The sequence below is a fragment of the Dipodomys merriami genome, unplaced genomic scaffold, assembly GCF_024711535.1.
Source record: "Dipodomys merriami isolate MVZ:Mamm:240054 unplaced genomic scaffold, mDipMer1.0.p SCAF_110, whole genome shotgun sequence".
Lineage (NCBI taxonomy): Eukaryota > Metazoa > Chordata > Mammalia > Rodentia > Heteromyidae > Dipodomys > Dipodomys merriami.
Window position 1 is genome coordinate 478,015 of NW_027202383.1, and position 514,246 is coordinate 992,260.

General features: G+C 47.9%; 6 protein-coding genes, 1 long non-coding RNA gene, 1 other non-coding gene and 1 pseudogene across 18 annotated transcripts; 5 read left to right on the forward strand and 4 right to left on the reverse strand.

Annotated features, from left to right (window-relative positions):
• Nucleotides 1–37,675: 37,675 nt before the first annotated feature.
• LOC138822444 (large ribosomal subunit protein eL33-like) lies at nt 37,676–38,068 on the reverse strand (annotated as a pseudogene).
• A 45,005-nt stretch (nt 38,069–83,073) lies between these two features.
• Nucleotides 83,074–236,974, forward strand: Asap2 (ArfGAP with SH3 domain, ankyrin repeat and PH domain 2). Of its 2 annotated transcripts, XM_070015232.1 has the most exons (28): nt 83,074–83,238; nt 136,246–136,318; nt 150,046–150,191; nt 167,340–167,414; nt 167,924–167,973; nt 170,244–170,373; nt 172,739–172,824; nt 180,718–180,793; nt 181,000–181,086; nt 188,708–188,811; nt 188,920–188,989; nt 194,395–194,482; nt 196,658–196,706; nt 196,781–196,947; nt 198,228–198,361; nt 207,283–207,377; nt 213,843–214,032; nt 215,859–215,944; nt 217,716–217,831; nt 219,198–219,265; nt 220,549–220,662; nt 222,114–222,366; nt 224,895–225,032; nt 226,492–226,657; nt 231,069–231,118; nt 232,939–233,009; nt 233,348–233,470; nt 234,622–236,974. In XM_070015232.1, the coding sequence occupies exons 1-28, from the start codon at nt 83,113–83,115 to the stop codon at nt 234,694–234,696; spliced, it is 3,006 nt and encodes a 1,001-aa protein (XP_069871333.1). In that variant the 5' UTR covers nt 83,074–83,112; the 3' UTR covers nt 234,697–236,974. The 2 variants fall into 2 exon arrangements, with proteins under 2 accessions (XP_069871333.1, XP_069871335.1); XM_070015234.1 differs by lacking the exon at nt 224,895–225,032.
• Nucleotides 236,558–247,595, reverse strand: Itgb1bp1 (integrin subunit beta 1 binding protein 1). Of its 5 annotated transcripts, none has more exons than XM_070015238.1 (8): nt 247,491–247,595; nt 244,889–244,919; nt 244,040–244,139; nt 242,477–242,555; nt 240,925–241,061; nt 238,896–238,988; nt 238,257–238,406; nt 236,558–237,872 (listed from the first exon to the last, which is right to left on the reverse strand). In XM_070015238.1, exons 3-8 carry the CDS (start codon nt 244,109–244,111, stop codon nt 237,801–237,803), a joined length of 603 nt encoding a protein of 200 aa, XP_069871339.1. In that variant the 5' UTR covers nt 244,112–244,139; nt 244,889–244,919; nt 247,491–247,595; the 3' UTR covers nt 236,558–237,800. The 5 variants fall into 5 exon arrangements, with proteins under 5 accessions (XP_069871339.1, XP_069871338.1, XP_069871337.1 ...); XM_070015237.1 differs by having other exon boundaries at nt 244,856–244,919; XM_070015236.1 differs by having other exon boundaries at nt 244,819–244,919.
• A 163-nt stretch (nt 247,596–247,758) lies between these two features.
• Cpsf3 (cleavage and polyadenylation specific factor 3) lies at nt 247,759–281,443 on the forward strand. 2 transcript variants are annotated; one of them, XM_070015243.1, is made up of 18 exons: nt 247,759–247,942; nt 252,368–252,431; nt 254,212–254,309; nt 255,148–255,276; nt 256,044–256,221; nt 256,963–257,052; nt 257,585–257,735; nt 261,109–261,284; nt 262,433–262,591; nt 264,587–264,733; nt 267,127–267,279; nt 269,286–269,394; nt 271,860–271,958; nt 273,710–273,804; nt 275,331–275,418; nt 277,501–277,570; nt 279,334–279,430; nt 281,260–281,443. In XM_070015243.1, the coding sequence occupies exons 1-18, from the start codon at nt 247,893–247,895 to the stop codon at nt 281,359–281,361; spliced, it is 2,055 nt and encodes a 684-aa protein (XP_069871344.1). In that variant the 5' UTR covers nt 247,759–247,892; the 3' UTR covers nt 281,362–281,443. The 2 variants fall into 2 exon arrangements, with proteins under 2 accessions (XP_069871344.1, XP_069871345.1); XM_070015244.1 differs by lacking the exon at nt 247,759–247,942 and adding an exon at nt 248,383–248,400.
• Trnaa-ugc (transfer RNA alanine (anticodon UGC)) lies at nt 260,376–260,445 on the forward strand. Its single transcript has one exon. It is a non-coding gene; the product is annotated as a tRNA-Ala (tRNA).
• Nucleotides 281,444–282,167: 724 nt separating the features above from the next.
• Iah1 (isoamyl acetate hydrolyzing esterase 1 (putative)) lies at nt 282,168–288,123 on the forward strand. 2 transcript variants are annotated; one of them, XM_070015245.1, is made up of 6 exons: nt 282,168–282,291; nt 282,826–282,878; nt 285,659–285,801; nt 285,905–286,066; nt 286,697–286,818; nt 287,794–288,123. In XM_070015245.1, the coding sequence occupies exons 1-6, from the start codon at nt 282,211–282,213 to the stop codon at nt 287,977–287,979; spliced, it is 747 nt and encodes a 248-aa protein (XP_069871346.1). In that variant the 5' UTR covers nt 282,168–282,210; the 3' UTR covers nt 287,980–288,123. The 2 variants fall into 2 exon arrangements, with proteins under 2 accessions (XP_069871346.1, XP_069871347.1); XM_070015246.1 differs by lacking the exons at nt 282,168–282,291; nt 285,659–285,801 and having other exon boundaries at nt 282,634–282,878.
• Nucleotides 288,124–288,148: 25 nt separating this feature from the next.
• Nucleotides 288,149–344,608, reverse strand: Adam17 (ADAM metallopeptidase domain 17). Of its 3 annotated transcripts, XM_070015240.1 has the most exons (19): nt 344,344–344,608; nt 330,337–330,469; nt 324,370–324,500; nt 322,261–322,349; nt 319,023–319,191; nt 311,415–311,548; nt 308,529–308,618; nt 306,498–306,611; nt 304,857–305,001; nt 304,669–304,757; nt 299,119–299,271; nt 296,844–297,043; nt 295,051–295,154; nt 294,629–294,763; nt 293,769–293,899; nt 292,623–292,701; nt 291,530–291,618; nt 290,266–290,316; nt 288,149–289,904 (listed from the first exon to the last, which is right to left on the reverse strand). In XM_070015240.1, the coding sequence occupies exons 1-19, from the start codon at nt 344,438–344,440 to the stop codon at nt 289,566–289,568; spliced, it is 2,472 nt and encodes an 823-aa protein (XP_069871341.1). In that variant the 5' UTR covers nt 344,441–344,608; the 3' UTR covers nt 288,149–289,565. The 3 variants fall into 3 exon arrangements, with proteins under 3 accessions (XP_069871341.1, XP_069871342.1, XP_069871343.1); XM_070015241.1 differs by lacking the exons at nt 330,337–330,469; nt 344,344–344,608 and adding an exon at nt 322,740–322,875 and having other exon boundaries at nt 324,370–324,435; XM_070015242.1 differs by lacking the exons at nt 322,261–322,349; nt 324,370–324,500; nt 330,337–330,469; nt 344,344–344,608 and having other exon boundaries at nt 311,415–311,568; nt 319,023–319,102.
• A 15,940-nt stretch (nt 344,609–360,548) lies between these two features.
• Nucleotides 360,549–392,341, reverse strand: Ywhaq (tyrosine 3-monooxygenase/tryptophan 5-monooxygenase activation protein theta). Its single transcript, XM_070015248.1, has 6 exons — nt 392,235–392,341; nt 391,428–391,787; nt 368,267–368,390; nt 364,953–365,116; nt 364,294–364,389; nt 360,549–361,903 (listed from the first exon to the last, which is right to left on the reverse strand). The coding sequence occupies exons 2-6, from the start codon at nt 391,719–391,721 to the stop codon at nt 361,844–361,846; spliced, it is 738 nt and encodes a 245-aa protein (XP_069871349.1). The 5' UTR covers nt 391,722–391,787; nt 392,235–392,341; the 3' UTR covers nt 360,549–361,843.
• A 43,651-nt stretch (nt 392,342–435,992) lies between these two features.
• On the forward strand, nt 435,993–446,400 carry LOC138822464 (uncharacterized). Of its 2 annotated transcripts, XR_011370468.1 has the most exons (6): nt 435,993–436,132; nt 443,706–443,881; nt 444,203–444,488; nt 445,766–445,822; nt 445,952–446,059; nt 446,323–446,400. It is a non-coding gene; the product is annotated as an uncharacterized lncRNA (long non-coding RNA). The 2 variants fall into 2 exon arrangements; XR_011370469.1 differs by lacking the exon at nt 445,952–446,059.
• Nucleotides 446,401–514,246: the final 67,846 nt, after the last annotated feature.

Below are 514,246 nucleotides of genomic sequence, written 5' to 3' on the forward strand. Positions count from 1 at the left end.
AGCTGTATCTCCTCTGCCATAAGGACATAGCGTTTGTGGATGCTGTCTGAACCAGATTATCTGCTGCTTGGCAGCCACGGCAGTGGAGCTATTTTGATGGCTCTCTTTGTTCTGTGCTTTTATCAAAATGAGTTGAGCTGTGGCCTTCCCAAGAAAAAGGAGATGGAAACGTGTTTTTGAGATAGAAAGCAGTCTTAAATATTCCAGCTCTTTTTTCATGTTAAAGGAACAGAGCAAATATATTTTGGTCCTAGTCCTTTGGTGTAGAATGATTGGACCCTTTTAGCTATAATTGGTCTGCTGCTTAGAAAGGAATTGAAAGGAAGCTGGTTTATAATGAGGTGCAGAAATGGCCCTAAGATAAGCCTCAAGTCTGGACCTGGGTAGCAATATGATATATACAGAGCACTAACTTCTGATCATTCCTATGTTGTGCTAAGCCTTTTGTGTGTGCTGAGATCATTTGCATCGATTATTTGCATCTGATGAGGAGGTGGGCTTGTCCACAGTGCCTCCAATGGGGGGCAGACTTGGTGTGGGGGGAAGAGGATTTAAACGGTGACTGGGTGAGAATGACCCTAGTGTCCCTAGTGAAGTCCTCAGGCTGAGAATGAAGCCCATGGCTGGAAAGCCCACACCTTGTGTCTGTGTAGTCTTCTGACCTATAATCTCCATGTAATTTTTAACCCTTTACCATTTAACTAATTTTAGGACCTCTTCTAACCATCATCCATCCCTCAACCTCGAGATCTCCTTGTTACAAAGATGTCTTAAGGTTTTGTCTAGAATTAGAAAAGGACTTCCTGGGTTCATATCATTGGATCTGGAGTCAGGGACCCTTCAAGGGTTGCTTTCTTCTGGGCTCCTTATGCAGCCCAGTAAACATCTGAGATTATGACAGAGGCACAGAAATGACTTTCTTCGCTCTTTCCCTTTCAGAAGGGAAGATATGCACTGAACAGCACTGGGCCAAGTCTGTTGAGCACAACAGCACTGCAAGATGAGATGCCCCCATCAGCCAAGTGCGTGGAGCCAGCAAGTTCAGGCATGGCCAGGAACAGATGTAGAGATGCAGTCAGTTCATCCCAGCATACCTTTCCAAAGTAATTTCTCAATATGAAGCCTTTCCAAACCCTCTAAGTCCAATTTTCCACTTTGACATGTTAAATATCATCGCAGGTAATACTGAAAATTGTTCCACAGATAGTTTCGTGGGTCATATGCCAATGTAATTTCTTCTGAATTGAACAAAATTGCTCTCATGGCCTTGACAGGCCTATATTTCATCTGTGGGAAAAAGAAATAAATTATTCCTCTCAACTTGGGTTGTAGGGAACTTGTACTATTGGCAATGTGACCCTAGTTATCTGGATTCCTAAAAACAGCAATTCATTCTCCCGCCATATTTCAGAAATTAACTCTGTGGAGCAGCTTCCCTGTGCATGGAGCCTCAAAGCCCTGACAGTAATTCAAAGGCTATCCCTCTGGAAGCTGCATGAGACCTGACAGCCCACCTTTTAGACTCTAAAGGCCTGCAACACTGTCGTTGCATCCATAAACTGTAAAATAGGAAAATCCCTCTTCAGGGAGGGTATGTGCCTTCATTGGCTAAACATAATAATAATTCATTTACTATTACTAAGCAATGAAAAGGGCTTAAAAATAAAAACCTCCAAGCTGGGTGTCAGTGGCTCAGGCCTGTAATCCTGGCTACTCAGGAGGCTGAGATCTGAGCATTGAGATTCAAAGCCAGCCCAGGCAGGAAAGTCTGTGAGACTCTTATCTTCAATAAACCGCTAGAAAACCAAAAGTGGTGCAGTGGCTTAAGTGGTAGAGTGCTTGCCTTCAGCTGAAGAGCACGGGGATGGTACAGGGACAGAGCCCAAGCCCACAGTTCAAGCCCCATGCCCGACCAAAAATAAATTTAAAAAATAAAATAAAATAAATAATATAAAAATGTCCAATCTTCATAAGGACTCTCATGCTGAGAGACTATTGCTCCAGGGGCCCCTGGGGGTCTGAGAAGCATAGGAAGATAGATGGTGTTTATGCAGTACCAAATTCCTGCTGGACCTGAGTGCTCATTTATCCTGAGGCCAGCAAGCTGCACAGACAGATGAGCCCTGGGCTCACTTGAAGCTGTACCTGCTGAATGTGCATTCTTCGAAGCGCCAAACACAGTCACAAAAAAGTACTATGAGCATTCAGAGGAATCACAAGAAGGTTTTTCAGAATTAGAAGGTCGTACATTTTCAAATTTAGAAACTCACTAGTTGAGCTAGAAAGAGATTGCTCATCATGGCCTGGATCACAGGCTGGCTCATGAAGTGAAAGAAAGGCTTCTTTTAATCAGAGGAAAAATAGAAAAAGTTAGGGCTGGGAAGGTGGCTCAGTGGTAGAGTGCTTGCCTTGCATGCATGAGGCCCTGGGTTCGATTCCTCAGCACCACATAAGCAGAAAAAGCCGGAAGTAGTGCCATGGCTCACGTGGTAGAGCACTAGCCTTGAGCTGTGAGGGACAGTGCCCAGGCCCAGAGATCAGGCCCCATGACCTATCAAAAAAAAAAAAAAAAAAAAAAGAAAAGAAAAGAAAGAAAGAAAGAAAGAAGAAACTGTAATGGAAGAGGTAAGATGTTTGGAAGAGACCATCTGGAGGCTGCCAGGAAAGCATAGGAGTTCTAGATGGTGAAAAGAAAAGATGAACAGTAATAATCAAATGACCCAAAAATACTGCATCCAACATCCAAGGGAAGCTAGGAGGAGGACACAGAATCACAGGGAAACAGGAAAACATGCAACAGAGAGGCCTATCAGCTGCACTGAACATTGATGAAAATGAACTAAGCAACTCAAAGATAGCTATGGGAAAGAAGGAATGAGAGGGAAAGAGGGAACAGCTTACACTAAGCAAAAGGAAAGAAATGTAAATATCACCTGATGTGGAAGAAATAGTTTTATTGTCAAAGCTCATAGAATTCACAAACTTTATAGACCATGATAATGACAATTTGCCTTGTGAAGGTTAAAATGTGTTTGTGACTTTAACTAAGTATTACTATTCCACAATACTGTGAAATATGCAATATTTATATAGTTACCTAATCTCACTAAAAAATTATTTTAAAAATATTGTATCCAAAGATGGAGTCAGTCTCTCCAATCAGGCAAGACTGAAGAAAAAAATATATTTGAGCATTTCCTCATCAAAATTCCTATATCCTAAAATGAGGAATCTGTCCCCAAACAGTTTAAACTCAGGAATGGCTAGAGACTTGAGTTTAGATTCAAACAATCACAAGCTGAGCCCCGAAGAAGTTGCCACTTCTCTTAGTGCCTGTCCTTTGCCTGTGGAGTAGGAGCCTGGAAGGGAATTTTTAAATATGAAAAAGGTGAAAGTGTGTGTTTTCATGCCCAAAGGACTGCCACTCTGTGAGGAAAAGGTCTTGGTTACTGGGCATATCTGAAGGACCCCAGCAGGTGGCAGTTTGGACACCTAAACATCACGTCAGCTATTCTTCTAATGTCCTTCCCAGGAGGGACAGGCCATCGGGCAGAGGGGATGTGATCAGCACCTGACCCAGTGTCAGGTACCACTATGTACATTTAGTGATCAAGAGGCTAGTTCAGAGGGAGCTATATGGAGGACTACTCCCCACATGTGGTCAGCCACGTCCCATAAATCAGGCCTGAATTGCTTGGGGCTCTGTGTGCTTCAGGTATTTTTCTGGAAGTTTCCCAAATCCTCCTTTATCTGGAACTGCCTAAGATCTTCAGAGCCATCTGGGAAAGGAGCTTCAAGCCTGGCCCAGGGACAGAGAGAGTTCTTTCCTCCTTTCTTCACTTGAAGTTGGCTCTCCAACCCTCTAGCCTGCTTGTGAGGTTGATCAGTAGCCCTGTGAAGCTCCAAGACTGACACCCTACAGGGTCCAGGACCCAGGACAGTAGCCTAGCAAACAGATTGTGCCAACAGTCCATATGGTGATTTTTTTTTCATAAGATCTTGAGATCAGAAAGGTGCTGATATATTTATGTTTATTTGGGTTGGCTTTTACTCATACTGCACATGAAACAAGTTCAGGACACTAGTTAATCCATGGCTTGAATTTGACAACATCTGGTACCAGTGGGTACACAGATGTGCAATTCCATCTTCTGCGACCATCTACATTCTGACTTCATTAAATCTACAGGCCTCCAGTTTCTAACATCAAGACTAGCAAGGCAGAATGGGTAAGATGGACTATACCTGTAATCCCAATTACTCAGGAGACAGAGATTAGAAAGATCAATGTCCAAGACCAGCTCAGGAAAAGAAGTTAGGCTCCATCTCAACAAACAAGCTAGTCACGCCTGCCTTCCCAACTATGTAAGATATGTTAATAGGAGGACTGTGGTCCAAGCTAGTCTGAGCAGAATTATAAGTCCTTCTTCAAAAAGTAAGTAAAAGCCCAAAACAATGAGGATTTGGCTCAAGTGGTAGAATGCCTTAACAAGTATGAGGCACTGAGTTCAAACCCCTTTAAGACAAAAAGAAAAGAAAAGAGGAGGGGTTGGGAAGGTGGCTCAGTGGTAGAGCGCTTGCCTTGCATGCCTGAGGCCCTGGGTTCGATTCCTCAGCCCTACATAAGCAAAAAGAAAAAAAGCCGGAAGTGGCGCTGTGGCTCAAGTGGTAGAGCGCTAGCCTTGAGCTGAAGAGCTGAGGGACAGCGCCCAGGCCCAGAGTTCAGGCCCCCAAAAAATAAAAAAATAAAGAAAAGAGAAAGGAAGGAAGGAAGGGAGGGAGGGAGGGAAGAAGGAAGGGAGGGAGGGAAAAAAGGAAGGAAGGAAGGACAGATTATTGCAGTGATTGCATGTAACTACTGTCCCTCCCAGGTGAGCAACCCCACCTCTTTTCAGGCTCTCTGCTGTATAAGGAAGTCCTCTGACTACACCAATCTGTCCCAAGGCTCTATGATACCTTGGCTACACAATGTCAACAGCCCTTCAGATGAATGGATGCCCTTTTGCCTCCAACCTCAGGATGCTGAGAGTGCCTTTCTTGCCTCTGATCATGTGAGGACAGCCTGTTGTTCAGGTTGGCATTAAGCCATGCCAGGCAAACAGGCTTATCCTTCTGGTGACTTACCTGGCTCCCAGTGGTGGTGCCTTTGGAAGGTTCGGTGATGAATGTCTGCAATGAGAGCCATCACAGTCCAGGAATCAGCAGTTGTGGCTTCTAAGGCAACCAAGAGAAGAAAGGTCTGGAAAGAGTATTGTTCTGCAAGATATCCTCAAATTTCAAATGGTAAATTAGAGATGACTGGAAAAGAGCTTCCCATGCAAGTCTGGGTTCGACTTGCATTCTTCATCATCATCATAAATGAAGCATAAGAACAACCTGTGGGAGCCCTCAGAAGCCAATCTCCATGAAGGCCCAAGTGAAAAATGCTGGGTTTGAGTAATGCTGGAACAAAGGACATCAGGGAATTCACAGGCATTTGATCTATACTTCAATGCTAACAGAGCCCAAAGAGCCAAAGGTCTGTGAGCAATATCAGTGCTATGACTGGAAATTGGAATTAGGCAGCCACACTACATCTGACAATAGAGGACATGAAGAGATGGCAGCTGGGCCCAAGCATAGAGAGATAGAGTCTGGATGCTTCGCAGATTCTTCTTGCAATAAACGACGATTTAAAAAGGGGAGGGGGGATGGGCAGGTACCAGTGGCTCACGCCTATAATCCTAGCTACTCAGGAGGCTGAGATCTGAGGATCACAGTTCAAAGCCAGCTCCGACAGGAAAGTCCATGAGACTCTTATCTCCAATAAACCATCAGAAAACAGGAAATGGCACTATGGCTCAAGTGTAGAGCGTTCACCTCGAGCTGAAGAGCTGAGGGACAGCACCCAGGCCTAGAGTTCAAGCCCCACGATCAATCAATCAATCAATCAATCAATAAATGGTAAAGAAAAGAAAAACCACTTTTTTTCCAGCCAGTAATTCTTTAATTTTTTTTAAATAAATCACTATATATATTCTTTTGATTTTGCAATACAACTTGAATGAAATCATGGAGAAGAGCAGGGCTCTGTGTCAATTTTTGTCATCCAAGTGGGTCCAGTTCCCAAGCAGGGAATTTGAAATACCTGTGGGACACCCCATGTTCAGCGAATGAAAACTGCCAATTGTTAACTGTACATCAGATAGTGAGATCAGATTCTTGTGTAAAATGGTGTTTTATTCGTATATAACCTATTCAATCTCCAGGTTACTGATAATACTCGCTCTACAGCAGCCTGCATCATTAGTATTTGCCATGTGTTTGGATAATTTGGTATATAAAATTTCCTCAAGTTTACTTGGATTTTTTATTCCCTTGCTAACAAGGGAAGAGATACATTTACAGGCATTTGTTTACTCTTATTATAGGGATAAATAGAAAAATGGAAAGAAAGACAACAAATAAGTAACAATAATGTCACTAAACTAACTGCATAGATTCTAGCAGTAGGTAGAATTTCCCATCAGTAGACTGTGCACACATGTCAACCTCATTGCTTCTTGAACGATCATACATTTATCTGTGTGCCAATCTGGGGTGGTCCTCATTTCTACCTTTCTGTCATGTCACAGCTGAGGTCGGTATGGTACTCAAGGGCCTGTCGTTCCTTTATGCTTTTTGTAAGACCAACGTCATCCATCTCTCCCTCCTAGGCTGAAAAATTATAACTAAGAGAGAGCTGGTAAAGTCACATAGAATGGCTCCTGATCTGTCTTGCTGATTTCTTATGGTCTCCAGTGTGCCTTAACTGATGACAAAATTAAGCTGCCCCAGAAGTTCTAATGAACAGCTAGTTAAACGTCCCCACCAACACCAATGCGTATTAGTGCTCAGTAGCATTCATGTATTTTCCCGTGGGGAGTTCAGGAGGATGTGAGGTGCTCCCCAGGGCCTTTTCAGTGTGGTCCATAAAACAGGAGACAGCAAGAGAGGCCCGGAAACTCCTGATGTGGTCTGTGCTGGGTCTTTATTGTCTCTCTGAAACCAGAGGTAATTAACTCTTGCTGATTGGCTTCATTAAGAGTTAAGAGCCAATGATTCTTTTGGATGCACATTTGAAAGTATGTTCACCATGATAAAAATCTGCCAGACCCATGTTCTGTTGGTGGGTTAATTATTAAGACACAGGGCTCTACTTTTAGTGGCTTAGTATTTGAGTCCCTTTCCAACCATCCCTTTGGGCAGTTGGTATGTCTTTCATTGTTTTTTTTTTTTTTACACTTAATGAGGTCTTGGTTATAATCTGTTTGGAAGGAGCCATGCTAAACAATACTGCTCTGTGAACTCAGTAATTTGAGAGGTGATTAGTGGCCAGGAGCCCTGGCGGGCTAGCTTTCCGTCTTCCTATGGGATGCTGTAGGCAGCCAGCAGTCCTGATCAGTTTTCCATCTTGGCATTTGGAATGTGGGAGGCTTACTTCCGTTTTTAGTGGGAGTACGGGGGTATGCTACAATATATGAGATTCAGACATATACTCAAAGGAATCGTGAACCGGGGTGAGAGGTGGTACATGCTTAATCTTTTGTAATATAGCGTATTAAGAATAAAGTTGAGGGCTGGGAAGGTGGCCCAGTGGTAGAGTGCTTGCCTTGCAAGCATGAGGCCTCAGGTTCAATTCCTCAGGACCACATAAACAGAAAAAGCCAGAAGTGGCACTGTGGCTCAAGTGGTAGAGCATTCACCTTGGGCTGAAGAACTGAGGGAGAACATCCAATCCCAGAGTTCAAGCTCCATGACTACCACCACCACCACCAACAACAAAAAAGAATAAAGATGATCTAAATGTCTCACAGAAATACCAATTAAATTGTACATACCTTTAAATTCCAGCTAACAAGCCCCAGGGCCGGCAAAAAAAAAATTAAGTTTAGAGAGATGATTGATTGTCCAACATTTTGAAGCTACAAAGTGGCAAGGTCATTTTTTTTTTAAGTATAACATGCCTACAGAAGGCTGTGTATACCTTAAATGTAAAGTTCACTCATACTCAGAAGCTAGATCTAAAATACACTGAGACATGATAAGTTATACAGGACTCTGGGTATTCACACAGTGAGACCAAAGGAGGATAATCTTAGGAGTGGGACACAATGGCGCAAGGCAAAATAATATATATCAAAATGAACTCCTCTAGAAATTTGATTTTTTTTCTTTGTTGTTGTTTTTCTTTTCTTTTCTTTTTGTCTTGTTTGTTTGTTTATCTGTCTTTGGGAGGGTAAGGAGAGAGCACAGAAATGGAGGGACAAAGGGTGAGCAAATGCAGCAGTGGTACTCACTAGACACTATGTTAAAAATGAACCATACAACTTGTGGATGGGGACAGCAGGAAGTAACTGGGAGAGAGGGAGAAAAAGGATAACATTGTCCAAGAAGAAATGTGCTCTTTACCTAATGTATGAAATGGTAATCCCTCTGTGCATTACCTTTATAATAACAATAACTTTTTTGTTGGTCATTAGGTTTAAACTTGGGTCTGGATGCTGTTCCTGAGCTCTTTTGCTCAAGGTTAGTGTTCTACAACTTTGAGCCACATCTCCACTCCCAATTTTCTGGTGGTTAATTGGAGATAAGAGTGGCACTTTTTTTCCTGGGCTGGTTTTGAACTATGTTCCTCAGATCTCAGCCTTCTGAGAAACTAGGAACTACAGGCATGAGACACCAGTGCATGGCTAACAATAACATTGTTAAAAAGAACTCGGGGGGAGCTATAAAATTCAACAAATTACCACGAAGCACATGTTCATGTAACCACCAGCAATTATGCGTGAAGCCCCCAGCTGCTATTCACTCCTTCCCTGAGTGTGACCTTCCCCACGTGTATCATCATAGCTCAGATCCGTCTGTCTGTCATGAGCTTTCCTGTGGAGAGGGTGCCACAGATGATGGCCTTTTGTGTCTGTCTGGTTTCTTTTGCTCACAGGACTGGCTCTTTCCTGTGGTGTGGTGGTGACCAAATATCATCATTTTTCATCCGTCATCTTCCATTGAGAAGTCATTCCTGTGCCTACTGCTCTGCTGTGGCCCCTTTGTCATAAATCAAGTGTCACTATTAGTGTGAGTCTTCAGGACTTTGGGTGTCAGTGCCACACTTTTCTCTCAAAGTGCAAGCCTTGAGAGAAAAGAAAGAGATTCCACTAATTCTGGGCTCCTTCAAAGTTCCTTGGTTATTCTAGTCTCTTTGCATCATCGTACAACTCTTATTAACGTTCATAAAATTTCTGCTGGGAGCTTTATTGAGGTTGTATCTATTGTGATACATTAGGCTGAGAAGTCAACCTTTTTAACTCATTGAATTTCAGTCCGTGAATATCTCCCCATTTATTTATGTCATTTTTCCCCTACTGGCCTTCAGGGCCTCCTACTTGCTTTTTCTCACAGCAGTTGTTCTACCACTTGGCTCTGGCCCTGCTTTTTGCTGGTTATTTTGGAGATGAAGTCATGGTTTTATATGCCAAGGTTGGATTTGAATCTTGATCCTCTGGACCTCAGCCTCCTGAGTAAGATTACAGGTCAGAGCCATCCACACCCAGTTTATTTCCTTTTTTTTTTTTTGAGTCTGGTCGTGGGCCTGAACTCTGGGCCTGGGCGCTGTCCCTCAGCTCTTCAGCTCAAGGCTAGCGCTCTACCACTTGAGCCACAGCGCCACTTCCGGCTTTTTTCTTTTTGCTTATGTGGTGCTGAGGAATCGAACCCAGGGCCTCAGGCATGCAAGGCAAGCACTCTACCACTGAGCCACCTTCCCAGTCCCTTCTTTCCTATTTTTTTAAACAATGTTTTAAATTGAATTGAAACTAATTTGAAATGGCTACACAAAAATATTAAAAAATAAATTAATAAATATGTTTTATGATTTATAGCATAGGAGTTTTAAGCATGTTTCTGTTAAATTTTATACTGTTTATTTGTATAGGTTGTCTATGTTTGCAGCAACATGACTAAATTCACTAATCAAGTCTAATAGTTATCTATAGATTCTCTTGAGTTATTAGTTTTATTTCTGCCTTTGTGATGGTTAAAACTTTTATGTTTTCTTTCCTTCTTTATATATATATATGTATATACATATATATACATATATATATGTATATACATATATATATATATATAAAATGCTGACTAGCAAGGGTCTATTCTAACAAGAATCATTGTTCTTAAGAAAAATTTACAAGCTTCATCTTTTTATGTTTGCTGTGATTTTTAAAAATAGACATTTTTATCATATTAAGGAAGTTTCTTTCTAGTACCTTTGTGCTAAAGTAAGAACTTTTTATGAATACATGTTGAATTTTATCAAATGTTGTTTCTACCTTTATTGAGAGAATTATGTACTTTCACCCCTTTATTCCATCAGTATAGTTTAATTTTAAAAAAACTGAACAATTTTTCACTGATAAACCAGCTTGCTTAGCTTTCTTGGAATAGATACAATTTGATTGATTTGGTTGCTATGTATTCTTTTTTTGTGGTATATTCTTTTTGCTACATAATGATGGTTTGGGAGTGTGTGTGTGTGTGTGTGTGTGTATGTGTGTGTGTGTGTGTGTGTGTGTGTGTGTGTGTACCTTTCCAAACATTCCTTGGGTAGCTAGTATGTCTTTCATTATTCTTTCTTAAAGCTACTTGATGAGGTATTGGTTATAATCCAATTTGAGGGAGGCATGCTGAACAATACTGCTCTGTAAGCCCAGGAATTTGATAGGCGATTAGTGGCCGGGAGCCCTGGCCGCCAGCTCTCTTTCCTCCTCTGGGGTGCTGGGGGCAGCCAGCAGTCCTGATCAGTTTTCCATCTTAGCAATTGGAATATTGAGGGTATTGGGGCCTAAACTCAGGGCCTCACTGAGCCAATCAAAGCTCTAGACCAGCCCCAACCCCTTGTTGTTGCTATTTTCAGCGGTAAAGTTTCACTTTACTACTGGGTGATGGCCCTCCTAGTTCACTTGGGATGACAGGCTTGAGCCCTTCTGCCAGCCATCCTGCTCGCCCCAGCTTGAGATGACAGGCACACGCTGCTGTACCCAACCGCTGACAGAGGTGGAGTCTAGTGAACTTTTGTCCCAGGCTGGCCTTCAATCTCTGGTCCACCAATACTTAATTTTGGATTTTTGTATTAACTCCCTGGGTGAAATGGATCTATAATTTTCTTTGATCACGGCATCCTTATCACTTGTTGCAATAAGGGCTTTACTGGCTTCATTAGGAATTACGCCTTTTGTTAAATTTTCTGGAAGACTTATATAAAATTGATAATTCTTGTTTAAATATTTGGTAGCATTCCCTTGAGATGTCATCCGTGTCTGGAACATTAAGGGAAGGTTTAAAATTATATATAGAGTTACTTTGATTTTATATTCATTCTGTGTCTGCCTGGGCAAATTGTGTTTTTCTAGGAATTTATTCATTTCCTTGAAACTATCAAATTTGTTGGTAAAAGTTGTTAGTAATGTTCTCTCATTTTAAAATGTTTTTGGAATCCTTCTAGCAATCTCTGTTTTTCTTCCCAATATTGTTGTGTGATTTCTAATATTCTTGAGTCATTTGTCAGGGACTTATTAACCTAATAGGCTTTTCTAAAAAAAATTTATTTTGTTTATGCTCTGTTGGAAGTTTTAAATTTTCTGAGTTTCTATTTAGAAATTTTTGCTTTCTTAGGAAATCTAATCTATAATTTTTTTCTGTTTCCTTGAAAAGATAAGTTGTTGTACTATGAATTTCTATCTAGAATAATTACATTATTATTCTCTTGAAAATAGGCTCTAATTCCCATTGCATTTATCTTTGATTTGTAGCTTATTTAAAAATATATTTTCAGGGGCTAGGAAGGTGGCTCAGTGGTAGAGCGGTTGCCTTGCATGCATGAGGCCCTGGGTTCGATTCCTCAGCACCACATAAGAAAAAAGCCGGAAGTGGCACTGTGGCTCAAATGGTAGAGGGCTAGCCTTGAGCTGAAGAGCTGAGGGACACTTCCCAGGCCCAGAGTTCAGGCCCCATGACTGGATTCCAAATAATAATAATAATATATTTTCAAATTTCCAAATGCATTTTCCTTGTTGGTACATGTACTTGAACTCAAGGCCTTAACTCTTACTCCACATTTTTGCTCAAGGATGGCACTCAACCATTTGAAATACATCTTAACTTCTAATTTTTACTAGTTAGAGATAAGAGTTTTTCAGATTTGTCTGCCTTGCCTAGGCTGGCCTTGAACCATTATCCTTAGACCTTAGCCTCCTGAATAACTACAATTACAAGTATGAGCTTGCTTTGGAATTTTCTAATTATCATCGTTGTAGATTTCTAACTTAATTTGAAAAACATAATCCAAGTAGTTTACATTTGTGTCACTTTTTAAAAGACTTGCATAATGACTTTGCATGTGGTCGGAACTTATAAGAAGGTCTGTGCACACTTGAAGTCAAGGAATGGATATTATTCAGCCACTGTTGTCTGGATCTAGTTCTATTAATTGTGAGTTTACCTTTTGTTCCACTATTTGTTGAAAGTAGTGGATTCATTTTCCTACTCAGTTGTGTGTTTGTCTCCTTCTCTTTAGAGTCTGTTGATTTTAATTCATCCAATTTAAAGCTACACTGTTAAGGTACATAAAAGTTTTTGAATTGCTCATCTTCTTGGTGAGCTGAACATTTTGTAATTATCATCTCTCCCTCCTTACCTCTAACATTGCTTCTTGACTGAGTGTCTATGTTTTTAAGATTAGCTCAACAGACTTAGCTGCTTATGATGATTGTGTTTGTTCTGTTCATGGGGAACTACTTTTTCCAAACTTACTTTCCACCTTTGAAATATTTATATTTAAAATTCATCTCCCATAAGCAGCATAAAGTTGAGTTCCTAGAAATCTATTGGGTCAACTTTCTGTATATATTTATATAATTATATTTATGTTTAATGCAATTATTGTTGTATTTGTAATTAAATCTGCCATCTAACTCTTTGCTTTTTATTTGACCTATATTGTTTACATTTTGTTCCTCTTTTCTTTTCTTTGATAGCTTTTTCTCACTGATTAAATATTATTCTGGTTTTCCTACCCATTTAGTTTATTGGGTAGGGGCAAATTTAGATTTTGTGAGGCTTTAAAATAGAGACAATTCTAGCTGAAGACAAATTTTATTAAGAAAAATAATAAAAACTGTACACATAGTATTAGGAATGAAGATAAACATATATAAAATGAGATAATTTACAACAAATTTCAAACTTAACAAAACTGACCAATATCCCAAACATCATAAAAAGCACTAAAAATAGAGAAAAAGAGCATCAGAAAAAGAGCATGTTTTTATTTCACTACCAAACATAATCCTATGACATTATGACATTTCTCCTGTCTCCTTTCTCTTTTCTTTTTCTTTTTGGGGCTACTGGGGATTGAACTCGTGTGAGCTATGCACACCTTGGTTCTTTCTGAGGTGGAGTCTCACATTATTCTGGGCTGTGGTCTTCCTACCCGTGCTTTGCTGTGTGGCTGAGCTCCCAGGCCCGCGCCCCACACCCTGCCATCAGCTGAGATGGAATTTCACAGACTTCCTTTTCCCCAGTAAGACATCGATCCCCTGACCTCTGCCCCCAAAGTAATTAGGATTACAGGCTTCAGCCACCACACTTGGCTCTGGTTTATTTGTTTATAACAGTGTGTCTCTATGGAACTCAGACTGGCCTTGAACTTGTGACTTTCTGGCTCAGGCTCCAGATTACTGGAGATGCAGGCATGAACCACCACACTCAGCTATTTTCCCTAATTTCTTGTGCTGCAAATGCTTCTTCAAGAGTTCTTTCATATGACAATAATCTTCTAAGGTCTTTTATTATAGAAAGAATAGAAAACCAATTAAGCCTTTTCTCCAACATGGCTTGTGGTATTCTTTGTGAGGTACCATTCTCCATTGTTCATCATTAGAATATACAAAACATGTAACTTAGCATACAGATGTACTAACAAGACTTCTGACAGTTCTTCAAAAAAGAAAAGAAATTGATGTGTTTATAATTGAATATACTACATGATCAAACGTATTTCTAAAAGAACACAACTTCTGTTTTGATTAAGTGTCAACAATTCTCTGCTTATGAATTTGCACTTCTGATATTTGGAAACCCTTTTTCAAAGACAGACCTTCTGTAGTGTCTATCTCAAACCCTATTTCTCCACAGCTCTGCACACATTTCCAGTTCTAGGCACAGGTGACACAGTCTTATCGCACAGCACCTGGTTCTTGTTCTACTACAGTGTGAACGTGGTTTGAGCGTATCCTCCAGAGTTGCATGTGTTAGAAGCAGAGTCCTCAGTGGCCGTGTGACCTCAGTGGGGCCTGGTGAGAGGTCCTTAGGTCATTGGGAGGAAGCAGTCCTTGGAAGGGATTAAGGTAGTTCTTAAAGGACACTGAATATGCTCTTGAAAATAGGACATTTTTTGTTTTGTTTTGTTTTGTTTTGGTCCGGTCGTGGGGCCTGAACTCGTGGCCTAGGCACTGTCCCTCAGCTCTTCAGCTCAAGGCTAGCGCTCAACCACTTGAGTCACAGCGCCACTTCTGGGTTTTTTCTTTTTTGCTTATGTGGTGCTGAGGAATCGAACCCAGGGCTTCAGGCATGCAAGGCAAGTGCTCTACCACTGAGCCAACTTCCCAGCCCTTATTTATTTTTTTTAAAGAGCAAACTTAGCTATTTCTATCTACCTTTTGTCTGTGCCTCCTCCACTGGGACATCATCCACCATGAATCCCTTTCCAGAGCTTAGACTTCCCACCTCCACATCAATGACATCCAGGAGCCAAATAATAATCTCTTTCCTCAGTTATTTTGTTACAGTAACAGAAAACATACCAATATACATACCTTTGGGTCATGATGCCACATAGGGTAGAAGATGAGGAAGATTTCTAAGAGACATTCTCACATTGAAAGAGGGTCATTATCTAAAAGACACATCAAGGTTACCAAAAATTTTCAAATTCATCCTAACAACCCAAATGAGACATGATTTCAACTGAATGCAATCTCAACTCAGATACCTCTGTGGCCAAGTCCCCAAAGGTGCATAGTCTTTATAATTTCAGCAAACAGAACTCATACACATGTTGTTGGGTTTATGAACTAGTTATTATATGTTTGGAGTGATGTTTTAAATAGTGCTACTTTTCAATTCCAAATGGGTTTTATATATTGATTTTATGTCTGGTTACTTTGTAAAGCTCACTTATAGATTATGTGGGAGTTTTTTTGTTTTTTTGTTTTGTTTTGTTTTTGGGGGGGGTCCAGTCGTGGGGCCTGAACTCTGGGCCTGGGCGCTTTTCCTTAGCTCTTCAGCTCAAGGCTAATGCTCTACCACTTGAGGCACAGCGCCACTTCCGGCTTTTTTCTTTTTGCTTATGTGGTGCTGAGGAATTGAACCCAGGGCCTCATGCATGCAAGGCAAGTGCTCTACCACTGAGCCACCTTCCCAGCCCCTATATAGGAGTTTTTTACAAAGCTAATCATGTCATCTGTGTATAAGAACAGTTTCATGTCTTCTTTTCCAGTCTGCTTGTTTCTCATCTTTGCCTTGTGGCTCTGCTAATAGCTCCAGTGTGATGTTGAGTAGAAGAGGTGAGAACCAGCCACCCTGCCTTTTTCTTGATTTTAGGGGGAAAGAGCTGAATCTTTACAATTAAATGTGCCTTTAGCAGACAATCCTGTGATCACCAACCTCCTCTTGGTATGTCTGGCTTTCAAGCCCTTCTTCCACCTGGATGCCTTGAAGGTGGCTTTCAGACTGGGTTCAGATTAAGGTTTACCAAATGTATACTGAGCATTGAGACGTACACAAGCGTCTTCCATCATCAGTCCCATTCTAAGCTGCACACTGCCAGCATGGAGGCAGCTGCCTGGACAGTGCTGGCTTCCTGGATCCCTGCCATCGGGCTGGGGTGGGGTGGGAGGGCTCTGGTTGTTGATGTGGAGCTACATACAGTACCAGCACATGGTTATCTATTGGGCCGGAGATACACACACACACACACACACACACACACACACACACACACATACACCACACACTTCAGTCATTCTCTGTGATGCTCAAGTCCTCCTTTGTGGAGTTGGAGGCTGGCTAAGGGCACCCAGCCCAGACTCTTGGGTTCTTGGAAGATTCCTTAACCTCCCACACTCACTCTACACATGGCTCATCTCATGGACCCCCTGCCTTCTAAGGAGGAGAAATGGCTCACGTTGAGCTCTGAATCTTCCACTGTGATTGGGAAAATGAGCTGTAGCCTGTCTAGCAGCTACAAGACTCAAAGGTATCGGTGGTCTAAAAGCTTCAGCAAGTGGGCACATGTAGGAACGGTAGAGAAGATGCAGGCAGGGGCCTTTTGTGCGTCCAGAGACAGAGGTGACATCTGTTCTTCCCTTGTTTCTCAAACTGTTCACCTGTGCTCCTTGTAAGCAAGTAGAGGTGCATCTTCCTGATCGGTTTGTGTCACTCATAGGTCTGGGGTAACCAGTAAATCAAGTGGCCACTCAGTAATTAAATCATAACTTTTATTAAAACCGGCAGATGAAGGAAAAGGATGTAGACTCACACAAACTCTAGAACCACGATGGCAAACTTCATGGGAACATGACTGCGTTGGGAACCTGGGTGCTCTTCCGAATGAGCACCTGCTCTGCTCAGAGGGGAGGGGGCTCAGCGGAAGAGCCTGGATTGGTGCGCTCTCAGCGGTGAAGGCTGGTAAGAGTGGGGAGAGCTCGCAGTGACCGGGCCCGCGGTGATTGATGAGGGACTGTGGGGGGGCCATGGTGGCCAGGGCCCACGATAGCAAGGACACAGAGTGAGCAGGGCTCTGCGGTGCGCACAGCTCCGCCAAGGGCGTCCTGCTGATGGGAGGCGGTAGGCGATGGGTGTGGCTCTCCAGCCCCATGACTGAGGCTTCTGCCATTACTATTCTTGTCGTTCGTGCCATTGGGACTCATTGGCTCCTGTGGCCCTCACTGCGTCTCCTGGCGGTCTGGGCTTGTCCCAGTGTCCCTGCACTCCCGACACATGTCCTCTGCCACCGCCGCCCTTTCCCAGCAGGGCAGCCGTGGGAAGAATGGGAGCCTACTCGCTATTCTGGGGAGGCAGCCACGGCGAGCAGAATCCTCAGCTGAACCTGCCTGGCTGCGCGGCCGGCTGGAGGGCGCCTGGCAGAAACAGCCCCGGAAGGGAAATAAGCACAGGTCTCCGAAAGGCCGCGCTGGAAGGGGGCTGGGGACACGCAGTGACCTCTGCCGCCCACCCTGTGTGAGAAGCCCCGGGCGCAGGAAAGAGGAGGAAGCGCTGTGCAGAGCTTCCTGGCTGGCCCTGGAGGAAGTGGGGACGCGAAGGGGGCATCAGGGCTCCCATCCAGCTCCCCCAGAGCCATTGCCAGCGCGTGCTCAGTGCTGTCCCCGTGGGGATAAATGGCTCTGTGGGAGGACAGAAGATGAAGCGCTCAGGCCTCAGGGTCAGATCCCGAGTGGGGGCCGGGAGGGGTTGCACCCGGGTGGCAGGCGGCCCAGACACGGGGCTGGGCTCACATGGCCTGGAAGTCCAGGCGTGTGAAAACGACTTAATGGTATTAAAATCACCAAGTTAACAGGAGCCTGGAGGCACTGACTGGGGTCCGGGACCAGGAGGCCTTCCCTTAGACCAAAGGACTGGTGCTCAGCCCACGTGGTTCTCAGCGCTGTCCTCTGCCAGGTCTCACTTCTCACACTTCTGCCCAGGGAGGGCCCATGGGAAGGGAGTGGCCAGACTAGCCGGCCTGGCCAGCTCCCCGCATGTCCCAGCTCCTCCCAGTTAGTGTTATCAGTCAGAATCAGAGGACACAGACACCAACCAGCCCTTCAGTAGCTGCTAAAGAAACTTGCAAAAGACCTAGTGGCTCAGCCCTGAGAAAACATGCTGGAGTGGCTGCACTTGTCCAGAAAGTTCCAGAACAGTAACAGCAAGGACAGGCATACAGAAATAACCACCTGCTGCCTTCTTGAGGGAAAGCCCCCTTCCAAGAGGCCGCTCTTGCGGATGAGAGCCTTCATGCCAGGCGCAGGGAGGGTAGACCTGGCAGGAAGCCAGAGGGACCGCAGCGGGGCCCCGGAGGCCTCAGTGTCGTGGAGGTCTAAGGCCGGATAGGGTGGCGGTAACCAGCTGGACGCTGCCTGGAACAGGTGCTGGCCAGGGCAAGCCCCTGGCAGGGAGGCAGAGGCTGAGCGCCAAGGACCAAACTCCATCTCCACACACTTTATCCAGACCAAGAGGCACAGAGGAGCCTTTTCCTTTACCTCCAAAGCAGAGGGAGTTCTTTCTGAAATTCCATTTCAGAAACTGCTCAAGATGCAGGCATTCCATGTGTGGGTAAGTCAGAGGCAATGGCCTGGCAGATGTGGTGGGCCCTGGAGTGGAAGGGAGGCAGGAGACCCCAGAAGCCTCTTCTCCAGCCCCTCTGGCTTGTCCTACAGCAAGATTTCAGTCTCCCTGGTAACCCCTGGAACTGGGCCTGGGCCAAGGGGCCAGGGCTTGTGGACTGGGGATGCGGGAGGAGATGCAGGGCTGTGGAGAAGCGTTTAATGGAAATGGGACTCTTACTATTGATATTACATTATCCTGTCTTCCTCTGCTGTTTCCTTCTATCCCTACCTAGTGTGGTGGAGGGGGGGGGCACTCAAGCATGTGTACATGAACAAAAAGAGAGAGAGGAGAAAGAGAGAGACCATCCATGCTGAAACTTACCAACTGACATCTGAGAATCCGGCCAATCCCACAATCTGGGTTCCAGTCAGCCCCATCAGCCAAGCTGTGAGAGCCTGGGCCAGTCCCAAACACTGGGCCTCTCTCTGACCCTGTGGGCCTTCTCTGGGGTCTCTCTTACCTCATTGTTGAAAAGGGTTCCAACCCTGTAGATTTTACACAAGAACCAAGGAGAAGGATGTGTGTGAAAGGAAGCTATGCATAGTTTGGTGGGAAGCTCACATTGGGGTTCGAACTCAGCGCCTCATGTTCTCACTTGGTTTTTTTTCACTCAGGGCTGGAACTTTACCATTTAAGGCACACCTATTGCCCTATGGTTACTTTTTTTCTAGTTTAGTTTATTGTTGTTTTAGAGGTGATATACAGTGGGGTTACCTTTACATATGTCAAGTACTACGTACAATTCCTTTCATACAGTGTCATCTGTTCCTCATTCTCTCCCATTCCCTCCCTCCCTTCTCTACCTCTGAGTCGCACAGTTCACTGTCATCACTGTCCAGTGCACTCCCTGCTGCTCTTTTTCACCCTTTCTTCTCAGATTGTGTGCCCTCCCCCACCTTCCCACAGATGTGCATGTTAGTGCACCTATGGTTACTTTTTAATTACTATCATTCATTCAGTTCATTCACCCAATAAACATTCCTTGTACCAGGCAATAAGAAATAAGCAGAGAGGGAAAAAAAATAGATAGATAACCTTTTTTTTTTTTTTTTTTTTTGGTCTGGTCGTGGGGCTTGAACTCTGGGCCTGGGCGCTGTCCCTCAGCTCTTTAGCTCAAGGCTAGCACTCCACCACTTGAGCCACAGCACCCACTTCCGGTTCTTCCTGTTTATGTGGTGCTGAGGAATTGAACCCAGGGTCTCATGCATGGGAGACAAGCACTCTACCACTGAGCCACCTTCTCAGCCCTAAAGTCACTTCCTTTTTTTTTTCTGGTGGTACTAGGATTTGAACTCAGGGCCTGGTGCTTGCTCAGCTTGCACTCTACCACCTGAGCCATGCCGGGCTGGCATACCTAGATAACCTTTTGTTCACAGGAAGCTGACAAATTGCAGGAAAGGCAGATATGGATGATAAATGCGCCAATAAACAGATTGTGTTTGAAGTCATAAAGTGCAGCGAGTGGGACTAGAGTAGTTACAAAGGCTAAGTCACAAACAATGAATCATCTAAATATGATATTCCCTCACAGGCCATTGTGGCATTTTGTACAAGTTGATGGCACTGTTTGGGAAGTGCCTTTGAGTTAGGAGCTGGGAAGCCGAGCTGGAAGACTCGTCAGGTCACTGGGAGCTTGTCCCTGGGGTGGAGGGTATCTTATTTCTTTTCTTTTCTTTTTCTTTTTTGCCTGTCCTGGGGCTTGAACTCAGGGCCTGAGCACTGTCCCTGAGCTGCTTTTGCTCAAGACTAGCACTCTACCACTTGAGCCACAACCCTACTTCTGGCTTTTTCTTTTTTATGTGGTACTGAGCAATCAAACCTAGGGCTTCATGCATGCTAGGCAAGCACATTACCACTGAGCCACATTCTCAGCCCATGAGTATCTTCTTTCTATCCCGTTTCCTGTCTGTCTTTCCCTCTCTGCTTTCTGGCTCTCATAAAGGGAGCCGCTTTCCTTCACCACATCTTTCTTCCATGTTTCTGCCTTGCTGTGGAGCCAGTTGAGCATGAACTGTAACCTCTAAAAACATGGGCCAAAATAACTCTTCTCTTTCTTAAGTTATTAACATCAGATATTTTGTCAAAGTGATGATAAAGCTAACCAGCACAGGCCAGACCTGCCTGGAGGTGACAAGAGGATCTGCAGCTGAGAAATCTGCAGAGAACAAGGCATTAAGAACAAGAACGGAGTCTGGGAATCCACCCGAATAGAAATTCGGCTGTGGCATCAGGCAGAGGCCTGCAGGTCATTCTCAGAAAAGGCAAAGACGAAGGGGCTTAGAGTCAAGACAGGAAGTCCTTTAGAGAAAAAGAGTCTGTTTTTAAAGAAAGAGAGCATCAGGGTAAAAGAAGGACCAGTTGCAAGATTTCTCTCGAGAGAAATCCCGCTCTGTCCGGGAAAGCAGACCTACTGACCACAACCACAACCACAGTGTAGTTACAGCCACCAGCAGCCACTGCACGCAGCCACCAGCACTTTTCCCATCATGCCAAGCCCAGGCTTTGGCCTCAGTCCAAGCCACGACTCTTAACTCTGGCCCCCATTGGTACTTCATGCTAATCAAGGTAAGAACTCTCACACCGTCACCTTGTAGAAACATGTGCCAGCCAGGCCTTCTCTGGCCATCCTAGGGGACTGAGTAGAGAACCACAATGGCCTAGGCCTCCATCTCTGCCTCTCATTGGACACTCAGTGGGGTTCAGAGTCTGGAATAGCAACGATCTCCAAATGGAAGCTCAGTGATCCCTCAGTGGGGGTGGGGGGAAACCAGATTTGGAAGAGATTTGGAAACAAGATGCCCTTGGCCATAGAAATGACACACTTGGGCCGGGCGCTGGTGGCTCACGCCTGTAATCCTAGCTACTCAGGAGGCTGAGATCTGAGGATCGCGGTTCAAAGCCAGCCCGGGCAGGAGAGACCGTGAGACTCCTATCTCCAATAAACCACCAGAAAACCGAAAGTGGCGCTGTAGCTCAAGTGGTAGTGCGCTTGCCTTGAGCTGAAGAGCTGAGGGACAGCGCCCAGGCCCAGAGTTCAAGCCCCACGACCGACAAAAAAAAAAAAAAAAAAAAAAAGAAATGACACACTTGGGAGCTGGGCTCCCAATGAAGATGATTCCATCTTCACTGCGCCCACCATGGTACCTTTTTCTAAGGGAATTCTAAAGGGTAGATAGGCACATACCCCTAAAGTGGTTTAATTTTAGCCCTATTGTCATAGAAAACTAACTTAGTGTGACCCTTGACATTTGTAAGGCAGTTCTTAGACACAAAGTACAAACCTTGTTCCGGCCCATAGCAGCACAATGAGGCTTATGTGATTTGTGCCCGTTTTAAAGAAGAAGACTGGGGTTTGAGAAGAGGGCGGCCTGAGGGCCCACAGCAGCAAGCAGCCGCTGTGAGGCCCCACGAGACCCTCTCTGTCAAGCACGCTTTGAAACCAAACTAGCCTATTTAAGAAAAAGGATCTTATTTTTCTGTATTACTTGCTCCCGCTCTTCTAGGATAGTTACAACACCCATTAGAGTTGCCATTCCCTGTTTTCTAGAAAGTTCCAGGAGCGGGGTAATGGAGGTAACAACGGTAGTGCTAAAGCTTTAGGACGGGAACATCACTGTCCTCTTCTCAGACGAATATCAGCGTGTATCAGTGGGCAGTTCCACCGTACAGTGACCTGGGCCAAGCATCCGCACAACTCTCCCATAACCCTCCCTAGCTATTCTCACTGCTACTCAAGGATATGATTCAGCAGTTAAGGACAGAGATGGGCAAAGTTCTAATCCACCGGCCAAATCGTGTCATTCATGTCTTTGAAATCCTGACTTGGCTTCTGTTTTTGTGCTGACAGCTTACTTGGGGTTTGGGGGCCTCCCTGAGGCTCACCATCTGATGATCCTGTCACGTGCCTCTTTCCTTTAGATCTTGACTCTTTAAGCATTACTCTTCCAGCCCAGGACTCTGGGAGAAGACGGAACGGCCTTGCCATTAGCCATTCTTCACCTCCCATGCTTTCTGTCCCACACTTGTCTGTGTTCCCTCAAGGATTTGTTTCCTGTTGAGCTTTTAGGTGCCATTTGTATATAATAAAATGCATAGATCTTCTGTGTTTGGTTTAAACAAGACATAGAACATTTCTCTCAGCCTAGAAATGGTCTGGACTCCAAATAAAAAACCATAATAGCCAGGTGCCTAGTGCAGATTGAGAACCGCGGTGCTGCCCTAGGAGGCTGGCCTGAAACAGAACAGTGAGGAAACCCAGCAGACCTGAGCGATTTCAGGCTGGGAACATTTGCCAGGCCAGGAGGTGGGAGGTGACAGACGGCTGGCACAGGCCACTCACTGGCCCACACACTCATCTGGGGAACCTCATCTCAGATGGAGCCAGGCCCATGAGGGGAAGGAAGGGTAAGAGTCAAACCCGCAGTGTCGAGCCAGGGTCCCTGCAGCCAAGATGGGAGGTCCAAGGCAGGAGGCTTTGAAATGGAACCAGAGGGGATCCTGGTGCGAAGCAAGCAGCGCTGTTCTCCGAGTGTGAGTTCAGCAGAAATGGAGAACACCTGCTTCCACGGGGGCACCAGGTGGGGCGGGACCTGAGGGGGACACGCCGTTCCTTCTGCAGATGAACAGAACACCAGAAAGCTGAGGGAGACTGCTGTAGGCCACTTGGTGACTTGGGAGATTTGGTTGGTGGTTTAAGAAATTGTTTTGTTTGGGCTCTTTTCTTCCTTACAAAATTAGAACAGCTGATTGGTAGAATCATCAGGTCTCAAGAGAATTAGAACCAAGACCAAGATTTCAGCAAATGTGAACTCACTGGAGCAAGGCGGAGAAATGGACCTAGGAAGCAGGTCCACTAATTTAGACACGAGGGAGACAAGTTTTCTTTTCTTTTTTTGGGGGGGGGGTCCGGTCGTGGGGCCTGAACTCTGGGCCTGGGCGCTGTCCCTCAGCTCTTCAGCTCAAGGCTAGCGCTCTACCACTTGAGCCACAGCGCCACTTCCGGCTTTTTTCTTTTTGCTTATGTGGTGCTGAGGAATCGAACCCAGGGCCTCATGCATGCAAGGCAAGCGCTCTACCACTGAGCCACCTTCCCAGCCCCGAGACAAGTTTTCTTAGAGAACATAGCAGCTTCCCCTTCTCTAGGGTCAGGAGGCTCACTCAGACTCCCTGCTGCCTCTGTCTCCCTAGACTGAAAGGCCAGGACAGGGTCTCCTCGTGTCTGACATGGAGCCATCAAGAAGGAAGGAAGAAAGAAAGGAAGGAAGGAAAAGAAAGACGTACGAGTCACTAGAGCCTGGCTGCACAAATTACAAGACCCCCCTTGCCTCCACAGCAGCTCATGCAGCACTTCACAAATGGAAATTTTCTAAAATATTGTAATTTCAGCGCTGTACTTTCCTGGGGTGATCTTAAGCCATCACTTGAGTTTGTGGGTGTGTGGTACAACAGAAAGAACTGAGAAGCAATTCTGCTAACAAGCTGGAGGATAATGATTAAGCACCAACACCCCGTGACATAGTTTGCAAAGTTTTCAAAGCATTTTTGTTGCAATGACTGCGTCTTCACCTTTAGAGGACACCAGGTCAAGGGATATGGGGGAAAAGGTCATCCACTAGAAAACACACGTACACACACACACACACACACACCTATACAAACCAACATCAGAAATTTATTTAGAAGTAAAACCACGTGGTTTGTGTGATGTCATCAGGCCCAGCATGCCATCCCTGCACCAGATAAGGGAGTGGTATAAATTCTCCACCAACAACCAAAAGGGGGGGTAGGAAAAAAATGAGAGGTAGAGCAGTTCAGCTACACACTTAGGCCAATGGCTCTTTACAAAGCAGTGAGCTGGAAATGGAATCTCCCATGGCACAAGAGACATGCACCAGAGCAGCAACCCGCCTGGCTCCACTCCATGATGGCTGAGTGGTTTGGTGGCCTCTTGGCAGGTGTCCCTGTAGGGTAGAGAGGGAGGCGGGCTCAGGGCAAGGTGGCAAATGAAGCCCATTACATTTATTGCCTGGGCCTTCCCTTCCTACAGCTGGGACATGCTTCTCTCTCTTTTGCAGGGTGGGGAGGATTAATTCATCCTTGCAGAAACTTTCATGGACCTTGTTAGAAAGTGCTGGGCCAGCTCTGGTTATTCCATTTCCTCCTATCTCTGGGCCCCAGCTCCACCCTGAAGATTGCTTCGTTTGCTGTGGTCAGGATCAGTCTCCTGGCACATCCCGTTTGTGTGGTTTTCTATTTGATCTTCCCATGCTGCCAGGATTCCAAAACCCTGTGTTGAGATGGTATCTCGTTTGGGAAGGCAGTGCCACTAGACTCGGCAAAGGCAGCTTCCTGGTTAGTACAACTTGGCAAGTTCCACAGAGGCCTCCCACCTCCGGAGCCGACCCCCATGTCGCTTCCCAGGAGCCTAGGAAAGTTTCACAACGAAAAATGTATTCCTTTGGGGCTTGGATGCTGTTTTGAGAAGCTTAAGATGTTGTTGTGGGAAGAGAACAAGACCAGTAGATAGGACCAAGGTTCTTGGTCTGCTGCTGGCTCTGGCCTCATGGCCTGGGATAAACCCCGTCTCTCTCTTTCAATTTCCCCCTATCTAATATGGCAGCGCTAATACCTGTCTTGCAGGGCTGCTGTGGGTGAGGATCAGAGGAGATAATGGATGTGAAAGCCACGAGTCGCAGGAATGTAAGAAGCATTATTATTACTAAAATGCTAGTGAGCCCAGGCTGGAGAATCCCAAGAGGGATTAGCTCAGGGCTCACCAGGCAGGCAGGAAGTGAGGAGAAACCTCCAGAAAAAAGGGAGGAAAGGACCCCTGACTGCCGGCACAACTTCCGAAGTTTTGGTGTAAGGAGGGGCTGCAGATCTCTCTCCCTGTGTCCCCAGATTCCTGGAGGCTCTGTGCGAAGCGTGCTACCCAACCCCTGGGAGGTGTCAGTTGAAGACTGAAGGTTGGTTGGGCACACATTTGATAAGGAACAGATAAGAGAAACAACCACACATGTATGTCTACACAGATGCATCACTCAGGTAGCTGAGTCTTGGCACAAGGGGCCCATGTACGTCAGACCCAGTAATTGCTTTCTTTGTCAGAGTTTCCTGGATAATTTCCTCCTCTTTGTTCGCCTGGCAGAGCTGGGCCTCGCATCTGGGAGCCTGCTCGCCAGATACGATTGGGTCCTTAGAGAGAGAGGGCAGACACCGAGTAAAGCTACTTTCCATAAACATGTTGGCACACGTATTAATTATTACAAGGGGGAAATGGGCTCGTGTGTTTCTTCCAGGAGACAGCATGACGAGATAGGGAGAGATAGGAAGGGAAAGAGGAGAGAGGAGAGCCTGCTAGGATTCAAGTTTTGTTCAGGGCATTTTTGTATTAAAAAGAAAAACAAAAAAACCCCCTCATTTATTGTTGCTGCTCTGCGGGAGGCAGAATCTAGGAATGGAAAGAGCTCAGGTTTAGAAGCTAGACCTTGGTGATCGGGTGGTAAGCGCCTTGCTTTCTCCGCAGACTCTGAAGCTCTTCTGAAGACTCCTCAGAGAAATGCAAGTCGTGATGTGATGACCTCCCTCTGTGTGGTGAGCTTTCCCGGCTGATAACCCAGAGCTCCTGAAACATGACAGGCCTGCGACCCGTGGCAGCTCTGTGTCACCCTGACAGACAAGAACACTCAAGAGCAGGAAGCTCAGCACACGTGGCCAGGACCACCTCTCTGGCCACAGCAGGCCGGGTCTGCTTGCCTCGCCAGGCAGCCTGCAGTTCCTATCGATGGCAGAATCCTGCATGGCCAGCCGTTAGTGGGTCTCTGGACTTCTCTGAGTGGTAGTGAGAAGGAACAAAGCCAGGGCGGCAGCTCAGTTAGTAGACACTGCGGACTCAAGGATAAAATGTGGACCAGTCTCTGCCTCCTCCCTCACCTGTTTCCCATGCTAGGTTCCGGGGTCACAGGCAGGCATCTCCCTCGACCTTCAGCACAATGAAGATGTACTTGGTCCTGCTTCCCACAGCCTCTACCTTTCTTGTGAGAGGCAAAGCCCTTATTTACCGAGCCAACTTTAAGAATCTAGAGTTTCCCTGCCCCTGTTCAAGTCTCCAAGCCACACACTAGGCACCCCACCACAATCCAGCCCGTCTGTCCTAATACATGGACCCCTAGCATCTAACCTCACCCCTACTCAGGCTCCTGGTAAGAGAACTTCCAGTGTTCAGCAGCTGAGTCGAAAGTTCCTTGCAGCCTCTGTACACTGCTCACCCTGTGGCCGGGTGCCTGACCTTGCGCTAGTGATCTGTCCTCTCTAGACAGAAGCCTGCGCCTCTGGGCAAAGCATCAGCTCCTGACCTGTGACATGGCTCAACCCCCAGAGGCCTAGCCTGGCCTCCTGGGACAAGTCACACTCCTCCAAATAGCTGCTGCCCTGCGGCTTTCACCCCACCAGCTCCAACCTGCAGTCACAAGCTTGCGGCCCAACTCCTGACTCCACTCCCTCCAGGACTCCACCATCTCCCTCACAGACGACATGTGACATCCCCGATCTGGGTAAACAAGAATTCTGTTCTATCCAGGCAGCAGTGATTAACGGAAGGATCTGCAGTGTACAATGCGCTGAGCTTGTGGCTTCGCAACATCGCCCGATGAGGAGGTGATCACCAAGCATCGAGGTGGCCGTCAGAACAGAGGGGGTCTTGTACTGGTGGAGGAGAGACTCTCAGGCAATCTGTGGGTGCACTGGGGCCCTGAAGGGCAGGGTGAGCAGGAAACAGAGTGGGACACAGTGAGACGCCATTCAGCACCCGCTGGCAGCCTGGGAGCAACACAACTAAAAGGCCAAATGCTAGAGAAGATGCAGATGCATGTGTTCCCTTTGCCTGGTGTGTGTGTGGTGTGGGGGGGTGTTAATCATCTAGCACACCCTGTGGAAAACCCACACAGCTTCAGAGGACATTCACCTACCCACCCACTGGCCCAGAATGCCACTGGTAGGTATAGGGGAGCACCGCCATGCCCCCTGATGGCAGCGGAGACTGTTAAAATGTAACATCCATGTCGGACATGAGGGGCGCAGGGGAGATGCTCACAGGACTCAGGGCAGTGGCTACGGTGGTGAGAGGAAGGAAGGAGACGGGAGAGCTGGACCACGCCGTGGGACAGGAGCCACTGCTAAGGCATCAGTTTTCGGGCTGGGTAATGATGTCACCAATGTTTGCTCTTCCTATTTAATTTTTAAATTTAATATTTTATTTTATTGGAAGATCTTGTTATGTTGCCTAGAATTACCAAGAATGGTTTCAAATTCCCATGGTCTCCTATGTAGCTGGGACTGTAGGTACATACCACTAAACCGAATGATTGATTGATCCGTTTGATGGTACTCAGGGCCTGGCATGTGCTACACAAACTCTCTACCATATGAGTCATACCCCCAGCCCTTATTCCATTAGTTTGAATTTTGGTATATAATATAAGCAGGCAGGCAACTTGGTATATATGTAAAGCTGTGAATGTAATAGCAAAAATAATTTTTTAAATCAGGGCTGGGAATGTGGTTTAGTGGTAGAGTGTTTGCCTAGCATGCATGAAACCCTGGGTTCGATTCCTCTGTACCACAGAAAGAGCCGGAAATGGTGCTGTGGCTCAAGTGGTAGAGTGCTAGCCTTGAGCAAAAGAAGCTTAGGGAAGTGCCCAGGCCCTGAGTTCAAGCCCCAGGACTAGCAAAAAAAAAAAAATCATGAACCAAAGGCTATGATTTTTCTAGTATTGTGTATCAGAGATTTATCATCATCATCATCATCATCATCATTTTACAACATAGCCCAGGGCTCTCCTCAACCTCACAATCCTCCTGCCTCTACTACTCTAGGGAATACGTGTGTGTGCTCCCACACCATCACACTAGAATGTTTTTAAGAGGCAAGGGCATGGCATGAGCAAAAGGAAGAGTCTGGTTTGTATGGGGGGATGAGGAGCAGGCTCACTGTGCACAGGTGGCCTGGGAGGGGCCTGAACAAACCACTGGGAGCCCAGCCCCTGCCCCAGCCTTCTCGCCCCACAGCATTCCCCCAGCAGGACGTGAGTAGGAGGGCAGGGTAGTAGCCCCTGCCCCAGCCTTCCCCCCCCCCCCACAGCATTCCCCCAGCATGGTGCGAGCAGGAAGGAGGGCAGGGTAGTAGCTGTGGTCCAGCTACATCACACAGGGTGCAGGGGAGTTTGCTTCCACTATAGAAATTGCCCTTCTCTAATTGGCACCTCAGAACTGGCTTAGGTTTTACTACGATATAGATAGTCCAGGTCTGGGACAGATCCTACCAGGCCTTAGATGCCACTCAGGGCTTTAGAATATTCTTTAAATGCAAAGAAGTAGACCTTGGATTCATAGTGGCTGGGCATTGGTCTATCCTCCTGACCACGAGCATCCTTCCTGATGGTCTCCAGCCCTGCTCTGGGCCTGCAGAGATGGTGGTCTGCTCCCTCTCCAGGCCACACTCCCAGGAGTACCCAGCTCCAGACCTGCCCACAGCCTCTGGCATACTCAGCAGCCTGAGTCACCTGGAGATTCAGGGCCCTCCCTTCCTTTCCCTCCCTCCCTCTCCCTCCCCAGGAGCCAAGACCAGCTGTCCCTCTTCTGTAGCAAAGGCAGGCCTTTATAGGCACATGGCAGGCCTGGGAGATCACAAATCTACATTTCCTTCGCTCAAACTTCTAATGCAGCCCTGCCTGGAAGGGTTAATCCCTGCCCTTCCTGCCCAGGGAGAAAACCATGGCAGAAACCCTGCATAGGGTCAAAGGATTGCCGTGGCATGTGCTGAGGCCTATCGCCAGGTCAAGCCTGGGGAGCTAACAAGACAGAGCTCCCTTTGACCTGATGTTGGGCCAGGAGAGCAAGTGCAGCTACATCAAGGATTGGCGCCTCCAAAAGTCCTGGGGCAAAGAGAAACAGAGTCCCAGGAGGGATACGGGGAGTAAACTGTCAGCACACAGACACCTTGCCGTCAGGAGCAAGGATGCTCTAGTCATGGCCCAGAAAAGACCCAGGACTGAGGCCAAGGGGATGTAGAACATCCCAGGGTACCATGACTGTCCAGTGCACACATCCCCTCACCCCAAAGTCACACTCCACTCTCAGGACATAACCATAACCACAGGTTATCACAGGAGCAACAGGAAGGAAGGATGGAAGACTAGAGACCATCTTCCTGCGCCTGAAGGAATGGAGACTTCAGTAGACATTTAGTGTAGTTCAAGAAAAATGAAGGAACTTAGTGCCATGGCCCCGTGAGAGAATTCTAGGGGCTGGATAGCCTGAGCATAAAATGCTTCGTACTCTTCATAGACTACTAGATTGAGAATTTATTCCAATTATTTCGAGTATTGCCTGGCAGGGGTATAAGGACTGTATATGTGTGATAATATATTATTCTTATCTTTGTGATTATTCTTTCTCGTACACAAGAGCTGAAGTGCAGAGATTTGCACCAGCTGCCCTTCGGCCTCCCTTTTCTGGGTCTTTTCCCATCCGTAGAGCTGCAGAAGGGATTCACACAGCTGCGAGGCCGCTGCCCACTCGGGTTTCAGTTCCCAGCATGACTGCAGGATGTCTTTTCACAGTCAGTTCCCTGCCCATCCACACCCTGAGCCACCTCCCCCTCACCTTTTTATCAGCACACTGTCTCCCTTCCCTTCTGCTCAGCTGCAAACACCTGAGTGAGTCTCCGCTTCCTGGTGCCCTGCAGACATGCCTCTGGTCAGCTGTCCACACCCTCCCAGGACCTGGCTTTGCCACATTCTCTCTGTCTTCAATCTCGTCTCTTTCCTTACTTGTCCTTTAACATGCTCAGGTCTTGAGGAACCTCAAACCTTCAATAGTTATTCCATCCTCAATTCCCCTTTTTTTCAACCTTCTTTCAAAAGTCTGCACTGGACCTTTCTCTTGTCAATTTCTCTTATTACTCAATCACTTGTCTGGCTCTCACTCACATGCCCGCTCCCACCCCTGAAGCAATGCTGAGCTTTCTGGAGAACTTTCCATTGCCCAACATACACACCATTGTTGTCTGCCCTCATCGGCTGTCTCCAGCAGCAACTCTCAGGATCGCTCACACCTCAGGGGTCCCCTGGCTTCCATGTCCCTTGCTTTTCTTCAGCCTCTTGGACTGTCACTTCATGACTCTTCCTTTTATTTGCCCCCTAGATATTGAAGGTTAATTTTTGGTTCACTCTTCTTGCCCTCAACAGATGGTCCTTAAAATTCAACTGTTCATTGATTCCAAGTCCAAGTATTTGCTGAGAACTTCCCAAGACTGTATCTACAAATGAGTCATGTCTTCAGCATTGAATTTCCTCTGGTTTATTGCTTGTTTGTTGGTTGGTTTGGTTGGTTCGTTGGTTATCTTTTGTTGCTGAGGATGGAACCCAGAGCCTTGTGCATGCTAGGCCAGTGTCGGGCACTGAGCCATACTCCCAGCCTTTTTAGATTTTCTTTTATAAGTCACCACCTAGGTGACTCATAGACATGTGAAACTTGGGGCTGGGAAGGTGGCGCAGTGGTAGATTGCTTGCCTCACATGCATGAGGCCCTGGGTTCGATTCCTCAGCACCACATAAGCAGAAAAAGCCAGAAATGGCACTGTGGCTCAAGTGGTAGAGCACTAGCCTTGAGCTGAAGAGCTGAGGGACAGTGCCCAGGCCCAGAGTTCAGGCCCCGTGACCAAAAAAAGAATTTATCCCAGCCACCAAGTTTCCACGTTCTCCTCTATTTCCTTACTCAGAATATTACGGGTAGGTGAAGGCTGGACTTGCTTTAGTGATACAGTAGAGTTTAGACCTCTACTCAGTGCTCCAGGTTCCATCAGAGAAAACGTTCAGAGCTGAAACCAAGAAGGCAGTTAAGATACAGTTTTATTATGAGGCAAAAAAGCACACTCAAGGAGTGACCGTAGGCTTCTCAAGAGAGATGCGCTGCCCAGAATTCTGGACAGCATCTTAGGGAAAACATTAATGGTGGGGAAAATTATTCATGAGTAAAAGCCTGAGGGGGAGGGAAGGAGGGAAGAATGCAGGGAATTCCAAGAATGGGTTAGGATTTTTCCCAGAATGTGGTTTGCTCACCTTTTTCTGGCCTTGTATAGGGTTTTTAGATGTATTGTGGCATCAGAGGCATGAAAGGAGTAGGGCATTTTGCAAGGCTAATGACACAGAGATGTAATTATCATGAAGCAAAGGGCAGTTAGTGGACCCAGTCAACAAAGTTGCTTGATGATCTTCTTCCTTTACTGTTTGAGTAGTCACATGACCACAGCTGTGTGGTTGGGCCAGCCTCTACCCACCAGACAGGTTGCCTGTCCCTTCCCTAGGCCTAACTAGCCTTCCTCAAGAAGGCTTTACAATCTGAGATTTACTCTTGATTTCTTCCTCCCTTGTCACTGAGTCACCAAATCCTCTTCTCATCATTCCTAACATCACCCTCATTCAGGCCTTGATGTCACTACATAATGAAATGCTGAATCAAGAAAGAGAAAGAACTTCACTGGGGTCCTTAGGAATTGTAATTTAAGAAACACAGACTCAGAGCGTTCCAAGTCATATTCCTAAGAAGGCAGGGACAGTGGGCGCGTGCATGGGAAGGAATGCTGGGAAAGAAGCCAATAAAGAAAGGAATGTACAACATGGGATATGCCCATGGAAAACAGCCTACAGGTAAAAGGAGCCCTGGCCAAACAGTAGATGTGACCCAAGTTCCCAGTCCAGACAGGGTTGGAGATATAAATCAACCCTTCTTTCTTCCAACTCCATTTTGAAAAGCCCTACTGATGTTATTTTCATAGTAATTTTCCTTTTATATTCACAATCTAGGTCCATTTTTCTCAATAGACCTAGCTAGGGACCAGACATTATTCACAATCTAGGTCCATTTTCCTCAATAGACCTGGCTAGGGACCAGACATTATTCATTCCTGTTGACTGGGGTAATCATGACTTCTCATGGCTACGACTTGCTGGGCAAAGCAAAGAATGGCCTGTGAGGTCCCGTTCAGCCCCAACTTTGTCTATCTGTTGACATTCGAAATGCTAACATGAATTTCAAAGGGAGCAAGAGAGAAAGGAAGTAGGTGGAAGAGTGGAATATAAGCCAGAACGCACCTTCTAATCCTCAGTAGGGCTGAAGTAAACAGAATTCCTCCTTTAGAAGTGGTCAGAGGGCAGGCCAGTTCCTGTCCAGATATAAAAAGAGTGAACTGCAAACTAACTTCACCTACTGATTTCCCCATACAGCTTTAAGAAATAGAGTTTTACCATTAAAAGGAAAACAACAGGATGGGCAAAAATGTATCACCAATCCAACTGCAAAAATCTGTGTTGTCAAAATGATGTAAACTGGTAGAACTGCACCATGTCTATTAGGTCTAGATGCCCTCTGGCAAGTAAGCCAAAGATTTTCCTGTGGTTTGCTTAGTGCATTGTGACACACTCTAAGAGCCATTGTCAGGCTCAGGGAGACACAGGATGGCATGCAAAGAGCCTCGCTTCAGTGAGTCCACTTATCTCACTTGCTGGATGAGCCTGCCTCTCTCTTCATATGTAAAACACATGTAATTATAACGACTTTGCAGGGTTCTCATGAGGATAAATTAGAGGGCCGATCATTATCAAGAGTATTCAAGAGATGGGATCATTATTATTATCAGAGGGAAAGATGCAGACTTCATTGGCAATTAGAGATATGGAAATTATGACAATATAAAGGAGCCATGACATATTAAAGTAGCAAAAAGATATTTGAGTTCAAAGGAAAGAGGTGAATAAGAATATTTGCAACAGTTTTGCCTATAAATTCTAAACACTGGAAAGAGCCCAGGTGTCCCTCCATGGATAAAAACAGTGGCTCATTTATGCAATAAAGTACTTCCTGGCAATAAAAAAGAAGTACCCACTGATTCATGCAATAATGTGGATGAATCGCAAAAATCATCATGCCGAGTTCAAGGAGCTTCAACACAAAAGACTTTGCACTGGATGATTGCATTTGGACAAAATTATTTATCACAGAAAAATAGTCTATGGTAGAAAAACACAATACTGGGACTCCCTCTAGACGAGGGCATGATGGGTTTTCTGGAGGGATGAGGGTATTTTATATTGCTATGGAGTTTTGAATTAATATTTATCTGATTCAGACAACATACACTAAAGATGTGTGTACTTTGTCATGTAAAATTTGCCACAAAGGCTAAGGGAAAGCTGAATGGTGAAGCACTTGGGGATAAGTACACAGTACAAGTGTCTGCAATTTAATTTGAGATACATAAAGAGCAAGATGCATTGTTAGATGGTAGCCAGATTGGCATGTGATAAAAAACAATAACAACAACTGAAGTGTACCATTCAGGATATTGGTCAGCTGATCCCTTCCACTGGCACTGCCCTGGTCCCATCTCCTCCCACAGGATCCAGCACTGACACTTTTGAGCACCAAGCTTCCAGCACCTGCACCCTTGAAGGATATAATCAAACCATATCCAAACGACAGCTGGTAGAATGTAGGCAGTGAGTGTTCACTAGGAAATTATTGCAAATTTTAACCTTTCTGAAAAGTTTCGTAATGTACTAGGAAAAGATAAAAGAATAAACACTTGTAGACATTAGTCAAATAGTGAATTCATTATTCTATAGGGAAGCCCTATAAATATAAAACTGATCTTTTTCTAGAACATTCTAGCCATATGTGTATACATCGACTAAGTGATTCTAATTTGGATAAGACGTTCCAAAAAATAATTCTATGGGGGATCTATTTATTTATTCACTTCAATGTTTCGTTCATTGTTATTTATCTTTGTTAGGTCTGCCCAGGAGAACAGGCCCGCCCCTTCCTCTTCACCTGCCTGAAGCCTGTCATCTCTGGACTGTCAATCACCTGACTCACAGAGTCAGCACAGGATCCCAGGCTCTGAGGTCACTTCCGCACTCGCTAAGGTCATTTCCTGAACTGCTCTGGTCACGTCTTCCCAGGGCAGTGAGCGGTTCCCCAGGCTCTGAGGTCACTTCCGCATCCGCTGTGGCCCGCCTCCCGCCTTCCCTCCGCCAGCCGGCTCACCACACATGCCCTGTTCTTCTTCTTGAGCACCTTCCCGGCCGCGCATGCGCACGCCTCCGTCCTGTGCTCCTGTGCGGCGCCAGCCTGCTCTCCCCGCCCTTAATAAGCTTTTCCTTACCCGTGGTGCTGAAGACGGGCAGGGAGCAGAGTCGGGAGTGGCTGGACCCCGCCTCCCTCTTCTCTTTCTGGGTCATTCTGCCTCCTCGGTTGGAAGCCGGAGGACCCCACCTCAGACTTCGCGCCTTTGCCACTGGTGAGTGCTTCCCCGGCCTGACCCTCAGCTCTTCAGCTCTGCCGCTGGAGCCACAGCGCCACTTCCGGTGCTCTGGCGGGTGATTGGAGCTAAGGGTCTCCCAGACTCTCCTGCCCGGGCTGGCTTTGAACCGCGATCCTCAGATCTCAGCCTCCTGAGTAGCCAGGAGGACAGGCGGGAGCCACTGTGGGCCTTTGTGGTGGACAGTTCCCTTTATTTTATAAAGTGGCCGTCTTTATCTTTTCTGACTAGTCTACTTTGAAACTTACTTTGTGGAATATAAACATCTCTACTCCTGACTGCTTTGGGGGTCTATTTGTTTATAAGACTGTTTTCCAGCCTCTTATCCTAAGCCAGGGTTTATTTTTAATCAGATAGATGTGTCTCTTGTAAACAACAGATGATTGGTTTTGATTCAACTTACCATTCTATGTCTTTTCTTAATTATTTTAAATTGTTATTATAAAGGTGGAGTTATAGAGGAGTTACTGTTTATGCTGTCTTTTGATTGAAGAGTTGAGCCCATTGATATGGCTAGAATTGAGAAGTATAAAGCAGTACCAAGGGTACATCATTGCAATCCCTCCTTGATTTTATGGTTTCTCAACAGAAACTTTATGAGTTTTTTTCTCTTGGCCTTCTGCTGCCGTTCTGAGGTATGAGTGGTCTGTCTCATGTTCCTTTCAGCTTTTAGTATTCCTTGATTTTTTTTTTTTTGCTTGAGTTTTAACTATAATGTGTTGATGAGAGCTTCTGTGCTGTTCTGCTCTGTTGAGTGTCCTAAAATCCTCTTATGTCAGGGTGGGCTTGTCTTCATCAAGATTTTGGGAAGATACATGTTATTGCTCTTATTCCTATATTGAATATATTTTCTATGCTTTAATTATCCTCTTTCCTTCTTCTAAAATACCCATAAGACATAAATTTGGTCTTTTAATTGTGTTCTAAAGTTCTTTCGAACTCTTCCATATTTCTTTTTTATCTTTTTCTGTGTGTATTTTCTTCTACCCTATCTAGTACACTTACTCTATCATCAGGGCCAGAAATTCTGTGTTCCATATTACATACTCTTCCAGAGAGGCTTTCCGCTTTATTTTTTTTAGCTCTTGGCCTTCAGTTTGATTGTTTTTGAGGATTTCCATCTCTTTATTGAGATCTTTTTTTTCCTATCTTTTGACTTTCTTTTTTATTGTTTATCTTTGCCTTTGATCTCATTTAGTTGTTCTGCCTACTTTTTCCGAGAATTCATTTAGCTTTTCATTTGTGTTCATTTGTAATTTACTTAGCTTTGTGTCTGTTCTCATTGAATTCTTTTCTTTGTATATTCTTTATGTTCATGTAGTCACCTGTAAAGTTCCTCTTTGATTTCATTGAACATTCTTTTTTTTTATTTATTGTGAACATACTGTACAGAGGGGTTACAATTACATGGGCAAGATAATGAGTACATTTCTTATCAAGCATTGCAGCCTCCTCCTTTGTTTACCCTTCACATCCCTTCCCAGCCTCTCCCTGCCCCCCTTCATTGAACATTCTTATCAATCAACCTTTGAGCTCAGTGTATGGGATTTCTTCTACTTTGCTATTGCTCTGATCTTTTGCAGTATGATTGCTGTTTTGGTAGATAATGTGTTTTCTTGCTTACTTATATGTGGAGGATTTTACTCTTTTTTGAAGACTTTGTGGTTTGGGGCTTTTAGATGTCTGAAATCTTCCCAATAGTTTATTCTCTGTATTCTCATTGTGTTAGGTAAGTTTGTATTAGGTAAGTTGATGAGCCATTTCATACCACTGGTGTAGGAATATTTACGTATAGCAGGATACCATCAATAGCTTTGTCCACACAAGCTACTGGGGCGTCTAAGATAAGAAGTCTTTAGCTGCTGTTTGCTGGGAGGTGAAACTTGCCCTTGCTGTTTTACTTCCAGGCCTTAAGGGGCCTGCCCAGTTGGCTACTGCCCCTCAGGGATGTGACTGTGGTCGTCTGTCACCAGTGGTTATCCTCTGAACCTGCCTACTTGGACCCATGTGGGTAATGTCCTCAGGTGCCCTTGGAATGAGGTTGGTTATAATAATGTTCAGCAATGCTCCACACTCAGACACCCTAAGTGCATTCTGGGACCCTGTGCATTATAATAATGTTCAGCAATGCTCCACACTCAGACACCCTAAGTGCATTCTGGGACCCTGTGCGTGGGGTGTATAGTGGGAATATTCGTCAGCCCTTTTCCCTGCTTGATTGGAGATGGCAAGTGAGTCACTCGCCAACCATGATGTCGACACTGGCCTCTTTTCTGGTTTCATCTCATGTAGCATCTGTTCTATTTTGTGGAGCAGTGCAGCTGTTCTGTTGTTTAGTGCTTCTTGTGCCTTCAGGAAATGGCTGCCACAGTCCTCCACTCCAAGCTGCTGTTTCTCCTTGAGTTCACCAACTGAGTCTCATAGTTTCTGCTTCATACCTCAGGTTCATGGGATATGTAACCTTCCAGGAGATATCACACACACACACACACACACACACATGTGCATGCATGTACATATGCACCTGTATACATGCATACACATATACATCGGCGCACATACTAAACACATATACATACATATGTACACATACACACACAGAGGATCTAGGTCTTCTCTCTCATCTCATACTTTTCATTCATATCTCTTAAATCTCTTCCGTAAAATATACCACATTTTTTTTTTTCTGGGAGGTACTGGGGATTAAACTGAAGGTTTCACACTTGCTAATTAAGCATTCTACTACTTGTACCAGCTGCCAGCCCCTTAATTATTATTGTTTCTTTATTTTTTTTATAAGAGCACAGATTTCCTCTATTTAATTTTCATTAGTTAAATTCTGGAGGGGTTCAGCATCACATGGATTCTGTGTCCAATGGCCTTAGCAGCAAGGTTGCTTCGGAATTTGTCACAAACCATGCCACTGTTTCCATAGGCACACGTTACCTTTCCCCAGATTACTTTGGTTTTGTTAGGCTTGCCGCCAGGAGTCACTGTTGTTTTTTTGCTTTATATACATAAGCACATCTCTTGCCCAAGTAGAAATTGGTATCACCTCGGGCATAAACGCCTTCAATTTTAAGGAGAGCCGTGTGCTCCCTTTGGTTCCCGAGACCCCACTTATAGCCAGTGAAAATGGCCTTGCACCACAGCCTTCCAGACATTTTGCCTTTTAGAAGTCCTGTTCCCAGCTGGCCTCCACAGGCTCCAAGATGGCGGAGAGAGGAAAGCCTGTTTACAACCTTCAGCTGGGTATGGCGGTGCAGACCTGTAATCTCAGCTTAGTCAAGAGGATCATAAAACTTAAGTGACATAAGGAGACTTTCTCTCAAAATAATAACAATAATGATTATTATAACAACAATAACAATTTGTCTTCTATTTTATGTAGGTGCTTCAAGACCTTTTTATTATCTTTGGCATTACTAGGGTTTGTACTGAAGGCTTACTACAGGTCACTTTACCACCACACCATACCTGCAGCCCATTAACACTTTTTAATTTTTTTCCCTATATTTTAAAAATATTTACAGGGCTGGGAATGTGGCTTAGTGGTAGAGTGCTTGCCTAGCATGCATGAAGCTCTAGGTTCAATTCCTCAGTACCACATAAACAGAAAAAACCAGAACTGGCACTGTTGTTCAAGTGGTAGCGTGCTAGAAGCTCAGGGACAGTGTCCAGGCTCTGAGTCCAAGACCCCTGGCAAAAAATAAAAATACTTACAGATAAAATTGTTTATCATGTACAGTATGATGTTTTGACATATATGATGTAGAATAATTAAATTTAGCAACTGAGCAAATGTAACTTCACTTTATTTTGTTTTTTGGGTTTTTTTTGGGGTCCGGTCGTGGGGCCTGAACTCTGGGCCTGGGCGCTGTCCCTCAGCTCTTCAGCTCAAGGCTAGTGCTCTACCACTTGAGCCACAGTGCCACTTCCGACATTTTTCTTTCTTATGTGGTGCTGAGGAATCGAACCCAGGGCCTCAGGCATGCAAGGCAAGTGCTCTACCACTGAGCCACCTTCCCAGCACCACTTTATTTTGTTATAAAGACACAAAATGGCACTCACTTGGCACTTTTCAAGAATACAATTTCCTCACTAACCATAGTTTTCCATGTCACCTGGTTGGGGTTCCTTGCTCTATTCAGGAATTGTGGTAGCCTTGGTTATCTTCAGCAAGTAGAGCTGCAGTTAACATCAGGTGGTTCCCTTTAGTGTTATAGCTCTTGTTTGGCCATGAGTGCCAGAACCCACCGCCCTACAGCAACAAGCCTCAACAGCTCCAGGGCCTCAGGTGCCAGCTCTTCAGCTACAGGCAAACTGATGTCTGAGATTTCCCTTAAAAAAAAAAAATGAGGTGAGCACTAGTGACGCACACCTGTAATCCTATCTACTCAGGAGGCTGAGATCTAAGGTTATCAGTTTGAAGCCAGCCTGGGCTGGAAAGTCTGCAAGATTCTTATCTCCAGTTAACCATCAAAAGCCAAAGTGGAGCTGTAGTTCAAATGGTAGAGAGCTAACCTGGAGTAAAAAAACTCAGGCCAGGTGCCAGTGGCTTACGCCTCTAATCCTAGCTACTCGGGAGGCTGAGATCTGAGAATTGAGGTTCAGTGCTATCCCAGGCAGGAAAGTCTGTGAGACTCTTAGCTCCAATTAAATCATAGACAAAGCCACAAGTGACACTATGGCTCAAGTGGTAAAGCCTTAACCTTGAGCAAAAGCAGCTCAGGGTAGTACCCAGGCCCAGAGTTCAAGGCCCAGGACTGGCACAAAAAATAAAAATAAAAATAAAATATATTCATCAGGGCACCCGTGGTAGCTCAAGCCTATAATCCTAGTTACTCAAGAGGCCGAGAGCCTCAGATCTTGGCTCAAACCCAACCCAGGCAGGAAAGTCCATAAGACTCTTACCTCCAAATAGCCAAAAAAAAAAAAAAAAAAAAAAAAAAGCTGAGAGTTGAGCTATAGCTCAAGCAGTGGAGTGGTATCCTGAAACAAAAAGCTCCGAGACAGTTTCCAGGCCCTAAGGTCAAGACCTAGGACTGGCACAAAAATTAAAAGTGTATTGAAGAAGAATAGAGGGAAGATAATATGTGCGTGAGACACAACGCTGATTACTGTTGAAGATGGATAATAAGCACACAGGTTTCAGTACCCTGTTCTGTCCTGTGTGTCTGGAACTTCTCCTGTTCTGTCCTGTGTGTCCGGAACTTCTTTAATATAAATCAAAACCAAATGCAGTGATGTCATCATCTATTCACTGCTCAATAAGGAGAGAGGCTTTTTCAACACCCAGCCTTCAGCCAGGTCCGGATCCAGATGCATCTGGTCTTCCCAGCTTCCAGCCATGATGGTTCCCGAAGACTTGTAACAGCCCCGATTCTCATCCTTAGGAAGCTGTTATCCTCATCCTCACCCGCCAAGACCTGCAAGATCAGTCTGAACATCCTGTCCTGGACCCAGCCGCATCCCTACACTCCCAAGAACACAGGCTGGAGAACGAGCCTCTCCAGATGACCAGGAAACATTCCTAGACAAGGACCGGGCTGGGGAGGGGTCTTAAAACCTGCCGATTACATCATTTTACCAGTGGCAGGACACTAAATCAGAGGTGTGAGGCTGTCCTGAGTTCCCGCTCAACCCACCTTTGCAGACCCTCGAAGCAACTCTTCCCCAGGCTCAGATCTATCTAGGGCATGTTTGCGTCTTGTCCCATCTTTTGAGTATTTTCCCTGCTTTTACCAGGAAATGGACCAATAAGCACCAGTGACAAAAATAAGAATTTTTAAGCCAGAACGTATCTCAACTCTGCAAAGCTTCCTGAGATTAAGTTAAAATCCAGTCTCTTGGAAATCCCTGTGTGCGTGGGTCAAGAGGATGACCTGTGGGAAGGAGGCGTCCTGGTCTCTGCCTTTGGCCCATCATAGGCCTGATGGGCCTGACCAGACCGAAACAGGACACCCAGCATCCTTCACCACCACAGCTTCCACCTGCCGGCCTTCCATGAGATGTGCAGGCAGTGTGGTTCTCGTCCCGTATGTTCCTCAGTCTTCCAAAGTAAAAGTCGTGACCCTCATTGGACAGCTCAAGAGAGCTAGGCTCGGGGCAGGTCTCTTAGCATCAAGATGGAGTAGCTGAGGTTCGAAGTGTTGATTTACAAACAAAATGGAGTGGGTCAGAGCCTGGCATAGCCTAACAGCTTCTGTCCCACTCATCCTAGCCTAACAATAGCAGGCCCAGCCTGGGAGATTCCACCCCCACCCCCACCCCGCCATCAGCTCTGGTTTCAAGCCATCAGCAAGTCTTCACTGCTGCTACATGAATGCTGCCCAGCGGAATTTCACTCAAGATACAGAAGGGAGCTGAGCCTCCACCCTCAAGGAGCCTGGCGTCAGCAAGCAGGGCCGTTCACAGATGAAGACACTGGGGCTGAGAGAAGCCACACCACCTGCCCCAGCTCTGCTAGCAGACAGTCGCTGCAACACTGGAACTCAAGGCTGCAGGGTCCCCAGACCGCTGCTCCACGTCCTCTTCCTCTCACTAAAGTTCGCCCTTTAAGACACCTGAGGCCAGGGTTGGGGATGCAGCGTCACCCAGCAACAAGGACAGCGCACAGCTTCACCCGCAGGGCCCAGTGCAAAGGAAAAAGCAGAGCGCTAGTGTGGGGAAGAATCGGCTCACCCCCTGGGTCACCCACCCCCGATGGCGGCCCGGCTGCTTGCCCCTAGCCTGCAAAGGCTCAGCGCTGAGCAGGTGACCGCAGTGTCTGGCTCCAGTTAGAAGTATCTCCTCTGAGCCAGCCTGCCCTGACTCCCACATCCAGCCACCTGCCCCGTGGACGCACAGCTCTGTGACTGGCTGACCCAGCACCTTTCAGCAATTCTAACTTTGCAGATTTGCAATCTCTTGGCTGACACTGCAGCCGCTTTCTTTGCTGAGAAGCCTGATCTCGCTGACCCAGTGCCAACTTTGGCACCACGCAAATCCATTAACACCCCAGCCTGGTAACTACTTGAGGCTAAGTGCTCTTTGGCTTTATTTTCCAGAGGTGCCTCTGTACTCCCACTGCTGATCCAGCCTGCCCGTGGTTGTCTTGCAGAAAACAGCCCAGCCCTCTGAGCATGAGCTCTGCTTTCCCTCTATCTGTCACACAGTCTTACTGTTTCGGAATTAACAGGTACATAGCAACGTCAGGGAAGCCAGAGGTTGCTATAATTTTATATATCAGAAAGGCAGTTTGGGGGGCTGGGAATGTGACTCAGTGGTAGAGTGCTTGCCTAGCATGCATGAAGCCCTGGGTTCAATTCCTCAGTACCACAAAAACAAAAAGCCGGAAGTGGCTCCATGGCTTAAGTGGTAGAGTGCTAGTCTTGAGCAAAAGAAGCTCAAGGACAGTGCCAAGGCCCCAAGTTCAAGCCCCATGACTGGCAAAAAAAAAAAAAAAAAAAGACAATTTTGTATTAGTGAGCTATCTGTGACTCTCCACCCTCTGAACACTCAAGGAAGCAGCTGTGAGACCTGAGCAGGTCGTGGTCCCAGTCTCATGGTTTGAGTAGTGTTCCTAGAGCAGTGTGTATCCAGAGCTTCCTCATACCGGAGTGTCTGTGTCTAACTGATGTTACTGTTTCATAGCCCACAGCTGCCTGCAGGCTCCCAGCGGCCTGTCTTGGGGACTGAGTCCTGATTGGGAACCTGAGTGCTAAAGCAGTCAGGACTGAGATGAGTCTGTCACGGCCCCTTTGGCCATGGCTGGTTTTGGTCTGTTCAGTTTTCTGGCTGCTGTGGGATATTCCCAGCCCCAAGCGCTGCCAGTCCCCGCCCAGCCTCACCCCTCACACCACAGCTTTCAGACTGGAATGGGTTCCTAATAAAAGGAGGACTAGGCGCCAGGCTCCCTGTCTGGAATTCATGTTTTGCATGTGTATGTGAGGTTTGGTCACCCTGTCAACATTCCCACCCCCCTCCCCCCACTACCACTACCCTCACTCCTCTCAAGTTTGTAGGCTATAACCTGAGTTCTTGACTGCATTATCCCTCTCTTCTTCTGCTCAAATATTTCTTAACATTCATATCACATTTTTGTTTTTGCCAGTACCAGAACTTAAATAGGAGTAACACATCTAACCCAGTGGTAATAACACTTTAATTAGGTCACTGCAGTCTTCTACCAGAACACTGAGAATAAAGAAAGAGGTGATTACAACTTTCAACCAGCCAGGCACTGGAGGCTCACACTTGTAATCCTGGCTACTCAAGAGTCTGAGATCTGAGGATCATGATTTGAAGCTAATGTGGGCCAGAAAGTTGAGACTCTTATCTCCCATTAATCAAGAAAAGACTAGAAATGGCACTGTGGCTCAAGTGGTAGTGTGCTAGCCTTCAGCAAAAGGAGCCCCGGGACAATGTCCAGGCCTAGAGTTCAAGCCCCAGGACTGGCCAAAAACAAAAACAAAAAACTCAAGCAATTACTAGGACTCAGATAAAACCCAATGCAGAGACAAAAAATGTGGGTGGAAAAACAAGGCAACATGACTCCTCAAAAAGTCAAAAACTCCACAGCAGCAAATACTAACAATAGCAAGGTGAATGTGAATGACATGTTAAAGCAAGAATTTTAGGAAATGATTACAAGAATGATCAGTAAAATTAAAGAAAACAGGAATAAATGCCTAAAGAGAGAACACAGAGTTAAATGAAATGAAGAAGACAATGCAGGACATAAAAGAAGAACTCGGTAAAGATACAGAAGTTCTGAAGAAACTTGGAAATGAAAAGCTAAATAAGTCTAATAAAAATTCAATTGAAACCAGGTGGCGCACACCTATAATCCTAACTACCTAGGAGGCTGAGATCTGAGAATCGTGGTTAGAAGCCAGCCCCAGCAGGAAAATCCATGAGATTCTTGATCTCCAGTTAACTACCAGAAAACCAGAAGTGGTGCTGTGGCTCAGAGTGATAGAGAGCTAGCCTTGAGTGGAAAAAGCTCAGGGACAGGGTCCAGGCTCTGAGTAAAAACCCCACGATTGACAACAACAACAAATTCAGTTGCAAGTCTCTACAGGGCCCTGGAACCCCGCAGATGGGAGCGAGTCCCCAGGGACCGCCTCCTCTCTGCAGCCCCGCCTTCCTTCTCTCTGCTTCCTGGCCACCAGGACACAACAGCTTTGCTCTGCCGTGATGTACAGTGCGGGACCAAGGCACCTTAAACTGAAATTTCTAAGCACAAGCCAAAGGAAACCTTTCCTCCTTCAAGCTGGTTTCCTAGGATATTTTGCTGCAGCAACAAAGAGCTAGCGACACAAGGTCCAAATAAAATAAGGTCCAACTATAAAAGGCCTCATAGTGATCCAAGAGTAAACACACACACACACACACACACACACACACACACACACACACACACACACACACACACACACACACACACACAATGAGAAATGGAATGCCTCCCTCATCAAAGAATGGTTTTCAAGTTTTTTGTGGGTTTGGTAACAAGCAGACGGTAAGAGACAAAATGTGAGTCAATCTCTATAATCTATAAAGTTGTAGAAGAAAGCACTTCATGGCTAAACTGAAGAATATCCACCAAGTCATGATACTGTTTGTGCTGATGTGTTCAGAATCTGCGCTCTTGGAGAGGAAGGAAAAACGCTGCTTTTCTTGAGTATGAAAGCAAGAAATAATGCATCACCTGGGGTGGGCGGGGGGCCCAGAAACATTCTTTATTTTTGTCAATCGTGGGGCTTAAACTCTGGGCCTGGGTGCTGTCCCTGCGCTCTACCGCTTGAGCCACAGCGCCACTTCCAGTTTTTTTAGTGGTTTATTGGAGGTAAGAGTTTCATGGACTGGCCAGGTGCTGGTGGCTCACGCTTGTAATCCTAGCTACTCAGGAGGCTGAGATCTGAGGATCACGGTTCAAAGCCAGCCCGGGCAGGAGAGACCGTGAGACTCCTATCTCCAATAAAACACCAGAAAACCGGAAGTGGCACTGTGGCTCAAGTGGTAGAGCGCTCGCCTTGAGCTGCAGAGCTGAGGGACAGCGCCCAGGCCCAGAGTTCAAGCCCCATGGCCGACAAAAAAAAAAAAAAAAAGTTTCATGGACTTTCCTACCCGGGCTGGCTTTGAACCGTGATCCTCAGATCTCAGCCTCCTGAGTAGCTAGAATGCCAGGCCTGAGCCACTGGCGCCAGGCCTGAAACAGTCTCTAAAGAGGGGATTCCAGTACCGTTGAAAAGCACATGAGAGGAGGGAGGAGAGAACCATCACGGCCAAGCCAGTAAGTGCCGGAGTGGGGCCGGGCTCCAGGCCCCAGCGTGCTCACGGCCTCTTCGAGGAGCATGTGGCCTGGTCCGGCTGCTCACACTCCTCACACGCAGTGCTGTGCACACTCAGCTGTGTCCGGCCTCGTGCACACTCAGCTCTGCTGCAGAGGAGGGCTGTGGGGGAGGGGTGACTGCTGCTGGGGAGGGCTTAGGGGAGGGCTGGGGGGGAGAGCTGTGGGGGAGGACTGTGGGGAGGGGGGACTGTGGGGAGGGGGGACTGTGGGGAGGGGGGACTGTTGGGGAGGGGGGACTGTGGGGAGGGGGGACTGTTGGGGAGGAAGGCTGTGGGGGAGGGAGGACTGTGGGGAGAGGGGACTGTTGGGGAGGGGGGACTGTGGGGAGGGAGGACTGTGGGGAGGGAGGACTGTTGGGGAGGAAGGCTGTGGGGGAGGGAGGACTGTGGGGAGGGGGGACTGTTGGGGAGGGGGGACTGTTGTTGGGGAGGGGGGACTGTTGGGGAGGGGGGAAGGCTGTGGGGGAGGGGGGACTGCTGGGAGGGAGGACTGTGGGGAGGGGCTGGGGCCTGGGTGAGAGGAGCTTCCGCCCTCCTGATCCTCAAGAGCAGAGCGCGCTCCTGAGTGTCAAGTGCACATACATCTGCACACACACGTGCAGCCTGTATTGACTGCACGTCTGCATTGCACACATTAGTTATACAGTATTTGAGTTTTTGTTTTGTAAAACACGGTATCACTGTGCCACCCAGGCTGCCTCTGACTCTGTGATCTTGCCTCAACCGCAACGCTGGGATTACAGGTGTGCACTACCATGCCTGCCTAATAAATCATTGGGGTGTGTGTGTGTGTGTGTGTGTGTGTGTGTGTGTGTGTGTGTGTGTGTGTGTGTGTGTGTGTTGAGTGTACATCGATGTACTGGCACGTATGCATGTGTGCATATGTATATGTATGTATATATGTGATTATGTGCATGCATATTGATATACTCGTGTGTGTATATATGAATATGCTGATGGGTGTGTAGTTGCTATTATGCATGTGTGTATATATATGTGATTATGTGATGCATATTGATACATTCATGTGTGTGAATGTGCTGGTGGTATGTGTATTTGCTGGTATGCATGTGTGTATGTATATATGGGATTATGTACATCCATATTGATATACTTGTGTGTGTATGTGCTGGTGTGTGTGTGTATGTATGGCTATAGGTGATTATGTGCATGCATATTGATGCATTCCCTGGTGTGCATGTACATGTTTACAGTATACAGCAGAACGCTTTTTGGTGAACCCACCCCCTGCAGCTCCGTCCCCACAGTCCCACCTTGTCCTGCACTCTGCTCCTCTCAGAGCTGATTTGTCTGGCGCAGGTTCAACCCAGCAGCACCACCTGCTGGCCCTGCTGTCTCTGGGCGACCGTGATTGGCCACCAGTGCAGAGGAACAATGTGCATACCTCCCCACCATCCCATCGTGGGACAAGTTGAAACTACTGCTGGTTGAGTAGCACTTCTGGAATATTCCTGCCAAAGATAGGGCCCTGAATAGAATCACAGGGTGGCAAAGGATGTCCTCAAGTGGGGGAGGTCTACAGACGGTTGATGCTCATCCAAAATGTCAAGGTCATAAAGGTCGAGCAAAGACTAAGGCTGCAGGACCTGAGGAGACACAACAGCTCCATGCCACGTGCCTTCCACGTGGGGTCCGCTCGCGTGCAGAGCCCGGCCGGCCGCAGGTGAGAGGTGAGCGGCAGCGATGCACCTGAGGACTTCCTGACCTGAGGCCGTTGAGGAGACAGGAGGAAGCCTTCGGGGCAGGAAGTACACTGAGGTACGGGTGGCAGGGGTGGGGTGGAGGGGGTAGTGTGGTTCCTGGGAAGAATAGAGCTCTTGTTGAAGGGCGGGTCCTTCAGATGTCACAATGGCGGGCGGCCTGTATCTCACTCATCAGCAGGCTGTCATCGAGACCAAAGATACAATTTAAAAATGTTTGGAGGTGTGGCTCTGTGAGTTGAGCAGGAGCTAATGAGCAAAAGCAGCAGGTACTGAGTTCAAGTGTTGGTCTCAGAACTAAAAACAAAGGAAAAACAGAAATCTGAGACTGTAATGGTGCCCTCGGCCCAAAGGATTTCACAGAGCTGCCGTGCATTCCGTCCGCTGGCAGCCAGAGGACGTCTCCATAAAGGCCAGAAAGCAAGTCTTAACAAAATTTCCTAAATCGTAATAGGCTGTCATGGAATTAAAAATAGAAACCAATAGTAAGGCAAATGCAGAAACTTCATACACATGGAGGTCGAAAAATACACTTTTGAACAATCGGCGAGTCAGGGAAGATGTTAGGAAAGCAGCGGCCTCCTAGAAGCTTCTGCACACAGCAGGGGTGGGGCTGGAGCTATGAGTGCCTTTTTTAAGAAGTCGGAAAGGGTTTGGTAGAGCGCTAGCCAGTGAGCGAGAGCAATAGGTACCAAGTTCGAGTCCCAGTCTCAGACCTAGAGAGAGAGAGAGAGAGCACTCCAACAAGTAATGATGCAGCTCAAGCTCAGCTACACAAGAGCTGGTCAAATCTCAAATCAGTAAAGAAATGATCAAAATTAGTGCAGAAATGACCTAAATGGAGACTAAAAGAACAACACAACCAAATAAGTGAAACAGGTGGTTCTTTGAAAAGATAAATAAGATTTAAAAACCCATCCCCAAACTAATCAAAAAAGAAGAGTCAATAAAACTAAATATAAAAAAGGGAATCACATGACAAATACCAATGAAATTCAAAGAATCATTATGCATATTTTAGCCTTTCATTATGGAATGTTTTGAAAACATAAACTGAAGAATCTAGAAGAAATGGGTGCTTCTAAATATCCTTGACCTGGGGCTGGGAAGGTGGCTCAGTGGTAGAGTGCTTGCCTTGCATGCATGAGGCCCTGGGTTTGATTCTTCAGCACCACATAAGCAGAAAAAAGCCGGAAGCAGCCCTGTGGCTCAATTGGTAGAGTGCTAGCCTTGAGCTGAAGAGCTGAGGGACAGCGCCCAGGCCCAGAGTTCAGACCCCCATGACTGGACCAAAAAATAAATAAATAAAATTTTATATATATATATATATATATATATATATATATCCTAGGCCTACCAAAATTGAGCTAGGAGGATATAAAAAACCACCGGTAATGAGCAGTGACATTGAAAGGAGCTGGCCAACTAGACTGGACTGCAACTCTGCAGGGATCTTAGCGTGGCTCACATTAGCTGTGTGGCTCCTGGCAAGAATGGAACCTCTCTGAGCCTCAGCTTTCTACAGTGCAGAAGCAGGACGGTGATGTCTACCTTGTCGGGTTGCAGTCAGGATGAGAAAGGGTTATACAGACTCTGTTCCATGCGCGTCCATCATCTACCTTTGATAGTCTGCCCCAAAACCTCTTGGGAACCCCTTATCAACAGAGTTTTACAACCATTCTGGAATATTCTAATCAAACCACTTACAGTTGCCCACATGGGTTATAGTCCTGCTTACTATCACATTATTGTCATAGTCACACATCCAGGATATCCTTAGATTCCTACTCAGCCTTCAAACCCAGTTGAGCTGCCTCCTTCGGGTATCTGTATGTGTTTATGTATATATACATAATTTTACTCCGTGTACTTATGTGTTTATTTAGCAATATTGGGGCTTGAAGTCAAGACCTCATGATTGATAGGCAAATGCTCTACAATTTGAGCTACACCTCTAACCCTTGAATGTCTCATTTCTGAAGCGTTCCCTGGCACATACCCCCACAAACGTGCTGATATTTCCTTCTGAGTCTGATCATTTGTTACTAGATCACGAAGATGCATAGTTACCTCTCACTTAGAGAATCTATGATGCATCTCACCTCTCACCTAACTATGCTTTTAAGACATCCATGCAGGGCACTGCTTATTATTCCTGATTGCTTTACGTATGAAAAAGCTGAGTCTCCAAGGTAAGTAAACGCTGTGACAGTCATGCCTGAAATCTAGCACTCAGGAGGCTGAGGAAGGAGGATTGTAAGTGTGAGGCTAGCCTTGATTACATCTCAAAACCTGGTCTCAACTCCCGTCCCCCCCCCCCAAATAAAAAAAGCTTGCTCTAGGCCTGACAGCTGAGAAGGGGCAGAGCTAGAACTCAAACCTTGGGCTTCCCCGTTCAGAGCCACGAGAACCTCACTGTGGCCTTGGCTCTGTCCCCGAGGCCAGGAGCCTCGGGTATGGACAGAGCACCTGCCTTGAGAGGTGCTGGGGACCGGATGGAGTGACCGAGGAGGGCGCGCGCGTCCTTCCCCACTTGACCACCAGAGGGCGCAGCCGCACCGCTCCAGCGCCGCCTCTGCAGGGAAGGGCCGCCGAGACGCACTGGGTGTGTCTCATGCTGATTCCTAACTCAACCTTCAGAGCTCCTGGACCAGAGGATTCCTGCGCAAGGCTAAGCAAAACTATGTGTCGCATGGGCTTGATTCTAGGGAGCCAGGGCACGCCCCTCCCCCCTCGTTCATGTCGCAGGTCACCCCCAAGGCCTCAGGCTCACAGAGGGCCTGTTGGCTCTGGCTGGGAAAGTTGCCGAAGGTGGCTCAGTGGTAGGGGGCTTGCCTTGCACGCATGAGGCCCTGGGTTCCATTCCTCAACACCACATAAGCAGGGGAAAAAAGCTGGAAATGGTGCTGTGGCTCAAGTGGTAGAGCGCTGGCCTTGAGCTGAAGAGCTGAGGGACAGCGCCCAGGCCCAGAGTTCAGGCCCCACGACCAGCAAGGAAAACCCCAAAAAACAAAATAAAACCCGAAAGTCTAATTTAACCAGAAGCCATGCGCCACCTCGGCCCCTGTGCCGTCGTGCACTCTCGCCGGTAGGCAGAGGACAAGCCTAGCACGGGCGAGGATGGCATGGGCGTTGATAAGTATATTTCCATTTTCTCAGCCCAAACTAACGGGAGGCCAGCAGAGCCCCACTATCGCCCTTCATTTGCTGTCGCTGCTGCTGATTTTCAAGGTGGAGTCTCACCTCGTGCCCAGGCCTGTGCTTGGCCCACCGTTTGCCTGCATTAGGCTTCCTGTCATGCCACCAGGCCCTGGCTTCCCCCGTTGAGATGGAGCCTTCCAGACTTTTCTACCTGTGCTTGCTGGGAATCTCCCGTCCATCTCAGCCACCTGCATAACTAGGATGACAGGCGCACACCACAGGGCCGGGACACGAGTTGAGAAGAAGTCTCCTGAACATTTCTGCCTGGGCTGGCCTTAAACTATGTTCCTCCTATTCTTAGACTCCCAAGGAACCAGGACTACGAGCTTGAGCTGCTGACGATTTCCCACTTCCCATCTCCCCAGAGGCAGACATTTTAACACATAAATTATGAATCTCTTGCAAAGTAAGTGCGTGTTACCTTCCGTTGGTACTGCTTTCTATACACATGGTTGCCCAACTCGCGATGGTTTCAACTTGGGTTTTGGCTTTTGATCTTACCATGGTGCAGCAGCAGTACATAGTCAGTAGAGAGCCTCCTTGGAATTTGCGGTTGGCTAGGATGAAATGTGTGTTCAGCTGATGACGCTTTAAACACGCGGGAGCTGCCAGGCTCCAGCGGCGTCATTGGCGGGAGCCCGCCTGCGTGCCCGCCTGCTCCTGCCCGCCTGCGTGTGTCCTCCTGTGTGCCCACCAGCGCGTGCCCGCCTGCTCCTGCCCGCCTGCGTGCCCGCCTGCTCCTGCCCACCTGCTCCTGCCCGCCTGCGTGTGTCTGCCTGTGTGCCCACCAGCGCGTGCCCGCCTGCTCCTGCCCACCTGCTCCTGCCCGCCTGCGTGTGTCTGCCTGTGTGCCCACCAGCGCGTGCCCGCCTGCTCCTGCCCACCTGCGTGCCCGCCTGCTCCTGCCCACCTGCTCCTGCCCGCCTGCGTGTGTCTGCCTGTGTGCCCACCAGCGCGTGCCCGCCTGCTCCTGCCCACCTGCGTGCCCGCCTGTTCCTGCCCTCTGTCCGCGCTGCTTTCTCGCGCACGGCTCTCTGTCCATCGCTAAGCCGGGCTACTTGCCACGGGGCTCTCCACGCCCGTCCCCAGGGCTCCGTTCGTCTTTCTCATTCCTCGCGCTCGGTTCCTCAGCCTGGGTCTCCCCGTTGGCTTTCATTCAGGTTGCTGATTCTTCCGCAGTTCTCTGCTTCTCATGAGCCCTGATCAGCTGCAACGGCTCTGTTTTTATTTTTAATTTTCCTGCCGGGCGCCAGTGGCCCATGCCTCTAATCCCGGCTACTCAGGAGGTTGAGATCTGAAGATCACGGATCAAAGCCAGTCCAGACAGAAAAAGTTTGTGAGACTCTTATCTCCAATGAACCATCAGAAAACCTGAAGTGACTCTGTGGCTCAAGAGCTGAAGAGCTCAGGGACAGCGCCCAGGCCCAGAGTTCAAGCTCCAGGACACACACACACACACACACACACACACACTCTCTTATGTCTGTATTCATATTCTCTATGTAATTCGACGCTGTTCTCGTGTTTTCTTTTCATTCTCTCCATGTTTTCCTTCAGTTTCTTGATCCCCAATAGTAGATTTAAAGCACTCATCTTCCAGTGCCGTGTCTGAACCTCCAGGTCCTCGGCCTCCTCAGGGTCATTTTTACTGGCCGCTCCCTGGGCGTGGCCGGTGCACCCTGATTCTTGTGTCTCTCATGGTTTCTTCTGCCGTTGACAATAGGACCCTTCAAGTCCTGTGGTTTCCTTTTCAGTGCTGGGGATCAAACCCAAGGCCTTGCCGAGCCTGGCAAGCCGCTGCGCCTCTTCAGCACTCCGGTAAAGCAGATGGATGCCTTCTTAGAATGCTTTGGTTAAACACACAAACAAAAACTCATAGGATTCTAGCAGAAACAAAGTCTAGGGGTTGGAGGCATGGTTCAATTGGTACAGCACTAGCCTATGAGTAAAAGCAGCAGGTACCGGGTTCAAGTCCCAGTGTTAGACCTAAATAAAAAAAGAAAAGAAACGAAGTCTATGTATAGGTGGTTACCAGCTTTTAAAATTTTGTGACATAATAATATGCCTGTCATCCTAACTACTCAGGAGACTGAGATCCGAGGAGCACAGTTCAAAGCCAGCCCTGGCAGGAAAGTCCGTGAGACTATCTTCAGTTAACCACCAGAAAACTGGAAGTGGCGCCGTGGCTCAAGTGGTAGAGCGCTCTCCTTGAGCTGAAGAGCTGAGGACAGCGCCCAGGCCCAGAGTTCAAGCCCCACAACCGACAAAAAAAGAGAGAGAAAGAGTTGTCTCTGTGGCTCAAGTGCTCAAGTTCTAGTCCAAGCAAGCAAGCTGAATGAGCACAAGGTCCTGTTCAAACACAAGTGCTGTGCCCCCAAATGAGCGTACTAACCCCAAGTAAATTAATTAGTCCAGGCATGGCGTGCACACGCAGGGAGGCTGAGGCAGAGGAAGCATGAGTTTCAGTGCCTTTTAGAAAAAAATCATTTTAAATAGCACCATGTATTGACAAATTAACAGTTATCATGATTTCTGATGAGTAAACGTTATTTTGAGATATCTTGAACAGCTATAATGAAATAGAAAAACATCTATATGATTTTTTTTCACAACAAAATTTAGCATTCTAGCCAGCTGTCGGTGGCTCATGCCTGTAATCCCAGCTTACTCAGGAGACTGAGATCCGAGAATCTCAGTTCATCAGTGAGGAAAGGAAAGTAGCCCATGAGACTCTTCTCTCCAATTAAGAAAGGAGTTAGAGGGGCTGGGAAGGTGGCTCAGTGGTGGAGTGCTTGCCTTGCATGCATGAGGCCCTGGGTTTGATTCCTCAGGACCACATAAGCAGAAAAAGCCGGAAGTGCCACTGTGGCTCAAGTGGTAGAGTGCTAGCCTTGAGCTGAAGAGCTGAGGGACAGCGCCCAGGCCCACAGTTCAGGCCCCACTACCAACAAAAAAAAAAAAGAAAGAAAGGAGTTAGGGCTATGATTCAAGTGGTAGAGCACCAGCCTTGAGAGAAAAAGCTAAGGGACAGCATCCAGGCAATGAGTTCAAGCTCCAGTACTGGTACAAAAATAACTAAATAGGAGAGTACTTACTGTCAATGCTAAAATGCCTCTGCGTTCTATGAACCCTGCGCAAGGTGTATTTCACCAGTGGAGAACCTGAACAGGTGAAGAGTCCCAGGCTGTCTGGTAGAGTCTACGGAGGACCAAGCCCCTGCCCGCTGGAGAGCCGGATGCTGCATCACAACATCGCCGGCTGGGTTTGCACTTGTGGTGGCCAAGAAAGTCTGCATATTTCTGGCTCCCGGGAAAATGAGGAGAAGGCTATCTTTAAACCACGCACGAGCTGTGCAGAGCGGGCCTTCCTTCAGGAATCGAGAGCTTGACTTCGTTTCTATCCGCAGCCCCCTTCTCTGAGTTGCAGGAAATAAAACCTTGCCAATTCCGAAATTCCTCGGTTGACTCGGGATAAAATTAGACGGTCTCTGTTTATCTGCTCAAACCATTCCCCTCGAGTACAGCGGCCTCTGTCCCTGCACACTTCAAGCATCCGGGCAGGAGGGGAGGGCAGCTTCCTTCCCGGTGGCATGCGTGGGATGTGTCAACATTCACACGCGTGTGCCGTGGAGGGCATCCCACACCGTGCCATGTGCCTGCCGGACACAAATGCCAGTGCCAGGCCCCTAGTGGGCAGCCAACAGGGAGGGTCCCCTTGTACAGATGAGGACACAGGTCCAGAGGTGTCACAGAGACTGAAGAGTGCGCATCCAGAGCCTTCTTCACACTGCCTCTGAGGTCCGGAACACCTGCCCTCTTCCCCCGCGTGGAGCCTCAGTGGCACCGATTTTTTTTTTTTTTTTTTTTTTGCCAGTCCTGGGACCTGAGCTCTGGGCCTGGGCGCTGTCCCTCAGCTCTTCAGCTCAAGGCTAGCGCTCTACCACTTGAGCCACAGCGCCACTTCTGGCTTTTTCTGCTTATGTGGTGCTGAGGAATCGAACCCAGGGCCTCATGCATGCAAGGCAAGCGCTCTGCCACTGAGCCACCTTCCCAGCCCAAGGTGGCACCGATTTTAACATCCAGACTGGGCCTGTCCCCGGCACAGGACAGCACGTGATGGCCGCTGTGCCCAAGTCAGAACCACAGGCCTGACCCACACCACCTCTCCAAAAGCGGGCTCGGCACCCGGCCCCTCCGCCCTCACGTCCTGAGCTCTTCTAGAAGTTTCTCCCAGATCCCTACCCCAACCTGGGGCTCAGCCTGAGGAGGGCAGAGCCAGACCTGTCCCTGCACCCCCTTCCCCACTCCCCGCCCCTCCCCTCAGCACACCCCGCCTGCCTTCAGCCCAGGGCCTGGTCCCCCCAGCTCTGACTGGGGGTTGTGTTTGCTTGGAGTGGAGAACTCGCGTGGGGCCGGACAGAGCAAGCACAGGCCAGGATTCGGGCTGCGCTCTCGGGACCCACAGTGGAGAGGCCGTGAGGGCCGAGGGAAGCCGTATGGGAAGCAGGCCCAAGGCCAGAGCATTGAAAGAGCGGGCTCTGAGGTTTCAGAGGGGAAACTGAGGCCCAGTTGGGCTGAGTGCCGAGTAACAGAAACCTGACTGTCCTGGGCGTCAGCCCCACAGGCCGGAGTCACGGCTCCTACCTGCTTTTGCTTAAGGCTCAAACAACCATTTCTCTGTGGCCCGTGGCTCAGCTACATTTTGACATTTGAAGGTGTACGTAGGGCAGGGTGAGGAGGGGATCTTGGGGAGCAGGGTGGAGCCTGGGAGCCGCGCCCCTCTGCTCTATCTAGGGAAAAGACTACCCACCCCCACCCCAAGGCTCGCTGACACAGAACGTTAACAGCGAAGGGATGCCTTTGCCCCCCAAACTCCCCACATCGTGGGAGATCCAGTGAGGCATGAGCTTCCCGGAGCCAGGGCAGGGACGCAGCTCAGCCTCTGTGACTCTTCCTTAGGCTGCTTATGAAGATTTTTTTTTTTTTTGTCAGTCGTGGGGCTTGAACTCTGGGCCTGGGCGCTGTCCCCCAGCCACCAATGCCTGGCTACCAGGGACCTTTCACGCCACGTATGCTTTCAGCTGTGTCCAGAAAAAGCTGGAAGTGGCGCTGTGGCTCAAGTGGTAGAGCGCTCGCCTTGAGCTGAAGAGCTGAGGGACAGCACCCAGGCCCAGAGTTCAAACCCCACAACCATCCAAAAAGAAAAAAAAAAAGGAAAGAGAAAAAAAAAACTCTTTGAGCTTGTGGAGGTGTTCTCCCCAGCAATTCATGGGGATAACACAAATGTCACTTCTAGTAGTAACAATACTATAAATCATCTTTGAAGTGGGGAGCCAGTGGCTCACATCCGTAATCCCAGCTACTCAAGGGGCTGTGACTCAAGCAGTAGAGCACTAGCCTTGAGCGTAACAAGGCTGAAAGACAGCACCCAGGCCCTGAGTTCAAGCCCCAGGACTAGTAGATCCTAGTAAAGAATAGAAGTATCTTTGGCATCTGGATAAAGGTGAAACAGCATGGAAACATCAAAAAAAGCTCAGTGCCGTTCAACAATTAAGATGCCATTGATGAGGACCTGGCTCCCTATGTCTACTTATAAAGCACTGCCAACAGGGCAGCCTAGACCACAGGAAGTGATCACCTGTACTACAGGAAGTGATCCCCATGTTACAGGAAGTGATCCCCTGTACTACAGGAAGTGATCGCCCCACGGGAGTGTGTAGAGGGTCCCTCCAGAGGCTCTGAGAGAATCCACCCTGGGCTCTCTGCCTGGCCCAGCGCATCTTCCTTCTATGCCCGTTCCTGTGTTCAGATTTCCCATTTTCTTGAGATGAGTGAAGAAAATGCCCTTGCTTGCAACAGCTTTTAAACTAAACTGAAATTGAAAAAGAAGAAAACCAAATCTCCCGTTTTTGTTATACCGGTCACCCTGGCTGAGGGCCTGCTCTAGTGACCTCATTTCACGTTATTTTAAAAAATACATACATACATATATATTACTTTATTTTTAAATATATTTTAATGTATATATACATTGCTTTAAGTGCGAGACCAGCACTTGAACCCGGTACCTGACAGTGGCTCAGTGGCTAGCACTCTTCCAACTGAGCCATGCCTCCAACCCCTATTTCTAAATGACGGTGACGTACAGAGGGGTTGCAGTTAGCGTAAGTCAGGTAAAGAGTGCACTTCTTTTTGGACAGTGTCACCCCTTCCCTCGTTCTCTCCCAGTTTTTGCCTCCTGTCCCCACCCACACGTTGTGTGGTTCATTTTCAATATAGTGTCTAGTGAGTGCCACCGCCCCCACTTTGTCCCTCTGTTTCTGTGCTCTCTCCTTACCTTCCCAAAGACAGATAAACCAACAAACAAGACAAAAAGAAAAGAAAATGAAAATGGCTACGAAGAAAACCTCTTGTTTCCATTTCCTGGCGTTCATTTCAGTGAATCTTATTCCGAATGACCAGATGCACATGGCGCTGCACCTCTGTGTTCCTCTCCGGAGAATGTTCTCCTTTAGGGATCTCATTTGACTTCCATGGCCTCAGTTATGACCTTGAATCTTAACCTTGAGTCTACTGGGGGCTTAGGACTCCAACACAGCTTTCCTGGGGGACCCAATGAAACCCCTAACAGATGTGAAATGACTTCCAGGCCCTACTGGACTAGAAATGACAGCCTAGATCCCAGCACTGTCCCAGCCGGCCCCCGACAAGTCTCTTCCTTTAACAAGAAAATGCTTTGAAGAGTCATTGAAGAAGCATCATAGTTCTGACCCAAAGCTAATTAAAAACTGTCACGGGCAACTAGGACCTCAGACTCTTTTTGTTTTGGTCAGTCGTGGGGCTTGAACTTGTGGCCTGGGGCTGTCCCTGAGCTCTTCAGATCAAGGCTGGCACTCCGCCACTTGAGCCAGAGCACCACTTCTGGTTTTCTGGTGGCTCATTGGAGATAAGAGTCTCACGGACTTTCCTGCCCAGGCTGGCTTTGAACGGTGATCCTCAGATCTCAGCCTCCTGAGTAGCTAGGATGACAGGCGTGAGCCACGGGTGCCCGGCCCTCAGTCTCTTAAGTGAGCTCCCGTGCAGACTGGAGACCTGGGCATGACAGACTTGCCTGCGGCTCGGCTCGAGCGCAGCCGGGCTCTGCACGCCGGGCCAGAGCTGCGTTTAGCTGTCAGCCCCGCTGCTTATGAGCTGTGCGGTGCTTCCTCTGAGCGTGTTATCTCACTACAAAATGAGGATGCAAATGTCTGGCCAAAAATGCTGGTTAGTCTTTATCTCTAGTTCCCCCTTTTTCCTAATGAACAGAACTCAGTGTTTTAGACAGTCATATTACCACCCGAAAGACAAGAGTGAGTACAGTCCCCAGCCTTTCAAAAAGAATGGAAAGCTCGCTGTTACCATCTCTTTCTTCTTCCTGTTGCTGAAGTAAGAAGATAGTAACTGGAGCTAAGGATGCGATCACTGGAGCAATGGCAGCCATTTTATACCTGAGGGGAAGCCTTGGGAAAGGAAGTCACATATTGAGGAAGTAGAAAGATAAGGACCCAGGCTCTCGCTGATGCCCAGGCGCTGCTTACCTCTAGATTTCCTTTGGATGAGAGAGAAACTTAGACAAACGAATCTTATTTTAAGGCTGGGGAGGGGGTCATCTGCATCTAACATAGACCCAGTATATCATGAAGCCCAAACATAAGGCCTCCAGTGCCGGGTCCGGTGTGTTCACAGTGGCGCCGGGCGCAGGGGGCCGCTCAGTCTCCCACAGGGCCAGGGGAGGAAACCAAGAATTGATTCTTCAACATTGCATTTTAACTTTAAATGTGGATAAATGGAGTAGCTGCCTCTGGGTAGACTTAGTAATTCACCCTTATTAAGGCTTTCATTTAAAATAAAGTTGTTGTTTCCAGATAACTCCACTTACAGCCTCATATTCCACTGGTTGCACATGTATACTAAAACATGCAATTAAAGTAATGAGTACTTGGGATAAACAGGTCGGGAACAAACAGCTTCCCCTCCGTGACGGGAGCAGAGTCCTGCGGCTGGGGCAGGCGTGTGCAGGGGACAGGAGGTTTGTTGTTTTGTTTTTGCTTTTCTGTGCTGGGCCTGGGGCCTGGGCGCTGTCCCTTAACTTTTTTTACTCCACACCTGTGCTCTACCCCTTGAGCCACAGCTCCACTTCTGGCATTTTGGTGCTCACTGTAGATACAAGTCTCATGAGAATCTCATGGACTTTCCTGCCCAGGCTGCCTTTGAACCTCCATCTTCAGATCTCAGTGTCCCGAGTAGCTAGGATGACAGGTGTGAACCACGGGTGCCCAGCGGATGTCGGCCAGTGGGAAGCGATGATCTGCCCGCAAGTTGCTGTTGTTACAGGCGCTGCACACGAGTCGCCTGAACATCACAGCTAGCTCCGTCGTCCATGTTACAGAAAGGGAAACAGAGGCTCCAGGACCCGGAGTATTGTGCCCCAAACCACACACAGCATGTGGCAGGGTGGAGCAGGGACCCCACAGCTCATTTCTTGGGCTCCAAACCGTGGGCTTCCCTACTATAGTTCTGCTTTGCAGAAATAAAACTTTCGGGCTGGGAAGGTGGCTCAGTGGTAGAGCACTTGCCTTGCATGCCTGAGGCCCTGGGTTTGATTCCTCAGCACCACATAAGCAAAAAACGCTGGAAGTGGCGCTGTGGCTCAAGTGGTAGAGCGCTCGCCTTGAGCTGAAGAGCTGAGGGGCAGCGCCCAGGCCCAGAGTTCAGGCCCTAGGAACCACAAAAAGAAGAAGGAGGAGGAGGAGGAGGAGGCGGCAGCAGCAGCAGCAGTTTGGGAGTTTTCTTGGGCCTGCTCAATCGGAATGAGTAAGTGAATGAATGAATGAATGAATGAATGAGTATTCAGCGCTCTGTCTTAGGATGGCCACACTCCATTTCCCACGGGGGCTCCTGAGAGGTGGGTGGAGGTTGGGCAGCGCTGAGTCCGGGGCTGGTTTTATGGCTCTTTGAGAGTATTTGTGGCTGGCACTTAGAAGACCCACATTGAACCAGCTTTGTTTGCCCCTGACCGTCGGGCCAGCCAGCGAGCACGGGCTGAGGCCCTCCGGCCTCCGGCTGGCCGCGCTGCTTCCCAGGACTCAGACCCCAGAGGCCCGGGCCTGCCCCAGGGCCTTTACAGTCTGGTGGAGACAGACAAGGGACCAGGAAACCACAGAGCCCAGGGGTGCGGGGGAGGGGGGGGGGGAGGGGGGAAGGATGGAAGCCCCCACCCGGGGTGGGGTGCAGAGCCTCGAGAGGAGGGGGCTTCGGCCCGGAAGAGGCCTCGGGTGGGGGTGGAGGCCGGGCCCGGCGCTGGCACCCCGAGCTTCAGGACGCCCTGAGGCCGGTCCGGAGCGTCGCCCTGGCCGGGGAGACACTTCTAGCTGCCGTCCATCGTCCTAAACCAGCGGCCGTGAAGATCTGACTCCAGCATGTCCTTGCTTCCCCGGCCCCGCCCCGCCCCGGCCCGGCCCCGGCCCGGCCCGGCCCCCGCCCAGGCCCCGGCCCGGCCCCATCCAGGCCCTGCCCAGGCCCGGCCCCGCCCCGCCCCGCCCTGCCCAGGCCCCGCCCAGGCCCCATCCAGGCCCCGCCCCTGCCCGGCCCCGCCCCGCCCAGGCCCCGCCCCGGCCCGGCCCCGCCCCCGCCCAGGCCCCGCCCCAGCCCCATCCAGGCCCCGCCCAGGGCCCACCCAGGCCCCGCCCCGGCCCCATCCAGGCCCCGCCCCGGCCCCGCCCCGCCCCGCCCTGCCCAGGCCCCGCCCCAGGCCCGGCCCCACCCCGCCCCGCCCTGCCCAGGCCCCGCCCCGGCCCCATCCAGGCCCCGGCCCCGCCCCGCCCTGCCCAGGCCCCGCCCCAGCCCCATCCAGGCCCCGCCCCGCCCTGCCCAGGCCCCGCCCCAGCCCCATCCAGGCCCCGCCCAGGGCCCACCCAGGCCCCGCCCCGGCCCGGCCCGGCCCGCCCCACCCCGGCCCTCGCGCTCCCTGCAGCCCAGCCTGTCGCTGTGCGGCACGGCACAGCCTGAGGGGAATGGGATGGGGATGGGCGCGGAGGCTCACCGGAAGCCTCGCGTGACAGGCCGGACGTGTTCACTAGCAGCACACAGGGAAGCCGGCCCGCGCTGGCGCGTTCACGCGTGACTCCGCTTCCCCGGTCACAGCCACCCCGAGCTCCGCCATGCGGAGGCACACACCGCGGCCAGCGGCCTACGCCTGGCGGCGCAGCTTAGGGGTAGCGCTCGCTGAGCATGCGCGAAGCCCTGGGGAAAAGCCGGAAGTGGCGCTGTGGCTCAGGTGGTGAAGCTCCAGCCTTGAGCGAAAAAGAAGCTCGGGCCAGCGCCCAGGCCCCGAGTTCAAGCCCCAGCCCTGGAAAACAACAATTGTTATTAAATAACTCAGGTTCCATCGCGCACTTGGCGCTGTGAGCCCGCGGCGTGGCCGGCAGGAGCACTGGGCTGGGAGTCCGCTCCAGACAGGCGGTTGGGCTGTGAGGGGGCCGGCTGGGCATCGTGTCCCCTCCTGCTCTCGTCCCCTCTGCCCTGGACGCCTGGCACAGAGCTGCCAACACGTGGGTCCGCGCGAGCCCCAGTGTTCACACCGCCACGCGCTCCACGCAGGCTCCCAGCGCTCAGGAAGATCCGGGCACCCCACGGGGCCCGCCACGTCCCCGCGCCAGGGGACGCTGCGCCGCCTTTGTTCCCGCGGATGACGCAGAGAGAGTGAAACCGACGTGTGTTGCTGGGGAACAGACTGGGAGAATGCCGCTCCTTCTTCCAGAGCCACAGACCCACGCACGCTCACCGGTGGGCGGTGGGAAGGGGGCCGGCCTGCCCCGCACAGCGCATCCTCCCGGGCTGCGACTCCAACCGTGCTCCGTGTCCCCGCGGTCTGCCATTCCTCTGGGGAATCCCTGAGGCCAGCGGCGTGACAGGGTAACCAGCAGAAGGCAAGGGGCCACCTCTGCAGCCAAGAGCAGACGCACAGAGAGAGTGAGCGTCCTGCCACGGCCACCCTGGCGGTCAGTGGCATAGGTTTGCCACACACCAGGCAGCCCGGGCTTCCATGGGGTGGGAAGAGCCCTTTGCATGGTGTCACAAACCAGGGTAGAATCCAAGCTCCACCCTGTGTGCCTTGGGACCAGGCACTTAACCTCTCTGAGCCTGGATATCCTGCCCGACTGAGGACAGGAAAAGCCTCTTGGGCGTGTTATCAGAGGATTGGCCACGTGTTATCAGAGGAAGGGCCTCCCACGCGAGCATTTCGTGTTCACTGAGGGCTCCGCACAGCTCTCTCAGGCATCAAAAAACAACTTGAGCCAGGCACCGGTGCCTCACGCCTGTAATCCTGGCTACTCAGGAGACTGAGATCTGAGGATCATGTCCAAAGCAGCCCAAACAGGAAAGTCCATGAGATTCTTGTCTCTAATTAACCACCAGAAAACTGGCACTATGGCTCAGTTGGTAGAGTGCTCACCTTGAGCTGAAGAGCTCAGGGACAGTGCCCAGGCCCAGAGTTCAAGGCCCACAACCAACCAAAAAAAAAAAAAGCAATTTGAGTGCCAGTGGCTCACGCCTGTCATCCTAGCTACCCAGGAGGCTGAGATCTGAAGACTGTGGTTCAAAACCAGCCCAGGCAGGAAAGTCAATGAGACTTTATCCCCAGTAAATTACCAGAAAAGCCAGAGTGGCATTGTGACTCAAGGGTAGAACACTAGCCTTGAGCAAAAAGGTTTAGGGACAGCGCCCAGGCACTGAGCTCAAGCCTTGGGATTGGCACATTCATGCAAACACACACACACACACACACACACACACACACAGCCCTTTGAAGGCACAGCATTAGGTAGAGCAGAAATAAAGTAGGCGAGGGTCCTGAAGGCCTGTCATTGTGAACATGGTCAGAGTGGGTGTTGGTAGTGCTCTGCACACGGGCTCCAAACAGACACACACACATATACACACTATATACACACTAACCCGTGGTCCCCATCTGCTGTTAGCTACAAAGCCCTTTCCCGGGTACCTGCAGTGCCTCATCCTGGCCTCATAATTCCCCTGGCTTCCTCACCGAGGGCCGGGCTTTGGGTTTCCAGGAAACGTGGCTGGTTGGCATCAACCCTGGGCACTTCTCTTTTGTCTCTTGCAATGGGGGAACTCTGGTGTTGTGGTGATGGGCGTGGCTGGGCAGGTGGGTGTGTCTGGGCAGGTGGGAGTGGGCTGGCTAGTGGGCGTGGCTGGGCAGGTGGGCGTGGCTGGGCAGGTGGGCGTGGCTCTGCCCCTGGGGGCGGAGGCTGAGGGGAGGGCAGGGCCGTCCTCTCCTCCCACTGCCGCCCTCATCTCCCTGGGCGAAGCCGGCACTGGGGACAGCGGGCAAGAGCTGGAACGCTTCATCTGTCACAGGAGGACATGGCCTCCCCGGAGACAGATGCAGTGATTAGCAATCCTTGACCCGATTTGAGGCCACCTCCGTGGCTGGGCCACCCCTGGCCTCCTGACCTTCCCGGAGCCTTGGGTCTTGAACCAACCCTCACCCCCACGAAATCATTTCTTCCCAGAGTAAGCAAGCCCCAAAGGTCCTGCTTTTTTTTTTTTTTTTCTCTGTAGGTGGTAGGGCTTGAACTCTGAGCTGGGTGCTGTCCCTCAGCTCTTCAGCTCAAGACGAGCGCTCTACCGCTTGAGCCACAGCGCCACGCCAGCTTTTTCTGCTTATGTGAAGCTGAGGAATCAAACCCAGGGCCTCATGCATGCAAGGCAAGAGCAAGGTCCCTGCTTTGAGCCCCAGCGACCCCAGGGCCCTTCCAGGCTTGTTTCTCCCGTGTGTGGCTTTGGGTCAGTAATCTGCACGCAGGAAAGAAGAGGTCCAGCCCAGAACTTTAACAGCAGAGAATAAGGAAAATGCCCCTCTAGCATCAGCGGAGGCCTGTCACAGTCCCCTCTCTGGAACATCTGGGCGTGTGGTGGTGAGCAGGTGTGTGTGTGTGTGTGTGTGTGTGTGTGTGTGTGTGTGTGTGTGTGTGTGTGTGTGTGTGTGTGTGTGCGTGTGTGTGTGTGTGTGTGTGTGTGGCCTACCAGGTGAGGCCCATTTGGGATCTTGTGCCGTTTCACTCAGCTCAGGATGGCAGCTGTTTCTAGCTTTCTTCTGATGTACTGACCTTCCTGCTTCCACAGAGACCCTGAAGGGGAGGGGTCCTCCCGGCCATGCCCCGTTCCGGCATCTCTGGGCGTATTAACCTGTTCCTTCCTGGGCTGGGTGACCCCCAGGTGGCCAAGTGTTGGGAGGACTATGAAGTACTTCCCCAAGGGCCAGTACCAGGACGTTTCTGGCATGTTCTGGCATGTTCCTCCCGTGATAGTAGAAGACAGCTGGCTTGCTTCCTTCTGATTCAGGAGTTGTACATGGGGTTGCCTTTCAACATGTCTGTTTATAAGTACAACTCATCTTGGTGGATATTTTTTCCTTTTTATGATAAAGAAGGTGTGATGTGGAGCTGGCTCGCTTCGAAGACTATGCCACGTGTTTCTAGAATCTTCAGGACTGGAGCTACTGCCTCATGTCCAAGGCAAAAGCGGGGTCTCCAAGTGGCCTGGAGTCTGACCTAGAAGAGGTGGCCACAAGGCCTAGGGAGACAGGCAGAGCGTAATCTGAGATCCCAGCTCTGGCCCGTGGGCTTTGGGGACACTGGAAGTAACTTGAGCTCATAAAGCCACAGTTTCCTCATCTGTAAAAGGGGGGCAAAATGGGAAGTGCTACTTCCTTTCCCTTCTATCATCCAAGTGACCTCAAAATGTATTTTAGGGAACTGATGGTGATAAAATGTGCCTACAGCCAGGCATATAATTCTAGCCTCTCAGGAGACTCACACCTGAGGTTCATGGTTTAGAGCCAGGCTGGGCCAGAAAGTCCACGAGACTCTCATCTCCAATAAACTATTCAGTCCCCCCCCAAAAAAAACACAAAAAGCAAGAAGTAGCACTGTGGCTAAAGTGGTAGAATGCTAAACTTGAGCAAAAGAAACTCAAGGATGATGCCCAGGCCTTGAGTTCAAGCCCCAGGATTGGCAAAAGAGAAAGGGGGGGCAGGGAAAGGAAGGAAGGAAGGAAAGAAGGAAGGAAGGAAGGAAGGAAGGAAGGAAGGAAGGAAGGAAAAAGAGAGCAACAGAGGACTAAAAAGAGAAAAAGAAAGGATAGAAATAAAATAACCAGCCAGGCACTGGTGGCTCATATCTGTAATCCTAGCTACTCAGGATGCTAAGATATGAGGATCGTGTTTTAAGCCAGCCCAGGCAGGAAAGTCCGTGAGACTCTTACCTCCAATTAACTAGTCAAAAACCGGAAGTGGTGCTGTGGCTCAAGCAGTAGAGTGCTTGCCTTGAGCTGAAGAGCTCAGGGACAGCACCCAGGCCCAGAGTTCAAGCCCCATGACAAAAGAGAGATAGAGACAGAGACAGAGAGAGAGACCGAGAGACAGAGAGAGAAACAGAGAAAAGAAAATCAGCCCTTGCAGTTAGTGGTGTGGCTCAGTTGGTAGAGTGCCAGCCAATGAGCAAAAATGGCATGTATGGAGTTCAAGTCCTAGTCTCAGACCAAAAAAAGAAAGAAAAGAAATAGAGCACAGCCCTGAGCAAAAAAAGCCACGAGACAGCACAAGACCCAGAGTTCAAGCCCTACTACCAGCACACACACACACACACACACACACACACACACACACACACACACACACACAGAGCAATCCTGTGTACAAAGTATTTCTGAAAGCACAATAAACTTGAATTGCGGGTAACAAACCCTCAAATCCCTCAAACCACATTAAGGCAGCCCTGAGCACAAGCCACCCCCATATGAGAGACATTCACCACAGAAACGCCAGGGCCAGGGGTCAGTTCCCATGAGAGCCCTGGAACTCAGCTGGAGATGTGGAGATGCGGCTCCTGGAGCAGATCCTGCTGGAGGGTGGGAGAACCACCTTTCATTTTGCCTCTTGCCGGTCCCCATGAAGGATGCCACACCTGTGGTAAGAATGGTGTGCAATCAAACACCCCAGAATGATGAAAAACCAGCGCACCCCTCCCCCCTCTCTCCCCCTCCCCTTGCTGAGCTGCCAAAGAATGCATGTCTCATTTTATTGCCTGGAAAGATAAAAATCAAACATGGCTTTTGATCCTGGGCATTGCTCTGGTCATTTGTGTCCCTCCTCTCTTGTGTGTGCCTGTGTGTCGTGGGACACCTGTCTGACCCTTAAATTGCTGATCATGGGTCAGTGCCAAGAGAGGCTGGCCTCATTAGACCCTACTGGGCTCCAGTCCCCACCGCCTTCCGATGTTCACGTCCTTGAGAGACTTAGAGCCCGAGAGCAGCTCAGTTTCCCCTCCGGAGGGCTCTGTGAGGGAGGCCCTGTCCTTCATGTCCAGATCTCATCGCATCCACTTCAATGCCACCTTTTCCAGGAAGCCATGGCACAGCCTGGCAGCCAGACATATTCTCTCCTGGCTCTTTCCTCCCACAATCCACCTGGATAGCCCTCCCCACCCCCACCCCCCCACCCCCGCCCCATGGCCACTTCCACAAGACTGCACATCGTGGCCTTTCTGTGTGTTTCCTCTCCTGTCTGGAGAGGGAAGACCAGAATGGACTCTCAGTTCTGTCGTGTTTGAGCACACGGCATGTCAAGCTGTGCAATGGGCCATAAAGGCTGTGTGAGGAAGTGACACGTGTGGCGTGGATGTCACAGTGCCCGCCGCGGGCAGGGCACCCTTCAATGCCACGAGTGGGGGAAGGGAAGACTGGTGGGTGAATCTCTTTTCAAGGCTTTGCACACGGGAACAAAACCAGCTTGCGATCTCAGGAGAGGTGTTTGGTGCTTGTACGTTTCTAGAACCCCAACTCCTACCCGGGGTGAGGCAAGCGGAAATGCCTCTGTCAGCAAGCCCATTGCTTCCTGGGTCAGTGAATCCTGACGGAACGCTGCTGGAGTTTGTTTACAATTAGAAATTCAGTCCAGATTCTCCTGTCCTCACCACAGAAACCCCTCTTCTGTTCCGTGAGACCTGCTCGGCATAATGCTGCTTCTAGTGCATAGCGGGCCGGGGGCGGCTCGGATCTCACCACTGCCCCCCGACTCCACCAAGCCTGGGAAGTCTGCAGCCAGATGCCGACGAGGGTGGAGATGGGTGGGGACCCCAAAGCCATACACCACGCAGTCTACCTGGCCTCCCCGCACCTCTGCATAGAAGCCCACCGTGGTTAGGCTTCCTGCACAGGCCCGTGCCCTGGCTCAGGTTTCACAGCCCAGAGGCTGCACATCGAGCCAGATGAGAAGGATGCTAAAAATCTCCTAGCTACTCAGGAGGCTGAGATCTGAGGACAGTGGTTCAAAGCCAGCCTGGGCAGGAAAGTCTGCTAGAGTCCTGTCTCCAATTAGCCACCAAAAAAGCCAAAAGTAGAGCTGTGGCTCAAGTAGTAGAGTGCTGTCCTTGAGCAAAAAAGGCTTACAGTGCTCAGGCCCTGCACTGAAGCCCTGGGACCCGTCCTTCCACCTTTTCTCCAAGAGCCTGTTTGCTGAGATGCATTTCATTTGAGTAGAAGACGCATTCAGGGACCACTGATTTCCTTGTGAGACCCCTGGGTCTTAGCTGGAACAAGACCCTCAAGGCGAGAGACAAAGGCATAAAATAAAGATAGCCGGGTGCTGGTGGCTCACGCCTATAATCCCAGCTACTCAGGAGGCTGAGATCTGAGAATTGTGGTTCAAAGCCAGCCTAGGAAGGAAAGTCTTTGAAACTCTTATCTCCAATAAACCACCAGGAAATCAGAAGTGGCGCTGTGGCTCAAGTGGTAGAATGCTCGCCTTGAGCTGAAGAGCTGAGGGACAGCGCCCAGGCCCAGAGTTCAAGCCCCATGACTGACAGAAAAATAAAAATAAAATAAAATAGAGGAGCCATGGAAGTCTAGAACTGGGACTTGTCTGTATTATTTTTGCCTCTGATATAACTTCATCAGTCACAGAAAAATGTTTAAAGCAAGTGCTTGTTCTTAGGGATAGAAAGGTGAACCCAGATTCTCTTTTCAAACTCACGTATAGTGATGTAGCCAAGACATAACACAGCAGCAGTGTGGGTGTGTGTTTGGGGGGGGGGATAGATGGCTTTCTGTCACTGTAACAAAATACCTGAGCAAATCAACTCAAAAGGAAGAAAGGTTTGCTTTGCTTTGGACCGTGTTTTCATTCTGTGGCCGCACCTGGCATCACAGCACGCCAAGTGTCTTGAACACATGACCTGAGGAGGGCCTTCCAGGCCCAGACTGCAGCAGGACAGTTGCTGTGAGGGCAAAGTCAGTCTATCTGGGAAGAGGTGAGCAGGGTGCGTGTGGATTTTAAATATTGACTTTTGGGTAGTAAGGGGTGAAGGACGGACGGGCGTCCAGATGGACGACAGGGCTTGTGCTAAGACTCAAGGAAACTATAAATGGTTCATGCCATTCTCTGACTTGCAGCCGGGGGTACTTTTCATTCGTTTATATCAGTTTTTTTGGGGGGGAGGGAGGTTCATTGTTACATCTTCTACATCGTATTCCTATCTACCTCACTCCTTCTATCAAGTGCTATTTGGGGACCCCTTTCCAACAGGTTTTCTTTTCATGTTTGTAACTGATGTATTTTGACAGTATTCACTCAGCTTTATCCTCCCAGCCAGCCCAACTCCCTCTCGTGCAGCCAGAGATATTTGGAAAATTCAGATCTGCCCACAGTGGCTCTGTGGCTCTAGACTTTCCTCAGTGAAGTCAGAGATCTGATCATGAGTAGCTAGGATGACAGGCATGAGCCACCAGCACCCAGCAAAATCCACGTTTTCTACTGCCCCTCTCCCTTCTCCCCTCCCCCCTCCCGTTAGTCCTTCTGAGCAAGGAGTCTTGGGGAAGGGCGGGGCAGGTCCTTGGCCTTGCTGGGACTCATTCAGGAAGAGCGAGGACAGAGTGCAGGTCCAGCTTGCTAGTCAGGGGTCTCTGAAGCCCACTCACAAGGACACCAGGCCCCGCTGCCATCCTCGCAGCTTTCCATCTGGTTGAGCGTGGAGAGCAGAGGCTGCCCTGAGTGCTCTCTGCTTCCAAGAGCTCGGGCAGGGCACAAAGGAGCCATTGACCGGCTGCCAATGCAGCCATCAAATCCCCTGGTCATTGATCGCCCTGCTGAACATCTCAGATAATGGCTTGGAGGGCCCCAGTGTGCCCAACCGGCCGCTTCCCCAGGCCCGGCCCTGCCAAGGGCCTTCTTGCCACACTTGGGGTGCTTCCCAGTGAGGGTTCAGGGCAGGACTCCAGTGGAGGCCGGGAGGCCTGGCCCTGAGTTCTTAAGCTGTGAGCCTTATGGAAAATCTGAACCAGGCCCGAGTGCACTGCCCGGCTCAGGTCTTGGCCGTGGCTTGTGGCTCGCCGGCCTCTGACGGCGCTGCCTGCTGCCATCGGTGAGGTCAGTGCTGGCTGGGAAGCTCCCACTGAGAGGGAGAGGCCAGGCGAGGCTGAGGCTGGGCGGACGCGGGGGTAGACGTCACCACGGCGCAGCCTTGTTTATAAAACGCCAACGGAAAAGGGGGGCAATGGGCCACAACCCTAGAAACACCCTGAGGTCTGGGGGCTGATGTCCCACCCCCACCCCAGACTGCCCCAAATTAAAAGGTATCAGAAAAACCTTTGCAGCATGTGTGCCTTGTGCATGCATGTGCTCGCACGCGCGTGCGCGCGCGCACACACACACACACACACACACACATCCTTCTTGGACATGAGGAATTCCACAGAACTGAGAAAACAAAGTCCCTCTTTAAGGCCCGGGGAGGTTTTTTGTGTGACTAAGAGTCATTACTTCAGCTTAGAAGCAAAAAAATAGCTGCAACTCAGAACCTATGAGATAATCCCCCATTCTCTTTCAGATCCCTTGGAGACATTTTTGTGCTGGAGCCATCATTTTCCAGAAGCTCATGAGGGTGAACCTTCTAGAAGGCTCACTCACTTATAAACTCACCTCAAGGACTGATCCTGGGCATGCAGGTCAAGAGATACCCCTTCCCCCAGGCTTTGATCTTTGGGGTTCTCTTGAAATGCCACAGAAAGATTTGAAGATGTATTTGGTTTAAAAGCTCCTGAAGCATTACTTAAAAATGTAAGAAGCGCAGGGCATCAGGTTCACATCTGTGATCCTTACTACTTCTGAGGCAGAGATCTGAGGATCACCATTCGAAGCCAGCCTGGACAGAAACGTCTATGAGACTCTTACCTCCAATTAAGCAGCAAAAAGCCAGAAGTAGAGTTCGAGTGGTAAGAGTGTCAGCCTTGAATGAAAAAGACAAGAGCATGAGCTCCTGAGTTCAAGCACCAGCACCAAAAAAAGAAAAAGAAAATGAAAAAGCAGATGCCCAGATAGGCCTCTTTCCTGAAGGCTGGTTCTGCAGGTCTGTAGTGGAGCCTTCTGGAGTCTGAATTTTTAAAGGGTCCCTGGAAACCTTTATGATCATGCATATATCGGCCATGCTTTTGAGCCCTCATGGGTGTGGCCCCAAGGAGATGCTGCATAGTCCTGGGTGTGCAGGGGAGGGTGGAGGCCTGTGTGGGGACAGGAACAGGTTGGGGACCCAGGGAAAGCCAGCAGCGCCCCCAGCAGGCTTGGGGGAGGGGAGTTCTAAATAAGGCTTGCTGCTGGGCTGGTGAGTCACTAGCACTGGGCAGGATGGCTCCAGGCCACGGTGAGGGAACCAAATGGACGGGATGGTCTGGAGAGTTAGAGGGAAATCTGTTTCAGGGCCGGTTTAGCAGCGCTTCACAGCCAAGTCCCGGCAGGCCCGTGGGGTGGAGATTGCAGTAGAGAATGGGCTCCGCTCTGCAGGGTCAAAGCTGCCTTTCTCACTGGGCTTTTGGGGCTCAAGGCCGGGCACTCGGCAGACGCCATGCCATTGGTATTGCTGCGTCTCCAGAGGTGCCCCCAGCGCCTGGCCAGAGCTCTGTGGTTCAGGAGTGTGGGCTGTCTGCATGGACCAGATGGGCTGTGTCTCCTCTAGGGGCTGCTAGCGATGATGATGTCTGATGTCTGAATGCACCGTCCAGTGAGACGCAGAGCCACAGCCACATTCCGTTCTAATGCTCTCCTACCGAATCACCCAGTACGGCGTCCAGTGGGAGTGCTTCCTGAAGAGGGGCCGAGGACACCGGCAGACTCACAGGGAGCAGAGCACTGGCAGTGAGGGAAGAATTGGGCCAGGCACCTACAGGCCTAGCACACAAGCGCAGAGCTGGGCTGGGGCAGGCAGGAAGCCCCCCGGCCTGGGTCTCTGATTGGCAGCCCCCAGAACAGAGGCAGCCGGTTGGAGAGGAGCGGTGGAAGCCATTCTGCCTGTCATCTGTTACAAAGGTCCCAGGAAGCTGATGCAGGCACAGGGAGGGGCCATATCCCCGTCTCCCCCCCCCCCCCCCCCACCGTGTGGATCCGTGCAGACCTCTTGGTCAGCCACACTGGGGTATGAGGAAAGCTGTCCTGACCAGGAGCCGTGGCCCATGTGGCCAGGCATGCCCACCCCTCATGGCTGTCCCGAGCCATGTAGACTCCATGATGAAGTTTTCAGCGGACCTTGCTTTCTAAAGGAGCTACACAGATGTCCAGTTCCTTGGGCAGCAGGTGAGACTCATCTGTCCACATCACCAGCGCTTGTCACAACTGCCCCCTTCCTTCTCCGTGCTAATCACGTTGTAGGGATTTTTGGTTTTTGTGTTGATGCTGGGAATCAAACACAAGGCCTCATGGATGCTAAACATGTCCTCTTTCCTTGTCCTGTGCCCCCAACCCCACACACAATGTAGCTTCGATTTGCATTCTAACTAATAGCACTGGGTTTCTTGCTATTTCTATGGTGATCTGTGAATCTTCTTTGAAGAATGTCTATTTGGATCTGTTACTCCTTTGAAAAGTTTGGTTATAGCCGGGTGCTGGTGGCTCACACCTGTAATCCTAGCTACTCAGGAGGCTGAGATCTGAGGATCTTGGTTCAAAGCCAGCCGGGGAAGGAAAATCCATGAGACTCTTACCTTCAATAAACTACTCAGAAAAAGCTGGAAGTGGCCCTCTGGCTCAGGTAGTAGAATGCTCACCTTGAGCACAGAGAGGCTCAGGAGCAGAGCCCAGAACCTCAGTCCAAGCCCCGGTACGTTTAAAAAATAATAATAATATAATGACTGCACTTGCTTACCCTTCCTCTCTCCATTCCTGGTATTTGGTGTTTTTGTTTGTTTTTGTTTTTGTTTTTTTGCCAGTCCTGGGGTTTGAACTCAGGGCCTGGGCACTGTCCCTGAGCTTCTTTTGCTCAAGGCTAGTGCTCTACCATTTGAGACACAGCACCATTTCCAGCCTTTTCTGTTTATGTGGTACTGAGAAATTGAACCCAGGGCTTCATGAATGCAAGGCATTCTACCACTGAGCCACATTCCCAGTCCCTGGTATTTGTTTTGATAAACAGTACAGTAGTTGTTCAAAGGAGTTATGCCTTTGGATCCCCCCCCCACATACCTCCCTTAGTCACCTTGTTTGTGTATAAGTTTGTTGAGCCCTGTATATGTTACCATGCATAGTTGTATTTTAGATCTGCTTCCACATGTAAGAGAAAATATGTACTGTTTGTCTCTCTGCACCTGGCTTACTTAATATAATTTGTTCTAGGTCCATCTATTTCTCTGCAAATTCATATTATTCTTTCTGATGGATGAATAAAATTCCATTGTGTATATACACCACAGTTTCTTGATCCAGTCATCTAGTATAGAGCATCTGGGCTATTTCCATTGCTTGACTATTGTGAATAGTGCAGCAATGAACATGGAAGTGTCTGTATTGTATTCTGACTGTAATATTCTGAGTAGATGCCCAAGAGGGGTATGGTTGGATCGTAGGGTAGTTCTATGTTTAGTTTTTTGAGAAATCTCCAAACCACCAATCAGAATGGCTATAGATTTACATCCCCAACATCCCCACAACGATGCAATAGGGTTTCTTTTCCCCACATCCCCACCAGCATTCGTTATTGTTCAAATTCTTGATGTTCACCCATCTTACTGGGATGAGATGGAATCTCAAAGTTGTTTTGATTTACATTTCCTTTATGGCCAGAGATGTTGTGCATTCCCTCCTGTATCTATCAGCCATTCTTACTTCTGAGAAATCTCTCTTTAGCTCATTTGTCCATTAATGATTGATTGGCTTATTAGGTTTTTGGGGGGCGAGGAGGAGTGATTTTGAGCTCCTGGTATATTCTGGAAATTAGGTCCTTGTTGGATGTTTAGCTAGCTGGTAAAGATTTCTCCCAGTCTGTTGGCTATGTTTGCTTTTCAGAAACTTTTTATTCTGAGCCAGGTGCTAGTGGCTCACGCCTGTCATCCTAGCTACTCAGGAGGCTGAGATCTGAAGATCATAGCTTGAAGCCAGCCCAGGCAGGAAAGCCCATGAGACTTTATCTCCAATCAACCACCAAAACCTTTTTTTTCTTTTTACCAGATACTTTATTTACCAAACAATATTGTCTTATATATAGGTTTCTGCTAGGGGCAAGAGGCATGCTAGGGGTTTTAAGCAGGGCCTCCCCTATGCTAAATATGCATTCTACCTCTCAGCTACAACCCCAGCCCTTTTCTTTTTTCTCTCTTGGAAATTATTATAAAAGGAATGTACATACTTCATTTTCTTTTCCTTCTTTCTTCCCCTTCTTTCTTCTTTCCCTTCCCTCCTTTCTTTGGTGCCAGTCTTGGAAGCTTGAATTAGGGGCCTAAGCACTGTCGCTGAGCTTTTTTGCTCAAGGCCAAAGCCACAGCTCCATTTTCAGCGTTTTGGTGGTTAACTCCGTGAGTCTCATGGAATGTTCCCAGTCTGGCTTCAAACTTCGATGCTCAGATCTTAGCTTCTTGAGTATCTTGGTTTACAGGTGTGAGCTACTAGCACCCAGTTCTTCACTTTCTTGATGTAAGCATTGAAGCTCTAAAACTTTTACTTTTGATAAGGTCCAATTTGTCTATTACTAATTAGGGCTTTACCTAGCTTGCCCCCACACTCACCTCTGAGATCATTTCTCTGGAAGCAGCAAAATGGTCTTTTGTCTTCTGCTTGTAAGAAAAGCACACTCAAGCAGATTAGCAGGCTCCATGCAATTTGCCCTGCCTAACTCTTTTTTTTTTTTGTCAGTCGTGGGGCTTGAACTCTGGGCCTGGGCGCTGTCCCTCAGCTCTTCAGCTCAAGGCTAGCGCTCTACCACTTGAGCTACAGCGCCACTTCCAGTTTTCTGGTGGTTTATTGGAGATAGGAGTCTCACGGTCTCTCCTGCCCGGGCTGGCTTTGAACCGCGATCCTCAGATCTCAGCCTCCTGAGTAGCTAGGATTACAGGCGTGAGCCACCAGCGCCCGGCACCCTGCCTAACTCTTGACTATCAACTGAAGTCATCTCTCCCATGTCACAGTGTTCTAGTGTCTCTGGCCTTTCTCATAACGACTCCCAGACTCCTACTTCAGGGCCTTTGCACCTGCTGTCCCTTTTTAAGTCTCTTCTGACTTTTGCTCAGCAGCTCCTTCTCTTTATTCTAGACTCAGTTCAAATGTCTCTTTCTCCAAGAAGTCTTCCTTATTGTCTGGTCTCCTCACCCCACCCAAGAAGCTCTTTATTACATCCCCAATTCAATTTATTTCAATAGGCCTTGCATGACATCATTTACTATATTATATAACCTCTCCCCCCACAGCATCTAATTTCTCTGACATCAATGACTCTTGGCTTATTGACCAACACATCTTGGTTTTGGGGGACAGTGTTTGGAATATAGTAGGGATTTAGTAAACGTTAGTTGAGTCAGTGAACAGCAGGGATGATAGATGATTTCTGTGACAGCACAGGACTCAGAAATGAGAGAGACCTGGGGAGAGGTGGGGAAGAACAATGCAAGGGGTGACCAACAAGATGCATTGCACTTATAAACGGATTTGTCACTTGCAATCTTAGCTGAGGCTGAGGTCTGAGGAGAGCGGTTCAAAGCCAGCGCAGGCAGAAAAGTCCCTGTGAGACTCTTATCTTCCACTAACCACTCAAAAACTGGAAGTGGTGCTGTGGCTCAAGCGGTAGAGCCCTAGCCTTGAGCAAAAAGAGCTCAGGAAGAGCGTTCAGGTCCTGAGTTCAAGCCCTATAACTGACAACAAACAAACAAAACCCCCTGCTTTGTCTAATTGAAACCCCTTTATACAACTATTTATGGATAATAATAATAATTTAAAAAAGATAATCAGAGGGCCGGGTCCAGTAGCTCATACCTGCAATCCCAGATGTTTTGTGGGGAGAGAGAGAAGAGCAGTGGGTGATTAGCCCAAGCAAAATGTACAAGACTCTATCTGAACAATAAATAATGCAAACAGGGCTGTCAGGCCCTGCACTCAACCCCCAGTACCAACAATTAAATAAATAAATGATTAAATGAAAAGTACAAAAAAATGGGAGAAACTTTTATAAGCTTACAATGAAAAGGAGCCGTAATGTTTCACGGTTTGGGGAGTCCTGTCAGCATGACAGAGTTGGTAAGCTTTGGCACTCCAGACTCATGCCAGGCTGGGGAGCAGGACACACATGTGGAACATTCTTGGTGTAAGGTACAGAAATACAAAAGTAGTAACTGGGGTTTGAACTCTGGGCCTGGGCGCTGTCCCTCCTCAGCTCTTCAGTTCAAGGCTAGCGCTCTACCACCTGAGCCATAGCACCACTTCTTTTTTTCTGGTGGTTCGTTGGAGATAAGAATCTTGTGGACTTTTCTGCCTGGACTGGCTTTGAACCGTGCGTGATCTTCAGATCTCAGCCTCCTGCGTTGCTAAGATGACAGGCGTGAGCCACCAGCACCCAGCGTAACTGGGGTTTTTTGTCAAGTCACGTGCAGGCTCTGACTCCGTGGGAATGAAGTTGGCATTGCTGCTGCATCCTCAGGTGGAGCTGCCCCGCAGGTGAGGACCTGGGGGCAGGAAGGCCTGGTCTGCATGGGACGCTGCCACTTCCTGCCACGCTGAGACCAGAGATTCTGTAACTCGATCAGCACCGTCCCACGGCTCCAGTCCGTGCACACCCACAGAGCTCCTCCGGATGCCACCTTCACAGCCGAGGTACGGAGGTAGCACATCTCCCTTTTTTCCCCAGGAGCCTAGTCTGATGGTGGGGAGAGATGCAGAAACACATGGTTTAGTGATTATAAAATGGGGGTTTCTGCCAGGTGCCAGTGGCTCACGCCTGTCATCCTAACTACTCAGGGGGCTGAGATCTGAGGCTCATGGTTTGAAGCCAGCTCAGGTAGGAAAGTCTGTGAGATTCTTATCTCCAGTTAACAGCCAAAAATCAGAAGTGGAGGTATGGCTCAAGTGGTAGAGCACCAAGGTCCAGCACCCAGACCAAGGGTTCAAGCCTTGGCATTGACACAAAAATGAATGAATGAATGAATGAATAAGTAAGAAACAGAGTTTGTGTAGCGGGAGCCTCTGGCCTTTGGGAGAAAGCAAGACATCTCACCACGTCCAGGGTGAAGTGAGCGTTACCAGTTCAGTGAAACGAATGCTCCCACGGAAGATGACAGCTGACATGTGGTGGAGGATGGCAACCAGAGGCAGCCGTACCTGAGCTCAGACGGGCACCGTGCTGTAGGGTAGTTTGACACATGCGTGCAGGTGGCAAACTCTCCCTGGATGGGGCCAGAGCCTTTCCCTGCCTGTTGCTCAGCTCCTCTGCCAGGGATAAGAGGTGCGGTCACTCACATTTGCATTCCACAGGATCTTTGCAAATATAATTTTGCAAATATAACACCTTTAATTTTTTTTCTTCAAACATTGGGCAAGGTCAAAACCATCCTTTGTTCCAGGGCACTACAAAACCAGACGGGGTGGAGGCGTCTGGCTTCAGGCCATGGTTGGCTGATTCCTGGGTCAGAGCACAGCTTGGGAGAGGCTGATGACCTGGGAGATGGGGAAGAGGGGAGTGAGGTCAGAAGAGTTCAAATGAGGCCTAGAGGGGCTGAGAGGCTCCCTGGGGGAGGGGAGGATTGCACTCCAGGAAGCCAAGTACTGCAAGCACTTCTTTAAAGCCTGTGTTTTCACTTATTTCTGTAATGTTAGACCTCAGCCTAGTGGACTGCAACCACAGTGCAAAGCCAGCCCAGGGCAGGAAAGTCCACGAGACTCTTACCTTCCAAAAATCTGGAAGTGAGCTGTGGCTCAAGTGGTAGAGCACCAGCCTTGAGCAAAAAAATAAGGTCTGGGAGTCCAAGCCCTGAGTTCAAGCCTGAGGCCTGGCATTTAAAAAAATAAAAAATATAAAGCTTTAGCAAAGTCTGTTTACATACACACTGCTAGTTAATTTTTTTTCATTAAAGCAAACTCCACCCTGTTGGCACTTGTTTGTGTTATTCTAAGTCCTTGAAAACAACAAATAGCATTTTCTTAGTTACTCTAAGACAAATACTATGTGTTTCCATGCACTGCCTTTGCATATAGAATCCAGTTTCTCTAGGTCTCATCCTATCTGTGTTTAATTCCATGATCGTGACTCAGAGCTGGGCTGACAAGGCGTTGCCTCTTGGCAGGGGATACGATACAATTACACTCAAAGTAGGTTGGTAAATATTTAACGGGCTGTTTTCTGGAAAAAAGATACATATGTAAAAAAGTTTTATTTACAATTTTACGAACTTGAAGACGTGTTGCACACAAGTTATAAGTCAGTACAGATACTCTCCATTATAAATTCCACATGGCTAATTGATTCTCGCAGAACGTTTTCATTGATTTTTGCAGAATGCTTCCATTCATAGATAGAGCAACTATAATTTCAACTAGCTAAGACAATGAATAAATGCTTGATTGTTATCTAATGCAGCCAAGAAGTTGCCTGTGTCATTGACAAATGAGCGTAGTTCTGACACCAATGCTGGCCGACATTTGTTTATGCAAACAAGGAAAAGGAAGATGAAAATGTATGCTATAACTTCATTCATTTGCCAGTGATATGATCTTTTCTACATCATAAAAATGTTGGCAAGCAGCTGGATATTGGTAGTTCACGCCTGTAATCCTAGCTACTCCAGAAGCTGAGATCTGAGGATTGTGGTTCAAAGCCAGCCAGAGAAAGAAAGTATGTGAGACTCTTTATCTTTAATTAGCCACCAAAAAGCCATTAGTGGAGCTGTGGCTTAAGTAGTAGAGCATAAGCCTTGATTTGTCTCTGGTGTAAATATTCTCACAGTGGGTCATTTCAAGCTATGAGAATCCGGACTCTTGAGGAGTCCAGCAGTGGCCACTGTCCCTTAGAATTTATGCCATATGAATGCAGCACACAACCTGCAAAGTCCTGAAAAATTAACAACCAGCTCTCTGCCCACAGCTCACTCATCCATAAGGGTTCCTTGGGTATCAACACTGCACGTCGTCTACAACAACTTGGTTAAAGCAAGCAAGCAAATTAACGAACAGCCCTCTGTGCTGTTCTGTCAAGTTAGCTATGAATACATCCACTTGGCTCTTGTCAAAGCCATTTCTCAAGGTCACCAAGAATGTCTAGGACAAAGATTAGCTTCTCAATAGGAATATAGCTCTCTAGCATTTTCTCTCTGTGTGCCAACAGAAAACATGGTGAGTGGACTCAGGAATGAGCATGAAAGGGCCTGAGAAATGAGGTGGTGGGGGCTGAGTTGTGGCTCAGTGGAAGAGTGCTTGCCCTGCATGTGTGAGGCCCTGGGTTCTATCCCCTCCCAACCCCATAAACAGAAAACAAGGCTCATCTAAGCTTTCTCATTTGGCACATGGGTTAACCCAAGACTGCGGAGGCTAATGGACATACTGAAGAGAAGCAAAGCTGGCAAGTGTTCATGCGTAAAATGGTTTCAGGGTGCTAAAGCTCTCCCCAACTCCCCAGTGTGCCAGAGGGAGGTAACTGTGGCAAATGTACCCCATCTTCTCCCCCACCTGGGGGAAATCTTCCTCTACACATTTCCCACTTTGTATGTGGAACTTCTAGCTATGCTTCTTTGGTCACACCCTTAGGGTGATTTGTGTGTGTGAAATATGTGTATGTATGTGTGCCAGTCCTGAGGCTTGAACTCAGGGCCTGTTCTGGAGTGTCTTTGTTCAAGGCTAGCACTTTCCCTCTTTTTGGCTCCACTTTTGGCTTTTTTAATGCTTAATTGGAGATAAGGGTCTCAAGGATTTTCCTGCCTGGGCTGGCTTTGAACTGTGATTCTCAGATCTCTGCCTGCGGAGTAGCTAGGATTATAGGTGTGAGCCGCTGGGTGATTTTTGGTGGTGTTTCTGTTTTATTGCTTGCATAGTGATAATTAGTTTTTTTTCTTTTTTTTTATTGCTTTTCTGTGAAAACAAACCTCACCTTTTGTTGGTACTTTGTGTTATTCTGAATCCTTGAAAGCATTTTCTTAATTACTCCAAGACAGACACTATTCATAACATGAGCTGCCTTGGCATGTGTACTCCAGTTTCTCCACAGTTCTTTTCAGCACAGATCTGTCCATTCCAAGTGATCAGTCACATGTTAATGGCAAATAAACAAGACAGCTCTCGGGTTAAAGCTGCCAACCCCCGAGCCCATTTCAGAATTAAGAGGACATATTTTACACCTTGATCTGAGTAAAAAGTTATTTCAGGTTCTCGTGAAAGGCTTATCAGTTACGAAATTCCTTTGGAACATGGCTTCTAGCCAATGTGGGGCTGCTGGACATTCATCTTCCTCTCTTCCTCCTCACTGTCTGTCCATTCTCCATTGCTGGGACAAAATGCCTGCAATAAATCACCGTAAAGGAGGGGAGGGTTGCTTTGGCTGGCAGTTTCTGTCACTGGGTCTGTTTTCTCGGGGCCTGTGGTGAGACAGAACATTGTGTTAGTGGCGTGTGGTGAAGGATTGCTGCTCATTTCCAGGAGTGGGATGGGGTGGGCGTGGAGCCAGGTCTGGTTCCTTCAACGAGGGCCCACCTCCCCAAGTTCTACCACCTCCCAAAGCACTTGAATATAGGTGACATTTAAGACCCAAACCATAGAGCTGAGCGCCAGAGGCTCACGCCTATAATCCTACTCAGTAGGCTGAGACCTGAGGATCGTGGTTGAAAGCCAGCCAGGGCAGGGAAGTCCAAGAGACTCATCTCCAATCAAGTACTAAAAAGCTGAAAATGGAGCTGTAGCCCAAAGTAGTAGAGCACCCACCTTGAGCACAAAAGCTCAGAGGCAGCGCCCAGGCCCTGAGTTCAAGCCCTAAAACCAGCACTGGGTGGGTAGTGGTGGGAGGGGGCAGGGAAGTTCCAAATCACAAGGCACCTTCCCTCTCTCTGCTTTGTGGAAGAGTGATCTGTCCTGGGCGGAGTGCTGGGGGCGTGGTCTTCAGTGTGGCAGCCTTGAGCTGGAGGTGCCTGGAAGAGGTGAGGCCTTTGTAGGAGTGCTTAGTGCACTGGAGATACTGACTGCACAGGAGAGGAGGTAGCTTTCCTGGGATCTTCCTTAGTTCTTAAGAGACTGAGATGTAACACAGGGACCCAGATGCCACATCTCTCTTCTGGCTTCCTGTTAGGCAATGGGCTCAGGATAAGGATGAAGGGGTTCCCAGCCTTATGCCATTATCCACATGAGGCTGCATTGGGAGCCAACTGGATGGGCTGCTTGATCCTGGGCTCTCAGTCTTCAGTGCTGTGTGTTCCATACACCTTTCTCTCTCCTTGCCCTTTCCTTTTGCAGTACTGGACATCAAGCCTGGGACCTTATGCATAGTAGGTAACCATGCCATCCCTGCGTTACACCTCTTCTTAAAAGTCAACTTCTCAACCTCAGGTATTTTATTATAGCAATAGAAAACAGACTAATGCACCTCATTTACTTCCTCCTCCACCTCTTCCCCTTTCTTCTCTTCCTGTTCCTTCTATATTAATACAGGACTTTTTTTTTTATTTTTATATTGTGAAAATACCGTACAGAGGAGTTACAATTACATGGGCAAGATAATGAGTGCATTTCTTATCAAGCATTGTTGCCTCCTCTGTTTCCCCTTCCTATCCCTTCCCATACTCCCCCCCCCCCATCCCTCCATCCAATCCTCCCCCTACAGGACTGTATTTTATCTGAAACCTATAGGATCAGAAATGTGTAAATTCAGAATGTATCCAAGCATAGAATATATCTGGACTCATTCCCCAGTGGGTCTCCACATATACTCCACAATCAAGACATTTATATTTTGCAGCAAAACATGAATATTCACATAGAATGGGATAAATAAGCTCACGCACAGCCTCGTGCCAGTTCATTTCAGGTCAATTTTATCACAGAGAGTTATTTTTAAAATCTGGCTTTCAGGGCCTTTAAAATATTCCGTGTAAGGGAAGACAGGAATGTAATGAATAGGTCCTCTTGTTTCCTACATTAAGACGGTTCTGTGTACAATGATTTCTTGACTCATGTTAAACTTTATTTGTTCAAAGCTACTCATTCTTTTGTTCCCCTCCATTTGGCTCTGGTCTTGCTTTAGCTGCAGGAACATATTGCTTTAGCATCCATCAATCTAGACCAATCAGACATCCACCAGTGGACTTGGTCACTACTCATTTGGTCCCATGAAATGCAGCTTTGAAATTTGATGGTGTCTGGTGGCTCATGTCTGTAATCCTAGCTACTCAGGAGGCTCAGATCTGAGGATCGTGGTGCAAAGCCAGCCCAGGCAAGAAAATTCATGAGACTCTTATCTCCAATAAACCACCAGAAAACCGGAAGTGGTGCTGTGGCTCATTGTGGTAGAGTACAATCCTTGAGCAAAAGAACTCAGGGGCAGCGCCCAGGCCCAGAGTTAAAGCCCCACGACCAGCCCCCCCGCAAAAAATGCACAAGAAGCAAGAACACAAGCACAAAAGCAGTTCAGGAAGGGAGCTTAACTTTGTTGGTGTGGGAAGTTCTGATCCAGTTAAGGTTTCATTCTGTGCCAAGGAGAAAACACTATTTTCTCTTTAGTCTCTCCCAGCCTCCTGGAGATCAGCTGTCCAAAAGTCAAGACTTGAAAAGTCACCCAGTTGAGTCTCCAACCCCAAACAACAGCAACAACAAGACTACGGCTGGAGAGCGCGGTGGAAGGGAACAGGGGCTGCCTTGTGTGCGAGAAGGCGTGCGGCGTAATGGAACGCACACAGGCTCACATTATCCTTTGTGTCTATTCTTAAGTAGCTAGAGGACAGCCCCACGGACAGAGAAAAGCACAGTGCTAATAAAACCCATCTAGGGTAGAAGAGGCAGAGATGGGTACTGCCGTCTGCTGCCGGGCCAGAGCTGCCCTCAGCGCGGCTCTCTCCGGAGTCAAACCTCACACAGTGCACAGTGCTCTCAGCAGCGGACCAGAAGCCAGACGGAGCGGACGTGCGGCCTGAGCCCCGCCGCCTCACGGGCCCGTCCCCACGCGGGGCCTGGGCAGGCGGCCTGTCACAGCCCAGCGTCCCCCGCACTGCCAGCGGGGCCCGGGGTGCGTGATGCCGTCCGGTTTTATTTGACCGGTGTCTTCAGAGCTTCTGGAGTTTTCTAGACGCAGCTGCGAGGATTCCTTCGGAGCTGCAAATGGAAACCTGCAGTCGTCGGACTCGGCGGGGCCGGGTGGGGCGGACCCCGGGCGGCGGGCGCGGCGGGTGGCGAGGGCCGGGCTCCCGGACTCCTCCGGGGCCGGCGCCGCCCCACCGGGGACGGGCGAGAGACGGGGGCGCGGCCCAGGCAAGGGCCTCACCCGACGGGCCTGACCGCGACCCCGCGGCCACCACCTTGACCACAGTGCGATAAACGCAGCCCGCCCCGCCCAGCACCGTCCGGCCCGCGCAACCCGGGGAGACCCGGCTGGGCGCCGGCCGAGCGCGGGCACCGCGGGGGTCCCCGCACCCCCCCCCCCGTCCCGGTCCCCAATCTCCGGGGTCCTGCGCGGATCCCCCCGGGGCCGTGCGTGGGTTCCCGTCCCATCCCTCTGGGGGCCGTGCGGGGGTCCCCGCCCCCCAACTTATTCCCCCACCCGGGGCCATGCGTGAGTCCCCGCACCCCCGGTCCCTGTGCCGTCCTCCGGGGTCCTTCGCAGGACTCCCCTCCCCCCGGCGCTGTGCGGGGATCCCCGCACCCCCTCCCCCGTCCCCGTGCGGACACTGCGAGCTCCATCCCGCGCAGGACGGGTCCTTCCCGAGCGGGGAGCCGGCGGCGGGCCGCGCCGTCCGGGGTCCCCAGGCCCGGCCCCGCTCCCCAAGACCTGGGTGGGACTCGGGGTGCCGTGCCCTTGCCGGGGCAGCGTCGGCACGCGAGGTCAGGAGGCTCGGGACGGAGTCCCGCGCCCCGGCTCGCGGCCGCGCGGACGCCGGCAGGCGCCGGGCCTCGGCCGGGCCTGGCGTGAGCAGAGGTGCGGGGGGCGCCCTCGAACCCCGAACCCGGCCGCGCGACCGGCACGCGGAGACAATGCGGCGCGCGGCGGCCGGGAGCGGCGGGGCGGGCCGGGGCGCGCGCCGCCTTCCTTCCTGCAGGCCCGGCTCGGCTTCCCCGCGGATCGGCGGCGGCGAGCGCGCCGATTGGCGGCCCGGCCCGCGCCCCGCCCCGGCCCGCGCCGCCCCGCCCCGCGCCCGGCCGCCGCCCCCCGGCCCGGCCCCGCCCCTCTCCGCGGGAGGCGTCCGGGCCCGCGGCTGGGTGGCGGGCAGTTCCCGCCGGCTCTGCGCGCCGTCCTCGGGGCTCCCTCGGCGGGGACGCGGCGGCGGCGGCGGTAGCGGCGGCCCTCGGCGCGCGGGCGGGCGGACGGCGGGCGGAGCTGCGGGGCTGCGCGCGCCCTGCTCCCGCCGGCGGCCCCGCAGCGGCCGGCCCGCGCCCTGCGGCGGCTCCCGCGCCCCGCGCTCCCCTTTGTCCGCGGGCCGGAGCGGCGGCGGCGGCGGCTCCCCGGTGCCCGCGCGCGCCGCGGCGATGCCGGACCAGATCTCCGTGTCGGAATTCGTGGCCGAGACCCATGAGGACTACAAGGCGCCCACGGCCTCCAGCTTCACCACCCGCACGGCCCAGTGCCGCAACACGGTGGCGGCCATCGAGGAGGTGAGCGGCGGCCTCGGCGGGGCGGCTCCGGCCGCGGGGGCCGCGGGGAGCCCGGCGCCCGGCCCCGCCGCCCGCACCCCGGGGAAACTTTCCCGTCGCCCGGGGCGGCCGCGGCCGGCCGGCCCTGCCGCGAGCGGAGCCCTTTGTTCCCGTGGAGGTGGCTCGGGCCGCGGCTGGACGGCCCCCTGGGGCCTTTCGGGGACCCCGTCCCCGCCCTCGGCACCCCCGCCCGCTCCCGCGGTCCCCCGCCCCCGGCGCGGCCAACGTCGGCCTCAGTGGCGGCGCCGCGGCGAGCCGGGACCCCCGCGCCCCCGGGCCGGGGCGGCGGACCCCGGGCGGACCTCGCCAACTTGCCCCGAAAGTGAGTGGGGGGGGGCTGTGTGCCCCGGTGCCCGCAGCGCCCAGCCGTCGCGGGGACTCCGGCCGCCCTCGAAGGCAGTGCCAGGGGCGGAGGGGGGCGCGGCGGGGATGGGGGCCCTCGGCGGCCGCTCCCCGGGTCCCCGCGTCCCCGCCGCAGAGCCTGCGGGGCCCCGGGCCGGGAGAGCGCGGTCACCGCCGCACGGAGGGCCGGGAGGGCCGGCCCGGGTCCGGGGCCCGCGGCGGCCGGCTGCGGTCGGCCCCAGCCGCACCCCTCGCCCTCGGCACCTGTGAGGCCAAAGGCGCATCGCCCCCGCGCCGGGGGGACCCGCACCCACGCGGCGGCGGCCGGGCTCTGGGCCGCGGTGCCGCGCGCGGTTCCCGCCGTGGCAGGGCGGGTGATTTCGGAGGACGCCGGGCCGGGGCGCGCGGCGGCGGGGAGCGCGGCCGAGCGCCGACGGCGGACATCCCGCCCTGGAACAAAGCCGCGGCGCGGGACCCGCTCCGGAGACGCGCAGTGCGGTTCCTCGGCGGCTGCTTTATTGAACGCAGCCTGCGCTGAGCTGAGTGCGGGACGGCCGCCGCGAGGTTCCCAGGCGCAGCGCAGCCAGCCCTGCCCTGCCCTCCCTTGCCCTCCCCTGCCCTCTCCTGCCTTCCCCTGCCCTCCCTTCCCCTGCCCTCCCCTGCCCTCCCCTGTCTTTCCTTCCCCTGCTCTCTCCTGCCTTCCCTCCCCCTCCCCTCCCCTTCCCTACTCTGCCCTCCCCTCTCCTCCCCTCCCTTCCTCTGTCCCCCTTCCCCTCCCTTCCCCTCCCCTCCCCTCCCTCCCCCTCCCCCTCCCTGTTTTTGGCAGAAGAGAGCTTCCAGTCATCCTTTTGGAGAGTCCCGTGGTCCACGGGGGAGCCCTGCATTCTACTTTTATCAGGAAGGCTTAAAAATGATGCCTTCAGTCAGGGCAGGTGGGGATGGAATTTTCTTTTTGTCTGTCATTTTTTTTTTTTTACAAGTACCAGTTGAAAAGCAATAGGAAAATATTCAGTGTTTTAAAAATGCATAATCTGTAGTGCTTATAGAGATGGTTGCCATAAAAAAAAAAAAAACGATAGCTCAGTATTGCTGAGGGAAGGGAGGCCCTGTGCACAGATGCCTTTAAAAAGCTTGATCATATTTAAAGTTCTGTTGCATTTTCACACTGTAGTTTGTCAGTTAAATATTGTTAACACTGGCAGATGTTGGAGAGCCAGGCAAATAGGAGTTGCTATTAAAGTTGGCATGGTCTCTGATTAATTTTGGTTTTCAGTGGATAAATCCAAAGCTGCTTTTGTATGCTGTGGGGGAGATTACTCTAGAGTTCAGTTACTGAGCAGATTAAAGGGAAACTGGATTTGTTCATTTCGTTAAATTGCAAGCTTGCTTCAAGTTACCTCTCGGTGGAGAGTGGATTCAAGTCTCAAAAGTGGAAAAATTAAAGTCATTGCAGGGTTATCTCACTTTAAGTAAATCCAGTACACATGTTATGATGACAGTATATGAGAAGTTGGGATTATAACTAAATTTGAAAGTTGTTTACTTTCAGAGAGAAGTCAGCATGGATTGCTTTAATTAATGCATCCCTCCCAGAGTATTTAATGTTCAGTTCCAGTACCAAAACATGTTCTGTGCCTGGTATAATTACAAAGGCCCACAATATTTTGGTTTTAAGCAAGCATCTACCTTGTATGTGAGGATGAGACTTGAGAGTAATGGAACATAAAAGCTACACACCTAACAGAAATAAAATAATTTAAAATTTGTAAGCCTGTACTTGAATGAGGTATGCAGTAATTTTAAACAGATTAACCTTGGTGAAACTTGATTTCTAATGGAGGTTATATCTGCCAATAGCCATTTTCCAAATGAAATGTTGCTTTTTTGATTTGCATGCCTGTAGCTAAAATATTAGTAGCTACTTGGTGCTTGCCCTGAACTACAAACCTTACATCTGTTATCTCTAATTCTTTCCCTGATTGGGAGATGAGGAAGTAGATGCTGGGAGAGGTTAAATATGTTTCTCAAGGCTGTGGAGGTAGTAAGTGGAATTTGAACTTGGCTTCATGCTGTTTTCAGAAACTGCTGTTTCCTCTCGACTTTTTTTTTAAATTGTGAAAATACTGTACAGAGGTGTTACAATTACATGGACAAGGTAATGAGTACATTTCTTATCAAGCATTGTAGCCTCCTTCGTTTCCCCTTCCGGGCCCATTCCCCTCCCCCCCCCCCATCCTCTCAACTTTTAACAAGGATATATTCTCTGTGTGACTCCTTTGCCAAGCAGGTTCAGGTTCAGGCTCTGTCTTTACCACTTGCGTGAACTTGGTGGAGATCCCTAACATTTTCTCATTTTCTTAGGTTTACACTGTCTATCTTATTTGTGAGGATTGTGGCAGGGTGCCCAGCACAGGCTGGAGCAGACAACTGGTTTGTCAAATGCTAACTGCTTACCAGATTCTATCATAGTTACGATTTCCATGGGGGAGAAGGCAGGGCACCTGGATGAACAGTTGAAGGAGCGTTCTACACAAGAAGTTCCCATGTCTCCCCGTGCATACCATTTAACCAGTTTGCTGTCTTGGCAGCAAGCAAGAATCATAGCTGTGTTTTAAAATTTTCACTTGGTGATTACTTTCTCTTTGGATGGAGTAATTATTTTTGCATAGTTAGCAAAGTTAGCAAAGAGAAAATAAGTAGTTGTGGCATAAATCTGAAAAGTGAGCTTTTTTTTTTTTTTTTTTTTTTTTGGTCAGTTGTGGGGCTTGAACTCAGGGCCTGGGGTGCTGTCACTGAGCTCTTTGGCTCAAGGCTAATGCTCTACCCCACACCACCAACTTCCACTTTCTGGTGGTTTATTGGAGAGAAGAGTCTCATGGACTTTCTGGTAGTGGCTAGCTTTGACCAGTGATCTTCAGATCTCAGCCTCCTGAGTAGTTAGGATTACAGGTGTAAGCCACCACTGCTTGGCTAAAGTGAGCCTTTTGTTATTATTATTATTGTTGTTGTTGTTGTTATTTTGTCTTCTTTGAACCTCTAGGCACTTCTGAATATTCTAAATATTCTAAAATAGGAAAAAAATTGTACACAGACTTAGAATGTTGGTGATTTTAGTTATGCTCTCTTTAATAGCACCATCCAGTCAGCTTTGCTTATTTGGTATTGATGTAGTTTTAAAAATAAATTTGATGTTGACTCCTAAGTATTAAAATTTAATCTACTTCCTTCCAGAGCCTTAATTCTCTCCTGTGTTATCCTCGGTTACTGTGGCAATCTCTCTGCTATCCTAGCCCAGTGTGCTAGCTGCAGCAGGAAAGCAAACATCTGGGCCAGGCCGATTCCTGTGGGCTTTGTTGTCTGTGGGGTCAGATCCTGCCCAGCAGTTGTAGTGGGAGCCAGGCCTTGTGCATTTTCCACAACCTTGTGGTTCTGAGCCCTAGCTCTTGGTGACTTGTTTGCAAAGCAGCTTCTCCAAATTCCAGACTCACCGATTTTTGGATCTGTGGTCAGGAGGACAGACACCCTTCTTGCCCAATGCATTCATGTTCTTGGAAGTGAGCTTTTAGGGGTCAAACAGGGCCATCTTTTTGTGCTGTTCTGAAGTCTGAATTTAGGACATTTTGAGTCAGGGGAGAACTTGTCTTCTTTAGCTTCTCTCTTAGGGTCAGGTTAAAGTCCCAGGTTCTAGGTCCTGCCCTTCATTCATTCAGCTGAATGGAAACCTGCTTTGCTCTGTTAGTTGGAAGGATTAGAACACCGAGAAGAGCCTGGTGCCAGGAGCCTGGTGCGGTGGCTCAAGCATGTAATCCTAGCTAGTGAGAAGGCTGAGATCTGAGGATCTTGGTTCAAAGCCCTGGTAGGAAAGTCCGTGAGACTCTGAACTAGGAGAAAACCAGAAATGGCACTGTGTCTCCAATGGTAGAGAGCTTGCCTTGTGTTGAAGAGCGGAGGGACAGCACCCAGGCCCAGAGTTCAAGCCCCATGACTGACAAAAAAAAAAAAAAAAAAGAACACCAAGAGGAAATACATTGTCTTAGTGAAAGAACCTACTGTTGTCTAGGGTAGAAACAGACATCTGCAGGCTGAGCCTGCCCTGCCCGCTGTCAGCCTCCCACACTGCTAGCTAGGTGCTGGTGCCCTGCCCTGCCCGCTGTCAGCCCCCCACACTGCTGGCTAGGTGCTGGTGCAGCTACCCAGGCTCTGGCCTGTCACAAATGTTCAGTAGCCACATGTGATGAATGATGACTGTATTAGATGGTGACAGTTCTTTTTATTTTTATTTTTGCTGGTCTTGGGGCTTGAACTCAGGCCCTGGGTGCTATCCCTGAGCCTCTTTGTGCGCAGGACTAGGGCTCTACCACTTGAGTCAAAGCCACTGCCGGCTTTTTGAGTAGTTTATTGGAGATAAGAGTCTCACGGACACTTTTCTGCTGGGGCTGGATTCGAACCATACTCCTGAGCTCTCAGCCTCCTGAGTAGCTAGAATTATAGGTGAGAGCCACCACTGCCCTGTTTGAATGGGGGAAGAGTTAGAACATTTCCATCATTGAAGAAAGTTCCATTGGACTGGGCAGCTGTAGACCTTTGTAATTCCAAGATGGTTTATGAACCCCATCAGCCAGTGCCAAGCCTCAGGCCCCACACTAGACGTGCTGAGTATGACGCTATGTTTGAACCGGCCTGTGCAGTGCACCAGCCCTTGAGGACACTGTCACAGAGCGTGAGCTGGGACTGTACTTCCGAGTTGCCTGGGGCGTTTATAGACTAGAGTTGCTTGGCCCCACTCCCTGCAATTCTGATCTGATTGTTAGGGTGAGGCCTGGAGGCGTCCACATTCTTGGGCTCCTCCCAAATAGGGTTGATAAGGACTGATAAACAGGTGCTTATGTAAAGTGAGGCCAGCTAGTGATCAGAGCTGGTGGTCAGGAAACTGAAGTTCGGACAAAGGCTGCAGGGCCCAGGACACCAGCCTGGAAGATGTGTGGCTGGAGAAATGTGGAACAGGCCTACGATGGGAGCAAGCAGACTCAGAGCTTGTGGGGACAGAAGAAAGACCTGTGTCCCAGGCCAGAGGGAGGGCGCCTGTCAGAGGGCTGGGCAGGCCCGTCACTTAGGGCTTTGCCTGCCTTGAGGGGGTGGGGGGGCAGAGTCTGGGTTCAGTTGTGGTGTGAGGGAAGCTGTTGGAGGGCTTTGAGCTGGGAGTGAGGTAGCTGATTCATATTTTCATTTTCTAGGTGGTGACTCCAGGGAAACTAGATGAGCAGAGCATGGGAGAAAAGAGGGGACCAGTGGGGCTGGCGGGTGGAGGATGGCAGTGTGGCTGGCATGAGAGAGTGGTGGCGGTCTGTTGGCATGTGGTTATGACTGTGCTGGTGGCGTGTGGCCTCTGCCCTGAAGGAAGGGGCCTTGCATGGCCCTGTGCTGCCGCTGCCGCTGTCTGTGCTGCACACCTGTGTGTTGCGCAGCATGGCTGGCGGGGAACTCCTTATTACATCTTGCTGCACACACTGAGCCAGGAGGGACTGAGGCCGGCTTCGGGCACTGGGCAGAAGATGGCTGGCAGTGTCCTCTGTTTCTGAGCAGGTGATAGTAGGTGGCACTCTGGTGAACATGTGGTTTAGCTGATTTCAGAAAGGTCTTTTTTTGGCAGAGGTGGTGGATGAGGATTGAGCTGCCTAGGCTGTCCTCAAACTCACGAACCTCATACCTCAGCCTCCTGAGTTTCAGGGATTACTGGTATGGACCACCATGTTCTGCTCAAAAAAGATGTTTTAGGCTGGGCATTAGTGGCTCACGCCTGTAATCCTAGTTACTCAGGAGGCTGAGATCTGAGGATCACGGTTCAAAGCCAGCCTGCTGGGCAGGAAAGCCCGTGAGACTCTTATCTCCAATAAACCACCAGAAAACTGGAAGTGGCTCTGTAGCTCAAGTGGTAGAGCACTCATCTTGAGCAGGGACAGCGCCCAGGCCCAGAGTTCAAGCCCCATGACTGAACAACAACAAAAAAAGATCTTTTAATGATAAAATACTTAAGGTTTCAAAGGAAACCAATTATGTTGAAGCCAAGTTTCTAAAATTTTCAGAATTTATGCCATGCTAAAATGTGGTTCTTTACTAATATGGAGATTAGTTTAGTAAATACCGCAGTTGTGGAGTACTTTAGAAACAACGCTGTGAGACCTTTCTGGTAACTACAAAGGGACGTCACTGTATCTTTTATTGGAGTCCCAGGAATTGCCAACTCCATCATGGTGTGTCACTCTCTCTCTTAATTGCAGAAAGTGTTGAATTTCATTTAGACACTAATGAAATGCAGGCAGATGTACATCTTTTCTTCCGTCCAAGTTTGTGAACCCTCTTGGGTATAGGCTCAGAATTCCAGGCTTGGTGGTGGTAAGGTTATTTGAGTTGTTTTTTGGAGTGATTGTTCAGCAATGTGGTTAAAACTTCATTCTGTCCTTGTCCTGATTTGGTCCTAATGGTCTTGGGGAGACCATTAGAGCCAGTGATAGTCTTATGAGATGCTACAAGTGTGCTGGGAGCGCTAGGGGCTGGGAAGCTGTTTAGGCCCCCTGTCTGACTTCAGGGTCAGCCTTGGCAGCTTCCCTGGCCTTGTGGGCTAGTCCATACACTTGCTATCACACACTTGTTTTAGAGTTCAGCAGACCTGCAAATTCACTCTCACCCATCCTGTAATGAGGACCAGCATCAGGTGGCCACTGCAGGGCAGCTCTTCTGTTTGCTGTCTTGTTTGTCTAGCCTGTCCTATGCTGTCCTTGATGTAGGCCATGCTCCCGTGTGAAATGAAGGTAGACTTGCAGGCACCTGCTCCCAGGGTAGCCAGGGTCCCTGGAAGGCGCATTGTTTATGGTGAGGTTGTGTATGAGGTCGTAGATGGGAGCTGCTCTGCTGTACCGATGTGTTTGGAACAGCAGAGCATGGTTGACATGGACACCAGTCCGTATTGATCTTTTCCCCCTTTGTCTTTATTGACCTTAAAAAAAATTTTTTTTTTGTTTGGTTCTAGACCTGGGGCTTGAAATCAGGACCTGGACACTGTCCCTGAGTTTCTGTGCTCAAGGCTAGCACTCTAAAACTTTGAGCCACAGCTCTGCTTCCAGCTTTTTTGTAGATAAGTGTCTCATGGACATTTGGGCTGGCTTTGAACCACAATCCCCAGATCTCAGCCTCCTGAGGAGCTAGGATTACAAGTGCAAACCACCAGCACCCAGCATCATTGGGCTTTTATTATGTTCCAGGCCTTCAATATGTTCATTAAAGTCGGTTTATTTACTACAAAAACCTGACAAGGTCTGGAGAAGTTGGGCAACTTTACCAAGTTCCCAGGGATGGGATGTGATGGGGCCACGCCACGGTTCAGATCAAGTGTTTTGACACCAGTCTTGTCTTTCTGCACAGCAGACCCTGTGCCTGGGAAGGCCTTTGTTTTTGGGGCTGGCACCAGCGCTGGCTCTTCTGGTGGTTGATTTTGGTGAGTGGTATCTCCTGCATTTCCTGAGTGGGTGCGTCTTCCCTGCCTCCTCTGTGCGTCCTGGAGAAGACTTTCCTCCTTTTTCTCTGCTCTGTGGGCATGCCCGGCTCTGGGGAAGGGATTAGGCCGCAAGGGCTAGCGTCTTTCACGCACTGGCAGAAGGGCCCTGCAAACAGTTATTAATGATGTCATGTCATCTTTCCACTCGATACCGGAGATGGCTTTGTCAATAAGATCAGCTCGGTGATGAAGTGACGGATCCCCATGTCTTTTAGGATTCTGTCTAGTTTTAGGATCTTGGGGACTCTTTCCCTAGCCTCTTAGAAGAAGTCACAGTTTGGAATTTAATGTTTTTAGTGAAATGACAGTGGCCGATATTTTTCTGGGCTTTAATTTTGTGTTAAGAAATGTATTATGTCTGAGGTTGGTTATCCTCTTAATCCTAGGAGGTAGTAGGCCTTTCTCTGTTTTGAGGTTAAGGAAACTGAGGCTCGCAGGAGTTACATGACGTCAGGTTCCCATCCTAGAGCCAGGAGACACTGTTGGGAGATTAGCTGTACTGCCCTTCGTGACCTTCTGATTGGCCCTTTGATGCCCGTGTCAGTCTCCTGCCAAGGTCTCTGTTTTCTGTGAAGGAGGGCTCTTGGGATGGGTTTGGGTGGGTTTGTGGGTGTCCTGGGTGCTGGTTGGTGATTGTTTGTTGACTAGTCTTCATTGTTACTGAGTTAGAGGTGTGACTTCCTAGCTGCAGGTCATCAGACACTTATCCCCTAGGGCACTTAGCATCCGAGGTGCTTATTAAGTGGTCTTAACTGCAGGTAAGTGAGTTAAAGGATTGATCTGGCTCCCTTAGGGTGGAGGGTTCCGCAGCCCTGGCGGGACTATGTGTAAAGCACTCACAGGCAGTGTTGCTTTGCATCAGCAGATCTGTGCTTGGCGAGGTGGCCCCGGTGGGTGACTCATGGATGTGGCTCTGCGTGTCTAGGCAGACTCAGGCCAGGAGTTAGCACCCTGCTTCAACTTACAGGACTTCCAGAGAGATTTGGAAAGGAAGGGAGACTCTCAAGTCTTTGTTCTATGTTTCTCTGGGTCTCTCATCTGTTACTGACCCCCTGCTGTGCCTGAGCATGTCACCACTGGTCAGCTGTAAAAGCAGAGAAAGGATGACATCTCGAGCCTTTGAGCCTTTCTAAAGGCTTTGCTACTATCTGCAACAGTCATTTCCCAAGACAATATTGGGACTTGAACTCAGTCAGGGCCTCACATTTTCTCTCAGCTTTCTTGTTCATGGCTGGTACTCTACTACTTGAGCCATGCCACTAGTCCAGCTCTATTTGCTAGTTAGTTGAAGATAAGAGTCTCACAGACTTTTCTGCTCAAGGCTGGCTTGAACCATGATTCTCAGATCTCAGCCTTCTGAATAGCTAAGCTGGTGTGAGCCATCAGCATCTGGCCTGCACCATAGTCATTCTTGCTTTACTTTTCCTGACCGTTTGTGGTTTTTCAAGAAGTTAGAGGTCAAAGTGAGCTTTACCTCACCCATCTGCCCCCTTTGCAGCCATTTTCCCCTAAATATTCCTGGAGTCACTATGTCCATTGGTCCTGAGCTGGAATTCTCTTAGGTACATGCTGGCTTAAGTTTGAGACAAACTCCTAGTGTTGTTGTTTTTATTGTTGTTGTTTGTTTTGTGTTTTGTTTTCAGTCTTTGTTTTCAGATCTTGATTTCTTGATTCCCTCTTGAACTGTATTCTTTGGTGAAATTCAGGCTGTGTTACTGCTCATAGTTTTTATGTGTGGACTGGTAAGTGTGACGGTTCTATCAGGGTTCTAACAGCTTTTCCCTAGATTTGGGAGTCAGTGTTCCCATCATTGGAAGATGTGCTGTTGTAGGGAACCAGCGATCTCACATTTGCTCTTTGGAGTTGTCTGTGGAGTGGAGAGACTTCCAGCTAAGGAATTAGGGATCTAGGTTCCAGTTCCGGTTGATTTTCTACCTTAGTGTCTGACCTGGAGCCAGGCACTGCCTGTCCAGCCTCCGGAGCGAAGGTGTGGATTAGATGGCCTCTGGCCGGCCTTCCCGTCTGGAAACTCCACAGTTCTGCTATCTCACACGTCTCTGGAATACATGATAGGAACAGATGTCGGCAAGTATGTCTAATTTATTGTACTGTGGGTACTAAATCATTTCTTCAAGTTGAATTTTGAATTACATTGTTTAAAACAAAGCATTTCTTTGGCTTCTTGAGTAGAATTCAACTCAGTGATTTTTAATATATTCACAGTGGTATAGCAACCACCATTTAATTGTAGAACATTTTCAGCACAAATAAGAAACTCTACACTCATTAGCTATTACTCCCACTCTCTCCTCTCCCCGCCCCTCCCACCGCTGACCTGCCGTGTTTATGGATTTACCCACTGTGGATATTTCACATACTGTGTTTTAAGTTGTGGCCTTTTGTGTCTGGCCTCTTAACATTTGCTGAGGTTGAAGCATGATTCTACTTCATTATTTTTGGTGGTGGGAGGCAGCCCTGGGCTTGAACTTAGGGCCTGGGCACCGTCCCTGAGCTCTTTTGCCCAAGGTTAGCGCTCTACCACGTTAACCATCGCTCCAGTTCTGATTTTTTTTTTTTTTTTTTGCTGCCCAGGCTGTCTTCCAGCCTCCTGAGTAGCTTAGGAATACAAGTGTGAGCCACCGGCACCAGCTTAGCTTTGTTCTTTGTAACTTATTTTTCTTGCTTATTTGCTGGATCAGTTCTTAGTTATCTTTAAGTGATCAATGGTGCACAGATTGGAACTCGGTATTCTTTTTCTGGGTGCTGGATCTGAGCTCAGGGCCTGTGCTCGCGAGGCTCTGCTCTCCCACTTGAGCCAGTCCTCTGTGGCTCAGAGACTTCACGGAAGGACCGACTTCATTACAAAGCAACTACATTTGACGTACACGGCTGCATTTCATTTCCCTTACCTCACTCCCTGTTTGGGTTCTGTGTGGACAGAGACGACGGGAAGGCATGCCTTGCCTGGTCGTGGGCTGCGGCGGGAGTTAGCGGAGGGGTCTCTGCGCAGGGCGGGGAGGGGGGTGGTTTGGAACCACTGGGGAGGTTCATAGTTCAGCAGGAGCTAGGCCTCAGCGCCTCGACATTCAGCTCCTCCCCGCCCGCCGTCAGCCCAGCTGCGTGTCCTCCATGTGAGCATCACCTTCATTTGTTCCCCATGAGCAAACTGCTCATCTTGGCAAAAGGTGTAGATTTGAGATTCCTGGTGTCTTCCCCCCACTGTGAGTTCCTTGTTCTCTCTGTTGGGAATGAGTGAGATGTCTCCCTGCTGTGGTGAGGCTGTCCACACTGTAGGTCTTGATTGTCGTGGGTCATGAGCGTTCTGCGTGGAGCAGTCCCCTGGATCTGCTTGTCCACGGGGAAAGCCTCGGGCAGTGCTGAAGGAAGGTGCTGCCCCTCCCCCCCCCTGTCCTTCATGACCCCGGCTCCGCCTTTCTCTTGTGACTGCATGCTATGCTGCAGGCTGACTTTCTCATCCACTCTCCTTCGTCTCCCCCGTTGAATTTTCTGTTGACTTTGACTCCTTTTTCTGTTTCAGGCCCTCTGCTTCTGTTTCTTTTCTTTTTGTGTGTGTGTGTGCTGGTCCTGGGGCTTGAACTCAAGGCCTAGTACCTGTTCTTTGCACTTTTTTTGCTCAAGGCTAGCACTCTGCCACTTCAGCCACAGCTCCACTTCCAGCTTTTTTGGTATTTAATAAGAGATAAGAGGCTCTGGGCTGGGAAGGTGGCTCAGTGGTAGAATGCTTGTCTTGCATGCATGAGGCCCTGGGTTCGATTCCTGAGCACCACATAAGCAGAAAAAGCCAGAAGTGGCACTGTGGCTCAACTGGTAGAGTGCTAGCCTTGAGCTGAAGAGCTGAGGGACAGTGCCCAGGCCCAGAGTTCAGTCCCCATGACCACCACCACCAACAAAAAAGTCTCATAGATTTTCCTGTCATGACTGGCTTTGAACCAAGACCCTTAGATCTTAGCCCCCTGAGTAGCTAGGATTACAGGCGTGAGCCACTGGTGCTGGCCCTGTTTTCTTTTTAGAAGTTGTTTCTGTGAGGGTACTCGGGAGTGGAGCTGCAGTTTGGGGTTTCAGGCAGACATCTATATCTCTCGAGTCACACATGTAAGCTGATGCTTTGGCAATGTTTCCCACCACTCTGCTTTCTCTCAGGTTTCCAGAACTGGGCTTATTGTATCTCATCAAATGATTTATTATCTTTGGTAACCATGTTGGAAGGAGCTTAGTTTTCAAAGTACATAGTTTTCTTTTTTATGGTCAGAACAAGGTAAAGGAAGTTTGATTGATCCAATGAGAAAGTGGCTTTAGCTGTTGTTACTAATAGGAAATCTCTTAAGGACCCTGTTGTATTGCTCTTTTAATTTATGAGCCTTCTTGGATCTGTGGTGCATCTGTACACTAAGTCAGTAAGGCCTGATCTGTCATGTTCAGGGCTTTGTTTCTGCCTCCAAACCGCCATGAACTGCTGCTGTGTTTTAAGTGTCTAGCTTGACAGTCTGCTAGATTTTGGGTTGAATTAGGGAGTAGCAGTGTCAGCAAATGAGTGTTTCAGAAATGTGCCACTGTTTTCCAAAGGAAAATGTGCTGTGAGCTGAGCCGAGCTGCCCGCCGTGGAGCGTGCCTGCAGGAAGTGAACAAGACCCTGGATGTGGGAGGAAGGTGGCTTCTTTGTAAAGCCCATTTTGTTTCTCTGTAGGCCAGAGGCTGGTCACCCTCAGGCTCCCAGAAATGACCACACGGTGCAGCAGGAGCCGCTGCGCCCCAGCTCTGTAGCTGAGGCCAGTGCAAGGGTGGAAGAGAATTAGATCAGCTCTGAAGGTTAGGACCAGCTCCTACTCCTGGAGTCCCTCAGTCTCACTAAGACACAGCAGGAGGAAATGACTGGAGGGCCCTTTGCCCTGAGGGGCTGGAAAGTGTGTGCTGTGTGATCCACTAAAGAAAGCCATGAAAATAGCTTTTTTTTTTTTTTTTTTTGCCAGTCCTGGGGCTTGAACTCAGGGCCTGGGTGCTGTCCCTGAGCTTCTTCTGCTCAGGGCTAGCACTCTACCATTTGAGCCACAACTCTACTTCCAGCTTTTTCTGTGTATGTGGTACTGAGGAATGGAACCCAGGGCTTCAGACATGCTAGGTAAGCACTCTACCACTGAGCCACATTCCCAGCCCTAGCTTTTGAATTTTGCTGTGTAATTTTGAGCTTGAATTCACTAAGAAAACAACTCCTTCCTGTAGCCTTTGCTCAGCAGAGGTTTTGAGTATGTCTTTGAGGATGGTGTTTGGGCCATGGCAGAATCACTGAGACATCTGTCTCTACAACACATAGTCTTATGTGAAGACAGCCTTGACCTAGGGGTGTGCGCCTGAAGAGAGCGTCCCTGTGAGTGGCTGTGCCAGGGTGGCAGCTCCCCAGCCAGCTCACGGTGTTGTGGCATTTCCAGTCGAAGTGCCCCTGTTTGCAGTCACATGCCCCACCCGCCTGTGTGACTGAGTTTGCCCAGGGTAAGGACCAAGAATAATTCCACAGCCCAATGTGGAGCACACTGCGTGGTTCTCTGACGGTGTCCGTTGACTGCCAAGGGCCAGGCAGGTTTTCAGATATGTGTCTTTGCCCATAAAAGGGTTGCTGTATAGTTGGAAACAAATTCATTTTGGTCAGCAAAATTAAGGTTGTCATGTCATCTTTTGAAACATTTTGGAGAAAAAAGGATTACTGAAATGTCTGCTCTGTAAAGCATTGCAACTGGGCTGGAAATGTGGCTTAGTGGTAGAGTGCTTGCCTCGCATGCATGAAGCCCTGGGTTCGATTCCTCAGTATCACATACACAGAAAAAACCGGAAGTGGCGCTGTGGCTCAAGTGGTAGAGCACTAGCCTTGAGCAAAAGAAGCTCAGGGACAGCGCCCAGGCCCTGAGTTCAAGCCACAGAATGGCCAAAAAAAAAAAAGCATTCCAACTAATAGCTAATTCTTCATTAGAAATTATACCGATCTATCTCTTTTACAAACCTGCCCTAACATCCCCCCAACCCATCAGGACTTCGTTGCTGAAGTAGTTAACTCTCTGACTTGCTTTGTGTGGCCTTTTTTTTTTTTTTTTTGGGGTCCGGTCGTGGGGCCTGAACTCTGGGCCTGGGCGCTGTCCTTCAGCTCTTCAGCTCAAGGCTAGCGCTCTACCACTTGAGTCACAGCGCCACACTTCCGGCTTTTTTCTTTTTGCTTATGCGGTGCTGAGGAATCCAACCCAGGGCCTCAGGCATGCAAGGCAAGTGCTCTACCACTGAGCCACCTTCCCAGCCCCCCCCTTTTTTTATCTATTACCCATTCATCCTCTGTCCATCTATCCATGAGGGGACAGACCTAGAATGTCTGTTCTGAAGCATAAAGCTATAGAACAGGGTGGTGACCACATGGCCCTAGGCACCCCTTCTGTGCTGGAGTGCTGGCTTCCCTTGTGTGTAGAGGAGGAGTCTTCTCCCAGGAGGACTGGGGCGGGTTAGTGTGAGTTGGGATAGGTAAGTCAGAGCAATGCAGATTAGGTTGGGTCACTCACATGAGTTTTTGTTCAGTCAGCACCGAGGTCAGCCTGCAGCCTGATTTTGTATGCAAAAACATATAGTGTTCACTGCTTTTAAGGATTGTGGAGAAAACTCCAAAACAAGAATCCAAAGACTAGGCAACAGAGATGGGGTGTATATGACCCACAAAGCCTATGATAGTTATTTGCTATCTGGACATTTGTGGGGAAGATGAATCCCATCCCTGGGTTAGGATATAGAGTTCAAGTCAATGGAGACCTGTACCAGCTCCAGCCATGTATCTAGTAGTCCATGTGGCACATAGGCTCCTTTAAACACCTTACTGTAGGGACCTGGTACTGTACCTATGGGAACAGTTTTTCTGTCCTTGGAAGTTTATCTTAGGTGAAAACAACTACTTTTGCCTTTGCCTCTTTGGCTCTGATTTTACCTTGTGAGGTTATAAGAGCGTAGGTCAGAGCTGGATTGTGGAGGGCTGAGCTTTCCATTGGGAGTTGATTCAGGAGGTTGCAGGGAACTGTTACAGGCTTTGGGATGGAGTGGTGGTCTGAGCAGAGGAAGCTGGTTTGGCATAAGAGGTGGAGAGGAGGAGACAGCTTCATCAGGAGAAGGGTCAGGGCCCCATACACCAGTGGGAGACATTGGCCACCAGACGGGAGTGGTGATGGGAGTCTGGATTCGTGCATTGAATTAGGGCCTGCATCCTCTTTATTGGAGTTACAGAGGAAGGAACGGGGTGGGGGGAGCAGTAGACAGATTCTACTTCTGGAATATAGCATTATACTCTGCATATGGGAAATAATCAACCTACTAGCCCTTAACATGCTACCATCGCCTGAGTGGGGTTGGCTGGTGGGTGGTTTGTTCAGGCCTTGCTTGCACGCTCATAGGCGGTGGCTTTAGGAGCTCCTGAGCTGCAGAGAAGGAAGAACAGCGGTTTTGCCAAGAAGATGGAGCATGTTTCAGGGATTCACTCCTTGAAGACAGGGATGGTTGTGTGTGTATGTGTGTGTGCGCGTGCATGCGTGCGTGTGTGCACACATGTCCTCATGTATGTGTCTCTGAGCCCACAGTGCGTAAGAGCACTGGAGAGTATTTGGTGTTAGGGAGCTGGACTCATACAGAGCATTAGCTGCATATTGGAAGTGAGCAGTAAAAAAGGCTAATCTTGTCTATACCTTTAAGGAACCTGTTGTTTAAAAAGATCAACTGTTCATCCACTCATTGAACCTGTTTATTTATAGAAAGCCTATTCTATGCACGTGTCCACCGCAGGGAGCTGAGTCCTCCTCCCAGGCTGAGCACCCTGCAGCGGGGTCTACCTGCCACTTTATTTTATTTTTATTTTTTGGGTTCGGTCGTGGGGCCTGAACTCTGGGCCTGGGTGCTGTCCCTGAGCTATTCAGCTCAAGGCTAGTGTTCTACCACTTGAGCCGCGGCGCCACTTGTACTTTTTCTGCTTATGTGGTGCTGAGGAATCGAACCCAGGGCTATGTGCATGCAAGGCAAGCACTCTACCACTGAGCCACCTTCCCAGCCCCCCTGCCACTCCTTTTGAGCTTTTCTTCCCAAATACTGTTGGCCTTTTTCTTGATCAATGTCAGTTTGGCAGTGACTTCAGAAGCCCCTTCCAATCTGGGTTCTGTATAGTGGAAAGCCCAGGCCTGCTGCCTGGCTTTGGAATGCAGCTGGGGTGGTGGGGAGAGGAGTCAGCTGGACAGGACACTGGTTCCTTCTCAGAGCTCCTGCCTGGCTGCCCTGCATGGCTACCCTGAGTCATGTCTCTTCCCTCTTGAGCCCTGTCCCCAGGCCATGTGTGGATGCGTGGCTGGACTAAGAACAGGTCATCAGGGACCTGGGAAAACAACCTGCTGCCTATCTGCTTAAGTGCCAGCAGTCCATTTGCATGTTCTGACCTTGCCCGGAATCACCAGTGCACTCTTTCTGCTCCCCCAGGGCCTCGTAGTGGCTGGAGTTGGAGAGAGTTTGCAGGGCACGTTGGTCAGGAGCCAGCTCTCATGTTGGGGCATCAGCGAGCCCCTTGGGTGCCTGGAGGTGCTCCTGGGCCAGCGGGGACAGGGTGCGGATCAGCCAAGCAGAGATGCTGCCCGGCTGGCAGGGTAAGGGAGCAGCTGCTTGGCCCCCCCTCCCCCCATGGACCTGGGATCTGCTCATCCGCCTCCCAGTGTCCCCTGCTCTGCTGTGCTCTGTTACCAGAGCCTCTGTACCCCCAAGCCCTGTAGTTTCAGGGTGCTTGGCCTCTGGCTGCACCTGTCAGCCCCTGTGTCCTGCAGTGTCCCCCCATGAGTGCTGCTGGCCCTCACTGGATATGATTCAGCGGCAAGCCTCCTGCAGGACATCAGTGCACCATTCACACCGTGGTCCCACTTCCTGTGTTTGTGTTCTCATTTCCTGAAATTAGTTACAAATTCCTGAGAGCAAGAGCTCATTCTTCTTTTCCTTTTTATTTATACATGTCTATTTTCAAAACACTGTTTGGGTAGGACAGGCCCTTGAGCACGTTGTACAGCCAAGGAACCTTCCTTAGTGAGACAGTGGTCCAGTGAACCATCTTTCTTTTCCCCAGAAGCAGCTCAGTATCTGATGGGAGGTACTCAGTAATCTCCTTGGTCTGAAAGTAGCTTTATTATTATTAAGTAGTTGTACAAAAGGGTTGTCATGTTTTTGTTTAAACAAAAAAATATGGGTATATTGTTTGTGTGCATGCACACAGGATACTTGGTGCTTGCAAACTTCTTTGTCTGATCTTTATTTTCAAAAGGATTCCAAGTATTGAGTGTTTCTTCTCGTATGTGACTGTCTTTAAAAATGATTGGAGAAGGGTTGGGAAGGTAGGGCTTAGTGGTTGAATACTAGCCTTGAGCAAAAGAAGCTCAGGGACAGTGCGTAGGCCCTGAGTTCAAGCCCCAGGACTGGCCAAACTAAGAAAAAAGAAAGAAAGACTGTAGATGCTTCCTTTTTTTTTTTTTTTTTTTTTTTTTTTTTTTTGCGTCAGAAGCGCATTTGTAGTCCTGGTAACATTAATACTGGTGGTATAAGCTGTCTAGGGAAAGGTGATGCTTGTTCCCAAAAATCAGATGATAACAAGGTTGGCGAGCGCAGCCAGGCGGCATTATGGATGCAGGGATAATTATACTTTGAATTCAGTGGGGTAAATCTTTTAATGTAAGGTCTTAGGAACTCCTGAATTTTCATGTACGGTGTAATCCTTGGCGTGTGTTTGATAAGGTGGCATTCTTTAGCTAGTAACCCTGGAGAATCTTGAATTATATGCCATGGGAATGGAGCATTCTCTTGAGAGGCTTGAATCCTTCAGCGTATGTGTGCTGCTGTCGTCTGTTGGGGTGGGTTACTGGCGCTAGCTTCCTGCCCACTTGTTTGGTGCTAGCCTCCCAGACAAGAGATGGATTTAGAGTGATAGCTAAGTAGTACCCAGGCTTTGAGCCTATGAGTGTGTTCCCCCCTCATCCCATTCCTCCAGCTGCCGTGTTTTGATACTTGGTCTCTGCTCTGTCAGTGGGCAAGGGGTGGGGGGTCACAGCAGGAGTGAACCCCCTTAGGGAAGGGCTGATAGATGATGTGTGTGCTGGACAGGGTGAAGGGCAGCTTTCTCCTGAGCACACACCACCCGTGAGGTACAATCAGCTGGTTTCTTCCCATCAGCCATCACTTGGGTGAGAAATGGTGGTGCCAGCGGAACACAGAATTTACAGACTTTCAGAGACAAGCAGGGTAAGCATATGACCTCACCTTGATACCTAGTGTGTGCAGATTTATACTGCTTAGCATATATTCTGAAAAAACGAAACGATTACACAGGGCACCTGAACAGTGAATTTTGAGCTTGATCAGAGGTGCGCGGGAGTCTCGTTTGCGCTAGGCCTCTCTCAGGGCTCTGGGCTCCCGCCCCAGAGTGCAAACACCCTTGGCTCCCTTCTGCTGGCTGTGATCTTTGGCCCAGGAGCTTCAATCCAGACTGAAGGGCGCTGAAAGAGCACTTTGGCAGTAAAGTGATGTTTTTCTTTTCTAAAAGTGTGTCCTCCCTCTCCCCTGACCTCACACCCTGGGACAGAGGACCACGTGGGTTCCAAGACAGAAGAGTTGGTTGTGGGGTCGCTGGCTTGTGAGGCTGACTGCTCTGGCCTGCACGTAGAACACTGGAGACTTGTAGAGTCTGTTGGAACAGTGACAGAGCTCCAGAGCTCCTTGTAGGAGAGAAGGACAGGTGCTGGAAGCCAAGGGCAGAGGATGGGGGCAGGACAGGTTGCTTAGAGAAAACCAGGACATGTGGAGTCCGGCAGCTCTGCCTTTCCATGTTCATTGTAGGCTGAGGTGGGGGTAGGGCCTTGGATTGATGGCCGGCCAGTTCAGCAGCGCTGTGCTCATTGGTGTTCATCAGTGTGGCTGAGGAAGAGAGAGAGAGAGAGAGAGAGAGAGAGAGAGAGAGAGAGAGAGAGAGAGAGAGAGAGAGAGAGAGAGAGAGAGAGAGAGAGAGAGAGCGAGAGAGAGAGCGCCCTACTGCACAGGGTAAGGGACTGCTGGTTGAGAATTGTTTGATGATTTCTGCAGAGAGGTTTGCGTTTGTCCCTGTTCTTCATTGAAGGTCTGCTTGTGTTCTGCAGGCACAAGGGCGTTTACTGATGCGAATAGAGCCCTGGATTTCTGAGAGTTCACGGTTTCTGAGTAAACAGACACGTAAACAAACAGTTACAGATGCAGAGGCAGTTGCTATGACAACCAGAAATCATTCATAACAACCCGCAGGACTGAACGGGGCTCCTGGCAGGGACTCAGCCAGTGACAGAGCCCTGAGCAGGCTGTGGTGGGTCAGCTCCGAGCCTGGCTGGCAGGTGTACTGCACGCGGAGAGGTCTGCCAGGAAGCACGGCCTGCGAGGGGAGGGCTATGGAGCCTGCAGCAGGAAAACCTGCTGTGCCTGTCTCCCCCGAGGGCAAGCCAACAGCTCGCTTCACTGCAAACAGCTATGGGGAGAATCGGCCTCCCCGAGGAGTGGCAGCAGGGAGGGAGAGCAGCTTCTGAATGTGGACCTGGGCTCTGCAGAGAAGTGGAATGCTAAATATAGCTGTGCAGCCCCTGAGCGACTCTCGGTGTACGGGAGGAAGGGAAGCTGCTCTCCTCTCCAGGGAAGGCAGTTAGGAAAGCACCTGCATTTCTAATTTTGGGGCTGTGACCAAGGCGCTGCTGTGGGCGGCAGCAGCCAAGCCAGGTGCAGGCACTGTCTGTGCGGCCTGCGCTCGGCCCGGCCCTGGTGCCAGGGGTGCCGCGGGCTTGCTCCAGCACCTGGACTTCGGGCAGCACAACCCCTTACCCTTTCTGCAAGGAGGTGGCTGTGCCTCCCTGGCTGGTTTGCGGTTCCCCTGAGCCACTTCCTTCCTTTTTCTGGGTAAGAGGAATTTCCTCTTCCTGCCAGGGGGATGAAGGGAGAGAAAGGCGGTGGGTGGCTGGGTGGTTCTGGCTGCTGGAAGGGTTTGGTCGTGTGAGTCTCCCTTCTCCAGCCTTGTTAACTCCAGGGAGCAGGGCACCATTCACCCCAGCCCCTCTCTGGGACTTCAGACTCTGCCTTTTTTGGTGGTCAAGAGGGACCTGTTTTAGAACTTAGGCTTTGCTTTGAGTCCCGGGTGTCTGGTGTATTGGTGACCACTCGGGGTTTGTGTTGTGATATGGTACCGTCTTCTTAGAGAAATACTGTGGAGTATTCAACCGACAGTGTCATAAAGCTGCCGCAGTCCTGAGCTCTGCCCAGTCCTGGACACCAGTCCTCTGGTCACACTGTTGCTGGCTCTGTGCTTGTTTGTCAGCTTTCCTAGGGCTGGGAGCCTGCCATACACTGGTCTTTGGGTGTCCCTGTCCCCATGTGCGTTCTGTTGGTCTGTACCCTCATGCCTTCTTTCCTCAGTGGAGAGCTTAGCCCAGCCTCTCCCTTGCCACCACAGAGGATTAGCAGCTCTCTTTGGGCAGTGGCTTCTCACTGGCATGGTTTGCTCCAGTTCTCATCCTACAGATTATTCTATTAATCTTTCTTGACCAGGACCTTTTTCTTAACTCCCACCCTGTCATCTTGTGGGTGGGCATCCTGACCTTTGGGTGACTGGCCAGACTCTGGCCATTAGCCCTGCACAGTCCAGCCTCTACCACTCCCAAGCCCCGTCTGTCCAGAACCATTGTCTTTCTCCTTGGTCACCTGCCTGGCTGCGTTCCATCCCACTGGAACAGTGTGGCTCCCTCCTGACCTGGCCTGTGCCCTTCCCCCACAGCACGTACCACCCCCTCACATGGGACCTTGCCTTCTGTTTATATGTGTTAAAACGTAAATGCTATGTATAAATACATAACACATTATAGAATGCTCTATACATAATGTATAACTCACATAATTATACATAATGTACTATATAATTACATAATGTACATGTTATATATGAATATATGTAACATTTAAATGTATATGCTATTTATATGTATATAATTTTTTTTGATGCTGGTCTTGGGACTTGAATTCAGCTCCTGAGTATGTCCCTGAGCTTTTATGCTCAAGGCTAGTGCTCTATTAGTTGAGCCACAGCTGTGCTTCAGCATGTGTGTGTGTGTTTGTGTCTGTGTGTGTGTGTGTGTGTGTGTGTGTGTGTGTGTGTGAGAGAGAGAGAGAGAGAGAGAGAGAGAGAGAGAGACAGAGAGTGACAGAGAAAGAGAGACAGAGAGAGAGATTGGAGATAAGAATCTTATGGACTTTCTGCCCAGGCTGGCTTTGAACCACCATCTTTAGATCTCAGCCTCCTGAGTAGGTAGGATTATAGGTGTGAGTTTACAAAACTTTTTTTTTTTTTTTTTTATGGTACTAGAGATTGAACCTAGGGCCTTGCACATGTATGTATTTAAGTTTGTTGTATTTATGCCAGTACTAGGGCGTGGACTCTGGGCTCACCCTTGGGTTGGCTTACTTGTTTGGCTGCTGCTCTATCATTTGAGCCATGCCTCTAGTCCAGCTTTTTGCTGGTTATTCTGCTCCAAACCTTGGACCTCCAGATCTCGGTCTCTAGCGTAGCTGGGAATGTATGTGTGAGCCCTCACCACATGACAGTACTTTATTTCTTGCAGTTCTGGGGTTTGCACTCTGGTCCTTGTACTTGCTAGGCAACGTTTGAACTGCTGGGCTTCCAGTCCTCTAGCCCTGTGTTTTTATTTTCCATCTCCCCTCCACTTTGTTAGATCAAGAACTTCATGGAGGCTGAGGTCTTTGATCATATTTAATGATGCATCCCCAGTAGTTTGGATTGTGTGCCTGGCATTTCACATGTGTTTGAGAATTGTTTGTTGAATGCATAGAACTGACAAGCAAATAGAGCTTAGATCGAAAGGAACAGAACAGGATTCCTCAGAGTTGTGTGTGTTATTTTTTTCTTTGAGAACTTATTTTCTGGACTTGAGGAGCTGGTTTGCAGAGGGTGCTGAGGTGAAAGTTGAATTAGTGAATATAGATCTCTCAGAAAGCGCGAATGTTGGGCCCAGTCATCCTGTGAGTAAGGGGTGACCTTGGTCCTCTGGAGGAAGGTGAGACGTGTTTCCAGATGTCGCTTATGCCATCACCAGCTGGGCTCCACGGAGTCTTTGTGTCTCCAAATTGCCGTCCATTAGGAAGGGGGAATGCTGCCAGTCTGTGCCCCTTACTTCTCTTACTCAGTGGGATCAAAGCAGTTCCGCCTTAGAGAGATTCAGAGATACGGCTTTGAAATGGTCTGATTCATCCAGTCATTGTCTGGGAAGGTTGGGAAGTTAACCTTGCCGAGTGGCTTTGGTGATAGTGATCAAGGTCCTGTGGCAGTTTTAATAGAGGCTGGTATTATGTGAGGGCTTTGAAGAGTCTATCAGATCGTGATGGTGTTGAGAAGCCGTGAGTACCACCTGCTCTGTCACTGTTTTCCTGTCTGGTGGGAATTACTGGTTTGTCAATGTTAAGGTTTCTAAAATACAGATTGTAGGGCCACCTTGATGAGAGGTGGTTATATTCTTCGTGCTGTTTTCTTTGTAAGTCCCAGTAGCTCTTTAAAGTTTTATAATTTTTTTTTCCAGAGATAGCCCTTTGTGAATTCTTCAGATTTCCCTCCTTTGTAGCAGCTGTAAGGTGTGTATGGTGGGCTGGGACCCGCGTGCTTTACAGAAGTGGAGCTGTGCTCTGCCTTGTGTTGAAGCCAGCTTCAACTTCACCAGCTGACACCGATGTTGTCCAGGGCAAACACCCTCGCTCACTTGTTTAGCAAGTACTTCCATCACACGGGATGCCAGGCATGAGGTGTTCAACAGGTGCTGAATACATTCACCCTGTGTAGCATCCTCGTTGTAGGTGCTGTAGGTACACCTGAGTTCAGAGAAAAGGGGAAGTCCCATCCTGACTCCTGTCTGGGAGACACTAATAGCCAGATGCCTGGAGACAGGATCTGTGTGAGGATCCTGGAGAGTGCTGGAGCTACCGCTTCTGTCTGGTGGAGGGGTCTGTGCAGGGCCATGTGTGTGGTGAGTGTGACAGTGAGGAGAGGCTGAAAGGGAAGAGATCTCTGCTGCGGTGGTACCAGGACTGGGAGGGGCCCTCCGGAGAAGTACCTGCCCACCTGCTTTGCAGATCCAGAAGCTGAGCCGTCCCCAGTTGCAAAGCCCAGGGTTTGGCTGAGAGCTGAGGTGCAGGAAGGTGGATTTGTCTGGGGCCAAGGTGCTGGACGGCTGGAGTTGGGTAGGTGGAGGTCTGGCATACAGGCTGGTTGGCTGCTGTGGGGCCATTGTCGAGGCTCGGCCAGCAGCCGACTTCCGGCCTCTGAATTCCTGATTAGTCTTCCATATTGTCTTTTTGTTCTCTCTCTTTAGAAATTCTCTCCCACACCTTCCTTCCAGTGGATTTCTAGAAATACCCTATTTTTCATGACTCACTGATTGAACACATCCTGTTTGGGGAAGTGTGGAGAGGAATGCCAGAGCGGGGTGTGTTGACTGCCCGTGATAAGCCATGCCGGCAGGAGACCGCGCTCACGCTCTCTCTGCCTCCTCTGACGCCCCGGACGGCTGTGTGGTTCCAGATGCCACCCCACAACCCTGGCCTGACACGTGCCTGCTGGAATTTCCCTCCTGTGTGTGTCTGGAGTGACTAGTGATGGAACGAATCAAATTGCAGAGGGGGCCTGGAGTGTGCACCTGGCTGGGTGAGGTGGCCTGTCTTCTGGGTGGGTACCAGGGTGGCACTGAGGGCATTGAGGAGCAGGGGCTAGCTGTCCCCAGAGTTGCTAAGAGGCTCACGTATGAGTAGCAGCTGCTCAGTGGGGTGGATGTTGCACCCAGGGCAGGACGCAGGTCCTCTCCTTGGATGGCTCTGATTTTGCCCATGGTCTGCTGTTGGTCACGTTCATGGAGTTCGAGTGTTGCCCATTCTCTTCTGGCTGGGTGCTGATCAACGTGAAGAAAGAAGCAGCCTTTTGTGTGGCTGGAGGCCTTTGGCATGCTTGATGGGCATGGAGGGAGAGGTGAAATAGCAGGAAGGGAGGAGAACAGGTAGAGTCGGGGGCAAGCCCAGGCACCAGGAACTGGAGGTGTATTCTCAGTTGTGGCCTGTGCTGGGAGGTGTGGCCAGCCGCCACAGTTTGGGCCCCATTGAGTGGCAGTAAGATAGGCTGTGATGAGGATATGGAAGAAGCAGTTGGATAGTTGTGTCAGATGCTCTGAACCCAAAGGTGCCACGGGGGTGGTACCAGTGGAACTTACTGGAGGCCGAGGCTAGAAATGCCTTTCTGTGCATGGGGAGGGGTAACAGATGCTCAGCGTGGGCAGTCCTTGCCCGGGGAGGGCGGGGAGACGTGCTTGATGGTCATGGTTGGGGCAGGGAGGAGCTGCTGGAATTGAGTGGGTGGAGGCCAGCGGTGCTGCTGGGCCTCGGCCACCACCCAGTGCTGATAGTGCTGAGGCCTTGCTGATGGGGGGGGGGGGGGGTAGCTGGGGTACTAAGTGCAAGGCACCAGCTCCCTGGTGAAGGGGCGGGGCTTGGTGGGCCTGAGAGTGTTGGGTTGGTGGGGCGGGGCAAGATGATGTGGATCGTTGTTTTTTTTTTTTTTTCCTTTTCAGTTGTGGGGCTTGAACTCAGGGCCTAGGCACTGTCCCTGAGCTCTTTTGCTCAAGGTGAGTTCTCTACCACTTTAAGCCACAGCACCACTTCCAATTTTCTGGTGGTTTATTGGAGATAAGAGTGTCATGGGCTTTCCTTCCCAGGCTGGCTTTGAACCATGATCCTCAGATCTCAGCCTCCTGAGTAGCTAGGATGACAGGCGTGAGCCATCCATGCCCAGTGATATGGATGGACATTTTCAGAAGCTGAAGCACATGTGTAATCAGTGCCATGAGGAAAGAGGTGTCCCCCGAGGTCTCAGAGGTGTGCCACACTGCCCTCAGACTCTTCACATGATGTCTTTGTCTCTGTGAGGTTTTTCTGTCACATAACCTGTGCTGGGACCCTCTTTTGGCAGTGTATTTTGATATCTTGTGTTTACAGATTAATAAAATTAAAACTGCCTTAGTACTTGATGTAAAGAGTCTGAGTAATTATTGTTATTTGTGTGTGTGTGCTGGTCCTGGGGCTTGAATTCGGAGCCTGGGTACTATCCCTGATCTTTTGTGCTAAAGGCTAGCGCTCTTATCACTTGAGCCATAGCTCTACTTCTGGCTTTTCTGGTGATTAGTTGGAGATAAGAGTCTCATGGACTTTCCATCCCCTGGCTGGCTTCAAACCATGACCCTCAGATCTCAGCCTCCGGAGTAGCTAGCTACCAGCACTCAACAGATTAATTTATTTTTATAACTATTGTTTGTATAAAAATTATTCTTTTTACTATTCTTTTATTATTATCTTTAAGTAGTTGTACAAAGGAATTTCCATTTAACAAATCAGTTTATGAATGTATAAAAATTCTTGAGTAATTACTTCATAGGGCTAAGTTCGAGAGCTAAAAGGAATTTAAAGATTGATAGAGCTTAAAAAATTAAAGCAGCTGTATCATTTTATGTACATAGGTATAGGTGTGTATATGTATACATGCATGTTAAAGACACATGGTGTGTTTTACTTTTTCTTTTGTAAAATACCCATCCTGCCTTTAAATGTTTGCAGCTACAGTTTATTGGTAGCACAGTTGCAAATAATAGTAATAACTATTATTCTTCCTCATCCTTGTCTCTGCCCTTTACTGTGTCAGAGCAAAGGTTTATTTTCTTCTGAGGGTATGTGACTACTTCTGGTTTATTTCTTGACTAATATTCTGCCTTAAGCTGATGAGCGTGAGAGCCACGGAGGGCTTCAAGTTAATGAGATTCTTCCGAGCTGGTGTTGAATATGGGCTGGGGTGGAAGACAGGCTGACTAGATCAAGGCCAGCAAGAACATGTGATTAGAGGGGAGGGGAAGAAGGTAGGAACAGTTGGAGGAACAGGGGCAGAATCCAGGAAAACACACTTTTCTGGTTTGAGTGGGTGGAAGGTTTGAAATTAAAAAAAAGAAAAAGCACCCCTGTTTTGTACATGCTTTATGGCTAATGCTACTTTTGGCTGTTTGCTTTCATAATCATCAGTGAGAATGGGAAACTTTGAGCAAGGCCTCGACCCTGAGGTTGGACTAGCACAATTCTCCCTTACAGTGTCTATTTTATTTATTTATTTATTTATTTATTTATTTATTTATTTATTTATTTATTTATTTATTTATTGGGTCCAGTCGTGGGGCCTGAACTCTGGGCCTAGGCGCTGTCCCTGAGCTCTTCAGCTCAAGGCTAGCGCTCTACCACTTGAGTCACAGCGCCACTTCCGGGTTTTTTCTTTTTGCTTATGTGGCGCTGAGGAATCGAACCCAGGGCCTCATGCATGCAAGGCAAGCGCTCTACCACTGAGCCACCTTCCCAGCCCTACAGTGTATATTTTAGATAGGAGCACCCTTGACACCTTTGGCACGATGAGGAGGACTCTGCCTACTTCTTGGTCTCTTGGCTGGTGCCGGAGGCTCTCAGGTTGGACGGGTTGGACCGTGAGCCCCCAAGGAGCACAGAGACTCTTGTGTTTGTCCAGTGCATCAGAAGCTAGCCTTTTATGTTTCTTTTAAATCTTTGATTGGCAGAGAAAGGGCAGTGAGATGCCTCATCTCTCCGTGTATATGTCGATATGGAAGTAGCACGCTGCAGCTGTCCCAGCGTAGAAGTTGTGCTGGGCAGGGCAGCGGTATAAAGAGACGGGCATCAAGGGTCTATCCCGATGCCCGTGTGCAGGGCTCTGTGTGCGGTTCTGTGGGCGGGCATGTCCCGTGGGTGCTGTGGTCAGCGTGAGGAGGAGCCATGGCTCTGCTGGGGTTGGAAGTGGGTTCAGCACTCTTGGTAAAGTGTTTTGGCCATTTGCTTACATCTTTCCCTGGCTCCGTTCGTTGACTGTGTATACATTAGAGATTCAGATGGTATACTGCGTCTGTATTCCATCTTCAAAGAGTCATTTCCTGGTCTTTGGTAGAAACGTGTCTGTTCTCTTGGGTAAATCACTCCCCAAGCTCTTACTGTCTTGCTTCCCCTGGGACCTATCTAGAGTGTTGGGCCACGTGGGGGGGGGGCTTGGCTCCCAAGTCCTCATCTTCTGGAACCTTAGTTTCCTCATCTGTAATCCCAGAGAGCTAGGCTTTATTTGATGGCTCCAGTTCTGGCTCGAGGTTTTGTAAACAAATGTCCTTTACTCGCCCACAGCATTAATGGACCACAACCCTACTCATTCCAAAAAGCATTGTCTTCCAGCCTGTGGGGCCCTGATCACGCCCCCCCCCCCCCCCATTAACGAAATGGCTTTCCGCAGAACCTCTCCTGCCCTACAGTCTCCTCTGAATGGGGAACCCAGAGCCTCTTCCCTGACACATTTTGGGTGCATGTTTTAGTGTGCTATCATCTATTAACGGTAAAATTCACTGCTTCATATTGCTCTCCTACAAGCTTTGAGAAATGTATTCTCATGTAATCCCTGCCACAGTGATGCCACATTTCCCTCACCCCAAATGGGCACTCCTGCAGGTCTGAGCTGGTGGTGGTTCTTAGTGTTCCCGCAGGCGATCGCGCCCTCTCCAGACACCAGGGTTGACTCCTTCCTTCCCAGTCTGTCTGCCTTTCCTCCTTCTCTCCCTGCCTTCCATCCTGGGGGCTGGCAGGGTGTTGGGCCGTGCGGAGAGGGGACATTGCTGCTTCACATCATCTTTCACTGCCAGGCCTCCTCAGATGTGCTGCCCTGGGCACCCGTCAGCCGATCCTCCATTGCTAGTTGCTTGGGGTTTTTTTGGTCATGAATGGGTGTTTAATTTCGTCAGATGCTTTTTCTACACCGGCTGAGATGACCATATGGTTTTCCTCTTTTAGCTTGTTAGTGTGGTGAATTACATTACAGTTCTAAGGCTGAGACGCCCCTGCTGCGGGGGCCTTCTGTGTAGGGTAAGCACAGACTTGGTGTCATCGTGGTGGGACTTGGGGATTGGCTGGTCCGCCCTTCAGACATACAGTATGTTCAGAGCTACCAACAGCAGCTACTCCACGGGAAGAGTCAGGCATGCCTTGTTTATGGCTGTTGACAGTTTACTCTTTTCATTGTATTCTGGGTAAAATTGTGTGTGTGTGTGTGTGTGTGTGTGTGTGTGTGTGTGTGTGTGTGTGTGTGTGTGTGTGTGTGTGTGTGTGTGTGTGTTAATGCTTCTGTAGCTTTTACTGAATGCCAGCCACTGGGTTAACATGACGTAATTGTCATCACAGGCTAAGGGTATAGGTAGCAGTTTCTTTATTTTACAAATGAGGAAGTTCAGGTTCTGTCTTGGAAGACGGGAGAAGTGCATTCCATTTTCCCTGACATTAACTGAGTGCCAGCCATTTTGACTCATCTACATGGCACCAACACTTTTCAGGCCTCTGTTTCATAGGGGTTCCTAAGAGAGGCTAACACTGCGCATGGCTGGGACTGGTGGGAATCGGGCTTCCCGTTGAGTTCTCGTCTGTGTTGTGCTGCTGCTGTTGGAAAAGAATTGAGTCAGGATGGAAAATCTAGACAGTTACCTAGAACACTGTAGACAATAGGTATTATATTGCTCTTCACAGACATTTAAGTCTCAGGATAAGGACAGTGCCCAGATCCTGGCGCTGTTCAAGCCCCAGGACTGGTACAAAAACAAACACAAAACCCCTCACATCCTGAAGTGAAATATTAGGAGCTCACATATTTACCTTCCAAGACAATAGTCTTAATCCAGTTACATCCAAGAAGGTATTTTACTGATATTAAGCCAGACTGTTGAAGAATTTTGGTTGAATTGTGATGCATGTGAAGTGCTAACTCCTTTCAGTGTGAGGTTTTTCTCGTAAGTCATTCTCCTATGGCCACTTTGCATGTTAAGTGCTAGCGGGACTCCAAGTTCCTCACATGTGGCTGGATTTGAGCATGCACACACATGGAGTAAGTTAATGCTCATGCCTCTAAAACAAAAATGTAGTGCAGTTTTCCTATTGCAGATAGGTGTGTTTTAGACATTTACTCAGCTTAAAATCTAAGCACCAAGAAGGCTGAGGACCTGACATGCAGAGACATCTGTGGTTACTGTATGTGCTAGGGTCCACTTTGTTTAGAGGAGTTACAGGGCTTGACACTAAGTGGATTGGGGTTTTCAAACCTGATTACAGGTTGGTAGCCCTGAGCTGTTTCTGTACAAGGCCGTTAGCCTGTCCAGCACCCGTCTCCTCCCAGGAACAAAGGCGAGGAACAGATGATGCTTACTTTGTGTATGGGTTCTGTCTTGGAAATGAGGCTGGAGGTCTGTGTTCTGGGCTGGAATGAAACCTCTGTTTTGGGCCAGACAGTTGTGTGTGTGTGTGTGTGTGTGTGTGTGTGTGTGTGTGTGTGTGTGTGTGTGTGTGTGTGTGTGTGTGTGTGTGTGTGTTTTCTTTGGACTGCGATCTTCCGGAGCAAAACAGATGGAGATCTGGCCTGGGCCATGAGAAGTGCAGACTCAGTCCCTTGCTGCGTCTGTCAGCTGCTCCTCTGCATCTCGCCCGGTGTCAGCACAGTGGTTGTGCTTGGTACCTGCTTCTAGAATAATGTACTAAGCTTTCCTGTATCTTCTGGCTGTCCGTCTCTGGGGTCGTACTCGGGAAACAGGATGTTGCAAACTATGACAAGAGGCCGGCACCCTGGCAGGGTGTGCATCGGGGTGGTGCTGGCCTTTGTGGTGTCTCAGCCTTGCTGGGGCAGACGTTTGGACCGGTGTGGACCTGTTCTCCGAGTCTGTTCCAAAGCTGGGGGCCAGGTAGGTCTCTGTCAGAGCTGGGATCCTTTTGATACACTCACGGAAAGAAATCTTAGCCAGTCACCATTTTACCACCATTTTTGTTTTTTTTTGTTTTGGTGCTCCAGCTTTTCTTCCTGGTGGAAGAAGATTGTTAGCCAGGGAGGTTGGATTCAGTTGTGTGATGATTTCTTATAGGCCAGAGACCTTGGATATAGCCAGAGGCCCATGGCAAACAACAAAAGCATGAAAACAAACAAACAAACACCCAAATAAACAAAAAATCTGGCGGTAAGCTCTCTCTGTGCTTGCTTTATTTTGGACTACTTCAGCGGTGCCTTTAGGAACTATTGGGAGAAGGCATATGGATTAACAGCTTTTTTTGCTTCAATTTCCAAGAATGGGAATGCTTTGCCATGGCGAACTTTGGAGTTTTTGTAGTGTACATTTTGTCCACGGATTTATGACCACTATTGATTTAAGAGCTCAGGTAGGAAGTATAACTAAATGATAGAAGTAACCACTAAGGTGATACTTTATTTAAAAGCATGTGCTTGTTGTATTTCATTCAGATGAATTTAAGTAAAAAACTTTCCAGAGTAAGGTTGGTGGAAGATCAAAGATGTAAAGGTGTTTTGTTGGAAGTTGGGGACTGGAGGGTGCTTGGTTTCCACTTGGAGAAGCTGACGCTTGTTCTGTTGTGTCTAGTCTACACAGAGGTGGAGTTAGCGTGTAAGCAGGTCACTTTGGTATGAGTCCTTTTATTCCTTTGTTTGTTGCTCATTCACCTATCTATTTGTCAAGCAGTTTGTTTATGACCTGAGTTGTTGAGGCTTCAGAATCTGTGTCTTCCAGGATTCACAGTCTAGTTGTGAAGAGAGCTAGGAGTAACTAGGCAATGGTGTGGTTGGGTGGTCAGTGAATTTTGTCCTTCCCTTAAGTGAGAAGTAAGGTGTGTGTGTGTGTGTGTGTGTGTGTGTGTGTGTGTGTGTGTGTACAAGTAAACACATGAAGCTTTCTTTGGTGGTACAGGTAGAAGAATTACTTTTTTAAATAAAGTTATTATTAAAAGAATTGGAATATATTCAGACCTTTGCATGTAGACTACCTTAATGCACCATTAAGGTTAGGATTACATTTAAATGCTTGCCTTTGGGGAATTAAGTGAATGTTAATGTGCACAGGCCAAGTGGGCACTGTAAAATCCCTGAATGAAACACTTAAGCTTTTTTTTTTTGGTCCTGGGACTTGAACTCTGGGCTGTCCCTGAGCTATTCAGCTCAAGGCTAGTACTCTACCACTTGAGCCACAGCGCCACTTCCAACTTTCAGGTGGTTCATTGGAGATAAGAGTCTTATGGGTATTCCTGGCCGGGCTGGCTTTGAACCACGATCCTCAGATCTCAGCTTTATGAGTAACGAGGATTACAGGTGTGAGCCACCAGTGCCTGGCTAACACTAAGCTTTTATGAGGCTAGTAGAACAGGAAACCTGAGATGAGAAGACATGCCCAGCACCCAGCACCGAGTTTATGACACAGTTAACACACACTGAAGAACTGCATGCTGTCTGTAAATAACAAGCTGCGTTGAGGAACATTCACATTAAGCCATCTAGAAGCCTCGGCAGGCTTGGTATTTGATGTGTGGAAGGACAGTGTCATTCAGAAGGCAATATCTGGTGACTGTCTTGAACACTTTATCAGGGACTCCCTCTCCTCCCCCCTCCTTCCCCCTTCATCCGCACTAAATGGACTTCATGTATTTCTTTAACAACATGAGAACAGGTGATGTGAAGGCAAAACATTTTCACTAGGTCCTTTAGAATCATCATGAAAGTGATGGTTTAGACTTGTTGCTTTGCCTTTTTATTTTCCAGCAACAAAATGGTGCACGTCGCCAGCGTTGATTGAACTCCACCTTCCTATATAAGGCAGAAGCGAGAGCCATGTACGCCTAGGCTTGGATATGAATGTGTTGGGAGCCTGGCCCCTCACTTTGCATACTGAGGAGGACGAGTGTGGTAGGGAGGCGTGGGGCCGGCAGAGGTGGTAATAATACTGCTAATAGTGATTCAGGAGCTGCTCTTGATTGTGCAGACAGAGCTGAGCTCTCCCAGGATGCACTTGTGGGTCCAAGAAAGCCTGCGGGAGGCTTTGTGAAGGAGGATGGTGCTCCGGGCTTGCCTTGAGCCCTGGCTGCTTGTCCGGAGATGCCACTGGGCTGGGGCTCCACTCTAGGAGCCAGTCTACACAACTGGAGGACTTATCTGTGGACTTATCGGTGTTTCCTCAGGCTGTTCACTGATCTGGGTGTGGAGCTTTCTGTGAAAACAAGCCTTAAAGATTAGTCATGTGTTTATTTTCCATTATTTCCCAGAGCACGGACGTTTACCCTCTGTAACCTACACTTGATTTCCTTTTTTTTTTTCATTCTTTCAGTGAGCACCTACTGGGTGCTGGCGCTGCCCTAGTGAACAAAGGGTGCCTCCTGCCTGCCTCTGGGGCAGAATGGGCCTCGGCCACATCTGCCTGGCTTTCTTCCCACCGGCCACCCCCCGCCTGACCTTACTGCACATTTGCCACTTCATCATCGCAGCTGGGATGATGTAACCCTCCGTAGGGACTGACTGTTTCCTCTGCCCTCAGATCCCCAGGGCCCAGAACAGGGCCCAGGACACGGCTTGTTTGTAATAAATGTTCTGCTCGTGGCTGGAGCACAGGTACAAGAAAACTGAGGATTCAGAGGAGTGGTGTGCCAGGACATGAAGCTAGTGCATCCTGGCGTGAGGAAGCGAGCCCGAGCTTCAGTAGAAAGAGATTGGTGTGGTGCTCTTTGCCTCTCATAGCTGCTTGATTTTGGGTAACTACTACCATGAGCTAAAAAAAATGATAGAATTCTGTTAGTCTCTTTAAACTTGCCTATTTAAAACGGCCAAGTTTAACCGGTGTGTGGTTTGACATGACTTTTCATTTTCTGCCTACACACTGAAGCAGTTACACCTATGTGAAGTTTTAAGCGTTCAGCGGTATGTGAAATCTCACCGTGGGTCCGAATGAAAAGAACCAGTAAGTGTCTTCCATCTACTCCAGTACGAGACACCTTTCTCGCTTTTCTGTCCTTCCTGCCCTTGATCCTCATTTGTAGCCAAGTCATTTAGCCCACCCTGGCTTCTCAGTATGGGGAGGCTTGTCCCAGGAAAGTTAATGGCTCCCACACTAGGCTTCCTGCCCGTGTGTGTGAGAAAATTGTCCAGAAATGTTTTTAATTGAGAAGGCTTTTCTGGCTGACAGCAGTCTGGCTTTCGTGAGTTCTGAAGTTCACAGATCTGTTCCTGGGGCACAGCAGCTGGAGATCCTGATGAGGATGACGAGGATGAACTCCCTGCTCCTCAATTAAGGGGACCATCTTGTCCTTCACCGGGGAGGCTGCCATCTTGGAACAGCTCCAAATCACCAGATGCCTGGAGAATCTCAGATGGTTCATGTTCCTCATTTCTGGGAGGTGAATCAGTTTAGCAGTTTGCCTGCCTAATATGATATTGGCCTTGGGATCTTATTACCTCATGTGCTGCTTTTGCCCGTAGCTTAGCTTTTTGATTTGAGTGCTTATATGGATTTTCTGGCAGCTTCTGTTAGAAATCTCAGTGTGCTCTAGTGGAAGGAATATGGATGGGCACTGGTGTTCGTGTTCCAGGGTTCAAGCCCAACCTCTCCTGCTTATTAGCTCACCTGTTTTTGGATTAAAATCCTCTTTGGAGGGCTGGAGGCATGGCATGGCTCAAATGGTAAACATCGGGCTCTGATGAGTTCAAACTCATCAGAACAAACAACAAAAACAAAAACACATAGCACACTTTCTTTGGTCCTCCGATTCCTCATTCTGAGTTTGAATTTGGGGATGGTACTAAGTCATTCATTCCATGACATGTGTTGTGGCGGGAGCACTAAGTGCAGAGTAGGTGTGTTCAGTGTGCACAACAGCTCTTGCTTTTTGCGCTGTTAACAGTTCCTATCTTTGGATCATACAAGCTTATTATAAATTTTTTGTCTTCTTGGGTTTAAAATCTGGTGCTAAGGTTGTGGATCCAGGAAACCATCAGCCTCTGGTCCTTTTCTTTTTTCATTTTTTCTTTTGGTCCAGTCCTGGGGCTTGAACTCTGGGCCTGGGCGCTGTCCCTCAGCTCTTCAAGCTCAAGGCTAGTGCTCTACCACTTGAGCCACAGCACCACTTCTGGCTTTTTTCTTTTTGCTTATGTGGTGCTGAGGAATAGAACCCAGGGCCTCAGGCATGCAAGGCAAGCGTTCTACCACTGAGCCACCTTCCCAGCCCCCCTCTAGTCCTTTTCTATGTACCTCCACCCCTCTATGCCAGGCACTCCCAGCTCTTAGGAATAATTATGCTCCATGTATCCAGAGGTCAGACTTTTAGCAACCACTGCCATCTGGAGCATAACCACGGGCTGGGAGTCAATGGAAGAGGCCTCAGAGCTCCACTGCCCTGAAGTCTCAGCCACACAGTAGGTGGAGAAGGGGGTGCTGATGGGAGAAGGCCCAGCGGACAGCAGTGGGAGGTGGTGAGTGGTACAGGAGGTAAGCACCAGGGAGCAGGCGCTAGCAAACATGGCCTTCTGAGCAAGAATTCCTGGTGAGTACTGGGGCCGCACTCCCTAGTTAACAAACCTGGAAAATGTGAAATTGGTCTCTGTGGGCTTCCCAGCTGAGGCGATCTTTTCCTTTTTCCTTGGATAATCCACGTATGTGGAAATACTCTGGGTTTTGGAGTCCCTGGCGAGGATGTGAGTTTTGGTTGTGAGGTGACCCAGTGGAAGTTGGCCCTTTGGGCCTCAGTTTCTTCATCTACCTGTTTCTGTGTCCCTCCCCAGGGCCGGTGGATGAGACTCAGATGTGCTGACTGGCAGCGGGTGTGCAGGCCTTGCTGGCGCGGGAACCCTTCCTGCTTCTCCTGTCTGTCCTGCCCACCCTATCTGCCAGTCAGCTGCTTGGCAAACGTTCTTAGCCGCCGGACTTGAGGGTTGCACATCTCTATGAGATGCTGGGTTCCTTTTGGTCAGGGACCTTGTCCTTGAGCCCGAGATTGGGCAGCGAGCAGAGAGGCTGGCCCTCACGTGCAAGTCCGTCACAGAGAATTCTCCATGTCCCCGAATGCAGAAGGACATTACTTTTGTTCCGTAGTGTTTTCCTTTGGCCTTGTAATTCCACCTGTGCATCATGTTTGCCCTGTAGGTCGTGGGTCTAGAGGGGATTGGACCAGGGCGTTCTTGTGGACAGATTGCCTTGTGGGATAGGCCCATCCATGCCAGGGCTTGGGGTGCTTGCTTGGCCAAGGCCAAGGCTGGCTAGCCGTGGAGTGGGCTGCCCTCCCTCTCACAGTGCCTTTTTAGTTGAGATTTCTTTCATTACTCAACATCAGCAGTCCAATGCTGGGTTTCCTGCTGCATGCTTTAACTCATGACTACTCCATGAAGCCCTTAAGTGTGGTGTGAACTTAGCGTGAACTTGGTCTTGCAACAAGGTCTGTGGCCTGCCCTTGCCGCCTCTCTGCCTGCTCCATTCTGTCCCCAGTGTCTTTACAATGACTGTGGTGTGTTGACTGTGGCATGGAATGGCTTTACACCTGCACACTGGACCCACACAGATGGGCTTGCCCATCTCTGGTGGAGAGTAATTTGAGGGAATTCATAAGGTGGAGTGTGCTACAAGTACTCCCTTGTACTGTGCGGAGGTGGTTCTACAGCAAGGATCCTGCTGAGTCCTGGGAAGGAAATAGGTTATCTGTCACCTGGACTTCATATCCGTGATTTAGCTGGGTGGGGCGGTGTAGTGCTGGGTGGGGATGGAAAGGTCACCATGACTCCTACATTCTGAGGCCGGTGGGGTGCCCTGGGTGCGGGGAGGGTCCTCTCGAGGGTGCTGCCAAGGATGACCTCAGGCACAAGGGTCGTCCTGCAAGCACTCTGCCGAGCGTCAGGGTTTTGGTTTTGGCTTGTGGTGCCGAGGACTGATGAGAAGGGAGCAGGAATGTCAGGTGGCCACCTCTGACCTCAGCAGGCTCCGGTAGGGTGGACGGACAGGCAGCAGGGTTGGGGTCCAGCTTGGGTTTGCGTTCCTCCCCACCTTAAGTTATTTTCTTGTTGGGAAAATTTGCTTTTTCTCACCCTCTGAAAAAAATGAGGAAAATAATACCTACCAAGGCTGAACTGGGTTGGTAATCATGCAGAGGATCTCCTGGGAACAGCCACAGGCTCCCTCATTTTAGCATCTAACACACAACCTGGCACAAAGTGGGTATTGATTTTTTTTTTTTTTTTGTCCTGGGGCTTGAACTCTGGCACTGGGCGCTGTCTTTCAGTTCTTCAGCTCAAGGCTGGCGCTCTACCACTTGAGCCATGGCGCCACTTCCGGTTTTCTGAGTGGTTTATTGGAAATCAGAGTCTTACAGACTTTCCTACCCTGGCTGGCTTTGAACCTCGATCCTCAGATCTCAGCCTCCTGAGTAGCTAGGATTATAGACATGAGCCACCGGCGCCCGGCGGGTATTGAATATTTTAAGAATAAAGTGCTGTGAGCTATGTGGTGTGCGGCAGTGGTAGCATGGTGATCTCAGTGGTTCAGAGCAGGATTATGGCGCTGTTTCCAGAAGTCCCAGGGCCCTGGCACCACTGCAGGTCCCGTGTATGACTCAGGAATGGGAGAAGGTGCCAGCCTGGGACACTTAGGCAAAAATTAGGATCTGGAACCTTTAGCCACTTGACAAGTCTTGAAGTTACAGGATTTTCTGATCCTCTTGTGGGCGCAGAAAATGGGGGGGGGTGCATGCACATTATTGGCCCCTTGGGGAGTACAGTAGTTGAGGCCACAAACTGTTCACCACTGTAAAAGCAGCGTGCTCAGAAGGGGGTTGGTGAGGGGCTGTGGCTGCTGCCGGAGACTCTTAATCAGCTGCCGTGGGGTAGCAGGGCTGTGGCCTCCCACGGGGTGCAGCCTATCTGCCTTCTAACTCAGAATGCAGCCTGAACTGCTGGAGGGATGGGGTTGTGGAGATGAGGGTCCATGCAGCGCTGGGCTAGAGCCCAAGGCAGGCAGGACACAGGCCTGGGAAACCGAAAAGCACAGGTGTGTGGGGAGGACTTAGGGGGCACAGTCAGGGAGAGGAGAGGTGTTTGGGTGGATCTTGGAGGGTCTGGCGAGTTTGATTGAGTCGGAAGTGAGAATGTACTTGGATGATGGGATGGAGAACTCACTGGTTCTTCAGGGAAGAAGTTGACGGGGGCAGAATTTGGAGGGTGGATACGAAAGGATGGTGAAGAGAATTGGGAAGGAGGGCCGGGCCAGGGCCGCGTCCTCACAGAGTTTGCTTCTGCAGGCAGAGATGGCCTGCGCGTGCCCGCCTGTCCTCGGCCGTGTGGCTGCCTGGGGACCTCTGTCCTCTCACGGGCATTGGCAGCTTGGGGGTTGGGCTGAGTGGGCTGCTGCCTGGCTCCACACACGGAGTGTGGGGAGAGGAGAAGCTGGAAGTAGCAGCCAGTCCCCACTGTCCATTGAGGGAGGAGTCCTCATGTTTAATGAGTGTTAGTGACGTGTGCTTTACACGCTGCTGGCTTGACAAGCCTGGCTGATCTGGGTTTTCCTTCTCTGTCCTGACTGGTGGGGTTGAGTCGTGGTGAGGAGGGGAAGGGTCCAGTGAGAGCCGGCATCTTTCCAGGCGGCCGTGGGTGTGGTGGAGAAGCAGGATACTTGGTTAGTGTGGCAAGTGAAGGCACCCGGTGCTGGGGTGGGGGTGTGGCCAACAGATGCCTCTTCTGGAGGGAGCTCTGGGGAGCAAAGGTCAAACGTGAATTACTAGTGGTAGTGAGTGGGATCAGGGCTGGGCTGGAGGCCAAGATGAGGGTTTAGGAACAGGAAGCATGTGCCAGCATTGCTGTTTGTCTTTTTCTTAAGTTCTCCCCTGCCATACCCACCCAGTAATCACCTGAGGTTCATTGTGGGAGTCATAGATCATAGATCAGGTAGAAGTTAGAGGATCAGCATGCAAAGTACTTTGCCTCTGGGAAACCTGAAGTATGTTCTCCCCGTTTTGAGAAAGCCTTTTGCACGTGCCCTGTAGACACTGACAAGGGCGCTGTGGAGGAGGGCACTGTTGGCACCACACTGGGTAAGCACTGAGTGAGATGAGCAGGTGGTCGCTGCCTGCGTGGGGAAAGCTGCTGGGAAGGTAGTTGAACTGTGCAGCTAGCTAGCGCCAGTGCCATGATTGTTAGTTCAGCCCAGCCCTCGGATGCTCCCTGTGCTGTCCACAGGTGCCACACACAAAAGTTAGGGTTTCATTTTTTGTCTTTTTAATTTTTTTTAACTTAAAGTCAGCTTAGTTGAGGCGTGTTGTGTATACCACAATTAGCTGTTTAAGGTGTGTGCTTTCGTGCGTTTTGTGGAAGGTGTGATCTTGTAACTAATTCATCCCCAGTCAGAACGCAGAGATGGTGGTCTCACCACTTCCCGCCTGCCCCTCTGCAGCTGTGTCCATTGTCTCTGTCCTCTCTGTTGTCCCCCTCTCTCCCCCAAAATCTGGCAGTCACAGTCTGCTCCCCCTGTAAGTTTGCCTGTTTTTAGAATTTCCCACGGATGGAACCACATGGTGTATAGTTTTTGCGTATGGCTAGTGAGGCCTGTGCCTTGTGGGTCATCCGTCAGTGTGTCTGTGTTCTTAGATCACCCTATTATTCTTGAATGCTGTTCTACTGGATGGTTTACCATTTGCTTTAGATTTTGTTTTGTGTGTTGTTTTTTTAAAATTGAACAAGTGACAGACATTTGGATTCTTTTCAGTTTGGGGCAATCATGAATAAAGCTGATATTTGAGGTTAAGTCTTAGATAGTCATCTGAGTAGGCAAATGTTTTATTTTATTTATTTTGAGACAGAGTCTCTCTATGTAGTCCAAACTAACTTCAGCCTCTCCTGAGTTCTGGCATTACATGGGTGTGTTACCGTGCCTCGCAGATGTTGCTCTTGTTTGCTGGTACTGGAATTTGAACTCAGGGCCTTGGCTTGGCTGGCACTGCACTACTTGAATCTTGCCTCTAGCCCAGCTTTTTATTTAGTGTCTTGTGGACTTTTTCTGTCCATGCTGGCTTTGACCCCTGATCCTTTGGATTTCAGCCTCTTGAGTAGCTAGGATTATAGGTACCTCCAATACCTGTCTGTAATTGTGCTAGTTTGTTGTTTTCTTTTCCCCCTACTTCGTAATCTTCTTCCACCTCTTCCCAGGCAGAACTAGGGTTTGAATTTGCTAGGCTGGAACCATACCACTGATCATACTTCCAGCATATGGTTTATTTTATTTATTTACTTTTTAAATTAAGGTAAATACCTAAGCATAGGATTGCTGGGTTATAGGTTTAAGCGTATACAATTCAGTAAGATGCTGCCATATTGTTTTCTACAGCAGTTATACCATTAATTTTTTTATTTTCACTAACAGTATACCAGCGATCTAGTTCATCAGTAGGAGTTATCCATTTTTGCCATTTTGGTGGATGTTAGTGGAATCTAGTTGTGGTCTATTTTATTTTTTATAATTACTTTATTATTATTATAGAGGTGATGTACAGAGGGATTATAATTACATGAGTCAGGTAACGAGTACCTTTTCTTTCATACAGCACCTTCTGTTCCTCCACTCTCTCCCAGTGGTCTCCCGTATACTTCCCTGGTAACAAGTACTATTCAGGCTCTTTTCATGTCTTGGTTGTCATTTGTATTTTCTCTGATGTAGATGTCTAAAGTTATAGCATGTACATTTCTTGAGGTCATAAAATATATCATAGGAATGGAAATCTTGACGTGTTGTGGCATGTCTCACTGGTTGGTAAGGGCTGTCAAGAGAAATGGAATATTTAATAAGATTCTGAAAGGTGTGCTGTGTGAAATACTGTGGCGGTGATCCCGGGACAAATCATTCTTTTTTTTTGGGGGGGGGGGTCCGGTCGTGGGGCCTGAACTCTGGGCCTGGGCGCTGTCCCTCAGCTCTTCAGCTCAAGGCTAGCGCTCTACCACTTGAGCCACAGCGCCACTTCCACCTTTTTTCTTTTTGCTTATGTGGTGCTGAGGAATTGAACCCAGGGCCTCAGGCATGCAAGGCATGCGTTCTACCACTGAGCCACCTTCCCAGCCCCGACAAATCATTCTTACAGGCAACATTTAAAGGACCTGCAGCCTGAAATTTAACATTGTCTCTTGTAGGGTTTTTAAAGAGGCAGCTTCTGCCTTGTCACAACATGAGGGACTTGATGCAAGTGACACTTGTTGGAAGACGTTATGGTGGTCTGTTCATAGCTGTGCATTTGGCAGTTGGTGTCTTTGAGTTTTGAGTCTGACTTCTAGTGTTTTTTTTTTTTTTTTGTAGATTAAGAAAATTGTTAGTACAGGGTGATGCACAGAGGGATTACAGTTACATAAGTCAGGTCATGGGTACATTTCTCTTGGACAGTGTCACCCTTCCCTTGCTCTCCCAGTTTTTCCCTCCCATTCCCACTCACAAGTGAATTTTTAATGTAGTGTCTAGTGAGTACCATTGCTGCATTTGTTCACCTTTGTCTCTCCATTTGTTCTCCCCCCCCTCCCAAAGGCAGACAAGCAAACAAACAAGGCAGAAAACAAAAATAGCAACAAAGGAAAATCCTCTTGTTTCCATAGACTTCTAGTTTCATGACTTTCAGGGACTTTCCTGAGGCAATTCGAGTAGAACTAATGAGCCCCCGAGGTGCCCCACAGGTTCTTAAGGGCTTCTGTGGCATCTCTACAACCTTCTTACAAAATCACAATCATTTCCAACGACTCTTAGAGGTTTTCAAAGACTTGCGCTTGTCATGCATGTACCTCTACCCCCTAAGCATTCTGAACTCCCAAATGAAGCCTTACGTCGTGGTGGGGTGCCAGGCCCTCCGATTTCCTTGTGTACCTGTGGGCATGTGGTGGGTGTGGAGGGACTCAGCAACCGCAGTTCTCCAGGAGCTTATGGACTAGAGTTGTTCCCCTTACATAGTCCTGGAGTCAGGTTGGAGTCAAAACGCCCTGTTTTGATGGTGGCAAATGGGCAGACCTGAGCTTAGGGACTGGCCAGTGCAGAAGTCCAGATGATGTATCTCATCAATGATATACTTACAGACGCTGACATTCACAGGGTGCAGGAGGAAGGCCACTCCAGGCTCATCTGCAAAGAAAGTGAGTGGACCTGGCACCAGGTTAATTGTTTATCTAGACCCAGCAATGGGATGATGAATACCAAAAAAAAAGTACATCAGTGGGGGCCGAGCTGGTGAAGCTCTGTGGAGCGTGTGTGTGCGCACGTGTGTGCATGTGCTGTCTTGGTGCGGGTCAGGCAGGGCATCAGAGCCAGCTGTACCCTGGGAAGTGAAGGTTCCACTCTCCCAGCAGTGTCTGCAGCCAGCAGGCACTCTACCAGGCACTGGCCCCTCGTATGTGACACAGGAAGTGTTGTTCATGGTAGAGAGTTGAAGCTTTTTCTTATCACGTAAGAGCTTTTCAAACTGTTTTTAAAAATAAATGAATGCAGCCATCCACCCGTATGCGTGTAAGCCAGAGTCGCCTCTGCCGTGATAACTCAGTCTGTTGACCAGAGTGCAGGCCGCTGGCGTCCGTTTGGTCAGCTCCAGCTAAATGAAACGCGCTTCCCTGCCTTCCAGCTTGGAGGGCCTCTGGTGCACATTTGAACGGGTTTGGGTTTCTTGGGAGACCTCTGAATCCGTCCCACACGGAGATGCTGGCCAGGGGAGTGACGCTCAGCAGGGCCGTCTCCTGGCCACTTGCCCTGTTCATCCTCAGGCCTTGCTTCCTCAGCAGCGGGCAGCCCCGATCGTGGAAATACAGACCGTCTTCACTTCACGTTTTTCTCTGTTCCCTCCCAGACCCTCGAGGGAATCACACAGCATTATATTTGGGCTGTGCTCTGGGAGCTTGGCCTTTGGAGCTGTAGGTGCGTGTGCTTGTGCCTGCTGATTATGCTAGGAGGTGGCCCGCATCCAGGGCCCTGGGCCTCTCTCCTCGGTGTCCGAGGGACCCTTAGGAAGGAGGAAATCATTCTGGACCAGGCCTACTGCCATGGCTCAGACTCCTCAAGAGAGACTCACTCGCTTTTCCTCTGGCTCTCTTTCTTGGCTTCCATGTTTCTTTGGCTGGAAACAGAAAGAAAGGAAAAGTAATGAGGGGAAGCCCTTCGTTGGGTGACACCAGTGTGGATCCTCCCAGCCCAGCCCAGAGCAGGCTCCTCTGCCTCTCTCCGCACTTCCTGCCTCTCCGGTCCCATCCCTCAGTGATGGCGCCCAGCATGCCCTTACCCTTGGCCCCACACCTGGCCTTTCAGCCATCTGCCCTGTTCTTTCTCCCAGTCTGCCTCTCCTCACCAGGCCCTCATGTTCCTGACCTTGTCGGACTCCTGTGCTGTGGCCTCCATCTCTCCTCTTTACTACGTGCAGCCCCCCGGGAGGTGGATGCTGTTGGAGGGCATAGTGATGTTCAGACCCCCAAAAAAAAATCTTCAGGAAAAAACCAGGCAGGATTTTTGACATCTCCTGAGGGTCATTCAGCCCTGACCCCGCCTTGTGGTGGTTTTCAGGTCCCTGTGCTGCAATTGGGCCATTCAGTGTCTGAGAGTGCAGCATTTTATGTCTGTCCTGAGGCCCAACAGATGATACTAATCTCACACCTTCCGGTCCCTGGAGGGTCCCGCATAGTCCCCAGGTTAAATGGAGCAAGATATGAAAGCCAGGGCTTGAGCTGCAAGTGGCCATGTCCACCTACCCCTCCCTTTACAGGCCTCCCCTGAGGCAGGGAGACCAAGTGTGTGGTAATGTGGACACAACACACATCCACGTCTCTTCCTGTCGCCATGGTCCTTTCAGGAAGCCTATGTCTATAGATGAAAAGAGGATGCAGAATAAGTTGCCGGGGGTGGAAAGACGCCCCAGTGATTCCTATACACCTTTGACCCTCCCTCCACTCCGCTTTCCCCTGTATTACTCACAGGCTACATGGAGATGACTGATTGGGGGCAGGGAGCTGTGGGTGGAGGCCGGCTTGGGACTTGTGTGCAGCAGAGGTAGGAGAAGACACGTGATCGTCCAGCGCTTCCAGAGGCACCCTGACCTCCCTGAGATCATCGCCCCCTTTCCCAGAAACTCTTCTTGCAGCAGACAGAGCTTGGCTTTGTGGGGGGCTTTGACTGGCCTGGATCCTTCTTCTTGTCTCTCCCCCCCTCCTGTTCTGGCTCCTCCTGCTCCCTACCTCCTATTCTGCCCCAGAGCAGTGGAGCCTGGCAGGTGTTTGGAATGCAAGACAGGAACTCAGAAGCTGAAGATGGAGAACTAGCAAGACCGCAGTTAGTTCCTTGAAAAGCCGCCGAGTAGATGGGGCATCCTAGCTCTGGTCCACTCTGCTGGCCCAGTGTGCCCAAGGAGATCTCGTGTGTTCTAGTGTGGTGGACATTACGCTTCGTGTGGAAGTAGCGGCTGCGTATGATTCGGGCTGTGCGCTTATTAGTGTTGGGATCTTTCCTCCCAACACCAGAGACTGCGGCAGCGGAAGTCAGATGGCCGCTTCCTGCAGCTTCCTGGCTCTGGAGGGAAACCGTTGGGGTAGGGGAACATAGTTCTGGCAAATGCTCTCTGCTCTTTCCGGCCTGCTGTAGTTCTCCTAGATGTCAATTAAGTCAAAGCCAAATAAATGACCACAGGCAAATCCCTTAAATTGGGAGTGATTTTCTTTTTTTCAAGCTGGAGAAATGGATGCATTTTGTAAGCTGTTGTAAGTGCTGCGTAGGGTGATGCAGTTCAAGTGCTTGTGAGGGTCGTTCGCTGTGTCCAGTCCTTGGAGTTGGGCCCCAGCTGTCTTCTTAGGCTGCACACCTCCTGCTGTCACTGTCACCCGTAGTGTTTCTCTCAGATGCCGGTGGTGCACCTGAGAGGAACTTGGAGGGATGTTTTGGAGTCTTGGGAGTTGTCAGTCCTGACCGGAAACATTGAGGGAGGACAGAGCCCCCCTCATAGAGGGGGAAGACCCGAAATATGCAAGAGGGGCAAGCTTCCCCAGGGCTTTGTTTTATAAGTAGGATTTCTCAGCTGCAGAGTCTCCAGGCAGGGGGAGGACACCTTTAACCACTCCCTGTAATCTCTGAACTTTAGGTCAGGGTTCACGCTTTTTTTGGGGGTGGGGTGGGGATGCTCAAGACTAGTGCTCTACTACTTGAGCCAGAGCTCCGCTTCTGGCCTTTTGGTGATTGGTTGGCATTAAGAGTGTCACAGGCTTTCTAACCCTGGCTGGCTTCAAACTGCAATCTTCAGATCTCAGCCTCCTGAGTAGCCAAGTGCTTGCTCCCTCCCTTCTCTTCCAACCGTGTGTTAAAGCTGAGCCGGTAAGGGGCAGACAGACTCCTCTTTCCCAGGCTGGCGTTAGCATTCCACTTTGCCACTTCCCCTCTTGCCCTTGTTGGGAGTCAGAGACCTGGGAAACGATTTAAAAACTTTAAGCCTAGATGGAAAAAACTTATTAGTGAAAATGAAAGGCAAGCATGTGCTACAAAGGTATGTCGTTTTGGAATTTTTTCTCTTTCCCCTGATCCTGATCAGATCTGAGACGTCTTTGTGGAGACAGCCCTGTGTAGAGGGTGTTCGGCAGCTACCTGAACTGGCGTAGCGCAGACCCCGCCCCTCAGAAGCAGAGGACATGCACTGTTGCTGTCAGCTACTGAGCTCTGACTGTGTGCTGAACTCTGTTGTTCCCATTTATAGACGAGGAAACTGGAGTCTGTGAGGTGAGTCATGTTTAGAGGCCATGAAGTAGTGAATCTGGTTTATTTAGAACCACTTCTATGTGGTGCTCAGACCAACCTTCTAAAACATGCCCTCCTCCCAATGCATCCAGCTACTGCCTTGCCCTGTTTTTGAATGTATCTATTGCTTTAAGCCTCTGGTTACAGTTACAAGATGTACTTTTTGAAAGTACACATGAACTAAATCTGACAGCCTGTGGACAGCAGGAAGGCATCTGTGGAGGACGCATGCTGGACCGGGGCCTCGGGGCGCGATGCGTGCTGGGCTGCTCCCAAACAGGCCTTACTGTGTCAGGCAGCAGAGCCCTCCTTCCCTCTCATCTCCATGCGGCGTTCGGAAAAAAACTCGGCTATCTCACGTCTCCTTTCCCTTGTTTATGTTACTGAAATGAAGTTCAGATGGCTTGCGCCTGTTTCCTGGGGAAATCAGCCTGGCCTACGATTCCATTGTCTTCTGGGATGGGGATGATGTGGAAGATTGACCTCCTCCCAGCACACAGTCCCTTCTCCGCGCCTGTGCTCTGCCTCCTGCATCCCTGGAGGCCGGTGCTCAGGGCTCCTGTGACTCTGCCACTCTGGGCCCGTGGCCCTTCCTGGTGACTGGTGCATCTGGAATGACGGCCCCTCCTCTGTTGGCAGTCCTTCTCCCTAGATAGTCCACTTCCTTCCTGTATGGCCTCTTGGCTCTTCTGTCAGACTGAGGGGCAGAGCTGGGGGGGAGGGGGAGTGCAGCTGCTCCCTGGCCGTTCCCCTTGCGGTAGGGCAGGGCGTCGAGGCGGCCTGCGGGGAGCGGCTTTTCCTTTTCCTTTTCCACTCCCCACAGCTCCCAGACACTTTCCTTCCCACTTAGTACAAATTAGGATGCAAAGCATCTTGACAGAGCCGGAATTCACTGTCATCTGCTTCCACTTCTCTAAACAGTAATTAAGGCAAAGCCCACGTTATGTCTGGATGTTCCCGTCAGCGCCTGTGGCGATGGTGCACCCCGGTGGCTGGCTCCGGAGCCTGGCGAGCCAGCGGGCTGTCCTTTTACTGGACAGGCCGTGTGGGGTGCTGGGGGCTGCGTGTCTTCTTTCTGCTGGGCACGTGCTCATCCTGGGGGCACTGTCCACTTCCAAAGAGAACCACAGGAAGGCCAACAGCTTGCGTGGTGATTCTCCTAGCTTGGGCGTTGGGGTTCTTTTCCATTTTGTTTCATTTGAAAGTATTGCTGAGAAGAAATTCTGTGCAGAACCAAAGCTGTTGGTGGGAGAGGAGGAAGGTGTGTGGCAGCACCCGGGGCTGGAGGGTGAAGATGAGACCCTGTGCCCTCTTCAGAGAGCCGGGCCTGAGGCTCGTGCCGCGTGCTTGCTGCCCAGCAGTACCGCTGCCTCTTCCCCGGCTCCTTCATTTGCTGATGTGTCCTGACCTGGCACTTTGTGGGTTCGTGTTTCATGAATTCTCAGCTGGGGGCCATCATGGCCAGGAAGCTCGAGGGCCAGCGCTCTGCCCCGCAGATGGGGTTAGCCGTCCGTCCCTCCTCCTCATCCCAGGGAGCTGTTTCCGTTTTTTTTCACTTACTTATCTTTGAACAGATATATGAATATATCTTGCGGTAAGTTTTTCAAATCAGGCCCAACCCGGAGTCTTCCGGCCCTGTCCTCACGCCTCTGCTCAGAAGCCGCTGGAATCGCACTGCCTTGCAGAGGGTTCTCTGTGTGTCCATTTGTGGAAGTGTGCAGCTTTGAGTACTGTTTTTAGTGTCTCGTCTGTTCCTTTGACACAGTTTTATGCTCAGAGCTAAGCAAGTCTCCAGCGCCCTGCCTGACGGGAGGCCGATAGGAAAGTGGGAGGGGAAGGAAACCGTGGGATGCTCAGGGACTTTCCAGTTTCCTTTAAAAATTTCAAGACTGTCTGGGCACTGGTGGCTCACGCCTGTAATCCTAGCTACTCAGGAGGCTGAGATACGAAGATCGTGGTTCAAAATCAGCTCAGACAGGAAAGTCCGTGAGACCCTTCTATGAACTACCAGAAAACCAGAAGTGGCGCTGTGACTCAATTGGTGGTAGAATGCTCGCCTTGAGCTAAAGAGCTGAGGGACAGTGCCCAGGCCCAGAGTTCAAGCTCCGTGACCACCAAAAACAAACAAACAAACAAACAAGCAAATAAAATTTCAAGACCAATGTACTCATGTTAATCATAGTGTCAAAGTAGGGAAACAAAATTCTTGAACATTTCCCAGGACAACATGATTATTTTCTTGTATCTTTATGTACATCTAGTTTATATGTCTGTCCTCCCTTTTATAACAACACATTTTTAAAAAAAATTTCAGCTTTTGCTTTTGATTTGTATGTGTGTGGATTGGTTTATAATGAAACTTGTATTTAATGAGATGGAAGGCTTTCTGTTCTTTTTGAGATAGTGTCTCATTGGGCAGCCTCGGCTGGCTTCGACGTCTCCATCCTCCTGCTTCAGCCTCCTGAGTGCTGGGTTCTAAGATGGAAATGACTCTTACAGGCTGCATTTGCCTCTTTTGCAGAGATACAGTTGCTTGCTTTTTGTTCCCGTGCATGGTACGTGAGGGGCTTGGCCAGCTGTATACGTGGGGCCTGGGCGCGGATGTCACGGTGCAGCCTGGGCTCCTGCCTCATGCTTGGCCAGCAGGTTGGCAGGGTAGGCCCCCGTGGTGGAGGCCACGGCACCCCGAGGGCATGCTTGCTGTGCTCCCACCCCCCGCCGGGGAACACCAGATCCATGTCAGGAAACGCGTGGGAGAAAAACGAAAGGCGTGTCCTCTCTGTTTGCCTGCCTCAGAAGTCACCTACTTAAAGGTCACCTTAGGTGGTTCAGGAAGATGGGTGAGAATGCCTGGAACCATCTGCAGCATTGTTGGGAAGCAGCTGCTGCTCAGGAGAAAAGCCCCGGATGGGAATCATCCAGCCAGGCTCTGCGTTTGCCTGCTCCCAGCTTCTCTCTGATGATCTAGGATGGGACAAGAAGGTCCCTGGGCTCTCCATGCCCTCCCTGTGTATGAACAAACGCACATGAATAAATACCCTGAACATTCACTTTTGTTATGGCAACATTTCCTGGCTCTTTCTCCAAACTTATTTTTAACTCACCCTCCATCCCTCCAGCTTTAAATTAGCTTTTATTCTTGTTTGTGTACCTCATCATATATGAATACACATTTTAGGTCTGTCTGTCTGTGCATGTATTTATTTGTGGTACCGAGAATGGAACCCAGAACCTTATGAATGCTGTGCACATGCTCTACCTCTGAGCTACACCTCAGCCCGTGTATAATTTGAGGAGAGATGCTAAAGTGAGCCCTCTCCACCATTACCTGGTGTCCTGGTCACTTGATTCCCTCCGGACAGAGTCCTCCGTGGTGCCCTCCCGCCGACCGTGCAGCCTCTTTCCTGCTCTCACTACGCGTAGGTCTGCCAGCAATATATGTGCAACCCCAAGCCAACAGCGCAAGCCGATCTTGCCAGCTTTTGAAGTTTTATAGTAAATACTGAATGTATTCTGCTTTTAAAGATTTCATCAAGTTCATTTGTGTTCTGTGTAAGGAAAGGTTTTTCTTTCCATCTCCGTGTTGCTCCATTGTTGGAACACATAGCCATTTATCCATTTTAACCCTGCCCAGTTTTGGTTGTTTTGAGGAGCTGTGAGTGTCCCTGTGCGTAACTTCTGTTCTAGTAGACAATAACATTGTAGGTCGTCCTCGGCCACACCTCTTTACCACAGCTGTGACCTGGTGTGAGTCTGTGTGGGATCCTAATTTTCAGTGACACAGGCCTCACTTTATTCCCCGAAGGAGGCTGGCCCATTATTACTTTGGCTTTCCACTAGGCCCCGCGGGCTGCCATGCAATTCTGTACTTCCCAAAAGGCTTCTGGAAATGTTTGCCGCTGTCATTAACGCTCATACTCTCTGCAGAGTTAAGTGTGGGATGAGACGGAGCTGCCATCTCCTATTTGCATGACTGTGTCCTGGCAGAACTGCCTCGGGGCACAGAGCTGGGTGTGTGTGTGTGTTACGTGTGGGTTCTTGTTTTCTCTACTGTCTTTCAAAACTTTCCTTTCCCCTTAGGTGCACCCTTCAGAAATGGAGCAAGGGCGGATGCGACGGGAAAGGAGGGTCCCGAGAGGTGGAGAGGCCAACTCAAGGCCGGGGTCTCCTGTCTTCCCAGGGCCAGCATGTTGGGGGTCCCAGGAAGGAAGTCAGTGTCTTTCCACCCAGGGTCTGGGGATCAACTGCCCTGCTTTGCCATGGCTCCAAGTCGGGGACCAGGGGACCAGGGCAGGCCAGGCCAGGGCAGGTCGCATGGGTCCTACAGGCCAAATCAGCAAATGTCCTAGTGGACATTATAGTGGCTGTGAACCCATGAGCAAAGATGAGGCTACTACCACAGTCTAGGAAAAGCATGAATTTCCACAAATACCTGTTAATGAAATTTGAAATAGTTACAGTTACGGAGTACAGTTTCTGGGCTATAGGTCTACTAACAGGAACCCTGGAATTCCTTTTTTTTGGGGGGGGGGTAATGTTTCGCTTCACTGGTCTCAAAGTGAGCCTTCCTGCTCAGGCACCTGCACATCAGGTAGACCACTCAGCATCTCATCTGCCTGAGGAAACGCCCGGCTTATGGCCACACGAGTCAGCTGCGGGCTGGCTCTGACCTGTGGCCCCTGAGCCAGGCCAGCTCCTCAGACACGCCATGCACCTCGCCCGGCCACCCAGCCTGCCGCGGTGACCTAGGTTCCTCCGTGCCAGGGTGGAGGCACCTGCGGGGCCCCGTGAGGCCCCGGAGGAAGCAGGCTGACCCAGCCTGGGGCCTGCACGCCGAGGAGGCGGTGACGCTGCGCCTGAGCCCACAGGGCGGCGAGCGCGAGACCCGCGTGCAGAGGAGGCTGACGGAGCCTAAGGGGGTGCCCTGTTCTAGAACCTCTGGGACAGGATGGCCTGTAGCAGGACAGCCGGGAAGGCAGCAAGGCTGCGGGACTGAATTTTCAATGGTTTTTTATTTTCGCTTTGGCTGGAACATCCCTCTGCCGCTGTGGTGGGCATGTGAGGGCGCAGGTGTGGACAGAGGGGAGGGACCCTCGGAGTGGGGGGGCTCACCATCACCTGTGCCGCGTACCATCCCGCCCGCTCCCTGTCCCCTCCCCGCGCACTGTTTCCACTGTGTTCCTTGGGCCTGCTTCAGACACATTCCCGCAGTCTTGTTTCGGTAATAAATTTGCCCCATAAAACTTGTTTTATATAAACTAAAGGTCAGCTTGAGTCAGTCCGTGGGTTAATGAGGATTGGCCAGACACCAGCTGTTGGGCCCACCTGCCTAGGTCCTCATTGTCCATGCAGTGTGGGTGTTTGTAGTTCTTGCACGTGTTCAGGTGCAGAGCTCAGTCTTTTCCTCCCCCCTTCCCCCCCCCCCCCAAGCTTGAGCAGATGCCGAGGGGGAGTGGGAGGTGAATGCTTAATCGGGTCAGAAATCTCAGCCGAATCTCAGCCAAGTTGGCTGACTCCTTTGACTTTCAGAGACTTCTAAAAGCCTTGTTATTTTTGTTGCTTTAGGATTCCAGTGCTGCTTTATAAATAACTAGTGGACACAGGACTTTTGATATTGCCCAGTCTTAATCACTCCCGCTTCTCCTGACCAAGTTTAATCTCCTTTATCTATAAATACGCACCACAGTGAGGGCGTGATTCTCACTGGGCAGGGAATTGCTTTTCCCTCTTGTGGTTTTAATTAAATTTACCTCTGTGGCCTAGCCCACTTTGCTTCAGTCTCTACTTAACAGACAGAAGAGCAGCAGTGTGTGTTTATCCTCTTGTTCTTGGAACACTGGAAGCAGGGCTTACGCTTCAGTAACAGGCCGAATCCCATGTGGCAGTGTGAGGTTTTTGGTTTTTTTTTCTTCTTTTATGGGGACTTGAATTCAGGAATGGTGTTCCACCACTTGAGCCACACCCCCAGCCCTTTTGCTTTAGTTATATTGAGATAGGCTTTTGCATTTCTACCTGTGATGGCCTAGACTGCGATCCTCCTGTTTATGCCTCCCCCCATCACTGGGATAGCAGGTGTACACCGCTCAGCCCAGCTTTTTATTGGTTGAGATGGGATCTCACTAACTTTTTGCCTAGGCTAGCCTTCATCTTCCATTCTCTCAATCTTAGCTTCCTAAGTAGCTGGGATCACAGGCATGAGCCACTTCACTCAGCCAGCAGTGTATTTTACCAGACTTCTGGGCCAAACGTGATTGAATCCTATCCATGCTGAAGGAGGACTTTTTTTTTTTTTTTGGTCAGTCCTGGGGCCTGAGCTCTGGGCCTGGGCTCTGTCCCTCAGCATTTCAGCTCAAGGCCAGCACTCTACTACTTAAGCCACAGCGCCACTTCCGGCTTTTTCTGTTTCTGTGGTGTTGAAGAATTGAACCCAGGGCCTCAAGCATGCAAGGCAAGCACTCTACCACCAAGCCACCTTCCCAGCCGAAGGAGGACATTTGTCAGAGGTCAGCGGGTCAGAGTGCTCCCCCTACCCCACTGCCTCTGAGCAAGAGTGAGCTGGACTTGGACACATGCAGGTGCCCTGTCACCTGTGGAAGGCCAGAGAGCCAGGCTCTGGTGGAGAGGGACAAGCCCATCTCCAGGCTGATTTTCCAGGAGAAAGATTCCCAGCACTGAGCCCCCACTGGCTTTATTTTGTGTGTGTGTGTGGCCAGTTCTGGGACTTGAACTCAGGGCCTAGCACTGTATCTGATCTTTTTTTTTTTTTTTAAATTACTCAAGTGTAGTGCTTGAGCCATAGCTCTGCTTCTGTAGAATTCCCACAGAGCTCTGCCCCTACATACACAAGCCCCCCAGGCCAGCATTCCTCAGTCCTCCCAGAGCCAGACATTTGTCACATCAGAACCCATGTCCACACGTTATTGTTCAGCAGAGTCCATGCTTAGGGTCCCTCGTGGTGTATGTTATGTGGGTTGTTATGTGTTATGTGGGTTTAGACAAATACACAACGGCATGATGAGAATTTCTCTTTGTCCTACAGCAGCTCTGTCAAATGTCTGGTGCCTTGTGATCATTTTCCCACTTAAAATTGTCAGCACCAGTCATGTCTGTCTTCATCTAATAAAATGGCATTGTTGCATTAGAACCAGCACTTACAATGCTGCTGTTGAAAGCTGACTCCGAGTAGTGTGGGAACGCTGGGAGTGCAGACTGCCCTGCCCCGAGGTGGCGTGCGCTGTTTCCTGGGACAGACAGGCCCCCGCAGTGTTTCAGGATGGGACCCACCATGGGTCGTCACTGTTGGCCAGGCCTGCAGCGCCAGACGCTGACGCACTGCTGTTCCCTGGCATATCCCCGGGGCTGGTGGCGCTCTCCCGGTTTACAAGCCTTGTCTCCCATCACAGCTAGGAGTGGACATGTTTTGTTCTTCCATGGCTTAATTCGGTTGCAAGAAAATGTCAGCCCTGTGTCTTTCTTGGAAGCAGAGCTGTGAATTCCAATGCTGAGGAGCCGAGCTATTGAACAAACACTGTTTGGGCCCCTACTCCGCATTCTGTATAAAGTGCTGTGTACTGCTGTTGTTTAACTTGTGGTCTGTAAATATTTGCTGATGATTAAAATCTATCAATATATCAATGTAATTTTTCAACCTTGTGAAGTAGGCATTGTTACTTCTGGTTTCTGGAACAGAACATGTCGTCTAGCACAACTGACAAATATGTATTTGGGTCTCAACAAACTCGGAGCGGGTTCACCTCTACTAGCCCACCTGCATCTGTGTGCGGCAGGTCTAGCCCTGAGACTTGGTTGCCGTCTGGGGACCGCTGGCCAGGGTGTCCTGTGTCTTTTGCATCGTTTCCCCTGTGGGGGATGGACTCGGATACTGGGCAGCACAGACACAGGAAGGACATGCTGGAGCCTTGCTGGAACTCTGAGAGCACAGAGACCTCATGGTAGGATCGGCCTGTCCGCTGCTGCAGGCCGTGTCCCGCAGTTGACGTGGGCAGGGGGCAGGTCACATGCGTCCAGTGGGACACATATCAGAAGAGTTGTTTTCCAGTAATCACCAGCGCTGCTGCTCCGTGCTGTTCAGCAGGCTGGTTCTCCACACCGTGCTGGGATTTGTCCATGGGAAGAGCCCCAGGGGCTTAGGGGTCCAGCGGGGGCCTCCATGGGCTTTCACGGGGCAGCTGTGCGCTGGTAATTGTGGTTTATAGGTAAACCTATTTTTTTTTCTTTTTCCTCCTTTCTTGCGGATCAAACCTGGGGCCTTGCCTTGTGCAAGTGGTCTACCAGTTTTTAATTCCCATATTCTCTGTATTTTAGGCTTTGGATGTGGACCGGATGGTTCTTTACAAAATGAAGAAATCCGTGAAAGCAATAAACATCTCTGGGCTGGGTGAGTATGCACTCCTTCCCAGTGTGTGTGTAAAAGCAAAGCATTTCCTGAAGTCCTGCTCACCGTGCTCCTCCTGAGCACACAACTGCGGGCTCTCCAGTCTGCAGAAGCATGTTTTGTTTGCCTGTCTGATTCAGGGACGAGCCTCTCTCTATCCTCTTTCTTTTCCCTGTCTTGTCTTCACAGCCTGTCTTGTGAGGCTGGCTGATGAGACCCCAAGATCCTTCTGCCTCTGTTGTTTTCATTCAGAAACAAGAAGGTGGCCACCTTGGCAGATTAGAAGTTAGGGGGAATCTCAGAGATGTTGAAACAGATGATGGACTGTAAATGGCTCACGCCTGTAATCTTAGCTACTCAGGAGGCTGAGATCTGAGGATTGCAGTTCAAAGCCAGCCTGGGCAGGAAAGTCTGTGAGATTCTTATCTCCAATTCACTACCAGAAAACCAGAAGTGGCGCTATGACTCAAGTGGTAGAGCGCTCGCCTTGAGCTGAAGAGCTCAGGGACAGTGCCCAGGCACAGAGTTCAAGCCCCATGACCGACAAAAAAAAAAAAAAAAAAAAAGGTGAGCTCCTGGGAGAGTGCCCCGCTAAGTGTAGGGTGAGATTGCAGCGTTTAGTCCCTTTGTGTATACCAGGACGCCTTCATCCTGCAGCATCTCCTTTTAATCAGATGGCAGAACAGGAGATGGCTTAGGTGATGGTGCAGAGCCCAGGAATTCACATCCCATGAAGCCCCACTCACAGTAGCATGAGCACAAGCTCCAGTAGCCGCTCTTGACTGCAGAGCGCTGTGCGGGCCATGGCAGGAGTCTAGTGGATGGTCTCCACTCAGAGGGGACACTGTAGTAAACATTGCCAGGTGTATTTAGTGTCAGATTTCCAAGAGATACACAGGAACTCTGTGGACAGCTACAAAATGCTGTTGACTGACATTAAAGACAGTCTAAATGAGAAATGTATGATGTGCATGGGTTTGAGCACCTGCTTCACCCTGGTCCTAATCAAGCTGATTAAAAGATTTGTATGGAAGGATGGAAGATGGTCTTCTGCTTCTGGTAGATTCCTGTGTTGGGTGAGAGGGACAGGGAGGAATAATGGTAGGTTATTGTTGTTTTTTCTTTTTACATTTACTGTGTACTTTGTGCTTCCCATGCATTATGCTAATCTTGATAACAGACTACTTTTGTTAGACAAAGGAGGGATTTGCGTATAGGAGAGATGAGGGTGTTATCAAGAAATTCAAAGTTCCACGATGCTGGCTCAAGCTTGTTATGAAGCTACCAACTGCCTTCAGCCATCCTGACTTCAAGAAATCCCTAAATAGGATGCTCAGTTTTTTTGCTGACAAACAGTAGACTCCACAAAGTATCTTGGGTGTGTCTGTTGTGGGGCCTGAACTCTGGGCCTGGGCGCTGTCCCTCAGCTCTTCAGCTCCAGACTAACCCTCTACTACTTGAGCCATAGCACCACTTCCAGCCTTTTCTGCTTATGTGGTGCTGAGAAATCGAACCCAGGGCCTCATACATGCAAGACAAGCACTTACCACTAAGCCACCTTCCCAGCCCTGGGAGTATTTTTTTCTTATTTTTTTTTTTTTCAGATAGTCTTTTTGAACTTGTAAGTTGAAAAATACTGTAGACAATACATAAGATTATTTTATAGTCTAATTAGAGTAAAGGTGATTTTTTTTTTAGAGTAAAGGTGATTTTATGCTTACATGTTGACACCAGCAATGGGAAGGAAAGAATCTGCTTCTTGGGCAGCTGTTGTTCTATGACTGCTCTATCTGCCCAGGGACTTTGTGTGACTCCCCAGCCAGCCCGGCATGGCACACACACAGGGAAAGGTGTTGGAGGCCGGCCTTCCCATTGCTACAAACCTCATCTCCTCATCTGCTTCCCTGCAGGAGTTTCTTAAAATACAAACCAGCAGTACTGCCTTCTCTGCATAAGACATGGCAGTGTTCCTTTTTTGCCCACAAGGAAGTTCATAGAGGTGAATTCCATCCCGAGCTGGGAGGTAACGGACCCGAGCTCCTGGGTGCTTTAGAACTATCAGGAAGTGGAGATGAAGCAGAAATACAAAGATTCCTCACCTATAGAACAATCAAATATCTTAGATATGATCTTGACTTTTCCAAAGATGGGTGTTTTTTAAATGGATTGCCTTCCCTGGTAGACTCAGGTTATTAATAATTAATAATATTAATTCCCACGAAGCAATCATTCTTAGGTCCACTTGCGCCTGTGTGTGGGTCTTGGAATGCCTTGAAGTTTCTCCATTGTACCACATTTTGTACCTCCTTCCCTGTACACGCTCCACCTACCTGTCAGTGAGGCCCAGGGAAATTGGGACGTTTGTTCAGAGTCACAAACTTGCAGACAACAGGGCGGGCGGGATGTGCCTGCGACTCTGTGGGCATCTCGTCTGTGTCCTTGCTGAGAGGAGGCTGTGACCTTGCCACAGGAAGCTGGCAGTCCGTCCACCTGAACTTGGAGGGGGGTCTTCTATTTATGTCACCCTGCATCCATCCCTTACACCAGGCCAAACTCGAGTTATTATAAGGGCATGAGTCTGGATTTTTTTTTTTTAAAGCTGGATTACTGAAATCTTTATTTCAGAACAAGTGCTGTCACCTGAGGAAACGCTATACTTTTCCTGTGATGGTGCTGACAGTGGCCACGGCATGTTTGCAGCTCTTCTTTAGAACTGCTTTTCATAGCACATTCTTTTGAATATATTTAGTAGAGGAGTCTAAGGACAGATTAAATTGTTGCAGAAATAAGTCAGCCACTTTGAACAGGGGCACAGGCTGCGGCTGCCATGCTTGGGTGGGTGCTTTTCAGCTAGACTGTGCTCAGGGTCTCCCAGTGTGGAGAGTGCTCAGTGTCCCCAGACAGCTGCTGTTCTGGGAGGAGCACTCACTGCACACATGATGGAAAGACCAGTGAGAATCCTGCCACCTCTGCCACACTTTGCCTTTGTGCCTCTTCCTATCCTATGTCACTTCCGGTCTCATCATCCTTAATTCCTTGAGCCTAACATGGTCCCAGTCTGACCCCTTCATCTGCCCGTGTGTGTGTGTGTGTGTGTGTGTGTGTGTGTGTGTGTGTGTGTGTGTATGCGTGCGTGCGTGCGTGCGTGTGCACATGCGCCAAGCTGGCTGCCCTCCTTGCTAGGGGAGCTAGTGGTGACTCTTATCTTTGTCTTCATAAACCCTACCCGGAGCTATAAACACTCCAGTCACCTGGGTGTGATCTGCCCAGCCTTCTCCTTCCTGCTCTGTCAAGTGGAGACTTGAACATGGTTAGTCTTACAAACATTTAAACTTGTGTTGTTGCTGTAACAAACCACTGTGCTGAGTGACTTAAAATGACACAAATTTACCTATTAGATTTTCTCATGAGAAGCATGAGAAAATATATGAATATATATATATATATATATATGAATAACTAAAATCAGTGTTTTTCCAATAGCTCTAGAGGAAAGTCCATTTCAACTATTCCAGTTTCTACCTGCTACCTGCATTCATTCATTTATTCATTCATTTTCTCTCTCTCTTTCTTTGTCTTTCACTCGTCCTCTTTCTTTCTCTCTCCCTCTCTCTTTCCCTCCCTCCCTGCCTTCCTGCCTCACTTCCTCTTTTCTGCCTGCCTCCTGGGATTTGACTCAGGGACTTACAAGTCCTGCACCACCAGATCCATACTTCGAGGCTTTTTATTTACTTTAATTTTATTTCGGGTAGGGGCTCGTGTTTTCGCCTGGGTTGGCCTCAGGTGGAGATCCTCCTGCCTCCCATGTAGCTAGATGACAGGTAGAACCGCTACATCTGGCTTGTTGATTGAGATAGCCTTGAATCCCAGTCCTCCCGGCTCCAGTACCTGAGTTAGCATGGTACGTAGCTGAGAAAGTTGTTTTCTCACAATTTTGGAGGCTAGAAATCCCCAATTAGGGCACCATAATGGTTAGCTTGTGGGGAAGAAGAGGAAGCAAACTCTTTGGGGGATTCTCATAAGGGCACTAATCATGTCATGAGGGTCCACTCATCAAAACGTAATGATTCCCAGTAGTCCTATCTCATACATCACATTGAGGGTTTGAGCTTTAGTATTTAAGTTCAAGGAGACCATGTTTAGTCCCATAGCACCTTTTGATATAATGGAGCCCCCTCAAATGATCCAGGACAGTCTCCCCATCTCAGGTTCGTTGGTTAGCAACTTTAATTCCACGTGTGATCTCAGTTCCTTTTTGCCTGATAGCCTACTCTCACCAGGTTCCATGAATCAGGACCTAATCACTGTCTTGAGGGATGGACCGTTATTCTACCTACCTCACCTCTGAGCACTGCAGTTTTGAGGTTGAAGCAGATGAAATTAAAGGATCTCTAATAAATAAGTATTTAAGTTGCCTTACATTGTTCTGGTCTTTTGCCTTCTCTCCTTGATTATTGCAAGTCCATGAGGTTAAGGACCAATTTTAGGAGACTGTAGTTTGTGATAAAGAGCTCAGAGGTACTAAAATCCAAGAAACCTGTATTATAAACTAGCAATGCCACTCAAAATCTATGATGTTAGGAGCCTTAGTTTTCTAACAGGTAAATAGATTATTAATACTGTCACAGTAGTAACGAGAATTACCTGAATTTAGATGTACTAATGACAGAGTACCAGATAAATACATTTAGATGAGCATGGCAGGTGTAAATACACCTTCTGTGTATTTGTTGAGTGTTTTGCACAGGGGTAGGCAAGTTTACTTAGATTATTACCATGTATCTGCAAGTACTTAGACTTTCCTCTTAGTATAGAGGAGTAAACTGATCATTTTCAATATAAACTGTGTTATGGCAGACCCTAGAGTCTACTGTTGGCTTTTCCGTGGTTGAGAGTTAAGCTGCTCTAGAGCAGCAGTTTACAAACTGTCCATTCACCTGTGTTCTTACAGCCTGTGAGCTGAGAATGAATTTTACTTTCCTCAGTAACATCAGTATTGCCTCTTAATCTGAAAAGCCTTAGGTAACTACTCTCTGGCTTTCTGGGGGGAAAATTTACTTACCCCGGCTTTTTTACAGCAGTGGTCCTGAAACCTCAGAGAGCAGCAAAATCTCCTGGGGGGGGGGGGATCTTATTAAAACACAGTAGCTGGACACATGGAAGGTTTCTGGTTGGGTGGGTCTGGATAGAGCCTGAGTATTCGCTGATTAAGCATCTGGCAGAGGTGGAGCAAGTCTTTGAGATATCAGCTAGGATGCCTCTCCCACTTCAAGTGCTGCACTGGACCAAAAGGGTTTCTCTATGACCCAGTGTGTGCTCAGCCTGTGTTTCCTACACAGTGGCAGTAATTACATTTGCACTTGGTTGTTGGAGGATGGCAGCCTGCCAGGTGTGTTTTCTGCAGTGTCTTACGAATGGGTTTGTAGAAGCAGTTACTGTAATGATTTGTTGAGAAATTTTCTACAATTTTTTTTTTCACTCAGGGACTGCTGCTATCTCACCTCTTAAAAAAGAATCCCAGCTCGTAGTTACTTTAAAACTCTTCGTAGGCCAAGTTTCCCAAGCTTTGTCTCTACTTAAAGGTATGAGGTGTTTTTTACCCCCATCCTGGGAAGCTGAGGCTGAGATTTTTCTGTTTGTCTTATCTGTGGGTGGAAAAGTTCATCTCCATTTAGGAGGAAGCAACAAGGAAGTCTGATGTTCACTTCTGTAGCTCTCCACTGTGAGGGCTTGGTGGGGGTATTCTTACTGAATCTGATAGCCTCTGTCATCAGTCTGAAGGTCTTAGAGAAGTCGTCATGTACTTGGAATGAAAAGCACAGGAAAATGCTGGTTTTCCCTCAAACCCTAACCATCTTCTACCAATAGAAGAAAATGAGAGTTCACAATTTTCTCTGTATATATTTTTTCCAGTCACTTGCTATGCTAATTAGAACATAGTATTAAAGCAAACTCAAATTTAATATATTTTTTATTTAGTTTTTGACTTGATGGGATTTATATTCAGGATCTTGTGCTTGCTAGGCAGGTGTTCTGCTGCTGACTCACAACTCCAGCACATTTTTAATGCTTGTTTTTTTGAGATAGGGTCTCAGTTCCTGCCTGGGCTGATGCTTGGGGCAGTAATCCACCTTGTAGCTAGTGTGACAGGCCCACACCATCATGCTCAGCTATAGGTTGAGAGGGGTCTTGTGAACTTTGTGCCCAGACTGTGATCCTCTTGATTTTAGCCTTTCAAGTAATAGAATTATAGGTGTGAGTCACCAGTGCTCAGCCAGAGTTATGTTTCAATTATATTTTATTAGCAAATAGAGCAGATCAAAAGAAATATCATAGTTTAGGAAGTGAGATTTTACTATACATTAAGAAACCATGATTGTTCTACTTGTTACATAAGAAAATAAGTCAGTACTTGTTAGTGTTGGGCAAGAATACTGAAGCTGGTATTTTGCTATACTGTTATGGCATTGAAAACAGGAAGCAGGTTTTGGAAAGCAGTCAGTGCACATCAAGAAAATAAAAATCTCTAAATGGAAGAATTTCACACACAAAGATGTTCATTGTGTTGTAGTCTTGCTTATCACAGTGAGAAACTGAATTGGAGTCTAGCTACTTGGCACCACAATTATGGAGCCAAGTGAAGAAAACAACTTGTGAAGAAATTCTCAGGCAGTAGAATTCAGGATACAAAATAGAGGCGGTAACAAATGATGATAAAGAAGGTCTACTGTGTTGATATTCATCAACTTGATGGTAGAATAATGCTGGTGTTGATTTACAGAAACAACCTGGTACCCCTGGAGTACTTGTTATAGACCTTCTTGCACTGTACACTGTAAGTTTAGGTTCTGTCTGTCAATAGGTGAGTTATTAGGGGGACAGCATACTGGTTTGCCCAGGTTGTATAGCAAGCAGGCGGAGATGCTGTGCTCACCTGTCTCCTGACCTTCAAATGCCTCTCCTTACCTGGTGCGGGGGCAGGATGTGACTGAGGACGCACAGTCAGTGATGTGTGTGTGTGGGCCTGCCTCATGATCCTTCTGGAAAAACTCCAGGTGTGATCCAGACCATGACACACGTGTTGAAGGTGAGTCACAGGTGACCTCAGGGATGTCTGACAGTCGTCATTCCATTGTTGAGTTGTCGTAGCAACTTGTTAAGAAGAACCTCAAAGTCTTAGAGCCAGCAGAACCTCACTGTAGGCGGGACCTCCGGAGGATTTGGAGAGTTTGGTTTGGGAGGGGCTGGGAAGCTCAGAGAGCTTTCTCTGCATCTTTGGAAGGTTCCAGGGATGGCCTCTGTCCTGAGGAAGTTAAAAGAGGAAGTTAAAAGATGGGACTTGAAGATTATTGGCAGTGTTTCTAGTTCTGAGGCCCAGAGCATCTTGCTCACTCTCTGTTGGTTAACAACGGTGACTGAATAGAGACAGATGACCTGTGGAATCCCATCAGCGGTGATCAGCCTGTTAATCACAGAAGGACCTCGGGTCGGAAGGAAGTCTGAGCATTCCCTGGTAGGAAATTGAGGCCTATCTGGACCCAGCTTGTTTCACTTGGTACATTGGACCTACACAGGTTTATAAGCAGTACATGCTTCCTCAGGAGTGTATGCATAAACATAGATATCTAGAGAAATCATCCAGGGGTTGGAGGCATGCCTCAGGTGGTAGAGCACCAGCCAATGAGTGAAGCCATAGCCTAGCTCAAGTCCTAATCTCAAAAAAAAAAAAAGATCATCCAGATCAGTCTTCTGATTTTTATTGGTGTTTCTCAGGGATACAAGATCACGGATAGGACCAAGCTGCCCCCAAGTGTCTGCGGCGTTCACAGGTAGATCCGGTCACACACTGATCTTAATGTCACACACTGGCCCATTGTGCAGTGGAGACCTCTGAACCTGTGTCCCCATCTCTGAAACCCTATAGAGATGTAGGCTCCATGGTGTGAGTGAGTGGTAGCTGTTGTAGGAGGTATGGAGAACTGGGCCTCCCAGGGCCACTGGACTGTTCCTGAGGGAACATGGCTTGGGAGGTGGGGAGTGGCAGTGTCTTACTAGGCCAGTCATATATGTACTGGGAATCAGATTTCTAGGTATGATGGGGCTGAAGTTTGAAAGCACCTCACAGTGGCAGAATGTACATTCTGCACCATGGCTGACCACGTTGCTTTGCCAACATGAACTCTTCGTTCGTGAAAGGACATGGAAGCAGTTGGACATTATTCCTAATTGTGGGTAGTCACATTCAGCGACAGTTGTATCCCCTCCCGGCTTTGAATGCCAGCTACCTGGGAAAGGCATTCTGACTGGTGTTGGAGTAGCCAGGATTCAGGCAGCCTGGATGAAGAGGAGTCCAGGGATGAGTCAGGTAGCTGGGAGCTAAGCTTCAGCGCATCTTGCTTTCCAGATCCCGCAGGAGGAAACTGCCAAGAAGTCTTTCTGCTTCTAGCTCTGGAGAGTTTACCCCTTGCTGTTTCTGTCTCCAGCACTTGGTGTGGTAATGGATCATTTTTGGTGTTTGTCTTGTGAAGTGGTTGGTTGGCAGGTTCTGGTCTTTATTCATCTGTATCCCTCCAAGGCCATCTCTCTTAGCTGCAGACGCCATGTCCCTGTAGAGCCTTTCAGCAGCTCTCTATTGCCTGGATGGAGCCCATCATCCAATCGTCAACCCTGTGGCTGCCTCTTCCCAGGCTCTAGCCACACTGAGCCAGGTGAATTGCCTGTGTGTCCTGTTCCTAGCCCTGGTGTCTTTGTGTTGAGTGGACTGGTTTCTGAGTCTCCCTCTCAGATGGAGTCTGGCTCCAGTGCACAGAGGCTCTGTTTTAGGAAGCTTTGTATTCACAGGAGCTTATTGCATAGTAGTTTCCAGCACACCTGGGTTTATTCCTCAGGATAATGGGCACTTGGTAAGTACAGAGTGGAAATAACAGCGAAGGCTGGTGTTTTCTCCATTTGGAGTCTATAATCTGAAGAGGCGGAAAGCACCAACTTTACAGAAATCAAGCCACAGGTCAGTCAGCTCTTCATCCTCTTATTGGCTTCCAGATGTACTCCTATGAACAGTGGGATGTTAGAGAGCTGGCTGGGGTTGTGTTAAATTATTCACATTGACTTGCAGCCATCCCTGAAAGGAGGGATCATTGACCTTAAATAGAACCTGAGACAGAGTGCAGGGATCCCTGGCCAGCCAGCCCTCGCCTTGGCTTTGGGAACTGTTGCTGCCTGTGCTGGCCACAGACAGCACCCCAGAGCTACATCTGCAGGCATTGGTGGTTTCCCAAGGACTCGGGGCCAGCAGGAACTCTTAGGAAAGCCTTGATGGAAGTAGGTTTTTTGTTTTTTCTTTTTTTGGCAGTACTGGGGTTTGAACTTTGAGGCTGATTCTTTACTCGGCAGGTGCTATACCACTGAGCCATGCTTCTAGCCCTCTTTGTGCTGGTTGTTTTTGAGTGAGTCTTATTTTCTGCCCAGCTGCATGCCTGGATGGTGATCCACCTGTGCTAGGCTTCCCGCAGTAGCTGGGATGATAATGCAGTAGTCTCATGGACCTTTCGGCTTGGGGTTGACCTAGAACTGTGAGCCTCCTGATTTCAGCCTTCAGGGAAGCTAGGATGACCAGAGCATATCACCACACTCAGCTATGGTTTCAGATGGGTTTAAGCTATTTGTCCTCTGATGTAGCCAGGATTATAGATGTGAGCTGTCTTTGCCCAATTTGGGGGCCTGTGCTGATTGTGCACCTGCAGCCTCTTTCCTCACCTGTGAAACACCTACCTCCAGAGACATAAAATAATGCCCAGACAGCGTGGCTCTGGATAGTGCACGCCACTACTTACCACACATCGGATACAGCTTTGGGTTCTTGCTTTTTTTTTTTTTAACCACCATTGTTCCTTTAGCATTTTGATGAGTTTTCCTTTGAGCCTCCGCTATGCATTTTCTTTTCTTTTCTTTTCTTTTCTTTTTTTTGGGGGGGGTCCGGTTGTGGGACCTGAACTTTGGGCCTGGGTACTATCCCTCAGCTCTTTAGCTCAAGGCTAGCACTCTACCACTTGAGCCACAGCGCCACTTCCGGCTTTTTTCTTTTTGCTTATGTGGTGCTGAGGAATCGAACCCAGGGCCTCATGCATGCAATGCAAGTGATCTACCACTGAGCCACCTTCCCAGCCCCCCGCTATGCATTTTCTGTTCTACAATGTTGACTAAATATCCAACTTTAAATTCAGCATTCTGTCTTCTATTCCTACATCTGCATTTTAAAAGCAGACTCATCCTGCTGTATAGATACACTGTTCCTTAGCGACCTCCTCTCCTTGGGGCCTTTTCTATTGTCACTACAGATGGTCCTGTACCCACACACTTTGGTAACCTTGACTAAGGATAGATTACTGGAAGTGGCATCATTGAGTGGCCCAATTGTTTTTAGGACTTTTAATACAGGTTACTAGATTGTGAACTGGGAGGGTTTTTCACCGTTCATCTAGCATGCCTCAGGAAATAAAGTCTAAAAATGGCTCTCTCATGGGACAGAACAAGGAAAGAGAGATCCTAGTAAGCAATGAGATGATCTCAGGTTTTAGGACATTGTTCTCCTTCAGATTGGGAGCCACAGGTTAGATCTCAAACCAGGTGATGTGCGGCTCTCACTGTGGCGTGGTCTCTGCAGAGCAGCCTTATGTAAAATGTGGTACACATTTGAATATTCATCATCATCATCGTCACGTGGAGAGTGTTTACAGAGCTGCTGCTGTGGAGCACATCCCTCTTTCCTTGGTGCTCCCTTCACAAGCTGGGTGGGTGGCTGGAAGGTGCTGTCCCAGCAGATGCTCTTTACTCAGCCAGTCTCCAGGTAGCTGTGGTCTGGCCTGGAGCAGAGGGCTGGACCGCCCAGGGGAGGCTGGGGCCTAGTGGCTCTCAGGTTAGGGAACAACCCCCTTCCCCCTGCCCCCCCCCTCTGATTCCTTTTGCTTTCTTGATGGTCATGACACTTGGTATTTGGACTAACAGCTTGTGTGCTTGTCTGGAAAGTTGTAACCTTGTCTTATTCTCCCTCCAGCAAGGATAATGACAAGGTGATGAGCAAACGTGGAAAGCAGTGGCTAGCATAGAGGAAGAGCATTGGGTAGCAAGTTAGAAAACCTATGTTGTGTTGCAGCTCCATTGCAGATAGCTGTGTGACCTCGGTGAAGGCACCAACCCCTCCCTTGGCTTCTCTGTCTGTAAAGAGAGGGCCCTGAGTATTCCTCCTTCAGGATCCTTACAGTGACAGGTGACAGGACCCGGTAGCGGACACGGACTGCTCCAGGGAGGTGGGGACAGGAGGCTTGTGCTGTCTCAGAGCTGAGAGCTCGTGCAGACAGGAGCCCTGAGAGAGGAAGTGTTAACACATGCTGAGCACGAGGGACACTCTGGTGTTCCCCTGATTCCCCCCTGTTCCCACTTGGCCATTCCTACCATCCTTGAAGGCTCAGCCCAAATACCCCAGTGCTGGGCACCCCGTAAGTGGTGAATGCACGCACGACTGCCTGTCTTTTTTTCTGAAGGCTTCCATCTCCATCATAGCCCTGAAGCTACGCTGGAAGTAATGAATGAGACATGTGTGTTGGAAGTGAGGGCAGCTCAGGCGCACTGCGGGGAACCCCCTCTTGGCAGCACGGGCGGTGGCCTGCCTCCTTGCTGTGCTGGGCCTCTTTGATCTGGCCGGTTGCATGTGTGTGTAGCCCGTGAAGGAGGAGTAAAGCTGCCTTTTGTTCCTTTTAGGTCATTCAGTTTTGCTTAAACCATATGCACTGGGCCTTCTTGATAGTGTCTAAAAGAACAGAATCAGGTAAACTAAAAAGCACACAACAAACCTAACTCTTGCCTTTAAACTTAGCCCGGGCAGGTACTTGCTGGCCTCATGGTTGATTTCTGTGGGATTCTCTTAGTTCACCCTTTGGATGTATTGATGGGTTTTGTACAATGAAGAGTAGAAAATAGGGATCTATTGGATAGAACTGGGAAGATGTAGGTTCTCTAGGCTAGCCTCGACAACTCAGATTCTCACCTCCCAGATCTTCTCCTGGCTGAGAGGTTCTTGGCCCTGAATCATGAATGAGAAGTGGATGCAAGATATATTTGAATGGGGGAGGGGTGCAGGGCAGTGAGCTCGCTGGGAACAGCTTTTACAATGATATAAATAAAAAAACAGATAGACCCGGTTTGGAACCTTTCCAGACACTTGATTCCCAGGCTATTTTTTTTTTTAGGTTCCCATTTTAAGTTTGTTTTTGATAAAAAGATAAAAGCAACTCAACTACTTTCTGTTACTAGTAGGAAAATCTCCAGCTTGGGGCGATGTGGAGCAGTGAGTTGGTGGCTGTACTTTTGGAGGATCTCTGTTCTCACAGTGTGCCATCCCGGGCATCTCAGGAAGATGCTCAGGGGCTTCTGGCTTGATGCATCACTTCATTTGCCCGGGAAGGAAACATCTACTGCACCTTCCCTTTCAGCATCATTGGGAAGCCCAGCCGCCGATGGAACAAGCCGGGGAAGACGCAGGGCAGGGAGCTGGCATTCTCGCCTCTCCCACCACGTGGCTCTTCCCAGCACCCAGTGTCTGCTGCAGCCCTCAGCTCTGTGCTGAAGCCACACTGGACTGCCTGTGTCTTGACCACTAACTCTGAGATAGTTAAAAAATAGTATGTGGCTTGCAAGGACCTGCCCTGCACTGTGAGCCACACATTTTAGAGTATAATTAGCAAAGGAGAAGGTATTATTGATCCACCTGAAAGAAAAGGTAAAATCCCCAAACTTCGGTGCTTTTGTTTTGGGCAAGGTTAAACTGTTTTTAGCTTTAAAAACACTCTAGTGGGGCAGGGGGGAAAAGGGTGTGCTGACGGATCACACACATTGGGTTTAAAGCCCAGCCACTGTCCTCAGCTTTGCTTCCCAGGCTAAGTTTTTTGGTCTCTTTGAGTCCCAAACTTCCTGTCATGTCCTGAAATTTAGAAAACACAAATGTCGTGCTCCATGTAAGTAACATGTTGGTTCTGTAGTTGGTTCTATGCCCCGTGCCGTTTCCCTTGTATCTCCTCGTTCATATTGCAGCAGGCCTTTCTTTTTCCCTCGATCCTGGGGTTTGAACTCAGGCCTGGGCACTGTCCCTGAGCTGCTTTTACTCAAGGCTAACACTCTACCACTTGAGCCATAACATCACTTCCAGCCTTTTCTGAGTAGCCTTTTTTGGAGATGAGTCTCACAGACTTTTCTGCCCCGGTTAATTTTCTCCTGTGTTAATTTTCTCCTGTGTTTACAAGATCCCCACTAGACTCTTCAGGCTTCTGTCCCTGTGTGAAGAGTGTTTGGTTCTGAATGTGTGACCTGAGCTTCGTCTGGGAAGGAGCCAATCATCTCTTACTGAGTTTTTAGAGGAGATTGGGGAATGTGGGCTGGGCCTTTTGTGGTCATTGATGGTGGAGGAAGAGGCCTGGGAGGTGTGTGTGTAGGGGGAGGGGCGGGGGAGGGTGTCTGGGAGTATCACCTGGTCTGCTATGGCCTGTCAACCTGGATTGTGCTCTTGCCTCCGAACCTACCTTGCTGCTTTTTAAGACTTCCTAGTGACACGGTGGCTTGTTAGGCTATCAGCATTACTTTTCTTCCTGTAAGTCGACTTTTCCGTGGTATGATTCACAACAGAGAAGGACGGGGGGCAGAGTGCTGGGTACACTAACGAACCCTCCCTTCTCTTCCAGCACACGTGGAGAACGAGGAACAGTATACCCAGGCTCTGGAGAAGTTCGGGGGCAACTGTGTGTGCAGAGATGACCCGGATTTAGGGAGTGCATTCCTGAAGTTCTCCGTGTTCACCAAGGAGCTGACGGCGCTCTTCAAAAACCTGGTTAGTGGCCACGGTGCCCGTGCAGTCTTGGCGTGGAAGCTGGAGGGCGGGTGGCTGGCCGGGGGGGGGAGGTGGGGGGGGCTCCACGGGGCTCAGTTACAGCGCGTGCTCCCCTATCTCCGGCATGCATTGCATCAAGGTCGCACAAAGCGTAACACTAATTTTTACTCTTAACACAACTTCTTAAATTCAACTTGGCATTTTAAAAGTGCACAACTGCCGGGCAGAATGGGTAAATATATTCATCTTCCTACGGGCCTCTGGCTTCAATTCTTACAGTTTCTATCCTGTGTGGAATAGTCTCTGTTTCTGGTAATTATAGCAGACATTCAAACTGGTAATATTTAATAAATATGCTTCAGACCCATCTTACACAGCAAGGTAACCTATAATCAAAGTACAGAAATTTCCATGAATATTTAAAGGCTTCTTACGCTCCCAAGTGTAGGCTACGAAGGGAGGATGGAAAGCATTACCTCGCTTCTTGAGTGAGCGAAAACAGAGCTGGTAGGAAGGCCGGTGGCAGGGCCTGGCGAGCGGCCCTGTGTGTCCTCGCTGTGGGAACCGAATTCTGTCCCGGACAGTGAGAGGGCTGCTTGTGTCTTCTCAGCGGCACGGGCCTGGGGATCACTGGCGCCTCTTCCTGTTTGTCTTCCCCAGCTGCTCCTGAGGGTCTCAGAGGACCCGCAGGAGCTTGTCATGCGCTCTCTGTAGCAAGCATGCTGTTCTCATTTCCCTTCTCAGTGAGCTCGTAGCAAGTGAGATGTGTATGTGGTAGTGGGTTTGTAAGTCTGGCCTTGGAAGGGCAGAGACCAGGACATAGCCCTTGCCTTAACTATCACGGGGCAAAGAGCAAGACCAAGGCGTTTGGTCTCTGTTCCCTCTTCACTTGTAAATATTTCCATTGGAAATGGTAAAAATAAAAAGTTGCCACTCTGGTTATGTTTTTTACTTGGAGACAAGTTTGAAATCCCTGGGACTCTGATCGAGTTCATCGCCCTCTATCCCAGGTCCACACAGGGTGGCAACCTGTGTGCTGAACAGTGGAGTTGTCACCCCCAGATTCTGGTAGACGTGCAGAGGTGGGGCTCACCACCAGGGAGGAAAGAGTGCAGGATTGAGAAATTGCATGATCCTGGGGTAAAGCTGTTAGATGGCAACACGGTGGAGAGCCCTGGGAGAAGTCAGACGTGATCTCCAGCCCTCGGTGAGGTCCCTTCCACACACGTAGAATGGCCAGTCTGCCACTGACTGCTTCCTTGTGAGGTACAAATGAGTGACAGAAACTGGGATAAACAGTGGGGGAAAGAGAGCATGTGAAGAGCAGGAGAAAACAAAGAAGCTCTATTTCATTTCCTGGAAAAATAACAGAGACTTTGTGTCTGCACAGGAGAGGACAAGCTACTGGTTCTTAATGAAAATGGTGGGTGGTAGAGACCGGTAATACAAAGAAATGTAAAGTTAAAATCCAAACACGAGGTCTGGGAAGATGGCTCAGTGATAGAGTGCTTGTCTTGCATGCGTGAGACCCTGGGTTTGATTCCTCAGCACCACATAAACAGAAAAAGGCAGAAGTAGCACTATGGCTCACCTGGTAGAGCGCTAGCTTAAACTGAAGAGCTGAGGGACAGCGCCCAGGCTGAGTTTGGGGCCCATGACCAACCAAAAATAAAAAAAAGCCGAACAGGAAGGGCCAGATGCTGGTGGCTCACACCTGTAATCCTAGCTACTCAGGAGGCTGAGATCTGAGGATCATGGTTTGAAGCCAGTCCAGGCAAGAAAGTCCCTGAGACTCTTTACTTAATCAGCAAAAATCGAAACAATACAAAAAAGACAACAAAACCCAGAAGTGAAACTGTGAGCAAAAAAGCTCAGGGACAAGTGCCCAGCTCCTGAGTTCAAGCCCTATGATGGACACACGCACACTCTCCAACAAGAAGCATCAGAGTAGGAGAAATCTCTTGGAAAACAGATTTTTTTTAAAAAAGAAAGAAGTTATGTGGGAAACATAAAATTGACACCCACGGTCCAACAGCACGAGCAGTCCCACGTGTTCAGTGCTGTAAGGGAATAGACCTACTCCAAGGCAGCTCAGTGGAATAACAGAAGACCTTCAAAACCTCCAGTACACAACGTTCAGAATCAGAGAGGCTGTGGACTACTCAGTAGCAGTACTGGAAATGCTGTAAGAGGTGGAACAATGCTATGAAATCTCAAATACAGCTTTACCTGGACATATGCCCAGCCAGATGAGCTGGAGCATAGATCTAAAGATGATACTAGGTAGAGAAGCAAGCCAGGTGCTGGTGGCTCCTGCCTAATCCTAGCTACTCAGGAGGCTGAAAGCTGAGGATATCAATTTGAAGCCAACCTGGGTAGGAAAGTCTGTGAGACTCTTATCTCCAATTAATCACCAAAACAGCCAGAAGTGAAACTGTGGCTCTAGTGGTAGAGTGCTAGCCTTGAGCACAAAAAACTCAGGACCAGTGTCCAGGCCCAGAGTTCAAGCCCTAGGACCAGGGAAAAAAAATAGAGAAGCAATGTTCAAAAAGTTTACTCGCTAGCCACCAGCCTTTACTCTGAAACTTTTACAAGATGTGCTTTAGCAAAAGGACAAGTGAAGCTGAGAAGGAGGAAGCACAGTCCCACTGCAGGAAGACAGCAGTGAAAGGCACTTGGGGAAGATGGCTGGGTGTCTGGAGGGGTGCTGAGCAGGAGCTGCCGAAGCAGCCTGCCCAGGACAGCAAGGATGCTGGGCCCAGGACAGCAAGGATGCTGGGCCCTGGACAGCAAGGATGCTGGGCCCAGGACAGCAAGGATGCTGGGCACAGGCAGCAGGGGCTGTGCTCGGTCCTTCACCCTCAGGAATGAGCTTCTTTACCTTTGGTCAGCCTGCTCTCTGTACCTGAACTTTCACAGCTGATTTTGTGTGTGGAAGATAGCCTACTTTAGCTTATTTAAGCCTTGTAACAATTCCATAAGGAGAGTCGGTGTTCCCTCACCTTGTAGAGTGGCTAGTGGAGGCCCAGGGTGATGTACAGAGCCCTGGGGAAGCTCAGAGTGCTCGGCTACTTTTGGCGGTGCCTGCTGGTATAGGGCATCCCACATCATGGAGTCTGGAGCAGACTGGCTTGATTTCAGTTTTGTGGTCAGCTGCACAATTAACCCAAAGCAGGTCTTCGGTTTTTGTTTTTTTTTTTCACCTCTTGGATGCGGTGACTAGTATGTTGCTCACCTTCCTGTGGCATAGCTGCTTGCGGTTCTTCAGACATGGCAAGTCCAAGTTGCTGTCAGCTTCTGAGTTCTGGCAGCCTCAGATCAAGGTGGTGAGCCTTGTGGTGTGTTAAGTGGGGCATTAGGGATATTCTGTCCCCCTTGTGTCTGGTGCAGAACAGCCTGTATGACTTCCATTGGAATGTGAGGTGTGTAGCCTGAGTAAGTTTCAGGCTCTTCGCTAGTGGACAGAGTTGGGACTCACATCTAGGCCTTCAAATGCCAAACTTAATGAGTATAGTGATAGACTTTCAGGAGGACTGAGGCAGGGGAGTTTTGAGTTCAAGTTCAGCCTGTCTGGGGGAAAAAAGCAATAATAATAAAATATAAATAAATGTAATGTAAATAAATAAAATATCAATAAAGATAATAAAATAAAAGACCCTCTCCCCTAACTTGTTTGTGTACTGTGACATTGAAAGGAACCAAAGCCTCTTGTCAACTCTCTGGGGAAGGAAAGGAGGGAGCGCAGGCTTGGGCCCCTCATCTTTCAAGGATGAGACAAGTCCATCTGCCTCACAGGATGGACTGAGCGTGTGGGTAAAGTGCTCCCGCGCACCCAGCAATGCTGACAGCTGCTAGGATCTGTGAACTTAGTCACTCCAGGCCGCGGTGGCTCTGAGGCCGTGTGCATTGCTTTCATTTCAGCTTTCACTTCAGGGAGTTAGGATTATTGGTCTTGTTTCCCAGCAAAGATGAAGACAGAGAACACCTTCTTTGAACCTGAACGCACCCATCAGGCCTGATTTTCTAGAAGCTGCTGAGCTGATTGGAGGAGAAGTCTCCTTTTTTGGTATTTTGTATACCATTCTTATTCCAGTTTTTGGTCACATCTGTCCTGTCTCATATTGTCAAAGCCTTTCCCTTACTTTCCCCCAGGCATTTAAAAAACATTCTGTATGGCTAACATTCCAGAAAGAATAATAATTACCACCTGCCTGCTTTTATGCAGTTGAAACACAATCCAAAAAAAAAAAAAAAAAGCTGGCCTCATACAAAGCGAGATTTTCTTCTTTGTGGGTGAGATTCCTGTGAAGCCTGTGAGTATTCTCCACAGTCATGCAGGGCAGGGGCAAAGCCAGGCTGTTCCAGAAGTGGGACCCGTGCGATGTTAACGAGGTTATAAAGCCAGCTCGGTTTCTTAGCTTCTTTGCCCTTCCCAGATGGATGTGAGAATCCCAGCGAGATTGCCCAAATGCTTTTTAGTGTCAGACTTGCAATGGGGGATAGCTGCACAGCTAACTAAGTGTCTCTGTCTCTGACTGCAGAGACCTGGCTTGGAAGAGGGACTCAAGGTCTTCCTGCTCCATGGGGAAGACCAGCATGAGTTGGAGGCAGGGTCTAGCCATGCAGGCTGGAGCTGCTGCCCTGGATGGAGCAATCAGTTTCCTCACACGCTTCCACGAAACAGCCTGTTGCTAAGTCACTTGCCTTGTGCAAGTGACCCAGGTATGAAGACTAGCTGCAGGCTAGCCTGGTCTGTTGGGATGAAAGGCATCTCTGGCTTTGTCGTGTGTGAGGTGCCCAGCAGAGGTGCTTTGTTGTCACAGTCCCAACACCGTTGGGCTTGGGGAAGGTTGGGCTGATCCTCTACCTTAATAAAGCTTACTACCAAAAGACCTTACTACCAAAAGAGCCTTCCTTGCAACTTGTTTTATTGAAAATATTCCATGTTTTAATATGTCTTACTGATCCTTCTTAGTAGAGTAGGGTACTCTTTGTAACTTCACCTTTTGGGAGGAAGTTTTAGTTAAGGGTTTGGACATAAACTATGCTGACCTCCGAAGAAGCTCTTGAGGGCCTGTGATTGGTGGGAGCATCTACCTTCAGGTCAGAGCCAAGGCCCTGTTATTGGTGGGAACATCTGCCTTCAGGTTAGAGCCCAGGGCCTGTGATTGGTGGGAGCATCTGTTTCCAGGTCAGAGCCAAGCTGCTGTTTAATACTCTTGTTTCTTCCCCAGCTAGTTGTTGTTTTTAGTGCTTGTCTCTGCTGGGTGGGAGTTGGGAATTGGTGGGCTTTAAGGAGATGTGAGGGCTAGGCATGTTAAGGGGGGCAGAGTACATGGGTAAATCTTCTGCTGCCTACTTTGAGCTTCTGGAAAGCTTGGTTTTTTAGGCTTTATCTTTATACTTATGGCTCCATGATCAACTGGAAATTCCTCCTCTTCGATGCACAAAGACTTCCAGTGCTGTGAGCTAACTCATGTTCACCCACCCTTAACAAACCATGAGAGCAAGAAGTTAAAGCTGATGTCAGAGACGAACGTTTTGGTTGTATTTGATGCTGTGTCTTTGTGGGGGCAGTACTACCTTGTACTCCTGTGGTCTGTAGGAAAAACGTGTGGCAGAGGTCAGGGTTGCAGAGGCCTTGGGCACAGGGAAGAAAGCTGACAGAGACAAGGCCTGGGCATCTCCTGGTGTTGTGTCCATGCTGATGCTACACAGGCATTAGGCTCTGGTAGCTCGTCTGAATTTTTTCTAGAATATACTGTCTGCTCTGCTGGCTGTGGACACCCCTGGGGGAGCAGCCTTGAAAGCAGGAAGCAGTGGCTCCCCTTGGATTTGGACCCTGGCTCCTTTGGGGTGGAGGTGGGAGTCCCAGGGGCTGTTACGGGTTTGCTGAGTTCCCCCTCACATGGTGTGATTGCAAGGTGTACAAACACACAACAGTCTTCACACCTTCCCCAATGTGTGGGGGCCATGAGGGGTAGAAGAGTCACTAGAGAGGATTAGTGAACTCAGTCAGGGTTTGTTTTTCTTGTCATCATGGTGTGCTTTCTCAGTTGCAGTCTGTCCAAGAGTCAGCTGCTTCTGTATGGAGACCTCTGACTCCTCATCCATTCACCCCTAGTGCTAAGGTCAAACCCAGGGCCTTGTGCATTTTAGACAAGTGCTCTACCACTGAGCTACAGTCTAGTCCTTGCTCCCTCCCATCCCCCCTCAAGACTGTGTAGCTGGGACTAGCCTTGAACTACTAAGTGCTGGGACAATAGTCATGTACCAAAACCCTCAACTCAAACTCTTCTTTTAGAAACTGTGTGCCCCCCCACCCCAAAAAAGAAAGAAACAGCTTATGTGCCAGAACCTAGATCTATATGGGAAGGCTGGAGTAGAGAGTGTGAGGGAGGCGTAGTCAGGAAACACAAGCGAGGGGAGCCGGCAGGGAATCTACAGAGATAAACGCAGAAGTCCTGCCTTTGTTGCGTGCACTCCCTTTTCTGCGAGAATGTCCAGCTGCTTGTGGATCATAGACTAAAATCTAAAACTTAGCAGCTCACCCCCGATACTTGTGCAGTGCAGTTTTGGTCTACAAGGTACTCAGAATTGGTTTGGTTGGCACCCCCTGGGTCCGGGCCCCGCACCCACAGGACATCACTGCAATTGCCTGGGACCGCCTAGAAATGCACACTTGCCTGGATCCCGTGGAGCAGGTCACTGAAGAGTAAGCATGGTAAAGAGCAGGTATGGTAAAGGCCGAGATACCTGGCTCAGGAGAGAGGTTCTCAGAGTGCTGTGACTGACTAGCATGCTTAGAAATGGGCATTTCTAAGAAGTTTTCCAGTGGAATGGGAGCCTAGCAAGCATGAAGCTGTGGATTGAAACACCAGGACTGTTTCTGACACACACCCCGGAAAAGCCCCCTAGTAATGTGAACCTTCTGTCAGAGCTACACCTTGCGAACTGTTGCCTAGAGGTTCTGACTGTCAGGCGCGGCTGACTTTCCCCCGCGCAGAACGGCAGCAGGCCGCCGTCTAGCCAAGCCTAGAGAAGGTCGTTTCTAACCTTGCACATTTGGAAGGTACTCAGATTCTTGGTTGATGGTTGATGGAACATTCACTCCCAGGGGTGTAGGAATCACGGGCTGCAGGCATCCCGGACTCCTCCTTGTTCTGCCGCCTCTCCGGCTGTGCCTTCAGAAGGTCTTCTGAGGTAGGCTGACTCCTGTGTGCAGACTCATCATTTATTCTGGTGGTGGGGGTGGGGGGCAGGAAGCAGAAAGTCACTGTTTTCTCTCCACTTACAACCTGAAAGATCAAAGCAGCGTGACTGCCAGGGAAGTGTGTGAAAACTGGAAACCAGGTCAGTGGTTTCTTCTCCTCTCTCTGGTGTGAAAGTTGCCAGTGTTTTTGGCAGGCGGTTGTTTTTGATCTAAAGCTTGAGTGGGCTTGAGTGTTTCCTTTCTGTTTTAATTAAACAAACGATGAGAGTGCTCTGCCTCCAGACACAGGACAGGGCACATTGGTGTTCACAGGCCCTCTGTGGAGGGTGTCACCAGTGCACCACCTGTGCGTGTCCGCACCTTCATGTGCACGGATGCTAGACTAGTGCACGCCAGAGCAAAAATGAAAATGGCCCAGAAGAAGATTTTTGCCATGAGGTTTTCTGGTTTTTTCAGTCAGGGGACCAGAAGAAGCTGTGATGGAGAAAGCCTCCTGTTGGCAGCACAAGTCAGCCCAGCCTGGCCAGCCCAGTTGGATATGAGCCTCCGCTTAGGAGGGCCAGGGTGCTTTCAGTCACTTCAGTTGTAAGCAGAGGGAAGAACTTTGGCTTCAGAGTTCTCTATTCAACTCCGCTCCTCTAGTTGTGTGGTCTGGGGACAGAGTAGATGATTTAATTCTGTGTCTTAAGGGGGGATGGTAGTTTCCACTTCTCCACATGCTCATGAGAGTTCAGTGAAACTGAGTGGCCGTGTGCTACTCTGGATTATTCAGGCTGTTTTACTTTGTACCTTCTGCTGCTCCAAGTGTTTCTGCCTGGGTGCCCATTCTTTCAGACGCACACCCTGTGCCCGTCAGGACCACTCCGCCACGTAACTTTGGTGTTGGCTGTTTTTTCCTCTAGGAATGTTCTTGCATCAGCCTTACAGTATCCCCTGCCTCACACCCTTCACGCTCGGCTCAAATGTCACCTCATAAAAAGGCTGCCCTTGCCTGTCTAGGAGATCCTGACACACATGCACGCGCGTGCGCGCGCGTGCGCGTGCGCGCACACACACACACACACACACACGCACACACACCTTCATTTGCATATCTATAGTAGCACCCAAACTAGAAACAACTGGAGACAGTCAGGGTACTTGGGTGAAGAAATTGTGGTGTACCTGTACAGCAAGTAGAAAGGAAAGAACCATGAATACAGTCATGCAAAGGAATAGCAAAGTAATTATGCTCAGCTTCCAGAGCTTTGTGAAAAGAGTCAGAAGAGAGAAGTTCATACTGAAGACCATCTCTAAAATTCTGGAAAATGCCAGCCATTCTCTGGTGACAGGAGTTAAGTAGATCAGTGATTATTCAAGACCAGGGCTGAAGGAGTTTTGGCGCGTGCAAGTCCGAATATTCACTGTCTGAATTTTGGCAGTGGTTTCTCGGATATCTATGTGTCATAACTTAAACCACACACATAAAATGTGTTTGGTTATTTTATGAATTAAACTTCAACAAAGCTGTCTTAATTTTTTTTTTTTTTTTGTCGGTCGTGGGGCTTGAACTCTGGGCCTGGGCGCTGTCCCTCAGCTCTTCAGCTCAAGGTGAGCACTCTACCACTTGAGCTACAGCACCACTTCCTGTTTTCTGGTGGTTTATTGGAGATAGGAGTCTCACGGTCTCTCCTGCCCGGGCTGGCTTTGAACCGCAATCCTCAGATCTCAGCCTCCTGAGTAGCTAGGATTACAGGCGTGAGCCACCAGCGCCCGGCTTGTCTTAATTTTTTAAAACCCTTAGATTCATTCACTTTGAGGTGCTGAGCAATGTGAACCTTAATTTTTTTTTAAAGGACAGGAAATATGGCTCAAGTGGTCAAGTAGCCATGTGAGGAAGCTCCAGTATTGGCACACAATTTTCTTTTTCTTAAGGGCTGGAGGTATGGCTCAAGTCACAGAGGGCCTGCCTCACAAGCTCTCGGTAGACCCTTGCAGTGGTATGAAGTGCCTGCTGTATCTCTCCATGTGATAGGGCGATTGCGCTGGGTGGCCATGGCACTTGAATGGTGGCCAGTGCAGCAGAGGAATCTGGGGTTCATTTGGTGCAAAGGCAGAGGCCCATGTAGCTGGTATATGTTCTGATGGATAGCACACTACAATTTGTCACCACTGCCTCAGGCCCTGGTGGAAAAGTGGAGTGAGTTCCCAGCACTCAAAGGCTGTTTCATGAAGTTTCCATCTTCTCACTAATGCTGAAAATTGCTAAGAACACCACTAACTGAGCATGGAGGTGTGGTGTCCCATGCAGCCTTCTGTCCTCTGACCAAGAAGTGTTGCCTATCTATGGTAAGCAGATGGTCTGCCTTTCTTTGAAGCCTTGAATTTTCCCGATTAACTCTTGTGATCAGGCAGCATTAGCTCAAGTTAAAAAGAGGGGCTGGGAAGGTGGCTCAGTGGTAGAGCGCTTGCCTTGCATGCCTGAGGCCCTGGGTTCGATTCCTCAGCACCACATAACCAAAAAGAGAAAAGCTGGAAGTGGTGCTGTGGCTCAGGTGGTAGAGCGCTAGCCTTGAGCTGAAGAGCTGAGGGACAGCGCCCAGGCCCAGGCCAGAGTTCAGGACCCACGACCGGACCAAAAAAAAAAAAAAAAAAAAGAAAGGGAAAACTATTCATCTCAAAATGTCATCCTTTCACCCCCCCTCCAGATTCTTACAAATTAAAATAAGTGATGTGACACAAACGAGTTTCAAATAAGATTCTTTGGCCATGTTTTGCACTATATATTGACAGAAAAAAAAAAAAAAAAGATCTTTGTAGGGAAAGCCAGAGAGTTGAAGGTTTTGGAGGAGAGCTCTGGGGAGATCTGTTCTTTTTTTAGATTCATGGTACTGGAGCTAGATTCTGCCTGATGACTTTTAGCTGTTACTTAAAAATAGAGAGATGCGCCGGGCGCTGGTGGCTCACGCCTGTAATCCTAGCTACTCAGGAGGCTGAGATCTGAGGATCGCGGTTCAAAGCCAGCCCGGGCAGGAGAGACCCTGAGACTCCTATCTCCAATAAACCACCAGAAAATCGGAAGTGGCGCTGTAGCTCAAGTGGTAGAGCGCTCGCCTTGAGCTGAAGAGCTGAGGGACAGCGCCCAGGCCCAGAGTTCAAGCCCCACGACCGACAAAAAAAAAAAAAAAAAAAAAAAATAGAGAGATGCATGGTTCTTGCATAAAAACAGACATGGAACTGAACAGAAAATCCAGAAATAAATCCACACTGGTTCAGCTATCAGATTTTTGACAAAGGATCCCAGATGTACACTGGAGAAAAGATAGCCTCTTCAACAAATGGTACTGTGAGAACTAAATATCCACATGAATAAGAATGAAACTGGACCACCATCTCAATTCAAAGTGGATCAAAGATTTTAGCATAAGCCCTGAAACTTTGAAATTACCACAAGTAAAAATAGGGAAAACAGTAGAACATATTAGCATAGGCAATAACTTTCTGAATAAAACCTCAGTAGCTCAGCAAATGAGATTGACAAATGGGATTTCACTAAACGAAAAAACTTCTGCACAGCAAAGGAAATAGTCACTGGACTAATGAGACAGACTACCGAATGGGAGAAAAATCTTTTCCAGCTGTACATCTGACACAGGATTTATAACAAGAGTATAGAGGGAACTCAAAAACAACTCCCAAAGAATCAACGCAGTTAATAAATGAGCAGATGAGCGGAACAGACAATTCTCAGAAGAACAACAACAAATGACCAATGAGCACTTGATGACATGCTCAATATCCCTGGCCACAGAAGAAATCAAAACAACACTGAGGTTTCATCTCATTCCAGCTGGAATGGCCATCATCAAGAAGATAAACAGCAAATACTGGTGAGGATGCAGGGGAAAAGGAACCCTGTTACACTGTTGATGAGAGTGTAAATCAGCATGGAGGCTTCTCAATAAATTAAAAACAACATAGAATCCAGCAGTACTGCTTGTGGTTTATAGGAGAAGGAGCATAGATACAATAGAGGCAGTGAATACAACAGAGACACTTGTTTATTACAGCACTGTTTACAATAGACAGCCTATGAAAACAGCCCAGATGCCCTATATCTGATGAATAGATCAAGAAAAATATGGTACATGTACACAGTAGACTGCTTCCCAGCTATAAAAAGAATGAAATTATGTTGATTTCAGGGAAACAATTGCAACTAGAGAGTTTCATGTTAAAGCAAAGTAAGCCAAGTTCAGGACAAAGCTTGTATGTTTGTAGCTGCTAGACTTGAAAGATTTAACAAAAATAAATAAAATACACAGAAGTGTGTGTGTATGTATTGTGTTTATAATTGTGGATCTGTTTGAGGTGAATGGGGGAAGAGTGTTAGAGGGTGAGCAGTACAGAAATATATTGCATATGTAGATGAAGATAGCAAAATGGCACTCTGAAAGCTGTTGAATCGAGGGTGTGGGGGAAAAACAGGGTATGGGACAATTGAGAGTAAATGTGAAGTCAGTCTGACTAAAGTCTTAAATACACATTTGTGAAATGTGATTATTCAAAAAAAATCTTTTTGAACTATTAGTATACACTAAAAAAAAAAAAAAAGTACAAGAAAGTAAAAACGGTCCCGTCCTGGATGGGGATTCTAGTGGGAGGGAGGAGAGGAGAGGGAGGGGAGGGAAAGGGAATGGGGCCAGAATACTTTGTGTCCTTGTGTGAAATACGTCATTTGTTTTGGTTTGGGAAGGGTAGGAAAGGAGATGGATGGGTTGAGTCTGGTCAAGGTACATCATATGCATAAATGGAAATGCCAAATGAAATCCCCTTGTACAACTGATTCTAACAAAATTTTTTAAAAAAATAGAGCTGTGACTTGTGAAGAGCAGTGACAACTCTAGAATCCTAGTTTTAGGCTTTCACAGCAGTCAACCCCTTGGGCAAGGTCAGCTGGCAAGGATTTGCTAGATGCCTAGGTTTAAGAGATGCAGCCTCTGCCCCGCCTGGGGTGGGCCTGAAGTTCCAGGGAACAGTGACCAGAGGGGTAGGGGAGACTTTTGAGCCAAGTGGGAGGTGGTAGAAATAGACTAAAGGAGTTTTAAGGCCAAATAAATAAAAATTAGGAAGAACAGTATGAAACCATGGTGGTTTCGGAGGTCATACTGTAGCCCGCTTTGCTCATCGGCTGTGTCATTACATAATGGTTTTGTTCTTGACCTTCAGCATCCACACCTGCTGTCTGTTCTGCTGACCAAATCACTTTGTTTGTACTTGTGAGATTATAGACTCTGACTTGGGCTGGCTTGTCTTGTCAGACATATTCAGGTGAGCTCTGGCAAAGCAAAAATAGGAAAAGGAAGAGGGAGAGAGGAAAAGGGAAGGAAAATTACTTGAACAGATGGCATATTGGTTGGCAGTGATTGATTATTTGTTTTCCAGTGTGCTAGTTGTTTCAGAAGCCCATTTTTTTGTAATGGTCATATCTGGAATAAGTCAGAGTGTAGGACAGTGCTGATTCTTGCTTGGAGCTAAGAGCATTCTGAGAGAGTGCCCAGGTCTTGTCTCTCTATGGATCCATAAAGATTTCATAGCTCATGGAGAGGAGGCTGGAACAGCTGGAGCAAGCCGGGGAATGGTCCTCTCTTCTTTGGTTGTGGGTCATTCTCCTGACCATTACTTGGGGAAAGCAGTTCACCTGAGCTTCTCCCACACAGTGAGAAGGATTGTAGTCTCTCACCCGCCCCGCCACAGGAGCTGCTGTAGGATGCTTGGATCCTCTGCACCCTTTGGCCAGACAGAGGGTGGTCAGGGACCGTTCCTGGGAAGTCTGCCCTGTGGCACATGCCCAGAAGCTGTATGTGGCACAGGGCCCTGGTCAGGAGCACCTGAGACTTTCTCCATTTACCTTTGCAATGATGCCTTTCTTAAATGGGCAGCTTTCCTGAAGTTTATTTTACATATAATGAAAACCACCAGTGACCTCTCACCATTCTTCTATTCTAGGACATTCTCATCTCATCTAGCTTTGGACAACCACTGTTCTACCTTCAGTCTCTGTTGATAACTTTTCCTTTTCCTTTTCCTTTTCCCTTTCCGTTTCCCTTTCCCTTTCCCTTTCCCTTTCCCTTTTCCTTTCCTTTCCTTTCCTTCCCGTCCCGTCCCATCCCGTCCCATCGTAGGGCCTGAACTCTGGGCCTGGGCGCTGTCCCTCAGCTCTTCAGCTCAAGGCTAGTGCTCTACTACTTGAGCTATAGCACCCACTTTTTTTTTTTTTTTTTTTTGGTCCTGGGGATCGAACCCAGGACGTTGCACTTGCTAGGCAAGTGCTTTGCCACTGAGCTACACCCTAGCCCTTAATAACTCTTAGGAAGAAACACTTGTGAGTGTTAACCAAGACTCCCTTGGTTGACCTGGTGCCCCAACTTTTCTTTCCAGCCTTTAGGGTTCAACAGCCTCTCCCCTGCTCTCCCACCTCCCTGCATTGTCTGGGCTGCCCTGCCCCCATCAGTTTTCTCATGTCTTTTGCAGTCTGTCTTACATCCATCCCCTACACAACAAAAATTTCCTGGTGTGTAGGATACAAGTGAGCTTTCTCAGAAAACCCTCTGCTGTTTTACTTATGGCGGGTGGAATCTGCATGTGGTTTACTTAAACAGATAGCTTATTTCCTTCTTTTCATGAAGGGGAAGCCATGAATTCCTGAGGTCCTATCTAACTCTATTACATATTGTGCCCTCCTCTCCCCCGCCTTCAGCTTCTTCCTGCTCCTGCTCTCCTAAGGCTGTGTGTGCCTCCTGTGTTGGCATTGGCTCTGTCCACCGAAGGCCGTGGGTCCAGTCCCGGTGCCCAACCCAGGAACCACTCACTGCTTAAGTGAATGAGGAATGAAAGTGTGTCAGCCAAGTGTGTGGGTATCCACAGATTGTGCACTGTTCCCTGCTTTCATATTTAGCTGCTTTACTATTTTAGCACCGCAGCATTCCCTTCTTCTTCTCTCCCCAATAAATCTCCTGTCAGGATTTAAGCTTGCATTTGAATTAGATAACAAATAGCCTCAATAGATGTATAAACCAAATGGTGATTCATATCCTTGCCATACAGAATCTCGCTTTTCCTACTCATGCATACGTTCCTGTTCCTACTTCTATATTCCTCCCCTTCACGAAAAGCCTGCTGGGGGTCCTTCCTAGAAGTACGATTCTTTAATCATTGATGGTCTTGCTCTCTTCCTCCCACTCATGCGATGGCTGATGGCCCTGCGGCCTCTGCTTCCACTGCACCGTGAGCAGCCCTGAGTGTCTGGGAGTCCACGTGGGCTGTTGATGCTGTTGCTGGCTTGTGTCTTGTCCACTTTGGCCCGGGCTCCCCTGCACATAGCGTTAGATGGAACCCACATGCCTGTGAGGGCCGTGGCATGTGTGAGCATAGATGAGCGAGCAGCATTGTGAGTGACAGTAAGTGGGACAGGCGTCTTCCGCCCCGCCCTGGCTGGCCACATTGTTTAAACCTGAAGCCCCTAGGCCAGTGAGGGGAGCCACTGTTCTCTCTGATGTACACTGCTGAGCTTATGGCCCTTAGTGTGTATGCATGTGCTTAGGCATTGTTTCATTCACCTTCATAGCTAGCGTCTGTAAAACAGACTCCATATCTATGTGATGAATGAATTGGCTAATTTACACCTGCATTTGCTATAGTATGTTTGGTTTCATGAAAAAAATTTTTTGGGGGCTGGCCTGGGGCTCAGTTAGCCCAGGCTGCCTTGAACTTCCATTCTTCCTGCCTCCAACTCCAGAGTGCTAGGATTATAGGCATGTGCTACCATACTCACACCCAGGTCTTTCTGGCTTAAAGGTAAATGTGTATAATTCAGGTTGTATCTGAACTCTTCTTATAGCTGTCTGTCATGTACTGGGTGCTCAGAACAGTATTAACACATACCGATTTACCCCATGTGCTGTGTGAGCATTGTCCTCAGCCTGCACCTGCACTAGACGGGTGGGATATGTAGAGTGTTTCACAGGTAGGCACAGACCTTAGCACACACCTTGTAGGGTCAGTAAGGTGGACGCAGGCAGGACCCGCCACACGCTGGAGAATGGAGAGAATGGGAGTTCTGGGAGGGATGACTTCCTGTGGGGGTATTGGGCTCCTTTGTGGGGAAGTTGATCTTTGAGTTATGCGTCATAGGCCCGGACTGTTTCAGTTGGGGGACAGATTGAGGGTGGACCTCAGGTCAGGAAAGCAGAGTTCAGGAGGCTGACTGTGCGGGTGGAAAATAGCAAAGAAGATGAACTGTGGAAGGTCCTAAATGCAGTAACAGGAAGTTTAGGATTTATTAGAGACAGCCCTGGCTAAGCCTGGCAGCTCGGACAGAGGGACTGGCATGGGCGGAGACAAGCAGCCCTTGACAGGGAGCAGGGGCACCCTCATTTACCAGAGAAGAGGCTCTGGGGTCCCGCTTAGGCCCCTGAAATGGAAGCAGTATGTTGTGGAGAGGCCTGGAAGCTAGAGAAAGCTTGGTGTGGAGTGGCTGCGTGTCCTGGGGGTATGCTAGCCAGAGAGGGGAGGGCAGGGTCCGTGGTAAAGGAAGTGCCAAGAGTGCCACGGGGTGTGGTGGCGGCCTGCCTGCCTGCCACGCAGTTCCCATGGAGACCCAGGTGTGCGTGTCCTAGGGATTAGTGATGGCAGGCCTTCTAGGTGTTGCTGTCCTGCGTCAACCTCCCCTTAAATAGGTTATTTGTAAGTTTCTGTTTTGGGCGATCCTCACAAGTCACAGCAGATGGGTGCACCGTGGAGGACCGCCAGGTCCAGCGGAACAAAGGTTGACTGTAGTGCAAGGCAAGAATTACTCAAACACTCCTGACGCGACAGTCGTTCATCTGGTGGTTGGAAGGGTCGGTTGTTGGGGCAGGCATTTTTATACACCCTAACAGTATTTCTCAAGTGAGTTTGAAAATTTCATGCTCTGAATTGTTGGGAAATCACACCTTGTATTGCCTTAAATTACTGCCTGTTTTATCCTCCTATTGAAGATAATGATTCTAAAAAATGATTCCTTTACTTGATTTTGGGAACAAATGTGGAGGTTCCAAAGTGGCCATTTGCGGCCCTCCCTTGCTCTCTCCTGTAACGTGATCACAGCAGCCCTGCGTTGCTCAGAACTTGCTGGTGCTCATCCGGCTCTTTCCCCTCTGGAGAGCAAGTCTCAGGATCAGAACGTGAGTGTGTGCCTGGACCGTGTCCCAGGCAGAGTGCTGCAGCTTTGGGAGCTTGCCATGAGTGTGTCAGGAGGGCTGGAGTCCATTCAGTTGACTCTGGGGCAGAAATTCAAACCAGTGCCTGTTCTTACATCACGGAGAACCCCCAGACTCCTGTCTCTCCCCTCCCTGGTCGTCTCCTTTTCTTGTGCTGGCTCTTGCCTCACACCTTCACATGTCCACCCACACTCTCAGACACACTCTTGTCCTACCCTCTCTCACACACTCCCTGAGGTATTCACAGTCCTCTCTCTCTCACTCGCACACTCCTCATATGAGGCCCCCCCCCTGCTCTCCCCGCAGGCGGTTGGCACTTGCCTCCACATTGGGCATGGCAGTGTGGGTGGGGTGTGGGGCTGGGGCAGCCGGGAGAGCGGCTTAGGGTCGTTTCCTTTCTTCAAGACTCTTCAAAGCAATTGTTCTTTTTATTTCCAATTACTGTCATTTCACAAACTTCATAGCTTACCGTTATAAAGTTGTTACTGTGAAATATTTACACATATGAGCATTGGTTACTTATATGTTTCACTCATGAAGTAAAATTGTTAGAGCCGGAATTAGGCTGTCTGTGCCGGCCAGGCCTTACCAGAAGGTTCTTAGTTACTAAATGTCCTCCAGCGTGCTTGCAATGACTACTTTAGATTAAAAAGGGAAGTGGATTTTTAAAAATCCTTCTTTGTTTTTATTTTTTAGATTCAAAATATGAACAACATAATCTCCTTCCCTTTGGACAGTTTGCTGAAAGGAGACCTGAAAGGAGTAAAAGGGGTACGGCACTCAGAACCCTGCTCATCGGATGCTCTTATACCACAGGGCTGTGAGGTGGAACGGTAGGGGGTGTGAGGGTGTGGGGGGCCTGAGACCTTCAGCTGGGTCTGCACACGATCTGTGGGTCTGGCCCATCTTGGAGACTTCTGCTGAGACGGCTCAGTCTTGGAGACAAGTCTCATGTTGTCTTTTCAGGTTTAATTTTAGGGTACACCTAGGTTCCAGGTGATGAGGGGGGAGAGAATGGCGGCTGGGTGATACGCATTGCATTGTCGCTCTCCTTTTGTGTAATTTCATATATTTTGTAATAAATAAACAAGAGAGAGAAAGCTATGCCACGCCACCCGCAATCTTTATTCAAAGCCTATGGTGTGTTTTTTATTTTTCATGAGATTCCATGCATCATTTATTACAGAAATTAATGCTCTGTTCAGGACTGGCTTAGGACAAGGAATTTTGTGGCACAGAAGTTAATGATTTGTCCTTAATTGCTGCCTCTTTGTTGACAGGATCTGAAAAAGCCCTTTGATAAAGCTTGGAAGGACTATGAAACAAAAATGTGAGTTTTCATTTTTAAGGTTGTGTGTAGGTAATTGGAGATTTCAATTTTAACTCAAACTTTACTGCTCAAAGGGGTTGTCTGAATAAGCAGTAATCCAGGAAAGAATTTACATAAGGCTGCATGGCTGTGATTGGTTGGGAGGTCAGATGCTAATGTACCTGGTGTCTACAGTCAGAGATGGTGGCTTTGACCCGGGACTTCATGGATAGTGTCAGGTTGGTTTCATGTTCAGGAAAGTTCACTGAAGGAAGTGGAAGCTAGTTTTCCTCAGGAGGTATTCCTTCTTTGTTTTTGAGTGCTTTCCATGTTTCAGTACCACGTAGGACAGCAGTGCAGTTTTCAGACTTCATTTTCCTGGTGATTTTTAAAAACCATCTGCTTTTAGCTGTAGGTTCTTATATCTTTGAAATACCAGCACACATGACTTTAGAAAGATGCAGCTTTCATTGATTGCATCACCTACCAGAACAGAAGACACAAGTGGGCTAGTTGACGCTTCCATGCGGACCACAGATGCTGCCTCAGCTGACTTCACACAGTTTTAACATTTTCCTTCACGGCTTCTCCTTCCAGGGTGGGGAGAGTCTAGCTAGAGTAAACCCTGCCCTTGTGGGACTAAGTATTTAATTATTTTAAATACTGGAGAAATACGAAATATTTTTTAAATGTCCCATGTTTACTTTGTGATCTCTGTGCCTTGGGTAAATGGAGAGTTTTATGAATGGGAATAGAAACTTTAAGAGGAAGCCATCTGGCAAATTAAGATGTGTTATGAGGAAATCACTTTAAACGTAATCCTAAGTGTTATCTGGGCCCTTTTAAAACAAGCTTGTAAGCCAGGCTCTGATGGCTTGTGCCTATAATCCTATCTACTCAGGAGGCTGAGATCTGAGGATCGCAGTTCAAAGCCAGTCCGGGCAGCAACATCTAAGAGACTCTTACTTCCAATTAGCCACCTGGAGTGGTGCTGTGGCTCAAGTGGTAGAGCATTTGCCTTGAGCTGAAGAGCTGAGGGACAGCGCCCAGGTCCAGAGTTTAAGCCTCACAACTGACAAAAACAAAACAACAACAAAAAACAAGCTTGTGTATTCTTATTTGTGAAGACTACCAGCCAGTTATCCCTAGCCTTCAGCATCCTTTATCTGTGGCCACTTGAGTGAAGTCAGCATTCCTGATTCACAGATAGGAAACCAAGACCCAGGGGTGGCTGCTGCTCACCCAGTGAGTGTCTTGGGGTAGGACCAGGAGGTGGGTCTTCTGATTTCCATCTGGCCACTCCCACTGTACGGTCGAGACACCTGTAGATGGGCTGGGGACAGAATTACTCACAAAATCCCAGAATCTGAGGAGCTGTGGTGGCACCCTTTAAACTCGAATCATTGTAGAATGCATAAATAAATAGTTCTTTCCCCACTAACTATTCTCTATCCATTCCAAGAGGCCTTGTGCTATGTACCAATAGGGTTTAAGATGTCTTTAGAATTCCTGGGCATAATCAACTGTCAAGAGTAGTGGTTTGTGATGATACTCTCAGGAACCCCAGGTAGCTTCCCCCCCCCCCCCCCCCCATTGAATGGTTTTTAAAGAAAATGTCACCTTGTGTCTCCAAGTGCCACCTTGAGTCTTTGTGCTAAAAGTGCTGCCTTAAGTCTCCCTACAGGAAATGCCTCTCTGGCCTCCTTCCTGACAGCCCTTTAGATGGAGTACATTCTGTCACCTTTCTTTAATCTCCTTTCTCACAAAAGAAAAAAAAAATTCCCAGCCCTTCAGGGTTGAAGTGATTTTGTAGCTTGTTTTACCCGATGGTTTTTGTCGGGGTGTGCTCTAGCTGGTCAGTTTAACGTAAGCTTACCCTGGATGCTTCCATGATAGCATTCAGCCTGAGGTCAGTCTGCTAAGGGCCATAAGGAAGGAAAAGATGAGTTGGGCAATTCTATAGGGCTGAATACTAGGCAGGGGAGGCTGGAGAGTCTGGATATCATCTCTGGTTCGGAAGATGAAGAGGAAGCCACGGGGATGCTGGGAGAGGAAGGCGGGGAGGGAGGTGTGAGCTTGTGCAGATGGACTCAGCCGTGCTTAGGAAGTCTGTTGAGTGAACAGTGAGGAGGCCAGCTCTGGTGTTTTTACGGCAATGGACAGTTTCCTTTTGCTCACACAGTGAGCATTTGTCTCGGCGGCCTAGGGAATGGGACAGCTTAGAGGCCATCCATGTCAGAGAGCCCTGTCAAGAGGCCTCTTGCTTTGTGCTTGCTTTTCTTCACACACAGAACCAAAATAGAAAAGGAGAAAAAGGAACATGCCAAGCTCCACGGGATGATACGGACTGAAATAAGCGGTGCTGAAATTGCGGAGGAGATGGAAAAGGAGAGGCGGTTCTTCCAGCTGCAGATGTGTGAGGTGAGATGCTGGGAAGGCACGTGCCTCCCCGCGCCCCCCCCCCCCCCCCCAGCCACATAGGACTGCAGTATGGCCTGCGTTAGACTCCTCCCCAGTGATGTCATCTCTGCTCAGACCTGTGGCCTCAGATCAGACACCAGATGGATTACTGAACTCCATTTCTGTACTGACACCTTAGTCTCTTGGTGACAGAATTAGGTCACTCTACCACACCCAGTCTTTTATTGAAAGTAGAGAAAGCATAATGCATAATGTCCTTTTTGGCTTCACATGCTCTCAACGTGCCTCCTCTCACTGGAATCAGCTAAGATACCCAGTCCTTGGGTATGCTTTCATGAGGTACCCAGGTTCTCACTGCACCGCTGGAGTCAGAGACGGAGGGCTTGGCACCTTCATGGCACTTGAGGACAATCCTCTGTGCCCGGGGAACTGCTTTCTCCAGACAGAGTGCTAGTGCCTCAGGGACAGGCAGGCTCAAGGTGCCTGGATGGACACGGGGAGCATTTCCGCAAGATCCTGGAGGCCTTTGATTGGTGAAGCCCCAGCAGGTGCCCATGGGTGCACAGTGAAACAGCTCCTACCCCGCTGGGGTTTACTTCCTCGCCCCCCAGCACAGCCTGAGGCGGTGGGTGGTGTTCGTTACCTTGCGGCAGCAATGCGCTTTGTCAGATACGGCCATGAATCTTCTTTCCATCTTCACCTCTGTAAACTTTTCTGAAATATGTTTCTGACTGAGTTTCTGTAAGTTGGGTTTCTGGGTCAAAGAGTACATGCATTTTATGTTTTGATATATTGCCAAGCATTTTATTAACAATTGTATCATTTTGATAAGTTGCCAGACATTGAATTAACAGTGAATATATCTCAGTAAGGAAGAGGACATGCTTAAGTGAAAGCAGTTGTTGGAGAGCAAAATTAGTAGCCTGTGGTCTCAGAGTTGCTCTGGTCTCCTCACCGGGAGAAACAGGAAACAGAGGCTACACAGAATGATCTCAGGGTCCTTTTTAAGGACCACTCAACAGTTTTGGTAGTGAGAGATTCCCCAGTGTGTATTCTCCAATCCTTTGAGAAAGGACAGCATTTCTCAATGCTAGTTTTATAGGTCCCTGTGGCTTGTCTTTAATGAATTCTCTAACTTCAAAATGGCTTGAATTTATTTTAATTTAAAATTTAGTTGGTTGTAGCCAAGTGCCGGTGGCTCACGCTTGTAATTCTAGCTACTCAGGAGGCTGAGCTCTGAGGATCACCATTCAAAGCCAGCCCAAGCAGGAAAATCCATGAGACCCTTATCTCCATTAAACCACCAGAAAATCAGAAGTGGCACTGTGACTCAAGTGGTAGAGTGCTCACCTTGAGCTGAAGAGCTGAGGGACAGCATCCAGGCCCAGAGTTCAAGCCTCATGAATGACCAAAAACAAACAAACAAAATTTTAGCTGGTCGCTAGTTGCTCATGTCTATAATCCAAGCTACTCAGGAGGCTGAGTGAGATCTGAGGATTGTGGTTCAAAGCCAGCCCAGGCAGAAAAGTCTGTAAGACTCTTAGCTACAATCAAGCTTCAGAAAACTGGAAGAAGTGGTGCTGTGGTTCAAAGTGGTAGAGCGCTAACCTTGAACAAAAGTGCTCAGGGACAGCACCCAGGCCCCAAGTCCAAGCCCCACAACCAACCAACCAACAAAATAAAATAAAAAGGTCACCTGTAGGGGGAAGTTCCTTGAAGATAAAGACCTCAGCTACAGAATTTTAGCAATTAGTGTTGTGAGTAATGACCTTCCTAAAGCAAGGGCCCTGGCACAGAATGTGAGCCTTGGAGACACATGATGGTTAGAAATTGCATTCAGCCCAGCTGCCCTGCTCCCTCTGTGTAGCCCCGGTGAGACCTTGTCCGGCAAGGTACTGTAGAGCGTCTGAGAGTTCTTGGCTCTTAAACTTTTGACAGTTAAGATGGCTGTAAAAGAAACATTTAATTATAGCATCAGAAGATATTAAGGCTGGGTGGCGGTGGCTCATGCTTGTAATCCCAGCTACTCAAGAGGCCGAGATCTGAGTATCTCAGTTCAAAGTCAGCCTGGGCAGGAAAGTCTGTGAGACTCTTGTCTCCAATAAGCCACCAGAAAACCTGAAGTGGCGTTATGGCTCAAGTGGTAGAGCACTTGTCTTGAGCTGAAGAGCTGAGGGACAGTGCTCAGGTCCAGAGTTCAAGCCCCAGGATCAAAGAAGAGGAAGAAGAAGGTATTAAGTGTGCTAGGCACTTTGCCCTTTGTAAAAGACATAAAATAAGTGGAGAAATAACCTGTCTTTCTGAAACTTCTGTTAAGCTCATATTCTATTCATTTCTCTGATGATCACTCTTTGTTTCTGGACAGTATCTGCTGAAGGTCAATGAAATCAAGATCAAAAAAGGAGTGGATTTACTCCAAAATCTCATCAAATACTTCCATGCCCAGTGCAAGTAAGTCTCCTCTTCTTCAGAGTGTTTGAATGCTTCTCTGTGAGTCGCGGCTCCTGACAGACAGTAGTACTGTGCAGAGGAGTGCATACCCTTAGAAACCCTTGGGGGAGGAATGGAAGGCCGGACCGAATGTGCGCATGCCAGGGAAGGGAGCCCAGAGGCCACCTGCTGTGAGACTCTGGGTATTTGACAAGTTGGAATAAGTGAATTCATAGGAAGCAGAAGCAGATTAGTGGTTGCCACAGCCTGGGCAAAAGAAGAAATGGGAATGACCACTAATGGGTGTGGGGTTGCCTTTTTGGATCATGTAAACATTCCGGTGTTAGTGCTGATTGTACAACTTGGTGAGTATAGTCAGTGAATATTACACCATACAGTTCGAAATAGCTAATTGTGCGGTTTGAGGATTACATTTCAACTAAAGTGGAAGTATGTGTGATATAAAAAAATTTACAGTGATTGCCAAATTTGTTTGATTTTACCCCATCATCTCAGATATCTTTGTTAGAAGAGAAATGAGGGGTGTTCATACAGGGTATTGAGAAAATTCTCTCATCTATCACTGATCCTGTAGAACCAATGATGATGAAAGCAGAAGACGTAAGAGTAGAGAGAAAGAGAAACTTGTGTGCTGAAGTGCTACTGTACTCAGCTTTCCCCAGCCATCAGCCCCTTGTAGTCTGATTTATCGTTTCTGCTCCCTGACCTGGAAGTCACTGGATAGACACCCCCATGGCTCATTCACACACCTGACCACTGTTCACCACACGTGTTTGTGTCAGACTCCAGGGGAGGTACTAAGATAAAGTGATGCGCAATATAGGCATAGTTCTGCTGGGAGAATAAAGTTGGGGAGTTGAAACAAAGAATAAGTGTTGACAGCTGGGCAAAGTAGTACATACCCGTAAGCCCAATTCTCAGGAGACAGACAGTAGACTTAAGAGTTCAAGGCCAGCCTAGAATGCATAGCAAGACTTTTCTCAAAAACAAAAGAAAAACATTGGGTGTTTCTAAAAATTGTTCTGAAGTATGTAAATCAGAGAGAAAAACTTGATTTAGGGTTAGGTTTTTACTTCTCTTAATTTTCTGTTTTGTTCACTGTTACATTTTCCAAAGACAGACCCAGTGCCTGGCACTGATACTTCTTGAGTTCCCTGCAGGCCTCTTCAAGAGACATGTGCACTATGACCTATGAGCAGGAGCCCAGAGATAAGGAGAGAGAGAGAGAGAGAGAGAGAGAGAGAGAGAGAGAGAGAGAGAGAGAGAGAGAGAGAGAGAGAGAGAGAGAGAGTGTGTGTGTGTGTGAATACTCCAAGCAGAGTCCAGGTCTGAAGGTAAAGGCCAGGGTAGCTTGAGAATGGTGTGAAATGCAACTGGACAGATAAGCCCTAGAGACATGGCCTCAGGTTCTGGAGCAGGTTCAGGGTCTTAGCTCAAATGTGGTGAGGAGGTCTGGAATAGTATTTTTTTTTTTTTTTGGAGAGGGGCAGTTCTTGTTTTAGGACTTGAACCCAGGGCTTGAGTGTTGTCCCTGAGCTTTTGCTCAAGGCTAACTAACATTCTACCAGTTGAGCCACGGCTCCACTGGGAGCTTTTTTGGGTAGTTTAGTGGAGACAAGAGTCTTGCAGACTTTCTTGTCCAGTCTAGCTTTCAACCACCATCCTCAGATCTCAGCCTTCTGAGTAGCTAGGATTACAGAAGTGAGCCCTCGCCCCAGCCTCTGGGATAGTTTTGATTCACTTCCTCAGAGTCCCTATGGTTGCCAGGGCCTGCTTGAGGTTCTGGTGATCCAAGAAGGCAGAAAACCCAAATTCTTCCCTTGTGGACCTCAGGATTACTGGACAGACTTGTAGGAGTCCCACGAGCAGACACTGAACTGAGTCTGTGAAAAAGCACAGGCTGTGGTGTAGCAAGAAGGAACAGATGGAACAAGAGTGGATGTGAGCTATTGCTGAGGTACCTGGCTGGTGCCCAGGGCAGTGTAAAGATGATGGCGCAGCTGGACTGTCAGCCCAGCATGAGTACACATGTGGGTGGCTTGAGAACTCTTTCAGAGGTCAGATTGCAACACACCTGTCCCCTCACCTTCTGAATGGACCTTTCCCCAGGCTGTTGTGTCTTGTTGCACACACATTGTTCCTTTTCCTCGAATGTCCTCATGCTCCTTTGGGTCATTCCCAGCTCTGCTTTCCCCTGGGGCCCAGCTCCTGGAGTGCCATGACAGTCTTGTTTTGCTGACCTGGGCCTCTGCAGTGTCCTCTGCGGTCGCCTGGATGGAGCCCTCCTCCGTGTCTCTGTCCACCGAGGACCTGTTCACTCGTAGGAAGGCTGTGTCATCTGTTTGTTTCCATCTCCAGGGCATGATGTGGACACGTAGCTTGTGTGTCACACCTAGCATGTGTGTGACACACTTAGCATGTGTGTGTTGCAGGGACTTGTGAGGTCACTTTGAACAGAGTGCTGTGGATTTTCACTGCCGCTCTGCTTCTGTGCAGTTGTGCGCTGAGCGGGCTCGTCCTAGGATAAAAGAGGGTGGAGGACTACACGTGGAGAATTTTCAAAGTGCATGCTTTGACAAGGCTCAAACCCTGCATGTGATCGGCACGCAGGCTCCCTCCCCTCTCTGTTCTCCAGGAGCAGTGACCTGATAGGAGGTAATGTAGGAAGTGGGTTGCTTCCTTGCTGACATTTTATTTTTAGGAAGAAGCGATTCTGAGATTTCCTTTTTCTTCTTTATTTTGCCCAAACTATCAGTTGGGTAGCAACAGACCACTTGTGGAAAGTGAATGAGTTGACCTTATATGGGCAAGAGCTCAGTAACCTTTTAAAATACGAATCATCTACTCCTTCCTTCTTGGATGAGAGAGAGAGAGAGTGTGTGTGTGTGTGCGTGTGTGCGTGCGTGTGTGTGTGCGCGTGTGTGCGTGTGTGTGCACATTCACACTCCGTGTTCCCCAGGTCAGTTAGGCAGCTTTCACTTTTTCACGAGTTTCTGTTTATTTTGTATTTTTATTTTTTATTGTTACTACAAAGGTGATGCACAGAGGGTTACAGTGAGGTCAGGTCATGAATACATTTGTTTTTGGACAATGTCACCTTTCCTTGCTCTCTCCCAGTTTTTCCCCTCCCATTCCCACTCATAAGTCGTATAGTCCATTTTCAACCTAGTGTCTAGTGAATAGACTTCCAATTTTAAAACTAATATTTGGGGGATAAAATGTGGGGCCTGAGAGACTTGCCTGTGGGACCCCAGGAACTTGTGGGGTCGCCATGTGACCCATGTTTCGCATCATGTATCTCTAGTCTCAGCCCCAGGAGCCCAGCCTGCTTGATGCGTGCCTGCCCAGCGCACGCTGCCTCCATGGGCTGTCATCCTCGGATGGGAGAGACTGCTGTGTGTCACCCAGGTTCTAGGAGCCCTTTGAGCAACTTAGCTGTATATTGTTTTGCTGTGTGCTTGTGTTTGTGTTCTGCTTTTTGAAGTACTTTGAAGGGTACTTCACTTGTGTTCTGGGCCTGTGCTGCTGGAGAAGGAGGGTTCTGTTCTCTAGAATCTAGGACTAGGACAGCCCTGGTATGGCCTGGTGTAGCATAAGATGGTCAGCTCCTGAGCAGGAGACATGAGTGTGGAATTGGCTTACTCCTTGTGTCCATCCTGAGCACATGCCTGCTGAGACCCAGGCTGGCTTGTCACTCGATGGACTTGGGATGCCACGTTGATGAGTCCTGAGGAGCTTGGTTTCATGCAAGGCTGCTGCAGACCCTCTGCACACCTGGCGTCCCATGGGATATCAGAGCATGGTACGTAAAGGCCTGGGGTGGGGAAGAGGAGGCAGAGGCGGCCTGGTACCACCAGGTCCAGAAGAGACCACTGATTGCAACTAAGTGAATATACTTCAAAGGTTTGAGAATCTGGTCAAGCAGGCTACACAGTGTTTTAATAGAAAATACAATTTGGGCTGGGCGCTGGTGGCTCACGCCTGTAATCCTAGCAACTCAGGAGGCTGAGATCTGAGGATGGTGGTTCAAAGCCAGCCTGGGCAGGGAACTCCATGAGACTCTGATCTCCAATAAACCACTAGAAAACCGGAAGTGGCATTGTGGCTCAAGCAGTACAGCACTTTTCTTGAGCTGAAGAGCACAGGGACAGCGCCCAAGCCCAGAGTTCAAGCCCCATGACTGACAAAAAACAAAAACAAAAACAAAAGTTTGGTTTGGTAATTTTTTTTTATGTGTATGCCAGGACCAGAGTTTGAGCCCAGGACTTTGCTGGTCTTGTTCCCAGTGGGTGTTCTATCATTAAGTCACACCTCTATTCTGACATGTTTTTGGTTAGTTGGATGTGGAATTTCATGGACTTTTCTGTCCTGGCTCAGGCAGGCTTTGAACTTGAGATCTTCCAAGTCTTGGCCTCCTGGGTAGCTAGGACTATAGACATCCACCACTGGTGCCCAGCTGAACTGGTAATACTGATACAAAGCTTGAGGAAATGTTAACGGCTTGCCTTAGGAAAAATCTCTGTGGACTTCCATGCGTCATGGCAACTGGCTACAGTCAGCAAAGCACCCCTTAGGCACCTTTTCTTTGAAGCTCTGCTTTTCTAGGTGTGTGTCTCAAAGGTGCACCTGGATTCCACAGCATACCTCATAAGGAGGGGTACAGACAGAAAGGGGTTGAAAAATCAGACTGAGGAGGTTTTTGAGATAGACAAGTCAGACTACTGAGCCTGTAACAAAGATGGAGCCCACATTGTGTGTGTGTGTGTGTGTGTGTGTGTGTGCGCGTGCGCGCTCGCGTGCATGTGTGCATGCACTTGTGTGCGTGCGCATGCAAGTGCATACACACACATGCACCAGTACTAGGACTAAAACTTGGCCTCCTGCTTTTGTTTGGCTTTTTCTGCTCAAGGCTGGTACTCTGCCACATTTTCAATTTTGCTTTTTTGGAAGTCAACTGGAGATAAGAGTCTTTATGCCTGGGCTGGCTTTGAACCATGATTCACTGACTTCAGCCTCCTAAGTAGCTAGGATTACAGGTGTGAGTCACCAGTTCCCAGCTTGGAGTCCACATCTTAAGCCCACGTACTGTCCTGTGCAACACTGCAAATGTCATTTATGAGACCAGACTTGATTCAGCCCTGGACGCCACCCTGCCCCCTCCCACCGCAGGGAGGGCTGCCAGGACGTGCACCTGTTCCCTTCCCTGGGTGCCTCTATCTGTGCTCATTGTCCTCTATTTCCTATCCTTCCCTCCCTCTCATGTTCTGGTTCTTCCCTCTCCTTTCTGTTCACCAGAATTTAAAGTGCTTAAAGAAATGATGATGTAAGGAATAAATTGAAGAAAGCACAGGAACCAGATGAGTTCATGACTGATGGTGCGGAAAGGCCCGGTGGTTCTGCCCCATCATAGCACACATATACGGCTAGGTCACTGTGACACTGATGCGGTTACTAGGCCAGGAGCATGGTCTATATTCAGAAAAAAATGAAATAAAGAACCGTGCATACATCAGAAGAGCTAGGTGAGAGCATTCTCACAGCCTCGCCTACCCTGGGTGTGTCCTATCAGCTTGCTGCAGGGTTTGTAGCCATACCCTTTTCTGTGTGCTGTCTACGCCCTCCTCCCTGGGATCCCCCTCTTCCCGACAGGCTTGGTATGGGGAAGTCCCACAGAGCCACAGCTTAGTTTGAAAGGAATGTCAGGTCACCTGAACACTTGGATCACCAGAGCTGGGCGGAGTCTCTTCCAAGTCCACTGGGCTGGTGGAAGTCGGTAACTCCCCTTTCTCTCAACCTCCCTTCTTTTCTTTCTTTCCTTCCTATGCCATCCACTGTGGAATATACCCTTCCCACATGTAGGGTTTGTTTATATAATGGGAAAATTTTATGCTAAGTAATAATCACATTAAAAAGTTTGAGCCGGGCGCTGGTGGCTCACGCCTGTAATCCTAGCTACTCAGTAGGCTGAGATCTGAGGATCGTGGTTCAAAGCCAGCCCCGGCAGGAGAGACCGTGAGACTCCTATTTCCAATAAACCACCGGAAAACCGGAAGTGGCGCTGTAGCTCAAGTGGTAGAGCGCTTGCCTTGAGCTGAAGAGCTGAGAGACAGCACCCAGGCCTAGAGTTCAAGCCCCACAACCGACAAAAAAAAAAAAAAAGTTTTGAAGCAAGTGAGGAAATATTCTAAGAGAATATACTAAGGAGATCTCTTTTATACTGGGGCATTTTGCAAGGCCTAGTAATGAGGTAATATTTTTGCTAAGAATGAGTGGGATAGCCTGTGAAGTAGGCACACTGCAGCTAGAGGCCTTTGGAGAACAAAAGTAGCGTATACAGGGGGCCTGAGGCAGGAAAAATGGGGGGGGGGTCACCGCTTCTTTTGGAGCCACATGACCCATGGTGGTAAATGCAGCAGCTCGAGACTGGAGACAGGTGGGGCTAAATCCCAGAGGCACTCAGGCCTCTTACCAGTTTGAACTTCATCCTAAGCCCAGTAGGTAGCTTCTTTCTTTCCACCCAACATATACAGCATGCGTTAGAGACAGCACTGAGCAATAGCAGTTGTTGCTGCAGAAGACGTTTACAACTTCTGTTATATTCCCTCAATCCTTTATCATGTGGCCTCATCACATTGAGTTGTAATCTTAAAAAATATTCATGTTTGGGGCTGGGAAAGAGGCTTAGTGGTAGATTGCTTGCCTAGCAAGCATGAAGCTCTGTGTTCGATTCCTCAGTACCATATAAGCAGAAAAAGCCAGAAGTGGCGCTGTGGCTCAAGTGGTAGAGTGCTAACCTTGAGCAAAAAGCAGCTCAAGGACAGTGCCCAGGCCCTGAGTTCAAGCCCCAGGACTAGCCAAAAAAAAAAAATCATGTTGGCATTTGGCTTTACAGTCTCTAACCATGCTCTCCTACTCTGCATATGGAGCCTGGCCGTTTGTGTACATCAGGACTGCCTTGTTTTTTTTCTGGTATACTGCTGCTTCTCTACTTGGCTGTTATTACCTCTTTAAACATTTTTTAAAATTTTTTTGTTGGTTGTGAGGCTTAAACTCTGGGCCTGGGCACTGTCCTTCAGCTCTTCACCTCAAGTTGAGCGCTCTACCACTTGAGCCACAGTGCCACTTACGGTTTTCTGGTGGTTAATTGGAGATAAGAGTCTCACAGACTTTCCTGTCTGGGCTGGCTTTGAACCTCGATCCTCAGATCTCAGCCTCTTGAGTAGCTAGGATTACAGGTGTGAGCCACCAGTGCCTGCCTTCCTCCCCCCTCTGTCTTTCTGTCTCTATCTCTGTCTCTGTCTCTGTCTCTGTCTCTGTCTCTCTCTCTCTGTCTCTCTCTCTCTCTCCTGCTACTGGACTTTGAACTCTATTACCACTAGCCTGGCTTTTTGCTGGCTGACTGGAGTCTTGAAGACTTTTCTGCCAGGGCTGGTGCTGAACCAAGAGCCTCTAGCTCTTGTCTTCCTGAGTAGCTAGGATCATAGGCTGTGCCACTGGTGTCCAGATGGCTGTTGCCTCTTGAAGAAGGTTCTCTAGGTCTTTGGCTTACATCTCTCCATTTGGATGCTCGGAAGAGTCCCTGATAGAAATTCCAGCTGCCACTGTCAGGAGACTCCCATTTCCATTACCAGCTGGAAATTGGGCCTGATAATATGTGGGTCAAGAAAATAATCCCAAGTCCTTGGGCTTATCAAGGTTCCTTTTCTATATCATTTTTCCAGATTTTGAGTGACAGTTTGCTCTTGGCTTGCCTGATACTTTACATATCCCCCAGGAATTACATAATGACTCCATCACTTTCCTTTGAAGAAGTTTTCCTGCATCTTAAAAAAAAAAATACTCTTCTGTGTGAAGTACAGTCTCTGTTCTCTGTCTCCCCCTCTCCCTGTCCAGTTTTTTCCAGGATGGACTGAAAGCAGTAGAGAGCCTCAAGCCTTCTATTGAAACCCTCTCCACAGACCTTCACACGGTGAGCCGCTCCCTGGCGGTGGCTTCTTCAGTCTATGTGCTTTCACATTTGCATGCTGTGCTGTTGAGAAGGGAAACGCCCTGTAATGGCAGGAGCCACTAGAGGGAAGGAGGGAGGCAGTCATGGCTCCTGGAGAATGCGGCGGCGACTCCACATGGCATTGTGTTCCAGTCTTAACTTTTCTCTGCTTTGCTTGATTTTCAAAGATCAAACAGGCCCAGGATGAAGAACGAAGACAGCTAATACAGCTCCGGGATATTTTGAAATCAGCCTTGCAAGTTGAACAGAAGGAGGTGAGGGGATTTAGAATAGAAGGCTCTCTGTGTCTTGGGGGCTCTGGGCTGAGGAAGGTGAGATGCTTGTCTTCCAGGGACCTGCAGTTCACTCTGGGACCGACAGGAAGCATCCAAATATTGTTTTACAATTGAGTTTTGTGAACTACCTTTTTTAAAACATGTCTGCTTCAGAGGAAGCACCTGCTTCTAGGCAGTGGACCTCATTGGCTGGGTGGGAATCTTTCTCATTCCTGGCACATTGACTGCTTCCATTTGTGCATTTGCCATGCCCCTGTGTTGCCCTGCTGTGACATAAGTGAAACTTGTGTCTTGGAATAGGCACAGAACTGAGTGACTATCTGAGTCTCTCAAAGAGAGACTGTGTTCTGTGTGTGAGGGTTAGGCTAGGGTTGGTAATGCATGCTTGTAATCCAAGCATTTGAGAAGCTGACGCAGGTGGATTTTGATTTGCAGGCCCTTGGACTGCATAACATGACTCTATTTAAATTATAAAAGAGAGAGAGAGATGTCTAGAGTTTGTGCCTATGGTTGCATCTGATAAGCAGACATCTGTCCATGTTTTTCCATTTTTCATGTAGCACATTTTCACGTGCTCATACATCACCAGCAACAATTCATGGGGTTTGGAGCTCATTAAAAAAATTAAAGGTAACTTTTAAGGGTAACTTAAAATAGTATACTCACTATGGAGTGAGTATTATAATGTGATTTTTTTTCTTTATTGCCTTTGAGGTAAGGATCTTAGTATGTTGCGCATGCTGCCCCTGAACTCCTGTGCTCAAGCAATGCTCCTGTCTCCCCGTCCTGATAGCGGGGTGTTATGTGAATTAAACACATCCACCTCTGTCAATAAAGGAATGTGTCTAAATGTATTTACGGCCATTAGATAAGCATCTGGGTAACAATATAAAGTTCTCTGTTGGCAATTTGTTGAAAGTTCTTATACTATAACTGAATATTGTTGTTTCTTTCCCAAATGCACTTACCTTTTGTGACCGAAGTCTAGGAGAGTAAGTAGCCCAGTATTTGGAAAGTCTTGCATGTATTGTTCATGAGTTTGAAAAAGCATATATTTCCTCTTCATGTATCGTGACGGTCAGCGGCCCTTTATCCTCTTTTGTCATAGAAGATTTTACTAAAAAGGGTTTAGAACCCCATTCAGAGTGATTGGCTTGCTTGTCACACAGCCCGTGTCTTGTAGGCTGTGTCTGTGTCTTGCTGCCCAAGATGCCTTTCCCTCAGCTGTCCTGTGAGCAGCTTGAGAAAGACTCCGGCCTCCTCTGTCCGAGGGGTCAGCAAGGGGTACTTGGTCACAAGGGCGAGCTAAGGGAGAGGTCATGAGTAATTCTAGAAAATACGCAAAGCATAGGGTCTTCCTTCCATTCCAGAGAAATCCAGAACCTAATGATTTGAGATTCCCAAACATGGAATAAGAATAAGAACTTGAAAGTTGTGGCCTAATTGAGAGGAGAGAGCTCAGTACCAGGTGTGGGCCTGAGTGTCGAGGAGGTGGTTGAGAGCTCCTTTTGTCAGACAAGGAGGATACAAGCAGGAAGCAGGCCATGAAGGAGGGGAGGAGCAGTCTGGTCTGCAGCCGTCGGAGCAACTTGGTGGTCTGTGGCTGTGCAGAATTAGGAAGTTTGAGAATGCTGGTCCTGTCAGCTGCAGAAAAATGTAGCAGACGTACCAGCACAGACCAGAAGTTCGATGGGTTACTGACCAGAGCTGGGGCGCATGGGGGTTCTTCCCTTTCCTCCCTTGGTGCCCAGTGACTCCTGTCGGGAACACGTTCTCTACGTTCCTGGTTGTGATTGGGTTGTGAACCCATGTGTCATTTTTTGCCTTGCTTTTTGGCAGTGGTGTTCAGTAGACTGGACAGCCGGTGAACTGGTGGAGTGATAAGCAAACGTGAATCAGTTAAGGTTGACATGTTTTAAAGTGATTGTCGGGATTGGGACTCTGTCTTCTTTCCCTCACCTTCCAGCAGGCCTGGAATATTTTGTTTTCTCTCCTTCCTTTTCTCTGGGATTCTCTCTCCTCTGCGACGTAGAAAGCGGATGCTGATGGGTATTTTTTATGCAGTGTGAGGAAAATTCTGTGCAGTGTATGGGAATGGTTCATGAAAGTTCAGTGACGTGTCTGCTTGATGGTGGTCCACAGCCACTGGTGGTGTCTCCATCCGTAAATCCCAGCGTCACTGATGGTGGACGAGGAGAGCAGCCGCGCAGTGTGGTGCTTTCAGTGCTCTGCTTTGTCAGCCCTGGCTGTACTTAGGTTTCGAGCCTGAGCTGTTTAGGATTCTAGTATATCTCCCATCTCCCAAAGTCATATGTTGTTCTTGAGGTTTTCTGCTCTCTGTTGAGGGTGTTATTGTGATGTCCCCAGTTTTCCGACTTAGAGAAAAGTTGAAAAGTTGTATAAATGAACAAGAGTTTCTGTATCCTCATGCTTGATTTTCAGGAAAGATCCCCCTACAAAGTTACAACCGTTCAGAGCTGCTTTTCGTGTTTCTCCATGTCAGCCTTCCTCCTCCCACGTCCACCCATGTGTGTTCTCTGGGTTTTGCTCTGGTGTGTCCGCTGTGGTGCGGGCCAGTCCTTCCATGTGGCGCTGAGAGCCTGGACTTGTGTTGGTGGGGAAGGGTCAGACTCAAGGCTCTGGGTTGCAAAGCCTTAAGTGCTAAAACCTCAGGGCTTTTTCCACTCTGGCCTCATGGCTACTTCTTCTCTTGGCCAGCTCTTCTCCTTTTCAGACATCCTCGTGTGGTGGAGCGTGGCTGGACAGTCTGTGCAAAGGCAGGGGTCCCCCCTCCACGGTCTTTCCCTCACCTCAGCTTTCCGGTCTGGATTTATGAGCAGTGTCATGCTCACCTCGGGCATCGCTGAATCTCCGCCTTCCCTGCCGAGAGCATGGCAGCCCCGCTTGCTCCTGCGCCTGGGGACATAGGACTCGCCATTGGTCCACACATTCTGCTGCTCTTCTTTCCGTGCTCACTCTGCACTAGGCATTGCTCATGCCCACACTCAACAGAGCAATGCCGATGCACCTCCTACCTCTTCAGGAGCCCACAGTCGGGGGTGGGGCAGGGAAAGCAGTGGAGGGGGAGGGGTGAGGAGAGGTCTGCTGCCCTGGCTGGCAACTTGAGCCCAGGTGCTGTGGGAATGACAGCCAGTGATGAGGTCTGAGCAGCTGCTTTTGAGGTGACAGGGATTGCTACAGTTGTAGCAGCTGGGCCATGTGGACCACTTCTGTCCAGGACCAGAGGTTGCGCAGCATCTGTCTAGCGGAGCAGAAGAGCTGGCGTCCATGTCTTCCTCATCTACCAGCACCGTAGTGGCCAAGTCTTGGACCTCGCCACGCTTCGATCTCCTGTGCCTGCATCAGCCCTAGAGCTGGTGCAAGATTTGAGAAAAACTTCCTGTCAGGCTCTCGGCTCCATTGTAATGAACAGTACCAGTTCACCTGCTCAGCAAGCAATGAGCTCTCAGGTGGTGAACAGATTTCTGGGCCAAATTCCCCCATCCTACTTCTCACTCCTCCCGCCCCGCATCCAGCCGGCATCACTGTTGCCCACCGACCTCTCATTTGGGGGTGGAGTGATAATTAATGCTCCTCTCCAGGCCCAGGCACTGCCTGCTTGCCGGACATTTCATGATTCTTTCTGGCACTTGGCATCACCAGTGCGACCTCTCAGTGTACGTCTGATGGACCCACATTCACAACTTGAGTCCAAGAGAGAGGGGATGGGGCACGTGCTGCAGCTTGCTCAGTGCTGTGCCGCCAGGTGGCCCTCAGGTCTGCTTCTCCACGCCTGTTCTTTCAGTGAGTGCCACATGACTTCAACACCTTGTACTAGAGTCTTCAGAAATTGCCCCAAGACAACGGAGAGGGCTCTTGAGACTTGAGAACGCTGCTGCTGGCTCCCGCCATCCGCAGTGCCTTCCACGCTGAGATGAGCCAGACCTCATAGCCCCTCCTCAGCAGAGAAATCTTCCGCCTGAGGAGTGTCCCCCTCTGTAGGTCACCGCTCACGGAATTGTCTGAACGGACTTCATGAGAGGAGGACAGGTGTAAAAGTTTTTAGGACATTGTAGAGTCTCACTTCAGGGCTTGCGTACAACCTGTGAGGTCTGCAGCATAGTCCATGTACCTGGACTTCAGGTATAGAATCATTACTCATCTAGGAGCCTCCTGGCAGGACCTGGGAGCTACCCAAAAGTCAAGACCACAGGTGGTGTCTGGTGTCTGAGAATGTGTCACTGGATGGAGGGTACGTGGATGCTGATAGGATTTTTGTGTTCCCCAGAGAACCACCGACGCTTGTAAAGTCCTGAGACCTGGTTGGTTCTCCCTGGTGTGAAAGCCATGAGCACCCAGCCGTAAGCCTTCACTGATGTCACCTACAAGGTGACTTTTCCTCGAATTAGTAGACATTAGTCGTGAAGTCAAGTCTTTCTGATTTGGTTTTGTTGTTGTTGTTGGTGGTGGTGGTGGTGGTAGTGGTGGTGGTGGTGGTGATGGGATTTGAGCTCAGGGCCTGGGCACTGTTCCTGAGGGTTTTTTTGTTTGTTTGTTTTGTTTTGTTTTTGGCTCAAGGCTAGTGCTCTGCCACTTTGAGCCACAAGGCCACTTCCTGTTTTCTGGTGGTTAATTGGCAATAAGAGTCTCACAGACTAAATTTTCTGGGCTGGCTTCAAATAATAATCCTTAGATTTCAGTCACCTGAATAGCTAGGATTACAGGTCTAAATCATGGGTTTTTGTTGTTGTTTGTTTGTTTAAGACAAGATCTCACTTTGTAGCTCCGGCTGGCCTGGAATTTGAGATCTTCTGCCTCAGTCTCTTGAGTTCTGGGATTACAGGTGTATACCACTATATCCAGTTCAGCTGAGTCTTTTGACAGGCTTATTTTTAGTCTTTCGTAGAGTCAATGAGGTGAGCACGCTTTTGTTACCCCTCTACTACATTATTTCTGGCAGTGGTGAAAGCTGGATTTGCTGCACATCTCTAGTTCTCCGATCTGCCCTCTTGGGAAATGTGGATCCTGGGTGTATCCTATCCCATGAGTGAGAAGCTCACTCTGGGTCCACAGGCCTGCATGCTACAGAACATGCCTGTAGAAAGTGAAGCCGTTTCTCCCATGTGGGATCTGCTTATTTCGGAGTCAGTTGTCAAGCTCGGTATTGGAGAGTTTCTTAACACACTACTGACTCCCCAGTAAAAGGTTTTTTTTTTTTTTTTTTTCCAGAGTTGTTGCATGTGTGTGGCAGAGTTTAGAAAAGTCAGTGATGGGGCTGGGAATGTGGCTCAAGTGATAGAGCACCTGCCTAGTAAGCAGAAGGCCCTGAGTTCAAACCCCAGTACTGCAGGAACAAATAGTGCCACACATTCCTATTTGTGGATCTGGCTTGACATGTGGCAGTGACCATACTCCCAAATCGATCTATCACTGCAGCACAATTGCCATCCAGATCCCACCTGCCTTTTTATAGAAATTGACAAACTGATTATGAAATTCATTCAGAAATGTGAGGGACCAAGAATAGCCTACAGTCTTGAAAAGAGAAAATCAATGCTGGAGGAGGACTCACATGTCCTGATTTCAGGTCTGACAAAGCTGTAATAACCATGGCAATGTGAGTTGACATATGGATACACACAGATCAGAGAAACAGGACGGAGCTCAGAAATAAAGCCTTTGTGGCCAGTGAATTTTCAGCTCCAAGATGGAATGGGGACAAGCGTTCCAACAATGCAGCTAAGATGATGGGATAGCCACAAGCAAAAGCACAGATGGGAAATATCTCATACCATAATCAAAAATGAACTCAAGCTGGGTGTCAGTGGCTTATGTAATCCAAATAATTCAGGAGGCTGAGATCTGAGGATCAGGGTTCAAAGCCAGCTCAGGTAGGAAAATTCTGAGACTCTTATCTTCAGTTAACTACCAAAAATCTGGAAGTGGAGCTGTAGCTCAAGTGGTAGAGCACTAGCCTTGAGCAAAAAGGCTTAGGGATAGAGTCCAGGCCCTGGGTTCAAACCCCAGGAATGGCACCAAAAGCAAAAACAATACACGCACGCACGTATGCACGCGCTTGCGCGCGCGCGCGCGCACACACACACACACACACACTCCCTGATAATGGATTATTGAACTGTTAAGAGTGATTTATAGACATAGACTTCATGACCTTGGATTAGGTGATTGTTTCTTATATTTGATCCCTAAGGTACAAACAACAAAATAAACATTACATAAATTAGGTCTCATCAAATATAAATACTGCTGTGCTTCAAATCTTCTTTCACACCATCATGAATGGAGCACTGAAATCTACGCTTCCATCTTGCCTGCCAAGCTGTCTCCTGTCTTCGGGCTACAGGACCACCCCTGCCTCCTTACATAGTGGCCCCTTGTCTGCCCCTCCATATGCCTGCCTCTCAGACATTTCGCTGTTCTCTTCCATTGCTTGCCCACATCTTTACAACTCTTCCAAACTTTCTTTCTCTTTGGTTTCTCTGTTGGACTCTTTGATTCTTGAGTATTATTCTGGGTTCAGGTCACTGATTTTCATGCATCAGTCCCCTCCTCTCTGGGCATGTGCTCAGAATCCGGGAATAGTCATCTTCTTGGGGGCTGTGCGGAGCCTGGCCCTCCTGTCTCAGGACAGCCGGTGGAGCATGGAGCACCCTGGTCTGACTCCATCTCATACTCTGCACTTGCTTTCAGGAGCTCTGAACCCTGAGTAGATCACCTGCTTTCATTCTGTGTCTGTTTCTTCAGTTAGGAAATAAACTGGGGGTGGGGGCAAAAGGGAGGGCTCTCAGCCTTTCTGGAATTGTCCGTGTCTGGCTTTCTTCTTACTCCCTTCAGATCTGCCAGATTTTCCAGCTGGTCTCGGTAGCCCCTTCTACTCTCCACTTGGCTCATCTGATCATTTGTTAAGCACCAGTTGACCTTCTGTTGGAGGCCAGACATGGGACTCTAGCTTTAGGGATTGGTCCCTGGTCCTTGCTCTAAGTGCTTAGGCTGGAGTTTCCTAGTCAGCTGGACTCCGTCAGTTCTCAGCTGCCTCATGGATGGTTGTCCATGTAGTTGGAGCAGTTTGCTTTAGTATCAGGCCCCAGTTCTTAAGATAAATAGGTAAGGAGTGGATTGCTAGGCTGATACCATTAGGAGCTGGTATTTATATTTAATTCTGACTGTATTTACTGTCTTTCTGGGTCTGGTTTTCCTATTGTCCAAGAAGGAAGCAGGCAGAGAGCCTGAGTAGCTTGTCTGTAGTAAGAGGCAGGAAATGACATCTGCCTCCTGGATGTTGTGTCACTATTCCCCGCCCCCCCCTTCTTCCAGAGGCAGGGATGGAGCCCAGCCCCTTGTGATGCCAGGCAAGCACTAGAGCCGCACAACCCCAACACTGGACATGATGATTTTTGACACTTTGTCTCTATCCTGAAAAATGGCTTTTATGAGCTCCTAGATAATAGATTTCATGCCCCTTTGTGATATAGTGAAAAGGAGGAAATTTTCTAATTTAAAAACACATATAGACATTTTTTGTTTTGTCTATTGAGACTTAGACGATACCTTATAAAGCAATTTTTTGACTATTTTTCAGGACTCACAAATGCGCCAGAGTACAGCTTATAGCTTACATCAGCCTCAGGGAAACAAAGAACACGGAACAGAGCGGAATGGCAGCCTCTACAAGAAAAGTGATGGGTAGGTGAACCTGGTGACACTAGTGCTAGAGTTGAAATGTGTGTATGTTCATTGTCTCCCGTGTCTGAAATGTCTAAACTCTTCTTGTTTTCCTGCTTCCCCTCTAAGGATCCGAAAAGTGTGGCAGAAAAGGAAATGCTCAGTTAAAAATGGTTTTCTGACCATATCCCATGGTACTGTAAGTACTACTCTCTTTTAATCTGTGGTCTTTACGTAGCTAAATGTGTTCTGTGCTGCTGTTAGTGACGTCAGGACAAAGGTGTTGGGCCTGTGTAGTGGTGTTGGGGGTGACTCTTGCAGTTTTTCTGTTAAAGAATGGGTGTGAGCTCCAGCGTGTTTTACTGGGTGGAGTGTGGGCTCCATGAATGGCAGCTTCACAGAGTGGCCTATCAGCCACGTTCCCTGGAATGAGGAGCAATGCTGTGACTTCCAGGAGCCACAGAATAGCAGGCAGCTCCCCTGCCAGCCTGTCCTGGGAGCTGAACTCCCACTTGGGACAAGACTTCTATTTTTCCATTAAACGGAAAATACTTAAGTATTCAGAAATTAGAAATCCAAGAGAAAAGCCATTTCAGTAACTGTTATACAAATCTCTGTGTTCAATCTTAGTCAGTTCTTTTTCCATCATCCTGTTTATAACAGCCCATGCCGAGTGCAGCGCTCATGCCTGAACACAGGCTCAGGTCTCCCATGTTTGGGAGGCAGAGAGTAGGGAGCATTCAAGTGGGCAGAAAGTTCACGCTGTTATCTCAGTAGAAGGTGGGCCTGAGGGCTCATGCCTGTTCTCTCACTGCATGGGAAACATAAATAGTAGGATCGTGATTGAGGCCAGCCCAGACATAAACTCACGACCTTATATGAAAAAATAATCAAACAAAAAGGGCTGGGGGTTTGGCTTTGCTCAAGTGGTAGAGTATCAGCCTATAAACATGAGGTCCTGAGTTCAATTCCCAGTACCACCCCCCCTCCCGCCAAAACCCCCCAGAAACCTGAACCCTGTAGGTTAGCCATATAGAGAAAAACCAATCAGCTGGGTGCAGTGGCACATGGATGTAATCCCAGCTGCTTGGAGGTAGATCAAGAGGATCACAAATTCAAGGACAGCCTGGGCAAAAATACACCATGTAGCCAAGGGCTGGGAGTGTAATCCAAGTGGTAGATCACGGCCTAGCATTTGTGAAGAACCGGATTCAATCAAAGTACCACAAAAACAAAATGAAACAACACAAAGGCAATCCGTAAAATGAGGTACAGAGACCAGGAACTTCATCACAGTCTCAACACAGCTCTTCACAGAAGGTGGTATGCGTGGGGGAGACTGAGGTGGGGAAGCCAGGCAGGCTGGTAGACAGGTGTGGGGCTGACTGGCCCGAGCTGAGCTGAGTGCTGTGTGGTTGGTAAGGCCAGTGTCCTCCGAGTGTTCACACTCCTTTTCCCTTAGTGCAGGCCTTCCCTGTGTGCACACCGGCCGCCTCAGTTGTGGCCCTGGGTGGCGGTGGCGGTGTCTGTGTCTTCTCTGAGCCTTCCTCTTGGTCCCTTCTCCCATTCTACGTGAAAAACCCCGCTGGGCAGAGGCACAGCTTCTTGGGTCCTAGAGAAAGGTCATGGTGGCGGTGGGGTCCTGAGAGACAGCCCCGTTCCAGCCTCGCTTGTGCTGGAGTCTTTGTTTTCACCCATGATCCTTAGGTCTCAGCCTCTTGAGCAGCTAGGGTTACAGGTATGAGTCACTGGCGCCCAGCTGGTCCTGTACCTTTAAGTATTTGCATCTAGCTCTAATGACCTAGATGAGAAAGAGAGTTGATATGATGCCTCTTTTATGTGGTGTGACTGTTAGTGTCTCTTACCTGTTTAGCAGCAGCCCCTCGTGTATGCTAGTTTCCCATCAGAAAAAGGATCAGACTCCCAAAGATGGTCCCAAGAAAGGGGAAGCTAAATGCAGTTCCTGGTTCACCACCAGGAGTCCCACTGCTAGAAACGGGAAGCCCCCAGGGCGCATGTGAGTTAGGAAAACGGAAGCTGGCAGCGTTTGGGAAGTGAAATTGCTATCCTCTGTTTTCAGGCAGAGCGATGAGGATTCCATCCTGGATGGATTCAGTCGGAGCTCACTCTGGTATTCTGCAGTAACCCCGACCAATTGTGTTTCTGGCACGGGGAAAAGCGCTCCTTGGGATGAAGCACTGTCATTAGGCGCCTTCCCTGCCAAGTTACAGCACTGCCACACCATGCAGGGCTGGCTGGGCTGGATTATTTTGGAAGAGGCTCCCATTGGTTCTTCAGCAAACTGATTTTTTTAAAAGTGATGATCGGTCATGCAGGAAGAATGCAAACTTCCTTTTAAAAGCCTGACAAATTGGTAAAAAGGATGACATGATTAAAATAGCTGTATCACTTAGATTCTGTGCCTTCAAGGCAGATATACATTAGGCTATTAGATCTGCCCTTCTTCCTGAATTTTGCACAAAACTGGAGCTTCTCAGTGAAAGGTAGACTGCCTTGTAAATGAGATAAAACTGATGTACAAACTTATGGGTGGGGGCAGGAGGAAAAAACTGGGAGAGCAAGGGAAGGGGTGACATTGTCCAAAAAGAAATGTACTCTTTACCTGACTGATGTAACTGTCACCCCTCTGTGCATCACCTTTATAATAACAGTTTTGAAAACAAAAACAACCCTGTAGTACAGCCAAATGGATTGATGACATCTTGTTTCTAAAGTGGAGCCAGAAGGGGATTTTGTGGATGAAATTTTTTCTCACAAATTCTTCTTTCAGCTTTACTGTGGCTAACTGCTTCCTGTAAATGGGCAAATTTGTTTTTGTTTTTGTTTTTGTTTTTGTTTTTGTTTTTGTTTTTGCTTTATGTTTTTGTGGTACTAGGGTTTGAACTCAGGGCTTTGTACTTGCTAGGCAAGTGCCTTGTTGCTTCAGACAGGGACTCTTCTACTTCAGCCATGCCTTTAGCACTTTTTTTTTCCTGTTACTTGTGGGGCTTGAACTCTGGGCCTGGGCATTGTCTCAGCTCTTCAGCTCAAGGCAAGTGCTCTACCACTTAAGCCACAGTGCCACTTCCGGTTTTCTGGTGGTTAATTGAACATAGGAGTCTCACAGACTTTTCCTGCCCAGGCTGGCTTTGAATCACGATCCTCAGATCTCATCTTCCTGAGTAGCTAGGATGACAGGCGTGAGCCACCAGCACCCTTTAGCACATTTTGCTCTGGTATTTTTTGTTGTTGTTGATGTTTTTGTTTGTTTTTGGTGCCAGTTCTGGAGCCTGGACACTGTCCTTGGGCTTTTTTGCTCAGGCTAATGCTCTACCACTTGAGCCACAGCTCCACTTCAGGCTTTTTGTTGTTAATTAGAGATTGAGATTCTCACATACTTTCCTGCCTGGGCTGGTCTCGAACCACTATCTTCAGATCTCAGCTTCCTGGGTAGCTATGATTACAGATATGAGCCACTGGTACTCACTTGCTCTGCTTACTTTTGAAACAAGATACTGCTTTTGCCCAGCCCAACCCAGGACCGCTATCCTTCTACTTCTGCTTCCTGCAGAGCTAGAATAACAGGATAACAGGTGCACACCGCCAAGCTTGTCCTTTTTGATGGTTTCCATTTGCTGTGAAGTGAGAAAGTGTCTTTGAGGGTAGTTATCTTAGAGAATGAACAACTTCCCTCATGCCACGGGGAGGAGGAAAGGTTAAAAGTTGAAGGTAGTGAGGGAGAATGGCTGTGCTTCTCTGCTGCTCCAATTAAGTGCAGGATAGCCCTTGCCTTCCCTGGGTGTGCTGTCCAGGCCAGGGACTGTGCATGTTGTGATATCATTCAGAGAGAGGCTTCTGCTCGTCACTGTGGAATGCATGGCTCATGTACTGGTTTCTGGACACGCTGATAGTCCTGTTGGTGAAGCTCAAAAACTGATGTTGATTTTACTTGGACCTCTCAAGATTAGGCAGGGTGGAGTCTTCTAATACTGAGTATGATGATCTGTTAGGAATTTAGTCAGTGAATCCAGTCATTGGAGAATCGGGTACACATTGGCTTCTACAGAGGAGGTTAGACACCCCAGCCAAAAACCAGGAGAGCCTGCTAATCCAATGCAGGCAGATCCTTCAACAAACCCAAACTCTGCCTCTGCAAGGATCAGCCCCATCATAAGGGGGGATGAAGACCCCGCCAGCTCTCTAGAGTCAGAGGTGGTAACCTCTGGTCTGTGAGCGCAGGAGCTCACACATGCGTGCCTGGCTGCTGGTGTGAACGGGTCTGGATTAACCCCACATCCGTGTCATGTGTCTTGACGCAACTGGTAGCTGCTGGAAAGAGACACAAGAACTGGTGAAGTTTAAGGCATTTTTTGCTTGACATTTCTTTCAGGCTCTTGGTAGGGTAAGAGAAGCCCATTCAGAGTTGAAGGCTTCTCCAAGATTTTTAAAGCATGTTGTCACTCAAGACGTTTTCCCTAACCATCTGTTCTTTGCTTCTTTGGATTAAATGTAATTTTATTTTTTGAATTAGTAAAATAGACATTTTTGGTACATTTCTGACAAAAGTACACTGTGATCTGTGGTGGGTGGGAGCTGGGGTTGCATATGTAAATGAAGTGTACTTTGTTGAAACTTGAGTGACAGTAATGATTGACATTTATGACTGAATCTGTTACCTGCTATCACTTCTGAAAGTGAGGACAATTATTTCTCTGCCATTTTTGTGCAGAGATCACTTTTTCTATTTAGAAGTGAGGTTTTTACTCAGCTGCACTTAAACTGGAGCTTGGCTTAGTGGTAGAGCACCTGCCTAGCAAGTGCACTTACATAGGCTTTACTTCAAACTCTAGCAATACCAAAAAGAAACAAAGAGAAATGCTGTGTGTGTGTGTGCATGTGTGTGTGCGTGTGTGTGTGTGCGCGTGCGCGTGCGTGCCTGTGTGCATGCGTGCACGTGCGCACCTGTGTGTGTGTGGGTGCATGCATGCCTATGTACCTGCATGCCAATACTGGGGCTTGAATGCAGGGCCTGGGCACTCACTGTCCCTGAGCTTTTTTGTTCAAGACTGGCACTCTCCCACTTGAGCCACAGCTTTACTTCTGGCCTTTTGGTGGTTAATTGGAAATGGGAGTCTCATAGTCTTTCCTACCCAGGTTGATTTCAAGCCATGATCCTCAGCTCTTAGCCTCTTGGGTAGCTGGGATGTATAAGCCAACAATGCCCAGCAAAACAACAACAAGAAGACATTTAAGAGCTCCAGAGGTGAAGCTAGATGCCCAGTTTCCCTAGGAAACTGAGAGCTCTGGAGAATTTTATCTAGGGAGTCCATGGCCACCAGCCGTGAAGCTGCCCCTGCGCGCCCCCTTGTCCCGGGTGGGTTTGTGTAGACCACCACAGGTACTTTGGCAGGGAAAGCAGTGGCCTCTGCCGCTGGAGTCCCGAACCCTGCAGTGTTGCTCTCAGGCTTCTCGGCTGAAAGCCTGCCTTCCAGAAAGAGTCTCCCCATTCTAGTCAAGAGCGAGCTCCTGCGGTGTTCTCAGGAGCAGAGGAGGTGCCCTCGCTGCTCCCCGCTCAGCCCGTGCTTTGTGTGTGTGTTTCAACAGGCTAACCGGCCGCCCGCCAAGCTCAACCTCCTGACCTGCCAAGTGAAGACCAACCCGGAGGAGAAGAAGTGTTTTGACCTCATCTCTCGTAAGGTTCCTTCTGAATGCTGTGTGTGCTATAGAGAAGTTATTTTAAATTCTCGAAGGCACCAGCCCCATGTCAGACACAGCATACTGAAGAACTAATTTTGGAAAGAAACATCCTTTTTTTCCAGTGCCCTGCCGCTTCTGTCTTTCTGTCTGTGGCAGTTGCTTGCCATTGAACTCAGGACCGCCCCACTCCACGGGCTCTGTGAACTGAGAGACTCCACACAAGGAGATTGTGCCGGATGGGACTCAGGCCTGAAACCCCTTTGCCTGGTTTGTTAAGAGGACATTTAGCTGCAGAAGCCTTCCATAATTTATTTGTGCAATGTTAGAAATGCTGTGAACAACATGAGGGGTCTTCAGGGAGCCTGGAAACTTGTTTGGGGAATCATCTTCCCCACCACAGAATTAGTCTTTGCGCTTCTGTTTGCGTTTCTTCTTTGTGGCATACCCAGAGCAGTCACCATGGAACCATCTAGTACAGCAGATGTTTACTAAACAGAAGCACTCACACACTCCAAGTTAAGGGTATGTGCTGTGTTAGAGAAAGCAGACCAGGTGTGGTGTATGCCAGTAATCCCAGCCCGAGGAAGGTGAAGGCAAGAGGCTCACAAGGTCGAGGCTGGCATGAGCCAACCAGCCCATCAAAAAAAGGAAAAAGGAAACAGAATCCTTGTTGTAAAGCCTCGTGTTCTTGGTTGTTGCATGTAACAGGGTTACAGTGGGTTGGGGTCGGACGGGCAAGTCAGGAGGGTGTTCCCCCACCGGCTTTGCTGGTTTCTGCTCCTTAACCTCCCTGGACCTCGGACCATCCATCGCCCAGCCAGCTCACCAAGAGTCGCTCTAAGAATCACTGTCGTTTCAGGAGCTAAAACCACTCCTGGAGGATGGCATGTCGTCTGCTTATTTTTAGGGTTACCAATATTTGTGGGTGTCCCAAATGTCACCACAGTCATCTGTAGAAGTTACACCTCCTCTTTTTTCTCTTAAAGTTTAATTTTTCCCCTTTACTGATTGATTGTGTAGGCAGAGACTTCCTGTATATATGTCACACAGCTTCCCCTACTTTGCATATCTTAGTACAGTGAGTCAGGAGTGTAGCATACAGACGAATAAGGAGAAATCCTAATTGAGGGATCCATATGTGCAGTTATGAAAACACCAGGAACATTGACACCCAGTGCTGCTAACTGAAAATCTCACCTTCCATTAATGCCCGTGCTTGGTGCCAGGATTCCCTCCAGGCCACCACATTGCATTTAGCTGTTATTATCTTGCTTCTCTATGGTCAGCAGTGCTGCAGGCTTTTCTTTTATGACCTTGACACCTTTTGGAGAGTATTGATGAATTTTGGTGTTAAAAGCCCCTCCATTTGCATGTCTCTAGAGTTTCTTGTGATTGAACTGAAGTTATTGTTATTATTTTCTTTTGCAAGAATAACACAGAAATGATGTCACCTCCCACAGCACTGTGTACACAGGCCTAGCAGCCCACAGAACACTTTAACCACTGCCAAGACCAGCTGTACATGACTGGCTTTTTATATTTGGCCATCACTTAATGATACACTCTGGCCTTAGCCAGAGTACTCCTCTGATAAGTCTTTGAAAAGGCTTTCAGCTGGGCACCAGTGGCTCGCACCTGTAATCCTAGCTACTCAGGATGCTGAGATCTGAGGATTGAGGTTCAAAGCCAGCCAAGGCAAGAAAATCCATGGGACTCTTATCTCCAATCAATCACCAGAAAACCGCAAGTGGCGCTGTGGCTCAAGTGGTAGAGCGCTAGCCTTGAGCTGAGGAGCTGAGGGACAGTGCCCAGGCCCAGAGTTCAAGACCCTGACTGACCCCTTCTCCCCCCAAAAAAGCTTCTTTCATTCATGGGGACCAACTCTGTAGTGAATTTTAAAAATTAAAGCCTTTGAGAGGATAGCTATGGTTTCCATTAGCCCACTTCCCTTTCAGCCTGGAGTGGGAGGAATAGGGTAGGTTTCTTCCTTTGCATTATGAAGCCAGAAGTACTGAGGAGGACAGACATTTGAAGGACTTAAGGAGTGCTTGATTGAAATCATTAATTTCCTGGCAGAGAGCTAAGGTGATCTTTGAGATGAGTGATATGCCCTCTGCCCCCGTATTGAGTCTGGCTCACAGTTCTTGACCAATCTCCTCTTGTCATGCAGATGACCGGACGTACCACTTTCAAGCAGAAGATGAACAGGAATGTCAGATGTAAGTTGTAGAGGTAGGGCTTGGGGCATGACCCCACTGCGGTTCTTGGAAGTCACATTCTCCACTCTGTTTAGATGGATGTCTGTGCTGCAGAACAGCAAGGAAGAGGCGCTGAACAACGCGTTCAAAGGAGATGACAATACTGGAGAAAATAACATAGTCCAGGAGCTGACCAAGGAGATCATCTCAGAGGTGCAGAAGATGACGGGCAACGGCGTGTGCTGTGACTGCGGGGCACCAGGTGACCGGGGAACCCCATTCCACCCCAGGCTCTAGAACATTCAAACCTCATTCGGACTCAGAATCCCTCCACTGATTTTCACTTTCATTTCAAACATGAAATTAAGTGCAGCTCAGCCTGAGTTCATCCCATTACACAAATGTTTAATGAACTGTGTGCAGACCTGCCGGGCCCCAGAGCAGTCTGAAAACAGAAGGGTGGAGAGGAAAAGACTCAATGCTCTTTGAGAAATGAAATCAGAAGGGTGAGGTAAGGGTGAATTGAAGGTCATTCAGTCTCACAGGGGCTCTGAGAGGCTGCAGGAGCCCAGTACCTGCCTGGGGTTTACGCCAGCTTCCCTGTCCTACTTTCTAGAATTCATAAAGTAACTTTCAGTTATTGTTTTACTCTGTGACTCTGAAAGAGCCTCTGCTAAATGCAGAAACAGGTCCTTCCTACCTGTCAGGTTTTGTGACAAGGACATTCCTGTCTGTATATTGATAGAGAGTATCAGAGGCCTGTTTTTAACAAATACAGAATATAGTAGCAACTGGTACTTTAAAGTGTAAGGATTGGTGTGTTATAATTAAATGGGAAATGACAGGGATTCTTTCTGGAACATTTGGAAACCAAGAAGGTTGTGACTTGGTCAGTGTTTTTCCATTTCTCTAGTTCTATGCCAATTTCTGTTAGAAACAACCAAAGCAATTGAGAAGTACTATTAGGTTCCTGGTTTCCTGAAGGCTGCATTTAGTCTTGGATCCTTTGTGGAAGGAGAATGGGGTAGTGAGTGATATGAGGTGAATTGTGTTCTTTCTTGAGAAAGGTAAGGATGGTGAAATACTTTTACATGTAGGAAGCCACAGTGATGTTCATTGTTCTAAAGTCCTAAGCCAGCATGGGTGATTTGAAAATTCAATGCACCCATCTCGAAGCCCCTGTACCTGCCCAAAGCAAGGTGAACACAGCAGAATAGGCTGAGTTCACCTGCGAACATAGATGACAGAAGAATTTTCTGATGTGGTATAGCTTTTTACAAAAATAGCTTGGTGATTACCCAGAGCACCTGTCACTTAAATGAATGGGACAGTGGAGGAAGAGGTGGGTGGAGGGAAAACAGATGTCTGCCTGTTTGTGCACTGGCTGTTATTTGTTATGGATGATTGAAAGGTTCTAGCTGTGTCAAAGCTCAAGAATATGCTCATATTGAAAGCCTTGTATTCTGTGAAAAGGCAGGATGTAAGTTCTGCCTCCTACCCCGTTCTGACAGCAAGCTCTAAGTTGCCTGTTCTCTTCGGCAGATCCCACGTGGCTTTCCACCAACCTGGGCATTTTGACCTGCATCGAGTGTTCTGGGATCCACCGAGAGCTCGGGGTTCATTACTCCAGGATGCAGTCCCTCACCCTGGACGTCCTGGGAACATCCGAGCTGCTGGTGATTTGATTTGGATTGGATTAAATTAGGAAAAGAGCTGTTTTTATTTTTGCCTTCTAGTCCATTTTGGTTTCTTGAAATTTCAGTGGGCTGGTAGTTGTTATGTTGCCAGATGGGTTTGGGTAATAAGCTCATTGATAATTCCTCATTCTCAGCTAGTCGTAAATCGAGGGCACTTCTTGTTGCATATATTAAATGCAACGCAAAGTGAAGCCAAACAAAGGCGTGTTGAGACTGGAGCAGTATTCTGCTGATGCAGATTTAAGGATGGGGCATGGCCTACTACACCCATCCATTAAACAGGTGCTAATTTTCTTTAAAAAAAAGAAAAAAAGGAGGCTCTGATTCTTGAGTCAGTAGTGACGTGAAAGCCCATGCTGGAGAGAGGCGGAGACCGAGGCCCCTGTGAAGCAGTGTAGAGCTGGGGACTGTGGTCCACTGTGTATCAAAGTTAGTCGCACTCAGGGTACACATCTGGCCACCTAGACTCCCAGCCACCACGGACTGTTCCCAAGTCTGCAGCTGCTGGTTAGGAAGCAGCGCTTGAAATTCTTTTCTTGAGGCAGCTGGGTGTTGGACAGTAAGTAGTAAGTGGATATTGATTGCCATTGATTTTAATGTCGAGCAATCATCCCAACCGAACAGCAGTTACTGGGGTTAGTATTCCTCCTCTCCTAGTGTTGACAACTGAGGGTCCTGGGGGTGTGAACTATCTTGTGGGACCCTTTCAGTCCTCCTGAGTAATTCCTTTATGGTTTTGGGAGCCAGAGTTGGGAGAAGCTAGAGTAGATTCTGATAATTCATGTAATATCCCTGGGTACTTAAAGGTTAAAGTCAAGCTAGACTCAGCAGGATCCTCACAGTGTGCTCTGGGCTGGGAACGGTAGTTACTACTGACCTACAGATGCAGAGGCCTGCATGGAGGAGGGCTGTGTGCACACAGGTTGCTCCTCCCGGTCACGGGCTCAAATTTGAGAATGTTTATGTCACAGTATGTTAACCGAGATCACTTACTTTTATGGATTTGCTTCTGGCTGTGGAAGCACTCAGTGACTTACAGTGAGATAATCACTTCCTTTGTATTAGGCACTTTGCGGGACACTGTATGTATTAGCTCTTTTGCTAATAGCCCTGCGACCTTCCTTACCAAGGAAAACTGGGCTTGCAATATTCTATTATGCTCAGGATTGTATGCCTGTTAGTATGGTGGCAGATCTGAGATGTAGGTCCTGTCATCTGGTTCCAAGGTTCACACGTAAATTTTGAGGCTCATGGGATATAAACTGGGATTTGTGGTGAGTTGTCTTGCCGTGTGATAAGCATTGTAAACATCACATCTGCCCCTCCCTGTAGCCTATCCCCCGCAAATGTTTAACAACGACTTCAGGGGAAAAAGTCCCTAGTTTGTGGCCTGCCTATTCCTGTGGTATAAATACATCCACCACGGCCAATTTCTAGCTACCTGTGTAAGTTACTGTGGAGCTGGAAAGAGATGTTCAGTAGCACAGTGTTTCTCTCGTGTATTCAGCAGAGAAGTACACCGAACATAGAAAATAGCAAGATAATTAGGAAATGCAGAGAGACTGTTTTTGTTGTGTTGTTTTGTCGAGGCAGGGTCTCACTTTGTACCATGGGCTAGCTCTTCATTGCCCAGCTGAGTGCTGGGTTTTCAGCATCTGGCCCCTTCGTTCTCAGTATGGTATAAAATTTAATAGCCATGCTTAACGGCTGTGTCACACATGCACCAAAACAATTTAGCAGTTGGCTCTCAGAAGCTAGTCAGGCTGACTCGAGCCTGTAACTTCAGAAATGCATCTCAAAAACAGATTCATGATCTTTGTGAGAGTCCATTGCAAAGGAAAGCACCAAAGAAGGTGAGAGGAGCACCTTGAATCATGATGGGACGGTAGAGTAACTTTGAACCCCACATTGGTGCCAGCCCCAAGCCTCTGTCCATATTCTCCTTGAAGCTGAATGACTACTGCCACTCATGAGAAACCAGGCTGAGCCTCGTTCATTATACCTACAGCTATTTGCAAAATCTAATTTCTGCCGTAGTTTCATACTGTCCCTCCACTAGGCCTCTTTTCCTGAGCGTGGTGGTGTGGGGTTTGCTTCCCTGCGGGCCTTCCTGGGGTCTGGGTGGGACTGGCCTCTCTGGGCTCAGAAGAAGTGGCCTCCATGCTTCACCCCAACCCCCATGTGCATGTGCTAGGACTTCCGGCATGATCCTGTCCACAATACCGATTCTCAGCCCTTCTCAGTGAAGCATGAGTGTTCATTTGTAAAGCACAGGAATGTCAAGCCTCTTTAAAAGCATCTGGCTTGTTTGTTTTGCTTAGACAACCAGAAGCCTGAACAAAGAATTTCCTGACATCTTGTCACCCCTCCCCCTTCTTTATTTGTGTGTATTTAGAATTATGTCTGGCACATAGTAAAAGCTGCAGAATAGTAACTATCTTCATTATATCTCCCTCTAAGATGGTCTTGTCAGTGCTTTCAGAGAAATGACCCACGTGCCTGAGTTTTCGGTCTGTGTAAGAGCCCACTGGCTCTACCAGGGATGCCTGTTCCCTGTGTGGTCTTCCTGCTCCATAGGGCAGTGCTGCAGGCCCTTTGGCTGACTTGTTAATCACAGTACATTTTTTGTTGTTTTTGTGCAGCAGATATTGCCAGACTTCTTTTTCTTTGGGGGGGGGTCCGGTCGTGGGGCCTGTACTCTGGGCCTGGGCGCTATCCCTCAGCTCTTCAGCTCAAGGCTAGCGCTCTACCACTTGAGCCATAACGCCACTTCCGGCTTTTTTTTTCCTTTTTGCTTATGTGGTGCCGAGGAATCGAACCCAGGGCCTCAGGCATGCAAAGCAAGCACTCTACCACTGAGCCACCTTCCCAGCCCCTTGCCAGACTTCTTAAGTGCTTTTATTATAGAGATCAGTGGGAGCCCTGTGCCAGTGGCTCACACCTTTAATCCTAGCTACTAAGAAGGCTGAGATCTGAGGATTGTGGTTTGAAGCCAGCTCAGGTAGGGAAGTGATATGAGACTCTTTATCTTCAATAAACTATTCTGAAAAAGCCAGAATTGGTGCTGTGGCTCAAGTGGTAGAGTGCTAGTATTGAACACAAAGAGTCTCAGGGACAGTACACAGTCCCTGAGTTCAAGACCCAGGACTGGCACAAAAATGATCAGTGGGCAGCCTAGACAAGGTAGCTCAGCAGCTTCCGACCTGTTAGGTTAATAACAGTCTGCGTCTAAGGGTGACGTGCTGTTATTACAAGATTTTGTTAAATTTCTTTTTATTGTATTGCAATTTACAACTGTGATGTTCTGATGCATTGTATATTTGGTAGAATGATTAAATCAAGCTAGTTAACTTGTCCATCTCCCATGCTTATCTTGTTTTCTGGTAAGAACACAAAATTTACTCTTTAAGTGGTTGTTATTAGCAACCATACTTCCTGCATTCCCTCCAGAATTTATTTATTTGCCCTGATTTACTGAAATTGTATGTCGTTTGTCCAGTCTCTGTGCTGCTCCTCTCATCTTCTGTTCCTTGGCTTCTGTGAGTTTCACCTTTTACATTGCAGGTATAAATGAGTCCAGGTGGAATTTGTCTTTCTGAGCCTGTCATATTTTACTGAATATAATGCTTTCCAGATTCATCTATGTGGTCACAAATGATATAAATTTATTCTTTGTTAAAAGTTGAATAGTATTTTATTGTGAATATGTGCTACATTTTCTTAACCATTGATCCATTGATAGACCCATAGGTGGATTACATATTTGGGGTATTGATGGTAAGGCAATAGTAAACATGGGAGCATTGGTATCTCTTGGGCATACTGCCTTTATTTCTTTGAGTATATAGTCAGTAGTGGATACACACACAGGTGGAACATACACAGATCTGCTTCTGATCTGGGGGAACATACTGTTTTCCCTAGTGGATGTACAGGTATAGAGGCCTACCCACAGTGGGCAAGAGTTCTTTCCTCCTCTCTTCACTGATGCTTTCTCACTGTGCCGATAGAAGCCATGCTTATAAATGTGAGGTGGTTTCAGTTTGCAGTTTCTTGGTAATTAGTCATGTTTGTTGGCTTTTCTGTGTCTTCTGAGAAACACCTGTCTTGTTTTTTTGCTCCTGTTTTAATAAGGCTATTCTCTTGCTGTGTAGTTATTTGAGCTCTCTATGTATTTTGGGTTTTGTCCTCTTATCAGACCAGTGTTTGTAAATATTTTTCCCATCATTGACATAACTACTCAGGAAGGTGCAACCTGAGGATCACCATCCACAGCCTGGGCAAGAAAGTCTGTGAGACTCTTATGTCTACTTAATTACCAAAGTGCAGGAAGTGAAGCCATGGCTCAAGTGGTAGAGTGCTATTTGTAACTAAAAAGCTCAGGGACAGCACCCAAGCCCTGAGTTCAAAGCTCAGGACTGTGCATGAGCGCGCGTGCACACACTCACACACACACACTCACACACACACACACACACGCTTTCTGTTTTGTGTGGACAACTGCATCCAGAGAGGTTGCTGGTGCCTTATGTTTAGAAACCTTCTCACTTATGGAAAACGTGGTTAGGTGAAGTATTAATAGATTAGTTTGGCAAAGTTGCATCCTCTCACAGCTCTAGTATACAGTAGCTTTGCTAAGCTACTGCCTTAGATTTTCAATGAACTTACTTTCAGAAACCTGCTGGCAAGCATACTTTTAAAAGAAAAATTTCCTTGACATAGAAGATCTTTATTTCAGCACTGACTTTTTCCAGTTACCCCCAGTCCCAGTGTACAGGTAGCATATGACCTGTTTCCCTGATCAAAAGTGGAATAAGGAAACCTTGCTGTTTTGACATTGAACTTTCACTCTTCCATCAGGTTGTAGCTCAAGCGTCAGGAAGCTGAGACATCTGCCTTTCTCATGCAGTTGTTACCAAGCTGTCAGACACTAAAGCCAAGCAGCGCACAGCCAGGCCACAGGAGCAGGTGGAGAGGAAGCCCCTCAGAGACCCCTCGCTGCTGTTTCTCTACTACAGAAACCAGGCTGGGTGCTAAAAGCAATTGCTTAGGGCAGTGAGTAATTGAGCATCATTGAATCAGTGATGCTCCGGGCATTGTCCTAGGTACTTTGTGCTTAGTGTCTGACCTAAGCAAGAACTCTTTGAAAACAGATCCATGAGGCTAAGAAACTGGGCCTGGTGCATGCACCTGAGCAGCATTTATAGTCTTGACCCTTGAGGTGTGCCAGCCTTCACCAGAATCACAGCTTTTAAGTTAATGTTAGCCACAACCCTGTCATAAAAGAATGGAGCACCTAAACATGTATGTATATTGTCATGTATGCCAGAGGGAAGTTTCAAGACTCAGAGGAGAGCATAGCCTGTGGCCTTCCTTCCCGCACCCCAGATGTCCCAACCCTCCGTGCAGCTCCCTGGTTTCTGGGCCCTCTTGTGTCTGGTCCGTACGCCCGTGTACATCCAAGGTGCCCCTGGCACTTTGAGCCTTCCACCTTGCTGTCATCCCAGGGCCTATTAATAATATTCTCATTTCCTGCCACAGAAAGCGAGGCCAGTAGCAGACAGCTATTGGCAGAGGCCCAGTTGGCTGCATAGTTTCCATGTGGGGAGCGAGGGTGGGGTGGGGGGTGGTACCTGTGTGATGGCTGTCAGCCCCTGGATGGGAACCGAGGGGACTGCGACCAGAGCATAGCTGGGAGGAGCAGGCCGTGGTGCTGCCCCTGTGTGAGGAGAGGAGGTCCAGACACACGCACCAGGGTCAGAGGAGTCTCGCCTTCCTCACTTCTGGGTTCTCTCCTCTGGAGATAAAGACAGAGGAACAGAAAGGAGAAGAAAACGATAAGGGATGTCCCTGTCTGTGGAAATGGTGGATAGGCTGTTTGCTGTTCCCCTCCCAAACTACCTGAAGCTTCTTTCTGGCTTTAGTGGCCTCCTGCTATTTGCTGTGAGCCCTGCTCTTCCCCCTACCCACCCCCTTTCACATACCCACGGGGTGAGTGCTGTGGAAGATGGTGTTTCTGGCCACCTGGCTGTTCTCCTCACCCAAGCTTGGCGTCTCCATGCTCATGGGGCTCCAGTTCAGTCCTCGTTTCCTGCCTCATGCTGTGTCTGTCTCATCTAGTCTCTCTGTCTTGTTGGACATTGTATAACAACGAATTTATGTTGTAGCAGATATTATAGGTAATCTAGAGGTAAAGCGTAGAAGGTGTGGGTGAGTTATACACAGATACTCTACTATGTCATATAAGGAGCTTCAGCATCTTTGGGTTTTGTTTTCCTCACGAGATCCTGGAGCCCATCCCCTGTAGACACAGATGACTGAATTAATTAACACTTCGCCTCTCCTAGGTCCAGTCTAGCTTCGGTTCTGCCTGAGCACGTGGCAGTGACGAGCCTCGATGTCAGGGCTCTGGCTCACATCCCACCTTCCTCCCCATGCCCCCCTCACTGGCATGCTGGAGCCCACGGCTTCTGTCTGGTAGGATCCCACAGGCCCTATCTGCAGAGGTGTTGTCTGTGTTGGTGCCAGAGGGCTGCCTGCAGGACGCAGGGTGAACACTTGCCCAGCCTTGTGATCTGCCGACGCCGTGCTCCCTAGACCAGCCGCCCCACTAAGCCAGCCTTGTCCAAGCAGAAGCAGCTTTTCAGTGCCTGGCAATCCTCCCTAGCGCCCCAACCCCCACCTGCTTCACTGCAAACTGCAAACTGGGAGGTGGTGCACCAAGAGTGTCCCCGTGGCTCCTATCACTGCCTTCAGATAGTGACAGTGAGCGACTTGGCTCAGGGATGCTGTCCATACGTGCTGCATGACAGCACTCAGCACACCTCTTTGCAAGCCCAGGGCCCTGATATCGAGACTCGGTCCTATTCTGACGTTTATTGCCCAAGAAATCTTTCCTAGGGCACTAACCCCATGCTGTGTTGGTACTTGTCACTTCACGTACTGTGCCACCCTGACTGACCATCGGCTTCATACCTGTGTCCAGGGATTTTGCCCTTTGACCCCTGCGGGAGGCCCCAGTGACAGGTTTGAGAAAAGAGGAGTTGGTTAGGGGGTAGTGCTTTGGGATTCTCTTTATAGGTAGCTTTGTTCACTTGCCAGGGTCAAGGTACAATCTAGGAAGGCTCGCCACTTAAGAATTAAGCTCCCCCTCTTCAGTGTTCTGCATCCTTCTCTGCAGCTTCCTGTCTGATGCATCTTCCCCGGAAGTTCCCCCACACACAACCCAGGTCCCCTTGGCTCCCCCTAGAGATAGATCAGACTATTCAGGTAGCAGCTGCCTCCCCTACCCCCATCCATAGCATCTCTGTTCATCTTCAGTTAGCGTAGTTGAGCTAAGAGATATAGAAATGTAGCCTGGCACTGGTGGCTTATGCCTGTAATCCTAGCTCCTCAGTGGGCTGAGACCTGGAGAATGGTGGTTCAAAGCCAGCTCAGGCAAAAAGGTTTGTGAGTTTCCATCTCCAACTAGATGCCTAAAAGCATGTCTCATAAGTGGAAATGCCATGTGTGAGTATGTGGCCTTGACTTCAAGCCCCAGTTTACCTCCCCCCTCAGAAAAAAAGAAATAGAGTAATGTCACCAGCTGCCCCAACGTGTCATTTCAAGGTGGAAATTAAATACTATTCTCAGCCAGGTGCTGGTGGCTCACGCCTGTAATCCTTGCTACTCAGGAGGCTGAGATCTGAGGTTTGCAGTTCAAAGCTGGCACAGGCAAGAAAGTCCGTGACACTCCAATAAACCACTCAGAAAACTGGAAGTGGCGCAGTGGCTCAAGTGGTAAAGCGCTCGCCTTGAGCTGAAGAGCTGAGGGACAGCATCAAGCCCCAGAACTGACAAAAACAAAAACAAAAACAAAAAAAACCAACCAAACAAAAAAAAACTATTCTCTCTAAGCACTGTTAGGCGCTCCCTTGTAGTGTCATTTCATGAAACATTTAGGAATCTGACTTGGAAAGTAATGTACTCTTTATCTGACTTTTGTAACTATGACTCCTCTGTTCATCACATTTATAATAACTATAAAAATTTCAGTAAAAAAAGAATCTGTCTTGGGGGCTGGCATACACACTTGTTTAGCATGCAAGTTCTGTTAGTGAACACAGCACACTCGCACGCACACACAAACCTGACCTGGAAGCCTGCTCTGAGGCAGATGCTGAGCTGAGTGTTAAGGGTGAGTCTAGGATAAGTCCTGGCTCTTCAGGAGCTTCTGGTCATTCTCCAGTCCTTCAGTGAAGACAGTTGCCTTGCTCTCAAGCTTTCAGGTTAGCACAGTGCCCTGTCTTCGTTAGAAGGTATTAATTTAATATTCACCTAGTCAAGTGACCAGTGGTTACATATAGACCTTAGGTTGAGAGCTAATACATGGCATTTTGGGTGCTGCGTTTAGTGAGTGTTCTCCCCTAGTCTTGTATTGATGACCCTGGAAGGTAGGCATCCTTCCCATTCTGCTGATGAGCAGTGGCTCTCATAGGACTGACTTTCCTGGGCCACACCGCCAGTGATGGAAGGTAGCTGGAACCTGAGTTTCGGCCTCTAGGCCTGTGTCTCTCCCGCTGGGTCCTTGCCCACTGTACAGCAGCTGGAACAGGGAGCAGACCCATTTCGGTGGGTCTGGTGTTGGGAGGGGTTATCAGGGATAGAAATACAGTGGCCAGGTCCCTGCTTCTCCCTGTCCAGGGACACCTTGTGGGAGTTCACGTGGCTGACCTGGTACACCACATCTGTCATTTTAGATGCCTTTGGGCTTTGGGTTTTGTCCCTTTTAATTAAAGACAAACCACTTTATTGCTCTATTTCTTAGTGGCCACTAAATAAATCATCAGATGTGTGAGTACTGGGCTGCAGTGGAAGGCATTAATAATGCAACACCCTGAAATAGACTTTCGTTTTTTCAGCTTGCCAAGAATATTGGGAATGCAGGCTTCAATGAGATCATGGAGTGTTGCCTACCAGCTGAGGACTCGGTAAAACCCAACCCTGGCAGCGACATGTGAGTATTGCTCTTGGCCATTCTCGTTTTCTGAAAGATTGGCCCTTTCCTTGAGCTGAGGTCGGGTAGCAGGTTTGGGGTATTTCTATTGTCAGTTGTTGTCAGTTTAAGTGTTGGTTTGTGTGTGTGCACGTGTGTGTGTGTGTGTGTGTGTGTGTGTGTGTGTGTGTGTGTGTGTTTATTTACTGGTTGAGCTCAGGGCCTGCACTCTGTTCCTTAGCTTTTTTGCTCAATGCTGGGAGCCACAATTCCACTTGCAGCGTTTGCTGGCTAACTGAAGTAAGAGTCTCACAGACATTCCTGCCCAAGCTGGCTTCGAACTGTGATCCTCAGATCTCAGCCTCCTGAGTAGCTAGGATTACAGCTGAGAGCCACCAGTACTGTTTCTTTTTTTGTTTCTCCATGTTTTTTCTCTTTCATGTTTTTAACCTTTTTGTGTGTCCAAATGCAAACACAGTGTGGCTGGATCTCGGGGGTGGGGCACTCAGCAGCCGCTGTGTGTGACGGCGGCGTGCAGTAGTCTGCTCACCACAGTGCATGCCCTTGGGCAGCTCCACGGCTGTTCGTGCTCTCTGGCCGTTTTCCCGCCTTTGCTTCCTGCATGAACTCTAAGCCAGGATGCCGCTGACGAGTCAACCTAGATGTGTGCTCTCACACTGCTTTCCTTGCTCGTGTCCTTGAGGTACAGTGTTGTTTCCTCCAAAAACAATGTTTGAGTGTGTTCTTAGGTTGATATAAAGCTTTCATGTCTCTCCACGCATGCATGGCCCATTGAGGCAGTGCATACAACAGGGATTTTTCTCACCAGTTTTATCAAATGTGAGTCACCTAGTCTGCACTGGGGCGGGCTGGGAAGCCAGGGGCTCATGCTGCATCTGTCCTGCGCCATAGACTCCAGGCCACTGCAAAGTGGCCTGTCCTTCCTGCAGTAGGGCTCGGGGATGTTTGCCTGGTAGGTGTGAGCGAGGCAGAAGGCAGAAAGAGCTTGGGGTCCAAGCTGGCAAGAGACAACACCTGCGTTTGAGGGGTGTGGCTGGGTCAAAATGCACTCTCTGGCAGAAGAAAGGAAAGGTTTAACAATCCATTTATTGAGACAAGTAATGCTTTCTTTGGATTAAGCCTGAAATTGAATTAGGACATGAGACATGGTGAAGCGTTTGAGTGGTTTGAGAAGTAGATAGTATTGTATGAGCCCGTGGTGAAACCATTTTGTTGTTGGGGCCACAGGCTGCAGAGCTGCAGGCTTGTATGTTCTGTTGCACTGTTGATGTAGGCGAGGTGGGGAGGATGCAAGGAGGATGTTCTGCTCCCTGGGCCGGGCCTTTCGGAGGTGTTAAAGTCAGCTGTGTTTGTAAGGATCTGTCTTACAGTGTTTCAGGCCATGCTTCGAAGCTGTGAAGACAGGATGGCCATAATCAGCTCAGGCCTTACCTGGTCCAGATAGGGCAGATTCTTTAACTTCAGTGAGCTAAGTCCCCATTTCCTCTAGTATAAAAAAGGAAAGCACGGGTAGCACACTGCCCGGAGGCGTTGGAGAAATGAGCGAGATGGTTAGCACTTAGTTGTGGTGCTCAGTGTACTAAGTTACAGGTGGAGGCTGCTCTGTTCTTCATTGTGTGGGCGACAGAGGCCACGGAAGAGCATTGCCCCACCTGCCTTGAAAAACCAGGGCCCCTCCAGTTAGGTTTCTGTGGGACTTATCCAGATGTGATCGGACCTCATGTGTGTGGGAGGATCTGTTCAGCCAGGGCCATGTCTGTCCTCGCACTGCCCGCTGTGCTGGTTCGTGAGAGCTGTTTAATTGCCACTACTCCTGTTTGCAAATCTCATTGAAGGACTTGGTCTGAAATGCTGAAATCTGCATTCGCTTTGAACAATGAACACAGTCATTTCTTTGCAGGCAGAGTATTTGTTCTGGGAGAAGATGATAATAAAAATTAATTCTACCTGTTTGCAATTTTCTGTATCAGTGTTTTATCTGCACCGAAGAACCCCCCCTTCCCCACCTCGACACTACTCAGATGGATGTTGACACTCCTTCTTTTTCTCAAAATAAGCATCGGTGACCAGTTTGGCGATACAAAATGCCCTCATGCTCTTGTCTTTTCTAAAACAGCTCACCCTACTAACACCTAGGCTTCACATATATTGTTTGGAAAAATTGCATATTCCTTGTGTTTATATTTCCTACCACAATATGTTGTTTGTGGAGTTAGGTAAATATTTAATGAATCAACAAGTCAGAAAGTACCCCAGCTCCGTGCCCACTTCAATTAGTGGATATTTTGCTTCTAGACAGAAAGGAATGTGCTGTTTCTAGCTTTATCTAAGAACACACCATCTGTGGATCAGTCTGTTGAAGGGCAAACCAGAGACACCCCGTGGTGGCCTGTGGAATCCCCAGATGGATTTGGAGGTGTTGAGCATGTTCAAGTAGACCACGAGAGGCCAGGCTTGCGTCTGCTCCCAGGTCAGCGCTGGGTCTGTGTCATGAAGAAGCGCAAGGGAAGCTCCTGTTGAACACCAGATGGGTCGTCTGTGGTGCTCACTGCCGTCCTCCACAGGCCTCAGATAAACAGGCGGGGAGAGTACACTTGGCAGCCCGATGCCAGAGCATGGTGAGGGTTACACAGACATCCTGCCATGCATGGACTGGAGCCGGCTTCAAGAGGACTGAGACCCAGAACAGATGTATAATCCACTAAAAAAGAGAGAGAGAACCAGGTGCTGTGGTACATGCCGCCACAGAGCCTCCTTCAGGAGTGGCAGTAGGAGGTTCTCAAGTCCAAGGTCAGCCCAGACCTCATGGTGAGACCCTCTATCAAAACAACAAGCCTGGCACTGGTGGCTCACACCTGTAATCCTAGCTACTCAGGAGGCTGAGATCTGAGGATCACGGTTCAGAGCCAGCCTGGGCAGGAAGAGCTGTGAAACTCTTCAATGAACCACCAGAAAACCAGAAGTAGCACTGTGGCTCAAGTAGTAGAGCACTTGCCTTAAACTGAAGAGCTGAGGGACAGTGCCCAGGCCCAGAGTTCAAGCCCCACTACCAACAAACAACAACAACAACAACAACTACCAGGGTATGGGATGTACCTCACTAATGGAGTGCCTGCCTAGTATTTGCAAGACCCTGTCTTCTGTTTTCCAGCATGGAGATTGTGGAGGGAGGGGTAGAATTCACCCATCTCCACATCCAATTTGTGGAGGTCACAATAACTGCCCCACTGAAGATGGGTAAATCCTGACTGGTGACTTCACAAGAGCACCCTCTCTTTGTTGAATGGGCTACCCTGAAAGTGCCCCCCTCACACATACATAACACAACACAGGCCTTCATCTAGGTCCCCAGGCATCACCTGCCAGTGAATTAGGGTCCTCCCAGGTCGCCTGCCTGAGGTTCCCCCTCTGGGCTGCATTGCGCTTGGCTGTGAGGAGGGGAAGGAACCTTGTGGGAGTGCTGTGGGAGCCAGGGGACAATGTCTGCTCACTTCCATGGGGAGTTCTGTGGCTAGTTAGCACCCTGCTGACAAATACCATGCCTTAAGGTAGGCGCTGCAGGTGACAGGCTGAAATGAGAGAGGTAGGCTCTGCAGGTGACAGGCTGGGTGGGGCTGGAAAAGAGAGACACACAGGATGATTAAAAGAGCCAGAGCACAGGGTCTGGCTGCCCCTGGAATCTCCACACTGCGTGAAACTCAGCTGCTGAGGTAGAGTGGCCAGATAAGATGCCTCTCTGTCCACATGACCTAGCTCAGCTGTCCAAGAGCCACTATGGGTGCTGAGAGAGCTCCACCCAGTGTCTGGTCTGGGATTCACCCACTGTGGGTGCTGAGAGAGCTCCACCCAGTGTCTGGTCTGGGATTCACCGTGTGGTCCCATCCTGGATTGGCTTATTTCCGGGGATCCCTGGTGGACAGGCTCTGCTTGCACTGGGAGTTCCCTTCTCAGGCTTGGACACCTCACTGGGGGAGAGCAGGTTTTTTAACACAGACCTGGGGCAGGGATAGGAAAGTCCACAGCTGCGCCAGCAGCCACAGGCCCTGTGAGGGACGCAGCCAGCAGGAGTGGGTGCGTTTGCAGTGTGTAGGTCTCACCTCTGGAGAGGAGGGGTATTGGGGGAGTGGCTCTCAACCTTCTGTGAGCACTGAGAGTCCCAGATTGCCTGGCCCAACCCCTAGATCCTGGCTTCTGGAAACAGAGTATCTACATCTTCAAATCCTGGGTGGTCTGTGGCTCAGGGTTAAAAAAGTACTACAGCAGGTACTCAGTGAGAAGGCAGAGAAGCATTCCCACCACTTTTCCCCGGAGCCTGGAGGGCAGAAAGGAGAGGTGCAGGGCTGGCTGCCTGGGGCATCAGGTGGAGGCCAGTCCTGCTTCTCTCGCAGGGGTGGAGTCCCCTCCTCTCCCCTCGCCTGAAAACCTAGAGTTGCCCACGCTTGAATCCAGTGCACAGCCACTGTGTCCCCGCACTACTGAGGGCTTTGTGAGTGAGCGGTGTCAAAACAGCTGAGGTGGGCTCAACCCTGGTGTCAGGGGACGTGAGCGGGGCCTGAACTGAGAAGGACTGACCAGTTCCTGTGCACCTGGCCACCCGAGCGTTTCTTCATTCACAAGGACAGCCATAGGAGGTGGAGCTGGTGGGCTCAGAACGCTGTGCTCACGGCCTCAGTTCTGCCACAGCCCCGATCCGGTGGCCGTACGGGTCCACGACTCTCACCCACAGGTGAAGAGTCCCCCCACATGCCACAGTAACACAGTGGGACGTGGTAGAATTCTAGGGTCTACTGACTGCCCTGTCAGCATGGACTGTCGCCTGCGGGCAGCTCAGGCCCTTTGTCCATTCCTCAGATAGTGGCAGCTGGAGTTACTCCCTGACATTCCTGACTAGTAGCTTCTTTAGAACTTCCTGTGCCTGTTTTCATGTCATTGGAATTGCAAAGCATCAGTCCTAGCACTTCGCAGTCTAAAGACGCTTTTGAATGTTCTACCTAGGTTAACTCACCGCTTCAGTCACTGTATACAGGATCCACCACGCACATTTTCACAAATAAGAAGACTTGAAGCCGTAAGAGAATAAAATCTGTTTAAAGTTCAAACTATCAATACTCAGTGAGAGTGGGATTTGAATCCTGGCCCCTCCATACCCACTTCTGCCCCCCATTCAAGTTCTTTAAGTAGGGTAGAGTCTGAGTACAATGTCATAAAAAAATTATTTTATTGTAAAGATGCTGTACAGGGTGGGGGTTACAGTTACATGAGTAAGGTAATGAGTACATTTCTTGTTGAGTGTTGTTACCCCTCCTTTGTTGTTCTCCTAATATCCTTTCCTCCCTCACCTTCCCCACTCCTCCCCCCAAGTTGTAAAGTTCATTTCCAACATAGTGTCCTGTGAGTATCATTGTTGCAATGGGTCATCCTGTAGAAAACTAAAGTTAGGTTCTTATATATCACCCTGCACCAGAATCAACTCCAAATGGATCAAAGACCTCAAAGCAAAATCAGACACCCTGAAAACAGTACAGGAAAGAATAGGAGAAACTCTAGGGCTCCTTGGCACAGGCTGACATTTTCTTAATAAAGACCCAGAAACACAACAAATCAAAGGTTGGACAAATGGGATTACATGAAACTGTAGAGCTTCTGCATGGCAAAGGACATAGCTAGCAAAATCAATAGAAAACCCATGGATTAGGTGATCTTCACTAGCCATACAACAGAAAGCCTACAGATTGGGAGATCTTCACTAGCCATACAAGGGCCTCATCTAAAATATTCTTAGAACTCAAAAAATTAAATTCCCCAAAAACAAATCCTCAAAGAAACAACTGCCCCATTAATAAATGGGCAAAAGACTTAAAGAATGACTTCTCTGAAGAGGAAATAAGAATGGCCAGTAGACATGATGCCATTTAAAGACCAGAAAAAGAAGACAGTAGAATTGGCTCACCTGACAGTAAGCACCTTTCATGCCAGGCATGGTGTCCACAAGGTGTGTGCCCTGTTGGGTGGGCAGGGAGGTCAGCAGGAGGAGGCTGGAGCAGAGTGCCTGGCCAGCCCAGGGATGGCTGTGGGAGGAGTGTGGGCCACAACACAGCATGCCCAGAACAAGATGGAGGTAAGAGAGGCCTCCAAGTGCAGGGTGGTGGGGACGGAGCTCAGGACTTCAGGTGGGGCTATGGCAGGCAGGCAGAACGTGAGGAGATCGTCCTCTGCTGGCTGCCTTATGACTTCACTGAGTGACGCCCAGGACCGCTGTGCAGGCTGAGAACATGGAGACCTGAGGCATCCTGGGGGCCTCGGTGCGTAGATGCTGTGGCTCTGGAACGGGGCCATTCTGTGTGGCCCCCGGTGCAGCCGAGGAGCACGGGCAGGGTTTCTGAGGTGGCTGTAGATGAGAGGAGATGCTGGGTGGATCGTGGACGGGGTCCTCATGATTTACCCGGCCATCCCTTCTGGTTGCAGGAACACCAGGAAGGGCTACATTGTGGCCAAGTACATTGAGAGGAGATACTCGCGGAAGAAGCACGCGGATAACGCGGCGAAGCTCCACAGCCTTTGTGAGGCTGTGAAAACCAGAGACATTTTTGGATTACTCCAGGCTTATGCTGATGGCGTGGACCTTACGGAAAAAATCCCTCTGGCTAATGGACATGTAAGCGTGGCTGCTGCGTGTATACGTGAAGGATGGGGGCGGGGCCACGGCAGTGCAGTCCGTCATGTGATTCCCCCAGAGACGCCACTGGTGGCTTCTTTTTCGTTTGGTTATTCATTCCCAAATAATCCCACAGGTTGAGCATTCTTAGCCTAAAAGCTTGCGACCACCAATGTTTTAGTTTTTTTTCCTCCTGGGGGGAAGCACACAAATCTGAGCTCCTGTGTTTCATGTGCACTTTGCTCGCATGGCACGAAGGTCATCTTTGTTCAGTGACTGTAGCTGGCGTTCCTGTGAGTCACTGCCACGCTTCTTAGTTCAGGCGTGGAGTTTGCCACGCGTGTCCTCAGCGCTCAAGTTTTGGATTTTGGAACATTTTTGGGAGGGCCTAGAGCTTTTGGGATTAGAGATGCTCAACCTGTACACTTATTTATGGGGTACAGTGTGGTGGGGTGATAGGTCCGAAGTCGGGCAATCAGTCTATCAAGTGATATACCCTCAAGTACTTGACTTTTTTATGGCGAGCACACTTTAAATCCACTCTTAAGTGTGGTGTATTTTGGAATCGGTGTATTTTGGAATCGTCCGTTAGTATTAACTGCAGTCACTGTGGGGTGGCCAGACCTCCAGGAAGAGCAGAACTTTCATGTGTGTGTTTATTCTTAAGCCACAAGTGTGACACCAGGCTGGAAAGGCAGCTGGTCCTGAGGCTGAGGGGAAGCTGCTTTCTCAGAGGCTGCGGGCCCGAGAGGGAGCACTCTTCCATGAGCAGGTTTAGGGGGGGCTCACGCTTGTACGGGGAGCCTGATCACAGTGAGCCTTGGAGCGAGGGGCCCTGCGGTGAGGGAGGACCCTGACGGGCTCTCCTTCCACCTGTCCCTGGCTGTCTCCAGAGGGGCTGGGGGAACCGCCCCAGCATCCTGCGGGGACTCAGGAATAGGTCTGCAGTAAAGCAGCAGCCCCAAGGAGCTGCTCCTCCACATTCCCCACAGGCATGCACTCAGTGCCCAGCGTCTCCCAGGGCTAAGTTCCTAGGACTAGTTTTATCCCTCATTGGTGCTCAGCTGAGTCCTCTCAGCCCTGTGCCAAACTCTGCGGAGAGGACAGCACATGGAGCAGCGGCATCTTTCTCCAGCTGGCTGGCACACCCCTCCCGGCTGTGGGCCAGTGCCTCGCAGGTTCCAGGGTTCTGTTCCTCCCCCTCTCCGGGGAGAATGCAAGCCCACCGTCCAGGTGAGCGTGCCCAGCATTGTGCTGTGCCACTGCATCCAGAGGACAGAGCGGCTGGGTTGATGGAGAGGCGACAGCTCACCCTGCCCATGCTTCCTGTGCCTTTCCTTTCTCAACCTACTTGCCCGCCTGCAACAACCTCCGTTTGTCATTTACCAAGCGTGCCTTCAGAGCTGCGTGGCATTCACATCCACATCCTGCTCTGTTAATTAAGAATAAAAAGCCTGAACCTGTTTTAAAAACACATTTCTTTTACTCCAGCAGCAGGTAGAGGAATTGGAGTGTAGGAGGCCTGGGGAAACCTTCTGGATGCTTTGAATAGGACATTTACTTGTAAGCAACACCTCATACCATTGATGCAGGGACGGGGGCGTAGTGACCGAAAGGGCTGGGCTGCGAAGCCCCTGGATTTCTCTCTTTATTTTCCTTGGAATAAGGAGTCAGGTCAGACTAATTTGCCCCTTTTGGGTGGTCTGTGGAGACTGAGGGGTACTCCGTAGGGATGAGGCTTTGGGAGAGATCAGGCGTACGGTTTCACTTTGTGGTCCTGCTGGAGAGCCCCGCCGAACTCTTCAGTGTCTTGGCTTGTTTTCCAGGAGCCGGACGAGACGGCTCTCCACCTTGCTGTCAGGTCCGTGGACCGCACTTCGCTTCACATAGTGGACTTCCTGGTTCAGAACAGGTGGGTGTAAACGAAGGGGGCACGTATTCTAGCTCCCTGAGACTTCCGAGGAAGGGGCAGGCACTCTGCTACATGAATTGGATTGCCAAGATGCTCACGTATTTGGGGGACACATGGATCACGGGACAAAAACCGTGCCGCCAGGTGGGAGGCGTTCCGTCACCGCCCTCCCAAAGCCCAGCAGTGAGAGGGCAGGGCTCTGTGTGGTTGGTATCTTGCAAGGATGTGGGACTCTGGAGTGACGGAGCCGCTGCTGAGCCGGGAAAGCAGGCCATGTTTGGCACCACCTGGGCCAGGGCCCTTATTCCCAGCAGGATGTCTCAGGCTATGGAGAGGGGTGGCGGGACTAAAGATCCATGCATTCGCCGCTGGTCCAGGGCAGAGAACTAACCCAGACCACCAGCTTATGGGCCTTTTGGGCTAGGAAGCTTTGACCAGAAGAGGCCGTCTGAGGTGTGCTCAGCCTGCCACAGGCCAGGACGCCCTGTAGTTGGAGATGGGCTGCTTCATGCATGCTCCCTGCCTGGGCGAGCTGAGGCCAGACTTCAGGACCCTCCATGCTCATTGTGACTCCCTGATCATGGTTTGGAGAGGGGCTGGCTAACATCTACCAGTGCTAAAAGTCCTGGGTTCCCTCCTCGGCACCGACCCGCGCCAGAGAGGGAACAAGGGCTGTGTGGACATTTGGTAAATATTCCTGCCTCCCCTTCATATACATTCTTCAGAGTGGGAGACAGTAAAGGACAATTCTGGATAGAAGGGATAGCAGTAGAGAATGGACTTGAAAAGTTGACTTGTGCTGGGGAGAATAGCTTAGCAATAGAGGCCAAAATATCCCCCCAAATGAGAAGCGTGGAAAGGAGTGCTTTTCCTGACACCATGCCGTGGCAGATTCTCCTGCAGGGACAGTGGTCACTTCTGCGTCCGCTTGTCTGTCTAGGGCACAAGACCTTCTGTCCCTCAGGGCCAGTGGCACTGTGCAAGGCCAGGCCGATTCACAGCTGCGAGTGCATGCGGTCTGAAGGGGTAATCTAGCTTATTCTTTATTACGTATGAGAATCTTTTGAAGTCTCCTTCCCACTCGGACCATTCCATGCCGTAGGTTTGAAGCAGCTACCCAACTCTAGACTAGAAAAGTAGCTTATCCCTCCCTGGTGGGAACATTAATTAATAAACTGAAAAAAAAAAAAGTACCTGTAATCCTAGCTACTCAGGAGGCTGAGATCTGAGGATCCCAGTTCAAAACCCTCCTGGGCACGAAAGTCCATGAGACTCATTTCCAGTTAACCACCAGAAAACTCGAAGTGGTGCTGTGGCTCAAGTGGTAGAGCTTTAGCCTTGAGCTGAAGAGCTCAAGGACAGTGCCCAGGCCCAGAGTTCAAGCCCCATGACTGACAACAAAACAACAACAACAAAAAAAAAAAACTGAAAAAAGGTGTGCCCTGTCCTCTGGTGGAGCAGGCTGGGCGGTGAGCACAGCGTCCCGCACTGCGGGTGAAGGGGAAGAAGCCAAGTCCCAGGCTTTCCTGGGCAGCTGCCTCCCAGCCTCCGCTCAGAGCAGCTCAGCCACACAGGCAGGCCGGGGCCCCACATGGGGGATGGATGGTGGCTTGCCTCACCCTGGGTGGGGACCAGTTAGAGCACTCTCCACTCAGGGGCTCTGAGTGCTGGCGGCCTGTCTCATGCACAGGCCCACATTCCCTTTCCTGTTAGGACAGCACCCAGCCCTCTGATCTGTGACTGTTTTCTGTCTCTGTCTCTGTGCTGGCAGTGGGAATCTGGATAAGCAGACAGGCAAGGGCAGCACCGCCCTGCACTACTGCTGCCTGACCGACAATGCTGAGTGCCTGAAGCTGCTCCTACGGGGAAAGGCTTCCATCGAGATAGGTGAGTGGCCTGGCCGCACCCACAGTGTGGACGTGGGCCACCCTGGTCCCCTCCCTGCCTGTCCTGCAGGACTCCTGAGCCTGTGTTTGACAAGCAGTGCCCTCTGTCTGTGGCATAGACTGTGTCTGCTCAGGAAGGCCAGGCCGGGGCTAGGAGCCGAGCTGATGGGGCAAACCTCGATGGTGCTGGGAGTGGTAACCTCACCATCTCTTGAGATCCCACTGAGCCCTTCCTTGGCTTTGGGTTTTAGATGGCTTACTTGGGGGAGATAACTGTTCCTGCCCCTCCATTTATTGACACATGAGGGACCCTGATCTTGCCTGGCTTTGTCCCTTGCTAGGTCCTAGGGCCTGTGGTGAGGCAGTGTGACCAGGCGTCCAGCATCTGTTGGTTCCCGAGGAAGTATTTGGGGAGAACTGTTGTTCAAAGGGGAAAGAGTAGAAAAAGACCTACGTTTTCCTGAAAGCTGTGCTTCTTTTAAAAATTAATAATCATGAGGGAGGGATGACACCGTCCAAAAAGAACTCTACTCATTACCTGATTTGTGTAACTGTAACCCCTCTGTATGTCGCCCTTATAATAACCATAAAATTTTTTTAAGTTAATAATCATCTCTCATCGAAGGAGACTTACGTAGAAGAAAACACAGGTTTCAAATGGATAGGCTGCGTAAAGGTTCATTTCATTCAGGTGCACGGGCCCGGGTCCCTGCTCTTGGTGAGCGGCTGGGGCCAGCCTGTAGTTTAGACATTGATTTTAGTTACTGCTGCTGCAGCAGTTTTATTTCCTGAACCAGCTAAAAGCCCATTTTTTAAAATCAGAGCTTCTCTACTTAGCCGTGTCCTGCGCAGTCACAAGACCCCAGCAGCCCTGCCCTGGTCACACCAAGTGGATTTCATGAGTTGTGCTCAGTTTCTTGTAGCACTGCGTTACTGTATCGTAGCCAGATTGGCTGTAGAGAGCACACCCGTGCCAGGTGGGTTGGTTGGCGTTCTGTAACTGACAGAATACTTGAGAAAAGCAACTTCTTGGAAGAAAGATTTGTGTTGGCTCCGAGGTTTCTTCAAGGGCAGCTGGCTCCATTGCTCTGAGCTTGGGGTGAGGCAAGGGCACGGTGGAGGCATGTGAGGAGGAGGAGGCTGCGCTCATGGCAGCCAGGAAGCAGGGGGTGAGGAGGGGAGGGGAGACACACCCTTTAGTAGCGCACCGGTGACCTACTTCCTCCTCCTGTCCTGCTGGCACCTGATCAGCTGTCACTGCTCAGCACTGCCACCTGCAGGGGACCAAGTCTGTGGTACACAGGGACATTTCTTAGCCAGACCATAATACTGGGCTTTGCCTTGTCTCCTTTCCTCTCGACATCTAGCAAATGAGTCAGGAGAGACGCCCCTGGACATTGCCAAGCGCCTCAGGCACGAGCACTGCGAGGAGCTGGTGAGTCCCTGCTGTTTGGACAGCGGCAGTGAAGGCCCCCCTCCAGGGGGAGGGTTTCCTCCAGCCTTGGCTCAGGAGCAGATCTCCAGGGTGGGACAAGCTAAGTAAGCATCTGACCTGAGGAAAAGGAACAGGAAGTCTGCAGAGCAGGAGCTCCCCCTGGTGGTGAGATTTGAACTTGAGTTATATGTGCTGCATGTTGAACAGAGGCTGAGCAGCCAGCCACCTCCTGTGCTCAGGCACCCCGAGTGCGGGCTCTTTATCGCATGCCAGGCTGGCCTTCCTGTTTTGTTCCTTCACCAGAAACCCTGTGGTCTCCTGGCATCTTCCTCTTCTGTTCTGTGTGAAGAGAGACGGTGTGGATGGTGCAAGGAGCCTCCAGGAGCTCCTGGGTGGGCAGGGCTGGGTTCGCAGGACTCTGTGCCCACTGCACATCCATACCCCCAGCTGTTCTCGCTTGTGAATCTAGTCACTTCCATTGCTCTGCAAAGGTGGTTGCGAGAATTACTGTTGAGCTCTGTAAAGTAATTGGCCCAACATGAGGGCCCAGTCAATAGAACTATTAATAATAAATGCTGTACAAGTGTAGGATAAGTAACAGATACTATCCTAGACACTTCCCGTGAACTCATTCAGTCTTTGTGACCATGACATAGTTTCTGTGGTGTCCCCATTGTACGGATGAGTCAGCAGACACAGAAAGGGGTGACGAATGATCTTCCCCAACGTCATAGAGTTACTTTGTGGTTCTAAGGAACTTAAAACCGTATGGTGACCTTCTACACTGAATGTAATGAATTAACTTCTGCACATTCAGAATGGAAGTGGCTATTTACTTCCTTGGGTGAATAGAGGACATAGTCACTCATCATTTTCTGTAGGGCTTAATTTTCTTATTTTCTATGACTAATGTCACAGAAGGCTGAGTTAACAGTGAATGCATTCCTTCCCCCAAGGTGTGAAGTATACAAGTCAATGCTTCTGGACAGGTGGCCGCCCTCTGGGTCCCAAATCCCCCTTGCCTGTGCACAGTTCTTTATAGTTTACAAAGCACTTGCTGGCTGTATGGGGTCTGAATGTCAGGTTGTCCTGTGAGTGACTCGGCAGGAGGGCTTCCCCGAGACCCAAGGAGTCAAATGAGCTTGCCTTGGACAGAATTGCTTCTTGCGGGACCCTCCTCCCTGGCCTTCGGCCTCTGTGGGTCTGGCCTCCCTGTGGGTGCCCGCCCCGCCTGGATGACTAACTCCATGGGTAGCAGCCGTGACTGTTCCTCCTCCCCACAGCTGACCCAGGCCTTGTCCGGAAGGTTTAATTCTCACGTGCATGTCGAATACGAATGGCGACTCCTTCACGAGGACCTGGATGAGAGCGATGATGATGTGGACGAGAAATTGCAGGTGTGTGCAGGGGTCCTCCAGTAAGCGCTTTGCTGAGCTTTGTTTGGAGCAAGCTGGGTCCCGGCCTGCAAGGAAGGCAGAAGCTGTTTTATAGAAAAGGCAGTCAGGGGACTTTGTGTGTTCATTGACCTCAGTAGGTTTGGGGTTCATCTGTCCCCCGTGTTCCCTGCTGCCTCCAGCTCTTGTGAGGAACGGCTACTATGTAGTAGTCATAGGCACTGCCGGCCTTTGACACCTCAGGAGAGGAGAAGCCGGGGAAGGGAAGCCCATTTAGCACAATGGAGGTGAGGTCAGCAAGGTTAAGTCACTTGGCGTCCAGCTCGTAGTTCATACTCTGAAGCTGATGTTTCAAATGGGAATGGGATCTGAGTTACCTGCGCTGTGGCTCTGTGCATCACTTTCCAGTGAGGCGCACAACCTTTTGGTAGAGCTGGGGTGAGCATTCTCTTAAAGATAGTAAATGTTTTAGATTCTAAGTGTAACTTTTCGGGGTATTTGTTTATTGTGGTATTGGGGATTGAACTCAGGACCTCATGCTGGCTAGGCAAGTACTCTACCACTTAATCCACACCTGCAGCCCTGAAATTCCAGGGTTTGTTTTTTTGTTTAGTTGTATTGTTGTTTTTGTTGTTTGGGTCATGGGGCTTGAACACAGGGCCTTGGCATTGTCCCTGAGCTTTCTCACTCTTTGAGCCACAGCAGCACTTCCGTTTTCTGGTGGTTAATTGGAAATAAGAGTCTACTCAGGCTGCTTCAAACCACAATCCTCAGATCTCAGCCTTCTGAATAGCTAGGATTGCAGGTGTGAGCCACTGTGCCTAGCAAACTTCTGTTTTTATTACAGTTACTCACCCAGAATGGCTCAAAAGCAGCCACAGACAGTATGAAATGATGGGCAGGCTGTGGCTCCTTGAAACCCTCGTTAAATGGAGGCTGTGGGGGCCCAGAGGCCAGGATTTGCCGTCTCCCGGGTTAGAGGAAGCTCCAGAGTTCATGGGAAGGCGGGAGGAAACATTGATGTGCCCTGAGTAAGGTGGAGGTTGTGTGTGGCTAGCGGGATAGAGCCGCCTGTACCTAAAACCTGAAACACAAGGCAGCGTGTTTGGGAAGGAGGTCTTGGGACAGAGCACAGGTAAGTGGGGAGAACTCTGGCTATTGAGATGGAACGGATTTTCTCTGAAATCCTCAGAGTGGACAGTTGTATGTCCAGGCTTTCTGTGTGTGTGTGTGTGTGTGAATTACAAGAGGCAAGAAGAGTGTGTCTTTAAAATCTGTGGCTCTCATGCAGCAGTTTAAGTCCCAATTAAGAGTCTAAACGAGCCCAGGCTGAGCAGAAGTGGCACACATGAGGTGTGCGTGTGATAAGATGTGTGTCTGAGTGTTGTACGTGTGACTTTTTCACAGCCAGAAGCCATATCTCCATCTCACAACTTTGCTCCACTTTCTTGTAGCCAAGTCCCAATCGGCGGGAGGACCGGCCGGTGAGCTTCTACCAGCTGGGGTCCAGCCAGCTCCAGCCCAGTGCTGCGTCTTTGGCCAGAGATGCCGCAAACCTTCCCAAGGACAAGCCGAGGGGCTTTGTGCCCAGCATCCTGCAGAATGAGACCTACGGGGCCATCCTCAGCAGCAGCCCGCCTCCATCCCAGCCCACCGCCCCCAGCACCACCAGCGCCCCCCCACTCCCACCCAGGAACCTTGGCAAAGGTATGCAACTTAGTGGTCCCCTGTGAACAGGTGGAAGGATTGGTTGTGAGCTTTTGGGGTGGGGGGTTATAGCGGCTTCACCCCAAACTAGGTGACATTTAGGTTATTTATCTTGTGGTTACTTTGTTTGTGTATGGGATCCATTTCTTCTTACAGGAATCCTTTATTCTTACGATGCCATAGTGGTGGAGATGTTGGTGCTTTCTTCTGTGGCAGAGGTTGTGGTCTAGTTCACGCAGAGCTACACCCGCAAGCCAGGGCAGCATGTGGTTTGGAGCAGCAGGGTCTCAGTCTCCCTACCTTTCCGACTTGCTATCCTCCTCATGTCTTGATTTCTCCTGTTCTCTTTTCTCCTGCTGCGTCTGGGGCTGCTGTGGAATCTGCAGCTACTTCTTATCTCTATTGATCCAGGTGAAATGAAGAATGAGATACTCGTTCCGAGAGCAGTGCTCAGCTTCACTGTGAAAAGCAAAATTGTCCTGTGGGCCTTTCTGATGCTTTTCAATTCAGAAAGCTGGCTGTACTTGGTTGTTCTGTCCAAACGGTTCAAGTTCAGCAGGGATTTTGTTGTTGTCGTTGTTACAGATACAGAAATGTTTTACAGACATGGACAAGTAGTTGATCCAGTAGTGAAGCTCAGCTGGCCATGGAGCCTCCTGAAACCAGGCCCGCTGGGTTCCAAGCAGTGGTCCTTGGGACTTTCTGGGGCAAGGAGGGGGTTGCTCAGGCTTTGTGGGGGCCTGGAAAGGACAAGAGCCTCTGCAGAGCTGGGCCCCAGTGCCATGGCTGTTGTGAGCTGCTGATGGTGTAGAAGTCTCAGCACGAACGGTTCTCAGGCTGCCTCTGAAATTTGGGAAGGGGAGCGAGGTCTTGGCTGGAAGAGCAGCTGGAGTGGTGAGCGGCTGTGTGCTCTCGCATTGCCCAAGTCCCTGCCCTACTGCCTGGCTATTTCAAGGCTCTGCCCAAGTACTTGGGCCCAGGGGAGTCATGACCACCCTGCCCTGTGGGGCACTGCACCAGCAGCCTCAAGAGCACACACAGAGCAGGCGCCAAGCCCCGTCCGTACTCTCTGCTCCATGCCTGGGCCTGCTGAGGCCACCCTGGACAAGGAAGGCAGGCTTGTCCTCGACTCCCCTTCTCCGGGCTGGCCAGGGCAGTGCAGGTTCCTAGAGGGCCTCTCCCTGACTCTTCCCTCCTGCTCCTGGAGATGTCAGTGGTGAAGGGCCTGAGTTAAGTAGACCGGGCATCTTGTGCTTGGTGGCGCCCTGTGCAGCCGATTATGGAGGAGAGACTTGGTTTTGCGTCTGGATGGTTTAAGAGGGAACAGAAGCTCTTTGCCTTGACTTCCTGGAATTAGAGTCTGCAGTTTCTTATTCTTTTTGCCATTCTTCTCTTTAGCTTTCTTTCTTTCTCTTTTTCCTTTTTCTTTTTACTGGTCCTGGGGTTGGAACTCTGGGCTTAGGCTGCTTTTTACTCAAGGATGGTGCTCCTTGAACCACAGCACCACTTCTGACTTTTTCTGACTAGCTTATTGGAGATAAGAGTCTCACAGACTTTCCTGCATGGGCTGGCTTTGAACTGCAATTCTCAGATCTCAACCTCCTGTGTAGCTAGGATTACAGGCATGTACCACCAGTGCCCGGCTTAGCGTTACTTCTTCTTGAGATGAGATAGATTGCACCTCTGCCCTCCTTCTGTGTTCCCCACACCAACTCCAGACTTGGTGTGGAGCTGGGTAGACAAGGTGACAGTGTATCTCATGCTCACCCAAGGAGGGGGTGCACAGGCTCTCTCCTGACCAGTGCCTGGCCTGGGTGGATGTGGCCTGTTTGCACACCAGGCTTGCCCTGTCCCCCCACCTGCCCCTGTGCACAGCTGTGGAACTGGGTCACAGCTGTGCATCTGCATGTAGAGCACACTGAGTGAGAAAGCTCAGGGCAGGGGTGTGGCAGAGGAAGGACTGTGACCAGGGAAGACTCATCTCATTTATGGGCCATGAACCTGCTGGGTCATCTGTGCCAACCTCCCAGAAATGTTGGGAGGCAGTCGAGAGCACAAGTCTCCTCGTGTCTGGTCCCTCTCCCCCCAGGGACCTCTGCTGGGCACACCTGGGCGCCTTCCACGTGATCCCTTAGAAGTATGCTCTGGGCGGGTAGGATGAGCGCGAGTTGCATGGGCCCCAAACATGGTGCTCAGGGGGAACACCTGTTGTGATTTATTCCTCTTTTCAAATAGTGAGTTTGAGAAACAAGATCAGGAATCTAAATGTTTACCATTAAATTGAAAAAGCCAGCAAGAAGGTTCTCAGTGGCATCTTTGGTTTAGTGTGTTATCAGTGTCTGCCTTCCAGATAACGTGAGACAAAAGGAAGGTTCAGGGTTCTATTTGCTGTTCTAGAAGGGTCATATTGACCTTCTTGTAAGCGAGAGGATCAATAACGCAGTGTTTTGTTTCTGTTTTTGTTCTGTGTGTGTGCATGCGTGTGTGTGCATGCGTGTGTTTGCGTGTGTGCGTGCGTGTGGGTTTAGTTCAGACAGCCTCCTCCTCAGCTAACACCTTGTGGAAGACAAACTCTGTAGGTGTGGGCGCTGTAAGCAGGCAGCGATCTTCGTCAGATCCGCCAGCTGTCCACCCACCGCTGCCCCCTCTTCGTGTGACATCTACCAGTACGTTTTTTTCCTTTTCCTTTCTTGCCAGTGGGCTGTGTAGATCTGGAAGGCAGGGGGCGCTGTTGGCAGCCACCTGGGGAGACAGCTGCCAGGCTGCATACCTATGCAGGTGTACAGATGCCCAACGGTACACTGGTGGCCTCCGTGGCCTCCAACCCTCCCAACTCCCCTGCAAGCTCCTGTAGAACCCTCGGTATTCCCCAGTGGCTCACTCTAATCTCTTACAAAGCGTGTGAGCAGTATTTATCCTCCATTGCTCACCAACCCAGAGCTTCCATTTCCTTTAGCCAGGAGATGATTCTCCCTGGCGTGTTTTTCTCAGTGCCAGCGTGTCCTTGAAAGCCTGGGAGAAGCTTTGGTCTTGCGGCAGAGCTGAGTACCTTTTACTGTGTCAGTGAGAAGCGTGCTGGCCCCCTCCCTGCCTGCGTCCTGCTCTGCCCACTCCCAGCATCCCTAGAGTCCTGCTTCCGGAGGATGAGGCCCTCTCCTCGAACCCGAGGCTTCCTCAAGTAGTTCAAAAACAAAAAACTGTAGTACTGGCGAGCCAGGCTCGCGTGTCACGAGGCTCTTGGGACCTTCCGAGGGCCGGCAGCCTGTCCCCTTCCCTGCCTCTCGCCCTGGCACTCCCCGGATGACCTCTGTGGGGTAGTCCGCCGTTTGACTCTTCCTTTAAAATGGAAAAGGAAAGACTATATGCTCAGTCTCTTCATTTGTCCCACCCTGTGGTCCCTTTTTGGACACTAAAGACTTCTCTCCCCCGGTGGGGCCTGGGCCTCAGCGCCCACCTTGGCAGGCCACCTTCCACCTGTAAGAAGCTCCTGGCGCTCTGCTGTTGGCCACAGAGGAGGAAGGGCGCAGAGGAAGCTCACTCCGGGACTTAGCTCCATTTTTTTTTCTTTAACCACGTCTGCCCACCACTCAAGATCAGTTTGCCTCTGAGTCTTAGCCTGTGGTGGATAAAGTACAGATAATAGTAAAACCCTTACCTGTGCCCGCCTCAGACTGGACACCCAGTGTAAGTCATCGTCACGGTCTGGCTGTTCTCAGCCACCTGCTCAAATGGAGTACACCTCAGGCTGAAAGAATCCTGGCTCCAGAAGGCTCAGCTCCCCAGGGCAGAGTGTAAGCCTGGCACCAGCCCCCAGACTTCTCTGCTGACTCTCAGAGCCAAGAGCTGAAGATGGTGCCAGCCTCCCACTGGGCCTGCCCATCTGGATGCCGGCTGAGCACAGACAGGGTGCAGAACTTTGTAGTTGAGGCTCGAGCTTCCTGACGGGGTGAGACAGGAGCTCCTGCCTTCCCCTTCAGCTTCCCAGGTGAGCCCAGAAACGGCAGCAGGTGTTGCTCAGGAGGAGTGCTAGAAAGGAGTCCTTGTGGGCCAAGGCTCCGTGCTGCGAAGGCTGGGCGTGGGGTGCAGGAGGGAGGCTCACCCTGTGTTCCTTTCCTCTCTCTGCAGATCCCTTATCCTCTACACCACCCCCTCCTGTGGCCAAGACACCTGGGGTGCTAGAAGCCTTGAGCCAGCCAAGCAAGCCCACTCAGCCTGGGGCTGTGCAGAGCAAGCCCCCGCCCCTGCCGCCCCAGCCGCCCAGCCGCCTGCCGCAGAAGAAGCCTGCACCAGGGTAAGCGCGGCCCCTTCCCAGCACCGGCCACTGCCCTACGACTTGCTTTCAGGAGGCTCCAAGCAACAGTGGCCCCTTGCTTTACCACTGACGCTCCCGCTGGGCTTCTGCTATGGTAGTGTGGGAGGCCGGTGCTGTATAACTTATCCATTAGTTCTCAGGGGTCTTAAAATGGATTCTTCAAGCAGGCACCCGTGGCTCACACCCGTAACACTATAGGTATTTAGGAGGCTGAATACTGAGGATCAAGGTTCAAAGCCAGCCCAGGCAGGAAAGTCCATGACACTCTTTATCTCTAAATAACCAACAAAAAGCCAAAAGTAGAGCTGTGGCTCAAGTGGAAGAGTGCTAGCCTTGAACACCAAGCCTCAAGGACAGTGCCCACGCTCTGACTTCAGGCCCCAGCACTGGCACACTAGAAGAAAACGATTCTTCCAGGTTTTTCTCTTACCATGTTTTGTTGTTGTTGTTGTTGTTGTGTGCATGCTGGTGTGGGGCTGGAACTCAGGGCTCAGATGCAGTCCCTCACTCAAGACTGGTGCTCTCCCACTTGAGCCACAGCTCCACTTACAGCTTTTTGGCAATTAATTAGAGATAGGAGTCATGATCTTTCCTGCCACACTGGCTTCAAGATCTCAGTCTCCTGAGAAGCTAGGATGACAGATGTGAGCCACTGGTGCCTGGCTTAAGGAATTTCTGAAAATTTCTTATATATGTATGTGTGAAATCACATAACAAGTTTAGATTTTTGTTTAGTGCATACACTGGGTTTTTTTTTAAGTCCTTAAGACATGAGGCCCTTCACTATGTTCTGTCTGTGTCTCACGGGAAGGAAACCTGGAACTCGGGCCCTGCTCAGATCAGAGTGTCCTTTGCACACGCACTGGCGCCCCATAGACACAGTGACTCTCAGGCGTATGCAGTTACCACCCAGACTCCACCCATTTCAGCTCTCTCCATGTGTCCAGTAACTTCCTTTGTTCCAATTCATTGCTTTTAATTCAGATTTTTTATAGTGGAAAGTCGTTTTGTTTGTGGCAATGTTACTAAGAAGTTAAGATCTAGTACCAAGCAGAGTGCCACCATTCCCAGCAGGAGGGAAGTGCATGCATACCTACATTCCCATGTATATGTGTACATACACATCCATAGTACATGTGAATATGCGTATTTATGTTTCTTTTTTATCTTTCCGTTTCTTTATTGTTGTTTTCTTTGACAGTATTGCCAGTTGAACTCAGGGCCCTCCTCATTTGCTAGGCACTGACAAGGAACAATGCTTATTCTCATTTTCTGCTTTCCTGTATTTGTTACTTCCTTTCTAAAGGTCAGAATCCTAGAAGTCCTTTTTTAAAAAAACCAAAATAATGAATGACTAGAAGGAAGTGCTAGAACCTACATTCCTGATCCTTAAGCCAGGACTTTGCTGCTGGTCACTGGCAGCTTATATCTGTAAACCTGGTCACTCAGGAAGTTGAGATCTAGAACATCTCAGTTCAAAGCTAGCCAAGACAGTAAAGTCCACAGGACACCCTTCTCCAAAACAACCAGTAAAAGCCAGGTAAGAGGCATGGATCAAGCCAAGAAAGCCAAGCAAGACAAGCTGGGGGTCCTGAATTCAAGCCCCAGCAAAAACAAAGAAGTCCCAATTCTTCAAAGCACTTCTGTCCATGTAGGCGCTAGGGGAGAAGCTGGCATCAACCACTGGCTCCATTCCCTGTTTGGCTTGACTTGGGTCTTAGTCCTCCTGTGGAAGGAGGGGCTGAATCTTAAACTCAGACCTGACGCGTCTCTCAGGTGCATGAACCCCCGGTGCTTCTGTCCGAGGCAGTGCATGCACTCAGTTTCTCCCAGGACTGTGCATGTGTGTACCCCAGTGGTTCTTGCAGGGCCAGGGCATGTGCGGGCCTTCCCCTTTGCCCACATGCCTCAGTGCTTGGTGGTTCTGGCCGCTGGGAACTGACATGGCTGACCCAAGCTCTGCGCTTCCCCTATCCAAAGCCAGGAACTAGAAACACAGAAATAGGAGGAATGCACACGAGTATGCTGTGTTCCAACAAAATTACACTGTGAACACTCTCATGTGCCATGTACTATCCTTTTCATTTTTTCCCAACTTAATTTTCAAGTACCAGAATTACTGTTAGTGCCAGCGCCAGTGGCTCACACCTGTAATCCTAGCTACTCAGGAGGGTGAGATCTGACGATCGCGCTTCAAAGCCAACCAGGGCAGGAAAGTCTGTGAGACTCTAATCTACAATAAACCATCAGAAAAACCAGAAGTGGTGCTGTGGCTCAAGTGATAGAGAGCTCGCCTTGAGCTGCGAAGGGCTGAGGGACAGCGCCCAGGCCCAGAGTTCAAGCCCCACAACCGACCAAAAAAAAAAAATTACTGTTAGCTTGGACCAAACTGGAAAGGAGAGTGGAGACTGTAGGCTATATTTTACTCTCTTTTAAGAGAACTAATATGAAAATCCAGATTTATACCATGCTAAAATGTCCTTTACGAAGAGGACATATTGTGTCTTTCTTCCAAAATGAAACACCAGCCCTGGACTGGTGGCAAATGATTCTTAGCTTATCCAAAGGCTAGGATCTGAGGATCACGGTGCGAAGCCAGCCCAAGCAGGAAGTCCTTGAGACTCTTATCTCCAATGAACCGCCAAAAAGCCAGGAATGGAGCTGTAGTTCAAGTATAGAGTGCTACCCTTGAGCAAAGTAACTCAGAGACAGCACCCAGACCCTGAGTTCAAGCCCCATGACAGGCCAGAATGGGTGTAGGACATATTCTCACATTGCCTGCTGTGTCCTCACTCACCTTTCAGTAAGATTAAAACTAATGACCTTCTCTAGAGAGATGAGTTCATCCAGCCACCCTTCTGGGTCTCTTCTGGGAACAGGAGGAGGCTGAGAAGAGCATGCCAGGTACATCGCTTTTGACAGCCGACACCTTCTGTTCCTGCAGAAGCAGCAGGCCTGAGTTTAAGGTTCAACGGTTCCTTTCACAGAGGTCTAAGGCCCAAGCCAGGCTGGCTAATACCCAGCCCCGAGCCCAAGCCCATGCAGACAGGGGTGCTGTGGTGGAGGCCTGGGTTTAGGGTCAGGAACTTGGTGGTGATACTTCCCTCTGGCCTTTATTTGAAAAAAAAAAAAACCAAAACTCTCACACAGTGGGGAAATGAGTCTGAAAATGGTTGAAGTAGTTTATTTGCGTGTATAAAGATAGAACAGTGCTGGTGGCTCACACCTGTAATCCTAGCTACTCAGAAGGCTGAGATCTGAGGATCGCAGTTCAAAGCCAGCCCGGGCAAGAAAGTGCGTGAGACTCTTATCTCCTATAAACCACTAGAACACCAGAAATGATGCTGTGGCTCAAGCAGTAGAGCACTTTGCCTTGAGCTGAAGAGCACAAGGACAGCACTTAAGCCCAGAGTTCAAGCCCCATGACCAAAAAGGAAAAAAAAAAAGTTGTTTTAAAAAGGGAGTAGGATGGGGCAGAGTGAAAAGGGAGGGGAGGTTGAGCAGGATACATTTGTGTGTGTGTGTGTGTGTGTGTGTGTGTGTGTGTGTGTGTGTGAATACTACAATAAAACCCCCTTGTACAACTAATACAAAAAAATAAGGAGCAGAAACTTCTTGACTGTGGTGAACAACAGGAGCAAACTAGCTGTGGTGATTCACACGGCTTCCATTGGCACATAGCCAGGTTTTTGTTGTTGTTGTTTTGTTTGGCATATAGTGAATGTATAAAATTTTTTGTTTATATTGAAAAGAATAGCATGATGCCCAGGTGCCGGTGGCTCACACCTATAATCCTAGCTACTCAGGAGGCTGAGATCTGAGGATCTCTGTTTGAAATCAGCCTGAGTGGGAAAGTTATGAGACTTATCTTCAATTAAGCACTCAAAAAAAGCCAGAAGTGGACCTGTGGCTCAAGTGGTAGAGCTTTAGCCTTTAAGCAACAAAGCTTAGGGACTGAGTGCCTGAGTTCAAGCCCCAGGACCGGCAGACATATGCACCATGTGCACACAGGCATGCAAATAGAATGATGTGTATTTCCAGATAAATGGAACATAATGAAATTATTTAAAAATATTTAGCATGGGACTGGGAAGGTGGCTCAGTGGTAGAGCGCTTGCCTTGCATGCATGAGGCCCTGGGTTCGAATCCTCAGCACCACATAAGCAGAAAAAGCCGGAAGTGGCGCTGTGGCTCAAGTGGTAGAGCGCTAGTCTTGAGCTGAAGAGCCGAGGGACAGTGCCCAGGCCCAGACCAAAAAAAAAAAAAAAAATAGTGGGATGAGAGTTGATGAAATCACTGATGCATTTGCGGTTTAAGTACAGCTGTTCAGAGAGAAGAGGTTGGGAGAGACAGCCTCAGGTATCAGTAAGCCTGTTTTTCCTTCCTATAGGGCTGAGAAGCCAACCCCATTGCTCAACAAAGGCCAGCCAAGAGGACCTGGTAATGATGCCATTTGGGACTGGGCTTGATTCTGCTGGGTCCCAGGGGAACATTTCTTGGCAGGTGGTCAGCTCTACATAGGGCCTGTCCGCCCTCCAATTTCCCCCCCCCTCCCCCCTCCCATCTCCAGCTCTCCTTCCCCCCATCCAACTCCAGCTCTCCCTCCCAACTACCCTCCAGCTCTCCACCCTGCATCTCCAGCCCCCCCTCCCATCCACCCTGCACCTCCAGCCCCCCCTCCCATCCACCCTGCATCTCCAGCCCCCCCTCCCATCCACCCTGCATCTCCAGCCCCCCCTCCCATCCACCCTGCATCTCCAGCCCCCCCTCCCATCCACCCTGCATCTCCAGCCCCCCCTCCCATCCACCCTGCATCTCCAGCCCCCCCTCCCATCCACCCTGCATCTCCAGCCCCCCCTCCCATCCACCCTGCACCTCCAGCTCCCCCTCCCATCCACCCTGCACCTCCAGCTCCCCCTCCCATCCACCCTGCACCTCCAGCCCCCCCTCCCATCCACCCTGCACCTCCAGCCCCCCCCCCCCATCCACCCTGCATCTCCAGCCCCCCCCTCCCATCCACCCTGCACCTCCAGCCCCCCCTCCCATCCACCCTGCATCTCCAGCCCCCCCTCCCATCCACCCTGCACCTCCAGCCCCCCCTCCCATCCACCCTGCACCTCCAGCCCCCCCTCCCATCCACCCTGCATCTCCAGCCCCCCCTCCCATCCACCCTGCATCTCCAGCCCCCCCTCCCATCCACCCTGCATCTCCAGCCCCCCCTCCCATCCACCCTGCACCTCCAGCTCCCCCTCCCATCCACCCTGCACCTCCAGCTCCCCCTCCCATCCACCCTGCACCTCCAGCCCCCCCTCCCATCCACCCTGCACCTCCAGCCCCCCCTCCCATCCACCCTGCATCTCCAGCTCCCCCTCCCATCCACCCTGCACCTCCAGCCCCCCCTCCCATCCACCCTGCATCTCCAGCCCCCCCTCCCATCCACCCTGCACCTCCAGCCCCCCCTCCCATCCACCCTGCACCTCCAGCCCCCCCTCCCATCCACCCTGCATCTCCAGCCCCCCCTCCCATCCACCCTGCACCTCCAGCCCCCCCTCCCATCCACCCTGCACCTCCAGCCCCCCCTCCCATCCACCCTGCATCTCCAGCCCCCCCTCCCATCCACCCTGCACCTCCAGCCCCCCCTCCCATCCACCCTGCACCTCCAGCCCCCCCTCCCATCCACCCTGCACCTCCAGCCCCCCCTCCCATCCACCCTGCATCTCCAGCCCCCCTCCCATCCACCCTGCACCTCCAGCCCCCCCTCCCATCCACCCTGCACCTCCAGCCCCCCCTCCCATCCACCCTGCACCTCCAGCCCCCCCTCCCATCCACCCTGCACCTCCAGCCCCCCCTCCCATCCACCCTGCACCTCCAGCCCCCCCTCCCATCCACCCTGCACCTCCAGCCCCCCCTCCCATCCACCCTGCATCTCCAGCCCCCCCTCCCATCCACCCTGCATCTCCAGCCCCCCCTCCCATCCACCCTGCATCTCCAGCTCTCCCTCCCCCTCAGGCCCGATACTCTGCTCCCCACAGTTCAAGGCTGCGGTTCCCCTTTCCTGTGCTCCGACTTTCATCCTGCCTTGCAGAAAGTTCTCTGACTTACAGGGACTTTTCCCTTATCACATCAGAGCTTCTGGAGAAATCTGCTTTCAGACATGACCCTCGGGCCCTGGTAGTCAGTTTACCTCTTGTGGTTACGACTGATGGGGTGTCTTGTAAGGCTTCGTTTTGGCCCTAACACAGTGGATCTCTCTGGAACAGAAGCTCCGGGTCCTCTGTCCAATGCCATGGCTCTGCAGCCCCCCGCACCCATGCCCAGGAAGTCCCAGGCGGTAAGTAGATAAGGCTTTCCTGTCCCTTGCTCTGTCTACCGGGAAAGCTCGAAGGCAGCCGATCTGCCTTCTTTCCCTGGAGAGGGTGGACTGGGCGTTGGGTGCTGGCGCTGCTATGACTTGGGCCCCCACAAGTGCCAGGCTCCAGCTGCTCCACTTCCAGCTGCTCTTCGGCCCTCCCTCAGCTGGGGTCTCCCTGTAATTTCCTTGGCACCAGAGCTGCACCAACCCCTGTGGGCTCCCCTCCCCGGGGTCCTGGGCTCAAGCGGAAGCAGGAGGCCATTGTCTGTCCTGGTTCCGGCCTCCGGCCACACTAGCCTTTACTCTCCCTGACGCAGACCAAGTCAAAGCCCAAGCGGGTGAAAGCACTCTACAACTGTGTGGCTGACAACCCGGACGAGCTGACCTTCTCTGAGGGAGACGTGATCGTGGTGGACGGGGAGGAGGACCAGGAGTGGTGGGTGAGTCAGATTGGGGTGTGGAAGGGGCTCAGGGCTGAGCTGCACCTGCCCGCCTGGAACTCCCAGGCACCGATGAGGCTCAGCATAACAGTCCAGTTTTGGGGTGGCCATGAGGCCTCAGGTCCCTGGCTGCTCTGTCCTCAGCAGGACCCACACCTCTGCACCCCTGGGCGGCCCCTCCCTATTTTGTTGGGCAAGTCTCCCAGGCCGCTGTTTCCAGAGTACCCTGGAGGATCTCAAGTGAGACCCTGGCATTCTGAAGCCTTGAGTTTCTAGGTAAAGACCTCACTGCCGCATGAGTGCGGCAAGGAATCTAAAGAGATCTGGCCTCCGGGGGTAGGCAAAACCCACCCAGTTTGGTCCTGAATGAGCTAGGGCCTGCTCTGTCCACGGGAGCTGCACAGGCACCTGCTTCCTCCTCCCCCTCCCCCTGGGGGTCCTAGCTGTTGAGCCTCAGCACGCTCGGGCCAGGAACCTGTGCAGAGGTCTGTGGGACTTGGTTGCTCACAGTGCAGTGGTGAGATGACATGGAAAGCGCAGAGGAGTCAGCGCAGGACTGAGCGCTCTGCCGAGTCTGCCACCTACTGGACAGTTAGCCTTGCTCCACAGACGGAGCTTGGGTGCCTCTCATGGAACTGGGGTATGGGGGAGAGAAGTTGGGGAGACTCCGAGCCAGCTTGGCTTTGATAGGCACAAGTAGTTTGGTCCCTGTCTAACCTTTGTTCCCAGCAAAACTCCCACTGTGTTTCATTCTTGGGATGTGGCTGCAGAGCTGTTGGCACGGCTGGTTCATTGTCCTTCCTGCCGGTGCAAGCGTCTGTGGGCCAGCTTTCCCTTCTCCAGCAGTCCTACCTAGCACTGACTTGTAGGAGTCATAGCTCCTGGGGCTTTTGCTACTGCGACCTCCCCTCTCCCCAACTCCAACCCCCGCCACCAGGCAGCAGAGGAGCAGGTGTGCCGGGCTCTCTTCACCTCCTCGTGCACTCGTGTAGTTTAGCAAACACCAGAGAGCAAGAAGGAAGGAATGGCGTGATTGTTTTACCCAGCTGTTGTTTGGCAAAAGAACTCCTGGTGCAAGTCTCCTTTAATTCAGAAATGGCCTTCGTTTCAAATGTGTAATTTTTCTAACCACCAGCACTTGTTCCTTTCAGATCGGCCACATCGATGGGGACCCGGGTCGCAGAGGAGCGTTTCCGGTATCGTTTGTGCACTTTATTGCTGACTGAATCGCTACTGAACAAAGAGCCTTTCTTTAGCCATTATGTCCCTGTTCCGTTATTGGTACCAAAACTCTCCCAGATAACCAGTTCCACGGATTGGACTGTACGCAAGCCCCGTTCTTTTCATACCACACCACTGTTCTGTTTTAAAAACTCAAAAAGTAGTTTTTATATATAAGTGAATTGTTTCTATAATTTGTAGTTTTCATGAAACATTGCTACACTTTTATTAGAAAAAGCTGAATTTCTTTAAAGGTGAACTGAAGTTATTTTTTCTTTTTCTTTTTTTTTTTTTTTAACTACACAACCAAGATCTTGCTAGAACTAAAACTAAATGAAGAAAAATGGAATCACTTCCTGCTTTCCTTAGCCTGATTCTGGAGGTAGTGGTCTTTAGGGCAGCTCTTTGACAGCGAGTAAACTGCGGCTTCCCAGCGCCCTGCCTCCTCCTGCCCCGCTGCCTTCATCAGATGCCATCAGTTCACCTTTAAAGACCCGTATTCCCACGAAACCCACTCAGTGTCTGTTTAAAGCAACTTGCAAACTTACACATTCGCCTTGTACTTTCTAGCCCTCTCCTGTGAGGTGCAGCTTCATGACCTCCTGCATGTGTGTAACCTGTTGTGAAAAAAAAATCAGCCCTAACCAAATGGTGACTTACTGCAGCATATGGCAATCATTCATTCCTCCCGAGACATTGTAGCAAACTGCATTTCCTGAATTTGGTTTAAAAAAAACTAAGGATGATGGATTGCAAAACAGTTCTAGGGTTCATATGCTTCAGGTGTTTCAGAGTTTGCCTTCCCCAACTCCCTGTCATCTAGAGCGGTGAGCAGCAGTAGAGGACTGTGGCCAGGCCAGGATGTGGTGGCACATTTCCCGCTGCTCCCGGTGCGTACACCGCCACCTTCCCTTGCTAGCTCCCGCAGACATTCGCTCAGCTTAGTGTCTAGTACTTGTATCACATGCCCACAGGAATGGTAGCCACACCGTCTTGAAACTCAGTGTCCATCTGTTTGTATTCAAGAAATCTGTATTCAGAACTCTGCAGCTCCTCAGTAATGCTATACCCCTAAACATCCCGGCCTTATCACTTAAACTTATGCTACTCGGGGAAGGGGTGGGAACTAGGCCGTCCGTGATAAAATGAACTCATTAGTTTAATGAACTATTTAGTCATTGTGAGCATAAGATTCATAGTAGTTAATACTGGAAATGTTGGCACTCTTTTCAGAATAGGCATGTGATGCCCACTTGGATTTTGAGCAAAAGTAAGGAATCAGTTTTAGCACAGGCTTGGAAAGCAAGGCAACAATGCTGTCCCTGCGCTCACCGCAACGGTAGTGACTGAAGCAGCTCATCTTTATTGTGCAACTCCTGTTAAGTGTGGAGTTTGGGGTTTTTTCTTACAGCATTGTATTTTTGTCTGCCATGCTAATGGATGACAAAACAAACTGGAATGTTTTATGCTGTCTAACAATTGATTTTGCTTTCCAGCATTCCCATGTGTTAGATTTATACTTAGTCTTTTTTTTTTTAAAGCACTACATGTGTTTTCACTACTTAATTTCTTGGTTGAACCCTTCCTTTAGTCTATTGCTCATAGATTTAGGAGTATGAAGATGTATTTTGCACAGTACTTCTCCAGTCTATCCTAACAGCCCCCTACCTGCATCCGGTTCCTATCATCTTGATCGAGTTGGTTCACAACCACATGTGAACGTCAGTCCCAACTAACCTATCAGGTTCACTGGTACATAAATACCTAGGAAATATTTTTCCAGTCTACAATTGGGTGGTGCTATTGTGCAGTCATTAATAGTACTCTTGCCAGAAGAGAAACCCTGTTAACTTCCTGCTAATATCCTTTCCTAGTATTTGTTCTTTGCAAATTGAAAGGAAAAAAAAAGCCACTGAAAGAAAAACATTGTAGATATCTATTTATATTTAAGGTTTACATTTCCTGACCTTCAGCTGCTGGGTTCTGGAGGGATGACAACTCAGAAGAGGGTGTGCAGAGCAGTTCGGTCTGTGCCCCTGCACGACGGGTTGAGGGTGGAGAACAGGCTGCAGCCTAGAATGCTATTTTGAGATGTACGATATTCAGTTCATTCACCTGATCACTTTGGTATATCGCAGCGCAACTGTATATATTGTATAACCTAAATTGATTCTTATTTTCATTGTCCTTAATGCAGTGATTTATAATTAGAGCATGTTTAATAAGCTTACTCTTGTTAACTAGTCATTTGACTGGAAAAAAAATAAAATACTTTTAAATGGGCATAGGTTTGTTTTTATTTTTTATCCTTTAAGTATAAGATATTACAGTCCCTTTTTGCCAAAAATAAAAAAGTACACTAGCATACTAGTCATTGGATCCTTCAAATACTTTTAGCATGAGCAGTGATCTTATCTCTGACATAAACACTGTGTTGTTTTGTCGTGTCAGTGGTGGGGGTTGAACTCAGGGCCTGAGCGCTATTCCTGAGCTCTTCTGATCAAGGCTAGCGCTCTACCACTTTGAGCCACAGCACCACTTCTAGTTTTCTAGTGGTTAATTGGAGATAAGAATCTCATAGACTTTCCCAGTGTGCTGGCTTTGAACAGTGATCCTCAGATCTCAGCTTCCTGAGTAGCTAGGATTATAGACGTGAGCCACCAGCGCCCAGCGACACTGGCATGTTACACTGACAACACAATTCTGAAAAGGTATTTTGTAGTATCTTAAGGGACAGCATCGCAGTTCCAAGTGACAGAAACTGGGGTCTCCAGTCCAAACCTGCCTGCCCTCAGTTCCAGGCCAATGACATTGTCAGTAGAGGTCACATGGGAGCTTCTGTCCTCGATGTTCTATTCAGTGAATGCCTATGGCACTTGCTTCCATAATAAGTGTGTTTGTAGTTTCCTCTCATCCTGGAAAGTGGGCGGTTTATTGAAAGTTTGCTGTCTAATCTGACACATTTTAATGTAAAACACGATGAAGATTTCAGAACATGGAATTAGAATATCACTTCCTACTCCCATGGCAGTTCAGCCGCCAGACAGAGAGCAGGTGACATAGAAACTAGCTGGCCTTCGATGAAGTTGTCTTCCCCTGGACGCAGGGTTCAGGACTTCTCAGAGGTTAGCACGGAGTCGAAAGCCGTGGAGAGCATCCTGCAGATGGCCTGAGCTTGTTCCTGCATGATGTAAAAAGACCCAGCGAGAGCAGAGTTTCGTCTGTCTCCAGCCCTCGTGACATCTCCCTCACCAACCTAGATTCTAACAGCTGCCCTGCCGGGGAGCTCCCTGGAAGGTGTACTGAGGCCTGCGGCAGAGGACAAGCCAAGGATGAAGGGAGTCCCTGGCCATGGCGGACACTGCCTTATCTTCTTTGTGTTTACCTCAGCCCAACCCCAGGGCTTCATAGCTTGCTGTGAGCCTGTGGGCTCCACCCCATGTGCCCATCCATTTTGAGGCCAGGTGTTAGGCACCTAAGGAGCATTTGCTTAGCCCTTGAAAAGGGGACAAATTGCCACTTTCATTGGTGAGCAAGGAACCAAGTAAATAAGGTAAAACCTCACCAGGCTGCTACACTGATAAACCCACAGGCTGTACTCTTGGTTGCTTGCATCGGTGGTCTTCAGAGCAAGCAGGCATTTGCCGGCGCCCAGGCCATCATCGTAGCACACCATCCGGATGATTAGGTACAAGGCATGCCTGTGCAGGACGTCCTGCAGAAGGGAGAAGGTCCCACTCAGGCTGCATCTCAGTTTCCACAACACACATTTCCCCATGCCGTTTGTATTGTGTGACTTCAAACAGCCTGTGCAGGAATCTGTACATGTACACGAGACACTTCAGTAAGTTGAGTAGGGGCCGATTTTGTTTTGGGATCATGCCATCCTTTAAACGCCAGAAAGACGGCAGAAACAGGATCTAAACTCTGCCTGGCGTCCAGGAAAACTGCTACTTTTGCTTGATGTGAAGATGCACTGAGAGCCCGGGATGGGGGCCGTGTGCACACAGGATACACTAGAGCACACAGGATGCACTGGGAACTGGAGACAGGCTGGGTGTACACAGACATAAAAGGAAGCCCCGGTATGTCCTAAGAAATTGTAGCAGCTGCCAGACAACCACTTTGAAAACAGACCTAGCTATCAGGGAGCCTGAATTCCCCATTTCCTAAAACATTTTCCTTAATGCATGTTACGACTTACATATTGGTCTGATGTTGACACTTTTATACCATACTTGGAAACTCCCATGATGAATTCTTCTTCCAGAGGAACGAAAGGCAACTTTCCATCTTGCTTTAAAAATGAATCACACGACATGCATTAGAATGAGGGGGTCAGTCTTAGGTTTGATGGGCCACCTGTCGTATCTCAATCCCACACTAGAGCATGTGGGCTATACCTTAGCCCAGCAAGAATTCTCTCCAGAGAAGCAGAAGGAATCTTTTCTATTTTTTAAATTTCCTACTTAAAATTTTTTACAATTAACAAATGAAGGGAAAAATACAGATCAGTCTTCCTGTATTGTTCTATCCCTATGTGCTAGTGTGTGGGAACCCCTAATTCTAAACTGAAATACTTCTTACAGATACTGAAGAGGTCCAAATATTTATGTTAGACAAATATTATTAGACAAAAAGTCTTTTTTTGTTTAGATTTTTAAATACTCAAAATCTGCCTACGCCAGGGCATGGAATAACCAGGAAGCTGGGTTGCAGGAGCCATTTTTCTGTCACTTCCTGTCCAAACCAGGTGGACATGCCCTGGGCTGTGGGGACGGCGGCAGGTGGCTACTCAGCTCACAGGCAGCCGCAGAGGGCGATGCCGCCGCCTTCCCTCGCTGTGGATCTGGTCTCGGCTCTTGGCTTGGAATGCTACCTAATTTGTCTTCTGTAAAATAGATGAGAGGCTGCTGGCAGTCTGCAGGTGTTCCATGCTGTAATGTTTTCATGGGATATTAAGTGACAATAAATAGATGGTGTCCAAGGAGCTTTGGGAGCCTCATGGGGTTACAGTAACCTCTTGCCAAATTATTTCTCTCCATAGGTTTACAGCAATTCCGAAACATGGGATAAAGGTGGTACTGTTGTCAACAAAACGACTCTAAGTGAAAGCAAAACTCACACAGTGATCTGCCTCTCACATGGTGATCTGCCCGCAGCCACAGAGGAACAAGGCTGCCAGGACGGACAGCCACCTTGGCAGTGCTTAGGGCGGGGGGGGGGGGTGGGGGTGGGGAGGGGGGGGCTCATGGGGATGACTTTCTGTTGCTTGAACTGTGGGGATGATTGGATCAGTCCATACTAATTTGCTAAACGGTAAACTAGATTCACTGATTTCCTTCACACAGACGAAATTAACTTCCTTTCCTTCAATGAAGATGTGAACCATAACATTCTCATCTGTACAATGTAAGATAAACCATGTCTTCTGTTCCACTATAATATTTTATGTACCACACAGCTTTGATTTATATTCATTTGCCTGAATACTGCCTTTATTTAGAAAAAATTTTGTCCTGGTCCTGGGGCTTGAAGTCAGCCTAGGTGCTGTCACTGAGCCATTTTGCTCATGCGGTACTATTTGGGCCACACCTCCACTTCCAATTTTCTGGTGGTTAACTGGGGATAAGAGTTTCAGACTTGGGCTGGGAAGTTGGCTCAGTGGTAGAGCACTTGTCTTGCATGCCTGAGGCCCTGGGTTTGATTCCTCAGCACCACATAAGCAGAAAAAAAAGCCGGAAGTGGCATTGTGGCTCAAGTGGTAGAGTGCTAGCCTTGAGCTGAAGAGCTGAAGGACATCGCCAAGGCCCAGAGTTCAGGCCCCACAACTGGACCGAAAAACAAAAACAAAAACAACAAAAAAAAAGAGTTTCAGACTTTCCTGCCCAGGGCCAGCTTCTAACTGATCCTCAGATCTCAGCCTCCTGAGTAGCTAGTATTACAGATGTGAGCCATCAGCACCAGTCTTTGAATTAGTAAAACTAGTTCAGTGGAGCATCAGTAAAGTTTGCCAGGATGATTTAAGGAAAAACCTAAAGAATAAGAAGTCACCAACAGTTAGTACGTCAGCCCATAGAAGGTCTGAGTGAATGAAGAAGCCATTCCTATGCAGCTCAATCTCCAGGGCACCTGGCACAGACTGAGCCTTCAGCACAACAGCAGTCCCACCCAGAAGACCCAAAAGACCTTGTTTCCTGTCTTAAGAGGCTTTGGATGGAGTCTTTTCTTACCTGAGCAACATCTATATAATTTATCAGGTCTAGTGGTCCTTCGAGACTTTTGCCCTCAGAGGGTTTCAGTTTCTCAATGGCTCCAACATACTTTATTCGAAATTCTGCACAGGTATCAGAGTTATTGTTGCTTTGACCTACAGGTAAGAGGAGAGTTGTAATAGACTTCAAAAGAAACACTTGCTTGGGGCTAATGACGTAGCCCTGTGGTAGAGCACTTGCTTGGGGCTAAGGATGTAGCCCTGTAGTAGAGCATTTGCCCAGCCTTCACTTCAGTCCCTGCTTTGCAAGGTAGCCTAAATTCTTTTGTGTGTTAAAAATGGACTCAGACTTTACTACAATATAACCTCTTAGTACAGAGTTTTAAGGTACAATGTAGCTTTTTTGTGTCTTTGGGTAGCACTGGGTTTTGAATTTGTGCCTACTAGGCAGGCAGTCAACTACTTGAGCCACATCCACACCAAGATACAGAATCTTTCCGTGCAATTCCATTAACCTTTCTGACTCATAGAATATGAGGTTCATAAAGGTCTCACTAATACGTATAAACTAATATTAACCTTTATTCAGAATAATGAACAGGGGGAAAAGTCAATTAAATAATGATGGGTACATTTATAGTGCATTATAATGACAGCTTATTTTTTTTTTCCTCTTCACCAGGTTAACTTTGATTGAGACACCTGCTTTGCCTCTACCACGGACTCAGAAAGACCTTTTTATTGTTTTTCTTTTTCTCAGTGTAGATGGGGTAATGCCAGGCTGGGTCCTTTAATGGAACAGATGACAGAGGCTGAATGTGTGCTATAAAATCCAGCCAATACAACTAACCACGAAGGATTTTCAAGGACACCTACCATAACTAAGGTAATACTGGGCAGTCAGTTTAGGTTTAGATTGAGATTTAGGTTTGTTATGTAATAACATAATGCCAACCCTTTGAATATTTGGAGAGGGCATCTGGATGTAAGCATAATGGGCTTTAAGTGACCCATTCTCTTTCACAGACTATGACCGTGGTCTATTTTAGATATGATGAGTATAGTTTATTTCCAATTAGTCTCTAGCTATTTATGGAGTCGGGTGAGGATTTCTAAGGAGTCATTTGGGGCATCTGCATAACCGCAAGGGTCTCACAACTGCTCCCCAACCCACCATGCTCCCCTGGTCTTGAACTCGTGTATGTCCAGGCAGCCCGTCACCAACATGGTTCTCCTAGAAACAGCCTAAGTCCAACCTACTTGCTCTCTGCCACCTGATTTCTTAAAAAGCTAAATATTTTGAAACCTCTTATTGTCACACGATGTTTTTAACCATTTGTCTCTCAGACGCACTCAGCGCAGTTTACCCTTGTGCCCGAGGGCCGGCAGCAACCACGCAGCCCACCCCTCAGCCCACGTCCATCCAATTCCCGTTCCCTTCTAATGTCTTTCAGAAGCGGGATAGGGAGAGGGAGAGGGCATGTTCATGAAAACTCACCACGCTATGCAGTTGAACTCCATGAGCATCAGCACAGGGCTTTAATCAGTAACAACCCACGCCCTTCCCCTACCTGAACTTTTGGTGGAGTCAGTGTCGAGGCTGGCGACCGTGCTGGATCGGGACAGACCTCCGAGGCTAGAATCCACAGACTGCAACAACAAACAGCACACACAGTCAGAACACGGTCTTCTCTGAAGCAAAGGACCCCTGAGCAGACACACGGTCAGCTCGCCTGTTCTGGCAGACGGACTGTAACAGACTGTTCCAAAGACATTCTACAGCAAACTTCAGCCCCACAGGAACCCAGCTGCTCCTCCAGTGCACATCAGAGGATGCTGCGGCAGCGACACACAGTCCCAGCCAGAAGCCTCCGGTGTCCTTCGCGACAGCCCGCATCTTGCCTCTGCCACGTTCCCACAGCACCCCGGCGGGGAGAACGCCCCGTGCGGCCGCTACCTCGAGATGCCTCAGCCCTCACATTCTCCTCGTTCTGAACCCAGGCTTCGGTGGTTGTCCCACTAGTGTCTGGTCCACAGCAGGAACAGAGTAACCAGAGAAGGCCAGAGGTTCATCACCAGTGTGAACTTCCCAACAAAACTGGTACGCCAATTTTTTAATCTAAGTAATATTACAAGGGGTTTCAATCAGTTTGTAAGTACAATGCATCTGGTTTTTTTTTTTTTTGCCAGTCATGGGGCTGTCATAGGTCTGGGTGCTGTCCCTCAGCTCTTCAGCTCAAGGCTAGCACTTTACCACTTGAGCCACAGCGCTACATCTGGCCTTTTCTGCTTATGTGGTGCTGAGGAATCGAACTCAGGGCCTCATGCATGCAAGGCAAGCACTCTACCACTGAGCCACCTGACCGGCCCTAGTATAATGCATCCTGATCAGTACTACCCCTTCCATCGCCCCACCTAATCTTTCCAGTAAGCCAATCACAGATGGAAATAGTTCATTTCATAGATAGAACTTTATTCTCAATGGTGTGTGAATGTGTTTGTTTCTGTTGTTTTTTGTGTGTGGTCCTAGGGCTTGAACTCAGGGTCTGGGTACTGTCCCTGAGCTTCTGTGCTCAAGGCTAGCACTCTACCACTTGAGCCACAGCACCACTGCAGTCTTTTGCTGGTTAACAGGAGATAAGAGTCTCATGGACTTTCCTGTCCAGGTTGACTCTGAACCTTGATCCTCGGATTTCTAAGATTATAGATGTGAGCTACCAGTGCCACAGTATCAATGTGTTTAATTTCCTTACAAATAATATTCTTTGAAAACTTGATTGAAAATGTTTCTTATGTATGAAAATGAATGAAATCTGCCAATACACTAAATAACATTCAAAGTATCTCACTGTGCAGTAAATAAGGTTGAACCCAGCGGGATTGAGCTCCAAATGCTTACAGTTTCCATTATTTAACTACATTTTAAGTCAGGATTCACAGGTTTGCTCCCATGTAGTTCCCCAGAAAATCTCCAAAAACTGAATAAAAATAAACCAGACACAAAGTGTATGTGAAGTGCGGGAAACAGCTGTGGGGACGCAGGGTGGCGGTGGGTGGGGCCTGCTGCCCTGGGTCCCGGCCAGCCAGGCAGGAGCGCGCCGGCGTGCTGTGTGACTCTAGGCGCCAGTCCCTACCTTGCTCTTCGTACTGATTTCACTGCTCTGTGAACTGCTGCTACTGTGCCGCTTCTTGCCTTTCCGAAACATGATTCACCATAGCGTGATCCTGGATATCCTGCAAGAACAAACATCAGTCACAAGAAAAGCAACGCAGCCGAGCGCTCACACTTGTGGACCTGTGAAAGGCACTTCCTCTTAAATAACAATGTCACCTCTTATCAAGAAATTCAAGGACCTCTTCAGTAAATTCAAGATTTCACCAAAATACCTAGTGTACTAAGGCTGGGCATGGTGGGACACACTTGTAATCCCAGATAGCTGGGAAGAAGACTATGTAGGCAAGACAATATCTGAACAGCCAACTATAAGCAAAGGTTGTTGGAGGCATGGTTCAAATGGTAGAGCACCTGCCTAGCAAGTGTGAAGCCTTATACACTGAAAAAAAAGTGCATTTACTCAGGTTCACATCCATCTTCAGGAGAGCTGAGGGCAGAAGGCGCTCACACCCCTGGGAAATGTATGTTTCCTGAAGTAACTTTCAGGGCGGACATTATTTATAGGATAATTAATGCCTTACATACAGATTTGTCCGTGCCCATCTCCTAGGAGATGGCAAATCATTCACCTTCACCGCCTTAACGCCTCCTCCAGCAGCTGAGACACAGTCACAGCCTCAAGGTGTGTGTACAGGCTTGCTCCAGAGCCGGCCGAGGGCCAGGAGCTCTCATGATCTGCCATTTTATGGATGGGGCTGTGAGTTTACAGATAAGACAACCTGACATGCTTCTACCAACACTGGATCTGTCCAGCGGGAACAGGAAACGTGCGCACCGCAGACAGAACACACCGAGGCTTCACACAGACCTGGTCGGTTCTTCCCAGAGGAGCTGTGTCCCTGGTGAAGGAAAAGGACCGGGTAAATTGGGGCCCTCAAACCACCTCCAAACTTCTTTTTGCATCTACAAACCCCATCATGTCTGATCCAGAACCCAAGCTGCTTGCTTGCTCATCTTCTTTCTTTCTTCTTCCTCTCCATCCCCCCCCTTTTTTTTCCGTACTTGCTAGCCACTTGACCCATACTTTTTTGCTTTCATGGTTTTTCAAATAGCATCTCCTTTGTATGCTTCAGTGGCCCAGGACCACAACCCTCCTATTCATTACTAACTGTGTAGCTGAGATGACAGGTATGGGCCATTATGCTTTTGTTAAGATGGGGGTTTCATGAGCTTTTTGCCTGGGCGGGCCTTGATTAGGGCCACTAACCCACAACTTTCTAAACTGCCTCAATCATCTCTTTCTAAGCTTTTGCCTCCTTTGTAGGGTAACAGAAAATGTGACTCATTCCCTAACTGCTTAGTTGCCAGTGAGCTTGCAGCTACAAAGCAAAGTCCCTGGGTGGAGAACCCAGCAGGAAACCACCACTCCACAGGGGAAGCTAACGCAAGCTATGGGAGAGATGGAAAAGTGATGGGTGAAAGGGGAGTATTTTACAACAAAAACAGCCTCTAAGGAGGGAGAGTTGGGCCTGGATAAAAGGGGATGACTGGCTGGGCACGGTGGCTCATGCCTGTAATGCTACTCAGAAGGCTGAGATGAGGATTGGGGTTCAAAGCCAGCCTGGTCAGGAAACCCCATGAAACACTGCAGGGAGAAAGGAGACAGCATCAGGCTCCCAGGAGCCCTTTCTGAGGACTGTGTAAGGTAGATCATGGGGACCTTTGGCTGATTAGAGTTTAACAGGAACAATCTAGAGGTTTTTGAAAAGCAGTCAAAGTTATAATCGGATTTCTGTTTCTAGAAAACATTACTGTGGCCCACAAGGTAGAGAACTAACTCCTTAAGACGATTTTCATGTCAATCTGGGGGCTTAGAGGAAAAGGCGTTTAGTAAGTTTTTGCTATCTAGTGCTATGTTGGTGCATGTTTTCAAGCAAATCATTCTTATTTCTAAATTACACATGCATAAAAATGAGGCCCAGGCTGGAGAAAGTCACTTAGATGTCCCACCGCCGGCAGGCTTCAAGTGGGGCCACCTCTTCCTCAGCTTCGCCTCCTCTTCCACTCAGGAAGTGACGTGATTAGCAGAAACCAGATATGGTCAACAGGCACATCCATCAAACCCGGGATTCCCGGTCTGCAGGGACAAACCCCGCTCTGGGCTTGCAGCTGGGTCACTAGACTGAAGTCAAGAGACCACACACAACTGTTGTTTTTAGCGTCTAATGAAAGCAAGGGATCCTCAACCTCGAAAAACTGCCCGCGTGCGGAGCTGTTTGGTACGTGTCTTTAAAACCCACTCCGGACGCGGGTGGCTTATGACGGTCATCCTAGTTACTGCAGGAGGCTGAGATCTGAGCATCGCGGCGGATCGCGGGGGTTCAAAGCCAGCCAGGGCAGGAAAGCCGGTGAGACACTTATCTCCAGCAAACGACTCAGAAAAGCTGGCAGTGGCTCGTGCGGGAGAGCGCGAGCCTTGTGCAAAGGCAGCCCAGTAGCCGGGTCCAGGCGCGGATTTCAGGCCCAAAAAGACATCCGTAAACCCGCTGCAGGTGTTCGGTGGAGAAGGTCTCCCTCCCCGCCCGCCGCCACACGTCACCCGAGACGACGCACGCGGCTTCCTCCAAGCACCAATCGCAGACCACTCCCCGCACCCCTCCAGCGCTCCTCTCCAGCGCTCCCCTCGGGTGGAGGCTGAGGCCAAGTTCTCCCCCTGGGCCGGCTCGGTCCAGGGCCCGAGGCCCTCCGTGGCCCGCGCCGATCGCGGGTTCACCCCCGCCCCACCCGTCCCCGGCTCCGGCTCACGCTCGGCAATCCCATGGCACCCGCGGCTCATCCCCGGCTTCTCCGCTGGAAAGCCACCTTCGCCCCCGGGGTGCGCAGGGGACCCCGGCGCGGGCGTCAAACCCGCTATTGTCTGCTTACCACCACCGCCCTCCCGGCGGGGCCGGGCGACTCTCGGGGCGCTGACACCCCACTTGGCAACTGCGGCCGTGCAACGCGGGGCGTCGCGCCCAGCCCCAGGCACTCGGGGCCGCTAGTCCTCACCCCCGGGCGCAAGGCCGTCGCAGGACGGCGGCGTCCCCAGGTCGGGAGAGACTCGGGCCCAAGGTCGCCGGGCTGGGGTCGCGGCCCCGCGCGCGGCGGCGGCGGCGGTGGGAGGATGCGCACCCCGACCCCAGGGGCGCGGCGCCGGGCCGGGCACGCGGGGCGCCGCCGGCGGCTCCATCCCCGCGCCCCGCGCCCCGGTTCCCGCTGGCGTCCCGGGGACGGCGGCCTCCCCCTCCGCACTGCGCCCGCCCCGAACCGCTCGTCCGCCGCGGGGACGCGGACCCGAGGGCGACCCCCACCCCGGCCACCGCGGGCTCCGCGGGCCCCACCCATCCGTCCAGACGGCCGGCACCGCCCTGGACCGCGTTCCCGCCCAGCCGCGAGCTGGGCCCAGCCGCGGCCAGTCCCGCAGCTCTCACCTGGAAGCAGCGTGCTCGTCCGCTGGGGGGGGCCCTGCCTCTAGCCCGGAGTCGGAGCGCCCCCGCCACCCCGACAGCTACTCCAATTCTGACTCCAGCGCCAACTTTTCCAGCCCGCCCCACCACGTCCGTCAGGCCCCGCCCCCACGTCCGCCAGGCCACGCCCCGGGGCTGTGCGCAGGCGCAGTCCTCACAGCGCTCCGCGCGCTGACTGGAGGTGGAACGGTCCTCGCTTGATTCCCAGCCGGAAGTCCTAGGGAGGAGCGTGGTGTCGCGGGCGCCGAGTGCCGGAAGTTGTGTTTTGGTGGCTGGGGATTTCTCCTGTAGTTGGTGTTGGCCGCGCTTCCATCTCCGCGGACCCCGGCCGTGTCCACGCTCACGCGGCCTCCGGAGACCTCCAGGATGTCTGCGATTCCCGCAGAAGAGAGCGACCAGCTGCTTATCCGACCCCTGTAAGGGAGCGCCGGGCCGGCCGTGGGAAAGGAGCGAGGCCGGAGGCGTGCGAGCGGGCGGGCCCGCCGGAGAGCGCGGCCGGCCCGGGCCCGCCGCTGGCACGGGGGAGGCGATGTTGGACTCGGGGTGAAAAGTTACTCCAGGCCACTGGGCATGCGCAGGTAGAGGGGGCTGTTGACTCGCACGGACCCACGGGGCCGGCTGAAGCCGCGACCGTGGAAAGAGCAAGACCTGTTTCCTACCTTCTCCAGGACCAGACGTGTACCGAGATGTGGGCGCCAGGCAGTGATCAGGGGCTTGCCCTGGGCTCTACTCTCAGGCTCAGATGGTGGCAGACTGGTAGGAAGTTAGACAGGAGAAAGAGCAGAAGCAGTAAGGACAGAAACTCAGCCCTGGATTGCCAGAAGACACTGTCCGTTTACAGGAGATGGCCGGCTGCGTCCTGCAGTGTGTTTTGGTTTGTGTTGTGCCTGTACAGGAGCTTGAACTCAGGGGCTGGGCACCTGTCCCTTATCTTTTTCACTCAAGTCTGGTGCTCTGCCACTTGAGCCACAGTTCCACTTCCAGCTTTCTGCTTCAGGGTCAATACAAAAGCAGAAATGGGCTGGCTTTGAACTGTAATCCTCAAATCGTAGCATCCTGAGTAGCTAGGATTACAGGTATGAGCCACCACCACCCAGCTTCTACAATATTTTGTAGTAGAAAGAGAAATATAGGTGGATAATTTACTCCAGTGGATGAGCAAGTATATTTATTGTTCAGTATTAGAGAATGTAACCTCTTTTTTTTTTTGCCAGTCCTGGGGCTTGAGCTCAGGGGCTGGGCACTATCCCTGAGCTTCTTTTGCTCAAGGCTAGCACTCTACTACTTGAGCCACAGCACCACTTCCAGCTTTTTCTGTTTATGTGGTACTAAGGAATCAAACCCAGGGCCTCATGCATGCAAGGCAAGCACTCTACCACTAAGCCAGCTTCCAGCCCCATATTGTTCAGTATTAGAGATGAGCACCGCATGAATGTGTGTTTTCCTTTACATATGGAAAGGTATACTCTTTCAATACATGTTCATTGAACACCTACTGGGAACAGAGCCCAGGTTTCCCTGTGCTTAATTCACACCTGCCCTCTGTCTACATTCTGAAGACACTGAGCTAGTGTTAAAGCACCTCAGCAGGCACAGGACAGACTTCATTGACAGCCTTTTTTGAGTCAAGCATGCGCTTGGTAAATGACAACTCTTAACCAGAGCGCAGGTAGGCACTGTACTGCTTGCTTGCCTGAAGAGTACAGAAAGGACTTTCTAGCAGGTAGAGAAGAAGATCTCATGCATCCTGTGCAAACTTGAGTAGGAATTACAGTGTAGAGGCTAGAGAGTTCCAAGCAGAAAAAGTGATGTGCAAAAATGAGAGTAGTCAGCTTGTGGCCGTTAACTCAAAGTTGTGGCTAACACAGCAAAGAAGATACGGTAGGTTATCAGGATCCAATTTATATGTTCTATAGAGTTTGGCCTTTCATTATGTCAGCTACAGGAAGCCAACAAGGGAGTCAGAGCAAGTGGGTTGCAGTGGGAATTATATTTAAGAAGGTCATTGTTTAGCAGATATAAAAGGTGTTCTCATAGCATGTAATTGGATGGTCCAAGTGTAAGTTATGAAATCCTGTAATCAGTGAAATGAAGGACAATAGTTGGAAAGAGCTAGGCTTGAGGAAATGTGAAATCATCAGTATTTTATTGCTGATAGCTATTAGTTATCTGATGGGGTCTGTGGAGCACGTGTGTAGAGAGGAACATTTAGATTGGGACAATTCAGAGTCCTAGGTTGGTCACTAGTAAAGAGTGTAGGAGGTGGAGCAGATTTGGAAGGTACTTGGTTTGGTTTGTACAACTTTGTTGTATAAGACATCACATACAAGTCACTCATAGAAACTGCATTTCAGGGGGAAGGGGGTTTGGTATGGTGACAGAATTTTATAACCATCACCAGTGTAGTTCTAGAACATTATCATTTCAGTGAGAAACCTGTATTTAATAGTAGTCACAGGGGCTGGGAAGGTGGCTCTGGTAGAGCACTTGCCTTGCATGCATGAGGCCCTGGATTCCATTCCTCAGCACCACATAAGCAGAAAATAAAAAAGCCTTAAGTGGCGCTGTGGCTCAAGTGGTAGAGCACTAGCCTTGAGCTGAAGAGCTGAGGGACAGCGCCCAGGCCCAGAGTTCAGGCCCATGACTGGACACCCCCCCCAAAAAAAAAATGGTATTCACAGTCTTCTCCCAAGCCCTGTGTTACCACTAATCTACTTCCCTTCTCAATAGATTTGCTTTTCTGAAGCATTTCATATAAATAGAAGCCTTTGATGTCTGGCTTCTTTCACTAAACATAGTATTGCCAAGGCTTGTAATTTGAGGGCTTTTATTCATTTGATAAGCATTTCTTAAGGTTAACTACATGTCAGGCACCATAGTAGCAGTGGACAAGTCCTTTTTTTTTGTTTGTTTTGGGGGGGTCCGGTCATGGGGCCTGAACTCTGGGCCTGGGCGCTGTCCCTCAGCTTTTCAGCTCAAGGTTAGCGCTCTACCACTTGAGCCACAGCGCCACTTCCGAATTTTTTCTTTTTGCTTATGTGGTGCTGAGGAATCGAACCCAGGGCCTCAGGCATGCAAGGCAAGCGCTCTACCACTGAGCCACCTTCCCAGCCCTGGACAAATCCTTTTAATGAAAATTTCATTTTAGTGAGAAGCAAACCATAAACTGAATAATTTCATGTAGTTGTGTTCCGCTAAATTCATGCTGGATTGTGGCTAGCTATAAAAAACAGCTTAGAGAAGGTCGTAGGGGAAAGCCTCTGGGAAGGTAACATTGGATGGAGATCCACCTGGTTAAAGGGAGTCAGTCATGTGACTTGCAGAGTATAACATTCTGGGAAGAAAGCAGGGCAGAAGGTTTATGTTGAAAACTAGTTTGGTGTAATAAATATGAGGTACCTTGGTGAGATCCCAGTAAAGAAACTTAACATAATAAATTAGAGCACTAGAACATGTGTTCAAGGGAACATGTACACATTAGAAGTTATTGGTGTGTCTGGAATGATGCAGTTGAGCAGAGGGTGAGGAGGGAACCAGGGAGACAGTTAAGTGTAAAATAGAGAAGGAAAGCCGCAAGGATAGGACCAGAGCGTGGCATCAGAAAAGCCACCGAAGGAGTGCTTAAAGAACCACCTGGTATGAGAAGCTGCCTGGAGAACGAGTTGGATAGAGACCAAGTGTGCTGTTTGTGCTTGGTAATGGTATTTGAGTGGATGGTGGAAGTCAGTCTGTACTGAACTACAGGGGTAGAAGGTGAGGAAAAGCAGCGAGGGAGAGTGACTGGCTCCTAGGGTGCTGGCTGGGGAAAGCAAAGTGGGAACCAAAGGAGATGAGAACTGAGGGGTTTGCGTTTGGGAATTTAAGAAAGACTTCCACTTAGAGTGGAGGGTGAGGGGAATGCCAGTGACAGCATTGTTCAGTTTCTGAAGAAGGGACATGGAGAGCATAGCGTCACGCGCAGGCTCACCTTACAGAGTAGCCTGTTCGAGGGGAACTGGGAAGAGGAAAGCCCTGGATGTTTTGAAAAGTGAAGTTCAATTCTATTTCCTTGATGTAGATGATAAGCCTGTGTCTCAAGTAAAGGAGAAGACAAGACTGGAAAATTCAGCAAAGGGAATAATTATAACTGGAAAACTGAACTGGGGTCACTTAACTGGCAATATCTAGGGCAAATGAAGTAAAAGACCTGGAATTCGTGATAGCTCCCATCTGGTTTGATTTTTCTGCATCAGTGGTCAACTCTGAGTAGGGTCCTAGTTTGGGGATATCCATTTCCTGTCTGCTTATAAACAGAGTTTTTTGTTTGTTTGTTTTGTTGGTCATGGGGCTTGAACTCTGGGCCTCGTTACTGTCTCTGAGTTTTTGCTCAAGGTGAGTACTCTACCACTTGAGCCACAGCACCACTTCCAGTTTTCTGGTTGTTAATTGGAGATAAGACTTTCCTGCCCGGGCTGGCTTTGAATGACCATCCTCAGATCTCAGCCTCCTGAGTAGCTAGGATTACAGGGGTGAGCCACCAGCGCTCTGCTAAGCTGAGTTCTTCATGTCAGGTCACTATTATGCAATGGGATGCAGTTTAATTTGGAAGAACCATTGAATTTATTGGGCTCGGTGTTTTTTGGGGGGTTTATTGGGGGGGTTGTGCGTGTGCGTGTGTGTGCGTGTGCGTGTGTGTGTGTGTGTGTGTGTGTGTGTGTGTGTGTGTATTGGTTTTTGTTTTTTTTGGCAGGATTAGTGTGGTGTTGGTTCCCAAATGTTGGGATTGTAGGCGTATATCTTCACGACTGGTTTAAAGATCTGGTTTGTTTTTTTAATTTTATTTTACCTTTGAATTTTTACAGTGGAGCTGGACAAGAAGTAGGAAGATCATGCATTATTCTGGAGTTCAAAGGAAGAAAAATAATGGTAATTATCATTATTATCATTGCTATTATTATTTGGTGCTAGGGATTGAACCTACGGCTTTTTGCATGCTAAGAATATGCTCTACCACTGAACTATTCCCTCAGTGATTACTCATTTTATAGGTTAACAATGGCTCTTTCTATACTAGATGTTAGGTCTTTTCCTAGCAAATTAGTTTTCTACTTAGTGTTATAATGCATATGATATGTGGTGTATTATGCTGAGAAATCAAATACATGCTTGTACTTCATAATTTGACAAAGCACTAAATAATCTAAGGAGATTTATCCTGAGGTTGTAAAAATACCAGCTAGGAAGTGGAGCTATGGCTCCAAGTAGTAGAGAGGTAGCCTTGAGTAAAAGAGCTCATGGACAGCACCCAGGTCCTGAGTTCAAGCCCAATAACCAAAAAAGAATTTCAAAAAATGTCAACTAGATATCCAGAACTTGTTTCTTTGAAGTCTTTCTTCTGTTCTTAGGAGTATCTAGCCAACTTCATTGCTCTGCTCAGAGCTTTATAGCTCTGAATGCCCCAATGCAGCAGGAGTGATTGAGTGCTAGGTTACCTAAGTCACCTTTGGCATTCTTCTTCTCTGAGCCTGAGAAAAGTAGAGAGGTTATAAGAGATGGTTTCTAAGGTTCTCAATAGCGGTACTCAAGCCTGTAATCCTAGCTTCTCAGGAGGCTGAGCTCAGATTTGAAGTCAGCAGGCATGAAAGTCAGTGAGACTCTTATTCCTAGCAAAAAACCAGAAGTGGAACTGTGGTTCAAGTGGTAGGGTGCCAGCCTTGAGTAAAATTGCTCAGAGACAGTGCCTAGATCCCAGAATTCGAGCGCGCGCACACACACACACACACACACACACACACACACACACACACATACACACACACACACACACACACCAGCCTTGAGTAAAATTGCTCAGAGACAGTGCCTAGATCCCAGAATTCGAGCACACACACACACACACACACACACACACACACACACACACCAGCCTTGAGTAAAATTGCTCAGAGACAGTGCCTAGATCCCAGAATTCGAGCACACACACACACACACACACACACACACACACACACACACACACACACACACCAGCCTTGAGTAAAATTGCTCAGAGACAGTGCCTAGATCCCAGAATTCGAACACACACACACACACACACACACACACACACACACACACACACACACACACACACACACACACACACACACACACACACACACACACACACACACACACACACACACACACACACACACACACACACACACACACACAGAGGCTTGTATGCCTGACCAGGTACGCTTTCTGTTCCTATGAGCTTCTCACAGCCAGATCTGGGAATAGCAAATCACACACACACGCACACACGCAGTGGCTTGTATGCCTGACCAGGTACGCTTTCTGTTCCTATGAGCTTCTCACAGCCAGATCTGGGAATAGCAAATTGACAAACTTTTAAAAAGCCTACCATCAACAAATACTGGAGTTCTTGAAAAAGTTCATTTTTTATAGTGGTCTCACCAAAAGCAGCTGGAAAGATGTCTTGTATTTTACATCTGATGAGATTTAATTGTAACTATTCTAAATTTGGGGAGTTAAGAGTTGATAATGGCACCTTTACCATATTTAATAAGAATTGCATTACAAGTGGTCATATAGAGTCCATGTTGATTATGTAGAGGGTGGACCAGTTTAATTGGCTGTTTACTGGATGAATTTCAATAAAATAGGATGTAGAAGACTAACTTTCTTCTTTCTCTTCTAGCTGGACTGTGGGATCCACCCTGGCCTGGAAGGAATGGATGCTCTCCCTTATATTGACTTGATTGACCCAGCTGAGATTGATCTCCTGTTAATTAGTCAGTAAGTCTTTTCCTTCAAGAACAGTATTGTTTTTAGGATTGGGTTTGGGTGTGTATATGTGTTTGTGCTGGTCCTGGAGCTTGAACTCAGGGTCTATGCACTGCCCCTGAGTTTTTGTGCTCAAGGCTAGTGCTCTACCACTTGAGCCATAGCTCTAATTCCAGCGGGGTTTTTGATGGTTAATTGGAGATGAAAGTCTCATGGACTTTCCTGCCTAAGCTGGCTTTCAACCATAATCCTCAGATCTCAGCCTTCCAACTATCTAGGATTACAGGCTTGAGCCATCGCTGCCTAGCTAGCAGTATTATTTCAATATTGTTATTTACCAGATTCTGAGATTTTTTTCTTTTGTTTTTTAGAAAACCAAATATTTTCTACTGGGAAACATTGCAAATATCTGTTTCTAAACCAGCGCTACATTTTATCATCCTAGGCTAGCAGGGTACTAGGAACAGCTCACCAGCCTCTCTCTGTGTGTAATCTACTATGTCACAGGGAAGGAGATAGTGAAGATCTTGAATCCCTGTCAGATGAGACAAGACACATCCAGAACATTTCCCTAGACTCACTGCTTGTCCCTTTCTTCTTGAACTTCATATATGCATAGTGACATTCCACTAAATCATTACCAAAGACTTGCTGGGTTTTTTTAAGTGCTTTTAAAATAATTTCCTATATCAGAACTCTATGCCTTATTCCTCTCTGCACACACCTACACAAGCCTACTTGGTTTACTCAAAGTATTATTACGTCATGTAGGCTCCAGGAGCAGCAATTTAATTACACTTGGAGCTTGGTGGATAATGTGTGAATTTGTTCAATCTTGTCTGTTTTTAAGTTTCCACTTAGATCACTGTGGAGCATTGCCCTGGTTTCTACAGAAGACAAGTTTCAAAGGAAGAACATTTATGACACATGCCACGAAAGCTATTTATAGATGGCTTCTATCAGACTACGTCAAAGTTAGGTAAATGGCTTTCTTAGATCATCCCAGCTCTCCACAGTACATAGCTCAAAATAGAGACCATTTTGTGTTTTGAAATATTGTAGTCTCAGTTATTCTCCAGATTTAGTCATGCAGGAACAAGCCACTGTGTGTCAGACCTTCCTGCCTTTATTTCCTTTTGGTTTCACACCCTTTTAAAGCTTTCGTAAATATACATAGTCCTACAGCACAAATACAGAGGGTAGAAAGGCACTGTAAACAGCATTTCAGAATTGTATTACTAGTTAAAGTCAAGTATATTGAGCAATCATATCTACTAAAATTTTATTTTGGATTAGATGATGACCAAAAATTGCTAAAAATGGTACATGAGGAAATTTTTCTTTTAACGCAAATAACACACAAAAAAAGAGTTTTGTGAAGGCCTTAACCTTTCCTGTCAGAAAGTTTAGAGCATGAGTATGATTCCTGCAGTTCACAGGATTAACCTTCACGCATTGTCTTAAGCTGCATATGATGGTATTTGCCTGGGGAGACTGAGGTAGGAGGACCATAATTTGAAGTAAGGTTGACTTTATAGTAAGACCTAGTCTCAAAAGACAACAAAAATCTAAAGTTGACTGTTTAATTCAGTAGTAGCTAAAATATTACTATGCAAATCCAGACGAATAGGAAATTATACCTAGAATTGCTAGTTCACACCTAAAAAGTGCTTATGTGCCCAGCAGTCTTTAGTCTGATGTGAAACATCTTGCCCTTGATGCCTTTTGTTAACTCTTTCAATTTAGTAACATATCAGCAGATGACATGCTGTACACTGAGACAGATTTGGAAGAAAGTATGGACAAAATTGAAACCATCAACTTCCATGAAGTTAAGGAAGTTGCAGGAATCAAGTTTTGGTGTTACCATGCAGGCCACGTCCTGGGAGCCGCCATGTTCATGATTGAGATCGCAGGTGTGAAGGTAACTTTCCCGCCCAAGAGGAAGCAGGCCTGCGGTAAGCCAGCCACTAGCCTGCATTTGCACTTTGCACTCTGGCTGCAAATCGGAGTCACTTAGGAAGCTTCGAGAAATTCCTGTTGAATACCTCTAGGAAATACCTAACCTGGAGGTTTGGCCTTGGCTCTTTCCTTTCCAGATGATTTTCCTCTGTACCCTGGGTAGGAACCAGTGTTTCATTTTTCAGTGAATCTTTTTAGCTGCTCATGTTTGAAACTTGTGCACACTGAGTTGGTACAGTGTGTCATCACATGAGCTATTCTTGTACTTTGCTGCAGCAGCACAGAAAATGTAAGTAGCCTGAGTGCCTACCTGATGATTCTCATCTGAAATTGGATTTGCCTCTCTGGGCACCTGCCATCCACACTGGACAGTGCTCCAGCCCTCCAGAGATGGCATTCTATCAGCATGCCCTTTTTCTCTTCCCCTTTACTGAGAAATACTTTGTCACTACTTACTATGGGGTGAGTCCAGGCTGCTTTCTTCTCATAAGTTATAATGGTAAGACAACCGAAATGCAGGATGGGTGTTGGTGCTGAAGCCATCTCACACCTGGTGACTACACATACATGGGATCTGTGTGCAGGTGCAGGGTGTTTGTAACTTAATTTTATTACTAGATTTTACAAGATTAAAATCTTCACTAGCAATATGAGGCCTTCCCTAAAACTTAATTTCCAGGGTTTTTTTTTTTTTCCTTCACAGCTTTTATATACAGGAGATTTCTCAAGACAAGAGGATAGACACCTAATGGCCGCTGAAATTCCTAATATTAAACCTGATATACTTATCATTGTAAGTATTACTGTATATACTACAACTAGTGTAACATAGGGAGAATTTCTCGTGTGTGTGTGTGTGTGTGTGTGTGTGTGTGTGTGTGTGTGTGTGTGTGTGTGTGTGTGTGTGTGTGTGTGTGTGTGTGTGTGTGTGTGTGTGTGTGTAAGTGCAAGTCCTGAGGCTTGAACTCAAGGCCTTGGTGCTCTACCACTTGAGCTACATTTCCACTTCTGTCTTTTCACTGGTTAATTGGAGAGAAGATTCACACAGATTTGTCTGCCTAGAAAGTAGAATTGCAGGCATGTGCTATCCGTGTCCAGCTTGATTCCACTTTCTAAAATGTTAAATTACTTAGGATTTTTTTATTTGCTCTTCTTTCCAGTTTACATATGTACTAAATAACATTGTTATAATTAACAACATGTGTTCAGGTGAAAGACAAGTTAGTAGAGAAAAGAATCTCTCTACTGCAGCATTTCATGAGCATGTAACTCTTAAGATCTTGGGGGCTGTTTGGCCTTGGTATCACATGTCTAATCTGTTGTAGGAATCTACGTACGGGACCCATATCCATGAGAAGCGCGAAGAGCGAGAAGCACGGTTCTGCAACACTGTCCACGACATTGTGAATAGAGGTGGCCGAGGCCTCATTCCTGTCTTTGCGCTGGGAAGGGCTCAGGAGCTGCTCTTGATTCTAGGTATTTGGGAGGCTCCTAAGATCAGACATCATTTTACTAAGACATTAACGTGGCCTTGCTGTGTCATTCCACCACCCTTGGCTTCAGTTTCTTCTTTTAAAAATGGGGATTTAGCCGAGTGCCAGGCTCATGCTTGTAATCCTAGCTATTTAAGAGGCTGAGATTGAGGATTGAGGTTTGAAGCCAGCCCCTGCAGGACAAGTCCATGAGACTCTTATCTCCAGTTAACCATAAAAGCTAGAAGTGGAGCTATGGCTCAAGTGGTATAGTGTTAGCCTTGAGCAGAAAGAGCTTGGGGACAGCACCCTGAATTCAAGCCCTAGGACTGGCACTAAAAAAAAAATAAAGGGTTTGGTTTTGGTTTCCTTGGTGCTAGTAAGAGCCCAGGAGAGCAGCACTTCATACTCTGCTCTGGGACTATCAGCTGGTGAGCCTTTCTGCTTGCTGTCAGCATTCGAAGTCTCAAAATGTGCATACTCCTGACCAGCAGTCCCACTTCTGAGGAATTAATGAGGTGTATAGAATGACTTTCCAGTAAGGTTAGTCATCATCTTTTTTTTTAAATACTTTTGTTAATTGAGATTGAATGATTACATAAATTTCACAGTATTGTGGGATAGTGATGCTTACAGTCACAAACACATTTTAATCTTCACAAGGCAAGTTGTCATTATCATAGTCTATAAAGTTTGTGAATTCAATAAACTTTGACAGTATAGCTATTTCTTCCAAGTTGAGTGATATGTACATTTCTTTCCTTTTGCTTAGTGTAAGCTGGTGTGTGTGTGTATGTGTGTATGTGTGTGTGTTGTTGTTGTTGTTATTGTTGTTATTGTTTGCCAGTCCCAAGGCTTGAACTCAGGTCCTGGGCACTATCCCTGAGCTTTTTTTTTTTTTTTTTTTGGTCAAGGCTAACTCTCTACAACTTGAGCCACAGCACCACTTCCAGCTTTTTCCATTGATGTACTAAAGAATGGAACCCAGGGCTCCATCCATGCCAGGCAAGCACTCTACCACTTAGTCACATTTCCAGCACCATCTTAGTTTGAAAAGAAATACTTGAGTAATCACTGCATTGTAGGGTATTCCCTATCATTTCTAAATCAGCACCATCCCATCTGTTCCTCCTAATCGGGCCTCTTTCCTGAGTACAAGTCAAAGTGGCCCTAAAGACTTGGCATGAAGTGTTTGCAACCACTAATAGCGAGGGAAATGAGGAAGGGGATGCCACATTGTCACCATCATATTGGTGCCAGTTGCTGCAAGATGTGACCAGTAAAAATGTAGTATGTAATGAGGCACTGGTGCCTCACACCTGTAAACTAGCTACTCAGGAGGCTGAGGTTTGCGGATCACAGTTTGAAGACAGCCTGGACCAGAAAAATCTGTGAGACATCTTTAACCAGCAAAAAGCTAGAAGTGGAACTGTGGCTCATGATGCCAGCTTTGAGCAAAAAAACAAAGTGATGCTGGGTGCCGGTGGCTCACACCTGTAATCCTAGCTACTCAGGAGGCTGAGGTCTAAGGATCACGGTTCAAAGCCAGCCTGGGCAGGAATGTCCATGAGACTCTTATCTCTAGTTAACCACCAGAAAACAGTAAGTGGCGCTGTGGCTCAAATGGTCGAGCACTTGCCTTGAGCTAAAGAGCTCAGAAACCACCCAGGCCTGGAGTTGAAGACCCACGACCCACAAAAACAAAACAACAACAACAACAAAAAACAAGGACCCATGTTCAAGCTCCAGTACTGGCACCAAAACAAAACCATTATATCACCCAGTCATATTTTAATTTCAGGTGAATAGGAAGACTTTAATATGTGAAAAACTAAGAAACTTCTGTTGTTTATCTGAAGTTGAAGTGGAGGTTTGGTGTTTTTATCTGGCAACCCCACCATCAAAACGTGAATTATAGTTCTTTTCATGAGCCAGGACCACAGAATGTGATTGTTGCCCCTTTTCCTACCTGCTCCCTGCAGTGCAGTGTGGTGGGGAGGGAACATGACCTTGGTCAAGTTACTTAATTATTTTTCGATATTTGTTCATAAAAATACAAAAACATGCTGGGTGCCGGTGGCTCATGCCTGTAATCCTAGCTACTCAGGAGGCTGAGATCTGAGAATCATGGTTCAAAGCCAGCCCAGGCAGGAAAGTCTGTGAGACTCTTATCTCCAATAAACCACTCAGAACTGGAAGTGATGCTGTGGCTCAAGTGGTAGAGCTTTAGCCTTGAGTTGAAGAGCTGAGGGACAGCGCCCAGGCCCAGAGTTCAAGCCCCACTACTGAAAAAAAACAAAAAAACTGATATGCTCATGGGATATAATGTATGAGAAGTTCTATTAGAATGTACTTGAAACTTTGACACTATTAAATTTGTTTAGTTATTTCTAAAAAAAAAAAAAAAAAAAAAAAAACATGAACGGGCTGGGAAGGTGGCTGTATGGGAGAGTGCTTGCCTTGCATGCATGAGGCCCTGGGTTCGATTCCTCAGCACAACATAAGCAGAAAAGGCCGGAAGTGGCACTATGGCTCAAGTGGTAGAGAGCTAGCCTTGAGCTGAAGAGCTGAGGGACAGTGCCCAGGCCCAGAGATCAGGCCCCATGACCAACAAAATAAAATAAAGCATGAACAGTGGCTGGGAAGGTGGCTCAGTGGTAGAGCGCTTGCCTTGCATGCATGAGGCCCTGGGTTCGATTCCCCAGCATCACATAAGCAAAAAGAAAAAAAGCCGAAGTGGCACTGTGGCTCAAGTGGTAGAGCGCTAGCCTTGAGCTTAAGAGCTGAGGGACAGCACCCAGGCCCAGAGTTCAGGCCCCACGATCAGACCCCCCCCCAAAAAAAAAAACCAAAAAACCATGAACAAAATAAGTCAGGACAGAATAGGAAATGCATGTATAACCCACATGACAAGAAACTTGCCTGACCTTAAGTACACAAGATTGTCTCTTTGAGATATGGTCAGTGGTCTGTTGGTCTGTTATTCAGTAAACTGTAACTGAATCATTTGTTAAAATTTCTCCATCTTTGGTCTATGATCACAACATTTTAATTAAGTTTGTTTTTTAGATTTTGTGCTCTTTTCTGCTGGGGGGCGGGGTGGGGCAAGAGCTGAGACCAGGACTGAAACTCCGTCTGGTGCTTACTTCCAACCTGAGCCATGCCTCCAGTCCCTGCACCAGTATTTTGAAATAAGTTTAGACCTTAAGTCTAAATTTGTATAGGCCAAAATTATTTTTCTTAGCTTTTTAAAATATAATTTTGTGATAACCTCTTGGTTCCATGTGAATTTTGAAGTTATTTGTGGGTATCATTTATTGTTTGAATTACATCTAGCACGTAACTGAGCCAGGTTGTTTCTCTCACGATGGCTGTAGATGAATACTGGCAGAACCACCCTGAGCTGCACGACATCCCCATCTATTACGCATCCTCATTGGCTAAGAAGTGCATGGCTGTGTACCAGACTTACGTAAATGCCATGAATGACAAGATCCGAAAGCAGATCAACATCAATAATCCCTTTGTTTTCAAACACATCAGCAACCTGAAGGTGAGTATATGTGGGCAAAGGGAGGCTAAAGTTGGTCCTGGCACTGGTGGACTGGCTGAGTCCTCCTGTGGAGGCCAGCCTCTTCTTTGGTCAGCCATGGTATTCCTCCATGACATCAACAGGGCAGCACCTGGCATTGTATTTGTTTAAGACAGGGTCTAGCTATATAGCCCAAGCTGGCACAAGCTCTTCCTCTTTCTGCCTCAACCTCCGGAATGCTGGGATAAACAGCATTCTTTTTTTTACTTAAGCAGATTTGCCACTTACTCTGAGCCTTTACAAACTCCCAGTGTTTACAGTTGCTGTTAACTTGGCTCTCTCTTGCCATAAGAATAAAGTCTTGACAAGAAAAAGATGGTATGCTGTCTAGTCAGAATCTCAACTTCCATCCAAAGCTCATCATCTTTTTGATTAGTACTACAAATTCCAGATTTAATTTCCCATAGGTTTACTTTTCAAGAGCATTTGGTAAAATCTGATGTAATGAATATCTAAAATAATGTAAGTTGTAAATGGCATTCCAGGCCCTGAGAATAGTCCTTGGGCCTTCAGCTACATGTGGAGACTTTAGTGCTAAGTAAATTGACTGCTCTGTATCACGTCCCTCTACGGTTGCTGGCCTACAGTTTAAGTGGTCATATATAGCCTCATAGACTATTTCCATTGAAGTAGTCTTTTTTTTTTTTTTTTTTTTTTTCCTTGGATCAAGTTGTGGGGCCTGAACTTTGGGCCTGGGTGCTGTCCCTCAGCTCTTCAGTTCAAGGCTAGCGCTCTACCACTTGAGCCACAACGCCACTTCCAGCTTTTTTCTTTTTTCTTTCTTTTTTTTTTTTTTTTTTTTTTTTTTTTTTTTTTTTTTTTTTGCTTTTGTGGTGCTGAGGAATCGAACCCAGGGCCTCAGGCATACGGGGCAAGCACTCTACCACTGAGCCACCTTCCCAGTCCCTGAAGTAGTCCTTTAAAGTACTCAAGTTTTGATTTTAAAACTTGGCAATTGGACTTAAAATGTTAACTAGATTTGCCCCAGGCCCTCTCCATAATGTGGTGAACCTTCTGTATCACATTTTGTTGTTCTTTAAAAGTGAAAGATGCTTTGTCAAACCTGGTGTCCGATGGTTAACCTGCTGTACCATTCTTTGTTTTCTCAGAGCATGGACCACTTTGATGACATCGGCCCCAGTGTAGTCATGGCCTCTCCAGGCATGATGCAGAGTGGCTTGTCCCGTGAGTTGTTTGAAAGCTGGTGCACCGATAAGAGGAACGGCGTCATTATTGCAGGGTACTGTGTAGAAGGCACGCTTGCCAAGGTCAGTCTGCATCTCAGGGTGCTTGCAAAAACTGCAGCAGCCTCATCAACTTTCCACTCAAGGAGTTCCTTTAAAACACAAGTTCTGATTTTAAAAAGAGATTGAAATGGGTAGCTAAAGATGAACACTGCAGACACTGAATGACATAACTACATCTAGGAGATAAGGACATACATTGAAGTTTAAGAAGTGCTCAGCTAGCCAGGCGCCCGTAGCTCACGCCTATAATCCTAGCTACTCAGGAGGCTGAGACCTGAGGATCGAGGTTCAAAGCCAGCCTGGGCAGGAAAGTCTGTGAGACTCTTATCTCCAATAAACCACTAGAAAACTGGAAGTGACGCGGTGGCTCAAGCAGTAGAGAGCTCGCCTTGAGCTAAAGAGTGCAGGGACAGCGCCCAAGCTCAGAGTTCAGGCCCTACCACCGACCAAAAAAAAAAAAAAGGAGAAGTGCTCAGCTGGTTACAAGTAATAAAATGAACAAAAGGATAGGAGACCATTTATGTTTGTTCACACTGAATACCCTCAGCTAATGAAGAGGTTTACTGATAAAAGCTGAGTATCTCTCACCCAAAGTGCCAAGGGCTGAAAGAGTATTTTTTTTTTCCAGTTTTGTAGTTTTGGATTTTTGGAATGTTTGCGTGGGCTTTACCAGTTGAGTGTGCCTAATCTTTGTATATTCAGAAAGTGTTGTATTTTGGAGAGTTGTTTTTGTTTTTAATTTTCATTTTCAGACTAAAGGTGCTCATCTTGTGACATAGTCTTTTAAAACCCTGTAGAAGGGGCCTGACTCTGACCCATGTGTATATATTCACAGCTACTTGGGAGTCAGATCAGATTTGAGGCCAACCTGGGCAGAATGTCATGAAAAGTATGTCTCAACCAACAACTAAGTAAGGTGATAGGCACCTGTCATCCTAACACGCAGGAATCCTAAACCGGAGGATGACAGCACAGGTCAGCCAGGGCGTACAAGACCCCAAAGTAAATCAAAAGGAGCTGGAAGCATGACTCAAGTGGTTGAACGCCCTGCTTAGCACATGTGAAGCCCTGAGCTCAACCCTGACCCCCACCAAAACCAATAAATAAGTCAAGCTGTAGACTGCCTGTCATTGTATTGGTGTAAAATGTCTGTTCTTAGCTTCTAGGGAAGAAGATGTAGAAAATAATGGAAACTTATTGACAAAGATGTATGAATATCTAAGCATTGGAAACTTAAGAGACTGTATGAACATCTCGTTCTCATAGTCTTATTGTTAACATCTATTTTATATTGAAAAACAAGGTGATTTCTCACTTTGCCCATTTGCAATTAGAGAGAATATTGGTCGTGTGTTTAAAGTGGATTTCCATTATGTAGAAATTCTGATATCTGGAAAGTGCTTTTCTAGCCTAGGAAAAGAGCTGGGATTGCATGTTTGCCTTCTAAGTATGTGTTCTAGTTTTCACTTCTAAATATACTGAGTTTTAGTTAATTTTCTTATTCTCCTGAATAAAGTTTTCTTATCATGAAAATGAGTATTTGGAACTTCGTAAGTCAATGATATTGGACTGATTTTTGTGCTAAAGCTTATGGTGGAGCTTAACATATGAGTGGAAGGCTGCATGACAAAACTGAAAATGTGGGCTGGAATGTGGCTTAGTGGTAGAGTGCTTGCCTAGCATGCATCAAGCCCTGGGTTTGATTCCTCACTACCACATACACAGAAAAAGCCAGAAGTTACTGGGTGCTAGTGGCGCATACCTGTAATCCTACCTGCTCAGGATTTCCTGAGGCAGGAAAGTCTATAAGACTGTTATCTCCAATTAACCACCAGAAAACCAGAAGTGGCACTGTGGCTCAAGTGGTAGAGCACTAACCTTGAGCTGAAGAGCTCAGTTACAGTGCCCAGGACCAGAGTTCAAGCCCCACAACTGACAAAAAAAAACAAAACCAAAACACTGAAAATGTGCCTGTTCTAATTGGACAGTCTGTTTTCTTATATTTGTTTTTAACAGCATATCATGTCTGAGCCTGAAGAAATCACTACCATGTCTGGACAGAAGTTGCCGCTGAAAATGTCGGTTGATTACATTTCTTTCTCTGCTCATACAGATTACCAGCAAACCAGTGAATTTATTCGTGCTTTGAAACCGCCTCATGTGGTTAGTATGAATTTGGTCTATTGTGAGCGTTTAGTGAATATTAGGGAGGAAGAAGCATACTCCCAGGCCCCAGGCCCAGCAGCCCTCTGCCAACAGGGCATTTGCACTGCACTTGCTCTGACCTTCGCCCCCACCTCCACCCCTGGTGTTAGGCAAGCTGCATTCTCACTTCGTTCACTTTTTTGTGACCCTTCCTCAGGTCCCTGTTTCAGCTCCTGTTCATTCTGTTTGCTGCAGCCTGCCCAGCAATCTAAGAGCCAGGCTTGGGATGCAGCAGCTTGTTTGAACTCTGCTCATTCCTTTACCTTCTGTGTTATCCTGAGCAAGCTAGTTAGCCTTTGTGTACCTCATTATAGATAGGGATGGTAATGCCACACAAGGCCATTGGGACAATGGAATGAGAGCGTGTGCCTAAAGCACTTACTAGGATAACTGGTTAATAATGTGTGAAACAGACAAAGCAAGAGTAAAAGCCTTAATAGTAAAATAGATAGAACACATTTGTACATAAAGCTCCTTATTAGTATGATTAACCTGTCTCTTTAAGCTTCGAGTAATAAAAGTAATAGTTATATACTTAGATGGAGTTAGCAAGAAGAAGGAACTGAAAATAATGTGTGCTTTTAATTAGAAGAATACTATGGGACTGAGGTCTGTAGAAAATAGATAAAATTCCCTTTTGACATGAAAAAAAGTAGTTTAGAGGAAATGGCTTTCTGTTAGTTGCTTTGAGTTGTTGCTATAAAATGTTTTTATTGAAAATCTATATAACATACAACATGCATTTTAAAGTCTCTAATCCAGTGGCATCAGGCCATTGTGCAACCGGAACTTTCCATTGCCCCAAACAGACTACCCAGTCACTCCCTGTTCCCTTCTCTCAGCCCTCAGTTACCTCTAACGCACTTCCTATCTCTGAGAGTTTGCCTGACCTAGGTAGTTATGAAGGAGAAGTGTATACCACTCTGGTGCTTTCCAGGTTCATCTGTGTTCGAGGTGTGTCAGAACTGCATGCCCTATGCTAGGTGATACTCCATCATCTGTACGTGTTCCATGTTTTATCTGATTTATCTGTCCATTGATGCATACTTAGTTATATCACTTTTGGCTTTGACATTCATTTCTCTGATGAGGTGAGCATCACCTTGTGTGCTCGTCTATAGTCTAGGTAATATCTAGTGTGAAGGTCCTCAGAGGACTGAGCAGCGGCGTTAGTGGTCAAGTTCATTGATGGACATATCACTTACATGTCACATGTATGTGTGGAATGCAGAGGACTCCACGATTTCTGGTGTACATGGCTGTGGCCATTCTCAGGTCATCAGCTGGGAAGAGATCTGTCCTCTGCCTTTCTCTGTTGTTCCAGTTCATCTTTAAATCCCTGAATTGAACTTGTTGCTGTCTTCCTCCAATAACCAGTGGCAAAAGTGTAACTATGTAGTAATTCTTACGCACTAGCAGTGGTAGTTAATAGCCAGCATTTATTTAGCGACTATTGGCATTTGCCAGGCACTCCACTAGCGATTCACATGAGGTAACTAGTGTAATTGTAACAGGCGCCTGAGGGGCCAGAGGCCTTAGCCGGCAGCACACGGCAGTGCCAGGACTCAGTGTTCGCCTGTAGGTAACACGGTGGCAAGCCTCCACCCAGGAATGTCTCAGCAGCCACAGTTCACCAGCCAGACAGGAGCCATCTGCCAGTGGGCTAGAAGCTAGGAAAACAGAGGTTACAAAAGTGGGTACAAGCCAACGTTGTTGTACATGTCTGTAATTCCAGCACTAAGGAGGCTGAGGCAGGAGGACTGAGGTATGAGGCTAGCCTGGACGGCACAGTGAGACTCAGCTCAAAAAAAAACTACAGCCCAAAAAAGAAAAAACAACAACAACTGAAAAGCTAGTGCCCTCTGACATTTCACTTGGTCCTGAAACCTTGTATTTCCTTTGCTTTAATAAACAGATGAACCTCTCAGAAGCTACTTTTTTCCCTTCGTGAAGCCTTTTATGCTGTGCATTAAGAAATGTAGGGAAAACTGGATACTTTCTGAGAGAGCAGGAGTAGCTAAGAACCATTGTATGTGAAGTTGCAGGGAAGGCAGAGGTCAACCTGGCCAAGCCCTTTACCATGGTGGACACAGAAGCCTCCCAACAGAAGTGACACTGAGAAGAAGGTTCTTTATACAAAACCGGTGCCCCTGAGGATCTTTGTACAAAACAGATGCACCTCAGCCTCTTCCCAAGCAGAGCGAAGAGGTGTGTGCAAGTCTGGCTGAAGGCCCTTAAAATTAGTAGTGTACTTCTTCGAGTCTTTCTCATAAATTTAATGCAGTTAAAGATCATTATTTTTCTGAATGAAAGGTATTTCTTGCTACTCTTTGAAATTTTGTCCTGTGTAGATTTTAGTCCATGGGGAACAGAACGAAATGGCCAGACTGAAAGCAGCACTGATTCGAGAATATGAAGATAACGACGAGGTTCACATAGAGGTTCACAACCCTCGGAACACAGAGGCAGTGACCTTAAACTTCAGAGGGGAAAAGCTGGCCAAGGTAAAAGGTGACGTCGCCTCATGCTAGCCATGTTTTCTTTGCGGGGAGGTATTCTCTGTAAAAAAGATAGAGTTTCGGAAGGTTGAGGCAGGAAGATCCATGAGTTCCAGGCTGGGTTATATGCAAGACCCTCTCTCCAAAGGAGGGGAGAAAGAAAACAGATCTTTAATCAAATCTCAAGGAAGTGCTTGCTTCTGTTTACATAGGATGCTACAAAGACCTAAGCCTGGTGCCTCTTTCGCTTCTTTTGCTGTACTGTCACTTCTCCAGGTGGGAAAGTTTTAGATAGATTAGTTCTTAGTGAACTTGAGTCCTAGAACTCTTTAATCAACACTCCACATTTCCTCCCCACCTTCTGAGGGTCAACAGATGTGCATTACTATTCCACTGTAGCCAGTGGGAAGCTGTGCTCATCTCTTATAAGAGTCTAAAGATAGGCCATATCTCTAAATGTGTGCGCTTGGTCTGGCTATGATAGAACACAGAAAGATTGTCTTAAGAAATAATCAGTTTTTATGGTAAAATATAACACAAAATTCAAAACTGAAAAATAAAACTGAAATAGTTAAACACCTGATCTAGGCTTTTAGAATGGTGGAAACACTTTTTATTTTCTGGGTTTTCATTCAGATTTTTTATTTTTATCTTCAAATAGTTGTACAGATTTCAGTGAAAAATTTTTGTAAGTTATTTCTAAGGCAAACTTTTACACAATTTATCTGAAATTTTAAATATCAGGCATCTGTTGAGTTTATAAATGCATCCCACGACAGAGACGAAGCCACTGCTGGGTGGGTAGCCTTTCTTACAGTTGAGATGAGGGAAAACAAACAAAAACCTTGGCAGTGAGGCTTGGCTGCCTGGGAAAGCAGCTGGTTGTGGCCACACCTGAGTCCTCACTGCTCACCGAGCCTCCCAGGGCTTGGTGTTGTGCCTGGAAAAGAATACGCTCAGTAGGAAATCCCTCACACTCCGCTGGTGGAGCTGCAGGGGCAGGGCATGTAGTTCCACTTTAGGAGAAACCACCTTGACCAGGCAGGAAGCTGAGCTTAATAATGATTGCTAGGTTGTTCTCTAGGAATTTTAGTTACTTAAAAGCACATGCAGACAGAGGGTGTAGCTCAGCAATAGAGTGCTTGCCTGGCATACCTTAGAGTTCATCCCTGGTCCTACAAGGAGTTTAAAATTGGTGGTTCATACCTGTAATCCTGTAGCTACTCAGGAAGCTGAGATCTGAGGATCACGGTTCAAAGCCAGCCCGGGCAGGAAACTCCATGAGACTCTTATCTCCAATAAACCACCAGAAAACCGGAAGTGGCGCTACGGCTCAATTGATAGAGCACTAGCCTTGAGCTGAGGCGCTCAGGGACAGCGCCCAGACCCAGAGTTCAAGCCCCACAACTGACCAAAAAAAAAAAAAATTGGGGGTAGCAGGGAAGGGAGGAGGTAGAGAGCGTGAATTGGTTCAAGGTACACCCTGCATGCATGGAAATATCATAGTGAAGCACCCACATGTTACAGATATAGATGAACTCAAAAGTTTTTAGAAATTGAAAGGAGAAGCATTAGCTTTATCTCCCCCTCTGGTAAGTCGCTGCCAGTTCTCAGAGCAAAGCCTCTTTCCAGAGAAGCGCGTGCAGCTGCAGCACGTGAAGTAGAGCAGTCTCCACTGGTGCTTGTTAGGACAGGGCTGCGTGCCATAGGTGTGTGTCCTTGCTCCGTTAATGCTACAGTCTTCATCCTATGGCTCCATGGATTGGTGGTTGGACTAAGGAACCTTTAAGAACTGTAGGCTTCATGCCTGTAAGGGTGTAGAATCTGAGCGGTTGTTGCTGCGGTCTGATGCCCCCTCTGCTTAACACCTGCTTTCAGACTACTTTCTTCATCATGAGCTCAGCACACTCCCCCTTGTGTCAGGAATGGCACTTCCTCTGGGGTGCCTGGATTTTTCTGTCTTTCATACGTTGTTTTTTCCTCAATTGCACTGTTTTTGTTTGTTGTTTTAGGTCATGGGCTTTTTAGCAGACAAAAAACCAGAACAAGGCCAGCGAGTCTCAGGAATACTTGTTAAAAGAAACTTTAACTATCACATACTTTCTCCTTGTGACCTGTCCAGTAAGTATACTATTCAATATCAAATAGAATTTGATCTCATCATTGAAAGAAAATCTATGAAAAGTTTCCTTAATCTACTGGTCAGATTTTAAGTAACAACCCAGTAGTATCATGAGTATAGATGGCAGTAATCTAAATAGCTTTGTAGAAGAAGAAATCTTCCCAAACTACTGAATCGCTTAACTTATTAGTGAACTTGCTCTATTTTTTTTTTTTTCCCAGTTCTGGGGCTTGAACCCAGTGCCTGCCGGCTGTCCCTTCGCTGTTTTCCTCTAGGCAGGCACGCTACCGCTTGAGCCCTAGCTCCACTTCCAGCTTTTTGCTGGGTGATTGAAGATAAGATTCGCATGGACTGTCTTGTCCAGGCTGGCTTCAAACTGATGCCTAGCTCTCAGCCTCCTGTGTAGCTAGGAGCACAGGCATGAGCCGCCAGCCGACACCAGGCCATCGCTGGTCTTTTGACACCTCTAAGTTCACCTCTAAAACTGGCAGACCACTCCTGCTGTCCTTGTAGCTACCTATTTTCCACTCTGTGTTAGAGTATATAGGCTCTTCTTTCTGGACTATGTTTGGCGCCTCCCAGGGGAGCATTTTTACTTTGTTTTGTTTGTTGTAGGGGTGGTGGAACCCAGGCCTTCGTGCAAACCAAGCCAGCCCTCTACCACTGCACTACACCTCCAGCCCTCTACCACTGCACTACACCTCCAGCCCTCTACCACTGCACTACACCTCCAGCACTCTACCACTGCACTACACCTCCAGCACTCTACCACTGCACTACACCTCCAGCACTCTACCACTGCACTACACCTCCAGCCCTCTACCACTGCACTACACCTCCAGCACTCTACCACTGCACTACACCTCCAGCACTCTACCACTGCACTACACCTCCAGCACTCTACCACTGCACTACACCTCCAGCACTCTACCACTGCACTACACCTCCAGCACTCTACCACTGCACTACAGCTCCAGCCCTCTACCACTGCACTACAGCTCCAGCCCTCTACCACTACACTACATCTCCAGCACTCTACCACTGCACTACACCTCCAGCCCTTTCTAATTATTTTGATAAAGGGTTTCACTGTGTAGCGCATGTTAGCCTTGAACTTGTTTGTTGAACAAGTTCAGTGAACATTTGATTTGTTTAATTACCTATACATTTATTAATTTGATATTGGTGTTGGGGCTTTGTGTGAGCAAAGCCTGTACTTTACCCCCAGAGCTATACCCCAGTCCTAATGGCTTGTAGTTTTTGTCACTTGTTGGGCCTGTTTATTCTTCACCATTCCAAAAGAATAACCAGGAATAGGGAACAAAATCTTTATGTTTTAAATGGGGGAAAATTAGGAGTGGAGTCAGGTTCAAGTGGTAAAGCACCTGCCCAGCAAGCACAAGAGTCTGAAGTCAAACCCTAGCCTTGCAAAAATAAAAGGGGGGGGGGGATTAATTAAGGCCTAATTTTAGCATTGCATCAGAACTTCCTTGCAAATAAGAATCACCAACCATAAACCAGACTGTAATCTATATGGAAAAAAGTAAAAATATGGCAAAACTAAAATGGATTACATTTAAGTTTGTAAGTTGCTTTTCCCCAAAGTGTATAAGCATTTCCATGTGAGTTTTGTCTGTGTATATTTAAGCCATCAATAAATACTTTTCCACAGTACAATCTTCTAATAAATATTGCACTTAATTTTACTTATATTTGCTAATAAATTATAAATGTTTTATGAAGAAATCAGAAATAGCAGTGGAGCTTAGGTATTTATCTGTGATATATGCCAACTGTCAGCTTGTAGACTCTGAGTGTATACCTTGCTCCTTATTGGGCAGGTAGAGGGCTCTGACTCTTAGGCTGGGCTCTGGGCTAGAATTTGGAGCACCAGGAGCTACCAACACACAGTGCTGGCCTGGACTTGTCCGTGTCCTGAGGGCAGTGCTGGCCACAGCACAGCTTGGTGCTCTGTAGCGATACCCAGCACTCATGTAAGGAGAAGCTGGGAGGAGAGGTGGGAAGGCCGCCAGTCAGCTTGGGCTAGTGCTGGAACCGAGAAGCAGGAAAGAATGCTGCCTCTGCCTGGCACCAGTGGCTCACTGTTATCCTAGCTACTCAGGAGGCTGAGATCTGAGGATCATGGTTCAAAGCCAGCCCGGGCAGGAAAAGTCCATGAGACTCTTATCTCCAATAAACCACTCAGAAAGCTGGAAGTGGCGCTGTGGCTCAAGTGGTAGAGCTCTAGTCTTGAGCTGAAGAGCTCAGGGACAACACCCAGGCCCAGAGTTCAAGCCCCACGACCGAACAAAAAGAAAAAAGGAAAAAAAGAATACTGCCTCCAAAAACCTGAGTGTTGAGATGCTCCTTCCTCAGCCTACCAAAAGCCAGGATTACAGGTGTGGGCCACCAGGCCCAGATGGTATTTTCCCTCAAAGTATATTTGTTCTGATTTTTTTTCCAGATTATACTGACCTGGCCATGAGTACTGTGAAACAGACGCAAGCCATTCCGTATACCGGGCCTTTTAATCTGCTTTATTACCAGCTACAGAAATTGACAGGCATGTCTGCTTACTTATAATCATTCTTTCTCTCTTCCTCTGTCTCTCAGGTCTCACTCTGTAGAGACTGCTTTAAACTTGTGATCCTCTTGTCTCGGCTTCAGAAGTGTTGAGAGTGTAGGTGTACATCATCATGTACTTTGCCTTCCCTTTTTTATTTCTATGAGTAGATATTGTTTAATTTTGTAATTGTCTCCAGATTTTATTTGCACTTTACATCTTATTATCATCTTTAGGTGAAGTTTTTAAAAAATATGCTCATAGATTATTTATCTATTTATCTATTTATTTTTGGTCGGTCGTGGGACTTGAACTCTGGGCCTGGGCACTGTCCCTGAGCTCTTTAGCTCAAGGCTAGCATTCTATTACTTGAGCCACAGTGCCTCTTCTGGTTTTCTGGTAGTTAATTGGAGATGAGTCTCACAGACTTTCCTGCCTGGGCTGTCTTTCAACCACGATCCTCAGATGTCAGCCTCCTGAGTAGCTAGGATTATAGATGTGAGCCACTGGTGCCTGGCTCATAGATTTTTTTTTTAATTCCAAAATATCTCTTACCTTTAATCTACTTAGTCAGGAAAACATTAGTAGTCTTTGCTACTTGAGTCTAAAATCTGTTTTAATTGAATGTGCCTGACATTTTTAGCTGTTATTTTCTTTGTCCATTGGAAATGGTTTTTCTGATTCCATTAGCACCTGTCTATACAACAGGTTTTGTAAGAGCTTCTGGCCATTGGCCAAAGGCCAGGAAGAGAATGAACTTATTCATTATTCAATCTGTTCTCACCATTTTGTGTGAAAGGATTTGTATATTCAACATGAATAGTGGCAGGGCCTAAAAAATGTGGTATGTTCCTAATAACAACAGGTCAGATTATAATGCTTCCTGCTTATGGTGTTCTTTATTTATTATTCATGCAGTAAAGCAAGGGCATGACACAAACAGTAGACTGAAGATGTATTTTCCTGTCACATTGGTAGTACAATCATGGGTCACATACAGGAGTTAGTGAAATATGTCAATAATGATCCTTGATTATTGAGTGGATACCAGGAAGACCAGTGAACTCTGCTCTTCAATAGTAGATCTTCCTGGTCAATGCTAGAACCCAGAGATAGCAATCACTGTGAAAACAGTTGAAACCTTATTTATACTAGATGCTAGTGGAAGGTCAGATCTCTTGTGTCAGTATAGGTGTTTGAATATCTCTTAAGTGTGCTACTGATAGAATTGTGTGTGTGTGTGTGTGTGTGTGTGTGTGTGTGTGCGTGTGTGTGTGCGCGCGCGCGCGCATGTCCATGCACACGTGTGCGCACTGGTTCTAGAACTTGAACTCAGGGCCTGGGCACTCTCTCTGAACTTCTTTTGCTCAAGGCTAGTGCTCTATCACTTGAGCCACAGTTCTACTTCTGGCTTTTTGGTAGTTTATTGGAGATAAGTCTCACAAAGTTTCCTGCGCAGGCTGGCTTCAAACTACAGTCTTCACATCAGCCTCCTGAGTATGATAGAATCTTTAATGTCCAAAGTAAATCCTACTCAGTAAATCCTACCTAGTGATAGGAACTTTTACAATTAATGTGTTGGGATCATTTAGTATAAGCAACGAACATAAAACTTAGCTGTTTGATTATATAAAAGTGAGTTTTTATTGTTTCTATTATGTAGCAGGTTAATATCAGCTCTCTATAAACAAATGTCTCTAGAAGTTTATAAGATGGTTATGTAAATCTTAAAATCATGTTGTTTGTTTCAGGTGATGTAGAAGAGTTAGAAATTCAAGAAAAGCCTGCTCTGAAAGTGTTCAAAAATATTACTGTGGTTCAGGAGCCGGGCATGGTGGTCCTGGAGGTGAGGGGGGTGGGGGGGTGTTTCTAAGCCAGGAGCGCGCACTCCAAAGAGTGGAAGATACATAACCCTCGGAAGATATCTGTCTGTCTTTCCTTCTCAAGATGAATTTATATAATCCCGCTGTGCATTTCCTATGTAGTTCTTAGAGCAAAGAAACTATTCGTGAATTGTGGCTCCATTTTAGTTTGCGTAATAAGGTAAGTTATAGAAGTCTCCACGGATGTGGCCAGTTCAGGGTATCTCCTATTATATGGGAAAGCCCTAAAATTCTGAATGTAAAATTTAATTCTGTTAAATATAAAACCACATAAACTTCATAGAGTGTTCCTTACAAGAGTGTTAGTTTGAAAATTCAAACAATAAAGTGACTCAACTCCCAAAAGGTTAGAAAGTCTTGATTTAGGTAAAACCAAAGATGCAAAAGCACTGGGTGGTGAGCATATTGCAGTGCCTGGCCCCTCCCAGCCGCTGGTATGTAAGCACGCGTATTTGCTACCTCTCACCACACTACCTGTGCCATGAAGTTTGGCTCTCTCAGGCTGGTATCTGCTGAGTTTGGAGGACTTTGAAAGTCAGTGCTGGTCCTGAGTGCTGGGAGCAGCTGGTCGGCGTCAGTGTGGTGTGTGTGTGAACTTCCCAGGCATATGACCAGCTGCTTTGTAAATAAAAAATCATCTGCCATTGCCAGTTCCACTACAGTTCTATACGTAAGCCTAAATTTGAATCAGGGCTGAAACTAAAGGAAACGTGAAGTCACACACAGTAGTGGGTAAAAGGTCAATGTCAGATAAAGAGGATATATTAAGAGACATATTACTCTTGTTACTAAGTACGGATCTGTTTTTGTTTTTGGAGTTGCTGTGTCAAGGGAGCTCTCAGGGCAGGTTTGTCAGGGTTTCCCAGAGCGCATTCCAGTGCTCTCTGGAGAGTGACATGGATAGGGAAGGCCGTGTTCCTGAAGTCACTTCCCTGGTCCACCTGAACCTAGACCTTGTCTGGAGCCCTGAGCACCTGAAAGGTAATGAGGGGATCTGAGGCTTCACCTGACAAACCAGAACATGTAAGAGTTACCTACCGTCTGGCTTGTGGGTGTAGCATGGTGCCCGAGCTTGTGCCTAGCCTGGGCTCAGCCCCGTGTTCCATCCCAGCACTGATATATCTGCGTACATATTTATCACCTTCTTACCACGCCGCCCGTGCTACTGATAGCAAGTAATTAGGAATTGGAGTTTGAGGCTAGCTGTCTTACACGTGTTAACTGAGTCAATTTTCTGTTTTCTAAAACAAAGTCAACAGTCCTATTTGTTATGAGAATTAAGAGACAGCAAGTGTTAATGAGTTCAGCTTTCCTGATTAAATGAGTCCAGCATTGCTCCTTCTAGTGAGCAGGTCATCAATTTCAGTGAGAGTGGTAGACAGACAGATACAGCATCTGTCTGTCCATCTGTAGTGCCATGGCTGGACGGGTAGAGTGCAACCTGTGTTAGATCTCAGCTCTGCCTTCCTAACTCTGCTTTGCTTTCCAGTGGCTGGCAAACCCTTCCAATGACATGTACGCGGACACCGTGACAACCGTGATTCTGGAAGTTCAGTCAAATCCGAAAATACGGAAAGGTGCAGAATACTCCATTTGTATTCATTGGTTCTTCCATTTTCCCCCTGTTTCTGTAAGCTGAACAGCAGCAGTTCTAAAGCAGAACATGAAATCTCCCGAGTCTTTAAATTGCTGTATGCTCGTTCATACAGCTGCCCTGCCTGCCCTTGGTCCTTTACTCTAAGCCTGCACTTCTTTCTGCCTACCATGTATGTTTCTGGTAGGCAACAAATGGTCAAACCAATTTTTTTTAAAACAATTCAGCCAGTCTGTCTTTTTTTTTTTGTCATGGGCTTGAACTCTGGACCTGCGCACTGTCCCTGTGCTCTTCAGCTCAAGGTGTGTGCTCTACCATTTGAGCCACAGCGCCACTTCCAGTTTTCTGGTGGTTAACTGGAGATAGTCTCACAGACTTTACTGCCCAGGTTGGCTTTGATCCATGATCCTCAGAACAGCCTCCTGAGTAGGATTACAGGCATGAGCCACCAGCGCCCAGCTTCAAGTCTGTATCTTTTGATTTGAGACCATTAACATTTAGAGTTACTATTAGATGGTATATAAGTATTCCTTGCCATTTTGTTGGTTCTGTGATTCTTGATTCTTCCTTACTTCCCATTTTCATGATTGCATTTCTATCCCTGTCCTGGGGTAAAATTTCTTTAAGGGTCTTCTGCAGCACTGGGCGGGTATTTAGTGACATGCCAGGGCACCATTAAACTCCAGATTGAGAACCGGTACAGCCAGGCTCGGTGGCTCATACAAGCCTTGAGCACAAAGCCCAGCAATAGCACCCAAGCTCTGAGTTCAATAAAAACCCTCTGTTAAGGATGTCTTATCTTGCTGGATTGTGTAGTTTTGTAGTTCTAGATGGAAAACTAAAATAATTCAACAGACAAGTGAGTCTGAACATTCTTAATGACTCTGAGGTTGCTGACCACGGGTAGAATACTTCCTAGATGTATGAAAAGGAGTTTAATCCCCAGAAAAATAATATTTTTCATTAATATAATCATAGGCATTTTTTTTGTTTTTGTTTTCTGGTTGTTGTTGTTGTTGTTTTCTTTTTCCAGTCCTGGGGCATGAACTCAGGGCCTTGGCACTGTCCCTGAATTGCTTTTACTCAAGGCTAGCACTCTACCACTTGAGCCACAGCACCACTTCTGGCTTTTTCTGTGTATATGGTACTGAGGAATCGAACCCAAGGCTTTATGCATGCAAGGCAAGCACTCTACCACTGAGCCACATTCCCGGCCTCCCCCGCTTTTTTTTTATTAATATAAATTAATTGTACAAAGAGTTTTAAGGTGACATTTGCATATATTAATGTAATATACTTTGATCACCTCTTTGTTCACCCTCTTTGTTTATTTAAAGAGTTTTTGGTGCATTTCATTGTGCTGTTTTCATGTGTATGTACTATTTACCATGTTACCCTCTCCTTTCCCCACCCCCTCATCTGCAGGTTCTCCCAGCATACACCTTTCACAGTCATGGCATATTAGAGATAGTAGAATGTTAAATTTACTTCACATTTTAGATAGAACAAGAGATTTCAGAACCTTGCAGCTTAAGATGTGTCTTCAGAACTCCTATGGTTGCAGTTTTGCTCATAAATGTGAAATTTGAGAGGCTTTGGAAATACAGTTCATTTTAAATGTCTTTTTATGGTTCCCTAATAACATAAAGTGGTGGAAATACCTGTTTGCCTTGGCGAGCTCATGATACAAAATATTTACTTGGCACTTTGAGTATTCCATGGTTAATATTCACTTATCAAATAGTAGCCTTGTGGCTGGGTGCCAGTGGCTCACATCTATAATCCTAGCTACTCAGAAGGCTGAGATCTGAGGATCGCAGTTTGAAACCAGCCTGGGCAGAAAAGTCCCTGTGAGACTCTTTATCTCCAGTTAACCACTCAAAAACTGGAAGTAGAGCTGTGACTCAGAGTTAGCATGTAACTTTGAGCAAAAAGAGCTAGGGACAGTACCCATGCCCCAAGTTCAAGCCCCACAACAAACAAGCAAAAAGTACTTTGCTTTAAGGCTTGATTTGGGACTTAGGTAAATAGGCGTTTAGAGATTGAACTCTCACTATCTCTCCAGGTGCCGTGCAGAAAGTTTCTAAGAAGCTAGAGATGCACGTTTACAGCAAGAGGCTGGAGATCATGCTCCAGTAAGTGCCTCCTCTCCTTGTCTAGCCCTGTGGGAAGGATGGGCGGGAGGAACACACTGCTGTGGCTCGCACCAGGCATCCTTGCTGCTCTGAGTCATGAAAGCCAGCAGTTTGTTCTGCTGTGTCCAGCTTGGCACTCTGGATGGTTCCAAGTATGCGTGTGCCCTGCCTGGTTGTCTTGATCTCCAGAGACCAGTGTCCTGGCTGTTTCTGAGATTGGCACAGCTGAAGCCAGTGTGCAAGAAGAATTACTTTCTATGTATGCTAAAGGGTGAATTCTTTGATAAGAAGGGTTTCTTATTAAGTACTTCTCAGGCAAAAGGTGTGTAACTGTGAGATGCCTTCAAACTCAATCTCTTCCCAAACACCAGCTATTGGGCCTTTCTGCTTTCTGCCCTGGAGCCTGATTTCAGAATGGTTTTCCAAATGAAATAATCGTAAAACTGCTTCCTGCTGCATTTCTACAGTATGTGATTTCAGCATCTTGCAGAGCGCCTTGAATGCCATCCTCTCAAGTCCTTGAGTGACTGGCTGTGATGGTCAGGTTTTTGTCACTGTGACAAATACCGAGTAAAACAGCTTGAAGGAAGGATGTGCTTTGGGCAACTCCTGCAGCTTCCCCTGGGACTCAGACGTTAAGAACTGTATGGGCAGCAGGAGTCTGCTGTCGCGAGCCCTGGGGACACGGCATGGGGACAATGTCACACAGGCTGTGTGAGACAGAAGGCCTGGGGTGCGGGGTGTGGCTCTGCTCCCCAGGTGTAAGTAATGGTGCCTGGTGGAGCCGCCCTTCCACCTGAGCCGGCAGGAGCTCACCCCCTTCCACCTGAGCCGGCAGGAGCTCACCGCCCCATCTTCCCCCTGATCTGACACTGCGCCGCCTCACCCCCCCCCAAACACTTGCCCTGTTCAGCTATTGGGAACGGGCAGGACGAAGCTCACCCTCACCCTCACCACCTGAGGCCCAGACACAGCATGTCTGGACTCCAGCTTCTTTCCTCAGTTGTTTAAGTAGGCAGGACTACAGAGCAAGAAATACGTCATTTCTTTAGACCAACTAACAAAGTGCGTGAAAACGACACCTCTTCACTCTTCTTTTGGTTATATTTTTCTATATAAAATACAAGGGTGTCCTATATTGCCAGGTTACCTAGCCATGTTTATTCAAGCGTATTAGTGACACCACCTGCCTGAAGGAACAAGGGCAGTGTGGTGTCGGAGTCACTGTCTGAGGACCGAATGTCTGCTGGGCCCCTGAGGTCTGATTGGCTGCTGCTGTTACTAACAGCGACAGTGCTGCAATGAATAATCAATCCATCTGCACAGTGACAGGGTTTCCAGTGATGTCTACACCCTCAGCACGACACAGGGCATGCGCATCAGCACCGAGTTTAACTCCGGGGAGGCAGTTGGCACATGAGGAGAACTTGGGACATCAGAGCTGAATTCAAATTCTAGCTCTGTTGCTTCCTGTGAGCCTTTCAGAAACTTAACATCTCTGTGTCTTATTTTCCTTGTGTTAAAGGCATCCTTAGCAATTCACCGCATCTCCCTCTTCCCAAGTGTCACCCAAGTGCGGCGTCCTTGGGAAATGAGAGCTCTGGGTTTTATGAAATAAAAAAAAAAAAAAAATCAAGGAAATGAATCCCTGGGTCTCTGGTATAGATCTGTACAGTATCTGCTTTGGCACTTGGGTGTCTCTTCAGTATAGTTGTAGGCGGGGCTTATCACTCATGCTGTGCCACGTGTTTGTCTGTTTTAAGGGACATATTTGGAGAAGACTGTGTCAGTGCAAAGGATGACTCCTTCCTGAGCGTCACAGTGGACGGGAAGACAGCCAATGTTAACTTGGATACCCGGGTATGGACCTGCTCCTGTATTTCAGGACTTGCACACGCCTGATTTTATTCTTGCAGTTCAGCATTTTCTTCCAGTGAGGTTTTCCCCATTCCTCTTTACATAGTGGTACTTATTCCTATCACATGTGGCGTCTTCCCACATTTTCCCCTGGCTGCATGGTCCTCTTCCCGGGCACACGGCCCCCTGGCATGCCTTTTCCATAGCACTAACTCGCCTCGGCCTTTCTCCAGTTGATATGCAATTGGTTCTGGATGTTTGAGGGAAGCGGCTCCCCTGTTCCGCCAGCAAGGTCCAGGTGGCTGCGTGCACTGGGGCCTGCTCATGCTCACAGCACAGCTTGCATGATAATCCTGAGATAAACAGGAAGGCAGCTCTTTTCCTTATAGGGGTGCATCTAGTATTTCTACTAAACAGTCTTTTTGTATAATCACTTGTACAGAATGCTTTGAGAAAACACTACATTTGTTTGACCACAATAGAAAAAGAAGAATTTGAACCAGGTAATTTACCAGAGAAGTGAGTAACCAAAAACTTCTCAGAAACCCTAATAGAGGAGCTGACAGGAACGGTCACTGCTGAAATGGCCCCAGAGGGAGAGATGAATCAGGGACCTTAGAAGCAGCAGCAGCAGTTACGCTCAGGTGCCACTGGAGGGCGTGAGTGGAAGTTAAATGAGGTGGCACCTTCCTTCTGCTGGATGCTGTGGAGCCTTCACACACAGTTAATTCCACTTGCTGGATCTAACTAAAGAAAACGATTACACGAATGAGGAAAGACATCTGCACTGATGTCTAGTTTAACATTTATAAAACAGAAAAGAGCTGTCACCTGGCTTTGTGCATGCAAGTGTGCGAGGCCCTGCAAAAACGGAAAAAGCAAGAACCCTAAATGTCCAAGAGGAACAGATGATAACAAGTGTGTGTGGTGTGGTGTGGCATGCGCTTGCGCTCGGGGCGCCTCAGGCACAGCCATCGAGGGGAATCCTGCATGTGCAGGCTGTGCACTGCATGTCTCTGAGGAAAAAGTTACAAGAGAATACATGAGATGCAAATTATCCCCCTTTTAAAAAAAAGTATATGCATGAAACCAGCCCAGGCCTGTCATCCTAGCTACTCAGGAGGCCGAGATCTGAGGATCACAGTTCAAAGCCAGCCTAGGTAGGAACATCCATGAGAACCTTAGCTCCAATTAACCACCAGAGAACTGGAAGTGGCGCTGTGGCTCAAGTGGTAGAGCGCTCGCCTTGAGCTGAAGAGCTGAGCGACAGCGCCAGGCCCAGAGTTCAGGCCCCATGACCGGACCCCCCCCCCCAAAAAAAAAGAATCTGATGCACCTTCCCAGGGCTCATTTTGAACTTCGATCCTCAGATCTCAGCTGCCTGAGCAGCTAGGATTATAGATGTAAGCCACTGGCGCCCAGCCCACATGATTTTTAAAATTTTTAGACAGTGTTTTGTAGTTGAGTTTTAAGAAGTAATTATAAAGGCTGGAGACATTTTAAGTGGTAGAGTACCTGCCTAGCAAGGGTGAGGCCTTGAGGTTAAACCTAGTACAGTCACATAAAGATTAATTGTAAGTTTAGTCATTTAAGTCGTTTATTATCATACGTTGAATAGATTACCACAGCTATTGCTTGATTTCTCCTGGTTTATCACCAGCTCATTCACTTTGAGGTAAACACCTTCAGTTAATTCTCGTATTATCCTCCCTTCATCTCACATTCCCTCAGTCGCTGTGGCAGGAAGCGTGCTGGGCCTGGCCATCCTGGGCCTCCGGGAATTCCTTTGTTTCTCTGTCCAGTATGAGGACGTGTTTGTGCTTCATTCGCAGACTGTGGAGTGTGAGGAAGGGAGTGAGGATGACGAGTCCCTCCGAGAAATGGTGGAGCTGGCTGCACAGAGGCTGTACGAGGCCCTCACGCCCGTCCACTGACCGCCTTTGACCGCCTTCTGCCCAAAGCTGTCAGACGCCCGACTCCGCCTGGTTACTGAAAATAAAATGCCTTCGTTCCCGGGGCGGCCTGTGCTGCTTCACTGGCCGCTCGCGTGTCAGCTGCCCGCCAGCCCCGCGGCTCACGTGTTCGGATCCGCATTCCGGATTTCGGTGCCGTTGGTCTGTCCCCGGCCTCTTGGCGTCAACTTTCTTGGCCCAAGGCCTTCATTTGTAGGCCGCGCCGCCCAGCGGCTCTGCGGGCCCCCGGCCTGGCACTGGCACTGGCCCCCGCGCCGCCCAGCGGCTCTGCGGGCCTCTGGCCTGGCACTAGCACTGGCACCGGCCCTGCGAGCCCCCGGCCTGGCAGCTGGCACCGGCCCTGCGAGCCCCCGGCCTGGCAGCTGGCACCGGCCCTGCGAGCCCCCGGCCTGGCAGCTGGCACCGGGCCTGCGAGCCCCCGGCCTGGCAGCTGGCACCGGCCCTGCGAGCCCCCGGCCTGGCAGCTGGCGGCGGGCGTGCCAGCCGCCCGCCCCGCCCAGCGGCACTCGGTTCTCACGGAGCTCGGTCCCCGAAGCAGACGTCGGGCTCGGCGGCCGCGCCCGCGCCGTCCTCGGGGTCGGGCTGCAGGCGTCCGACCGCGGCCTCCACCCTGCCGGGCCTGCCGGGAGGAGGCGAGCGGGAGGCTGGGCGCCGAGGGAGGGAAGCGAGGCGGCGGGCCCGCGGGCGCCGGGCCACAGCTCCCGCGTCCCGGGGCCGGAAGTGCGGCGCGCCCCGCCCCTTCACGTCCCACCTCCCGGAAGTCTCCCGAGGCCCCGCCCCCGGCCCGCGCGGCTCTTCCGCAGCGGGGCCATGGCGCTCTCCGAGGCGGCGGCCGGCGGCAGCCCTCTGCGGTGGCCTCGCGTGTTGCTTTTCGGTGACTCCATCACCCAGGTACCTCCGCCCCGCGAGACGCTCGGTCCGTCTCCTCCCTCCGGGACGCTCCGGGGCCCGCAGCCCCCGCCGGCCGTGCGCCGCCGTCCGCGCCCGCCCGGTGCGGCCCCGCGGCCATGCCCGGAGGCGCCGCCGCGTGGGTGCGGAGAGCGCGTGGGTGCGGAGAGCGCGCGCGCGACGCCCCGAGGGAGCGGCCCGGCCGCGACTGGCGCCTCAAGCAGCGGCACACGCTGGCGGCGCCGGCCCGAGCCCGCGCCGGCCCGAGCCCGAGCCCGAGCCCGCCGGCGGCCGCGTGGGCCTCCCTCCCCGGAGAGCTCACCCCGGCGCACGCGCGCTGAGGGGCTCTCGCAGACAACCAATGGCGACCACCGCCTCCGGGCAAGACGCAGTCGCTGGCGCGAATCCGGCTGGAGAGAAAGGGACGTCATCTCCGGAGGCCGGCAGGCCCCAGGCGGCCTCCCCCGGGCGCGTGGCCGCCACGGCGGGGAGCGCACAGCGAGCCGGGACCTGCGGTAACGGCTGCTCTCTCTCCAGCTTTCTTTTCAGCCGGGTGGATGGGGAGCGGCTCTGGCTGACAGACTGGTCAGGTGAGACGTTTCTAGATCTCGATACTTGGCTGGCAGAAGGAAGTAGACGGAGCTGACCGAGCTCTGCTCCACTTGCCCAGCCTGTGATCCCCAGGTGGAGGCCGCAGAACCCCACGCTGAACACTGGCCTAGGCTGTGTAGGAAAACCCTTTTTCAAGAGTTTTTCTGTGGATCTAGAAAGGGCTGTTTGCCACCCAAAAAAAGCCCGGTTCTTCCTTATGATGATGAGCATGACTAGGTGTTCAGTGGCAAAACTGTGGTACATCCGAAGTTGAACTGTGTTTTTAAGTGGGGGTTTTGTTTTTAATAGACAAGGTGTTTAGTGCACACTCGCCCCCCACGATCCTCCGGTTTCAGCCTCGCATGGGTTGAGCTTTTAGGTCTGGGTCCCTACACTCAGCTATTCTTTTTTACACTAGAATTGACACTTTATTTCACACGTAATCAGCCCTTGTGACAACTCAGTGTCAGCTGTTAACACTTGGGGTGAATTTTTCTGCTCCACCTGCTCCACTGGCCCCTGGTGTTTAAAATCACCGCATTTCATGAAGCGATTCTTCCTTTAACTGCATCCCTATAATATATAATAAAGTATCATTACATAGTGACATCTTACTTTTAGTTTAAACAAGTTGTAAACTCATTATTAAAAGCAGTTTTTAACCATTTTTAAATCCTTTTAAATTTTAACACAAAAGTGTTTGTGTCTAAGGGGCTAACCTTATTCAGTTATTGGGGTCCTGGGGGGGGGGGCACTGTTTTTGCTCCTGGGTTTTCTTTTCTCAAGGGGTGTGGTGTTGAGATTAGGGTCTCCCTGTATAGCTGGACCGGCCTCATACATGTGATTCTCCTTACTCCGCCTCCCGAGTTCTGAGATTGCAGGTGTCGCCTGCGCCCTCCTTGCTTCGGTTCTCAAGGCGGCTGTGAGCTTCCTGTGTGGCGGCCTAGCTCCGCGCTGTGCTCCCCCACCCCAAATCCAAGCGTTTTGCTTGTTTGCTTTTCATGTTTCTCACTCCTGCTCAGCTGGCCTCATGGTAGGTGCCCCGATTATAGATGCTGACTGCCACACCCAGCTTAACGTTGCCGGGACAGGTCCTAAACTGTGTAGTACCAGTCCTTAGCCAGGCGTGCTGCTTGCTTTCAAAGGTGCTGACAGCTGCTCTCCACTCAGCACCCACCCACATGCTGCGCTGGGAGGCAGTATTAGAGAGCTGAATGCTTGCAAAGGCATCTTCGCATTTTAACCTTTTCCCATCTTTGGATTTAAATGGTATCTTCTAGGAATTTATATTAAAAAATTCATTGCTGGGCAAGATGGCTGGCACCTGGGAAGCAGAGATCAGGAGAATCACGGTTCCCGGCCAGTCTAGGTTAAAAAAAAAAATAGTTCTCAAGACCTCATTCTCAACCATGAGGAGCTGGGTACAGCGCTCAGATCCGCCACAAATCCGCCACCCAGCTTCCACGGGGAAGTGGAAGTAGGAGAACTCTGGGCCCACCGGGACACAAGTGCAACTCTTGTTTGATAACTAAAAAGGAGCTGGAAGTGTGGCTCAAGTGGTAGAGTGCCTGCCTAGCAAGTCCCAAGTTAAAACCCCAGTACTGCCCCCAAAAGAGCGTTGAGTTTCCAGTTTCTTTAGCCTTCTGAGTTGTGTGGTGGACAATGCCCAGGGCCATGTGCAGTAGTTGAGGGAGGACAGGAGTGATTCTGAGCTTGGGTCTTTGTGTGTCGGGACTGGGGCATGAACTTGGGGTCTGTGCTTGAGAACAAGTTGGCGATCTATGACTTGAGCCGTCTCCACTCCTGGCTCTGGTGGTTCATTGGAGGTAAGAGTCTCACAGACTGCTGCTGCAAGCCGCAGTCCTCACATCTCAGCCTCCCGAGTGGCTGGGATGACAGGTGTGACCCCTGGTGCCAAGACTTGGTCTCCAGTAATTTCCAGGCAAGCCAGTTGTTAACAAGCAACTGTCTGGCCCTCAGCCGCGGTTCGGTTCGGGGCAGGCCGCCTGGCCTGGCCAGGGCCTACGCTGCTCCCCACCCCTGGCTTCCCTGGGCTGCTTGCTAGAAGAGCTGGGGCTCCTATTTGTTCAAGGCAGCAGAGGCGCGATAGGACCCGGGCTTCCTTCAGAGTAACCCGAGGTGGAAGGAAGAGCCGACTCTCGAGTCGCCCATAAGGAGAAGGTGCTTTAAGCCGGGTGTGGTGGTACAGGCCTGTAATCCTGGCTGGCGCTCGGGAGGCCGGTGCACGAGTCTTACAAGTTCAAACCCAGTCTAGGCTACGTAGTACACCCTTGTCTTACATTTTTATTTATTTTTGTTGGTCCTGGGGCTCGAACTCTGGGCCTGGGCGCTGTCCCTGCGCTCTTCCGCTCAAGGCGAGCGCTCTACCACTTGAGCCACAGCACCACTTCCGGTTTTCTCGTGGTGTATTGGAGCTAAGAGTCTCCTGGACTCTCCTGCCCGGGCTGGCTTTGAACCGCGATCCTCAGATCTCAGCCTCCTGAGTAGCTAGGATGACAGGCGGGAGCCGCCGGCGCCCGGCTCGTCTTATATTTTAAATACAATTTTCGCAGAGTGAAGTGGTGTGGGGCGGGCCTGGGGGACGGGGGGGGGGGGGGGGGGGGGAGGGCTGGCGTCGGTGCCGCGGCCTGGCCAGCTTCGGGTTCAGTGTAGGATGCGCGCGTGCGCACGGGGGCGCCCGGGTGGCCGGGCCGGGCCGGGGCCGTGGTCAGGGACGGCAGGCGGCGTGCCCCCCTCACCTCCAGGCGTCTCGCCGCAGGCGGTGCGACGTGGTGAACCGCGGGTTTTCCGGCTACAACACGCGGTGGGCCAGGCTGGTCCTCCCGCGGCTGCTCGGGGCCGGCGCGGCCGCGCCCGAGGCCGTCACCATCTTCTTCGGTGCCAACGACAGCGCACTGAGAGGTAGGGCGCGGGCGGGGCCGTGGGCGGCTGGTAGACGCGGTGTGCGCACGCGCGCTGGTCCCGGGCTTGGGGCCGCTCACCCGAGGTCGTCCTGTCCCCACAGAGGAGAGCCCGAAGCAGCACGTGCCCCTGGCCGAGTTCGCCGCCAACCTGGCGGGCATGGTGCGCGTCCTGGCGTCGGCCGGCGTGCCCGCCGAGCGCGTGGTACTGGTGGCGCCGCCCCCGCTCTGGGAGCCCGCGTGGGAGAAGGAGTGCGCGGCGCAAGGTAGGCCCGCATGGGAGGGCAGTGCGCACGCGCAAGGCGAGGGGGCGCGCGCTGCTGGCCGGTGGTCGGATACCAGAGGACCAAAGGGCCGCGGGCAGGGGCTGCAGGGGGGGTGTGGAGCTCCCGGGCGGTGCGACTCCACCCGCTCCTCCTCCCTTGGCGCCCAGCTCCACGCGCGTGGATTACCCCCCCCCCCCGTCCCCTCCTGCCCCCCTCCCCGCCGGTGCCCTCCCCAGGCCCTGCAGCCAGCGCCGCCCTGACTTCATTGCCCAGGCCCGTCCGTCCTTCCGCAGTGCACGTGCCTGGCGTTGCCTAGCGCCTGGCGTTGCCTAGCGCCTGGCGTTGCCTAGCGCCTGGCGTTGCCTAGCATCGTGTGCCCGGGCACCAGGGCTCTGTCCTGGCACCTGGGATGGGGCCGAGGCTGGTGTGGCAGGCGCGCAGGGGCTCTGCCCCACCGGCCGCCCCTCCTTGCTAGGCCTCACCCCAGCCACCCGCGCCCCCAGCTCTGCGGAAGAACACCTTTCCCATCACACGCCAGTGACGTGGAGCCCTTGGTACTGCTATTCCCTACACCCCACGCGGGGGCGGCGCCAGTGGACCCTAAACAGGTCAGCACACTCTCCCCAACAGGTTACAAGTTAAATCGCCTGAACTCTGCTGTTGGTGAATATGCCCGTGCATGTTTACAAGTGGCCCGCGACTGTGGCACCGAGGTCCTGGACCTGTGGACATTGATGCAAAAGGACAACCAGGTACGCGCCTGCCCTGTCCTCTCGTGTTGTAACGCGGGGCACGGGGCCGCAGAGCCAAGTGCTCAGCTTGCTTGGAAGCACTCTGCTAGCGAGACCGCAGCCAGCCCCTGCCAGGCCGGCACGGAGGCTGAGCACAGGAAGGGAGAGGGCTCCTTGAGCTGCTGCTCAGCGAGGAGTGAGCAGGAGGCAAATTTAAAGCTCATTGGCAGCCAGGCACCGGTGGCTCACGCCTGTCATCTTAGCTACTCAGAAGGCTGAGACCTGAGCATCACAGTTCAAAGCCAGCCCAGGCAGGAAAGTCTGTGAGACTCTTATCTCCAATTAACCACCAGAAAGCTGGTATATATATATATATATATATATATATATATATATATATATATATATATAGAATAAAATTCAGAGCTTCAGGTAAGCACTTTTGTTCAGGGCCAGAGGTGGGACGTGAACTCGGGCCCTTATGCTCTCCCTTAGCTTTTTAGCTGAAGTCACAGCTCCACTTCTGGCTTTTCACTGGTTAATCAGAGGTAAGTCACATGGGTTTTTTTTTTTGGGGGGGGGGGGCTGACCTGGGCTGGCTTTGAACCATAATCTTCAGCTTTAAGCCTCCAGAGTAGCTAGGATGACAGGGTGTAAGCCACCAGCAAGATACATATTTCTAGCTGAATTATTTGAAAGCCTGAAAACACACATAGAATTAAGAGGGCAGTGGGACTCCAGCCAGCCTTACTCAGTCTTGGCTTAGTTTCATTGGACAGTGACATACGAGGGTCTTCAGCTCTATTAATGGGTCATAGCCAAGTCTCTGTAGCTGGTAGCCATGTCACATGACCCAGCCTGCTGCCCCAGCGTACACAGCTTCCTGAAGCTCCTGCCCAGAGCACAGGGATGCTACTGAATATCCCAGGAGCTGCAGCCGGCAGCCTGCCCTGGGCGCTGTGCACCTCTAACACAAGCGACCTCTCTCTCCGGCAGGACTTCTCTGCCTACTTGTCCGATGGACTACACCTGTCACCCAAGGGGAATGAATTTCTGTTTTTGCATCTGTGGCCTCTGATAGAGAAGAGGGTGTCTCATCTGCCTTTGCTGCTGCCATACTGGAAGGAGGTGTCAGAAGCTGAGCCTGAACTGAGTCTGCTGGGAGGTGGGGACCACATGTGAATCCCAGGGAGCCAGGACTGATGGGCCAGGTTCCACAACTTGAAGCCGATATTCCAAGGAGGCTCCAAACCTGCGCTTACGCCCTGGACCAAAGCCCTAACATTTGCTCCCAACACTAATAATAAAGTCTTTAGGAGTTTTTCATTTCAGAGAAGCACTATTTGATACATTAAGTTTTGATACTCATTTATTGATTGATGCAGGTATCAGCAATCCCACAGCTACAGAATATACCCTGAGCAGCTGGGTAATCTCGTGCATGGCAAAAAAGGTAAAGAACGTTTTCTTTTTTAAAAAGTCACAATTTTATAAAAAAGGGTTTTCTTACATTCGGGTAAGAAATGCTTCACTCATACATGCACCACACACCCATTCACCTTGTATCAAACTCTGAAAGTATAACTAGAAGATGAGACGGTTGTCACTACTTAAGGATGGCAAATACCATGAGGTACAAGTTCAAGTATTAGTGTAACAAGGATCTGTAACAAACATCCTTAGAGGAGAAAGGCACAGGTTTGGTTAACTTCCCTCAAAGTTTAAAAGTCACCTTGGTTAAGATGTGCTATCTGGTGAGCACATTTCAGTTTTTAGGGGAAATGCTTTTAACTAAACTTTTCCAGAAATCAGCATGAGAGTTTTTACCCTTTGAAAACAAAGCATCCAGAACCTAGAGCAGAAGTCAGTGAATGACACTGAGTCCGGAGGGGCTCCGGGGTGCTTCCAGGCCGGTACGCAGCACACTTCAGCCTGTCCAACCATCTGAGAACACCTACCGCCTAGACAGACAGACAGCCATACATCCCCTCCACCGACTCTTCCCCACTCACGGTCACAGACAGCTGTGTTCTTTCAGATCAGATTTGGCTGAAGTACGTTCGATTTTTGTGGATAGTGAACTTTTTAAGAGCATGGCAAACAATATTAGAAATACATAAATTTTATAAAACAACAAAACCCACCCAGCAAATTGGGGACCTGAACAATTGACAGAGTAGGTATAAATGTAACTAGCTGTTACAGCTGTTATAGACCTCCAAGTAGAGTGAGTTCTAGCTTAAAATTATAGTTCTTAGAAAAAGCTTTGTAATATCTAGCAACAAGGTAACAATTTAGAGATAGTACATAACTATCTCCCTTGCTTCTACTTGACAGAAATAAATAAGTAAATCTGTATTCCAGTTGTCTTCACACAATAATTGGCAAATGCTTTTGTCAGTCAGGGAATTGTTACAGTGTATTAAAAAAAAACAAAAAAAACTGATCACCTCCCAAATCAGTGCTTCATCAATTTAAAAAAACCAGTTTACATGAAATATTCAGAACCTAATCCAGGTGTATATTCTGTTTTTGCACCAGAGGTCAAAGGATATGTTAAAAATCAAATACTAAACCTGGAAGCCTCAAAATGCTCCGCTTCACCTTACCTTTCCAAGGGAGGAGCCTGGCCTCTGGGAGGAGGCGCCTGCCCAGCCGCAGGCCACCCGCAGGCCACGTCCTTGCTCCTCACAGGTCACCAGTGCAGGCCATGACCCCGGAACCTGCACCAACACGCCGTGCATGAGCCGGCCGCCGGGCTGGCTCCACTAGCACTCCGTCTCTTTGCTGTCCACGCGGCTCTGCCGCTGCAGCTTGAAGGACGCAGCCTTCTCGCTCCGGGTGACTGGGTGGCCGGTGAGGTCCTCGAAGGACTTGGCGGCGGTGCTGCTGTTGGGGAAGGGGTCCTTCTCAAAGCCGTCCTCGTCCACGTGCGAGTCCGTGCTGGGGTCCTCCTGGATGGTGTCCATCCTCTGGTGGTCCAGCCGGGGAGCTGCAGGCGCGGGCGGTAGCATGGCTGGCTGCAGGCGGCCGGGAGTCTGGGGTGCAGGGAAGGGCTTGACAATGCGGACAGATGCCGAGTCCATGCTGCTGAGCATCTCCACGTTCTGGACAGAATGGAAAGATGAAGAGAGATTAGAGGAACCCGTGCCCAGCCTTGCCCCTCAGAGCCTGTGCCTCGGGACTGCTCCAGCTAAGCCACGAGCCACGGAGAGGCTCACGCAAGCCCAGCAGTCACCTTCGTGACACGAGGAACTCGGATCTATCTAGCAAGATCTGGGACCAGATGAGTGGAACCAATCGGGTCCTAGCTGGCTGCCCCTCCCATCGACACAGTGAGCTGCTGGTCCTCCTCCACCCGGGATCCTTCTAGTGGGACGCAGCCTCCACTAGCCAGGAGGCCCAATGAAGGCCTTTCCTTAACAGGAGCAAACCCAACAGGAGACATGGTTCACGTGGTAAACTTACACTGGGGTGGAAGAGAGACAGGGATTCATACTGCTTATCCAGTTTCTTATCCTAGAAAGAAAAGAGGAGGAGGAGATGACTGCATGGAAAAGCTCAGCAGCTGCTCTGCTCACCTCGGGCCACCGCTGGAGCTAATGAAGGCTGGCAAGCTCACTGTGGTTTGATGGTTATTCTTGGCGCACACCGCAAGCGGGGATTTCAGAGCTCGGTGGCCATGTGGGCAGGGCAGAGGCGAGGAGGGCGAGTGTGTGACGGGCACGGGCCACGAGGGCCAAGGCGCCTTCGCGCTGCTCAGCCCATTTCCAGACACGGAGCTTGGTCGAAGGAGCTAGACCTTGTCCTCCATGCTCTTGGTGCGGGAGGCTGAGCGACCACCCTGTGAGGCGGTCGTGGGGCCCTCCAGCCTGCCTGCAGCAGCTGAGGGAGAGCAAGGCAGAGCCAAGAATCCAGGCCATGAGCACCCACTGTGCGGCACACGGGGCACCGGCCGTGAGCCAGCCAGCAGCCTGCCAGCACGCGGTGCACGGCCACCCAGCTCCCACTGCAAACAAAATAGGCTCAAGTCAGCAGCAACCAACCCGCAGGCGGCGCTAGGGTCTGAGCTCCAGGTCAGCTCCAGCCCAAGGAACTGCTCGCTGCTCAGTGCTCTGCCAGCAGGAGGGGCGGGCGGGGAGGGCACTGACAGGGTCAGAGAAAGATCTGGACTCCCATGCAACTTCTTCTGACTCAGCCCACAGATGCTCGGGATGAATGTGGAAGGAGGTCTGAGAGGCTCAAGATCTCTAACATGCCTGGAGCCCAGACGAGGCACAGCGAGCTTTGCGCTGACGGTGGAGCGCGAGCAGGAGGCCGGGCGCGAGCAGGAGGCCGGGCGCGAGCAGGAGGCCGGGCGCGAGCAGGAGGGCGCCCGCACAGCCCCGCTGGGGAGGGCTGAGCCCTGTGGTGGAGTCACGCACCCCCTGCATCTGGGAACCACCCCCGCGTGACGTGCACTCTCCCAAGCTGCAAGTGCTCGTTTCGAACTTTCCCCGTCACAAGGTCCCGACAGGTCCAGTCATGCAAGCGAAGACTAGTAAGTTATTTGAGAGTAAGACATCCCCACAAAAAAGTAACTCATCTTGTTTGAAGACCATCCACTAAGCTTTCTAGAAGGCAAGCTCTGAGGATGACACCAAAAATGTCGCAATCTTATTCAAACACTACCTGGTTGGGTTGAAGTTGCTCAAATTTTCAATAAAACATTACTTACATATCGCTGACTTACCACACAGTGGACGAGAATGCTGAAAGGAATCCAAAATATCAAGGAGAAAACCAGAACAGACCCAACGATGTTGTCTGCTAGAAACTTCCCTGTGAAGAAATGCAGACAGTGAGTGTCCTGAGCCAGCTGGGGCTGGAGCCGGTGCTCAGCTCCCCACAGCCCTAGAGAAACGGCCTCTGCATCAGCAGGCCCGGAGGACAGAACTTCACTGTCTTTAGCTGGGCATGGTGGCTCATGCTTGTAATCACAGAGGCAGGAAGAACTCGAGTTCAACTGCAAAGTTAACGAGACCCTATTTCAAAAATAAATTGCAAACAAGGGAGCTGCAGATCAAGTGTTAGCTTGCGTAGCGCGCGCGCGCACACACACACACACACACGATCCTGATTTAATGTCCAGTACTAATAAGAAATCAAACTTTTAAAAGACAATGGTTTTGTTATATGGATATTTTTGTAACACAAACCTAAGTTCAGGCCTCCTGAGAACGTGATTCACGCACCTCCTGGCTTCCCCAAAGCCTGAGGTCCGCTTGCATGTATGTAATTCTTGGAGCAAACAAGATTAGATTTACAGTGTGCAGGACTGAAGCCTGCCCATTTTCACTACGTATGCCCTTGGCACGTTCACACACTCAAGCTCCACAGACAGAGCCTGTGCTGAGTCTTCTGTCCTGGGCAACAAAGTGATTGCACAACACAATGGCGGCCATTTCCATTTTCGTGTTCTTTTAGGTACTGGGTACTTGTTAGGCATGCAGTTTACCACTGAAACCACATACACGTCTTTTTGCTTTTAGCTTTTCGGATATGTCTTCCTGATTGGGCATACTGCAGTCCTACCTCGGCCTCCTGAGCAGCTAGTGGGTTGTTTTTAAGATACGGTCTCGTTAACTTTTACCATGGTTAGCCTCTAACTGCAATGCCTGTCTCTGCCTCCAGAGTACCTAGTATTACAGGCATGCACTACAGTGTTTGGCCCAGTGTTTCTATTTTATCCTGAAGGATTAGAGCACAAATTCTGAAGCTAGTTTTCTAGTGTCATTGTAAAAGCTGGCTCAGTTCTAAGTAAACAATCCAGAGAAATCCCTTACCAAAAGTATTGATGCTCAGTTGGTCAATGAAATCCCAAAACCGCTCAATTACATCCTGTACTCGTTTCTCACATTTGCCCTATGAAGAGAAAACATAAATCATGATTCCTAACAATGGTAATTTGGAAGCAATGTGATTAAGTAAAATGGCCTGCAAAGGGCTTAACTGAAATCACCTAGGGGGCCATCTTTGACACAGCGTGTGACTTCAGTGTAAAGAGCACAGCAAGTGTACGCACTGTTCAAGACTCTCATCATTAAACTTGTTTTTATTTTAGCAGTACTAAGGTTTGAACTTAGGACTCTGCTTCCTAGCCAAGTGGTCTACCACTTGAGCCACTCACAGCCCTAGTTTTGGCTGGTTATTTTAGAAGTCAAGTCTTGGAGTCTTTCCTGCCCAAGCTACTTTCAAACCTGACCTTTCTTCCAGGTCTCACCCTCTGCAGTGGCCAGAATTACACACACGAGTCACTGCTGCTGCTCAAGTCCTTTGTCTTCTGCGGGCAGGGTCTCTTCTGTATCTCAGACCAGGCTTAAGCTCTTGATCCTCTTTAACTGAAGCCTCCCAGGACTGGAACCTCAGCTGTGCACGCCACGTCTGGCCTATGCTTAGTTCATTTTATACATGAATTCAGTGAAAATTATTAGACCAAGACTCAAGAAAACCAGCCGCTAACAACAAGCTATTCCATTCGTGACAGATAGAATCAACCAGTGCATCTGCTTCTCCCCCTTCACCCCCACACCCCAGGGGAGGGAACACGTCGTCAGACCGGACATTTATACAAGTCCTTGGTGTTACAGATGGAAAGCAATCAGAACTCAAATGCACGCTCATCTCTCTGACCCACTGTTAACTCATCCAGGGGACTTCCAAGGGCATCAGGAGGTTCACATGAGAGGAAACAGCCAAATGGACTGAGGCCAGTGCAGCTCCGGCTCTGGAGGCTGAGGACTCTGAGCTCAGCAACGGAAGGCCCGAGTCAGATGACTTGTGGCAGTGGGTCCTAACTGTGCTTGCCTAGGTTACCGGTTGAGCTAGGAGGACTGGAAGCTGCACCGCCTGACCCACCAGCGCCAAGCTCCCATGCACGCCAGCCAGGGAAGCAGGTGACATGCCGGGTTACACAACAAACCAGCACTCACGTTCATGTCACAGAAGCCCACTGTGCAGGGCTTTCCTTTCCTCAAAAACAAGTTCTTCTGGTCAGCGTCCACGTAGGGTGCACACCGGCCGGAGAGATCCCTGCAGCACACCTTGCACGAGTTGTCGGTCTCTGAAAGACAGACGACGCCCGCGCTCACTGCCTTGTTCACAACACGGCGGCGAGGGGCGGGCGTGCCTCGCGTGCCTCGCGGCATGCCGCCCAGCGGTCCGGCACCAGCATCGCCCAATAGAAAAGCAGCCACTGCCATCCTCCCTCCTCACAGCCCGAGCCCACAGTCTTTAGCCGCGGGGACCCCGAGGCCTAGGCTGCGAGAGACGGAAGGTGCTGTGAGGGCGCTAGCACTCTGCCGCAGGCCTGCGCCAGGCCTTGTAAAGGACCCCGCTCTGCCGAGGCCAGGCCCACACGCACAGCTCCCCACCCTCGCCTGCGCCCGGCTGCACCCCCGCAGCAGCTGGGGAAGGTAACACAGGGCACCACATGAGCCCTGTGGCACAGGCAGGATGCCCACAGGTGACCCCAAGTGTTACTTAGATGTTCTTCAGCGTGCTCGGGAGACTTCAGATGATGCTCAAGAAAAAAAAAATCAAGAATTCAAGAAGCAATGCTGCGCCCGATGTCTCCTGGGCACTGGGCACTCGCCGCGTCGGGCACCGCCTGCGTCTGCTGTCTACTTATTCTGCGGCAGGGCAGGACATGCTTTTGTGCCTAGTGGAGGGGGAGCCGGCAAGGGTGCAGGCCTCGCCACCTTCCCACCCTCCTCATCCCCACCCGGCAGCCCAGGGTCTGGCGTGGTCCCAAGCGGCAGCGCCACCTCCCTTCCTGCCGCCGCCTGCTCACCGTTGCACGCGCAGGACTCCAGCTGCCGCTCCCGCTCGCAGAAGGGGATGCACTTCCCGTCCTTGCACCGGCCCAGGTCCAGGCACACCGTGTCGTCTTCCGCGTTCCCCGGCGGGGGGCACTCGCTGCTGTTCCCTGTGGGCACAGCCAGTGAGGAAGCAGTACCTGGCACACACACACACACACACACACACACACCGCCCCACTTCACACTTGAGCCGCAGGATCCCAAGAGAAGCAAGAAACACATGCACACATGTAGTGTGACTCAAAATATACATGTGTGTGTGGAATGACATGAAACACACACAGTGTGCAGGACACGAAACAGACATGGTATATGACATGAGACTCACGCATTATGACAGAACACCTGTGCAGAATGACACAGCACACACTGTACAGTATGACACTTCACACACCTGTGCAGAATGACACGCCTTTGCAGGTAGCATTAATGGCCTCCTGGCACTTCTTCTGCGCGGTCTCAAAATGACAATTTTTACAGCAAGGACTGTTCCTGTCACTGTGGAAGAACAGACGGGGACAGTTCAAGACCCAGGACAGCCCTACATCAAACATTATATAGAGATGGATTTCTGTGCCCTGAACATCTGGAGAACACACGTGGCTGAGTCACGCCTCCTGCACGTCCAGACCTCCAGGGGCAGCACACACTGTCTGTCCCCAGTGTGGGAAAGGTGGAGTCCGTGCCAGGCTCTCCGGAAGGGAAGAGTACACAGGCTGACCTCCACAGCACCTGCGCGCTTGGTTTTCATTATTTTACACATTAATTAAAAGACGAGGCTGGCCAGGCAATCAATGGCAGAGATGAGGCAGCCTGCGGGCGTCCATCAGGACTTGGTGAGACCACACCCTCAACATCAGGGTCCTGGGATCTCCAGGGACTCAAAGTGCTCCTAAGCCAAGCACAGTACATCAGCACATAAAACGGAAACACGGACCTCCTAGTTTGGGACCCCCTTCTCTAGATTTCATTTATTTAAACAAAACTGCACACTATTTACTATCTAGATACAGCTCGCTGTCATTCTGATTGCTCCTCATACTTTCTATGAAAGGATGCAGCCCTGCACAGCCTTGTTGTCTGGCTTATAAATATATTTGTGCTTAGAAGATACAGGGGGCCAGCAGCATGGCGCAAGGAACCACAACACATGCCTGCCAACTGTGAGGGCCGGAGCTCCAAGGCCAGCATTGCAAAAATGAAAATAAAAGTTGAGTTGTAGAACTGCTACATCATACAATATGCCCTTGCATATGTCTTGTTGTTGTTTTTGTTTGTCAGTACTGGGGTTTGAACTCAGGGCAACACTGAGCGACGCTTCTGGTCTGCGTGTCGCACTGTTCATAGAACAGCATCTTGCTGCCTGCCTAGGCACATGCGCGGACTGCAATCCCATTTTCCACTTCCCGCTATAAGTGGATGACAGGACGCCACCATTATTCCCATGGTTTCTTCTGTTGAGATGGAGTCTCACATATTTTTCTGCCCAAGCTGGCCTAGAACCATGATCCCCTGATGGGTCTCCCATGTAGCTGGAGAGGTGTATGCCATGGACCCCAACTACATAGTTGAGAAGGAGTCCTCTCGGTGAACTTCTCTGCCTGGGCTGGCCTTGAACCTACATCCTCCCAAGTAGCTGAGATTAACACTGTGAGCCACCAGCGCCCAGCTCAAGGATAGGTATGGGTGTGTGTGTGTGTGTACAAGTACCAGGTCTTGAACTTTGGGCCTTGTACTCTTCTTTTTTTAAACTCACAACTGGAACTCCACCATTGGAGCCATGCCTCCACTTCTGGTTTTTTGCTGGTTAACTGGAGGTCAGAATTTCTGAGATCTGAGGAGGTGAGGAGGGCAGGATGGCAGGAGAAAAACAAAGGAGGGGTAACAATGCTGGATAGGAAATGGCCTCATTACCTTACTCATGTAACTATAACCCCTCTGTACAGCATCTTTACAATAAAATATATGTATTTTTTTTTAAAAATAATTTCAGATCTGTCTGCTAGGGTAGCTTCAAGCCATGACTCTCAGTTTCCTGAGTCATTAAGATGACAGATGCCCAACTTCAAGGAAAATTCTCTGAAGTTTTATGTAAAGCACATGCTTTATGAGAAGATCCAATGCCCTCCCCGCGGGGGGCCCGGCTCAGCTGCACTGGGGCGCCCTCCCCGCGGGGGCGCGGCTCACCTGCACTGCACGCCGGGCTTCAGGGTGCAGTCGCTGTTGCAGCACGTGTCATTGTTCAGGTGCATGATGCCGGGGTCACACTCCTCCCCTTCGTCCACTCTGGAGTTCCCACACACCTTGTTGCTGCGTTCCTGAAAGCACTCCTGGGCCTTACTTTCAATGGTCTTATAGATGGACTGTTTACTACAGTTGGAAAACATCTTGAGAGAAAAAAAGCCACAAGAGAGCAACACAGTGAAAAATCCATTTCCATGGGGTGGTTGTGCTTCTATTCCAAGAACAATTACGTGTTTTTTTTCTTGGTTTTTAAAAAGGCAGTATGGGGTTTGAACTCAGGGCATTTTTTGCATGTTTGCAAGAAAGGTCTCCTACCACTTAAGCCATACCTCAACTCATTTTCATTCTGGCTACTTTTCTAACAGTCTTGCTTTCTGTCAATACTGCTCTGCACTGCTGACAATCCACCCATTTCTGCTTCGCATGCAGCTAGGACAACAGGTCTATATCACTGCACTCAGCTCTGCCTCTGCCTCTTCTCCTTCCTTCCTTGTTCCCTTCCTCCCTCCCTTCCTTGCGTGTGTGTGCTTGTGTGCGCATGAGCATGCGTACACACCAGTGATGGGACTTGAACTCAGGGCCTCACATTCATGCTGGCAGCTACTCTACTACTTAAGCCTACCTCCAGTTCAGCTTTTTTGCTGGCTGAATCTCATAGATTTTTGTGGCTAGTTTTGTACCTTGATCCTCACATCTCAGCCTCCTGAGTAGCTAGGCTAACAGGTGTGAGCCACTGGCGCCCAGCTCTGTTTTTTTCTCTAGTGTCATCCCCTTTTTATAGACGACATCCCTCTTCCAGTTGGTCCATCTGGTGAGGGCAGAGCTGTCAAGAAAGGAAGTACCTCATTTCTGTCCTGTATCCTTTTTAGTGTTAATGGTTTTATTAAAGAATTCATCTAAAACATAAGATTAGAAGATATCCTTCATACAAAGGAATACTGCTTGGGAAAACCAAACATTAAAAAAATGTATGAAATAGGATGTGTTCAGGAAAAATAAATTAACTTCCAGAATCTCCAGAAAGAAAATACTCTGCCAGGCTCTGCTCACTGGAAAATTCTTACAGGGCACTTACAAGGCCATGGGAGAATCCTATAGGAAGCAGCAGGCCTGCTCCCTTGAGGGGGAGTCTGCAAAGTGCTGACATCATCCGATTCCACAGGAAGCAAGGTGAGGCAAGCAGATAGCACAGGGTTCCTAGCAGTCCCTGGCTGCTGGGCAACAAGCTGAACAACTCTCGTGATTACCAGGGCCACTGGTAAGACAGGATCTGCCCCAGAGAAACACCTCTAACATTCAAACCTATCCAAAATCACCAAATAGTATCACCAAAAGGAGGCTAATAAAAAGCTGATGGCATTCTTGGGGCCAGAGACTGACTGCATTTAGCTCAGAGACTGAAGAGTGCTCATCTAGCAAGTAGAGGCCCTGAGTTCAGTTCTCAATACCATAACAAACGACCTTGGGCAAATCAGGTAGTAGGGATCAATCCCAGCAGAGCAAAGCCCTTACCCAGCCACACGCCCAGGGAACACAGGCTCCATCCCACAATGAATCACTTTTGGCCCCTTGACCCCAAGCCCTCACTCAGTTTGAGGCTACCCAATCCGCCCCCTCTTCCCTGCATGTGCACAGCCCACTGCACGAAACTGGGCATGCGTGGACGCACTTATCACCCAGCCCATCAGAGTCTATGCCAATTTTTTACATAAAGCTAAGTGAACCATATCCTGGGACCTGGATTCCAACTAAAGTTATTACTCCCGGTAATTTTTTAGAGCCCAAATGTACACCCAACGTAATAACCTTGATAAACGTCCAAATGATAGTCTCAACTGCTCTCATGGGCCATGATTTTTCTGAAACCCAGTGTCAAGACACTTTGTTGTTGTTACTGTTGTTTTTTGCCAGTCCTGGGGCTTGAACTTGGCCTGGTCACTGTTCGTGAGCTTTGTTTTGCTCAAGGCTAGCACTCTACACAGGGCAACTCCTGGCTTTTTCTGAGTAGTTTATTGGAGGTAAGAGTCTCATGGACTTTCCTGCCTGGGCTGGCTCCAAACCACAATCCTCAGGTCTCAGCCTTCTGAGCAGCTAGGATTTTAGGCATGAGCCATCAACACCTGGCCATAGGAATGGATTGCCATCCTGTGTTCCCATTCTGCTGACACTGCAGCCTCCCCTTTTTGCACCTGCACAGAAAGCTGGAAAGCATGCTTACCTTGTTGTTTTCATGGTCGCCACTCACAGCTATGGGGTACATGACGTATTTCCCTCCCTGGTCCTCACTGGGTGCACATTCTGCCAGGCCGTCCGGGTCATGTTCTGCACCAAAATTGTGTCCCAATTCATGTGTTGTAACCAGGTCGGCTTCCTTAAGGATCAAAGAAAACACTGAATTACCACTGGATCCATGCTGCTTTCAATAAAGCCCTTTAATAGACCATCAAAAGAAGAAAATCTGTATTATGATTTTTTTTCAATCCATTATAGAAATTAAACAGAATGAATAGAATTCTATTTAAACGTGAATGGTATCTTTACAAGGATTAACTTAGGCTAATTTAAGGAACTAAAACTTGTAAGATGCTGACAGTCAATATGACCCAACACTGGCTTGTCCAGCTGCATGCTGGCACCGACAGACCACATGCGCCTCCCTACAGGCTCTCAACAGAAGGGGACAAAAAGGCAAAACAACAACAAACATCAAAGACAAGTAAGGAATAAAACCACAATGCTTCTCAGTCTCGTGTCTTTTGACAGTGTCAATAATACAGAGGATCTGGTTTACTAGGACCTGGTTGTAAGCTGTATTTAAAAGTTGACTCAGCAGAAGATTTCTCTCTACCTATAGTAATGAACTTAGCAAGTAAATCTAAGTTTCTTCTCATGTATCCTGATTTGGGAAATATCACTCTACAGAACCAGAAAGATTAGTATTTTTCACTATACGAGAAGATTCTCAGGCTGGGAAGGTGGCTCAGTGGTAGAGTGCTTGCCTTGCATGCATGAGGCCCTGGGTTCGATTCCTCAGTACCACATAAGCAGAAAAAGCCGGAAGTGGTACTGTGAGCTCAAGTGGTAGAGGGCTAACCTTGAGCTGAAGAGCTGAGGGAAGCGCCCAGGCCCAGTGTTCAGGCCCCACGACCGACCAAAAAAAAAAAAAAAACAAGATTCTCAAACCCTGAAGGTATGATATGAAGTAATTTCTAACTGAATAATGGAGGAATCCATTAGTAGACCTGCTAATAATACTATCTTTAAAATTCCAAAACACTGTTAGAAAATTCTGGAATGCTGAGAAAATATGATGTGAAATGAAACCATAAAGATGCTGTCACCCCTAAAGGGTAAAAGAATAAGAAAAATAATTTCAGAAGTTAAAAGGTGCCTAAATATTGAGTAAGGGCTTTCTCTTCACTCATGTTACATTGCTTATTAAACACTCGTGGTCCATAGTTTATATTAGGGCCATTCTGTATGTTCTGACAAATGTGTTATTGTTGTTTTTCTGCCAGCAGTGGAGCTTGAACTCAAGAGCTCAAAGCTGGTGGGCTACCAGTCATACCTCCACTTGTTTTTGCTCTTCCATCTTTCAGTTTTTGGTGTGTTTTTGTTTTTGTTTGGTTTTTTTACATAGGATCTTGGTATGTTGCATGGGCTGTCTTCAAACTCCCTAGAAACAAGAGATCTTTCTGCCTCAACCTCCTGAGGAGCTGAGTCTGCAGGGATATGCCACTGTGCCCAGCCTGCATGGCTATATCCTCTGCTAGTGTTTTCACTGCTTTAAAAATCCTGTGGGGCTTGGAGTGTAGCTCAGTGGAGGGGTGCTTACATTCCTGGGCCTACCTCCCAGTACCACCAAAACAAACACACAGATTCTCCAAATCTTTCCCTTTTTTTTCTTTTTGTTTCTACAAGTTGGGATGTGCCAGGTTACCCACTCATCTAAACAAGGACAAGGCTGTTTCCAAGTTTTGGCACATGTGAATTAAGCTGCTATCATCATTATCTGTGCAGGCTTTGTGTGGCCTTCAGTGTTCAACGTATTTGAGGAAACACCAGGGATTATGATTGCGCAGGGCATGTGTGAGCCTGACTGTCTTCCAGAAAAGCAGCCGCGCCATGCTGCATCCCCCCGGCACTGAGTCAGAGCTGCTAGTGCTGCACACCCCTGCGGCAAGGGATGCCCAGTCAGTACTTGGGATTTCAGCCATTTTAACAGACTTGCAACACAATGTCACTGCTGTCTTAGTTTACAACTCCCTGATGACATGCGCTGGTGAGCACTGCACTGTGTGTATATGGATTTGCTATCTGTGCATCTTTTCCAATTCTTTATATCTAAATTGGGTTCTTTATTTTCTTATTGAGATTTAAGAGTTCTTAACATAATTTAGATAGTAGGCCTTCATCAGCTATGACTTCGGCAAATATTTTCTCCAAGCTATGGCCTGTCTGACTTTACATTTTAATAGTTCAGAATAGGCCAATCCGAACTGGTAATGTGGCTCTAGTGGTAAACACTTACCCAGCAAGTATGAGCCCTGAATTCAATCCCCATTACCCCCAAAAAAGGAGTCCATGTTCTTGTCCTTTCTGTCCTGTTCTTTCTAGAGTCCTAATAACAGTTTCATTGCAAGTTCATATGCTTCTTGGTTCATGGTGGGGAAGGTGTTTGGTATGTAACCAACTTTTCAGAAGGCTCAGGAAGCTGGAAGGACTTACAGCACACGTGCATGTATATGTATGTGTGCATGTGTGCGTGTGAGCGCACGATCACACACACACACACACACACACACACACACACACACACACACACACACACACACACACACACACACACACACACACACACACACACACACACACACACACACACACACACACAACTAAAATTGACCCAGGCACAGAGATCAAAGTGTGAAGCCAAACCAGGCAGGAAACTCTATGAGACTCTTATCCCAAATGAAGTACCAAAAAGCTAGAAGTGGAGTGGTGGCTCAAGTGGTAGAATACCGGTAGCCCACACCTGTAATTCTTGCTACTGAGGAGGCTGAGATCTGAGAGTCACAGTTGAAAGCCAGTCCAGGCAGAAAAGTCCCAGTGAAATTCTTATCTCATCAACCACTCAAAAAACGAGAAGTGGAGCTGTGGCTTAAAGTGGTAGAACACTAGTCTTAACAAAAAATAACTTTGCTCAGGGACAGTGCTCAGCTCTCAAGTTTAAGCCCCAGAACTGACACACGCAGACACGTACATACACACATACACACGCGTGCAAACACACACTAAAACTAAACACTACCCATTTCTATAACGAATGCTCCAACCTCCCATGATTTATTTTTCTCTCAATTCTTTCCCCAATACCCAAATTAAGAGTATAAATGAATGAAGGGTACTCGTTACTTTGCTCCTGTAACTGTAGCCCCTCTGTACAGTATTTTTACAATAAAAAAGTATTAAAAGAAACAAATGAAGGGGAAACTACCAGCACAAAAATGCACAATGCTTTTACGTTTATTCTTTCATGAAATCCCACTAATAATCACATAGGAATAACAAGTATATTACCCACCTAGGATAAAGAACAAGAGAGGAGACAACAGATATAAACAAAACTTTAGGACATGAAAAAAGTTCATTTGTTAGAGAGGTAAAATAAAATTCTACAATGATGGAAGAATACGAAGTTAAAAAAAAAGTAGGGGGAAATGGTACAAGTTGTAGTATATTTTGATGATCCCTATAGTCTGGCTAAGGGAGGAAGATAAGCAAGTTGGCTAGTCTGAGCTACTTAATAAGATGCTCTCAAAAAAAAAAAAAAAAAAAAGGCGGTGGGATAAGAGAACAAATGGACTATTGAAATCAAAAAAATGTCAGAAGGGATTAAAAATGGAAATGAAGTTCAAGACATCATCCAGAAAACCAGAACCAAAAGACAAATAAATGGAAAGTAGGAGGAAAAAAAAAAAACCCAGGAAAACACAGGTGATCACTCTCGATGGTCAAATATCTGTTTTTAAATAAGAAACAAACAGACCAGAAAAAAGACAGTTGGGCCCTACCTGTAAGCCCAGCTGCTCAGAAGGCTGAGACAAAAGTCGCACGTGAGCCCAGGAATGTGAGGCCAGTCTGAGCAACACAGCAAGAGAAAGAAGAAAAAAAAAGACAACTTATTTTAAAATAACACAAGCTATTTTAAGCCAGGTACGGAGGCATATGTCCATTATCTCAGCATTAGGAAGGCTGAGGGAAAAGGGTTTACCATTGAAGGCCAGTCTATGTGAAATTTATAGCAAGACCCCGTCTCAAAAAGAAAATTACAAACAATTTTTTTTTGGCACAAAAAAACACAAGTCTCTAGAGTCCAGGTCCACTTACCCAGGACAGTGAGGCGTGGGGACATATAGCAATCATAACCTTCAAGTTAGTACATCAGGATATTAGATACCAATATTGCTTACCAATATCTACTCTCTTCACCTTCCTAACTTAACAAGCCCCAATTGTGCTCTGAGCACCAACATGTTCCGTTAAAATAGCCACATTCCCACTCTGGGAGCATCCTGGTGCTACAGATATCACGTGTCCCACTTCTGTCCAGAGACAAGCAGAAGCCACTGAATGGAGCTGCAGGAAAGTGTTTAAAGGGGACAGACTAGACCAGTTCTGATCCCTTCTTTCTCCTTTATCAAACTCAAAGGAGAAGCATGTTGTGACTGGGAGGTGACAAGCATGAGGACAGAGGCCCAGGACTTCCAAGAGCATCTCCGAGGCACCCGGAGAGGGTGATCTCTGAGCTTCTACTTGACTGAAATGAACCCCTCATTTATGTGATTGTTTATTCGATTTTCTGTTCAGCATAGCCCAACATATTCTGAACAGATATAGCTGCACAAAAATAAGTCTACAAATCTTCTAAAGAAAAAAACTAAGTCACATACAAAGTTGAAGACTGTAGATTCTTCTAACAACATGAATACCAGAAGACAACGGAGCAGTGACTTTAAACACTGAAATTATAAACCAAGTTTAAGACACGGAGACATACTGCTGTAATTCCAGCATGTAGGAGGCAGAGGGAGGCAGGACGATGAGCGTTCGAGGCTAGCCTGGGCAACAGAGCCGGCTTTAGGCCAACCCAGGCCCTACAGTGAGATCTTATCTCAAAACAAACAACTGCACGCTGGTGGCTCACACCTACAATCCTAGCTTTCAAGAGACTGAGATCTGAGGATCAACAGTCAGAGTCAGCCCTGGCAGATAAATCTCTAAGACTCTTCTTTCCAATTAGCCAACAAAAACTGGACCTGGAGGTGTGGCTGAAGTGGTAAAATGTCAATCATGACCAAAAAGCTGAGTAAGAGTGAAAGGCTCTGAGTTCAAACAAAAAAAATAAAGACAGTTTCAGATATGCAAAATCTCAAGAATCTGCATTTCCTAAGACTATTTGCTATTCATTAAAAAGGAGGAAAATCACAGACCAAGAAATGAGCACATGCAGGGCACCTTAGAATGACAACTGCGCTGCAGGAAAGACAAGGAACCCTGGGCAGCTGCGAGGACTCCAGGAAGAGGTGTTTAAGAGCACAATCCTGACACGTCCAGAAAGGAGGTTCTATTTTCTGCTCTACATTTTACTTCTCATATTTCTCACAGAAACATGTGATTTCTTAGGGAGAAATCAAAACAGTATACATTGTCAATGATACTTTTATAAAAAATATAATAACTCCATATATATTATATATCAACATACCTTTGTAAGGATGGTTTTACCATAATTCTTTGTGCTGGTTAAACCACTATTCAGATAGATATTTTTCCTCCCAACTGGGCTATAATAAGCTACAGACAGAAAGGAAACAAAACATGCTATAAACACAGGACTGCAGAAAGCCCCATCATCTTCCCACAGAGCATCATGGTCACACAAAAGGGACTTACCTTTGGGACAAACACCTCCATGACTGTTTGCTTTGGGAGAGCCAACATAAGCCAATCCAAGCGTTCCCATATCAAAATCCTGGTATGTGAAAAGATGTGCTAGGCAGACCTTAGACGCTTCCTCAGCTATATCAAAGCTGAATTGCTTTAAAAAAAAAAATAGATCAACAATTATACCAGACTAAAAGGTGTTTCAACGGACTATTCCAGAACAGCACGGGGACTGCTGCAACGGTGCACCAGCGTGCACCATGTTGCATCACACGCTGGTGCAGGCAGGAAGCAGACACTGTGGTTTGGGAGGGTAGGGCGAGAGTTGGGGGCCTTTCCGAACTAACTCCCTACTTCTCTGTGGAAGAGACCTACAGGCAGGCCCAAGGCACCCCAATTCTACCAGGGGACTGAAGCATACCCAGATAGATCTTCTAAAGGGTTCCAAGGGTTCTACTGGTTTGCAGCGACTGCTTTGTTTCTGTCGATTTGAGCAGGGAGTATATTTTCTAATATTTCTAAATTTTATAATACCAGGAAGACAGAAAAACACAAATATTTATTTTCATGTTACTAAAATAAAAAATTTCAACCACTTAAATCAACACTGGATTTATGAAAGTTTTTTTTCCTTATTTCAAAACAAGTTAACACATTTTAAAAAAAGAACAAAGAAAAAGAAAACTTCTACCTTAACAGTCCTGAGACTCTAAATTTAAAAAAAAAAAGTGTTGGGAGTTAAAAACAAAGTTTTAAAGGAATGACCAGAGTGCATTGTGTAAGGTGGAATGGCTCCCACAGGGCTCCGTGGATTTAAAGACAGATGCTGTCACTGCATTGTAGGTCACTTTACAGCAAACCAACAGTACATACCAACTCAAGACACTGAAATTCTGTGGCAAGATTTCACATCACACAGGATGGGTAAGGTAAACTACTTTTAAATTTATTGCCAGAATGAAAACAAGAATGTTAAATTGCTTAGAAAACTTACAGATCAGCTGGGCGTTGGGTGGCTCATACCTATAATCCTAGCTACTCAGGAGGCTGAGATGAGGATCGCAGTTCAAGGCCAGCCCGGGCAAAAAAGTCCATGAGACTCTTATCTCCAATAAACCACCAGAAAACCGGAAGTGGTGCTGTGGCTCAAGCAGTAGTGCGCTCGCCTTGAGCTGAAGAGCTAAGGGACAGCGCCCAAGCCCAGAGGTCAAGCCCCACAACCAAGAAAAAAAAAAATGAACTTTCAGATCTCCAGCTTGTATTTCTATCATCTAATACATTAGTCCATAGCCTATCTGACTATTGCCTAAAAGATCCATCAATGAGCTTTAGAGAAACCTGTTACAAAACAGTGAGGGATGAAGACAGACCTATAAAAATCTCCATACTAGGTAATATGTTACCTTCAGCATGGACTCTACCTACTTTATCAAGTACAAAAGTTAAGGACTGCTTAGTAGCATTTGTTTTTTCACAACTTGTTTTGCCAGCTGATGTCTGCCCAACTACAGGGGATGGGTTACTACTAGATGCACAGGGTGGACTGCTCCAGGTTTTCCATCATCTTTTCTAGTATGTTCCCCATTAGTGCAGTGTACATAATCCACAAAGGGTAATCAGGAACACCAAATCCAGGATGCCAAGACCTACCTCTAGTAACATCTTTACGTCCCAAGCATCCTTATCTTCCTGTGGGTAACTTTTGGCCATGTTGTAGTGCTTTTCACCAGGTTTTACCTCTTGTGGAGACTTGAGAATGCGAATCTATACTTAAAGAGATAACACACTTAGAACACTTAAAACAAAGTCACCTGACTCTGAGTATATTATTTTAGCTGAGAAAAGTGCAAGTTTCAATTCAACATGGAATAAACAGAAAGATGCTGTATCAAAAACAAGTCTATATTCTAGAAAAAAATGTTTTAGAAGCAAAATCCAATCAATTGTTCAGCTATCATATTCAAATTTTAACTGAAAACCATGTTATAGACAATGTGTCAATGAATTATTTATAAAGTTATCAATGTGCTAAATTTCATATCCTCTACATTTATTTTTAAAAACTGAGACTTTGGATAAAAAACCTAAAATACAATACAGTCAAATACAGTCAATACAGTCAATAATTTAAAAATAGACTATGATGCGCAGCACTCTGTGTGGCTTGAGTAAGGGACTGTACAGAACTAGAGCTTCTCCTTGCAAACAAATTCATATTAAACTTGCTAAGAAGGAAAGAAAGGAACAAACGTTTCCCACTGGTGAGTTGGGGAAAGGAAGGAGGCCATGCTGACCTGTTTCTGGCAATTTGGCTTCCTGTTTGTACCCAGGGCCCACTCTGGGCTGCACAGCCACAGGAGGTAAGTTCTCTGATTTGGGGGGAAAGGGGATGCTCTGCAGTATTGGTGGTGGGTGAACGGGATCGATTCTAAAAGCTCACCATGACTACACATCTAAACCAGGTAGGTCCTCCACCCATTATGGGCTAAGGAAGTTGGTATGTCTGATTTCTCCATTATCATGTTCTGACTGTATTTACTACTAGTCCTTGAAAACTTGAACATGATGAAGCTGCTCTGAAACAGCTGCAGTTGCTTTGTACATGTGCAATCTGCTGAGGAATAAAAATGCAACGTGAAAAAGAGTACACATACCCCAGTGCATCAAATATAGATTTCTACTTATGTGTGCTGGGTATACATATCATACCTCCAAGAAGATCCATACTGAACTACTGTCTTCTATCATTAATATGTTACCCCTATTCAAATAATAACTTTAAAAAGAAAATGCAGCTGGGTGCCAGGGGTTCACACCTGTAATCCTAGCTACTCAGCAGGTTGAGATCTAAGGATTACGGTTCCAAGCCAGCTCCAGCAGCAATAACCATGGGACTTTTATCTCCAATTAACCACCTACAAACCAGAAGCAGAGCTATGGCTCAAAGTGGTAGAGCACTAGCCTTGAGCAAAACCTCAGGGACAGGGCCTATGCCCCGAGTTCAAGCCCCAGGACCAGCACCAAAAAAATCACATAAAATAAAATGAAAATGCACAATGGTAGAAAAGAATGGAAAAAAATAATTGTTTTATACAAACACTATCAAAATTTAAATATGGTACATGATTTCAGAGATCACTTAATCTTTGAATTCTATGCTATAGAACATATAAAATTATTCACATAACTAATACATCAAATTTAGCCAAGGCAATATTCCATTTCATAAGTCTCTTAAACTACACTGAGCAATCTGGAACAACTTTTACAAGGAGACATAATTAAGAAAGCATTAGAGGCTTCTACTAACAGCTCATAGGGAACTAGAAGGAGGTGTTAAGAGATCTACTGTTCTATACACAAAAATATCCATGCAGTATTTCAGTAAATTTTCTAATTCAATAATACATCATCCTAGGAGATAAAGAACCCAAAAACTGAGCAGAGTGGGAATAAAATGGTACAAAGAGCCTTCTCCCTCAACAGGCCCCAGGACAGAAAACTTAATACTCTAGAATTGTTATCAAAAACACTGGGCAACTTACCAGAAAGAATTAAAAATCAGTGAGAACTTGAGAACAGTTATAACTAATGGGGAAAAAGGTTTTGGGTTTTAAATTAATAAACATGTTTACTTCACCTCATCAAGTAATATATGAAGCCATGTCTATTGATAAATACCTGCTCTATCTGTATTCCATAACCTTTAAAACCCGCATTATCCCACGAAGTGTTCCGATATATGTCATCAACTCTGTCAATTAGTTCTATCTGTATGAATCAAAGAAAAAGACATTAGGAAACCCTTATCACTCTTCACAATGTAACACAAAAATCCATTGGAAAAGGTCAGTGCCAAAGTCTGAACTAATTAGAAAAAGTACCACTAGGATGTTAATCTTTATCACTGATGGCTCTACCAAAGAAGTTATTCTGGCCTCAGACTTATAGTGCTATTATTGGAATAAAATAATGGTGCAAATGACTCCAAATTTTAGGTAGTCAGATATATATAGAACCAAAATATCAAGTATCAAGCTTTTTAGAAACTACTTCACAATGAACTATGGAAATACAAGTCAACTGACATCAAAACCTATTCCCTTCCAAGTAGGGTGCCTCCATCTCCTCAATGTGTCCTGGAACAAATAACAGGGCGTGGTGACCACTGCTGTCCCACCCCAAGTGCACACTGAACTATTAAGGGGGACCGAGGGATGAGGTACACTGCACCCTTCCTCCTCCTCCTGGTCTAGGTCCTGGAAGCTGGACCTGGAGGGACAGTACAATTACAAGATGACTCGAGAGGAATTAAAAATGCTAGTGCCTGGCTTTGCCTCAAGGAGAGCAAGGTTCTGCTCAAAACCTGAGGTGACGAAGTTTGTTCCAGGATGGTGATGACAAAGGTCTGATAAATCCTGAAATGGTTTTGCTTGCAAGTAATTAGAAATACAACTTTTAAAAGTAGACCTCTCGTTATACTCACGCTCATGGCATAAGCTACACAAAAATACAAGACTGGAGCCCAGATTAAGGAGGGGCACTTTCAGGAAGAAAGTACAAGATGACCCTCCCTCCCCCACTGTGCTGCTAGCAAATTCTCTCACTTGACATGGAGGAGAGGACAGAGGGGCGACAGAAGGGTACAGTGGAAAGCATGAGAAGGGACGCGACTGCACTGGCTGCTGGTTCATGGATAGCCGCATTGTCTGTCCACTCAATGGCAACATTTTCTTCAAGGCCAAGTTTATCATGACGAATGAGGTCATACTAACAAAAATGTCGATGAAAAGTTACTGCTTTGACATTAAAAAAAACTGTAATAGTTGATGCTTAAAGCTCCAGTGCTGGCTTAGGGATAGAGCAGTGAAAAAGTGTGCGCCCAGCATGCGTGGGACCCGGGGCTTGACCCGGCAACACCAGGAAATACCCAGTGTTCTCAGTGCTCCAGGCTTTGCTTCGTATCTCACCTGTTTCACAAAGTTACAGACTGTGATTAGCTCTTTAACTTTGCCATGGAATGTGCATACATGCAAAAAGATATGCACAGGTTCACACAACAGAGCTGTAGAAATGACTAGCTTAGCCAGTGCTAGCAGCTTACTCGTGCAATCCTAGCTACTTAGGAGGCCAAGACTGTGAGGACCGTGGCTTAAGGCCACCCTGAGCAGAAAAGCTCATGGGACACCTCTCTTAACCCATAGCTGCGCACAGTGGAGTGTGCCTGTCATCCCATGCGGACTGGGAGAATGGCTGTTCTAGGCCAGCACAGTCAGGAAGCTAGATGTGGTGGCATGCACCTCTTCTGCAGTTCTCGCAAGGACAGGCACTGCACATCACTCAGGTGAGCATCTGCTACCCTAAGAATAACCATAGCAAAAAGCAGAGCTGGAGATCAGCTCAGCGGGACTGTGCTGAGTTCAAGTCTCAGTACTGCCAAAAATAATAATCGTAGAAAAGATTCTGAATAGAGCCAGGCACAGTAGCCCACATCTGTGATCTCAGCTACTTGGAAGGTGGAAATAAGAAGGATCACATGGTGGGGTTTGAGGCATGCCTCAACTGGTAGAGTACTAGCCAATGAGCAAAAGCATCAGATACTGAGTTCAAGTCCCACAAAAGAAAAAAAAAAAAAAAAGGAAGCCAGGCACTGGTGGCTCATGCCTATAATCCTAGCTGCAAAGGAGGCTGAGATCTGAGGATCACAGTTTGAAGCCAGCCCAGGCAGGAAAAGTCCCTGAGACCCTTACCTCCAATAAACCACCAGAAAACCAGAAGTGGCGCTATAGCTCAATTAGTAGCACTAGCCTTGAGCTGCAGCGCTGAGTAACAGTGCCAGGCCCAGAGTTCAAGGCCCCAAGACAGACAAAAAGAAAAAAGAAAAAAAGAAAAAAAAAAAAGAATCATGTTAACAGGACAGCCCTAGCAAAATGCTAAGAAAATCCTCTTTTCAACAAGCAAGCTGGCAGTAGTGATGTATTCTTTAACCCTAGCTATATGAGAAGCATAGGTGGGAAGATCTTAGGCTGAGGTTAGCGCCTGGCAGTGAGCAAGACACTATCTTAAAAATACCAAGAGGTAAGGCTGGGAAGGTGGCTCAGTGGTAGAGCACTTGCTTTGCATGCCTGAGGCCCTAGGTTTGATTTCTCAGCACCATATAAGCAAAAAAGAAAAAAGCTGGAAGTGGCGTTGTGGCTCAAGTAGTAGAGCGCTAGCCTTGAGCTGAAGAGCTGAGGGACAGCGCCCAGGCCCAGAGTTCAGGCCCCACGACCGGACCCCCAAAAAAAAAAAATACCAAGAGGTGTGGCTCCAATGGTGAGTTCAACCCCCATATCATCAAAATAAATAATAAAAGTATAAATAGATTTTGTAAAATTGAACCTATGGTTTCCATATACTAACAGAACCTGAGAGAACATTCTGCAGTTATTTGAAGAGAAATGACAGAACATGTGGAACAGAACTGGTTTCATTTAAGTTTCAAATTACCAACGCCTTCTTCTAATGGAATTTACCCACCTACATAAATTATTTGTCCAGTTACCTTATGCAATCTCAAATACTTACTAAGTAATTGGTAGTGGTGCTCTCTTCCCCTCTGCCCATGTATTTATAAAAGCGATGATCTGCTACCACCAATAATTTACAGGTGTTCTTCATGGGGTTAGGACCAGTTCTTCTCTTCACCCGATGAACAAACTCTAATATGAATTTGTATGCACTATTAAATCAAAATTCATCAAAACAAGGAGGGTTTTTTTATAGTAACACCTTAAATCTAGTATATTTGTGAAATAGACAATATTTAAGCTTAGTATCTTTTAAGACATCTTGAATAAAAAAACAGTTTAGAGGAAGACAGAAAAGTAAAAAGTAATACGAGTTTTTAATATTGTAGAATTTAGAACCAACAAGGGTGGAGACTGGGTGAATGGCAGAATACTTGCCCCAAGTTCAATCCCTCTTATCACAGAAGTGTTAACACAGTAAGGTGACTGTCTAGTTCTACACTGTAAAGCCATCATAGTTTTTGCCTAGAAGCTGATGAGTTAATCAAGGTCAAAGTGAAAATGTCAAGGCAACCACACATTAAAAATTAGCCCTGCTGGGATCTGCAGGTGCCTCAGGTCATTCGCACTAGGCTGAAACCCCTACAGCCATCTCCACACAAGCAGGCTGTCTGCTTAGTGCTTACACATATTCCCAAGCAAGAGACCATTTATGAGATATGCAGAAGCATGTATCCACAGGGACACATGTATCATAAATGCCCTCAGTCCAGATGGAGCTCTACAAAGCCATCAGTACATTTTATGTGGAATTACAAATACACAGCTACAGATACGCTTTTGTAACAAATGTTAATGACATCTTTCTTAGCAAGTCATCAAATTATTTAAGAGTTTACTGATCGATAGGCTAAAATGCTAGTAATTCTATTTTGGTTCCCTTTACTCCAGGACCAAGTAAGGTTTATTCCAAAAAAGGACAGTGTCACATCTTGAATATAGTTTGTCAATTTAAAATAAGTGAATTTTTAAAAAAATGAAAACATAATAGTCAGTTTAATAAATGATTTAAAAATCAACTGATGAAAATGAACAACTTCTGATGTAAAATAAAATTGAAAAAATGTAGCTAACAAGAAGTAAAGGAAACTTCCTTCATCTGGTAAAGAATGGCTCCCAACAACACTACAGCAAAGGCTGCATTTAATAGTGACTGCCAAGAGTTTGCCCAGTAAGACTGGAGCCACAGCCAGCCTCGCTTCCACTTGCTGGGCAAATCAGAAAAATGCCATGAAAAAAATATTGACCCCTAACTCACACCATACACAAACTCTAGTCCAGAAAGATTAAGATCGAAATGTGAAAAGCATAATAATATAGTTTCTAAGTGATAGAAGACTTGGCCTTTATAGTGGGAAAGATGTCTTAAACAGGACACAAAAGCACTAACCATAGCAGAAAATAAATGATAAATTATCTACATTAAAATTAGAAACTGCTGGGCTGGGAAGGTGGCTCAGGGTAGAGCGCTTGCCTGCCTAGCATGCATGAGGCCCTGGGATCGATTCCTCAGCACAACATAAGCAGAAAAACCCGGAAGTGGTGCTGAGGCTCAAGTGGTAGAGCACTAGCCTTAAGCTGAAGAACTAAGGGACAGCGCCCAGGCCCAGAGTTCAGGCCCCACGACTGACAAAAAAAAAAGAAACTGCTGTTCCCAAATACAGCATTGTTAAAGGAGAAGACATCACACATAACTGGGAGAGAATGAGCTTATCCAAACTATTAGACAACATTTGCCTAACAGTTGTATAGACAACTTAATTTTTAAAAAGCAGGAAAAATTTTATATAAGCATCTTACTTACAAAGGAGTTATTCAAATGGCCAACAAATATTTAAACATTTATTGAACTCAATAGAAGTCAAGGGAAAATATTTTAAAACCATATAATACTGTAATATAGCTTAGGAGCTAGCTATTCCAATTACTAGTGGGCATGTGAACCCCCTGCACCCCGCCTGAATGGACAGTGAGGGTGTGAACCAGCATATCCAGTTTAAAAATGGTAATACCCACTGACGTTGAACATACCCATGGCCTGTAAAAAGTAACTCTATTCCAACGTATAAACCCAACAAAAATGCCAGCATAGATGCACCAAAAACCACGAACAAGCAAAACATGTACAGAAACAAGTCAACCCAAGCCAGCACCAGGGGCTCACACCTGTAATCCTAGCTACTCAGAGGCTGAGATCCAAAGGACTGTAGTTTGAAGTTAGCCTGAGCAGGAAAGTCCGTACGGTAGAGTGCCAGACTTGAACCAGACTTAAGCCACAGGACCAACACAAAAATACATAAACAAACAATAAAAACAAATCAGCCTGTAAGGTGTTGGTGGTGGCTCACAACTGTAATCCTAGCTACTCAGAAGGCTGAGATCTGAGGATTGCAGTTCAAAGCCAGCCCAGGCAGAGAAGTCTGTGAAACTTTTATCTACAATAAAATGCTCAGAAAAGGCCAGAAGTGGTGCTGTGGTTCAAACAATAGTGCTAGCCTTGAGCAAAAGAAGCTCTGAGAGAGGCTGGGAAGGTGGCTCAGTGGTAGAGCGCTTGCCTTGCATGCCTGAGGCCCTGGGTTCGATTCCTTAGCACCACATAAGCAAAAAGAAAAAAGCCGGAAGTGGCACTGAGGCTCAAGTGGTAGAGCGCTAGCCTTGAGCTGAAGAGCTGAGGGACAGTACTCAGGCCCAGAGTTCAGGCCCCACAACCGGACCCAAAAAAACATTAAAAAAAAAAAAAAAAAAAAAAAAAAAAGCTCTGGGATATTTGAGTTCAAGCCACAGGACTGGCAAAAAATAAACACATAAATCAACACAATATTAATCAACAAAGAATACATTAGTATACTTACAATGAAATCCTACACAACAACATACTACATTTCTATAGTACGGAAGAGTACTGCTATAGTTTAGTAATATAGCAGTATAGACTATACTACTGCTACATGCAGCAATATAGAGAGATCTCTCAAGCAGGATGCAGAGCAAAAGCCAACCAGGAAGGAATGTAGGGTCTGAAATGTGGCTCTGTGTTAAGTGCTTGCTAGTATGTATCTAAGTCTTAAAAATGAGAACAGTAAAGGGCATGAACAGGCATCCATAGTCTCAGGAACTCAAGAGGCTGTGGCAAGAGAATCACTTAAGGGCTGGGAATGTGGCTTTGTGGTAGAGTGCTCACCTAGCATGCATGAAGTCTGGGTTCAATTCCTCAGCACCACATACACAGAAAAGGCCAGAAGTGGCGCTGTGGTTCAAGTAGTAGAGTGCTAGCCTTGAGCAAAAGCAGCTCAAGGACAGTGCCCAGGCCTAGTGTTCAAGCCCCAGGGCTGGCAAAAAGAGAATCATTTAAGCCCAAAATTCAAAGCTAGCCTGGGCAACATAGTAAGACCCTGTTTCTTTCTTTTTCTTTTTTTTTTTTTTTGTCGGTTATAGCTTGAACTCTGGGCTTGGGCACTGTCCCTGTGCTCTTCAGCTCAAGGCGAGCACTCTACCGCTTGAGCCACAGTACTACTTCCAAGACCCTGTTTCTTTACAAATAAATAAATAATGAGAGTAGACCTTTTTCAAAATGGTTATGTTTTCTAAAATGATCCTAAATAGATGCTCCAAGACCAGCATCCTTCTTAGATTATAAGCAGTATGTATCTTTCTTGATACCAAATAATTTTTAGTGTTTTTTAAATGTCTTTAGATAACTGACCTGATTCCTTTGTTTTATCTTCAATCCCTGACACCTTACTTTCAACTTAGTATGTTCTATTAGCTAGGCTTTCAACTGATTTTCATTTTTTTATTGGTCATGGGTTTGAACTCAGGGCTTAGGTCTGCCCCTGAACAATTTTGCTCCAGGCTAGCGCTCTACTGCTCTCTGAGCCACAGCTCAGCTTACAAGTTTTCTGGAAGTTAACTGGAGTCCATAAGTCTCATGGATTTTCCTGCCCAAGTGAGCTTTGAACCGTAAGCGCCTGGCTCAATTGATTTTTTTGTTTGCTATTAACCTCATTTCTAAGGTTTCAATGATTTTTTTCTTCAAAATTTCCATATTCCTGCTTAATTCTTCTTTCATTTGCTGCCTTGTCTACTTTAGTTCATTTAGCTGTCTGAAATCTCTGAGCTCAACAGTTGCTTGTATCCTCTGGAAGTCATTCAGTTATTTAAACATCTCCTCTTTAATTTCATTCATCATTCTTGTCACTGTTTTTTATTCAAATTATTTGAAACTACTTTCTTTTCACTATCCCTTAAGTCTTTGTGAAATTGTTTGCTTTTAAGGGAAGCATGTTGCCTTGCTTAATCATGGATTATGTAATTTGGGGGGGAGGGGGGCTGGGATTTATGTACATGGGACCTAAGTTTTAAGTGGAAGTTTGCCTTCTATCTCCTTTCGGTAAGTATTTCACAGAGATTCCTTAAGACTGAGTAGTGGCTTGGTTGTGGTATATTTTCCTGCCATCAGATTGGAGAAACACTCCATTTCAATGCTCAACATTGGGCACAAGCCTGTTCTGTACTTCAAGGTGAGGGCAGGAGAGCCGGACTGCAAAAGCCACTGCAGTTGAAAAACCACAGCTTTGTGTCTGGGGCAATCCCAAGTGAAGACCAGTCACCACTGCTTCTCCAGGACAGTCACAGACACCCTTGTGATGCAGGATAGTCACAGACACCCTCGTGATGCAGGATAGTCACAGACACCCTCGTGATGCAGGATAGTCACAGACACCCTCGTGATGTAGGACAGTCACAGACACCCTCGTGATGTAGGATAGTCACAGACATCCTCGTGATGCAGGATAGTCACAGACACCCTCGTGATGTAGGACAATCACAGACATCCTCGTGATGCAGGACAGTCAGACACCCTCGTCACAGACACCCTCATGATGTAGGACAGTCACAGACACCCTCGTGATGCAGGATAGTCACAGTCACAGACACCCTCGTGATGCAGGATAGTCACAGACACCCTCGTCACAGACACCCTCATGATGTAGGACAGTCACAGACACCCTTGTGATGCAGGATAGTCACAGTCACAGACACCCTCATGATGTAGGATAGTCACAGACACCCTCGTGATGCAGGATAGTCACATACACCCTCGTGATGTAGGATAGTCACAGACACCCTCGTGATGCAGGATAGTCACAGACACCCTCGTGATGCAGGATAGTCAAAGACACCCTCGTGATGCAGGATAGTCACAGACACCCTCATCACAGACACCCTCATGATGTAGGACAGTCACAGACACCCTCGTGATGCAGGATAGTCACAGACATCCTCATGATGCAGGATAGTCACAGTCACAGACACCCTCATGATCCAGGATAGTCACAGTCACCCTCGTGATGTAGGACAGTCACAGACACCCTCGTGATGCAGGAAGAGCCAGGGCTGACGGGATAACACCAATGAACAATACAAGGCACGCATTTACACATGGAAAGAAGCTTAACAGAAGAGGTTAATGAGAACACAGAGACAATCTATTAATGGTGAGGAAGAGGGGGAAGAGAGATGAAAACAATACACACACACAAAATAAGGAAATGATGCTTGGGGCAACTCAAGTTACCAGCCAAGAGTGAAAGGATTAGGGATAGAGTAGTTCTCTCTCACCCATTAGGAGTGAGATAGCAATAGGAAGAAGAAGACATGATTTCAGGTTCAATACTGAAAAGGAGGGTGCTGTGGCTCAGATATTGTGACTGCAGAGAAAAGGAAGGGAAGAAAACCAGAGCTAAGAAACAAACAGGAGGGAGAATACAAAATTACCTCCATCAGATAAACAATCGATACAAACAGAAAGTTAAAAATAATTCAAACAACCACACTCAAAACAGCAAGCAACAAAAACAAGCTATGAAAATACAATGTGGATTTTCAATTATTTCTGTGTGTATGTGGGAATCGCAGGACAGAGGTCTGGGTGTAACCGCCCAGCGGTCAATGCGTGGAACCGGGGCAGACCCTGGGGAGTGGGTATGAAGTCAAACAGGCTCCAGGCCTTGCTGCCACCCTGGCCTCACTCAAGAGGTGAGGCCACTAATCAGAGGGTATGGAACTCCCAACAACTGCCATGCCCAAGCCTTCAGCATCCTGCGGCCTCTAATGACACCTCTGCCAGCCGTGAGCCACAGCTGCGCTCCTCTGAGGACCAGAACAGTGTCTTGCACTGTGCCTCTGCTGCGTGTCTCTGCTGCATGTCTGCAGAGACCCAGGCTTCTTTTGCCCAGTGCAGCCTAGCACAGCCCCCAGTGTTCAATTCTCTGCAATGCCTTGTCAAACACTTCCCTCTCCTCAACCACATCTTACCATTCACTTATGCCCAAACTCTAGGGCAAGGTGTCCTGTGACTCTTTTGACTGTGATAGTTCTTTATTCCCAGGATCCTAGAGTAACTCAGCCTCCAACAATGGGCACCATCTCAAGATGGTGCCTCACTATTCCCTACCCAACCCCCAAGATAAGGGGAGCCACTGGGCCTTTTTCTAGCTGCTTTCCTTCGACTGTGTTGGTTTCTCTACGGCTTTCTGCCCCCCACCACCTTCTTCACAGCTCCTGACTGGTGTTCTCTCCTCCTCTCTTCAGTCTAGTCTCTTCTGTTAATGGACTTTTCTCCTCTGCTATCATCACCTTGCCACCTATCTCCTCAAATTTCTTATGAGCTCTAAGGATGAATTCCACAAGTATTGTTTTGACATTTCTAAGAATTCTGCTTCCAGCAATTTAATTTTCTTTTGCCCAATTTTTTTTTTTTTTTTGAGGGTACCAGGCCTGGGCACTGTCCCTGGATTCTTTGGCTCAAGGTTAGCACTATACCACTTGAGTCACAGCATAATTTCTGGCTTTTTCTATGATTAATTGGAGATGAGAGTCTCAAAAACTTTCCTGCCCATGGTAGCTTCATACCACAATCCTCGGATCTCAGCCTCCTGAGTACTAGCTAGGATTACAGGCCTGAGCCATCAGCTTTCCCCATTTTTTTCCAGTCTTGGGACTTGAACTCAGAGCCTGGGTACTGTCTCTGAGCTTCTTTTGCTCAAGGCTAACACTCTACCACTTGAGCCACAGCACCACTTCTGGCCTTTTCTGTTTATGTGGTACTGAGCAATCATGCCTGGTAGGCAAGCACTTTACCACTAAGCCACATTCCCAGCCTCGGTACTTTTTTTTTGTTTTTTTGTCAGTAGTGGGGCTTGAACTCTGGACCTGGATGCTATCCCTCAGCTCTTTAGCTCAAAGCTAGCACTGTACCACTTGAGCCACAGCACTACTTCTGGCTTTTTCTGCTTATGTGGTACTAAGGAATCGAACCCAGGGCCTCATGCATGCAAGGCAAGCACTCTACCACTGAGCCACCTTCCTAGCCCCTTCCCTACGCTTTTTAAGACAAACATTTTATGTATAATCATTGTTGCTCCTACTGTTTTCTAGTGTTTCCAACTATTACATTACTGAGAAAAAGAATTCCTGGAACAAAACTATTTTCAAGCCAAATACTATAGTTACTAGATAATCATGTTAAATTTACAAATATCCCTATGCAAATAAAGTTATAAGGTGCTTATTTCTTATGGAAAAATATTTTATGAAGTCTTACCTTGAGGTGGCTCTCTGTCTATAAGCCCTTTGGGAATCAACTCTTCCTTATCTACATTTACATAACCACACACTTTTGGAGACTGCAAGCGTGAAACATTCTTGATATCTTCTGATTTATAAACTAACATTCTTTTGTCTTTGGTATCATTAACAAACCTCCATAGTGGCTAAAACAGAAAACATACATGGTGAGATGAGGAAAAAATCCCGGAAATCCACAACAGTATAACATTCTTTATTTATTCTTAAATAATATTTATTTCTGGATCAAATTTACTAGCACTTTATGCAGAATAATCATTTCAGTTTTATTTGTTTTTCTTGTACTGAAGATTAAACTCAGGGCCTTATTTATGCAGGGCAAGTCCTCTACACTATGCCTGCAGCCGTGTGTGTGTGTGTGTGTGTGTGTGTGTGTGTGTGTGTGTGCGCGCGCGCGCGCGCGCATGTGTGTGTGCGCGCGCGCGCATGTGTGTGTGCGCGCGCGTGTGTGTGTGTGTGTGTGTGTGTGTGTGTGTGTTAAACTCAGGGCCTTATTTATGCAGGGCAAGTCCTCTACACTATGCCTGCAGCCGTGTGTGTGTGTGTGTGTGTGTGTGTGTTAAATTCAGGACCTTATTTATGCAGGGCAAGTGTGTGTGTGCGCGTGTGTGCGCGTGTGTGTGTGTGCGCGCGCGCGTGTGTGTGCGCGTGTGTGTTAAACTCAGGGCCTTATTTATGCAGGGCAAGTCCTCTACACTATGCCTGCAGCCGTGTGTGTGTGTGTGTGTGTGTGTGTTAAATTCAGGACCTTATTTATGCAGGGCAAGTGTGTGTGTGTGCGTGTGTGTGTTAGTTAAATTCAGGACCTTATTTATGCAGGGCAAGTCCTCTACACTATGCCTGCAGCCGTGTGTGTGTGTGTGTGTGTGTGTGTGTGTGTGTGTGTGTGTGTGTGTGTGTGTGTGTGTGTGTGTGTGTGTGTGTGTGTGTGTGTGTGTGTGTGTGTGTGTTAAACTCAGGGCCTTATTTATGCAGGGCAAGTCCTCTACACTATGCCTGCAGCCGTGTGTGTGTGCGTGCGTGCGTGCGTGTGTGCGCGTGCGCACATGCGCGCGCTGGGCAAGTCCTCTACCTCTACACTATGCCTGCAGCCCTCATCTTATTTTCTGTGTGTGTGTTAGCACACACACATTTATGCTGGTCCTGAGGTTTGAACTCAGGTCCTGGGCTTTGTGCTCAAGGCTAGTGCTCTACTACTTGAGCCACAGCTCTTCTTTCAGCTTTTTGGTGATTAGTTGAAGAGTTTCAGGAACTTTCTTGCCTAGGCTGGCAATAACTGCTATGGTCTGAATGTGACCCAAAATTCATGCTTTGGAAACTTACTCCCCCAATTCACATGAACAGGCTTTGAAGTGGGGTCTTTGGAAGGTGACTGGGTCATGAACCACTCACAGATGAACAGGTTCTCATGGGTGTGGCATTGTTATATAAGTGAATTTAGGGCCTGGGCATGTGGTTTAGTGGTAGAGTGCTTGTCTAGCATGCATGAAGCCCCAGGTTCGATTCCTCAGTCCCATATAAACAGAAAAAGCTGAAAGTGGCACTATGGTTCAAGTGGTAGTGTGCTAGCCTTGAAAAGTTCAGGGACAGTATCCAGGCCCCAGTGTTCAAGCCTCATGACTGGCAAAAATAAAAATAAAAGTGAATTTAACAAGCATACCCTCTGCCATGTCTTAATGTTGTAAGAAGACACATCAAGGAGATGCCAGCAAAAAGCTCTTGGATTTCCCAGCCTTCAGAACCATAAAGCTTCTCTTTTTGATAAGTTACTGAGTTTCAGGTATAGTACCTGAAAAGGTACTATAACAATAATCTACAGACTATAACAAGCACATTACAAGGCCATAGATTTCTTCTTCCTAATAGATAGACCAAAGACTAATGGCCATGTAGTCTGCATGTTATTACATGTATGTTTACAGGTCTGGAAGAGTAGGCTCAGTGGTAGAGTGCACAACAGCCTACAAAATGCAAAGCCCTGAGTTAATACTCCAGTACAACCAAAATAAATAAAATAAAATGGATATTTATAATAACAGCACGCTGGCTTAACCCTATCACCAAATAAACGTGAAAATTCCTAGCCGAACAATCTTATAATTTTCTTGCAAATGATCTGTTTTTGTGTTATCTTCACCATTACCCAAAGGATTCCTATTTTCCAAGAAAACACAAAATCCATGTCAGTCCACAAATACACGGCAAGTTTGTTTTCTAGGCTAGCCTCTGACATGTGGATTTGTGCCTGACATTAATTTGGTTACTTTGCTCTTGTTTCTACTATTTGGTTAAAGAGTGCACAGAGATTCTTTTAACTTCTCAGACTAAAACTATCAGCCTTTTTTTGTTTGCTTGCTTGTTTTTTTGGGGGGAGGGTCAGTTGTGGAGCTTGAACTCAGGGCCTGGGCACTGTCTATGAACTTTTCTGCTCAAAAGTAGCAAGCACTCTATCACTATGAGCCACAGCTCCACTTCCAGTTTTCTAGTAAACTGTCCATAAGCGGCTCATGGACTTTCTAGCAGGTTGGCTTTGTACTGCAACCCTCAGATCTCAGCATACTGAGTAGCTACTATTACAGGCATGAGCCACCAGCACCCAGCTTCATTCAGCCTTTTATTAACCTAGAATTCCCAGAGTGCCTAACAGAGAAATAAGACTTGACTATCATCTTTTGAAATACTCTTACAGTAAGACCACTCGACAAAGAATTTTACAATGAGTTTTCTCTTCCTAAGCCCACCCCACGTGTACTTCTATTATGTACTAGGAAACAGAATACACCCAATGACAGCTTCTTAGAGATGCAAAAAATATTCTTCTTCTGTACAGTCATCTACTTCCCTAGTTCAAAAAGAAAAAAAAAAAACTTAAATTTAAGCAGAAAAGAATGACCAATTACAACTTTTGCATTTTAAACAACTGAGATGCTTTTTAAAACTCAGAGATATAAGCCACTAAAAAAATTAAAATTTAGGGCTGGGAAGGTGGGCTCAGTGGTAGGGTGCTTGCCTCTCATGCATGAGGCCTTGGGTTCGCCTCAACACCACATAAACAGAAAAATCCGGAAGTAGCACTGTGGCTCAAGTGGTAAAGCGGTAGTATTGAACTGAAGAGCTGAGGGAGAGCGCCCAAGCCCAGAGTTCAAGCCCCATGACAAACAAAAAAATAAAAGTAAAATTTTATGTAAACTTACCTCTATGTTATATTCTGCCCCGTCTGTGTAGATTCTTATTGTAACATCATTATCTCCTATGTGGGCCAGGACCTTAGAGTCAGGCTCACCTTGACAGAAAAAAAACCCAAAAACATGTTTTTTCAATAACATAAACTATGCATTACTAACAATAAAGAAAAATCAATCAAACTGTTCATCACACTTGCATTCACCTTGACAGCTCTGCAAAAAAATGGAGAACAAGCCATACACCAGTGTCTCATGCCTGCAATCCTCCTCAGGAGGCAGAGAACAGGAGGATTGTGGTTTGAAGCCAGCCCAGGCAGAAAAGCCTACGAGTATCTATCTTCAAAATAACCAGCAAAAATTGCTAGACTGGGAGAGCAAATGTTGGAGCATCAGCAGCGAGCAAGAAAGCTGAGCAAGAGTGTCTAAGTTCAGGCCCCAGGAGTGGCACCAAAACAACAAAGAAGACCCAGAAACTAGGTAATTCTCACCTCCAAAAGAGCAGCCTCAAGTCAAGTAAAACTCTCCATTCCCATAACTAGCAAACATCTAATTCTGCAGATGTTCTTCTGGAGTAATGTAACCCAAATTTGGTGGAGAAGAACTAAGAGCAGGCAGAGGTGTGACCTAGAATATACAGATATTAAACTGTACTGTTTGGAGATTTTGATGTCTTTTTGGGGGGAAGGAGGGTATGACAGTAGCAGGGCATGGCTTTCTTGCTTATGGCTGGCATTCCACCATTTGAACTATGCCTCCAAGCTGCCATTTTGCTGATAAACTGAAGATGTAGTCTTGCAGACTTTTCGCCTGAACTGGCTTTGAATTTCGATCTTCCGTATCTCAGACTTCTGAGTAGCTAGAATTACAAGGCATGAGCACTGGTGCTAGATCCTACTTTTCTTTTTCTTATTGAAGAACACAGTCCAAAAGGTAAACTGCAATGCTTGTTTGGTACATTCTCACACCTAGATACATAATAAGAGCATAAAGTAAATTTTATCTACCTTCCCTATTTAAATCTAAGAAAAGCACAATCCTTGCCTAAAAAAGAAAGTTAAATTCTTACCACTTGAGAGGAAATTCATTTAGTCATCAACTTAGCCAGCAAGTGTGACATATTAGAAAGTACCTACTTCCTATTCTTAGAACAGTTCTGCTTCCCAATTTGCATAGCTCAAAAAACCCCTCACAGAACAGCATTCCTATGACACTCCTTTACTCCTACCCACCAGACAAGACAACTTCAACTTAGATTTGAAGACCCGTCATAATTTTAATCTGATATCCCTCAAAAGCTCATGCATGAAAAGGCTGGTTGCCCAAGATTTAGAGGCAACTAGATAATGTGGATTCTAACTTCAACCACAGATTAACCACTAGTACTTAGTGCTCTGTGGGCCATTGGGACAAATGGCCTGGTTGCAGGAAGTAGGTCACGAGGGTGTGCCTCTGAAGGGTGTACCTTGTCCTACACCACTCCCTCCCTCTCCCTCTCAAACCCCCCCCCCCACCTCGATGCTTTGTGGCTGCTGTGAGAAGAGCCTCCTCCACCACAGGCTTCTGACACCATGGTGTCTCTGCCGCACCACAGGTCCAACACATGGAACCAGCCACTGGAACCATGAACCAAAATGAACCTTTCTCTTTCACATTGTTTCCTGAGAATTCTGTCATAGCAAAAAGGATGACAAACTATGACTAGTCTAAATTTGCATAAAGTACACTTTAGTGTGCTTACTATATATGGAAAACTCAGTTTCTAAAATTAAACTTTTTATTTGCAATTTTTTTTTTTTTTTTTTGGTCAGTCGTGGGGCTTGAACTCTGGGCCTGGGTGCTGTCCCTCAGCTCTTCAGCTCAAGGCGAGCGCTCTACCACTTGAGCTACAGCGACACTTCCGGTTTTCTGGTGGTTTTTATTGGAGAGAGGAGACTCACGGTCTCTCCTGCCCGGGCTGGCTTTGAACCGCGATCCTCAGATCTCAGCCTCCTGAGTAGCTAGGATTACAAGCGTGAGCCACCAGCGCCCGGCTTTATTTGCAATTTTTAAGGAAAGAAAAGGAGTATTTAGAAGATCTAAGACTTGAAGACACAGAGCAGAACAGAGCTCTGCACTCACCAACCACATGTCCACTGAAGAAGTCCTGCCATTTTACATTATACTCGCTTTCATCTTTACCATCCACCACCACCACTTTGAAATTCCGTGAAAAGCGTTCAGTACTTGATGTCAGGTATAATTTAAAATGCCTAAAGAAAGAATAAATTCATAGATTAAGTACACTGAATAGAGGACTGATCTTTTCTTTTTCTTTTTTTTTTTTGTGTGTGTGTCAGTTGTGAGTCTTAAACTTGGGGCCTGGGTGCTGTTCCTGAGCTCTTCGCTCAAGGCTAGCACTCTATCACTTTGAGCCACAGCGCCATTTCCAGTTTTCTGGTGGTTAACTGGAAATAAGAATCTCACAGACTTTCCTGCCAGGGCTGGCTTTGAGCCACAATCCTTTGATCTCAGCCTCCTGAGTAGCTAGGATTATAGGTGTGAGCCACCAGCACCCAGCTTGATTTTTTTTTTAATGTTAGCTATCAACCTGATAGCGCTAATTTACATTTTTCTAAAACCCATAAATTTTAGAAGAGTTTCCAAGTTACAAGTAACATTTCTCTAGAGAAGTGGAGTAAAACATCTCCTGTAAAGGCAAATGGATTAACTAGGTTAATTGTAGCAGCTTATTCCAGAAGAAATGAACAATACAAGGCAGGGAGCATCCAAAAAGCATACACATTCCTCTTTCCTGGAAACGGAGTAATGAAACACACAGATCTGGGTAAATGGAGTACCACTAATTGGAAAAATTAGTATTTAAGACTATTTTTACTATATACCATTAATTGAACAACTACCCACTGTCAGGCACTCTATGTGTATAAATGATCTCCACTTTACACAAGCAAAAGTTAAGGCACAGAAATTATTACTCAGGTTACACAGCTATTCCATTCTGAAACTGGACACAGAACTTCCTTTGTTTCATATTCTTGCATGCTACCACCTCTAGCAACCAAGCTGTAGATATGACTGGAACACACTTCCTGTGGTGCAAAATTAATAAATTGTTGCTTGTGTATTTAAAAACACTCTTTCCTTCTAAAAGATCTTGAAAATAATTAAACCACAATTACCACCAGGGAAATAAATATGAAGTCTCCAAAGCAGACATTAAAATATGTACTCCTGCCAGGCGCTGGTGGCTCACGCCTGTAATCCTAGCTACTCAGGAGGCTGAGATCTGAGGACTGAGGTTCAAAGCCAGCCTGGGCAGAAAAGACCGTGAGACTCCTATCTCCAATAAACCACTAGAAAACCACAAGTGGCACTGTGGCTCAAGTGGTAGAGTGCTTGCCTTGAGCTGAAAAGCTGAGGGACAGTGACCAGGCCCAGAGTTCAAGCCCCATGACTGACAAAAAAAAAAAAAAAATGTACTCCTTTCTGTTCCTTTCTCTTTTTGTTCTCTAAACATTTTTTTCTGTTCTGACATAGAACTGGGAATGGTGAACACACTTTTCCAATTTCTTCACAAAGCCTTTCCAATGCATATCCATGCACACCAAAGACCAAAAAGATATGTCATTCATCTCAAGAGACACAAATCTTGTCAGCTATGGGGAAAATGTGAAATGCTACTTTCCCTTGGGATCTATCTAAGTCTTACAACTACCAAGAAGAAATCCAAACTGGGATTCTCTCCATGGCAACAAATTGTTTTTAACCTTTTGTACATACAAGGCAATGTTAGTTTCCTTGCAATGTTTTTAATGGCCAGAGTGAAAAAGACACATAATAGAACAAGATATCATAAAACTTAGGAATTTTTCTTTTTTTTTCCCCCATTGTGGGACTTGAACTTAGGGCCTGGATGTTATTCCTGAGCTCTTTTGTTCAAAGCTAGCACTCTACCACTTTGCCCCACAGCATCACTTCTGATTTTTTAGTGATTAATTGGAGATAAGAGCATCATAGAGACATTTCTGCCCAGGCTGGCTCCAATCCACAATCCTCAGATCTCAGCCCCCTGAGGACCCAGAATTACATATATGAGCCGGCACCCAGCTCTCGCTTTCAAAAATGTTTCTTCGCTGGGAAGGTGGCTCAGTGGTAGAGTGCTTGCCTTGCATGCATGAGGCCCTGGGTTTGATTCCTCAGCACCACATAAGCAGGAAAAAAAAAAAAAGTCAAAAATGTGTCTTCCAACTAGTGTTAATGGGCACTTTTTCACCATCACTCATGCTGAGGACTTGAGAGGAAAAACACCTTTTTAATACACCTATTACTTTCAAAGCTATGAATCGTAATATTGTTTTCAATATCCTCATGCAAGTCATTATTGCATTTTGAATTTCCTACACCAAAAATGTGCTTCACAAACTGGGCACTGGTGGCTCACGCCTGTAATCCTAGCTACTCAGGAAGCTGAGGTCTGAAGATCATGATTCAAAGGAAAGTCCATGAGACTCTTATTTCCAATTGAGACTCGTTTCCAATTAACTACCTGGTAGCACTGTGGCTCAAAGTGGTAGAGTGCTAGCCTTGAGGGGGTCAAAGTTCAGGGAAGTGGGGGAGGGGGGGAATCTGCTTTACAGTAAAAACAAACACCAAGTAATAGTGGAAGTTTATAGTGCTTTCTGTTTAATTAGGGTTGTTTATTTGATTTTGGGGTGCTGGAAACTGAACTTGGCACCTTATTCGAGCTAGGCTGGCACTCTTTTACCTAAGAAATACCTTCAGCCCCAACATGTTTTTTATATTTTCCATTCTTAACACTGAGCTATAAAACCTAACAGGATTTTTTTTTTTTGGTCAGTCGTGGGGCTTGAACTCTGGGCCTGGGCGCTGTTCCTGCGCTCTTCAGCTCAAGGTGAGCACTCTACCTCTTGAACCACAACGTCACTTCCAGTTTTCTAGTGGTTTATTAGAGATCAGATTCTGATGGACTTTTCTGCCCTGGCTGGCTTTGAACCATGAGCCTCAGATCTCAGCCTCCTGAGTAGCTAGGATTATAGGCATGAACCACCAGGCACCCAGCTCTAATAGGATTTTTTTTTGGGGGGGGGGGGTGTCCGGTCGTGGGGCCTGAACTCTGGGCCTGGGCGCTGTCACTCAGCTCTTCAGCTCAAGACTAGCGCTCTACCACTTGAGCCACAGCACCACTTCCGGCTTTTTTCTTTTTGCTTATGTGGTGCTGAGGAATCCAACCCAGGGCCTCATGCATGCAAGGCAAGCACTCTACCACTGAGCCACCTTCCCAGCCCCAATAGGATTTTTTTTTATCAATTAAAGTTCATTTTACTTTATCTTCCCAAAATTATGTGGAGTCATTAATTTGCAGATGTCTGACAATTTTGTCTTTCTGACTTTCGTTTTGAGAATTTACAGTAACAACTAGTTTTAGCCAGTTTGAATTACCACTATTATCTATTTTTGTTTTGTGAGACAAGATCTTGCTATGCAGCCCAAGCTGGTCCAAAATGCCCAATCCTTCTGCTGAAGCCTCTAAGCACTGCAATTATGGTACATGGTGCCACACCAGCTTCTTAATGGTCCATTTTGTGGGAACTGCATTTCTTCATCAGCTGAGATTACAGGAATGAGCCACCACACTATGCTCTTAAAAAAAACAAAACCCGGGTAATGTTTTTTGTTTTTTTTTTTTAATTTTTTTTTGGGGGGTCCAGTCCTGGGGCCTGAACTCTGGGCCTGGGCGCTGTCCCTCAGCTCTTCAACTCAAGGCTAGCGCTCTACCACTTGAGCCACAGCACCACTTCCGGCTTTTTTTCTTTTTGCTTATGTGGTGCTGAGGAATCGAACCCAGGGCCTCAGGCATGCAAGGCAAGCGCTCTACCACTGAGCCACCTTCCCAGCCCCCGGGGTAATGTTATAAAAAGTTTCAAAACAAGTCAGGCAGCCTGAGTAGCCTGTAGCTACTCAGGAGGCTGAGATCTGAGGATCATGGTTCAAAGCCAGCCCTGGCAGGAAGCTCCTGAGACTCTTATCTCCAATTAATCACTGAAAAATCAGAAAGTGGTGCTGTAGCTCAAGTGGTAGAGTGCTAGCGAGTGCTAGCCTTGAGTAAATGGAGCTTAGGGACAATACCTAGGACCAGAGTTCAAGGATCAGGACCCGCCAAAAAAAAAAGAGTACCAAAACAATAGTTGCAATCATTCCTTACTCTGGAATAAGTATTTGTGGATTTACACCAAAGAGGAAAAGTAACTTGCATGGTAAATTTTAACGTTTCTTCTCTTCACAAAACTACTTCAATCCACTGAGTGCCTGTGGCTCACTCCTATTATCTGAGGTCTCAGAAGGCTGTGCTCTGAGGATCATGGCTTGAAGCTAGCCCAAACAAACAAATCCAAGAGACTCTTACCTCCAATTAACCACCAATAAGCTGGAAGTAGAGGCTCAAACCAGACTTGAGTGAAAAAGCTGAGAGAGAGCATGAGACCCTGAGTTCAACAAGCCCCAGAACTAGCGCAATTAAAAACAGAAACAAAGCAACAAACTGCTTCAGTTCATATAAGCTTTTGGAATTCATCTGTGCTATTTAATAGCTACTAGTCACATACCTATTTAATTTAATGTAATCTTGGTTTAAATAATTTAAAACCAGACTATTCGCCTGGTGCTGGTAGCTCATGCCTAGCCACTCAGGAGGCTAAAATCTGAAGATAACAGTCTGAAGAAGAGAAGTCCATGAGACTTCATATCCAGTTAACCTGCAAAAGACAGGCTGGGAAGCAGAGGCACGGCTCAAGTGGTAGCTTGCCAGCCTGAGCAAAATAAACCCAAGTGAAAGTGCAAGGGTCCGAGTTCATCCCCAGTACCAGTACCAAAAAAAAGCCAGGCTGGAGGTGTAGCCCAAGTGATAGAGCACAAGCCCTGAGTAGAAAAAATCCTGTGGGAGTGTGAGGACCTAAGTTCAAGCCCTAGTACCAGACAATAAATAAAAATGGTAAAGCTTAAAAAAAAAATAGCATCTTTTCACTCCCCATCACTACCAAATAAAAAATGGCTTCAGCCCAGGGCCAATGGCTTACAACTTTAATCCTAGCTTCTCAGGAGGCTGAGATCTCAGGATCACCGTTTTAAGCCAGCCAGGGCAGAAAAGTCCATGAGACTCTTATCTCCAATTAATCACAGAAAAAGCCAGAGGTGGCCCAGTAGTTCCAGTGGTACATTGATAACCTTGAGCAAAAGAAGCTCAGGGACACAGCCCAGGTCCAGAGTTCAAGCCCTAGGACCAGGAAAAACAAACAAAAATGGTTATACAAAGATAAGGACAGCCATAATACACCCTGATTACTTCAGTGACCAAGAAAAGGTAAGGAATTTAGAGCTAGAAAATCTGGCAAATCTCACCCTACCTACCATCTAGTTTGACCTTGGCCTTGATCTCTGTTCCTAAGTAAGCACTTACCTAGAAATGGAAAAATATAACCTATTAACTGACTAATTTGGGGTTGAAATTAAACAACCTATTTTAAAGCATTTGGTACAAAATTCTCATAAATTGGAAAATACATTTCCTATTAAATAATTAAAAGCAAAAAACTCTGTAAAATAAATTATAAAACTTCCTGACACACAGTACTGAGTTTTAAACTCAGTACCTTAGACTTGCTAGGCAGGCACTTTACCACCTGAGCCAGGCCCCAGCCCTGAACATTTTCTTAATTAATGATTGCCATCTATGAAACATGAAAGAGAAATATGTACAGTATAAGCATCCAATTAATTTAAATTCTGTTAAAATTCCATAAGCATACCGTTAAACATGATGAACTTTGAATACTTATTTACTTTGGTTTAAATACTTGCCAGTATGACTTGTAAAATAAGCATTAGAGTGTATGAGCTATATATGAAAACAGAAAACAAATAAAAGTCAGTTGAAAAATTTTGAAGTCATTGCATCAACTGCAAATCTTTAACACAGAATTTCCTGAGATTTCCATAGACCTGCTTTTCTATATACTTTTGACACACTGAGCTGCCAATGACATAACATTACTCAATAATTCAAATTACCTTTTCAGAGCTGAAAACGTGAGTAGTGTTTCTAAATGCGTGGAGGCCTGCAGACCCCTCTTCCTCACTGAGTGCTGCTGGATATTAGACAGAGAAAGGATATCGTAGTCTGAGAGCAGAGAGTCAAGATTCTCTGAAAAAAGGGTAAAAGGGTTATTAGCAACCAAATTCATAAAGCAATTGTAAGATCACTAAAATGAGTGCACAAGACAATAAACTCTCTGTAAAGTACTGGGAGAGCCAACAGCACCACCGATGTGGTCTTACAAAAAACCTGACCCCAAGTCTAATGAAGATCCAAGTTCCAGTTCTTAAGAGACAGGGATATGATGCTGCCAAACTAAATACCAACTGCAGGAAGCAATCAGCCACACCTAGAATTTTAAAATCCCACAACAAAGCACCCAATTTCTCCACAAAATAAATGGCATATAAAAGGAGGAAGGGATAGAAAAATAACAGACTGAAGAGAATAGCAAACAATCAATGTGTAACTCTTTTTGAATCCCACATCAAACAAGTCAGCTGTGGCAAGACATTTAAAACAACTTGGGAAAACTGAACATGGACCACATATTAGATACTAGTAAGTTTGATATCTCAAAGAATGCTATGGCATACAATGAAATAACTTCTAGATAACTGCCAGTTTGTGTAGGTTAAAATTTCTAAGATCAAAGCATCTGACTTGGTCTTTTCATTGACATATTCCCTATCTGTTGATAAAAAGAACCACTTTTCTGCCAATGATGGCTGCTGTTCACTTGATCTTGCTGATCACAAAGCTTTGGGGCACCAATGAAAGCCTTCAAAAGGTCACTCTTTCAATCACTCATTCAACGATTGTTTTGTCTGAAACTGGGACTCCAACTTGGTATATGACTCATTCACTCACCACGCTCTACTACCAGAGCCACATTTCCAACCGCTCCTCATTCAATTATTTCTTTTTTTTGGTTGGTCATAGGGCCTGAATGAACTCTGAGCCTGGGTGCTGTCCCTCAGCAATTCAGCTCAAGGATAGCTCCCTACTACTAGAGCCACAGCGCCACTTCTGGCTTTTTCTGCTTATGTGGTACTGAGGATCGAACCCAGGGCCTCATGCTTTGAGGTAAACAATCTAACACTGAGCCACCTTCACAGCTTCATTCAACTATTTCTTAAGTGTTCAATACAAGGCATTATGCTGGTATTTTACTACAGTAGCTCTGTGAACATCCCTGGGGTATTAATCCTCATTTCACAAATGAAAAAACAGACTTAAATAAGTAAACTGGTCTAACCACAAAGCTAAGGTAGCACAGAAATGGATTTTGAACTTGAGCCTGGCAGACTGAAATACCAAAGTTTTATGATGTGATACTTTTTTTTAAGTAACTAATTTTTTTACATTTTTTATTATTGTATCTTTAAGTAGTTATACAAAGGTCCCATTCTACAGAACAGTATGAGTACAAGGTGTCTGACAACACTGTCACCCATCGCTCTAACCCGCCCCTTCTCTCACTTTCCTAACCCACCTCTTCTCTTTTTTTTTAATTGAGATTAGATGATTACATAAATTTCACATATTTCACAGTATTGTGGAATAGTGACGCTTAAAGTCACAAACATATTAACCTTCACAAGGCAAACTGTCATTATCATGGTCTATAAAGGTTGTGAATTCTATGAGCTTTGACAATACAAATTATTTCTTCCACTGATCTGATACTTTTGAAACTCCTTTAAAAATACTCGGGGGGGGGTGGGGGGGGAGGAAATGTAGTTGTGTAGATGGGAGGGAAGGGATGGTAGGGGGAAAACAAAGGAGGAGGCAACAATGCTTGATAAGAAATGTACTCATTACCTTGCTCATGTGATTGTAACCCCTCTGTACAGTATTTTCACAATAAAAAACTTATTTAATAAATAAATGAATAAATAAAAAGAAACATTGTACTCATAACCTGGGCTATGGAATTGTAACCTCATTGTACAACAACTTGGTAATAATAATAATAATAATAATGATGATGATGATGAACTGTTTCTGGAACAAAAAAGAAAAAAATAGCCTAGGCATTTTGGAACCTTCTACTACTTCTTACTTTCTGATATGTCCACCATGACCTCTCTTTTTCCCTCTCCCCTCCCTTTCCCGCTTTTCTCTACCTTCCTCTTCCCCTCTTCTCTCCCCCTTTCTCTCCCCTTCTCCCTCCCCCTCCTTCCTACTCTTCCTCCCCCACCCCCTCTTTCTCATGTGCCAGTCTTGGAGCTTGAACTCAGGGACTGGGCCTTGTCCAACTTTTTGGTGATTAATTGAAGATAAAAAGCCTCATGGGCCAGGAAGGTGGCTCAGCGGTAGAGTGCTTGCCTTGCACGCGTGAGGCCCTCGGTTCGATTCCTCAGTACCACATTAACAGAAAAGGCCGAAAGTGACACTGTGGCTCTAGTGTAGAGCACTACCCTTGAGCTGAAGAGCTCAGGGACAGCACCACGACTGACAAGCATCACGACTGACAAAAAAGAAAAAAAAGCCTCACGTATGTTCCTGCCTGGGCTGGCTTTGAACTGCAATCCTCAGATCTCAGTCTCCTAAGTAGTTAGAATTACAGGCACCAGTGCCTAGCTAAAGCCTTTTTTTTTTTCTTTTTTTCTTTCTTTTTTTTTGCCAAGTCCTTGGATTTGGACTCAAGGCCTGCACACTGTCCCTGAGCTGCTTTTACTCAAGACTAGCGCTCTACCACTTAAGCCATAGCGCTACTTCCAGCTTTTTCTGTGTATGTGGTACTGAGGAATGGAACAGAGCTTTATGCATGCTAGGCAAGCACTCTACCACTAAGCCACATTCCCAGCCTAAAGCCGTTTCTTTATACCTTTATTCTGGCACTTTTTGGTAAGATATACTTGTCTTCCTCACAAACAGGTTATGAAATAGCCAAGTGTTTTTATTCATCACTATGTATTTACCTCATCATAAATTCAGTGTAAAAATTTACACCTGTCAGCACTCATGTTCCAAGACTGCCTAAATTCTCAATGCTGCGAAGTCAATACAGCTCTTTTCTTAGCTCTTCAAATTCACTGATACAGGCTGGTACATGAACTCAGTTTCATTCAAGATCATAATCTCGCCCACTGACTTAAGAGGCATAACTCAACACAGTACTTTCATTGTCAATAAATAACATAGCAGTGACTCTCAGAACACATTCCAGTGTCCCCACACAAACAGCAGCAGCAACACATGAATGCAAATGTTCTGATTTCCCCTCAGACCTACACAATCAAAAATCAAGTTTGAAAACCACTCAACAAGCCTGGCAAGATGTCTTTGGTCTCAGCTACGAGGGAAGCTGAGGGAGAAGACTAGTTTGAATCTAGGAGTTCAAGGGCAGTCTGGATAACACAGTCAGACTTCCATCTCAATAAAAGTTAAGACAGAAAGACCAAAGGGCAGAAGGCACTTAAGCAAGGAAATTAGACCAAAATGAAGGAAAAAATTGGTGCCAGTATTGTCAGGGTCTTGCACTTTTGCTTGTTTTTTTTTTTTTTTTTTAAGTTTTAGCAAGTATTTATTTTAGTGTAACAGGATAAAGTGGGGAGAAATAGAAAAATGAAGAGTAACATTTCCTGTTCCATGCAGGAAAAGGGAGTTAAAGATTCATTGCTAAGCAGGGCACTGGTGGCTCACACCTGTAATCCTAGCTACTCAGAAGGCTGAGATCTGAGGATCAAAGTTCAAAGCCAGCCCAAGCAGGAAAGGCTGTGAGATTCCTATCTCCAATTAAGCACCAGAAACCAGAAGTGGAGCTGTGGCTCAAAGTGGTAGAGTACTAGTCTTAAGCAAAAGAGCTCAGGGACAGTGTCTAGGCCCTAAGCTGAAGCTCCATGACCCACAGAAAAAAAAAGAAAAAAAAGAAAGAAAAATACTCGCTCTGCTTTTTCACTCAAGGCTGGTGCTCTAGCAATTGAGTCACACTTCTAATTCCTGAGGGAAAATATTTTAGGCATAAAAATGTTCACTATTAAGCCTGGCAAAATTAGAAAAACCAGAAACAAAGTAAATTAATAACTAGGATAAGGACCTGGAGGCAAACTGCAGTCATCCAAAAGGCTACTTATAACAGGTTTTTAAGAGCATGGGAAATATTTAGGAGCATGGGAAAATAAATACTTTTCCTATGTTACTTACGCAAGGGGAGAGTTTAAAAAAAAAACAACAAAACTACTCATATTCCATGATCTTAACTGTGTAAAAAAAAAAAAAGACCTAGGAAGAAAAATAATGGCAAGATACTAACATCACTGGTTATTTTGAGTGTATTGTCTATAATAAGTCCTTTTTAAATGTAGCTTGCTAACACATGTTAAAATACTTAACAGTATACTCCCAATGAATGATCAAATGTCACCAACAGATGTCTGAGCCATCACAAACAGCCTAGTAAAAACCACTGTGTCTTTGGGGCCAAACTGGATGGAGCTTTCACCACTCTAGGTACCGCCCGCCCCTGCCAGCAAATGTGCCAGACACTCAACCTTTCACCACACCACACTGCTGGACCCCTAACTCGTGGGAACTGCATTTTCTATAGCCTTTGCAGGAAACTTTCATTCCCTTCACCTTCTCAAGAACTTCTCTTTGGGGCTGGTTAGAAGGATCAAGGGTAGAATGTTGACTAGCAGGTGAGAGGCCCTGAGTTCAAATCCCCAGTACCACCACCATCAAAAAAAAAAAATCTTATCCATATCCAAATCTCTCAATAAACCAGTATCAACTTACACTAGTTTTGTTACAGTACATACTAAACAATGTCACCCATTTTCCTTTGCTCAGCATCTGGTCATGGCCTCTTCCTGTACAGTTCCAGCATGGTTGCCCATCACCCTCTAGAATGATGGCACCATCCTTCACTTTCTGCAAGGTGCTACAGTCATCACCTGAACAACTGAGCTTCTCTCATCTCAGCTAGCTATGACACAAATCAGAAAATAAGTAATCAGACTGCAAAATGTTATTGAAGCATCCCCGACCTACCTTTCCCCACTCTCCTCTGCCAAGCACTAGGCTTGTTCCCCACATGCCCATGCCCCTGCCCCCTGCCTCCTGCCCTCCCCCCACCCCATCCTCAGGCACGATGCTCAGAACCCTCCCCTTTCCCATTGCTTTTGTATCTTCTCCGCCCTTCCACCTTGACCTCTTTTTCTGCACAAATATTCTACCTTTTTTTTCCCCCACCAGATCTGTTTATTTATTTCTTTAGCAAATTCTTACTGAGACCCTCCTATCTATCAGGCACTAGCTATACAAAAGAAAGAGAAATATACTTCTAGTGTTCTGAGGAAGAGACCATCACAAAATTCTGCTGAGAGGCAGGTGCAAGAAGTGAAGGAAGCCCCTGCTGGGTGTGCCAAGAATACCCCAGGGAAGCAGCACTACATCTAAGAGGCAGTGCCAGCCCAGAGAAGAGAAAGAGGGAGACTCTAAGAAGAACACATGGCCTATGTGGCAGTCCACAGAAAGAGAACATAACATGAAAAGGTGAGGCTGGAGCACAGGTATGGAGCTGGAAAGACAGGGGCAGAGGTCAGGACAAAGGGCTTTGGAGTGAAATTAAGGATTTTGGACTTTGGATAAGGGCAAGGGAAATGTCACTAGGACGTCAAGATGGACCATGGGCCAGCAGGAACAAGACTGGAATCTTGGAAATCAGTGGATACACTGCTGAGCAAACCAGGTAGAGATCACTAAAAGACTACTACTTTTCGGGCTTGGGCACTTCATTCATTGAGACTTACACTTATACACACGCATACAAGCTATGGGGAGGGGCCACTCACCAAAATTGCTCCTTTACATAGGATTTCCTTTGCATTATATCATGTTTGCAGCTATCATGATTTAAAGCAAGGAAAGAGCAAACCTATGCCGTCCTAGATTCTCAACACTTAAGAGTACAGGTAAAGAGCAGCTGGAACTCAATACCTTCTAAACGTTCTCCAAGAACACAGAGGAAGCAAGAACTACAGGCCTAGAACAAACTGGACCCCATATGTATGTGTGGAGTTACCTATGGATTTGATAAACCTTCCAATCCATTTTAATTTTTTATTTGTTGTGTGTGTATGTATATATGTGTATACACACGCCAATCCTAGAGCTTGAACTCAGGGTCTGGGCGCTGTTCTTGAGCTTTTTATTTGCTCAAGGCTAGTGCTCTACCACTTGAGCTACAGTTCCACTTCCAGCTTTGGGTGGTTAATTGGAAATAAGTCTCAGACATTCCTGCCCAGCCTGACTTTAAATCTCAAGCCTCAAATCTCAACTTCCTGAGCAGCTAGGGATTACAGGCCTGAGCCACCAGTGGCCAGCTTCTTTCTACCTTACTCTTACATGTGAATTGCTTTGTCTCTGTGATAACCTTTCATGGCCAGTGAATTTAGAACATTAATCTAAACCATACCCCCAATTTCTTTTACCAAGCTCAGAGTCAGCATTTTTAAGATTAACTTGTTTTGTCTTGCACATTCTGTCATTTGGCTTTGTGCTTGAAGGACTTGCATCTCCTCTTGGCTGTTCATTTCATGTATCTAAAGATGGAGTATGAAGGATTGACTCCCACCCTATTGTCCCAGGCCCATACAGACACCAGGCAAAATGCCAGGTATGTGTGAACTTGCTTGATGTGCCAGCAGGGCAATCCACCCAAGCCCAACTATAAACATCCCATTGCGGGGCCCCCACCTCCCTTTACCTGGTGGCTTTTTCATTCACCTCTGCCTCCTTGCTCAGACCTCACAAAATCCAGCTGTTGCCCCAGCTCTGACACAGTCTCCAAGCCCGGCAGGAAGGCTGTGTCCCTCACTGCTCTATCTCAATGAACAGTCCTTGCTGTGGAAGGTGGTGTCTGGCCTGTTTCCTTCCTTTGTCCTCCATTTTGCTAACCGTGCTTACACAGCTTAATTGCTTGGCTTCCTTGTTCAATTGGTGTTCTACCACTTGAACCACTGTCTCCACCTGGCTTTGAACATGAATCTCAGCCTCTTGAGTAGCTAGGATTACGGGCATGAGCCAACGGTACCCAGCTAGTTTAAACCTTAAAAAGATGTGTTATATAATTTTTGTGTCTCTATAAGTACTTATATGTACACAAATACTTGTAATTGTCTATAAATAAAATGTTATAAGCAAAAGGTCTGATGATATTTGTGAACTTTTTACATTAATTTTCTTTTCAGCAGTAGACTGCATTTTCCTAGAATATTAACTACAAGCATAATGCAGAACCCTACAGCACTTGTACTTTCCACTTCTCTCCTACATGAAATACAAAAGGGTTCCCCCAATTAACACAACCAATCCTACTCTGATGCAGGAAGTGGAAAAAAATAAATCCTGGTTCTGTGGTGTAGGCTTATAATCCCACCAAATGGGAAGATGAAGCAGAAGGACCTTCACATGAACGTCAGCCTGAGCAAGACCCTGTCTCTAAGTTAAACAACAAAAACAAAGTCACTAAAGAAATGAATGACAGGGCTGGGATGTAGCAAAGTGCTTGCCTATCAAGTGCAACGTCCTGGATTCCATCCCCAGTATCAAAAAAGAAAAGACAAAATAATAATAATAATACAGTTTTAAAAAATAGAAGTGAATGACAGAGAGAGTACAACAGGCTCTGCTGGAACAGGTAGGCATGCTCAGAAGGAGGAAGGGTGAATATGATACAAGTACTTTTTATATACATGTATAAAACAGAACAGTGAAACTCATTTTTTTTTTAAAGGAGGAGAGAAGATTAGGAAGAACAATAAAAGAAATAAAGGTATATTGTATGTATATCTGGAAATGTCACAATAAAACCACTTTGTACAACTCATGTAAGCTAATAAAAAAAAACTTTAAAAAGAAAGAAAAAAGTGGAAAGATTATTTCCTACAGTCTCTAGAGGGAATGAAGCAGGGTGCCAAGCCCTCCCATCTTAGACATCTGACACACAGAACTATAGGATTTTAAATTTGCTCTGTAAAATTTTTTTAAAGAATTGCTAAAGACCAAGCCAAGATGCTATAAAGTTGTTTATAGAGCCTGTGCAGAAGACTTATGACATCTGCTCTTCAGCACTAAACACAGCAGGACAGGACAGGACAGGACAGGACAGTGACCTGAGCACGCAGAGCAACCAGCCCTGGTAGCAGGGGAATCCTTCTTCATTGGGTCTATGAAATAATGCTCTCTACCAGGCCAAAGAACTAAAAATGCTTTTGGGTATGTATAAGTAGGGAAAGATGGAATATGAACTGCCTAATTCCCTGTCACAGCTTCTGCTCTTGCAACTAACTATATGCTACAATAGCACAGAGAACCTCTATTTATCAATGGAGGGAGCAGGGGGAGGGAGCACATGTGGGTATTAGCTGGAGGAGTTGGGCTAACCAGATGGATGGAAGGTGAATATAGTCAAAATGTATTGTCTGTAGGGCTGAAAACAGAACAATTGTAAACTTGCCTCACAATGAAATCCATTCCGTGAATAACAAAGGTCTCACAGTGGCTGGATTTAACCTGGGCCAAGACTCTCAAGCTAGGAAGTGCTCAGCCACTGCAGAGTGGGAGAGAACTTCTGAAAAAACCCAGACTGATTCACTAGTCTCTGTAATCAATACAAAGGCAAACTTAAGTTAGGCAATGAGACTGCTTCCCCAATTCCTGCAATCCATTCTCACTCCTAATTTTGTTTTCTATACTCAGTCTTCTAATCAGAACAGATGACGTATGGCTTGGGACATATTATATACCAAAGGCCTGTGAACACTTAAGTAGGATGTGGGCATGGAATGCTTCAGAGAACAAGGCCAGGTCAGACATATATTTAGTAGTTAAGTCAGGGGCTGGGGATGTGGCTTAGTGGTAGAGTGCTTGTCTAGCATGCACAAAGCCCTGGGTTCAATTCCTCAGTACCACGTAAGCAGAAAAAGCCAGAAGGGGCGTTGTGGCTCAAGTGCTAGTGTACTTGCCTTGAGCACACAGGGACAGTGCCCAGGCCCTGAGTTCAAGCCCTATGACCAGCAAAAAAAAAAAAAAGAACACAGTCAAATGGCAAGTGAAACCAGGACAGGGGATGAGACTTCTCAGAATGTATCACTTGTATTTAGAAGAAAGAAAAAAAGAGGAAGTGGATGAGGAAGGGAGATGGCCATCTCCTCAGCTGATTTCAGGATGTGAAGAGACACATAGACGAAAAACCTTTCCATCTATTTCCCTACCACAGTGAGTCTATTATTGCTTGTTGTTTCTCTTCTGCCAGCTTTTTCAGTTTTTTTGTTTGTTTGTTTTGGTTTTTGGTTGGTTTTTTTTTTTTTTTTTTTTTGGTCGTCAGTCATGGGGCCTGAACTCTGGGCTTGGGCGCTGTCCCTCAGCTCTTCAGCTCAAGGCCAGCGCTCTACCACTTGAGCTACAGCCCCACTTCCATTTTTCTGGTGGTTAATTGGAAATAAGAATCTCAGGGACTTTCCTGTCAGGGCTGGCTTTGAACTGCAATCCAGATCTTAGCCCCCTGAGTAGCTAGGATTACAGGTATAAGCCACTGGCACCCAGCTCACACTGTATTCTTTTGTTAAGAATATAAATGATGAAGGACCTGAAAAAACAACTACACTTGGCCTTGGAAAACATCAATACTCAACTTTCAGGAAGTCTTTGAATACCAAAAGGATGTTTCCAGTTTATTATCACCTCTGCTTAACTCTTCATCTTATCCCAGAAATAACTGTCTCTGACTAGTTCAAAACAGAGTTATATTAAATCTCCCCTGGAGCAGCTAGGGTAGTTTCATCTTTAGATTTAAAGAAATGCAATTTATAAGCAAAATTAATATGAGGAAATGAGATGTCAAAATACTGAGTTAAATGGTGCTGCAAACAATTATAGAAAAAATCTCCATACCAATAACCTCAAGATAAATTTCAAAATATGTTTGAAATATAAACATTCCCCATTTGTGACTGTCTACCCATTTGCATCGTCTTTTATTAAAAGAAACACGAAAGAAAAACAATTTTAAAATCAAAATGAGACTTGTACCCCCCCCCCAGCTGCAACTTCAATAAGATATAATAATGACTTAGGTCTCATGACTCACAATTTTCCTAAATTATGCAATTCTTACAGTTAAGTTGAAACAGTTTTTTTTTTTTTTTTTTTTTTTTTTTTTACGGGCATGGAGCCTGAACTCTGGGCCTGGGTGCTACCCTAAGCTCTTCAGCTCAAGGCTAGCGCTCTACTAGCTCCACTTCCAGCTTTTTCTGCTTATGTGGTGCTAAGGAATTGAACCCAGGGCCTCATGCATGCAAGGCAGCACTCTACCACTGAGTTACCTTCCCAGGCCCTGAAACAGATTTTTGTTTTGCTTTGTTTTTTGTGGGGTTTTTTGTTTGTTTTTTGTTTTTGGGTCCGGTCGTGGGGCCTGAACTCTGGGCCTGGGCACTGTCCCTCAACTCTTCAGCTCAAGGCTAGCGCTCTACCACTTGAGCCACAGCGCCACTTCCGGCTTTTTTCATTTTTTGCTTATGTGGTGCTGAGGAATCGAACCCAGGGCCTCAAGCATGCAAGGCAAGCGCTCTACCACTGAGCCACCTTCCCATCCCCATTTTTGTAGGGTTTTTGGTCATGTGACTTGACTCTACCATTTGAGCCAAAGCACCACTTCTGGATTTCTGGTAACAGTCTCACGGACTTCCCTGCCTGGGCTGGCTTTGAACCGGGATCCTCTGATCTCAGCCTACTGAGTAGCTAGGATTACAGGTGTGAGCCACCAGTGCCCAGCTGAAACAGATTTTTGATATATTTTTGCCTTTCAAAAAAGTCACATTCCTAATCAATATCAGTTATGCAATTACAGTATTACATTGCAAGTAGACTAAAAAAACAATAAAGCAGATTCAATAAAATAGATTTCAACTATGAACTATTGAGTTGGTCTTGACTAACTCAGTCTACATAATAGGAGGGTTCAATGATAAATAACATCCTCCACTGTCACACATACACCAAAAAAAAAAAAGAAGACACCTACAAGGTATATATATAATTCACTGGATTTTCCTGAAACAGTGACCCATTTTCTTGACATTAAAAAAAAAAACTAAAGCTGAAGACGTTGTTCAATGGTAGAGCACCTACATATTGTATGCAAGACCCTGGGTTCAGTTCCTAGCACAGAAAAAAAAAAATCATCCTGTAAGGTTCCCATCAGTGCAAGTTGGAACAGTTCCCAGCTCTGCCATCATTTTCAATTTTTACCTACCTAGGGCTCTTTTTGGTTTGCTTTTGATTTTTCCTGGTCCTGGGGCTTGAACTCTGGACCTGGGTGCTGTCCTTGGGCTCCTTTTGCTTAAGGCTAATACTCTACCACTTGAGCCACAGTGCCACTTGCCATTTTTTCTGTGATTATCTAGAGATGAGTCTCATGGACTTTCCTGCCCAGGCTGGCTTAGAACCACAACCCTCAGATCTCAGACTCCTAGCTAGGGCTGCAGGCATGAGCCACTGGCACCTAGCCCTATCTAGGTTTTTTGTGGGTTTTTTTTTCTTTTTTTCTTTTTATTTTTTGGTAGTGTAAAGGTGATGAACAGAGGAGTTACAGTTACAATAAGTATGATAATGAGTACATTTCTTATGGAACATTGTTATCCCTTCATTTTGTGAATTTTGCAGAGATTCATGTTTTACTTTACTGGGGTTTGAACTCAAGCTTTGTTCCTGCCAAGCAGGTAGTCTACTGCTTGAGCCACTCCCCCCACGCCCAATCTAGTTTTAAAAGTCTAGGTTCAAGTATCACCTTTCCCAGGAAGTCATTACCTTCCTAGATTGTATTCAGTGCCCCCCCCTTTAATGGTACTTGTTATAGTGTACCCAAATGTTCTCTTCCATGTTGTTTTGCGAGTATCTGTTCTGATCTCTATATGAGTCTCTATTTCACTCTTTCATTAATTTTTTTTTTTTCGGTCCAGTCGTGGGGCCTGAACTCTGGGCCTAGGCGCTGTCCCTCAGCTCTTCAGCTCAAGGCTAGCGCTCTACCACTTGAGCCACAGAGCCACAGCGCCACTTCAGGTTTTTTTCTTTTTTGCTTATGTGGTGCTAAGAAATCGAACCCAGGGCCTCATGCATGCAAGGCAAGCGCTCTACCACTGAGCCACCTTCCCAGCCCTTTCATAAATCTTTTTAAGATGGTCTTTTTATTTCCAATGCCACGTATAACAACTTGAGCACACAATTGGGGTTATTTTGTTGTTGTTGTTCTGGTGTGAACTCAAGGCCTTGCTAGGCTGGCATTCTACCTCTTGAGGCATACCTCCAGTCCTGCTTGTTGCTGGTTATTTGGAATGGAGTCTAGTCAACTTTTCTGCCAGGCCTGGCCTCAAACTACAATCTCAGTCTCTTGAGTGACGAGGATTGCAGCATGAGCCACCTGAATGCAGCACTTCAAATGTTTTTGATGAATAGCTAAGTCTGCACACATTTTTCTGGCACAAATAATCTGTATTTTGCTAATTAAAAATATGATCTGACCCAGCACTGGTGGCTCATGCCTGTAATTCTAGATACTCAGGAGGAGGCTGAGATCTTACGATCGCACTTCAAAGCCAGACGGGGCAGGAAAGTCCATGAGACTATTATCTCCAATAAACCACTCAGAAAACCAGAAGTGGCGTTATGGCTCAAGTGGTAGAGCACTTGCCTTGAGCTGAAGAGCTGAGGGACAAGGCCCAGGCCCAGAGTTCAAGCCCCACAACTGACAAAAAAAAAAAAAAATCTGCATATGATGCTGAAAGTTGATATCATATAGTGTTTTTTCCTCTACAGAGTATAGTTCTCAAAGAGTAGCTAACTTTTTCACCTGTGAACAAGAGAATGAAAACATGTAACATAGTTTTTCAGAGTGGAGAAAATCTCTCAAAATGCATGTTTATTTTCTTAGGTACTATTATTCTTAAAATGATGCTTATCCATCCTGACTTAGCCATGGCTAATTCACCGGTCACAGCCCTTCCTAACTAGCTCCTTTCTCTCCTTAAACACGTATAATCCATTTCAAATGGCACCACCACAAAACAGTTATTAAGGCGAGAACATTCAACATCTTTACTACCTATTATCAGTTAATTACAGCTCCAATGCCAGGCAATAACTAATGCGAGAAAATTAATTAGCCATAAAATCCGAAGGATCTCAAACTGCACGGAACAACACTCATGTGAAACCGTGTTATACGGAGGACCATGAAAAGTGTATTAATACTACAGCTTCACACAATGGAAAGTATACTGTCTCACACTGTGTTATGATGAACCAAACTGTCTTACAAGTCAGCTTAGAGTAAAGTCACAGTAACTTCCACCTAACTTTACAACTCTGAACACGAGCCCTCTAGAAAACACAATTACACAGGAATCGCCTCCTGGCTAGGCTCACAGATGACCGTCCCTGACCCGATGTTCACACGCGCGACTGAAAGGTCGAGTGTCGGCCTCCCTCCGCGCCCTCTCCCCCAAGTGCCTCCAACCAACTTCCACCGACGAAGGAGGGGCGGCGGGGGACGACAAGCCCCTCAGAAGAGGCTCCGGAAAGCCCCGCCCGCGGCCGCCGTGCGCCGGGCGCCGCGCGGCCTCCTCCGGGAGACCTCCTCGCAGGCGCTCGGGCCCTTCTTCCCTGGCGCGGCCGCCTTCGGCAGGTCCGCGAACACACCCCATGTTCTTGGCAACGCGGGGACCTAGATCTCAGGAGCTCCCCAAGCTCCCCGCAGAGACGCAGGCCGGCGGAGGGGACCCCGGCCCGCGCTCGGCCACCTCGGGGACCCCCGCCGGCCCCGAGCTGGGGAGCCACACCCCCTTCCTGCCCAGACCCGGGACGCGCCCCTCGCGCCCAGCACCCCGCCCCGAGCGCCGGAGCGGCCCCTCGCCGTCCCCCCTCCAGGCCGCGCTCCCGGCGCCCGCCGGGGACCCCCGCCGCCCCCCGTTCTTTACCAAGTCGCTGGGGGGAGCCGGGGCCCGCGGCGTCCGGAGGTCGCGGCGCCAGCACCAGCGGAGCGAGGCTGGTCAGGAAGAGCAGACACCGCCTCATGTTCCCGGCCGGCCGCCGGGCCCTCCACGGGACAGCTTCGCCTGACGGGGGCTCGGAGCCCGCTCACATGGAGGAGAGAGGACCCGCCGGCCCGGCTCGGCCCCGCAGACTCCTCTCCCTCCCGCGCCGCCTACCGGGAACTCCAGCCCCGGGATCCAGGACCCGGAAGTGCGGGCGGCGCCCGGAGAAGCCGGCCCAGCCCACTTCCGGCCGCCGCCGACACCGCACCGCCCACGGCCGGAAGCCGGGCGCCGCGAGGCACGCCGGGAATCCCCGCCCCGCCCCGCCCCAGCTCCGCCGGCGCTTGCTTGGCCTCGGGTCCCGTCGTCCTGACTCGACCCCGCCCGGCCTCGCTCCCGTCCCCGAGTGACCGCGGGGAAGGCGGGAGCTCACGAGCCAGGCCTCCGAGGCGCGTGCGGCTGCCCCTTCATCTTGGCGTCCCAAGTACGGCTAGGGTCGCTGAGGCGCTGCAGTCCCGACCGGGGTCCAGCTGCCGCGTCCCGGGGCGCCGGAGGACCCCTCGGAGCCAGCTGCGGCCCTGGGGATGGGGCCGCCCGGGACCGTGGTCCCCGCCCGCGGCTGGAGACCTCGCGGGTCGGGCTCCAGCTCGGGCGGCGGGGCCCGGGAGGCCCGGGCTTCGCTAGGCACGGGGAGGCTCCAGAGCCCTGCGGCTGAGCCCTGAACCCACCAACCGCATTCCCCGCTCTTCCCGGTCCGTTTCGCCTGGGCTGGAAGTTTCCCAGCGCGGCTTGTGCTGTGCGATGCTTTGCATCATTTTAGCTCTGTGTACTTGAGTATTTATAGTGCTGAGTAAGATATTCACCAGCTGGGATGTCTGAGTTATGTTGTTTATACGGAGCCTAATACGTTTACTCCTCGACAGTGAGACAATCATTACTATGAAATGGAAACCTGTTAGGAACAAAATGGGAGTGCTGGTCAAGTCTCAAGGGAAAAACGTATTTATGTTAATTTAGGATACCCCAGCCAAATTTCAGCATTTTTAGGTTACCGGCTTTTTACATAAGTTAGCTTAATCTGTTCCGTACACACATGTAAGATGTAAAATGCCTTCATTAACTATCCATACTTAATCATTTAAGTATACATTGATATACTTAAATCCTCAAAAGAGGATTTCACCTCTTCAAATTATATATATAACTGTATTCCATAAAGATGTGAAGGCTCTGGTGGCTTTTTGTTGTTATAAACTCTAGAAATGTTATATTCGCTAGGCATCCAACTGTGCAGCTTATGATTCTAGTAGACTGTACATTCTTTTGTTTAGTGCCCGCACAGCCCTGGGTTTAATGTCATCTTTTTTAAAGCTCCTGGTCACTTTTTAGAAAACAGAAAACAGGTTTTTTTAGTGGCAGCCCAGATTTCAAGTCATTTTTCCCTTTCACAAATCAGAACCCAAATTAATAAACTGCAATTTGAGGTTCATCTTTCCTTTGTCAGTTCTCTATACCTTCAAGATAAAAGAGCACCACAGGGGGGAGATAAAGAGCCAGCAGAAGACTGGACTAGTAAAACTGGCCCTCTAGAGAGGGTAACACAAGTCAAAGGGGCTGAGGTGGAGGATCTTGAAGCACATTGAGACCCTGTCTCCAAAAAAAAAATAGTGCTCTAACTCCATGGTTCAAGCTTTTATTCTCTTACCCTCAAAAAGAATTTTAAATAAGCAACCCCTAGACAATATCTTAAATTATTTTTTCACCATAAAGGTAGTTGCAGCTGAGCACCTATGGTTCATATCTATAATCCTAACTACTCAGGAAGTTGAGACCTCAGGGTTGTGGTTCAAAGCCAGCTTAAACTGACAAACCTGAGAGATTCATTTTACAATGGGATATTATAACCTTAGATTCCACAGCTACTGACAGCCTCCAAGACAAGTCCCAATGATTCTGATATTCACCCTCTTTAATAGTCACCTTCCACCATGGACTGTGGACCATGGTCCATGTGACCAGTAGCACATATACATACAGCAGAAGTGCTGGTGTATCTTTGCCAAGGTTAGATTTGAAGAGAGTTTCATCTCAGGTACTCTTTTTCTGGTTGAGATTGGCTCTAGCCTTGTTTAGGCAAGACTAGCTGCGAAGTCCAATCTTTCTGTCTCAGCCTCCGGAGTTCCATGAGAAGTTGATTAAAGGCATGTGCCACCATGTTGGGCTTCTCTTCCTTTTCTCTTGGATTATAAGTCCAGGGAATCCAGCTTTCATGTCATTGAAAACCTACAGAGATGAGAGTAGGAATAGAGGTTTCTGGCCAGTAGCTGCCCAAGAGAGGTAAAATGTGCCACACAGGAATTTCTTAGCCTCCAACAAGCTTTGAGATTCCTTCAGACTCCAGTATCGTAGCCTGAACTCTGGGAGGTAAGAAATGTTTGTTCTAAACTCCTAAATTAAGGATAATCTTTTTTTGCACAACTATTAATATCTATTGAAAGAAATACACAGATGCCAAGTTCATTTTAACATTTGCATTTTTTGTTGTTGGTCGTGGGGCTTGAACTCTGGGCCTGGGCGCTGTCCCTCAGTTCTTCAGCTCAAGGCTAGTGCTTTACCACTTGAGCCACAGCGCCACTTCCAGCCTTTTCTGTTTATATGGTGCTGAGGAATTGAACCCAGGTCCTCATGCATGTAAGGCAAGCACGCTACCATTAAGCCACGTTCCCAGCCCTAACATTTGCTTTTTTTTTCAGAGCTAAGGATTAAACTCAGGACCTCACACACTTTGGTCAGCACTCTACCACTTGAATCTTGCCTCTGGCACTTTTTTGTTTTTTTTTTGATAGTGGCTTGTTTTATGCCATAGCCTGCAAGGCACTCCTGCTTGTGCTTTTCACTGGGGATGACAGACTTGTCATTGTGCCCAGCCATTGTGCCTCCTCTCCCAGGCAGTGTTGAGATGGAGTCACAGGAATGGGCCATCAAGTTCTCTTCATGGAGGATTTGCCTGGAATTGCCATCCTCCAAGTCTCAGTCTCTCGCATAGTTTAGGATAACAGGTATAAATCATCGTGACCAGATGTGGATTGAAAAGGAATCTCATTAACCTTTCTTCCAAGGTTGGCACCCTACCACTTGAGCTACAGCTCCGCTTATAACTTTTTGCTGGTTAACTGGAGATAATAGTCTCATGGACTTTTCTGCCCAGGCTGGCTTCAAACTGCGATCCTCAAATCTCAGCCTCTTGAGCAGCTAGGATTACAGGTGTGAACCATCAACTAAGACCCTATAGGATTGATTGATAGATAGATAGGTCCAGTTTTATTTCCTCGTACAAAAGCAAGGTCTTGCTAGAGCTACGCTTCCTTGGAAGGCTCAAGTGAGAATCCTTTGTCTCTTCAGCTTCTGCAGATTGCGGACAGTTCTGCCTCCTATGGTTACCCATTGTACTTGTATCTGTCTCTCTTTTTAGGAGGACACCAGTGTTACTGGATTTAGGTGTGAAACCCCAGTATTGTCCCCCCAAAATATGAAGAAGTTGTGAAATGCCTGGCTTCTATCAGTTAACTTCATGGTGTAGAGAATGAGGCAGAGCCCTAACCTAAAGCAACTGAAGGAAGCTTTCAGGCAGATTTCATGTCTCAACCTTATGTTCATTTCCAACCATGGCCTCCTTCCTAACAAGGGGAGAGAAAATGCTAATATTTTCTTATCAAAGATCAGTGCCTCATTCTGTTATTCTGTAACATTTCATCACGAAGTTCTGCTTTGTTTATGAAGACCTGTCATGACTCAGAAGTGAAAGCTGAGACTTTGGAGGCAAGCAGCTGAGTCTGAACAATCTGCAAATCACTTTGACAAGTGGTAAAACCTCTCCCAGTATTTTTTTTAAATACAGAAGTAAAGGTACCTACCTCAGAGGGCTAATGGATCAGGAAGACAAGTGGGAGTAAATGCAGCATCTAAAGCCATAGTTTGGTTGGTTAAAGCCCACTAGTGAAGTTCTTTCTACAATGAACTAGTTCATCATACTCCATTGGGGCAACAGAGTGATCATAGGAAAAACAGGAAATCTGTACAGTATTGGATTTTCAAAGCCATTCAAACACTGAATGATGTTAAATTTCTTGTGGTTTGATCATCATTCTTCTGCTGATCCCATTGTGTTCAGGAAGCCCTGAGACAACTAAGAACCTTTATGCTGTTCTTTCTTCCTGAACTCTGCCTGTTCTTAGTTTGGTAGGAAGTCTTGCTTGTCCCAGGCCAAATATACTACTTGGAGCAAACCTGGACTTCTGCATAGGATAAATTCCACTTGAGTCTTATTTCAGCAATCTAAGAACATAAAAAGCAATGGTTTTGACCATTTTGTTCTGTTGTTGCTTGGAGAATAAATGATGCCCAACTGTCACTCTAGACCAGCAATTTTTAACCTTGCTCCTTTCAATAAGACCACCATCAAGTAGCTATGTGTGTGGCCTCCTTCTTTCCTGTTCTCTGCCTACTGGCAGAGCCTCTGTGAGTCATATGGAGACCAAAAACCAGACAAAGAGATTTAAAAAAAAAATCAGACTGGCACTGGTGGCTCATGCCTGTATTCCTAGCTATTCAGAGGCTGAGATCTGAGGATCCCGGTTCAAAGCCAGCCCAGGCAGGAAAGTCTGTAAGACTCTTACCTCCAATTAACCACCAGAAAACCAGAAGTGGCACTGTGGCTCAAGTGGTAGAGCACTCACCTTGAGCTGAAAAGCTCGGACAGTGCACAGGACATGGACACACACACACACACACACACACACACACACACACACACACACACACACACGCGCGCGCACGCGCGCGCGCGCCCAAGCAAGCAAAGCCTTAAGTATTAAGGTCATGAACAAAAAAATGGGTCAAGAGCTTATGGGTGTGGCTTCTACATTTGACATCATCTAGAATTTTCCAGACAGTAGTTGGGGCCAGAGGAGCAACAAGCTCAGGTAGACTGCTAGCTGACTAGCAAGCTGGTACACCTTATACACCGATGAATCTACTCTGAAGCTGGCTTAGGAAAGAGGAGCCCCTGGCTCAAGCAGGAGGGCATTCAAATTGTAACTGATAGGAGAAGCATGGCCAGGGCCGCACAGTCTACACACTGACCATGGTGATCCTTTAGAGAACTGGGAGGATAAGGTGAGGGGTTCTGACAGAGTAGCCTTGCTCACATACCCATTGCAGAATCTAGGCTACAGGAGTAAGCACTCTTACCACACACGACACATACACCATAGAGAGGCCAGCTGTCCAGTGGTCTCTCTCTGACAGTGTGGGGCTGAGACTGCTGATCCTGATCGCATGCGGTCACTATGTAGTCTAGTCCTGTGCTTCTGAGACACTGGTCAGCTTGAGGAGCCAGACGATAGAAGCAACTGCCACGAGAGGAGGCAAAGAGATTGCCATTTATTTATTGGTCTACTATGCAGAGATAGTTTGTATATTAAGAGAAGCTGATGTAGAATCACAACATTGGCTCATTACTTTCATCCTGTGCAGCCTCTGGTATTTAATCACCATACCTAATTATGCACTGATGTCCTTACACTGGACATTATACAGAATTAACTTCAAAGCAGACATCTATTAAAACTTCAGTTTAGCCAAATGCCAGTGGCTCACACCTGTAAAATCCTAGCTACTCAAGAAGCTAGGATCTGAGAATTGCAGTCCAAAGCCACCCCTGGGCAGGAAATTCTGTGAGACTTATCTCCAATTAACCACCAAAAAAAAGCTGGGAATAGAACTGTAGCACAAGTGGTAGAGCGCTAGCCTTGAGCACAAAAGTTCAGGGACAATCCCTAGTCCTACACGCGCGTGCGTGGGGGCGGACACACACACACACACACACACACACACACACACACACACACACACACACACACACACACACACACACACACACACACACACACACACACACACACACACACACACACACACACACACACACACCCCTCTAGAGTTTGGTGATATAGTTCAACATACGTTAATTTGAAAAATACAAAAGAATGTGATTGTCACCTAACCCAGTAATGTCTTTTAGAGTCTGTATGCAGGAGTGTTATTTTGGTCTTTTTATTTTTTAACTGGTACTCTTATCGCCAAATAAATTATTTTGTGGAATTTTAATGCAGTCAGTCAAAACATCTATTGGGCTTGAAATATTCCTAAGCCATCTTGTTAGACTCTTTACCTATTTTTCTGGAGTTTATGGGGGGGAAAGGGGAGATTTGGCTGCTTTCCAAAGTACACAGCCAGTTAGTGGCAGGAAGGGATCCTGAAAATGGGTCCTGGACCACAGGTTAGTTCTTGCCTGGCACTTGACCAGTAAGTATGCGTCCAATAGTAGATGATCTCAGGGTTGTCCACCCATGGAACGTTCTTATACAGCCAGTTCTCCACAAATTGTCACTTCTAGTACACCACCAAGGCATTCAAGTTAAGCACTTACCACAAATTCAAACTAATGAGAAATCTATTTTGGGAGACGCAAGAAGGTACATGCTCTCTATAGTCAAGAGCCTTTAGCTCATAAAGAGGTAGAAGAATTTGCCCTTGAGACTTATTGGAACAGAGAGGGCCGCTGAGCTTAGATATGGAATCTTTTTTTTTTTTTTTTTTTTTACTTTTTAATATAGCCCCAGGACCAGCACCATATCTAAGCTTAGCTCTGAGGATCATGGTTCAAAGCTATCCAGACAGGAAAATCTGGGAGACTCTTACCTCCAATTAATCACAGGAAAAGCCAGAAATGGAGCTGTGGCTGTCAAGTGGTAGAATGCTAGCCTGAGCAAAAGGAGCTCAAGGACAATGCCTAGACTCAGAGTCGGAGGGTGGCTGGGTCTTCTAGACCTTTTAGTTGATAACAACTCATGTTAGCTTAACTAGAAAAGGAAGGATAAACCAGGCACTGGTGGCTCACGCCTGTAATCCTAAACTACTCAGGAGGCTGAGATCTGAGGATCACAGTTCAAAGCCAGCCAAGGCAGGAAAATCCATGAGACTTTATCTCCAATTAACCACCAGAAAACCAGAAGTAACACTCTGACTCAAGTGGTAGAGCTCTAGACTTGAGCTGAAGAGCTGAGGGACCGCGCCCAGGCCCAGAGTTCAAGCCCCACAAGACACACACACACACACACACACAGCCCCACAAGACACACACACACACACACACACACACACACACACACACACACGCACGCACGCACGCACGCACGCACGCACGCACGCGGCCCAGAGTTCAAGCCCCACAAGACACACACACACACACACATACACACACACGCACGCATGCACGCACGCACCAGGCCCAGAGTTCAAGCCCCACAAGTCACACACACACACATACACACACACACACACAAACACACACACACACACACACACACGAAGAATAGCTAGCAGATTAAATAATTGATGAGAAGGGTGAAAAGCCAGATGCTGAAAAAGTCATGGGAAGCAGGGGAAAGCAAAGCTCATCATTTTTCCTAGGTTTCCATCATCCATCAGGTATATTTCCTGCTGCTTTGCCTGCCAACAGGGCTCTACCCAATTTGGCCTCCCACAGTTTAAGTTTCTTGACATGGGCTCTCAGACCAGCCCAGGCTGGCCTCAACCTTGTGATCTTCCTGCTTCAGCCTCCTCAGTGTTGGGCTTCCAGGCATGTACTACCTCTCAGGGTCTCCCACTACTTCCTGTTTCCCTTTCTCCTCCAAGGCAGCTCAGCAGCTAGCCATTCCTGCTGTTTCATACATGTGCCTCTCTATATATAGTTTTGCTTACAAAACTTTCCTCCTGCTCACCATTTCATGATCAAATGATCAAATTCTACACTGCTAGCACTCAAGTGCCATCTCCAGGAAAGCCTCACATAGTCTAGGCTGCATGTTCTCTTCATGTGTCACATACTGTTTACTTCCTTCCATCCGTCCATCCATCCATCCATCCTCAGCTCTTAGGACACCAAAATTATCCACAACCAGAAAGATGGTTTGCCTTAGTGGCAAATGCAATTTAAGTATGATCAACTAACATAATGCCAAATGGCCTTTATTTCAAAACAATAAGGTCTTGAAGGATCCACAGGAAGCCAGGTACTGGTGGCTCACACCTGTAATCCTAGCTATGCAGGAGGCAGAGATCTGAGGATTGAGGTTTAAAGGCAGCCCAGGCAAGTAAGTCCTTGAGACTCTTATCTCCAATTAACTACCGAAAAAGCCAGAAGTAGAGCTGTGGTTCCAGTGGTGGAGCACTAGCTTTAAGCAAAAACAAAAAACTCAGGGACAGCACGTAGACCCAGTGATCAACCCCTAGGGTAGGAAAGTAAATAAACTTAGGTGGCCAGTATAGACTGAATTACTTAACTATCTTTTCTAAGACTTGCCCAGATAACTTCAGATTTTAAGAAATACACAGTGGCTTAAGAGCTTTTGGCAGGTAAGTTTTCTCTACAGCCTAGAACCTTGAAACAAGTGTAATAAGTATATCAACATAATTTAAAACACAAAAAACAAAAATACCTAGATATGAGTTCTATCTTTAAAGAGAAAGGTTGGTTCAAATTTTATATTACCTTAGGTCAACAATTTAGGAACTGGAGGGACTAATAAGGAAAGAGAAGGAACTCAAATTCTCTAGCCTCAAATGGCCACTAGTTTGAATTCCTTGATGCTAGCTCACACGACTTGCAAGTTCCTGGGCCTCTGGCCTACTGGGATGCATGTCTACCTTTCTACCTTGGGTACCAGACAATCTCCCATCAACATGGATGCTGATTAACCTTGATGAACTATCTCTTGCTTCATACCTACCAGCCAGACCCCCAGCCTCCATTCCAAAGACCTTCAGGATCAATTCTTTTAATTTAGGGATCTTACAAGACCCTTGTGTAAAGTCTGCTCCTGGATGGCTAGCAGACTCCACCCTCCTCGCAGCAAAGTCTCTACCCAGTACCTGCATTACCTAGGCAACTGGGACACCTGGAAGAGGTCACATCTGCATCCGCTGAGGTCATATCTGAATTTGATGTGGCCACACCTTTCTCCACCCATACCCTAGATAAGGCCTAGCCCAGGCCCAGAGGCCCTCTCTTGCTGCTCTTTGCTAGCTCTCTCTGCTCTCTCTCTGCTCTAGCTCTTTCCTCTCTTTCCCAGCTCTCTCTCATTCCCAGGCCTTTCCCAGTCACGTGCAGTGCCAACCTTGCCTGGTCCCAGCAGGTCTACTGAATAAACCTACCCCTTACCTGAATACCACGTGCGTGGTGCAGTTCTTACTCGGCGACCTCTTTTTAAAAACCTAACACTTTGGTATCTCACATATCATGAAAGCTGTCAGAAATGGAATAAAACTATTACTTTGGGCTGGAGGTGTGGCTCAAGTTTAATGCTTCAATGCTTGAAGCACAAGGTCCAGAGTTCAAACCTCATTATTGGGGAAAAAATCCAAAACAAAACCTTGTATTTAAAAAAATAAATACCAGCAAGGCGCCCGGTGGCTCACACACACCTGTAATCCTAGCTACTCAAGATCACGTTCAAAATCTGTGAGACTCTTATCTCCAACTTACTACCAGAAAACCAGAAGTGGCGCTGTGCTCAAGTGGTAGAACATTAGCTTTGAGCTGAAGAGCTCAGGGACAGCCGGCAGGCCCAGAGTTCAAGCCCCACAACCAGAGAAACAAAAAAACAAAACCAAACAAAAAAAACCCTCAATACCAAACAAGCAATGACTAATAAGGGCTGAGAACGAGGTGACATAGGAGCACCATGCTTTTTCATATATAAGCCAAATAATTTCAAGTAGTAGTAAAGCCCAAGTGTATGGGTCTGAGCATACCAATAAAAGATCTCCTGAGCCTGATCTCAGACCTATGGAATCAAAACCATGGCCCACGAGCACTCACTTCAGCAAACCCTCCAGCCAATGCAGACGGGAACAATGGCCTCAAGGCACCATCACCTGCCAACTGAATCAAAAATATGGAGGGCAGGGAGCAAAGCCTTCCATGTTGATGAGAATTATGACCAGAAGTTACTAACAACTGCTCACCAACAAGAAGTTCTTGACCACAGAAACAGACATTTCTTGGCACTTGTTCTCTAAGTCCAGATTTTTCTTTATTTAGTTTCAGCAGAATGACTTTTCCCCACTGTGTTCCATCAGAGAATGCTAATTAGAAGTAAAATCACTGCTTAATAGTTTTTTTTTTTAACTTTGCATTCCCAAGTTACACTGTCATTTTCTTTTTGTGTCTATGTCCTTGAAAATCTAGGGTAATAGGTCTGGGTAGTGTGGTTGATTTTCTTATGCACAAGACTGGTTTTATTAGAACTTTCCACTTCCAAAATTAGGCTGTCCCGTTATTCCCCTTCCCCACCCTTCTGTCCTAAAGCCTGAACACAGGGTCTCACATACCCTAGGCACCATATCACTGAGCTTTATCTCCAACATTATTTTTTCAATTCTGAGACAGGCTCGGGCTGCCTTTGAACTTGCTTACCTCCTGCCTCAACCTCCTCAACAGCTGGGATTACAGAAGGTGCCCAGTGCCCAGTCTGGTACTCACTGTCCCTCGTTGAGTATCCTACATATATCCCACAACAGCATCTTGAAAGACTTCACATCAGCTCTAAGAATGTATTTTATAGCTAAAAAAAAAAAAAGGAAACTCAGACATATCAAAGGCAGCTATAAAATAGTGAAATCCCAAGTCCTAAAACCTTTTGCAGCCCCTGCCTCTAACAGACACTCCATAGATTTAACAAGAGTGGGAGACATGGAGGTCAGATACATCACCTCTGGGCTAGTTGTCTTTCCATTACTACATCACACCATGTCTCAGGCTAAATACTTGGACAAACCTGGTTCCTGAAAGGATTAATAACCTCATCTAATTTGTTTTCCTAGCTCCAAAGCTGTGCTGTTGCTACTTGCCTCAGAGCAGAATAGCCTTCAGGATTGTTTCTAGTGTCTAAAGACACACATGACTAAAGTGCAGAGTTCTCAGTACTAATGCCGGAAAAAGAAAACTCGTAATTTCTGTAGAAAATGGCAAAAAATCACTCCAGTCAGACAATGAGGATTATACAAGGTGGGTAGCAGAGATTTTCTTCACAGAATAACAAATTACAGTGTGTACAAGCAGAAGTAGAAAAGTTATCCTAGGACTGGGAAGGTGGCTCAGTGGTAGAGCACTTGCCTTGCATGCCTGAGGCCCTGGGTTCGATTCCTCAGCACCACATAAGCAAAAAGAAAAAAGCCGGAAGTGGAGCTGTGGCTCAAGTGGTAGAGCGCTAGCCTTGAGCTGAAGAGCTGAGGGACAGCACCCAGGCCCAGAGTTCAGGCCCCACAACTGGACCCAAAAAAAAAAAAAAAAAAAGAAAAGTTATCCTAAGCTTAGATGGTTAACTCCCTTATAAAACTGGTGGAAAGAAAACCAGACTACAAATCCTAGTTAACCATAAGCCTTTTTTTTGGGGGGGGGGGGCGGGGGGGGGGGCAGGTCCTAAGGCTTTAACTCAGGGCTCTGCACTGTCTCTTAGCATTTTTGCTTAAGGCTGGTACTTTATTTACTGGAGTCACACCATCCCTTCTGGCTTTTTAGTGATTAAGGACTTTTCTGCCTGGGCTGGCTTCAAACCACAATCCTCCAATATCAGCCTCCTATATATCTAAGATTACAGGTGTGAGCCATCAGCACCCAGCTTAAACCAACCTTTTCTAATTCTCAAGATTCACTATCACAGAAAGCAAAATGCATACTTTATTCAGAAATAGATTTCTATGATCAAAAACTAGTTACTGTACAGGGCACTGGCGGTCCATGCCTAATCCTAGCTACTCAGGAGGCTTAGATTTAAGGATCACTGCCAGCTTGGGCAGAAATGTCTGCAAGACTCCATCTTCAAAACAGCTAGAAACTGCCAAGATGGAGGCATGATTCAAGTGGCAGAATGCCAACAAGCTAGCAAACCCAGCAAGAGGGTGAGTTTGAGTTCCTGAGTTCAAGCACAGGACAAACCAAACCCCTAGTAACTGTGGGGTAAAGACAGCTCACTGGTAAATACACTGTATAGCATGGTGTGAGGCTCTGGATTGATCTACAGCACTAAAAAACTAAAAAGAATGAAAACCAAACCCAAATAACCATGAGAGGTCAATCTTAAGTAGCCTCTGTATCTGTGGGAAGCTACTTTTGTTGTTGTTGTTGTTGCTGTGGGGCTTGAACTCTGGTCTTGGGTGCTGTCCCAAGGCTAGTGCTCTACACCACTTGAGCCACAGCACCACTTCCGGTTTTCTAGTGGTTTATTGGAGGTCTCACACACTTTCCTGCCCACACTTTCCTGGTGTTGAACCTCGATCCTTAGGTCTCAGCTTCCGAAGTAGCTAGGATCACAAGGCATGAGCTATTGGTACCCAGAGAGAAGCTACTATCTTGATAGCACGTAAGACAATACCAGTTACCAAGTGAAATAAATTAAATCATATCATCACAGCCCATACCACACACAGACATTATCTAAAGTACACAAATTTACCTGTAGGAAAATCTTTGGCTCAAGTTACAGCAAACAACTCCAACCAACACAGAATGTTGCTGAGTCAATGAGGCTGTAAACAACGTTTCTGACAAGCACTTAAGACCAGATACTCCTGAGAGCCATATTCCAGCTTAAATAACTTAGAAGCCTTTAGTAGTAAGGTTTACTGAGCTGTGGGCTTAATTTAATTTCAACCCCACTTAATCTATATCCCATGACAATCCTTTAATAAGTTTCTCTTGTTGAATAAATCCTAATTTTGTTACTTCAATGGTTTAAGTTTTCTTTAAACAATACCTTAAAAGTTTGTAAGAAGCCGGGCGCTGGTGGCTCACGCCTGTAATCCTAGCTACTCAGGAGGCTGAGATCTGAGGATCGCGGTTCAAAGCCAGCCCGGGCAGGAAAGACTGTGAGACTCCTATCTCCAATAAACCACCAGAAAACCGGAAGTGGCGCTGTAGCTCAAGTGGTAGAGCGCTCGCCTTGAGCTGGAGAGCTGAGGGATAGCGCCCAGGCCCAGAGTTCAAGCCCCACAACCGACCAAAAAAAAAAAAAAAAAGAAAAAGAAAAAAAAAAAAAAGTTTGTAAGATATACCAATTTAAGAAAAGTAAATCAGCCAGATGCCAGTGGCTCATACCTGTCATCATAGCTACTCAGGAGATGAGATCTGAGGATCACGGTTCAAAGCCAGCCTGGGCAGGAAAGTCCGTGAGACTCTTACCTCTAATAAGCCACCAGAAAACCGGATATGGCGCCGTGGCAAGTGGTAGAGCACTAGCTTGTGCTGAAGAGCTCAGGGACAGCACTCAGGCTCAGAGTTCAAGCCCCACGACAAAAAAAAAAAAAAAAAAAGTAAATCTAGGCTAGGCACTAGTGGTTTACACCCATAAATCTTTCTCAATAAGAAGCTGAGATTATGAGGACTACACTTCACAGTAAGCCTGGGCAGGAAAGTCTGTGAGACTTATCTACACTTAATCATCAAAAAACCAAAAGTGGAGTTGTGGTTCAAGTGGTAGAGTGCTACCCTTGAGCACAAAAGTTCAGGGACAGTGCGCAGGCTCTGAATTCAAGCCCCAGGATGGGCCAAAAGAAAGCAAAAAAGCTCACATCTGTAATACTACTTACTCTAAAGGCCCAGATCAAGAGGGTCAAAATTTGAGGCTAGCTCAGATAGTTTTCAACCAAGACCTGGGCATGTTGGTATGTGCCGCCTGTTCTAGCTATGTGGGAAGCTGAGATAAGGAATATGGTGGCTCCAGGGAAGCCTCGGCATAATGCTTGCAAGATTCCATCTCAATAAATAAAGCTGGACACAGTGCGACTTTACCACATACAGTGGTAAATGCTATAAAAGGCTAATCGGCCTTCCACTACACTCATGCACTGAACATTAGAAAGGCCTTCACAGTACACACACAAAATGAATCTGACAAATAGCTAGGTAACTAATGCTTACTTCCTTACTCTCTACAGGGTTGAACTCTGTCTCACTGACTTTCCTGCCTGGTGTGGCTTCAAACCTCAATCCTTAGATCTCAGCTTCTTGAGTAGCTAGGTTTACAGGCGTGAGCCACCAGCACCTGGCTAAGCCTTCATTTTCTAAAAAGCAACAAGAGGCAATATATTATTGTTGCCAGTACCAGGGTTTGGACTTGGCCTAACAGTTGGTCAGCTGGTTCTCTACTTGAACCATACTTGTAGCCCAGCTTTTTGCTTGTTATTTTGGAGATAAGTGTTTCAGGGACTATTCTGTCTAGGTTGGTTTCAAACCAAGACCCACCAGATCCCAGCTCCTGCGTAGCTAGGATTCAAAGCACAAGCCTCTGTCACTCTGTGCAAAATACCTTTTCATGAAAAATCCCTTCCAGCACTCAGAAGCCTGAGGTAGGATCACTGAGTTCAAGGTCAGCCTTGGCTATCAGCAAAAAGAGTCCTGAAAAGAAAATTTTTTTCAAGTTAGCTATAAGTGGACTATTGAGGTTGGAGAGTTGAGAAATAAAAACAAATTGACTTTAAAAAAAATCCCACTTCAATGCCATAATAACAAAGGTAACACAGCACAACCAAAACATAGTGGCATATAAATGGCATTGAAACCTGGGTGTGATACATGCCTATAATCACAGTACTTGAGAGGCTCAGGCAGGAGGATCTAGTGTTCAAAGCCTGAAGGTGATAACTTAACAGCAAGACTCTGACTCCACAAAAAGAATTGGAGAACAATGATACTAATGTTAATACCTTAACTCAAACTCTTTGGCCTGCTGCTTACAGACACACATACAAATTTTGGCAAATGGTTTCATTTTTCTTGTAACCATCTGTCAACTAAGAGCTAAGGATTATGTGTATAAAGCACTTGTCTAGGCACAATATATTCTGATCAACACTGGCTCCCCATACCTTAAAAAAAAAAAAAAAGGCCACTTATGGACATGTTCAAGGTGGTTTCAGGGTGCCCCCTCCCCAGTACTTACTTATGTCCTTCAAGGTAGTAGCTGAGTAGACATGACCATGTAAAAATGGAGTGAGGTTAGGCTGTACGTGACAAGTGGAATTCATGATGACCTTCACATCTTCAGATCTACTCTTAAACACCTACTGGATACCCCAAAACAAGGTTACTGTGCTAAGTAGTTTACATCAACTTCACTCAACTTCAATCTTTACAATTCAATAGCAATGTATATACATGACACACATACTCTCCTTTAGTCAAGTTAAGTACCAATTCCAGAAGGCAGATTTGTGCATGAAAAGCTGACAAATACAAATGCAGAATAAAGCACAGAGTGATTGCTTTCTATAGAGAAACCCTTTCTATACTATGAAGAATGACATCACTTTAAAAAAGATATTAGATAATGTGGAAATAAATCAACTTACCTACAATCAGAATAAAACCAAACCTTTTAGTCCTTAAGATTCAAACTATTTGGGGGAGAACAATGGATGGAGTAACACTGATGAACACGCATTACACTCATAGTCTGACTTGTGGAACTGAAACCTTTTTTGTACAACTACTTAACTGAAAAAAAAAAGCATTTTATTTTTTTCCTTTGTGGTACATGTTATGCAAATGCTCTTATTAGAGCATATACATACCTATAACTCCAACCCAAACTTAATTAAAACAGTACTACCCAAAGTCTTGTTGAATTATGTGTCTTCGTTTCCCCTGAGATCAAATTAGGTGCAAAGGGTTTGCAAGACAAGTCCTGGATTCATTCCTAGCAACAGACATGCCTAGTGCATGTGTGCAAACAAATAACATGTAAATGAAGCTATTTCATGCTGGTATTTGGGAGATAAGTGGAGAATCCTGCAATGCGAATTTGTTAAGATTATCTTCTGAATTAAACCTCAGTTTTCAAACCTATAAGACAGGTCATTAAAAGTCATTGTGGCATTATTGAAGAAAATTTGGAACTCACTAGTAGTACAACTTCATTGTTTTCAGAAAATTACCTGAAAACTAAACTACTGAGATACCTGACCTCTTCTAGTATCTACTGAAGCAGAAATCCAACACCAGCCAAAAACACAATCACATAATTAGCTTTTCTAGTTTTAAAATGTCCACTTTATTCCATATAACACTTCACCAGATTCTCATTTACATCTGAGGAAGGGTTGGTCCACGAGACTGGCCTACAGCAAGACACTCTAAGAAATGTAATCCAATTTTACACCTTCCCAGGCACCCGACAATGGTATCACAATGCAGAGATAAGGTGCCACTACATTTTACATAAAAGTATCAATAAACTTCAGAAAGTAGTAAATTCACATGTCCCTTAAAATATGGGTATGCAATTGTTACAAAGCCATAGTAAATGGTTTTATAAAATGTAATTTTATTTTTATGTTACTCTGCTGTTACATAGGGCATAACATTTTCACAAGGCTTTTTTGGGACTACAGTCAATGATTAGCAACACATAATAGTGGTCCAACTCTCTAAAGAACAATCACTAAGACAAACTGGACACCCTCTCATATGTGCACAAATCTGCATGGAAAAGTACTAAAGTTTTAAACTTGGACTTGTATACTTTATTTCCCCTTTCTAGTGTATTAAGAAATGACATGCACTTTAATTTGCCAAAAGCAATGCTTGTATTCTGGCAGCAACATGCTACTTCTATTACATAGTGAAGTGAATACCAGAACTACAAAGGCAGGAGGTGTAAGTGAATTTTTATTGGGTAGGGAAGTTGTCAACTTAAACAGCAGCAAATGAAGAATGAATAGGAAACTCCCTGTTGTCACACACATGACCTCCATTAAAAAGTGAAACAGGAGGTATTTCAATTTGTAAGCCCTCAGCCCAGAAACATCAAGTGCTTTCCCACTCAATCTAATACGTCTGGATTCCTCCTAAAAAGGAATACATAAGAGCATGGAAAAGTTGCTTTCTGAAAGGAAACCCCCAAAGAAGAGTAAGGGAGGGAATGTAGAAATAAGGAAGTTATGTAGAACACACTTCAAGTTGTAATTCACTACATTTTCGTATCTTCACAGTAATACAAAACACAGTCACTTGTAGAACTGGTTTAGATTACTTAAATACCAGGTACATTTTTAGTCCTCTACATAAGTGTCTGGAAGTTACTTATGTGTATATGAAATGAAGCTATTAATACTTTTCTACAGCAGTAACTGCACACGAGGAAGGCCAAGACAAACACAAATCGAGGAATGGAGTTTTCCCAAAGCTGCAGTGTGAAAAGACTATGAACAGTTGATTCCATACACATGAATGGGTTTCTCTGCTATAGGAAATCCAAGTGGAATAAGGAATGGAGATGTGTAAAAAGGTTTCTTGAAGAGAAGGTTTACACCCTGTTTGTGTTTAGTTTTCGGCCCCTTCTGCCGCATCACATTCTTCTCCTGCGCTGTCTGATGTCCATAACTAGAAAACAAAGAATCATAGTTATTATTTCCAGACCAGACCACTGATATATCAAGTCCTATGTTCTATCTGTCTGTCTCTCTTCATGTACATTTTTAACGAACTCTTAAAAAGTAGTCAAAAAAATAAAAATAAAAAAAAGAGCTACACTGGGCTATAGCTCAGAGGCAAAACACTTGCCCAGTATATATGCAAGCCTCTGGGTTTGATTGTCAACATTGATAAACAAAGCTAAAATCAGAATAAGGAGATATCCTAATAATTTAATGTTCTTTTCATTGTTAGTATTTCAGTAGTTTATGAGACTAAAAACCAAAAACTATTGATATGGAAGGAAAAGCTACAGGTGTGGTAACTTTCCAAGTATTCAAAAGGATTACACAGAAAAAGAAGCAGTCATTTTGTGTTGTTTTAAGAATTAAACCGGGGGGGGGGGGGGGGGGGGCAAAAGCAGCTCAGGGGCAGTGCCCAGGCCTGAGTTCAAGCCCAGGCCCAGAATTCAAGCCCCCAGGACTAACAAAAAAAAAAAAAGTATTATTATTATTATTATTATTAAACAGGTGGAAAGCTACAGGGAAGCAGCAACTATATACATACAGATGAACAGAAAGAGTTCTTGAATTGGAGACAATGCCTCAACACACACATCTGCAAAGCTTTCTAGTTTTAGGATATACAGAAGTGAAAAAGTAATCAGTCAATACTAAGTAATACTGACTATAATCCACAAACACTGGATGCTACCAGACCAATGTGCAGTCATTACTGGCAATTTTAGAAACTAGAATCTTAGATAATCTTTATACTACTGTCAGGATACAACTCAAAAATGGATACAACTAAAATCAACAAATTCCCTCAAGAACTATATACATTTATGTATATGTACATACACATATGCACACATTTAGTCCTATCTAGTAAAAGATGAAACACCAAATTTGAGGGCTAGGAGAACTACATTTATATAACATGGAATCTTTTCATTTACTTTCTAGAAAGTTTAACATAGTATAAAAACCTAAGCTCACACTGTATCTTTACCTAATGATTTCAGGCTATGGTTTGGGTCTGAAATGTCCCACAGAAGACCTGGCTCCCTATGCAAGCCAGTGAAACCTATAGGAAATGGGCTTTAGCTGGAGGAAATTATATCACTGGGGCAGTGCCTTGAAGGGCACAGGATGTTGCAACCCCAGTTCTCTCTTTGCTTCCTGGTTTCCAGGAGATAAAAGGCTTCCTGATCCTGCCTTGGTGTATGTACGGACAAATCAACAGCACCAAACTACCATGGGCCAAAACCTCTGAAACTGAGTCAGAAGATACATTTCAGAAGTGGCACTGTGGCTCAAGTGGTAGAGAGCTCGCCTTAAGCTGAAGAGCTCAGGGATGGTGCCTAGGTCCATAGTTCAAGCCCCAAAACAAACAAAACCAAAAACAAACAAAAAAAGCATTCTTAGAATATACATTTCCTCCTTGTAAGTTGGTTTATTTCAGGTGTTCTGTCACAGCATCAGAAAGCTAACAAATGTCCTTTATCAGCTATCTTTCAAAGTAGGGAGGACAAACAAGAAGACAAACCAAAGGATTAGTTAAGCAGAGGTAGAATAAACCTGATATACGTTTACTCTCTACTGAGTAATGCTTGTCAAATATGCAAAATCTACAACATGAACTTTTATTAGAACAGGTATTTCTTGTGATTTTAGAAAAGCATTGAAACATAGTCCCAATTCTGCTACAGCTAGTTTATCCAAAGAATGAAAAAATTAAAACAATAGAAACTCTAAATTAACACAATTTATTAACATCTTCAACTCAATGAAATAGTAATGTGAATACCGAGTTTCTCAGACAGGCCTAATGCCAACACACACACACACACACACACACACACACACACACACACACACACACACACACACACACACACACACACACACACACACACACACACACACACACACACACACACACGCCTAATGCCAATACACACATATACACACACAGGCCTAATGCCAATACACACACACACACACACACACACACACACACACACACACGCCTAATCCCAATACACACACAGGCCTAATGCCAATACACACACACACACACACACACACACACACACACACACACACACACGCCTAATCCCAATACACACACAGGCCTAATGCCAATACACACACACACACACACACACACACACACACACACACACACACACACACACACACACACACACACACACACACACACACACACACACACACACACACACACTTTCCCCCCTAGGAGAGTAACTTATGTAACTGCCCTCAGAGGAAGCTAGGGAGCCCTAAATATAACTACTTTTGTTCTTGAAAGAAAATAAAGAATGAACAACTTACTGTTAAGTTGTCTCTAAGCAACTGCATGATGAGGGTGCTATCTTTGTATGAGTCTTCATTCAGTGTATCAAGTTCTGCAATGGCCTCATCAAAAGCCTGATAAAATATTTATATCATGGTAAACAATATTTGCACGGACAAAAACTCATTAGTATACAATTACAAATCACTTGTCTCAGATTCTACTGTGAGTCAATATCAAATTGAATAGAATCATCCCCTCAGATTTCTAGTTTTTCAAGACCTTAAGAGAATGACCTGGAACTTTATGTCCTTCAGTAAGCAAGCCTCTGGGTCTTTCACAGGACACATAGTACAGTACCAGTGCTTCATCCTTGCAATAGGAACTAGGCGTTAGTTATCTGCAGAAGCCTTTCTTATTGTCCCATTTTGAGGCACTTTGAGGAAATCAGATTTCTAATGACCAAACTAGCATGCATTACTATACAATCTTCTGTTTCATTCCTTCATAAAGTTACTCATACTTCTTTGACTATTCTGCCTTATATGCTCTTCAGTCAGATATTATTCCTTATAATTATGGGAAGAATACATCACTGAAAGGGCCTGGGGTTTAAATGGGCAAGTTGGTAATAAAAAGAAACAGAAACACCTAGAAATTAAAAAACTAAGAGCTATTACTTGAACTTTCATCTTACCGTTTTTGCCAGTGTGCAGGCAAGCTCTGGATTATTAAGAATCTCATAGTAAAATACAGAAAAGTTTAGAGCCAGCCCCAGGCGGATTGGGTGTGTGGGTTGCATCTCTTTCTTGCTTATATCAAAAGCCTCTTGGTAAGCGCCTTGGGAATTGTCTATCGTTTCTGTGAAGGGATAAAATTGTGAAAGCATGCTCAACACATCCAGTATACAGTAGCACATTAACAACTCAACATGTATATTAAGTTCTTGGTAGACCCAGGTTTTTCTCCATAGCTCTCTTTAAAACCCACAGCATCATAGTAATAACTATTTTTTAAAATGTTTTTAGTCTTTATTTTTTTTAAGTAAAGAAATCCCATTGAGCCGGGTGCTGGTGGCTCATGCCTGTAATCCTAGCTACTCAGGAGGCTGAGATTTGTAAATGCTGCTTGTTTATAATTAGCTTAACAAAAACATACAAGTATAATATCAAAATCATGTATCAAATTTTCCCATATCTGGGACAAAATGGGGGTTAAAACTACTTCCTTCTTTCCTATCTTAATTCTATTACATGAAAATACAAAATAACTTAACAGGAATACTCTTTTCCTAAACAGTGAACACACTGTAAAAAGACCACTATATCACCCAAATCCCTGTAGTGACTATTTGTAGACACAACAATACTAATCCTGGTATTAAGATGTATGATGTGAATGCCCTGAGAAGTGTGGGGCTGGCAGCACCTGCCTGTTATCCTAGCTACTTAGGAAATAGGAGGATTGAAGTTCAAAGCCAGCCCAAGCTTACAAATCCAAGTATTTGCACCAAAAACAAACACAAAAAAACACTGCCAAGTGTTGGTGGCTCACACCTATAATCCTAGCAACTTTTGAAGCTGAGATCTAAGGATAGCAGTTCAAAGCCAGCCCAGGCAAGAAAGTCTATGAGACTCATCACCAATTAACTACCCAAAAAGGCTGAAGTGGAAGAATGGCTCAAGTGGTAGAGTACTAGCCTTGAGCAAAAACAAATCTAAAACTGAGGCACAGCATTCAGGTACTGAGTTGAAGCCCCAGGACCAGCACCAAAAAGCCAAACAACAAAAAACCCACACATTGTTCTACTTTGTCAAGAGCTTGATTATTGGCCTTATAAAAATGTGATCCCCACCTACTCACAAAAAAATTCTCAGATATTATCAACAATAATCTGATCATACCCAAGTTTTCTCTAAGAGGCCAGTTACATCTTTGGACACTAATGTAACACAAATAAAGCTATACTCCATCCCCTTGATGTCCAGAATGTGTGTTCCTTCCTTGTGTAAGGGGATGCTATCATCTAATCATGGTCACAACTGGGTAACTCAGGTCGGAAGAAGCTCCCAGAGTCTGGCATCTGAGGAAGCACTGGGGTGAGTGGAGTGATAAAACCAGAGGGGGACTTGTAAGTGTCAACAGCCCGAGGGCAGGAGCGTTAGATGAGATTACAGGCAGGGGCTGTCTCAACCCTCAGAAAATATTCTTTTGACTGCTGATGCTCAGTTCAGGGCCAATATTTTAGTGCTGATTCTGCTTCAGGGCAACAAAATAATTTAGTATACAGATTTTGTTACAGCAAAAAGCAAGTTATCCCTTTATATTTTCAACTACAGACTCATTTAGGATGGAAAAACCTGTCTCATACACAATGAGTATCTGAGGGCACAGTCATTATTTGGAGGAGTACAGGGTTGGCATGAGAAAATAAACAATAAGCTTACTAGAAAAAAAATAAGGGGTGAAGTGATACTTCTTTACTTAGAACTTGCTAACAAGCACATGCACAAAATGTGCTGGAATTCATATTCTACTCTACTAGAGTAATACTCCATAAACTAAATCTGATGTTAATAAATGATGAACTTTGACTTTTCCACAATCAAAAGAGACAATTTAATTACCTTTTTGCATGTTTCATAATAATCTAATATTTTAAAAATATAAATTCTTAATCTATTTTTTAACTATTCCTTTTCCAGTTCCTGTGCATTATATAAAACCAGTAACACATTCATTCCTCCTCAGGTATTTAGCTCCGTGGGGAAAGGGCAAGCAGCAAAGATGTCATCCTTTACAAGTACAACATCCCATTTCTATATTTTATATATAATTGCCATCTAAAACAAATCATTAAGTATATATAAGTAATTCTGGATAAAAAGATACAGAGATCCAAAAACTCAAATCAGACCCTTTTTAAATGATATATTCCAATTATATGTATTTGTTCAATGCCAGTATCAAGGTTTGAAAACCAGTGCTCATGCTTGCTCCATTTGCTGGCTCAGCTGACGCTCTACTACTTGAGCCATACTTTCTTTTTTTTTTTTTTGCCTGCTTATGTGGTGCTGAGGAATCGAACCCAGGGCCTCATGCATGCAAGGCAAGCACGCTACCACTGAGCCACCTTCCCAGCCCTTGAGCCATACTTTCAACCTGGCTTTATGTTGGTTCTTTTTGGAGACAGCCTCATGGACTTTTCTCCCAGGGCTGGCAATGAGCCACAATCCTCCAAATCTCAGCCTCCTGAATAGCTAGGATTGCAGGTGTCAGCCAACAGCACCTGAGTTTCATTATCTTTTAAGGGCAACAATGTGGTTTTATGGTTGCATTTCTTTTCCTTTGGAAAAGGTCTCACACTATGTAGCCCTAAGGTTCACCACTAAGGCTGACCCTGCCTCAGCCTCCCAAGTGCTGTGCTTTCATTTTTGAGAACACGAGCAACATTCATTTTCTGATACACAAGCTCCACAATAATTTTTTGAGTTACAGAGAGCCTAGAGATGACAGACATTGTCATAAATGTTCCATGAATCCCATATTAAGGTCTGAATCTGAAATGTCTCTTGCGGGCTCAAAGGCTTGGTTGACAACTGGATCCTAAGGGCTCTGGGCTAATCATCAGATACTCATGCCCTTGATGGGTTCACAGAAAGCAGGCGTTATTAGAACACGGTAGAAACTAGGTAGGAGGCAGCTGGAGAAGTAAGTCACTGGGGCATGCCTGGAGAGATACACCTTGTCCCCACAGCCCTTCCCCTGCCTCTGCTTTGACTGCCACGCACAGCTCTGATCTATCTAACGCCTTCTCTACCACCGTGTCAACCCTTGTCTCAGACCTACAGCAATGCAGCTAGTGAACCTAGACAGAAACCTCAGAAAGGAGCAAAAATAAACCCTGCAAGCTCTTTCTGTCAGAATACCTTCAAAAGGACAAACACCTGGCTAACATTCCTGCTCCTTGTTATGGATTTTAACTTTACTCAGGAAGTCAGAGGTACTTACGTTTTCGATCATCACCACATGCAACTTCAGCAAGGTACCGGAAATAATCTCCCTTCATTTTCAGATAGAAGACCTTACTCTCTGGATTAGTTGCATTGGCTATTAAATACTTATCCAACAATTCCTGAAAGAAATGAAACATTAAAAACTATTAAAGCTACCTTATTACAAACAAGAACTTATTAGCATATATCTGTTTTCCATTTATCCAAATCACTAGACACTACAGTAAGCCAGGTCAGGCTGTTACCACTAGCTTCCTCATCAGACTTGAAAAGTAGTGGCCCACAGTTTCTAAAAGCAAGGCTCAACTGTACCAAACAGAGGTACATGTAGGAAATATAATGAGGTTTAGAAACTTACCATTTGAAAGAAGTTTTGTATCACCTGAATCTAAAGTCTATTTTAGTGGTGTTGGGGGGGCAAACCCAGGGCTACATCCAAGCTAGGCGAGAGTTCTATAGCTCACTGAGCTGCATACCCAGCCCTGAATCTAAATACTTTAAAAACTGGGTTTATCTTTTTATTTTAGGAAAGAGTTTCAGTGTGTAGCCCAGACATACAATCTCCTACTTCAGCCACCCTGCCCACAGTTCTATCTTTTATCCTATATTTTGTACACAAGTTGATCCAGTGAGCTAATGGTTCTTAAAATGAATTTCTAGAGGTACGAAGTTACCGAAGAAAAATATGATAAGTAGCTTTAGATGTTATTTAAAAACTCTTTGAACTAAAAAATATTATGGAGTACAATGAAATTGTCATAGAAATTCTTTTGTTTTTTGTTTTTTTTTGGGGGGGGTCCGATCGTGGCGCCTGAACTCTGGGCCTGGGCACTGTCCCTCAGCTCTTCAGCTCAAGGCTAGCGCTCTACCACTTGAGCCACAGCGCCACTTCCAGCTTTTTTCTTTTTGCTTATGTGGTGCTGAGGAATTGAACCCAGGGCCTCATGCATGCAAGGCAAGCGCTCTACCGCTGAGCCACCTTCCCAGCCCCTGCCACAGAAATTCTAAGGTGTTAATACCTACCTGATATTTTGTTTGGAGACTAAAACCAATCAACAAGCCAAAGCCCAGAACAGTTGTTCGATACTTTTGGCTACTTCTGCTTAGCAAACATGATTTTGAGATGCACTACTCCAGAAAATTAATGCAAAGTGAACTATGCAAAGAACATGTTTGCTTGTTTGCATTCTGGGAAAATGTTTACATTTTGGAAAAATTCCAGATGCTATCAGTCAATAAGGTATTTTTAAAAAATACCACGTATGCCAGGTGCTGGTGGCTCACACCTGTAATCCTAGCTACCCAGGAGGCCGAGATCTGAAAATCATGGTTCAAAGCCAGCCCAGGCAGTAAAGTCCATAAGACTCTTATCTCCGATTAATCACCAGAAAACCAGAAGTAGCACTTGGTTCAAAGTGGTAGAGTGCTAGCCTTGAGCTGAAGAGCTCAGGGACTTGCCAGGCCCAGAGTTCAAGCCTCACAATCAACAACAACAAAAATACCAAATTAGCCCAAAAAGACTGTTTCAAGTGTACTTATATTACTGAAGAACAAAAATTTAGACATAACTAATAAAAGTTTAGAAAAGGTGGTTCTATCACCCAAGAACATCCTTGTCTACGTAATTTAAAATTGCCTAAACACAATATTATCACTTCATCCCTTAGTTATTTTCATGGTAATAAATAGAAACATTTAAAGTCATTAATGTCACTCTTTTTGGGCTGTAGTTGGTTTGAACTTAGGAGTCACACTAGCTAGTCAGTGCTCTACAGTGCTAAGCCATGCTTTCAATCCTAATATCAGATATTTTCAATATTTTTAAACATCTGAGACTGGAATAAGTTAAACCCTTTATTTATAATATATATGAATCCACTAGACAGTTAATTGTCCTTGCATTTTTTTAATGTTGCTGAATTTAGAACTGTAAGATACAGAATCCAAGAATGATGAATGTCCTCTGATATACATTTTAAAAATTAAATAAAGCAAAACTGTTCACACAGATGGAAGCAAACTCTATGACATGGAATTCATGATCAGCTTTATTACAGTAGAACTCAAACTCTAGTTGCAAAACTCAATCAAACGGGCTGGGAAGGTAGCTCAGTGGTAGAGTGCTTGCCTTGCATGCATGAGGTCCTGGGTTTGATTCCTCAGCACCACATAAGCAGAAAAAGCCAGTGGCTCAAGTGGTAGAGCACTAACCTTAAGCTGAAGAGCTGAGGAACATCACCCAGGCCCAGAGTTCAGGCCTCACGACTGACAAAGCAAAACAAAACAAAAGCCTCAATCAAACCCTAATTACTTTATATTCCCCTCAAAGTTCAATTTTCCCCAAACCTCTACAAATTGTAGCAAAGTAGGACCCCAGACTGCCTCCATCTGGGACTGCGGTCCCAGTATGATTTTTTTTTTTTTTTTGGTCGGTCGTGGGGCTTGAACTCTGGGCCTGGGCGCTGTCCCTCAGCTCTTCAGCTCAAGGCGAGTGCTCTACCACTTGAGCTACAGCGCCACTTCCGGTTTTCTGGTGGTTTATTGGAGATAGGAGTCTCACAGTCTCTCCTGCCCAGGCTGGCTTTGAACCGCAATCCTCAGATCTCAGCCTCCTGAGTAGCTAGGATTACAGGCATGAGCCACCAGCGCCCGGCTCCAGTATGATTATTATAATACTTCTTTCCTTCTTAGAGGTATCCCACTTGGGTAAATACATGAGCACCCCTACAGATAAGAGTTATATTAACATCATACTTTAAAATATTCTTTTTTATTTTTTTGGAGGGGGGAGGGGCCTGAAGATGAATGAACACAGGGTCTTACATATACTTTTTAAATGGGTACATATTATTCCCTTTATTCTGTTTTTGCAAAAGCATTACTTTTCCCTAATTAATCAGAAAGGAAGGTGAAGGGGAAAGGGAAATGGAGAGGGAAAGGGAAAAAGGGAAAAAGAAAAAAGAAAAAATATAATTGAGAAGGTAGATTGGGAGTAGAAGGGAAGAGAGAGGGAGTATAGTCAGAAAAAAAAAAAGCAACTTTAAGATCAGAGACAGACAAAGAAAAAAGGAAACGGTGAAAGGGATGGTACATGGTGGGTGAAGCTTGCTAGGCTGAAATTTTTACCACTCAAGCCATTCTCCTAGCCCTCCTGTTTCTTTTTTTCTTATTTTAGAAATGGAGTCTAGTAAACTTTTCTTCCTGGATTGGCCTCAAACCATGATCCTCTGGATCTCAGCTTCCTCAGTAGCTAGCAGATTATAGGCATGAGTCACTGGTGCCCAGTTCAGAAAGTATATTTGACCCAACTATGTAGAACACAGAATGAAAAACAAAATTGATAAACTGAAGAGGTGGGCATGGTGGTTCAAGCTTGTAATTCTAATTACTTGGGAGGCAGAAATCAGGGGATTGTGGCTTAAGGCCAGGCTGGGCATTAAAGTTCAAGAGATTCCATTTCAACAGCTGAATGTAGTGGTATATGCCCATTATCCCAGTGCTACAGGGGAAGCACAGTGGCTGGGCATACATCCCCAGTAACATAGGGAAGCACAAGGAGGAAGATCAAAGTCCATGCCAGTTAAGGCATAAATCAAGACCTTACCTCAAAAATAATCAATGGGGAGCTGGGTGGTGGTGGCTCACGCCTGTCATCCTCACTACTCATGAGAACTGAGGATAGTAGTTCAAAGCCAGCAGAAAAGTCTGTCAGACTCTCATCTCCAATTAACCACCAGAAAACCGGAAGGGGCGCTGTGGCTCAAGTGGTAGAGCACTTGACTTATGCTGAAGAGCTGAGGGACATTGCCAAGGCCCAGAGTTCAAGCCCCATGTCCGACAAAAATAAAAAGGGAGGGCGGGAAGCACTGGAAGCATGTCTCAAGTGGCACAGAACCTGCTAAGCAAGCAAGAGGCCCTGAGCTCAATCCCCAATACTGTAAAATAAAGCATTCTATTTTATTTTTTAAATGAAGACAAGACTAGGCACTGGTGGCTCACACCTGTGATCCTAGCTTCCTCAGGAGACTGAGAACTGAGGATCATATTTCAAAGCCTGCCTGGGCAGGAAAGTCCATGAGACTCTTAACTCCAATGAACGTCCATAAAAATGACTAAAGTAGTTGGGCGCTGGTGGCTCACGCCTATAATCCTAGCTACTCAGGAGGCTGATATCCAAAGATCACAGTTCAAAGCCAGCCCGGGCAAAAAGTCCATGAGACTCATCTCCAATAGGCCACTAGAAAACCAGAAGTGATGCTGTGGCTCAAGTGGTAGAGTGCTCACCTTGAGCTGAAAAGCAGAGGGACAGTGCCCAAGCCCATAGTTCAAGCCCCATGACCAACAACCAAAAAAAAAAGACTGAAGTAACTCAGGGACAGCACCTAGACCCTGAGTTCACAAACCCCAGAACCAGCAAAAACAAACAAAAAACAAGCAAGAGAAGCTGTAAAACGTACGCAAAGAAGAAATCTAAGACAATATCCAATAGAAATTTATGAAAAACTACAATGAGGAAGAAGAGATGTTCACAGGTAATGGCTGAGACTCTCCCAGTAACCTTAAGATTGGAAAAACATAATAAACTTCAAGGAAGATAAAACTAAACTGACACCTAGACTGTCTTGGTGAAAATTACAAAATGCCAAAGACAGATTCTTTAAACTAGAGAAATGACAAGTTACTATAAAGGAAGAAATAACATGATCATTGACTTGTCATCAGAAAACAATCAAGACTCTTCAAACAGCGAGAAAAATAACAGCTGTCTAGAATCCCAGAACCAATTAAAGGACAAATAAAAATAAAGACATTTTCAGACAAGGACAGAAATTTGCATTCATAATAAACAATCTTTTTAGAGTGGGAAGGAAAAGGTCGGTCATAGAATAAAGACACATTACCAACTGGAGCATCAGTAAAATCAAGAAACCAAAAATTTCCCAGTCGTGCTCCCAAAACTGACACAGAACTGTTACCATAGGCTGACTGTGACAGTTCACCTTTGTAAAAGGTAATTTATTCTTCTGGGCAAAGAGTTGGATTGGCTATTGAAGCAATTCAGGTGTTTCTCAACAAACAGAGACTGGAACTTGATACCTGAAGCCACATTCACTTAATAGCTAGTGCTCTACCAACTGAGCCACGCCTCCAACCCCAGAGGGTTGGATATTCCCTTTCTTTTCTTTAATGGCTAAATTCTTAAGTGCAATTCTTTTCTTAGTACAAGTATCTACCTTCAAGATTATGCTTTCTATGGAAGTACCTCAGAAAGTTAAATATAGACCTCCCCTACGACCCAGCCATACCACTGACTCCTAGGCAGGATTCAAGGACACATGCACCTCCATGTTATTGCTGCACTGTTAACAATAGCCAAGATATGGAAACAACCTAGATGTCCCACTACAGATGAATGGATCCAAAAATTGTGGTATCTATATACAATGGAACATTATGCAGCCATTAGAAAGGACAAAATAATGGTATTTGCAGGGAAATAGGTGGAGCTCTTAGAAGAAATCATGTAGAGCAAGGTAAGCCAAAATCAAAGAAACAAATGGCACATGGTCTCCTTGATATGTGGATGTTAAATTCAAAATGCAAGGAGATATGACAAAGTAAACAGGATTCAAGAAACAATGACAACAAAAAGACTATGCTTTCTAGAATCTGACAATTGAGCTATGACAATGTGTTCCATTAAAATAAACAAATATCACAAATACTCCAATACTTCAATAGCCGAATATATTTTTTGGGGGGGGGGGGGGCGGGTCCGGTAGTGGGGCCTGAACTCTGGGCCTGGGCACTGTCCCTCTCAAGGCTAGTGCTCTACCACTTGAGCCACAGTGCCACTTCTGGCTTTTTGCTTTTTGCTTATGGGGTGCTGAGGAATCGAACCCAGGGCCTCATGCATGCAAGGCAAGCACTCTACCACTGAGCCACCTTCCCAGACCCCGAGTACATTTTAAGTTAGAACATCAAGATAAACATTTCACCTATGCAAGCATATGATTTAAGTTAAACTATATGATAGTAACTCACGAATCTGTTCCTTACCTAACTGGGCAATTTACTTTCATGATAATTCTACACCTTGTTTTCCTCATTTACCACCTACTCCTACTTCCAAATAAGTGTAAAATCACTATTTGGCACCTAACCTGCATCATTATACATGTTACAGATCTTTTTCTTCTGTAGAGTGTTTCATGGTTGACTGACACCTATATGGGCCCTTGGGACTTTCTAACTTTTTCTCACTTCTCTAACTTTCTAACTTTTCTCACTCACCACGAGTGTTCACATCTGTAATCTCAGCTCCTCAGAAAGCTGAGACCAGACAATCACAATTTGAAATCAGCCCAGAAGAGTACACGAGACACCACTTCAACCATGTAAGCTTGTCATCAGAGCTAGAAGGGAAGTATGCACAGGAGGATCACAGTCCAGGTTTGCCTAAGCCAAAGTTGAGACCCTATTCAATTAATAACAAAAGCAAAAAGGGCTGAGGGAGTGCTTGCCTAGCAATCACAAGGTCCTAAGTACAAAACCTAGTACAGCTAAAGGATAAAAAGAAATTCTCACCTTTTAAAAATTAAAGTTGTCTTCCTAACATATTCTACCACTGTTTCTCTTCCCCTACTCAATTTTCCATTTAAGGAAAAACACTCATTGTCCTAGTCAGAAAGCCAGGTATTTTTCTAAAGCTTCTTCAGGTTTCACTCCCACTGTCTCCCAAATGTAAAATAGTTACCCAAGCCCCAGGGCATAATTTTCTCTAGGAAGTCAAGACTGTACTTTGGGAACAGTACCTCCTTCTCTCCAAGATTTTGTTGTTGTTGTTGTTGTTGGTTGTGGGGCTTGAATTCTGGGGCTGGGCGTTGTCCCTGAGCTCTTCAGCTCAAGACTAGTGCTCTACTACCTGCTCTACTACTTGAGCCACATCGCCACTTCTGGTTTCCTGGTAGTTAATTGGAGATAAGAGTCTCGTGGGGACTTTCCTGCATGGGCTGGCTTTGAACCAAGATTCTCAGATCTTAGCCTCCTAAGCAGCTAGGATACAGGTGTGAACCACTAGTGCCCAACTTCTCTACAAGATTTTATGTATGTATAGTTGTGTGAGTATGTATATGTATAGCATAGTAGTAAGAATATAGGACCTGACTACAATCTGAGTCAAGAAAAGAGAAAATAAGGTAAGATACTGAAAGTCAAAGATGTAATGATCACCCAGGCGCCAGTGGCTCCTGGTGCCTGTAATACTCACTACTCAGGAGGCTGAGATCTGAGGATCGTAGTTCAAAGCCAGTCCAGGCAGTTAAGTCTGTAAGACTCCTACCTCCAAAAAGCTGGAAGTAGAGTTGTGGCTCAAGCAATACCCAAGCCCTGCTGGGTCCAAGACTACTGTGTACATGATGGCCCTCAAACACTCCCAAGAGGTCCAACTGTTACTATGCTACAGTTACTAAGAAACTTCCTAATGAAGACTTGATCCTATGTGAACTTACTTGCCTCCTGAAGGAAAACACACTGGTCATGTCAACACAAGTACTGTAATCTTGTGCTAGCTACTCCCTCTTCATCAGTGTAAATGAATTTTTTTTTCCCCTGGCAGGCTTGAACTCAGGACCTGGACACTGACCCTGGGTTTCTTTTGCTCAAGGCTAGCACTCTACCACTTGAGCCACAGAACCACTTCTGGCTTTTTCTGTGTATGTGGTACTGAGGAATCAAACCCAAAGCTTCATGCATGATAGGCAAGCACTCTTACCACTAAGCCACATTCCCAGCCCCCAAATAAGCTTTTTTATTATACCCTTTTTATAAACTAGTCCCATGAACTTGATTACAATGGATCTATCTGTCAGATGGCTCCACTCTGGTTTATGTGTGTGCTAAAAGCCAAATCACAAATCCTAATAAAGTCAGAGGTACTGTGATCCCTCTCAACCCATCTTGGAAAACAGTACCCTCACGCCCAGTTTCAGCTTTTTTATTGTGTTATACAAGCCTAAATATTATTATGTTCATCTACTAGATCTTAATATACCCTAAACAGAAATAAATTCAGTTCTAAATCCACCTCCACCCTTGTATTACTTATTTCTACTAATTATTTCACCAACTCCCACCTCCTGGATCACCCAGGTTCATCAACACTAGTTTTGGCTTTTCACTCACCATTTCTCAACCCATTACAGTTGTTAAAAGTCCCAGTGAGGCCAGGCACCTACAAGCCTATCTAGTCAGGAGGCTGAGTTCTGAAGACCCTGGTTCAGGCAGACAAATCTGAGAGTTCTTATCTCTAGCCAGAAAATGTTCAAAGTAGAGGTGTGGTTCAAGTGACAAAGCATCAGCCATGAGCAAAAAAAGTAGAGAGCCCAAGTCCCTGTGAAACCCAAGAACTGGTGAACACAAGCAGGGTATGCACACATACACAGTCCTATTGAACTCACGAGGCTGAAGCAGGAGGATAATGAGTTTGAGCAGTCTAGCCTTACTGTCAAGATCAATTCTAATAAAAATCCAGATTCTGTGGGTGTGTTTCTGTCTGTCTTTGTCTATCCTTTCAGTCTCATTCCCGTGGGGAACAGGGAACCATGCTCAGGGACTTGTGTATTTAATGTACACAATGTCCCCCTAAGCTATAAACCTAGCCCTCATCCCTGCTTCTACTGCCCAGGTTGACCATTAAAATCTCACCTCAACTAATCTAATAACCTAATTAAACTACCAGGTTTTAGGGTTTTTCCTTCTCCAGTCTGTTTGTGCCAGCTGCTAAGTAGCCTTAAATCCCATTCTGGGCATGTCAATTCCCAGTCAAAACTCCCAAAGATCTAGTTCAATATAAACTTAGCACTCAGGACCTATATAAATGGACCCTAACCTAGAGCTTCTAAGTAATTTAAGTGGTAAAGATGATCACACAATCATCACAGCTCAACACGGTGAGAAGCCCATTTTCCTCAGTGTACCACACAAATATGATTATTCTGTGTTAAACCTTTATAATAGCAACCTTGGGTTGGGGGTGTTTATTTATTTGCAGACATTAATTCCACAAGAGGGGTTTCACATGTGACATTTGCACATAAATTTAGACCATATCCCAACCACACCCCCTCTACCAGTCTCCCTTGTCCCCCTCCTCCCTCCTTAAAACAATCTTCAAAAGCTGAGAATGTAGCTTAATGGTAAAGTGCTTGCCTAGCATGCATGAAGTCCTGGGGTATGTTCAGAAGAAGTGGAAGAGCATGAATGCTGAAGCCTAGATGTTTCCCAATTTCTATGCAAGAAAATTCAGAATTAACAGAGAGACCATTTTAGAAGAATAGGATCTATAAAGGAAGGCACTACAATAAAAGGCAGGGGGAACAGAAAGAGCACTATTCCAGAAAAAAGTGATTCTACAGCTCACTAGACGAGCTGTGGAATTGAGCCTACCAATGTGCCCCAGTTTCCTTACACATAAACACATGTTGTATCTATCCACAACTGCTTATGGGACAGTCATCGGTTGGAAACTGAAGTGAAAGTATTAGTAAGCCGAAAGTTGTAACTGACTACAGAATGTAGGTTCCTAAATTCTGTTCCACAGGTTGAGAATGACTCAACATACAGAGATGGGAGAGCAAAAATGCAAGAAGAGATGGAAACAAAACTCAGGTGCTTTAGGTGAACACTATGGCTGAAGCATAACAGGATTATTATGGTTCAATATGAAGTATCACCCTCAGACTCCATGTGTTATAAATCATAAAGGCTCTAACTTCATCAATGAATGAACCCTTCAACTCAGGGCTGAATGGACTGACTAGTGGGAGGTGAGGTCACCTACTGCCTGCTAGGGCCCACATATGCATATCTTGTCCTTTGCCCTTTCCTATGTGCTCCATAAGGCTAGGCTCACTGTGGCTCTGGAGCAGTGGCACCAAGTGACCAAGGAATGAAAACTCTGAAACCAGGACCAAAATAAACCTTTCTTTCCTTCAAGCTGGTCTTTCCCATGTACTTTGTCATAGTGACCAAAAGAGACTAATAAAGGGGGAAATCACACATTTTCCTCAAGTATGCCCAATAACCATTATTGGTTTCATAAGCATGAGAATTTCAGGTCAAAGACGTATGACCTGATCTTTTAACAAAGTTGCTTAACAACTGGACATCCACACGGAAAAGAATCAATCAGGTCCACTTCCTCACACAAGGTAACTTAAAATGGATCAAAGAAATAGCTAGAGGCCTAGCTCAGTAGGAGAACTCCTGCCTAGAAAACATGAGGCCCTGAATTCAAACCCCAGCACCACCAAAAAAAAAGGATACCTAACTACAAGAGCTAAGATGGCAAAATTCAAAGAAATCACATATCTAGATTAATCTCCATGACCTTCAATTACACAAAAAGCAAGAATAAGCAACCAAAGGATTAAAAAAAAATCAGACTATCAAAACTAATGTTTTTTTCTGCATCAAAAGATACTATCAACGAAGTAAGCCAAGCCAGGCACTGGTGGCTCACATCTGTAATCCTAGCTACTCAGGAGGCTGAGATCAGAGGATTGTAGTTCAAAGCCAGCCCAGGCAGGAAAGTACATGAGACTCTTATCACCAATAAACCACCATAAAACCGGAAGTGGCGCTTGGCTCAAGTGGTGGAGTTACTTGCCTTAAGCTGAAGAGCTGAGTGACAGTTCCCAGGCCCAGAAGTTCAAGCCCCAATGACTGACAAAAAAAAAAAGGGGGGGGGGGAGGAACTAGGAAGATGGCTCAGTGGTAGAATGCTTGCCTCGCATGCATGAGGCCCTGGGTTCAATTCCTCAGCACCACATAAACAGAAAAAGCTATGGCTCAAGTGGTAGAGCACCAGCCTTGAGCTTAAGAACTGAGGGACGGCGCCCAGGCCAGAGTCCAAGCCCCACGACCAACAAGAACAAAAAGACAATTGGAAAGATGGGAGAAAATATATCTGGTAAGGGTCTAGTACCTAGAGAACTACCACAAACTAACAACAGAAAAACAACTGCCAGGCACTGCTGCACACATCTATAATCCCAGCATATGAGGTATTGAGGCAAGAGAATCCTAAATTCCAGGACAATTTGAGCTATCAGTTTTAGATAGTAAGGTCCTATCTAAAACAAAAAGAAATACAACTTAAAAATGAGCGAAGAATCTGAACAAAAATTTCTCTAAAGAAGATACTGAAATGGCCAGTAACATATGAAAGTATGTTCAACACCATTAGTCATCCGTGAAATGCAAATCAAAGGTGCAAGGATAAAGCACTTCACACCCACTAGTCTTGTTGAATAAACATAAGAGAAATCAGACTTCTTGGTGTTAGTAGTAGTGTAACATGGTACAGTCACACAGGAAAACATCTGCCAGTTCCTCAAATGGCTCAACAAAATTGCCACATGACCCAGGTATACACCCAAGAGAAATGGAAACATGGCCACATAAAAACTTTTACATTAGGGCTGGGAAGGTGGCTCAGTGGTAGAGCGCTTGCCTTGCATGCTCAAGGCCCTGGGTTCGATTCCTCAGCACCACATAAGCAAAAAGAAAAAAGCCGGAAGTGGCGCTGTGGCTCAAGTGGTAGAGCACTAGCCTTGAGCTGAAGAGCTGAGGGACAGTGCCCAGGCCCAGAGTTCAGGCCCCACGACCGGACCCAAAAAAAAATAAAAATAAAAATAAAAAACTTTTACATTAATGCTCATAGCAGCATTATCCTGGACACAATCACAATACAAATCAATAGAATCTCAATTAGGGTGCATTATTCAATCACAAAAACCTAATATATGCTACAACAGGGATAAGCATTATGCTACATGCCAGATATAAAAAAGAGAACTACTGTAGGATTCCATTCAAACCAGGTAAGAATAAAATTCAGAGACAAAAAGTATGGTGGTTGCCAGAGGAATGCAAAGTGGTTATTTAATGGGGACAGTTTCAGCTTTGCAAGATAAAGTGTAAGGTGGAAAGGTCTGCCAATGTTATAAACGTACTCAAAACGCCACTGAGATGAATGGGCACTGATGGATCTGCAGTATGATAATGGACTCCATACATTCCAAGGTGGGTTTCCCTCAAATGGTGGTGGTCTTGAACCAGGTACCCAGATTCCAAGGGGCTTCTTTTTTTCATTGTAAAGGTGACTTACAGAGGGGTTACAGTTACATAAGTAAGGTAATGAGTACATTTCTTGTGGAACACTGTTACTCCCTCCCTCGTTTTTCTCCCACTTTCCCTCCCCGGGTCCCCCTCATCCCCAAGTTTAAAGTTCACTCCCAACATAGTGTTTTGTAAGTATTGCTGCTGCATTGGTTCAAACCTTCCTCCTTTGTCTCACCATTTTGTGATTCCCCTTCTCTACCCCAAGTCAGAAAACCATACATATAAAACACAGGGTACCAAAATCAAAGACAGTAACAATAGGGGATAAACCAAAGGAAAAAAGAAATGAAAGAAAAAAAAATAACTTCACACAGTACATTAAAAAACAACAAAACTCTTGTTTCAATATCCTGGAGTTTATTTTGATTAGCATCATTTCATATGATCATATGTACATAGCTATTGAAAGCCTGGCTAAATAGGATTGCATTTAACTGCAGAGCTTCTAGATGGCAAAGCTAGCAAGGTAAATAGAAAGCCCATAGATTGGGAGAAGGTTTTTACATGCTATACAGACAAGGGTATCAAAAAGAAACCTAGGGGCTGGGAAGGTGGCTCAGTGGTAGAGTGCTTGCCTTGTATACATGAGGCCTTGGGTTTGATTCCTTAGTACCACATAAGCAGAAAAAGCAGGAAGTAGCACTGTGGTTCACTGTGGTAGAGTGCTAGCCTTGAGCTGAAGAGCTGAGGGACAGCACCCAGGCCAAGTTCAGGCCCCACGACCAACAAAAAATAAAAATAAAAATAAACCTAGAGCTCAAAAAATTAAACCCCCCGGGGCTGGGAAGGTGGCTCAGAGGTAGAACGCTTGCCTTGCATGCCTGAGGCCCTGGGTTCGATTCCTCTGCACCACATAAGCAAAAAAAGAAAAAAGCCGGAAGTGGTGCTGTGGCTCAAGTGGTAGAGCGCTAGCCTTGAGCTGAAGAGCTGAGGGACAGCGCCCAGGCCCAGAGTTCAGGCCCCACAACCGGACCCGAAAAAAAAAAATTAAACCCCCCCAATAATAAATCCTCAAAGAAACAACCACCCCATTAATAAGTGGGTTAAAGAATTAAAAAGAGACTTCTCTAGAGAGGTAGAATAGCCAATAGACACATGAAGAAATGTTCAACATCTCTGGCCATAAAAGAAATGCAAATCTGAACTATACTGAGACTCCACCTCACCCCAGTTATCAAGAAAACAATAACAGATGCTGGTGGGGATGTGGCTGAAAGGAATGCTACTTCAATGCTGGTGGGAATGTAAACTGGTTCAACCACTCTAGAAAGCAGTATGGAGGTTCCTCAAAAGACTGAACACAGAGTGCCCCGCCCCCCCCGCCCCGCCTCCTCTGACCCAGCAATCCCACTCCATTGGCCATTTACCCAAATGATCACAAAACAGGCTACATTAAAGCTACCAGCACAACTATGCTCATTACCACATTATTTACCATAGCTAAGATATGGAACCAACCCAGATGCCCCTCAGTAGATGAATGGATCAAGAAAGTGTAGTATATACACACAATGGAATTCTGTGCTTCCATCAGAAAGAATGACATCACCCCATTCATAAGGAAATGGGAAGACTTGGGGGAAAAAAACATATTAAGTAAGCCAGACCCAAAGAAACACAGGCTCCGTGGTTTCCCTCATTTGTAATAGTTAGTATATATCTAGGATAGCCCTAACAGAGGATCACAATAGCTCAATAACTATGTACACATGACCAAGGGTCTTGCAGTATAGAGATTCTCCTAACTACACCTCCTTCAGTAGCTGAGACCACAGGGGGGCACAATGACACAAGCTAGTCAGTTGAGATGGAGGTTTCATTAGGTATTTTTTAGGGGGGCCTGGCTTTGAACCATGATTCTCCTGATCTTCACCTCCCAAGTAGTTGGGATTACAAGTGTGCACACCAAGCCTAGCTTTCACTGCTGAGTTTTGATAAATGCATATACCTGTGCAACCCAAACAAATAAATGCATGTAACTGTGCAGCCCAGAACACAGAACATTATAACTAGAAGTGAGGGTGTGTAGAGCCACGGTGAGAAAGCACTTAGCCAAAAAGCTAAGCGAGAGCACAAGACCCTGAGTTCAAGCCCTACTACCAGCACGTGCACACACACGCGCGCGCGCGCGCACGCGCACGCACACACACACACACACACACACACACACACACACACACACACACACACACACACACACACACACACACACACACACACACACACACACACACACACACACAAAATCCAAAAGCATCACAACCACCCCAGGAAGTTTCCTCTTGCTCCTTCCTAGTCAACTCATTCCTGTATCCCCAGAGATCACTGCTCTTCTCATCTTGTTCCCATCAAATTTTTCATATTTTCATATACCTAACTTTTTAGTTTCTTTCATCTAACATGTTTTTGATATTAACCACTATTTCAGTAGCCAATTCCTTTTTTACTGCTGAGTAATATTTCATTTATCAATATAATAGAATTTATTCATTTTGCCCATTCATGGAGGTTTCAGTTTTCTGCTCCTAAATCTCCTATGAACATTCTTATCCAGGTCTTCTTCTACACCTCCGTGTTCATTTTTCTATGTTAAATGCCCTAGAGTAAAATTTCTGAAGAGGGGACACCTTTTTTAAAAAAATTATTATAGTGGGTGCCGGTGGCTCACGCCTGTAATCCTAGATACTCAGGAGGCTGAGATCTGAGGATCAAGGTTCAAAGCCAGCCTGGGCAGGAAAGTTCGTGAGACTCTTATCTCCAATAAACCACTAGAAAACCGGAAGTGGTGCTGTGGCTCAAGTAGTAGAGCGCTCACCTTGAGCTGAAGAGCACAAGGACAGGGCCCAAGCCCAGAGTTCAAGCCCCATGACAGACAAAAAAAAAAAAAAAAATTAAACATACACAGGAGACTAGCATAAAGAAAGTAATCCTAACTACTCAGGAAGCTAAGATCTGAGCAGAAAGCTGGAAGCAGAGGTGTGGCTCAAGTGGCAGAGCACCAGCCTTGAGCAAAAAAGCAAGTAGGAGACAAGAGTTCAAGCCCCAGTACCCACTCACACCCACCTACATCCACCCACTAAAGCCAGGCCTGATGACACAGGCTGTAATCCCAAGAGTTGAGAGGTGGAGGTAGGTGGACTTCCAATGCTAGGCTATGCAAGGAGACCCTACATGTGTGTGTTTGGGCGGGGGGGGGGGGGGGGGGGGGGGGGCGGGGGAGAGATTCCCACTAACCTAGCTGCAACTATACTAATTCAATGTATTCCTCCATTATTGTGAAGGTTGGCCACTATTATCATTTTACCTTGTAATACTCAATATGCTCTCAAGAAATACTCATCACTGATTTACTTATGGATTAAGAAAGTAAGGTAGCAGTGAGTAAAACAAAGTTTTCTTTCCTTCACATTTTGTTGTGATGCAGCTCTACACCCTTTTTATATCCAGAAAGTCACTGGGGTAAAATGAAAAAGAATGTTAGCTGAATGCCCATAGCTCATGTCTGTAATCCAAGTTACCCCAGAGGCTAAAATTCACAGGACCAAGTTCAAAATGAGCCCAGATAGAAGTCTCCAAAGTAACAAGCAAAAGGCACAGCCGGTAGCATGACACAAGAAGCAGCATACTGGGCAAGCCAGCCAGCCAAATGAGCTCAAGGCTCAGGAAAAGAACCCTTCTCCAGAGATATTTTGTTATGACTTTGCTAAATATAAAAATCCATCAAGATTTCCCAAATGTCATGTACTTTGACTTAACTAGTCTCATATTATGGGAAAACTTTTGTTCTAAATAGAAAGGGATAACACCTCAAAAAACAACAGGAAAAAGTCTGTGCTCATCCACTGCTGTTGACAGTATAAACACATGTCATCTTTTTGAGGCTTTTTGGGGGGGAGGGCAGGGGGTAGAGTGGGACACAAACTTTGATTTCACTTCTAAGAACTTAGTAAGCTGGGAGACAGTGAAGGGGTGACACTGTCCAAAAAGAAATGTACTCATTACCTGACTTATGTAACTGTAACTCCTCTGAACATCACATTTATAATAACAATGAAAAGATAGTTAAGAAGGTAGTAAAGTTCACTGTGGTCCTGTTAAAAAAACAAAAACAAAAATGCACTTATTAAGAACATCCTGACATAAAGCATACAACAGATGTCTTTCTCAATACTGTTTATAATAGGGAAAATTGCTTCAAACTTCTATATTCAATAAACACTCAGCACAGTGTTAAAAGCCTGGAGTCCATATACCAAGATATTAGTGGCAGTTAGGAAGGAGGGAGAAATATCTGCAGCTCGGTTTTCACTTCATCTTACTAATATAGTTTGGTCAGTCTCAATTTCTGCCTAAGCCAGCCTGAACCTCAATCCTCCTATTTATGCTTCCTATGTTGCTGGAATGACAGGTACATGCCACTATGCCTACTTGGTTGGGATGGGGTCTCAAGAGCGTTTTGGCTAGGCTGACCCCAAGCAAATCACAGGGCTTTAGAAGCAATTATGAAAATACAGAGCCCTCAAAGTAAATTTCAGTAAGATGAGCTAGAGTTAGCTAGCAGGCACATAATGGTGACAAGGGTAAAAAATGTCTAGTCTAAACAAAGAAGGCAGGCAAGATGCCAACATAACCCAACAGACAAGGTACCATGTAATTCGGTACAAGCTAACAGTCTCATTTTACAACAAGGCTTCTCAATTTTGGTTTTAGCAGCTGGGTAATGTTGGGGGCAAGTGGCCAGTGGTAGTGTATTAGATGATGCAAAGTAGCATTCAGGCCTCTGACCAGAAGCTATAATAACAATACACACCCAGCATTCCTCCTACTTCCAAGCCTTGACAACCAGATGTTGTCAAAAATTCCCAGGGGGGGGCTGGGAAGGTGGCTCAGTGGCAGAGCGCTTGCCTTGCATGCATAAGGCCCTGGTTCGATTCCCCAGCACCACATAAGCAAAAAGAAAATAAAGCCGGAAGTGGCGCTATGGCTCAAGTGGTAGAGCGCTAGCCTTGAGCTGAAGAGCTCAGGACAGTGCCCAGGCCAAGTTCAGGCCCCATGACCGGATCCAAAAAAAAAAAAAAAAAAAAAAAAAATCCCCCGGGGAGGCAAAGTGGGTAGAATCATCTAGTTGAGAAATACTGATATAACTTCACACTTTTTTTTTTCCTTTCTTCCTTCCACTCCCCCTTCCTCCCTGAATCCAGATACTTGGGTATGCTAGGCAAGTGTACTACTGAGTATCAACTCCCAACCCTCCATTTCACTCTTAAAAAGAAAAATAGAAACAAACAAACAAAAAATTCCTTGGTTTCTAAGAGCACAAATACTCCAAAAGAGAGTCATAATCTGGTCTTAAGTCAGCAACCATGTATTTCATGGTTTCACTCATCATTTCATTCATTTAACTTGGGTTTCATTCATTTCATCACATCACATAACTTGAGCTCAAATACAGTTTGTGATCTTAATCAAGTCATTTACTTCCTTCGTATCAGTTTCCTCAACTTTAAAATAGAAACAATAACTCAAAATTCAGAGCCCAAGCCTGGTGCCAGTGGCTCACGCCTGTAATCCTAGCTACTTAGGAGGCTGAGATCTGAGGATTGCGGTTCAAAGCCAGCCCAGTCCGTGAGACTCTTATCTCCAATAAACCACTAGAAAAAAAAGATGGAAGTGGTACTGTAGCTCAAGCGGTAGAGAACTTGCCCTGAGCTGAAGAGCGAAGGGACAGCGCCCACGCCCAGAGTTCAAGTCCCGCAACCGACAAAAAATAAATAAATAATTCAGAGCTCATACTTTTCCATTATGCCAATAAAATCACAGTAAGATTTAATTGACTATCAAGGGGCTGGAAAGTTGGCTCAGTGGTAGAGTGCTTGCCTGGCATGCATGAGGCCCTGGGTTCGATTCCTCAGCACCACATAAGCAGAAAAAAAAATGCTGGAAGTGGCGCTATGGTTCAAGTGGTAGAGTGCTAGCCTTGAGCTGAAGAGCTGAGGGACACTGACCAGGCCCAGAGTTCAGGCTCCACGACCAACCAAAAAAAAAAAAGAAAACCACAAATTGACTATCATCTCGACTCAATCTCAGAATGCTTAGATTTAAACATATTACTAAAACATTACACAGCTTTTGCAATTTACAACTATAGAAACTTTCAGAGATTCACTAAGTACTATATTAAGGGATTCATTTCCCCCACTTTTGACATTCAGTATGTAAGCCCAGGCTGGCTTCAAACTGTAGTTTCTCCTGCTTCAGCCTCCCAAATGCTATGCTTACAAGTCTGTGTCACCATGACAGCTTAAGTGACCACTACTTTTCTGTGTGTTTTGAAAACAAACTCTCGGTCCTTCTGCCTTAGTCTCAATTGCTGACCTTGGCACTTGGCTCTGAATGATCCTTATTTTTACAAAATTGTAATACAGACTTTAATTGTGAAACTCTTTATGCACTACAGTTGAAGCAGCTGAAATCTGTCTACCAAAATTAGTCTACAAGATGATAAAACAATGTTGACCGAGATTAGTTATTTTGTACATAGCCCATAAGTTCTTACTTCAAGGTCATAGACTTTGTAAATGACTGATTGTGTTCCCAAGTCCCAAAGGGCCTTTACTTCACAAATTCAAGTTGTTTATGATTCCCAAGTATTTGACACACGTCCTTTATCTGTTCTTCCCAACACTCAGTAAAGTCACCAATGAAGGAAGGAGTGATAAAACATGTAACATTTCATGTGTCTTTTGCTAATAGATGCTTCGATCTGTAGAGTAGCCCCTAAGTACAACAATTGAAGAGTCCTCTGGTTGTATAAATGACACTGAGAAACAGACAACCTAGTAAAACCTGTAACTTCTCTCAGATTTCAGGTAAGAGTTTGGCTTTAGCCATTTTGGTGTTAATTCCCTCTGCCTTTTTTTTTTTTTTTTTTTTTGTCTCTAATGGGGCTTGAACTCAGGGCCTGGGCACTGACCCTGAGCTTTTCCCACTCAAGGATAGTAGTCTACCACTTTGAGCCACAGTGCCATTTTTTTTGTTGCTTTGTTTCATTTTTCTGGCAATTTTCTGGTGGTTAATTGAAGATTAAGAGTCTTACAGACTTTCTGCCCTGGCTAAACTTGAAAGACTATCCTCAGATGTCAGCCTCCTGAGTAGCTAGGATTACAAGTATGAGCCACCTGTCCTGGGGTCTGAACTCAGGCCCTAGGAGCTGTCCTTGAGCTTCTTTTACCCAAAACTAGCACTCTACGGCTTGAACTCCACTTCCAGCTTTTTGCTGGTTAACTGGCTTCAAATAGTGATTCTCAGATTTTAGCCTCTGGAGCAGTTAGGATTATAAGTATGAGCTAACAGATATCCAACTTTCAGCATTTTAGTATTTTTTTTGTTTGATTCCACAGTTACTCAACAACAATTCTCGAACTCACCATCTTGTACATTTTTAATAAATGGACAAAATAATCCTAATTCCAAAATATCCCATAAAAGAGAAAGAAGGAAAATGAGAATGAGACTATTTTATATTTTAAAAAATTTGGCTGACTAGTCTAGTATTCTATAACCAAATCGGTCTTACCTACTTCTTCCATACCAAATTCTTCTTCCTATCTTCCAAAGAAGAAAAGAAGAAAATCCCATTTTAGTGTGTATTTTGAGAAACTTGCATTTTTTTTCTTTTTCAAGATTAATTCCTATCTGACAAAGGGACAGGGCATTTAGAGCTTCAAATGTAGCTCAAAGCACTTACCTAGTATGAGCAAGACCTACGTTCTATCCCAGCAGCACAAAAATTAATTAAAATCTGCCAATCAGATTCTTGTTTACTAGTCTACCGCTTTCTTATCTGTAGTTCAGATTACAGATGTAGCTCTGTCTATACCATTCAAAGCATCCTGATCAACTGTCTACACCTACCAAGCAAATGAGGAAAACCGCCCTCCTCTATCAACGATGGTGATTCTCCCTTTCCTCTCCAACCTTTTCTCTGCCTTCACTCTACGGACTCTGCTCCAGTCACACTGACAGGCTGTTGTGAACAAATCCTGACCTGAATACCTAAAGTACTGAGGGACCCCTCCTAACCTTTCTCTCAAGGCTCACCGCAAAGCCAGGATTTCTATGAAGTCTTCCCCGGGCTGTTTCATTCAAACTACATAGTAGTTGGTTCATAACCATCTTATGGGAATTATCTTGCATAATTTATGACTGCATACTTCACAAATGCACTATATATTATAAATTACTGGACAGCAAAAGCAATGGTTCTCCGCTTTGTTCTACACTGCTTAGCAGAGTGACTGACCAAAGCCCAAGCTCACAAATGTCATTGCCAACCTGAAGATGTACTTTCCCAAGATAGTTTTTATAGGCTGACCATCAAGCCAAAACAAGTCTCATAAGCCACTGCACCAATAAAAATTTAATTTATGCATTAGTGTCTCAAAACCTCTTCTTGGAATTAAAATAAAAAAGGCTGTCCTAATTTCAGGGGTTCTTGCTTATTAAAATTGGTTCATCTATCCTAGTATGCCTGGAGTCTCTCTCAAACCACGTACCAATGAAGCAAAACTCTCCACCACTTGTCATTATAAAAATGTGTAAGAGGGCTGGGAAGGTGGCTCAGTGGTAGAGCGCTTGCCTTGTATGCATGAGGCCCTGGGTTCCATTCAGCAGCACCACATAAGCAAAAAGAAAAAAGCCGGAAGTGGTGCTGTGGCTCAAGTGGTAGAGTGCTAGCCTTGAGCTGAAGAGCTGAGGGACAGCGCCCAGGCTGAGTTCAGGCCCCACGACTGGACCAAAAACAAAAAACAAACAAACAAAAAAATGTGTAAGAGCTGGCTAGGAAGGTGGCTCAGTGGAAGAGTGCTTGCCTTGCATGCATGAGGCCCTAGGTTCGATTCCTCAGTACCACGTAAGCAGAAAAAAACAGAAGTGGAGATATGGATCAAGTGGTAGAGCGCTAACCTCGAGCTGAAGAGCTGAGGGACAGCGCCCAGGCCCAGAGTGCAGGCCCCACAACCAACAAAAAAAAAAAAAAAAAAAGAAAGAAAGAAAAAAGAAAAATGTGTAAGAGCCACAAAATAAAATAAAATGAACATTCCCTTCACCGAATTAACTTGAACTGTTCAGGGTACCTAACAAACCACAAACAACAAAAACAGTTGCAATATGCTGAATCCTCAAAAAGTAGTACACATTTAGAAAACATTTTCAGCATATAGAATTCTTACACATCTTCCCTTGACAACAGACAACGCTGTCAATAACCATTAGATGTTACTGATGTCTAGAATCATTTTCAATTGACAGATCTATTGAATGAATACAAGCAATTCAAATAAAAGTGTTCTTAAGTGTCTTCTCTGTGCCAAGCAGGGACTGGAAGCTAAGAATATAAGAGAGTCCCTCCCTCATAAAGCAACAGTAGTCTCAATGAAGTTTTTTCTCCATCCACTTCACTACACAGTATCTGCTTTGCTTTTTTGCTCTTTGACCGGGTGTAGTTTTTCTGTTAGCTGTGATTTTCAGATCTCCTGTATTTATACAAGAAAAATTGTACAATTTTTTAAAAGTTTTTTCCAAGAGGATAAAAACATTCCTGGTTCTACCAAAGAAGTTAGGAGGAAATTTTCTATTTTTTTGAAAAAGATCACCGGTTTATTTTAGCGTGTTTTTTTAAAGCACATCTAAAATACAACGTGGATTAAAATATGTCAAAATCATATACGCCTTTGGAAAGTGGTGTGCAAAGCAAGAGAAACTTGTATGTAAGTATTCATCCACACATCTCTTCCAGTATTGAAACATTTAATAAATCTCCACAATATCATGAACTCTGCAAAAAATTTTAACTTAATTTTATTGACCAAAAGGTCTTTGCAATGACAAAGCTAAAAACATTCTAAGAACGGGAATCACAGCAGCCGCCTACTCCACCCAACAGCCAGTCACCCTGGCTCAAAGTGGACAGCTCAAAACCTGGAAAGATTATCTTTTGCCTACTCCACACCAGAAAGGAACTCAATTCAGCACAATTCATTTGGGTCTAAATGTAGCAATGTAATAGCAAGAGAATGTTATTCAATCCTGAAAATGACCAGGACATTCTGTTCTTCAGACTGGGCTGTGTCCTTTTCACATTCACAACTCCCCTCTTCTCCGTCCTCCCCCTTCCTTCCGTTCTTAACAGAGAAAAAGAAAGCTAAACAGATACTGCTACTGTTGAGATTTTCCATTACCAGGTTTGGGAGGAAACCTCCAGCAGAAGTTCTTATCAAAAAAGTCCCCAGTTAAGAGCGATGGGTGACAATGTTGTCAGACAGCTTGTATTCTTATACTGTTCTGTTGAATGGGAATTTCTTTGTACAACTACTTAAAGCTAGTAAAAAAAAAAAAAAAAAAAAAAAGTCCCCAAGCAAGGCATGGTGGCTCACGCCTGTATTCATAGCTACTTGGACGGCTGAGATCTTAGGATCCCAGGCCTAAGGCCAGGCCACGTATGCCCAGGAGACTATTCTAAGCAGAAAATACACACAAAACAAACAAACAACTGGAAGTGGAGATGTGGCTCAAACGGTGCCATCCTGGAGCAAGACAGGCAAGCAAGAGCACGAGTGAAGCCCTGGCTTCAAGCCCCAACACTAATTTAAAAACAAAAAAGGAAAGAAGGACCCTCCTCGCTTCTCTCCTCTGCGGCAAAGCCGTAAATTCGTTATCGATTAGATACGTTTACAGGAATAACAGCTCTGGGACCCCCAGTCTCCCACCCCAGGTGGTGAATTTCAATCTCGTGTCAACCTACTTACAAGCTTCAAAGTTTTAACAACCCAGTCAGGAGACTACTGCTGCCTACACTGGAAGGCTGGCGGGCAGGGCTCCCTTTGGCAAACCCGCCCCGGAACTGTCCAGGAAAGGGCGTCACACAAAAGGGACCCCGGCTCCGGCCGGCCGGGGGCCGGCGCGGGACTCACCAGGACGGTGGTGCAGATGGACCTCAGCTCCGACTCCACTTTCTCCCGATAGTCCTTGATCAGCTGCAACTTCTTGTCGGAGGTGTCGGTCTTCTGCTCGATGCTCGAGATGACCCTCCAGGCGGACCGGCGGCCCCCGACCACGTTCTTGTAGGCCACCGAGAGCAGGTTGCGCTCCTCGTTGGACAGCTCGGCGCCCTGCTCGGTCACGGCTTTCATGCAGGTGGCCATGTCGTCGTAGCGCTCGGCCTGCTCGGCCAGCTTGGCCTTCTGGATGAGCTCGGTCTTCTCCATGGCGCGGGGGACCGCGGGCGGGCGAGGGCGAGCGGCGACCCGGATCGGAGGAGTCCGCCTCGAGAGCTGCGCGGGGCGGGGCGGGGCGGGGCGGCGCCGGCGAGGACAAAAAGGAGGAGGGGAGCGCGTCAGACAATGCGGCCCGCCGCCCGCTTTGTCTCCCCGCACACGCGGCCCGCTCCCGTCCCCCCTCCCACCCCGGCCCCGTCCCCGCCCGTCCGCGCCAGGCGCCCGGGAGAGGCGCAGGGCCGCAGCCCGGGAGGCGGAAGCCGGGACCCGGGCCGCGAACGCGCCGCGGCCGTCACACCCCCGCCACCACCCCCCCGCCCCGCTCGGCCGGGCCAAGATGGAAGCGGCCGCGGGGCTCCGCACCTTCCCGCCGGGAGCCGGCCCCGGGAGGCGCGCCGGACCGGTGGCCGGCCACCCCGGAGGGTCGCGCCCCCCGCCCCCGCCCCTGCCCGCCGGGCCCTCGCGCCGGCCGGACGACACCTGCGGGCCGCCGCGGGTACTCACCTTCCAGTCACCGCGGCCGCGACGCGAGTCCCACCACTTTGATCTGCTTTTGGCTTTAGCTGAGGACCCTCCCGTAGCAGCCTACCCCGGAGCCGAGCGGCGGACCGCTGCCCAATGGTGCGCGGCGTTGCCGTCAAGAGTCCCGCCTCCTGCCCCCCTCTAGCCAATCAGGACCGAGCGCGCGGAAGGGGGCGCCAGGGGCGGGGCGGGAGGGGAAAGCGGAGGCTAGGAGGGTGGGTCGGCTTGGGCAAGTTCGGTTGACCGTCAGGCTGCGGCTTCGGCCACGGGGTTTCCTCCAATTAGATCCAGGGTAAATGGACGTCACTGTTGCCATGGAGATGCTGTTACCAACTCCCCTCATCCTCCCCGCCGCCCGGGCACTTGTGGGTGCGGCACGAGACCGGGAGGCGCGCGCGACCTCCGAGGCGCGGCGGGGTGTCCCGCGGCCGCCGAGGCTCGTGGGCGGCGGGCCGCGGCCCCGGGCGGACCGGCCGAGGCTGGACTCGGGAGGGTGACTCGACGGGCCCCCCGCGATGCACCGGCGCCGTTCTCCCCACCCCCCTGCCCCTGCCTGCTGGTGACAACGGTTTGCAGCCCGCCCGCGACGCTGCACCGGGCCGGCAGCGACGTCGCCCGGGGGCTGCGGGCTCGGAACGGCCCCACCCCGGCTGCAGGGGGGGATTCGGCGCCCGGGGAGAGGGCTGTGACGTCAGCTCCCCCACAGGGACCCCAAACCAGAAATGTCCTTGTGGAGAGGTAGAACCCACTAGATCCGGCCAGGTCTGTGCCTCTGTCCTTTAAAATGGAAGATGCCTTCAAGCATGATCTGGCCAAAAACAAGGTATGATTTACCACCTACCCCAACCCGCTCCCCCCCCCCCGAGTTACAGGAGACTCGAACCCAGGGCCTCGTGCACCACCACTGAGCTGCAACCCCAGCCCCCAAAACACACCTTATATTTCGATCCTACCGTTGTGGGTTATGCATCTAAAATAGATTTCTTCTGGGCGCTGGGGGCTCACACCTGTCATCCTAGCTACTCAGGAGGCTGAGATCTGAGGATCACGGTTCCAAGCCAGCCCGGGCAGGAAAGTCGGTGAGACTCCTATCTCCAATAAACCACTCCGAAAAAGCGGGAAGTGGCTCTGTGGCTCAAGTGGTAGAGCACTAACCTTAAGCACCAAAGGTCAAGCCCTGAATTCAAGCCCCAAGACTGGCAAAAAAAAAAAAATTTTTTTCACATCATAATAAATGTATACTCTTTTTTTTAAAAATCCTAGTTTTATGTTTATCAGGACACTTGTAATACAAAACTTCTGCCCCTAGATGTTTAGATTTTGTCTTCATAATGAACACCCTTGCCCCAGATGTCTGTAGTCTGGTCATCTCTAGGATTTTTCTTTTTTTAAGCCATTCCCTTCTCCTTGGCTCTACTTCAGTTCTCCCCCACCCCCAGCTAAGACACAATTAAGGTGTCTGTCCTGCCAGTGTGATGAAAATTGTCACCTGGGCTCAGGCTGCTGATTCCCATTCCAGCTCATCCAGAGGATCACAGAAAGGCAATGAATGAATGCCACAGGCAAGAATGAATTCAGAGTCTCAGTGGAGACTAACGGACCTGGACAGTCTCTAGAATGGAAGATCTGAGAGTGAAGAGAGATGGGAGGGGAAGGTACAGACTTTCCAGAAATTCAGGCTCCCTCCCAGCTTCCCCTCCCTGTCCAACTTGTAAAGGTTGCTTTGTGCTTTGACAGACAGGAGAGGCCTGCTAGGAAAGGGCCTGTGTCTTAATGCAGAAATGCCTTACTATGTTCCAGTGTCCTAATGGAGGGCCTGCTGTTATTTCTGGAATCCCTGGGGCTGAGCTACAGACACACCAGCGTTTATAGTCCTGTGGGCTGGGGTGGAGCTGGACAAGAGAAATCCCAATGGAAAGAATTTGCATGGTGAAGGTCAGATAAAATGCTTTCTCCAAGACCAGTAAATTTCAAGCTTCCTCAAATTGAAGATAGCAACCAGGCCTGGGCCGGCACACAGTGGACCTAGGTAGAGGAGATGGAGACCCTTGAGGAGGAGTTGAAGGCAATCAAAACTCGATGGGGAAAGAAGAGCTACCCAGAAGGAGCACACATTCTAAATTCTTGGTCAAAAAAAAAAAAAAAAAAAGGTCTAGGCTGCTGCAGGCACCTCCCCAGGTGACCCTGAGCAAATGTTTGCTGCTCTCTGTATCCCTGCCAAACTTGCTTTCATCCAAGTTATGATCATCTGGAATCCTGTGTGAAACTGCTTCAAAACAATGATTCACTCTGAACCTGCATTCTATGACGCACAGATCTAAAGGCCTCTGTGCCTACAAGAAGTCAAGTTGGAAGAAAATAGGGCTCTGGACAATTGAAGTCCCTGGACACAGAAAATCTAACATTTATTGAGTAATTACATGTGTCAAGGGCTACTTTAAGTCTTTTGCGAGGATTAACTCAATCTGCCTAATGTCACTATAAAGTAGCCATTGTTCTGATCACCATTTCCGTTTAACAGATAAGAAAACTGTGACACCGGATGGTCAAGTATCAGGTTCAGGGTCACAGAGCAACTGATCAGCGCCTGGCTCTGGATCCAAGCAGGCTGGGTGCCAAAGCCTGTCTTTGAACTCCCTACTGTAGCTGCCTCAGGGAGTCCAGATTACCCATAGATGTAGGGATTCTGGGAAGGATCAGGCTAGGTTCTATTCCTCTTGGTGTACATCCTAATAAACAGAATGTGTTGAGCATCAAATCAATATGATGGGAATGATGGTAAAAGAGAAAAGGAAAGAAAGGAAGGAAGGAAGAAAAGAGAGAGAGAGAAAGAAAGAAAAAAGAAAGAAAGAAAGAGAAAAAGGAAGAAAGGAAAAAGGAAGGAAGGAAGGAAGGAAGGAGGAAGGGAGGGAGGAAGGAAGGAGAGGAAAGAAAGGAAGGGAGGGAGGGAAAGAAAGAGTACTGAAACCACAGCTGGTGGCTCACACCTCTAATCCCATCTAATCAAGAGGCTGAGATCTGAGCATCACTATTCAAATACCTGGACTGGCATTCCTGTACTGGCACTGAGGCCTTTAGATCTGTGCAGCAGCATAGAATGCAAGTTCCATGACACTCTGATCATCATTTAACCACCAAAAAGCCAGAAGTGGAGCTGTGGCTCAAGTGGTAGAATGCCAGCCTTGAGCAAAAAAAAAGAACAAAAAAAACTAAAGTCCTAAATTCAAGCCCCAGGAATAGTACCAAAATTTACAAAAGAAAGTACTGAGAGGGGCTGGGAAGGTGGCTCAGTGGTAGAGCACTTGCCTTGCATGCATGAGGCCCTGGTTTCAATTCCTCAGCACCACATAAGCAGAAATAGCCAGAAGTGGCACCGTGGCTCACATGGTAGAGCACCTGCCTTAAGGTGAAGAGCTGAGGGACAGTGCCCAGGCCCAGAGTTCAAGCCCCACAACCAGAAAAAAGAAAGAAAGAAAGAAAGAAAGAAAGAAAGAAAGAAAGAAAGAAAGAAAGAAAGAGAAAGAAAGAAAAGAAGGAAGGAAGGAAGGAAGGAAGTACTGAGAAGTTATTGCCGTTTTTATTTGAACTTTTTTTTTTAGTTACCTGTAAGACCAATCTGATGGAGCAAGAGGGAGCAGAGTTAACTTGGAGCCAACCTGGCTGATGTTTGTAATTTGTCCTTGAACACCTTGATTCTATCTAAGCTTCAGTTCCCTTTACCTACAACCTATAAATATAATCCCCACCTCAAAGGGTTGTTCTGGAGAGTAAATGAGCTACCACAGAAGAAAATGCTGGGCAGATAGCAAGTGTAAATGGTGGTAAATAACTATAATAGAGTTTTTACTCCTTCTGCCCTGCTTGTTGCTGGGGGAGATGCTTGTCCAACTTTATAAAATGTTAGTGAAAGCTCATCTCTTGGATCCTTGTGGAAATTAGTGTCGTTGATGACCGGCAGAGTGGCTATGTTCAGGGTATTTTTCAGAATGCGTGGGTCCTGGATGAATTTACTCTCACAAATGTTGCAGTCATTTATTTGCTCAGAGCAATGATGGATCATAAGGAAGGAACTTCTTCCTTCTATGATAGGATAGCTATTTCCCAATAAACTTTTTTTTTTTTTCCTGGAGCCTGGGTGCTGACCCTGAGCTGCTTTTGCTCAAAGCTAGCACTCTACTCCTTGAAGTAGAATGCTAACTCTACTTCCAGCTTTTTTGGCAGTTATTTAGGGATAAGAGTCTCAAGGACTTTCCTGCCTAGGATGGCTCTGAACTGTAAGTCTCTGATGTCAGCCCTCTTATTACATGCATGAGCCCCCAGAGCACAGCAATGACCAACATTTTGGAGTGAGGCTTTTCACCCATATTTCCCATATAATTATTCCCAGCATTTTTATGCCAAGGGTGGAGTTGAACTCACTTCCCTCCACACCTGGAGATGGTCAGTGAGATCACTGAGAATTAGGGAGAGCTAAAGAAATAAAAAAAAAAAAACCTGATCAAGTAAGCCTTTTTATAGTTACTGCTCTTGAATTTAGGGGCTTGGAGTTCTCTTAAGAGTACACTTTTTCACTTTACCACTTAAACTATACCTCTACGTCCTGCTTTTTGGTGGTTAGTTGTAGCTAAGAGGCTCTCAGATTTGTCTGCCCAGGCTGGCTCAGAATCATAATGCTTAGATCTCAGCCTCCTGAGTAACCAATGCCAATGGCTGGCCAGCTAAGCCTTCTTTTTTTTTTTTTGTCGGTCATGGGGCTTGAACTCTGGGCCTGGGCGCTGTCCCTCAGCTCTTCAGCTCAAGGCTAGTGCTCTACCACTTGAGCTACAGCGCCACTTCTGGTTTTCTGGTGGTTTATTGGAGATAGGAGTCTCACGGTCTCTCCTGCCCGGGCTGGCTTTGAACCGCGATCCTCAGATCTCAGCCTCCTGAGTAGCTAGGATTACAGGCGTGAGCCACCAGCGCCCGGCTGGGCTAAGCCTTCTTATGCCTTCTCAGCTTTGCTTAGTGTGATGGTTAACTTTATGTGTCATCTTCACTGGGTCACAATTCCCTTGTTTGGTTAGACAGTCTTTAAGTGTTTCTGTGAAGGTGTTTTGAATGATATTTCTATCAGTGGACTTAAGCAGTCTTAAGCTCTCCCTAATGTGAAGGTCTAAATATTCAGTATAAGAAGACCAGTCTTGGGCTGGGTGGCTTAGTGGTAGAGTGCTTGCCTAGCATGCAATGAAGCCTTGGGTTCAATTCCTCAATATCACATACACAGAAAAAAGTGGGAAGTGGGGCTGTGGCTCAAGTGGTAGAGTGCTAGCCTTGAGTTCAAGCCCCAGGACTGGCAAAGGGGGGGGGGCGTGGGGAGATCAGTTTCCTCTGAGCAAGAGGGAATTCTCTGCCATGGGGGCTCTTTGATTCTCTAGCAGGAGACCTTTGGACTTGAACTCTCCACCTCCAATTTAGCTCTCTGGGGTCTCAAGCTTGTTGATCTACCCAATGTGAACTGATAAATATCTCTGTCTCTCCCCTCCCTCCACTTCCCTCTCCCACTCTCTTCCTCTTTCCTTCCTTCCCTCCTACTCTCTCTCTCTCTCTCTCTCTCTCTCTCTCTCTCTCTCTCTCTCTCTCTCTCTCTCTCTCTCTCTCTCTCTGATTTATATTTCCATTGGTTCCATTTCTCTGAAAAACCCAATCACTGTTTTTTTTTTTTTACAATGGAAAAACAACATGGATATCTTCATATAGCTTTAAATGTGCATCTGCAATGATCTGTCTCCCCTCTCTCTCTCTCTCTTTCACCAGAACACATGCTGCTTGAGCGCAAGGGCTTTCTCCTTGGATATCATTTTGTTTGTTCCCTTTCAATGGCTCAGTCAAGTTAGGCAGCAGAACCCCGCGGTCAGGCTGGTTCAATAGATGCTCAGAGAGGTTAAATTACCTACCTAAGCTTTAGAGTGAAGGTTCCAAAACAGGTGTGTCTGAGTTCACTCTTCTAACGACAACAACCAGGACTCTGTGTGCTTGCGGTGGAGGATAGGTGTACCACTGTTTGCGAGCCTGTGAACAATGTTTAGTTGTTTGAAGGTGGTGGGTGGCTAAGTATATATCTGCCGGTGAGTCAGCCACTGATTTTACTTTCATATGAAAGTTCTGTTTTCTTGCTCTGCACAGAATCGGGGGGGGGGGGTCTGTTCCTTTTGATTGTTTACAAGTTTCCCTTCCCCAAGCCTTCCCCTATCTGAGCCAAGTCTCCTCTCATCTCTCGGTCCCCAGTGACATCTCTGGGTCTCCAGTGACATCTCTGGCTCACGGAAGGTGTTGGGTAAAGGTTGTTCTGAGAGAAGCATGTGGAGTTAGGACGTGGGTGGTTGGCATGGGGTGCTTCCTCTGGGCCCAGCCACATACAAAGGCACCAGGATACTTTCGCATTGCAGTGCACACAGCTGAGCTGTACATTCTGTAGATACTTCACATCGAATGGGATTGCCTCTGAGATGCACACTGAGGACCTCAAAGCTAGCAGAGAAGGTGCCAGAATCCCCTGGAAGCATTGCAAAGGTCACACACTGATGCTCAAGCATGATATAGACTTAAGGACCGCTGCCCAATCCCCTGTTAATTCAGTCCACAAGATACTGAAGGGTCTACCGTGAGCCACACTCTGTCCTAGGGTATGACATTTCTAGAATGGAGAGTATGCAGTCCTACGAGGAGTCTGGCAGAGAGCAAGGGGGTGGGACACCTGACCTAGGGGCAGGGAAGGCCCCCTCCTGGGTCTGTGATGCTGTCATGAGCAAAACCACCCGAGGAGGTGCCCTGAAATCCATGCCATCTTGGCAGATAATTTGAATAGAGGAAGAGCGGGAGCTGTGGGGTCATTTCAGCCCAGAGCTGACCTGGGATGCAGACACTCCAAGGGCCTGTGCAAGGCAATCAGTTGTCAGAGAACAATAGAGATAATCTACAAAGAGCTAAAAAATAAAAAATAAATAAAACTTAAGTAGTTGGGGCCAACATGTGCAGGAGCACAAGGAAGGACTTTCATGGGTAACAATGAGCCTAAATCATCACAAAAACTGTATGTCATTATTTTCTCATGGGTTCCGTCTTTGTTGAAGAAGTCAGGCATATACATGCTATATTCTTTTTTAATTTTTAAGATGCTTTTTTGTCTTTTATTGCTGTAATTAAGGTATTGTACAGAGGGGTTGCTGTTTCATAAGTCAAGTAATGAGTACATTTCTTTTTGGACAATGTCACACATTCCTTTGGTTTCCTCCAGTTTTCTCCTCCTGTCCCTGACCACAAGTTGCATAGTTCATTTTCTTCATAGTGTCTACTCAGTGTATACCTGCATTTGTTCATTTTTCTTCCCTCCATTAAGTGTTGGGGGCTTTTCTGTGCTAGTTCTAGGGCTTGAATTCAGGGACTGGGCACTGTCCCAGAGTTTTTGTGGTCAAGACCAGCACTCTACCGCTTGAGCCACAGCTCCACTTCTAGCTTTTCAGTGTTTAATTGTAGATAAGAGTCTCACAGGCTTTCTTGCCCTGGCTGGTTTGAACTGCAGTCCTCAAATCTCAGCCTCCTGAGTAGCTAGGATTACAGATGTGAGCCACCAGTATCTGGCTTAAGTTTTAAATTTTAATACAGTTCAAGTCAGACAATGTATTGTCTGATTTAAGCTCATCCACTGTCAAAGCCGGGGACAGGAACTGCCTCCATTTCCTTGCCTTTTCCTGTTCTGCGATGATCAAGGTATAAAATTATCTATGGAATAAAACTTTAAATGTATTATTATTATTATTATTGACAGACTGACAGATTTGGCCTCCTGTAGGTTGGTTGGGAGATGAAAGTCCTTGATTTTCTTGATTTTCAAGTCAAGCTGAGGGTGTGGACAGACAAACGTGGCAAGCGGTGAGAAAGATAATATTTTAAAGTTTTGGTACATAAAGCCAGAAACCTCCATCCATCTCTCAAATTATGACTCATTCGCAGACAATTCAGGATAGCTGAATGGATTCGTGAATACAAAATAGCTAAAGAACAATGCACACAGGAACTGATTGTGTGCTTCTCACAATAAGTACTATGGGAGTTGAGAGAAGGGAGATATGCGTGTGGGCTGGAGCCAGGACAGAGATTTCAGGCATCAGAAGGCCCAGAATGTAAAGGAAGGGAAGGGCCCACTCCAGGAAGATGGGAAAGCCACCAAGATGTCAAGAGTCCACCTTTCCTGCCACCCAAGTGGAGTGGCACCTGGGAAGGCAAGAAAGCCACCCAGCCCCCTCGTGTTGGAGTGGGTTTAGACGGGGTGAAAGCTGAGGTCACTCTGGATAAAGTAGGGACAGCACGGGCTACCTAGGGACAATCATCTGGCAGAAGGTGAGGAACCTGTGAAGAGGAATCCCTACTCTCCCCCTAGACATTCTTTTGCCTTCATAGCTCGGCCTCTAAGGGCAGACATAGACTAATAAGCGCGGGTCATGCTGGAGAGATTGGCAGTGGCTCTCCCTGGATCCTTCAGCAGAGGTCATCTTGTTACAAATTCATAGACCTTAGCCAGGCACCCAGAGACTCACACCAGTAATCCTAGCTACTCAGGTGGCTGAGATCTGAGGATGGTGGTTCAAAGCCAGCCCAGACAGGGAAGTCATGAGACTCTTCAATTAACCATCAAGAAGCCAGAAATGGAGCTGGGGCTCAAGTGATAGTGTCAGCCTTGAGCCAAAAAGCTAAAGGGCAGCACTTAGACCCTGAGTTCAAGCCCCAGTACTGACCTCTCCACTCACACAAGCAATATCTTCACATTACTTTGCTATCCAAATCCTTTACCATAATTCAGCTGCAGTTCAGTAAGTTAGACTCAATAGCCAGCCATGCTGGGTTCAAATTGTGACTGTGTGTGTGTGTGTGTGTGTGTGTGTGTGTGTGTGTGTGTGTGTTTGCTGGTCCTAGGGCTTGAACCCTCAGGGCCTAGGCACTATCCCTGAACTTTTGTGCTCAAGGCTAGCACTCTCCACTTTGAACTACAGCAGCATTTCTGGCCTTTTGGTGGTTAATTGGAGATAAGAGTCTCACATACATTCTTACCTGGGCTGGCTTTGAACCGCAGTCCTCAGATTTCAACCTCCTGAGTAGCTAGAACTATATGCATATGCCACCAATGCCTGGCTTGAGTTGTGACTCTTGTTTCTTGCTGCATAGGTGATCTTGGGCGGGTTCCTTCATCACTCCTTGCCCTGTTTTCCACATTTGTAAGTGGGAATAAAAATCATACGGCTACCTGCTTCCTAGGACTGTTCTGAAGATTTGGTGAGGCTGTGTTGGTGATACTCTTGCCCAATATTGCCTTGACTTCCCTCTTCCCATGCTCAGCCTTTTCTGGGCTTTGTTCCTGCTGCCTTCTCTTTCCTCATGTCTTCAAGTGGCTACCTGCTCATCTCCAGTGTCACATAGATAACTTCCTCTCTGGTTGTCTTGGTCCCTTTCCCTTCCAACTGTACAAGCTCTTCCTGTCCTGCATCCTCTGAGTAGTCATTGGCTGTCACTTCTTCTAGTCTCCTTACCCAACAACTGAAGGCCCCAGAAGGTGAAGGTTCTATGTGATTTGCTTGTACAGCCCCAGTGCTCAGGAGAGTACTTGGTGGATATACTGGGTGTGCAGAAATGGACAGCCAAATGATGAATTAACAAAGGCCAGAAGGAGGAGTCTCAGGCCAGCCCACAGTGCCCTAAGGACAGGGTGAGCTGAGCTACTGCTCAGGATGACTCTAGGCTTTGGCTGGGGTCCAGGCCACAGCTGGAAGCACCCGTGACTCTAGCTGTGAGGGGATGGAGGATCCAGGCAGCCTCTGACTACCCTCCATGCTCCAGATCGGTAAACAAAACTCCTGACTGCCCCAGAGAATCTGGCATGAGACAATCCAGTGAAGAAGCCTTCTGCAGAGGCAAAGGCTCAGGATCAGACCTCTCGGATAATGAATAAAGCCTCCGACTGATGTGGATAATTTCTGGTCTCCTTAAACAAGGGTAAGGAAAACTTGGAAGGGACACCTAACACACTTAAACAAAATATCTTAAAACTTATTCCAAGCCTGGTGCTGGTGGCTCACGCCCGTAATCCTAGCTACTCAGGAGGCTGAGGTCTGAGGATTGTGGTTCAAAGCCAAGCCCGGCAGGAAAGTCTGTGAAACTCTTGTCAACAATTAACCACCAGAAAACTGGAAGTGGAGCATTTTGCCTTGAGCTGAAGAGCTTAGGGACAGTGTCCAGGCCCAGAGTTCAAGTGCCATGACTGACAGAAAAAAAAAAAAAAAAGTAAAACACTTATTCCATGCAAAGCTGTCTCTGGAAGAAAGATATCTCCACCCTGCTCAGCTATTAATGTGCCATAAGCCACTCTCTGGCTGAGGCAGAAATTGCTACCATCAATGTCAATGAGCAAATAAATAACCACCAGCCATTCTTTCTGCTCCTGGTTCTGAGATGCAGCCACCCGATGAAGAGAGACAGCTTTTCTTTCCATCATCAAATGGCAGGCCAGTTTCTGGCACATGTTCAAATCGAATCCAGTTGTGGCAGCTGCTACAGCTGCACACATTTCCTGAAATAAAAGAGGAAAGGCAGCAACCTATCTCTTCTTGAGGCCACAGATTTAGGTTTTAATACTCAAATGAGAAAGACTGAAAAACAAAACAGGAAGTCAGTAAACACAAAGCAGGAAGTCAGTAAAGTGAGAACATAGCTTACCAGCCAAAGCAGGCAATCATGAGATGTCATAGCTGCCATACAAGCAACCATGTTAGGGGTTGGGATGAGAAGCTAAGGCAGAAATTTAGCACAGAAGTGAGGGAAACAAAGCAGGGAGTTGACAGGTTGACAACCTGTATGAAAGTGATGTCCTGGCTGGGCCAACCTGGACAAGGTAACTACCCCCAGGGTCCTCAGGCCTCCAACAAAAGCACTTTTAGTGGGCACAGGTGACTCACACCTGTAATCCTAGCTACTCAGGAAGCTGAGATCTGAGGATTCTAGTTTGAAGCCAGCCTAGGTAAGAAAGACCCTGAGATTCTTATCTCCAGATAATCACCAAAATGCTGTGGGTCACTCAGGGAAAAGTAAAGGAAGGGGTGACATTGTCCAAAAAAGAAAGAAAGAAAGAAATGGATGTGTACTCATTACCTGACTTATGAAATGGTAGCCCCTCTATATAACACCTTAATAATAATGATCACATTATTCTTTTTGTAAAAAAAAATATATATATGCTGTGCTTCAAGTAATAGTGCATCAGCCTTGAGCAAAAAGCTAAAGGATAGATAGCACTCAGGCTTTGAGTTCAAGTCTCAGTCCCAGCACACACACACACACACACACACACACACACACACACACACACACACACACACACACACGCATGCACGCACGCACGCATGCACTTTAAAATACATTGACAGAACTATTTAGACCCCTATTAAGCACCAAGTAGGTATTCAGAAATGTATGTTTCCCTCTGCTACCTGAAGACTGGAGATCTAGCTTGGTCCACATTAATTATTATATCACAACCTTGGGGGTTAGAGAGCAGTTCAGTAATAGTGAAAGAACCTGGGTTTGGTCCCCAGCACTAAAAGGAAAAAAAATCTCTAGTTGCAAGTCACAATCACTACTCTACTTGACTTCAGTATAGGGTCCTGGCTTCTATTAATGGTGAAGAAGACACATAATCCAGAGCTAAAGAACAAGCAGGCTTAGGATGGTAGTTGCTAGAACTATGGCCAAAATCACTCAGCAAATCTTGCCCAGAGAGAATCTTATTTTGGCCACTGGACAGCTAACACTGGACCATGCTGCACCATGGGTACCATACACCAGGCCTGGCGTCTCAGCCCCTACCATTGCCTTAATTATTATCTTCATTGGAATGCCAAGGCCAAGCCTTGCCACCACCCCTAAGAGGAATGTTGTACAATCTCATGCTTCTTTAGGTCTCTCCTGCTGTGATATTTGGCATGCCTAAGGCCTGTGCATGCTGGGAAAGGAGATATGTGGAATATACATCTTCTAAATAGGAAGCTGGGCTTGTCTCCAACTAAGATGAGCAAGGGGTCACTCCCCAACATAGAAGGGGCTTCAGAGACTGGATGACACCCCGTCCCCCAAGCAGCGCATCTTCTGTGGATATATTTGGGCTCTGGTATGTATGGCAAGAAAAAGAAAAAGCTTTGGAGGGCAGATAGAAGTTAGAGTCTAGGAAAAGCCTTCAACTAGATCTCTGGAAAAGGTGAGGAGAGCTTTGCTCTCCAACTTGATCTCCCCCAAGGTCCACAGAGATGACTCTCCTGTTAAAATAGAATGCCAGGGGCTGGGAAGGTGGCTCAGTGGTAGAGCACTTGCCTTGCATGCCTGAGGCCCTGGGTTTGATTCCTCAGCACCACATAAGCAAAAAGAAAAAAGCCGGAAGTGGCACTGTGGCTCAAGTGGTAGAGCGCTAGCCTTGAGCTGAAGAGCTGAGGGATAACGCCCAGGCCCAGAGTTCAGGCCCCACGACCGGAACCACCCCCCCCAAAAAAAGAGAGAGAGAATGCCCACCTCTGGGTTGCATTGTATTTTGGGTGTTTTTTGTTGGTCATGGGCCTTGAACTCGTCCTGGGCGCTGTCCCTCAGCTCTTCAGCTCAAGGCTAGTGCTCTACCACTTGAGCCACAACATCACTTCCAGCTTTTTCTGCTTATGTGGTGCTAAGGAACCAGACCCAGGGCCTCATGCATGCAAGGCAAGCACTCTACCACTGAGCTACCTTCCCAGCCCCTGCCTTGTGTTTTCTAGAAATGAATTAATCATTTAGGAAGTTCTTGTCAAGCTCCCCTAGAAGGGGGACAGAAGTCTTATCCTCAAACAATGAACATTTCTTGAGTGTCTGGTAGGTCTGGAGCAGATCAATGGGACAAAGATCTGATCTGTGAGGTAGAGAAGGGGATACTCGGGGTCAGGTGTGTCAGGTGTGAAGATTTTTTCCCAAGAGGCAAGTTGGAAGGAATGAGAGAGATTTCAGAGACATTAATTAGACATAAGAGACCAGAGGCATCTATGATTACTCCAAAACACCTTTTTCTATTTTACTTTTACTATATTACCTGCCCTCCCCACCTCGCAGTCCCCTTCTGATGAGAAGAAGAAAAAAGATGATGATTCTTTTTGGGTCAGCCATGGGCCTTAAACGCAGGCTTTGGGCACTGTCCCTGAGCTCTTTTGCTCAAGGCTAGCGCTCTACCACTTGGAGCCTCAGCGCCACTTCCAGTTTTCTGGTGGTTCATTGGAGATAAGAGTCTCCAGGACTTTCCTGCTCAGTCTGGCTTTGAACCTCAGTTCTCAGATCTCAGCCTCCTGAGTAGCTAGGATTATAGCTGTGAGCCACCAGTGCCTGGCAAAGCTGATGATCATATAAAATTATTTTTAAAATAATTCTCTGATTCTTTATCAGAGTCAGGGCTGGAATCCTCTCTCTATTCTGGGACAATAGCCTTTTGGTGCAGCATTTTTTTTTTTTTTTTTTTTTTTTTTGGTTATGGGGTTTGAACTCTGGGCCTGAGCACTGTCCGAGCTCTTCAGCTTAAGGCAAACACTCTACCACTTGAGCCACAGCACCACTTCTGGTTTTCTGGTGGTTAAATGGAGGTAAGAGTCTCATGGTCATTCTTGCCTGGGCTGGCTTTGAACCACAATCCTCATGTATCAGCAGTTAGGATTACAGGCGTGTGCCACCGGTGCTCATCTGTGCAGCTGTAATTACTCCCTTCACCCTCCTCAAAACGGTGTCACCCCCCCAAAACAAATCCAGCTAGGCCCATGCTTTATACAACTTCATCAATCTGGCTTTTCAAGTCTCATGTTCTGTGGGACTCCTGGGCATTTGCATGCAATGATTATGTTTTTTTCTCTTTTTAATCTTTTTTTTGTCAGTTGAACTTGTAACTAAAGAACCTAAAGGATGATGGAAGCCATTTTTCCCTCCCCTGTAATTTTTAAAGTTATTTGCTTTGTAGGCCAAATCACAGGGCTGGGCGTATATCCAACTGACTGATTGATTTGAGAGTCAAGTATTTGTTGATGGCAAAAGCTTTAAGGTGCTTTAGAAAAATTGCTCATTAACACGAAACACCAACTTTGACTGGGAGGCTTGAGGTTCTGTACTACCACGTATAGATTACTTTTTAGGTTTTTACATCTGTCAGTGTCATTGAAAAGCAACTTGCTGTCCACCAGTTTCCATGGTGGTCCTCAACTTGAAGGTAGGAACTGTTTTGTTTCACTCCCATGGATTGACACAGTGTTGAACATACTCTATTCATTTCAGGAGTCTTTTTTTTTTTTTTTGTCAGTCATGGGGCTTGAACTCAGAGCCTGGGCCCTGTCTCTGAGCTCTAGTGCTCTACCACTTAGAGCTACAGCTCCACTTCTGATTTTCAAGTGGTTAATTGGAAATAAGAGTCTCCAGGACTTTCTTGCCCAAGGCTGGCTTTAATTATAGCTAGGATTGGGGCTAGGAAGGTGGCTCCGTGGTAGAGTGCTCGCCTTGCATGCATGAAGCCCTGGGTTCAATTCTTCAGCACCACATAAGCAAAAAGAAAAAAAGCTGGAAGTAGCGCTGTAGCTCAAGTGTTACAGCACTAGCCTTGAGCTGAAGAGCTGAGGGACAGCGCCCAGGCCAAGAGTTCAGGCCCCACGACCGGACCCCCCCCAAAAAAAAATTATAGCTAGGATTATTTGTGTGAGCCACCAGTGCCCAGTTCTAGAGTCTTACTTTGGTAGTACTAGGATTTGAACTCCAGAATTTTTGTATGTATGTATGTACTTATTTATTTTTGTGCCAATACTGAAACTTAAACTCAGGACTTTGTGCACTCATTTGGCTTTTTCTGCTCCAGGCTGGTGCTCTACCATTTGAGCCATGGCTCCACTTGAGGCTTTTGGTGGTTTATTGAAGATAAGAGTCTCACAGATTTTCCTGCCCAGGCTGGCTTTGAACCACAATCCTCAGATCTCAGCCTCCTGAGTAGCTAGGATTATAGGATTTACAGATTTAGGAATCTAAAACTATTCATCCTAGACCAATAACCTCAGAAATTCCAACATGATCCCTGCCTATTTCTGATTCCTTGATTTGAGGAAGTAGGAGACCATTGGAGGTCCTTGTGTCCATTGATGTCTTCTTGGTGGCCAGTGTGGCCTAGTGCTCACACAGGAGTGTGTTCTGTAATCATGGAGGGGATTAACACTTTCCCAGAGCCTCTCTTCAGATGCTTGCCACTTTGTGACTACTGACTACAGATGACAGCAATTATTTGTCTGTATTTCCTGAAACCAATTTCTCAGCCCTAACAGCATTTATAGAAAAGTTCAGACAAGAAAACCACCATACATAGAGTGCTAGCCTTGAGCTGAAGAGCTGAGGGACAGTGCCCAGGCCCAGAGTACAGGCCCCATGACCGGACCCCCCCCCCAAAAAAAAGAAAACTACCATGTACTCCTGAATTATCTGAAGGCGAGTTTCCTTGGTGAGAATTTTGAGCACAGAATTGTTATATTGATTAGCAATGAAGAATATTTCTGATTTACAAAAGCTCCTTCATTTCTAGGCTTAAGACAGACCCGTGCTTCAGCCAGTCAGTCTTTACTGTCCTATTACTGGAAGGAGCTTCATCAAGCATTGATTCCATCATTTCAACATTCTGTGTTCCGGTTCCAGTCAGTTAGGTAGCAACCTCTTCCTCAGTCTCTCTGTGTCTACCACAACTGTCAAGACTAGCACTCTATCATTTGAGCCACAGCTCCATTTCCAGTTTTTTGGTGTTTACTTGGAGAGATAAATCTCAAGGACTTTCCTGCCTAGGCTGGTGTTGAACAGCTAGCCTTAGATGTACTCAGATCTCAGCCTCCCAAATAGCTAGGATTACAGATGTGAGCCACTGGTGGCTGGCTTATGGATTGTTAATCGCTATAGGTCTGTGCTCATGCAGAAATCATTGCTGAGTGGGCGAGGAATGCACACAGAGCTCCTATAGAGTGTGAGCTCAGGCTGGGGCTGTAAGCCAGTGTGCAGGATGTGTTAGCATGAGGTCCAGAAACTGTACAGCGCTACCTAAGGGCGGACAGGAGCTGGGAAGTTGTAGACAGAGAGATTGAGGAGGAGGCTGCTCCCGGATTTAAACGTTTTCATGGCTCTTCTCACACAGTGGATACACCCAAAGCCCCAGTCCTGGCCCTGGCCCTCCCTTCTAAGGCTCCTCCTGCCCCCTGCTCCCCTGGCCCCCTGGCCTTCACCCTCCTAGCACTCTGCTCCTCCCTCTGCCTGGAATATCCTGTCCCCTGACAGGATCTGTTTGTCCTTTAAAACTGTCCTGGCTCACGCCTGTCACCCTAGCTACCCAGAAGGCTGAGACCAGAGGACCACAGTTCAAAGCTGGCCCAGGCAGGAAAGTCTGTGAGACTCTTATCTCCAATAAACTACCAGAAAACTGTAAGTGGCACTGTGGATCAAGTGGTAGAGCATTAGTCTTGAGCGGAAGAGCTGAGGGACAGCGCCCAGGCCCAGAGTTCAAGCCCTACAACTAACAACAACAAAAAAAAAGGATGCAGATTCTTCCATGAGCTTCAAGAAGCCAGTGGAATCCATGAGCTGTTGAACCTGCTTCTGTCACACAGGCATCAGCAGAATTCTGAGTTGAAAAAAACAAAAGTGCTTATAAAGAATGGAGGCCTTCATCCCTGGAGCCCAGCCCTAAGGGGGCCCGGCAGCTGCTCAGAAGTGGTCCCGATTTTCACTGGAGCTGCTGTAGGCATTGGTCATTCTCTGGGTCCTCACTGATGTCACTGTCATTGAGTGAGCTATTTTGGGACCCTTCCTGTTTTTCCTCAAAGTCACCTTCAGATGCTGCTGATCCATCGGCATTCTGTGTGTGTGTGTGTGTGTGTGTGTGTGTGTGTGTGTGTGTGTGTGTGTGTGTGTGTGAGCGCGCGCGCGCGCGCGCGCGTGCACACCAGTCTTGAGGCTTAAACTCTGAACCTGGGCGCTATCCCTGAGCTTTTGTGCCTAAGGCTCGAGGCTGTACCACTTGAGCCACAGCTCCACGTCTGGCTTTTTTATGGATTATTGGAAGTCAGAGTCTCACGGGCTTTCTTACCTGAGCTGGCTTCAAACCACCATCCCCAGATCTCAGCCTCCTGAGTTGCTAGGATTATAGGTGTGAGCCACTGGCGCCCTGCTTTCCATCAGCGTTCTTGGTAGGCTGCAGCATTATTAGTTTAGAGAGACAGAGGCTAGAAACTCTGAGTCCTGGCTTTCCTGGAAGACGCTGAGCCCTATGAGTTGAAGAGACAGGGAAGACAGAGGTGGCTGAGGCCTGAGCACCAGCGAGGAGAAGGCCCTGCCTGTCTAGTGGACTCCAGTTTCCAGCCTCAGGATGAACACTGACTGCATCTTCCAGCCTCATCACTCCCACACCACCCTCTCCATCTCCGTGGCCAGGAGGCAGGGCGTGGAGACCGGCAGGCCGCTGCTCTGACTCCCAGTGTGGAGTGCTTGAAAGGGCACCCAGAGATGCTCCCTGGAGAGCACTGTGTGGTTAGTGGGCAGTCCCAGGCTTCAGGCCAGACTGATGAAGCTCACATTTCAACTACTTTAGGGTTATCTTAAGGAGGTGACTTGCCTTTTCTGAGCCTTGGCTTGTTTGTTGGGGTTTTGTTTGGTTTTGTATGGGTACTGGGCCTTGGATTCGGGGCCTTGTGCTCCCCCTTAGCTTTTTCTGCTGAAGATTGGCATTCTACCATTTGAGCCACACCTCCACTTCTGGCTTTTTTTTTTTTTTTTTTTTGACTGATTAACTGGAGAGAAAAGTGGAACGGACTTTTCTGCCCAGGATGGCTTTGAATCCCAATCCTTAGATCTCAGTCTCCTGAATAGCTGGGACTACAGGTATGAGCTACCAGTGTCTAGATGAGCCTTTGGTTTCCAATGAGTGATGACTTGCACTATCCGGTATGGTGGCCAGTAGTAAGTCTTTGTGGCTCCTGAGCACTTGAATTGTGCTGTGAAGGGAACAGACCAACTAGCTTTCCTTGAGTGACCACACTGAAAACCTGTGCAGCCTCGGTGAGGACTTCACGGAAAGCCGTCCGCTTGATCCTCCACAGACAGAAGACACCAGACTTCAGCGATGCCAGGTGAATGCTGCAGATAGCACGCACTTGACAGCACGCCTGAGCCCGTGGCTGTGTGCCAGTTTGGGGAGCTGGCTACAATGCATGTGGATTATTCCAGTAAGAGTTTCTAGCCCTGGTTTTTGCCACCGCCCCCCACCCCCCACACATGTGCCCACACACCTGCGTGACCTGACAGCATGACCTTCCGCCCCTGGAGGTCCACATCTGGAACTGGGCTGGCCTCCTGGGGCTTCTGCCAGCATACACTGAGCTAGCACCTTTGAGGTGTTTAGCACTGCCCTGGAACTTGGCAAACACAAGATAAATATTAGCAGTTGATCAACTTGCCCAGGCCCGGGGCGTTTCCCACAACTGAGCGCAGAAAGCTGCTCTCTGTGGACTCCAATTACTTTTCTGCCTCCTCCAACACCGGGTGCTTCCTTTCCTACACACGCTGTAGAGAGGCTATCGAGGAGACTAGGGGGAGCATGCTGAGTCGAGGCTCCTTCAGATGTGTTTTGAGGTGACTGTGTGTGTGTGTGTGTGTGTGTGTGTGTGTGTGTGTGTGTGTGTGTGTGTATGAACTTTGGTGATGTGAAACTCTCGAAGGAAGTTTGAGACAAATGAGCGGGTGGAAGTGATGGCTGCCTTTGACACTGAGGATGGATCACTGCTGGCTGAAGGCACAGGTGCTCTGGTGGGAAGTGATATTTGAGTCTATTTGGACCACTAGTGCTCAAATTTTTTGGGGGGGGTCCGGTCATGGGGCCTGAACTCTGGGCCTGGGCGCTGTCCCTCAGCTCTTCAGCTCAAGGCTAGCGCTCTACCACTTGAGCCACAGCGCCACTTGCGGCTTTTTTCTTTTTGCTTCTGAGCCACCTTCCCAGCCCCTGGTGCTCAAATTTTTTCGTGTGTGTGCCCATCCTGGGGCTTGAACTCAGGACCTGAGTGCTGTCCCTGAGCTTTTTATTTTATTTTTTTCCTCAAAGCTAGAGCTCTACCACTTTAGCCACATCCCAACTCTTGACTTTTTTGTGTGTGGTTTCTTGGAGATAAGAGTCTCAGGGACTTTCCTGTTCAGGTTGGCTTCGAACCACAATCCTCAGATCTCACCTCCTGAGTGGCTAGCATTACAGGTGTGAGCCACTGGGGCCCAGCTGGCACTCAAACTTTTGGGTGAGCACGGAATCATTCCTCCATGTGGAATCTTACCAGAAGCCCCTTGCCCAGGCTGAGTGGGCCACAGTAGGCTTGGATGCTGGCCCCACCCCAGCGGTCCCCAGAGGCCTCTGGCCACAGCCCTCAGGAGCCCACATCTCACTTCCCAGGACAGTGTCGAAGGCAGACCTCTCCAGACCCTGAGCTCTCTGTGACACTGGTTTTGATTCATGCATTTCATGTATTCATTCAGGTTTTATTCATTTTATTTGCTCACAAAGCAGCTATTTACTTATATAAGGGTTGATTCTTAGTTGTGTCATTTTTATGATAATAGCTATGTCTGAACATATTAGCACATTGTGTGTGTGTGTGTGTGTGTGTGTGTGTGTGTGTGTGTGTGTGTGTGGTGTGCCCCAGTATGGTGAAGCAGTTAAGAGCACAAGCTGTGAATCTACATAAACCTAGGCCCAAATGCTGACTCTGCCATCCACTGGCTGTGTCACCTAGGGATAATTCCTTAACTGCTCTGTACCTCAATTTCCCTGAAAAATCTCTTCAGATGAGGGTGCCTATTAGCTCCTTTCTCAAGCTTGTTGTGATTCAACACATGGAGAGGACAAGTGTGTACCTGTGTGTATATGTGTGTGCCTGTGGGTATGCCTGTGCATTAGTAGTATTTCATTGTGATTTTGACATGACTTTCCCTGAGGTCCACGTGAATGTGGTGGTCTCCCTTGTTATTTTGCTTTCAGGTGTGTGTGTGTGTAGAGCCTGTGAAATAAGAAAGGAACTTCGTGGTCACTGGTCCAATCTGGTCAGTGTGCAGATGGAGCAACTGAGCCTCAGAGAATTCTCCCAGTGACTTGCTCAGTTGGTTCTAAGATTGGAGCTCAGAGGCTCTGGCTCCTAGACCATGGCTTTTCTCTCCTGCATCTTCCTCAGAGGACCAGAGCTGTGCCCCTGTAGAGCATGGTCCTCCCCGCCCCACCCCCACCCCCACAACCCGGTGTCCAGGAAGGCTGGGCCTGTGGACTGCGCCCATGGCTTCCTTACCCTCTAGCTCCTCATTGGGTTCTGCCAGTGAAGATGCCAGGGACGGGCCGGAGGCCTGGCTGGGCAGAGGCCAGGAGGCACTGAGGTCAAGCCCAGCCCGAGGCTTGGTTCAGCTGCTTCCCTCTGCCAGAAGTCTCAGCTTCCTTTCTCAAGATTTGGACATTCACTTTTTTTTCTTTGTCCCTTCAGAGCTAGGGGTAATAACTGCTCTTCCTCTTTCGATATCTATCTCTTGTTGATTTTCTAAGTCATTACTTTCCATTCTGTGTGTGTGTGTGTGTGTGTGTGTGTGTGTGTGTGTGTGTGTGTGTGTGTGTGTGTGTGTGTGTGTGTGTGTGTGTGTGTGTGTGTGTGACTTAAACTCAATGCCTAGGTACTATCCTTCAGATTTTGGTTCAAGGCTGGTACTCTACCACTTGAACCACAGCTCTACCTCCAACTTAGTGGTTAATTGAAAGTAAGAATCTCATGGTCTTTCTTTCCTGGGCTGGTTTTGAACCACCATCCTCAGATTGCAGCTTCCTGAGGAGCTAGGATTACAGGCCATGAGCCCCTGGTTCCTAGCTACTTTCTACTTTGTAAGATCTTGATTAAACTGTCCTCCAGTGTCTAACTTTGTACATCTGTTACCTGACAAACTGCCTTACTCTTTACCTACCATCCATCCATGCATCCATCCATGTATCCATCCAGCCAGCCAGCCAGCCATGCATGCATCCATCCATCCATCTAGTCAGCCATGCATGCATGCATCCATCCATCCATCTAGCCAGCCATGCATCCATGCATGCATCCATCCAGCTAGCCAGCCATGCATCCATGCATCCAGCCAGCCAACCAGCCAGCTATGCATCTGTGAATCTACACCCCTCACACCCAGAAACACAGTGCAGAATTCACTGTGGATACTTAGTATATTCAACACTGAGTACTACTCCCTGGTAGGTGCTATGCCAGAAACATGAGAAAGTAAAACACAGCCTCTGGCCTCTGGCCGCTGGCAGTCCAGTCCAGGACTGCATTTTGTTCATTGTGACAATGAACAAAACAACCTGGGGTTGGAAGTATTTATTTTTTAACTTTCTTTTATTGCTATTATAAAGGTGATGTACAGAGGGGTTACAGTTACATAAACCAGGTTGTCAGTACATTTTTTTTTGGACAATGTCTCCTCTTCCCTCACTCTCTCTTAGTTTTTCCCTCCCACCCCCACATAAAGTGGTATAGTTCATTTTCAACAGTGTCTAGTAAGTACCACTGCTGCATTTGTTCACCCTTTGTCCCTCCCTTTCCCTTTACCCTCCCAAAGATGAACAAACAAAAAGAAATGAAAGCAAAAACAGCAACAAACAGCAACAAGAAAATACCTCTTGTTTCCATTTTCTGGAGTTTACTTCTCACCTTATGGAGGCTGTGAAATGGAGAGGAAGAGAGGGAGAGAAAGGAGAGAGGAGGGAGGCCAGGTAAGATGCACCTTTTGAAGGCCTCCTCCCACCAGTGACTCATTTCCTCCAACCTGGCCCATATCTAATAGCCCATTCCATACTCTCTCTCCTCATGAATTAACCCATTAATGAACTTATCGCCCTCATGATCCAACCACTTTCACTAATTAGATCCACCAGCTGGGCACCACGCCTTTAACACATGAGCCTTTTGGAGGAATGATAAGAAGGGGTAGAAATATCCAAACCTCACCTTCTAGCAGCTAGCGGGGGAAATGAAGAGAAAAGAAAGGAAAACAGAAGAGCCTGGGAATTGCTCTGGGAAATTTGGAAAGGACTTAGGAGGTCCAATCTGAGTGGTTTTTAGTTCTGAGGTAGTTTAACATTCTGTTCATCTTCTAAGATACAGACAGACATACAGAGACAGCTAAACAGAGACAGAAATACCCACACATGCGCACACGCACACAGGATGATGGCGTCTGAGACTTCCAGGAGGATAAATAAATCTAATCTCCTTGTTCATCACCTTTTCAATAAAGATAAAAAAACAAATAAATACAATAAACATCATTGTCTGTAACATGAAAAAAAATCATCTCCCTCAGAAAGAGCTTCTTGCAGGCCAGCTGCCCACCCGAACATGAACACGTCCTGAGTGGTAGCTTTCCTCTGGCTCCTAAGCCAGCCCCCCTCTCCTGTCCTGCTCAGTGATGTGGGAAGCAAAGTCTGAGAGCAAACTGGGGATCTGTGAAGCGCATCTGGCCAGAGGTGATTTGCATTCAAGATAGGCTGCCCTTGCCTTCTCGAATAGGTCCCCCGTGCAAACCTCCAAGCGGCAGATGGTGCAGCAGCAGTCCACTGGGAAGCTGACATTAGAGCCAAGCCATCTCTGAGCATGAGTAAAGTGGATGCAACTCAACAGACCCTCTCTGAGCCACACAAATAGCAGTGTTACGAAGCTCAACCCAAACCTACTCTTGGGGGCCTCTTAATCAGAACAGTGTGGGAATGGTGTGTGTGTGGTATAGAGAGGGCAGGAGGTGGACTCAAGAGAGTGATGCTAGTCCGGGAAGTCAGCCGCAAGGCAGCAGTGAGAGTTATTCAGTAAATGTATATGGAGCCAGTACTGGTGGCTCCCACCCACAGTTCTAGCTACTCAGGAGGCTGAGATCTGAGGATCACGGTTCAAAGCCAATGCAGGCAGGAAAGTCTGTGAGACTCTTTTCTCCATTTAATTACCAGAAAGCCAGAAGTGGCATTGTGGCTCAAAGTAGCAGAGGGCTAGCTTTGAGCAAAAGAGCTCAGGCACAGAGCCCACGCCCTGAGTTCAACCCTCCCCCGCAAACATCTAGAAAGAGCCAGGCAGATGGCATCCTTGGGTGCCAGGCACAGTGAGGGAGGTACACCGAGGACCCCCACCCTCGGAGCTTTTCCTTCTGAAGTGGGGGAGGAGAGCTGAGGGAGGAGGAAGTCTGTCATGACCAATATGAATCTTAGAATTCACACTATGTCAATCACTACTATTCAAGACAGATCCTGGGCTTCAAGGTAGAGGTCTGTTCACACTCTCACAGGGCAGGGCCTGGCCTCCGTCCTGTTTCTGCGGCCCTGGTATATAGTAGGCACTCCGTGAACTGAGCACCATTCAGTTGACTCTGGATCGCAGAGCAGGAGGCCCTACAATAAATGGAGATGTTGGGTACAATCTGTACTGAAAGTTACAAAGAGGCACAATCAGCAACATTGCCCGTGGAAAGACAGCTCCCTCCCCCCTCCCCGCCCCTCCCCCCCCAATCTTTCTGTGTATCTCTATGGTGACCATTACCAGTCAAGGTCAAACATGGGTAACCAACCAGTTAGACTCTTGGGAGAGGAGCAGCTGCATTTTAGGCTTCTAGCTCTGCCAGGAGATCTTGTCTTTCTGATGATGACCATCTACATGTTAGAGCGAAGTCTTTGTTAATGCACAAATGTGATTTTAAAAAACCATTACATACACTTTTAAGAGCGACAGGCAATCCCTTTGCTTTAGAACTGATTTAATTTTTGCATTTTTTTTTTGCTTTCAGCCTTTGTCTCTGTGCATATGCGTTTTATACTCAGCGGTAATTGCAGTGAATATGTAATTTTGTATTCTGCTTACAATGTCTTTAAAAAATAATAAAGCATTTGTTCTTTAGTGTAGATTCTGTGCTTGGGGCCAATCTTTGTTGGACCATCAGTTTTCCGCTTAGCAACACAGCACTGAAAAGACAATGGGAGATGTTTTCATAGCCTCTATTGGTGTCTGTGAAATGCTTTGTTTTTCTGAGTTCTACAGACTGAAGAGTTAGCCTAAGCACAGAACAGAATAGACTTTTCACGCAGATTATTTGTATTGTATCTAAATGAGGTGATTTGTTTCTGCTGGAGGAAACCTCCCTTGTAGATCAAGTGCACACAAGCATGGGGATTGGAGCTTGAGCTATCAGGGCTTGAATTCTGAATCGACGGTCACTCATTCGCTGTGTGACCTTGGGCCACTCACTTCTCTGGCCCTAATTTCTTTCTTCTCTCCTGGGAGAGAATGCACATGAGACTGGGTTTTTGCCCTTGTGAGTCTATATGTGTGACCATATATGTGTGTGTGTGTGTGTGTGTGTGTGTGTGTGTGTGTGTGTGTGTGTGTACATATGCATATATATGTATGTATATACTGCAGTTATGCTCTGATCATGAAACTGAGACTGGCTGTGAGAAAGACTCCTGAAACCTTAGCTTGTACATATGAAAAACCAGGAAGGGAGGGCTGGGAAGGTGGCTCAGTGGTAGAGCGCTTGCCTTGCATGCCTGAGGCCCTGGGTTCGATTCCTCAGCACCACACAAGCAAAAAGAAAAAAGCCGGAAGTGGCGCTGTGGCTCAAGTGGTAGAGCTCTAGCCTTGAGCTGAAGAGCTGAGGGACAGCGCCCAGGCCCCAAGTTCAGGCCCCACGACCGGACCCCCCAAAATTTTTTTTTAAATGGGGAAAATAAAGGTCTATATAAAACTAAATGAGATGAGGAACTTGAAAATGTCCGGTTGGTTAAAATGCATTTGTTCATCCACATGGTCACCATTCTGTCTATCTTCCTTGTCCATTTTCCTTTCTCTCTGGAACATAACACGGAAGGTTGGGGTGAGTTCTGAAATGTATCCCGCAATTCTAGTTAGAGTGACCATTGCTTGTACTGCGTGAGCAGCGTTAGGGATCATGCTTAGAGCCTGGCATCCCTTCGTAATCCCCAGTTCCTGACGTGCTAGTGAAGGAAAATGCAGGTACCCCTAGGGCCCATCTGGACACTGCTCTCTCCCAGTGCTCACTTCGTGGAGAGCATGAACACAGGAGATGCGGACTCCTCTGAGACCCAGCCTCTTGTATAGCAGTGAGTTGGGAGGAGGTGACCTGGGACAAGGCCAGAAGAGCCTAGACCAGCCTAAGCAGGCAGGGGAGGCTTGTAGCAGCGGCTCTGCTGAACAGACTCATAGTGTTGCACGAAAAGTCCTCTATGCTTGCCCTTCTTTGCTTTCCAGCCCCTCTCTTCTCATCAGATGGCACTTCACTGACACAGTGCAGGAGAAGCTGAGCATTAGAGGCCACCCTGACAGCTCACCAAAGCTACTCAGCCTGGCCCTGAGGAGTAAAGAGAAGCCTGAAGGAAGGGCCCTGCATGTCCCTGGCCCCGCTCCTATGGCTGGCACCTCTCACCATGATCTGTAGTCCTGGGACCAGGTAGGAAGGAGTGAATGAGATCCTATGCATTTTCCCTGCTCAAGGCAATTGTAGTAAGAGTGATCATGGCTTGCATTGCATGAGCAGCTCTAGGTACCTACTGCCATTGCACACATGGATGTTAAGCGTGAACAAGCTTTTACTTTACCACCAACGGTGCTTTGGCCTCTGTACTGCATGCCATCAGTGGGCGGGGAGAGTTGCCCTCACTTCTGGACCCTTTTTGCAAAAAAGAGCAGTAGATAAGCAATGGATTCATGCTTTTCTGGGCCTCTTATTGCTTTGTGCTTTCCAAATGTAACTTTTTTTTCAGATATTTAAATTCTAGATTTTACTTATTTGTGCCCTGTCCAATATTAACAAGTAAGAACACAGACTATTTTTTTCATAGCAAATGTAAATATATACATATTTCATAAACATATGATAATGACATAACCATAAATGGATCAAAATGTTTATTTGTTGTAGATCTAAAACTCTGAGTTAGAAAACTCCTTTAATAACTTTTTAAAACTATTATACATTTTTGCACCACCTCAACTAGAATTATGAACAAAGGAAATGTATATCCCAAATCTGGAAGAATAATATCTCTGATGCCAGTTTGTCCTTCAATATTATTGTTTGAGCAAATAGCATTGGTGTTGGCAACTTTATACACACACACACACACACACACACACACACACACACACACACACACACACACATTTTTTGCCTGTCCTAGGGCTTAAACTCAGGGCCTGGGCACTGTCCCTGAGCTTCTTTTGCTCAAGGCTAGCACTCTACCACTTGAGTCACAGCACCACTTCCAGCTTTTTCTGTGTATGTGGTACTAAGGAATCAAACCCAGGGCTCATGTATACTAGGCAAGCACTCTGCCACTAAGCCACATTCCCAACCCCTTTTATATTTTTTATTGTTATTATAAAGGTGATAGACAGCAGGACTACAGTTTCATAAGTCAGGTAATGAGTACATTTCTTTTTGGACAGTGTCACCTGCTCCTTTGCTCCCTCTCGTTTTTTCCCTCCCGGCCCCACCCACAAGTTGTATAGCTCATTTTCAACATAGCCAAATGTAACTTGTGTTTATGGATTTTTTTATTTGGTTTTGGTTTTGGTAATACTGAAGTTTGAACTTGCTCTAGAGCCCCACTTGCTTGCATAGCGGGCACTTTACTATTTGAACCAATCCTGCTTTTTTGCTGGATATTTTGGACATGGAGTCTCATGGACTTTTCTGCCTCTGCTGACTTTGAACCATGATCTATATCAGTTTCCTGAGTGGATAGGATTACAAGCATGAGCCACTGGCACCTGGCTTATAGATTTGTTTTCCTACACCAAAGTAGAAAGAATTGTATATTAACCACCATCTATCACCCAGCTTCAACGATTATCATTGTACTATGCTTGTTTTGTCTACATTCCCACATTCTTTGTTAAAGTATTTTAAAGCAAATCTCATATATGATATAATTTCAACCATGAAGACTGCAGTATACATTTCTTTTCTTTCTTTCTTTCTTCTTTTTTTGGTCGGTCATGGGGCTTGAACTCTGGGCCTGGGCGCTGTCACTCAGCTCTTCAGCTCAAGGCGAACGCTCCACCACTTGAGCTACAGCACCACTTCTGGTTTTCTAGTGGTTTATTGGAGATAGGAGTCTCACGGTCTTTCCTGCCTGGACTGGCTTTGAACCTCGATTCTTAGATCTCAGCCTCCTGAGTAGCTAGGATTACAGGCGTAAGCCACCAGCACCAGGCTTCTTTTTTCTTTTTCTTTTTGTCGGTTATGGGGCCTGAACTCAAGGCCTGAGTGCTGTCCCTCTGCTCTTCAGCTCAAGGGTAGCGCTCTACCACTTGAGCCATAGCACCACTTCCAGCTTTTTCTGATTATGTGGTGCTAAGGAATCGAACCCAGGGCCTCATGCATGCAAGGCGCGTAAGTACTCTACCACTGAGCCAACTTCCCAGCCTCACAGTACACATTTCTAATACATTTCTTAAAAACTCAACTACAGCCAGGTGCCAGTGGCTCACACCTGTAATCCTAGCTACTCAGGAGGCTGAGAATTGAGGATGGAGGTTTAAAGCCAGCCTAGGCAATAAAGTCCATGAGACTTAACTCCAATTCTCCAATTAGCTGCCAAAAAATGCCAGAAGAATGTGGCTCAAGTGGCAAAATTCTAACCTTGAGCAAAAAAGCTTAAGGACAGTGTGCAGGCCCTGAGTTCAAACCCTAGGACCAGCGCGCGCGCACACACACACACATACACACACTTATAAAATGCAACTACCTATTATTTTCATATCACATAAAATTAATTTTTTATTGTATAGGCCATATTTCCTCAATTGTCTCCAAAGTCTTTTTATAGTTGGTTTGTTCAAATGAGGAGCCTTAGAATAAGAGTGGTATTGGACTGATGTGATTTTTTTTTTTGGGGTCCAGTTGTGGGGCCTGAACTCTGGGCCTGGGAGCTGTCCCTCAGCTCTTCAGCTCAAGGCTAGCGCTCTACCACTTGAGCCACTGCACCACTTCCGGCTTTTTGCTTTTTGCTTATGTGGTGCTGAGGAATCGAACCCAGGGCTTCTGGCATGCAAGGCAAGCGCTCTACCACTGAACCACCTTCCCAGCCCCCTGATGTGATTCTTATGTGTGCTCCTTTGTTTTTTGAGTGTCATTTCACTATAGAAGAAACCGTGTCATTCTCCTAAAGTACTTTCTGTGGTTTAGGTGTGAGTTTGGCTGACAGCATCTTCCTCTATCCTGGGGCAGCACATGTATGTGGTGCGCTGTGCCCTGCCACAGTTCCAAATGATAGAATCTGTGGCCCCTGGTTAAGGACTATTGCATCATGCTTTCTCCCAAGCATTGTGTGTGTGTGGGGGGGGGGGAAGTGGTAAAGACAGGAAGGACTAACCTCAACCAATAAGTTTAAGGGTTAAAGGTTAAGAATAGATACATCCTTAGCTTTGGGTGAGATAATTCTGAGGCCTTTTCCCACATGGTTCTTTAGAGAATCTTAGCAGAATGGAGCCTCCTTTCTACAGCAGTGCCGATCTTTTGTTGGCCTTTTAGTATTCATGGAAAGGATAGCCACATTTATTATTAATATACACTTTGCCATCTTGGTGGGTTTTAGTACACCACCTCCTCATTCCTACCTAGTACCAGCTTTCAAATAACCCACTTGTACCTAAATCCTTGTGTCAGGTCTTCTCTCTCTTTTCTCCTTCTCTCTCTCCCCTTCCCCTCCTCCCCTTTCTCTCTCTACCCTCCTGCTCTCCCACCCTTCCCCCTCCATTCTCCTTCTCCCTCCCCCTCCATCTCCCTCTTCCCCCTTCTCCCTGTCCACTGGGGATTGAACTCGGGGCCTTTTTTTGGCAGTAAGAGTCTCACAGACTTTCCTGCCTGGGCTGGCTTCAAATTGCAATCCTCAGATCTCAGCCTCCTGAGTAGTTAGGATTACAGGCGTGAGCCACTGGTGCCTGGCTGATCTCCTTTCTTGCTAGAAAGCTGGTGGATTGCAGCTAGATCCAGAGGCTTGGCTAGATTCAGGCTGTTTCTGTTCTGTTCTTTTTGGTAAATCAGCTTCCTGGTGCCGTGTGCTTCTGTCGTATCTCATCAGGGGCACCTAGCAGCAGGAGCCAGGGTTCTGTCAGTGGCAGTGAAGAGGGCGAGGCCCTGGACTTTAATGTTTGGTGTCTACAAGGAAGACTCAGGCACCTTCCCCAGAGCTCCTTCGTCAGCCATTTTGGAGCCAGTCATGTACTGGATCGACCGTCCACTGCAATGGGCCTGCCAGGCAGCAAGCTTTTCATTCAGGAAGAGGAGACTGGAGCCATGTTCCCTGGCCCAAAGCTTACAAGCAGCAGAGCTGGTCTCCTTTCACCTCTCCATCTGGGTGTGTGAGTCATTTCTGCTCACAGTGGGACATCTTCAAGTCTCCATGGATGGGACACTTGATGTCACAAAAATAGAAGCTCATCAAAGGTGTGCTTTGCCCAGCTGGTGGCTGTTAAGCAATTCACATGGGGCTTAGCACCTTGTAATGGAAAAGCCGAGGAGAGGGCCATGGGTGGTGAGCGTGTGCCTGTGTGAGCAGGTACACGCCCAAGACCTCTTTTCTGCCTTCGCTGGCAGAAATCCCTGTCTACCTGCTATAATGTCTCCCCAGAGGAGTCTCACGGCCTGATAGTAGTGTCGCTGTGCTAGCCTCAGAATAGGTTTTCAGGCTTCAGTAACTATGGAGAAAATAGAGACCAGGGAGAAGAAGGTGGTACGGTCTTTCTGCCTCTCTCTACTTTCAGGAAGACTGACTGCTGTGTACCCAGCAAGTGGCTGTGCCACATCAACTGAACCCACCGCCATGCTGCACTTCAGCTAAAAGGACTGCAAAAATGACACCTCTACCCTTTGGTGTTGCACAAGTCCCTGATCACTGTTGTCCTCTGTCTCAGAGAAGAAAGCACTGGCGACAGACTCGACTCCAAAGCCTTCTCCCGTGTCTTCTAGGTCCCTGAGTCTCCTATACAAACTCAACCTCAATAAAGGAGAGAAAAATATTACCTATTTGGTACAAGAATGGCCCCAGAGCCGGGCGCTGGTGGCTCACGCCTGTAATCCTAGCTACTCAGGAAGCTGAGATCTGAGGATCATGGTTCAAAGCCAGCCCGGGCAGGAGAGACCGTGAGACTCCTATCTCCAATAAACCACCAGAAAACCGGAAGTGGTGCTGTAGCTCAAGTGGTAGAGCGCTCGCCTTGAGCTGAAGAGCTGAGGGACAGCGCCCAGGCCCAGAGTTCAAGCCCCACGACCGACAAAAAAAAAAAAAAAAAAAAAAAAAAAGAATGGCCCCAGATCTGCCCCCACCTCACCCGCTGTTTCTTTGAGGACGCTGCATGTGATGGAGCTAGCAGGCCTCAGGGTGGGCAGCTGAGTCTTCCAAAGCAGTAACGCCTGCTGGGAATTTGGCACATGTAACCAAACTTGATATTTAGTGAGAAGCAGATGCTTTATTAAGAGTTGTTTTAGCAGAAACAAGATATACATGCAGGATCACCAAATTCTGAAGATCACTCGGCTTCCTAGATACAATTTGAAGACATTTCCAAAATAATTGACCTCATTGTCTGTCTGTCTGTCTGTCTCTGTCTCTCTCCATTGCTATAGCTTCCTATCTCTTCCATTTAGGTAATACCTAAACCATCATTGAGCAGGAAAAAAATGTAAGCCTAGCATTGGATGTGTAGATGAAATTGCACCAAGTGCAATTTAAAATTTTTCCATGATTAATATTTGTCTTTTTCCTGAGATCCCTTCACCTTCCATCCACTGATTCATGGCGGGGGTGGGAGGGGTAGGGGAAATCAGTCTAATATTCCACCTTACTTAAGATGGTCTGACCTGGCCACTGCAGTCCTCTTTTTAAAGGAAGCAGTCTTTCATTTATATGAAGACCTTCAATCTCTCCAAGGCTGTCTCCATCTTTGCCTCTTTTTGGCTTCAAGATAGAGTCTGGATGATGAGTAGAGCACGTGTGTTTTGTATGTGTATGGGCATGCATATGTCTGTAGAAGGTTGTTTATTTATTTATTTAATCAGTTGTGGGGCTTGAACTCTGGGCCTGGCACTGTCCCTCAGCTCTTCAGCTCAAGGCTAGTACTCTACTACTTGAGCCAAAGCACCACTTCTGTTTTTTTGTGGTTAACTGGAGATAAGAGTCTCACAGACTTTCCTGCCTGACTGGTTTTGAACTGCAATCTTCAAATCTCAGCCTTCTGAGTAGCTAGGATTACAGGTGTGAGTCACTGGTGCCCAGCTTAGAGGTTATTTTTTCATTTTTAATTGTTTACATGTGTGCATGGGACAATCATTTTCTTACAGCAGCAGTAAAGACTTGGGAGTCCTCGATGATGGTTTCTCTCCTCCTGGTCCCTGGTGAAGCGGCTTGGTTCACCGGAACGCACCCCCTGCCCGCTGCCTAGGTGCTGTGTCTGCTTCTGCTGTGGGACACCTCATCCTGTCACGACAGGCCTCTAGACGTGAACATCTGCCCTTGATGTCCCCTTGAGTTTAGCTAGTGCTCTCTTTCCTGTCGACACCCGAGTCTGGATGGGGCTAGTAGGAAGTCTCCGGTCTTCCTGCTTTGCCTGCTCATTCATTCCTCGCCTCTCTCTTCCGAAGCCATCAAGCCAGGGAGAGTGGGGCTTTTCTTTTACTTCTCCCCTACCAGGTCTTCCTGCATCCTGCCTCCAGCTAGGCTTTAACGGTGAACTGAGCTCTTTTTCTTCACTACGCAGGGGGATTCAGCAGGCTGAGCTCTCCAAGCTAACGTGGTGTTATGCCAAAAGAATAAAAGGATTTGGAAAATCCCCACCCCTTTTATAGACAACAATTTGGTGTGCAAGCACTATTTCCTGCTGTCTGATGTTAGTGTTGGTTGTAGAAGCACAATATTACTCTCCTGCCCATCTCTTAGTATACCATTTGTAATTAACTCTAACCCCCTTTAGGAGACATGCGTGGGTGAACTAGGTTTTCAGATTTGTGAAATCTTAGTCTATTTGGGGAATTCTTTTATTTGTACTCAATCTATCTAAAACCAGGCTCTCTCCTCTCTCTCTCTCTCTCTCTCTCTCTCTCTCTCTCTCTCTCTCTCTCTCTCTCTCTCTCTCTCTCTCTCTCTCTCTCTCTCTCTCTCTCTCTCTCTCCTCTTTGCCATTACCAGCTTAGTTTTCCTAAAGTTTTACCTGGACGATATCATTATCCTACACAAAAACCTTCAGTGATCCTTGCTGCCTTTGTGTAAGTTCCTTTAGCTCCACCCCTTTCCATCCTCATCTCTTCTCATTTCCCTGTATAACTTTCTCCCTCCTTAGTAATACTGCCAACTGCTTCTGCTTGCTTTCCTCTAACTCTCTGCTCATTCCACTCTATCTCCCTCTACTGTTGGCCTGCTCAGCTTCCAACACTTTCCAGAACCCTGTCACCTTCCCAAACCCATTGCCTCCATGGCATTCTTCGGACCAACGAAGTGAATGTTCTCCCTTGTGCTCATCCCAGCTTGCTAAACACTCAGCCCAGGCTGCTCTGTTGAGTCTGCAGAATGGAGGGTGTACCCCTTCTAACAATCGGCTGCCTGGGCTCTTTTTACTTGAGTGGCTGGCGTAGAGACCATGAATAAGCAAGGAGTAGCTCTTGTGGTGTTGGCAGTCCTGGGCCCTTGAGTACCAAAAGCTTGTGATCTGGACTGACAGAATCAGGATTCTAGCTCCAAGTACTGAGAACTAGAAGCTGCTGTCTCCAGGATCTAGAGACCAGAGACTTATGGCTCTGGGTGCTCAGGTTGGAGGCTCAGTGCTCGGGACTCTGATTGTCAGTGGCTGGCATTTGGCAGCTAGTATAACCCTCAGTTCTGGGTAGCAGCTAGTGGAGGAGCAGCCAGCACTGGCCGGTGTCATGGCCTCCAAGCCTTGGGTGTCAGCACCCTTTGCCCTTACAGTGACTACTGTTTTATAGCTCCTGGGTTTTGGGATCCTCAACTCTCAGAGCTTGAGAAATCCCTGAAAACTCTTCAGAGAAGAGGACCTGCAGTACCTCCAGTGTGGCTCAAGAACCCTCTCTATGCATCCACTATAGTTCATTGTCTCTGGACCTCCGTGCCTCTGTCTGTGTCCCTGCTTCTCTGCCTCTGGCTGTGCTTTGGAACTCTTGAGCAACTACTGCAGCTGCTGCTGTGGCAGTGGCCACAGCTGCTACTGAGGCCATCACCGGTCTGCCTCGCCAGCTCAGTCTACTTACTGGGTGTAATGTTTGCAGTCTGGGGAGGGCCAGCATGGGAGGATATTTCTCAGCCCAACAGCCTGGCTATGTAGCCAGGAAAATGAGTGTGGTATGTAAACAAATGAATATATTTGTGCCAATCACAGCACAGCTTCTACTCCCACCCATCACGGGACCCCACATAAGGACCTATCACAGGCCTTTGCACAGGGGGCAGTCACAAGTCTCACATTACACCCATCACCGACTTCTTGCTGAGCTCTGGGGAGGGATTTCCCTCCCATAGTGGTGGTGGTGTTGCTCCTCCTCCTCCTCCTCCTTCTCCTCCTCCTCCTCCTCCTCCTCCTCCTCCTCCTCCTCCTCCTCCTCCTCCTCCTCCTCCTCCTCCTCTTCCTCTTCTTCTTCCTTCTCCTCCTCCTCCTCCTTTTCTGAGATAGGGTCTCACTATGTAGACAAGGGTGATCTTGAACCCATAGTTGCCCTACCTTAGGCTGCAAAGTGCTGGGATTGCATGTATTTGACACCTCACCTGACTATCCTGCCTTCTTTTTTTATTCTTTGTTTGTCATGGGGCTTGAACTCAGGACCTGGGTCCCGTTCTTAAGCTTTTTCTAGTGCTCTGCCACTTTGAGCCATAGCTCTGCTTCTGGTTTGTGGGTGGTTAATGGGAGATAAGAGTCTCATGGAGTTTCCTGCCTGTGGCTTCAACCCTCAATCCTCAGATCACAGCATCCTGGGTAGCTAGGATTAGAGGTGTGAGCCATCAACGCCCGGCTCCTTCTGTCTTCTTTTTTTTTTGGGGGGTCCGGTCATGGGGCCTGAACTCTGGGCCTGGGCGCTGTCCCTCAGCTCTTCAGCTCAAGGCTAGCGCTCTACCACTTGAACCACAGCGCCACTTCCAGCTTTTTTCTTTTTGCTTATGTGGTGCTGAGGAATCGAACCCAGGGCCTCAGGCATGCAAGGCAAGCGCTCTACCACTGAGCCACCTTCCCAGCCCCTCCTTCTGTCTTCTTGAGTGAGAATAGCTGCAGTTCAAGGAGGATGGACTTGCTCCGAGCAATCAGCCTTCCAAGAATGGTGTGGTTTGTCTGGAGTAGTTGTGGTGGGAACAGGCCCTCTGGAAGCAGGGGTCACGCTTCCCCTGCCATGCTCCTGCGGCAGGAGTGGATCTCAAGCTTCCTAAGGAGCGATGAAAGCCGCTGGGCTGCTACAATGACAGACCCCCCTCCCCCCACATCCCACTTCACTCTCAGTTGTCAAAAGAGAGGCCGTTCAGCTCCCAGCTGCCCACTCAAGGCAGCCAGGCTCAAAGGAAGAGTTTGACAGTTATCAAAGGATCAAACTGGCCTTGCTCTCAACCACTTAGCTCATTTGAAGGCAAAGTAGATATTAATGGGTGCTTACAATGGAGACCTGTCATTAACATTCCTAATGGTATTTAGCAGTGCTTCACTCCCAACAAAATGCTCCTTGGGAGGGGACTCACCGTGGAAGTGGCCATTAGCACCAAGGAAGCAGGTTAAAACCAAGAGTCAAGCTAGTTAAAGCAGTCCATGACAGACAGACTGACAGACAGACAGATGATAAGAGATGATTGATAGATACAAAGATAATAGATAGATAGATAGATAGATAGATAGATAGATAGATAGATAGATAGATAGATAGATAGATAGATAGATAGATCCTTGGATTGATGGATAGATAGAAGAAAAGGCAAAATGTCTTCCAGGAAAAGATCAGGAGGACAGGGCTTAGTGAGGTGATTATAACTTAATCAAGTACTAATACATTTAAGAAATACATTCAAGAAAAGGACTCAGTAGAGGTGAAGGGCTAGCATGGACCATAGAGAGCCAGGCAGACAGAGTGTCTCTGCTCTGAGCAAGCAGTGGGCAGTGGAGAGTGAGAGGGCGTAGCAGTCACGAGAGATAGCACCAGCTCCATGGCTGTCTCATGTCTTTCTCTGGCCTTTCTCTCCTGCCTAGAGTCCTCCGGTGGTGCTGGCTAGTTGGTGTAAATAGTCCATAATTCCAGGTAGGGGTGTGTGTGTGTGTGTGTGTGTGTGTGTGTGTGTAGGGGTGTGTGTGTGTGTGTGTGTGTGTGTGTGTGTGTGTGTGTGTGTGTGGTTGTGAGGCTTGAACTCAGGACCTGGATACTGTCTCTGAGCTTTTTCACTCATGGTTAGTACTCTTAACACTTTGAGCTACTTCTGGTTTTCTAGTGGTTCAGAGATAAGAGACTCCTGGGGACTTTTCTGCTCAGGATGTGATCCTCAGATCTCAGCCTCCTGAGTAGCTCGGATGAGTCATTGGCAGTTGTCCCTCGCTTGGCTTCTTTTTTTTCATGTATATTTTATCATAAAAAATACTGTACAGAGGGGTTACAGTTATATGAGTAAGATAATGAGTACATTTCCTATCAAGCGTTGTTACCTCCTCCTCTGTTTTCCCCCTACCCCTCTCTTGGCTTCTTAATCACACCTTAATGACCAGCTGATCCATCTACCTAGGAGCTTGGATGTATGACTCAAGATCATGTGCTCACCTTAGATTAGACCCTAGGATGGGATGGCCGAGGAAAACTATGGACTATTTGGCCCAGAGGAAATTCCACAAACAGAAAAAACAGGGATTAGCTGGAATGAAGGTATGTCTCCTGGGAGATGAGTCCCAGAGACTGAGGAAATCATTGAATCCAGAGGACCTTGCTGCAGCAGTATTCTCAGACAGGGGACAAAGGTGAGTGACAGAGACTTCAGCGAGGGACCCTGGCGGCTTGCTGACTGTTAGAGACAGAGAAATGCAGCTCTGCCTTCCACGGTAAGGGACAGGCTCCCAGGCTGAGGACTCGAGCCCTTGGGGTATGAGCAGCTACCTTACGTTATTTATATGACTCAGGCTGTGAGCTGTGACCAGTCCCACAGATGATGGACTGACAAGCTTAGGAGTTAGGGTATTACTTCCCCCCCTTTCCTATAAACTTGTGTGTGTGTGTGTGTGTGTGTGTGTGTGTGTGTGTGTGTGTGTGTGTGTCCTGGGGCTTGAACTCAGGACCTAGGTACTATCCCTGAGCTTTTGTACTCAAGGCTAGTATTTTACCACTTGAGCCATAGCTCCACAACTGGCTTTTTTGTTTTTATGTTTTTGTTTTTGATTGTCAATGAGAGATAAAAGTCTCATAGATTTTCCTGACCAAGAAGGTTGTGAACCATGATCCTCAGATCCCAGCCTCCTGCATAGCTAGGATTACAGGCATGAGCCACCAGTGCCTGGCCTTTCCTGTAAACATTTGCTCAGTCTCCAAAGTAGTGAGGCTGGCCTCTGAGAGGCTGCCTCTACCTACCGATATCCAGCCTTGCTTTTGATGGGCACTCATGGCCTTTTGTGTGTGCCAGTCCTAGAGCTTGAACTCAAGGCTGGGTGCTGTCCCTGAACTTTTGTGCTGACGACTAGCATTCTACCATTTGAGCCACTTGGGTAGTTTATTGGAGATAAGAGTCTCACTGACTTTCCTGCCTGGGCTGGCTTTGAACCATGATCCTCAGATCTCGGTCTCCTGAGTAGCTAGGATTGCAGTCTGAGTCACTGGTACTGGCTTTCTCTCTCTCTTTCGTGCCAGTACTGGGGCTTGATCTCTGGGCTTGGGTGCTGTCCTGGTCTTTCATAGGTAATTTCCTCATTGAAAATATGTCATATTGGAAAAGCATAACTCACAAAACATAAAAATAGAGATGAGTTTTTATATACCAAAGTACTTTTATTAAGTAGTTTTACAAAGAGGTTTCAATCCCATAAATCAAGTTATGAGTATAATGCATCTTGATCAAAGTCGCCATTTTCCCCCTCCCATTCCCACCCTCAAGCTATGTAGTTCAATCTTTACATAATACACACTGGCTATAATGACTGCATTTGTTCACTCTTCCTTTCTTTCTTTCTCCAATTTGCCACCCTTATTTACCTTCCCCCCAACCTGTTTCCTGGTAATAAAGTATAGTTAAATAAAAAAGTATTCGATTATCCACAGGATTCCTGTAAAACTGGTACCGCTTTTTAGGAATGATTTTATTCACTGGAGGAATAAAAAAAAAAATCAAAGCTCATTTTTGTGTCTGGGGGTGCAGGAGGATCTTCCACAGGGGAGACTGGCCTTGGCTCTCAGGTTCTTGTTACAGACCACATGCCCTGCTGCACAGAGAATGTTCCAGGTGTCCTGGTAGAGAGCAGCAACACCACAAAACCCCATGGAGGCCCAAGTTTAGTGGGGGACACTGCATAACCCAAAATGGTCCCAACCAAGGGACTACTGAAAAGGGGGACCCAAGCATTAATGTGGGGGGCAGAGGACAATGGTATAATCAACCCTAGGATGTGCTTGAAGCTCAGGAGGTTTGTGGAGTGTCTCCCACCCCACAGCTGCAGCAGACACCCTCGGGGCTGCAGGGAGTGTGGACGGCCACTGTCAGCGCGAAGGATTCGCGCGGCTCTGGGGGAAAGTAACCGACAGGGAGGGCTCGTACAGCGGTGTCCCAGGCAATGGAGCGCAGGGAAAAGTCTGCCATTGCCACTGCGGCTTCGCAATTGAGGGAGCTGCAACATCCCAGACTTCATGGGGCTCAGAAAGGATTCAGGAACAAAGAGAAGGACAAAAACAGTTGATCTGAACCAGAGCCGTGAAGACTGTCCTGGCCACCAGTAGTTGGGGCCTTCATAATAATAATCACGACAACAACAGCAACACTAATATAATACCTGCTAGGGTGGGATAGTGGTGGCTAGGAACTCAGGCTCTCCTAGAGGTAGGTTTGCTGCGCATGTGCACTGCTATCTGGAATGGTTGTTTTATGTGGTGTGCACACGTCTGAACCTGGGCTTCGTTTCCTGCCAGTTTTCTTGGTTGCCATGTGGCCCACGGCATGAGAACCACAGCGGGCTGTTCTGGCATCCACGCACGTCCTCCCTCTGAGCCCGAAGGGGGAAGTCCGTCCATTCAGGCCACATCTTGGTCTTGCTCGTGATCAATCCACACTCACTCTCCTGGGGGGCAGCCTAAGTCAGAGAACTGGGTTTGTTGCTCTGAAGACTCCTTGGGGGGCTGTGGTAGAACCCAACCCTCGAGGGGACACTGAGGCAGCACCCCAGCTGGACTGCCTGGAGGTTGTGGTGTCTTGAGCCCCAGCAGTCACGGCAGCCTGGACCTGCCCCGGGTTTAGAGCACGGGGAACCGATCCTTCACCCATCCAAGTTGCCCTCTTGTGCTCCGCTGGCTCTGATGAAGCCAGGCTGTGTTTACTCAGGAATCCAAAGAGAGAGGTTTACTTAAAAGTCAGAGGGTTTATGCTGCAGAGTAAACACAGTCTTTGCATGGTCAGGAGAGACTCTAAGGATGAACCTTCTGAATTTGCAGAAGGCATGGCCAGGATCATTCACTCATTCACTCATGAATGGATGAGATGAATGAACGAACAAATGATATATCACTCCCTTCTCATTCATTCACTCATGGATGGATGAAATGAATGAATGAACAAATGATATACCACTCCTTTCCCTCACTTCCTCCCTCCGTGCCTCCTTCCTTCACTCTTTTCTTTCTCCTTCCTTCCTTCTCTTTCTTTCTTTCCTTCCTTCCTTCTCTCTCTTTCCTTCCTTGCTCTCTCTCTCCTTCCTCCCTTCCTTCCCTCCCTCCTGCCTCCTCCTATCTGTCCCTCCACTCTCTCTCTTTTCCTTCCTTCCTTTCTTTCTTCCTTCCTTTCTTTCTTTCTTTCTTTCTTTCTTTCTTTCTTTCTTTCTTTCTTTCTTTCTTTCTTTCTTTCTTTCTTTCTTTCTTTCTTCCTTTCTTCTTGAATTTAGGGCCTGGATGGTGTCTTGTAGCTTTTTGTTCAAAGGCTGGCTTGCCAGTTAATTAGAGATAAGATTTGCTTGGATTACTATGCTTAGAATTGTGATCCTCAGATCTCAGTCTTTTGAGTAGCTAAGGATTACAGGCATGAGCTACTGGTATTAGCTCTGTGTGTATATTATATACATATATAAAGATTCTTATTTCTTTTTTATTTAAAAAAATTTTTTTTGCCTGTCATGGCACTTAAACTCAGGGCCTGGGCACTGTCTCTAAGTTTCTTTGGCTCAAGGCTAGGGCTCTACCACTTGAGCCACAGCATCACTTCAGGCTTTTTTCTGTTTATATGGTACTGAGGGCTTCATGCCTGCTAGGCAAGCACTCTACCACTGAGCCACATTCCCAGCCCAAGATTCTTATTTCTTTTCTTTTCATGGGTCTGGTCATAGGGCCTGAACTCTGGGCCTGGGCGCTGTCCCTCAGCTCTTCAGCTCAAGGCTAGCACTCTACCACTTGAGCCATAGCACCACTTCCGGCTTTTTTCTTTTTGCTTATGCGGTGCTCAGGAATCAAACCCAGGGCATCAGGCATGCAAGGCAAGTGCTCTACTACTGAGCCACCTTCCCAGCCCCCCAAGATTCTTATTTCTAAAGCAGTTTCATTGACAGTGAAATCAGGCAGAAAGCTCAAACCTCCCACATAACCTCTGCCACCATCCCCATCCCCCCACAGAACGGCGTTTTGTTGTAATCAATGAACAAATGACACGAACCGTTGCTCAGATCCCATACTTTACAAACAGGGTCTGCTGTTGGTATTGTTGTTCTATAACATGTGGTGTGTCCACCATCATTGCAGAGTCACATAATAGTTACTCTGCTTGCAAATTCCCAAGCTCCAGCTAGTCTTCCCTGTCCTCACAATAGCATTGCCCATTTCAGTGTTGCCATAGTTTTAACTTTTCCAGGATTTCGTATCATTGGAATCGCAGGAGGCATAAATATTTCAGACTGGCCTCTTTCATTCAGCCATTAACGTTCCTCCGTGTCTTTTTGTGGCCGAACAACTTAATAATGTCCCATTGTATGCGTGTGACACAGTTTATCCATCCTCCTAGGTTGCTTCCAGATGTTTTTAAATTGTTATTATAAAGGTGATGTACAGAGGGGTTACAGTTACATCAGTCAGGTAAAGAGTGCGTTTGGACAATGTCCCCCCCTTCCCTCGTGTTCTCCCAGTTTTTCCCTCCCATCCCCAGACACAAGTTGTAAAGTTCATTTTCAACATAGTGTCTAGTGAGTGTTGCATTGGCTCCCCCTTTTCCCTCCAGCTTCCAGATTCTGGCAATTACAAATTAAACATTCTCTGTGAGTTTTTGTATGGATGTCAGCTTTTCAACTTGTTTGGGCCAGTGCCCCAAAGCTTAATTACTGGGCAATATGGTAAAAACAACAACAACAAACTTGTTTCATTTTGTAAGTGGTCAAATTGTCTTTTCCAAAGTGACTGAACCATTTTGGATCTCCACCAGCAACTCAGGAGAGAGTTCCGGTGGCTCCACATCCTCACGGCACTTGGTGTTGGTGTGTAGATTACGGCCTTTCTACTGCCTGTGCAGTGGTATCTGGTTGCTGTTTTAATTTCTCTTGATAATACCTGGTGTTGATCATCTTTTTCCAAGCTGCTGCATCCGCACAGCTTTTTTTTTTTATTGTAAAGATACTATATAGAGGGTTACAGTTACATGAGTGAGGTAATGAGTACACTTCCTCTTGAACATTGTTACTCCTTCCATTGTTTTCCCCCTACCATCCCCTCCTTCCCTCCCTTCCCAGAGGTTCTTTTTTTTTTTATTGTGATTAAGTGATTACATAATTTCCGGAATTTCACAATATTGTGGAATAATGATGCTCATTTAAAGTCACAAGTTCATTCTAACTTTCCTGGAGCGAATTGTCTATCACAGTCTGTAACATATAACGGTGTTCACATGTTATACACCATATATGTGATCAGCAGCGTGGGGATATTTAGTAGTGGTTCAACCAGATGAGTGGGAGTTCTTTGTTTCTTAAGTCCTGTTAGTTTTGTCGTATCACCTAATATTTTGGATTTAGCATCCACTTATCAGGGAGACCATGTACTGTTTGTCTCTTCATTCTTGGCTTACCTCGCTCAACATGATTCCTTCTAGCTCCATCCATTTCCCTGCAAATGCCATTATTTTGTCATTTCTAATGGCTGCATAATATTCCATTGTGTATAGATACCACAATTTTTGGATCCATTCATCTGTGGTGGGGCATCTGGGTTGTTTCCATATCCTAGCTATTGTGAACAGTGCTGCAATAAACATGGAGGTGCACGTGTCCTTGTATATTGGTTCCTGTTGTTCAGGGTAGATGCCTAGAAGTGGTATGACTGGGTCGTAAGGGAGGTCAATCTTTAGCTTTCTAAGGACCCTCCAGACTGCTTTCCAAAGTGGTTGTGTAAGTGTACATTCCCACCAGCAGTGTAATAGGGTTCCTCTTTCTCCAAATCCCCTCCAGCATTTGTCGTTGGCTGATTTGTGGATGTGGGCCATTCTGACTGGGGTAAGGTGGTATCTCAGGGTTGTCTTTATTTGCATTTCCTTCACCATCAGGGATGATGAACATTTCCTCATGTGTTTCTTTGCCATTTTTATTCCTTCATTTGAGAAGTCCCTCTTTAGTTCCCTTGCCCATTTAGTAATTGGTTTGTTAGGTTTGGGAGGGATTAGTTTCTTGAGTTCCCTGTATATACAGGATGTTAACCCCTTGTCTGATATATTGCTGGTAAATATTTTTTCCCAATTAGTTGGTTGTCTTTCTAGCTTAGTTGCGATAGCTTTATCTGTGCAGAAGCTTTTTATTTTAAGGTAGTCCCATTTGTCGAGTCTCTCTCCAATGTGTTGTGACCCTGGGACTCTGTTCAGGAAGTTCCTTCCTGTGCCTATTAGTTCAAGTGTCTCTCCTACTCTGTCCTGCAGTAGTTTCAGAGATTCAGATTTAATGTTAAGGTCTTTAATCCATTTTGAGTTGATGTTGGTGCATGGTGATAGGCTGGGGTCCACTTTTAGTTTTCTGCATGTGGCTGCCCAGTTTTCCCAGCACCAGCGGTTGAAGAGGCTGTGTTTCTTCCATTGTATGTCTTTGGCTCCTTTGTCGAATATCAGCTGGCTGTAGGCCTGTGGATTTATTTCTGGATCTTCTATTCTGTTCCATTGGTCTTCGGGTCTGTTTTTGTGCCAGTACCTTGCTGTCTTTGTTATTATAGCTCTGTAGTAGAGTTTGAAGTTCAGCATGGATAGCCCTCCCATATTGTCTTTATCCCCTAGAATTGTTTTGGCTATTCTAGGTCTTTTGTTGTTCCATATGAATTTTTGGACTGTTTTCTGTATTTCAGTGATGTACGTCATTGGGATTTTAATAGGAATTGTGTTGAATTTGTATATTAGTTTTGGAAGTATTACCATCTTTACTATATTAAGTCGGCCTATCCAGGAGCATGGGAGGTCTTTCCATTTCCTAGTGTCTTCTGCAATTTCTTTCTTTAACTTTTTATAGTTCTCATTAAATAGTTCTTTTACATCTTTGGTTAGGTTAATTCTTAAATATTTTATTTTTTGGGAGGTTATTGTGAATGGGGTTGCTCCCTTTATTTCCCTCTCTTCTTGTACATTGTCAGTGTACAGGAAGGCAACTGATTTTTGTGGGTTTATTTTGTATCCTTCTGCACAGCTTCTTTGACAAGATGTCTGTTCCGGTCAGTTTGTTTCATTAAGCTGTTCATTCATTAAGTTGTATGAGTTCTTTGTATATGTTGGACCACAGTCTTTAGCACACGTGTCTTTTGTGAATTTTTCTCAGTCTGTCACATCTCTTCCCATTCTCTTAACAGTGTTTTCTAGAAAGCTACATTAGGCACTTCGTTTTGAGTATTACTAAGAATGTTTAGTTCTTGCCATTTAATCTTAATAAGATTAGGAATATGTTATATAAATTATAAATAAACCTGTGGATGACTAGTTGACATAATGCTATACTTAAAAATTTAACATCTTGATTTTATTCTAGTCTTTAAATATTTTAGATTATAGTTATTTCTCAAGTCTCACACATTTTTACAAAACTTTAGAACACATGAAGACACTTGATTTATAAGAAAATCGCTCTAAGCTCAGTACTGGTGCCTCATGCCTGTAACTCTAGCTACTTGGGATGCTAAGATCTAAGGAACCTCATTCCAACCTTTAAGGTCTGAACAGGGACACCTCCCTCCCTCTTGGCTAAGTCTCCACCCAGTATCAGTCACCTAGGTAACTGGCAGACCTGGAAGCAGTCACCTTCCCTACCTGTTGCGTCACAACCTGAGTCACCTCTAGTCACACGCCTCCCCTCTGACCTTAGGAGGGTCCTGGACCCTGAGGTCACATCTGGATCCAGTGTGGCCACACCTTTCCCCCACCTGGCCACACCTCTTCCTGTCCCTGGCCTAGATAAGTCCTGGCCCAGGAATGGGTTGGGTTTGGGTTGGGTTGCCCCCCCACTCTGCCCCCCCACCCCTTTCCTTTTCAGCCATGCTTCTCCACCATGCATGGCGGGGGCAGCAGTTCGGTAAGTAAACTTCTTTTCCTGCCTGAATAGTGCATAGTGTTCTCCTCATCGTTTACCTAATGAAACCTACCTATTTAATATGCCTTACACAAGCCAGCCCAGGCAGAAAAATTCCTGATATTCTTATCTCCAGGTAATCAGCCAAAAGCCAGAAGTGGAGTTGTGGCTCAAGTGTTAGGGTGCCAGCTTTGAGTAAAAAAGCAAAGTAAGAGCTCACCTGAGTTCAAGCCCTAGTAACTATATCTATGTTCTAGGGAAGAATCAGAATTCTTTGGTATTGGTGTCAGTGATGATAGATTATTTGCACTGGATGTGCCCTTAATTGAACCATCCATCCCAATCATGGCTGCCATGGCCATTGTCTCTACCATGGTGATCATCGTTTATCTAAAAGCAACCAAGGTAACCTCAAGGCTGCAGAGATGTGTATAGAATTAGCGATCTGTGGAGCTGATGGGTCCTGTGCTGCAGGGAGCTCGTGGCTGAGCTGTGCTGAGGGCTCAGTCCTTTCTAGTCCTTTGTGCAGTGAAATTGTCTACCAGTCCCATGGGGGTGGGTGTCTCTGGGATGTGGCCATCTGAACTAGAAATTCTAACAGATAGAACTAGTGGTTGTTCTCAACAACAATAGTGATCTTGGCTCAATGCTCAGTACAGATCTGGGTGTGTTTGGGCTTGGTCTTAGACATGATGAGTTATTTTTAGAAGACTAAAGGAGGAGCTGATTGGCTGTCTTGGATCATCTGTGGCCAGGAGTGGAGTATAGCAGAGTATGGAAGTTCCTGCTGCAATCTAGGGGTCACAGTCGGAGGAGGCACAGTTCTCCTTGTCCCACATGAGGTAGAGCAGACACTGCTGTGTGAATCTGGCAGGAAAAGCACTAAGAGCCTTCCTGCATTGAAGAGTGCATCCAGATAGATACTAAGGATATTCAAAGCAAAGAGAAGCCCTACCTGCCTTAGGAACCCAGGAATAACAATCTAGACATGACACTTAGGATGAAAGCATTAAACACATTTCGTATTTATGTTGTTGTCTTTAATTTACAGCTCATTTCTTTGTATGTCAGACTAGCCTTCCATTATTATGTTAATGTGTCACGGTTTATGTAGTTAAAGGACATTTAAGTTATTTTCTACCCTTTTTGGGGTCAATCATAGGACTTGAACTCAGGGCTTGGGTGCTGTCCTTGAGCTTTTCATGCAAGGCTAGTGCACTATCACTTTGAGCCACAGTACCACTTCCTGCTTTCTGATGGTTAATTCGAGATAAAAGTCTAATGGATTTTCCTGCTCGAGCTGGCTTTGAACTGTGATCCTCAGATCTCAGCCTCCTGAGTAGCTAGGATTACTAGAGTGTGCCATTGGCGTCCAGCTTTTCTACTTTTTGACAATTATGAATAAAGGACTATGAACAATTGGAAAAGGAAAGCAAGTTTAAAAACTCCTATGAGCAAGAAAACAAAATGAAAAGTAATGCATATGAGGCATTTGAACTTATCTAGAAATGGAGCTGTACAAATAAGGAAATTGTGAATTGGAAATAAGATTTCCAGAGGAGGAAAAAGAAAACAGAAAGAGATAAATCCTGGGGAACCAAATGCTAGAATCTGTGCTTTAAGTTGTAGCCAATTGAGACTGGGTTGTCAGGTAAAATACTGGAAGCCCAATAAAATTCAAATTTCAGGCAAAAATGGCTATTTACAGGGATATCTTTCTGCTAGAAGTTATTCATATTTTAATCCTTATTGTATGTATGAAATTCCTATTTCGCTGGTTATATTTGCATTTGACTCTGCTAATCTGATAGTCCTGATCGAGTTGCCACAGGAAGGTCTGAGCTAAAACTGCCAAGGCCCTTGAACTCCAGAACCTCACATGTCCAAAACCCCACCAATGAAATCAGATGCCCGTTATGGAGAGCCAGGCCTTGCTAGCTTCTGGATTCTTCTTGAATTCTCCAGAAAGAGTGAATGCTGTTGCAGAGCGTTGATGTTAAGTGCATCCTTTTAATGTTTTCATCTCTGGCCCAGCCATCCTTTGTCACTGTACTAACTCAATTGAAACCATAGAATTCAATTAATCAAATGCCCCTTCCCTAGAGAACGGCTGAGCAGGCAGACGCCCCTGACTGGCTGATGTCATCTGAGATTTATTCCCTAGGGTGAGTCTGGAAAGAAACACAGATGGAAAATAACAAACAGGAATCCCCAATGTGCAAATGTGTTGCCTGCTCTCTGTCCCCCATCCTGTCCTTCCTCCACAGCCGTGTGTGTGTGTGTGTGTGTGTGTGTGTGTGTGTGTGTGTGTGTGTGTGTGTGTGTGTGTGTGTGTGTGTGTGTGTGTGTGTGTGTGTGTGTGTGTGTGTGTGTGTGTGTGTGTGTGTGTGTGTGTGTGTGAGTGACTGGGCTGAGCCTCAGGAAGCCGCACAGCCCCGGGCTTCCTGGACAGCTGTGAAGTAGGAACATGGTGGCGTTCACAGCCAGGACCCTGTGGGAGTTATTACAGGCACACTCAAGAGCTAACTCCCTCAGCAATTGTCACTTAAAGCAGAACATAATCCTCGGGCAGGGGGAGGGGGCAGATGTCCTTTTCAAGGCAGTCATTTAGAAGCCTTGGTCTCGGTGTTGATCTCCAACCAAAAGGTGGATCCTGTTCAATCTTGGAAGGTGCTAGAAGCAGCCAGAATTTTCCTTTCTCCTAAGAAGCCGCCATTTTGACTGTAGCCAGTGATCCTCCCTTAGAATTGCTGCTGGAAGTAATGGACAGCTGCCGCCTCCTGTGGGAGCCCCTAAGCCCTGTGCGCCCTCTCTGCACCTAGCTGGCCTCTTACCACATGCCTGGGGTCACATGCCACACAGGTCAGCCATAGCCAGCCACCATGGTGCCCACGGAGCCCCTGCTCCGGGTCCCTGAGCTCCCTGTGGCCGGGGCCCAGGCCACCTCTGCCCAGATGGCCCCCCCTGCACCTGCTCCCTGCCCACCACCAGCCCCTCCAGAAGGTGGTGACAAACCCTGCCCCTTGCTCTACTGCTCATTTTTTCTTTAAAATGTTTTAAAAAAATGTTTCATTGTTAACTATCAAGGTGATGTACGGAGGGGTGACAGTTACATCAGTCAGGTAAAGAGTACATCTCTTTTTGGACAGTGTCACCCCTTCCTTCGCTCTCTTCCAGTTTTTCCCTCCCATCCCCACTCACAAGCTGTAGAGTTCATTTTCAGCATAGTGTCCAGTGAATATCACGGATGCTTTTGTTCACTCTTTGTCCCTCCTCCATTCCTTCCTTCCTTCCTTCCTTCCTTCCTTCCTTCCTTCCTTCCTTCCTTCCTTCCTTCCTTCCTTCCTTCCTTTCTTTTGTCATGGGGCTTGAACTCTGGGCCTCAGCTCTTCAGCTCAAGGCGAGCACTATATCACTTGAGCCACAGTGCCACTTCCGGTTTTCTGAGTGGTTCACTGGAGATGAGAGTCTCATGGACTTTCCTGCCTGGGCTGGCTTTGAACCATCATCCTCAGATCTCAGTCTCCAGAGTAGCTGGGATTACAGGTGTGACCACCGGCACCTGTCTTGTCCCTCCATTTCTGCGACCCCCCCCTTACCTTTCCAAAGACAGAAAATCAAGTAAGGTCTTTTAATAGTAAGTATTCATAAGATAAATAATCATTTCAACCCCAAATACTTTAATCAGTACACAATAATTGTAGGTATTAATGGCAAAGGCAAACAGTATACCATTTCAATACAGACCTGCAGTGTACAATGATCATACAACAATCAGATCCACTCCCTTAGACATATATTGTACCTTTATGTTGGGAACATGCCAAATCCTTTCCTTATTTAATTAGTTATTTAGTTATTTATTTATTTTGCCAGCCCTGGGGCTTGAACTCAGGGCCTGGGCACTGTCCTTGGGCCTCTCTGCGCTCAAGGCAAGCGCTCTTTCACTGAGCCACAGCACCATTTCTGGCTTTTTCTGTGTATGTGGTACTGAGGAATGGAACCCAGGGCTTCATGCATGCTAGGCCAGCACTCTACCACTAAGCCACATCCCAGGCTCCCTTTCTTTTTTTTTTTTTTTTTTATTATCTATCTACCTATCTATCTAGGCAGCACTGGGGATTAAACTCAGGGCCTCCTACTTGCTTGGCAAGCATTTAACCACTTGAGCCACACCCAAGCTCTCCACTGGCTATTTTTAAATATAAATTAATAGTTGCTTACCATAGTTACCCTATTTGCTATACAGAACATTGGACTGTAGTTCTTTTATCCAACTGCATCTTATGTATGCCTGGTAACTTTCTCTCCATCACCCAGCCTCCAGGAGCCAGTATGTTTATACATATACATATACATACATATATATATATATATATATATAATTTTAAGTAGTTGTACACATCAGTCTATGAATAATACAAAGCATCTTGATCGATATCATGCTTTCATAGTTCTCTTTTATTCTTTCTATGCATAGGTAGAAAGGATGGTGAATTAAAATTCTTATAGCACAAGAGAGTGAAACAATTTAAATAATTACTATTGCAATTTTTGTGTAATTATAACATTCTCAACTAAAAATAATGAAAGCAAGGAGAAGTTTAGCCCCGTACTTGACATTCAGAATTAACGTAGAGAAATTTCATATAGCCTTCACGTGGCTTTCATCAGTGACTCTTCTGCTCTTTAATTTTTCTCCTCATGCTAGGAATTGAACCCCAGGGCCAACTGTCTGCTAGGCAAGCACTCTACCAATTGTTTTTATTTTGTTTTGGGGACAGGATCTCACTAGTTTTCTGGGGCTGGCTTTGAACTCCTGCCTCTGCCTCCCAAACAGCTGAGATTATAGGTATGATGCACATCATTCCTGGCCTGTCTGTTAACCACTGGCATCTTCATGTGAAGGCTGCTTGACGTCAGGAAGTGTGATTCTTCCCTCTGTACTGTCTATGGTCTTAACATGGTATGAGGTATGGAACAGCTCAGTAATGATTTTCTGAAGTCAAACCTCTCCTTTATTTTTCATGTGGGTCATATCCCATTGCTGAGAAAACCCACTTCAAAGGAGGGCTTAACTAGCTCAGGTAAGACCATGGCTGCTTGGTCCCATTTCTCATGGATCTCTGCTGAGACAGAACATCATGGTATCTATCAAAAGTTACATAGGGTTCAATCTCCAGCAATGGAAAAAAAAAGAGTTCAGAAAGTAGAAATCTATCAAGTTGCATAGACAATTTGAAACAACTTAATACATGTATAAATAACAAGTAGAGGCTAGGAAGGTGGCTTAGTGGTAGAGTGCCTGCCTAGCATGCATGCAGCCCTGGGTTCAATTCTTCAGTACCACATACACAGAAAAATCCAGAAGTGGTGCTGTGGCTCAAATGGCGGAGCGTAGTCTTGAGCAAAGAAAGTTCAGGGACAGTGCCCAGGCCTTGAGTTCAAGCGTCAGGACTGGCAAACAAAACTAAACAACTAGAAGTATCCAGATAGAATAAGTGCAATGCAAACTAGAAGAGGATGGCTTTCACAGCAGGCTGAGCACAGGGGAAGCAGTCATGGTGGATTGTAATATAAATTGGAAGAAATTCCAGAGTGCAGCTCATACGATGCTACACAAGACTAAAAGATGGAAGATTTGGGAGGAAAAGCAAGAGACAAAGGTAATTTTATTAAGTCCAATAAATATATGATTGGAATCCTAGAAAGAAAAGAGAAAGAAAATATGGCAGAGTCCATCCTGGAAGAGATAACAGCTGAGATTTTCAGGATCTAAGATACAATCCACAAATTAAAAAAAAAATCACAATGCATGCTACACTCTACAAATAAAATGATATGTCACTGTGAAACTCTAGCTAGACCCCAGAAATTGATTCTTTTAGATACAGCCAGAGAGAAGAACCCACCAGATAATAGTGAGACTGACAGCTGATGTCTCTGAACAGCAACAGAAGACACAGAGGAATTCAATATGCTGAAATTCTTGTTGACTTTTATTCCACAAACTTCAAGCCACAAAAGGTCTCTCAAGAATAAGAAGCAAGGAAGTGGCGCTGTAGCTCAAGTGGTAGAGCGCTCGCCCTGAGCTGAAGAGCTGAGGGACAGCGCCCAGGCCCAGAGTTCAAGCCCCATGACTGACAAAAAAAAGAAAAAGAAAAAGAGAAGAAAAAGAATAAGAAGCAAGCCAGAGATAATGGCACATACCTAGAATCCTAGCAGTAGGGAGACTGGTATAGGAGGATCACAAGTTTGAGTTTGTGAAGGTGTGAGTTCCAGACCAGTGTAGTTATATAGTGAAACCCTCATTTCAGAATCTAAATCAAAGTTTGAGTTTGTGAAGTTGTGAGTTCCAGACCAGTGTAGTTATATAGTGAAACCCTCATTTCAGAATCTAAATCAAAACAAAACCAAAAAAGGGAAAACTGCATTGAGAGGCTTTGTTTCCAAGACCTAAATCCCACTTATCAACCCAAAGAATCCTAATGAGACAAGCTGCAGTTAAAGAAGAAATGAGGAGCCCTGCACTGGTGGCTTATGCCTGTAATCCTAGATACTCAGGGAGCTGAGATCTGCAGATCATAGTTCAGGGCTAGCCCAAACAGGAAAGTCTGTGAGACTCTTATCTCCAATGAATCACCAAAAGAGCTGGAAATGGAGCTATGGCTCAAAGTAGAAGAGAACTAGCTTTGAGCACAAATTTCAGGGACAGTACCTAGGACCTGAGTTCCAGCCCTAGGACTGGCACAAGAAAGAAGAAAGAAGGAGGAGGAGGGAAGAGGAAAACTGATAAATCTAGACTATATTAGACAACGATCATAGTGTCCTGCATGGTTTTAAATAAGAGAGGAGTAATTATGGTTAAAGGGGGTAGGAAATAATATTGCTTACTGTTAGAAGTGGTTAGGCTAAGAGTGTGTGCTGTAATTTCAAAGTTAACCTTTAAATAAGTTGAAATAATATGCAACTTCCAAATGAATACGGGAGGGAAAAACAGGATGCTAAAAGAATCTAATAGATGACAAGCTATGAGAAGAAAAGTAAATAGAAATGTCCAGTCCAGTAGGACAATTAAAAATATAAAATAGGAGCTGGGAAGATGGCTCAATGGTAGAGTGCTTGCCTTGCATGCATGAGGCCCTGGGTTCGATTCCTCAGCACCACATAAGCTGAAAAAGCTGGAAGTGGCGCTGTGGCTGAAGTGGTAGAACGCTTGCCTTGAGCTGAAGAGCTGAGGGACAGCGCCCAGAGTTCAGGCCCCACAATCAGAAAAAAAAAAGAAAAAAAAAAGTCTCACAATCTTTTCTGCTTGGACTGGCTTTGAACTGTGATCCTCAGAGCTCAGCCTCCTGAGTCGCTAGGATGACAGGTGTGAGCCACCTGGCTCAGCAGGTAAATCCTAGGACAAGTGAAGGAGGAGATCACAAAAAGAAAGAAGTGTTTGAAGTGTTCTTGGCACAGTTGCCCATTCGCTCCGGGCTCTTGTTCACTGAATCCGTCATCCCCAGTCTACCCTGCGTCCATGTAACTTCAAGCCAAGTTGTTGCCCCAACAGCTTCTTCTTTACCCCCAGGGTTCAATTCCGGTTCTTGGGTCAGGTGAGGTAGGAGGAAATCGCAGCCACAAATCCCAGCGGGAGGAAGCCACCGGACTCACCGGAGACCCCTGGCTGGGAAGGGACAGAGGCTGGCAGGAACACCAAGATGGAAGACAGAAGAGCCTCTTCCACATGCACTGACAGAGTTCCAGGCCTGACAAGGAGGGGAAGAGGGGGTGGGGGAAGGAGCGGGGCTCAAACAGCTGGTGAGGGGCAGGCCCGATGGGTCCTCTCACAGGGAGAGCTTGAGGTCATTGATCCGAACACTTGCTTGCCACGTGTTTATTGGCCAAGGACCACAGAGAGGAGGCCGCGTGCGGGGAGGGGCTGGGCCGGAGCTCAGCGGAGTCTCTCCTGGCTGTGTGGCGATTGTGGCTCTGACATCCAAGAGGCACTGGGGCCGCAGAGCCCTTCATTTCAGGGGGCTCCACCCTGCACCCCTGATTGATTTGCCCTGCACTCTCCTCCAGCAGATGGAAGAGAATTTTCGGAGCAAATGGGGCCCGCATATGGATTGAGAATCTGTGATTCATCCAGACCTGTCCAGACCCATCCAGAAGGAAGTGGCGCTGCTCCATGCCTCCTCCTGGCAGAGCCTACCCCTGCTGGCACCTCCCAGCCTCCCCGCTGCTGGAAAGAGAAGCCACGGATGACAGAGAGAAAAACCTGGCCGCACGCACGCACGCACGCAGGAGCATGCACACAACTCCGGACCGAGCTACCCACAGACATTATGGGTGGACCCCACCTCCTCGCCAGGTTCAACTAAATGCAGGCAGACAGACAGATCAGAGGGAAGGGAGGGAGGAGGAGGAAGAAGAGGAGGGAAGGAGGGAGGGAGGGGGAGAGAAGGAGGGAATGAAGAAAGGAAGGAAGGGAGGAAAGAAAGGAGGGAGGGAAAGAGGGAGGGGAGAAGAGAGGGAAAAGGAAGAAGGAAGGAAGGAAGGAAGGAAGGAAGGAAGGAAGGAAGGAAGGAAGGAAGGAAGGAAGGAAGGAAGGAAGGAAGGAAGGACAGGAGAAAGAGAGAAGCGGCGGCAGCCATGCCTGTGGGCGGGCAGCAGTCTGGCCTGGCTCCACCTGTTTTGGGCTGGTGAGTTCATCCCCAAGGCCTGTGCCAGCCCCTGTGGTTTCTCATCCTTCCATCCTGCTCTCAATGACAAAATGACTAAAAATACAGTGCTCCCCACAGGCGGCCACCCGGCCACCCCCCTGCCCGAGTCTTAGGCTGTGGGCACCTGGGGCGAGCTGCCTTGGGCGCTTAGAGTCCCAGGGTCTCCTCCGAGGCTGGTCAGCGGCCGGGGCAGAGGTCACGCCAGCTGTCCCCGGGACAGCCACGCCCGCGCCTTAATGTCCCCATCTTGAGGATTAAGTGAGATAGACTGGGTGAGGAGCCTAAAGCCAGAGGGAGAGCTGGATCCATGTCAGATCCTCCTTTCCCTGGCCTCTCCTCTCTCCTTGGCCCCCTTCTAGAAGGTTCTCCAGCCTAGTTCTGGCTCTCCATATTGATCTGGGCTCACCAGGACCCTGTGAAGACAACTCTTTGTACGATAGTCACAAGTGTGGTCACTGGGGATGAAGGCACTCGGGGGCAGGAGGGCAAACCATGCCATTAGGGGTCTGGGTACCCTATTTTACAGTGTAGCCCCTGGCTCAGAGTAGCTCAAGTTACCCTATGCTCGATGCCTTCTGCCTGTCTATGGTGAGTTGTGGAAGTGTGTGTGTGTGTGTGTGTGTGTGTGTGTGTGTGTGTGTGTGTGTTTACAAAATACACAGCATTGGTTTAAGATGTGTAGCTCATTCATTCATTCATTCATTCACATTATTCAGTGGTGCTGAGGTTTGCCCTCAGGGCCTCGTGCTTATTAAGCAGACCCTCTACTCCTCCAGGTGCACCCCTTTTTGCTTTGGTTTTTGTGTTGGCTATCCTGGACCACAATACTTCTCCCTATCCCTTCCTTTAGCTGGGCCCACTGGAATGACCTACCATGCCCAGCTTGTTGGGTGAAATGGAGGTCTTACTAACTTTTCTCCCCCAGGCTGGCCTCCAACCACCATCCTCCTGAGCTCTGCCTCCTAAATAGCTAGGTTTACAGGTAGGCACCACTTCACCCCACCTGTTTTGAGTGCTTTAATATGTATACAAGTGGTATCACCCTCTTTTTGAGCTATACCTTGAAGCTTTCCTTGACAACACATTTTGAGGTCTGTTCATTTCTGCTCAGATTCACTGCACAGACATTTTGCGATGTGACTGATGGTTGTACAGGTTTCCAGTTTCTTCTTCCTGTCACTTGTGTGCTCAGGATCAAGCATTTATCTAGGGGTCACAGGTAGGCATGCTTTCAGCATGACTGGCCATTCATCGGTGCTGATTCACCCCTGCTTGGTGTGGGACAGAGCCTGTGGCCTTCAACCTTACTGACACTTACAGTTTCCCTAATTTTTGCTAATTGGATGGGTGAATGTGGTACCTTGTCATTTTAGTTTGCATTTTTCAACTGCTAATTCTAATTGCATGTGCTCATTTAGGGTTCTTCCTCTGAAAATGACCTGTTCTAATGTGCTGCCCTTTTGTTCTTTCTTTGTTCTGCAGGAGTTCTTCAACCATCTTGCTAGCAATCCTCCTGAATATCATCTTCCATCAACCCTTTCTGTGTTTGCACACATTTCCTCCTATTTGATACTCAAATGTTTGACTTCGTGTGTGGTGTCTTTTCTCATGCGAAAGTTCTAATTTCAGCTGTCGTCAAATGTGATTTTTTTTTTTTTTGCCAGTTGTGGGGCCTGTGCCCAGGCGTGGACAGCTCTTCAGCTCAAGGCTAGCGCTCTACCACTTGAGCCACTGCACCACTTCCATCTTTTTCTGCTTATGTGGTGCTGAGGAATCGAACCCAGGGCCTCGTGTATGCAGGGCAAGCGCTCTACCACTGAACCACTTTCCCAGCCCAAATGTGATTTTTTTTTAAGCCTATGGATTTTTCTTTCAGTGCCTAAATACATTTTGTCTATGCCCTGGTCACTAATGTAATCTTGTAAATTTTCATCTAATGATTTATGGGTTTTTGGTATCATTTAGGTTTTGCATTCCTATAAACTCTACCCCCTGTAGGGATGTAACTGCATTAATCATGCGTATAGAGCTAAGTGCTTCAGTTCTGTTCACTGGAGCATGCGTCTTATCCTTGGGGATTTATCACACCTTTCTATAACCAAGTTTCTGTACACATGCACACACACACACACACACACACACACACACACACACACACACACACACACACACACACACACACACCCCTTTTCCTGGCCCCCGTCAGTTTCACACTGTATATTTATATATCGTTACATTCTTGGACTCAGAGAACAATCTTCCTAAATTCAACTCTAACACCTGGGTTCAGAAGTCATCAAAGCAACATTAGCACCATGGACAGGGTACTCATTACACCTCCCCTTCTCCCCCCCCTCCCCTCCCCGCCTGCCCTCCCTCCCCCACACACTTGTCTGCCTGTCAGAAGCACTTACCTGGTCTTGCTTGGTCTACTCACCATCCCTCCAACCCACGTCAGCACTTTGTGTTTCTGCTATTGCATTAACACTGTCTCTTGCCCCCGCTCCACCCACTTTCTGTCTAAACACAACTGAAATGCTTTCTAGAAGCTTCTCCAAGTCCCTTGCCAGGGTCCTTCCAAGCACCAGCTCTTCTCTCTCATGGCTCTGAACATGTCTCCTCACAGACTTGATGATCTAGCCAGGCTCTGCACCCCAGAGACCAGGGGAGCTGCTCGGAGTGAGCAGAGAGCTGCCCCCACCCGTCCGCGCTCCGTCAGCCTCCTGCCCGGCCGGGTCTAGCCTCCTGCCCGGCCGGGTCTAGCCTGCTGCCCGGCCGGGTCTAGCCTGCTGCCCGGCCGGGTCTAGCCTGCTGCCCGGCCGGGTCTAGCCTGCTGCCCGGCCGGGTCTAGCCTGCTGCCCGGCCGGGTCTAGCCTGCTGCCCAGCCAGGTCCGGGTCTAGCCTGCTGCCCGGCCGGGTCTAGCCTGCGGCTGGCACGCAGGGGCACGCTGTGTGTGCCACCTCCTCTCCCTCTTCACACTTGCAGCCACCTTTGGGTCCTGCCCCACAGAGGACGCTGAGGCTCGCTGGATTTATGTTGAGCCACCTGAGACCCACACGAGAGGTCTGCTTGATTCTAGAAGCCCCCATTCTTCCTACTACAGTCTCCACTGGGGCACAGGAAACATTTGCTGAGGAACAGAACAAGAAGGGAGCACCCCACCGAGGCAGCCCTGGGGAGGGGCCTCCGAGGCCAGGCTTTGGCACTGGTGGACAGGCTCCGTGCGTGCAGCCCGGGCCCCGGCTGCCCTCGGTGCCACCCATGGCTGGAGTGGGCACAGTCTTCCCTCTGCTGCCAGGGGAATGAGGCACCCGCCAGGCCGCTCAGCCCCCAGCCGGCCTGGGGTGTGGGTTGGGGCTCCTGCCATGCACACGCGGGTTTTGTACTGTGGGTTTGCTCACCAGGGCGTGGAGGCCGCCGGGGTGGCTCACCGCCTCCGGTCCCCGAGGGCACCCGCTGGTGTGGACTGGCGCTGAGCTTCCCTAGTGACGCCCAGGACCACTGTGTGGCCATCCCTGCGCTCCCTGTCCCGCTCCACGGGTGTGGATGCAGATGGGGAAGGAGAAAGGCAGCTGCCACCCAGCGCTGGGACAAAGGCGACTCTCTACCCTCCCCTCCCCCCACACTTGACTCAGCACACCCCAACCGTCTGGGGAGACCCCAGCTGCCCATTAAGTGAAAGTTGGGGTAACAGAAGGGGCCAGACTTGGGAGCACAAAGACTTGGGGCTGAGTGTGGCTCACTGTTAACTCTGTTTACCCAGATTAAGTTCTTGTTCTTTTATGGGTCAAATCTCGACAAGCCACAGCCTAACCCCCCCCCCCCGTCATCTTACACTGGGGCCTGAGGATACCCAGAGAAGACATCAGTGTGTGTCCCCCTGAAACCTACGGCTGACTCCAGCGCAGGCACACGGGTAAAGGAGAACTCTTAAGAAGCACCGCGAGCTGCTGTACGAGCTGCTGTACGTGCACACACGGCGGCCGGCGCTGACCTTCCCGGGCTGCAGACTGACTCTCACTTCTGGGAGTCTTCGGTCCCATTCCCTCATCTGTGAGGTGAGATGGAAGACATTGCCTCCAAAGATGACTGAGGACACAGGACAGTCACACACGCTGGCTGCTCACTGGATTTAAGGGTTTCTCCTTGAAGAGCTAAATCTACCAGCTGGTGCTAGGGCTGGAACTCGGGGCCTGGCATCCTCATCTGGCTTTTTTTACTCAAGGCTAGTGCTCTACCACGTGGGCTACACCATTTCTAGCTTTTTGCTGGTTAACCTAGCTAGGATAACAGATGTGGCCACTAGCATCCAGCAAGAAATATTTTAAATTATCTGTGGATAAGATAGCAGGAAAAAGCCAGCAGTCTGTAGGTGGCTCACACTTATAATCCTAGCTATTCAGGAAGCTGAGATCTGAAAAATCACAGTTCAAAGCCAGCATGGGTGGGAAAGTCTTATCTTCAATTAACTCTTATCTTCAATTAACCACTAAAAAACTGGAAATGGAGCTGTGGCTCAAGTGGTAGATCACCAGCCTTGGGTGAAAAAGCCAAGTGAGTGTGTAAGGCCCTGAGTTCTAGTACACGGACACACACACACACATACACACACAAGGAGGCAGGGAAAGTTCAACCAAAAGGCAATGGAAAACTTTCCAGCCCCACAGGGGAAGCTCCCAAGCCCCCAGTCTCTGTGGTAGGCCGTGTCCAGCAGAGCCTTGAAGGCCCAGAAACAAAACCAGCCCCATGGCTGAATGGCTGTCACTGAATTGCCTGGCACAGCGAGGTGCACAGGGTGGGGGTGGGGGTGGGCGTGGGTTTCTCAGCCTCTGTGATTGTTTTGTCCTACAGGAAGACACCAGGGGTCAGCTCTTCCTCTTTCTGTGCTCCTCTCAGGCTTGGTGGCTAAGTCCTGCCTGACCGGCCACCCTAAAGGAGGGACTAGAGAACAACTCCTCATCCCAGTGCCCAGGCCTCTCACAGACCCTCACACCCCGCCGAGGAACACCTCCCCAGCACCACAAGCCTGCCCTTAACTGTGTCCATGAGCCTTTCTCTCTTCTCCCTCTAACCAGCTCCTATTCACTCTGCAATGCCCAGGCCAACATCACCCCAGGAAGCTCAGGCTCCCCAATGGCTCCTTCCTCTGTGCTTGCCTCATTGTCCTGGGACCCAGCACGCCACGTGCCTCACTGGCCTCCGTAAAGAACAAGGACTTACAAATTTTCCTTTTGTTTGTCCACCCCACTCGCAGCAAAATACTTGACATAGAGACAGATTCAACAACTTGGGTGCAGTCTGTCTTGCGATTGAACTCAGGGCCTGTCTCTGGGCATTTTTGCTCAGTCTACCACTTGAGCCACAGCTCTACTTCTGGCTTCTTAATTGGAGATGCGTCTCACCGACTTTCCTGCCAGGCTGGCTTCAAACCATGATTGTTAGATCTCTGCCTCCTGAGTAGCTAGGATTAAAGGCATGAGCCACTGGTGTCTGGAATCAGTAACTTTTCAGTGGATGAACAAAAACTCAAGATACTTGGCCCTAAGCCCAATGGTTGCCAGTAGAGTAGTTTACTTACCCATGACTCATGCAGGAAATGGCAGGAAGTCACCCAGGGACACTTGTGGCAGAGATGACAACTGTCACTGCAGCGAGGTACCGAGAAGGAGGTGACAGTGATGGCTTCGGAGGCCAAGCCTTGAGGGTGTGGCCATGTCAGCCTCATGGGGCAGCTCCCTCCACCCTGCCAGGCAAGCTGGGGAGGGCAGTGGTGACAGAGTTACTTAAGCCCACCTGGCCCTTACTTCCGTGAGTGCTGCGGCACAATGCCAACTGAGAAACTGAGGCTCCAGAGCCAAAGAGACACAACCCTCTGGTTTGTAAAGCTGCATTTCTGGCTCCCTGATCTACACATGGGCCTGGAGCCCCCCTCCCAAAGAGTATGGGGGGGCTGGTAGAAAATATTCCAGACTTGGAGTTAGGATGTGCATGTCTGAGGATGCACCTTTCCCTTTAATGATGGTCACTGACCCCTCCCTTCTCTGAGCCTGGAACTCTTTCCTTGGAGTTGAGGACAAACCGACCCCTTGTTCCCACAGCAGGGTTGCATCAAGAAATCTCTCTATATGAAAGTGTCTGAGAGAGGACAATTGACTCCTATGCAGGCTTTGTAGCTCAGGGGTGCAAAATTAGACGAAAGATAGGAAGACTCGGGCTGGGAAGGTGGCTCAGTGGTAGAGCGCTTGCCTTGCATGCCTGAGGCCCTGGGTTTGATTCCTCAGCACCACATAAGCAAAAAGAAAAAAAAAGCTGGAAGTGGCGCTGTGGCTCAAGTGGTAGAGCTCTAGACTTGAGCTGAAGAGCTGAGGGACAGTGCCCAGGCCCAGAGTTCAGGCTCCACAACCGGACCTCCCCCCCAAAAAAAACAACTTCCATGTAGCTGGCTGCCAGTGTCTCACATGTATAAGCCTAGCTACTCAGGAGGCAGAGACCTGAGGACCAAGCCAGCCAAGGCAGGAAAGTCCAGAAGACTCTTATTTCCAATTAATCAGCAAAAAAATCTTCAAGTGGAGAGAGCCAGCTTTGAGCAAAGAAGCTAAAGGACACATGTCCAGGCCTGAGTTTAAGCCCTAGCACTGATGCACACGTATACCCATATCCATGTAATCTGTTTTGGTTGAAGATGACATGTCACCCACAGGTTCATGTGTCATAGCCTCGTTTCCCAATGGGAGGGACTACGTTTGAGCCTAGCTGGTGGAAGTAGGTCACTGGGGGCACGTTCTTGGGGGTTGTATCTCTCTCCCGGCTTCTTCTTCCCTCCCTCCCTCTCTCCCTCCCTCCTTCCCCGGCATCCCTCTCCCTGCTTCCTGTCTGCCATGAGGGAAGAAACTCTGCCACCACGCTCACCTGCCACTACGATGCTAACAACCCAGGGCCAGGCCACTATGGGCTGAACCTCTACAACTGAGGAAAATCAACCCTTTCCTCCTTTTTGATGTTGTCTTAGGTGCTTAGATCACAGTAATGCAAAAGTAACCTGAGAACAATACACCTATAGACACACACAGATACACATAGCATGAACATATCCACACACCAGGCCCCCAAATATCACATTCAATGTACACAATACCCTACACACATGCACACTCTCACACACAGTATATACCATTCATAAATACCATACCTGTGCTACAGACACACACCCATCCACCTGGCGCACACATACAGTCTGACCAGATCTTAGCTTCTAGGGTGAATCTGAGTTCGGTTTTGTGGTTCCGCATGGGGTTATTCAAGTTGTACCTTGTACAGACTCTGTAGGTAAAATCTCACTTTCAGGAAGAGCTTTCTTGGTCTGAGATGTAATCCTTATTCATTACCACTAAAAATAAAAGTGAGAAAATATTTTCTTCACATATGATAAGGAATTGATTTGCATCCTTAATGTGAAAGAATACTTGCAATAAATATATCAGAAAATATTCCAATAAAAATAGACATCAGGCCTAAGATAAATGTAAATATCCAATGAACATTTGTTCAAAATCTTAACTTCTTTGCACACACATAGACACACACACACACACACACACTCACATATATAGAAAGGAATGCAAGCTGGGCTCTGGTGGCTCATGTGTATAATTCTAGCTACTCGGAGACTGAGGTCTGAGGCTCTCAGTTTGGAGCCAGCCTAGGCAGAAAAGTCTAAAAGACTTTTTTTTTTATTTTTATTTTTTCTATTTTTATTTTTTTGTCGGTCGTGGGGCTTGAACTCTGGGCCTGGGCACTGTCCCTCAGCTCTTCAGCTCAAGGCGAGCGTTCTACCACTTGAGCTACAGTGCCACTTCCTAAAAGACTTTTTTGTGTGTGAAAATACTATACAGAGAGGTTACAATTACATGGGCAAGATAGTGAGTACACTTCTTATCAAGCATTGTTGCCTCCTCCTTTGTTTCCCCTTCCCATCCCTTCCCCTTTCCACACCCTCCCACCCCCACACCCATCTAAAAGACTCTTATCTCCAGTTAGGCAAAATGCTAACTGAAGGTATGGCTTAAGTAGTAGAGTGCCAGCTGTGAGCAAGAAAACAGAGTGCAAGGCCTTGAGTTCAAGTCCTTTAACTCCTCTAATTGGATGCCTGTTCTGGCACAAACCTGTGGGGTCCAATCAGTCCACTCTTCATCTGCCGGTCTCTTAGGGACACCGTGTGATACCGAGGGGCTTGTGGGTGTAATTTCTCAAGACCAAGGTGATATGATGTCTAGGGATCTGCATCCAGAACTGCTCAAGGCCATGGTGCGGGATGACAGCCTCTAGGGAGAGGGCCTTTGCTCTGATTGTCTACCAGACTCCTTTTCTTTTCTCTTTTTTATTCTGTTTTATTATTATTAAGCTTTTTATTGTGAAAATACCGTACAGAGGGGTTACAATTACATGAGCCAGGTAATGAGTACATTTCTTATCAAGCATTGCTGCCTCCTCCTTTGTTTCCTCTTACCGCCAGACTCCTTTTCTGCACTCAGCTTGAAGCTGGGCACCAGCTACTCAGGAGACTCAGATCTGGAGAATCACAATTCAAGACCAATATGAACAGAAAAAGTTGTAGATTCCATCTCCGAAAACAATCAGCAAAGTGCCAGACTGAAGGTATGGTTCAAGTGGTACAGCAGCAGCTGAGCAACCAAGCCCTGCAGGGGCAAGGCCCTGAGTTCAAGCCCTAGTATTGCAAAAACAACAAGAACAACAAAAAAACAAATAATGTATTTTGGGATTACCCTCAGTAATGCCCAGAGGTGCCCAGCTCTGGCCTCACCAGGACTGGGGCTCTGGGTGTTTGATATCTCAGAGGCTCCACTGCTTCCTTTGCACCTCTGTAAGCAATCCCTGCCCTGTCCGCCTGGGCTGATGGGTTGCACTGATGTTGGGAGCACTCGCCTCACTTGGAATTCGGGGTTGCCTCAGAACCTTTTGGGGTTTCAGTGATTCATGTTGGATTGCCTAGAGGTCTGACAGGTGGAGTGCACCCCAGTCTGGAAAGAGAAAGAAGGGGAGTGGGTTGGAACCAGACTCTGAGGTGCGGGATGACGGCAGGGCACCCAGTCACTCACAGTCATTACATCCTTGTGTCACCAACATTCTGGGCTAGCCGGCGTGTCAGGGGCTGGCACTGAAGGGGTAGCGCTCCCTTCTCAGCCCTGGCGCTGCTTTTGGGGTGAGCAGGGAACAGATAAAGCCACGTGTGCTTACAGAAAGAGGTGCATGCGCTCAGCTGCAAAGAACTGGAGGCAAAAGACAGAGCGAGCAAACGTTCACAAAAAGCACAGCACGGATGAAAGGGGTCTGAGTGGCTGAGAAAGCAAAGACTACACTGACGTAGGCCCTTAGAGGCTGGGTGCTGGGGTCCAGGAGGCCTTGGAAGGGTGTAAACAGCTAGCTTGGTATCCCTGTTTGGGGAGCAGAAGATCTAGCAGAAGATCTACTGCTACATACATTTCCCTAGAAATGTAGCAGTAGCTGGGAAGCAGTTTGAGGCCCAGACATAGACGGCCTTGAATGCTGTAGTGAGGGATGTAGGTTAAACTCCAGTGGAGAGAAACTGCACGGATGAGTTTGCTAAGGAGAATTCCGAGGAGGTGGAGCAGCTGCAGCCCTGTGAGTTCAGGGTTCACTTGGTTGTATGGGCAAGGCTGACCTTGAAAGCGTTCTTCCCGTAGAGATTCTTGGGTTGGGGACAGGGACAGAGGGAAGAAGAAATTCTGACTCACCGGAGGCCTAGGGATCACGGCTGACCTTAGGGGTCAAGGAGCATTGTGACCTTCCCCACACAAGAGGAACTCTGCTTAGGAATCTGCCAATGACCAAAACAGACGGGGCCAGGACCTTATTTGTTAGCCAGGCAGGTGCCATGTGGCCTGCAGATTTGAAAGTGGCAGCATTCTCTCTGGAAAGCAATGTTTTTAGTTTTTTAACAGAAATCATTTTTGAAAGATGAGACTTCTTATTAACCTCTCCCATATACTTTGTCTCTTATACTGTCATCCTTCAGAGACCTTGATAAACAAATTACTTTGCCAGTACTAGGATTTGAACTCAGCTCAGATGGTGCTCTACCACTTAAGCCATGCTTCTAGCCCAGCGTTTATTGGTTATTTTGGAGGTGAAGTCTCTTGGATTTTTCTGCCTAGACTGGCTTCAAGCTGCAATCCTCCAAATCTCAGGATCATAAGCATGAGCCATAGGCACCCAGCTTAGGAAGTTTATTTTAATGTTTATTCTTTTTTTGGGGGGTGAGGGGTCTGGTCGTGGGGCCTGAACTCTGGGCCTGGGTGCTGTCCCTCAGCTCTTCAGCTCAAGGCTAGCGCTCTACCACTTGAGCCACAGTGCCACTTCAGGCTTTTTTATTTTTTTTGCTTATGTGATGCTGAGGAATCGAACGCACGGCCTCATGCATGTAAGTCAAGTGCTCTACCCCTGAGTCACCTTCCCAGCCCTTATTCTTAACCATCAGGATGTGGAAGGTGATGTTTATGATCCCGTGTTACAAATACCCCAGACCAAGGCGTGGGGAAGTTGGATGGACTGTCTAAGTCCAAGCTTCCTCATGGTGCACCCAGTAGGACTAATTCTGCTTTCTAACCTCTTGGCAATAGGTTTCATGATGCGATAGAAATGGTTTTTTCCACTCATGAGCGTGGGACCTTGGTGTGCTTTTCACAGGCTGGCGAGATCAAACATAGGAAGTCTAGAGGAATTTGAGTTCCAGATAAATGGTGACTCATTTTAAGATAGGATATGGGCTGTGTGATATTTGGTGACTCTAGCAACCCTGGTTATACCTCTCTACCAAGTGGAGCTGCTGTGATCACGCATTCGAGGACTGCCACGATGCAGCATTCCATCAATGGAGGTTAGAAAAAGAAAAGAAACACAAGCCCTGCGGGAGGCAGGATAAATCATCTCTCCTCCCTTCCCTGGGTCACTTTCAGCCCCTCCTTACGCACAGGTGCATGAACTCACCCTTCCCTCCTTCTTCTTCCTTCCTTCCTTCCTTCTTTCCTTCCTTCCTTCCTTTTTTTTTTTTTTGTCACTCATGGGGCTTAAATGTAGAGCCTCAGAGCTGTCCCTGAGCCCATTTGCTCAAGGCAAGTACTCTACCACTTTGAGCCACAGCACCACTTCTGGTTTGCAGGTGGTTCATTGGATATAAGTCTCATGGACTTTTCTGCCTGGCTGGCTTTGAACAGTGATGCTCCACCTCCTGAGTAGCTAGGATCACAGCCACAAAGCCACCAGTGTCCAGCTCATAAGCTTTTTCTATAAAAGGCCAGGGGATAACTATTTTAGGGTCTCTGGGCCATGTGGTTTCTGTTGAAATGACTTAGCTCTGCCACTGTAGCTGAAAAGCAGCCAGAGACAAAAGTAGTCAATTGAAGGGCGCAGATGTATTCCAATAACACTTCATAAAACCAAGAAGGGACGGGATTTGACCTGGGGCGTTTGCTGATGCCACATTCCTGGTGGTAACGAGGTACATACCTTAGTCTCTCACATCTGCCTGGTTGCTCTTCACTGGCTAGTTGCCAAGGATAGTCATGTGGTTCTTGTTTGTCAGAAAACCATATATGCAGTGGTGGAGACCACAGACCTGGGGCCTGGCTCCCCTGGGGTGCTTGCACCTCCTTTCCCATCCATTTTAAAAGGACATATATGAGGCCCCCCATTACCCCAAAGCTGCCCTTGACGTCCCCTGGGCCTTCCACCATGGAGCTGCAATGTCCCAGCTCTCCATCACAAGTAATTACCATGGCAACGTCCAGCCCAGAGCAGAGGAACTGTGCATGCTTGAAAACCAAGACCGCAGATAAAGCAGCCAAAACCATCGATCTTCAGAGCACTCACCGGGCCCAGAAGACTATGGAAGGATTGGAAAGAAAGAATATGAGGCCCATTCAGGTTGAGAACATCCTTAATCCAAAAGGCAGGGAAGTAGAAGTCTTTCAGATTTGGGATTGGTTTGGATTTTGGAATATTCACCTGCACACAATGAGAGATCTTGGATATATCTCAACACAAAATCTATGTTTCATATGTTCTCATCTATACGACCTGAAGGTCATTCTATGCATGATCCTTCTCCATGAAGTCAAGTATGAAAGTTTCCATTTGTGCCATCCTATTGGCAGGCAAAAACTCCAACTTTTGGAAGCAGAGGTGAATACCAATCTTGAGAGAAAAGGAAAAGGAAAAGCACCCAGTTCCTGAGAATAAGCCCTAGTACCAGAAAACAAAAATAAACACAAAGAAAAAACAGATTTTAGAACATTTCTGATAAAATCATGGTCAAAGTGATGCACTGTGAAAAATAAATGAGATAAAATAGAAACAACAGAAAGGCGCATGCGGCCGCATGTTTCCCGTCCTTCAATCTCAACTTAGTGTCACCACCTTTAACACTGAGTCATTCGTCCACCTCCCACCCTTGACATCCAGCCAGTTTCTAGGCTTGAGAGATTCAGTGATGACAGATAGCTGGCATCGGCACAGGCCTGGTAGGCATGCCAAAAAAATAAAGTGACTACAAATTGCGATAAATACATCCCGGGAAAAACCCAGGACGCAGAGGAGGCGGCTGGTGTTTCTTACGCAGACGGATGAGGAGTAAGTCTACTGACATGGCTCCTGGAAGCAGAGCGGGCATTTGGCTTTGTCTTTATCTCACATACACCGTGAGAGATTGACTTTCCTCCCTCAAGAAACGCAGCAAAGCACAGGGAAGTGTATGGCTTCAATTAGATGATTATGCAACAGCCCATTGCCAGACACCCAGATGGCGCCCTGCAGATTCCAGGGAAGGAGTGGCTGGTGTTTTCACTCAAGCCTGTCACGGAGCTGCAGAGCGCTGCGCTCCACCAAATCCTCAGCCTGGGTTTCCAAGGAAACCAAGTCAGAGCCTCCGGCCGGCCGCTCCCCTGGGAATCTTACTTGGTAGAGGGGGGTCTGGCTCCCGGTAGAGGGGGGTCTGGCTCTCAGGAGCACAAAGCTGTGATATGAAGTCAGGAAGGGACTCTGGTGCTTCCCTCTCTCACCTTGTGCTAGAACAAGCAGGTGTGTGTGTGTGTGTGTGTGTGTGTGTGTGTGTGTGTGTGTGTGTGTGTGTGTGTGTGTGTGTGTGCGCGCGCGCGCCCAGGCCCTGGGAATCAAAGCCCCCCTTGTCTCCCAGGCCGGCTCTCTACTGGAGACTCTGACCCTGGCTGTCCTGAGCAGACAGGGGAGACCATCCCATATTGGGGGTCTCCATCCTGCTACTTGAGTCACCAGGAGAGCTTTGAAAAGACACCTGCATCTGCCCTTCCCCAGATCAGACAGGTCTAAACCTCTGGGGCTGAGCCTGGTATTGCTACTGCACATGTGCGCTCACACTCACTGATCCTGGGGCTTGAACTCAGCATCTGGGTGCTGTCCCTTAGCATTTGCAGTCAAGGCTAGCATTCTACCACGTAAGCCATAGCTTCTCCCCCACCCCACCCCTGCCCACCCTATCCCCCGCCCCAGCTTTTGCTGGTTGATTGGAGAAAAGAGTGTCACAGACTTTCTTGCCCCGGCTGGCTTTGAACCTTGATCTTCAGACCTCAGTAGTTTCGATTATAGGCATGAGCCACTGGTGCCAGGCTGATATTTTTTAAATGTCATTATAAAGGTGCTATACAGAGGGGTTACAGCTACATAAGTCAGGTAAAGAGTCCATTTCTTTTTGGACAATGCTGATATTCTTTTAAAGCTGCACATGTGACTCTGGTTGCAGCCAGCACTGAGAGCCAGTCTTCATGACCAACTTTAGCAGGAGCCCCAGGGATAACTGGCATGCCCAGGACAGACCGGGCAGCTGACTCCCTGACCTGCATTCAAGGCTTCTTCTGACCGGACTGATGCTCTGCTACCCTGGAGACATTCTTTCTTCCCACCCAATCCACACAGGGACGGCAGGGAGGATGCAGGTGCCCAGTATCTGGGGAGCGGAGCCTCATGTGAGGGACCAGTGCAGAATCCAGGTCAGGTACCCAGCAGGTTCACAACTCTGATGTCACCCTGGCCTACATCAGCATCTCTATACCTTGAGAGCCTTAGCCACCCCCTTCTCATCCCCAGATTGCGTGGCCTGCTCCCCTAATGGCCTGGTCCATGTCTACATCCAGTGGCCTGCAGAGTCTGTTGTGAGCATCACGGAATAGAGCCAGCCTGAAGTCTCAGGGAGGTTACAGGACTTGTCCAGGGGTTCAAGCCAATAAAGCAGGCCTTAGCCAATCATTTGTAGAGGTTTTATTTGGTGGGGGGTGGGAGGTGGGAGGGTTGTTTGCGGGGAGAATTGTACCAGTGCTGGGGCTGGAACTCAGGGACTGGGAGCCATTCCTAAGTTGTTTTATTTTTTTTGCTGCTCAAAGTCAGTGCTCTACCACTTGAGCCACATTTTTACTTCAGGCTTTTTTCTGGTTCATTGGAAATAAGTTTCATAGGCTTTCCTGTTTAAGCTGGCTTTGAAACACGATCCTCAGATCTCAGCCTCCTGAGTAGCTAGGATTGCAGGCGCCAGCCACCAGCTCTCAGCTATTGGCAGATGATTTGAACCTAGAATATCCCCCTTCTCTTGTCTTTTACCAACACTGTTCTGTACACTTCTGAGTAAGTTCAAAAGATCAGGGGGTGGGGGGTGGGAAGGGCCCTGGGAATGTGTCTTAGTGGTAGAGCGCTTGCCTAGCATGCATGAAGTCCTGGGTTCAATTCCTCGGTATCACATAAACAGAAAAAGCCAGAAGTGGTGCTGTGGCTCAAGGGGTAGAGCACTAGCCTTGATTACCGAGATGCTCAGGGACAGAGCCCAGGCCCTGAGTTCAAGCCCCAGGACGGGAGGGTGGGGGGAAGGAGATGGGGCTCAGGGCCTCCCCTCCTCCCACAGGGAGCTGTCTGTGGACTCTGGTTTTCCCTGTCCAGAAGCCACTGGCTTGAGTGGCTTGAGACTGAACCTGAGCCTGGAGGCTGGGCAGAAAGCAGTTTGACTCCAAAAACCTGCCTCTTTATCTCTTTAAAATCTGGCATGACTGAGAGATTCTTGGAAACCGGTTTGAGGGAGAAACAATCACATTAGAGCAGAGTCAGTGAAGCATGGGATGAACAAAGCCTGTCATAGGAAGCCTGGGCTTTCTTTTTAATTTTTTTCATTTTAAATGAGGGTGTTTATGCAAATTTGTCACGAAGGTTTTAAACGTCTCTCGACTTGCCCTGGAGCTCTGCTTCCTTAATTGGGTAGAGGGTAACTTAACACTCGCGGCCAATGTTCCTCTCCAAATTGTATGTTTTACAAGAGTAGCTCTTGAAAACATATAATTCTGATATTGTGAAATCATTGCACCAATGCAGTTTTGAAAATATGGGAAAGTTCACCCGGAAAGAAAGAGATTAATTTTCTGATTGCCATGATCTGTCACTAGCTGGAGAAGGAGACACAGGATTTGTGGGCTAATTTCTTCTTCTTTTTTCTTTTTTTTCTGTCAGTCGTGAGGCTTGAACTCTGGGCCTGGGCGCTGTCCCTCAGCTCTTCAGCTCAAGGCAAGTGCTCTCCCACCTGAGCCACAGCACCACTTCTGGTTTTCTGGTGGTTTACTGGAGATAAGAGTCTCATAGACTTTTCCTGCCCAGATTGGCTTTGAACCTCGATCCTCAGATCTCAGCCTTCTGAGTAGCTAGGATTATAGGCGTGAGCCACTGGCACCGGACTTGTAGGCTGATTTCTCAACAATAGAAAGATCTAGAATTCTAGGTTGGGGCAAAAAGAAGAGGATGGATGAGTAGACCTGGGTCATACCCTGCTCCAGTAGCTGAGAGGCTGGAGAAGAGACTCCTGCCCATCCCACCCTCCTGCCCCCCAAGCCTGGTAAATGAGAGGCTTTTGGCTAGATGCCTGCGTCCTTTTCTCATGAAACAGGCTGAAGAACTGGAATTGGTGACTTAGGGGAAAACAGTCCATCATCTCTGAAATTGTCTCTATCACATGTTCTCAGCTACTCGTGTGTGTGTGTGTGTGTGTGTGTGTGTGTGTGTGTGTGTGTGTGTGTGTATGCCAGTCCTGAGGCTTGAACTTAGGGCCTAGACACCACCCCTTAGCTTTCTTGTTCACAGCTGGCACTCTACCAACTTGAGCCAAGCTCCACTTCTGACTTTTTTCTGGTTAACTGGAGATAAGAGTCTCATGAACTTCCCTACACAGGCTGGCTTTGAACCTTGATTATCAGATCTCAGCCTCCTGAGTAGCTAGGATTACAAGGCATGAACCTCTTGTGCCCAGCTCATGTTGTTTTTTTGTTTGTTTTGGGCCCGGTTGTGGGGCTTGAACTCTGGGCCTGGGCTCTGTCCCTCAGCTCTTCAGCTCAAGGCTAGCGCTCTACTACTTGAACCACATTGCCACTTCCGGCTTTTTTCTTTTTGCTTATGTGGTGCTGAGGAATTGAACCCAGGGCCTTGAGCATGCAAGACAAGTGCTCTACCACTGAGCCGCCTTCCCAGCCCGATCATGTTGTTTTTTAACTAAAAATTTTTTTTATCAAGGTGATGTACAGAGGAGTTACAGTTACATAAGTCGGGTAAAGAGTACATTTCTTTTTAGACAATGTCACCCTTTCCCTTACTTTCTCCCAGTTTTTCCCTCCTGTTTATGTTAATCATTTAAGTACATTTTCAATGTTGTATAAACATCACTATCATTTCTATCACTTTCTCATCATCCTAAACAGAAACACACTCTTCCCAACTCCAGCCAATTTGATTCTCTAGATATATGGATTTGCCTAAATTCGTGGAATTATTCAGTAATTATCCCTTTGTGACTGACCTATCTCACTCCATATACTATTGTAGCCTGTGTCAGAATTCCATGTATCTCTTTTTAATTTTTTATTGTAAAGATACTGTGCAGAGGTGTTACAGGTACATGAGTAAGGTAATGACTACATTTCCTGTGGAGCATTGTTACCCCCTCCTTGTTTTTCCCCTACCATCCCTTCCCTCCCTACCTCCCCACGCCCCCTCCCCGCCATGTATTTTCATGGCTGGATACTATGTGCCACCGATTGCCCATTCATGCATCTCTTGAAGACATTTGGGTCATTTCCATTTGGTGGTTTCCACCTTTGGGCTGTGGGGAATGGGCATTCCAGGATCTTGTTCACTCCCTGCTTTGAATTCTTGTGTTATAGGCCAGGGTGTGCAACGGCCAAGTCTTGTAGCATGGTCTGTTGAGCTCCTGCAGGCCTCCCGGCCTGGCCTACCTCTGCCTTCCGCTCGCTGCCAGCCCCTCCTGTTCCTCCCAGCAGCTCCCTGGCCGGGAGCTCCCCTTCCCACCCTGCGCTCATCCCAGACCACAGTGGTGCTGTGGCCACTTGTGCCCCCATGCCTGTGGCGGCTGTGTTTGCAGACAGGGTCTTCAGGAGGTAATTACATTCCGTGAGGTCACACCCCAACACAGACGGAGCGCACGTCAGACTTCCACCTCCCACAAAGCGTGCTGGCGCAGCCTAGCCGCAGGTCTGCCGGGTTTATTACAGCAGCCAGCAGATGGCTGAGGGGGCTTCCTCTACCTCCTGCCAACCACGCGTCCTTGCTCAGAGGCCTGGGCACACCTCCATTGCCATCCTGTGAACGAGGCCAGCATTTTATCACCCGGGGCTGATGGCGGCCCTCCTCCCTGCTGTCTCAGAATCCTCTCGTTCCTCCTCTAGCCCTGAACTCCTCCTCAGCTGGGCCGGCCCGCTCGCTCTTTCTGCAGTACTCATCTCTGGGCCTTCATCCCCCCCTACCCTACTTTGGAGTTTCTCTCCTGGCTGCCCTTATCCTTAGTCCTGTGGGAGCCACACTTGGGGTATACACCAGGGGCCCCGTGACCTCCCACTGGAGAAGTCCATCGGGTGGCTCATGCCACACATGGAGACACGTGGTCATCTAGTCCACTGAGCCAGGAGCACAGCTATGGATGGATTGAAAACCCGCTGCACGCTCCTTCTATCTTCCTGCCTTTATCAGGAAATTACAGAACAGGCTCCAAACACAGCAGTGGTAGTGAACGCTCACATAGCACTAAAGCTCCAGGAACTCATTTGATTACAAATTATAAAGAAAAGGGGTTGTTATCCTTGCCCCATTTTCCAGATGGGGCGACTGAGAAAAACAAAAGAAATAGACCCAAAGTTGTAAGTGTGAGAGCCTGGATTTGAGTGTCTGGTTGCACAGCCTTGGCTCTTGACAGTGCCAACCGGAGGACAGCAGGTGTCATGTGAGAAGACGTCCCAGGGCAATTAATCCATGCAAGAAGTCAAGGCTTCACCGAGGATTTGGGTCTTTTCTTCCTTATGTTTTGCCTCTTGGCTTTTGTGTTTACCTCACAAACTGGCTGCAGCAGCTCCACCTATCATCACTTCACCCAACATCACCAGAATAAGAGAAAGTCCCTTTCTTTGTGTTTCTTCTTCCTGGTGAGAGAAACTTTCCCCAAGTTCCCCCAGAAACTGTCCTTTGTGTCCCATTAGTCAGAATGAAGTGAGCTGCTTGTTCAAGACTCACCCCAGTGGGGCGGGGTTCTACTTCTCCTAAATGAAGCCCGCTCCGGCTGGAACGGGCGTGGGCCTGGGATATCACCACGAGAAATGCTGATCATCGCCTTACGAATTAGGAAACTAAGCCTGGGAGAGAGCAAATCGTGGCCACGGCCATGAGTCCTGGCCATAGGCCCAGGCAATGGGCAAGACCCAATTCAGAGCTTTCCCGTTCCCAGCCCAGCCCAGTGGTGTCAGGGGGCCGCCGGCTGCACCTCAAGCACCCCCTGTCCCTTTCTGGTGCCTACATCTCTGAGAACAGCAAAACTGAGTGGCCAGAGAAGTGCTCCCACAATGGTTCCTTTCTCCACCCAGCATCAAGAGGGCCATGAGCAGTTTGGGGGGACAAACAGCTGTCCCATGTCCCTTCTGGTGAGGGCCGGTCATAGGGAAGGAGCAAGGCTGTCTCTTGCTTACGTACCTCTGTCGGATTGAGAAGATCTGTCTGTATTGGTCCCTGGCAAGGCCCCCCCACCCCCGGCCTGCTTCTGTTCCGAGTTCTCTGAGTCCCCTCAGCCACCCCTGGCCCCTTCCTCCGGAGCTATGGTGGGATGACCATCCTCTAGGCCTGGGATTCTGTGCCCCAGTCCTTCTCTCTGTCTCTCCTCTCCCAGAGCTCAGAGCCAGGACTCCACTGTTGCTTCGCGTGGACTTTACTTGGCATTTCTCTCCAGATGAAGGCACGTGTCCAGGGTGTGGGCATGCCAGGTGCTTCCTCACAAATGCTGGCCAGGTCTGTGCCATGGGTGGTGGTTTGCCTGGACCAGAATCCACACCACTGGGTCCTTAAATGCACTACAAGGCACAAATGTGGTAGCAGGTAAGGAACAACATTTTTGCTAGAAACAGATCTCTTCCCTCCATTTGTGTTGTTCTTCCTTTGTCCATCCATCCATCCATATGTCCATTTATCCATCCATCCATTATCCATTATCTATCCATTATTCATCCATATATCCACTCGTCCATCCGTCTACTCACCCACCCACCCTTACTGAGACATGGCCCTATTTGCATTAGAGGTAGGATCTTTGAGCTGGGCACTGGTGGCTCATGCCTATAATTCTTGCTACTTAAGAGGCTGAGATCTGAAGATCATAGTGCAAAGCCAGCCTGGGCAGAAAAGTCTCATAAGAGTCTTCTGTCTAACCATACAAAAAACAGAAGTGAAGCTGTGGCTCAAAGTGGTAGAGCACTAGCCTTGAACTAAAGAGCTCAGAGACAGTACCCAGGCTCTAAGTTCAAGCCCCACAACCACCACCACCACCAACAACAACAAAGAAGTAGGATCTTTGTACAAACCTAGATCTCTTCATGGTGGCTCAGTACGGTGTCTGAGCAGAGCTGGGATTATTTTTTTAGGCAGGTCTCTGCCTTCTGGACATGTCCCAGGCCTCTCCAGGGTGATGCAGGTCACGCTGCTCCCAGGACCTCTACGCTGAGGCCCAGGTCTCAGGGGATGCTGGGGACCCTGGCCTTGACAGAACCTGTGGGAAGTCCTCACCAGCATGGAGAGAGGAGGACGGGCTGCGTCCTCTACTCCCCCCGCTCCACACCTGCTACAGCCACAGCACTGTGACCGCCATCTTCCAATCCACCATGAATACATCCCATCATAATTGCCTGCCTGGTCTTCCAAAGGAGGTGTGCTGACATTCCATGTGTGAGACCCTCTTTGGTTGTGGTCCTGGTGGTCGGCTTTCAGGCTCACTGGCGGCTCTTATCTCTCTAGTGGCTATGGACGACCAAGGGTACACATCCCAGAGACCTCATTCACCTACAGTGGCAGCGGGGTGGGTGACCTGTGGGTGTAGCGCGGGGAATACTGGCAGGGTCAGCTGTGTGGAACTCCAGCTTTCCAGCCTGCTCACCCTGGTGCTGCCTCAACCTCTGTGAGCCGAGATTCTTGTCTCTGGAAGACCCGCACCGGCCAGCCTCACACACTGCCCCAGGAACGGGAGACTTGTGGCCGTGAGCTCTTGTCTGTGCTCCACTTGGCGTCAGGAGCAATGGGGGAGGCCCGGCTGTGCGGAGGAGGCTGCTCAGCCTGCGTGACCTGGGTGGGGCTCTTGGGCAGGCGGCGTGGTAGGTGTATTTTAGCGTCACGTGGCAGAACTCCATCTCCATTGCAAGGGGAGAATGATAAGGATTTAGGGAATTTCACAGAATCTGAGGGTAAATTAGGACAGGGGAGGAGACAGCGGAGGGGACAGCGAAGGTCATCGAAACACCTTCTCATTGCCTCATCCCAGCTCTTATTTGGGTCTCTATGTCATTTCTCTACCCACCCACCCACTGACTCATCCATCCACCTATGTGCCATCCATCCATCCATCATCCATCTATCCATCCATCTATCCATCCTTCATCCAATATCCATCCTTCATCCAATGTCCATCTATCCATCATCCAACATCCATCCATCCATCCATCATCCATCCATCCATCATCCATCATCCAACATCCATCCATCCATCCATCCTTCATCCATCACCCATCCATCCATCCATCCATCATCCATCATCCAACATCCATCCATCATCCATCCATCCATCTCATCTCAGAGATTTTTCTCCTTCTCAGTACACATGGCATGAGACAGTCACATTTCTTAAGAAGAAAACTATCTCCACTCCAGACAGTAGTTAGCATCCAGGTGAAGTGTCTCCAGGTGAAGTGTCTCCACGCTCAGTTCCAAATGTCTGGGAGAAGATGGATGACTGTGACTGGGGACAAGTGGCTGCAGGAACCTTGGTCATTACCAAGGTTCAGGGATGTGGGGGGACCGTGCTGTGCCGTGCTGTGCCGTGCTGCGCTAGGCTGAGCTGTTCTGTGCTGGGCTGGGCTGGGCTGTGCTGTGCTGTGCTTGGCGGAGCTGAGCTGGGCTGGGCTGGGCTGGCCTGGGCTGAGCTAGGCTGTGCTGAGCTGGGCTGAGCCGAGCTGGGCTGGGCTGGCCTGGGCTGCAAACAAATGGGAGGAGAGAAGCCAGAGCTGCTCCTGGGTGAGGCAGGCTGGCTCTAGTGAGCCGTGCCAACAGAAAGCACGTGTGAAAACTCCGGTCACCTGCCCAGGCCGTTGACGTGGTCTGGGGTCAGCTCCTGGCTTCTCAGGCTGATCCCAAACCCTGCCCCATGCTTATGATTATTTAAACACAGCTGCGGATGCTGCGCGATTAATAAAATATAGCCCTTCAAAGGCAGTGTTCAATTGACAGTGGCTTTTTGTGCTTACACGTTTTCTCAATTATAGATCCTAAAAGCACAATCGCTACCATGTGGGGTTTTGTTGTAAAAGAGTTTTATAAACTCCTGTAAAAAGTCTCCTAAGTTGGACTTGCACCTGTGGTCCTGGCTACTCAGGAGATCTGAGGATTGCAATTGGAAGTCAGCCCAGGCAGGAAAGTCCATGAGATTCTTACCTCCAATAAACAACAACAACAACAAAATTCTCCTTCTCCCTCTGTTGAAGCCTGCCTACTGGAAGAGGCCAGCAGCCTCCACACCCTAGGCAGCTGCCTCCAAGGACCACCCATTCTTCCTCCTAGAACCTTGGAAATAGGGCTCCAGGCTCAGAGTGTCCCCACCCTGCCTCAGGAAGAGGGCCTATAGCCCTGCTCTAACTACTGCAAAGCAGCCCCTGCAGCTGGCTGGCGGCGGCCGGGACCTGCCCCCACCTGTCTCTTTCCCAGCCTCATTGGGTTGTTGTTGGGTTTGGGGATTTGTTGTTGTTTTTGTTTGTGTGCCAGTTTCTCCTGAGGCTTGAAGTTGGAGCCTGGGCGCTGTCCCTGAGCTCTCTGCTCAGAGCTAGCACTCTACCACTTGAGCCACAGCTCCACTTCCGGTTTTTGAGTGATTAATTGGAGAGAAGAGTCTTATGGGAGTTTTCTGCCTAGGCTGGCTTTGCACCATGATCCTCAGATCTCAGCCTCCTGAGTAATTAGGATTACAGGTGTGAGCCACAAGTGCGCAGCTCTGACTTCATTTTGTGTCAAGAGAGGAAAGGATTCAAGATGGAGCCGCTAGGTATCCTGGTGGATCCAGAAACGTCTCTTCCCTCCACTTTCTTGGACAGCTACTCCCTCCTGTACTCCCTCCTCCCTCCCACCCTTCAGGAAGCAGCTCAACGCAGTAGCAACACCTAGAACTTGCGATCCAAATTGGTGTGAGTTCTCCTCCCTCGCTTTGAGGCCTGGGCAAGTTCTCTGACCTCTGATGCTGTCCCTTCCCCACACGTGACACGGATAATTCCTCCTCACGGGCTTTGGAGGAAGATGCACTGCGCAGCACCTCAGCACTTCATAAATACTAGATAAACCTGCTTGCTCTTCAACGTTTGTGAGGATTACCTCGGGGAGAATTTACACCAGGGAGGAAATGTAACAGATGTGAACTGAAGCCAAGGGAAAAAAAAGGAAATAGAAAAATCATGAAAACCACCATTGCTGAAACAGGTCAGGTTCTTTGGTTTTGTCTTCACCTTCTAGATGCCTGCATGTGCCTGTGGCCCGGGCCCTCTGGGCTCCTGACCACGGACTCCCAAGTTGGCTTTGTGTATAAGTGTGTAGATAAACAGAGTCACAGAGACTCTGAGAACTGGTCCAAATCACACAGAACATTCATAGCCAGAACTCATATTACTCTGGAGCGGGACACACCACACACACACACACACACACACACACACACACACTTCCCTGGACCAGTGCAGCTAAAGAGTGAGATAAGAGCCAGGCACAGGTGGCTCAGGCCTGTAATACTATCTACCCAGGAGGCTGAGATCTGAAGATCGTGGTTCAAAGACAGCCTGGGCAGGAAAGTCCATGAGACTCTGATCTCCAATGAACCACCAGAAAAGCTAGAAGTGGAGCTGTAGCTCCAGTGCTAGAACACTAGCCTTGAAAAGCTCAGGAATAGTGCATAGGCCCCTGAGTTCAAACACTAGGACTAGTGTATGTGCAAGCATGCGCATACACATACACACACACACACACACACACACACACACACAGAGTGAGATAAAAACCAAGGCCATGGGCTGGGAAGGTGGCTCAGTGGTAGAGTGCTTGCCTTGCATGCATGAGGCCCTGGGTTCCATTCCTCAGTACCACATAAGCAGAAAAAGCCAGAAGTGGTGCTGTGGCTCAAGTAGTAGAGCACTAGCCTTGAGCTGAAGAGCTGAGGGACAGCGCCCAGGCCCAGAGTTCAGGCCCCACGACTGGACCCCCCTCCCCCGCAAACGTTCCCCCCCCCAAAAAAAACAAAAAACCAAGGCCAAGGGGAAGCAGTGCTTAGGCTGAAAAAAGAGGATTGCTGGAAACTTCTGCCTCCTTCAGCCAAAGACACAGTCAGCTCTGTGCAGGCCGCGTGTACAGCTTCACGCTCATGGGTGCAAACCCACACAGAACGCCAACTTAATGCCAGGCCCCACAGGGAGACAGCTCTGGCTGTCCAGTGCGGGTGGGAGATCTCACAGGGCTCTGAGTGCAGTGTCAATTCTGAGCTCCTGGGTCCAGGTCTAGCCCGCAGCAGCTACTAACCATTTACGCACCAGATGGTTCGCTTGTCTTGTGCTTGTTCTCTCTTTAAGAAATTCTTAACTTCAAATACTTGTATGAGGAGAGTTTGATATAACTGTCCATTTTAGTGCATGTCCATCAGAGTCACACACTGCTTCCTTCCCCTCTCCTCTCCCACCTTTTCCCCCATGGTTTCATTGTTACATATGCCCCCGCCCTTCCCTCTCTATTTGTTCCCTCTCCCCAGTCAAAATGCATTGCAGCTTCCTGATACGTTCATTTTGTTAAACTTTCTGTTAATTCCTCAGAGGGGCCACACTAGGGAAAGTCACCCTGGTGGATACAATACTTTAGACAGTTTGATCATCATGTATGAGTATACATATACACATACATGTACATATGACTCTATCTCGATAGATAGATAGATAGATAGATAGATAGATAGATAGATAGATAGATAGATAGATAGATAGATAGATAGATAGATAGATGTGTGTGTGTGTGTGTTTGTATGTGTGTGTGTATTAGGTCTAACAGCCACATATGAGCTGTTAGATCTCTTTCTGAGCCTAGCTTACTTAACTCAATGTGATTTATAAAATAAATCTTAATGATCAATTTTATTGTGATTATAAAGGTGATGTACAGAGGGGTTACTGTTTCATAAGTCAGGTAACGAGTTTCTTTGGACAATGTCACCCTTCCCTTGCTCTCTCCCAGTTTTCTCTCCCATCCCTGCCCACAAGCTGATTTTCAACATAGTGTCTAGTGAGTAGCTTTGCTGCTGTTCATCCTTTGTCCTTTCATTTCTGTTTTGTTATGACATTTTCCCAGCTCAGCCCATTTCCTTGCAAATGGCATAATTTTATTCTTCCCGATGGATGAATAAAATCCCACTGTGTGTGTGTGTGTGTGTGTGTGTGTGTGTGTGTGTGTGTATGCGCACACGCACACATTCATGCAGGTGCCCCATTTTCTTGATCAGTTCTAGGGCATGTGGGCTGTTTCCATGACTTGGCTACAGTGGCTAGTGCAGCAATGCACATGGGTGTGTAAGGGCCATTATCATGTCCTGACTTACATTCTTTAAGATAAGTGCCCATGTGTGTTGTATTTGGATGACAGGTAGTTATAGTTTTTTTTTTGTTGTTGTTGTTTTTGTTTTTTTTTTTTTTGGTCGGTCGTGGGGCCTGAACTCTGGGCCTGGGCGCTGTCCCTCAGCTCTTCAGCTCAAGGCGAGCGCTCTACCACTTGAGCTACAGCGCCACTTCCGGTTTTCTGGTGGTTTATTGGAGATAGGAGTCTCACGGTCTTTCCTGCCCGGGCTGGCTTTGAACCGCGATCCTCAGATCTCAGCCTCCTGAGTAGCTAGGATTACAGGCGTGAGCCACCAGCGCCCGGCTGGTAGTTATAGTTTTAATTCTTTAAGGAACCCCCGTGCTGATCTCCCTCATGGTTGCTCCAGTTACATTTCCACCAGAAAATGTATATATTAGCATTCCTCACTGGCATTTTCTTCTTTATATTCTTGATGCTGGTTGTTCTAACTGGAGGGAGATATAATCTCAGTGCTGGTTTGATTTGCCTTTCCTGTAGAGCCAGAGATGTTGAGCATTTGTTCATTTATTGGCTGGCCATTTGTGTTTTACTTCCAAGAACTGTTTGATTTAGTCTCTTTGGCATTTAGGAATTTGGTTATTGATTCTTTGAGGGTTTAATTTTGAAGCTCCTTGTCTCCTTGTCTGGTTATTAAACTTTCTCAGATGTATAGATGGCAGAGACTTTTATTTCCATCCCTCTGTCTCAGATTCTGAAATTACAGGAGTGCATCACCATACCAGGCCTAGAAGGTTGGATCTACTCTGGAGCTCTGGCTTTGAGAAAGCACACAGGTGGGAGTTAAGTTAGTGAAGCTTGAGTGCATTTGAGGTACAGGAATTTAGAAGAAGAAAAAAAAAAAAAAGACCTCACGTGGTTCTTGTTTGAAGAATGAGAGGATTAAATCAAGAGTTGAGGGAAAGGCGCTGCATCTCCTGGCTGTGTGTGCTGGGGTCACTGGGCCTGCACAGGGTCCGCCTGTGAGGTGGTTTTGAGGCTGAGCACCTCAAAGTTGGGAGAGGTGATTGGGGGTGAACACAGACTGCTGAAAACCAGAGCTTCCGGGAGCTTCCTGGCACGGTGCCGCCCGCGTCTTTGAATGGGCTCTCGGGCACTGTGCAACCTCCTTACTTCACATGTTCCTTGGATAATGAGTTTGGCCCTGGAGCCAAAAGAAAGCCCAGCGCTTGTTAAATATGTGGGCACGGGCTGTCTGCTCCCCCAAACCTCCAGGCAGACCTTGTACCAGCTCAGCAAGGCGTTGCATCCAGACAGCCGGCTCACGGTGACTAATAGAGACCCAACTGTATATTGGCAAGGAAGGTCTTTGGCAAGCAGTGTTAATTTTGTTTGCATGGTAGAATGAAGCTCATTGGGAGTTCCTTTTGGGGAGCCAGGCTTTTTCTGTGACTTTCTGGGGGCTCCCAGACATGGCAAAGGTCGGTCGTGAGTGGCCTCGGAGGCACAGAGTACAATCTGCCTTCGTTCGTTATTTATTTCCCAGCTTGGCAGTTCAGAGAGAATTCTGCTGATGGAGGCTCTGGATGCTAATAGCGCTTCAAGTAGCCATTGGGTCCTGTGCACTTGGCCTGGTACAGACAGAACCTCCACCGCCCACAGCTAGCGTGACTCTGTCTGGCTCCCTCTCGGAGTCTGGAAATTAAGCCTGTGCTTTTCCACTTGGTATCCTGGGAATTGGGCTCTCTCTTTTTTATTTTCGCCAGAATTTCTGAGTTTCTGGAATAATCACTTGGAAGAACAATACACCAGAGAGAAAAACTGCAGAGAGCTGCTCCACACAGAGCCTCTGAATGTGGAAAGCAGACTGTAGGACATTTCAGGGTGCGCACAAGACTTGAGGGGAGTGGGTGGCAAGAAGGACCACTTAGCTCTTAGGGTTTTGCCATACTCTTACAGGGGAAAATCCGCCCAGTGGGTGAGGATGGCTAGTCTCAAATCTCCCACAGAAATTCTACTCAAGCCAAATAAAATAGTCCGGGAGCTACTGGAGCAGGTGGAAAGTAAGTGCGGTGGGCGGGAATGGTAAAGGATGCATTTAGTTCATAGGTGCTAGCTGAATAGCTCGTTTTGTCCAAAGAGCAGCAGCACAAGATTCATAACAGATAACCAACCAACAGGGATACAGGTCTCCTTTCTGACATGGATTTACTCTCCTTCAGATATATGCAAAATAGAGGTATGGTGGGTAGGGAGGAGAGTTATTGTCACCCTGTGCATATGTGTGCATGTGCGTGCCACATGCCACAATCCTAGGACTTGAACTTAGGGCCTGAGTACTGTCTCTTAGTTTTTTTTACCCAAAGCTGATGATCTGCCACTTGAGTCACAGCTCCACTTCTAGTTTTTTAGTGGTTACTTAGAGATAAGTCTCAGGGAGGCCAGGTGCTGGTTGCTCACACCTGTAATCCTAGCTACTCAGGAGACTGAGATCTGAGAATCGCAGTTTAAAGCCAGCCCAGGCAGGAAAGGCTGTGAGATCTTTAATGAACCACAGAAAATCAGAAGTGGCTCAAAGTGGTAGAGCACTAGCCTTGAGCAAAAAGAGCTCAGGGACAGTACCCAAGACCCAAGTTCAAGCCCCACAAACCCCACCCCCCCAACACACACACACACAGAGTCTCATGGATGTTCCTGCCTGGGCTGGCTTTAAACCCTGACCTGAGATCTCGGCCTCCTGAGTAGTTGGGATTACAGGCATGAGCCACCAAAGCCTGGAGAGATGGAATCTTAGTGTGGTTTTGATTTGCATTTCCTTTATGGCTTAGGGTGTTGAATAGTCTTCATGTATCTATTAGCCATTTACATTTCATGTTGTGAGAACTGTCTGTTTAGCTTGCCTGGCCATTTATAAATTAGATTATTTGTTCTTTTGCTGTTTAATTTTTCTTCTGTTTAATTTTTCTTCAGTTATTTGTATATTCTGGATAGTAACTCTTTATCTGTTGAATAGCTGGGAAAGATTTTCTCCCATTCTGTGGTTCTTGACTCTTAATTCTGGATTGTACTGCTTTGTAGAAACTCTTTAATTTGATGTACTCTCATTTTTTCATTTCTCACTCCCATCCTCTGGACAGCTGAGTCCTATTCGGAAAATATTTTCCTGTGCTCATCACTTCCAGGGTTTTCCCAGTGTTTTCTAGCAGTAGATTTAAGGTCTCAGGTCTTACTTCGAGCTCTTTGTTCCAACTGGAATTGATTTGGGGAGACAGAGGGAGGTCCAGTTTCAGTCTCCTGTTAAGTGGATGTCACCCAGTTTTCCCAGCACCATTTGTTGAAGTGGCTATCTTTTCTCAAGAGTATGCGTTTTGCTCCTTTGTCAATAACTAATTGGCCATAATTGTGTGGTCCTATTCATGAATCTTCTATACTGTTCTATTGGTTTTTAGGTCTGTTTTTGTGCCGATACCAAGCTAGTTTTGTCAGGATGGCTCTGTAGTGTATTTTGAAGTCTGGTATTGTGATACCTCCAGTGGCATCTACTTAGAATTATTTTACTATTTGGAGTATTTTATGCCTCCATATGAACTTTGGGGTTGATTTCTCTAATTGTTGAGAGGAATTACATTGGAATTGGTTTTAGCAATTGATTATTTTAGCATTGATGATTGCTTTTAGCAGTGTGAACATTTTCACACTATTCATTCTTCTAATCCATGAACAAAGGGGTTCTTTCTATCTTCTGATGTCTTCAAAGTTTGATAGTTTTCACTGTAGAGGTCCTTGATTAATACCCAGATATTTTATTGTATTTTTTTGGTCGGTTGTGGGGCTTGAACTCTGGGCTTGGGCGCTGTCCCTCAGCTCTTCAGCTCAACGCGAGCACTCTACCACTTGAGCACAGCGCCACTTCCAGTTTTCTAGAGGTTTATTAGAGATAAGAGTCTCATGGACTTTCCTGCCCAGGCTGGCTTTGAACTGCGATCCCCAGATCTCAGCCTCCTGAGTAGCTAGGATTACAGGCATGAGCCACCGGCGCCCAGCTTTATTATTTTTTTGAAGTGATTGTGAGTAGGATTGTTTTCCTGATTTCTTTTTCTGCATGTTTATTTTTGGTGTATAGAAAAGTCACTGATTTTTGAGTATTGACCTTGTATCTTGTTACATTTCCAAGATATTTATCAGTTCTAGAAGTTCAGAATTATGTCACCAGCATATAGGGATAATTTTATTTCTTGCTTCCTTATTTGAATCATTTTATTTCTTTTTCCTGGCTCATTGTTCTGGATGGAATTCTAGTATCATATGGATTAAGAATGTAAAGAGTGGACACTTGTCTTATTTTTGACTTTTGGGGAAAATTTTCCAATTGTTCCCCATTTAATAACACTGTTGGCTATAGGTTTGTCAGACATAGCCTTTATTTAGTTCAGCTATGCGCCTTCTATTCCCAAGTTTTTCAGAGCCTTGTCATAAGAGGATGTTGAATTTTTCTGCATTGATTAAGATGATCAGGTGACTTTTGTTTTCCATACTGTTTATGTGATGTATTACATTTATTGATTTATATATGTCAAACCATCCTTGCATCCCTGGGGTAAAACCAGCTGGATCATGCTGTCTGGATGAAGAAGAATGGTGAGAGGGAAGGGAGGAGAGAAGAGAGTATGAGTAAAACATCTTGTAGATAGATGTAAAGTATAAAAATAGAGCAGTTATGGAAATGAATGTACTATCATTTGGGAGAGAATACTAGAAAGCAGCTATTGGGATTCAGGTATGATCATTTCAAAGGAAAGGAAAAGAAGGAGATGTGAAATACAAAATTAAATGGGAAGAGGTAACAGGCCTCTGCCAGGAAGAAGAAATTAAAAAGTAAATGGCCTTTATCCAATTTACAGAAATGAAAAATGCCAATACTTAATTATACTAAAAAGGGACAAAGAGGTTTCTCTACATAAGGTCCAAATTTTCATAATTTTGTTTGTCTATATATGTATATTTGTATTTAGACCCCTCTGTGGGGTGCAAAAGGCTACTTTAGGTCTGGGTGTGAACTTGTCTGAGGTCAGAAGACCTCACATGCAGCAGGCTCTTTGGAGTTCCAGCTGACGGCTGATATCTCTACTGATTGACACACTAGGGAGACTGAAGGCTGCTCTCCTCTCTCATGCCTCTTTTTTTTTCTTTTTGTCAGTCGTGGGGCCTGAACTCTGGGCCTGGGCACTGACCCTCGGCTCTTCAGCTCAAGGCTAGTGCTCTACCACTTGAGCCACAGCGCCACTTCTGGCTTTTACTGCTTATGTGGTGCTAAGGAATTGAACCCAGGGCCTCATGCATGCGAGACAAGCGCTCTACCACTGAGCCACCTTCCCAGCCCTGTCATGCCTCTTACAACTCATTTATGCCTAAGTTCTATGGCAAAGTGTCCTGCAGGTTGTTAGGCTGATATTGCTCTTTGTCTCTCAGCTTCCAGAGAAATTTGCTCAAGATACAGACTTTCTGTTGCTCTCTAAGATGATGAGGGGGACACAGAGTGTCTTAATTCCCCCAGCCCAGCCTCTCACAGTGGACTAGTCCCCACCTCCCAGGTGCCTGTGCGGGCAATAAGGCCTACAGGTTATCTGCTTTCCCACAAGTGAGTTGGGTGGTCCCTCCGTGGGACTCGCTGACTTGCTATGGAGTCGCAGTCTTTTGTTTCCCTGTTATCAGCCTGGACAGCTGGTCATTGGTTCCAAACTGTTTACCACGCTCCCTAGGCTGTGCTTGCTTCTCTGGGATTTCCCGGTCCCCGATGCTCATGACCTCCGGGCATTTCTACTTTCTTTGACTATTTTGCTCCTCAGAATCTGGTCGTTTTTGTGTCACCCAATTCCTCTCATCCACAGAGTGACAATGGGAATTGTTTCCAATCTGCCAACTTGCCCTTGGCTTGCTCATTTGTTAAAATAAACTGATAATGTTATTGCTGTTATTCAGGTGAGGTACAGAGGAGGTTACCGCTTCGAAAGTCAGGTAATGAGTACAATTCTATTTGGTTGGCTCACTTTTGGGGGGAAAAAAAGCACACAGTAGTGCTTGGTGAAGTTAGAAAAATGAAGGCAGACGTGAAATTCCCCGGTGCCCAGAAGCCGCTTGCCAAAGCGGTGTTCTACCACAAAGCTCAACAGCTCTTCTTTCTCGCCCCCCACACTATGCCCCCCACAAGGCTTACACACGTGCAGCCCCTCCTGTGGTTTTGCACACCTTCCCACAGACTCCCATGTGAACACTCCTCCCGTTCGCACGCACAGACAAATGTACCTCTGAAGAGGCTGAGTTGTCTGCACAGCCAGCTTAGACCCTGTTGGGAAGGGATGTTGCCAGCGGGGCGGGGGGGCCGGGCGGGGGGCGGGGCGGGGACCTGCAGGTGAGCCTCGCTGGGTGGGCCTGAGCTCTTGCAAGTGAGGCAGCTGAGCCCTGAGAAGTGGGAAAGCCGTGCCATCTGCCCGCAGGCCAGGCAGGCCGGCACAGGGAGGCCGAGGGGCTCCCTAGGTGGTCCAATGCCACCTCCAAGTAGCTCTGCCTCAGGAAAGCCAGTCTCTCCCTCACGCCTCCATCCGGTCCTTGCTGCCTCTCCCTGCCCAGCAGGCCCGGCCCGGGCTGGCCTCCAAGCTCGCCCTCCGCCTCCCACTCACTCCCAACACTGTCTACATCCATTCTTATCTTCCCCCAGCTCAGGACTCAACAGCAGCCCATTCTCCTCCGCAGAGAAAGCACCCATTCTTCAGCCCCCTGGGACAATAACACCTTTATCCAGCATTGATTTTAATCATACATTAGGTTCTTCGTCCTCACCACCACCTGCTGAAATCCATGTATTATCATCCCTTGTGAGGGGAGGAGGTGGGCAGAGAGGGGAGGCATTGCACCCCTTCGTACTTCAGCTTTATCAACTGGCAGAGACACAAGCACCCCACTGGCCACGGTGTTGATGAGAGAAATACATCCAAAGAATTGTGTGTTTAGCCCATTGTTATGCAGTGGAATTCTAGACGACAGATTGGACAACTCGCAAGCGATCGCCAACAGACAGGGCATCTGTTGTGCAAGGCCAGGACCCCAGCTGCTCACAGAACCAAGACGAAGGCTCGTCTCCCAGCGTCGTGCCCAGGGGCCTTTCTGTAACTCCCATCTTTGACAAAAACAATGGAGTCAGGGCCGTGCCTGGAGAGAAAACAATGGGGATTCCAGAGCCAAAGTGGAACTCAACTTGTCCTTGGCTTCTCTGCCCCGCGCCCTCTCAGAAAAAAATGGTGTGAGTCGCCCCCTTCAGGAGCTCAGGCCCTGGGCTTCCTGGAGAACATGCTAGAGCCCTTCTGTTGAACTGTGGTGGGGGGGGGGGGGGAATGTACTGTCATTCCCATGTCTGCTAAACATGGGCAGATGCACCTGCCCCTCTGCCACAATATCAGAGAGAGAGAGAGAGAGAGAGAGAGAGAGAGAGAGAGAGAGAGGGAAAGAGACAGACAGACAGACAGACATACAGGCAGGCAGACAAGCAGGCAGGCAGACGGACAGGCAGACACAGACAGAAAGACAGACAGAGAATCCCATATCAAAGAGGCACAAGCATGTTGACAAATGCAAAATGAATATGAGGCACACTGGGGATTCCCAAATACCACAGACCCTCAGAGTATCAGATAAGAGGTCAGCACTGCCAGCTTCTAGCCTTACACTTCACACACACACACACACACACACACCTGTGCACACCCGTACATTGTCACCCTAGCCTGTGGGTGGGGGCAGACATATGAGAAAACATTCCATCTTGGCCCAAGCAGGTGGGTGGAGAGAGCAGAGAGCAGGAGCCAGGCCTCAGCTTCGCTGAGCACAGTGGTCCTGCTCAGGGTGGTGGTGGTTGCCATGGATACCAGAGCTGGAGATGCTGTGCTAGGCGGCAGGCTCCGCGTGGGCGTCTGAACAGCACACATCCACAGATCCTCCTGGGGGATTGGGGGGGGCGGTGTTGGAGGCTCTGCGTTGGGACATAGGCTCCAGGTGGGATGACCAAGGCCTAGTCCCCACTTCTGTCCCCCACTGTGGGGACAACGATGTGGAGGCACAGCCAAGTCAGAGGCCACCAGAGAAGGGGAGCTGGAGGTTGGTGTGGGAAACAGCATTGCGGCCAGAGTCTGCTGCGCCTCACACTCCTCGTGCTCCGCACGGCCCTCCTCTGCAGGCCAGTGGAAGGAAGTCACACAGGATTGGGAACCAAGTCACAGAGCAGAATGCCAGCCCCTGCCACTAAGCTTGAGCCTGTGGGCCACCTACTCTGCCTTACTGAGCCCTAGTCTTCACGCCTGTGGACTGGGTGAAGAGTCCCCAACTGAAAAGCTGCAACCTGGATGACACTGGCTGAAAGCCCGCTAGGTCCCTGCAAGCTCTGGATCTCTGTGAACAAAGCAGGGGAAACCGAGCCCTGTTTATAGCGGGCTCACCAAGTCAGAGACTGCAAGAACAGGGTGTAAGAGAGACTACAAGACAGCGCGAGGGAGCCCATGCTCAGCCTGTTCAAACAGCTCCTGTGAGCACCTACTAAGTGCCCGGTGGGAGACGGGAGGCAAGCGGAGCAACAGAAGCCGGGGTGCAACCTGCAGCCCGCAGCATGGAGACAAACAGCAGCCTTCTCCCAGGCCCCCTCCCCATGCATCCCGACTCATTCCTCCTCGTAAGAAATCAAGAAGGAAGAGCTCTGTCTGTACCCATGTCACAGGTCCTGAAGGACTAGTTCATTGATGCCAGGTGCTGGTGGCTGACACCTGTAATCTCGGTCACCCATGAAGCTGAGAGCTGAGGATGATAGCTCGAAGCCAACCTTGGGCAGAAAAGTCCATGAGATTTACTTAGCTCCAATTAACCAGCAAAAAGCCAGACGTGGAGCTGTGGCCTAAGTGGTAAAAGTGAAAAAGCCAAGTAAGAACTTGAGGCCCCGAGTTAAAGCGCGCACGCGTGCGTGCATACACACACACACACACACACACACACACACACACACACACAGAGTAATTAACTTCCCCAGCTCAGTCTCCTAATGAGGGACAGGGCTGAGCATCCATCTCCTCTGATGTCGGCTCTGCAGGCTGTGACACTGGGAGGGGGGAGAGGAGGGGTCCCGGCATTCAAGGAAATCACAGAGCCAAGAATGCGGGGTCCACCCTTCTCCCTGCTTGACTTGCAGACCCGGGCTGTGAGCACACATGGAACTGACAGGCCTCCCCGAGGGCATTTGGGCGACTGTCAGGAGGACCCACTGTGGGCCCAGAGGCATCATGGGTATGGGAGGGGAGGCAGTGCCTGCCATGCCCAATGGCATCTCTTGAGGTTTCTATGGAAATGTTTGCTCTGGTGGGGGGTCGGGATTCTGTTGTCATAGCAACTCAATGTCTTCCTTCTTGAACTGAGTCCTCAGGGAGAGACAACCGTAGGAATGCTAGGGAAGTGCAGCCACTCAAACGGAGGGGGGACCTGAGCCGGCCAACACGGCCCCCCCTCCAGGGCAGAAGAAGCCCACCCCCCAAGCCTTGTATTCACATTCACATCCGTCCCTCATTCCAGAATTGTTCTGGGTCTAGAAATGCCGACATCCATCCAAGGTGGCCCAGAACTCAAGGAGCTTCCAGTCTGGTGGCGAGGTGGTGGTTTGGGTGGCGTTTGGCAGGGGAGTGGGGTACGGTGTGAGCCCCGGGGCAAGCTGCCTTGGCCGGGACTTCAGGCTGAATCTCAGACCACGTGGCCCTCTGCTGGGCGCCCATCTATTGTACAGGGGAGCGCACGGAGCGCACAGGGCCTGAGAGGCCAATGGAGGCCGGCGGGGCGCGTGTAAGCAGGAAAGTGGCCGAGCACGCAGAGACTTGTGTTCACGAAGCGAAAGGTGGTTTGATAATTGACCTGAATCAATCATTTATTTCTGGATTTTAATCATGTAAAGGCCTCATTTCATTGGCATCTCATCAAAAATAGAAACGCTCTTCTTTTTCTTTAAAGATTTCTTTTAAAGCACAAATGGGGACAGAGGAGGCCGAGACACGGGCCTTGGAAATCCTCTGGCGCCAGACAGGTACCGGGGCCCCCAAAGCTCTGGAGAAGGGGGACTTGATACGCAGTCTCCATCCCTTACGACCTCCCTGCCCCCACCCGTCCCTCCAGCCCCATCTCCTCCTGGGCACGCGGGTCACCAGGCTCACTCTAACATGTTGGTGACAGACCTCAGCAAGCCAGGGTCTCCACAGCCCCTTCTTGTTCGCCAGGTCCTGACCTACTTAAGAAATGTCTGCCCCTTAGGGGACACGAGGGACATTTGAGGGAGCAAGGCCACCCTCCCCCTGGCATCATCTGGATGGCTTCCCCCAGAATGCCATCCGTCGGGCTCCCCGTCCCCCCTTGCCCCGCAGCACATCCTGTGTCATCCCATGTGGTCCCGTGTCCATATCATCGCACATCTTGCGTCCCTTCCTGCACCCCAGTCCTGCCTCAGACGTCAGCAAGCCAAGCGGTGTCACCACGACTCGAGTTCTCATCCCCAATCCACGCCCAGCCCAGTGCCAGGTCCACCCCTCCCCCCCCCCCCCCCCCCCCGCCCCAGCTCTCCAGCCTCCATCCTGGGCACCGGCTCCTCTGCTGGCGAAGGTGGAACCTCAGGCCCTAAGCCTCTGCCCAGCAGCCCAGCCCCTCCCAGCTGCCAGCAACAACCTTGCAGAGCTTGGGGGAGCTCTGTACTTCTCAGCTTCATTTCTGTCAACCAACCCCCCTGGTCCTAAACAGTGCTGGAGGTAAATAGTAACGTGCACGAGGCCACTGAGGAAGGGACAGGAGCAAGGCAAAACTCCACACACCTTCCGACTTCTTTTTTCTTTGGCCAGTGGTGGGGCTTGAACTCTGGGCCTGGGCGCTGTCCCTCAGCTCTTCAGCTCAAGGCAAGCACTCAGCCTTGAGCCACAGCGCTACTTCCAGTTTTCTGGTGGCTTATTGGAGATAAGAGTCTCAGGGCCTTTCCTGCCCTGGCTGGCTTTGAACCGTGATCCTCAGATCTCAGCCTCCTGAGTAGCTAGGATGACAGAGGTGAGCCACCGGGACCTGGTTCACACCCTCCCACTTCTCTGTCAGTGGGTCTTGACAGCTCTGGAGACGAGCCCCCGCCTCCCTCCCTCCCTCCCTCCCCCTACTCCCCAGTCATGGCCTCTGCAAGGAAACCTGGACAAGAGAACAGCGCTTTTGCTGCGTTGCTGGCTGTCTTTGGCATGCATTGGTCTGTGGGGGCTTTGACCCAACCTTTTTGCCTGTTTCACATGGCATTCTGTGTGTGTGTGTGTGTGTGTGTGTGTGTGTGTGTGTGTGTGTGTGTGTGTGTGTGTAAGCACATACAAGAATACCACTCTTGTACAAGAACGCCAGTGAGATTTGAATAGGCTCACCCTACTCCAGTATGTCATTACCTTTCTCTCTTCGGGGGTGCTGATGTTTGAACTCAAGGCGTTGAACTTGCTAAGTAGGTGCTCTGCCATTTGAGCCACACCTCTAGTCCTTTTGGCTTTTTTAGTTATTTTTAAACTATGGTCTCTAGTTTCTGCCCAGGCTGACCTGGACCACAGTGCTCGTATTTACACTGCCGGAATGTCAGGCTCATACCGCCACAGCTTATTGGTTGAGTGGGGGGAGGCGGGGTCTTATGAACTTTTTGCTCAGGTTGCCCTTGAACCTCCAGCCTCCTGTGTAGCTGTGATTACAGGTGTGAGCCACTGTACCTTGCCCAGTATATCATCCTGACTAATCACATCTCCAATAGCCCTATTTCTAAGAAGGGTCACAATCAGAACTACTGGGCATCAGGAGGTCTGTGTGGGAGTTTCAGAATCACCATGGGAAGATCCACGGGCGAACAGCAGCCCGCATCTCAGATACAAGTCCAATATATTCCCTGTTATCAACCAAATATGTGGCCCCTTGGGGAAGCTGAGATTGGAGAGGCAGGGAGGGGCAGGCACAGCAGCTGAGCTAAGTTGGCAGACAGCATCTTCCTGGCCGGGGGTGGGGGGCTTGCCTGGTTTCTGAGCAGGAGGGACCACGGTGTCTAAGCGAGTAGAAGCCAGCAGGAAGGGGCAGCAGCATGGAAGGAAAGGAAGGGACTGTCACCATCTCCCAGCTCCAGGGGGAGGCAGCTGGGATGGGAGGCCATCTAAAGGGAGCAGGCAGGGGTGGAGGCGATTCTTGATAGCCGTGACAAGGAGTTCAGCAGTTCTGAAATGAAGGTGCTTTGTCTAAATGATCCCCAAGGCCTCAGACTCAGCGTTTGGAGGCTGTGCGAGGCTGTGCGGCTGTGCTGTGTAGTTAGGGCTGTGTCTCCTCAGCTCTGTGATCTGGGAATGCTGAGTCTCTCTCCCTCCACACTCTCAGCTGCTCTGGTCCATGCTGTGCTAGCCCAGTACATTTGGCTCCTGCCAGCTCTAGACCCAGGACTTCTCCAGGGGATCAGGCAGGGCTCAGTATTTGTTTTCTTCCTTTTTCTATTCAGCAGATGGATGCAACCGTAGACCTGCTTTGCTGTGCGGAGCCTGTGTTGTCCTTGCAACTGTCAGCAAGCTCTGTCCCCTCGTGTCCTGTGTTCAGCGACACCTCTGTGAAACGGAGCAAACTTCCTCGTGGGCCTGGCAGCTCCTGGCGGGGAGGATAGGCTGGTCCAGACAGGTTGAGAAGATTCTGGACCTGTGCAAGCACTCATCCATCCCCCGCTGGGCCTCAGAGAGCCTGTCGGTCATCACACTGCTACTGCTGTGTCCTCTGTCACTCGGAGTCTCTGGCCTCCCTCCACGATGACACTTGTGTGTCACTTCACTATCCATGAGGCATTGGCCCACCCTGGACACGTCCCTTGGTCAGGACAGGGCATGGGTCATGGTCTCCTTGGCCTCAGAGGGGAATGCTGAGATTGAGAGAGAACAGGTTCTTTGCTACTGGAACATCAACACAGCTAAACCTTGATTCAAGCAAGAGGCAAAGCATGATGTCAATGATGGAAACATCTGTTAAAGTAGAAGTAAGATAAACTGCAAAGAGCAGGGGGCCCCGGCGAGGCCCCAGAGCATAGCTGCTTTGTTTCATTGGGCTTTTATTTGAGTCAGTCAGGGGAGGTGTGGGCTGTCCTTCATTTCATATGAACTCTGATGGGCAGGTTGACTGCCAGATGTGTCTATGAGCCAGATGTGCACCTGTGCATGCCCAGGTAGGATCCATCAGGTCTGGGGTTTCCGGGGCCAGGAGCTTATTTGTGGGGTCCTCGTCCTTGTCGTTGTGTACACATCCACTGGGTGAGGGATGCTGCTTGCCAGATGAACTTTCCAGTTATCAGGACCTGACGCCTCATCTGACCCAGGGAATTTATCAGTTCCCTTTATGAGTTCCCTTTTGGTGGAACTTAGTTGCAGGGTCACCGGGTGAGTCACTTGCTCACCTCAGGCCTTTCTCTGAAGGCGAGGCAGGGCGTATATTGTAGGGCGATTCATGTCTCAGCACGGTCCTTGTAACCATGTCTGTTGCCCTGGAATCACGGAAATCCTATTCCAGAGGCAAATTTCCTTCAGGTTCTAGATAAACAGTCCTCAGAGGAAGAGAGCCAGCCTGACTTGGAGGCCCACGCTGTTTTGCAGGACACACAGAAGCACACATTTTTGACAGTGCAGGATATGATATGCTCAAGGGAGGCAATGTTCCTGTTGATAGCTGTTGCCACGGTAACATCAGCACCAGGCCAGGCTGCAAACAGGTAAAAAACAGCTGGTTCTTACTCATCTTGGAAATTAATAAGAAGCTGATTTGATTTTCCTAGAATTACAGGTGGGAGCTGCAAAACTCTTTCTTTCTCCTCCTCCTCCTTCTCTTCCTCCTCCTCCTCCAGCATCAAAACCTTCAAAGCCGCCCTTGCTGGGCTGGGAATTTAGGAAACCAGGTTCTCATGGCTGCTCTGCAATTATTCATCTGTGTTCCTGGAGGGTGGGAGGGAGGAGGGGGAAACATTTCCTCTCCCCTCCCCTCCCCCTTGCTACAGGGAGAATGACACTAGATTTGTGGAAAAGCCTTCAGGGTATAGTAGCACCCTTTGGGAACCCCATAGGCAAATAGCTGACTTTGAGCCCTCCCCCCCCCACCCTCCCCCTTGGGAAAACCTTTACTTTGACTACATAAAATTTAGGTGTATTTAAGCAGCCAAGAATATCCTAGACAGAATGACAAAGATAAAAAAGAAACTAAAAACAAGAAAGGAATGGTGGTCTATAATAATCCTCTAAGTCTATGAAGTTGCTATTGGGCTAATGAAAGTATGAACAGATTTCAGCTAGAAGAATGTGGTTTGGGGAGTTTTGATCTTTTTGTTTTGAAGGTTTGTGAAAATCTTTTGAGGTGAATAATAATGTGGTCCTTCACTGATCTTGTATCAGCTGGCAGCACATACAAGTCATAGAAGTGGTCTCCATCCAACCATGAGAAAGTTGTTATGGTTTGGTTTAAGCAATGGTGGACCTCTCTTTCCAATCAAAACCAAAGATGAAGTCAAGAACTGGGGCTCAGATCTGTCATCCTAGCTACTCAGGAGGCTGAGATCTGAGGATCACAGTTCAAAGACAGCCCAGTCAAGAAAGTCTCTTCTCTCCAATTGGACCAAAAAGGAAGTGTGTGCCAGTGTTATAGGTCCAGGGCAGACCTCAGATATTAGGTCTTGGGACCTTCGGCTCTAACAGGGATTTCTTTTACAGCTCTCAGGTGTAGAGCATCCGAGACCCTCGTCCCTTAAGACTTCACAGCACCCTGGAACGTTTCCAACAATGCGAGGTCTTCTTCTCTGCAGCCTTTATTATTTGTACTGTCTGTTTTCCTGCTCCACTCGCTGTCTGGACCTCCAGCAACCCTCTCACACTACCGCTGCCTCTGCCTCTGCTCCTCTCACACTTCCTGTCTCCTCCTCTTGTTGCCTGCTCAGCCTACTCTAGTCATGATCAAAATCAAAAGTAGACACGAAAAGACCACTTGAACAGGGTACCGGGTGGCTGACGCCTGTAATCCTAGCTACTCAGGAGGCCGAGATCTGAGGATCAGGGTCAAAGCCAGCCCAGACAGGAAAGGCCCTGAGACTCTTATCTCTAATAAACAACTCAGAAGACCAGAAGTGGCGCTGTGGCTCAAGTGGTAGAGCGCTCACCTTGAGCAGAAGAGCTGAGGGACAGTGCCCAGGCCCAGAGTTCAAGCCCCACGACCACTTGAGCCTAGCATAGTAACCCCAGGGAGCAGCACAGGAAGGTGTCTCTGCAGTGACTCTGTTTGTAGTGTCCTGTTGACCACACTGACCACATGGGGACACCCAAACAAGGGCTCAGCCACCTTCACAGACCACTAGTCATCTGAGGAGGGGAGGCCTAGCTCCACCTGAGACTTTGCTCTGTCATTACCCAGTGATACTGAGGGAAATAGGACCGGCTGATACTGCCTGGGATCGCCTCCACCCCTACTCTGACCTCTCTTGGCCCTCCAGAAAACCTCACTGGTCAAGCCCGGGCCAACTGCCATATCAACGCACTCATGGCGGAGTGTGGTGGATAGGCCACATCTGATCTGAAGTGTCTTGCCTACCAGGGCACATGGCCCCGCAACATTCCTTTAAGGGCCCTCCATCTGCCACTAGCTCCTCCCTGCATCTCCCTCCCATTCCTGCCCTTCCTTCCCTAAATGTCTGCTCATTAGGGTGGGCAGAGTTAAAGACTAAAAGATGCTTACTGATGCTATAAATATGCTCTCCAAGAACCGCTGGAGTCATGATAGACACAAAACTTAAGAACTGACTCAGCAAGGCAAAAGTCACTTCTTCAGGAAGGTGCCAAAAACCTTGCAGGCAAGCACACAGAGCAGGCAGGCTGCTTCCCTGTTTAGCCCTAATGCAGCAGGCCCCGCCACTCTGCTCTGATTGGTTGAACTCAGGTTCACAATCTGCTCACGATTGGCTAGTTTGAATAGTAAAATGTATTTACAGGAGGACTTTGAAATAAAGTTAACAATACATAGTAATCTCAAAATAAATCCTCACCTGGGCTGGGAAGGTGGCTCAGTGGTAGAGTGCTTGCCTCACAGGCATGAGGCCCTGGGTTCAATTCCTCAGCACCACATAAGCAGAAAAAGCCAGAAGTGGCACTGTGGCTCAAGTGGTAGAGCGCTAGCCTTGAGCTGAAGAGCCGAGGGACAGCGCCCAGGCCCAGAGTTCAAGCCCCACGACCAACCAAAAAAATAAAAATAAATCCTCACCTTCTGCTATTTCTTGAAAAATCTGAGGTTTCTTAATTCCATCTTGAAAAGAACCCAGATTAAGACAAAACCTTCGATTGCCAAAATTCATTCTCATCTCAGAGCAGTTCCTCTCTCTCTCTCTCTCTCTCTCTCTCTCTCTCTCTCTCTCTCTCTCTCTCTCTCTCTCTCTCTCTCTCTCTCTCTCTCTCTTTGTCAGTTATGGGGCTTGAACTCTGGGCTTAGGTACTGTCCCGAGCTCTTCAGCTCAAGGTGAGTACTCTACCACTTGAGCCACAGCGCCACTTCCAGCATTTTGGTGGTTTATTGGAGATAAGAGTCTCCTGGACTTTCCTGCCCAGGCTGGCTTTGAACCATGATCCTCAGATCTCAGCCTCCTGAGTAGCTAGGATTACCGGCACCTGGCAAAGAGTTCCTCTTCTTCTTAACCAGAGCCAAGCCACCAGGCCAAAGCAGGAAGTTTTAAGCAACATACTTTGATAGAAAAGACAGTTTTTCTCACACTCATCAGTCTGGTTTTCACTGTGGAAGAATCCGGAGAAGCCTTTGGGGGTGGGTAATTGTCTCCATGGGCGGTGGCCTGCCCTTTCTTGGGGGGGGACACTTTCAGCCCCTCTTTATCAAGATGTTATCAATCAGCCCTGTCCTACTGGAGCCCAAGGTGATTGCAAGGTGACTGCTCAGAGCAAAGACAGATGTAAAATGAAGGCAGGGATGCCAAGCTTTTCTCCTGTGTTCAGTTCATTCATGGGCCAATGCCTTCCATTAAAAGCAGTTTCTAAATACCTGAGATACTAATTTTGCAATCAAATAAATTAATAAATCCATGGCTGGACCAGCTCCTTCCCAGGGCCCCTTTTGGTGTTTGGCTCCCACACCACGAGCTCTGAGATGTTCCCTCTGTCCGCGTGGCCAGCCGGCCGTGCAGCGCCCTTTCTCCCTGTCATTCCTCAGCCCTGCCCTGCCCTGTTCTGTGCGACCCAGGAGACAGCTGTGCCTGGACAAAGGGGACACTCTGCCAGAAGCCAGGACAGGGACGACCTGCCGAAGCCAGGGGCGCCCAGAGGCAGGAGCTTTGCCCCGCGGGGTGAACTTGTGGGGAAAGGGTGAAGAACATTGTCCAACAACAGCCAAAACCCAAGGAACAGCTCTTGGCCTATTTTTGGCTGTCTCCAACCAGAACAAGAAGTTAAAAGAATAAATAAGTACAAAGATTCAATCCAAATACTTACATAATAACAAGACCAAAAGGACTTGGGGAAAAAAAAAAGCCAGGGCTGGGCGGGTGGCTCAGTGGTAAGGGCTTGCCTCGCAGGCATGAGGCCCTGGGTTCGATTCCTCAGCACCACAAACACAGAAAAAGCCGGAAGTGGCGCTTGGCTCAAGTGGTAGAGCGCTAGCCTTGAGCAAAAGCAGCTCAGAGACAGTGCCCAGGCCCTGAGTTCAAGCCCCAGGACTGGCAAAAAAAAAAAAAAAAAGCCATCTTGGCAACTGGGGGCAGATTTTGTAAAGGGGAGAAGGTCTTCGTTGGGGAAAGTTCACCTTACGTGGCCCCGGTGGGTGACAGGCCAGGGCTCCCAGGCCTCGGTGGGGCGGGGGCTGTGGAGCTGCTTGCGCTGCGCAGAGGTAAAGGGCGCTCTGCTACTTCAGCCCTAAATGGGACACGCATGAGGGGCTGGGGGGCAGAGATGAGGGTAGGAAAGGGAGGCAGGAAGGAAGTATGAGCCGGGAACCCGAACCGGAACTGAGGAAGCACCCCACGGGAGGAGCAGCCCGCTGGGGTCTAGTGTGGGAAGACTGCTCACCACGAGGCAGACAGGAGCTGAGATTGGCCGGAAGTGTGGGAAACTGCAAACTTCCTCCAGCCTCCGCAGGCCTGGGGGCTGCCCGGGCCCGGGTGGGGTGCGGTGGACACCTGCATCTGAGTCACACCTCAGGAAAAAACAAGGTGAAGTTCTGGAGGGAGGACAGAAGCCCCCGGCCGCAGCAGGCCCGGTCAGCCGGCCCCGGCCCGGCCACTCCAGGCTGGCACTGGCGTTTCCAACACAGAGAGGGGGGCGCTTGCCCAGGCCCCCCATGCTGGGGATCTGCTTCCTCCTCCCAGCCCGGACCCAAAACAAACTCACAGCCAGGTTGCCAGCACCTTCCCAGCGAAGGACAGTCCAGAGGGACCGCACCAGATTGGAGCAGAGGATCCTAGGGCGCAGAGGGCCTGCTAGGTGCCAGACACTGCATCAGCCCAAGAGGTTATTGACACTGCTGTTCAGCACTGTGTGCATAGGGGAGCATAGGCACAGAGAGGCTAAGTAACCAGCCTAAAAAAGCACAGCGAGGCCGCCGGGACTCCCCCTGCCGTCTGGCGCAGTCTGCTGCCGTGGATGGTGCCTGTTCCCCGTCCTGAGCCCCGAGAACTGTGAGGGGCTGGGCCCAGCTCCCTCGCCCCTCTCAGCCTCACTCTTTTCCCCCAGAAAGTTGGGCACGCGGCTGGCTAGCTCCCCCTCAGCTGGGAGGGTCAGAGGCCACGGAGGTGGACGTGGCAGGGAGCTCACCAAAGGGGAAGCTGCTGGGTTCCAGAACAATCACACTGAGGTCCAGGGGAGAGCTGCTGTCAGGAGGAGCGGCCAGCGCCCCGGACCCCACCCTCGCCGTAATTCCAGAACAACGTCCCATCTCCCTTCTGACTTGACCCCAAACCCTCAACTAGGCCTGCCACGCACCCCTCCCCCATGCCTGCCCAGGTCTTGGGTGACATCTCCCTAAGACCCAGGACTGCAGTCCCACCCGCACCCCGTTTCTGATCTCTGATCTCACGCTTGCTGGACTGGCCATCGTTCCTCCTCTGTCCCTGCTCTGCGTCTCTGGGTTCACTGTCGCTTCCATCTAGAACATTCTCTGACCTCTGCCTGGGACTCCCGCTCTTCGACCCCAGGTGGAGGGTGCCTGGCATGGGCTCTCCCAGATCAGCGCTCACCCAGAGCCTGCTCCTGCCTCCGACCCTCTCCCAAGCTCTAAGGGAAATACTTCTACTTTTGTTGCTCTTGGACCTCCAGGACCCCCACATGGGAAGATCCTTAACATGTAGAGAGGAATGAATAGCTCTGTAAGGTAAGTAACCCCATCCCGCACCCCACCCACACACAGCAGATGGGAACTGATCCCAACACAAGGAGGAACAACCTTCCAACTTTGTGTGCATGTGTGTGTAAGTGTGTGCACACGCGTGTGCGCACACACGCGCTCTACTTAGGGCTTGTACTCAGGGCCTGGGCACTGTCCCTGCGCTTCTGTTTGCCCTGTGCTAGTGCTCTACCACTTGAGCAACAGCTCCACTTGTGCTTTTTGGCAGTTACTTGGAGATAAGACTCTCACACTTTCCTGCCCGGGCTGACTTTGAACCGTGATCCTCAGGTCTCAGCCTCCTGGCAGCCAGGATGACAGACGTGAGCCATGGGCCTCTCTGGCTTTGACCCCCCACATTAGAGCTGAGCCCAGGACTTCCCTCTGTCCAGCCGGCTGGGACAGCCAGACAGAGCCAGGCAAATAGCCAGGGTCCATCCCACGGGGTTAGCTGGGTGTTAGCTGGCCAGTGGGCACTGGGTGGGAGGCGGGCTTTAGCTGGCCAGGGGCATGGAGGTCAGCTCTTCTCTGGTTCTGGAGTGGTCTGTGCGGAGTCGATGCAAGCAATCGGAACAGCCAGTCACCCACCGCTATTTTAAACGTGACCCCGTTTTATTCAATCTCATGACTTTGTGGGTTAGGAATTCAGGTGGGGCTAGACTAAGACTTTTTTTTTTTTTTTTTCTGTTTCTTACAGCAGTAGCTGGTATTGGGTATTAGCACTTGCTGGTATTTGGCTGACACAGAGGCCACTAGAGGGGGCAAGGCAGCTTCCCTCCTGCCGGGCACTGGGCCGAGGGCACTGACAGGACCTTCTCCTCTGCACTCTGGACAGCGAGCCCGGCTTCAAGGAGGCAGCTGTGAACTTCATCAAGCCTAGGCCCAGATCTGGCTCGGTCCCTCATGTGGTCCTTACAGGCCAGTGCAGCCCCAGCAGCTCTAACTGAGAGATAAAGAGGATCACTATATCATCATCATCATCATCATCATCATCATCATCATCATCATCATCATCATAGGCAAGGGTCAAAGAGGTGAAGCCCTCAGGGCCTAGATTTGCCAGGACCATCTGGCACCTGAGTCTGAAGCTGGCACCCCCTGCCTCCACCTCCAGGCAAGTTACTGCAAGCAGACAGGTGAGAAATGATTAAAAATCAGCTTCCATCTCTCACCAATGGGTGCCAGCCACGCCGCTCACTCTCCTGGGCAGGCTGCTGCCATGACAGATACCCTGTTGTGTTCTGCAGATGGGCAGAGCCTGACTTTTCCTCCATCACTGGACACCAGTGATGTCTGTGTGTGTGTGTGTGTGTGTGTATACACGCGCCAGTACTGTGTGTATACACGCGCCAGTACTATGTGTGTACACACATGTGTGCCAGCGCTGGGGCTTGAACTCAAGGCTCAGGCATTGAACCTTAGCTTTATTTTTCCTCTTAAAGCTGGTGCTCTACCACTTGAACCTCAGCATTACTTCCAGCTTTTGGTGGTTAATTGGAAAGAAGAATCTCCCAGACTCTCCTGCCTGGGCTGGCTTCGAACCAAGATCCTCAGATCAGTGCTCAGGCGATTTTCAATGCAGCCTCAGGCTAAGACCCCCGGGTTCAGCCAAAGAAGCTGCTTCCCTTGCCCCTCCGCCTGCCCCTCCCTCTACTTCCAGGGCTTCTCCATCTCTCGCTACGCAGACGTCCCCATCGCTACGCAGACGTCCCCATCTCTACGCAGGCTGAGACATGCTGCCCTCTGTAGTCTAAGTCTGCTGGGGACCAGCTGAGGTTTCTAAACGCTCAATCAAGAGGAAGGGCCGGTGAATACAGTCACAATATTCCATAATATTCAACATTCCACATTCACAGATGTGAAAATGGAAGCAGGTAGCCTGCAGGGAGGGGTGCAGCAGGGAGAGAGGGGTGGGGCGGGGAGAGATGGAGGAGAAGGGAGCAGGTTGATCAGGATGCCTTGTCCTCAGAAACGGACATGTTGACTGGAAGCCCCTTTGGACAACTACTTAAAGATAATTAAAAAATTATGTTGAAATGCTCCGTCAGGGAGGGTGAGGCATTGACATGGAAAATTACATCAAGACCTGAATAAATAAAAAGACACCTAATGTGTGTGGACTGAAAGCTGCAATGCCAAAGAGAGTCTTAATTATTCCTATTTGTAATGCCAGCACTTAAATCGCTATACCAACTCAACACAACACCAGGTTTAAAGTGATCGTCGTGGTCAGAGAATCAGAAGACCTTTGCAACCAGGAGATGCATTTTTCTCTCTCTCTCGCTCACGTTAACATCCCTGAAATCAGGGTGCATCTGATCCTGGAGAGTGTACTGTATGTATTGTAGTCTAAATGTCACAGGGTCTCTCCAGATGGAGCTCTCCCTCACCATGGCCCACCCCCTCCCCCTTTCTCACGGGCTTTTCCCAGAGTCCGTCCGTCCTGTGGCTGACCTGATTTCCGTATCCCCAGGGGCAGCTGTTTGTGGGGGCAGGGCGTGTGGGCGGTGGGCGAGCACATGGCTTGTATGAATGCGTGCAGGGTGTGTGCGCGCATGCGTGTGTGCCGCCCGGCTGCACACATACCCGTGTCTTCGTGGTGGGAAGGGTGAAGACTCAGCCAGGGGCTGGCTCTCCGTCACAGAATCCCCGGGGGTCCAAATTCTAAATGGAACCCCTCTTTCCAGGTCCTCGTGAAGGTGTCTGTGTCCGAGAAAGAGGCTGGAAGGTGTGTTGTGAGCTTGGTGTATGACTCTCAAATTCAAAGGTGCCTCGGCCCCCAAGTGTTTCAGTGAGGCTGGCAGAGCTCTGACCAGCTGCTACCTTTCCCAGACTCCCCGCCACATGTCCAATTCCTTCCAACTCCCCCTCTCAAGCCTCAGCTCCAAGCCCCGGGCACATGCCGGCTGTGATGCGCCTGCCTTCTCTCTCTCCCACCAGCCTTTGCTGGCCTGGAGCAGAAGAGACTGCCGAGCATAGGACCCAGGACAGACTGCGGGCTTGCAACACCCCAGAGATCAGACTGCCCAGGACAGCCTTGGTGGGCTGGGTAGTCTCCTGAGAGTCAACTGATCACTGTACCCCAGCAATTTAAGACACCGCCCCTCCCCTCCCCCTTCTCATCCTGTTCCTGGATTCACCCGAAGTCTTATTCTGCTGCCTGTGAGTCTGAAGGTCTGGAGAGGGCCGGGGTAGGGAGGCGTCTCATCTGGGACCAGCTCCCGGTGACGCTGCTGGCTCGAAGACTGCTCCCCATCTTGAGGTGTCCCAGCTTGTGATCATCCAGAAAGACAAGTTCCAGAGCAATGTCACGGCTAAGGGGCACTTCAGTAGACACTGGGGCGTTGGCACTGCTAGGGGGCCTGCAATGCGGGGGTGCAGTGCGGGCCCTGGGGAGTCAGGGCACCCTGAGGGGGGCACAGGGGCTGGAAACCCGGCTGCAGCCGCTCCTATCCCAGAAGCCCCGGTGACAGGCTGGTCACAGCCCCAGCATCCTCCAAAGGTAGCCCCTTTTCTCCCCAGGCCCCGCCCCTTGTGAATACGATCTCTTTTTTTTTTTTTTTTTTTGTCGGTCCTGGGGCTTGAACTCAGGGCCTGGGCGCTGTCCTTGCACTCTGTGAGCACTCTACCGCTTAAGCCACAGAGCCACTTCCGGTTTTCTAGTGGTTTATTGGAGATAAGAGTCTCCTGCTCTGGCTGGCTTTGAACCTCGATCCTCAGGTCTCAGCCTCCTGAGTAGCTAGGATGACAGGCGTGAGCCACCGGCGCCTGGCTCCCTCTCTTAGAGGGAGACACTGGCAAAGAAAGAAGGGCCAGAACGGTGGCATGATTGACAAGGGGGTGTGGTCAGCTCTTGGCAGACACCTTGCTCGACTCTGCCTGCGCAGCCTGGGCCAGTATCTTTCATCCTTGTGGCAACCTTGAAGGTGGGCGTGGCTCTTCTTATTACCATTACACAGACGGCAGACTGAGGCCCAGAGTGAGTAACTTCCCAGGCTCACACACAGCACCACGAAGGCTCCAGGCGGTCTTGTTCTAAAGCCCCTGCATTTATGGAACTCTTCTTCTGCCTGTGTGAATTGGGGGCTGTACTGGATTTAAAAAGAGAGGGGAGCCAGGAGCCCGATCGTGCCTGTAATCCAGGCTATTCAGGAAACTGAGACTAAGGAGCGAAGTTCTAAGAAAGTCTGGGCAGGCAAATCTGTAAGATTCTTGTCTTGGAGCTGTGGCTCAACTGGCAGAGAAATAGCCTTGAGCAAAAAAACCTCAGGGACAGCGCCCAGACCCTCAGTTCAAGTCCCAGTACTGGCACAAAAGAACACAAACAAACAAAGAGATGAGCATGGTTCTCTCTCGCCCCTCCTTCCCTAACCGCACCCCACACCCCTACCTCAGACAACACCCTACGAACCTCCTCACAGCTCCCTTCTGGCTGTGGGGCCCTGGCTACGGCTAGAACACTGTTAGGAATCACCAGGGTCCAGTACACGCCTGAGCAGCAGCCACAGCAGGTGTGGCCTGCAGTCCCTGGACCCGGTGGGGCCTTTCGCTGGGCTGCCTGGAGCTGAGCTTCCCCGACTGAGTCCCAACAACACTGTACTGCCCCGGTCCGCTCTCCTGTCTATGCTGTGCACTCTCAGAATCAGACCATGCTCCTTTCCCTGGGTCTCCAGCCCAGAGCCTGGCTGGCACACAGTGGGAGGGAAAAGGACTGGCTTGTACCACAGATTAATTAGTGCTGGGACCAATGACACCATGCTTCCGGCTCTAGCCACTAGAGGGCAGGCGCACACAGGGCTTGTGGCCAGAGAAGGCGCGATTGGGTGGGTCCGGGCATCTGGCTCAAGGGCAGGGCAGGGAAGGGCCAGGACAGAGAGGGTGAAGCCATAGGAGCAGAGGAGTAGAACAGTCCCTGCATGGCGGTATAGGTCTAGCCTGAGCTCCAGAGCCCTCCTTTTCTTTTCCTTCCCCTCTATCTCTCGTCCCTTCCTGTCTTTTCTTCCAAGGTGTCACCTGATTTGTCTTCACTTTGTGTGACTTTTTGAGTCAGACACTTCCTTTAAACCTTTGATTCCTCTTGTGTAAAATGGGGAAATAATAATAGAACCTAACTTGGAGCAAGTCCCTGGCTCCTGTGCTTGAGACCCTGGACATAGGGCTGTGTTTTCCTGCTTTCAGGAAGAGCTCTGCACTGTAGCCTGGGCAAGCAGACACACACACACACACACACACACACACACACACACACACACACACACTACCTTCTTAGATCACCTGCTCCATCCTGCTAGAGGAGAAGGCCAGCTTCAGCGGCCAGCCTGGGAGCCGCGGCCGCTCCCTGTGTTAGGTTGCATGCAGGATATCCGCTGGGCCTGCTCTGTCCCAGAATAGATGGACATACAGGCAAAAATGAATGAATGAATGATTTTATGAGTGAGAAAGGGATCACATCATTTTAGACCCTTTGTAGCAAAGGGATTTTCCTACCCTGCCAGTAGAATCCTGAAGACTTCTTAATCTGGGGGAGAAGGGGAGTCCCTGGGGCTTGAACTCAGGGCCTGGGCACTGTCCCTAAACTTATTTTCTTTTTGTCAATCATGGGGCTTGAGCTCGGGCCTGGGTGTTGTCCCTGAGCTCACTCTAGGTGCTCACTCTTACCACTTGAGCCACAACTCCACTTGTGGCTTTTTGCTGGTTAGTTAGACATAACAATCTCATGAATTTTTCCGCCCTAGCTGGCTTCAAATCACAATCCTCAGATCTCGGCTCCCGAGTAGCTAGGGTTACTGGCATGAGCCACTGGCACCCGGCTCCCCCTGAAGACTTCATAAGCCCTAGGATCTGGGGTCCAGGCAAGCTCCATGGCGGACTGCCCCCTTTCAAAGCTCTCTGTCTCTCTGACTCAGCACTGCAACTGCCCTAAAGGACTAGGAGGGGGTGGGGGGGGCTGCCAGGACGAGGTGGGGAGGGGCTGCCAGGATGAGGGGGGAGGGGAGGGGCTGCCAGGATGAGGGGGGTGGGGTCACGGGAGGCAGCTCTGAGGAGGTGGCTCTTGAACAAGAAGCAGGTGTGTGAGCCCCTCCCCTCCGGGACCCCGAAGTTGGCCTCAGGGCTGGCTAGCTGGCTGTGGAGAAGGCACTGGCTGGAACTAGAGCCAGAAAACCTGGGGTCCTGAGCAGGAAGCACCCATGTGGTCAGACAGAGACGCTAGATCCGCACCCGGCCTCGGAAGCTCCCGCCCGCGCAGCCCTGCCTCCAGGGAAAGGTTTCTGGGCGGGCCAGAAATGGGGTTTGTCATGACTGTGGCTTCTCCAAGGCTCTGGGTCTCACCAGCAGGGCCTCGCCCACTGCTCCCCCAGATTCCCAGCCTCTGTTAGCACCCCAAAGCATGTCCTCCCAGGGCCTAACAAACATCCAAACCCCGTTCCCCGGCCACTGCCACCTGGAGGGGGAAGGGGGGTTCCCAATGGCAGACACAGCCCCGGGTGGGTGTGAGCAGCACCCAGGCCAGAGCTTAAGAGGCCCTGGAGACGAAGTACTAGGACCACCGTCCTGTGTGTTTCCGGCTCACTGTTCGGGGCCTCAAGTCAGCTGAGTCCAGAGAGATGGTGGCCTGCGTTGAGGACATCCCAGGCCCTCAGCTGCCCAAGAGCTCAGCTCCCCGCTCAGCCCCAGGGGCGCAGCTCTGCTGACGCAACCCCATCTCAACCCTCACCTTCACCCCAACCTCAGTGTACCCCGTGCTGGCAGGATGGCTCAGTTTGTTGCCCCATGGCCTAAAAAGTTCTGCTTGTGATTGGGGATCCATCTCAGAGCCAAAAGAAGACATAAAGCTTGGGCCGTGTCAAAAGCTACAGGCGTCCTGAGCCCACAGGGCCTCCGAGGGGCTGCTCCCCTTCTCCTCCCCTCAGGCCTAACCAGGGCTCACTGTCATCTGGTGTCTCCAAGCAAGCCGCCCTACCCAGAGGGAGCACCGCAGGGTTAAGAGCCTTGGCAGCTTTGTAGCACCAGGGGTTTGTCAGGCTGATTAGAACATGCAGAGGGTTCTTCCTAAATTGTTCTTGCACTGCACACTCCCAATTAAAAGTCACTCTATAGAACCCAGTGCTAGCTGACTGTGGGTGGTTCATGCCTGTAATCCTAGCTACTCAGGAGGCTGAGATCTGAGGATCATGCTTCAAAGCCAGTCCTGGCAGGAAAGGCTGTGAGACTCTCAAAGTAACTACCTAAATGTTGCAAGTGGAGCTGTGGATCGAGTGGTACAGCACCAGCCTGGAGCAGAAAAGGCCAAGCAAGAGCTTGGTGCCCTAAGTTCAAGCCCAGGTACCAGCGTGTGCACACGCACGCGCACGCGCACACACACACACACACACACACCACATACACACATCGGTGCCCCCAAATACTCCTTCATGAATCTGGGGTGGGGGAGACGGTCTGGAAAATGTCAAGACAGCAGTGTGAGTGCTAGCAGCCTTGTGGGGGCTGTGCTGCCACCCGTCTGAGTGCTCACCCTCTCTGGGCCCGGCCTCATCCAAAGCTCCTACAATTCTGGCATCCTTGTCTCTGGCAGGAGGTGTGCTGTCCCCAGGACGTCTGCTGGGTCCTCTTAGCTCTGGCACATTTTCCCTGCCGGCACACCTGAAATCCGGTGCTGCCTCTCTCTATGAAGCTAAGAATAGCTGTGGCCTTCGCAAGCCTTTGCGTGATGGAGACTTGACTCTGAAAGCCAAGCCTAGAGCTTTCTGTTTGGGCTTTTTGTTAGTTGATTGGTTTGGTTTGCTGTCGGTCCTGGGGCTTGAACTCAGGGCCTGGGCGCTGTCCCTCAGCTTTTTCTGCTCAAGGCTTAGTGCACTACCTCTTGAGCCACAGCGCCACTTCCGGCTTTGGGTTGGTTAATTGGAGATAAAAGCCCTACGGACTTTCCTGCTTAGGCTAGCTGGCTTTGAACCTCGATCCTCAGCTCTCAGCCTCCTGAGTAGCAGGGCATCCTGCTCCAGCCTCGAGCTTTCTCTGCACACAGCGAAGGCAGCCATCAGAACTGGCCCGCCCGGGCCAAGCCTGCTCCACCGGCTCCAGCGCTTTTACCTGCTCCAGATAAAAGAGGGCTGGCTGGTGGCCAGCGCCGATGACACCTCTCAGAGACACCTGGGGCTCTCGGCGCCCTGCCAGGGCTGGGCAGCACCCCAACACCTGCGCCTCCCCGCCACAACACAGCTGGGAAAACTCTCCGAGAATCAGGCCAGGAAAGCACCAAGCCTCCTCCACAGAGGTGGGGCAGCCTTGGCCACGCCCCCACGCCTTCCACTTCCTCCTCCTCCCGGCTCCCCACTGCCCAGAGCTGGGTGTCCCCCACGCAGAACACAGTTGGGGGACCCCGCCCGCCTCCTGCCTCCCAGCTGTCTGTCTTCTTGAGAGGCAAGGAGGCAGCTCTTCACAGGGAACAGCAGGGCTCTGAGAGCTGAGGATCTCTGTTCAAAGCCGGCTTGGGCAGAATAAACCTGTGAGATTCTTAGCTCCAATTGACTACCAAAAAAAAAAAAAAAAAGCCAGAAGTGGAGCTGTAGCTAAAGCAGTAGAGTAAAAAGCAAAGGGATCATGCCCAGGCCCTGAGTTCAAGCCCCAGAACCAACACAAGAAATAAATAAAATAAAAATAAACTCACTTAGAAAAAATAAACCCACCCACCCGTGGACATGTCCACACCTCGCTCTGCTCCCTTCTAGCCCGGCCTCGGCTCCCTGCCCGCCGGCTCATCTGTGGAAGCTGTAGCCTTCCGTTCAATGCTATTAGGAGGGAGCTTTCAGAGCTGGTTTGCTCGAGAGGGAGGAGCCGCTAATCACAGGATTAGCACCCTTGGGAAAGTGCCCACTTCTACCACGGGGAGGACACAACAAGAAGGTGCCACCCCTGGCCAGACTGAGTCTGCTGGCACCTGGACCTTCTAGAACGTTAAATCTGTAAACCTATGTTTATAGCCACCAAGTTTATGGCTAAAGCACGCTAAACACCACCATTCGTGTGTCGAGTACTAAGCCCCAGTAACAAGCAGAAGGCTGGCCTGGAACACACACTTCCCCCTCAGCCTCAGAAGCCATCCTGCCAGCACCTGCTTCCAGATGTCAGAAGTCCAGATGTCAGAAGTCCAGAAGAGAGAAAGAAAAAAGGAATCATTCTCAAGACTCCAGCCCAGAAATCCAGTCTGAGAAATTCCAGCCCAGACATCTAGCTACTGTTCAAAATTTGAGCTCAAGATGCCGCATTTTCTCTTGTCCATGCAGGAGCGGCTCGTATAGCAGAATCTGCTCACCAACCCCCGCACTATGGGAGACAGCCCTCCAAGATCTCTCTGCCTCAGTCTCTGTTTCTCTTAACAACCTCAATACAAGCCAGGCACAAGTGGCTCATAACTGTGATCCTAGCTACTCAGGAAACTGAGATCCGAGGATCATGGTTTGAAGCCAGCCGACTAGGAAAGTCCATAAAACTCTTATCTCTAATTAGCCAACAAAATAGCCAAAAGTAGGGCAGTGGCTCAAATGGTAAAGTGCTAGCCTCGAGGAAAAAGCTCAAGGACAGTGCCAGGCCCTCCTGAGTCTAAGCCTCAGGACCAACACAGAAGAAAGAAGGGGAAAAAAGAAAGGAAGGAAGGAAGGAAGGAAGGAAGGAAAACTGCTAACTCTATGTTTCAGAATTCACAGCAGACAAAAATCTTCCTCCCTTGTGCCGGGCGCTGGTGGCTCACGCCTGTAATCCTAGCTACTCAGGAGGCTGAGATCTGAGGATCGCGGTTCAAAGCCAGCCCGGGCAGGAGAGACCGTGAGACTCCTATCTCCAATAAACCACCAGAAAACTGGAAGTGGCGCTGTAGCTCAAGTGGTAGAGCGCTCGCCTTGAGCGGAAGAGCTGAGGGACAGCGCCCAGGCCCAGAGTTCAAGCCCCACGACCGACAAAAAAAAAAATCTTCCTCCCTACATGAGATACTCCTTCCTCTCCTCCCCTCGCCTCTGGCCCGTGCATAGCAAAGTCCCATCCGGACACCGGACACCGAAAGGCCTGAGTTCTGGCCTTGGCCCCCTGCCTGAGCAGCCTTCACAGACCAGCGAGCCTCCCCAGGAGCCTCAGTTTCCTCTTCCGGGTTTTGTAGGAACTCAACGGATTGGCATGGGCTTTGACTTTCCAAGCTGGGATATAAATGCCCTCGATAAGCCGGGCACTGCAGGCTCACACCTGTCACGCTGGGTCCTTAGGAGGGGAGAGCTGAGGGTCATGGCGCAAGTGATACAACTCAAGCATTGAGTGGGAAAGGCTAAGGGACAGTGATCAGGCCCTGGGTTCAAGCCAGCACACACACACACACACACACACACACACACACACAGTTCCCGTGACAGAATCCAGAAATGTACTGAAGGCTCATGAAACCATAAGTTAATCATGGTCTTTCTCACAGACATTTCAAAGATTTGAAGAAAGAATATTTCATGTTAAACGAACCCCGCTTCTACACTAGGGAATAATGCAGGCATTTTTCAGCTAGAACTGCAGGACTTGGAAGACATTTCAAGCTGGAACTCAGCTTCAAGCTCTGCTCCTGACCTCAGCAGAGGTCTCTCCCCACACAAGAGCTGTCCCTGTGAATGATGACTGTATTTAGAAATAAGAGTCTTGGTAGCTACATCCAGGTCAGGACAAAGCCTTACGTCACACACGTGTGCCTTGCACGGAGAAGGAACTGCCACAGAAGCAGACACGCTTGAAGGACAGAGGCAGGAATGTCGAGGGCCAACAGAAGCAGAGACAGAGCTGGTCAGGGTCTCAGAGTTTGAGCAAGGTCCTGAGCACAGATGATGGAGAACTGTAAGAGGCAGCATTCCTATTGTTTCGAGCCCCCGCCCCGCCCCATCGGTGGCATTTTACTCTATTAAGTCTAAGAAGCTAACACATTGCCTGGCTTAGTGCAGAATGGGGGCTCTTGGGATTGACTGGCCCCCAGTTTCCACCTCTGACTGGAGCTCATTGTTGAGGGACACACACACACACACACACACACACACACACACACACACACACGGGGACCTTGCTTGCATGTGTGCGTGGCATGGCAGTGATGGGGAGAAAGAAGGTTTCCCAGAGCCCACGGAGTTCGCATCCACTGGAGAGGGGCTGGCTCCCCTGCAGACCTGTTGGCCTGGTTGCTCTCCACCTCACTGTGACTCAGGGCCAGATTCAGGTCCTGCCGCACTGGGCCTGGTGCAGGGAAGGGATGGGGACGTGTTGCTGCCGTGAGTCAGAACCAGGTGGGAGGGGGAAAGGGGCCGGAAGCTGGGGTGGGGGAGGGGGGCTGGGAGTGGGGTGGGGGGAGGGAGGGCTGGGAGTGGGGTGGGGGAGGGAGGGCTGGGAGTGGGGTGGGGGGAGGGAGGGCTGGGAGTGGGGTGGGGGGAGGGAGGGCTGGGAGTGGGGTGGGGGGAGGGAGGGCTGGGAGTGGGGTGGGGGAGGGAGGGCTGGGAGTGGGGTGAGGGAGGGAGGGCTAGGAGTGGGTGCACTCCAGGCCCAGAGCCAGGTCAGGGAGGGAGGGAGGCGGCCCCAGTGGAGGCCTAAAGGTGCCTTGAGACAAAAGCTCCCAACACTCCCACGGATGAAAGTTCTAGAATGATCCAGTACATTCGGAGCTCTGGAAGGGAAGCCCACCTATCCAGGAAAGTGGTACCCAAGGATGCTTTCTTCCTTCCTGTCCAGACTCACTGGGAACATGCAGGCATCCTGGCAAAGGGGGTGGGGGTTGTTCCCCTGGTACACCTTCTCCCCAGGGGGGCCTGGCAAGGCCCAAACAAAACTGCCAGGGGTGGGGTGGGGATTTGGGGGAGCCCAGCAGGTCCCTGCTCTGCCCAAAGCTGGAGGTCCCTCTCTCTGAAGCTGGAGGTCCCATGGAAAAGGATGGGGGGTGGGGGGAGGTGGTATTTCTTCACACAGTTCTGGAAACAATGGCAGTGCACTGGTTCTCTTCCAGCATGTTCTCTCCCTTTGTGGCTGACACGGGGTGGCCAGCGGTGTTTTCTGCTGACACGCAGGGTGCCGCTGTCCGTCCGACTGGACGGCGCGGCCGTGCCTCCCTGGAGCCCCCCAACGCGTAGGTGCTCCTGGGGGAGGGCGAAGCTCTTCACCTCTTCCTCTGTCGACCCTCTGGAAGGCTGTGGGGGGCCGACCCCCTTGTGCTGGGGCCCCAATGACACACTCTCCACCTAGCCCAACCCTAGCCACTGACTGCCTCATGACATCCCTTCAAATGGCTAAAACTCCTTCCCCTGGCAGGCAGCCCTGGCACCCCAGCAGCCTCTCCTCTGGGAGGGGCAGGGCAACTGGGCTCAGAAGCCAGGATGATGATTTGGGAGAACAGGGTCTTCCCACCTGACATCTGGGGACATCTGTCCCACTTGGCAGTTTCGGTATGAGCCATTGGTGCAATGATGGCATGCTGCCACCAGGTGGCGCCCGCGTGCCTCCATGAGGCCTAAGAGCTGCAGGACCACTGGATGAATTCAGCAGCAGGAACTTGGTGGGGAAGACAGAGACTGCGCTGACAAAAGGGGAGCTGGGGTTTTAGGGTGAGGGGCTCAGCGATGAGTGATGGGAAAGGCCCTCGAGGGGTCAGCTCTGATCCTCCAGAAAGATCCTAGTTTTCGACAGCAGTTCTGGGTCATCAGGAATGCCCTGTTCTCGTCACTTCCGTGGTCACTGTCTTCCATGTCCTTCTCCTGATGGCCGCATGAGAGTCTGAGATGTGTGGCCTCCCCTTGGTCCCAGGCCCTGTCTTCCTCTCAAGGTCCAGCCCCAAAGGATAGCCCATTCTTTTTCCCTTTCTTTTCTTTTTGAGGGGAGGGCAGTACTCGGGCTTGAACTCAGGGTCTAGGCATTGGACCTTAGCCTTTTGTTCAAAGTTAATGTTCTAGCACTTGAGCCACAGCTCCACTTCCAGCTTTTTGCTGGTTAATTGGAGATAAGAGTCTCACAGAGCCGGGCGCTGGTGGCTCACGCCTGTAATCCTAGCTACTCAGGAGGCTGAGATCTGAGGATTGCGGTTCAAAGCCAGCCTGGGCAGGAGAGACCGTGAGACTCCTATCTCCAATAAACCAGAAAACCGGAAATGGCACTGTAGCTCAAGTGGTAGAGCGCTCGCCTTGAGCTGAAGAGCTGAGAGACAGTGCCCAGGCCCAGAGTTCAAGCCCCACGGCCGACAAAAAAAAAGAGTCTCACAGACTTTCCAGCATTGGCTGGCTTCAACCCACGATCCTCAGATCTCAGCCTCCTGAATAAGTAGGTTTACACGCATGAGCCTCCAACACCCAACCATCCCAATCTTTTGTGGCTGAGTTTTTAAACCTTCCTCAGTTTAATGTTCATATTGTCTGCTTACATATCCATTGGTTGCATAACATCCAATTTTACAGATTCATTTTTTGCAAAGTCATGTATAAAAAGTTCACTTTCCGTAATTGGGAAATTGTCAGGCTTCTCATCGGTGCCTCTCGGGCTTGCTTGCTCTCAGGCGTGTGATACGATCAGCAGCCCTGCAGCACGCATTTCACTTCTTCCAGGAAGATGTTGTCGTTTTATCTAAGCATTCTCTCTGGGTCTCAGTGCAGAACACAAATTCCCCTCCAGCATCTTTTTCACGAAGTCATCTGCTTCCACAGTTTTGTGTGTACATGTGTGTATGTTGCTACTGGGGCTTGAACTCAGGGCCTGGGCACTCTCCTTTAGCTTTCTTGCTCAAGGATGGTGTGCTACCATTTGAGCCAAAGCTCCACTTGTGGCTTTTGGGTGGTTAATTGGACTTTCCTGCCCAGGCTGGCTTCAAACCAAGATCCTCAGGTCTTAGTCTCTTGAGTCACTAGGATGACAGGCAACTGTCACCGGCCGATAATTTTCCTTATACCAATCTTTCTCCTTAGATAAAGGCCAGAATGAGGTTGAAGAAACTGACAGGGGATGGCGTTCACATTTTTCCCTTGTCCATCTGTGAAATGGAGAATGTCCCCGATCTGACTGGTGGCCCCAGGACATTGAGGACTGCTCCGAAGCTGCTGTCCTGCACAGACATGAAGGCCACCTTGCCGCCGCAGGTATGGGGCCGCATTGGCTTTCAAACCCCCTCCCATTGCGCAAGGCTCCAAGAGAGAGCTCAGGAGGCTCCCAGTCCCTGCGTGAGCGGGTGGAGCGTGTGCATCGCCCCTGCTCAAGGAGTGGCGGGGCCACAGTGCCGGCAGAGCTGGCAGGCTCACGTGAGGGTCAGCCGGCTACAGAAGGAGGAAGTCTTCAGGATTCCCTCCAATCAGAGAAGCGGGCTTACTTTACGACCATCTCCTGAACCAGAGGGCTCTGCCTCCATCCCCAAGGACAACAGTGCCGTCCCAGGGTGGCCAGCTGGCCCAGGGTCAGCGTGCAGCTCTGCCCTGCCCCAGAGCCCTTAACGTGTGTGTGTGTGTGTGTGTGTGTGTGTGTGTGTGTGTGTGTAGCTCAGCGAGATGATGTCATTTACCAAGGCTCAGTGACCCAAATCCTGTGTCTCTAACATCCCCAACAGACTCATTTCATGCACATATACATGCATGCCTTCATAAACACATGCATGCCTTTATAAAAGGAAGTTTCATTTGCTTACTACAGTTTGGGGACTGAGTTGGACACCAGGGGCTCATGTTTGTAATCCTAGCTACTCAGCAGGCTAAGATCTGAGGATCTCCATTCAAAGCCAGCCCAGGCAGGAACGTCTAAGGGACTGTTGTCTCCAGTTAACCACCAAAAAGCCAGAAATGGAGTTCATGTGGTAGAGTGCTAGCCTTGAGCTCAGGGACAGTGCCTGGGCCCTGAGTTTAAGGCCCAGGACAAGCACCAGAAAACGAAAATAAAAAGAGAGAGTTGGCGGGAGAAAGGCAGGCAGGCAGGCAGGCAGGCAGGCAGGCAGGCAGGAAGGAAGGAAGGAAGGAAGGAAGGAAGGAAGGAAGGAAGGAAGGAAGGAAGGAGAAACATAGGCAGAAATGTTGGGTGCACCAAACCTGAAGGGCTCCTACAAACCAGAGCTGAACTCTTGGGTAGAGTCTGTCTCTTCCTTTTCCTTCTCAGGAAACTGTCCTTTACCATGGGCCATGGGCCCTACTCAAATAGAAAGGTCACCTGTTCAGAAGATAGCTGGGCATGGTGAGCCCCAAGACTGACCCACGTGACTAAACCACTTGGGGTCTGGAGGCGCAGGGACTTGTGTTTCTCCGTGTCAACCACCTGGAAGCTAGAGATCTGCCATCCGCCAGCACCGGCACAGTTGGGATATTCCGCATTGCTCACATCTGTGTGTGTGTCGCAGTACGGAGGCCTCTGTGGATGGCTCTAGTGTCTGCAGAGGGAAACTCAGACAGAAGCGATTGTGCCTCGTTTGTTCATTGAAATGCTGGGGATCTAATCCAGGGCCCTGTCTGCACATGCTACACAAACACTCCACCACTGAGCTATGTCCCCAACCCTCGGTCATAGTTTAAAACGCTCTGTCCCCTCCACAGGGAAGGAAGCATAAATGAGGGCCAAAAAGCCAAAGTAAAGAAAACACTGTAATGATGCGTGAATGTGCTTAATGTATTCTTCAGACCCCGCAAGAGACGTTAATTTCTTCCCATTCTCACTGATGAAAATCTACAGCAGGAAGAGCCCAGGGGCTTCAACTACCACAGTGTCACTTGCTCACATCCCATCCTCCAGGGTCTGGATGGCTCCTGACACCAACCCCTTGCTGGCCTGCAGGTCTGACCTGCATTCCCTGGCCCTGGCTTCTTCCTGCCCTTTCTTCCCCTGTTATTTACATCTCTTTGAAAGCCCCCTTCTCAAACACTTTCTGTAATTCCTCCAGCTATAACTTAAACACACTTATGGAGGTTTGGCAGTATCTAGCTGAATGTATGGGTACAGCAATTCCGCTCCTTCGTGTGTGCCCAGCCACAGGAGACAAGTGCCGTGTGCAGGCCACAGGGTCTCCCCTGCAACGGTCAACAGGAGGAGGGATGGGGGGATAGGTGTGTTTATTATAAGGTGCAGTGCATTCAACAATGGATGTAAACAAGCTGCCGCCACACCCAGTAACACAGTTCTCACAAACAGAAGGTGAAATCACAGACATCAGACACATGTGAATGCATGCGTGTGTGTGTGAGTGTGCATATAATGATTGCATTTAGATAAATCCCAGAACAATCTAATAGTCCATGGCACTAGAAGTCCAGAGTGTGGCCATCAGTGGAGAAGAAGGAGCTGCGGGACTCAAGAACCCCTGGGAATGATAATCTTATATCATGGTCCACTTTTTTCATGCATAGTGATTTATAGAAACTCAGTCAGCCGAGTGCCGGTGGCTCACGCCTGTAATCCTAGCTACCCAGGAGGCTGAGGTCTGAGGATCGAAGTTCAAAGCTAACCCAGGCAGGAAAGGCCGTGAGACTCTTATCTCCAATAAACCACCAGAAAAACCAGAAGTGGCGCTGTGGCTCAAGTGGTAGAGCACTTGCCTTGAGCTGAAGAGTTCTGGGACAGAGCCCAGGCCCAGAGTTTGAGCCCCATGACTAACAACAACAACAACAAAGTAAGAAAGAAAAGAAACACCTCCACTTAGAGGAAATTTAAGTTGTGTGCTTATGAGTTGTGGCAGCGGGGAGGGTGGGGTGTTCTAAGTTGATTTTAAAGGATGAAGGTTCAAGTGTGTCTTGCCTCAGCTGTGTGTGTGTGTGTGTGTGCACACGCGCGTGCGTGTGTGGTGGAGGAAAAGAACAGAAAGAGCCTGGATCCTCCCACACCCACAGACAGGCAATTTGACCTGGAAACCAGCGACCCCAAAAGTGATTTCCATTCCTAGCAGTATTTTCCTAGGAGTGCAAAGACTTGAGAATTGTCAGGGCTACCAGCAGTGGGAAAGGCCCTGTGGTGGGAAGAGAGGGGTTCGTGCTCCAGGGCCCAGGACCCTCCACAAGTCCCGGCCTTCTCAGAGTATCTCCTACTCACAGCCTGTTTCCCACGAGCTGCCCTGGGGCTACCATACATCACATGCCGACTTACCATCTTCCCACCACGCCATGGCTGCCTGGCCCAGGAAGGTATGAGTGGCACTACTGCATCTTTAAGAAGTGGGGTGGTGGGGTCTCCTGTGGCACCCTGCCTTTAGTGGGCAATGCTGTGCCCACTAAAGATGGGGGGGGTCCCTCATGCTTTTGGTTTCAGTATGTGACATTTCTTGTTGGGAAGATCAGTTGCTATGTTGGTGTTTGCAAATATAAGGATCCTAAAAGCATCTAGACTACACACCTATGAATTTCTGAAGGTTCTGCTCGACATGGGCCAATCTAGGTCCTGCTCTTCACCCAGCCTGGGCCTCGGGGGACCCACGAGTGTGTGTAGGAGCCCAGGGCGCTGTCCTGCCCGGCTGGTCCCAGGCCAGGAGGCCAAGGCCAATGAGGATAGAGGACTCGCCCAAGGCCTCCCAAGGCAACAGCCAGGACAAAGGGCAAGATCAGGAGAACAAACCCAGGAAGGCTGTTGCCAAACCGCAGCGGGAACCTGATGGAGTCATGGGTCAGGCTCTGTGGACCTCCAGCTCCTCCCTGGGGCTGGGGAAGGGAGGCCAGGGGTTAAGAATGCCGATTCTAGACCTAGAAGGCCCTGAATTCCAAACTCTAGTGTGGTCCCGGAAGCCCCTGCCTCCCTTCCCCCAGGTCCTGTAGGTGTTGGCCGCTCAGCAGAATGTGTTCATCGTGACCCCAGACACAACGGCATAGTTTAGTGAACAGCTCCCAGCATTATGGGAGAGGGAGGCACAGCCCTGTTGCCCACTCTCCCCCCACCCTGTGTATCTGGGGAATCCAGAAGTTTCTCCTAGCCTCCCAGGATTGCAGGGTCCTATAGGAGGTGTGAGTGTGTGTGTGTGTGTGTGCGCGCGCACACACACATACATGCACACATGCCAGTCCTAAGGCTTAAACCTAGGGTCTGGGTGTTGTCCCTGAGCTTTTTCTTGTTGTTGTTTTGCTCAAGGCTGATACTCCATCACTTGAGCCACACCCCACTTCTGGCTTTTCGTTGGTTAACTGGAGGTAAGAATCTCATTGTCTTTCCTGCGCTGGCTGGCTTCAAACCATGCTCTTCAGCTCTCAGCCTCCCCGGTAGCTAGCATTACAGGAGTGACCCATCACCAGCCCCTGCCTGGAACTCCATTTTGAATCAATTGCTTGTACATAACCTTGACAACCAAAAGGACTAGAGCTGCTGTGAGCAGATCATGAACAGGCTGTGACGAGGCCTGACCCTGGAAGACACGGTGACCCCCTTCTGCAAACCCCAGCGCTTAACGCCATTCTAAGCTGCACTACAAGAAAGTGGCATCATCCACTTAATCAGCCTGCTTGGTTATTTCCAATTTTTCCCTTTGTAAATTGACATTTCATTGTTTGACTGCCTCCATCATTATTTCCCAATGGAGGGTTTTGAACACAGGGTGTGATGCAATCAGAGCTATTAGTGTGGGTACAAAATACAGTAAAATCTTACTTAGCTAGAATCAGCTAACTACAAACCCCAATTAACCAAATTGCTTTTTGCTCAACTCTGGGAACTTAAAGTCTCTCTGCCTGCCTCCCCTACCCCCAGTCTCTCTTTCACACAGACACAGACACAGACACAGACACAGACACAGACACAGACACAGACACACACACACACACACACACACACACACAAAACACATCTATTGGTCCCTAGTCCACCTGATTCCAGTATTATTGCTGCAGTCTCGGCTTCTGTCTCTTTTTTCTCTTTAAGTTTATAGAGTCATCACAGAACCCAGGATACCCTAAAGTTTCCCAATGGTGTGTTCATTGTGGGTCTTCTTTAGTCCCTGTTGTGAGCCTGTTTAGCTTAACTCTTGTTTTAGTTCTGGAATTTTTTTCTTCTATTATTTCCTTGATATTTTGGCCATCTTTGTTCTCTTTCTGGCATTTCTGGTACTTGCCTTTCAACTTCCTAGCTTGGCCTCCCCCCACTCCGTCCCCCCCCTCCGTCCCCCCCCCCCCGTCCCCTTCCTCTCCTTTCCCATCCCCACTCCCTTCCTCTCCCTTCTTCCTTGCCTTCCTTCTCTTCTCTTCTCTCTCTTCTTTTGGACAAAGTCCTATTCTATAGCCCAAGTTGGCCTCAAATTCACAACCCTCCTACCTCTGCCTCCAGACTGCCGGGATTTCAGGAATGTGCTACCGTACCCCGCTCTTTATGATCTCCTCTCCACTATTTTCTATCTTCTGATTTTCTTGTTCTGCCCTCTGGGCATTTCTCTAGATTTATTTTTTTATGTTAGTTTTTGATTGTGACCTTCATGTTTTTCGCTTTACAGAGCTTTCCCTTGTATTTAGGATTTACTTGGAAGTTTGGGTTTCTAGGTTTTGTTTCCTGGTGACAAAATCATCTCTACCTTTTTGGGGGAAGTTGTTTGTGTGGAGTTGTCTCTGCTCGGTGTGTTTGCAGTACTGGGGTTCTCTCTCAGGGCTCACACTTGCTAGGCGGGTGCTCTATCGTGAGCCATGCCTCCAGCTTGGATTTTTTTTATTTCTTTTGTTTATGGTCTCTCAAGTTAGAAGCTTTCTGCCAGGGTCGGAGGTGCTTGGCCATCAGCTCTTGCTGAAACTGAGTTTCAGGCTGACCTGTGGCTACGAAGATTCCCAAATGTCAGTCTGAGAAAGGTTCCAGAGCTGCGGGGGAACGGCTCAGACTGTTCTAGAAAGGGGAGAGTCGCATTGGAGTTGTACTCCATTTCCAGGTTGGGTTTTTGCTCTCCCTTGTGGACTTGCTTCTTATTTTACTGTGGTTTTAGTGTGCCTGGAAGACAAAGGAAGTGAGTAGTAACGCACCTATTCCATCTCGCCTGTTCTGTGGAGCCCGAAAGCATTTCAAGGAGGGCTGGCCTCCGCCCCAGGCGCCCCAGCACCCCCAAATCACTGCTCCAGACTGGGCCTCAATTCCCTCATCTACAAAACAGAAGAATTGGCCAAGCACTGGTGCCTCACACCGGTAATCCTAGTTACACAGGAAGCTGAGATCTGAGGATCACAGTTTGAAAACAGACTGGGCAGGAAAAGTCCATGAGACTCAAATCTCCAATTAATCACAGAAAAAAGCCAGAGGTGGAGCTGTGTGTGGCTCAAGTGGTAGAGCACTAGCCTTGAGCAATAAAAGGAGGCCAGGGACAGCACCCAGGCCCAGGACAGGCATAAAAGAAAAAAAAAAAAAAAAAAAAAAGAATAGGATTGGATGAATGTTAAAATGCTTTTGATTTGGAAATGGTACAACTCAAAAGCAGAACCTAGGCTAGGAATGTGGCTTAGTGGTAGAGTGCTTGCCTAGCATGCATGAAGCCCTGGGTTTGATTCCTCAGTACCACATATACTGAAAAGCTAGAAATGGTGCTGTGGCTCAAGTGGTAAGACCACTAGCCTTGAACAAAAGAAGCTCAGGGATAGTGCCCAGGCCCTGAGTTCATGCCCCAGGACTGGCAATAAAAAACAAACAAACAAAAAAGCAGAACTTAGATGTCATGATGATTTTATTTGTTTGTTATTTTTGGTGCTCCCAACAGTGTGGTAACCAGTCTCTGTTTTTTCATTTCTTTGGATCTGCGTGGCATGGGAAGGGCTGTATACAGCCTTCACAGTGCCCAGACTTGGACTCAGAAGGACGCCCTTGTTTGGTTTAGCCCTCTGCTGTCTCCATCTTGGTTTCTTACTAGTTCTTCCCAGCATAGGAACGCATGTCTGCAATCCCAGTACTTAGGAGGTGAAAGGAGAATTGTGAGTTCCAAACCAGCCTAGTCTGCATAGCTACCTAGTCTGGCCCTGTTTCAAAAGAGAAAAGAAGAGAAAGGAAAAAAAGGAAGGGAGGGACAGAGGGAGGGAGGGGGGGACTGTGTTATCGTTTGGGGGAAAGTGTCCCAAATGAGTGGGCAGGCCTAACCATAGGCTGCTTGCTCAGTTTCCAGAATCAGCTTTCGGTGTCTTTAATGTCTGTGGCCAGAGCCTCGCTATCTGTTAACTCTTCTTCCTAGAAAGGACAAGGGAGACAGACCATGTTTGTCTCCAAACCTATAAATGTACAAACCAGCCCTGGACAGGTCGTGCAACTCGCCTGCGATCTTATCGCTCAAGAGCTGAGGGAGCCCAGCGTGACTGAAGCCGCACTCCGGTGAACGAATCAAGGAGGTTCTTCTGCTTGCTTCACGGGGCTGCAGCTTTCCTCTCAGCCAGTGTCCTCAGACAAAGTGGTTCTGCATCCAACAGACTTTATTCCTTCACTAAAGAAATCTTCCTAAAGCATATATCCTGGGGCAGAAAGAGCAGGATTTCTCCCAACCCCCACTGCTGGGCCCAGGTGCTGTCCCTTAGCTCAAGACTGGTGCTCTGCCACTTGAACCACACCTCCACTTCCAGCTTTTTGGTTAGTTCATTGGAGATAAGAGGCTCACAGATGTTCCTGCTTTGGCTGGCTTCAAACTATGATCCTCAGATCTCAGCCTCCTGAGTAGATAGGATGACAGCCATGAGCCACTGGTGCCGGCAGAACAGGCTCTTTGGAACAGATAGAATTGATGTTTTGCTGTTCCTGTGACTTCACTTGACCTTCTGAGCCTTGGTTTCCTTCACTGTTTAATATACAGACAGTGATTCTATCTCAACTTCATTAGATAACTTGAATAATGGGCCTGGGACGGTGTCTGACACCAAGTAGTTACCCAGCAAAATATCCCTCCCCTTCCCTTTCCTTTCTCTCGAAGTCTGCATAAACCACAGAGGCTTTGCGCTACAGTGAAGATCGGAGCAGCTGACGGCAGGCCAGGGCACACAGGGGGCCTTCCTAGGGATGAGACTGGAGACCCTTTCTCTCCAGTTGAGGGGAGCCAGGGAGGAAGGGGCTGGGGTATGAGAAGGGTCAGGATTAGCCCTGTGCTTTGTGATCAGTGTTTAATAGGATCCCCATAATTATATGTCTCCACGTTCCTTTCAACTGACCATCTTGCAGTCATTCATTTATGTCAGCGACAGAATGGGAAGTCTCCCACAAGGAGCCAGGACTTGCTCCTTATCTCCAAAAAACCCCAAACAAACCCTTAGTCTAGTTATGAAAATTAAGCCACAGAGAGGAATTTGTCCTGAGATATGTCTCCCCCCTCAAGGTATTTTGTGGAAGAGATAGTGGAAATATGTAGTCAATTAAATCTAATGACAATGTATACCACTGTGTGTGTATGTGTGTGTGCACACGTGTGCCCACAGGCATGCATGTGACAGTACTGGGGCTTGAACTTAGGGCCTAGGTGCTATCATCCCTGAGCATTTTCACTCATGGCTAGTGTTCTACCAGCTGAGCCACAGCTCTGCTTCTGGCTTTTTCTGGTGGTTAACTGGAAAGCCCTCACTGGCTTTGGACCATGATTCTCAGATCTCAGCCTTCTGAGTAGCCAGGGTTACAGGCGTGAGCCACTGCACTTGGCTAACGTAGCATTTTTTTAAAATTACATCTTTCACCTTTTTCCTCACTGTGAGGGGGGAGGGACGCGTCATCCCAACACTGCAGAGAAGAAACTGAGGCCCCGAGGGTGACCGCCCAGGTCACACAGTTAGCAGGGGGCGGTCAGGTCTCTGCTCATGATTCAGTCCCGAGGCAGTGCGTGGCTCTCCCCACGCTCTGCAGAGCCGCTGCTGTTAGCTGAGCTGCCCGGGCTCCCAGCCCAGGGAGCTGGCAGAGGCAGGAGGTGGGGAGGACCCAGGGGGTCCTCAAGGGGCTCTCAAGGGGCCACCACAGGCAGATGGGGACCCAGCCTGGCTGTGGACACATTCCTTGCATTCTCATAACCTGGTCACATGAGAGAACCCAACCCTTCAGGGCCCAGATCTGTCCCTCTCACCCACTCACAGACATGCCTGGCCTTGTCCCTTTCTTCACCTATAGCTCCAACAGGTCATCTTCTGTCAGTTTACCCATCCATCCACCCACCCATCTGTCCATCCATTCACCCATCCATCCACCCATCTACCCATCCATCTATCCACTTACCCATCTATCCATCCACCCACCCACCTACCCACCCATCCAGCCAGCCACCCATCCTTCCACTCATTTCTCTCATGCCTCAGTTCTCAGCTCTTCTTCTCAGGGAGTTGTGGGCTCTCCAATCAAATTTCCCTCCCTCTCACTTGACTGAAATCCTTCTGGCCAATGATCTTGCAAAGTCTCATGTTGAGACTGGCAACTGGTAAAATTGCCAGTTCTGGAAACTTCCTTCGCATGGCTTCTGGTTCCCATGGTCAACTCTTCTCTTTCTTCTCTTGCTAGACCAGTCTACTATGCCATTTGGTTGAGATAAAGTCTTGCAAACTTTTTTTTTGTCCAGGCTCACCTCATTCCAGGCCTCTGAGTAGCAGGATTACAGATGTGCGCTACTGTGCCTGGTATCAAGAGGATCCTGAGCCTTTCTTTTTCTCACAGCCATACCTAGTGTATCATTGGCTCCACCTTCAAAATAGAGCCGATCCTCTCTGCCCCACATAGTGCCCAGCCCAAACACCAAGCAATGCCAACTCCAGGCTGTGATAATGACCTCCTGCTCCCACTTCACTGTGTCCTCTGGTACGGTATTCACACCGCAAAAATTAGAATACATCACTCCTCCACTTAAATCCTTCTGTCTTCTCAACACAATAGAATCAAACTGAAATGCCTGATCACAGCACCAAAAAGTAATGTCCAGAGTTAACAACTTGTAGAGGACTATAAACCCATGAACATGTTTCTATAGGAGCCAAAATTTAAAAATATATTCCTATCTAACGCTTTTTTTTTTTTTTTTGGCGGTCATGGGGCTTGAACCTCTGGGCCTGGGTGCTGTCCCTCAGCTCTTCAGCTCAAGGCGAGTGCTCTACCACTTGAGCCACAGCGCCACTTCCAGTTTTCTGGTGGTTTATTGGAGATGAGTCTCACAGACTTTCCTGCCCAGGCTGGCTCAGATCTCAGCCTCCTGAGTAGCTAGGATTACAGGTGTGAGCCACTGGTGCCTGGCTCAATCTAACTTCTGAGTAAGCCAAACTATATCTATTTATCCATATAATAAAACTGCTTATGAAATGAAGAACAGCGCAGTGCCTGTACGGAGTCAGTTGAATAGTATCTGAGTCATCTATTGGCTTTCAGAACTTACTGGGATAAACTTCCGAGGGCTATGGCCTTGCAAATTCAAGGATGACCCTCGAGAGCCTCACTATGACGGGGGAATGCGTCAGGCTCCTCCAGGGACGTCCCTGTTGAATCAGGAGCCACGAGGTCCTTTGTGCTCTCAACACAGAGAATTTCAGTTTATGGTAATGAATCAAACCTCCAAATCAGATGCTGATGAATGATTATATTACATTTTTTGAATCTATCTTGGCTAACTCACCAAGAGTTTGTGGACTGCTATATTCAGTTAGGGGTGCCCTAGTCCTGCCTGAAGGGATCTTAAACCTGGGCCAGAATTGTGCTTTCACCAGGCTACCTGGTTTGTTGGCTTTATTGTTTTGTAGTACTGGTGGTTAAGCCCAGGGCCTCAAGACAACTAGGTAAGCACTCTACCATGAACCATGCCTCCAGTCCTTTTGTTTTTAAGACCAAGTCTTTTTTCCTGGGGCTGGCCTCTAA

Bases quoted from the DNA above. Each gene is read 5' to 3' on its own strand.
- Ywhaq (XM_070015248.1), bottom strand. From the start codon at position 391,721: ATGGAGAAGACCGAGCTCATCCAGAAGGCCAAGCTGGCCGAGCAGGCC. The intron at 368,391-391,427 runs GTGAGTCCCGCG...CATTTCTTTCAG, and splicing joins CCATCTGCACCACCGTCCTG to GAATTGTTGGATAAGTATTT. The intron at 361,904-364,293 runs GTAAGTTGTTCA...TTTGTTTTCTAG, and splicing joins TGCTTAGAGACAACTTAACA to TTATGGACATCAGACAGCGC.
- Iah1 (XM_070015245.1), top strand. From the start codon at position 282,211: ATGGCGCTCTCCGAGGCGGCGGCCGGCGGCAGCCCTCTGCGGTGGCCT. The intron at 285,802-285,904 runs GTAGGGCGCGGG...CTGTCCCCACAG, and splicing joins CAACGACAGCGCACTGAGAG to AGGAGAGCCCGAAGCAGCAC. The intron at 286,819-287,793 runs GTACGCGCCTGC...TCTCTCCGGCAG, and splicing joins TGATGCAAAAGGACAACCAG to GACTTCTCTGCCTACTTGTC.
- Adam17 (XM_070015240.1), bottom strand. From the start codon at position 344,440: ATGAGGCGGTGTCTGCTCTTCCTGACCAGCCTCGCTCCGCTGGTGCTG. The intron at 305,002-306,497 runs GTAGGTCTTGGC...TTTTTTTTAAAG, and splicing joins ACGTAAAGATGTTACTAGAG to CAATTCAGCTTTGATATAGC. The intron at 295,155-296,843 runs GTGAGCCGCGCC...GTTCTTCCACAG, and splicing joins AAGCCCGGCGTGCAGTGCAG to TGACAGGAACAGTCCTTGCT.
- Itgb1bp1 (XM_070015239.1), bottom strand. From the start codon at position 244,111: ATGTTTCGGAAAGGCAAGAAGCGGCACAGTAGCAGCAGTTCACAGAGC. The intron at 242,556-244,039 runs GTAGGGACTGGC...TTGTTGTTGCAG, and splicing joins AAATCAGTACGAAGAGCAAG to TCTGTGGATTCTAGCCTCGG. The intron at 237,873-238,256 runs GTGAGGTTTTAC...TACATCATGCAG, and splicing joins TTTATCAGTGTAGCAGCCTG to GAACAAGCTCAGGCCATCTG.
- Cpsf3 (XM_070015243.1), top strand. From the start codon at position 247,893: ATGTCTGCGATTCCCGCAGAAGAGAGCGACCAGCTGCTTATCCGACCC. The intron at 267,280-269,285 runs GTAAAAGGTGAC...TTGTTGTTTTAG, and splicing joins GAGGGGAAAAGCTGGCCAAG to GTCATGGGCTTTTTAGCAGA. The intron at 277,571-279,333 runs GTAAGTGCCTCC...GTCTGTTTTAAG, and splicing joins AGGCTGGAGATCATGCTCCA to GGACATATTTGGAGAAGACT.
- Asap2 (XM_070015232.1), top strand. From the start codon at position 83,113: ATGCCGGACCAGATCTCCGTGTCGGAATTCGTGGCCGAGACCCATGAG. The intron at 214,033-215,858 runs GTAAGCGTGGCT...CTTGTTTTCCAG, and splicing joins TCCCTCTGGCTAATGGACAT to GAGCCGGACGAGACGGCTCT. The intron at 219,266-220,548 runs GTGAGTCCCTGC...TCCTCCCCACAG, and splicing joins ACGAGCACTGCGAGGAGCTG to CTGACCCAGGCCTTGTCCGG.